Here is a 504,070-nt window from a genome sequence, read left to right as displayed (position 1 = left end):
GTGCCAGGGCTTGCAATTCTTCCTGCTTGTTTTCCTGGCTTCTTGTGTTTGTATACAGGAACCTAAGATAACTAACCGATTGCCCTACTTTCTCAGTATGAATCAGGAGGCTTCCCCTGTTGCACCCTCCTTGAGCTGAATGCACAAATCACCCTCTCCCAGTTGGGATTTATTGGAGGGGTTCCAGGTTAATCTAATTGACACCAGTTTGGGAAAAAGTCTCCAGTTCTATTCTTTCCATGCAGCTTTATAAGCAGTGAACTCAAAAATACAAAAGAAGTAGTACAGAGCATTGAGGGTAGCTTTTCTTTCCCCAGTGCTCTCTGCCCAGCTTTCTAGTCCACACCTATCTCTCCTATGAGAGTTCCACTCTCAGACTTGTCAAGTATAACACATCTTCTAGGGCACTCATGCATGCAGGCTGCTGCCCCTTGTGGATACTCATGCAAACCCTGGGCCTGCAGGACCGGACTGCAATTTCATCTTGTGACTGACAGAGACCACTGCAATGCCTTCTCTGCAGGCTGTGAAGCTATGTCTGTCTCACTGCTCTCCCTGATGGGAGCAGGGAAGCAGAACTGGGAGGAGCAGACAAGAGGCGCCAGAGACAGACAATGTAGAGGACCCAGTCCTGGCCCCAGGCTCCCTTCTTGCAACCAGCTACCCCCCTCATCAGACACTCCTCCCCACCTCCCAGAAAGCCCATCTTCTGTGCAGATACCCCCACAAACCTAGCTGCCCATGCTCAGGCACCCTGGTATAGCATGCTGCCAAGTTTCATGAAGTTCTGTGTTTTCCCTCCACTGATGCTTGGGGCAGGGTCGATTGACCTGAAAATGAAGTTTATGGCTGAATAATTAGCAAATTATGTAATAAGCGAATTTACGTATTAGTAAATAATTTGCATTAAATGTCACACATGTAGCTGCACAAAATTTAGCTGCTATATCCCCTCCAGTGCTTGAAGTCCAGTGCCTGAAGGATGACCCAACACTCTCACAAATCTTGGGAGACAGGCCGGTCCTTGCCTACAAACAGCCCCCAACGTGAAGCAAATACTCACCAGCAACCACATACCACACAACAGAACCACTAACCCAGGAACTTATCCTTGCAACAAAGCCCGTTGCCAACTGTGCCCACATATCTGTTCAGGGGACACCATCACAGGGCCTAATAACATCAGCCACACTATCAGAGGCTCGTTCACCTGCACATCCACCAATGTGATATATGCCATCATGTGCCAGCAATGCCCCTCTGCCATGTACATTGGTCAAACTGGACAGTCTCTACGTAAAAGAATAAATGGACACAAATCAGATGTCAAGAATTATAACATTCATAAACCAGTCGGAGAACACTTCAATCTCTCTGGTCACGCAATCACAGACATGAAAGTTGCAATTTTTCAACAAAATAACTTCAAATCCAGACTCCAGCGAGAAACTTGAATTGGAATTCATTTGCAAATTAGATACAATTAACTTAGGTTACCTTGCATAATGACTTAGCCACTCCCAGTCCCTATTCAAGCCTATTTCCCCTTGTTTTTCCCTAACCCCCCCCCCCACAGACGTTCTTGTTAAACCCTGGATTTGTGCTGGAAATGGCCCACCTTGATGATCATACACATTGTAAAGAGAGTAGTCACTTTAGATAAGCTATTACCAGCAGGAGAGTGGGTTTGTGGGGGGGGGGCGGTGAGAAAACCTGGATTTGTGCTGGAAATGGCCCAACTTGATTATCATGCACATTGTACTACACATACACATACACATTGAACTACAGGCCAGTCAGCCTCACCTCAGTCCCCGGAATAATCATGGAGCAGGTCCTCAGAGAATCAATTCTGAAGCACTTGCATGAGAGGAAAGTGATCAGGAACAGCCAGCATGGATTCACCAAGGGAAGGTCATGCCTGACTAATCTAATCGCCTTTTATGATGAGATTACTGGTTCTGTGGATGAAGGGAAAGCAGTGGATGTATTGTTTCTTGACTTTAGCAAAGCTTTTGCCACGGTCTCCCACAGTATTCTTGTCAGCAAGTTAAGGAAGTATGGGCTGGATGAATGCACTATAAGGTGGGTAGAAAGCTGGCTAGATTGTCGGGCTCAACGGGTAGTGATCAATGGCTCCATGTCTAGTTGGCAGCCGGTGTCAAGTGGAGTGCCCCAGGGGTCGGTCCTGGGGCCGGTTTTGTTCAATGTCTTCATAAATGATCTGGAGGATGGTGTGGATTGCACTCTCAGCTAATTTGCGGATGATACTAAACTGGGAGGAGTGGTAGATATGCTGGAGGGCAGGGATAGGATACAGAGGGACCTAGACAAATTGGAGGATTGGGCCAAAAGAAATCTGATGAGGTTCAATAAGGATAAGTGCAGGGTCCTGCACTTAGGACGGAAGAACCCAATACACAGCTACAGACTAGGGACCGAATGGCTAGGCAGCAGTTCTGCGGAAAAGGACCTGGGGTGACAGTGGATGAGAAGCTGGATATGAGTCAGCAGTGTGCCCTTGTTGCCAAGAAGGCCAATGGCATTTTGGGATCTATAAGTAGGGGCATAGCGAGCAGATTGAGGGACGTGATCATTTCCCCTCTATTCGACATTGGTGAGGCCTCATCTGGAGTACTGTGTCCAGTTTTGGGCCCCACACTACAAGAAGGATGTGGATAAATTGGAAAGAGTCCAGCGAAGGGCAACAAAAATGATTAGGGGTCTGGAACACATGACTTATGAGGAGAGGCTGAGGGAACTGGGATTGTTTAGTCTGCAGAAGAGAAGAATGAGGGGGGATTTGATAGCTGCTTTCAACTACCTGAGACGTGGTTCCAGAGAGGATGGTTCTAGACTATTCTCAGTGGTAGAAGAGGACAGGACAAGGAGTAATGGTCTCAAGTTGCAGTGGGGGAGGTTTAGGTTGGATATTAGGAAAAACTTTTTCACTAGGAGGGTGGTGAAACACTGGAATGCGTTATCTAGGGAGGTGGTAGAATCTCCTTCCTTATAAGTTTTTAAGGTCAGGCTTGACAAAGCCCTGGCTGGGATGATTTAATTGGGGATTGGTCCTGCTTTGAGCAGGGGGTTGGACTATCCTGAGGTCCCTTCCTGAGGTCCCGTCCAACCCTGATATTCTATGATTCCATGATTGTAAGGAGAGTGATCACTTTAGATAAGCTATTGCCAGCAGGAGAGTGGGGTGGGGGGAGGTATTTTTTCATGCTTTGTGTGTATAAAAGATCTTCTACACTTTCCACAGTATGCACCCAATGAAGTGAGCTGTAGCTCACGAAAGCTTATGCTCAAATAAATTGGTTAGTCTCTAAGGTGCCACAAGTACTCCTTTTCTTTTTGCGAATACAGACTAACACGGCTGCTACTCTGAAACCTGTCAGTTGCACGTACTTATTTTCCAGTTGGCAGTAAAACCCTCAGCTGTCTTCCAACACCAATAACCCCCCAATCCCTTGACTGGCTCAACGAGGTGTTCCTGAACAGACCCCACATCCCTTCCAGAGGGTTTCCAGAAGGTGTACTCACCCATTCACAGAGGGCCTGGCTAAAATATCCATGACTCTCCTCATTCCTAAGGAGGGAGCTCCAGGTGGGTGGGAGAGTTGTCTAGCCATTTGCCCCACACTTGGCATAGCTGCTGTGTCCTGAGGCAGGCACAAGGGGCGGTGCATGCTGCTTCTTTCTGAAGGACCTTCTGTAAGGAGCTCTGCTAAATAAATTACCTGTGGTCCACAGAGTCTCTTCGCGGGCATCTGCATTGCGCAGGGAGAATGGGGCTTGGGGCATCTCTGCCTGAACACTACTGCTTTGTCCACCCTGCTTCCAATGTGTGTGTGTCTGGCAAACAAAATAAAACAACAACAACAAAAGCCAGAATATTGCCTTCTCTCTGTAGTCTCCATGGACAAGTTGAGTTATTCATTAATCACAGATGCCTATCTGTGATAGCTGTGCTATCTCACTTAATGTACTTCATTTCACTGAGTTTGTTTATAACTAGAACAGACTGAAGTCAATAATTTAGCAGGGCTGCTGTCAGCCTGACAGTACTTAGAAAACAACACTAAGTAAGCATGTGTTGGAGGGAGATGACAGTGTGACCAGTCAGCTATTAGATATGAGTAATGTACATGTAAATATGGTAAAGGGACTCAACCCTGTATGGGGATATATGATTTAGGGTGGGTTCAGGGTAAATGCAATCTCTTTTTGCTGGAGAGGAGGTAGCTTCTCCCTCTGAGAAAGTGAGAGGAGGTGGCCCCTTCCCTCAAATGAGGGGAAGTGACACTTGGAAAAGAGGGAGATGATGGAGGGACAGAGGCAGGCAGTGCAGTGCCGAAGGAAGAAGGAGAAAAGGCAGAGAGAAGGATTGAGGGAAACCAGTAAGTGAAGAGACTAAGGTTGAGCAGGACAAACAGACATGCAGAAGAGGGTCCCATTTAGTTTAAAGCTGGCTGATTAGGTCAGTCCATGTTTGATGGCTTGTTCCTGAACATCTGTTCCTGTTTGTTTCTGATCATTGGTTCCAGTTGTCTTTTATCATTGATCCATGTGGTCCTGGAGATCCCAGAATTGGTCTGTCCTAATGTGCACCCCCACAAGCAAGCATCACTGGAATCAAGTCAGTCTTCTCAGGAAGTCACGAAAGTCGCTAGAGGTTCAAAGACTGACTTGGGCATTAGACAGAACCCAGTGAGATATTTGGGGAAAGGAGATCCTTGGACTAAAAAATAAAAATAAAAGAATAATAACCCATAAGATAATAGCTTGTGCATACAGAGATAGATATGGATATGCTTCTTTATTCAGAGGGTTATATTTAGTTAAGTACACTTAGTAATAAGTTATAGAGTAAAAAGAACAGGAGTACTTGTGGCACTTTAGAGACTAACAAATTTATTAGAGCATAAACTGGAGAGGTTTTAGTTGGGGGCTGAAGGTGACAGTGATGGTCACATAAACACCATCCTATACCAGAAACCTACTGACCGCTATACTTAACTACATGCCTCCAGCTTCCATCCAGGACACACCACACAATCCACTGTCTACAGCCAAGCTCTAAGATACAACTGCATTTGCTCCAACCCCTCAGACAGAGACAAACACCGACAAGATCTCTATCAAGCATTCTTACAACTACAGTACCCACCTGCTGAAGTGAAGAAACAGATTGACAGAGCCAGAAGAGTACCCAGAAGTCACCTACTACAGGACAGGCCCAACAAAGAAAATAACAGAATGCCACTAGCTGTCACTTTCAGCCCCCAACTAAAACCTCTCCAGCACATCATCAAAGTTTTACAACCTATCCTGAAAAATGATCCCTCAGTCTCACAGATCTTGGGAGACAGACCAGCCCTCGCTTACAGACAACCCCCCAACCTGAAGCAAATACTCACCAGCAAACACACACCACACAACAAAAACACTAACCCAGGAACCTATCCTTGCAACAAAGCCCGATGCCAACTCTATGATCCCACTGAGAGTTACCAAAAGCAACTACAGCATTTGCTCAAGAAACTTCCTGAAAAAGCACAAGATCAAATCCGCACAGACACACCCCTGGAACCCCGACCTGGGATATTCTATCTACTACCCAAGATCCATAAACCTGGAAATCCTGGGCGCCCCATCTCAGGCATTGGCACCCTGACAGCAGGATTGTCTGGCTATGTAGACTCCCTCCTCAGGCCCTACGCTACCAGCACTCCCAGCTACCTTCGAGACACCACTGACTTCCTGAGGAAACTTCAATCCATCGGTGATCTTCCTGATAACACCATCCTGGCCACTATGGATGTAGAAGCCCTCTACACCAACATTCCACACAAAGATGGACTACAAGCCATCAAGAACACTATCCCCGATAATGTCACGGCTAACCTGGTGGCTGAACTTTGTGACTTTGTCCTTACCCATAACTATTTCACATTTGGGGACAATGTATACCTTCAGATCAGCGGCACTGCTATGGGTACCCGCATGGCCCCACAGTATGCCAACATTTTTATGGCTGATTTAGAACAACGCTTCCTCAGCTCTCGTCCCCTAAAGCCCCTACTCTACTTGCGCTATATTGATGACATCTTCATCATCTGGACCCATGGAAAAGAAGCCCTTGAGGAATTCCACCATGATTTCAACAATTTCCATCCCACCACCAACCTCAGCCTGGTCCAGTCCACACAAGAGATCCACTTCCTGGACACTACAGTGCAATTAAGTGATGGTCACATAAACACCACCCTATACCGGAAACCTACTGACCGCTATTCCTACCTGCATGCCTCCAGCTTTCACCCTGACCACACCACATGCTCCATCGTCTACAGCCAAGCTCTGCAATACAACCGCATTTGCTCCAACCCCTCAGACAGAGACAAACACCTACAAGATCTCTGTCAAGCTTTCTTACAACTACAATACCCACCTGCAGAAGTAAAGAAACAGATTGATAGAGCCAGAAGAGTTCCCAGAAGTTACCTACTACAGGACAGGCCTAACAAAGAAAATAACAGAACGCCACTAGCCGTCACCTTCAGCCCCCAACTAAAACCCCTCCAACGCATTATTAAGGATCTACAACCTATCCTAAAGGATGACCCAACACTCTCACAAATCTTGGGAGACAGGCCAGTCCTTGCCTACAGACAGCCCCGCAACCTGAAGCAAATACTCACCAACAACCACATACCACACAACAGAACCACTAACCCAGGAACTTATCCTTGCAACAAAGCCCGTTGCCAATTGTGCCCACATATCTATTCAGGGGACACCATCACAGGGCCTAATAACATCAGCCACACTATCAGCTCGTTCACCTGCACATCCACCAATGTGATATATGCCATCATGTGCCAGCAGTGCCCCTCTGCCATGTACATTGGTCAAACTGGACAGTCTCTACGTAAAAGAATAAATGGACACAAATCAGATGTCAAGAATTATAACATTCATAAACCAGTCGGAGAACACTTCAATCTCTCTGGTCATGCAATCACAGACATGAAGGTCGCTATCTTAAAACAAAAAAACTTCAAATCCAGACTCCAGAGAGAAACTGCTGAATTGGAATTCATTTGCAAATTGGATACTATTAATTTAGGCTTAAATAGAGACTGGGAGTGGCTAAGTCATTATGCAAGGTAGCCTGTTTCCTCTTGTTTTTTCCTACCCCCCCCCCCCAGATGTTCTGATTTAACTTGGATTTAAACTTGGAGAGTGGTCAGTTTGGATGAGCTATTACCAGCAGGAGAGTGAGTTTGTGTGTGTATGGGGGTGGGGGGGGATGTGAGAGAACCTGGATTTGTGCAGGAAATGGCCCAACTTGATTATCATGCACATTGTGTAAAGAGTTGTCACTTTGGATGGGCTATCACCAGCAGGAGAGTGAATTTGTGTGGGGGGGTGGAGGGTGAGAAAACCTGGATTTGTGCTGGAAATGGCCCACCTGATGATCACTTTAGATAAGCTATTACCAGCAGGACAGTGGGGTGGGAGGAGGTATTGTTTCATATTCTCTGTGTATATATAAAGTCTGCTGCAGTTTCCACGGTATGCATCTGATGAAGTGAGCTGTAGCTCACGAAAGCTCATGCTCAAATAAATTGGTTAGTCTCTAAGGTGCCACAAGTACTCCTTTTCTTTTTGCGAATACAGACTAACACGGCTGTTACTCTGAAATCTGTCCACATATTTATTCAAGTGACACTATCATAGGACCTAATCACATTAGCCATGCCATCAGGGGCTCGTTCATCTGCACATCTACACAAATCTGACATCAGGAATCATAACATTCAAAAACCGGTAGGAGAACACTTCAACCTCTCTGGCACTCAGTAAAAGATTTAAGGGTGGCAATTTTGCAACAGAAAAGCTTCAAAAACAGACTCCAACAAGAAACTGCTGAGCTTGAATTAATATGCAAACTAGATACCATTAACTTGGGTTTGAATAGAGACTGGAAGTGGCTGGGTCATTACACATATTGAATCTATTTCCTTAAGTGTCCTCACACCTTCTTGTCAACTGTCTAAATGGGCCATCTTGATTATCACTACAAAAGTTTTTTTTCTCCTGCTGATAATAGCTCATCTTAACTAATTAGCCTCTCACAGTTTGTATGGTAACTTCCAACTTATCTAGCTATCTCTATATCTATATCTATGTATCTATCTATCTATATGTTCCATTCTATGAATCCGATAAAGTGGGCTGTAGCCCACGAAAGCTTATGCTCTAATAAATTTGTTAGTCTCTAAGGTGCCTCAGGTACTCCTGTTCTTTATGCGGATACAGACTAACATGGCTGCTACTCTGAAAAAAGTTTTATAGAGTGTGTGTGTGTGGTGTGTGTATTTGAATGATTATACATTTTTATTATAGATATTCTTTGTCCATTTAATGTTCTTGTAGGTAGGTGGAATCCAGTTCTGTTTGTTCTGGTTTAAATAAATCCCCATTATGTTATTTATTTTGACAACCCATTGTATTAGCTTGGCTATCATTAAATAACCTTTTATCATGGTGCAACATTTCTTCCCCTCCTACACATCCCCAGTGCCCCCTCCCCACAGGTCTTTCCTCCTTAACTATACCACCACTGTGTCAGACCATTACTAAACCTTGGTTGGTGGTTTTGGCATGGGGTGACCCTTGAATGTATTTCAAATTATAACACAATAGCCCTACTCTGAGAGGTCTGTTTACAGATAGTTATAAAATAAGAGAACCAAACTGACTATGCCTCTCCACAGCAGTAAATTCATCCAGAGGCCGTAGGTGTTTTGCTTGCCTTATGTAATATTCATAGACTTGACAATATCTGTTAGAGCAGAAGCAATGCAAAATGACAATTATGACTTTCTGGCTTTTTATTTGTTGCTGCTGTAAATGGAGAATGACTATGGAATCTTTACAAACATACACCAAAAAGCAATAGCTGAATGTATAATAAAAATAAAAAGCCCTTGTGGAATATAGCAGATGAGAAGAAACATCCCTGGGTGATAATAAACAATATTGTATCTTGGTAAAAATGGAATGGATTAAAAAAGCTGTAAGTCATTCTGTGGCATTGTAAAAATAATATATCATACAAGTGGTAATTGGACAAACCCACCAGTACAACCAAATTGCACCAAAAATGAATACATGTGTGGAAGTATAACATTGTATAAGTATAACGTTGTATAAGGGGACATGCTGGATACATTGTATATGAGAGGGCATGCCAAAACATGTTACAAAGTATCTGAGGGAGCACACGTAGGGACAGTTAGCTTTTGAATGGAGAAGCAATTAAGATAGAGCCAGCACGTCTAAGAAGCAGGCATCAGAATGGAAGGTGTGAAGGCAATTAGTTAAGTTAACTGGAAGCTGTTAAAGGAGATTGTTAAGGGTGGCAGGTAATTGAAGATACGTGACTGGTCTCAGGGATCTCGAAGGGTGGTGACTAAAATCTTTTTTTCTTCTTTTGTCTGTAACTTCTCTGTAACTTGTTCTCCAAAAAACTGTATAAATTAAGAGACACAAGCCCCACTCAGGGGGCTCACTTCTAAATGTATTAGCAGAGCAGCTTTGCTAATAAAACAGTGTGATCTGATAAATTGTGAGTCTGAGTCAAACTTTGACACATGGGACCTGATTTTTCAAGACTACTCCAGAACCTTTGCTTCAGTTGCACAAAAGGGGCCATAAAACAAGCTTAGCCAACTACCCAGAGGCTCCCCTAGCATAAGGGAGAATCTGAGAATGGCATAGAGGCCACATAGCACCATCTTTCCAGCATATGGCCTGGGAAAGGATGTTGTGGCAGAGGCACATCTGTCGAGCTCTGTGTGGATACAAAATTTGTTTCCGCACCTGATCCACAAATATGGTCCGCAGATATTTGTATCTGCATCTGTGGGTGCAGAGATCCACAGATATAAAGCATATGTCAGCATATTTGAGGGCTCTACACATCTGTGCTCTTACTATTTCTGTCTGCTAGAACAGCCCCTTGGTGCCACACATAATCAGACATAATGTTTTACTGCTGGATCCTACTTCTATTGAAGCCAATGAAAGATTTGCTGCTAAACTGTTGGCCTTTTTACTAATGAACAGAAAAAGATTACCCCATTTGACTAAAGAGATCACTAAGGGTCATGGGCATGTTGTGCAATGTTAGTACAACCATTCTTTCACCAGCCCAACTCTTTCTCCAGCCATTCCCCAAAAGACTTCTCCATAACTCCGGCTATGGCGCTGTGCTCCACTAGCATGTGGTATAGCCCTTCTGTAAACCTTCCTGGTATCCTGATTGCCTTGTGCAGTAAAACCTAAACAGTTTTGCAATGTCCCTCTTTGCAGCATTCCATTCAGGGTCCTCCATACCCATCATTTTTTTTTCCTTAGTGGAAAATCTATAGCATAGTGCTAGCAGTTTATGCCAAATGGCCTTACCATAACAAACATGGAAGTATTCAGTCAATAATGAAAAACAGTAATTACAAGGGGCATTCATTAATTTCTTGCAAATTCCACCATCCCCCCGCAATTTCAAACCTCCCTTATCGCTGTACCTAGAAATTGTTTTCTTGTTATATGTGGATAACTGCTCTAAGTTTATCTTCCTTTCCATTATAGAGTAGAGATTCTAGTTATCATCTGTTAGTTCAGATGGTTCAATCCAGAGCAGTAGTCCTTAGTTGATCACTAAGGTCTTGTCTGCGCTGGAAAAAATGGAACCTGTAACTCACTACCAGAGTCTGCTAGTGCAGTTCTACAACAGTGAAAGCTGTAGTGTGAGTAAGGCATGTTTTCTATCCCCATATCATCTGACATCTGTCTGTTTATGCTAGATTTTCCATCACTGCTACTCTTAGTGGTGCTACACTGGTAGACTCTGATAGCCTGTTACTGGTCCCATTTTTTTCTCAGTGTAGATGCAGCCCAGTAAACTGGAGAACTAACTCACCAGAAGATGTGAAAGGTCCTCTATACAGCCTACACCACAATAATTTAGGGCTTGATTTCTCTCCATACTGTTTCATTTCCAGATATCTCATGTCCATAATTTTGAAATATAATGACTTACTGAAGAGACATCCCAGATACTTCTCTCTCCAATACTCAGTATCAACTGCTGGTAGCAAGGGGACATTTTGGAGGCAAAGACATTAGTCAGCTCTTCCTGATTGTGTCAATAAAGCACTGTTTAATCTATAAACTAAATTGAGGGTGAGGTATGATCAGTAACTCATCCCCACATTCAGTCCCAAATCTTACAGGGAACATTTATAAACAGAAAGATGATAGAACACTACATTCATCAACCCGTAAGGCAAAACAAAGGAAAGTCTTTCTTTTTCTTAAATGTACATAATATATTTTTAGAGTTAAGCAATATTTTAAACAAAGTAAATAAAACATTTTCTTCTTTTCCTAACTTCTCCAAACTTGAATTCAGGACTCTGTTTGCACTTTTACAGCTGGTGAAAGTCCCAATCATGCAATCCTTAGTCAGGAAAAACTTCCACTGAACTCCTTTAGCTGCAGCTGCGTCCTATACAGATGCAACCATTGGGGGACATGGGCAAAGACATGAGGAGGAGTCAACCACTGATGATGATTGCCTTTCATTAGAGCAACTCTCTAAAAATAAAGCATCAAAGCATAAGTTTTTTTTTAATTTATTGCTATGAGAACAAATACAGATTGAACTTCTCTTTCTTTGCCTGTTACTGGAAGGGAATGCATATGCTGTAGGGAATGCATATGCTGCCTGTCCATGAGTCTGTCCCTCCCTGCCCATGTGGCACTTTCACTGTTGTAAGTTATGCAAAGCTGCTTGTAAAACAGATATTTTTTTTAAAGGAAAGAATCTGAATGTATTCCGAGCACTGAAGAATATAATTGCCCAGTTCTATGGTAAGTAAAACCCAGTGAATAACAATGAAGACAATTGAAGAGCCAGTGGAAGGCTAACCTTTTGACCAATTGAAAGAACTCCGTATTGAAAACTGACTACATTAGAAGCTAATGCTGTCATAGGTTATTATATTCTGATCTTGTGGCAAGAAAGAACACTATGAACTGCAAGGGTACAGGCCTTCTGTGCAGGTGGTCCTGGCTTCACACAGATCCTTATGTCCATCCGCCAGGTTTGGAAAATATTTGTAACAATCTAACAAGAGAAATGCTGATTGGGCATTCCAAATTGGTCTGAATACAAGGAAAGAGCAAAGTGAGCCATTCTAGCAATAAAAATTATCTTATTTAAGGAACTGGATTTCCTTCAAGATCAAAAATCTTTATCACTCAAAGCAAGTGGCAGAAATTCCTTTCCCAGACAGAAGATGTAGGAGACAAGGACTGAAGCTGCCTGCATATTGGACCATAAAGCTTCAGACAATGGTATGACTGCTCTTCTGGTTTTTATCATGTCTGATGATTTAGCAAGTCTCGTGATTTTTTAATGTTTTATTCTGCTAGCTCCAGCTGCTGAAATCATGATGTTGGATTAGAATTGATTTTTTTTTATGAGATTTCTAGCTTGGTTGATAAAGGTAATAGTACTGATGTAATATATGTAGATGTCTAAAAGTTGTTTGACCAATATACTTACATGACATTTTGATGAAAAAACTAGAATGATATAAAATTAACATGGCACACATTAAATGGATTTAAAACTGGATAATAATAGGTCTCAAAATGAAACTGTAAATGAGAAATCATCACCAAGCATGTGTGTTGGTAGTGGGGTCCTGCAGAGATTAGTTCTTGATCCTACGCTTTACATTTTTATCAGTGTCGTAAATAAAATATAAAATCATCACTGGTTAGTTTGCAAATGACACAAAAATTGAGGGAGTGGTAAATAATGAAGAGGAGAGGACACTGATTCAGAGATATCTGGATCACTTGGTAAACTGGGCGCAAGCAAACAATATGCATTTTAATATGGCTAAAAGTAAATGTATACATCTAGGAACAAAGATTATAGGCCACACTTACAGGATGGGGGACTCTATCCTGAGAAGCAGTGACTCTGAAAAAGATTTGGGGGGTCATAGTGGATAATCAGTGTGATGCTGTGGACAAAGCAGCTGGCATAAATATAAAGGGAAGGGTAACAACCTTTAAGTATGCAGTAATATAAAATCCCTCTTGGCCAGAAGTACAGAATCCCCTTACCGGTAAGGGGTTAATCAGTTCAATTAACCTAGTTGGCACCTGACCAGAAGGATCAATGGGGAAAGAAGATACTTTCAAATCTGGTGGGGGGGGGGAAGGCTTTGTTTTTGTGCTGTGTGTTCTCTCTGAGACAAAGAGAGAGACCAAGCAAGTAATCCAGCTCCTACTGAAATGATACATCTAATATTACAGAAATAGTAAGTAATAGCAAGGAATGCGTTAAATTATCTTTTGTTTTAACTTGTAAATTTCCCCTGTGCTAAGAGGGAGGTTTATCCCTATTTTTTGTAACTTTGAAGTTTTGCCTAGGGGGGAATCCTCTGTGTTTTAAGTCTTATTACCCTGTAAAATTACCTTCCAGCCTGATTTTACAGAGGTGCTTCTTTTACTTTTTTCTTTATAATAAAGTTCTGTTTTTTAAGAGTTTGACTGGTTTTTAGTGTCCTAAAAACCCAAGGGTCTGGTCTGTGCTCACCCTGTTTACCTATCTGGTTGGTAGTTTATTCGCAAGCTTCCCCAGGAAATGTGGTGAAGGGGCTTGGAGGAATATTTGGGGGAAGCAGGAACTCCAAATGGTCCTTTTCCTAAATCTTCGTCTAACTCACTTCGTGGTGGCAGCAGTACTCATCCAAGAACAAGGAAGGATTTGTGCCTTGGGGAAGTTTTTAACCTAAGCTGGTAGAAATAAGCTTAGGGGGTCTTTCATGCATGTCCCCACATCTGTACCCTCGAGTTCAGAGTGGGGAGGGAACCCTGACAGCAGCTAAGGCAATCCTTGAATTCGTAAACAGGGGAATGTTGAGTAGGAGAAGAGAGTTATTTTACCTCTATATTTGGCATTTGTATGACTGCTGCTGCAATACTGTGTCCGGTTCTGGGGCCCACAATTCAAGAATGATGCTGATAAATTGGAGAGGCTTCAGAGACGAGCATGAGAATTATTAAAGGATTAGTAAACATGTCTTATAGTGATAGACTCAAAGAGCTCAATTCATTTAGTTTAGCAAAGAGAAGATTAAGGAGTGATTTGATACAGTCTATGAGTATCTACATAGTGGGCAGATATTTAAGAATGGGCTCTTAAATCTAGCAGAGAAAGGTATAACACAATCTAATGGCTGGAAGGGGAAGCGAGACAAATTCAGACTGGAGATAAAGCGTATATTTTTGACAGTGAGGGTAATTAATCATTGGAACAATTTACTTAGGATCATAGTGGATTCTTCATCACTGGCAATTTTAAGATCAAGATTAGATGCTTTTCTAAAAGATCTGCTCTAGGAATTATTTTGAGGAAGTTCAAAATTATTTTGAGGAACAGGACTCTAGGCTGTTAGTTCAAATTTGATCCAGGTTGAAAGGGATCAAAAGTTTTTATTATTTGATGGCTGTTCAATGGTCTGTGTGAATGAGGATGGTGGTGTCTGTCAATTTCCTAGAGTCCAATCCATGTCCTCTGTCCATTTCATATCAAAATACCACTATCACAGTTAGAATTCTTGTTGGGAATCATAACAGAGAAGATAGCTTAAATGGGTACAGACTGCTAACCTGTGGTCAGTGTTATACAGGAGGTCAGACTAGATCAGCGGTTCTCAACCTGTTTACCATTGTGGGCTACATATGCAGTTCTCTATTTGTTATGTGGAACGCATCCACACAATACATATACTACCTGTATGTCCCTGAGGATGTCACATGGACTGTAGCTGTGTGCTGATTCGGCCATACAGCACACAGGACATGGGTTGAAAATCACCAGATTAACTGATCACAGTGGTCCTTTCTGGCCTTGGAATTAATCGGTACGTCTACACTGCAATTCAAAACTTCTGGCTGGCCTGTGCCAGCTGACTTAGGCTAAAGGGCCTGTTTAATTGCAGCGTAGACGTTTGGACTTGGGCTGGAGCCTGGGTTCTTGGACCCTATGAGATGGGAGGGTCCCAGAGCTCAGGCTACAGCCTGAGCCGAAACATCTACACTGCAATTAAACAGCCCTGCAAGCATGAGTCAGCTGACATGAGCCAAACACAGTTGTCTATTTGCAGTGTAGAGATACCCCATGAATCTCAACTTTCATTTTGAAAAGAGTATGTTTCTAGGCCTCTTGGTTGCAGAGAAAAGCTTAAGTGTGAAGTGAGTTCACCAAAAGGCTCAAAAACCAGAAAGGCAAATAAAAAGAAATTAACATTTATCTTTTTTTTTTTTTTTTTTAAAAAACCCTCATGGCTTTGGGGGGCTAGACTTACTATTTTTGAATGTTTGGGACTGGCACTACTGCCTCCCTGCTACTGATAAAGTCTTTATGGGTATTGTACTTTATAAACATAGCTCCAAAATACTGTAATGGATTTGTAACTAGATTATCAAAACAATTTACATCATCCTCCTTTAAAAACAAACACACAGAAATACCTACCCTACGCAAAACTTTCTATAACCTAAAAAGGCAAAAAGACATAGACTGCAAGAAGTCTGGTAGAGACTTTGCTTTTGCTAAGCTATTTTAATTGAAAGATGCTACAACAATGAGTGGTAGTATGAAGGTTGCTAAAGTAGACAAATAACTAGAATATTTTGGTTTCTGTGATGCTTATATCCATCATTATTTAATAAGGTTTTTCAGCTGCAAATAAAAACTATTTCAGAAATTAGATCTTCAGTGGTTTTGGAGAAATAAAAAGCAATAGATATACTAACATTCTAAAAGGCATACTAACCTTGAGAGAACGTACATTTGCCAGTTTCCCTTAAACTTGGGATAGGACTATAGACTGCATCCTTTCTCTGTATCTCAGAGCAGCAGCACTTCCTCCCACCACTCATACGTTATAAAAGCAAGGAGGAAGAAAAGAGGCCATATACATGCTGGGCTATACTTGTAAATTTGGAGTAAATCTATTGGGTTCAATAGAGTTACCTCAGTGCAAAGCCAATGGAGTTAGTTCACCAATGTAACTGAGAACAATTGGCTCACTGTTTCTGAGGCAGGTGTGCATTTAGGGATGCCATTTGCTTTTCAAAGATTCTGAATTCCCACAAAATGAGGCCCATTCTGGCTTTTACAAAACTACATGCTTAGGAAGGCTGAAGTGATTCTGAGGAGCAATCCCAAGGGGTGCATTGGAAACTCCCTTTCCTATGTTTTCCTATGATTTCCTATGTTTCTCTCAATTGCCAGCAGATCACCACTTCCTCTATGTTTGAACTGACGGTTTGCTTGATTTAATATTTTTGCCCATAACAATGATATTGGGTGACTGGACAGTTAACAGGACTCTAGGCTGTTAGTTCAAATTTGATCCAGGTTGAAAGGGATCAAAAGTTTTTACTATTTGATGGCTGTTCAATGGTCTGTGTGAATGAGGATGGTGGTGTCTGTCAATTTCCTAGAGTCCAATCCATTTCATATCAAAATACCACTATCACAGTTAGAATTCTTGTTGGGAATCATAACAGAGAAGATAGCTTAAATGGGTACAGACTGCTAACCTTTTAAAGTAGTCTTTTTAGGTCAGGGTGAGGTATATTCATAGGGAAGAGTGGGGAAGCATGGCTTGTCGCTGACCATGCCTATCTATTTTGTGGACGGACACTTTCATCTCTCAGGTTGCCAGCCAAGACCTTTCACAACTCTACAGTCACTTTTTAAAAATGACAATAAAATAAAGCATGGTACATTTGACAAGAGATATTTTTAGACAGATGGACTCCACATCTCCGGTATCTCAGAAAACTCTCTAGGGCTTGGCATAGCTTTGCAATAACCATGTGTTTCTTGAACAAGTTCCTCTTGAGCACTGTACTTTAGATTCCTGTGTGATATATTTAGTCTGGGGATGAACAGATGGACTGTTCAGATTGGGCTTCTGTACACTAGATTCCCGCAATATTAAAATGATGTATGCATCTCCGAATGGTTTAAATGGTGATTAGGTATACTCTTGGGGAAAAAGTAGTTTGTTTTTTATCATTGAGGGTTTTCATTAATAATATAGTTTCACCAGAGTGGTAGACTATCCTTACATCCCTCAGATTCATGTTTCTGTGATAGTCCATTTTTGGCACATGACATTTTCCTGGCAACATATCATTGTGCCTTATTTCATCAGGGTAAGTAGCATCTAGTAGAGTGTGTGTGTGTGTGTGTTTGTGTGTGCAGTCCTGTATATATATTTGTGTTTCTAGTATCTCTATTCATGTGTATTTAAACTTTTCATGAGTTTTTTAATGCCTCCAAGAGCCATTCATTTGGACTTCTTCAGGTAATTAATTCATGATTAGTGAAATGTTATAAGTAGTTCAGGCTTCATGCTATTTTAGCCCTGTAAACGGCTCCATGGACCCTCAGTCACTGAAAAAGCCAGTGTAAACCAAAAGTATAAATACACTTTTTTATATTTATTTGGGTAGTTAACAGATGTGAGCTTCCTAATCAGCTAATCACCTAATCAAGAAGAAGAGGTGGATGAGGCTTTTTTTTAAACTAACAAAATCATCCAAAGCACAGGACATCTGTTGGGAAAATAACAAGCAAGACACAGATTATCTAACAAGTTCTTGGAATATATTGGAGACCATTTTTTATTTCTGAAGGTAGAGAAAGATACTAGGGGAGAGGCTTTTCTAAATTTGATTTTGACAAATAGGGAGGAACTGGTTGGGAATTTGAAAGTGGAAGGCTGCTTGGGTGAAAGTGAGCATGAAATGACAGAGTTCATGATTATAAGGAATGGTAGGAGGGAGAACAGCAAAATAAAGACAATGGATTTCAAGAAGGCAGACTTTAGCAAATTCAGGGAGTTGGTAGGTAAGATTCCATGGGAAGCAAGTCTAAGGGGAAAAACAATTGAAGACAGTTGGCAGTTTTTCAAAGAGACATTATTAAGAACACATGAGCAAACTATCCCACTGCATAGGAAAGATAGGAAGTATGGCAAGAGACCATCTCCTGGCTTAACCAGGAGATCTTCAATGATCTAAAAATCAAAAAGGAGTCCTACAAAAAGTGGAAACTAGGTCAAATTACAAAGGATGAATATAAACAAATAACACAAGTATGTAGGGACAAAATTAGAAGGGCTGAGGCACAAAACGAGATCAAACTAGTTCGAGACATAAAGGGTAACAAGAAAACATTCTACAAATACATTAGAAGCAAGAGAAAGACAAAGGACAGGGTAGGCCCATTACTCAATGAGGGGGAAAAATAATAACAGAAAATGTGGAAATGGCAGAGGTGCTTAATGACTTCTTTTTGGTTTTCAGCAAGAAGGTTGGTGATGATTGGACATCCAACATAGTGAATGTCAGAGAAAATGAGATGGGATCAGAGGCTAAAATGGGAAAAGAACAAGTTAAAAATTACTTAGACAAGTTAGATGTCTTCAATCTAAGACCTGATGAAATGCATCCTAGAATACTCAAGGAGCTGACTGAGGAGATATCTGAGCCATTAGCAATTATCTTTGAAAAGTGATGGAAAACAGGAGAGATTCCAGAAGACTGGAAAAAGGCAAATATAGTGCCAATCTATAAAAAGGGAAATAAGGATAACCTGGGGAATTATAGATCAGTCAGTTTAACTTCTGTACCTGGAAAGATAATGGAGCAAACAAGTAAGCAATCAATTTGAAAACATCTAGAAGATAATAAGGTGATAAGTAGCAGTTAGCATGGAATTGTTAAGAACAAACTGTGTCAGACCAACCTGCTAGCTTTCTTTGACAGGGTAACAAGCTCCGTGGATAGTAGGGAAGTGTTAGACGTGGTTTATCTTGACTTCAGTAAAGCTTTTGATCCTGTCTCCCATGACCTTCTCATAAATAAAGTAGGAAAGTGCAACCTAGATGGAGCTACTATAAGGTGGGTGAAAAACTCGTTGGAAAACCACTCCCAGAGAGTAGTTATCAGTGGTTCACAGTCATGCTGGAAGGGCATAATGAGTGGGGTCCCGCAGGGATCAGTTCTGGGCCCAGTTCTGTTCAATATCTTCATCAGTGATTTAGATAATGGTATAGAGAGTACACTTATAAAGCTTGCTGATGAAGCTGGGAGGAGTTGCAAGTGCTTTGGAGGATAGGATTAAAATTCAAAATGATCTGGACAAACTGGAGAAATGGTCTGAAGTAAATAGGATGAAATTCAATAAGAACAAATGCAAAGTACTCCATTCAGGAAGGAACAATCAGTTGCACACATAGAAAATGGGAAATGACTGCCTAGGAAGGAGTACTGTGGAAAGGCATCTGGCGGTTACAGTGGACCATAAGCTAAATATGCGTCAACAGTGTAACACTGTTGCTAAAAAAGCAAACATCATTCTGGGATGTATTAGCAAGAGTGTTGTAAGTAAGACACGAGAAGTAATTCCTCCACTCTACTCCGTGCTGATTAGGCCTTAACTGGAGTATTGTGCCCAGTTCTGGGTGCCACGTTTCAGGAAAGATGTGGACAAATTGGAGAAAGTCCAGAGAAGAGCAACAAAAATGATTAAAGGTCTAGAAAACATGCCCTATGAGGGAAGATTGAAAAAATTGGGTTTGTTTAGTCTGAAGAAGAGAAGACTGAGAGGGGACATGATAACCGTTTTCAAGTACATAAAAGGTTGTTACAAGGAGGAGGGAGAAAAATTGTTCTTAACTTCTGAGGATAGAACAAGAAGCAATGGGCTTAAATTGCAGAAGGGAGGCTTATGTTGGACATTAGGAAAAGCTTTCTAACTGTCAGGGTGGTTAAGCACTGGAATAAATTGCCCAGGGAGGTTGTGGAATCTCCATCACTAGAGATTTTTAAGAGCAGGTTAGACAAACACCTGTCAGGAATGGTCTACATAATACTTTGTCCTGACATGAGTGCAGGGGACTGGACTTGATGATCTCTTGAGGTCCCATCCCATCCTATGATTCTATGATTCCTTATTATTTTCAGGCTGCTAAGTTGAAAGACTTGAAAGCCATGATTGGGAGTGGACCCTGTATGTGAAAGAGAGAATGAGAGCGAGGCGGGGAGGGGAAGATTTTAGGAAAGATTTTGTCAGTAACTTAAAGAACATATATATTATGTCTGGTTTTTTTAAAAAAAGGTTTAAAATGGGGTTTTGTTGTGACAAAAACAAAAGGATGTCTTAGAACAGAAGGGCCTAGAAGAGAAAATGAAGTCTTGGAAATTAGAAGAGAAATTAGTTATAATGGGTGAGTGGAAGGGGTGAGTAGCTGAGGGGGAGAGGGTGGGACAGCATAGACATCTCAATTATTTCTTACTGAATGACAAGGGAAAATACTGTTTTGCTGGATTATTTTTAAGTTGTTCAGTTGTAAGCAGAAACTGTGCCCTGCATGCAAGAGCAAAGAAAGAGATTGTGCCTTGGAGCAGAAAAAGATGGTTAAGGCTAGTTCTGGGGCTATAGACAGCTCTAGGAGTCAAGACTGTCCAGATCTAAAGCCCCCTGAAGGTAGAGGAAAGATTCCAATTGGCTTCAATAGGCTTTGGATCAGGCTTCCAGAGAGAGTTTAGTACAGAAAGGAAAGATCAAAGAGAATCACTAAAATGATTTGTAATCACCTAAGATTTTTTCCACCCATATTTATTTTTCCACCCCTATGATATTTATTTTTTCATGATACATGACTAACTATATCTGAATTCACATTGGGCCTGTGGCTGCTCTGGCTGAAATAAATATCAATACTCATACTTAAATTGGAGCAACACTTGTACTTAAATCCCTTAAACTGGAGCAGGGGTAGGCCCATTATTTGCAAACCTACTTTTGAAACTCAAAGACAACATTTCTGATCATTCTTAAATTGATTGAAAAAGAAAAAACCTCGAGATAGCGGTAATGATCATAGAAGAATTGTTGGGTTTTCTTACATTCAAATAAACAAAAGTCAGGCACCTTAATGTCAGTGCAGTCTGGTACTAATGATTAATGAGCAAACTGAGCTGAGGAATATGTCCATTGTAATGGAAGTAGGGATTATTGTGTAGTGACCAAGGAACCTGATAGCTGGAGATAAAATATTGTACTAATGAAAATTATCGGAACATTAAAGTGATCCCTTAAAATCCCAATCACTTGATATTAACTCCTCCTTGTGGCAAAAATTGCACCATAACACTGATACTTCTATACATGGGAGTACTCAGTCAAGTACAAAGGTGTGCAATGCTGCTTACATTTTTGAGTAATTTGTTAGATGATTAGAGCAATTCCAGTTCATTTTTATGGTCACCTGGATGTAGTTCCCTACAAATGAGAAATGGGTTTTTTTTGCCACAATCTTAGCCATGCACATGGCACTAATATTTTTCAATGAGCAGCACCATATAAATGTTTATTAAATAAATACATGAGCGCACATTGTACTCCTCTGATTATTAAACTGTACTTTCAGAAAGCAAAGCTAAGTGAAATATTGTTAAATTTCTTCCATGATTAGATCATGTAATGTGGCCAAGTGGATGCGGTTCAGGCAACTGAATCTGAACTACTGTCTCCTGCATGTCTTACTGATTTCTTCCACCCTGTGTTTCTGTGTACCTCTTTACCTTCTGTGAACTAGAGCAGAACTTTTGTGCCACTATGATCTAATGTAATTTTCTCCTCAAAGTCATAAGGCATATGAGTGAGGTTTATTTTAGAATTGAATGAGAGTGGAAGAAAAGGTGTATAAGACTTGCAGGAAATAGAAAAAATAGTATTTGATGGTTGATGCAGACTAATCTACATTTAAACCTCAGTTTTTATATCTTTTTTTACTTTTCAGTCTAGCAATAGGATGTACTTTAAGATACGTAATGCTGAGTCATATAGGCCTGGTCTACATTGTGGGTGGGGGCCAAGCTAAGTCGGTCTAAGTTACGCAACTTCAGCTACGAAAATAGCATAGCTGTTGTCGACATACTTAGAGCTACTTACTACGGTGTCTTCACTGCGGTAGGTCGACTGCTGCCGCTCTCCCATCGACTCTGCCTACGCCTCTTGCTCTGGTGAAGTACTGGAGTCGATGGGAAGAGTGCTCGGCGGTTGATTTATCGCGTCTTCACTAGACGCAATAAATCGACCCCCAGTGGATCGATCGCTCCGGAGGTAAGTGTAGACATGCCCATAATAGAGAATGAACTGAAGACAGGGAAAATTAATTTAGCAGTATGTGTCTAGTTGTGGGTATAGTATATAAGCAAAATCACTAACCTTTTTATGCCCTCCCTGAGCTATATAATTGAGTCGGGACTAGATGGGCTGGAAAATAGATTTTGCACTATGTACTCTCAGAAATAAATCCCAAGAGCCACTGGGCCAAAAAAAAAAAAAAAGAGGTTAGGAAAAGGTTTTATTTTGCAAGATGGAAAGGAATTTATTCACAATTTTATCTCTACCTAACAAGCCTTATTTTCTCACTTTATTTAGTGCAGGCACTATATGCATTTGGTCCCTTTGGCATTGCATACCACTGTCTCCCCTTTCCTCATAGAAATCAGGGTGCACTTTTTCAGTTTTGTGTATTGTTTCAAACAACACATTTGAAAAGGATTATTATTAGTAGCCATAATGTTGATGAAACACAAAGAACATGAATTCCAAACTAGGTTAATCCTAAAAAGATGAGAAGAACATTTTTTGCAATTACTGACATTATATGTGTGCATTAGGGGGAGATATGCATGGTACAATACTCACAATAGACCTCACAATAGAATAATCTTAATACTGTCAGTAAAAGTACTTTATGTACCATGAGTGAGTCACAAAAATATGAGGCATGTACTGTGGACAAAGATGCACTGTTACTGACAGCATTGTCAAATTAATAGAGCTAAACAGATTGTTTTTCAATACAAGAAAGTATACACTACTTCATATCTGTTATTGTGTTTGTGTAATAAATGATGTTGCACATATTTATGCCATGTATCTATTTCTGCATGCATGTGTGTAAATATATTATACACAAAAAAACTACATTAAAAGAACATTATTAAGGTTACAAAATCAAGCACTCAGAAGTTAGGAAATGCTAAATTAAGGTTGCCTGCATAATCTTAATTTGGCCCCCTTGATAGTATGCAGTATAATAGTCTTTAATTATACATTCACATACTGTTTTTTTACACCTGACCCCTGCCTCCTTCTGTGCACAGGATGGAGGGTGCTCACTTAGTAAGCAGCTATTTGACATTTTGTTTTATCTTCATTGTTCAGTGTATGGTCCTCGGCCTGCCTTACTGCATGCTGTTCACATCTTTTTTAAGACAGTATTAGTAATTAAGGCAGTATTAGTAAAAAGACAGTATTAGTAATTTCCTCATGGGCTTGTCTATGACATTCATCAGCAAATTATTTGATTGCTTTGTAAACATTAACTAATTTATCTTCATGGCACTGCCTGGCCAGCAGCATGGGCATCACTGAGTGCATAGGAGAGACAGGATCCCTGCTTTCAGTTTCAGTGGCCAGTTCCATCTGTCTTAGAGCAGCTGGGAGCAGCCATTACAAATACAATCTGGCTTTGCCCCTTGGTAGCCCTGGGCTGGAGTGAGCATATTGAGTCACTCTGTGGGGAAGGTGTATGCACAATGTGGTCACAAAAGCAGCTGTAAGGGTCTGGAACATGCTTTGTGAGGATGGATTTCTCAGAGACTTTAGCAGCTAAATCAAATAAATCTCTACTGAGCATATACAAACTATGATTTGTCAAAGGCATATTGCTTGGCTAACTTTGGCCAGATTTTCATGGGGATGGAAAAAGACACATATCTGATACACAGGCCACCCATTCACAATCACTTGTTATTCCTGTGATGCTTACACATGGGAAATGTATTCTTAGCTGACTTCAGTGCAATAAGTATTTTGTTCTTTTTGAAAAGAGTTAATTATTTATCTCTGCTTCCTGTCTTTTCTGATTCTCTGAGCTGCGGACAAGCAGAGTCAACATCATGTGACCAGACAGTTCATCACAGACTACCAGTAAGTATCTACAGATCACCAACAGTCCACAGATCACAGTTTGGGAATCACCATGTTCTCTCTTATATACATATATAATTGTGCATGGAAGGAGAGATGGTCTTCTGATTGCATGTGGGAGGGGAGTTGTCTGAGAGATAATCTTTCTGTTAACATGTCATTGACACTAATTATATTATTATGTTGTTTACTTTCAATATCTGCCGAGTATAACTTTAGCTTATTTTGTAAGGATTATGTAACATAGTTTACAAATAAGTGCAGTTCTTATGGGATCAGTATTGGGATGTTTTCTTAGGGTATGTCTACACTTCTAGTTGGGGGTTTGATTCCCAGCTGGAGGAGACATACCTGTGCTAGCTGTCATCGAATTAGCATGCTAAAAATAGAATACAGCTGCAGTGGTGCAAGCCTTGGGATTGGCTAACTGACCTGAATACATTTCTAGGGTATCGGATTGGTACATACTCAGGGCAGCTAGCCCCTTCCGTTGCTCATGGTACTGCTGTTGCTGCTACACTCTATGTTTAGCACACTAGCTTGATGAGAGCTAGTACAAGTATGTTTCTTTGAGCTGGTAATCACACCTCCATCTGCAAGTGTAGACACACCCAAAGTTTTATACTGCTGCCGTTTTTGTTTGTATTTGTATCCCAAAAGAAAGGGGATGTTTGAGAGATTTGATAAAAGCATGGTTAATTTATTCATCTATTGGAATAGTGTTTAAAAAAACAGTTTCATAGCTACATTCTATATAGATTGTAACCTATGAGTGGACTCTGTTGATAGCCTGGTAGAAAGAGAATTACAGTAGTTTAAATTTGAAGTAATAAAGGTATGAAATAGTCTTCAGGTCAGTTTGAGAGAGAGCAGTACACTCTGGGAGTGTTCCTAATGTGGTGGAAAGAACATTTGGAGACAGATTTAATATGTTCCTACACACAGAACTCTGTCAAGGACTTTTGACTGATGAAACTGAAGTAACACTGCAGCTGTTAAGTGGTGGTGGCAGAACAAAGAAGGGGAAAAGGGCTTGATAAATGTTCGGGGCCAAAAAAAATTTGATTTTTTAAAATTTCAGTCATCTAAATACCAAGTTTTGAGACACACATACTGATTCACATTTAATGAGGCTAAGTGATTTTGTTATTGAAAGCTGAAAATGTAAACCATGATAAAATAAACCAAAATGTTTGAATAGCATCAAAAGGAACCATGTAGACTCTAAGCAATATCATACCAAAACTGGAACCGAGGGAAATACTACCTATTTTAGGTATTTATAAGGCTCCTATTACTATAGTTTCTGAGCACCTTATAATCCTTAGTGTATTTATCTTCACAATGTCCTTGGGAAGTACTGTTATCCCATTTTACAGATGGGGAACTGCAGGACAGAATGTCTTGCTCAAGGTCACACAGGTGGTCCTGTCTCAGAGCACAGAACTGAACCCAAGTTTTTTTTGAGTCATAAGCCAGTGCCATAAACACTAGACCACCCTTCATTGTCTCCAAGGCATCTAGTAGTGTTACTGACCCCAAACATGCATCCTTCCTCTGATAAAACTTCCATTTTTGCAATACTAATAACTGAGGGATTTGGCCCACAGACTAAGACAACTGAGTGTCGAGTTCTAATAGTAATTAATGATAAGATACAATAAGAGCATTATTGTTACAATAAGAGCATTAGGTTGAAATTTTAATTAGCATGTACACATCTAATCACTGTCACCATATACCAAAAATTGTGTTGTTAGATGCCATTTTACTCAAATTGATTTCTAAAATATAAGAACACTCTTGTTATAATTGAGGATCTTTTCATTTTTTCCAGAAGCAAAACATAATTAATTAAGTCTGATTTGAATTATGTTTTGTAAACAAATAGACCTGAGAATAAACTACAGAGCAGATTTTGTTGGTGAGACTCTGTCACCTCATATTTGGTTTTTTAAATTAATTTTCTTTTTACTTTTCAATATATTTCTGCAGAGAAATACTTCAAAATATCCATAAAGCTCAATGAAAGCTGTGTAGCCTGGAGCTCAATGCATCACACTTTCGATTATGAAGGTAGTGGATCAAATGCAGAAAAGGGTTTGATAGTTTAAGAATTTGCTTTAAGCTGGTATAATTTATATCTTCTTCCGGCTCCTTGTCTTGTTTGTTACATCCACTTTAGGTCTCTCATGCTTACTTAAACTGTGACTTACTGACTTAGACTACACCCATTTACCAATGTATAACTCACTCTCCATTTTGTACTTTATGTCTGAGTTTGGCCATGTAAGTTTAAGGCAGTATAAGTAACTCAGAGGCCTTGTCTACACTGTGAAATTAGGTCAATTTTATAGAAGTCGATTTTTAGAAACTGATTTTATACAGTCAATTGCATATGTCCACGCTAAGCACATGAAGTCGGCAGAGTGCATCCTCACTACCGTGGCTAGCATTGACTTACAGAGCGGTGGTGCACTGTTGGTAGCTATCCCACAGTTCCCGCAGTCTCCACTGCCCATTGGAATTCTGGGTTAAGCTCCCAATGCCTGATGGGGCAAAAACATTGTTATGGGTGGTTTTGGGTACATGTCGTCACCCCCCGCCCCCGGGAAAGCAACAGCAGACAATCGTTTCGCGCCTTTTTTCCTGGTTTACCCTTGCAGACGCCATACCATGGCAAGCATGGAACCAGGTCAGCTCACCGTCACCATATGTCTCCTGGGTGCTGCTGGCTGATGTGGTACTGCATTGCTACACAGCAGCAGCTCCTTGCCTTCGCAGCAGATGGTGCAGTAGGACTGATAGCTCAGTGAGGTTGATCAGGGGCGCCTGGACAGACATGGCTATCCTCCTCTTAGAGCACTGAATGGGAGCCAGAGACTCCAAGTCATTCTCTTCTTTAAGTTTCATCTCATGGAGATTCAGTCCTGCCTGGAATATCATGTGAGCTGGAGGCTTCTGCCTCAGGCTGCTCTCCCAACTGGCGGTATCGCACGGTCGCACTTACCCCAGCCTATCCCTTTCTCCCATGGCTCATGAAGCCTGGACAGTAGTAAGGAGCAGTTCAACTATAGGCTGAGCAAGTGCAGAATGGTGATAGAATGTGCCTTTCAACGTTTAAAAGTTCGCTGGCACTGCTTGCTGACTAGGTCAGACCTCAGCGCAACCAACATTCCCACTGTTAGTGCTGCTTGCTGTGTGCTCCATAATATCTGTGAGAGTAAGGGGGAGATGTTTATAGTGGAGTGGGAGGTTGAGGCAAATCACCTGGTATCTGATTTTGAGCAGCCAGACACCAGGGCTATTAGAAGAGCACAGCAAGGCGCACTGCACATCAGAGAGGCTTTGAAAACCAGTTTCATGACTGGCCAGGCTTCAGTGTGACAGTTGTGTGTGTTTCTACTTGATGCAAACCCACCCCCTTTGTTGATTTTAATTCCCTGTAAGCCAATCACCCTCCCATCTTTGAAATAAAGTTACTATTGTTTTGAAACCATGCATTCTTTCTTTATTAATTAAAAAAAAAATGAGATAACGGTCAATATAGCCCAGGTGGGGTGGAGGAGGAGGGAAGAACAAGGCCACATTGCTTATTGTAGCCACACTAAAAATCAAACTGTTTGAATGACAGCCTTCTGTTGCTTGGGCCATCCTCTGGAGTGGAATGGCAGGGTGCCCGGAGCCTCCCCCACCGCATTCTTGGGTGTCTGAGTGAGGAGGCTATGGAACATGGGGAGGAGAGTAGGCAGTTATACAGTTGATGCAGTGGGGGTCTGTGCTCTTGTTGGCTTTCCTGCAGCTCCAACAGACGTTTCGTCATGTCCGTTTGCTCCCCCATTAGCCTCAGCATTGCGTCCTGCCTCCGCTTTTCGCGCTCACTTAATTCTTTCCTGGCCTCTGCCACGGAATGCTTCCATGCATTAAGCTGTGCCCTATCAGTGTGGGAGGACTGCATGAGCTCAGAAAACATGTCATTGCGAGTGCGTTTTTTCGCCTTCTAATCTGCGATAATCTCAGGGACGGAGATGGTAGGGGGAGCATAGAAACATTCTACGCTCTATGATTCTGGGGGGACTGCATGGTCATCTGTGCTACTGAGTTCACCACACTGACCAAACAGGAAATGAAATTCAAAAGTTCCTGGGGCTTTTCCTGTGTACCTGGTTAGTGCATCGGAGTTCAAAGTGTTGTCCAGAGCGGTCACAATGGAGCACTCTGGGATAACTCCTGGAGGCCAATACCATCAATTTGCATCCGCACTACCCCAAATTCCACTCAGCAAGGTCTATTTTAGCTCTACTCCCTTCATCGGGGAGGAGTACAGAAGTCGATTTTAAGAGCCCTTTAGGTCGATGGAACGAGGTTGGTTGTGTGGATGCAGTGATTTTTAAATCGACCTAATGCTGCTAAATTCGACCTAACCCCGTAGTGTAGACCGGGCCTCACACCCTAAGGAGCTGAACTGAGCAGTAAACACAAAGGAGGTATAAAAAGGTGTTAGTGTTGGAAGTGGCATACTCTAACTAACTGCCATGTCATTCCAATTTCTTAGTATATAGTTATGTTTATAAATGATCCCTGTACATTTTCTGTGCACAGAATGACAGGCTGGCGGCATTCACATTTAGAACTTGTGAACACAGCCTCTCCCACTTCATTCCCCCACTTATTCCATCTACTCTTTGATTCACTCATTCCTAACTCACACTCCCTTCTCATTCAGGGCCTACCCCATGCTTATTATCTTCTCCTTTCCCTCACTCATCCTCTCCCTTTCTCTCCCCCTCTTCCTGTCCCTCCCTTTCGCTTTGTGAGTATGTGAAAGGGAGAGAGGAGGGGCAGAAAGAAATGTGATAGAGAAGGGAAAGAAAGGGAGGGAGAGAGAGAGAGAGAGAGAAAAGGATGAAAAGAGATGGGAAGGGGGCCCTGGAACTCTCTCATTCCCCTTCCCTTCTCCCCCTACCACCAAAGGGCAGTGGAAGCAGCCAGAGGAAAGGGGAGCCTCTGAGCTCCACTTTGCTATCTTGTCAGGGAAATAAATGCCAAAAGGTCCAGCTCCTAGAAGCACAAGGGACCTGGGATTTTGCTGGTGGACCTTGTGCCTACTATAGGAGAAGGGGAGACCTCAAGTCTTTGCAGCCTGAGGTGCCCCTTTGGTACCCTCTGTCCCCCTCATGGAGAGGAAGGAGAGAAGATTCAGAAAAGTGTGCTGCATCCTAAGGATAGGCTGAAAAGAGAGACCAGCCAGTTATGGGTTACATGGTGGGACTGCCCATAACTCCCACATTGGACCCACTTAAATGGTATGTGAAAGTCAGGGGAGGTGGGGTGGCTAGTGCCCTCCCTAGTGTTAAGTTAATAAAGTTGTGACCTGCTGCTTAAATCCATTCCTGTGTCTGTCCTCATTGCCTGCAAGTCCTGATCAAGGAGAGCCATGCAGTCCCTTTTTGCCTTCTGGCCAGTGCACTGGAAGCAGGCTGAGGAAAGCAGAACCTTTGAGACCTTTCCCCGCTCCACACTAGAAGAGACAGAAACAAAACATAGCCAGTGGAACTGAAAATAGAAAGAACTCCATTCAGCCATTTTAGCAGCCTTTTCCCCAAATCGAAACTGAGAGTTTAAATCTTTTTGGAGACATGTCTAACTGCATTAGTATTGATTTTTTGTTGTACTCTATTTATAGTTCTAGTGTGTAACTTCTATGCTATATTTGTTGGCTGAACATTATGAAGTTTATCAAGAATTATGTAATGTTATCTGGAAGAGAAATTGGGTATGACAATCACGTGGAGTTTTGCTGATTTAAACAGTTTACTTTGAAACCAAATTGCTTTGGAAGAATGTCTCCACATTTTTTAAATATAGATTTTTATTGAAAGGTAATGAAACACTATATTTAAAAAATGTGGAGACATTCTTCCAAAGCTATACACAAGGTAGTAATACAAGAAAGAATCAGGTGGGGAAATCCATTGTTGCTCAGATAATATCTACAAACTTCCCAAAAGTATTTTGGTGTATATGTATATTTGTCAGAGGGGAAATCTGAAAATAAATTGGGCTTAATGTCATGTGGTTTAGCTGGGAAAGGCTATGGCCTAGTGGACTAGGCGTCCGTGTCACAATAAGAACACCTAGGTTCTAACACTGATTTCTGTGGGACCTTGGGTAAAATATGTAACCCTTTTGAGCCTCAGTTTCTATAAAATGGAGATCATGATAGTTACCAATTTTGTAACTTAATTCAGATATGCAGTATGAAATATTATCTGCTTATGAAGGTTGGATTGGGTAGAGGTACAAAAAATAACTTAACTAGGTTACTGAATTTGAGTAATTGTTACTAATCCTTCCTGATTTTTGTTAGTCTCATTTTCTTGTTAGTGCCTATTTCACCAACACATGTCCCCTAAAATTTAGACTATTTAATCTATTTAGAAAAAAAATGGAACTAAACTATAACAACTTTTCAGTGAAATGATGACATTACAGAAAATTTATGCTTGGTCCTAGAAGACCAAGGGAGTCTACTGATCTGGAGATCTCATCATAGTTGGTTTCACTCTGAATATCATGGAATGTAGAGCAGTCTGTCTGTTGGAATGAATGTCATTCTCTTGAATTTATCTGTTCTGAATCTGTCACCCTTTACTGTCCTATTTTCTTTCACAAAATTTTGGACACCACCTGTAGGCATCGGCACTCACTGCATGGAGTAGTGTAAGCTCGAACTCCCCTACTTGGCAACAAGGCAAACTGAAAAAGGGAATTCATTTAACCACAGATATTGGACCAGATCCCCTTCTAAGCTCCAGCTGCTTTTTGCCACTCTGGTAGCATAAAGGAGCCATCAATGTGGCAGAGACAGCCCCATGAAGATTCCCTGGTACTGGAAATTCCTCAGGTGACAGAGGTCTGCTAAAAACAACAGCCTATTTGCTGCTGATTTCTGAACAGAAGAAAGGACTAAATTAATTAGTTTTCTCAATTTTATTTCTAAAAAAGCCTACCTGATATTTATCATTCATTTTGGTATCTGGTATCTCACCTATGGATTGAGATGGATGAACAGAGAGAGTCAATACTAACAGATAATAAAAATGTTATGGGTAAGAAAGAATGCAAAAGTGGAATCAGAAACAGATAATTCTTTCTGCAGCCAGTGGCAGTTCCCACCATTGCAGAGACTCTATTATATTGTAACAATTCCATAAATGATTAAAAAGAAAAGGAGTACTTGTGGCACCTTAGAGACTAACAAATTTATTTGAGCATAAGCTTTCATGAGCTACTGCTCACTTCACTGGATGATTGTTACAAAAGTGACTGTTGATTAACTGCATTTCCAGCATTCTTTCCCTTTGCCTGACGTTCTAGTTATGTTCCTGAAAAATGCGACTTTAAGCCAAACTATGTTAAGCGAATCCAATTTCCCCATAAGAATTAATGTAAATAGGGGGGGGTTAGGTTCCAGGGAAATTTTTTTCACCAGACAAAAAACTATATTATATATGGGAGAGAGAGAGATGCGCATTGCCCCTTTAAGTACGCTGACCCCATTCTAAGTACATTGCCTTTAAAAAAATTAGGAAGTTGAGACAGCAGCTGTGGCCAGCAAGCTCTCTCCATCCTAAGCCCTGTCCTGTCCCCACCCTGCTCTATATGGAGAAGGGGTAAGTGGGGGGCAGGAATAGGGGGGAGGAGGGCACCCTGACATTAGCCCCTCCCCTACACAGCAAGCAGGAGGCTCCTGGGAGCAGCTCCAAGGCAGAGGGCAGGAGCAGCACATGGCAGTGGGGGGAGGGATGGCTGAACTGCCCGCAATTGATAGCCTGCTGGGTAAGTGCTGCACAGGGAACTTAGGGGAGCAGGGAGCTGATGGGGGGCTGCTGGTCCACCCTGGTTCCAGGCCCCCACCAGCTAGCTGCAATGGGCTGCTCTTCCTGCAAGCAGTGGACAAAGCAGGCGGCTGCCAAACAACATTATAAGGGAGCATTGGACAATTTTAAATGAGCATGTTCCCTAATTGATCAGCAATGTAACAACGAAACAACGTTAACCGGGACGACTTTAAGTGAGGAGTTACCGTATCCTGATGGATGAGAGACTAATGTTCTATAAATTGATCCCATTTCAGTGTTAAAGACTGCAGAAAATACAGTTGCCCAACCAGAGGAATGCCACTGTAAAGCTACACTGCTCCTGGAATATTGTAGTGAACCGACAATCAGAAATTCTTCTAATCTTAGGTCAGAAAATGGTTGTCACAGAGAATCAAACCCCCTCAGTTCTCACTGTAGAGAAATGAACAACTCTCTTCAGTTCTCCAGCACTGGCAGACATTTGTATTTTCAGTAACATGGAACCTTCTATCTATTGTCAGTCCTCAGACTCTCAAACCACATTCTCCAGGTTGCTTTCATTCCAGTTGGGCTCTGCTTGAGCTATGGAATAACCGGAGTCCCAATTCCTGTTCATTTGAGCTCATTCAGAGTTAAAGACCATTCCTAAGCCAACCTTCTCCAGAACAAATCCACCTCCACGTTTTATTTTTCTGCCTCTCAACTAAACCATGCTCTAGAACTCTTCATCTCCAATGCATACAGCAATGTAAGGGAGTTTTCTGACAGATTCTGCTCACAACTTCAGAAAGCACTGGCATTAAAGAGACCAACTTTGTCCCAGGGATATATATTACTCATGTTGTTTTACTGGGCTTGAACATCATCAGTTAATGTAAAGCCAGGTCATTCAGCACTAACATCAGCTCACCACTAGAACACACATTTACGATTTACAAACCTATTAAACACATTCAGGTAATAGATGTGCTGTGGTTAGCCAGGTCTGTGATGTGAGAACAAATTTAGTCTGGTCTTGCTTAAACATATTATAGAAATAGCTTAAGGACCTTGACTTATTTTTAGCCTGTCAAGATATCCACAAGAGGAAGCCCAAGCTCAACAAACAAGTGTTTCAGCAAGACTCAGATCCAAATTATTGTTTGGTCATTAGTTATACCAACACTTATCATTTTGCCTGCTTAATGTTGCTGACAATCTTTCAGCAGTAACTTTGGTTAACATTTCCATGTTCACTGAGTTTTCAAATGTTGAACTGAATAGATTACTTGCAGAAGCTGAAACCAGCCTTTGGTTGTGGTGCAAGATACCATATCAAAGTATGTGGTGGCAAAATACCTGAAAGATGAAAGCAGTAAATCAGAAACAACTGTATTAATGAGACAGTTTTGTAGTTTTGCCAATATTAGCTACATTTTCAGTGCACAAGGGGTGCAATTTAAATTAAGGTAGCTGAATGAGATTTGGCAACAACTTCAAGAAACCAAACTGAAAACAAGTGTTGTCCTCTTCCGAGTAACAGCAGATGTGGGAGAGTTAATTGCACCATTTGTCGAGAGCGATGATCCCAAACTCAGCTTTCTGTTCATACCTAGCCAGGTGATACTATTGAATTTTATGTCACTTTTGAAAACTGATAACAAAAGCATGAGGGTCCAATCCAAAGCACATTGAAGTCAGTTGAAAGAATCCCATTGATTTCAGTGGGCTTTGACTCTGGCCCTAAGTGAACAGAAAAGATATCAAGCACAAGACACCATGAGTAAGGAGACCTACATTCCTAACCAGAAAAGTGTAAAGGTGTAGTTATACAAAGAGAAAAAACAGCCAGGAAGATTTAAAAAAATAGTTAACCACTTTTTGGCTCATACTCTGAGCTGTGTTAAGCACAACTCAATGGGATAGCGGGGCTCAAAGGTGCCTTAACACTGCCTTTATCCCAACCCCCTCACCTACTCAATCCTGGGGTAGCTAGTGGCCATACCAGTTCCAAGTTTAAGCAGGTCAGCCACAGGGCTGCTTTTCTCTGTACTGTCTGCCAAAAGCCATGAAGACGACAGATAAATAGCCAAATAAGAAACATGGAGAAGTGCTGTTTAAAAGAAATACTGGGCATTGTCACATCCCAGACATGCCACTATTCAGGAGTTCTGGTTTTTTGGCTCCCCAAGAATCCAAACAGCCTGCTTTAGGAGCTCTCCCTCACCTGAGGAATGCTTCACATTGGGGGGATTCTCAGAAGACTGGAGCCATCAAGTTTATGACTGCATTTCACTGTTTGGGCCAGCATGGGGATCAGCTTGTGGTTCACAGTTATATAGATATTGAACAACATATCCTTGCCTATGTAAACAAGAAAACAGGCACTGATGCATAGATTAATTGAAAGAAAGAGGACACTGAATGATAGAGGCCATATACCACACTATTGATTCTGACAAATGCTTGAAAATATCTCGTTAGGTTACATTAGTTGCTACTAACGAGCAGTTATGCTAAAAGTCACTGGAAAGCCTCAAGAGTTTTGCTAGTTCACTATCCTCCATGGGTCTAGTTTGAAGGCAATTAACCCTGCAGTGGAGAATGACCTGAACTGAACTGAGAGAGATGTCACCTTGACTTAATCCAAGCAGACATCATCATCCCCATTCCCAGCATCCTAACAGGCAGAGCAGCCTGGAAATCTGTGTGGATGGCAGTTAGTCAGATCCTTGTAAAAACGCAGAACACATGAATAGTCTTTTTTAAACTCTAATTACATGAAATGGGAAATAGTGGCAATGAAAGATGCAGACAGCAGGCTCTCTCAGCATGTGATATTCTGCTTTTATTAAATAACTACAAACCTGTGGTCTAGTCTGTACATATCACTGTCACTCTGGCAAGAAGGTTTGCCAGCAAAGGGGAGGGGGGTGCAAGGGAGCTATTTGCCTGCATGTGGTAGTGACTTTCCGAGTCTTATGTGCAGGGCAGTCTCCAGCGTTTTTGCCGCCCCAAGTGGTAAAAAAACAAAAACAAAAAACAAACCTTGCCACCAAACACAGAGGCGGAGTGATGGTGCGGGGACTGAAGAAGAGTCACGTCCTCGCCCTCCGAATTTCCACCGAGCAGCCCCCAAATTCCCTCCGCCGCTGAGGGCAGATTGCCGCCCCAGAGCCCCAAGTCCTGCCGCCCCCATACATTTGCCGCCCCAAGCACCTGCAGGGTTCGCTTCCAGGGTTCGCTGGAGCCGGCCCTGCCTATGTGTACAGCATCCATAACAGTATCTTCTTGCAGCTAGTGTACGTTCATATAGTGTACTGATTTCTTGTAAAACACTTCTTGCTGTAATGATAGGAAAAGACTTAAGTTTTGCACCAACTCTAATTGTGGGTAATGTTTTGCAATTATATAGTGCCTTCCATCTGAGAATCTCAAAACACTTTACAAAGATTCATTAATTTACCCTCCCAACACCCCTGTGAACTAAGTATTATACCCATATTATTAATGTTTACTGTGGTGCTGTAAAGATGAATGGCACTTTGCAAATCACAGAGTAAGGCATGTTCCATGTCCCAGTGAGTTTACATTTTGATAAAACAAAACAGAAATCTGGGTGTGGAAGGATGAATATGGTGCTGAAACCAAATTAGAAATAGATCTGAATATTTATTAAAATATTTTGGAATTATTTAAACAAAGTTAAAAGGTAGATAGACACTTTTTATTGGCTGCAGTCCATACAGTTGCTTCCATTGGAAATCCATACCACTAGCGAGCCATTAGAGGCAGTGATTGTATGCAACTGAGATTCTGGAAAGACTCACTACAACAAACCTTTAGAATAAATGTGCAGAATATGGGCTTTTTATAATCCATTTTGTGCTCATCTTCTTGAAGGTGATCCAGAAATTGTATTTTCTCTACTCTTTTTTTTTTTTTACATGAAACCAAATCTGATCCATTTAATGATATTCATGAAATTTTACAGCACGTTTATCCTTCGTGTTTAAAAATATGTAGATGGCACCATAAAGTTTTTCTGATAGTGGTTGGAATAGGTGGATTAAATATTTTTGGATAGCGAGTTGGATGGGACACTTGAAATTGTTAGGCAAAAGAAACTGATTTTTATGTTGTGTGAGGAGGGTTGGACAGAAGTATTTTGGGATTGATATGGGGGTGGGAGGATCATTGGTCAAGACAGACTTTGCAGCTTTGTAGACTTTGCAGCTTGCCCTGGCTGTTCTTATTTGGGCATTCAACTGCAGCAACTACTTCCCATCAGTTACCACTTTAGGGAAGCTGAGAAGGTTGAAAAAGAATCCAGGTTCATGGAGGTTATGTTTATGAGGGCTTGGGCTCCTCAGGCCCTGTGGGAAGGGAAAGATGCAGTAAGAACATATTTTATTTATTTGTACTGAGTTGGACCCAAAAGAGGGGTACAAACACTTTGGAAGACCTCCCCAAAGAGTTTGCAACCCAGTTTAACAACATGGTAAGTGAGTTTGTCTCACAATTGGAAAGAGGCCAAGAGGTTGATACCAATAGCACCCCAGCAGAGAACACTCCATGCAGGTCCCTTGTTGGGATGTTTTTGGTGGCGGGCAATGTTTTTCAGTGTTTACAGCACTATAAGATGAATGGGGCCTGTCATAGCTGTTGGATTCAGACTGTCTGCAGATACAGTTAGTCGTCAGTGTACAGGGTACATTCAGGGCATGTTTTCAAGGTTTCCTTCAGAACCATTAGAGCTAGAAACATATCTTTCAAGATTTTGAGGGCATCACAGAACTTCAGGACTGAGGACCTAGGCATGTGCCCACAGTTGGTCTATCTTAATCTGGACCTGAGACAGACCTTTCCCCTCATTCCTCCAAGGATGCCCTTTCAACAACTATCCATGTCTTTTGTCACCTCAAGATCAGATTTAGGTACTGCACGGTGTGTGGAGGCTGCACACTAACAACTGTGCTAAAAACTGAAGCTAGTGCAGAATAATAAGCAGTTTCACTTTATTCCAGTACTCTGGAATCTGCGCTGGATTCCATAGCCTTCCAGATGAAATTCAAGGTGGAGGTGTAAACCAGGGCCCTAACTATTTAGGGCTTTATAGGTTATCTCAGAGATCACCTCCCTTCCTAGATACACGGTCACAGCTGAAATCAGTGGAGGCACTAAAGTGGAGTCTCCTTATTTTAACTTGGAATGGCTACTAGCACCTTTGTGAGAAGTGCAAGATTTTGGAAATTAATTTCCCCTTCATCCCTTTTTGGTCCACCATAGCTGAAATTTCTTAGCTTTTCAAGCAGACTTCAAAGAAGGGAGTGGGTTAAAGATTAATGGAGGGGATTATTATGGGGGGAGGTATTTTTACTATATTTGTTGGTGGATATATTTATGTTTCGAGGTGAGATGAGCAGGCCTTTGTATGACAGTATATTGCATTTCATGATATTTTAAATTGTATATTTTAATTTATGTAATGGGTACACAGAGCATAGTGTGGGCATCTATCAAAGATCTTATAAATCTAAGTAAAATAAATATTGCAATAGTTGCATGATTCACTATGATATTGAAATTGTGTATATGTTACCACTGGTCAAATATTATAAATCTAACACATTCCTCATAAAATTTTGTTTGTATTTGATGAATACATTATATGTAAAATGATTTATTGTAGCATATTAGTATCTCCTAAGCTTATGCAATTTGTTGATTTATTTGGTGAATAAATTCAAAATTATTTTTGAATAAGCAAATATCAGTAAATTTGTTCAATGAATAATTATCCAGTTTTTGATCAGTGTTGTTGTTTTTAAAAAATCTGTAACATTCATTACAAAAGAGAAATTACTAATAACAATAATTCCCCCACTCCCACCAATGCAAAATTTTGCTCATGGATACTTGGAAGATTGGAAAATAGCTAACTAATTGTGGCTAGGAACAAATCTATCCAACCACAAGTAACAACTGAAATATCTTTCATAAAAAATTTCTTTAAATACGCATGTATGTCAAGCAACAATAGATCATTTAATAATGTTTAACATTGCTTGGTTATTAATTTATTTTTTACTTCATAATATTGCCTAAAGCATTGTGAAATTTTAAAGACCCTTAACTTAGTTCAACTCAAGATGGTAAGGTTAAAATTTATATTGCAACAAAGAGAAAATAACCAAGACTGAGTCTTAGTTTCTAGAGGTCTGAAGCTCTGTGAAACAATGAAAGAAAAGTGCAAGACAAAGGAGAATTCTAAGCAAGAGTAAAAAAGAGGGTATACAAGTCAAAAGAAGAGTGAGACAGAGACCAAATAATTTAGGGCTAATGTAGGCAGAAGGGAAAAGCAAAATATGAACATGAACTTGAAAAAAAACCAGTAAAAGAGAAGACTCACCTGGTAGCTGTTAGAGTACCTGTAAATTGGAGGAGGTGGCTGCATCAGATGAGAAATTATCTGTAAGATTTTGGTGTGAGTAAAATATACACATTGCTTTCTATATCATCAGGCTTACCAACCAACAGTCATTATTTTGGATTGTTAGAGAGGTATAATATAATGTAGTAAAATAACAAAGACACAGCTATCATAAGAGCATGATATTTAGGAATACTAATAAGAGAGTTCTTGCTATTTCCTGGCCTCAGTCACATGACATGGATCAGTGTTACAAATGGGTATAATATGGTCACATGGCAGGTATCAGTAGAACTAAATTCCTGTAATTGATTCTATCATAATACCATTACCAAGCCTCCAATACAACAAAAGACAGAAGGAGAAGGCAACAGTTTAGTCTCTGGAAGGCCCAAACTTCTTGGATACAAACTGTAAGATAAGGAAAGATGAATTTCCAAGTGAAACAACCTTAGCTCATCTCCTGTTAACAGCTGATGTACAGAGACACATGGGAAGCCATTTGCAGTGCACACGTCTCATTGGACCAACAAAACACAGGATCTGTGCTGTATATGTTTGAGCACCAGCTGCTACTAACTAGATATTTACATATATACACATATAGAGCTCTCCCATAATATCTCCTACGATAAGGGTAGCCATAGTCAGGGAAAAAGATTACTTGGCTTTCAACTTGTCAAGTTCCAACTGCAGGATGGATCCTTCATAACTAGTCATCAGGTTAGTGGTTCCCCTGTTTAGTTAAGCTCACTATAACATTTTTGTGTTTGAAAACACAACACAGAGAGGAGGAAACACAACTGAAGCCTTCCCTTCCCTGAGCTCTCCTTCACATGTACATAATAAAACATACAGTAAAGAAGGTGTCTCCTTTGCACTTTATCTCTTTAAAGTGTCAGTTCTTTATTTTAAAATATAGGTGACATTTTCAGTTGGGCAACTCTTGTTATGCACCAGGGCCCACGTATCTGCAGCATGAATCCAGCTGTGTTGTGCTTCATAGTGGAGATTTAAGCAGAAGTGAGGTGGCCAGAAAACATTAATCATAGGTAAGTTTTTGTTATGGATATTTTTAGTAAAAGCCATGGACAGGTCACGGGAAATAAACAAAAATTCATGGCAGCTTGTGACCTGTCCCTGACTTTCACTAAAAATATTCCTGACAAAAAGGGTAGGTGGGTTCAGCACCCACTGCTGCTGGGGCTCCCAGGTCTCCCACTGATGTGGTGTGGGGCTGGCAGAACTGCAGCTGCCCAGCTGCTGCTGCAGCCAGTGGCTGGGGGACCCTGCAGCTACCAGCTGCCCGGGGCGAGGGGACCCCGCTGCAGCCCAGCCCCAGGGGTAGGGGGACCCTGGAGCTCCCACACACTGCATTGGTTGGGGACCTGGGAGCCCCAGCAGCAGTGGATGCTGAACCTACTACTCCTGTTGTCAGGGATATTTTTAGTGAAAGTCAGGGACGGGTCACGGGCTGTCGTGAATTTTTGTTTATTTCCCGTGACTTGTCCCTGACTTTTACTGATCATAGTCGTGACAAAACTTTAGCCTTAACTATAGATACTGCTGTTTGAGGCTTTGTGGTATTCCATAATGTGCAAAGTTGTTTTAACACAGAAGTTCTCCAAATTTTTTAGCTCCAACCACATCCTAATGCAGAGACAGTCTCCATTCCCATTCACAATTGCACAGAGTTCCTGCCCTCCCATTTGCAAACATATAATATACCTGTAATAACTATACTGCTGCTTATGGGTAAAGGAAAGTATTTGTATCTTTTTATTGGAATTACACTGGTGGAGACAAGGAACCAACACTATGACTATTAGCTTTCTGTGAACCACCAACAAGCACTCCATAGATCAGTTTGAGAACCTCTTCCCTACCATTTCTTCAGATTCACATTCAATAAGAAGGTTCAAAATCTCTACTAAAGTTTTAATTATTTTTGATGTAAAGAAAAGTGGGTGCTGAAGACTTGTAAATAAAATGTAATCTTATGGCTGTGAACTACAAGTAGTTATCAGTGGGGAATGGAGACAGCAGATAACCACCCCAAAGCAGTGTGTGAAACTTCATAAAACATTTAAGGTAAACAATATCACATGAGAATGTACATTTTTCAGGAAAGCAGCACACACCTTGGGTACACACCTGGGGCTTCAACACAGAAGACATGTGTATAAATTGTACACCTTTGGCAATTTGGATTTAATGACACAATTTTTGCACCTCTTGTAAACCATTTACAACATAATATGTCACAAATGAGTTTCCTGAAGAAGGCTGCCTGTTGGAAAAAGTCCAACAGAGCCTTGCCTGATCTCAGTAAGAGGTTAATGCGAATTTGAGGAATAACATAATTGCAGTTTAAGACATGTAGTTGTTTGTGGTGAGCAGAGGAAATAATTTGTGTTATTGCTACAGTTTTTAAGGACTTTTATGTTCTCTTTATTTTATCGTTGTTAGAACAGCATATACTGGTACTGTGAAGTGTGATATTCGCACACCGATCAAAAATTTGTAGAGGATGTTGCTGAAAAAAAATTCGTTCACTATCAAAAGGATACTGGTTCTTCACAATGCATAGGATGTTAAATGGATAATCAATATAGAAATCATGCTTAACATACAGAGATATTAAATACCAGAAAAACATAGGGTCAGATTTAAAAAACAATCTCTTTTTAGATGGCTACTGGGATTAATAATGGTTCATGGGAAGATGTCTTCCACCATTAGGTTACTGGCTTGAAACCAGTTCTGGTGAAAGTCTCATGGACAAAAGTCCTTCTCTTTGGTGACATAAGTGAAATTAATTTTTGGCAATGGTACTGGTACATTTGATATTGACAAATTTAATACCACAATTGGCACCATTGTTGGCAACCTTTTGAGACAAGGAACTGAATGGGATTTTTAAAGAAATCTAGTAGCTGAAAGTCCATGCTAGTTCACAGGTCTAATCTGTATAATCATGTGTCTGTGTGTTTAAAAAAAGCCAACAATGCTAAGAACTTCAAAACTGGACAGCAGCTGATTGTGAATCCCAGTGATGACTGAACCTGGTGATATTGTGAAAAAAAAAGAGCTCTCAGTCATGTGTGTCATTGTTTCCATCACTTCACACTAACTCAATAGGCAGTCTACACTTCACAGTGATGTCTGGGATTATTGTGTGTGATAGTTCTGTTTTGTGACTAGGGGGGTTGTTCTGGGAAACTTTTTGCAAGTGGCAAATGTAGGGTGCATGCTGTGGTGAGGGGCTATGTGTGTTTGGGCTAATTGTGAGTGCTGGTTATATTGTGTGTGAATTGTATTGTGATGGGAGATTTGTGTAGGTGGCAGTTGGGCGCACGGATGTGGTAACGGGTGTTACGGGGCTTATTCCTTCACCCACTTACTTCCCTGGTCCTTCTCGCATGAACAGAGAGCAACAATACCCGAAGTCCAAAGGTGCAAACAATTCGATGTTTCTTGGGGTGAACTTCCAGCAAGCATGATTCCCGTTTCCTTCCTTAGTATCCTCCTTCCCAGCCCTGACACCACAGAGCCTTACACCTGTGTCCCTGATCCCATTCCTACCCTTAGCCAAACATGATTCCAACTTCCTTACTCCCATTCCCATTTCCCCCTTTAGCAAAACATGATTCCAATTTTCTTACCCCCATTCCCTGTTCCCATCTCCCCCACCCACCCACTTCCTCATTGACTACAGATTATATAGTAAAACTTGAGCTCTGCTTAGCTATACCTTAACCAATCATTTTCCTGAAATTTAACTAACCAATCCTAACATATTGTAACATGATTATGTAACCAATTATATCCCACCACCTTAATTAGTTTACACCCAGCAAAATTAATTATACAGCAGACAGGAACAATCACAGAACCAGACAGAGATTATACAGACAAACAATAGCAAAGTGGGAACTATCATGGCAAGACAATACAGAAGTGAGGATTTCACATCCCAGCTATTGATAAGTGAGTTCTTGCCAGACAGGATGCTATCAAACTAAGTTTCCTTTTACATTTTCTAGGCACTTCCCTTTCTCTGGAGGTGATAGGAATACAATCCTGTCCTGATAGTGCCTAACAGCCCAATAGCACCTTATTTCAATATGACTAGTTTGGAATGTGAGGATGTGACTGTTTGCTTCCTAGCTTATGGCTGCCTCTGCTGCTTAGCCAAAGACCTTAGCCTAAGAACAGGGCCTCAGACTGTCACAGTAAGAGAAGGCCCTTACACCAGCAGACAGTGATCTTGATTCTTCTTTTATACCTCTAGAACTAGCCAAGTGATAAGAATACACCTAAATTCTTAAAGTACAGGCCTTTGCAGACAGGCCTGAATACCTTTATCCTAACAACGGGGCCAAGTAATCCATCATCTGTGCAATCTCCTTCATACAACTAATGAAATTGTAGCATGCAAATTAACTGTAGAGTAAGGGTAGTGGATGGCTGAATTACCTCTATCATCACAATGATTTAGGACTCTTGGTGTGGCATAGAAACATGCCTTACTATAGTTGTACACTGCATGCATGTAATTCACAAAGTCAAAATGTCTGAGAACTTAAAAATTGGACAGTAACATATCAAACAAATACCAACTGATGATTGAACCTGGTGATATTCTGAGCAAAAAGAGTTCTCAGTCATGCTTGTAGCTGTTTCCATCACTTCCCACTGATTCAACAGAGATTCTATGCTTCAGCATGACACAGACAGGTGACAATCCTGAAATCTTATTATATAGCTAAGTATGTACTTCTATGTCATAGAATCTCAGGGTTGGAAGGGACCTCAGGAGGTCACCTAGTCCAACCCCCTGCTCAAAGCAGGACCAATCCCCAATTTTTGCCCCAGATGGCCCCCTCAAGGAGTGAGCTCACAACCCTGGGTTTAGTGCTCAAACCACTGAGCTATCCCTCCCCTAAAACACTGTAGTTGAAATGTTTTATTGTTAACTGTGACAGAGTACTGGGAATTAGCCACTAAACCAACACTCTGTGCACTTTAATCAGTTAGCTCCCCCTCCCCCTTCCTGATGAAGGAGAGGAGTTCCTAATTACCAGATCAGATTAGGGCTGGGAATATAATGAGCTAATTACCCATTAACAAGGAAACTGAATTAAAGAGCACAGGAGAAGGTTGGGGGGAGGAGTGGGATGGGAGAAGTCTAGTGGGGCCTCACAAAAGGGAGTTCTCTGGGAGGAGACACCTTTCTGCCCCTTTTTGTGGAAGGAGTAGTAAAACTGAATAGCATTGTAAATACTGAGACTGCACTAGTTTGTAAAAGGTGGTTGAGTGAAACACTGTAAATAAACTATAAAATGGTATCTACAAAAGGGAGAATCTCTGAGTTATTTATGTGAAGCAAAGAGGCTGGGAGCAGGGGGATCCCAACACATAAATGACCTGAAATATCAATAAATAAAACCTTCAACAAATAAAAAGTTCACTTCCAAATGCAATCCCTCAAATGACTCCCAGTTCTTCATCTCTCAATAAGAACCTTGCACCAGTAGGCCTTGGCTCGTTTTAATTTTGATCACCCCTCTCAAGGTGGCAGATAGTTTTAGGATGTGAGAGGAAATAGAAGAATCTGCATGGCTGTACAACAATGTTTAACTTCAACTGGAGGTGAGAGGGGTCATCACCTCATATGAGTAAGAACTCTGTGCAATGCCATGTGAGGAAGCCCTGAAGGAACTCTAAATGTGAAGATTTGCAGTATGACCTGACAGTAAAAGGGTTTATTTTCAAAGTGGTGTATTGGAATGTAACCATGTTCCTCTTCATTGATGTTTTCATATATTAAGTGGAGAAGCCACTGAGGTACGAAGAATTCTGAAGAACAGAAGAAAAATGTATTTAAGTAGATGTCAGATGTCAAATAAAAGACCATGGATACAAATTTAAGCTGTAAAAGGTCCAGAAAGTTAATAATAATAAATAAGGTGCATTTATTTATACAAGGTCCAATCCTGAAAAGGGGAGCAAAGACCAAGTAAGAGGGCTTGTTCACATGGAATTGTGGATTCAAGGCAGGAGCGCTGAAGGAAAGACAGTCCTATTAATGTCAATGAGAGTCTTTCTATTTACTATTGTGGATAATGGATCATATATGTAGGGCCAGGCAACTGACATAACTGGTTGGTTGCTAGCCACTGTGGATAGGGGTAGAAGAAGAAGATGCAACCTATTGCACTCCTCCAGTGCAGAAGTGTTTTAAACATACAGAATCACTGGTCACACCCATTTTTGTGGGTGTCTTGATGGACTTCCCATCATTCAAAATCCCCCTGAGGAGAATTGCTGTGGATGTCATATCACAATATACTGGACTTGTGGACTTTCCCTGCATGAGCTTTCTGCTCCTTTACACAAACTATTCAGCAGAAATGCTGTTCTAGGCCTTGGGATTTGTAGTTATTAGAGGAACTATCACAGGCATCAATATAAGTGACTAAACCTACAGCTAAATAGTTTAAAAAGAAGGCTAGAAATTTTGCAAAAATATCAGATGTACAAATATTAACTCAAAGGAGAGTAACTAACTGCCAATAAATGTACCTAAGTTCTTGTTACAATTTATCCTAAAATCTTCCATGTTACTTTGTCAACATTAAAAAGGGAGCTATTTTGTATTAAGAATGGATTTTGAAGCCACACTGTCACACATTAATGTCTGAGTGCTCAGACACATTTTTCCTCAATACATCTGTAAACCCAGTAATAGGTTAAAATAATTTATATAATATGAAAGCTAAGGCATTTTGCAGAGCTAATAAGAATTCTAGAGCTTCACAGCAAACTTCTCTTATTTTATGTTGTTTTCAAGATATCTATATAAATATCAACAGAGAAAAGAAGAAGTCCACGACATAGGCATTATCTTCAAAAACTGACGAGAGCAAACTGTAGCACAGAGTGAGAGGAAGTAAGAAAAACCCTCAAGAACTGTGACATTTTTAAAGAAGAATATCCCACCAGCAGGAAAAAGGTGTGTGTGGGGGGGGAAACAAATTCAGGATATGCCAAACCAAACTAATATTGGGAGTAGAAAGAGGATGAGACTGTAACACCAGTTTTGAACACCTACAAATTTTGGGAAAATGTGGTTCCAGTCTTTGCTATTGGCTTCTATTGCTACAGTACCTGAAACAAAAATCCCAGATCTTGGGAAATACCCTTTAACTTGGGAAAGGTCAAATCTATATCCAAATTATGTAGCCTGAACTAACCAGATGGTAAAATATTTTTAGCCCAACACTAATCTATGTATATTTCAAAATTTTCCTAATGTATCTGGATTTTGGGGCTTAGGGGGAAAGTATCAGAATTAGAAATTTCAGATCTATATGAACCTAAGAATAGGGAGAAATAGCAGGGATTGATTCAAATCTTATAGAAGTGGAAAGATTCTTATTGACTTCTGTGGGCTTTGGATCAACCCCTAAGTGTGTTAGAAAATAAATGTATGCAATGCATAGTACATAGCATGTCAAAAAGAGCATTAGTTTCCAAGTCACTGATAACTCAGAAGAAAATTATCTTGTGGCCTTCAATGTGCAGGAGATCAGACTAGATTATTATGATGGTCTTTTGTGACCTTAAAGTCTATGAGTCTTGAATGCTTATGGACCAGTGTCCTAACAGGTAAAGCACAATATGGGATACTAGTTGGTGTCTCCTACAGACCACCAAATCACACCAGGGAACAGGATGACTGCCTCTTTATGCACCTATCTATAATGCGTAGAAAAAAAAATCTGTGTTATTATTAGGAACTTCAATTTGTGTGACATATATTGGAGATATCATGCTGCCAGTACGAAACATTCTTGGAATTTCTACATGACAATTTCCTAACTCCAAAAGTATTGCACACAAAATGGGGGAATTCTTTTTTGGACCTTGTCTTAAACAATAAAGAGGAATTGATCTCAGAACTAAAAATTAATGGTAGTTTAGGTACAAGTGATCATGACTGGATTACATTTAAAATGTCCAAACAGAATAGAGCCCAGACAACTAATGTATATACTTGGTGCTTTAATAAAGCTAATTTCACAAAGCTGAAAACAATTATGAGCTAAATTCACTGAGAGGAAGAACTTAATCAGAAAAATGTGACTGATAATTGACAACCATTTAAGAACACCACTATGAAGGAAAAATGCAGTACTGGTTAAAAAACTGACTTCACTTAGAGGCAAAGTGAAGGCTGCTATAAAAATACAAAAATAATATATAACAAATGGAAAACAGGGGAAGTTGATAGTAATGAATATAAATCAGAAAATAGAAATTGTAGAAAATTGATAAGGGATGCAAAGGGACACAAGGAGAAATCTATAGCCGGCAGAGTTAAGGATAATAAGAAGGGTTTTAAAAAATATATTAGGAACAAAATGAATCATGACAATGATATTGCTCCATTACTAGATGGAAATGATAGAATTATCAATAATAATGCGGAAAAGACAGAAGTGTTCAATAAATATTTCTGTTCTGTATTTGGGGGAAAACATGATATAGTTTCATCATATAGTGATGATAACACTCTTTCAGTTCCACTAGTATCTCAGGAGGATGTTAAATAGTAGGTACTAAAGTTAGACATTTTTAAATCAGGTCCAGATCCAGATAACTTGCATCCAACAGTTTTAAAAGAACTGGTTGAGGAGCTCATTGGACTGCTAATGTTGATTTTCAGCAACTTCTGGAGCACTGGGCAAGTTCCAGAAGACTGCAAGAAAGCTAACGTTATGCCAATTTATTAAAAGGGTAAACAGGATAACCTAGGTAATTATAGGCCTATCAGCCTGACATCAATCCTGACCAAGATAATGGAGCAGGTGATATGGGACTCAATAAAGAGTTAAAAGAGGATAATGTAATTAATTAATTTATGGAAAATAGATCCTGTCAAATTAATTTAATATCTTTTTTTTATGAGATTACTAGTTTGGTGGATAAAGGTAATAGTGTTGACATAATATATTGAGACTACAGTAAGGTGTTTGACTAGGTTACCGCACAAAATTTTGATTAAAACACTAGAATGATATAAAATTAATGTGGAATTCATTAAATGGATTTAAAATGGATAAATGATAGGTCTCAAAATGTAACTGTAAATGGGAAATCACCATTGAGCAGGTGTGTTTCCAGTGAGGTTCCACAGGGATTGATTCTTGGCCCTACATTATTTAACATTTTTATCCATCACCTAAAAGAAAAAATAAAGTCATAATTGATCAAATTTGCAAATGACTTAAAAATTAGGGGAGTGGTAAGTAAGGCAGTGGTTCTCAAACTCGGGCCGCCGCTTGTTCAGGGAAAGCCCCTGGTGGGCCGGACCGGTTTGTTTACCTGCTGCATCCGCAGGTTCAGCCAATCGTGGCTCCCCCTGGCCGTGGTTCGGTGCTCCAGGCCAATGCTCGCAGTCCCTATAGGCCTGGAGCGGCGAACAGCGGCCAGTGGAAGCCGTGATCGGCCGAACCTGTGGACGCGGCAGGTAAACAAACCGGCCTGGCCCTCCAGGGGCTTTCCCTGAACAAGCGGTGGCCCTAGTTTGAGAACCACTGAAGTAAGGAAGAGGACAGATTAACTGATACAAAGTTATCCGGGTTGCTTGGTAAAATGGGCATAAGCAAACAATATGCATTTTAATATGGCTAAATGTAAATGTATATGTTTAGGAAAAAAGATGTAGGCCATATTTACAGAATGGGAAGCAGTGATTCTGAAAAAGATTTTGAGGTCATGGAGGATATCAGCTGAACATGAACTCCCAGTGTGACGCTGTGGCCAAAAGAGCCAATATGATCCTGGGATGCATAAAAAGAGCAATCTTGAGTAGGAGTAGAGAGGTTATTTTACCTCTATATTTGGCACTGGGGAGACCACTCTGGCAATGTTGTGTCTAGTTTTGGACTCCACAATTCAAGAAGGAATTGTTATATTGGAGATGGTTCAGAGAAGACCCACAAGAATTGTTAAAGGATTAGAAAATATGCCTTATAGTGATAGACTCAAAGAGCGCAATACATTTAGCTTAACAAAGAGAAGGTGAAGGAGTGACTTGACTACAGTCCGTAAATATCTAAAATAGTGAACAAATATTTAATAACAGGCTTTTCAGTCTTGCAGAGCAAGGTAAAACAGGTTCCACTGGCTGGAAGCTGAAGCTAGACAAATTCAGACTCAAAATAAGGCATATATTTTTAACAGTGAAAGTAATTAACCATTGGAACAATTTACCAAGGGTTGTGGTGGATTCTTCATCATTGACAATTTTTAAATCAAGATTGGATTTTTTCAAAAAATAATTATTTGGGGGAAGTTCTATGGTCTGTGTTATGTACAGGAGGTCAGATTAGATGTTCACAATGGTCTCTTGTGGCCTTGGAATATATGAATCTATAAAAATGTCACTTTTATTTTTCAACTTGAAACAGGCTTGGGTTAGCCTTGTGTGACTTACAGCAAGAACTAGGAAATGCCTCATAGAGTACTGAAGACTGCTTTTATCTCACAAGATTTTTCTTCCTTTCTGACAGTAACAGTGAAAATGAAAAAGTAGTTATCTACTCTGTATTTTCTCTGCCTCTTGCTTGAGTTATTGAGTCACTCTGTATTTGTCTCAGTTTTAATCTATAGAAACATAGATAAACATAGAGCAGCACAGCAACTAATGACAAAACACAGACAAGTACTTTTTTCCAAATATAAATTATATATTTGCATTGTATAAAACCTTATTTCCACATTGTGAAAATATTATTTATTTTTGGTGTGAAGTCCCATATGCCATTGCATTGTCACTCTTGTCTCATTCAAACTAGGAATTTCAAAATTAATGTGACTTCTGGTTTTACAATGGCATAAGCCTCCTTGCTATGATCCTCCTTCCAGATTTACAATAAGGTTTCAAAAGGTAATTTAGCTCAGAGAATTCAACATGTACAATAACTCCCTTTCTTATGGACCTGTTTATGATGAGTTGCTTCTGATTAATGCCAGATTATGCCATCATGACTTCTTGCAATTTTGCCATGGATCATTAGACTGCCTTCCAATCTTGGATCTGTTTCACCCCGAGGATGGTGTGAGTTGCTGTAATTGAACAGCTTGACTCACAAGACCTTTCACTACACACCTTTCAACCTCTGCAACAAATGAGATGAGGCCCTTCAGACAAGAGTCTTTTTCACTGCACAACCTTCACAGATTCATCCCCATAGCAGGTCCATCCTGTATACTGAATAAGGCAGGGGTCCTGTAGGAAAAAGTAATATGTGATCATGCAATTAACTGTATTATAATGCATAGGCAGCAAATTTATGTTGCCCAGGCAACCTTAATTCTAGCATTTCCTAACTTTTGAGTGCTTGACTTTGCAATAATGTTCTTTTAACATTTTTTGGGTATAATTTCATAGGTTAAAAAAGCAAATTGAAAAAGCAAAAATTACATCATGTGGAATCCATCATAATCACACCTACATGGTTCATCAGCAGGGTTGGAACCTTTAGATCAGTGGTGGTCAGCCCGCGGGCCGCACGTGGCCCATCAGGGTAATCCACTGGGAGGCCACCAGACAGTTTGTTTACATTTGCATGGCCGCCCACAGCCCAGTGGCCGCGGTTTGCCATTTCCAGCCAATGGGAGCTGCGGGACATAACAGCCAGCATGTCCCTGCAGCCTGTGCCGTGTCCCGCAGCTCCTATTCGCTGGGAACGGCGAACAGCAGCCATTGGGAGCATTTGCATGGCAGATTTCCATGCAAATGTAAACAAACTGTCTGGCGGCCTGCCAGTGGATTACTCTGATGAGCCGCAGGTTGCCCACCACTGCTTTAGATTCATGGCACACACCTCTGCCATTTGGCTAATGGAGTAACTGATAGAGAATGACAAGCTACTATTGCTATGTAGACCAGCTCTAGAGGGGCATGGGAGACTTTGGCACAGGTTTCAAAGGTATTTATGGATGGCAGGGGAATGATGAGATTCAGGAATCTTAGATTCCACTCAAATCTCTGGAAAGAAGTTTTCTTTAGCGGGCACAGACTCTTCCGCCAATTGCCTCCCAAGCTTGTCCCCTTCTGCCTTGTTCTATCCAACCTGTCTCTGTCCAAGTTCTGTCCCTTCCCCATCTCTGACTCCTCATCCCAGTCCCATTTTCCTCACCTAAGCATTCCCAGACTCCAACTTTAGGGATGCTCATACCTGGGTTAGCCTAGCACCAGTGCTCTGACTTGGGTGCCAATTTCCCAGGCTAACTTTGCAGTAAAGACCTACCCCATGAGTTTGCATGATTATTACGCCAAACCGGGGGTCAACTCTGCTCCAATTGAATTTAATGGGAAACTAGGCAATGGTTTCAAAGAAAGCAAGATTACTAGGGAGCAGTCCAGTTTAGTCACTGGTCAACTTCTGTTCTGTAAATATGGTTTTGGAAAGACAGCAAAGGGCCTGCCCACATTGAATTCATTCTAGGAAAATGAATGATCTACTTGTAATTTAGGGCTGGCCGGGAATTGTAGCAGTTCAGCATCCAGTTACCTATCAGGCATCCAGATTTCAGACAGTGAAAAGTAAGGGCAAAAATAAATTTTTTTCTTGCTATTTGTCTTTTTGGATGTTAGTTTGAATCCTTATATTAAATATTCCCAGCTTTGTACTCTGGCTCTTGTGGTTAAATAATGAAGTTTGTCTTGGTTGCTAGCTTTTTAGCATTAACTCTGTCCTTTTTTTGTTTTCTCCTCTTGGGAATTTTGACATATGTCAAGAGTGACTTTAGTGGCCAGATTTTCAGAGGCGCTGAAGGCGATTTGCAAAATATATGTTTTCATATGCAAACTGGAAGCTACATGTGCAAAACATGTACAGGTATTTGCATATGCAATTTTGCACCTTGTCATTATGTATTTTGCAAGTGCAGCTGTTTGCACCTGTATATTCTGTAGGCAAAACATTACTGAAAACCTGGTCCTCTATGACTGTCCTTGTGCATAATTGCTTCTATTTATTCTGACAGGACATCTTCTCTTTCTCATTTTCTGGGATGCAACAAGTGGAGTTTCTGCCCTTCTTATCATTTCGCTCAGCACAATAAACACCATTTACATCAACAAAACTTTCTTATGTACTAATGTACTACATTAGCAACATACCCATTAGACTTACAGTTTAATGTAAACAGTAGCATGAATTTCAGCAAGTGTCCTTAATACTCAGGGCCAGATTCTCAGCTAGTGTACATTAGTGATGTCAATAAAGCTTCATTGAGGCACATGAGGTAAGGATCTGGCCTTTTGTGTACTTCCTTACTTTGGCCTTGCTGGTGATGGTGGAATGCAGTTCTAAAAGGCACCATTTGAATCCCTCAACTTTTTAAATAAATAAACAACAAAGGTTCAGAGAGATCCAAAATTGTATTGTGAGAGCTAATCCCTGATTGTTGTTCTATTGTTTACCTACATTTTGTGTGTGTTGTGATAGGAATAGACAATTCAATGTAATAAGAGACAAGATGGGAGAGGTAATATCTTTTATAGGACCAACTTCTGTTGTTGAGAGAGACAAGCTTTCTAGCTGCACAGAAAATTGGAACCCACTAGATGATTTTTCTCATACCTTCAGAAAAGCAAGACTTGATATGGATATAGCTACAAACCAGAAGATGTCATGTACATTATTATCATGTACCTCTGGATAAATTGTGTACTAAGGTCAATGTTTTCTGTGATGTCTGCGATTATTTAAAATGACTGATGCAGTAACAATCATTGCTCCAGCATCACTTCCATAGCATCACTTTCAACAGCGACACTTCTGTGAATGGCTTTAGAGAAAATACTATTGGGAGAATAGGTCAGGTATTCATAATGATCTATGTTGAAAGGTCCTCACAATTTCTATTAGGAAGACAATGTTACCTTAAGATACTGCTGGAGGCACTGAGAATTAAAGGCTTATCCCCAAGCAAGTGGGCCTGGCAGAAAAGTCAGCTGTTTCAGCCTTTCCATCGAAGGAAAGGAGGACTTGTGGCATTTTAGGAGACTAACAAATTTATTTGAGCATAAGCTTATTATCAAATAAATTTGTTAGTCTCTAAGGTGCCACAAGTACTCCTTTTCTTTTTGCGGATACAGACTAACACAGCTGCTACTCTGAAATACATGAAAGGAGATTTGCCAGACATCGCTTGCCTATAATTTCAGATTAATTTCCTCAACTTGAGTCTCCATATGCAAAAGCCCAGTTCCCATCGTGAGCAAACTAACCCTCACGCGCGTGAGGCCAATGTAGGACAGTTGTAGAGCTCTGGAAGGAAAACCTCTGGCGGTACAGCAGCTCAAGGTAATCGTGCGGAACAAGTCCGAGACCTCAGATCCAGTCCGGCCCTATCTGCACGCATCGCGGTGTGGGAAATAGGGAGCAAGTAGCAGACATTCGTGCTATAAATGGAAATCATAACCCGCAAGCATTGTTTTAGTCTACATATAGATGCTATGCCTTTAATCCCCACCACTTCCCGGAACTAGCCTGCAAGGAATCACAGGGTTGCAGTCATTTTTATAGTTGCCATACCTACTGGTTAAATGACAGTATCTGCTGATTGTTATATTCTCTCTCTCATAGAGACTGGTCGCACATGCAGTCGGATGTGGAAGGGAAAACAGGAGGCAGGGAGAACCCGCTTATATTACAACTTTGGATGCGTACGGTGACAAGCCACTCACTCATCATCCCCTCCGCAGCTGTGACTATACTGTGGGCCAATTAATCAGCGTCCCTCCATAAACTCCTAACTTTCACGGTTGGCGCCGTGATAAAAGCGTTTGCAGAATCACCTGGGAGCTCAGCCCCAATCTGCGCAGCAGCAGGGCTGTCTGGGTTCATAGCAGCCCGCAACCGCCAGGGGACTATCTGCGGATTTATCGTTTCAAACTTTCCATCCTGATCTGAAGCGATGATTCCTCCCCCCGGTTTTGGGTTTGCCCCATGATCGCGCACGTGTTTGTTAACCCCCCGCCCTAGCCAGCAGCCGGCTCCCGCGGGCAGTGAAAACCGCCCGCAGCCACAGGAAGGGAATTAGGGAAAGGGAGCCAGGTAAACTTTAGTGCCGCCGGTTTGGCCCATCGAGCTGCTGCGCCCGCTGGCAGCCGGCCGGTGGAAAGAGCCGGGGCTGCTGCAGCACCAGGAGGCGGCGGCGGCGGCCCCCGTGCGCATCCCGCTGCGAGGGCGGGCGCAGCTTCCTCCCCACCCGGGGCTGGATTGAAGCGGCCCAGAGCCAGCGGACTCTGCTGCTCTTGCTCCCGCAGCCTCCGCCAAAGCAGGAGCCGCGGGGGAGTGAAGGCGGGAGGAAGAGGATGGAGCCGCGGGCTGCTGCTGGGGACAAGCCCAGCGAGCCCGAGCCGGCGGCTTCCTTCCAGGCCTGGCTCTGGAAGAGCCTGCAGCTGGGCAGCAAAGCCAGGAGCGGCAGGTCCGGCGCGGAGCGCCGCACTGCGGAGCCCCAGCCCCCCGCCGCGCCTCCTGCGGGCAGCAGCAAGGGGGACCCGCTGCCCGGCGCCAGGTGGAGCGGCTTCAAGAGGCGGAAGCAGGTGCTGGACCGCGTCTTCTCCTCCTCGCAGCCCAACCTGTGCTGCTCCTCGGCCGAGCCGCTGGAGCCGGGCGGCGAGCCCGCCTCCGCCCTGCGCCGCCTCCGCGAGCACCTGCTCCACCAGGGCAAGGGGCAGCAGCCGCCAGGCCGCCGTGCCGGCTTTCCCGTCTCCTCCTCGCTCTCCTCCTCCCCGCTGCCCCCCGCTGCCCCAGCCCGCGCGGACAAGGCAGGAGGGGAGGAGGGACACCGCCCCGCAGCACACCTGACCCACCAGAAGAGCTCCTCTCTGCCCGGCACCACCTGCCTGGAGCAGCTGCTGCAGGACGAGCCCAGAGCCGCGCGGAGCGAAGACGAGGGAGCCGAGGGCAGCGCGGTGAGTCCCTCTCCCCCGGTACCACTGACAGCTCCGGCTGAGGGGGCGGGAGAGCGTCCTTATTCCCCTGAGCTTGGAGAGCCCTGTGGTCTCCGCCGCGGCGCCACGCCGCTTGGGTAAAGTGTGGGCGGGAAACAGGCGCCTCTTGGTTCGGTAGCATTCCCTTCCCCGCGCTCTGAAAAGGTGTTAATGGGACAGCAGGTGCAAGGCAGAGGAAAGTCAGGCTCCACGGGAGGTGCAGGTAAACCCAGCTCCCTTCAAACGCCCTAGAAAGGGAGGCAAACCTGCTTAGGAAAAAAGAAAAGGAGGACTTAGTCACTAAGGTGCCACAACACATTTATTTGAGCATAAGCTTTCCTGAGCTAAATTTCTTAGCCTCTAAGGTGCCACAAGTCCTCCTTTTCTTTTTGCGGATACAGACTAACAGGGCTGTTACTTTGAAACCTGCTTAGGAAAGAAGAGTGTGACTAAGTGTAAGCTTCACTCTTGCCAGCTGTGTGTCTTGCACGTGCACACAGGAGGGAGAGCCTCAGGCTGTGGGAGGAGCGTGTGTTTGCACCACTGTTTAAACTGAACGTATGGGGGCACCGTGTATTTAAGAGGGAAAGTGAGTGTAGAGGCGATTGTCAAGGCTATCAGGCCCAGGGAAAAGTAATCAACATCACCATCTGGTGCACTGAAGGGTCTTCTCTCTTCACAGTGCAAATGATTCCAATATCATTCTGATTTCCTGGCTAAATATAAGGACACAATTTAAAAACAAAATGTGCACATGTTCCACTGTGGGCCACATTCTGCTCTGTGTAAATCTGAAGTCTTTTATTCAGGCCACATTGCCATTAACAAAAATTGAAGTTTTGTGTGAGTATTTGGGGATTGTGCTTTGCATAATGCTAACAGTATGTCTTCTAGGCTTTGATCCTGTCATATGACATTTGTAGGCATAGGGTTCCATGTTCATAGTTTGGTTTGCAACTTTTGGAGTCTTAGAAAAGTTGTGACTAGGGAACACTGAAAAACTCTGGCTCTGATCCTACCACCACTTAATAAGAACATAAAAATGGCCATACTGGATCAGACCAATGGTCCATCTAGCCCAGTATGCTGTCTTCTGACAGCAGCCAATGCCAGGTGCTTCAGAGGGAATGAATAGAACAGGTAATCAACAAGTGATCCATCCTGTGCTGCCTGTTCCAAGATTCTGGCAAATAGAGCATGGTTTTGCATCCCTGCCCATCCTGGCTAGTAGCCATTGATGGACCTATCCTTCATACACATATCTAGTTCTTCTTGAGCCCTGTTATGGTCTTGGCCTTCACAATGTCCTCTGGCAAAGAGTTCCACAGGTTGACTCTGCACTGTGTGTAATTTCATGCATTTTAGTAGTTCCATTGAATTAAAAGTTTTATGAGCATATGTAATTAAAAGTTAAACATCTGTAAGTGGTTGTACGATCTGGGACTTTTCAGGAGTAATCCGTTAATCAAACATACTGGTGACATCAGGGCACATCATGACATTAACACTGCCAGAGTAATTCTGTATGCCTCGCTATGGGCTTGTCTACACAAGAAACTTTTCCAGTTGCACTGATAAACTATACCAGTATAGTTAAATTGCCATAATCATATGGGTGTAACTCCACCATGTTGATGCTCTTATAAGAATGGAAGTGGTTTAAAGTACATTACAAAAAGACAGTGACATAAACTAAATCAGAAAAAGGCATTCTCATTCCCTCATAAGGGCATTCACAGGGAGTTATATTAGTATAACTCAAGTGGTTTAAATTCACACCATCTTATACTTGTGTAACTTTCCCATGTAGGAAAGCCCTGTATCTGTTACAGCCTGATGATGTGCCCCATTTACTTTAATTTATCGGTACTGCTCTGGTTGGGTAACTTCTTTTCTCGCATAATATAGAAAAGTGAACCTGTTTTGTGCCTATGTACAAATACCAGCACAAATAGCATCTGTGATAATACAAGTTATTTCTAAAATATATATGAACTTGCAGAATATTTGTCAGACACTACTAGCAAATGTTTCACGCACACTGCAGTAATTTTTCAGGCTGAAATAGTCATTTTTTTCATTATTGAAGGAAGGTGTTGTTCAAAGCTGTCACTCTTATGGCTGTCAGCTTGAAGTTAAGTGATGATGCTTGTTGTTAATAGGTCTGTCGACTCCTACAATGGATTCTCTACTAGAAAAGTTCAGGATATGTGAGTCACTCTAGAGTTAGTGTATGTCTAAGCAATCAAATACTTTTGCAGAAATAATTATTTGAAAATATGGTACAAGAATATATCAATCTTCTTTGATCTTTAGCTATGGGAGAAATGAGTAACTGAATTAAAAGGTGCACTTCAGTTTTTGAGTGTCAGGAAGAATCTATAAAGTGTATGTATATTTGAGTTAGTCAGCACTGAACAAATTCTGCCCCGGATTCTGTAAAGATGTGTGTGTTCTGAACTTTATGCCATTGAAGTCAATGGGACTCCTCATATGTAAAGTTCATTATTGCAAAAATCTGTGCAGAATCAAAGCCTAAGCTTAACTTTAACCACTGACTTCATTGAGCCATAAGTGCTCTGCTGAATCCGGGCCTTTATATAGCTTCCCAGTGTTTTGAGAGAGATCAGGAAAATTGTTAAATTACTTTTGCTTCTTGATCTTAGAATCAAAATCACTTTTAAGCAAGAGTTTATAAAATGGATATTTCTCTTTAACGATTTTTCATCACTGAAGATCATTACAAGGACTAACTTTAAAAATGTTAACTTTGGAATGAGTGAAAATTTTCTTTAACTGGGTGATATTTTTAGTTTGAAAATGTAGGGAGGAAGACATAGGTATCATGCTTAGACTGGTCAAAACCAGGACAAAATATTGCAGATAATGAATGAGTGGTTCTTGTGTTTTTAAAAAAACAACCCTCCCACCCCCCGAATTTCATAAGGAAGTTCTATAAAATGCAATATAACCTCCACTGCTCTAGGTGTCCTTCCACTGCTCTGGATTACATGAGTTATGTAATTACAATAGCTGGAGTATATTTTACCCTTTTACAGTCTACTGTATTTGGCAATTTAAAAACATTCTCATGATAAACATGAAAACATTTCTCAACATTGTTCTGCTTAATTTGATGTTTTGGCAAGGGAACTATATATGTATTTCATATGCTTTGCAATGTTAAGTTTTGTCAAGAGGGACAGCCTCACTTTAAGAGGGGCTGGGTCGTAACATTTGTAGAACAGTGCCATGTAACTTGTAAGCAAAGTAGACTGGTGCTCAGGAGTGGATTCACTATGAAACAAACCATGTGGTGGCACGGGGCCCCCAGCGATAGAGGGGGGGCCCCCAAAATGCAGGACAAATATCTGACAACCTGCCCCTGAGTCCAGGCTACAGCACAGCAGGGCTCAGGCAGGCAGGTTGCCTGCATGCTGTGGCCGGTGGCCCCAGACCGCTCCGGGAAGCGGTCAGCTGCTGGCACGTCTCTGTGCACCCCTGTGGGGGGAGGAGGCGGCTCCGCGCGCTACCCAGACCTACTCGCCTCCTCCCTCCAAGGGCAGCCCAGAGACGTGCCAGCAGCAGGGCTAAGGTGGCTCCCTGCCCGCTCTGCTTCCCTCCCTCCGTGCCACTTGACTCCCAGAAGCAGCTGGCATGTCCCTGTGGCCCCTGTGTGTGTGTGTGTCTCTGCACGCTGCCCCTGCCCTGAACACCAAGACTGCAGCTCCCATTGGCCGGGAACTGTGGCCAATGAAAGCTGCGGGGAATGTGCCTGCAGGCAGTGGTGCGCGGAGACCCCCTTCCTGCGCCTACTCCCCCCCCTGCCTAGGAGCCGCTGCCAGAGGGTGGGTGGGTGGGTGGGTCGGGGTGTGTGTGTGTGTGTGCTGGGAGCTGCCCGAGGTAAGCACTGCCTCCCTCCCACACCCCAACCCTCGCCCCATCCCAGAGCATGCACCCCACTTCCAAGCTTCCTCCCAGAGCCCGAACCTCTCCCCACCCCCTGCCCCAGCTCAGAGCCTGCATCCAAACTTCCTCCCAGAGCCCGCACCCCTTCCTGTACCCCAATCCCCTGCCCCAATCAAGGTACTTCACTTTATTTTCATTAACTTCCCATTACTTATAGTATAGGAGGAGGATGAAGAAAAAAAGAATGAAAAATGGGGGGGAGAGAGGAGAGAGCATTCTTTTTCTTGGCTGGATCCCGAGGGGAGGGCCTGAAAATGAAGCTGCATGCAGGGCCCCACTTACTCTAAATCAGCCACTGCTGGCGCCCTCAACTTCTTTCTAACGTCAGTCTCATTAATGAAATATAGGCCTAGACGCATTCTCTAGCTTCTAGGATTCACTCAGGCTGTGCTTGCACTGCAAGGACATAATTTATTATTGCTTGTTTGTTTACTTCCAATGTGTGTGGCAATAAAAATCAATACAGTAGCTGTGGCTATACTCATAAATTTTTAGTTTGATAGCTGAATATATAAAAACTCCCTAAAAACATTGTGTGTTGGGCACTTTGTAGGACGTTCAGTCAAGACGATAACCTTTCAAAGCAATGGAAGCTGAATTTCAAATAGCAGATTTCTCACGTTTCTAAAATAGCAAAGCCAAAAAAGCAAACCTTAAGGGCATAATCCTACTGTCACATACAGCAATTTAATTTCACTGGCTTCAGTGGAGTTATACCAGAGTGAGTAATATCAGAGTCAACCTATAAAACAAAATCAAGCCATAAACTCAGTCAATGAAAGCCTACCCATTTATATCGGATGGTCTCTCATTAATGGGTCTGATACAGAGCATATGAGTCCCATGGAAGTTGATCAGAGTTCTGTGTGTGGAATAACTTGAGGACTGATTTCCACCCTCTCCCCTTTATGTATTAATGAATATAACCATGTATAATTTAGGAAGAAAAAACAAAAGTACATGTAATTTTTTTAAAATACTGTTTAAGGACAAACTTTGTTCAGTACCTTAACTTGTAGAAGTTGTCATAGTTCCACACAGGGCCGGTGCAAGGATGTTTCGCGCCCTAGGCAAAACTTCCACCTTGCGCCCGCCCGGCCCCCCGTAGCAGCTCCCCGCAGCCACTCCCCCTTGGCCTGGGGAGCCGTGCAGCAGCTCCCCGCCCCAGCTCATCTCTGCTCTGCCTCCTCCCTGAGCATGCCACTGCTACACCGGTTCTCCTGCCTCCCAGGCTTGTGGTGCCAATCAGCTGTTTGGCGCTACGAGCCTGGGAGGTGGGAGAAGCAGAGCGAGAAGGCAGAGCAGAGGTGAGCTGGGGCGGGGAGCAGTTCCCCTCCCCCCATTACTTGCTGCAGGTGGCCTTCCCCGCGCCCCCCTGCCTCAGCTCACCTCTGCTCCACCGCCTATCCGGAGTGCGCTTTTGGCCGCCCCCAAAGACTTGGCGCCCTAGGCGGCCGCCAAGTTCGCCTACTGGTTGTACCGGCCCTGGTTCCACAGTAAAAACCAGGAATATAGAAATATGACTCTTCGAAAAAGAATGAAGGACGTGGTCTTGGGCACATTTAATCTTTAATTAGTAAAAACAATCTATTTATTATTAATTTACTCTGTCTACACTGCTGTTGGTGTGCATGACACCTCACCAGGAGAATAAAGGTGCATTCCATGACCTGAGGAGTTCATCCTGCACAAAGAACTGTATTGGTGTAGGGGGGTGTACCTGCTGAGCTCTCTTTGCAGGATCATGGCTTAGGTAAGTGGTGTCCAATCTGTCAGCATAAGAAATGAACATATGATATTATTTCACAAGGTCAAGAGGCCACTGTCAATACTTCTTCATGCCTATTCTTTGCCCAGTTGCACTTCCTCTGCTTGACCTAAGTTCCAGTTATTTCTAGCTAGCTGGTGTAAGATAGTGAGCTGCGGAGGTTAAAATAAATAGAGGGAGCACACCTCCTCCTTCTCCGCTAAAAGCGGAGGGAGCATTCCCTCCTTGCCCTGGCTTGGGTAAGCAGTGCTCTCTATCCAGTGTTCTCTTGTCTAGTGTGGTGATCATCCCCCTCCTAGTTCAATCCTGTTTAACCACTGGGGAGCTGTAACTGGTCATTGGTTTCCCCCCCCCCCTTCCCCTCTTCTGGGCTGTCATGGATGGCTGTTAGAGGAAGAAGAGCCAACTTTTACGGTAGTGTTTTCTTCTAAATTCAGGTGGACCCAACTGAGTTCCTATACTGTCCTCCCTGTGGACAGGCATGGCATGGAAGCAGGAAACAATTTACTTTTTGGGATGCCAGAGAAAAAACAGAGTACAGGAGTTTGGGCCAAGAGAACCTCCTATCAGTTAATAGAAAAGTGTAAGATAAAGGAGTGGGGAAAGGAGCTGTTGCTAAAGATTTCCTCTGCAACAGCTTTCTGAAGAATTTCTGAAGGCTCTCTTTCCCTGGTCTTTAATGTTACCAGTGGATGAGTCTAGATTCTGGGATCTCCCCCAGACTCCCTCCAGTTATGCAGTTCTGACAGAAGATGTTCCTTTAGCAGTGTGAGCTGTATTTGTCTGCTTCTCATCTTTTAGGCTGTGTCTTTGATTTATGTCTTACATCGCAATACTTTAACTGTATGCACTTATAGTTAATCTTAAAATCAAAAGACAGTACAGTACAACCGTATTTAATCAAGTGGAAGTTCACTTGTGCTTATAATTAACTAAAGCTCGTCCCTGGAGTTTTCAAAGTGGATCACTTGCAAAATTGGCTGGTTAGCATTTAAATTTCTTCCCCATCCTCTGGAGTGGGGTAACCAGAGCAGAGACATTTCAAAGCCAGCTAGCAACTCTTTTATTTTGAACTTTCATTTTTTCCTCCTTGAAATCTTTGCAGGTATAGGGTTGTAATTTACTCTCCTCCTGCCCCCCCCCCCAAACTGCATTTGGGGGAATGAATGGCTCGTTGGAAAGTCAGGATTGGAACACAGTGTGGGGTAAACGGGTTACTTCTATGTTTTGATATTGCAATCCCATATCTTTCACTTTTCCTGTTTTTGGTAAAAGTACAGTAGTACTTGTGAAAGTTGAATTGAATACAATTGTATTTACAAAAAAGCCTTATACAGTGTTTTACCACAATTGTTACAGCATGGTAGTTTGCAACTAAATTCTTCAGTGGTCATTGCTGAATCTTTTATTTTCTATAAAAATAGCATCTCTTAAGGAAACATTTTTTAACAAGGGGACTAACTCCTTTGACCACCAAGGAATGGAAAATAATAAGTTTGTTACTGTAGAACTGTTCCATGTGTGCTCCATTTTAGGTACCATTTTAAAAAGAGAAAGTTCATGCTTGATCCACAATTTAAAGTGAAAAATCTAAAACAACTTGCTACTATGATAGAATTTTAGGAATTTTTTTTCAGTGCTTCATCTTGCCTATGATGGAGCCATCTGCCCCTTTAAGGGTCTGTGGCCAGAGCTGTTTGGCACTGGTAGAGGGCATTATCAATCCTAACTGGGAAGGGTCTAGGTGATTACTATAAAGGCTGAAAGAGGAAAAGGGAGCTACAGGAAGCAGGTTGGCTTTTGGGATAAGTCCTGGAATGTATAAGTCCTGGAATAGCAGGTGTCCCAGTATATTGCCTGTGGGAGGACAGAGGAAAGTTGCCAGGAGTAGGGAGGGTCTGACAAGGAAGACCTGTGCTAGTGAAATGATTTAGCTATGGAACTTTTCAGCAAAAAAAAAAAAAAAGCCCTGATGAAAAGGGCCTCCTCCAGACTCAGGTTGTGGTGTCAGTCCTACCTGGGCTGGGTGAGACAAGGCAGCAACCTACACTGCCAGTATGGTGAAGTGCATATAGAAAAGTTGTTAGGCAAAATTCCTATTTAGAGTTCTATCATTTCATTGCAAAAAAAGTGCTTTTTAGCACTTAAAAGCATCAGCACACACAGTTTTTAAAACTGACTGTGTCTAGTGGGGTCCTGCAGGGATTGGTTCTTGGCTATACTTTCAAACATTTTTATCAATGACCTGTAAGAAAACATAAAATCATCACTGATAAAGTTTGCAGATGACACAATAATTGGAATGAATGGTAAATCAGGAAGACGACAAGTCAACTGACAGAGTGATCTGGATCACTTGATAAGTAGGGCGGAAGCAAACTGTGCATTTTAATACATCTGGGAACATATAATACCGGCCATACTTACAAGATGGAAGATTCTATCCTGCAAAAAAGTGACTCTGAAAAAGATTTAGGGGTCATAGCAGATATTAGCTGAATATGAGTTCTCCATATGATGCTGGCCAAAAGATCTAATATAATCTTTGGATGCATAAACAAAGGATTCTTGAGTAGGAGTAGAGAGGTTATTTTACCTCTGTATTTTGCACACCTCAATGTGCTGCTGGAATATTATGTCCAGTTCTGGTGCCCACAATTGAAGAAAGATGTTGATAAATTGGAGAGGGTTCAGAAAAGAGCCAAGAGAATGATTAAAAGATTAGAAAACATGCCTTATCATGATAGATTCAAAGAGCTCAATCTATTTAGCTTAACATAGAGAGGGTTAAGGGGAGAGTTGACTAGCCTATAAGTACCTACATAGGGAACAAATATTTAATGATGGGGTCTTCAGTCTAGCAGAGAAAGGTGTGACAGGGTCCACTGGCTGGAAGCTGAAGCTAGACAAATTTGGGCTGAAAATAAGGTGTAAATATTTAACAGTGAGAGTAATCAACCAGTGGAACAAATTATCAAGGGTCATGGTGGATTCTGCTTCAGTGACAATTAAGTCAAGATTGGAGGCTTTTCTAAAAGATCTTCTCTAGGAATTATTTTGGGGAAATTCTGTAGCCTGTGTTATGTACAGGAGGTCAGACTAGTGATCACAATGGTCCCTTCTGTCCATGGAATCTATGAATCATAAAGCTTCATTAAGTACTCCTAAATTACCGTATATACTCTATCATAAGCCGGTTCATTTATAAGCTGAGCCCCACAAGATGGATAAGTAAAAATGGAAAATTTTTATGACCCATTCATAAGCCGATCCTATAATTCAGGTGTCAGCAAAACTTTTTGGCTCCCGGGCCATCAGGATAAGCCACTGGCGGGTCGAGATAGGTTTACCTCCGTGTCTGCGGACGCTCGAGGTAAACAAATGAAGTAAAGGTTTCAGAGTAACAGCCGTGTTAGTCTGTATTCACAAAAAGAAAAGGAGTACTTGTGGCACTTTAGAGACTAACCAATTTATTTGAGAATAAGCTTTCGTGAGCTACAGCTCACTTCTGTAGCTCACAAAAGCTTATGCTCAAATAAATTGGTTAGTCTCTAAAATGAAGTAAACAAAGTGTCCCTGCGTGCCAGCTGCTTACCCTGATGGGCTGGGACAGCAACTGGTGGGGAAATTTTTTGGGGGGGAGAAGCTGGGGGCCAGGGGAGTAACCCCTGTGCCCACGCCCCCCCACATGACCCCACCCCTAGCCCAAGACCCCCACACTCTCCCCATCCCATCCTTTCCTACCTTATCTGGGGAGGGCCAGGGGAGGATGTCTCTGTTGGAGCAGCTCCAGCCAAGCCAGGCTGGGCAGCGTGGCCGCAACCTGCTCAGGCAGGCCAAACCAGGCGGGATGGCCGCAGCCTGCTCTGCAGGGCGGGGCTGAGCAAAACGGCTGCTGCAGCCTGCCAGCCCTGGAGTTGCAGTTGCTTCAGAGGTGTGGGGGAGAGCAGTGTGGCCAGAAACGGAGAGACTCTGGCCCTGCCTCTTCCCTTCTTGCTCTGCTGGCTGTGCTGCCTCTCCTTGCTCCCTCTGTTGGGGGGAGGGGCTGTGTCCCATCTCTCCCTCTCTATACCTGTTCATAATCTGACCCCCTTCTCTGGTGCTTCCCTTTTTTACTAAAAATAATTCAGCTTATGAACTGTTTTATTTTGTGGTATGGCACAGTATACTAACAAATGCTAGATTTTGCCCTGGGATGCATCTCTGTGGAGCTCCACAAGGCTTCAGTGAGACCTCTATGTGCAGTCTGAGGACAGAATTTGTCTTTCAGTCTTTAATTTTGTTACTGATTCCAGACCTTGGTGATTATATAATGTTGTGAATTAGGCTATTAAATAACAGTAACCCCCTAATGTTATAAGCTTTAAAAATAAAAGTAGTTATTTGCTTTCTCTATAAAGAAAGAGGAAAACATCTAAACCAGGGATGCTGGAACAATTTTTATAGAGGGTGTGTGTGCTGAGAGCTATTGAATCAAACTGTAAACCCTTTATATAATGGAAATCACTTCAAGCCGGGGTGTGACAACTTAGCACCCATAGTTCCACTACCTATTGGCTGTGAGAGACTTAACTTACACAATTTATAATTATTCCCCCATTCACTTCTGCATAGTGTTTTGTATTGGAGTTCTTTTAGAAAAGGGTGTTAAATGATGCATATAAATGTGTTTATGAAATGGATAGAAATTGTGAAAGATATAGCCTGTGGATAGTCATCCTGGTGGAATATGGTTGGTTCGGGAGCCCAAATTCAACCAGTGAATTGGAGGGTCCTGTCTGAGTTTTCTGACCAGCAATTTGGAACCCTTTATAGAGTAACTGGAGTGGGACCTGGTGGTAAAGGCTTCTCAGAACTGGAGAATTCACAGTGAGGAAACCCATTTTCTGCTTTCTACTTGATCACCGCTGCACCAGTGTGTGTAGTTTTGTGACTAAGAACTTTGGGCCTCAATAAAACGGACAATTATATTCAGGATTGAGGGGTCTGGCAAACACCTCATACACTGCTTGGGTTTTTAAATTTAATCTTTTATGTGGTGTTTCTCCCCAGATAAGAGTAATTGTGGTTTGTATTCCCAAAGAGTGCTTGAGTGGAGCAGAAGCACCTGTGAAAGTACATGGAGGGTCAAAACTTTAAATTCTTAAAGCCTAGCTTGGGGTGGATAGGATAAGATTTTAGAAGGTGGTTTGAGCCAGTCACTTTGTTTTAAACAGAACCCTTGGACAGTATTGAACTGCCCTTTTAATGGCTAATGATGCCTGACAGAGGCTTACATAACTCTTTGCAAATACTTTACTATGCATCGTGGTATAAATTCAGTAACAATGCTGCTAGAGAAATGTATTGCAAAAACTTTTTTTGGAGTACTGTTTTTAACCTCAGACTGCAAGTTAAATAGCAAAATATACTGAAAGGGTAATAGTCTAATTTGTATTCCACTATTACTTTTCATCCAGAAATCTTATAGTACTTTACAAATGTTAATTGATTAAAGTCTCATCACCTTGGGAAATACATAAAAGGATCACTTCACCTGCCACGGAAATGCATTCTGCTGTGAGTTGGAACACAGCCAGGGGCCTGATTTTCCTTTCTCTCTTTCATCAGTGTAAAACAGGAATCATAGAATTATAGAATATCAGGGTTGGAAGGGACCTCAGGAGGTCATCTAGTCCAACCCCCTGCTCAAAAGCAGGACCAATCCCCAATTAAATCATCCCAGCCAGGGCTTTGTCAAGCCTGACCTTAAAAACTTCTAAGGAAGGAGATTCCACCACCTCCCTAGGCAACGCATTCCAGTGTTTCACCACCCTCCTAGTGAAAAAGTTTTTCCTAATATCCAACCTAAACCTCCCCCACTGCAACTTGAGACCATTACTCCTTGTCCTGTCCTCTTCTACCACTGAGAATAGTCTAGAACCATCCTCTCTGGAACCACCTCTCAGGTAGTTGAAAGCAGCTATCAAATCCCCCCTCATTCTTCTCTTCTGCAGACTAAACAATCCCAGTTCCCTCACCCTCTCCTCATAAGTCATGTGTTCCAGACCCCTAATCATTTTTGTTGCCCTTCGCTGGACTCTCTCCAATTTATCCACATCCTTCTTGTAGTGTGGGGCCCAAAACTGGACACAGTACTCCAGATCAGGCCTCACCAATGTCGAATAGAGGGGGACGATCACGTCCCTCGATCTGCTCGCTATGCCCCTACTTATACATCCCAAAATGCCATTGGCCTTCTTGGCAACAAGGGCACACTGCAGGAGTTGAAGTTGCACTAATTTCACATAGCTGGGAGAGAAGAATTAGTCTCATATTTTTAGAAGTATACTATACCCAAATTAAAATTTAGGGTGAATTCTAGACAGGCCAGTTGCAATTATTTGATTTGGCATTTGCCAGCCACACAGTACCCTGTAATAGTACTAAAACACTTCAGTATGGAAAGTCAAGGGGAAGAGTGTCACCTACTAAATCATCACTTCCTGTAGCAACTAGGTATTTATTAGAAGTTTCCCAATACCGTCCAAGTACCTAACCATCATGCTTCTCATAGCCCATCAAATCTCTCAAACCAATAACAAAAGGTAGTATGGCTGCAGATTTATATATCTAGATTATATACCTCATGTTATTGAGTATGCATACTGTCATAAATATAAAGGGAAGGGTAACTACCTTTATGTATACAGTGCTATAAAATCCCTCCTGACCAGAGGCAAAACCCTTTCACCTGTAAAGGGTTAAAAAGCTAAGGTAACCTCACTGGCACCTGACCCAAAATGACCAATGAGGGGACAAGATACTTTCAAATCTGGAGTGTGTGTGGAGGGGGACGACGACACAAGGGGTTTTGTCTGTCTATGTGATGACTTTGCTGGGAACAGATCAGAAATGCAAGCCTTCCAACTCTTGTCAAGTTAGTAAGTAATCTAGCTAGAAAATGCGTTAGATTTTCTTTTGTTTAATGGCTGGTAAAATAAGTTGTGCTAGAGGGAATGTATATTCCTGTTTTTTGTGTCTTTTTGTAACTTAAGGTTTTGCCTACAGGGATTCTCTGTATTTTGAATCTGATTACCCTGTAAGGTATTTACCATCCTGATTTTATAGAGGTGTTTTTTATCTTTTCTTTAATTAAAATTCTTCTTTTAAGAACCAGATTGATTTTTTTTTTCATTGTTCTTAAGATCCAAGGGTTTGGGTCTGTGTTCACCTGTACTAACTGGTGAGGATTATTATCAAGCCTTCCCCAGAAAAAGGGTTGTAGGGCTTGGGAAGACGTCTCCAAGTGGTCTCTTTCCCTGTCCTTTGTTTAAAATTCTTGGTGGTGGCAGCATACTGTTCAAGGACAAGGCAAAGTTTGTACCTTGGGGAAGTTTTTAACCTAAGCTGGTAAGAATAAGCTTAGGGGGTCTTTTATGCAGGTCCCCACATCTGTACCCTAGAATTCAGAGTGGGGAAGGAACCTTGACACACACGCTGTTTGTTTATTCAGTTGAGTGATTCTTCAAAAATCCAATTTTGTGAATTCCTTAAAGTAAGAACTAGGGGTAGATCCATAGAGCAATTTAGGCTCGTAACTTCCATTGAAATCAATGGAAGTTAAGAGCCAAAATAGAAGTTAGGAGCCTAAAGATGTCCAGAGTGTCCACCCTTAAGACTAGCTAAGTGCCATGTTAGGATGTAACTTAGGTCTGCTGATGGGGATTGTGTCCTTTTAGATCTTTGGTTAAAAACACCTTTTTGTTAATTGCAGTATTTCCTGTCATAGCAAAGCAAAAAGTATGGCTTAATGCAAAATATAGTAAGGCTTGTTTTTTAAAAAAACTATTTACAAGCATTTTCAATGTATTTATACACATCCCATGATACTACATACTATAGCTATCTTTTCATCACAATAGTAAAAATGCTTGGCTCAAAGGAGTACACAACGAAGTTTGAAGGGTTTTTTTAATCATCTTACAGCTTTCACTGCTCAATCATCATCTATGTGTATGCCTTAAAACAAGAATTCATTATTAGTTGCCTCCTAATATTTTGAAATTTTCGGGAGAAGCATTGGTTATGTGATTCTTCTAAAACAACTTAATGAATATTTAGCATTCATGTAAGGCTCCCATTAATAGCACCTGAGAATGAAGTGTCCTGTTGATCCACAGAATGATATAATAGTAGTGAAATCTTCCCCAGACTACCTTACCAATGTGCCTTCAGCATAAGCTGAGAAACTATCTCCTTGCCCCAAATAATTTTGGTTACTGCTGATCTGAGCCAGTTTTTAACAGATTTGCTAGACACAAAAGGGTCTATGGTCCTCTCCAATCCTTTAATCCATTCATAATGTTATCAGCTCTCATGACTTTGGCCCCTGCTTGGAGTCAGTCTCCCTATCAGGTGAGCAGCTCCAGCCAACTCCTCCCGCTTTCCCACCTCCCACAGTTTCCAGCCCATCACAGGGGAAAGCCTCCTGTGCTTAGATGCCCTCTCCACTTCCACACCTCCTGGGAAGCGCAGCCATCTGCTGCAGAAGACAGGCACAATTTTTCTCTCATGGGAGTTGGCAGGAGTATTTGGGTAAGGGGTGGGGGAGAAAGAGCAGCTGATACCATTCTGACATGAGGGGAGGAGAGAGCAGAAAGAGCCCAGCATCTCTGCTCCCTCCTTACCCACTCCCCTCCTGTGAATAATGGGCTAGTCTTTTCACTCCTTCTCCTTTCCCAGGACTGGTGTTTCAGGGACAGAGAAGGGAGAGGGTGTAGAGCCCCTGCAACTGTCCCCCTCCATGCCTGAGAAGGGGATGCTGCTGCTGCAACTGCCCCTTGGGCCTGGGAGAAAGAACAAAGAATCCTTGTAGGAGCAGGGACAGATGTGGGATGGAAGGAGGCAAGGTTAAGGGGGCGGGGAGAAAAGGGGCTTAATGAAATGCATAGTTAAGTGATTGATTAGGAAATAGGCAGATCTCTGGCTGGGGCCAGAATTAATTGATTAGAAGTTCTGGGTTTGGGAAGAAGCTAGAAGCTCCACACCTTAAGGCAATCCTTGAGCGTGCCTGTGACTGGCCAAAAGTGTCCCAGATGCCTCCCCCTCCCCTTCCTCCCCCTACCTGTACACACACATGGTCACAAGGGGGATTCAAAAACCAAATGACAAACCAAAAAACCCACAATATAATCTGTCTGTTAAAATCTGAGGATTTTTGGGCCAATTTTACAATCTTTTTGGAGTCTGATTTTATGATTTTTAAAATTTTGGCATTGGCAGTACTGCACCCCATCCAACAGGTCTGATTCTTTTAAATCAGTTTTGCAGATATTTTCTTTCTTAAATTTAAAATACATACAGACTTTTGTTCATTTCAGTGTACTCCAATATTGTTCTTTGCATATATGTCGTTTAAAACAGTTTGTATCAGAAGCCTTCACCCACACTAATGTTATCATATAAATGACATTTTGTAATACCAAAGTGGATTTGGGAGTACCCAGAATATCCATTATAACATGATTTTTGGTGGTTTTTTTATAGTAGTACTAAATCCAAACCATTTTAAAATTAATTTTCCCAGAAAGAGCGGCGAATGAATGGTGCATTAACATTACTTCTCCTCCTTTACTGAAGCTAGTGTCCTGAATTTTCCAGTCAGTTGAAATGATGACTAGATCTGAAGAAGAGCTCTGTGTAGCTTGAAAGCTTGTCACTTTCACCAATAGAAGTGGGTCCAATAAAATATATTACCTCACCCACCTTGTCCCTCTGACAGGCTGGCAGTCATTTGGTGCTTTATACTTTTAAATTAAGTGTGTTTAGAACCACTGTTTTTGAAATACAATTGAATTCTTGCTCTGATGTCTTTTGAAGCTGAGCATGATTTATACTGGAAATGGTATTCTCATTTGATAGCTGCTGGACATTCCAAGATGTCTTGTTTTTTCACACTGTTCCTGTCTTTCTCAGAAGTGGAAGCCTTTATCTGCTAAATTGATTATCATGTATAATAGCTGAGTGTCTAGTGGCGGTGACTGCTTACTTTTTAGCATAGCATAGCAATGAGCTGTCCCTTGCAAAGTCTGTTTCTTATACCAGCCAATGAGATGTAGCTCTATGCTGCTCTTTTGCATTATAACTATTAGAGGTGCATGTATTAAGAAATAGAGCTCTCCGAAAGCTGCCATCAACAAAGGAATGTAGGAATTGCTATGGTGGCTCAGACCCAGTGGCTAGTACCCGATGCTTCAGAGGAAGGTGTAATAACTCTGCAGTAAGCAGATATGGGATAATCTACTCTCCCCCCGCCCCCCCACACGTGCGTGTGCACACACACACACACACACACACACACACTAGGTATCATCCTTCTTGATGATAGTTAGGGATTGGCTTAAACAGTGAAGCATTGTTTACCATCCCTTCCAAAATTTTTATAATTATGACTAGGGGGTTGCATGCTCTGTTGCTTCTGTAGGCTGAACTCATCGCTTGTACCAGGGGCATCTTGAACCCTTCCATTCTCCTCCCACAAACTCCGTGTGCACCACCTTCACTCTGTTTCAGGGACTCTGAATGCTCTCCTATTGACCCATCCTCCCGCTTTCCCGCCATTATTTTTTTTCTTTGCCTAGGAGATAAGGAATTCAGTGTGTTAAACTGAGATGACATGGGGGATAATGTTGTGTTGGAAGGTGTTAAGGGCTACGCCAACAAGTTCTTTTATCTATAGATAATTTTGAGTATGTCTACACAGCAGCTTGGAGTGTGCTTCCCAGCCCAGGCAGATAGACTTGAGCTAGAACACTTAACATCCACAGTGCTGTTTTTAGGCATGGGTTGTGGCTTGGGATAGCCACCACAGTTGAGATCCAAGTAGTCACTAAGCTTGGACTGTGGTGGCGGCTTGCCTGAGCTGCTGCCCACACTGCAACATCCACACTGCTATTTTGAGCAAGCTTGCTCAAGTGGAACTAGTGCAAGTCTGTCTACTTGTGCTGGGAGTCGCACTCCCAGCTGCAGTGTAGGCACACTCTTGCACAGTTGAAGCTGCTGGGACCGCTAACTAAAAGCCAGAAGCTGCACATGTCCCCCATTTTCCTTTTCTGGTTTTCCAATTTTCACCAAAATTAATTGGATTCTTCCCATTGATGCCCACCATATTCCCTGAAAATTTGGAATCTATTGCATAGGGCACTCAAAAGTTATTGATTTTTACTTAGCCTCAACAACTATCTGTGGCAGTGAGTCCAATTACGTGTTGTTACATGTTACCCTTATCAGTTTTGAACTTGCTATCTTTTAATTTAATTGACTGTTCCCTTGTTTTTGTGTTGATGAGAATGAGCAAACGGAAATTATCATAGAATATCAGGGTTGGAAGGGACCTCAGGAGGTCATCTAGTCCAACCCCCTCCTCAAAAGCAGGACCCATCCCCAATTAAATCATCCCAGCCAGGGCTTTGTCAAGCCTGACCTTAAAAACGTCTAAGGAAGGAGATTCCACCACCTCCCTAGGCAACGCATTCCAGTGTTTCACCACCCTCCTAGTGAAAAAGTTTTTTCCTAATATCCAACCTAAACCTCCCCCACTGCAACTTGAGACCATTACTCCTTGTCCTGTCCTCTTCCACCACTGAGAATAGTCTAGAACCATCCTCTCTGGAACTACGTCTCAGGTAGTTGAAAGCAGCTATCAAATCCCCCCTCATTCTTCTCTTCTGCAGACTAAACAATCCCAGTTCCCTCAGCCTCTCCTCATAAGTCATGTGTTCCAGACCCCTAATCATTTTTGTTGCCCTTCGCTGGACTCTCTCCAATTTATCCACATCCTTCTTGTTGTGTGGGGCCCAAAACTGGACACAGTACTCCAGATCAGGCCTCACCAATGTCGAATAGAGGGGGATGATCACGTCCCTCGATCTGCTCGCTATGCCCCTACTTATACATCCCAAAATGCCATTGGCCTTCTTGGCAACAAGGGCACACTGCTGGCTCATATCCAGCTTCTCGTCCACTGTCACCCCAGGTCCTTTTCCGCAGAACTGCTGCCTAGCCATTTGGTCCCTAGTCTGTAGCTGTGCATTGGGTTCTTCCGTCCTAAGTGCAGGACCCTGCACTTATCCTTATTGAACCTCATCAGATTTCTTTTGGCCCAATCCTCCAATTTGTCTAGGTCCCTCTGTATCCTATCCCTGCCCTCCAGCGTATCTACCACTCCTCCCAGTTTAGTATCATCCGCAAATTTGCTAAGAGTGCAATCCACACCATCCTCCAGATCATTTATGAAGATATTGAACAAAACCGGCCCCAGGACCGACCCCTGTTCCCAGTCTGCCTGTTCCATACCATTAATTATTTTATATACTTTTATTATTTCACCTTTTATTAATCTCCCTTCTAAAGTAAACAATCCCAGTTTTTTCCATCTTCCTTCATCTTCCTTCTCTGAATCTCCTCTAGTTCTGCAGTATGGTTTGTGAGATGAGTAGTCTATAACTAGACTCCTACTAGAATCAAAATTAGCTCTGATATTCCACAGTGGAGAGAGGAAGAAATGCAATTGGCATGCGGGGCCCATCCCACTAGGTATTAATACCTGTCCCCAGCCTCTCTCAATTCACTGAGTTTTGGAACCCAGGTCCCTTGCCTAGCGAGTGCTACTTAGGTGATGGGGAGTCCCTCCATCATAACAAAAGGCCAAGTACAGTTCCACTGTCCTTGATTCACATAATCAGGATAATCACAAGTTATTCTTCTTGCCCCAATAACAGAGAAACTGGGGATCCCACAGCAGCCAAAGTGACCATTTGGGCAGCTATGGGCTCATGCTAGGTGGGGGTGGGTGTGCCTATGCAAATGAGATCAGCCCCTGAAATTCTTTTCCACAACTTGCCACAACACACCACCAGATGTCAGGGTGGAGCTCATCCTGACTCTGCTTACACTTGGAAGCAGTATTAAATGTGACACATAAGATTGAGAGAGTATTTTTAGAGGGAAGAATGTCTATGGATTCACAAAAAATGTTAGCTCAGAAAGAGTGACTTCCCCTCTCCTGCTCTTTACCTATCTAGTCCTTTGCATCCTCTTTCCAGCCTTTGCATCCTACTTCTATGCCCTTCTTCCCGACTTTGTGACCAACCTAGTCCCCTGAACACCCTTGTTCATCATGCCCCTCCAGTCCCCTGCATCCCAGCCATTCCTACCACATTCCCCTGAAACGGCTTGGTGCCTCTTCTTATGCTTTCCCATTTTGTACTCTTCTTTTGTGCTCCTCGAACACCCACACCATCTTCACGCCATGTCAGGTTACCATTCTGAGATCAGAGAGTGCAACTTCGTTCACCTTCTTCCTTCCCATCAGTAAATGTTCTTCCTGGTCCTCTGCTGTCCTCATTATATGCCCTACCCCTCCCTCTTTTAGAGTGCAGGCCCTCCATACTTCCCCATTTCTTACATCATCTACCTAGGGCTCAGATTAGGAGCTGCTATAACAAAGCCTGGAGGCAGCAGAAGCAGTAGGTCATCTTATTTATGAACACTTATATTGTTAATGTTCTAAACTTTTTGCTCCAGGTACATGTAAAACCAATTCTTCGTGTCTTTGTAACTTTCCCATTAACTTACTCCCTGTTAAAAAAGAGAAAAAGACTAAATTTTCCTGAGCAAGGCCCACAAAATGAATTTGGAGTTTGCTTTAATGAGCTAAGTATGATTAGGATATATTTATACAACTTAACAGGGATGCTTTTGATACCCTGGAACTTTAAAAAGAGACATCTTTTTGATGTCTCCCCCCCACTCCTTCCCCTTCCTCCTCCTCCCCAACCCAAAAATAAAAAATAGGATCCTGGGATGAGACATGAGATGTGACATGTACAATTTCTGGGGGATTGGTTGTTGCTTGGAGAAATTCGGAGGAGGGTTGAACATTTGGCCATATAATGCAAAGATGGCTTCAGCCTTAACACTAGAGCACCTATGATTGCTCCATAATCAGTATAATCAATTTGTTATTTTACCAACCTATAACTCGTCAGAGATTCTGCTAGATTTTTTCCCCCCCACCAGCTTGATTTTTTTGATTCAGAAAAAGATTGTTTTGTTTGGGAATCTTAAATAAACAACAAAAAAGAAAAAAAAACAAAAAAAAATGGACACAAATCAGATGTCAAGAATTATAACATTCATAAACCAGTCGGAGAACACTTCAATCTCTCTGGTCACGCAATCACAGACATGAAGGTCGCTATCTTACAACAAAAAAACTTCAAATCCAGACTCCAGCGAGAAACTGCTGAATTGGAATTCATTTGCAAATTGGATACTATTAATTTAGGCTTAAATAGAGACTGGGAGTGGCTAAGTCATTATGCAAGGTAGCCTATTTCCCCTTGTTTTTTTCTACCCCCCCCCCCCCCCCACACACGTTCTGGTTAAACTTGGATTTATGCTGGAAATGGCCCACCTTGATTATCATGCACATTGTAAGGAGAGTGGTCAGTTTGGATGAGCTATTGCCAGCAGGAGAGTGAGTTTGTGTGTGTATGGGGGTGGGGAGGTGAGAGAACCTGTATTTCTGCTGGAAATGGCCCACCTTGATTTTCATACACATTGTGAGGAGAATGGTCACTGCTGGATTACCAGCAGGAGAGTGAGTTTGTGTATGGGGGGGCGGAGGGTGAGAGAACCTGGATTTGTGCTGGAAATGGCCCAACTTGATGATCGCTTTAGATAAGCTATTACCAGCAGGAAAGTGGGGCGGGAGGAGGTATTGTTTCATGGTCTCTGTGTATATAATGTCTTCTACAGTTTCCACGGTATGCATCCGATGAAGTGAGCTGTAGCTCACGAAAGCTCATGCTCAAATAAATTGGTTAGTCTCTAAGGTGCCACAAGTACTCCTTTTCTTTTTGCGAATACAGACTAACACGGCTGTTGCTCTGAAACCTAACAAAAAAGTACATGCTTAAACTCATAGCCCAACTAAAGGGACAAGGTGGATGAGTTAATATCTCTTATTGGACCAATGTGTGGTGGTGAGAGGGACAAGCTTTCAGGCTCCACAGAGCTTTTCTTCAGGTCACCCAGCTTGTATCTCTAATATCCTTGGACCAACATGGTTACAACAACACTGTATCCAATTGTGTTGAATGTCTTATGACTAGTATAGTCTTCCTTAGACTTTTAAAGTAAAATATTGCCATAAGGCAGCAGTTCTCAAACTGTGGGTTGGAACCCCAAAGTGGGTCATGACTGCATTTTAATAGGGTCACTAGGGCTGGTATTAGACTTGCTAAGGAAGCCCTGGGCAGTGGGGCTCAGGTTATAGGCCCTCCACCTGGGGCTGAAGCCCGTGGGCTACGGCTTTGCCCCTTCCACCTGGGGTGGTGAGGCTCTGGCTTTGCTCCCCCTTGCCTAGGGCAGTGGGGCTTGGGAGGGCTCAGGCTTTGGTCCCCCCTCTTGGGGTTGTTTAGTAATTTTTGTTGTCAGAAGGGGGTCATGGTGCAATGAAGTTTGAGAACTGCTGCCATAAAGCACAGGATTTCTGGCTATCTCCAGCTTCTGTGAGCATGTCTATGAATCACCAGCTGTGTTTCATAAATGAACTGTTTGAATCATGATTCTAGTATGGCTTGGTCATGTTCACACAAGCAACTGGGCTCTGGGGGGAAGGAGGTGTGAGTGACTGTCTGCGATGAGGGGGGAGACCCAGCTGGGCTCGGGAGGGGGCAGAAAAATGGGAAATGGGTTGTTGTAGGGCAGTGGTTCTCAAACTTTTTAAAAATCTTTTATTTATTTTTATTTTAAGGACCACTTGAAAATTGCTGAGGGGCTCGGACCACTTACTGATCTTTCCAAATGTTGTTTGTACCATTAGCTAACTATTGTAAAGCGCTTTGGATAAAAGCGCTATATAAAAAACACCTTAACAATTAAAATTTTTTTGTTCTACAAATAAAAGCACACAACTCATATTTTAATATAAGTAGTCTTACCTTTCTATTCATGGTAAATAGGCACAATGGCCTGTGATGGGATGTTAGATGGGGTGGGATCTGAGTTACCACAGAAAATTCTTTCCTGGGTATCTGGCTGGTGAATCTTGCCCATATGCTCAAGGTTTAGCTGATCACCATATTTGGGGTCAGGAAGGAATTTTCCTCCAGGGCAGATTGGAAGAGGCCCTGGAGGTTTTTTGCCTTCCTCTGTAGCATGGGGCACGGGTCACTTGCTGGAGGATTCTCTGATCCTTGAAGTCTTTAAACCACGATTTGAGGACTTCAATAGCTCAGATATAGGTGAGAGGTTTATTGCAGGAGTGGGTGGGTGAGATTCTGTGGCCTGCGTTGTGCAGGAGGTCGGACTAGATGATCATAATGGTCCCTTCTGACCTTAGTAGCTATGAAAGATGGATATGCCCTCTCTCTCCCCTGATCTGGGGCTGGGAAGGAGGCGGGGGGTGGGAGAGATGGTCTCTCCTCAGCAGCCACAGCCCTGGAGCTGGGGAAAGTCACCTTTCTGTGGCCACCGCAGCCCTGCATGTCCCAAATTCCTCCCACATGTAAGGTGAGGTGGTGGCCTATTTTCCCCTGCTTCCCCCACCCCTCCCCCCCCGCCAAGGCCATCACCTCACCTTACATGTGTGTCTTCTCCAGAGTCCAGTCACCTAGGTGTGCAGCTTCACTAATTAGGAGCTTCATTCTCTTGTGTGCAGCCACCCAGGCGTGCACCTTAGAGGGAACTATCCGTGGACCACCTGAATGGAGATCGCAGACCACTGGTGATCCGCGGACCACAGTTTGAGAATCTCTGTTGTAGGGGTTTCTTTAACTCTCTACTCCTGGGAGAATGTTTGTGCATGTGTGTGTGTCTGTATTGTTACAGACATGCTTGCTGACAGGTATTTTGAAATAAATCACCAAAATAATTGAAACTGGCATGATTATATAGTGTTTTGACAAAATTTGCTGAATTTTTAATTTTTTGGTGCAGAATTCCCTCAGGAATATTTTCTGCATCAATCAGTAGTACAAGTCCTTTTAAGGGATTCCAAGATTGCTTTTTATCCGAGAAGTTTAGAATTCTGCTCATGTTGTAATTTGAGCACTGGCTAAGGAGTTTTACCTGATTCTACCAGGGAGACAGCTCTAAATCTCAAGGGCCAAACAAACTACTTTCTAGACTGGAAAAAAATAGAGCATGGCTTCCTACTTTTCTGACCATACCCCAGACAAAATAGAACAATATAGTAATTTAGCGGACAGGGAAAGAAAGGAAGCTAGTCAAGTAGACTTTATCAATACCAATACTCGGACAAACACAGTAGAAAGGGAGCCCACAGCAGGAGAGCCTATGGAAATTAAAGAGGATGATCCTAAGAGTCTGGCCGCAGGAGGAAGAAATGGCTCTTCTTCCTTGTGCTTTCTGCTATTTCTGTACTAGTGTGGAGTTTGTTCTCCCTCCTTCGCTTGGCTGAGAACTTCTTCTGCAAGAAATGTGTGATTACAATTTTAATAGAAGTAATTTTTAATTGTAAAGAGCTATGAATGTTTGATTCTTGTTTTGCTTCTCGTTTTATGTAACCAGTTATTAAAATAAACACTGTTTGAGTCTCAAGATGTCATGGGGTGAGCTCTGCTTCTTGAGTATTACAATAACATTAGTACACCATGGAAATTGGCAGAAGTGAAGATAATGTGGATAGGGAAGTGGATATGCATGATGTTGCATCTTTCTAGAGTATACAAAACTCACTAAAAATTGTGGAAATGCTATTGCAGAACTATCAGCTTGATGAAGACACCAAGTCTAATGGGTATATGTGTGTGTGGTTTGTTTAACAAATCAAGTTCCAGCTGCATGGTAGCAGATAGTGTGACAATTTCAAGAGAAGGCTACTAATGTTAAAGATTCAGGTACTGTAGTATAATTTCATGAGATTACTTAATGCAGAATAACAATAGGAATGTTCTAATAATGTAGACGTTTAGACACAAGAATATTGTTCTGATGCGGGTTCTCAGAATGCCTGTAGTTTCTTTGTAAGATTTGTACAGCTATGCAAAATTGTGATTTGTTTCAGTGTTAAATGCTTGTTTTGCCTGGCATGTAGACTGGAAACATATGGTGTGGTTGGCTACACAGTTCTTTTGTGCAGATGACACACTGAGTGTGAAGATGGGGGGGGGGGGCATGCTAGCAGTGCATCAGCCCTCCATGCAGAACTGCAGATAACACATCAGGTGTAAATGCCTTTGACAGGAAGGTCTGCTATCTTTTCAAAACTTCCAATATGGGTCCCCTGGATTCAGAAAATTTTAGAATTCATTCTTTAGTAGATCATTTTAGTCTACAGTTACTATATACTTCAGCTATCATGAGCTCTCTTTTTTAATGTAATGTGTCTGTTAGTCACATAAGACCAAAGAAGAGCTTACGTATGGTCTTGCTCTCAGACAGCAATGTTAATATTTGATCAAGATTGGAAAATGAAGTGTCATGTAGAAACTGTGATGGCTTCAATAGAATACATATAATTTTGCAATGGCATAATGCAACCATATTTACATGTCTCTTCTGACTGTTTCATGCCACCCCCTATACCTGGAATGACCTCCTTACTGTGGTATAGCAAATGCTTGCTCTCTTTCTAATTCCTCCTTAAAACTCTGACATTCCCAAAAGCCCACAAATGCTGAACCTTGTCAATAAGAAATGCTGTCACTGAAGTGTACTATCAACAATTATTTACTAAAATAATTAAAATATATAAAAGTATTTCAGAGGACAAATGAAAATCCTCAAGGTGGCCCATAAAAGTGCACCGGAATATCTACCTAAAAAGGTGGTTATATGGTTTCAAATTATTAGAGGCCAAAATCTGCACTTGAATGTACAGACCTGATTCTCTAAAAATAGCTTAAGTAATATGGCTTTGACCTCTAATCATGTTTATCCTGGTTTCAATGACTTGTAACACTTTTTTTAACTAGGATTAGGATTTTGCCACACTACAGACCTATTAGTAGTAATAGACTACATAATGCAGTCTGCAGCTCTGTACTCCCAGAATCCACTATTAGCTACAGAATCATCCAGTAACAATGAATTTATTTAAAGCTTTTGGCTAGTACACTTGAATGTGCAGCATTTGCCTGGGGAAATGGACCGGCCACATGCTCTCATAAACCACTGATATGGTAAAGCAATATAAGGTGTACCTAGGTGTTACTGTTGCACCTCACTTTTCACCCATAATGATGAATACAAAGCATTGCCACCAGTTTTACACACACATGAGCCAAAACTTTTTTTTTTTTTTTTAGTACTTATTGAGGCAAGTGGTGATGCTGATGTCAGACACTCCTGGTACCTGCTCAATCAGGTGCCTCCCTATCATCGCAATCTGACACTAAAAAAAATGTTTTGTTCCAGAAATTCTAGTATTGTGTGTTTGGGTGCAGAAAGGGGAGGGGCCTGCATGGACACAGAGTGGTATGGTTGAGTCTCTCTCTCTCTCTTTTTTAAAATAAAAAAAAAAAGTAGAAGAACTTTTTTAAAGCTTTATAAAGCAGTGTCTCTGCCTACATCAATATCTAAACTAGTATTTTATTTATGGTGTGTGGATTTATTTATGTACTGTAAAAAGAAAAGGAGTACTTGTGGCACCTTAGAGACTAACCAATTTATTTGAGCATGAGCTTTCGTGAGCTACAGCTCACTTCATCGGATGCATACCGTGGAAACTGCAGCAGACTTTATATACACACAGAGAATATGAAACAATACCTCCTCCCACCCCACTGTCCACATGGACAGTGGGGTGGGAGGAGGTATTGTTTTATGATCTCTGTGTGTATATAAAGTCTGCTGCAGTTTCCACGGTATGCATCCGATGAAGTGAGCTGTAGCTCACGAAAGCTCATGCTCAAATAAATTGGTTAGTCTCTAAGGTGCCACAAATACTCCTTTTCTTTTTGCGAATACAGACTAACATGGCTGTTACTCTGAAACCTGTCTTTATGTACTGTAGGAGCCCCAGGAACCAAGACACCAATGTGCTAGATGCTGTACAAATACAGAACAAAATGATGGTGCCTACCTCAAATTGCATATTGCTTAAGACAAGACAATGGTTAGATACAGAAACACTGTCACAGGAGTACAAGGAAACCATGAGACAGTATTGGTCAGCAGCATAAGCAGCGGTCTCAGCACACCAGCGGCCTAACCACTGCAAACTTTTTTTTTTTGTAGGCATCAGAAGAAAGAGTTTTTTTTAAGGAAGGCAATGTAGTAGCTTTGTGGATGTTTACTTGGAGCTCCTCCCAAGTGTGAGGGGCAGCATGGAAAACAGCACAAAGGTACTTGTTTGAAAGTTTAATAAGTGGGTCATGGAGGCTGCATGATTGATTGGTTCATGGAAGGCAGGAGTTGACATCTCACTAGCATTTGAAATAAGTCATGAAAGGTTTTGAAAATAAAGACTAGCTTATATTTGATGCAAACATTTATCATATATCTTTCAGCCATTGATGAGGTGTTTCAGTGGAACATGACTGAACGATATCCCACATAATTCTAATATTGGCCTTTGACAGAAACTTATTCTGAACAGATTACAGTGATCAAGCGTCACAATTCCTATAAGAAGAGGGGACCATCCTAAGAACTTCTGTACCCAGTGTTGCATTTCTGTGGGGGGAAAAAAATAGGGGTCCAGGAAATAGCTCTGAAATGCATATTGAAATTAGTGATTCAGTTATCACTTGAGATAGAGCTGCTCTGGGGAGGAGAAAGTGGAATAAGTGCAGTATCCTAGTAATGGTGTCTTCAGAATATATTAGCAAATGTGTTCATCTGTGGGATTTGCTTGGAATGTGCAACAGGTGTAATCGGTCTGCAGTGAGAATGGGCCATAATTGGACAGAACCTTCAGAGGTTGTTAGGCAGTATACCCTGTTTCTCCCCAGAAATTCTGCCACATTATTTCTGTAGTCTGGGGGAGTCCGCTAGAGGTCTGGTATTTCAGGAGCACCCTCTCCAATGGTATTACACAAAAAAATACACTTTATTTTTTAAGAAGTTAGATTTTGGTATTGGTAATAGACACTAGGACCACGCAACTATTCCAGTTATCTTAATTGTAAAATTACAATTGCACTGCTCAAGACCATTGACTTCACTTTAGCAATAAACACGCTGGCTGCGCTGACAATTGTTTTGTTTTTTAAACTGATTTTTATAAAACAATGAAATACTAAAAAATGAATGACGTATGGCTTGTACAGTAGAACCTTAGTGCTATGAACACAAGACTTATGAACTGACCAAGCACACACCTCATTCGGAGCTGGAAGTACCCAATCAGGCAGCAGTAGAGATTAAAAAAAACCCCAAACCCCCAGTACAGTATTGTTAAATGTAAAGTACTTAAAAGAAAAAAAAAAGGGGGGGGGGAGAGGAGGGAGTTAATTTTTTTTTTCTCTCTCTTTTTTTTTATATAAAGACAACGAAATTGTTTCTGTGCTTGTTTCATTTTAAATTAAGATGGTTAAAAGCAGCATTTTTCTTCTGCATAGTAAGGTTTCAAAGCAGTTAAGTCAATGTTCAATTGTAAACTTTTGAAAGAACATAATGTTTTGTTCCATTACAAACTTTTCAGAGTTACAAACATAACTCAGAAGTACTACTGTATATATTTCCAAATATTGCACACTTCACAGAATCACTAATACAATTTTATAACTTGTAAAACCTGCAAGACGAGGCAATACAAAACCGGAGAATATTACATAGACCCCACATGTTAAGGTGGGGATAACCGTGATAACACTAGAAAAGCATACATAAATGGGAAAAGAAGGGAAGTAGGGGAACGAGGAGAGAAAAGGAGATGTTAGTAGAATGAAGGTGTGGCATAATTTGAGCTGCCCCTTTTTTTTTTTAATCCAAATGTATCTAGAAATGGGGGTCCAAATTTTGTCAGATCCACATAACTAATCTCTCTGTTGATCACCTATTCTTTGGCTGTTCAATCACAGGTCTGAATACCACTGCTCTGTGGGTATAAGCCTACTCTTCCATTTTTGTAAAATCATGTGCTTGGTGATCATTGCAGATCTCAAGAACCAGTCTTTGTATTACAGTGCAGCTTAGGAGGCCAAGATCCTAGGATACAATTTTTGGCAGAGGTTCAGCTGTTTGAAGTCAAGCACCATTTTAACTCTTGTACCACCTCTTTCCACAACTGCCTGATTATTGGACAGTCCCATAGTGTACGAGTCAGGGCTTCTTTTTCTTTATTGCAGCGCCAACAAATGTCAAAGGATAAGCCTTTATCCTGTGAAACCACTGTAGTGCCCAATACGTATTGAATAAAATCTTTTTGATGTATCAAGCTGTCAAGGTTCCTCCCCCACTCTGAACTCTAGGGTACAGATGTGGGGACCTGCATGAAAAAACCTCCTAAGCTTATCTTTACCAGCTTAGGTCAAAACTTCCCCAAGGTACAAAATATTCCACCCGTTGTCCTTGGACTGGCCGCTACCACCACCAAACTAATACTGGTTACTGGGGAAGAGCTGTTTGGACGCGTCTTTCCCCCCAAAACCCTGCACCCCACTTCCTGGACAAGGTTTGGTAAAAAGCCTCACCAATTTGCCTAGGTGACTACAGACCCAGACCCTTGGATCTTAAGAACAATGAACAATCCTCCCAACACTTGCACCCCCCCCTTTCCTGGGAAATGTTGGATAAAAAGCCTCACCAATTTGCATAGGTGACCACAGACCCAAACCCTTGGATCTGAGAACAATGAAAAAGCATTCCGTTTTTACAAGAAGACTTTTAATAAAAAATAGAAGTAAATAGAAATAAAGAAATCCCCCCTGTAAAATCAGGATGGTAGATATCTTACAGGGTAATTAGATTCAAAAACATAGAGAACCCCTCTAGGCAAAACCTTAAGTTACAAAAAAGATACACAGACAGAAATATTCTATTCAGCACAATTCTTTCTCAGCCATTTAAAGAAATCATAATCTAACACATACCTAGCTAGATTACTTACTAAAAGTTCTAAGACTCCATTCCTGTTCTGTCCCTGGCAAGAGCAGCATATAGACAGACACAGACCCTTTGTTTCTCTCCCTCCTCCCAGCTTTTGAAAGTATCTTGTCTCCTCATTGGTCATTTTGGTCAGGTGCCAGCGAGGTGACCTTTAGCTTCTTAACCCTTTACAGGTGAGAGGAGCTTTCCCCTGGCCAGGAGGGATTTCAAAGGGGTTTACCCTTCCCTTTATTTTTATGACACAAGCGTAATCTGAGATCAACAGAGATCAACATTTTTAATATTGCATAATATGCTCTGCCATTGGGATTTTTCCTGAGGGGTGTGATAAATCCCCTTCCCACGTTTCATAAAGAACTCCAGACTAATGAAGTTCTCTTCATTAGTAAAGCACTTATAGTTGACATGAGTTTGGGGAATTTGAAGAGTTTCTAAAGTTCCCAGTAGTAGTCCTAGGGCATCTGGGCCAAACTGATACATTAGCAAGAGTCTTAGATGCAAGTACTGCCATTCCACTCTGGGTTGCAGGCCAAAGCATTGCTTTAGTGCCCAAAATAGGGACAAAGCTCTCATTGTTGACTAACTGGGAAAGCTGTATGATGCCCCTATACAGCCAGTTCTTCCAAATTTTACGTTTGTTTCCAATTTGAAAATCTGGTTTGTCTGGATAGGTGCTTTTGCATGATGGCGAAGATGGTACCTCTTCGCTATGATAGCCCAGACCCTTCACACAGCCACCACCATAGGCTCCTTACTTTTTCTCCACTGGACAGAAAGAGGAGTCGAGGAGACCCGCGAGGGAATCAGACGCTTTAATACTTTGGTTCTAGCTTGCTAACACTTATACCCACGTGGGTGGCAACTGAACAATTTGATATGTGTGACTTGATAAAAGCGTAATTTGTATGTCTGGGAATCTAACATCTCCTCTCCCCTTTGCCTACATGGAGCTGTAGATTTTAAATGATAGTTGTGGGCATTGACCAGGTCAAGCCCCCCAGAGAGGCTTTAATGATGCTATTTTAAAATAAGGTAAGACGCTTAAAATATAAAGGAGTATAGGAAGCCTATTACATTTAATCATGTGAACCTTTCCCAACAAGCTCAGGGAGAGAGGATGCCATATATTGACAATGCATTTTTCAGTCATTCCCTCTGTCTCCATATAGCTCTGGAGGCAAAAATTTAGACTTAAACCCTGCCCATGGAGGAGCCTTCCAGTGCAGTAACTTCAAAACTGAAACACATTTAATGTTATGATGTATTAACAACTCAGAGTAAATGGGTTTGGCTTATAGATACAAGATTCTGCTGCAGTCAGGAATCTCTGAACTCATCAAAATACAGATGATCCTTATTGTAATAATATCCCCATTTTAATAGGGATAGCCAGATTTATAGTGTGTTTTACTTAAAAAAAAAAAAATAAAAAAATTAAATAATAAAGAAAAAGTTCACATAACCAAACAAGTTTCCTGTTCTTGCTAACTTCTAGGTTAGCTGATGGTTTAAGGAGGCTTTGTCAGAAGTGTGCCAAGGAGGAGATAACTGGAGTAATCAATTATATGATTATTGTGACAGAACCTGGAAGCTAAAATGCCATTTACCAGGTGCGGTACACAACAAAAAGACGGCTGAACACACCAAGAACACAAAGGTGTTCATCCAAATTTACAGGTGGGAGGCAACAGTGGATCTGATAGATTGGGAAGCATGAGAGCAGTGAGATAGTTATGAACAGTGGAATGAAGACTAAGCAACAATTGTACTTGATTAGTTAAGACAGTCAAATCTTTTAGAAGGCAATTATGGAGAAATTGCCACATATAACTTTTCCAGCCAAACATTGGGTTGGATGAGGATTATATATATTGTGTGGGGGTGACTTTTTTGTTTTTGTTTTGTTTTTGCTTTTTTGTTTTGTGAAGGAGTGCAATGATAAATCAGCTGCCTTACCAGTTTCTTAATGTGGTATACATGTTCTCTCAGGCCATGGGTCTGCCACTGCTCTGAGAGAGCAAGCCCTTTTTAGAAAGCTTAATAGTGCTATGGATGTCTAAAGTGTGCTGCAGTTTTCCTTATAGGTGGGAGGGATCTTGCCTTAAAGATGGTAGAAGTGTTTATTGAAATAGTATGAAAAGCTAGGAGACTGACTTTGACACCAGTATCACTTCTCCTAAGTAGAAGGAACAGAAATGAGTTTCCACTGACAGCCTTTCACATCACATCTTGAAGTTAAGGACTGTCAGAAATATCACTTGATAAACAGTAACATGAAAATGTTTTGTAATATGTTGTCTTTTATTCAAAATAATGCTTGCTCTGTAGATGTACAAATGGTGAATTCTTTTTAGGTTGATTACTTTTAGTGACAAGTATGTATGTTTGATATTAGTCTGAATCACCAAGTAGAAAGTGCAAGAACAGCAAAATTTCCAGCCTTCAAATAGCCTTCCAAACAGTAATACTACCAGCTTTTAAGGTATATGGAGATTACCAACCTCCTATTTAAAAAATTTCTCCCTGTATCATTCTGAAACTGGAGATTCACTGCAGGATGAACTACTTCCATTCTTATCACTTCTGTGGGCAGACTTGAATTACAGGGCAGTCTCTCTGGAATTCTCTGTGAGTCATTCAGATGGTTGACCCAGACAGAGAAGGAGCAAAGATGAGATGGAGCAATTTCATTTTATGAGGCAGTTGAATGAAAGCTAATTTTCTTTGTTTTGGAATTTTAAGTGACAACATCTATTCACTCTAGGTTAAAGAACTCCCTGGAACTCATCTGACTTGATTACATTAATTATTACTGTTGATATCAACTGCTTCTATTACTGAGAATTAAATTCACTAGTAGATCCTCAACTGGCTTAAATATGCATAGTTCCATTAAAGTTAAGAAAGCTAAATCAGTTTACACAAGCTGAGGATCTGGCCTGACTTTCATATGTTTCTATCATATATACCTAGTGAGCAATTTGAATGATCGAACTAGCTCAGGGGTCTTTTACAATGAAAAATGTAGATGCTAAGGCATTTTAGGTGTCACCAGAGTTAGGCAGTGGTCGTGCTGTAGTCTTGGTGGTCCCAGGATATTTAGGTAAACAAGGTGGGTGACACAATGTCTTTTATTGGACCAGCTTCTGTGGGTGAAAAAGACTTTTGAGCTTACACACAATTCTTCTTCAGCTCTGGGAAAGGTATTCCCTGACAAAGCTAAATACAAGGTGGAAGATTGTTTTAGCATAAGTAAAAAGAAAAGGAGTTGTCATAAATATAAAGGGAAGGGTAAACCCCTTTGAAATCCCTCCTGGCCAGGGGAAAGCTCCTCTCACCTGTAAAGGGTTAAGAAGCTAAAGGTAACCTCGCTGGCACCTGACCAAAATGACCAATGAGGAGACAAGATACTTTCAAAAGCTGGGAGGAGGGAGAGAAACAAGGGGTTTGTGTGTCTGTCTGTAGTCGTCTTGGCCAGGGACAGAACAGGAATGGAGCCTTAGAACTTTTAGTAAGTAATCTAGCTAGGTATGTGTTAGATTATGATTTCTTTAAATGGCTGAGAAAAGAATTGTGCTGAATAGAATAACTATTTCTGTCTGTGTATCTTTTTTGTAACTTAAGGTTTTGCCTAGAGGGGTTCTCTATGTTTTTGAATCTAATTACCCTGTAAGATATCTACCATCCTGATTTTACAGGGGGGATTTCTTTATTTCTATTTACTTCTATTTTTTATTAAAAGTCTTCTTGTAAAACACTGAATGCTTTTTCATTGTTCTCAGATCCAAGGGTTTGGGTCTGTGGTCACCTATGCAAATTGGTGAGGCTTTTTATCCAACATTTCCCAGGAAAGGGGGAGTGCAAGTGTTGGGAGGATTGTTCATTGTTCTTAAGATCCAAGGGTCTGGGTCTGTAGTCACCTAGGCGAATTGGTGAGGCTTTTTACCAAACCTTGTCCAGGAAGTAGGGTGCAAGGTTTTGGGAAGTATTTTGGGGGGAAGGACGCGTCCAAACAGCTCTTCCCCAGTAACCAGTATTAGTTTGGTGGTGGTAGCGGCCATTCCAAGGATAACGGGGGTAATATTTTGTACCTTGGGGAAGTTTTGACCTAAGCTGGTAAAGATAAGCTTAGGAGGTTTTTCATGCAGGTCCCCACATCTGTACCCTAGAGTTCAGAGTGGGGGAGGAACCTTGACAGGAGTACTTGTGGCACCTTAGAGACTAACCAATTTATTTGAGCATGAGCTTTCGTGAGCTACAGCTCACTTCATCGGATGCATACCGTGGAAACTGCAGCAGACTTTATATACACACAGAAAATGAAACAATACCTCCTCCCACCCCACTGTCCTGCTGGTAATAGCTTATCTAAAGTGATCATCAAGTTGGGCCATTTCCAGCACAAATCTAGGTTTTCTCACCCTCCACCCCCCCCCCCCCACAAATTCACTCTCCTGCTGGTGATAGCCCATCCAAAGTGACAACTCTCTACACAATGTGCATGATAATCGTGTGGGGGGGTGGAGGGTGAGAAAACCTGGATTTGTGCTGGAAATGGCCCAACTTGATGATCACTTTAGATAAGCTATTACCAGCAGGACAGTGGGGTGGGAGGAGGTATTGTTTCATATTCTCTGTGTGTATATAAAGTCTGCTGCAGTTTCCACGGTATGCATCCGATGAAGTGAGCTGTAGCTCACGAAAGCTCATGCTCAAATTGGTTAGTCTCTAAGGTGCCACAAGTACTCCTTTTCTTTTTGCGAAGACAGACTAACAGGGCTGGTACTCTGAAATTTAGCATAAGTAGTTCACCATGAATAGCCTCTTACAATATGTGTTAAGTGGCCAGTTAACACCTGTGCAGTCATAGATAGGTGGGGGTGGGGGAGGAATTAATAGGTTATGAAAAGTGTTCACTCACAGGTGTTAAGTTGTTTTTGTCTTATTTTTCTGAGAGTTCCTTTGAGAGCACAGTGATTTATCTGTCTTGTTTCACCCACATATTTGTTTTGGGGGCATTTAGTGCACTGGATGAGGTAAAACACATGTTGTGATAGGCATGTGTAGGCCCCATGGACCTTGAAAAGTATGTCATAGGGAGGGTGCTGACCATCACAGCAATGAGATGTCTACAGGATTTTCGTCTGTTCTGGCAGGGTATGGTGCTGCTTTGAATTGATGGGTGCTAGACTCTGGGGAGCTTGCTTCTGATGATGAGTTTGGAGAGTCTTAGATGGTATTAAAGATAAGTGTTCTTTTTGGGGAAAGAAGTTTTTAGTGGTGGGCTGGAGCTGTCATTATTGAACTCCTATCCAGTTTTCTAGAAGACAAAATAAGGGAGACAAACACTCAAGAGGAATGAAAAGAACAGTAAAAGTAGAAAATGCAGCCTCTGTCTCTGGTGTTGACTTTCACTTGCTAACTGTTTGGGATACTGCATTTAGCTGCCTTTTTGATCGCACAGGCTTAGCAGTGTTGCAAAAATATGTAGTCTTGGGGCATGTCTACGCTTACTTCTGGAGTGATCGGTCCAACGGGGGTCAATTTATCGCATCTAGCGAAGACACGATAAATCGACTGCTGACACGATAAATCGACTGCTGAGCGCTCTCCGGTTGACGTGGTACTCCACCGGAGCAAGAAGCGTAGGCGGAGTCGAGTCGATGGGGGAGCGTCAGCAGTTGACCTACTGCAGTGTAAGTAGCTCTACGTATGTCAACTTCAGTTACGCTATTTTTGTAGCTGAAGTTGCATAACTTAAACCGACTTAGCTTGCCCCCCACTCCCCCTAGTGTAGACCAGGCCTTGGTTGGCTAATTCAAACTCTTATTGGACAGAAGAAGAAAGGAGATAGGAAAAGAACACGTGGGATGGGGAGAGAGGCTCATACCCTGGTGGTATTTGGGATTAGTTGCTGGAGGTGAAGATGTCATCTGGGTCCCTCCAATAGCATTGGAACAATTTTTTATAGTGTGGGTGGGAGTGGGGGGTGCTGAAAGCCATTCAACAAAACTGTAAACCCTTGCTATAATGGAAACCACTTCAAGCGGGATGCTGCTGGACTCCGCAGTATGCCTAGTTCCAGCACCCCTGGCGCTCTCTTTCTCTCTGGCCAGGTCATGTCAGGATATCCCTCAGGATTAAGATGAAGGAGGTCTGGGGACCCAGGAGACCATGGGGGTGGCAGCCATGGTGAAGCTCACTTCTCCTCCTTTCAGATAGCCAGTGGTCTTCTGTTCCCCCAAAGTCTCTTTGGGGACTCCAAAAGGGGTGTGATGGCAGAACAGCCTATCTCATTATTTTGGCCATGAGTTAAGCCTAAAATCTGACACACCACTCCTGATTCATTGATTTTTGGTCCAAAACTTTGTTTACCTGGCATGATCTTAACACAATCCTTGAGTTATATAAGTAGGCCTCTATTGTTTTGGTCTAACTTAATCTGTCTTGCTCTTGCACCTTTTCAACATTTGTCATGGGTTATTGTGACACTTTATAAACTTTCACTCACTTCTTACAGTTGAGCTCACAATTAGGGTAAAATGCAGGTCCAATTATTACAACAGCACACATGGCAATCAGAATTTGACCTGAAGAAATTGGCCTTATGTAGTTGATCAATTTAAAAAAAAAAAATCTTAATGGGAAAAGAATTGCTGTGCACTATTTGAGAGCCTTTATCACTGGTGATAACGTATAAGAAGGACAGAACCCAGCTTGAAATATATATAGTATGAGGTTGAGTTTGTTTAGCTGGTATTTAGGAAAAAAATACCATCTTTATAGTTGAAAACTGAGCACATTTGATGTAGAAGACATTGAGGAACAATAATCAAACAGTCCCACTATGACACTTTTACACAATCAGAGCAGAATTACACTTTAAGACAAGTTTTGCTATAATTAAATGATTGGGCAAATTACTGTAGCAAGCTTCCTAACTCTTGATTGGTGCTGAAGGTGACTGAATTATGGTACTTTTACCTTTTTGTTTTTCATGTTGAAAGGAAAAAATGGTCAAAGGGACAAGTAGAAATCACTGACATTCAGAAATAAGATATATAGAATAGACTGACTGTCCATTACATATCTTGGGGTCTGTGGGGATCTGTTCTGAGGGTTGCATGCTTCAACTATCTCCACCCCCCCCCCCCCAAAAAAATTCAAAATCCTTGTTTGTTAGGTCAATTTCCTCACTTAATTCCTCTGCGAATATACTTTTTCATTACAAATCCTCTGGAAAAAGAGCTCTGATTTATAAGGAATCGTAATATTAAAGTACAAAAAATTGTTAAACATCTTGTATCTAGCACTGAATGCTATATTCAGTTGCCTTGTATAATCATTACATATAAAAACTGTATTAAAACATTATTAAGGTTGCAAAGTCAAACACTCAAAAGCTAGGAAATGTCAGAATTATGGTTTGCCTCTGTGTATGCATTATGCAGTCTAATTCTATAATTACATACTATTTTCTTCAAGACCTGTGCCTCATTCAATGCACTGAATGGATGCTACTCATTTAATGAGCAACTATTCAACATTTTTTCTTTCTCCTTGTTGTACAAGGGGTGGCCCTAGGCCTTTTTAATTGCACACTATTCAAACCCTGCTCTGAAAGCAGATTTATTAATTTCCTCATGGGCTTTTTTATATAGCACTCATCACTGTAGTATCCAAATGTTTTTCCCAACACACAAATGCATTTCCCCAACATCCCTGTGACATGAGAGATTGTTATCCCCATTTTACAGGTGGAGAACTGAGGCATAGAGAGCAAGGTAAAATGTGTCCATTCATTTTGGGTGCCCAATATGAGACCTCTAGGACCTGATTTTTTCAGTGTTCATGGCATTATTTAGCACTTCGTATGTTCAGAGCACAGCTCCCATTGACTTCATTTGAGCACTTCTGCAAATCAGACCCCAGGGTATCAAACCAAGCACCCAGAAAATGAGGAGCGCACACAATTAGAGACCACCTGTGAAAAGGTTGGTTTAAATAACCTTTCCAGCATCACACAGGATCTCTGTGGCAGATGCAGAGATAGAATCCAGTTCTCCAGGGCTTTCAAGCTTTCCCAGACCTAAAGAAGAGCTCTCTGTAAGCTCGAAAGCTTGTCTCCCACCAACGGAAGTTAGGCCAATAAAGGACATTACCTCCCCTATCCTACCTTGCCTCTCTCATATGTTGAGACCAACATGTCTACAACACTGCATACAGTAAAAAGAAAAGGAGTACTTGTGGCACCTTAGAGACTAACCAATTTATTTGAGCATGAGCTTTCGTGAGCTACGGATGAAGTGAGCTGTAGCTCACGAAAGCTCATGCTCAAATAAATTGGTTAGTCTCTAAGGTGCCACAAGTACCCCTTTTCTTTTTGCGAATACAGACTAACGCGGCTGTTACTCTGAAAACTGCATACAGTGCTTTTTGAAGTCATTGGAGTTTTGCCATTGATTTAAACAGGCACAGGATTAAGCCAAATTGTTTGTTTTTGTTTGGTTTATTGTTAAAAGTGCTAAGTAGGCTTATTTAGGCCATAACCCTGCAAACACCTACAGAGATGAATATATTTACATGCAGATACTTCCAGTGAACTTAATCCTGCAGAATTTGTACACTTAACTTTATGCACCGTGAATAATCTCATTGAGGTCAAAAAACAGTTCGGACAACTTCTGAGAATGAGGGTTGGAGAAAAATGTTTTTCAGTGTTTAAAAAAAATTCTGCCAAACTTTTCCTTGGAAAGCTCTAGCAACTCATGCTTTGGAGAAGGGACTTGAAATTTGTCTGAGGCTGGCTCTTCTGTCAAGGCTGTGCCTTTTGCCATCCCCATGAAAAACTGTCCACATCTGAGGAAGTTATAAGCCTTGTGGGGGGAGAAAGGCAATTCACATAGTCTCAGTTGAGATTTGCTAGAGTTTAAACAGCTAAAATCTCCAGATTCTGTCCACATTGGGCATTCTAAAGCTTGAAAACTTTTCTCTCTCATCAACAGAAGTTCCTCCAATAAAAGATATCAGCTCATCTGTCTTGATTTCTACATACAACAGTGATTTTGAAGAAACAAGTGGCTAACTGTACTCGCAATTTATACTGCCAAAGATAAAAATTGGCTAGATATAATGGCTAACTAAATTATACCATTTAATGACTCATTTTAACTTTAAAGAGCGGCAACTGGGTCCTGTGTATTGTAGAATTATAAAATGCTGACCATGTTAAATTTATTTTACACTGTAGAGTACAAAAATGAAATTAGTTTTTTAGATCTTGCTGTTAGGTGAAGAAGGTTGTGGGTTTTGCTACATTTTTCTTTTTCTGATTTTAAATGGCTTTTTTTGTTTTATTTAATGAAACTTATTATTTATGACACTGCAATTCTGAGAAGTTTCTTTGCTATGTGTCACTGGTAGGAAATCAAATGCCAAGGACACCATGTAAATAAATAAATAAAAATTTTTTTTGCAGATTTCCTGAACTGAACAAGATACAAATGGCAGCATTCTCAGTATACACACACTATATTAAAGGATAAATATCCAAAATTCATTGTTCTAAAATTGTATTACATTTCCCTAGATAACTGCAATGATTAATGTATAAATCAAAATGAAGGAAGAAAACACTATGCTAGGAGAATCTTAATTTAAAAAAATTTTCTTTCTTTAAGGGAAGAGCTCTCAAATTCTTCCCATCCACGACTCCAAATTGCACTCCTTCTGCCCCTCCCCAGTGATCATATATATGAGAATTGTTTGTACCCTAGCCCAGAATCTTTTTCTCTAGTTCTGCCAAAAGACCACACAATAATGTAATACATAGTAAATTGTTAAATGTTTTTATTTGTGTCCTTCATAGTCAGAGTGAGCATACTGTCTGGCAGTGGACAGTCAGTGAATATGAACTTGGTGATTTTAAAAATATGCCAGATAAAACGATAGGGTGGATTTGATTTAAATCACTAGTCAGGAAGACACTATTTCATCATGGATTTCTACATAAAAGTGCATTCTTGTTGGTTGGTGTAACCTTAATACATATTCTTCACAACTCAGAGATAGATGTAGGTTTCATTTTTAGAAGATACACACTATACATTTTTAAAGTGATTTATTTTGAAATTTTTCAGATTAGTTTTATGGCTATATCAGAAAATGAATGATTGGTTATTTCATCTACCAAAGGTAATTGAAGCAGATATTTCTGAAGTCATTGGGAGGTGAACTATCTCCAATTCAACAGGTTAATCATTAATATTTGGAGGATTTGCTTGCCATGCTGTATTAGGAGGAGAACATCAGACGGACAGACATTTAAATTGTTTTATTTAACTAAAACAACGTTATGCATTCTGGATTTTTTTCTTCAACAGCAAACATATAATATTATAACAAAACAAGCATATGAACTTTTGAATTTAGTTAAACATTTAAGTTTTTTAATATCAGGTTTGTTTTTGTTAAAATTGTTAACTAAAATAGTTAACTGAAATATTAAAGAACAAAACAAAAATTAAATCGACTGTCAGCAAAGTCAACATGAGAAGCTGAAAATACTGGCTTCTGCAGCTAACTCAGTCGTTTTCACCTTCATTTTCCTCTTTGTTCATAATCTGGAGAAGGAAAAACAAGCTTTCCTGCTTTTTCAGGTCCCAAAATGATTTCTCTACTTGGAATGAATTAATCCAAAGGAAGAAAATATTCTTTCTACACCGGCAGAAGAAGCTACTGCTGTTTAAGTGAGATTATCACTTCAACAGTCTCTGAATCCAAGTGCTTAAGTGACTTCCACCAGTTCACTGGTATCTTTCTTTAAAACATCATCTGCAAACATATTTCTTGAATGGTTCACCCTTAGGTCTGAAGTTTATTATAGCTGGCATTATGGAGGGATGATTGCTGGATGTCCATGTCGTAGCAAACTCCTCTTCTTCAGCAGTTAAGGTTTGACTCTGGTATTGAGTATTGAGAATATTTGCAAGAAAATGAGCTGGAGATAGTGCTTGTCCCATTTGTATTCCACCCCCAACAATTTCTATTCATTAAACTTTTTGAAACTTTGCACTTTTAGAGAGAGGTAAGGAATTGACTCTGTGTACACAAATTTGCAGAGGGACAATAGGGTTGAGGTCTGTTTTGTTGTTTCTTTTTTTGCTGTTAACAAGCATGTTATCTCTGGAGACACAAATCCAGAGTTTAAGAACTGCAAAATGAAGCATCTCTGGTAGTATCTTCTAGACTAAGCACTGAGTCCCATTCAGTAGATAGAAAGAAAGATTAACCTAAATACTCTATACAGAAGCCCTTTGAACCCCATAAGGTTGGGTCCCTAATCCATGAACTATTGGAACTCATTTACAAAACTTTTTTCTTAAACATTACATGAATATATTGTCTCATACTATAGGATTAGAATTTATAATCCCTATTTCATGATGATACATTATAGCTCAAAGATATCTTAATTAAAACTATCTTTAGATAGGTTTTTCCTCAAAGCATTTTATCAAAAAATCCAATTTAAATATATTTTTTTTAAAAACATTGATTTTTATCCACCTTGTAAAACATGTTCTTTTCTCAATATTATAAAGTTGCACGCTGTTGATGTTTACAGTAATACTGTCTTTGTAATCATAGCATAGATATGCAAACATTTTCAAAAGTGGGTGCCTCGGATTAGTCTCAAATCCATATTAGGACACTTAAATAAAGAAGCCTGATTTTCAAAAGTACTCAGCACCCAGCAACTTTCACTGACATCACTAGGAGCTCAGCCCACTCATTCACATGCTTAAATATAGATGTAGGAATCTAATTTAAGCATCCATTTAAAAAAATGTAGGCTATAACGTATATTCCTTTTAATAAAGAGACTATATAATAACGATAGGTTAGATTCTCTAAAATTCAGTGACTGTAGAAAAGCAGCTTTGCAACCAATCTTGGGGTTTGACCCAAAGGATATCCTCTCAGTCCTTGTGCGGGCAGCGAAAGTGGAGAGAGAGATTTTCATCTTAATTTAAGTATTTAGACAAAATATATTCCAGTAAGAGGGAAAATGTCAATCACTTTGTAAGCACCCAGAGGACAATAGGGTTGTAAGGAATAGCCAGCATAGATTTGTCAAGAACAAACCGTGCTAAACCAGCCTAATTTCCTTCTTTGACAGAGTTCTGGCCTAGTGGATAGGGAGGAAGCAGTAGACTTGATGCATCTTGATTTAAGTAAGGTTTTTGACAGTCCCACATTCTCATAAACTAAGGAAAGGCAGTCTAGACAAAATTACTATAAGGCGTGTGTGCACAACTGGTTGAAAAATTACTCAGAGTAATTATCAATGGTTTGCTGTCAAACTGGGAAACTTTGGGGTTTCATGGGTCCAGTATTCAATATTTTCATTAATGATTGATTGGATAATGGAATGGAGAGTATGCTTATAAAACTTGCAGTTGATCAGAGGCTGGGAGGTATTGCAAACACTTTGAAGGACAGGATTAGAATTCAAAATGATCTTTTGCAAATTGGAGAATTGATATGGAGAACTGCAAAATCAACATGATGAAAATCAGTAAAAGGCAAATGCAAAGTGCTTCACTTAGGAAGGAGTAATCAAATGCTTCGAAAGGGGAATAATTGGCTAGATGGTAGTTGTGCTCAGAAAAGATTTGGAGGTTATAGAGGCTCACAAATTGAATGTCAGCAATGTGATGCAGTTGCAAAGAAGACTAATATAATTCTGGGCTATGTTAACAGAAGCATCACATATAAGGCGCACAAAGTAGTTGTTCTGCTCTACTCAGCACTGATGAGGCCTCAGCTGGAGCTCTGTATACCATTCTGGCTGCCATATGCCAGGAAGGATGTGGACAAATTGGAGAGAATTCAGAGGAGGTCAACAAAAATGATAAAAGGTTTAGAAAACCTGACCATATGAGAAAAGACTACAAAAAAACAAACAAAACTGGGCGTGTTTAGTCTTGAGAAAAAAGGTCGGGGGGGGCAGTCTTTAAGTATGTTAAGGGCTGTTTATAAAGAGGACTGTGATCAATTTTTTCTCCATGTCCACTGAAGGTAGAACCAGAACCATCACATTGCTGACTTAATCTGCAGCAAGACAGATTTAGGTTGGATACTAGACTTTTTTCCCCCTAATTATGAGGGTAGTTAAGCTCTGGAACAGGCTTCCAAAGGAGCTTGTGGAATCCCTGTCACTGGATGTTTTTAAGAACAGGTTAGATATATGCTTGTCAAGGACAGTCTAGGTTTATATGGTCCTGCCACAGTGAGGTCCCTTCCAGCCCTATCGCCTGTGGTTTTGTTTTTTTTTGTTTTTTTGGACATTGATTCATCTACTTTGCTAGGATTTATAATTATATAAGTCTATTGGACAAAGTCTGGTTTTGGAAGAACAGCAGTTGGTTTGTGGCATCTCCTAACAGAGAGCTCTATTCTCATGAAAACTACCTTCAGAGTGCCTGCCCTAGAAATGTCTTATGGGGCCCCTACCTATAACTAGGTTCTAATATACAGTATGTTCCATATGGTCTTCCATAGCTGACTGTTAGATACAGGAGAATTTTAAGTTGATGTGTGCCCAGCAGTGAATTTTGCTTGAAAAAGAGCTCTGTTATGGAGCTCCAGGCAAAAGTAAGAGGGCTTATTAGACCGAAGATTCTTCCAGGTTAAGCTGCAGTGATAATGATGAGGGAAGAATTCTTCTATCAACCTATGACCCCTTCTTGGGGTAGTGGATTAATTACAGTGATGGGAGAATCCCTCTCGTCGCTCTAGGGAGTGTCTATGTTTTAAGTGTAGACATAGTCTCATGCTTTTCACTGAGACTTTCAGCCTGAGAGGAAGAATAGTCTCTGCATGCTTCATGTCGGATTAAACTCCCACTTAGTTTAGACAGAACTTTGGCTGTGATTCCTGTCTCTGACTCTGCCCTGGCCCTTGGCTCCGTCATCCAGACTCAACTCTGATGCTGACCCTTACTCCAACCACTAGGCCTGGCTGCCCACGACCCAGTCTCCCTAACCTGGTTCTGGCCTAAAGGCTATAAGGGAGGCTACTGCTGCCACCACCACCTCTTACCAGTTTGTATGGAGTTAGGTGCTTGTCCAGCTCATTCTTGCAAGATACAGCATAGGAACCTAAGCCACCTGACTCAAGGAGAGAGTTCCTGGCTGTGGAATGCAAGCAGAGATTGGTGCCTCCCTTCCTGACTAGGCACTGAACTCTGAGGGAATGGGACTTAAGACAGACCCCTCTGGTCATATCTCCTATTAGCTAACTTAGGCTGCTCCCTATCTAGTATGTTGGCTTTTGTGGATCACATTCTTAGGCACCTACCTCTCTCCATTCATTTTTATAGGGAGTCTAGACACCTGATTCAGGTTTTGTGGATCCCATTGTTCCAGTCATCTTTCTAGGTGCTTAAAAATCTCTTTGTGGATCCAGGCCTATGTGCACAAGGAAGAGTCCAATAGAAGTATAGGGAGAGCCACATCAGATGCATGCCTTTTAACTTTGCCACTGCTAAAGGAGTTTAAAAGAGGATGGATTTGTAATGATAGATTAGATAAACTACAGTGAGCAGTTTAAATAACCAAGAACCCCTAACTGATTTTGGATTATACTGTCAAGAATTTTATGAGTATTATAACTCCTTCTAGATATGTTAAATAAAATAGTAGGTTTTTTATCGGTTTTATCTTGTTTTATCTCTCTCATGTTAAATTAATTTTCGGTGTGTTTAAAAATGTAATTGCCCATTTGCAAATTGTTTCGCTTGCCAGAGAATAAGCATGTTTATCATATACTCCTTTCTTTTTTGATAGGAACATTTTTTGGGCGGGAAGGGGGCAAAAGGTGCTCTTGAAACTTTTGCCCCAAATCTAAGATACTTAAGAGTCTAATCCATTTTCAAAAAGTAATTAAGGCATTTAGGAACCTGACAGTGAAACTTATGCTCCTAAGTGTACAAATCATGTTTGAAAATGGGTCTTAGGCACCTAAGTCACTTATGTACTTTTGAAAAAAAAAATCCTTTGTCTAATGCCAACTACTTACTGTCTTGCCCACATCCAGTGGAAAATTAGATTGCATCAGTTCTGGGTAAAAAGTTATAGTGGAGGAGAGCAGAAAGGATTTGTTCTTGTTACAATTGGTGGAAATGCCTTAAATTAAAATAGTTTTCAATTAGATTGTTGCGCTGTGTTCCAAAAGAGTGGACAAAGTTGGTATAGTCTACTTTGTGCTCCTTTTGGGGCACAGGGATGACATAAGACAAAGTACAGTAGCTAGCATTACAGAATTGCAAGTTGTCAAAATGAGATACTCCTAACTATTGAGAGAAATCATAAATGCATGCTTTGCTTGCTATGGAAAAGAGAACCCATTCCAGAAGAAACGGAGTCCCACTTTTAAATGAGAAATTGGATTAAGAAAAATAACTTTCTGATGGAGGAGGTTTCATCAGCTGAAGCAACAGAAAGATGGGAGTTATTTATTCCTTAGAATCCAGAATGAATAAGTTGATCTCCTTGTGTAATAAACAAAGAGAGGAGCAAATAAACAGCTGGAATTTTCAGAGCTTCAGAAAGAATTTGGCTTTTTATCATATTTGTATTTCAGAAGTGTTTGTGGTATCTTCAAACAGGAGCAGCTCTTTGCTTTCCAAATGTGTGTATACAGCAAATGAATGAATGAATAATAGAGGAGAAAAGAGAGTCAATCTCCTGCCCCAGGTAAGGTATTCAGAGGTTCCATTTGTAGAACGTACAGTCTGCTAACTATGCCAGTACTACAGACAACTACCTCTGCTACAGATCCTTCAGTGTATTATGTATATTGTAACCACTCCCACTGCAAGGTGCTGCTCTGAATGTTGTGGTACACCAGTCCCCTCTAGATGTTTGGTAGTGTGCTCTGTGTACCAGGAGTTTGGAGGCAAAAACTACATATGCTCCCGGTAGTAGGCCCTACAGACTCTTCCTGGTTGGTGGATTCCCATTAATGCTCACAGTTGGGCTGCCAGAAAATAAAAGATGCAGTTATCTTAGTGGCAATTACTTTAACAGTTACAATGAAGATCAACTAAAGAGTTCCTAACACAGATCCCATGGGCAGTCCAGTCAGTCCAAAGATATAAAGGTGACTGTACCTCATGGGGCTCCTCAGACCTAGAGCTATGGGTACTCCATTCAGGCCACCCCTTTCTTGGTGGCCTTACTGGCCAGCAAATATCCCGGTCAGAATTCAGTTCTTTTGTCTGTGGTCCTGTTGGAGGCTGTCTACGCTTTGCTTCTGCTGTTAGAATCATAGAATATCAGGGTTGGAAGAGACTTCAGGAGCTCCAGCAGCCTCCACACTATCTGTGGGAAGCAAGTTCTAGGGAGGGCAATGGGAAGGAAGAAATGTGGGCACAAAGCGCATCTAGGGTTGAATTTTCAACCTATAATTGTGCATGCACATCTCTCTTGCTCTCACTCACACTGGTTTAGTCAAGGGAGTTCAAAAGCCAGATGACAAATGAGGGAATAGAAAATTACAGTCCTTCAAAGAGAAAAAAGAGAAGGTATTTTACTTCAAGGCTGATTCTCTGTTCTACCACAGCTGCTATGAAGGGGTCAGCAACAACCTCTAGGGCAGTGCCTCTCAACCTTTCCAGACTACTGTACCCCTTTCAGGAGTCTGATTTCTCTTGTGAACCCGCAAGTTACACCTCACTTAAACTACTTTCTCACAAAATCAGACATAAAAACAGTGTCACACCACACTATTACTGAAAAATTGCTTACTTTCTCATTTTTTACCATATAATCATAAAATAAATCAATTGGAATATTAATATTGTACTCATTTATACTATTCTATATACTTCACAGTGAAATACAAGTCCTATGAAATTTTAGTTTGTACTGACTTCACTACTGCTTTTTATGTAGCCTCCTGTAAACTAGGCAAATATCTAAATGAGTTGATGTACTGCCTGGAAGACCTCTATGTACCCTTGGGTACACGTACCCCGGTTGAGAACCACTGATCTAGGGGATACCCTCAACATAAGATTTCCCCAAGTAGCGCAGAGCCGGTGGAATAGCCCTTTGCCACTCTCCTTCACAGCTCCTGGCATAAGAGGTTTGCTGGAGAATGGGCATGGCCTGTAGCTATTCTTGGCTGCTGTTTAATAGTATCACACTATATGCACTGGCCCAGAGAAATGAACTGATAGCTGTGTGTGCATTTATGAGCAAGATCATTAGGGCTGTGGCTGAGACCTTGGGGATTTTAGAGACTGTGAAAGCCAGATAGAATTGTGTGAGTTGTAAAAACTGCTGAATTGTTTATCTGAAAATCCAGCTAAGGTTTTGTTTCTTTTCAAGTAATTCCCAATTCCCTATTCCCAATAACCTTTGCTCTGTAGTGCTTTGTAGTGGGAGCGTTTATGTATCCTGACTGGCTCTTTGATTCTGTAGAGCACAATATATGTTATAATGCCTTTTGAAATTTGTTCTCCGGGTGTTTTGAATTTAAAAACAAAAGGCCAGATTCTGCCACCCTTTCTCACATGTGTTCCGTTGAAATTGATAAGGCTACATGTAGAGTTAGTTGCTACTCAGTGTATCACAAACTGCCTCAAAATAAATAACAAAGAATCCTGTACTAATTCAGTCTATTTTATTCAATAAAATCTTTTTCCATTTTACCTGAAGTTGCCCCAGAATTTCCAGTCTGGTATATCTTGGCTATAATAGATGTTCAAGGATTTGCTTAAGTTATTTTTGCCTGCTGAGTGCTACCAGTTGTGGACAGTCCCTCAATTAGTTTATATAAGGGCTGTCGATTTTATTCACGGTTAACTCACATGATTAACTCAAAAAATTGTGATTAATCACCATTTTAATTGCACTGTAAACAATAGAATCCCAATTGAAATTTATTAAATATTTGGATATTTTTCTCCATTTCAAATGTATTCTGTTGTAGTTGAATTCAATATAAAGTGTTTACGGTGCTTGCATTATATTTTTATTACAAATATTTGCATTGTAAAAATAAATTAGTATTTTTCAATTCACCTCATACAAGTACTGTAGTGCAATCTCTTTATCATGAAAGTACAACTTACAAATGTAGATTTTTTTTTTTTGAGTGCAGTCATGTAACAAAAACAAAACAGTGTAAAACTGCTATCCTCTTCCCCCTCCCCCCCACCCCCTTAATTTATATCTGGTTAAGTCATTTCTTATACATGATATTCAAAGGGAATTTTTAAGCAAATGTCAGGTTTCTTTTTCAGCAGCTGTAGAAGGACTGGTTTGAGGAAATACATGTTCAAGAGATGAGAATCCTAGAGAGGTGTCAAAACACCTTTGGGTGGGATGCTCTGCCTAACAGACACAGGAAGGATTGATAAAGTTGTTCTAACTACTGTAAATTCATTTGAAGCACAGAGAAAATTCCAGGTGAGGAATCTTACTACTTTTGAAAGGCTTTCCTTGTGAACTATTATTGCTTTACATCAAAATTTGATTGAAATTTGCCTGTGACATAATTTGAAATTGATATAACTACCTTGCCACTTCCAAAGGCTTCTTTTCAAACAGCAGGTCCTGAACTGAGTATGTCTTTCAAGTCACAAATGTTTAGGATGTTTTTTCTCTAGCATACAGGGAAGGAAGGACAGACTCTGGGGGAGAGAGAGAGGGACCATAGGTATGTCAGATCAGTCTCCTAAATCCAAGGATGTCTGGGTGAAGCAGGGCCTGCTTAACTATGCAAGGGGAAGCTAAGAATCATGCATGTAGACTTTCTTTGTTGTTTTAACCCATATCTCTAACTGTTGTGTTTCTGTAGACAAAATAATAATTTGTTTTGAAAGGACAGAACTATATCACTGCATGCATTTTTTTTTCTTTGTTTACCAGGCTTCCAAAGGGGAAGACTCCTGCAGGGAACCAAGCCAAACTGGCCCTGCGGAAAGAGCTGTAGCAAAAAAACAGGGGCCCTGAAGCCGAGATATCTAGTCTGGGTGTGGCTCCAAGGCCTAGCACAAGCAGGGGTGTATTCACAAGGCACAACAGGCTCTGATCTGTGACAACTAAATTAAAGATAGTATTTGTTTTTGTTTTTCCATGTAAATTTAAAAACCACTGAGCTCTCCAAGTTTTGCTATATGCATTAAAACTCACTTCTAACTCATCTTGATCTACAATAAGGAACTGGCAGTTCCCTAAATTCCCCTGTTCCCTCAACAACCTGTACAGGGTGACATTCCGGAGGCTGTGCATCTAAGTGTGTAGCACAGACCTTGCATCCTGGGGAAAGAGGAGCATTAAGGTGGCCAGGGCCGTCCTTAGGATTTATGGCGCCATAAGCGGGATTATTAAACTGGTGCCCCTATGCCTGATGTGCTCTTAGCAACACAAACATAAGCTTACAGTATTGGAAAACTTGCCACATGCACTTCATCAAAAACAGTTTAACTTAATTAAGCACACTGTAATGCTGGTGGACTAGCACTAAAGAAGTAGTGCTATAGGAAAAAAATCTGATTTATTGACCGAATGATGAAAATAATATAATTTTTTAAATTTGTCAACATTTTATTGGAAATTTCTATGAAGAGGTATTGAAACAAGGATTTGTTTTTAATTAAAAGTGATCTTTCTGGCTTTTTTGGCTGCAAAATCAGTAATAATGTCATCGTATGACAAAGTGATGTCTTGTTCCATTGCAAGAATAGCAAGACCAGTCAATCGTTCCTGACTCATTGTAGAATGGAGATAGTTTTTAATGAGCTTTAGTTTTGGGAAACTCTGTTCTCCTGATGCTACTGTTACAGGAATTGTCAGTAGAATACGAGTGGCAATGTACACGTTAGGATATATATCAACAAGTTTGCTGATATGAATAAACTGTACAATGTCCATCACCGATTTTGCATGTGGCAACATTGACGACAATATACTCAATTCTTTGTACAGTTCAAGTCCATTTAAATCAAAACTATCACCGTGCTTCAGGAGGCTCTCTAGGTTCTTGCACTTTGTCATTTGCTGCTCTTGTTTTCCTATGTTGTTGAATTTAGTTTTGTCCTACAAAAATCCAAACTGTTCATGGTGTGCTCGTAAAGTATTAAACCTTTCATCAACGGCAGATATTGCTTTATCCATCACAACATTAAAAAATTCAACCTCAAATTTCTTTTCTGGATCATCTATGGGCTCATCTGCGCCTTCATATTCCGCTTGCCGTTTTTTCCTTGAAACTCGTGTCACGTTTGGACATGGAAATTTTGGTTCTTCACCGAGTACCTGTGCAAGCTCTCTTGCTGTAACCTGTGCTTCTTTGAATCCATTTTCTCTGTATTTCACTAAAAAGTCTTGTGTGTTAAATCAAGCTGCATCGTTGGACTCTGCATTATTTTGCTTACACTTGAGATTTTAACAAGAATGTTATACCAGATTATGACAGATGTTAGAAACTTGAAGCTGGATATTTCAGAGGCCAATGACTGTGCTTCACTTTTAGCTTTTGGATCTCTGGCTTCCTCTGAAATAGCAACCAGTGCTTCGTAAACTTCCTCAGATTGATATCTCAATGTTTTTGCACTTTCTACTCTGCTTTCCCAGCGCGTCTGATAGAGGCTTAATGGTAATACCATTGACATGTGCTTTGAATATTTGCTATCATTGAGTGGAAGCTGAAAAGAGCACGTAAATACATTGCAGCAAACCAAAAAAAGAAATAGTTTCTACAGAAGACTTGGCCATATCACACACAATCTAATTAAGGCTGTGGCATGCACATGGAACAAAAAAGGCTCGTGGATTTTCTGACAGCAATCTAGCTTGCATGCCAGAAATGCATTCTCTCATATTGGCACCATTATCATAGCCTTGTCCTCTAATGTTCATTACGGACAATCCCATTCATTTTCGTTCATCAAGGAGAGCTTGAAGTCCAAAACCTGTAGCGTCCTCTACTTCTAAAAATGTGATAAATGATTCCTTGACACTAATCTGTGCTGAATCACTTATGTCGACAAATCTCACTACTAACGACATCTGTTCTTGATGACTTATGTCCGGAGTGCAATCTAGAATTATGGCAAAATATTTTGCCAAAGTAACCAATGAAACAGTGTTGTCTCTCACTTTATCACTCATTAGCATGATCAGTTCATTTTGAATTCTTGGTCCCAAATAGTGGTCCTGTATTTCATTTTCAGTTACTCTTCGGAGATGTTCACTCATCACTGTGTCAAAGTTTCCCAGCAGTTGTACAAGGCCCCCAAAATTGCCATTTTTGGGCTGGAATAATTTCTCAACGCTTCCTCTAAAAGCAAGATTGTTTGATAGATATTCAACAATAGATAATAGACGTTCAAGAACACGACACCAATGCTGCTTCTCTGATTCCAGCAATCTTTGATTTTTGGGCATCACGAGTTGTCTGATTTTTCTTAACCTTACACTCAGCTCGCACCGTTTGTGCATACTTTCAATGTGGTGTTTTGCCTTTTCATGTTATGGTAATAGGTGACTAAGATTTTTCCAATCATTAATACCCATGGTTGCTATCTTAAAATTGCAACTATTGAAAAGCTTGCATGGGAAACAAAATATAGCATCCTTGCATTTAGAGTACACAAGCCACCGTCTGTTAATTTCACCATTAGAAAGTTACAGAAAACAATTACTACAAAAGAATTTCCTACCTCTAATATCTTTAGGATATTCAAGACCTTTTATTCTCCAGGGCCTTTCTCAAGTATGATGGCACGGAATTAGTTGTTTAAAGATTGCGGCCATGTGCCGAAGTCATCTATATCCCATGCTAGTACAGTTTGAACTGTTGTGATTTCTTGTTTTGTGTCTGCATCTGTTTCAAATGATTGTTCTGTGTGTTGCTGCATTTCTTGAGCTTCGTCTGCATAAAAATTTTCTTCGGCAGTTACTTGATGCTCTTGATCAACTTTGTTGTTTTCATAACATACAAAAGTATAGAACCCTTCTGGGCTTGTACAGCTAATCCTATTTCATCTTTCAGTTTTTCTTTTTTGTGACCTGGAAAGTTGTTTTCGATACGACATAACTTATAAGCGTGTTTTTTAAAAGAAATAAGTGTTTTAAATGATCAGAAATATTATTTAAAATAACTAATATAGGATAGTCGTGAGTCTGTGACCTTGAGTTGGTGTGAAGGCACCTCACAAGGCGTTCCACCCTGACTGAGACACAGTAGAGTTGGAAACCTATGTCATTTTTACAAAGCCACTTCTTAGTTTTAAATGTATAGTGGGCATCAGTCTTAATGTTACAACTCTATATCAACCTTATATTGTAACTAGATCAATGGCATTATCCAGTTTAATAAGCTGGGTTTCCAAACAGTGGCAAAATATAACCCTAGTTTTACTCCTAGGTAAAGCACAAAGTGACCAAAATGAAGTCAGCACAGAATCATCTCCTCTAGATTAAGGTAGCACGGAAATGTTACAGAAGTCCTATTGTGCCTTATTTTTGTTTGGAAAAACATTAACAATAGCAGCGCAATTTGGGCACTGCCAGAAATACATGATAAATCACTGCCTCTAAAGTTCCATCAAAAACGGACATTTTCACAACTCTAGCACAGATTCTTCACAAGGAAGTGTCCTTGGCCTTTTTAACTCATATTAACCATGTATTTACTTTATGAAAGTTGGACAAAACATTGTGAAAACGTTAAGACATTGGCTGCCCAACCCCTGGGCTGGCAAAAGCTATACTGACTCACTGGAAACAAAAAGCAAGAGAATCTTAGTACAACATATGGTCACTCTATACATTAGTAAGGAGATGAGCATATTACAGTTGTTGGAGGGCTCTAGTTAGCAGTAACAGGGCTACTGGAAAGCCAGTCAACATTTTTTGTTTCTCTGATGAAAACTGGCCCACTCCCTGCCCAAACCAAACTTGTCACAAATAATTATTAACAACTTAATTTTCTGATTTTGGCTAAGATAGATAGATATAAATTTATTTTAAAAAACTGAAATTGGATTCAGGATTGGTAGCAAGCATTTTTGGCAAACTTGTTAAATGACAATCTAAATGGCAACACAGTACTGCTTTCATGCGTGGCTCACTCCCCCCGCCCAACCTGCTGGTCCAACAGCTGCAGTAGAGGAGGAGATAGATGGAAAACTGCAGTATCCCAAAATTCACCTCCTTGGGGTGCAGAGTGGCAACAGCAAATCCTCAGGTCCGATATCCTGTAAATCCAATAGGCACCACCGCCAGCCCAACAGACCAAGGTGAAGTTAGCACAGCATCTGATCTCAGGGATGGGGCACCCACGGAGCCGCAGCAGCTCATCCTGCCCTGCACAGCTCCCCGCCGGATGAGATGGATCGCTGCCAGCCTGGGGGGGAGAGACACTCCCCAGCTAGGGAGACCAGATGTCCTGATTTTATAGGGCCAGTCCCGATATTTGGGGCTTTGTCTTATATAGGCACCAATTACCCCCACCTAGGGTGACCAAACAGTAAGTGTGAAAAATCAGGACAGGGGGTGGAGGGTAATAGGAGCCTATATAAGAAAAAGACCCCAAAATTGGGACTGTCCCTATAAAAGTGGGACATCTGGTCACCCTACCCCAATCCCCATCCTGATTTTTCACACATGCTATCTGGCGCAGTCAGCTGCGTGTGACCCTTCCAATCCTGGCTGGCTGCCGAGGAAGTAAGTTACTTTCACTTTCATTCCTCAGCACGCAGCTAGTCAGCCCCCCCTTCCCCTCACCCAACCCAGCCCTGCCGGGGGGTGGGGAGAGGGGAGAGAGGGGTGCTCCGTGGTTGGGGAGGGGGGGTGCTGCAGCTGCCAAGCCTGCCTCACCTCATGCAGGGGAGAGAGTCACACTCACAGGCGAGTTCCTCCTTCCCCTACTCCTACCCTCTCCCCTTCCCAGACACCCCAGCAGTCAGTCTCCTACCTCAGACTGTGCTGCATTCAGCTCTCTCTAGGACCCAACAGCCCTGCTCTTACATGCTCCACTGCTTCCTATCTGTCTAGATTCCCAGCACAGTGGTGCCCTAGGCAGTGTAGTGCTCTACTTGGCTGCCTATTCTGCCTATGGCTAAGGATGGCCTTGAAGGTGTCTTTAAGTCACCTTTTGCACCCTCCTAATCTTGGGCTCCTGGACCACCTGGTATAGCTAAATAGCCTTGGGACCTGTCTAAATTACAGTAGCCTCCCGGGGCTGCCCTATAGGCTTCAACGCTGTCTGGAATATCTGCCTTGCCCTGCCTTGTCTCATTTTGCCTCACCTCCACAATGACCCCTATACCACAGCTTGTGAGTAGAGCTGTCTGGGAATTTTCCAACGAATGCCAATTCGTCAAACCTGAGGTGTTTCACAAGAATATCTTGGGTTTATTGAACTTCCATTGAATCACGTGAAGGTTTCAGTTGGAAACCTGCCTCGGCTCCTGACTGACTGCTGGGGACCCTGGACTTCCAGGGTTGGTAGCTATGGGGCAGCCCCACCATGTGGATTGGCTTGAGACTGTGGACCACAGGTCTTCCAGGGTCTGTGGCTTCAGGTCAGCCCTGCTGTTGGGATTCCCTCCGAGACCTTTTCCAGTCAGCTTATCCAAACCCCCTGTCCAGTTTTGGGAGAACACTTCATTCAGTTCTCTGTGATCCAAAACACTCCTCACTCAGATTCCTTTATTTGGCATACAGCAAAGCTACACTGTGTTTATCAGACTCAAGTGTCGGGGGTGGGTATAGGGCATAACACACATCCAAAGTTCCACAGGGGCAGCCTGGGCCTACTACCAAAGGAGTAGCAGCTCATGTCACACAACTACTAGATGAACATCACCACGCCAAATGCCTCAGCCAAAGGCATCCTAGGAACAATAACTGTCAGGGACAAAATCCTCAGGCATTTTCACCCATGTGGACAGAGAGAACTATACAGATTATGGGCTCTGTCAAAAACTTTCTTGCAAAAGTTTAAATTGACCCCTGAAGTGTCTAGGAGGAGGTTTCAGAGAGTTGAGAGAAGAGGCTATGGCCTATGCTTAGGTGTCAATCCAAATTAGGAGTTACATTAAAAAAATGGGCAAGTGGTTTGGGAGTTACCATGGTTGATAAAGCCTCCCAATTTAAAGATTTTTGAACAATTCTTCAAACCCTGCCACCCCAATTTGTGGTTAATTGGAAGACTTGGTTACATCTAGGATCTTTGTCTATTTCCCAGCTCATGTTGTGGACAGTTGGCCTGTGCTTGACAGAAAACCTAATAGGGATGGAAAGGGATCAGAAGACCGGTTGGGACCAAACTGACCCACACCCAGGGAAAGAAGGAAACCACTTCTGAGAAGCCCTGGAACAGGAGGGGGAAAGTGTCATCTGTGGACATCTGAGTTACTTTACCTGGGATTGACCTCTGTGCTCACTGAGGCCCAGTGCAGTGCTGGAAAGGCTAGCTGCAGCTCAACCACAGAGAGTTAACTGTGTGACTGAATTTTCAAAGGGAGAGAGTCTCACAGCCAGTCTGCCAATGACCTATAATGTTCATGCCAAACCATTCACGCCTCCAACCACCACCCACATGTCATTTTGAATCTTCCTGGATGCAGATCCATCTCCTCCCCCGTGGGAGAGAGGTGGCTTGTGTTAATGGGGAGATATTCTTTGTATGGAGAGAGACTGTTCACCGCTAAGATTGTTGTGAAACCCCAGCAAATGCTCACAGGGTGTGAAATCTGGGTTCAAGTTCCTGGTGTAAAAGCCTTCACCTTACCTACAGCACAGATTGCTACGTTGCCCGAGGGAGGGTCAGGAGTATTGGTTGTAGCTGTGTTGGCAGACATTCTGTGTTTTTGTTGCTGGGGAATGATTTTATGGCTTTAAAAGCTGATGGGGTAAATCAGGCCCACACAGTTACTTCCAAACCTACAAGGGACCGTTAGCCAAAATACAAACAGGATAGCGGCACAAGGGGTGTGGTCCGTGTCTGAGAGGAAACATTGTCCAGAACAAGTTACCTTCCCAGGATATGCAACCATTTAAATACCTGAAGGTGAGGGAAGGTTGCGGTGGGGTGGGGTGAGACAGCCTCCTGTCCCATGGGAGCAAGATGTTATCCTGATTTGAGGCCAGGGAGATAAGTTCTCTGCCTTCCTTTAACAGGAACCAGAGGTAATACACAACCTGGTGATGACCGTCTCCAACCAAAAGTGGGGACACTGAAGTAGCTGCTGTGCTCTGCCAAATGTATGACACCCATGGCGAGAAATACCAAAGTAAAGTATACAACAGGTGCATGGGAGATGATGGCGGTAACTACAGCTTGGACGAAAGGGGAACTTCTCCCCCGTCTGTAACTGCCTGGTGATCTGTAAAAAGGTAAAGGGCCCTGAGCCTAGTGGGGGAAGAGCTGCTGCTCACCTTACTCAGTGTTTGGGTCAATCCAATGATGTGGGGGGATGAATAATCTTTCCTCTCCTCTTCTCAGAGGAGCTGAGGTCAGGCCAAAGGGGTCCCCAGGCCCTGACCTTTGAGGAGGTGGGGCAGAGAAAGGAATTTGATTGTATGGAGGTCTGAAGAATCTCCCTTACCTGACTCCTTTGCTGTTAAAAACAGTGTGGGGTTAAGAGCTGCTTCTCTGGGAGTCAGCCCTGCCTTTTTCTTCCTTTTGTCCAAAGAGTTTCTCCCTGGAATATATCAGAGGAGTGGGGAATCTCCACCCACGATGAGGACAAACGGTGCCTTGAGGAACAAAGGGATAGCCCAGGCACACTCCTTAGGAACCAGTTGGGAGGCAGGAGGATCAGGTCTCAAGTTCACACACAAAGATTTTGTGGTGATGGGTACGAAGGGCTATGAGAGCTGCCCTTACATATGTGCCCCAGGGGTTCTAAAGAGAGAAATTACAGAGGGGGGTTGTCAAATGACACTGTATGGATTTATGAATATGTGCTGGCTTGTTAGTAGAATGTTTGTTTATTATATGAATAGTTGAAATGTGAAATTATGAAATGTAATGGCAGAAACACCATCCAGGGAATAAGTTGGGGATTCCCCTCGGATACTAGTCAGGTGCCTTAGGTATACATACTTCCTCCTTTTGGGGGGAGATGGGATGGATATTCCTACTTTTTTGGGGGGGAACATATGGTATTAAGTTTATGCATTGTTGCCTGATTGTGTTCTACTTGTGGGGATGGTTACCACAGCTCTGCCAGGAACTAAAACAGTAGGGGTGATTGAGGTGAGTCACTCACATTGTAAACATTTCCAGAGCGGTACCACCCTGGGAAGGTTCACATAGAAAACAAAGAAAGGGCTATTGGTATAAAAGGATGAGTTTGTACTGACATGTGGCCGTCTTTCTGATCCAGCAAATGGGCAGGACCTTCTGCCCAATACCTCCGCTCTTGAGGAAGGGTGGAAAAGACATAGGCTTACTTGGGCCTGATAGCTAACTCCTGGTATGTCGTGTGTGTTTTTAAATTTGTTTGTTGTTTTTATGTTTTCTCTGTAACACTTCTAACTTAAAAATAAAGCTGCATGCTTAGAAAGAGCTGTCTGGTAACTTGTAACTTCTGGCAATACTGTTCATGGCCCTTAGAGAAAGCAAAGCATAGGCACTGGCCCTTAGGCAGACTGGCTTCCTGGTGATATCAGTATAAGGCAGGGAGCTGTACTGCCTTAAAACCTTGGATCAGAAGGGAGTGGGACAGTGGTCCATGCCTAGAGACAAGTGACAGTTAAAGACCTGAGACTTGATTGGGAACTGCTGAAGTGGACCCCGGGGGGGGTGGGGGGTGGAGAGAATGGGATTCAGGTGCAATTACCTTGAAACTATAAGAGGTATGGGAGCACCTGCCAGAAGTAAGATCTCCAAGTCAGGGGCAAAGAATAGCCAGAGCTAGGCTCCCAATTAGGGGCTAGCGGTACAGCTAAAGCTTCCCCCAGTTGATGTCAGGAAACAGCCAAATCTCCCTCCCAGTTCAAGGCCAGCATTAATTAGCAGCCCAACTGCGGCAGAGAATTCTAGGACAAGGCAAATCCAGGACCAGCGACTCAGGCCTGCAGCCCAAGTTACTGGGACACCAGACCTCGGAGATGACAATATGCCAGCTGGGATTATTAGCAACAAGTCAGCAGCAGGCCCTGCCAGAATAAAAAAAAAAAAAAATGTAATTATGAGAGAGAACCAACAAGAAGGTGGCTGTAGAAGCTTTTAGGTGCAATCAGGGCAGGAGGGTGACTCAGAAGCAAGAGTAATTTTCACCTCTATGTGCCCCACTATGTAACCTAGGGATGCAGCTACATCCCTGTCTGACTTCTAGGGGTTTAACTCCTGATCTTGTACCCTGTGGTCCATTTGGGTGGGTGGGATGTAGTGGCAGTGTCCATGTGAACCTGGGGCAGTGCCAGCAGAAGAATATTTTTCTTTTAATATACTATCCTTATCCTCCTGCTTCACAGCATAATCTAGCCAATAACGGATAGGGATTAGGAAGATATTTTGCCTACGGGTAGACAGGTACCAGTATTTGATAATTATCCACTGTGGAGTTTCTTGCACCTTCTTTTGAAATATCTGGTTCTGTCTGCTGTCAGAGATGGGATATTGGACTAGGTGAACCACTGGATTCAGTTAGTATGGCAATCAATAGGTTCTTAAAGCTTGTTCTATGCTGCTGACTTTTCAGGCCTATTCTCTGGGAATCAAAACAGTTGCCGCCTTTTATATAGGTGAAGCAGTGCCTGTCCACGAGAGATGCAAATTAGGGTATTATGACACTTGTATAAATCTTAGATTTCTGGACCTTCTGCCTGAACAATTAGAACACAGACTATGTAAGAAGGGGCAAATTTTTGTAAGGCCTTAAAGGTAGTGACTGTTGCATTTTCAGATTTAATAAGTCATGATGTCAAATAACTACTTCAGTTGAAGTTTTATTTAAGTAAGACCATCAAGCAATACTTAATATTGCACTATACAGAAAGGGGAACATACGTACCAAATCTGAGACTGTAGAAGTGAGGCAGCCTACCTGAGTTCACTTATGACTAACTCCCTAAAACTCACCTTTTATGTACTGTTCAAAATAATGAAAAATGCTTTCTTATTTTGAATCAATAAGCCAATGATATTAGTAACTAACTTATCATTACTGGAATAAATTCTAGACCACTATTAGCTCTAAATATTTAGGCATTAATCCATTCATATTTTGCTGATGCATTGCTTTTTTTTTTTTTTTTTTTGCATACTTGGTATACCACATGTACCTTGTCCATTTTGTCAGTTACTAAGTTTGTCAATTACAGAGCATTTCTGAATATCCCTTATCAATAGGATCCTACCAAATTCACAGTCCATTTTGGTCAATTGCATGGTCATAGGATTTTAAAAATCGTAAATTTCATAATTTCAGCTATTTAAATCTTAAATTTCATGGTATAGTAATCCTAGGTGTCCTGAAGCAAAAAGGAGTTGGGGTGGGGTCCCAAGGTTATTGTAGGGGGAGTTGTGGTACTGCAATCCTTACTTCTGTGCTGTGGCACTGCCTTGAAAGCTGGGCAGCTGGAGAGCAGCGGCTGCTGGCCAGGACCCCAGCTCTGAAGGCAGAGCTGCCATCAGCAGCAGTGCAGAAGAAAGGATGGCATGGTATAGTATTGCCACCCTTACTTCTATGCTGCTGCTGGAGGGGTGTTGCCTTCAGAATTGTGTTCCCAGCTAACAGCTACCGCTCTCTGGCTGCCCAGCTCTGAAGGCAGTGCAGAAGTAAGGGTGGCAATACCGGGACCCCACTACAATAACCTTGTGACCCTCCTGCAACTCCCTTTTGGATTGGGACCCCCAATTTGAGAAATGCTGGTCTCCCTCATGAAATCTGTGTAGTATAGGGCAGAGATTCTCAACCTTTTTCTTTCTGAGGCTCCCCTCAACATGCTCAAAGCTCCAAGGCCTAGCAGGTGGAGGGGGGATTCAAAGCTCTGGGCCAGGGGAACCCTTGGGCATTGTCAAGGTTCCTTCCCCACTCCGGACTGTAGGGTACAGATGTGGGGACCTGCATGAAAACCCCCCAAGCTTACTTTTACCAGCTTAGGTTAAAACTTCCCCAAGGTACAAACTATTTTACCCTTTGCCCTTGGACTTCCACCGCCACCACCAAACGTTTATCTGGGTTTACTGGGAAAACGTTGTTTGGAAACGTCTTTCCCCCCAAAATCCTCCCAACCCTTGCACCCCACTTCCTGGGGAAGGTTTGGTAAAAATCCTCACCAATTTGTATAGGTGACCACAGACCCAAACCCTTGGATCTTAGAACAATGAAAAAAGCATTCAGTTCTTGAAAAGAAACATTTTAATAGAAGAAACAGTAAAAAGAATCACCTCTGTAAAATCAGGATGGTAAATACCTTACAGGGTAATTAGATTCAAAACATAGAGAATCCCTCTAGGCAAAACTTTATGTCATAAATATAAAGGGAAGGGTAAACCCCTTTGAAATCCCTCCTGGCCAGGGGAAAGCTCCTCTCACCTGTAAAGGGTTAAGAAGCTAAAGGTCACCTCGCTGGCACCTGACCAAAATGACCAATGAGGAGACAAGATACTTTCAAAAGCTGGGAGGAGGGAGAGAAACAAAGGGTCTGTGTCTGCCTGTAGTTTTCTTTACCGGGGATAGACCAGGAATGGAGTCTTAGAACTTTTAGTAAGTAATCTAGCTAGGTATGTGTTAGATTATGATTTCTTTAAATGGCTGAGAAAAGAATTGTGCTGAATAGAATAACTATTTCTGTCTGTGTATCTTTTTTGTAACTTAAGGTTTTGCCTAGAGGGGTTCTCTATGTTTTTGAATCTAATTACCCTGTAAGATATCTACCATCCTGATTTTACAGGGGGGATTTCTTTATTTCTATTTACTTCTATTTTTATTAAAAGTCTTCTTGTAAGAAACTGAATGCTTTTTCATTGTTCTCAGATCCAAGGGTTTGGGTCTGTGGTCACCTATGCAAATTGGTGAGGCTTTTTATCCAACATTTCCCAGGAAAAGGGGGGTGCAAGTGTTGGGAGGATTGTTCATTGTTCTTAAGATCCAAGGGTCTGGGTCTGTAGTCACCTAGGCAAATTGGTGAGGCTTTTTACCAAACCTTGTCCAGGAAGTGGGGTGCAAGGTTTTGGGAAGTATTTTGGGGGGAAGGACGCGTCCAAACAGCTCTTTCCCAGTAACCAGTATTAGTTTGGTGGTGGTAGCGGCCAGTCCAAGGACAACGGGTGGAATATTTTGTACCTTGGGGAAGTTTTGACCTAAGCTGGTAAAGATAAGCTTAGGAGGTTTTTCAAGCAGGTCCCCACATCTGTACCCTAGAGTTCAGAGTGGGGGAGGAACCTTGACACCTTAAGTTACAAAAAAGACACACAGACAGGAATATTCATTCTATTCAGCACAGCTTATTTTCTCAGCCATTTAATGAAATCATAATCTAATGCATATCTAGCTAGATTACTTACTAAGTTCTAAGACTCCATTCCTGTTCTGTCCCCGGCAAAAGCATCACACAGACAGACTCAGACCCTTTGTTTTTCTCTCCCCCCCAGCTTTTGAAAGTATCTTGTCTCCTCATTGGTCATTTTGGTCAGGTGCCAGCGAGGTTATCCTAGCTTCTTAACCCTTTACAGGTGAGAGGATTTTTCCTCTGGCCAGGAGGGATTTTAAAGGGGTTTACCCTTTCCTTTATAATTATGACAGGCATGGCCATAGTTTGACTTCTATTTTGTGGTGGGGAAGGACTGGCTCTGCACAGTGGAGCCCCCCGGGCAGCTCTGACCGGCTGTGTGAGCAGTAAAAGGGGACTGGGAGCTGAGGGGCAGCCACAACCCTGAGCGCCAGCAGCAGATGAGGGAATGCCATGGATGTCCACTCCATGGCACCACCAGCCAGAGGAGCAGGTGCCCCACATTGCCTGGCTCCGGCTTCCCATCTAGACCTGGCCAGGCTGGGGGAGAGGAGGAGGAGGTGGAGCTGCCTCAAGGACTTCAGCCCCATGCCACTCCCCACATCAGCCCCATTTGGGGCACTGGGTTTCAGGGCGCCACGGACCCCACAGTTGAGAACCACTGGTATAGGATAAAAGACCAGATTTCACAGTCCGTGACACATTTTTTCATGGCCGTGAATTTGGTAGGGCTCTACTTATCAATTGCACCATTTTGTCCGTTACAACATACAACAGAGACAAAGAAATGAACCATTAACCATGGACTTCTTTTCATGGTATCAGGCTTACATATTTGATAAGGTAAAGACATCTGTTCAACTATCCACTATTATCCATTAGAAAAGATATCTATAACCCAATCATGATTAAAGAAATCATTTTAGAGTAATTCCTGATAATAATCATCAAAGGATGCTTTTATCTTATCTTATTTATTAGAGAACACCTGCAGCATGTAGGCTACAAGTGGTCCCTTTCTGGATATTTCCCTAAGGGTCAATAGCTTAGAATAAAAAGGAGACACAATCCATCATTAAATAACAAGCTAAAGTCCCAGCTAAAATTCAACTTACAGGGTGAGCTAAAGTTCAGAGTAAAGCAGATTGGATAATAAAGTACAAACCTATCAGGACAAAGACATACATTTATTCAAAACAAAACTCTTTTTATCATTAGAGGTTAGTCAGCACCTTTGGCCAAAACAGAAAAGATTGTGGGACGTCTGGTTAAGAAATTGAAAGTTTAATAGAAAAAAATTAATATTTACTAACATGACAGACAGGTTGAACGTGATGTTATACAGAAGGGGGAATCAGTGGAGGATTAAATGTGTGAGGATAATGTGCAGTAGCTCAATTTTACATTATTTGCATTTTTGAAATCTTAAACAGAAGTTAACAGGAAATGCATAAGGAATCCAAATACTAATTGCTGATGTAGCTTTATTTTCAGATTTTGAAACTAATTATACTTTCATATTTTTATGTAAGAATAAACAATCTCTTAAGAAATATTTTGGGATTTTAGTGGATGCAGAACGTATCTGTCTTCTAGGATGCTTCATTTAAAGTGTGTCAAGGTTCCTTCCCCACTCTGAACTCTAGGGTACAGATGTGGGGACCTGCATGAAAGACCCCCTAAGCTTATTCTTACCAGCTTAGGTTAAAAACTTCCCCAAGGCACAAACTTTGCCTTGTCCTTGAACGGTACGCTGCCACCACCAAGCAATTTAAACAAAGAACAGGGAAAGAGCCCATTTGGAGACGTCTTCCCGCAAAATATCCCCCCAAGCCCTACACCCATTTTCCTGGGGAAGGCTTGATAATAATATCCTCACCAATTGGTACAGGTGAACACAGACCCAAACCTTTGGATCTTAAGAACAATGAAAAATCAACCAGGTTCTTAAAAGAAGAATTTTAACTAAAGAAAAGGTAAAAGAATCACCTCTGTAAAATCAGGATGGTAAGTACTTTACAGGGTAATCCAATTCAAAACATAAAGAATTTCTCTAGGCAAAATCTTAAGTTACGAAAAGACACAAAAACAGGAATATATATTCCCTCTAGCACAGAGAATTTTACAAGCCAAAACACAAAGAAAACCTACCGCATTTTCTAGGTAGATTACTTACTAACTTTACAGGAGTTGGAGAGCTTGCATCCTTGATCTGTTCCAGGCAAAGGTATCACACAGACAAACAAAAGCCTTCCACCCCCTCCCCCCATCCAGATTTGAAAGAATCTTGTCCCCTCATTGGTCATTTTGGGTCAGGTGCCAGTGAGGTTATCTTAGCTTCTTAACCCTTTACAGGTGAAAGGGTTTTGCCTCTGGTCAGGAGGGATTTTATAGCACTGTATACAGAAAGGTGGTTACCCTTTCCTTTATATTTATGACAAAGTGTAACTTGAATTTTAAGCTACGAGTTTGCTGCTTTGGTTTAGTCTCTGGTGAATAGTTGTCCTGGAAACCAATTGGCTTCATTTTTGCATTTTTAGGTTTTAATCATTTCTGGTCTTCTGTTGATGTTCACAGGGTTCTGGGAGTTCATGTTTTCTCTTTTCTTCTTATGTGATGTAGGTTCTTTCAGGAGGGAAAAGTGTATAGGAGCAACAGAAAAGTTGGACCGGGAGGCAGGATAGTCTGTTAGAATGAATCACTGAAAAGGAATAGAGGGTAGCAGTGGGAAGTATGCTCCCATCCCTTTTACATTACCTAGAAAGATGGTTTTACTGGGTATCTGCATTTACCCATTCAGACTAAAAATTGTCCCAGGTTCTGCTAGAGTCTAGACTGTAGAAAACCTACATGTCCACTGAGTGAAATTTGATTTATTCACTTGTGGAAACTGTACCTTGCATGATCTAGCTGAACACTTCTTCAGTTGACAGTCTGCTCCACCAGAGAGCAAAGAGACTAAGATTGAATGAATATGGGTTTGATTTAGGGATTCATGCTCCCCAGCCTGCAACCATGGAGAGTGAGTTTTCTTTCTAGGCAGAATATCCCTTTTCCCCTGGACCACATAGAAGTCCTTTTGTGAATTTAGGGGGGGGGGGGGGGGCTGTGTTCCTTTGGATTATCTCTTCCTCTGCTTACAGGAGACTATATTAACTTGTGCTATGGAATCCCATGAAGCAGCTGGAGTTGAAAGTGCCTGGTAGCATGGTTTCTACAGAAACTGTGCTCTTCCTCAGCCAGGTCAGTGAGAACTGGTGAGGTCAGGTCCTAGAGCAATGGCAGTGGATGTTCACATGATATTCATTGTTTCTTGCATCACCTCAAGTGCAGGAGAAAGGAGTAGAAACCCAGATTTTACATGAAGTGAATTCCACCCTATCCCTGACATAAGAATGAGTAGGAATCTGAGTGGAAACTCATTTTTTCTCCAGCTGTGTGAATTATTCCCATGTTAAGAATAGAGTCCTTTTTGCTCTGGAAGTGGTGAATAATTTTAATGCCACATGTTGTATCTAGCTAGGTGCTGATAACTACCCCAGTTTGTGTTTCTAAGTTTGTTCCTACCTGGTTCCTGTAGCTCTGAGTCCAGGAATTACAATTTGCGGGATGCACTGGGTAGGAGAAGAGGGGAAACAAAGAATGCGAGCACAGTGAAAGAGTGAGGGGAATAAACCTTACCTTTTGCTGTTATCAAGCTTTCCTGAAGTCTTACTCAAAAGGGTGCAGACACGAAAGCACAGTTAGAACTTAACATTTGGCTACCTGTGGAGATTGAGAGTTATCAGACTTCAGTGTGGAATATTTCTCTAGCAACCTTCATGAACACTTTATTTAAAATAACCTTTCATACTGGTTTGCTAGGAAACCTATTTCTATAGAAATTTCAGTTTGTTCATAGGGTAGTGATGGAAGTAAGAATCTCAAAGCTAACTCTGAATATGGGATCTTGATGAAGCACAGAAATTAAAATTCTGACTCGGTGTAAAAAGAGTAAAATAAATCAATGTAGTAATTGGAATTTATCTGCAAAGCATCTTTAATTTTTAAATTTTAAAATGCATACAGAAACTACAACTTGTTATCGTGTTCTGTAAACAGATTCAAATATGAGGTTGAGCATCCATAACAGTATCTGAAAGACGAAACTTAGGGTTTTTTTTTGTTTGTTTTAGGAAGGTGATCACGGGAGGTCATGGGTCTCAAAAGTCCTCACATTCCTGCATGATGTAATGCAGAATATTGTCCATGTAAAAGGAATCCGTTGTCAAGAGAATCAAAGTTTTCTATCCCTTGTCAGTTATCCAGGTGCTTAAAATAATTATCTCTGTAATGGTCAGTAACAATAAAATATATGTAGTGTTGTTGGAGCCATGTTGGTCCCTGGATACTAGAGACACAAGATGGGTAAGCTTTTAGTGGACCAATTTCTTTTGGTGTGAGACACAACATTTCAAGTTTACACAGAGCTCTTTTTCATGTCTGAAAAATGTGACACAGAGTACACAGTACAGATAAAGACAAATTGGAACAAATTGTTTAGCATAAACACTTAACTGATATCTCAAGGGACCATTCAAGGCAAAGTGGCCCATTAACACCTGTCCAGTCACTGGGAGTGGGGGGATAGTGGGTTTTAGATTGTTGTAGTAAGCCATAAATCCAGTATATTTAAGTCCACGATTTGTAGTGTCTAGCAAATTTATGAATTTAAGCTCCTAGGCTCATCTTTTGAAGGTTTTGGGCGAGTTTCCTTTGAGGACTGAAGTCCGATATAGAGCGTGCACTTTGTGAAAAGTTTCAGAGTAGCAACCGTGTTAGTCTGTATCCGCAAAAAGTAAGAGTACTTGTGGCACCTTAGAGACTAACAAATTTGTTTGAGCATAAACTTTTGTGAGCTACAGCTCACTTCATCGGATGCATGCAGTGGAAAATACAGTGGGGAGATTTATATACATAAAGAACATGAAACAATGGGTGTTACCATACACACTGTAACGAGAGTGATCAGGTAAGGTGAGCTATTACCTGCAGGAGAGAAAAAAAACCCTTTTGTAGTGATAATCAATGTGGGCTATTTCCAGAAGTTGACAAGAATGTGTGAGGAACAGTAGCGGGGGGGGGGGGAATAAACATGGGGAAATAGTTTTACTTTGTGTAATGACACATCCGCTCCCAGTCTATATTCAAGCCTAAGTTCATGGTGTCCAGTTTGCAAATTAATTCCAGTTCAACAGTCTCTCATTGGAGTCTGTTTTTGAAGTTTTTTTTGTTGTAATATTGTGACTTTTAGGTCTGTAATCGAGTGACCAGAGAGATCGAAGTGTTCTCAGACTAGTTTTGAATGTTATAATTCTTGACATCTGATTTGTGTCCATTTATTCTTTTACGTAGAGACTGTCCGGTTTGGCCAATGTACATGGCAGAGGGGCATTGCTGGCACATGATGGCATATATCACATTGGTAGATGTGCAGGTGAATAAGCCTCTGATAGCATGGCTGATGTGATATCCCCTGAATAGATATGTGGACACAGTTGGCAACGGGCTTTGTTGCAAGGATAGGTTCCTGGGTTAGTGTTTTTGTTGTGTGGTGTGTGGTTGCTGGTGAGTATTTGCTTCAGGTTGGGGGGCTGTCTGTAAGCACCACACAGATTGAGGAACAAGTAGTGGCAAAAATGTGTAAGCTTTGCTAGACTAGTGCTCCCGCTATTGTTACGATGTGGTAGTGCAATGGTTGGAGACTGTTGAAAAATGTTGGTCTAAACCAGATTTTGGTGAGCAACATTGATGAACGTCAGTGGAGTCCTGGCAGTGATTGGTGGCTACCATGTAAGGTCTTGAGGATGGGATGTGTAAAGGAAATGGATTGTGGGCGGGGGGGCTGAAAGAGTGGTGGACAGATACAGATACTTTTTGAAAAGCTTCTGTGGAGGCTTCTGGTTAAAAGTTCCAAAACAACTTCCATCCAAAAGAAATTTTAGTCTGAATAAAGCAAACAATTTAACTGGTTTTTTTTTTTAAAAACAAAAACGAAAACAACCAGACAACCAGACAACCAAAACCACCACATCCTAAGGGGGAAATCCAGTTACAGACTTTTATCCTGTCTACTGGAGGGCACGTTGACTGAGCAGCAAAAAACAGATATATGAACAGGGGACCACAGAGCATGTGAACTCAAACAATCTATTGAAAGTACAGACACAATAATTAAAATTGAAGCAGAATGAGTACAAGAACTTGAAGACTGTATCACAGGGACAACAGGAAATGAAATAACACCATGTAATGTTTGAAAATGGACAAAACGATAGATTCTCCTCCCTCCCCCCCAGCTCTTCAAAACAATCCTATGTATTATTAGATTTTCTGGAAGAAGCAGAGAATAAAGACATGATCTACTTTATAATGAATGCCGAAAAATAACAGTGGGTGACATCTTTATTTCACATACCCACCTGAGAATGATAGAGTTCAAGGAATCGTATGCCCTAGAGAACACACTTCAAGCAATTATCTTGAAACGACTCCACTTATAAAACCAAAAGGAAATACTACAGCATACCCATAAAAATGGTAAACTCTTTGAATGGTATTAACTTTTCCTTGTAAATTTTAAAGCCAACTATAAAAGAAGAGAACAGAAATGTTATAAATGTATTTAAAAACAGATTGCAAACATGCCTCACTTTTTCTCACCTCTCTTTATTGTATGCATTCTTTCTTAGGTCTTTTAAAATTAAAAATTCTTAGCCTTACTTGATGAATACTGATGCACAAGCATACCCCTCCTCCCTCCCAAAAAACCCCCTGCCTTAGCTTAAGGCTCCCGCTGTACCACCAACCAGACTTTTAACCCAGTCGGTGGTGCCGACCAGAGCTGCCAGGGTCCCTTTTTGACCAGGCATTCCAGTCAAAAACTGGACATCTGGCAACTCTACTCCTCTATATACTATTCAGGACCATTGTATGGCTGAGAGGGAATGTCAAAATTCAAAGTCCCTCATAGAGAATGCGACATCTGCACTCACGGAATGTGGCTGAGCTATAACCCTATTGGTTTAAAAGCAAAGAAGCTGCTAGCAGAGCAATGTGGTATAGGAGAAGCAGTATCTCAAATAAGCAGGTCCCAAGCCACAGCTTTATAGATCAAAAGCAACACTTTTTTGTGCTCCATTCATAATCCGGCTCCTAGTGCAGATCATGCAACATAGATCTCATACATTCACAATCAGAAACTCCTCCTAATTAATAGGCTGCCTTATTTTACATATGTAACCCCCAGGGCCGGCGCAACTACTAGGCGAACTAGGTGGTCGCCCAGGGCGCCAAGTGGTTGGGAGTGGCGGTGGAGCAGAGGTGAACTGGGGCGGGGAGCTGCTGCACGTGGCTCCCTAGGCTGAGGGGAGGGGGGGGCGCTCCCCGGACCAAGGAGGGGGGTAGCGGAGGGGAGCTGCCGCAGGGGGTGTGCCTCAGGGTGGAGGGGGGCAGTGGGGAGCTACCGCAGGATTCCTGGGGGGCAGGGGGGTGCAAGGTGGAAGTTTCGCCTAGAGTGTGAAAGGTCCTTGCACCGGGCCTGGTAACCCCTCTTTCCTCCCTGGGTTACTCAGGAGCAGGTGCCACTCAGCTGTGTGCCTGGGTGCCTAATGTTGTTGACACTGAAGGAGATCCTGAATATCCCACTGGTGGTGATGGATAGATGGGAATCCTCTATCCACCCCTCTGCTGCAGTCCCTTTACTCCTAATGGAATTTAAAATTGCCAGTGCCTCCACCTGGCTGGCCCCTTTACACACTCAGTGGTGTGCCTTGGGAACCTCTAGGAATAAACCTATTCTAATAATAATAATCATCTGTGGCATGGGTTTAACTCAAAAATACCAATTATAAATAATATACATCCAATATACTTAAATAAAGATGCATTAACTCTAATTTAACAATTTAAAGAAACAGGGTATAACAGACTAAGATTAAATGTCACTACTGATTTAAATCCACGGGAGCAGTTCAATAAAATCAATTAACAAATATAGTATACAATAATAACTGAAATTTATCTAACTGGCATTTACACTGCCACCATTTACCCCACCCTGGAGTATACACTCCTTTGGATTTCAGAGTTCTAGACACTTGCATGGGTGCGCTTGAAGATCTGAAACTGGAGACAGCACTCTGTTGGTTCTGTGTATCAGTCCAGCCAAGGCAACAACATAAAAAATGACCTTAGTATGAAAATGTTCTTATGGTGTGTTTAGGAATATTTGGGGGAGTGGAACATGAGTTTGACTATCTATAAACTTTATGCTTGAGTGTTTTACCTACCTTACACTTAAGCAACATTGATTTTGCTGTTGTGACCATTACTATATACTCAGCAGAAGCCTTCCTTGGACTATACTCAGTGGTGATCAAGTTTTTTTTCCTGTGTTTAGAATCCGGTAAGTATGTGTGGTTCAAATTATTCATACCCAAGGCAGAACAAACTGATATGTGTAGAAATAAGAACTACAAGTTTATAAAAATACACTGGAAACTGTACTCATCCAACACAGAAATACAACAAGCTTGTGAATGCAGAGGAGTTGACTCAGAGTGTCTTAACCTTTGACTGTTATGGAGCCTCCTTGGCTTTTGGTCAACTCTTTCTTCTCCTGATTCCCCTCTATTAATACCTGGTTCCATACCCCACTGTATGGTTACCAGTTGGTTGCTTCCAAGACAACTGGGTCTGGGTGGAGTCTAGTTACTGTTCCTGGCTCTGGGATTACAGGGCATGCTTCCAGGCTCAGACCTCTTGTCAGACACCCTTCTTTGGGATATGGGGCATTACCACACTTCCCTAGACCCTGAAATCTGTGCCTGAGACCTCAGAGTCCCTCCCACCTCCCCAGTCATTTACACATCCTCTCTCAGAACTCCAGCTATGCTGTGAGAATGCCTGTCTTCTAGTTTAATCTCTTCAGGGACAGTGTGGCAGGAAAGCAGGGAATACTGGTTTAGCAAAGGAATTTCTTAATTACAGTAACTTTACTATTAAAACACTTGAAAGTTACAGATGTCTAAAACAAGTCATGAGATGCACCCTCTCCTGGTCTGATCTCTCCCCTTCTTGTGAGTCCAAGGTTTGTCAGCAGGCTATGTAGAGTCACTCTTGCTCTTGTCCTCCTGCAAGTCCTTTGGTTGTGTGTCTGAATGTGTGTGATGATGTTGCTCTCTTTCCCCTGGCCCCACCACCCAGAGCAGCACTCTGCTTTAGGTAAACCTCTATCTCTTTGCCATATCCTTCACTGGGATCTTCAGCCACCTCCCTGAGTCAAGCTTACCCCCACCTTGTGTAAAACCATCATTGTTCCATAGTGGGGTAGGCTAGTAGTTTGGAGCCATTGACTTTGAAGAACCCTTGATGGTGGTTCTTAAAGCTATTAATTCCCTGTTAATTTTGTGTTGGTCCTTCAATGGGCTGTCAAAGCCTTTCCTAGGTAGAGCAGCTGTCTGAACATAGAAAAGTAGGTTGTCTTTGGGTATGTCCAGTTTACATGTTCAACACAACATGGAATTCATAATTGGATACAGACAGATCCCACCCTTACACCTCTAACAAGCCTCTTAACATTTTTATTATTAGAAAGCCAATAATGATTTTTTTTTAAATACATTTGACATTTTCTATATATTACTCCTGGGGAATTCTGCACCAAAAAAATAAGTTCTGCACAAAATATTTTAAAATTCTGCAAAATTTACTGGGTTTACTAGGTGAATGTGTTTTGGATTTCTTTTGTTGATAATAAAAATATAATGTAAGTGAATTTTAAATAAACGTAAGCACATTTATTGCCCCTGAGGTGCCATGCTAAAGTCCTCAATTCATCTAAGTTTATGACAGATACTGTAAAGAAAGCAACAGCACAAGGCTGCATACAGCCCAGATAACATGCCTGAAACCTGACCGTTGCATCCTAAATCCTGGGGAAGAGAGTAATCCAGCCTTGTGCCTGGAGCCTGCCAACTGCTAGGAACAAGCCTGAGACTCATCACGCTTGTTTCCTAGAGGAGACCACACAGCCTGGCAGATGGTCTAGGTTTTGCTGCTACTAACCTGTCTGGTTTCAGACACCCAAAGGCAAAAGGCCTCACATGCAGCAAAGTGGCCAGCAGCCAGTCTCGCTAAACCTCCTTGTAATGAGGCGGTGTGGTGTCCCACCACCCCGCCAAGGGAAGAACCTCCCCAGACACTAAAGTGGACGGAGCCAGTGGATCCTGCGCCCTCCCCCCAGAGGTCAAGGCGCAGGACAGGAAGTAGAAAAGCCCAACCCCAGAGCTCAGTTGGGCGACAGCAGCCGGAGAGGCCAGACACCCGTGGCCTGGCTTTGGCTTGGGAGACCCAAGCAAGCTGCGGCCAACCCGAGGACTGGCCAGACCGGCCAATGCCTGACGCTGATCAACGCCCAGAGGAGCTGCCGAGCCTACCCCTCTCCAGCTGCCCAGAGGAGCCCATGGTGCTAGAACCCTCTGAGGACACTACCCTGACCCAGGTACCCTATGAGGGGGAGTCCAGAAGTAGCCTGGGGGCAGCCTACCCCAGTCTGGCTGCAGCACTGCCAGAGCCAATGTCAGTGTGTTGTGGCCAGGATCCCCACTGACACAGCAGCAGGTCTTCGGACGCAAGTGGGTGGGCCTGTGTCCCCCCTGCCACCCACCTCGTGGTTGGCAGTCTCCCCCTCCCCCTGGTTGCTAAAGCTAGGAGCCTGGGCTTATATTGAACTATTCTACTCAGCCCCTGCCTGAGGGCCTGAGCCCCTGACTATTTGTTTGGTGCCCCACCACCCTGCCAAGGGACAAGCCCCGGCTGAGTTCCCTTCCTCTCCTCTATTCTGTCTTGCGGCGACAACAGGCCCCTCCCCACAGACTACACATCCCAGCATGCCATGCTCCCTCTAGAGGCAATCAAACCATACCGTGGGTATTAAAAGGCTCTTTAGTGGAGAAAGGTCTAATAAGAACAAATGGCTAAAAGCTGAAGCCAGACAAATTCAAATTGGAAATAAGGAACGCATTTTTAATAGTGCGTGCACTTAATAAACTACCAGGGGAAGTGATGGACTCTTCATATCAAGACTAGATGTCTTTCTGGAAGACCTGCTTTAGCAAACACAATTTTGGGGGCTCAATACAAGGGTAACTGGGTGAAATGTTATGGCCTGTGATATACAGGATGTCAGAATATATGTGGTCTTTTCTGGCCTTAAACCCTATGGATATATGAACTGAGGTTAGCAGAAATGTGCACAGCTTTTGGAGTATTTTCTTTTTAAATTGGCTATTCAGACCATCATTGTTTTCATCGTATGTGACAGCATGGTGCCAGTTGGGTTTTGCTTTATTTTTCATTTGGTTAAATTGGATTTTAATTTCGTTAAATTCAACTCTAAATTAAAAATTAGACATTCTTCATTGATAGCAAGTGTCTAATCTGGGCCCTAAATAGGTATTAATGTGCCTTTTTAAATGTTAACTTGTTTATATGGATTGTTTTTTTGTTTTAGTTACCCTGTCGCTGATGTGTTTGAAAAGAAACTACACATGGGAATGATAGTTTGAAGAGCTGCACCTCCCTTTTCACTGACAACATGACATGGCATTTGACTGGTTTATTCTCTGCTTAGATGAATAAATCAGTAAATGGATAACATTCAATTTATATATATACACATGTCTGTTCTCAGCTCCTCATTGCGGAGTCTGCATTGTGTGCCTGTGCCAACTTAGGGTTGAGCATTAGATCGGTCCAAAAATAATTGGTCAATTGACTTGTCAAATATTGTGCAATATGGTCAAATATTTTAAAGAACTAATTTATTAGAACAAGGAATAAGACTTTATTATCTCCAATATGCTTAGCCTTAGGTACTTATGCCTAATTACAAAAAACAAGTTATTTTAACTGCATTATTTTAACTCGGGGAAAAATATGAAACAATGAAATTCTAAAAAAGAAAAAAATACAATTTTTAGCAATATTAAGTTCACATTTAAATGTGAATGTTGTTCAAGACTAAACAGTTAAAGAGAAATGAAATTGTTTTTATTTTTGTTTAAATACATAGCAACTATTTAAAAAAGTAATTGTTAAATGCACTTACGCTGTAAGCAGAAGGCCAGCTCTTCAAGCATCTTGCATTTTATTATCTTCTTTATCAGCTTCAATTGCTTTATCTATATCTTTGTCTTCATTGTCAAATTCATCAGTATCTCCTCATTCCTCTTCATATGATGAATGTTGAGTCAACTTTTCATCTGCCATTTTCTTCTCGAATCTTATTTTGTGGTACATGGTGATCAGCTCACTCCCCAGCAGTGGAGGTCTTCAGTCTATTTTTTGGTTTTGGAGTGGATGATTTCCCAAACTGACCAATTTTGGTTTGCACATGCAGTAGTACATGGAAGCGTTAATATAATTTCTGCCCCTGTAACTAGAGTGCAAGGGGGACACCCCACTTTCCAGCTTGATGGAGTAAGCTGTTTTGATTCAATTACTGGGATTGCATTCCACATTGTTTTATGACTGAACTGGCTGGTTCTTGTTTTATAATTTGCTACCTGTGTAAGAATTGTTTGTATGTCCTTAAAATGTGTAACAGCCTGTAGCGGGGCAGTTACCCTGCTCCTGAGAGAACAGGCTAGGCTAATTGGGGAAGCAGCCACAGCTGGGGCCATGCCCCAATTAGGCCATAGCTGGCCCTATACAAGGGCTGTGAGCCAGGGGCTAAGTCACTCTCTTTAGTGGTGGAGAGAGAAGGACTTAGCTGCCTGGGAGCTAGGGTACCAGAGGTAGAGAAGTGCTGGGGAAAGGCAAGAGGAGCTGGGGAGCTCCAGCCTGGCAACTCCCTAGGCTGCAGGCCTTGTGCAAGGCCTAAAGAGAGGTACTGGGCTGTAGGGAAAGGCAGTAGGTCCAAACCCCCCTTGCTGGTGATGAATGGTTTACAGACTGCAGTCTGCCCCAGTGAACGGGGGGTAGATGATGACTGGCAGTAGCCAGTGAGGCAAGGTGGGGATAGAGGGTTGGGGGCTCCCCTGGGAGGGGAGACCCAGAGTGTGGGGGCACTGCCAGGGGGCAGCACCCCAAGGTGAAGGGGCACCGGGGTCGGGGAGGGACACGGGCCAGTGGTAGGCAAGACACCGGCTAGAAGGAGGCGCTCCATACTTTGGAGAGCTAATTCCCAAGACGACCAGTAGGAGATGCCGCGCCAGTGAGTTGTCGCTACGCTACACAGCTGTTAAAATTTCCATCAGACACTAGAGATGTAAGGAGCTTGCACAACAAGAACACCTAATCTTTTTCACATTATCCACTTTGGCATTCAGAAGACTTTCCGCAAGCCATTTCCATTCAGGTACTTGTAAATTGCACTCAATTTATGAAAAAAGTGTAGCATCTAAGGATTTTCAACGATATGAAATGGTTTACTGCTGGCATAAATACCTCTAGTAAATGTACGATCAAGTTTGTTTTTTCTAGTCCTGGGATATTCTGTCAGAAAAGCTCTTAATACCAATTTGATGAACATCTGAAGACTATCTGGGAGTCAGGATTCTTGATGCAGGAGCAGCTGGAATAGATGAAAAAATGGAATTAGTTTATTTTCGCTGTCACTCATATCACTGTCTTCATCAAAAAACTCCTTGCTCCGTGACAATGATGCTGAAGACTAAGTAGAAGGAGAATGCACAGAAGAAAACAAATTTTGATGCAGACCAGTTTTCCTTTTCTTGGTGTTCGACTGCTATAATTTAGCTTTGACAAGTTTCTCCATTCTGTCTATGTCCCATTCCTAGAAGTACAGAACTTGCACTTAGCTTGAACAGTTTTTCCATGTTCATATCTAGTCATTTTTTATAATACAATTGACTCTGGCTTTTCATGACTCTGCATAATGCATTATTCAGAGTAGCAGCCGTGTTAGTCTGTATCCGTAAAAAGAAAAGGAGTACTTGTGGATGCATCCGATGAAGTGAGCTGTAGCTCATGAAAGCTTATGCTCTAATAAATTTGTTAGTCTCTAAGGTGCCACAAGTACTCCTTTTCTTTGTTAATGTCACACTATGTCTGGAATGTTCTCTAGGTTGTAAAGTGTCTCTTGTATTTCAATCAACCAGGACCATTGGATAGCATGTCTACCTGCTGTCCAGCCACTCAAAATGTCTTTGGGCATGCTGCCCTCTCCCTTACAGACTCCTAGATCACATATAGGGGGAGGGGAGTAGGTGGCCTCTTCTCCCTGCAGCAAACACAGTAGATTCATAAGCAGCAGTGGGAGGAGAAACAGAGTACGAAAGGAGGGGCCTATGATGTCACACACTCCTCATTAGCATAGAACTTTTCACATGATCAACAAGGTTTGGCTGGGGTGTGTATGAGGGGGAGGATTAAGGGGACTGTTGCTGAGAGGGGGAGAAGTAAGGAGGTTTATTTATATGGTCCTATAATGTGGGTTGGTTGTTTGTTGAGGTATAATAGCTGTGAAACTTTAGTTCAAGGGAGAGGCTATGATTACATCTTTTTTTTTTTTTGCGTTGCGGGAGGAAGTTTAATGACTAACCTTCCTGTAACTCCCCCCACTCCCATCTGAGTTAATTTCTGTATGTTCATCTAATTAGATTGTAAACTCACTGGGGCAGGGACTGTCTTTTAACTTAGGCCATGTCTATATGTACAGCACTGCAGCAGCGCCTCTGTACCAATGCAGCTGTGCTGTTGCAGCACATCTGGTGAAGACGCTGTATCCTGACAGGAGAACGCTCTCCTGTTGGCATAATAAAACCACCTCTGCTAGCGACAGAAGCTATTTTGGCAGGAGAAGCTCTCCCACCAACATAGTGCTGTGCACACGAGCCCTTATGTTGGTGTAACTTATGTCGCTCTGAGGGGTGGCTTTTTCACACCCCTGCGTGACATAAGTTATGCTGACATAGATGGTAGTGTAGACATAGCCTTATTTAATGTGCTTTGGAAACCACCATGTACATTGATGCCTGGTATACAAAAAAGATATGCATACAATGTTTGTTCTAAAAGATACCAGCCAGTCAAGATGCCCAGTTTTCCATTATTTCACCTTTCCACCAACAGGTGGCATTAGCATGTAGTAAAGTGTGTGTTCAAGATATTTAAGTAGGGTTGTTAATAGTTGGCACCATCATGCAATCAAAAAGATAGACCACCACCTACATCAGGGCATTCTTGCTAGAATATTTGCCAGTATTTGACTGTGGTCAAATAATAGGTGGTCAATTGACTGATCAGTTGACGCTATTTGACTGGTCAGTTGACTGGCCTCCAAACCTGTGTGGCATACATTGAGCATATTCATCCTCAGCTCCTTATCCCAGCTGAACACTGTGGGGCATGTTTTGAAACAGGTGGACAGAAATGGGGCCATATGTATGTGGGGAGGTTTGGGGGATGGGCAGAGCTGAAGCTCTCCCTACATGCCCCACTGCACATCTGACCCCCTTATTTCTTCCCCACGCTCTCCTGAATTGCTCTCACCACCCCTTTCTTTCTAGACGCAGCAGAAAGGTGGGTGGGGGAGAAAGCGGGCTCAGCCTGGTATACCTTCCCCACTCACGCAATATGGGGTTCATTCCCCTGATCAGGAAGCAGTGGAGGGAATGGAGCACTGGAGCCTTCTCCCTTGGCCTGGTAGAGCAGACATGGGGAGAGACTGTGGGGAATGAGGGATATTTTTAGGAGAGAGGGGAGTGAGGGAAGAGGGTACTGAAGGCTCCACTTTCCTTCCCTGCATGTATATCATTGGAGGGGAAGGTGCCAAACTTTTCCCCCCTTATAATTCTCATCTGGTCCAGGATTTTATTTAGTGTAAAAAAATGTATTCAGCTAAGATGATGATGATGATGATTCAGCCTGGTGATTAGAGACGGATGGGAACTTTCCACTGAGGTGTTTTTTGGAAAATGTAATTGCTCTAAAATCAAAATCTTCTGGAAAATTTTAACTTTTCTTTGCCAAAATATTTTGATTTTTCTATTGGGAAAAATCAAAACAGTATAAAGAATGCTCTTTAGCTAAGCTTCATCCCCACATTATCCCCTTCTAGGGTAACAAAAGTCCAAGCAAACAAGATTCTTCTGCCCCTCCTGCTCCTCTTCAGCCTGCCTTCCTGTTTCAATTCTCAGCCTCTTCTGATCTACCTTTGTCTTTCCTGCTCCATTAGAGAGAGCTGACTCCTAGACTGCTTTGCTTGGAGTCCAGTTCATATAGGCTACCACTCACTGCAATTCCCCGCTTCCTGCAGACCTTATTATATGGCCTTCCACAAGGGCCTAACCTGATTCCTGTAGTTCGTCTCAGAGTTCTCTCAGCCCTTTTTATGAGGTCCAGGTGTTCATTAGGCTATCCCTTGATCCCCTTAGTCCCACCCACTCTGCTAATTATAGCGTAGGCAAGACTGGCCCTTTTCTCTATAAAGGGGCCTCTCACCCTCTGACAGTGGAAAATGGAGCGAGTGAGAGTGGTTATGTGCCTGGGTACACTGAAAGAGTTTTTATTAGAAAAGAAGCATAACATAAAGGAAAGAAAAATACAATTTAGAAAAAATACATCTTAAAAGAGCTAAAGTAAGAATACTAAAAGAGAGAGCTGGCTATTAAGTGGTTAACCTGCTAAACAGCTCACTTCCAAGTCATTGGCATAAGACGTCTATTTATATAGTAGTCAGTTATCAAATATTCTCAGAGAATGATAGTCTCTCAACAAGTCTCTTTTAATAAATAATGTAATAGTTATTTATAATAAAATGTAGAATACATTGGTATGTGAACAGTCGCCTGGATTTATGTAATCAAATTTGGTTTTGAAAAATTATTTAGGCTATATTGTATATCACTGTCCAAATTATATTCATACAGATGTTAGTTTATAGTGATTATTTGAGTAATGTAGCAATTGTAAAGGGAATAAAAATTTGTCACTGTTAACATTGTTGAATTCCAATCTTGTGATATTTCTTAACCATGAAGGATATACAGCACAGTATATTTTTCTGGGACTTTGGTATAATGTAAGTTGAAAATACAGATTTATTTCTTGTGTTTATCTTTAGCACTTTTAAAGCTTGACATTTTTGGAAAATATATTTTAAAAGGTTTTTTCCCCCCATATTAGTGTACAATGACTTAGAACCTTTAGCCAGAGCCCCTCAAACTGATTTTTGTCATATTTCACAAATTAAACTAGGGAAAAAAAGATTGATCAGAACCTGGATGATGAGGATCATTCTCTTCTGGCCTATGTCAATGAGGTTACACTGGCAGAGATTTCAGCCCTAAATCTCTAAAGAGACCATAGGTGATGCAGAAGGACTTGTCTGAGCTTCTAAATCACCCTCTTTCTTTTTGAGTCAGTACATGAACCAATACACTAGCATGAGAATGAGGAAGATGCTGTGGTGGTGAGGTGACATCTTTTAGTTGTGTTGTGTAAGTTCTGGATGCTTATGTCCAATACCACATTCCTAATAGTTTTTGTGTTGATATTTATTTTATTTATTTGAAAGAGCAGGGATGTTTGCCTCAGTGCCCTATTCAAATGTCCATTTAGGTAATTCCTTACCTATAATTTCCCCTCCAAAGTTTCATTTGGATAAGATTCTTTGCTCTCATCTTGTTCAGTGCTGCTGTTGTAGAGCTGGCTGCATTTCATTAGTGTCTCAGGTGGTTCCTATATATTGACTTGTAAAGTCTTTTGGGATAAAGTCTTTTCTGGATGAAAAATGCAATAATCAGTTCCTTTACTAGTACACCATTCAGATGCGCCAAACTGACACTGAAGATGGTTACACTTTTTGACTTTCAAAGAAGTATGTCTACCCTTATCTTGAAACACCCAACCCACAGCTTTTTAGGTTTATGGAGAAAGTATATTGGCTTATTATAGATCTTGGAGCTCAGTGGCCTGATCCTTCTCTCCATTACTTAAGTTTTATACCACTGCAACTCCAAAGGAGTCTCACTGGCAAAAAATTGCTTTAACATAATGGTGAACCAGGCCACAAGACCCCAAATTTTTCTAAGTCAGTGTGATTTACATAGATACATATCAACTTAAAATATCATATTACACTACTATATTATTATTATTATTATTTATTAGCCATATATTTGAAAGTCAGGAAATGTACCTACAGGTTAAAAAAGACCAACTAAATGTAGTAATCTAAAAGTTGCAGATAAGTCTCCAGCATGACTGTTACCTCTGTGCGCTCACCCTTACTCTTCTTTCTGCCCAGTGAAAGAAATGAAGTCCGTGATGATCCCTTTTGTACCTGTGGTGCAAAGTGGTTGGGATACCAGTCTAACTGGCCTCCTCAGGATCCCCTTGCCCCAGGGGAATCCCAGCATGGGATACCATTAGAATCAGAGGTGGGCATAAAGCCACCTTTGCATGTGCATACTTCCCTCTGGGCTAAGCTGACCATTGCTCTGGTATGGCCCATTATATGGCTCTGTCTTCTCTTTTTGTGTATATAAAAAAGAATATAGTACTTTGTTGTAATGTGTTATTACCTTTCTGGCCTATATCATGGTTTGGAACATACAACGTATGACGAATTGTGGGATATGTATGTATTCTCTGAGACTGTGAACCCTATGTATCTGTGCCAGACTGCCAACTCCATTTTGAATGTGCAGTCTTGCCTTCTCTGTTGGTCTGCTTGCCTCCATGCAGGGTCGTCCCTAGGGGGGTGCCGGGCCCGGGACATAGGTGCTGAGTTTCTAATCTGCTGGGGGGTGCTCTCCCTGGCTCCGCTAAGGCCCCACCCCTGCCCTGTTTCTTCCTTCCCAGCCTCTTCCACAACAAGTTCCGTTTCCTCCCCGAAGCATGCTGTGCCTTGCTCCTCCCCCCCCCCCCAGCACCTCCTGACGCCACAGGCGAAACATCTGAGCCATGGTAGGTACTGAGAGGGAGTGGGAGGCACTGAACAGTAGGGCCTGTTGGTGGGCAGGAGGTGCTTGGGGGAGGTTCTGGCAAGGGGGCTCCTTGCCCACCTGCTGGTCTGCTGCTCACCTCCCCATTCGCCTCTTCACCCTGCTCGCCTCCCCATTTGCCTCTTCACCCTGCTTGCAATCTCACTGCTGGAAAAACATAAGTACAGCACACTGTTTTATAAGCCCCTACAAAACCCACAAACTTGTACCAGGATTGGGCTATTTAAGACACTGCCTTCAGTTGCCTTTCTGATTACACAAGCTTACACCAGTGTTGCAAAATATGCAGTCTTGGTCAGCCTAGCCAAGCTCTTATTAGACCAAAGGAAAAACGGGAGAGAGAGGAAAGAGAAGAAATAAGGTAGGGAAGGAAAAGATACATTGAGGTGTGTGTGGTGGGGAGGGAGAGACATTCTCACATCCCAGATTGTGTGTGGGATTTGGTTGGAGGTGGCAATGTCATCTGGGTTCTTCTTTCTGTGGCCCAGTCTGGTCAGGATATCTCCTAATCCTGAGAGAAGCCACAGTGGCATCACACTGGACCTCAGGGTCCCAGGAGACAGTGGAGGTGGCAGACATGATGGTGAAGTTGGCTTCTTCCCCTTCTCTTGCCTTTTAGTCAGCAGATATCACAGTAGCCAGATTTTCCCTACAAACTCTCTTTTTTGAGGACCCCAAAAGGTGAATACCAATATGAACATCCTCCAACTGCTTCCAATACTCCACTTCTCCCAGGACACTAGCCACCCTGCCTCTGTGACTTGCTCTTTGTATCTGCTCCCCTAAAAGGCATGAAAACCTCCCGGGCTGGTTGACGTATAAGTTTCCCCAACTGGAGAATTACAGCAGCTTTACCACATTGCTCTCTACACCATCACTGCCCATCTGATTTATGACGTACCCATGTAATGCTTAAATATATAGTATTTGCATGTGCGAATACATCAAGATAGAGTATCACATGCTGGGATCTGTAGTTAAGAGACCTCTCAAGCTGCATTGTAGATCTCTAAGGCTGTATATTGGCCACTTGCCTCTCCCTGAGACTGCTACTCTTTTAATAGTGTTTGCTTTTTTTAAAAAAAATTACCTATGCCATTTGGATTTTTTTTTTGTGCTTTTGAGTTTTGGGTCTGAAATAAGTAATTTGAAAAATAGTGGTGTTCATGACAGATGTCCAGCTAAAAGACTGAGATTTGGATGGTTACAAATTATTTCTAATCAGGCTGTAATGTCCCCTTGTGTCCAATGTTCCATTGCTATGGAATAAACCTGTCATGTCCCAAAGAAATGTTACATTTCAGTAACACCCCAGCCAAGAACAACAAACCTTTTTAGATCTATTTTTCAAACATTTCTACTTTTACACAAAAGGCTCTGTCCTGCAGAATGTATTCTTCTCAGAATGTTCTATTTCTCTATCAAGTAGAGATGCTGTTTGTCAGGCATCCCCTTTGTGCCAAATTAATCCAAGTTAATGGTATAACTTAATTTGTCATGGTCTCATTCAAATATTCCCATTGTATTTTGTGTAGGAGAGCACAAAAACGCATCCTACATGCAACAGAATGCTGCAGTCCTTGGGATTTTTTTAATGCAAGTTAGAGACAGAGAAACTTCAATCCATCACAGGAGTTGCATAGAATCATAGGACTGGAATGGACCTCGAGAGGTTGTCTAGTCCTATGATTGCACTCATGGTAAAACTAAGTAATATTAGATCATTTCTGACAGGTGCTTGTCTAACCTGCTCTTAAAAATCTCCAGTGATGGAAATTCCACAACCTCCCTAGGCAATTTATTTCAGTGCTTAAACACCCTGATAGTTAGGAAGTTTTTCCTAATCTCCAACCTAAACCTCCCTTCTGCAGTTTAAGCCCATTGCTTCTTGTCCTATCCTCAGAGGTTAAGAACAACATTTTTTTCTCCCTCCTCTTGTCACAACCTTTTACATACTTTGAAAATGGTTATCATGTCCCCTCTCATTTTTCTCTTTTCCAGACTAAACAAACCCATTTTTTTCAATCTTCCCTCAGAAGTCATGTTTTCTAGACCTTTAATCATTTTTGTTGTTCTGGACTTTCTCCAATTTGTCCACATCTTTCCTGAAGTGTGGCACCCAGAACTGGACACAATTTTCCGGTTGAGGTCATATCAGTGAAGAATAGAGCAGAAGAATTACTTCTTGTGTCTTGCTTACAACACTCCTGCTGATACATCCCAGAATGTTGTTTGCTTTTAGCAGAACTTTATGGAGTTTATTGCACAATTTCTAGTAGATGATTAAGATTTAAACTTTGAACCATTATTTTCACAATTGACACTAACTTTTCAGTAGTTATGTTATCTCACCAAAATCCTATGTACTTAATGCTTAAGAGAATTACTTAATAAGATGCATATTAGAGATGGACTACCCTGTTCAGGCAAAGTAAGACATGAACCATTGCTTATCACCTGAATTGAACTGGAATTGTTTTTTTAAACTATGGATTAGTTCAGAAGTTAATCCCTCCAATATACACCCCCTAGCTCACTCCCCAGCCATGTGCTTTACCTGAAGAAGGTTCAGCATGCCTTGTAGAATCTCTGTTGGGCCCAGATGCTGCCCCTTTTAAATCTCCTACTACTCTAGGGCTTTCTTTGAGTCAGGCCATAAAGTGAACACTGTGATTCAGAAGCCTTGGAAAAAAATCAAATCTTTTGTGGTGTGGAGCTCCCTTTCAAGATGTGCCATGCATTCTGGGGCATCATCACTAAGGGGGAAACAGGATAGCAATGTAGTTAAGTAGAGCAGCAGGTGCCAACTGAGAGAATGCAGGGCCTTGCAGTCAGGCTAGTTGCTGTAAATAAAGAGGGATATAGGAGGAGGCTGTGCTACTGAAGAAGAGCTGCCACCAAAAGGATGAGTTTCCTTGATCATTTGACAAAGATCATGCAGCTGAAGAAATTATGAATGGATCATAGATCATGAGGAACCAAGGCCATTTGAGGAGGGAAGATTTTGGAAGGTTGTGGGAGGATTCTCACCTTATGTAAATCTTATTTAAGGCTGTGGAGTAAGGCAAACAGGACTCTCCTCCATTGCCTACCCAAGAAGAAAGATTGCTGAAAATACCTGAAGAGAGAAAGGAACTAATCTGAGGGGAAAGACATGAGTGAGTCCAGACTGAGACAGGGGTCCAGTCTGTAAGACGACATAACTGGAACTCTAAGCCACAGAAACTCAGCAACTTGCCTAAAACAACATTTAGGGTGAGAAATTATTTCTTGAAACCAGTCTCTTTAAGATCTTAAGCTTCATATGCGTGTTTTGTTTTATTTGCTTGGTAAATTGCTTTGTTCTGTTTTCTATCCCTTATAAGCATGTAAAATCTGTCTCTCGTAGTTGTTAAACTCATTTCTTGTTAATAACATAACCCAGTTTGTGCAATCCATATCTGTGGGGGAGGGGAGAATCTGTGCATATCTCTCTTCACATTGAGGGAGGGAGCAAATTTTTATGAGCTTGCGCTGTGCAGATCTTTCTATACAGCGCAAGACAATATTATCTGGGGTTTACCTCTCCACAGTGGGTGTGCATGTGAGTGCGGGGTGAATCCTCTCACACAGATCTGACTGCAGTCTGTGTCTGCAGCTGGGTGTGGTCTTGCCTGGGTATGTGCTGCAAAGGGGTGTGAGAGCCTGGCACAGCAACCCAGTGCAAGGGAAACCCAGGCTGGCAGGGGTGGGACCCCAGCACATCAGGTGGCATTCCAGAAGGGGGGTCCAACCTGTCTCAGATTTGTTCTGAAATGATTGGTAGTTTTTTAAATTTTGTTTTTCTAAAACAAAGCTTCAGTGCAAGAGAGAAGATAGTAAGAATGCAGTAAAGTTAAAAATTGTACTTAGACAACTCTTTGTTAAAAGAATCAAGAACTTTAAGGCAACAGATTGATTTGTGAAGTAAGGAATAGCTAGTGTTGGGATAGAAGTGCAAAGAGATGGGGAAAGGACATGATTGATGGGCTCTTTGTTAACAAAATAATACATGAACATAATTCTCTCAAAAATTAGCTTTTATTTAGAAATAAGGTTGCTCAAATGCATTTACTATTGATACAATCACTAGGAATCAAGGAAATCACTAGTTAATATGATCTTAGCATCCAGACCAACCTCATATTACATACTTCTCCACCCTAACATCTAAATACCCAGAAACATTCAGACTACTCAGCTCCACACAGAGCTCCATTTGAAATCCAAAATATAACCAACTACGGTGCACACATGTCATAATTCCTCATAATTGCACTCAAATCCTCAAATTTAACTGAGACTTTAAGATCTATCCCCGACAGACGTGTGCAATGGTCTGTAATGTGTTAGTTACTTTTTCATGTAAAATTATCTTCAAAGTCCATCTTTTCTCTAGGGCATTTGGGGAGTGCTTAGAAGAGATTAAATTAGAGGGGTTAGTATGAAATGTTTATGTGCCTTTTGGAGGGGAATTTCATTGTGTGTGGGGGGGTGATTTATGGTTCTAATGTTGGCAAGTGGGTATTTATTATCTTTTTGTGTGGGAAGAGGAGTCTTTGTTAACTTTTTTTTTTTTAATTACAGGAGGACATCCAGGCGTAGATCATTTATTATTTATTTCTATTTATTAAATTAGCCAATAATGATGATGAGCAAACTATGTAGTTGCAATCCAGCTAGTAGGCAGCAGCACTGACAGTAGTTGATTATAGAGCTCTGATTTAAAAATAAATGAACATATAAATAAAATGGTGAATTGTCTAGCTGACTTCTCAAAACAGTTTATTTTTACAGGAGGCCCAAAACTGTAATAGCAGGTGCATTATAGGTCCAGATTCGGGGTTTCTTTTGGATAAAGCTGTACATAGAAGCTTTCAGAGCAGTTTCTTGAATTGTTTGGCTTTCTGTACAGCTGTCAGCTGGTTACTCATAACCATTAAAATTCACTAATTTCACTCCTACAGCCACCTGAAACCTAGGTAGAGGAAAAAATGAATTATGATCATTCTCTTTGAATGTATCAAATGATATTGTGCTTGACACATTAAATAAAAAGTTGTCAGGACCACAAAAAGAACCTATTCTACATTAATGAAAAATAATAAAGAACTGAGAAAAGCATGGCTAGTTTAGCTTTTCGCAGTGTGATGAGTTCTTTGAAGTGTATGACTCTCTTTGACTTAACTTTGTTGTTCTAGTTAACAATTAATAAAATATCCCCTTACTGGACTCTTCATAACTCCTGGACATCTGTGTTGCAGTATTGCGAGCTCACAATTTAATTAATTTATTGTTGTTTGTTTCTTAATGCCTCAGCTATTTAAATTGTGATTATGTAAAAATCTCAGCTTTATAATTAGAAAGAAAAGGCAAGTTTCTAGCCTTCGTGTTTGTGGAGATGACTGAAAACATAACCTAAGTGCTCAAAACCCAAAAGGCAAACAAACAGTCCTGCCCCACAATTTATAATTCCATGATTTTCTTTTAAAGTCAGTCTTGTGATTTGCAGGTTGGGATGAGTCATGATTTTTGAATATTTTGAGTTGGCAATATTGATTTTATACTAATATGCTTGCTTCAGAAGCAGATTTGTCATGAAAATTAAGAACAGGAGGCCAATAGAGAACTGGCCTGCTAAAAAATGTGCAGAAGTGAGAAATACAATAAGGTGCATGAGACACGGTACCTATCTACCATGAGATCAACCAGCAAAGAGAGAAGGAGGACTTGTGGCACCTTAGAGACTAACAAATTTATTTGAGCATAAGCTTTTGTGAGCTACAGCTCACTTCAACAGACTAATACGGCTGCTACTCTGAAATCTAGCAAAGAGAGGTCATCAGTAGAGCTGGCTGGGAAACAAGATTTCATTTCCATGAAAAATTTAGAATTTTTATCAGTAACTTTAGTAGCTTGAATTGGGATAAAAACCAAAACCTTTCTATTTTTATCCCACAAAATTTTTCTTGGAACTGAAATTCCATAATTTTGTTTTAGAAACATCAAAACATTCTCACAGCAGAAATGGGTTGGTATTTCCAAAAAAATATACTGGCTGGGAGCCTTAGCTCTGTACCAAGGAGCAGGGGCTGGGCAGAAAGGGGTGTTTCAAGTTGTTGAGAGCCAAGTAATTTTATTTAAAAAATTACTAAAAATTACACTAGAGAAACAAAGGGTGGACCAAATGTTAATAACTCTCTCTCCATGCCATTTCAGGGCTATGGCTCCCACTATTTTAGTCACAAGTGGTTCTTTGCCTGCCTTAGGGAATGCTATGATTTACAAACAAGGAAAATAATTAGTTACAGTTAGTATGATTAATTTTTTTTTCCTTTAACACAAACAATGTTTACTTCAGTTACAGCCTCTTCTGTATACATCTCTGTAGGCAGTGTTCAACAGAGATTGAATATTTTTCTAAAATATATGTAATAAATTGCTATGATGGAGAATCCACCACCACACTTTGGTAAAATATTCCAAGGGTTAATTACCCTCACTTAAAAATTTACATCTTATTCCATTCTGAATTTTTCTAGCTTTCACTTCCTGCTGTTGGATCATGTTATATCTTTCTTTGCTAGATTGAAGAGAGGGTCTATCAAGATAACCAAAGTACCTTATTCCCAAAACTCAGAGAGTCTTGTTTTAGTGTATCATATCACCATTTAGGATTGGTGAATCTTGTTTGGTAAATCATGGATAACCTAGACAGTTTACAAATGGGCAAAGTAATCTTAACTAAATTCTATGAAACAGAAAAGGTTGTTTTTTTTAAAATCAGCTATTTAAAAGAAGTTATTGAAGCAGTGGTCCTAAAACAAGCAATTAATGACTATTGGGAATCCTAAATCCCAGTTAAACTGAGAAACAGTGGATTTATCAAGGCTAGCTGATGGTTCATCTTCAGTAATACACGGTCTAATCACTTTAATGTTCAACAGTTCTTCTTCGAGAGATATCCCTGTGGGTGCTCCACCTCAGGTCACGGTGCGTCCCAGCGCCTTTGATCGGAGATTTCTACAGCAGTACCCCTACAGGCCGCGCAAGCGCTCTGCCTGCATCGCAAGCTGTCAATGTTTGAATAAAGAAAAGAAGTACTTGTGGCACCTTAGAGACTAACAATTTATTTAATGCTCAAATAAATTGGTTAGCCTCTAAGGTGCCACAAGTCCTCCTTTTCTTTTTGCGAATACAGACTAACACGGCTGCTACTCTGAAACCAGTGTTTGAATAGCGCGTGCACGGCCGGGACTCCTCAGTTCCTTCTCTACCGTTCCCAGCTGGAGATGGAGTTCAGCAGTCCTCTCAGATTTACTCATAGATAGTTCTGTTTCTCAGTTTAAGTTAGATAGTTTAGTTTTAGAGTTACTATTTAAGAAAAATAGTTTAGTTTTTAGAGTTGTTTGTTTAAAAAACAAAACAAAAACCTCGGCTACAGACATGCCTGGCTCCCCTGGCTTCAAGAGATGTGCCTCCTGCAACGAGGCCATCCCTATCTCAGATGGTCATTCACATCCCTATCTCAGATGGTCATTCACAGTGTGTACGCTGTTTGGAGGAGTCTCATGTACCCCAAAACTGCATCCACTGTAATAAGCTTAAAGTGCGAACTCGCAAGAGCAGGGAGCTCAGACTGAAACTGCTCCTCTTAGAAAAGTCCCTCAGACCCTCGTCTGACCCTGGCCAGCAAAGCTCTTTAAAACCCTCAAGGGAGAAAAGTAAAACAAAGAAACAGCCAGCTTCCTCCCCTGCCCAGGGGCCGCTCCTCAGCAAAAAAGTCTCAAATGACTTCCACCTCACCAGTGCTCGCAGCTCCATGGCTCAGCACTTCTAACTCTGCAGGCACCTCAGGCACCGACTGTCAGTTGGCTGCTCAGCTTCCTGGTGCTGAGGCTCAGGGCTTTCAGTTGCCCGCCTCCTACAGCTCTCCCTCAGCAACTTTTGACAGCACGGGGCCGAGCGCTGTCACGGTGCAGAGAGCACAAGCAGAGATCACGGCACCACTGTTTGATCTTGTGGAGCTGCTTTCTCACCCTCCGCAGCCGATGCTCCTGACACCGAGCCACCTCATGTCACCTGGCTGCCTGCCCGCCAGTGCCCATGTCTGAGGCACCTACTCCTGTGGCACAGTATGCACCCCCCAGTGCAACCTTCGGTCCGCAGATTCTGCCTGCACCAATAGCAGCTGCACCAGCTCCACTTCAGTTAACCCGTACTCCTCTCCTGCCTTATTATTTGGCACCTGGAGTCATTGCACCGCCTCAGTTTTTACATCCAGGGGATTTAAGAGTGTCACATACCCCTCAATCTCCACTACTCAGCACCGATTTATCACCGGGACCTTCAGCACCCTATCTGCAGAACTCCCCTACCGCTCCAAGCCTCTCAAGTGGAGAAGAGGAGGAGGAGGAAGGGGACAATGACTATATGTTTTCCTTACAGTATTCCTCCTAGGTTTGCTTACCTACAAGTGGGAGATGCACTATATCACACTCGTCCTATCCTAGTGGCTACCCACACTGGTATGGCAACCCCTGGATGGGACTTTTCTGGGCAATGGCCACACTGGGGTCCATGGAACTACACCACAGCACAATCGAGTGTTCACTCTGCCACCCGTAGAAAAGCTGTCAGGCGCTCACCTATGCTTTCTCACATGGATAGGCAGATAAGACCTGAAGTAGCCGCTCCGCCTGCACAGGACATCGCTCCCCATCCTACAGCAATAGCACCACAGGAGGCCACGGTGCCCCCACTATTGATGAGCTCATTCGCTTTCAGGAATTATTTAAAAGGGTAACCGATGAACTCAAGATTACCCTGGAGGACGTACCAGAAACCCACCACAAACTCACTGACATATTACAAGCTACTACCTCATCCAAAATAGCCCTACCAATTAATGGGGCCATCAAGCTAAAATTGTCTGGCAGACCCTGGCCACAATAACCTCCACTAGCAAGAGACTGGACAACCAATATTTTGTCCCGTTGAAGGGTTTGGAGTTTCTATTTACTCATCCATCACCCAATTCGCTAGTGGTCGAGGTGGCCAACCAGAAAAACAAGCACCAGCCTTTCCGATTTACCCCGTCTGACAAGGAGAACAAGAGATTGGACTCCTTTGGGTGCAAAGTGTATTCATCTTCCACTTTTCAGAGTAGCAGCCGTGTTATTCTGTATACGCAAAAAGAAAAGGAGTACTTGTGGCACCTTAGAGACTAACCAATTTATTTGAGCATAAGCTTTCGTGAGCTACAGCTCACTTCATCGGATGCATACAGTGGTTGCGCTACATTGATGACATCTTCATCATCTGGACCCATGGAAAAGAAGCCCTTGTGGAATTCCTCATGATTTCAACAATTTTCATCCCACCATCAACCTCAGCCTGGACCAGTCCACACAAGAGATCCACTTCCTGGACACTACAGTGCTAATAAGTGATGGTCACATAACCACCACCCTATACCGGAAACCTACTGACCGCTATGCTTACCTACATGCCTCCAGCTTTCATCCAAACCACACCACATGATCTATTGTCTACAGTCAAGTTCTATGATACAACCTCATTTGCTCCAACCCCTCAGACAGAGAGAAACAGCTACAAGATCTCTAACAAGTGTTCTTACATCTACAGTACCCACCTGCTGAAGTGAAGAAACAGATTGACAGAGCCAGACGAGTACCCAGAAGTTACCTACTACAGGACAGACCCAACAAAGAAAATAACAGAACGCCACTAGCCATCACCTTCAGCCCCCAACTAAAACCTCTCCAGCGCATCATCAAGGATCTACAACCTATCCTGAAGGATGACCCATCACTCTCACAGATCTTGGGAGACAGGCCAGTCCTTGCTTACAGACAGCCCCCCAGTCTGAAGCAAATACTCACCAGCAACTACACACCACACAACAGAACCACTAACCCAGGAACCTATCCTTGCAACAAAGCCAGTTGCCAACTGTGTCCACATATATATTCAGGGGACACCATCATAGGGCCTAATCACATCAGCCACACTATCAGAGGCTTGTTCACCTGCACATCTACCAATGTGATATATGCCATCATGTGCCAGCAATGCCACTCTGCCATGTACATTGGCCAAACCGGACAGTCTCTACGTAAAAGAATAAATGGACACAAATCAGACGTCTAGAATTATAACATTCAAAAACCAGTCAGAGAATACTTCAGTCTCTTTGGTCACTCGATTACAGACCTAAAAGTGGCAATTCTTCAACAAAAAAAACTTCAACAGACTCCAATGAGAGACTGCTGAATTGGAATTAATTTGCAAACTGGACACCATGAACTTAGGCTTGAATAAAGACTGAGAGTGGATGTGTCATTACACAAAGTAAAACTATTTTCCCATGTTTATTTTTCCCCCCTACTGTTCCTCACACATTCTTGTCAACTGCTGGAAATGGCCCACATTGATTATCCCTATAAAAGAGTTTGTTTTCTCTCCTGCAGGTAATAGCTCACCTTACCTGATCACTCTCATTACAGTGTGTATGGTAACACCCATTGTTTCATGTTCTCTATGTATATAAATCTCCCCACTGTATTTTCCACTGCATGCATCTGATGAAGTGAGCTGTAGCTCACAAAAGCTTATGCTCAGACAAATTTGTTAGTCTCTAAGGTGCCACAAGTACTCCTTATCTTCCACTTTGCAATTTTGAGTAGTGAATCACGCGGTGCTCTTAGCAAAATATGACCACAAATTATGCTAAAGTAATGCAATTTATTGATTGATGTGTTGGAAGACAAACGACAACCATTCAAAGCGGTCGAGTCCTAGGGTCAGTTGATCTCCCGCACAGCTCTTCAGGCTGCGCTCAATGCTGCGAATGCAGCTACCAGATCCATGGCTACAGCCACTGTCATGCGGCGTGCCTCATGGTTTACTTCTTCCTCCTTTCCCAAGGAGATACAGAGCACTGTCGAGGATCTTCCCTTCGAAGGAGACAAGGTCTTCACCTCTACAACCAATGAGGTCCTCCATTCCATAAAAGAATCACATGCCACACTCAGATCTTTAGGTATCCAGCCACCTACCACAAAAAAAGAGGCAGTACAGATATCAGCCATACCAATGGCCACGCTACCATGCTTTTGTGCAAAATCAACATTTCAGACAATATGATACGCAGCAACAACAATGCCACAGACCCAGAACCCAATGACGTCGCCCTCCACAAACAATGGCGACCCACCCTCCTGCCTCAAACAAACAAATTTGAAGCCTTGGTCGAGGGTACAGAAAACCTCCCGCCCTCTTCAGCGTCAATTTCAACCATCCATTTCTTTGGACACGGTCTGCGCCCGTTCCTTGCCAATTGGGAAGCTATCACTATGGACAGATGGGTCCTGGAAATTATCAGATCAGGTTATCCCATCCCCTTCCTTTCCGTACCCCCCACCGACTCTCCCACCCTGTCCCTCTTCAGGGACCTCTCTGACCAACAGTTGCTCTGTCAAGATGTACAACACCTCATACAACTAGGAGTGATAAAGCAGATACCAACTCAACACAGAGGGAAAGGGTTTTACTCCCACTACTTCTTGACAGAAAAGAAAAACGGCGGATGGCGCCCTATCCTTGTCCTTAACATCTAAACAAGTTCTTCAAGAAACAGAAATTCTGCATGGTTACTCTACCAATGATAATTCCGACGCTGGAGCAGGGAGACTGGTTTTCAACCCTCGACCTCCAAGATGCATATTTCCATGTCACTGTCCACCCTGCCCATCGACGTTTTTTCAGATTTGCCGTGGGAATGGAACACTACCAATACAGGGTCCTGCCATTTGGCCTTTCTACTGCCCCACGTGTCTTCTCCAAAGTGCTAGCTTTGTAGTAATAGCATATCTCAGAAAGAAAGGGGTCCTCATTTTTCTTTACCTGGACGATTGTCTCCTCAAGTCCCCCACTCACTTGGAGGTGATCAGAGTGACTTCTGCAACTGTGCACTGCTTCCACACCCTGGGTCTGCAAATAAACAGAAACAAATCTACCACACGACCTAACAAATAAACTTCATGGGGGCACACCTCAACTCCACCACGGGTCTTACCTCTCTTCCCCAGGACAGATTCCACACAACGGGTACCCTAATCACCCAGATACGTGCCAGCCCACAGGTTACAGTCCAAGATTCCCTGCAGCTGTTAGGGCACATGGCCGCTTCCACATTCGTGGTCCCAACTGCCCGCCTGTACATGCAATGCCTTCAGGGGTGGCTAGCCACGGGATACAAACCAAATATCCACAGATTAAACAAATTGCTAACTATGCCTCTGAAAGTCAAGGACTCACTCCTCTGGTGGACCTCTCCTATCAACATCTGTGCAGTGATTCCCTTCTGACAAGAACCCCCTTCCTGACCATCACTACAGATGTATCCCTCACAGGATGGGGAGCTCTCATGGGTCACTTCACCACTCGGGGCCTCTGGTTCTCTACGGAAACCAAGCTTCATATAAATCTACTAGAGCTCCGAGCCGTACACAATGTCTGCCTCCATTTCCTTCCTATTATCAAAAACTGCAGAATTCGGATCATGACAGACATCATATGCATGTTCTATGTGAACAGACGGGGGGAGCCTGATCCCACTCCCTCTGCACAGAGGGCGGTAAAACTATGGAATTGGTGCCTCCAACACAATATTCATATCTCCGCCTCATACCTGCCTGGTTCTCAGAACACCACCACAGACAAGTTCAGTCAATCCTTCCCCATACAGCACAAGCGGGAACTCAACGACGCCATCCTAGCCACCATTTTCCAGACCTGGGGTTATCCCCAACTAGATCTATTTGCCACAGCAATAAACAAAAAATGCCAGACATTCTGCTCCAGAGCTGGCCTGGGGAAACACTCTCGAGGAGACGCCTTCATGCTCCCATGGACCGACACTCTCATGTATGCATTTCCACCAATATCTCTGAACAGATTAATACAGAAGATAAGAACAGACAGATCCAACATCATTCTAATAGCTCCATCATGGCCCAGACAACCATGGTATACCTTCCTCATGTGGAAGTCAGTCAAGCCACTGATTTTCCCCCCGCCCAGCAACCTCCTATCACAGTGCAGGGACCAGCTATTTCACCCTGATGTACAGAGACTCCACCTGAGGGCCTAGCTAATCAGTGCTACTCTAATGAGGAGTTAGCATGTTCTGAACAAGTGTGGACGGTCCTACTACACAGCAGGACACACACCACGCGCATAATTACATAAATGGAAGATGTTCACATCTTGGTGTGTGGCCAAACAGACCTCCCCAGTTTCTGCCCCACTCCCACTGATACTGGATTACCTGCTAGCCCTTAAAACATCAGGTCTCTCTGCAAGTTCCCTCAAAGTCCACCACATTTCACCATAAGATTGACAACACTACGGTCTTTGCCCATCCAGTAACCAAAAGGTTCCTGAAAGGCATCCAAACATTATATCAAGACGTAAAACCACCTGCTGCACCCTGGGACCTCCACCTAGTCCTCAAAGCCCTGATGGATAAACCCTTTGAGCCAATGGCTACCTGCTCCCTTCTCCACCTATCCATGAAGACCATCTTCCTGATAGCAATCACGTCTGCTAGACCAGTAGGAGAAATGGGAGCACTCATGGCAGAACCTCCCTATACCACATTCTTCCGTGATAAGGTCACACTCCGCACACACCCGAAGTTCCTGCCTAAGATGCACTCTTCCTTTCACCTCAATGAGCCAATACACCTACCAACATTTCCCCCAAAACCCCACGCTAATGCTTTTGAAATAGCAATGCACACTCTTGATTCTTTTACCTGGATAGAACAAAACCATTCAGGAAAAACCCCAATCTTTTCATCTCTACCACTCAGCGATCACAGGGAAAAGCTATCTCTACCCAGAGACTCTCCAAATGGATTGCAGACTGCATACGTCTCTGCTACCAACTGAAGCACATACAACCCCGACATCAATTAGGACATACTCCTTGGTAGTGCTTTGGCGAACTTCAGCATCATGGTTGAGATGAAGAAACAGTGCTGAGCTGGAAGATTGCTGCTTCTTGATACCGTTCTTTGCCTCTTTTTGTTCTGTCTGATGACTGCTGTTAGTTGCTTGCTTGCAGTGATGAACAGGGCAAGCAATGATGAGTGCTATAAAGTTGAGGGGTGGAAGCAATGTGTGCTGCATGCTCAATTCAGAGATTTTTACAGCCAGGTCTTTCCATAACTTCACTGAAGAAGGAAGGCTTACCTCTTTCAGGGGTTTGGGTAGATTCAAAATGAACTGCTGTCATCTTTTCATTGGCATAGCTCCTTTGTGGTATTGTCTTGTTAGCAGTTTCCGCTCATGAATAGGCCATCTGTTACTACATGTACAGTAGGGTTGTAATTTTTCCTCAACTTTATGGCCATACTGTCTTTGTGGCAGGAAATTCTCATAACATATTTACAGTTAGAGTTCTGTCTGTCTTTTATGTGCCTTTGTCACCAAAAGAAAATGATGCATTTTAAAAATGTGCAGTCCTTTGATCTATACATGTTAAATTTAAAATAAACAAGAACATAAATATTCTGATCTTGTTATATTTCAATCATAGATAACACTAGGGACAGAAAAGACTTCTTGGAGCATCCAAATACAGACCAATCTTAGGCCTGGTCCATCTAAAAATTAGATGGACCTAGCTATGTTGCTCAGCGCTGTGAAAAAATGTGTTCCCTGAGAACCATAGTTAGGTAAACCTAATCCCTGATGTAGACACAACTAGGTTGACAGAAAAATTCTTCCATGAACCTAGCTACTACCTCTGAGAGGAAGATTCACTGCATTGACACACAATCCCCTTCTGTGGAAGTAGGAAGCTTCTACCCTACGGCGCTGTGCTGCTGCAGCAAAGATGTGGCCTTCGCCATTGTGTGTTTGCAGATTAGTGTATAACTCCAGAACAATACCGTATTTACATTGAAATATATCAAATAAAAAGTATGTAAATTGTATTGCAAGTCATTGTTTAAAAGTAGTAAGGATGTTCATTTTGTTTCAACACTTAAGAATGGTTTTAATAGTTTAAAAGTGTGGGTGAATTTACTGTCAGTCTGGCCTTCCAGCTTTGTGAGATGCCGAAAAGGTATTTCTGAGGCTCTTGTTTGTTTTATTATGCACTGCAGTTTTGTGGAGGAGTTATTTTATATTCCATTAAAGTTATTGCCTCATGAATTGCTTATTGGCTGTATGGCTGCTTTAGTCAAGCAGAAAGGTCACATCAGAATGGAATAATTGAAATAGAATAAATAAATATACATTTTATTAAAACGTCAAATTACTCAAACCACTCAAATTAATGCCTACCAGACTTGGAAAAAAGAAAAGGCTGGCTAACTTTGAGTGCTGTTAGAAAGGGAGATAAATGTGTGGTGGCTATGGAAGCTGGCATTGTGATGTTTAGGTATCAATCACATTGTGGGAAGGGTTTTGGCAAGTAGCCATGCTTGAGACTCCTCACCCATCTCCACCTGTTACTTGGCCTTCTCACTTTCCTGCTTTACCCTACCCCGCTGACCTAAAATCCTAGAAATACAGGAAGGGACCTCAGTAGGTCATCTAATCCAGTTCCCTCCATTGAGTCAAGATGAAGTATCATTTAGATCGTACCTGTCAGGTGTTTGTCTCTGCACCTTAAATTGAAGTGTGAATGGTATGGTGAAAGGACAGCTAGCTAATTCATATCAAATCAGGTACAAAACCTAACTTTAGAATGATCCATCTTGGATATCAGGGTATTTCTGCAAACTAGGACATCTGATCACTCTGTATAATGTATGTGGCTGTTGACTTTTTTTTTTTTCTTCTCAATTAGGGTGGTTGGGGAGGGGAGGATTAATTTTTTCCCTCTTCAAACCTTCTCCCACTGATGTATGCTGGCCATCATCTTTCTATCTTGTGAGACTTGAAATGACTCTCTTCAGAATCCATTATTATTGCTATTCAAGAGAGTCATGGTTGAGATGCATGGGACATTAAGGACTTAAATATAGTTAGGCGCCTATCTCCTGTCCTGGAAAACTGGATTCTTTCCCTTCCTCTGTCACAGAGTTCCTATGTAATGCTAGTCAAGTCACTAAATCCAGTCTTTTCACAGGTGGTCACTAAATTTGTATTCCTAACTTTCTGGGTGCCCAACTAGAGATACCTGGGTTCTGATTTTCAGTAGCAGCTGTCAGTACTCAGTATTTCTGAAGTCAGTTGGAGCTGGGCTTTGCATTTTTACAACACGTTACACAGCCAAAGTATTCTAACAAATTGAGTACCAAAAGTAGTGGACAGTTTCGGCAATTTGGCCTTTATCTCTCTGCTTTAGCTCCCCATCCATAAAATGGGGATAATGATGCCTCGCTATATCAGAGATTTATTGTGAAAATTAAATCTGACATGTGGCCAGAAAGGGTTAAGCCTCCTGCAGGATAAATGACCAAAATTCAACCTTTAGGGACATATTGGTAGATGATGTTTGTGTTTTTGTGTGTTTTTATATATATTAGAGGCTAACAGTGTAACCAAATGGTTCCATCTACCCTGTATTCTGCTAATTCAGAGATCAAAAGGAGATCTTAACATTTAAATGAACTTTAATTATAGTGATATCACTGTATTGATCTCTAATTGAAATATATAGCAAATCTCCTGTGAAAACAGGCAATTGCCTTATATTGATCCATGTAGCTAATTACTGGTGATACTTAAGAAATAGGTCTACTTCAAATCTTGATGATTGCCTATTGTTTGCCTGAGGACTCTGCTGTCAAGAGAAGGCCTGGAACTGTATAAAAGTCTCTTGGGTCCTGGTCTGCTTGATGCTTTATGCAGGGGAAGCTTAAGTTGTAAGACTAAGATCTCCAGTCTCATCTCGATCACCCTCAATATGAACATTGGACTGAATCTATGGACTAATTCTAAGAACTCATTGCAACTCCAAAGCTCACCATCTCTACTATGAAACTGATCTCAGAACTGTATTCATGTCTGTATGTATACTGATCTTTTAACCAATACTTTTTTTTTTTAATAAATTTTAATTTAGTTAATAAGAATTGGATTTAAGCTTGTATTTGGGTAAGATCTGGAAGCCCAAGGCTGGGTTGCTATAAGAGAACTGCATTTTGGCTTCCATGCAACTAGTAAGGTATTCAGAGTAGCAGCCGTGTTAGTCTGTGTCCGCCAAAAGAAAAGGAGTACTTGTGGCATCTGATGAAGTGAGCTGTAGCTCACGAAAGCTTATGCTCAAATAAATTGGTTAGTCTCTAAGGTGCCACAAGTACTCCTTTTCTTTTTGCGAATACAGACTAACACGGCTGTTACTCTGAAAAATGTGGCACCTTAGAGACTGACACAAAAGCTTATGCTCAAACAAAAGCTTGTGAGCTACAGCTCATTTCATTGGATGCATGCAGTGGAAAATACAGTGGGGAGATTTTATATACATAGAGAACATGAAACAATGGGTGGCCCACCTTGATTATCACTACAAAACGTCCCCCCACTCGCCGCTCTCCTGCTGGTAATAGCTCACCTTACCTGATAACACTCGTTACAGTGTGTATGGTAACACCCATTGTTTCATGGGTGTATATAAAATCTCTGTTTATATAAAATCTCCCCACTGTATTTTCCACTGCATGTATCTGATGAAGTGAGCTGTAGCTCAGGAAAGCTTCTGCTCAAACAAATTTGTTAGTCTCTAAGGTGCCACAAGTACTCCTTTTCTTTTTTTTTTAGTAAGGTATTGTAGAAGCTGTTTTGTGATGGCTTGGTAAATCTAAGTATTGGAATATCCACCAGCTTTGGGGATTGTCTGCTCCAATCTTTTCAGTATCTCCCCCGTCTTTCCCCCCCACCCCGATCGCGGTCACAAAATCAATCAATATTTGTGAAGAACTTGGCTATTATGATGATAGGTGCCCCGACAAAGCCTATTAGGAGATTAATAATTCTATATTCAGCACAAGATTTGGATGTTTAGTAAAACAGATTTGGGTCCACACATTGAATGATGGGAATAAATAGGGATCGTGAATAACTACACATTCATAAGGAATTTTTATGAATGGGTAAAGTAAGACAACTGTGCAATTAAAAACTAAGACTAATCCTGCAAACATTTTTACATGTTATTGAAGTCAATGGGACTGTTCATGTGAGCAAAGCTACTTCTCTACATTAGTGTTTGCAGTGTATAAATACAGGCTTTAAAGTAGCATAACTTGTAATTGGAAACATTATACTGTAAGGAGGAGCAAATGCAATGTAGATAAATTGCGTTTATATTATTACAAACTGAGTTTTTGGTCCAGTAAATACTTACATATATTGTTACCTTAATGCACTTGAATAGTCCCAGTTGGATTACTTGTGTGCATAAAGGTAAGCATGCATGTGTTTGCAGGACTGGGACCTGAAAAAGTTAGAATACTTGTTCAATATTCTATTTTATTTTTAAAAAAAACCTCACACTTTCTTGACATTAATTTTTGAATGTGATTTATTTCAAATTACTGATTCAAATATGGAGTTCTTTGAGTGCTAGTCTATATGCACATTGTACAGCTGGTGAGTGCACATCCAGTGCACCTATGTCTGAGAACTTTCTAGTCTGCATGCATCCATCAGGGCAGCTCAAGAACCCTTCCTGTCCTTGTGCATTCTGCTGAGGGTCTACAGTGCAGCACTGTCCTACTGCACCCCAGTTCCTTCTCTACCACCTGTGACACATCTTGGAACAACTGTCATTGGATTAACGTCCACGTCAGCATTTTATACCTAGTTAACAGTGGCAGTTAGTCAGGGCAGCTTAGGAGACGCCACAGGGAAAAGGGCTCCTCTTCCCCTGATCACCAGGATACCAGTTGCCATGGTTGAGTATTGCAAGTCCCTGGGCTTCAGGAACTACCCATCCTGCAAGGCGGTTATGCCTTTTTAACAATGGAAACACAAGGTGTTTGTTCTGCCTTGGTGACGGGCATGCCCTGGAGAGCTGTGAAATCTTCTGGTCCTACTCTCTCAAAGTGCTTGAGAGAAGCATGCCTGAGGATTGTTTCAGAGAAGGTAATGTGGCCACCCTGGGTTTCAGGTGTCTAAGCCTTTGGAGGGATGGAGGTTGTTAAAATCTGCCCCGGCATTGACTCTGTAACTGGCTGGAAGGTCACTCAGGCCAATGACTGCCTCATCTGGGAAGCACAGAGACAAATTTGATTTGGAGCCCAAGTCTTCAAAGGAGAAGAGGTGGATATCGCCTTCCCCGATCTAACTTTGAGGGTGCATAAGACCACAAGGCTGTCAGACATTAAGAATGTCTCAAAATGCAGGAAAAGTTCCCTAAGCATTGACGCTAGTACCAGCTGAATGGATATGGCAGAGAGAGAGAGCATCATGTCAGTACTGGTGTCCTTGGTACCAAGGCAGTTGGAACTAGCATCAGCTTATGCAGTACCTGGTGGCAGTCTGACTTTTGTACCGGCCATCCTGTTGCCTTTGGCACTGGTAACCTGAATGGTTGCTCCTGCACTGACTGGTAGGGACTCTCATACTCTGGGCTGCTTCACCAAGACTGGTGCCTTCACAGCTATTGGAGCTGCATTGGCCTCCTGATGCCTTCCAGATTCCTGGATCTGGCAGTGTCGATGTTTCTAGCTCCCAGTCAGAATCTTCCTAGCCCTATGAGTTGAGCATCCCTGCTCCTGGAGCACTGTGCTCTCTGATCCGCTGATGCTCAGGAGAACCAGTAGCTGTCCCCAGTCAGGTCCTAAGGTGGTGGTATAATTCCATATCAATGAGGACATGCACCCACCTACTTTCTTCACAAAGCCTCATGCTGGGAGAGCATAGCAGAAGTTGCATACACTGGATGTATGCAGAGCCATGTTGTTCTACCTTTGATATGACAAAATCCTTTGGGAAGTCTCCTAGGCTGTTTCTGGCTTACATGGAGAGAATCAAGGGGCAGACCATGTCTACACAGAATATCAAATTGGATCGCTCAAAAAATCAAGACTTGTTACCAACTAGTGGCCAAACAGGCGCCTGCCAGTATATTGTCCCACTCCACCAGGGTACAGTCTACCTCAGCAGTCTTGCTAGCCAACCTGACAATGCAGAACATTTACAAGGTCTTCTTCTAGTAATGGCACCTTCCCAGGACTAACCTATCATTTGGGGAGATACAAAGGAAGCAAGCAGGAAGAAAGAAGTAAAACAAACAAAACACTCAAACATGCTCCTCAGTAAGGAGAGAACACTGTTATAGGGTGTGTAGACATCACAGCAATAGGTGTCTTTGGAAAAACGTAAGGTAGGCTATGTTACCAGGTTACCAAAACAAAATATTCATCCAAGTAGTAGGATTCAGTACTTCAGTAATGACTTAAGTGTGTGTTTTTTACATGTTGACAGCAGAATGATTAGTGTGTCTTGTCATTGTTGTCCCATGAGCTGGTCCTCTCTTATGCTGAGACATTGTGCTGCCTGAAGCCAGTGATCCTTTATCTGCCAGTTACAGGTCTTCCATCATTTTCTACATTCCCCTAAAGGATAAAAAAATTTTAATTCCCTTCATTTGTTCCAAATCCTATCTTCTGCCCTTTCTGTATATTCTGTGGAAACAACAGTAGCACACAGAAAAGACGTGTCTGTATGCTTGACTGCTATGTTCTGGTAAAAGTGCTTTTCAGGATGCCATGCATAAACAATGAGTGTTACTGTGGCATAGAGCTTGGATATTCCTTCTATACAATATAATCCCATTTCTTTTACTTCATCAAAAAGGTCAAAAGTCTTACTGACTTCGGCTTTGTTCTTGCCAAAAGTCTGCGTTAGAGAAGGTATTCCTAGCTAAATTATGAGTACTTTTTTTGCACATTGGTCCCTCAGTGTCATTCCACTGAGCCAGACTGCCCTGTCAGGGGCAGACTCAATCCCAGATTGCGACCCTGGGAAAATAGCCTTAAGCAGGTGTGGAGGGTAAAACTGGCATTTATACAGATGCTTCTGAAAAGGAAGTACACATCTGCATAAGGTTTAGCTACTTCATCTGTGTAACTTTAAGGATCATCTGCAATATAACAGTCACAGAGGCAAATATGAGTTGGATAGAGCCATAAGTAAAGAAAAGGGAGACGTTGGTTGCATACACCAAAGTGGATATGACATAACTCTTTACAAAAAACAAATCAGATTTAAATGTAGTTTTAGTTAATTGAGTTTTCTTTTGTTAATCAGAGTTTGGTGATGGAAATTAATTTTTTAATCAAATGTATGACTTATCCATGGATTTCCTCAAAATGTGCTATATACAAATTCACTTCTACCCAGGTGTATCAGTGTTTCCCTTTGGAGCTTAGTGGGCTGCCTCCTCATCTCCTTCAGGAGCTAAGGGAGGTGCTTCCTCTTTTGCCCTTGTCCTGACAGCTCTGAGAATGTCACTGGAAGTGAATACATTTCCTACATTGCAGTGTCCCATGAGGCTAGTATTTCTGCCAGAGTACTTCAGACATTTCTGTTTTACATGGTCCTCATCACTGTAGCATCTGAGCACCTCACAATCATAAATACATTTTATCCTCTCAACGCTCTTGTGGGGTGGGAAGTGTTATGCTCATTTTACTGAGGGGAACTGCGTCACAGGGTATATTAAGTGACTAGTTCAAGGTCACACAGGATGTCTTTGACTGAGCTAGTAAATGAAAACTCAAGTCTTCTGAATCCAAGTTCAGTGCCCTACCACACTTAGACCACACTTCCTCCCTACGGGCAACTGATGGGGAAGCCTTTTGGATTTGAGTTAGATTAGTCTAAGAATTCAGTTTGGATTTGCAGTAAATTACCCATGTTCACATTAACCAGGTGCATTTTTTGTGTGCATGTCTTGTACTACACTATTCAAAGCAAGCTTTATCACAGGAAAATTAATTTGACACTAATAAATCATGCCAGGTGGTACATTCATACAAGAAGTCATTGGCTTTACCAAAGCTTTCAGTCAGCACTGATGAATGAAATGAGTCTAGCAGGATAAAGGTTTCAGAGTAACAGCCGTGTTAGTCTGTATTCGCAAAAAGAAAAGGAGTACTTGTGGCACCTTAGAGACTAACCAATTTATTTGAGCATGAGCTTTCGTGAGCTACAGCTCACTTCATCGGATGCATGCCGTGGAAACTGCAGCAGACTTTATTTATACACAGAGAATATGAAAAAATACCTCCTCCCACCCCACTGTCCTGCTGGTAATAGCTTATCTAAAGTGATCATCAGGTGGGCCATTTCCAGCACAAATCCAGGTTTTCTCACCCTCCACCCCCCCACACAAATTCACTCTCCTGCTGGTGATAGCCCATCCAAAGTGACAACTCTTTACACAATGTGCATGATAATAAAGTTGGGCCATTTCCTGCACAAATCCAGGTTCTCTCACCCCCTCACCCCCCTCCCAAAAACCACACACACAAACTCACTATCCTGCTGGTAATAGCTCATCCAAAGTGATCATTCTCCCTACAATGTGCATAATTAAGGTGGGTCATTTCCAGCACAAATCCAGGTTTTCTCACATCCCCCCCACCCCCATACACACACAAACTCACTCTCCTGCTGGTAATAGCTCATCCAAACTGACCACTCTCCAAGTTTAAATCCAAGTTAAACCCGAACATCTGGGGGGGGGGTAGGAAAAAACAAGAGGAAATAGGCTACCTTGCATAATGACTTAGCCACTCCCAGTCTCTATTTAAGCCTAAATTAATAGTATCCAATTTGCAAATGAATTCCAATTCAGCAGTTTCTCGCTGGAGTCTGGATTTGAAGTTTTTTTGTTTTAAGATAGCGACCTTCATGTCTGTGATTGCGTGACCAGAGAGATTGAAGTGTTCTCCGACTGGTTTATGAATGTTATAATTCTTGACATCTGATTTGTGTCCATTTATTCTTTTACGTAGAGACTGTCCAGTTTGACCAATGTACATGGCAGAGGGGCATTGCTGGCACATGATGGCATATATCACATTGGTGGATGTGCAGGTATACGAGCCTCTGATAGTGTGGCTGATGTTATTAGGCCCTGTGATGGTGTCCCCTGAATAGATATGTGGGCACAATTGGCAACGGGCTTTGTTGCAAGGATAAGTTCCTGGGTTAGTGGTTCTGTTGTGTGGTATGTGGTTGTTGGTGAGTATTTGCTTCAGGTTGCGGGGCTGTCTGTAGGCAAGGACTGGCCTGTCTCCCAAGATTTGTGAGAGTGTTGGGTTTCTCTTTTAAAAAAATAATTTATTATGTAGAACAATTAATGTTTTCATTTGGTGAACTAGAATTTATTGATGCTTCCTAGCAGATTTGATGTGGAATAGGGATCTGCATCTATTGAATAAATTTGCACAAATACATCAGAAAGGAAAGCTGTGAAAATTAGCAGCCTTCCCTAAGGTTAGTAAATGAAGTTACGATGACTAGCTGTTAATTGCCTCTTTACTGACTATTTTCAGAAAATGGATCTTACTTGGAAATTCATTTTTCTATGCACTGAAATATGCAAGGTCTAGGGGTAGTGGGAAGTAGGTGGTGTGAGTGAGAATGGGGTAGGGAAGAGTGGGGCAGCCTGGAGATGGAAAGATGCCGGTTTATATCTGAAAGGGAAAGAGTCAAATGGGAGACACAGCTTGGATGCTGTCGGGAAAGTAAGATGGAAGTAAATGTGTTTTTGTGTTTCTAGGGGACTGGTTGGATGAATATGGGTTGAGGCAGGATAGAAAAGGGAACTCAGGAGGCCTTGGTAATGATCTTAGGGTTCATTAAATAACAAACCAGTGCATTAGAAAGGAATAAAACAAACGGGAGAGTATACCTACTGAATTGCAGCACACAGCTATGTGGTGTTCCCAGCCTCCACCTCCAGAGCACATCTCCAAATTCCCACACTCACAACACAGTCCCTTGTGTGGGAGCGCCTCCAAATCACAATCTCTCTAGGCTGCCTCTGAGATCAGGCAGTTAGAGTTGAGGAGCTAAGATGTGGCAGTAGGAGACCGAGTCTCCTGAACGCCAGGAGTGACAGCAATAAAAAGGTTGCAGCATGGATGGGGTACTATATCCCTTTGATTTGAGACCTTGATTGGTGCCACTCTAATAGTTTATGTAATGAAAAATGCAGTTTTGGCTGACACAAAGCTATTCGTGAATTTGATATGAATAATTTCAGTTATTCACAAAATAGCCAGATGAGGAGGAAGAAGTAGGTGCTGGTGATGCTGTTGCCCCTTCTCTACCCTTTTCCCCTTTGCAACTTTTAGACCAGAGGTTAGGGATGTGGGAGAACTAGGTTCAAATCTCTACTCTGGAACAGACTCAAAATGGACTTTTTCAATTCCAGTGAAAATTCCAAAAAATTTCACATTTGGTTCGACCCAAACAAAAAAAAATTTTTTTTAAACTGCCACTGAACCAAAAAATCAGTTATTCATCCAGCTCTAGTTGGGTGCCCTTTGAGTAGTCCTTTTGCCTTGAGTAGTCCTTGCTTCTGAAGTGAAATTAAAAGATTAATGGTTTCTTTGTGACTATCATAGCTGTTACAAGAGTCTGTTAATAAGGTTTTCTAGGATCCTTAGATAGCAGTTTTAATTCTGCTGACTCTTTTCCCTTCTGCAGGAAGCTTTAGTTTAAATTTCAGTTGGGAAGCGAATTCAGAATTCTTCATCCGCATAATGTTTAATTTAAAATGTGTGGGGTTTTTTTCATATGTTACATCAGGTGGAAGGAAGAGTGAAATATATATCTGTCACTGTCACCAGTATGATAGGCAAATATTGCCACTTTTGATTCATACTAGTAAAGTGGCGCTTAGAAGAATGTCTGGCCTGAGAAAAGAATAGTGCTTCCCCATAAGATATTTTATTTATTTTCAGAATACCGAAGGTCCTCCTCTTTTATGTCATTTTTATGGTTGCTTTGCCAATATGGTGGTGGTTTATGTTGATAACTTTGCCCGGTCCAGAATATTGCACATACCTGCTTTCTGTTTTCTTCCTGAGAGGTGGATTCTTGTTGATAAATGTGTGGGTATAGAACTAGTGATACACCACTTACGTACATTGTGTTTGTCGTACAGATCCAAGGAAATCAGAGTCATGTGAAACTCAGCTGTTTTACTTCACTGTGGTTTGCCAACCTTTTTTTTACTGTTTAGATTCACACAAGTACTCACCTCCCAACTTTTACACTGATATTGGAATTTGATGGTTCCCAATCTCAAAGCAAAAGTCAGTCAGTCAATTGCTGAATCTGTCTTGAAACGTAAATCCACTAATTTCACTAGGTATTTTTTTTTTTATGAAAACCATAAATCAGTATGGAGACATTCAAGAGGACCACTTCCTGAAGCATCTAGGTTAACACTGGAATTTTTCCATCGAATTACTGACCAGGTAAAAAATCTGAAAACTATCAAACCTTTTGGCTGCATATTGCAGGCCAAATCCTGTCCTTGATTATACACAGGAAGCTCCATTGACTTGAGAAGGATTCAGTGAGGATAAGTGGCAGCAGAATTCGGTTCCAAGGTGTTTAGTGTAGCGAGTGGTATTATAAATCCATAATGTTGCAATTTGAAGCCCAAAATAGTAGAGGAATTTGTTTTCATTTAGATAAAGCTACCATTATCATTATAACAGTATTTGAGTTTAATGATGTACTTGATCCTTTGATGTGCTGAATACCCTTAGCTCACATAAATGGGGGTTGAGGGCACTCAGTACCTTCCAGAATCAGGCCCTTTAAAGTCTGTTCCCACTCCCACTGAAGTCAGTGGTAAAATTTCAGGATCAGGTCCTTTTTTATTTCTGGTATTAGCAGTGTATCTGTAGCATACATCTGGATTCTGTAATTTTTCCCAAACACAGATTGCCTTTCTACTTACTAATACCACCATTTTGGTCTATCTTTCCTATAGTGAAAAGCTGTTTTGCTGGTAGAGATGTCTTTGAGAAAGTGAGAACAGAGAATAAATTCAAAATCTTGCAGAAGACAATGACCATGATTTTTGAAGGTATTTAGGTGTTGCTGTGCTCTGTGTTGCAATGCCTAACTGATTTAGGAGCCTACATATCATTTTCAAAAAGGGAGTTCAGTGCTTAGGGGGCTTAATCCTATTGACTGTCAATGGGGTTTGGGCTCCTAAGTGCCTAAATGTTTGAAAATGAGATTTAGGCTCCTAAATCAGTTAGGCGTTGCAATACTGAGCACAGCAATACCTTAAAACCATTCGAAATCTGGCCCGTACCACAATTATGAATTTTTGTAAAATTTAAAAACAACATTGGGGAAAAAAAGTGGTAAGCAAACATCTTGAGTATACTTGACAACATAAAAAATCAGTGGCCCAAATTTTAATGACTATTTCATATTTTGCAGCAAGGCAATGGATAAGAAATTGATATTTTTGCGCATCTTTATTTCAGATCACTTGGTCTGTTAAAGTTTTGACCTTCACAATCACCGCTTGTCAACAGACTAAACCTATTGTGGTTGACCGGTCTCTTGAGAGGATTCTAACTACCTGGGCTTCTGTGGAGACAGCATTTTCTCTACTTCACCTCATGTGACTTTGAGTAGGAGACTTTGAATGATGCAACTGAGATAATGGGCACTGATACCAACCAAATATACAGGAAAGAAAAACAGATCAATATCTACAGGAGTTGACATTCACAAATTGGTCTCTATCAAGACCTCAGTATCAAGAAATATAGTCAATGTTCTCATTGCACTTTTGTCTGAAGTGCTGCTAGTGAAAGAACAAGACAAAATAAGTTGCAGTAGGTTAAACCGAAATAATTGGTCTCTCTCTAAAGCATTTGGTGACATAGTAGATTCTTTTTCATTCACATAAGTAGCTGGGAAAGCCATTGTGGTTTACAATACTTTGTAACTTAAGAAGTAAGTGAGAAATTGTGAATATGCAACCTGAATTAATGGGATAAGCTCTAGAGAGATGCATGGGGTTTTCCTCTTCCTGCAGATTATGGAGCAGTTGTGGAGCCACTCAATAGCTACTGCAGCTAAAAGACTTCACCAGGCCCTGTGATTGCTGTATATTTTGCTTTGGAAAAGTAATGGTCTTGTTTGGTAATGCAAGGACCATTGCTATTAGATTTTTAATAAAGTGGGGAGCCACCACTGTTTTTTGTGAATTTTGAAGGGATTAGTAAATTGCTATTGTATTTCATGGGAAGGATGCTATAGAAAAATTAGATGTGTTCTGTCATATTGCACTAGAGTTGCCTACGGGGGGCGAGGAGGCGGGGGGAAGCATTCAGCTATTCCTGACAATGAGTAGTGATGCTAGAATATCTTTACTGTATAGGACCAATAAATCTTTAAGACCCAAAGCATACAAATTGCTTCTTTGTACACTCAAAAGTATCCATGCTGGCTGTATTCATTATATTGGTGAATCATGCAAAGAATAGTATGCCCTTTCTGGAATTCTCACAAAGTATCAGTTATGCTACAGACGTGCTTTAAAACCCTCTTAATTAAGCAATGACCACCTCTGCTGCAGCAAGATGTCAGTCAAATTATGATGGCTAGGTTGAGGGGCAGAATGGGCTAGTTGGCACTCATTCTGTTTAACAATAGGGAGAAAGTTGAAAATATATATTTGTATATAAAATAAAAATATTTGATAGTTGTCGTCTTCTTCTTAGCCTTCATCTGCCACTTGTCTTTTTATCTCAGTCCTGCAATGAGCAGCATATAGGTGGATCTCCATTAACTTCAGTTGGAGTTCCTTCAAGATTCAGGATCTGCCAGTGCAGAGCTCATTGCAGGATTGGGGCCTTAGGATGTGTGGAGGTGTTTATATGTGATCAGAGCTTTATAAGTACTTAGAAGTATACCAAAGTAATTTGCAATGGAGCTGATCCTGACAACCCTTACGCATGTAGGCAATGTGGCAGGTTGGCACTTGGGAGACTTGGACAAATCACTTCCCCTTTATGTACCTCAGTTCCCCCTCTGTAAATTGGACATATTGTCACTGACTTCCTTTGTAAAGTGCTTTGAGACCTATGGATGAAAAGTGCTATATAGGAGCTAGGTGATGTTGGTGTTTTGTGAGTTGTTCTGTTTAAATTAATGGAACTGCATGTATGTGTAACCCTTCTGCCCGTCAGAGTTGGCAGCAACAAGGGCCGGGTTCAATATCTAGGGGTTCCATTCCAATAACACAATGCAAACCGGCTCAAGCCCCCACCCAGTGACCTGGGACAAATATATACCACCCCCGCTGGGCGCCTCCAAGAGGCAATACTTCCCCTTTCGCAAGCACGTAGTCTGAGTGTAGCAAAAGCCTTTTAATAACAGAGAGAAACAATGTGGCATTATGTTGGGGAAACACCACCAACAGGATTCATAACACAACCCATGAGCAAAAAAAACCCACCCCAGGCAAATTGGGGCATGCCCTTTTCCCTTTGGTTCTTGAGTCCAGCAACCCCAAATCACCCAAAGTCCCAAAAGTCCAATGCCCCAAAAGTCTCTGTCCCTGGTCAGGGCAGCCCCAGAGTTCGAAAGTTTATCTGCAGAGCTTTACCTCCCAACCTGGGTGGAAATGGGACAGGGGTAAGAGGCACCTTACATGATCTGAAGCTGACCGCCCCATAGCGGCGCTCCGCTCCGCCAGCCGCCCCACGAACTCCTTCGCTCAGCTGCGCTTCACTCCGCCAGCCGCCCCACGAACTCCTTCGCTCAGCTCCACGGCCCACAAGCAGCTCCTGCCATCCACACACTGCTCCGCGTCGAACTGCTTCACCAGCCGTCCCGCAAACTGCTCCACAATATATCTTCAAGCTCCCCCACTACTTAACACAACACTAAGTGATTTCAGCTCTTAGGTGAATTCAGCTTGTAGTAGGGGAGCCCCAGTGCTGGTGCACTGTCAGCCCAAAGTGAGCTCAGCAGCCTATAACTAGACTTCTAATGAAATCAAAATTAGCTCTGATATTCCACAGGGGAGAGAGGAGGAAGTGCAATTAGCATGTAAGGCCCTCACCAAGGGGCCCATGCCACCAAGTATTACTACTTGTCCCCAACCTCTCTCCATTCACACAGTTTTGGAACCCATGACCCTTGCCTAGCGAGTGCTACTTAGTTGATGGTGAATCCCTCCATCATAACAAAAGGCCACGTACAGTTCCAAGCACAGTTCCCATAATCAGGGTAATAATTTATTCTTCCTGCCCCAATAACAGAGACACTGGGGATCCCACAGCAGCCAAAGTGACCATTTGGGCAGCTATGGTCTCATTCTAGGCGTGGTGGGTGTGCCTATGCAAATGAGATCGGCCCCTGAAGTTCTTTTCCACAACTTGCCACACCTCACCACCAGATGTCAGGGTGGAGCTCATCCTGACACTGCTTACATCTGTATTGTGATAGATCCAGGCCAGTTGGGTACAGCAACATAGTCCTATTGGGATCAACATACTGGCCACTGGTTAAGCAGTTTTCTGTTCCCTGACTGAGCAGAGCAGGGGGTGCTCCAGGCTAATGAGAACACCTGACTCCAATTAATCTGCAAAGAGTCAGATGAGGTGGTTAAGCTAATGTGAACACCTGACTCTAATTAAGGCCCCTCTGATACTATAGAAGGGCTCACTCCAGTCAGGCTGAGGAGAGCCAGGGGAGCGGAAGTGTGGCTGATGGGCTGGGTAATGAAGACACCCTCAAGCCATTGGAAAGGGAGCCCTAAGGTAAGGGTGAAGAAAGCGTTGAGAGAGAAGCTGTGGGGAAGTGGCCCAGGGAAATGTAGCAACTCTGGCAGTGAAAGGTCGGAACTCGGAGTAGAGGGTGGGCCTGGGTTCCTCCCAATCCCCCGTTACAGAAACACTTCTTGGGAGGGGAAGGCAGGCCTCTGTCAAGACAGGAGGCTAAACTGTTCTGGAATAAGCCTGTAGGAACAACGGAGACTGGGGGAGTTCTCTCACCAACCTCTTTTGGCTTATGATGAACAGGGCTCAGTAGACTGTACCCTGGCCCTAGAGAGAGAAGGGCTACGTGGAGGGTCGCAGTGAGCTTCTGGGGCTAGCATAAACCTCCTGGAAGCGCGGGATCCACAGGGACAAGGTTGGAGCTTTGCCACAGTATGTATGTATGAAAATTACTTGTGAGAATCAGGGTTATAGTTACAGACACACTTTAAATAAATTTCAATAATCAATTCTTTTATAAGCTAAATTATTATAACTGACTGCCTTTCCTTATGCAGTAAGATAAAATGAAGTGGTATTAATATATTCCTAATACATTTTAAGTATGCTGCACTGCTGAACTCGTATTTTTGCTCTTTAGTGTTCATCTATTTTATTTGAGATTTGTTGTGCCTTGGTGATACCCATACTTTTGTCCCAAATTCTGCTTTCAGTTTAAACTAGGATAGGTTGAAATGTCTCCCCCTAGAAGAAAACAAACATTTTAACATGAGTTAAAGTTCTGTAGGTATGTATGATGAAAAGTTAATAGAATGAAATTTCATATTGCTCTTAAGTAGACTTCTTATTTTTAACAGATTTATAAAAAGTCCATGGTGAGACTCCTCCTTAAGAATTGAGAAGTACTGTACTCCAACTTTGAAAGACACATCTACCAAACACCACCTTTAATCCTTTCCCCTCAAACTCTGTGCAAAGTACATAAGAAATTAGAAAATGAGAACAAACTAGAAGCTAAAGGAGCAAAACAACACTGTGATAAGTGTAAAAAAAAAAAAAAAATTATGTAGTCCCCATTGCACATGAAGTTTCCATTAGGAGGTAATTTGCACCTTTGTAACATCAAGCTTATGAAAGAAATGCATTTTAGAGGACAACTGATGAGCAAGTTTGAGCAGCCACTAAAAATGTGTAAGATCAAAGTCATGATCATTAAAGGATTAGCAAAATTATTATTACAACTAGAGATCCCTTTAAATTGACTCTCAAACAAGGAAATCAATTTACACTCTTAGAAGTAGTCCCATTGTTCTGAAACAAGGATGAAACTTGATACAAATGAGATATAGAGTTAGCCTACCCAGGGATGGACCCAGAATTGTAATGCACCAGATTCTAATGTGGCTCTCGCTGCTAGGCAATTGGGAGTAATACCAAACTCAAGAGTTCAAAAATCAGAAGACCAACCAAAAAAACCTTTTATTTCTAACCACAATAGGACACAAATCAGCCCCATTACATGTCCTGCAGCAAGCAGGAAACTTATTAGAAAATACACTAAAGGCCAGCTTATTTTTGTCCAGTCTGTAGTCTCTACTCATTTTTCATATTGACCTCAGTGAGTGCTCTGCATGAGCAAGGACTTAAGGTTTGGGCTGCCATTTGCAGTCTGGTGAGTAATACTTTAGACGTTGCCATGTTATTCCCCTGTTGCTAGTGACTGAACCCTTTTAATGCTGACATCATTCTTGAAATCTGATCCAGGCAGGCCCCAATGCAGGTATGGAGCCCCTTTGAACTCTGTGGGACTCTGAGTGTACAGGGGACTACCTACATGGATCAAATTTTTCAGGCTTGGAACATTAATAACTTTAACTTTTGTGGCACATTGTTTTTTTTAAGTGTTATTTATAATGTATACTTGTGAAGGTACCAGTAATACAGGAGATTTAACTCATGTGCTCATTGAGTGCTACTACAGTAGAATCTGGTATTTCTGATAATGTTGCCATTGAACAACTTAAATACAACTAGACACTCTTGAATCTAGCTTAGGTTGTGTAAACTGTACTAGGATATACTGGACTGGGTGCATGATATTGGTACAACAGGAGTGTCCTTCTGTTCTGTTGTTTCACTGCCAGTGCTCTTCACAACCTATTTGCACTTCTCTAGCTATGATTCACTTTCTATTTTAGCTTCATCCTGTACTGCTGATCAGAAAGTATAAACAGTGCCAAATTGTCTTGTCAGTATTATATGTTAATCCCTAGCAAATATAAAACCCTAAATACTGTCTGTACTGGTATGAATTTGTTGGATTAACAGCATAATTTACAAAGTATGTTACTGTGCACGATAAATGAAATGAGGAAAACCTAAGTTTTACTTGCCAATGTGAATTTTTTGTATGACTTCAGTTTATGCTTTTGAGGTTATTAGCGAGCAACATAAGAGATGATCAGATAGTACTGTAGAAAATAACACATTTGGCTTTTTAAAATTAATAAAATTGACAGTTTATTTTACTGTGTGATAAAATAAGCATTCTTAAGTAGTTAACTGAAATATAACTGAAAAATTAACCAAACCCAGCAAGTATTTAAAAAAAACTCCTCTAATACTTACAAAGGTCATGCTTATATGTTTTATATGTTTAAATGTTGATTCACTAATTGTTGACTTTAGTCCAAAAGACATGAGCAGTAGGGACCTGTTTCTTGCATTTTTACAGAATTACCCATTTCAATCATCCATCAATACCTCTAATTGAACATCAAGGCTAGTTTTAAGTTTTTGAACATCCTCTATCCAACTATAGAATCATAGGTTTCAGAGTAGCAGCCGTGTTAGTCTACATTCGCAAAAAGAAAAGGATTACTTGTGGCACCTTAGAGACTAACCCATTTATTTGAGCATAAGCTTTCGTGAGCTACAGCTCACTTCATCGGGAGCTGTAGCTCACGGAAGCTTATGCTCAAATAAATTGGTCAGTCTCTAAGGTGCCACAAGTAATCCTTTTCTTTTTATAGAATATCAGGGTTGGAAGGGACCTCAGGAGGCCATCTAATCCAACCCCCTGCTCAAAGCAGGACCAATCCCCAACTAAATCATCCCTGCCAGGGCTTTGTCAAGCCTGACCTTAAAAACTTCTAAGGAAGGAGATTCCACCACCTCCCTGGGTAACGCATTCCAGTGTTCCACCACCCTCCCAGTGAAAAACTTTTTCCTAATATCCAACCTAAACCTCCCCCACTGCAACTTGAGACCATTACTCCTCGTTCTGTCATCTGCTACTACTGAGAACAGTCTAGCTCCATCCTCTTTGGAACCCCATTTCAGGTAGTTGAAAACAGCTATCAAATCCCCCCTCATTCTTCTCTTCTGCAGACTAAACAATCCCAGTTCCCTCAGCCTCTCCTCATAAGTCATGTGTTCCAGTCCCCTAATCATTTTTGTTGCCCTCAGCTGGACTCTTTCCAATTTTTCCACATCCTTCTTGTAATATGGGGCTCAAAACTGGACACAGGACTCCAGATGAGGCCTCACCAATGCCGAATAGAGGGGAAACTATCACATCCCTCCATCTGTTGGCAATGCCCCTACTTATACATCCCAAAATGCCATTGGCCTTCTTGGCAACAATGGCACACTGTTGACTCTCATCCAGCTTCTCATCCACTGTAACCCCTAGGTCCTTTTCTGCAGAACTGCTGCCGAGCCATTCTGTCCCTAGTCTGTAGCAGTGCATGGGATTCTTCTGTCCTAAGTGCAGGACTCTGCACTTGTCCTTGTTGAACCTCATCAGATTTCTTTTGGCCCAATCCTCTAATTTTGTCTAGGTCCCTCTGTATCCTATCCCTACCCTCCATTGTATCTACCTCTCCTCCCGGTTTTGTGTCGTCTGCAAACTTGCTGAGGGTGCAATCCACACCATCCTCCAGATCATTAATGAAGATATTGAACAAACCTGACCAAAGGACCGAACCTTGGGGCACTCCACTTGATACCGGCTGCCAATTAGACATGGAGCCATTGATCACTACCCACTGAGCCCAACAATCTAGCCAGCTTTCTATCCACCTTATCGTCTATTCATCCAGCCCATACTACTTTAACTTACTGGCAAGAATACTGTGGGAAACCATGTCAAAAGCTTTGCTAAAGTCAAGGAACAATACATCCACTGCTTTCCCCTCATCCACAGAGCCAGTTATCTTGTCATAGAAGGCAATTAGACTAGTCAGGCATGACTTGCCCTTGGTGAATCCATGCTGACGGTTCCTGATTACTTTCCTCTCCTCTAAGTGCTTCAGAATTGATTCCTTGAGGACCTGCTCCATGATTTTTCCAGGGACTGAGGTGAGGCTGACTGGCCTGTAGTTCCCAGGATCATCCTCCTTCCCTTTTTTAAAGATAGGCACTACATTAGCCTTTTTCCAGTTGTCCGGGACCTCCCCTGATCGCCAGGAGTTTACAAAGATAATAGCCAATGGCTCTGCAATCACATCTGCCAACGCCTTTAGCACTCTCGGATGCAGCACATCTGGCCCAATGGACTTGTGCTCGTCCAGCTTTGCTAAATAGTCCAAACCACTTCTTTCTTCACAGAGGGCTGGTCACCTCCTCCCCACGCTGTGCTGCCCAGTGCAGCAGTCTGGGAGCTGACCTTGTTCGTGAAGACACAGGCAAAAAAAGCATTGAGTACATTAGCTTTTTCCACATCCTCTGTCACTAGGTTGCCTCCCTCATTCAGTAAGGGGCTCACACTTTCCTTGACTTTCTTCTGGTTGCTAACATACCTGAAGAAACCCTTCTTGTTACTCTTAACATCTCTTGCTAGCTGCAACTCTAGGTGTGATTTGGCCTTTCTGATTTCACTCCTGCATGCCCGAGCAATATTTTTGTATTCTTCCCTGGTCATTTGTCCAATCTTCCACTTCTTGTGAGCTGCTTTTTTGTGTTTAAGATCAGCAAGGATTTCACTGTTAAGTCAAGCTGGTCGCCTGCCATACTTACTATTCTTTCTACACATCGGGATGGCTTGTCCCTGTAACCTCAATAAGGATTCTTTAAAATACAGCCAGCTCTCCTGGACTCCTTTCCCGCTCATGTTGTTCTCCCAGGGGATCCTGCCCATCAGCTCTCTGAGGGAGTCAAAGTCTGGTTTTCTGAAGTCCAGGTTCCATATTCTGCTGCTCTCCTTTCTTCCTTGTGTCAGGATCCTGAACTCGACCATCTCATGGTCACTGCCTCCCAGGTTCCCATCCACTTTTGCTTCCCCTACTAATTCTTCCCGGTTTGTGAGCAGCAGGTCAAGAAGAGCTCTGCCCCTAGTTGGTTCCTCTAGCATTTGCACCAGGAAATTGTCCCCTACATTTTCCAAAAACTTCCTGGATTGTCTGTGCACCGCTGTATTGCTCTCCCAGCAGGTATCAGGGTGATTGAAGTCTCCCATGAGAACCAGGGCCTGCGATCTAGTAACTTCTGTTAGTTGCCAGAAGAAAGCCTCATCCATCTCATCCCCCTGATCCGGTGGTCTATAGCAGACTCCCACCATGACATCACCCTTGTTGCTCATGCTTCTAATCCAGAGACACTCAGGTTTTTCTGCAGTTTCATACTGGAGCTCTGAGCAGTCCTACTGCTCTCTTACCTACAATGCAACTCCCCCACCTTTTCTGCCCTACCTGTCCTTCCTGAACAGTTTATATCCATCCATGACAGTACTCCAGTCATGAGAGTTATCCCACCAAGTCTCTCTCTGTTATTCCACTCACATCATAATTCCTTGACTGTGCCAGGACTTCCAGTTCTCCCTGCTTGTTTCCCAGGCTTCTTGCATTTGTGTTTAGGCATTTGAGATAACTTGCTGTTTGTCCTGCTTTCTTAGTATGAGGCAGAAGCCTTCCCCTTTCACGTTCACCTGCTCGTGCTTCCTCCCGGTGTCTCACGTCCCCACTTACCTCAGGGCTTTGGTCTCCTTCCCCCGGTGAACCTAGTTTAAAGCCCTCCTCACTAGGTTAGCCAGCCTGCTTCTGAAGATGCTCTTCCCTCTCTTCGTTAGGTGAAGCCCGTCTCTGCCTAGCACTCCTCCTTCTGGGAGCACCATCCCATGGTCAAAGAATCCAAAGCCTTCTCTCCGACACCACCTGCGTAGCCATTCTTTGACTTCCACGATTCGACAGTCTCTACCCAGGCCTTTTCCTTCTACAGGGAGGATGGCCGAAAACTGCACTTGCTCCTCAAACTCCTTTATCTTTCTTCCCAGAGCCACGTAGTCCGCAGTGATCTGCTCAAGGTCATTCTTGGCAGTATCATTGGTGCTCACATGGAGAAGCAGGAAGGGGTAGCGATCCGAGGGCTTGATGAGTCTCGGCAGTCTCTCGTCACATCGTGAATCCTAGCTCCTGGCAAGCAGCAGACTTTTTGGTTTTCCCGGTCGGGGCAGCAGATAACTCAGTCCCCCTGAGAAGAGAGTCCCCGACCAGCACCACCCCCCTTCCTCCTCTTCGGAGCGGTGGTTGTGGAACCCCCATCCCTACGACAGTGCATCTCATCCTTCCAATCGGTGGAGTCTTCTTTTGTTCCCTTCCCTCAGATGTATCTTCTCGTCCACTCTCTGCATTAGTACCTGTGGAGAGAACATGAAAACAGTTGCTTACCTGTATCTGCGCTGCTGGTACATGGATGCTCCCCTTTCTTCTTCTGGAGGTCACATGCTGCCAAATTTCTTCACTGTCCTCCTGTCCCCGCTGCGCAGCCTGCTGTGAATCTACAGAACCTTGTGCCCGTAGAAGCATATCGTGACGTGTTCAGGAAATCTTCAGTTTCTCTTATGCAACGCAGGGTCGATAGTTGTTTTTCCAGACCTTGAACCTTCTCTTCCAATATGGAGACCAGCTTGCACTTTGTACAGACAGTCGCTTCTGTCCTGTGGAAGAAAGACAAACATGGCACATCCAGTGCAGGTCACAACAGCTGAACGCTCCCCATCCATATTATCTTCCTTCTACGAGCTTCCTCAGGAGTTGTAGTAACTACTCAGAGAAGCTGGCAAGATGTAAGCCTCGGTGGGCTCTCCCCGGGCGAACTCCCAGGCAAACTCCCTCTGTTAGCCTCTCTGCTGTTTGCCACTCAGCTGGTTCACAGCTGATTGGCTTTTTTTTAATAGTCAGGTCCACTCAAGGCTCACCTGGAACAAAGCACTCCCAGTTCATACTTTTCAAACAAACAACCAATCAACCACACGGTCAAACTGTCCCCACAACAGACACTGAGATACTCACCAACACAGCTTCCCTAATGCAGCCCTTAGCGTACCTCCTCTCAGACAGATCCCAGGCAAACTCCCTCTGTTAGCCTCTCTGCTGTTCGCTGCTCAGCTCGTTCGCAGCTGACTCTTTCCAGAAGCAAAATTTTCTGCGTGCTGCAACATTTGTTCAGTAAAAGATTGCAGTCTGGGTAGGAAAATAAATTAAGAACAGCTCATGAGTATCCCTTTAGAGCTGTGAGTGACCACAGCACAGCTCAACGTCAATGCTGGTTACTATGTATACTGACAACATGCCACATTCAGACTAACACAAAGCTCTTACTGATTGTACATACACTTAAGATCTAATTCAATACTTTTGATAAAAGCAAGTTGGAAGTTTAAACCACAGTTTCATTAGCTTCCATAACAAATTCTGTTATATCAGAAATACTGAAGTACAGAATCACTAGAACTACATTTGGGGAAAAAAAAGAAAGCAAGCTCTGCATTGGATTCTAGTCTCCTGTTTGAATAAGGCCTCCTATTACATTTTCGGTAAGTTCATGGTTGTTGAAACCCTTCTTCATATGTTGTATTTGTATTGGTATCTAATTAGGAAAAGTGAAAATTTCAGCCTTGATTTGTAGTATGGTAATTATGCTCTACTGTTTTTATGTTTTAATTTTGTTACCCATGTACTTGGATGATTAAACAATAATTAGTGGTTTTTGGCAAAGCTGATGCTGCCTTTGGAGACCGTGACTGTTCAGCTTTTAAAAGCTGAATGCCACTACGCTAGAAGTTGGTGTTGCTGATAGTTGGCATTGAAGAATTTAAGGACTGTCTAGGTGTATTTAAGGTTCCTTTGGAAGTATAAACAATTCTGTGTTGGGCTGGATGCATTTGTCTGACCAAACTGCACTCAGTACAGGACTGGTGGATGAGGGATGGGGGGAAGGTGAGGGGGCAGCAGGGACAAAGGTAGCTTAATGTCAGCTTTGCAGCTTCCTTATCCTGTTGCTAATCATTGGCAGGCTAGGGCAGCTCTTGCTGCAACATAGAACAGCCTTAGGCTTGGCTGTCCTTGGCCCGAAGAGGCCATTCTCACAGCCGGGAATCCATAAAATACAGTTATATTCCAGCTTTTCTCCCACTCATGAAGTTCCCTGGTTCTTTTGGGTAGCACAGCTGACTCTATCCTGCTTGGGAATCCTTAGCTGGGAAGGTCTCAAGTTTTTGGTTGCTTTGTGCCCTGGAGCAGTGTAAGTCAGTCTGAATAGGGCCAAGGATCCAGATCACAAAGATTTACTAGAATCAGACCTTACCACTTGACTAGAAAATTCATACCAACTCTAACCTTATAGTAGACAGCATTTTATAGTAGACAGGTTTTTGGAGCCAGGAGCTTGAGGCCAGGAGAACTGTTCCTGACTACCACATACTGACTCAGTATCTCTTTTGACCAGCCATATAATCTTCTACATCAGTGTTCCCATCTGTAAAATTGGGACAATAGCAGCTAGTTCTTTATGGTTCTTTGAGATCCTTAGATAAAAAATGTCAACTGTTTATTACTTAAAATATTGGTAACATGTATTAACAAATTCTAAGTAATTTAATCAAAATTTACAATTTATTTGCAGTTTTATACAACTATCTAATATACATATACATTGTTCATATATTCTTAAAAGCAAATATTTCTTAAGACTTGGTAAAATTCATGATTCTACTCTGCTTATTTTTAGCAAATAAATTAATACCTGTTCTAAACGGCTTCACGGTTCCTAACCAACAAGCCATTACTGCTTATATCAGAAATCATTTCAACAGCTTTGTTTTCCTCCCCCGACTCAATTTTTTTGACTGTAAGAAATGATGGAATGTAATTTGCAAGTATATATGATTATATTTATTCTACGTTGTCACAGTCACGCAGATTGCTAAAGGCTGTGTGGAGTGAATTTAGGTTAATCCATGAAACATTTTCTGTGATTGAAAAAAGAATATGGAATCAGAAACCGGTATATTTAAAATGAATAAGTAATATACAAGGAAATATCCCTGTATTCCTGATTAACATCATGTGTATACACTCTTATTGTGGAGTAATAAGTGCCGTGTTCCATTTCTGTTTACTTTACTTGGAAAGTGGACTAGTCTAAACAGGAACAAGGAACTATTATTCTGGAATAAGTGTGCCCACACATGCAGTTTTTCTGGAAAAGCTATTTTGATTTAAATTCATCCTACCTTAATCCAAATTCATAGATTCCAAGGTCTGTGGGAGCATCATGATCATCTAGTCTGACTTCCCATATAACACAGTCCATAGAGCTTCCTCAAAATAATTCCTAGAGCAGATCTTTTAAGAAAACATCCAATCTTGATTCAAAAATTATCAGTGATGGAGAATCAACCACAACCCTTGGTAAATTGTTCCAGTAGTTAATTACACTCACTGTTAAACATTTGTACCTTATTTCCAGACAGAATTTTTCTAGCTTAGTTAACTTTCAAGTGTAGACAAGCCCTAAAACAAGACTATTTTAGATAATTTGACACAGTGTAACATCCTATATGGGGATTCTCTGGAATAATATTTTTTAATTTGGGGGGTGTGTGTGCACGTGCAAGATTAGCCCAGGGGTCTCAAACATGTGGCCCATGGGCTGCATAGAATCATAAAATATCAGGGTTAGAAGGGACCTCAGGAGGTCATCTAGTCCAACCCCCTGCTCAAAGCAGGACCAGTCCCCAATTAAATCATCCCAGCTAGGGCTTTGTCAAGCCTGACCTTAAAAACTCCTAAGGAAGGAGATTCCACCACCTCCCTAGGTAACCCATTCCAGTGCTTCACCATGCTTCTAGTGAAAAAGTTTTTCCTAATATCCAACCTAATACTCCCCCACTGCAACTTGAGACCATTACTCCTTGTTCTGTCATCTGCGACCACTGAGAACAGTCTAGCTCCATCCTCTTTGGAACCCCCTTTCAGGTAGTTGAAAGCAGCTATCAAATCCCCCTCATTCTTCTCTTCTGCAGACTAAACAATCCCAGTTCCCGCAGCCTCTCTCATAAGTCATGTGTTCCAGTCCCCTAATCATTTTTCTTGCCCTCCGCTGGATGTTTTCCAATTTTTCCACATCCTTCTTGTAGTGTGGGGCTCAAAACTGGACACAGGACTCCAGATGAGGCCTCACCAATGCCGAATAGAATCCTAGACTTTAAGGTCAGAAGGGACCATTATGATCAGCTAGTCAGACCTCCTGCACAACACAGGCCCACTTCTGTAAGAAACCCCAACCTATGTCTGAGCTATTGAAGTCCTCAAATCGTGGTTCAAAGACTTTAAGGTGCAGAGAATCCTCCAGCAAGTGACCTGTGCCCCATACAGCAGAGGAAGGTGAAAAACCCCCAGGGCCTCTGACAATCTGCCCTGGAGGAAAATTCCTTCAAGAGCCCAAATATTGTGATCAGCTAAACCCTGAGCATGTGGGCAAGACTCACCAGCCAGACACCCAAGAAAGAATTATCTGTAGTAACTCAGATCCCATCCCATCACAGGCCATTGGGCATATCTACTGCTAATAGTTGAAGATCAATTAATTGCCAAAATTAGGCTATCCCATCATATCATCCCTTCCATAAATTTATCAAGCTTAGTCTTGAAGCCAGATACGTCTTTTGCCCCCACTGCTTCCCTTGAAAGGCTGGTCCAGAACTTTACTCCTCGGATGGTTAGAAATCTTCATCTAATTTCAAGTCTAAACTTCCTGATGGCCAGTTTATATCCATTTGTTCTTGTGTCCACATTGGTACTGAGCTTAAATAATTCCTCTCCCTCTCCGGTATTTATCCCTCTGATATATTTGTAGAGAGCAATCGTATCTCCTCTCAGCCTTCTTTTGGTTAGGCTAAACAAGCCAAGCTCATTGAGTGCCTTGTATAACGGTACTAACACCTCCTAATCTCTACTGGAAATACCTCGCCTGATGCATCCCAAGACTGCATTAGCTTTTTTGATGGCCATATCACATTGGTGGCTCATAGTCATCCTATGATCAACCAATACTCTGAGGTCCTTCTCCTCCTTTGTTACTTCCAAGTGATGCGTCCCCAGTTTATAACACAAATTCTTGTTGTTAATCCCTAAATGCATGACCTTGCACTTTTCACTATTAAATTTCATCCTATTACTATTACTCCAGTTGACAAGGTCATCCAGATCTTCCTGTATGATATCCCAGTCCTTCTCTGTATTGGCAATACCTCCCAGCTTTGTGTCACCTGCAAACTTTATTAACACATTTCCGCTTTTTTCTGCCAAGGTCTTTAATAAAAAGATTAAGTAAGATTGGTCCCAAAACCAATCCCTGAGGAACTCCACTCGTAAACTCTTTCCAGCCTGACAGTTCACCTTTCAGTGTGACCCTTTGCAGTCTCCCCTTTAACCAGTTCCTTATCCACCTTTCAGTTTTAATATTGATCCTAATCTTTTCCAATTTAGCTAATTCCCAATGTGGAACCATATCAAATACCTTATTGAAATAGAGGTAAATTAAATCCATTGCGTATCCTTTGTCTAAAAAAATCTGTTAACTCCTCAAAGGAGGAGATCAGGTTGTTTTGACATGATCTACCTTTTGTAAAACCATGTTGTATTTTGTCCCAATTACCATTGACCTCAATGTCCTTAACTACTTCAAAATTTTTTCCAAGACCTTGCATACTACAGATGTCAAACTAACAAGCCTGTAGTTACCTGGATCACTTTTTTTCCCCCTTCCTTAAAAATAGGAACTATGTTAGCAATTCTTCAGTCGTAAGGTACAACTCCTGAGTTTACAGATTCATTAAATTTTTTTTGCTAATGGGCTTGCAATTTCACATGCCAGTTCCTTTAATATTCTTGGATGAAGATTATCTGGGCCCCCCCAATTCAGTCCTATTAAGCTGTTCAAGTTTGGCTTCTACCTCAGGTGGTAATTTCTACCTCCATATCCTCATTCCCATTTGTTGTCCTACCATTATCCCTAAGCCCCTCATTAAAGACTGAAGCAAAGTATTTGTTTAGATATTGGGCCATGCCTAGATTATCCTTAACCTCCACTCCACCCTCAGTGTTTAGCGGTCCCACTTCTTCTTTCTTTGGTTTCTTATTTGTATGGCTATAGAACCTTTTTAGTATTGGTTTTAATTCCCTTTGCAAGGTCCAACTCTACATGGCTTTTGGCCTTTCTCACTTTGTCCCTACATCTTCACTCCTTGTAAACTTTCTGCTTTTTCTTAATCACCTCTCTGAGATGCTTGGTCTACCTATGAATTTTTTCCCCTTTCTTGGGATGCAGGCTTCTGACAGTTTCTGCAACTTTGACTTGAAGTGATTTCAGGCCTCCTCCACCTTTAGATCTTTAGAATAGAGGGGAATGATCATGTCCCTCAATCTGGTGCCAATGCTCCTAATTATACAGCCCAAAATGCCATTAGCCTTCTTGGCAACAAGGGCACACTGTTATTTCCTGCAGCCCACTAAGCTCCCCCACCCCTTCTCTCTTCCCGCTCCTGCCCCGAGCGCGCTGCATCCCTGCTCCTCCTCCTACCTCCCAATGCTTCCCGCTGCCAAAAAGCTGTTTGGCAGTGCTTAGGACTTTCCAGGAGGGATGGAGGAGGAGCGGGGACGTGGGGCACTCAGGGGAGGAGGCCAAGAAGAGGCAGGACCAGGGTGGGGATTTGGGGAAGGGGTTGGAATAGGGGCAGGGAGGGGGTGGAGCCTCATGGAAAGGATGGAGTGCTGGCGGGGCCGGAGGTGGGGGTTAACTGAAGTAATTCTAAAAGTAAGTGCGTGTTTTGTCCTTTGAGTGAAGTGCATTACTGAGTGGTTATATTTTTATTAAAACCCCTTAGAAATGAGTTTGGCATAAAAAAAAAAACACTCATGGAAGAAAAGTTTTTTCCAAGATAAATGGGAGAATTTATATTTTTTCACAGAGGTAAAAGATAAAATTCAACGCTTTATTTGTCAGCAAACAATTGCTGTTCCTAAGAAGTATAATGTGCGTTGGTGCCATGACACAATGCATTGTGAAAAATATGATGCGTTCACCGGAAAAATCCTAGAGGAAAAAGTTTGGCAACTTAAAGCAGCATTTGCCAAGCAAAGAAATTTCTTTTCCAAGATTAACAAATCTAGCGAAAATTCAGTAAGAGCAAGTTTTGCGATAAGCAAAATGATAGCTAAATCATTGTAACCTTTTACAGAAGGCCTATTCGTAAAAGAATGTCTTGTGAAGGCCAGTGAAATTTTATGTCCTGATAGGAAGAAAGTCTTTGAAGGCATAAGCTTGTCTGCCAATACAGTTGCCTGCAGGATAACAGATTTGGCAGATAATGTGCAAAAACACTTGATTCAAATGGCAAAAGACTTTGAAGCATTTTCAATTGCTCTTGATGATGGTACAAATGTAGCAGATACCGCACAGTGTGCAGTGTGTGTTAGAGGTGTGGATTGCAATTTGAATATAACTGAAGAATTGCTGACTTAATGCCACTGAAGGGTACCACAATGGGACGTGACATATTTCAAGGAATGGAAGAGTGCATTGAAAAAGCTGCGCCAAACTCGTATCTTTGGTTATGGACAGTGCGCCATCTATGTTCTCTGAAAACATTGGTGTGGTTAGATTATTGAAGACCAAACTGAACAGCCTCAGTATACCAGGAATTAGCTTCACCAGTATACATTGCATTTTGCACCAAGAAGCACTGTGTAGTAAAAGTCTACAAATGAAGGAAGTTATGGATGTAGTTGTTAAAACCATTAATTTTATACATGTATGAGGGCTGAATCACAGACAGCTCACTACTTTTCTAGTAAGTATGGACAGCGAATATGGGGAACTTCTATATCACACTCAAGTTAGATGGCTGAGTCGTGGCAATGTTTTGAAGCAATTTTTTTTTCCATTAAGAGTGGAGATTGATTCCTTCATGAAAATGAAAAACAAGGAGGTTCCACAGCTTGCTGATTCCACTTTTATCTGCAACCTTGCTTTTCTAACAGATGTAAGTGATCACCTGAATTCACTGAACTTGAAGCTTCAGGGTAGAAAACAGGTGATAACACAGATGTATGACAGTGTTAAGTCATTCAAAGTCCAGACTACTTTGTGGGGGAAACAGCTGACTGCTGGCAATTTGGTTCATTTCTTGACTCTGAATTCCTTAGGAAAAATTGAACCCAAATCTTTGAAAGAATATGCAGATATCATTTCTAACTTACACAAACAGTTTGTATGGTTTAACAATTTCAAGGCACTTGAACCACATTTTCAACTTTTTTTCTACACCATTTGCTGTGGAAATTGAGTGTTGCAGAGGAAATGCAGATGGAGTTAGTGGAGCTTCAGTGTGATACCATTTTGAAGCAGAAGTATACAGATGTTGGAATTCCAGAATTCTACTGTTTTTTTTTTTTTTTTTTTTTTTTTCAAAGAAAGATTTCCCATGTTGTTCTCTGCTTCCGCAAGGGTAATGGCAATGTTTGGAAGTACATGTCTGTGAACAGTTTTTCTCTTCCATGAAGATTAACAAATCTGTGTTAAGGTCAAGGCTCACTGATGAACATTTGCAAGCAACACTGAGATTGGTTTCCTCACAGGATATCAAACCTAATGATGATGCTCTGGTTGATGCAAAATGTCAGTGCTAATTTTGACAGTCATTTCATTTTTGGCAACTTAGCTGGCAGCGCTTTGCATTAGTTTTTAAAAGTTAATACATTGACTTTTAATAGCATACTATATTACTCTTCATTTTTTTTCATTTTTGGCTATACTTTTGTATCAATGTATGAAAAGGTTTCAGTGATGCGGCCCTTGGGCCAATGTACTAGTCCTCATGGGGCCTTCATGGTGATTTGAGTTTGAGATCCCTGGATTAGACTGTACAGCTAAATAAAGGAAACAAACCTAGTTAAAGAATTAACACAAGATTAATATCTGAAATGTTTATATCCTTTCCCTTATGATATGATTGATTCCTTCTTTCCCTTCATGGCTGGTATCAAGGGAGTGTTTTTTGTTTAAGACTACATCCTCTTGACCTTTAAGTCTTTTTATAGAAGAAGAGTCAAGGAATCATTTCTGTCAAGAACAAAGCAGGAAATACTGTAATAGGGTAGGAACTATTGGAGTTTAGAAATATCAACACTGTTATTATACATCTTCATTTTTTAGGTAACAGCAAGAAAAATAAATATAGGAGTATTACCAAGAAATTGGAGAATTACCATCACCTTTGCTGTACATGGTGCGGCTGTCTGAAAGGGGAACTGCATTTTTTTTTTTTAATTCTTAAAACTCCTTTGCATAGTGGCTAAAAAGGGAGAAAATATAGAGAAATGATTTAAAAATATAATTAATAGTACATTTTAACACAATTAAAATGCCTCCTTCCTCAGTTACAAATTTCCTCTTTCTTACCAGGTCAAATGATGGCACAAGTACAATAAATAAAACTTTGGAAAGAACCATTCCATTCTAAGGACTTGGTCCTTTTCCAGTTAAAATCAATATCAAATCTCCCATTGACTTAAGTAGGATCAGAAGTGGGCCCTAAATTCTGTTTTCATCTTTTTTCTTTTTTTCTTTTTTCTTTGTCATAGTATTTGTGATGAAACCAAAAAGTCAGCTCAGGTTTTATGCAGAGGTGGGGTAAAATACAGAGCTCATTACATTTTTAAACAACTATATGTAGTTTCATCTATTGGGATCTTACCTGTAGTTTTTAAAAAAAATTTTAGCAAAACTTTTTCAGTTCTCCTGTAAGTAGAAATTGCCAAAGGATGCTTAATGTTTTTAAAAAATGAATTTAAAAAAGAAACAAGAACAATGAGCCAGATTCTGATTTCCGTCACTGTAACTGAGATCAGTCTGGTCACAAACTGTTCTCATACATACCAGTCCTCCTTATATGGCTTTCCCATCCCAATATCAGAGTAATTATTTAAAAAAGCACAACAACACAAACCTGCCTCCTGCCTCTGATTTTCAGAGTACATCTTGTTTTCCCTGTGCTTGCTTTTTTTTATATTACAAACTCTTTAAAGCTAGGAAATATCTCCATATTAGCATCTCCTACAGAACTGAACATAGTGGTGCTTAATAATAAATATCTAATAAAAACACCACCTATGTATTAGATGTTCAATCCAAAGCGCATAACGTCCTTTTACACATAAGTACAACTATATAAGAACAGAGCTATTGACATTAATTGAATGCATTTAAACGGTGAAGTTTCCTCACTTACATTTGGAAAGATTGCTCTTATGTCTGCTTTGTTTAATTCTCTTTTTTCCATTGCTATAATTTCTGAAACTCTGACAAACTATTCTGTTGCAGAAGTCTGTTCCAAACTGTGATATAAAGTTTTAATTAAAACCATTTTGCTATATAGACTCAATGAAACATTGAAGAGAGAAAAAATCCTTCAGCAATTTTGATGTATTAGATCCCGAACCAGACAATTCTAACACACTCAAAGTTACTATGAGGTAGTTGGTGACTTCAGACGATCCTAATTTTTTAAGGTCTAGATCAGGGATCTCAAACTCAAATTACCACAAGGGCCACTATAAAATGACAGGGCTTGGCACTGAGTCTCAGCAGGGCTCGGGCTCTGACCTACCCCTCTAGTAGGGTCCTAGGACTGCAACCTGAGTCCTTGCTTACCTGAGTCAGACTGATATTTGTGTGGATGGATGGGGGGCTTGAGCTGAAACCTGAAGCAGAGCCTGGATTTAGTCTACAAATGTAGACATACCAACATAGGCCAAGAAGTTACATGTAAAAACCTTGCAATTCATTTTTACCCAGATTGTATCTTTTCCAGAACAGGGCTATATGGACTCAGTTCACTCAGCTTTATGGCTAGCCTTCCATCAGCCTTCCATAGTCCAAGGTTCAGTAGGCAAATATGAAGCTTGGTCTAACAAGATGCTAAATGCTCTGGCCCTAATCCAACTTAGCACATGGTTAACTTTAAATATGAGTAGTCCCACTGATGTCAATGCTTCTCAAAAATAAGATGTACTTAAGTGCTTTGCTAGCTTGGGGCCGGGTGCTCAGCATCTTGCAGTATATCCTTTCCTTTATGCTTTCTAAAATTTTTAATCATGATCAGTTTTAACTGGCCTGTACACATCTCTAATGAAAAATGCAATTAACCTAAATGTACTAATGGAAATTGATAATTCATATAATCGATTTAGTCTCAACATTATCCTTTTTACTTTCTTCACAGATTTTGGGGTACACTTAAAAACATGGTGTTTTTAAAAACAGTCCAAACATCTGAATCCTACTTTTGAGTTGTACACGTCCCCAAATATTATAGAATTAGCAAACCAATCTACAGATCCCTTAAATTCTTGTTGATCATAGCTATGTAAATGTACACACAATGATCTTGAGGTGTTACAGTTCAAAAGGACTTTCAGATGTACCTAAATAAACAGGATTTGCAGACAGTTGCATATTTTCCTTACTTAAATGCAGATACCTTTAGAAAAAAATTAATAGTGAAGGTGTATTATTGTTAAGGTCACTGACCGTATTTGGGCATGACTAAACTATTAATACATTTTAATGGATAACTTATTTATTTTAGAGCCATTACAAAACTACATATGACAATTTGAGAAGCCATTTAATCCCACATAGTTTTAAGTATTGATTATTTCTGATATTTCCTGTGCCAGTATTTATTTTGTACTATGATAAAGTATTGATTCCGAGAAATTTATCAACATCAGATTGTTTAAAGAAATCCTCTGATACGTCTGAAAAAATTTGAGACTGATCTGGGAATAATTAAATTGATAATCTGTTTTATAGACTCCTATTATCACCACACTGGATATTAATTTTTTTCAAGGCACAGACAGGTTCTATTTTTCAAGCTGTTTACCAAACATTTAACTCTATATTACTGTACAGAAGAAACAGTTTGTGCAAATATTGGCATTAGCTGTGTGACCTTCTAGTCACTTTGACTGCATATACCCAGGTATATTAGAGAATTTTTTGTTCACCTCCGCATGAGAGAAAGATGAGTGATTCTCTGATATAGCTGAATTCTTTATTCAGAGCACAGATGACAACCCCCGCCTACCAGCAATACAAGCTGGTAAATTCAGATCACACAGTAAATGCCTAGGCAAGGCAAAGTGTCTTTCCCTGAAAAGTCTCAACAGTATAGTTCAAGTACTATTTAACTTCCCACTGATAGTCACTCAACAGGCTCATATTACTCGCAGACGAAAATAGTTCTCAAAGAGAAACAGTGCTTCATAGGCTCTTCTGAAGCAATCTGAGTAGTGCCTAACTGAATTCATCAAGCTGCAAAAAGGGACTATAATCTAAAATTCCAAGAAAGTCCAGTTCTTGTACAAAGCCATGTAGTAATTAAATGACTTATTTGGAAAACCTTAGCAGTTCCCTTCGTGAAACATTAATGGTGCACATATCAGCCACAAATCAGACACTTTACTTATAAGTTCCTTTTTAGTCTGTGCAGAGCCTACTTCTGCTCATATCTGAATTAAGGAGACCCAAATGCAACAGCAGTAACCCCTCCACTCCAACTGCTCAATAGTAGTAGCACCAGTGTTACCCAAGATGCCTAACAGATGTTATGTCTACACTGCATTTAGAAACCTGCAGCTGGCTAGTGCCAGATGACTTGGGCTCGGAGGGCTCAGGCTAAGGGGCTGTTTAATTGCAGAGTAGATGTTCAGGCTCAGGCTTCAGCCCAAGCTCTGGGATCCTCCCACCTCACAGGGTCCTAGTGGCTGAGCCCGAATGTCTACACAGCAATTAAACAGCCCCTTAGCCTGAGTCCTGCAAGCGTGAGTCAGCTGGCGCAGGCCAGCTGTAGGTATCTAATTGCAATGTAGACATACCCTTTATGACTGGAAGGCAAGACCATTAAGCCTCCATTAAATAACACATTAAGTCAAGTGGAATTACCACTGGACATCAGATAAATTTTCAGTGCAGCACTATTTGAGAGATACTCTGGATTTCAAAATAATATGTTAGAAATATATTGTTCCATTCTCTAGGTAGAAGATTGTTTGACAAGACATGACAACTTTATCTGAGCCAAATCACATAAAAGTTAACATTTATAATGTTCAATAGGGGTAACTTTCCTTTCTTCATTTATATGAAGATTTATACAATCTTCAATGTGGGGAAACAGGTATAGAGACAGGTACATGCATTCCTAACACCAGAACTGTACCACTGAATTGCTGAGTTGAAATCACTTTCCTTGTGATTAGTCAACATTCAATAAATACCACCTCTTCAAATCCTCAGTTATGTATTGTATATCGGTAATTACTTTTTACTACATTATGCAGAATACTGTTCAGTTATTTTTTTTAAGTAAATCATGTTTTGATTTTTCATTTCAAATTCCATGAGGTAAAATAGAGCTGATAGACACAGCTTGGTCAGCAAAATGGAACCACGATACAAATACTGGAATTAGTAACACACAGAGCTACCAGCATAACAACTATCTGCCATGTACTATACATCAGCTACTAGGATACTCGTGTTCATGACACTATAACAATTCTTCCAGTCCCTAACAGAGTGGATTAAGGTAATTTTGAATAAAGCTACAAAAAGAAAAGGAGGACTTGTGGCACCTTAGAGACTAACACATTTATTTGAGCATAAGCTTTCGTGAGCTACAGCTCACTTCATCAGATGAATTCAGTGGAAAATACAGTGAGGAGATCTATATACAGAGAGAACATGAAACAATGGGTGTTACCATACACGCTGTAAGGAGAGTGATCAGGTAAGGTGAGCTATGACCAGCAGGAGAGCGGAGGGGAGGGGGGAAACCTTTTGTAGTGATAATCAAGGTGGGCCATTTCCAGCAGTTGACAAGAACGTCTGAGGAACAGCGGGGGCGGGAAGGGGGGAGATAAACATGGGGAAATAGTTTTACTTTGTGTAATGACCCATCTACTCTCAGTCTTTATTCAAGCCTAAGTTAATTGTATCCAGTTTGCAAATTAATTCCAATTCAGTCTCTCGTTGGAGTCTGTTTCTGAAGTTTTTTTTGTTGAAGAATTGCCACTTTAGGTCTGTAATCGAGTAGATTAAAGTGTTCTCCGACTGGTTTTTGAATGTTATAATTCTTGACGTCTGATTTGTGTCCATTTATTCTTTTATGTAGAGACTGTCCAGTTTGGCCAATGTACCTGGCAGAGGGGCATTGCTGGCACATGATGGCATATATCACATTGATAGATGTGCAGGTGAACGAGCCTCTGATAGTGTGGCTGATGTGATTAGGCCCTATGATGGTGTCCCCTGAATAGATATGTGGACACAGTTGGCAACTGGCTTTGTTGCAAGGATAGGTTCCTGGGTTAGTGGTTCTGTTGTGTGGTGTGTAGTTGCTGGTGAGTATTTGCTTCAGACTGGGGGGCCGTCTGTAAGCAAGGATTGGCATGTCTCCCAAGATCTGTCAGAGTGATGTGTCATCCTTCAGGATAGGTTGTAGATCCTTGATGATGCATTGGAGAGGTTTTAGTTGGGGGCTGAAGGTGATGGCTAGTGGTGTTCTGTTATTTTCTTTGTTGGGCCTGTCCTGTAGTAGGTGACTTCTGGGTACTCTTCTGGCTCTGTCAATCTGTTTCTTCACTTCAGCAGGTGGGTATTGTAGTTGTAAGAATGCTTGATAGAGATCTTGTAGTTGTTTGTCTCTGTCTGAGGGGTTGGAGCAAATGCGGTTGTATCGTAGAGCTTGGCTGTAGACGATGGATGGTGTGATGTGGTCTGGATGAAAGCTGGAGGCATGTAGGTAGGCATAGCGGTCAGTAGGTTTCTGGTATAGGGTGGTGTTTGTGACCATCGCTTATTAGCACCGTATTGTCCAGGAAGTGGATCTCTTGTGTGGACTGGTCCAGGCTGAGGTTGATGGCTACCAGCACTCCCAGCTATCTTCGAGATATCACTGACTTCCTGAGGAAACTTCAATCCATCGGTGATCTTCCTGAAAACACCATCCTAGCTACTATGAATGTAGAAGCCCTCTATACCAACATTCCATACAAAGATGGACTACAAGCCGTCAGGAACAGTATCCCCGATAATATCATGGCAAACCTGGTGGCTGAACTTTGTCCTCACCCATAACTATTTCACATTTGGGGACAATATATACCTTCAAATCAGCGGCACTGCTATGGGTACCCGCATGGCCCCACATTATGCCAACATTTTTATGGCTGACTTAGAACAACACTTCCTCAGCTCTCGTCCCGTAATGCCCCTACTCTACTTGCGCTACATTGATGACATCTTCATCATCTGGACCCATGGAAAAGAAGCCCGTGAGGAATTCCACCATGATTTCAACCATTTCCATCCCACCATCAACCATGTCATGTGCCCCAGCCTCCTAATAATTTTCGTTGCCCTCCGCTGGACTCTCTCCAATTTGTCCACATCCCTTCTGTAGTCAGGGGACCAAAACTGGACACAATACTCCAGGTTTGGCCTCAGCAGTACTGAATAGAGGGGAATAATCACTTCCCTCGATCTGCTGGCAATGCTCCTGCTAATGCAGCCCAATATGCTGTTAACCTTCTTGGCAACAAGGGCACGCTGACTCATATCCAGCTTCTCATCTACTGTAATCCCCAGGTCCTTTTCTGCAGAACTGTGGGTTAGCCAGTCAGTCCCCAGCCTATAGCAGTGCATGGGATTCTTCCATCCTAAGTGCAGGACTCTCTGCACTTTATGATATGACTCCCAGGCAGATGGCTTGGGGAGAGAACTGCAGGGAGTAGAAAGGCTCTTGTAGGAGGAGACCTTGGATCAGAGTAAGGATCTGGAAAGGCTGACAGAGGAGTGGGGAAAGCCTTTGGGAACTATATCCCATGTCATGCAGAGGAACTTCTTAATTGTGGTGGTATTCCTAAATTTTATGCTTAACCAACAAATTGTACCCTGAGACAGACTCTGGTGTGGCATCACTCCTTCCTGATGAGATAGGAATATTGCAAGCTAGAGGGCTTTCTCAAAATATGTATTTACACACAAGTTTAGTTAACTGAAGTTTAAATTGATAGACCTGTTTTAAAATTTTAGTAGGTTTATAGCTACCTGAATATCTTTTACAAAATGCATCGTATACATGTATAGCATATTAAAATTAAAGAATACAGTAATTTTATATGCACTGCCTCTGAACCTAGATATTCTCTAAAACCAAGAGGTAAGTCCTGCCCCAAACTTTTCTATGGGGTATAAGGCCCGATAAGCAGCAGAACCAGTATGACTCTATTTTGCGAGATGGGTGCCCAAGTTGTTATGAGCCGACACAGGGTGTTTGTGTCTCCTAGGAGTCGAGTAGCTCTGCCCTGGGGGCTCAATTTGCTTTTGTTTGGAGAGCTGTTTTGGGGACAGGCCAGAGGATGTGCAACTATGCAAATGCATTTGAACAGAGAATTGGGGTGCTGTGGTTAGAGATGTCTTTTTTTCAATGAGGTATTAAACTGGCATCCTTTTGGCTTGCTTATGATGGGTGTTTTAAATGGAAGATTAAGTTCCTGTGGCACTAACCTAAATGAGTAAGCAATAACTTAAATCTCATAGCTGGTGTTCTTTTACTGAGCAAAATGGGTTTTTAATTATCCAGGCTCTGTGATCTGCTGCAGAGGACTTACTGGCTACCACATTTACCTACATGCTCTCCAAACTGCAAAGTGCAACAGCTGTTGTATTTTAAATGACTTTTTAAAAAAGTAAATAGCTGTCTTTTTAGTGGGAAACATCAAATATTTTCCCTTTTCCTCAAGATTTCTAAACATAAGATATAGTTTTATTTTTGCAAATGTGAATTTATAAATAAGCATTAAAATATGATAAAAAGGCAATAGAATAGACTGTCGGGTAATGTGTTATGCAGTTTTGGGTAAGTTCTAATGTGTCCTGCATTCCTGTGTAAAGTGGTTATGAAGGAAGTTGTGTGTGAAAGAAGCATACTTCCATCTTATAGAGATGCGATTCTTGATGTTGTATTATTGTTCCCATTTCACAGAAGGGAAAATGGAGACAGGAATGTTAAGGTTTGCCCAAGGCTACCCAATATTAATCAGTGTCAGAGTAATGACTAGAATTGAACAGCTTCTGGCTTCTGGACCAGTGCTCAGTCTGTTAGAATCTTAAATGGAAGCAAATTAAATCCAGTGACCAACTAGATTGTAATTGGTGTAAGAACCAGCCTCTTCAAGACTTCAGGCACTTTTTGCTCCAACTGTGGCAACTTATCCTACCATGAGTTGTGGCGTTTCCTCATTTTCCCTTCAGGTATGGCTGAAATCTACCTCTGGATGGATCCTCTGGACAGGGGTAAATGTCACCAGTCTATGTGCACCACCTTCTTTCCCGTTTTATGTCTGTGTCCTGGAAATTTCTTTTGGGATACCTATGTGGTGATTTGGGGAATCTTTCTATGTACAGCTTATGAATTCTGTATGATATTGGTGACTCTGACATATACCTGTCAGGCTGCATACCCCCTTTTGAGTGTGGAGTTTGTTTGCCTTCCCTGTTGTCCTTTTACTTCCCTGTTGGATTGGCATTCCAAGAGGTAGTAGCTCAGCTAACAATAAAGGGTTAAGTTAAGCGTGCTGTCATTGAGACAATAGGTCTGCTCTTACCCAGAAGAGTCTGTTTGCCCAGGTGGGCTGGCAATTAAGCAACAAATCACTTGGTAGGGGATTTTGAGCACCTGATGAGGTTGACCAGGGAGTCACCTGAAAAAGGGAGCTGGAGATCATAAAAGAGGATATCTCAGCAGCCATTTTGGGGGGTGGGGAAAAGAAGAGATGAGAAGCCATGGGCAGGGGGGAAAGGAAAGATCCTGGACTTTGCAGAGTGGTGAGGAAACTAAGGCAGGTATGTTTATTATTTTGTATAGCTCTGTGTGACTCTCATGGTGCAGCATAAAAAGTAAACTGTGTTTAGAATCCTGTGCAAAGTCTGTTGGCTTTCATTATTGTGCATCCTGGTAGAGGTAAACTCAGAAGGCTCATACTTGTGGTGTGATTTTTGGGAATGTACAAGAACTGTGAGAGAGATCAACTAGTTTCAGAGCCTAGGCAATTAGACAGTGGGGTCCACTGCCCAGAGGATTTTGGACTCGAGGTCTTCACCTGGTGTGCATGTAGGGATGCTTTAAGGCTATGTCTACACTGTGCAGCTTACAACGGTGAGGCTGTGTTGCTGCAGCCATGCCATTGTAAGGAAAGCAGTGTAGCCGCTCTTTGTCACCAGGAGAGAGTCTCCCATTGACAAATAAGATCACCTCCAGTGAGGGGCAATAGCTTCGTCAACTGGAGTGTGGCTCCTGCCACTGAAGCACTGTCCACTCCAGTGCTTTCAGTCATTAAAACTTTTGTTGCTCAGGGGTGTTTTTCACACCCCTGAGCAACAAAAGTTTTAACGACGAAAGTGCAGTGTAGACAAAGCCTTAGAGTGGAGGGTCTTGAAAGATATTGAACAAAACTGTAAACCCTATATGTGATGGAAGCCATGCATTCAGTTTGATCCTCTCATACCACTATGGTAAGTGTCCTTCAAGGAACTCAAGAAGACCTGTGATAACCTGAAATGTCAGTTTTTCTTATACATATAACTACAATATAATTGTTCAATACTCATTGCTTTACAGAGTAAAAGTTGTTCTTTGCTTATCAGGATAAGCACTCCCAGTGGAATGAGTGTTCAGTGTGATGAACAGTGTCTGGAGTGCACAGAAAAGTTAAATGAGTGTAGATACTATCAAAGCTGTTCTTTTGCCTAAAGTGAATGTTAATGACAGTCTTTCATGATAAACTAATTCAGAACACTAAGTTACCGGGGGGGAGGGGGAAATCTCCCACACTGAGGAATATTCCCGTCACTGAGTTAGAAGCTGGTAGTAGCTGTTTTCTTTTGTATGACTATTTCACAACCCTAAAAAGTCACTATTAAAGCATCCTAATTTTGCATTTGTGAAAATACGGTCACCTGTCTAATATCCCTCTGGCACTATAGCAATTATTTACATGGGAAATTGATATTAAGTATTTAATGTTGTTAGCTGTTCTTTAAAGTAATTTAGAGGTTGGGAACGAGGAGGAGGAGGAGAGAGCACCATGTGACCAGTTGACTTTTAATGTAAATTTGGCAAGCAAATTTTTCTATCCATGTAAATTGCCCCCATTCAGTATGCAGAGCTAACTCACAAATTTTATGCCAAGTCTCTCAATATCTGGCATCTTTTGAAAAGTCTCTGTTCTTGAAGTCAGGTGAACTTGTGAAAATCTCACTTTTTGTTTCTTACGGAAAGCTCAATTTTTAGCCCTCAAGGTTTCAGAGAATAGCTTGCAAATATGAACCTTAAAGGCTCAAAAACTAGAAGGCAAATAAAAAGAATCCATAACTTGTTTTGTAAAATCTCTTTTGAATGACTGGAGTTGTCACTTCTGTAGGCAGAAGGAGGTACAATTTCAGTATTGCCATTTGCCAGTAGTATACATGGGTGTGTACATACAAACACATACATATTTAATACTCCCAGTACATCAAAATAGAAAGATCATGACTGTGTATTAACAAGAGATTATTGATATGGATATGACATCATTAGCTGATCAGAAAGTTCCATTTATGTCCACACTTGTAAAGTTACTTCATAATGAATAGTAGTTTTTAAATGTTTCACTCAATGTTTTTATAGAAGTAGATAAAATGGATTTAATAAAATATCTATGTAATCGCTATATTTCAAAATTACTTTAGAAATCTCTGAATACTCACATAGATGAAGATTTCCAACCAGGTTCAGATGATGGGTAAAAATTCAATATTATTGTAAAAGAAAAAACTAACATTCCAATTTAATGGCTATTTTTCGGATTCTGCAAAAGAATAAGCGCAGGCAGTTCTAGTGATTTCAGCATGAGTCTGCACAGGTGTACCAGTCTAGCATTACAGATCCCATTGCAGGATGAGAGAGATAGTTGAGTCCTGAAAGTGCGTCACCGAAGGGAGATGGGGCAAAAGTGGCTTTAAGTCACCTTTTTGTCCTCTGAATTCCGGGGTGCTCCCAATGTAAATTAGAGCAACTTGGAGCAACTCTAATTTACAACAGCCTTTTGAGGGCTACCCTCTGTCTGGAGCAGCTCAGAATTTTCATAGTTGTGTGAGAGTCCCCCTTCTAGAAGCAATGTGGCCTAATGCACAGAGCAGTGGACTGGGCCTCCGGGGATCTGGGTTATATTCTTGGGTGTGCCCATGGACTGGTAGGTGATCATGGGTGAGTTGCAACCCTGCTTGCCCCTCTTTCCCCTATCTATAAAATGGGGATAATGAAGTCAACGAATGGCTACGCAGGTGGTGTTGGAGAGAAGGCTTTGGATTTTTTGACCATGGGATGGTGCTCCAATAGGAGGAGTGCTAGGCAGAGACGGGCTTCACCTAACGAAGAGAGGGAAGAGCATCTTCGGAAGAAGGCTGGCTAACCTAGTGAGGAGGGCTTTAAATTAGGTTCACCGGGGGAAGGAGACCAAAGCCCTGAGGTAAGTGGGGACGTGGGATACCTGGAGGAAGCATAAGCAGGAAACTGTGAAAGGGGAGGGCTCCTGCCTCATACTAAGAGAGCAGGACAAACAGCAAGTTATCTCAAATGCCTTTACACAAATGCAAGAAGCCTGGGAAATAAGCAGGGAGAACTGGAAGTCCTGGCACAGTCAAGGAATTATGATGTGATTGGAATAACAGAGAGACTTGGTGGGATAACTCACATGACTGGAGTACTGTCATGGATGGATATAAACTGTTCAGGAAGGACAGGTAGGGCAGAAAAGGTGGGGGAGTTGCATTGTAGGTAAGAGCAGTAGGACTGCTCAGAGCTCCAGTATGAAACTGCAGAAAAACCTGAGTGTCTGGATTAGAAGCATGAGCAACAAGGGTGATGTCATGGTGGGAGTCTGCTATAGACCACCGGATCAGGGGGATGAGATGGGTGAGGCTTTCTTCTGGCAACTAACAGAAGTTACTAGATCGCAGGCTCTGGTTCTCATGGGAGACTTTAATCACCCTGATACCCACTGGGAGAGCAATACAGCGGTGCACAGAAAATCCAGGAAGTTTTTGGAAAGTGTAGGGGACAATTTCCTGGTGCAAATGCTAGAGGAACCAACTAGGGGCAGAGCTCTTCTTGACCTGCTGCTCACAAACCAGGAAGAATTAGTAGGGGAAGCAAAAGTGGATGGGAACCTGGGAGGCAGTGACCATGAGATGGTCGAGTTCAGGATCCTGACACAAGGAAGAAAGGAGAGCAGCAAAATATGGAACCTGGACTTCAGAAAACCAGACTTTGACTCCCTCAGAGAGCTGATGGGCAGGATCCCCTGGGAGAACAACTGGCTCTGTGGATGAGGGGAAAGCAGTGGATGTATTGTTCCTTGACTTTAGCAGAGCTTTTGACATGGTATCCCACAGTATTCTTGCCAGTAAGATAAAGAAGTATGGGCTGGATGAACGGACGATAAGGTGGATAGAAAGCTGGCTAGATTGTCGGGCTCAACGGGTAGTGATCAATGGCTCCATGTCTAGATGGCAGCCGGTGCAAAGTGGAGTGCCCCAAGGGTTGGTCCTCGGGCTGGTTTTGTTCAATATCTTCATTAATGATCTGGAGGATGGTGTGGATTGCACCCTCAGGAAGTTTGCAGATGAGACAAAACTGGGAGGAGTGGTAGATACAATGGAGGGTAGGGATAGGATACAGAGGGACCTAGACAAATTAGAGGATTGGGCCAAAAGAAATCTGATGAGGTTCAACAAGGACAAGTGCAGAGTCCTGCACTTAGGACGGAAGAATCCCATGCACCGCTACAGACTAGGGACTGAGTGGCATTTTGGGATGTATATGTAGAGGCATTGCCAGCAGATGGAGGGACGTGATCGTTCCCCTCTATTCGACATTGGTGAGGCCTCATCCAGAGTACTGTGTCCAGTTTTGAGCCCCACACTACAAGAAGGATGTGGAAAAACTGGAAAGAGTCCAGCGGAGGGCAACAAAAATGATTAGGGGACAGAACACATGATTTATGAGGAGAGGCTGAGGGAACTGGGATCGTTTAGTCTGCAGAAGAGAAGAATGAGGGGGGATTTGATAGCTGCTTTCAACTACCTGAAAGGGGGTTCCAAAGAGGATGGATCTAGACTGTTCTCAGTGGTCGCAGATGACAGAACGAGGAGTAATGGTCTCAAGTTGCAGTGGGGGAGGTTTAGGTTGGATATTAGGAAAAACTTTTTCACTGGGAGGGTGGTGAAACACTGGAATAGGTTACCTAGAGAGGTGGTGGAATCTCCTTCCTTAGAAGTTTTTAAGGTCAGGCTTGACAAAGCCCTGGCGGGGATGATTTAGTTGGGGACTGGTCCTGCTTTGAGCAGTGGGTTGGACTAGATGACCTCCTGAGGTCCCTTTCAACCCTAATATTCTATGATTCTGTCTACACTACGAAATTAGATCGAATTTATAGAAGTTGGTTTTGTAAAAAGCGTTTTTATACAGTCAATTGTGTGTGTCCCCACACAAATGCTCTAAGTGCATGTAGTCGGCGGAGTGTGTCCACAGTACCGAGGCAACTGTCGACTTCCGGAGCGTTGCACTGTTGGTAGCTATCCCACAGTTTCCGCAGTCTCCGCCGCCCATTTGAATTCTGGGTAGAAATCCCAGTGCCTGATGGGGCTAAAACATTGTCGCAGATGGTTCTGGGTAAATATCGTCAGGCCCCTCTTACTTTCACGGAAGGAGGAAGGGAAGGGCAGATAATCGTTTTGCTCCTTTTTTCTTGAGTTATCTGTGCAGACGCCATACCACGGCAAGCATGGAGCCCGCTCAGCTAACTGTCACCATATGTCTCCTGGGTGCTGGCAGACGCGGTACTGCATTGCTACACAGCAACAGTTTATTGCCTTTTGGCAGCAGACAGTGCAGTATGACTGGTAGCAGTCGTCGACGTAGTCCTGGGTGCTCTTTTAACTGACCTCTATGAGGTCAGGGGCACCTGGGCAAACATGGGAGTGACTCAGCCAGGTCATTTTCCCTTTTAAGTTTCATCTCATGGCGATTGAGTCCTACCAGCAGTGAAGAAGATGATGGCCAGCAGTCATACTACACCGTCTTCTGCTGAGCACCCAGGAGATGACTATGGCTAGTGGTCGTACTGCACAGTCTGCTGCCAGCAAGATGTATAAAGATAGATGAAGTGGCTTATAACAAGACCAGATTTGTTTTATATTCATTTTCTCCTCCCTCCCTCTGTGAAATCAATGGCCTGCTAAACCCAGTTTTGTGTTCTACCCTTGAGGTTTTGAGTTCTGTCCTTGAGGGGGCCATTCAGTTTCTCGCAAAGCCACCCCCTTTGTTGATTTTAATTCCCTGTAAGCCAACCCTGTAAGCCATGTCGTCAGTCGCCCCTCCCTCCATCAGGGCAATGGCAGACAATCGTTCCGTGCTTTTTCTCTGTGTGGACGCCATACCACAGCAAGCATGGAGCCCGCTCATATCACTTTGGCAATTAGGAGCACATTAAACACCACACGCATTATCCAGCAGTATATGCAGCACCGGAACTTGGCAAAGTGAAACTGGGCGAGTAGGTGACATCAGTGTGGTGACGAGAGTGATGAGGACATGGACACAGACTTCTCTCAAAGCACGGGCCCTGGCAATGTGGGCATCATGGTGCTAATGGGCCAGGTTCATGTGATGGAACGCCGATTCTGGGCTTGGGAAACAAGCACAGACTGGTGGGACCGCATAGGGCAGGTCTGGGATGATTCCCAGTAGTTGTGAAACTTTTGCATGCGTAAGGGCACTTTCATGGAACTTTGACTTGCTTTCCCCTGCCCTGAGGTGCAATAATACCAAGATGAGAGCAGCCCTCACGGTTGAGAAGTGAGTGGCAATAGCCCCGTGGAAGCTTGCAGTGCCAGACAGCTACCGGTCAGTCAGGAATCAATTTGGAGTGGGCAAATCTACTGTCGGGGCTGCTGTGATGCAAGTAGCCCACGCAATCAAAGATCTGCTGATATCAAGGGTAGTGACCCTGGGAAATGTGCCGGTCATAGTGGATGGCTTTGCTGCAATGGGATTCCCTAACTGTGGTGGGGCCATAGACTGAATGCATATCCCTATCTTGGCACCGGAGCACCATGCCGGCGAGTACATAAACCGCAAGGGGTACTTTTCAATAGTGCTGCAAGCACTGGTGGATCACAAGGGACGTTTCACCAACATCAACGTAGGATGGCCGGGAAAGGAACATGACGCTTGCACCTTCAGGAACTCTGGTCTGTTTCAAAAGCTGCAGGAAGGGACTTTATTCCCAGACCAGAAAATAACCGTTGGGGATATTGAAATGCCTATAGTTATCTTTGGGGACCCAGCCTACCCCTTAATGCCATGGCTCATGAAGCCATACACAGGCAGCCTGGACAGTAGTCAGGAGATGTTCAGCGACAGGCTGAGCAAGTGCAGAATGGTGGTAGAATGTGCATTTGGACGTTTAAAAGCGCGCTGGTGCAGTTTACTGACTCGGTTAGACCTCAGTGAAACCAATATTCCCACTGTTATTACTGCTTGCTGTGTGCTCCACAATATCTGTGAGTAAGGGGGAGACGTTTATGGCAGGGTGGGAGGTTGAGGCAAATCACCTGGCTGCTGGTTACTAGAAGTATATAGCTGTAATGTTAATACCTCTCATCTTATGCTTTTAAGGGAGTCATGGAGTGTTCTTCCCTCAATATAATTCTCGTTGCTCAGTATTTTAAGAGGGTGATATTTTATTATGTAGTACTTAGTTTTATCCTATTGCACAGCATTAATCATTATTAGTACTATTTATTTTGTTAATGCTGATAAAAGAGATAATAGAGACTGTCCTTTGTGACATGTCAGGGGTGTTAGAATGAGTTTGGTGCATCAAAAGTCACTGTTAGTATTTATCATATAATAAATACCCCAACAGTTTAGGTCCACAGAGAATTTCTTTAGTAGTAGTTGGGCATTGCCTGTCCTGGGCCAGTAACTGTAGTTCCCCTGTACAACTGCCTCAATCTGAGCATGAACATGCCAAAATTATATATTAGGTAGATGAGGCAGGTGATGTTTGGAGTGATTTCTCTGCTGTTGGTAGATTTTATGTTCCTCCCTTGGTACTGCTAAATTGTCCCAGACAGGTTGATAAAAATATATCTGAACAAAAAACAATTTAACACACAAGATTGCCCCAAATGACTTGTATTTTCGCAAGGAACATGGGTAACAAAGTCCACGCGCTCCTGCAAGGGCTTTCTTTTCCCCTCAGAAATTTTTTCTGAGCTTCTGTAAGAATATAGCTTGGGCTGCTGGTAAGTACCAGTCCAAACTTGTCAATAATACAAGATAAACATTAGCAAAAGAAGAATACATAAGGGACTTTTCAGAAGCTAGATAATTTTGTTAGTTATTTTTTCCCAGACAAGATCATTTTCAAGAGCCTTTTCTAACTGTTGAATCATGCTGTGTTGCAACAGTTGGTCTTAAATTAATCCCATGTAATCCCTCTTGAGCTTTCTCTTGCAAGGTGGTGTTACCCCCTATGTGGTGAGCTGTCAACAACCACTGGCTTCAGTGGGAATTGAGGGAATCTTTCATGATTCAGTCCTTTATTTTGCCTCACCCATTGACAGAACTGTGTCAAGCTAGCAATGATGCTGTGTGAGCTCCTGCTCCTTCCCAACAGTGTTCTCCTGGGTAGTACTGGCAGAAGTCTGAACTGGTATTCGTGCACAACCTAAAGTCTCATTGACTTCAGGGTCAGTTTTGGGTGCAAGGAATGCAGGACTGGCCTCCAAAACATCAACAAAGTTGTCAATTTCATGGCTTACCAGGGGGCTACTGGGGCTTCTCACCCCAGCTCTCCGAGAGAGCGGGGCAGCTGGGCTGTAGCTTCCTGGCTTTCATGTCACTTTTCACAGCTCCTGCCTTGAACTTGACAAGATAGCCAACAGCCGACGTAAGGGACAGTGTCTACACAGACACTGCATTGCCCTAACTATACCAGTATAAGCCCTGCACCTCTCGTGGAGGTGGAGTTATTATGTTGTGTAGTAGGGCACTTACATCGGCAGAAGGAAGGCTGTAGTGTAGACAATGACATAATTAGGTCGACATAAGCTGCCTTATGACAACTGTGTAGTGTAGACCAACACTCTGTCTTTTTACAATTTGCTGCCTGTATGGCACATCTAAACAGTCCCATAACCATTGCTGAACTTTAGAGGGTTCCATCTAGATCAGTGTCTAAAAGTTTCGGAATTTATCTGAACTTTACCTGAACTACCCAAACTTCTTGGGTCTGCAAAACTTGGTGAAAGCCAGCATAATAAAGAGGCATGCCTTACATTTAATTCTGAAGTTGTCCATATCTCTGGTTATTGTTGCATTGGGCAAAAGTAAGTCCTAGAGAGAGCCTATTCCCCTGAGAACTAGTCATATTACTGTCTCATCCTTCAAATTTGAGCTGAATATGAATTCTTTACCAGAAATGAGGTAGTTGGCCCTCGTTGCATAGGGGCTTCTCAAAGACATTATCATATGATAAGTACTGTCCATATTAGCTTAGCTTGGGCAAAGCTAGATATGGGGAAGAAGATCCTTCAATTGGGAAGTTTAAAATTTGATGTAAAATTGATTTGAAACATCTGTCTCTCTGAATTTTAAATTAGTTATTTTAAAGCTTTTAGATGCTGATCCTGTGTAATGCCAAGATCCTGGCTTTCATCCTCTTTTACTATAGATATAATGAAAGGAAAGTCTTGAAGGTTAGCTATAACAGTCTCACTGAAGTGATGTCTTTGATGTACTGAAGAAGACAAAAAAAATAGAACGTAGATGGAAAAACAGGACAGCAGATGGGGGTCCTATATTTCTGAGAAACTTGTTTTCCCTGGAGTGTATGTTTAACTCTCCCTGTAGTGGGCTTTTTATTTTTTCAGCAGTATGCAAAATGGAGTGAACAGAATATTATCTGTAAAGCTATCCAAAATCATTTGTAATCTAACCATCCTGGGCTAGATTGAGTCTTTCGGATCAATCATGAGTACAGGACAGCACATATCAGCCCTGCCTCAGAATGAGCTTTGTGAATGAATTGTGAATTTCTCAAAGGGTCATAATTTCTTTCATGCTCCTCTACTGCTCTGGAGCACAGAAGTTATTTCACCCCTTTTTAGTGTGCAGCTTGGTTTCCCTCCTTTTCACTCTGTTAGCTCTCCTGGCTGACACAGAAGAGAGGCACAACGGTGGTTCTGCCCACTCTGTCCCTCTGCTCCATGCAGAAGGGTGGGAGATCCTTACTTCCCCTGACTGCCCTATGTGACTGCATTGTGGCTAATCAAAATTGGTCTCCTCTATATTTTTTGTTCTGGAAGTGGGAACATTTACTTGACAAGATTTGTTGTGTCTTCTTGACATGGTATTTTCAAATTGTCTAATTGTTTTCCTTACCTTTCTTTATTGACAAACAGTAGCACTCACCTTAATCAAATGATTGAGTCCAATCCTGCAATCTAGGGCCAAAAGATTTGGGTGTGGAAGAGATGGAGGATTGGGCCATTAATTCTTACATTTCATAGCTCTTGGTCATCAAGGACGATCGAAACTGAAGCACAAAGGGAAGCAAATGAAAATCTCAGGGTTCTCCACTCATTGACAGGACTGTTTGAATGCTGTGGCAATTCAAGACCATCTTGTATGGCTAGGCTAAAAGAATTCTGTGACGCTCCTGTGGAATTGGCAACATTTAACTTTCTGTGTTCATTCACATAATGGAATAACAGCAGGAGTTCTAGACACTCAGTTTTGTCGCTAGCTGGCTTTAGAGACTTCAAAAATCTCATTCTCTCCTGCCCTGACCTCCACCAATCAGATGTACCACAGAACAAAGATGGATATGATAGTTGTGACTGCGGTGTCATCATTTCAACTACAAATGGAAAAGAAATAAAACGTATGTCCAGTGTATTTAAAATCACCATTGAAATAATTTAAAATCCTATTCCGTACTCAATCTAATTCAATTAAAATTAAATTTTGCATTGAAAAACCTTAATGCTTTTAAACTTTTAAAATTATTTTTGGCTAATTTCATTAGTTTGTTTAAAAATACTAATTAGTAGCTAGGAGTAAGATGAGTAAGTGTATATAAGCCCTCCTACAGAGGTCTTACAACTCACCTGACTTCCTTTTCACAATTTACCCATGATATTCCAGTTTTAAACCTTTCTTGAGAAGACTGCCAGTGATAGCTGTGGTAAACCTGTCATGAGTGTTTGCTGTTTGCTAGCACTAACCCCAGACATTGTATGAGGTACTCCTATGGCAGAAGCCTCCGTGATCTGGAGACCACTGGACTAGTTGGACCTTTTTGTTTTCACCTCTTTTGGGATTCTCTCATATCTAGGATAACACCCCATTGTTAACAGTCAACTCTAACTTACAGTGGTATTTTAAAAATACTGCTCTTTGAGAACTAGAAAAGAACCCCATAAAAACAAAGGAACATTTATGTTAATTTTTGTTTAGTAGAAGGCTACAAAAACTGTGCTATTGCAAGTAATATGATTGCAATGGTTAAAAATGCCACCCACCTGCATCAGTGGGTGGGGGAAATTGTGGGTTAAGGTAAACCAGCTGAGGTACTGGGGGGAGTTCTTTATTTGTCACAACTTATAGCCAGTTTCCAATGTGCTTAAGAAAATGAACTGTTCCCAGAGGTAAAAGACCTGGGGTTTTGGTGATGGGCCTTGGGCTCATGTGGTAGGGTGTGATCTTGTTGCCCTCATGGGCCAAGGTCCCCACCCTGCTCCACCCTCTGTTCCCTCTCCCCCCCAGGGGGATGGGTAGGTTGAGGAGAGCCACTCTGAATTATGGGTTATATGTAGGGCTCTACCAAATTCATGGGCCATTTTGGTCAATTTCATGATCATGGGGGTTTTTAAATTAGTCAATTTCACGTTTTCAGATGTTTCGATCTGAAATTTCATGGAGTTGTAACCGTGGGGGTCCCGACCCAAAACGGGGTTGTGGTGTGTCACAAAGCTGTTGTAAGGGGGTCGTGGGACTGTCACCCTAATCTTGGTGTTGCCTTCAGAGCTGAGCTGAGCTTAGGCTGAGCTCTGAAGGCAGCAGCTGCAGAGCTTCCCAGAGGTGGAGGTGGGTCTGATCTCCCCTGTGCTGCTGGGAGTGCCTCAGTTAGGGGCTCTTAGCTGTTAGTCCCAGCCAGGCTGTGGAGGGACTGGACTTGCTCTTCCCCTGCATGGCGGCTCTTGCAGGGAGCTCAGACCCACCTCTGGGTACCTCCCACGGTTGCAGGAAGCTCTGGGACAGGGCAACAGTCCTGGAGCTTCCTGGAGATGGGTCTGATCTCCCCTGTGCTGCTGGGAGAGCCTCAGCCAGGGGCTCCTAGCTGCCAGTCCTGACAGGGTTGGGGAGGGATGGGACTTCCTCTTCCCCTGCATGTCTGCTCTTGGGGTGAGGAGAATCAGACCCACCTTCCGGGTACCTCCCCAGCTGCATCTCTGCAGCTGTCTGAATGCAGTGCAGAACTGAAGGCAGCAACCGTGGAGCTTCCTGCAGCTGTGGGGCGAAGGCGGTGGTATCCAGAGGCGGGTCTGATCTCCCTGCCTAGACCAACTGTGTGAGGGGAGAAAAGTTCCCTCCCTCCCCAGCCTGGCCAGGACTAGCAGCTAGGAGGACCGTGTCCTCTGAAGGCAGTGCAGCCAGGGAGCTTCCTGTAGCCAGGGGTGGTACCTAGAGGGTGGGTCTGATCTCCCTCCGAGAGCAGCCATGCAGGGGAATCTGGAGCATGATAGGAGTGCCCTGCCCTGCCCTTTCCTTCCAATAGCTAGCTTTCACAGGGGAAGTCTGATTTCATGGTCCGTGGCATGTTCTTCACTGCCGTGAATTTGGCAGGCCCCTAGTTATATGGTAAGAGGCCTATAAGCCCTGCTCTGGAACCAATTAAATGCTTGGTATAGGAGAGTATCAGTGATGGGAGGGTAACCCCCTCCTTGTGTTAAAGTTCAATAAAAATAGCAGCCTACTGCTTAATTCCATGAATGTGTCTGTCCTCATTTTGCCACTGTGTCCACATCAAGTATTGGTGCACACTTTTTCTATCAGACCCGACAACAAAGGCCATTTATTAGCCATTCCCAGCTCCTCTGTGTCACTCAGTAGCTCATATTTTGTAGGTATGTTCAGTGAACTCCCAGAGTCTGTTTTACTTTTTCTGAGTCTTATAGATTTTTATACAAAGATTTTCTTTGTTCTTGGTAGAGTGAAGTGTCAGGTTCCATTAGCATTTGGGGAGATAATGTCTCCCTTAATACATAATTACATTTTTACAAATAAAGAATCTGTCATTTTCCTTCTGCATGTATTCACTTCAAAACTCTTTCCTCTAATTTTAAAGATGCTTTTTTGAAGCTGTGTAAAATGTGAGACATTTTAAAGGTTTTCTCCCTCTTCCTCCATGACCTCTTCAGTAGATGTTTCAGTGGGGAATCTTTTTTTAGAGAAAGTTAATTGGGGGCTCTTCCTGTGCAGGATTCTCTTGCTCCATAGCATGAGTAGGGTTACTATTCGTCTGGATTTTCCCAGACATGTTTTCTTTTCTTTGGTCCTCTGATCTCCATCTGGGCAGATTTTTTAAATGTGAACTCATGTCCGTGATATTGCCACCCTTCTGTGCTTCCTTCAGAGCTGGGCAGCCGGAGAGCAGCGATGGCTGGCCAGGTGCTGAGTTCTGAAGGCAGCGCTGCCGCCAGCCAAAGTGCAGAAGTAAAGGTGGGATGGTACGGTATTGCCACCCTTATTTCTGCGCCGCTTGCAGCGGCACTGCCTTTGGAGCTGGGCGGTTGGAGAGTGGCGGCTGCTGTACTGCCCCCCAATTTCCTCTTCCCTCAGCAGTGTCCTCTATTTAGGAACTTGAAATATAGTAACCCTAAGCATGAGGGATAACATGATTTAACTGGGAATTGGTCCTGCTTCGAGCAGGGGGTTGGACTAGATGACCTTCAGGGGTCCCTTCCAACCCTGATATTCTATGATTCTATGATGTCAGATACGTACTAGTGTTAAGCTACTCTTATTCTTTTTCTTGTGACTTGAGTTTTCCCCCTACCATGAGAGTTGCCTTGAATAGCTATTTAAAGCTTCTTTTTACAAATATAGTACCAAATATGGAGGCTGTCCAGAGAAGTTCTGGCAGAGATGCATATTCTTTCAAGGGACTAATGGGAAAACAAAATTCTAAGAAGTGATTTTGTGTACTAGAGAGAATATGGTATATTTCAGTAAAGTTTCAAAGTACGTAAACACTTTTTTGTATAGAACTGAGCAACTGACTCACAATTTCAGTAGTGCCCGGGCACTTTCTTTATATCCTGACTTGCATTGCTAATGCCTAAATTTGAGGTTGCACCCAACTAGGGGTATGTAGTGTGTACAAATCTTAAACATGTATGCACTGGACGTTATGCATGTGCAAGTTAGAAGCTCGCAAAAGTGCAGAGCATTTAGTTCACACAAGATTGAAAATATGGAACTGTATGCCTACTGCTAATGAAACAAAGACCAGTGTGTCAGATGCAAACGATCCTCTTGGCCTCTTGTAATTTGGCCATCTGTAATTTTACAATATTGATAGACTTTTTCAAGGACACTAGAACATATAGAACTATCAGTTTGTAAGGATACAATAAGCATTCATGATATGGATAAATGTGTACTACTAAAAGGAGTGGTTTCTAGACAGAGGGACTGAAATAGGAACCAAATGAGATCTTACATTTTTCTGTTCAAGGCTACTTCTAGATAATTGAATAGGTTTAGTATCCTATTTTAAATTAAATGATCCTAGCCCAAGTCTGAAGTATTATTGAATAACTGTTATATGTTGTTAAACAAGAATGGCATCTCATGTTACCCATGGGAGTATTCATAAATATAATATATATATATATAATAAATGACCATCATCCATAATACTTCATTTGTATAGATTTTAGGAAACACATTCTACCAATCCTGTTCCTATATCCTATGTTAAGCCCCAGACCAGTGCCTTAATTACAAGTTCATCTTTCCTTTTATTTACCAGAACAAGGCACTGGCGTGTGATTTATTTATTATTTATATTTACTGTACTGCATAGAAGCATTGTTAGGGACTAGGACCCTATCCTGTTTGGGTGCTGTACAAACACCAAACAAAAGACCACTCTGCCCCAAGGAGATTAGTCTAAATCTAAGATCGTAGATAGGGAGTACAAGGAAACAGTGATATGATAATGGTCAGCAGGTCAAGAAGGATGAGGATGGAGTACTGGTTCTGAGCTTTAGCTAGGAAGAGGTCATTAAAGATCTTAGCAAGAGTGGTTCAATGGAGTGCAAGGAGCAGAAGCAGGACTGGAGAGGGTGTAGGATGGAACTGGGGGAGAGAAGTTCCAGACAGCCATTGTAAACAGCAAGTTCAATGAGCTTAGAGGTGAAAGTGAGATGGGTCAGTAGTTGGAGAGACATGGTGTCAAAGATGGGGTTTTTTTTTAAGGTGGGAGAGACTAGATGATACTTGTATTGTGAAGGGAAAAGAGCAAGAGGGTCAGGAGAAGAGTAAGGTAGGGGATGAGAGTGGGTCCTAGGGAGGCTGGGAATTGGAATGGGATTTGGTCTCTGAGGCAATTGGAGGTGTTAGAGGAGGAGAGCATATGAGAAACTTCTGTCTCTGACAGAAGAAGGCAGTGATATTTATTGGAGGGGAAGGGGAGGCAAGCTGAGGGAAGGAGGAATTTTGTCGTATTTTTGTCAATTGTCTCTTGGAAGAAATCAGTGAAACCTTGTGCAGAGAGAGGAGTGGAAGCAGGAGGGAATGCCTCAAAGGGTTTGATTTATTGGTTTGACTTCAGTTTGATTATTGATTCTGCCATAGACTTTGTGTGGGAATTTGGGAAACCTGCTCATTCCCTGTGCCTCAGTTCCCCATTTCCTTGTCTTTAAATTAGGGATAATACTTCTGTGAGTAGCCTCTGCCTGGTTTTTAACAGTTTATTCTAGCCTGCTTATATACCTGGTTAAACCCAGTCTCTGGACTGGCAATTTCTGAGAAAGCAGACCTGTTATACCACCTGCATCCTGAGGGTTTCTTGTTCCTGCAGACTTATCCATTGTTGGTGGTAGCTGCCATTCAAAGCGCTAAAAGGTGTCAAGTCTACTGTAGCCCTTCAGATAGAGAGGGTCAGAAACTAGATGCTCTAGGTAGAAAGATATACTCCTGTCTGACATTAGGTGAGTCTGCGAGTGGCAAACTACCAGTCGGTAATGTTCAGATGCCAATATGACTTATAAAATAAAATTGTACTCTTTGCCCAGTCTGTGCTAGAAGTTCAGAGAGAACTGGTCAAAATCTTAATTACCAAATGACAGTTAATAATAAATAATAATAAAGACTTAGATCTTATAATAGTGCTTTCATTGGTAGAGCTCAAAGCACTTTACAAAGGAAGACAATATTGTTATCCCTATTTTCAAGAAGGGGAAACTGAGACAGTGACTTGGCCAAGGTCACCCAGTGGGCCAGTCACAGAACTGGGAATAGAATCCAGGTCTTCTGTTCCAGTCCATTGCTTTATCCAATGAGCCACATTGCCTTTCACTTAGTTGCTAAGCACTTCCTGAGCATGTCCTTCAATACCTCCTATGTGGCTTCTAGAGCTGTAGCATCTGTCATTCCTTTGAGGCACTACTCATGGCTATGTTTGTCTGGACTTTCTCTGGAAACATGAACCTTGATAGAAGACCTCCCATTTGATGGTGAAGGGCTGTTTAGCTCTACAACAGATAATGTTCTAGAGAAACTGAAAGACACCAGGTCTCCTGCAAGGCTTCTGGGGATTTCTCGATACCTTACAAAAAGCCATACCATTGGCATCTACATTGTATTCTTTTCAAACCAAACAATTCCAACAGTAGCAGACAAGTTCAGAAGTTTATTCGCTATTAGAGTTGGATGGCACAGAGATAGTTCCCAAGGAATTTCAGGGGAAAGGATTTTATTCTAGGTGCTTTCTGATCCCATCACTGACCCATTCTAAATCTTGAGAAGCTCAACTCTTTCACCATAAAGTTCTAACTCAGCACAGTTACCATAGTCTCCATTATCCCCTCTTTCTATCTATAGAAAACCAAAAGTCTGGGGCTCTGAATTGGCAGGATGCCTATTGTTAGACCTTGGCATTGAAAATACCTATGGCTTTTGTGGAAGGGGGATCATTACTGTTATAAACAATCCATTTAGCCCATCTTCTGCACCTTGAGTATTCACAAAGTTCCTTTCAGTGAATCTGAGATTTTAGGGTATCCATGTCTACCTTTAAATGATAGGTTTTGGCTAGGCCCTCCCATGAGGATGCCCAGATGAACCAATGTCACAAATACAGCTATGTTTATGAAATTGATACTACTCATGGATGTGTTCCTTATCCCCCTTATTCACCCCCCCCCAACTCCATTCTATTGGCTAGTCACCTTCAATCCCTACAGTCTGGGCTAGGGAATTCATTGCAAGAATTTAACAATTCACAGTTGCTGGAATTCCTCAGAGGAAAAAGTGCATAGCAACATTCCGGAAGAGTGATATGGAGGGCTTTTAAGCCCTATTTCCCTCATTTATATGGCTGAGTGGATCAAGTGGTTATTGGCAACACTACAGTGATGTTTTATGTTAACGTGCGGGGGGGTGGGGGAGGAGTGTATTCCAGCCAGTTGTGTAAAGCGGATTTAGCTCTGTAGGATTGGTGTATTGTATGCCAGATTTACTCTATAGCTCTCTACCTTGAAGGCAAGGTAGATATTGGCAGATCAGTTTAGCAAAGTTGTACATAATCATGAATGATCTCTCAATAACTCTGTAGCGAATGACACATTCTCCTGGTGAGGTATCTGGAAATTGACCTATTTGCAACAAGACACAACTACAAATACCAGAGCAGGATCTACTGACCCAGTAGTGAGGTTGGATTTACCAACCATACTTTCACTCTCTCCACTTTGACAGCATGGGCCATAGGATTTTGACAGATTTAGAACTGTACTGTTCAAAAAAAGTAAAGGACATTCTGTTAAACTGCAGGAAGCAGTCAAATAGTCTGTGTTAAAATCATAAATGGAAAAGGTTCTGTTCGTGGGCAACAATACCCTAAACCCAGCTTCAGCTCCCTTTCAATCCCTCCTGGAGAATTTACTTCATTTGCAATCCTTGGGACTCTCCGTATCACTTATAGCCATTTCAGTTCATCCCACCTTAGTCAAGCAAAACACTATTTTAGCCCTAATATAGTAAAAAATTCTTGAAAGAGTTAATGAACATCTGCTCTTTGGTTAGAGAACCCACAACTAAATTCTTATTCAGCTCATGAAACTTTTTTCTCTAAACCCATGAGAGAATGTTCCCTGTTCCATCTCTCAATACCATCTTTATTGTAGTTATTACAGTAGAATCTCAGAGTTACAAATACCTCAGGAATGGAGGTTGTTTGTAACTCTAAAATGTTCATAACTCTGAACAAAACATGGTGGTTCTTTCAAAAGTTTACAACTGAACATTGACTTAATACAGCTTTGAAACTATACTATGCAGAAGAAAAATGCTGCTTTCCCTTTATTTTTTTTAGTTTATGTTTAACACAATTTGCGTTGTGTATGGGGTTTTTTGTTTTTGGCTCTCCTGCTGGTTCCAAGGGAGAGAAGATAAAATTTTAAGACGCAGATCATTTATAATCACATAATTAACAGGGAACATCTATTGACATTTCTTCACTTAATGTATATTTTCCATAGACTGTATTATATTTCTGAAAAATAACCTTATAGAAAAATTCCTAAAGTTATTCATCCATACCTTATGGGAATGCTTAGAATCTATTTTAGAAAAAGAACCCAGTACATTGCAGTGACTGAAGAGGATGAGTTTCCAATAATAGGATCACAAAGTAGAGCTGTCTTTTTGGTTTTTTTTTTAAACCTTTTCAGTTAAAATGAAGTATAAAGGCCTTGCTGTTGTAATTTTAAATACAGATAATTTGGAAACTGACGTAATTGCAAATACTTAAAAAACCTGAATTTATAATATTTAAGGGAGAGGAGAAGTGAAAATAACTTTTCTGATTAGATTATTTCAGTAACGAACCTGTGTGCTTGGATATTTTTCTCCAAAAATTACAGGTGCAGGTCAACTGCATTTTAAGTGACTCCACATTTTGAAAGCCTCTGTAATCAGAGGTTGTACTAAAGCTTCACTTTTCCCATTTCAAGCTGCCTGTACTTCCTGAATTTATCTTGTTGTGAAAAGCAAATCATTAACAGGAAGTGGGTGTTTTAACAACAGCAAAATATGCATCTTCTTAACCTAGGAGCATTTACCAGGTGGTAGGGTGTAGAATAAACAGATGACACTCTTTTTATGTTCTCGTATCAGATGCTAGTCATCTGCATGGAGTTGAACCAAAAAGTGTATACTTTAAATGGGGGGTGTGTGTGTGTGTGCGTGCGAGAGAGAGAGAGATGCTGTAGAAGCAAAAGGTCTTAGTAGACCTCCTTAGTATAAACAGCCTGCATTTGTTTTTCTTTTTTAGACTCTTGAAATAAAAGTTACTCATGGGGAAGGATTTGGTATTTCCAGTGTAACTACCAGTATGGAAAACCGTTCTTTTTACTTTTATTATAGAAAAATACTCTTTTCTTCTGTTTTCAAAATGTATTCTCGTGTTTTGTTTCATTTATTTGTATTATCATAGCACACAGGAGCCCTAGAATATGACATCAGTACCATTTCAACTTTGGTGTTCCCTGTGTCTAGGATGTGAAAGTATATCCTCAAATTAGCAAAGTGCAAGTGGATTCAATTTTGTAACAGGCTTTTGCTCTAGGAGTGTAGTAGGTGACCAGAACTAGTATGAATATATAGAACTATATATTTTCCAAAATAACAAAGCAGGGGAATGTTTCACAGAGAATTAGGTACTTAGGATAAATCTTATTTGGTGTTAGCACTGTAAATAGAACAGCCATACCTTTTGAAGAGTTTCCTGTATATACAGATTTATTATATAGTACAGTAATTGACAGTGGAGGTATACTGTAAATATTTAAAAGATTCAGCTCAGCTTCACAGGAATTATAGTCAAGTTAACCGTTTCATAGGCTTATTTCTTATAGATAAGTGGGCTGATGGAAGAGTTGGAGAAGGATAGGCTCCACCGCAAGCATACTGGCAGAGGAAGGACAGTTTTAGAGCCCTTGTGCAGCAAGTGTTCTAGCCCCTTGGTTAGAGTTGTTACTGAACTGCTTTCCTCTACATGTCCATGGATTTAGTAGTCGCTCCTATGGCCTGCCCCAACACTGTCCTTCAGCTGACATATTTGAAAGTGATTCCTCATATACAAGTGATGCAGAAGCTAATCTATCCACAATCTCCACTTAATGCTCTCCACTTTAATAGTCTGCTGTATGGCGCACCTTGTTCCATATATTCGAGCAGAGTGGGTTAATTTCTAATTTAACTCTAAACATACGTCCTTCTAAAATTCTTTCAGGAAGGCCAAAAAAATTGGTTGAGTTTCTGTGCTGCACCTCTTTGAGACACACAAAGAATTTATGGGCCGGGGCAGAGAGCTAAGGTAACTCTTGAAGCCACCCTTGTTCCTTCCTGATCAGGAGGCTGGAGTGGCCACGGGCGTAATTTAAATAATGTGAGGGATGGTGTGGATGGCAGGAGTGCTTAAGTTATGGGAGCCTCTGTGGATTGCCCTATGGGCTTACAGTACTCCCTAGCACCTTCTCAGCACTACATGCTGCAGCCCTGCCATTGACATTCTCCTCTGATCCCTAGCCACAACCCAGCATGTCCTCAGGCATCAGGCTTACAGGGAGCTTCTTGGAATGCAGCCTGTGATTGTCTTCCTCAGTTCCCATGCCAGCAGAATTCTCCAGCCAAATCCAGGGCTGGTGTAGCTCATCGATGCTGTTTCTGGCCCTTCTATGCTATCTAGGGGAGAGACTCTCATCCTTTGAATCTTTAAAAGGACTTTTCTAATGTTCTAATGCCTGATGTGAGAAGTATGTTTACAGGAGACTGGATGGCAAGAAAGATTGATCATAGGATAGAAAGCCTTTCACACATACAGTAAATTACCAGTTTCAATTTTCCCCATGTTGGTAGTGATTGAACATTACTTACTTTTAATGGCTGCCCAGGATCTACTTGGAATGTGTTTTGGTAGCCTCAGAGTCTTCATGAAAGTATCTACATCACCAAAAAATACTATTACAAGTGACCTTTTTATTGGAAGTTTAACTTCTTGAGCTTTATGTTAAATGAGTATAGAGGGTGTATTTAGTATCTATAAAAATGGCTCCTGTAGATTAGGAATAGGCGTGTGTATGGAGCAATGTAGATAAAGTATGCACTGTCCCCATGCTAGGTAAAAAGAAATACTGAGTGCCGTTATGAACTTTATTGTAGCAGTTTGGCTAATATGTTTGTGACGGGTTCCCCCCAGGGTGCCACCTGGAACTGGGGTACCACTAAGCCCACCTGACCCACCAACCTGGGCTCCATTTACACTGTACTGCTGTGACAACCCTCAAGCCCCCTCCAGCACACATACAGGTAGGGACACACCCAGCTGCAGCAACATACAGATACTGAGATGAACTCTGGAACGGCCCAGTTACTCAAGTGCGCACCCAACTCTGGAGGGTAAACCTAAAATTATACCATCTTGCGCTGCCCAGAGAACTGTATGGTGTAAGCTCATGAAATTCGCCCCCTCCCTCAATCTGGAGAGGCATATACACTGCTTTCTGCCTCAAGTTATGACTCCCATGCACTGGTTTTAGATAAAGCAAAAATAAGTTTATTAACCACAAAAGATAGATTTTAAGTGATTATAAGGGATAGCAAAAAGATTATTACCTAGCAAACAAACACAATCTAAGCTTAATATACTAAAGAAATTGGATATGAGTAGCAATGTCCCACCGTAAACGATGATTTAAGCTGGTTGCAGAGATTCTTAAGGGGCCAGCTACCCTTGCTTGCAACTTAAAACCCCAGGTATTCCTTTCACAGGCTAAAAATCCCTCTAGCATGGGTCCAGCCCTTCTCCCCCAGTTCAGTCCTTGTTCCTCAGGTGTTTAAGAGTTGTCTTTGGGTGGGGAGTCAGTGACGAACTATGATGTCACTACCCTTCCTTAGGAAAGGAGCCCTTTGTCTCCAAGCTTGGTTCCCACACCTGCTCAGTGGAAAAACACGTATTCCAAGATGGTGTCTAGTACCAGGTAACTTGATCACATGTCCCTGTAGGGTCACAGCAGCCATGACTCGGAGGTTGTTTGTAGCATCCTCAGGAAGGTTCCCCGGTGGGAGATAAACTTCTTCTAAGGCCTGTTTTCTCTAGTGGCCCTTCCCAGCAAGCCATCAAGATGGATTGGATTCTGCCTAGTGGGCGTTCCCCAAGTGCAAACACATTTGTAATAGATGCATAGACGACATTCCTAACTTCAGATACCAAAATGATACATGCAAAAAAACAAGCATATTCAGTAGATCATCACCTTTTCAATATAATCTCATATGACCTATTTTGCATAAAATGCATCATAGTTATGCCATAATCATATCCTATAATATCTCTATGAAGAATACGGGGCATAGTCTCAATGTTTTTTTAGCATTATAAAATAATAAAACTATCTTGTCATTTAGCAGTTTAGGCATCGATCCTTAGTGGTTATAGTTACCTGAGCTATAGTTCAGTCATAAAGCATTGAAAATGTCTGTGGTTACTAGTGATCTGAGGGCGAGTGAAGGAGGAAATGAAGGGGAGACTAGGTTGAGGCAAATTTTGTTTAGACTCAACTCACTGAAGAGAATTTTGTTTGGTTGTAGAAGTAATCATTTACTCCATCAGCATTCACTCAGTTTGTTCCAAGAGATCGTGTTTATGGAGCCTGAACAAACAGGGTCTGAATTTCAATAGTGCTGTTCACCTGCATTTCCCATTAATTAACTGGGGTTGTTAGTACTCAGCACCTCTGAAAGATTAGACCTATAACTTACAATTATTCTTCTGCTACCAGGAGACCAACTCTGTAATCCCCATATTTTTGATATAAAGAAATGAGTCTTCAGTTGTATGCCTGTATAAGTGTGTTTTCAGATACAAGTATTATCAACTGAAGGAAAATAAGTTTGAACAAATTGAGGGAAGGAAGCACAAAAAGGGTAACTCCTTTTCGAGTTTAAAATGACAGACTATCCATTTAGTTTGATTCTTATTGCATTACACACATTCACTGTCAACTGTACATTGATGTGGGTTTTAAAGTGTTTTGGTTACTCCCTCTTTTCCTTTCCTTGGTCTGAGAAATGTTATTCTGTACATACCTGGACTAGCAGCAGCTGCCTCACAATTTGCTTGTGACAGTGGTTCATTATGGGGAAATTGAGATGTGAGATTACAACAGTCCTGGAGACCACATAGGTTCTCTTTTGAATGACACAGTAAGTCCTTGAAAAACTGACTCTCAAAGGAAGCTGTAAACTTTTCTCAAGGCAAACAGAACCATGCTCCTCTACCTGCTTAGCTCAAGGAAGTTGTTCCACTATTTCTGGTTGTTAATAACCCTGTTACTACAGTGATTTACTAAATTTTCTAATCTATTTGCTTGAATGAAGCAAAGTTGATTACTTATTTATGCCTTTAACTCTGACTGAATATTCTGATTTCAAAAGCAAAATAATCTGAAATATACAGATACATATTTTAGCACACAATCTGTTTTGGTCTAAATATTGTGGCAAGATGGCCAACGTTAGTATGGTGGGTCCTGCACATTTCTTGGCAGGGGGGCTAAGATGCCACCCCTTGCCCCTGCTATTGGGCCGCTGAGTTCCCCACTAGTGGCCTGGGAAGGTGGTAGAGGAGGGAAGCAGGGGAGGGGTCTGGATTTGCTCCTCACTCTGAGCCCCAGCTCCTCTCAACCCCTGCAGTTTCTTACCCTCTTCCCCGTTGGGTGGGGAACCTTTGGTCCTTAGATGCTGTGGGAGGAAGTCTCCCTCCCCTGCTGGGCAGGGTATACCGTACTTTGGTTCTCTGGTCTTTCAAATCTTACAATGCACCTTCAAGCTCCAAAACTCTCTCCTTCCTTCTCCTCCCCTGATGGCCTGAAGCAGGGGGGTTTATTAGGTTCCTGACAGGGCTTAATTGACTTCAGGTGCTCCAATTAACCTGTAGCAACCCTCCCTAGTCTACAGGGAACCACACCTTAATTAGCATAGGGTTTATATATTTCCCCTCTACCACTGCTCCTTGGCCCTCCTGTATCTCAATATGTACATGTAGTGAAGACTGTACATTTAAAAAACAACTTGCTATATTATATCCTTTATCTGTTTGCTGTCTCACAGGAGTTATTACTTTTTTAACATGCTAGGGGCCTGATTTAGCTTGCAGAATAAGTAAGATTTCAAATCTTTCATACACCATATATAGGATTTAAAATAAATATTGGAAAAAGCTTTAAATACAAAAACATAAAGTAACTACATCTGTCTTTAGATACCAAGAAGATAGGCACATTCTAAAAGTGAGAAATATATGGAACATAATATGACTTCCCATACTATTCTGTTTGAATACTGCCCCATTAAAATGAGAGGGAGTCACAGAGGAAAAGTTGAATAATGTGGTTGTGGTGACTAAAGAAAAAACTAAACAATTTTTCATTCATGTCTCTACAGTCTGCTCTCCATGGGTCAAAATACTTTTTTTGTTACATGTTTTAAAAATATTAAGTTTTGCAAATATTGTGCCACATCATGTTGCTAAAAATGATTGCTTTAATTTAATATGAAAGTTCAGTGCACTGAAGAGATGCTCTCATCAAATCTGCAATACCAATCTATAGTAATTTCTCATTTTAAAATTCATACTGTTTCTAAGATACAATTTACTAAATTAGACCCTAAACTTCAGTGCTATTGTTATTAAATTTACCAGGAAAAGTTATTAAGCTTTGTTAAACAATTTTCTGAGCTGTTTGGACCATATTTTTCAGTGTAGCACGATCATTTTGTGCCACACTGTCAGTGTAAACTGGCCCTAAAACTGATGTTAGCTGACTCAAGGAGTATCACTTCAGTGCAAGAGCAATCCTTTGGTGGCATAGAGCTATTATGATCACCCTCTAGTGGTTTAGAGGCTCTAAAGCTACTCTTTAAGCCACCTTTGAACATTATATTACCCAGAATTGTGCTGTGTGCACTTTGGACATAGCTGGGGATCTGTCTCTTAGTGTCTAGCAAAACTGGAAGAGATGGGTTTTCCTGTCTTAAGGTTTTGAGTGGCAGGCTACAGTAATAAATGGTATTGCTCCAATTTTTTATATCTTCAGACAGCTTTCCTCCCTCTATATTGTGGCTTTCATCTGGTGCTCGTTTTTCTACTCTCAAGTATAGAAAGATTCTTTGTAAAATTCTTTGAGGCTTTGAGGTGAGAATAGTAAGAGGAGTGTTTTAGTACTTAAGATGAACTGATCGCACCTGTGAGCTCTAGTCATGTTTGGCAACATTTTGGCTGTATCTTATGTAAATAGAGGGGCCAAAAGTAAATGCTGTCTGTGTAGATACTTATGTTGGTCCCATCACAGTAGTATCTGCGTGCATCACAAAAAATGAATTTATGGTCCTGGCATCCTTATGAGGTAGAGGAGTATTGTTATTCTCCATTTATAGATGGATACCTGAGGCACAGAGGGATTAAGTGGCATGCCCAGAATCACACAGAGGAATTGAACCCAGAGCTCCTGAGTCCCAGTCCTCTCCTGCATCTGTGGAATCATTCCTGCAGTTTCTGTCAATGGGGAGAGAAATCTCCTGCCAGGGAGGGCAAATGTCCTATTTCATGCCAGTTAGTGAATGAGTCTAAATTGCTTTTATATGCTAGTAGACAAAAGGGCCTGCCCAAAAGGAAATGTTTCCCTCAACTTTCTGCATGAAGAGTTCAGTCTACTTCAGCTGATCCAGGCATGCAAGAGAGCTCTAAGCACCATCTTGTTTTCTGGAGAAGTGCAGTGCATATGCTCTTTCTCCTCACAGTTTTTTTTCTGGAGAGCAGAGACCCCCATTTATGGTATGACTGAGTCAGGGGACCTGGTTATGATCCAACTGTCTTCTGACTTGGTTACAGAACTTTCATTGGGTTCCTCTGGGGACATGTCTAAGGCTTTAGCCTGGTGAGGAAACCTGGCTAAGACCTTATCTACGCTGCATACGGAAACTATGTACAACCACGTCAAGGGACAACTCTGGTGTTACTGGGTCACCTGGTACTGGCACCTTGATGAGCCTAGGAGAACCTGAGTCTAAGCTTGCAATGTACAGGTTGATCTGGGTTATTGAAATTTGGTTTCGATGACTTCCTCCTACTTCCAGTGTTTCCATATTTTTAGCTGAGGGCCCTTCAACTACCCAAAACTCCATACATTACTCTAATGGGACAGTTTGCGAAGGGAGACAGCAATAAAGTTCTCTTCTTACCAAATGTGTCTATTCTAACCCAGAAGAAGACAGTTCTTGTTGGATGTTCATTGTGTCTTTGGGTGCTTCCTTTTAGTTCTATCTGTCAAAGACTCAAGTGCTCCATCTGTTTGACTAGTTATTTAGGTAGGTCCTAAAAAATCTTTTATTGGTCCATGACTATCTTTGTCAGCTGTATCAGACAATGTATCTCAAAAGCCCTTGAGGTAGAGAGGACTAATGTCCAGGGGAGTGGGAGTTGCCGGGGTGGGGGGTGGGGGCTAGTCAGCCTTGTCGTCTTATTGGGTGGAAAATAGTGAGGCCGTGGTGAGACTTAAAAATTACATTTTGTTTGGCTATTAGAGTTACTAGACTTGTTTTGGCAGATGTGAAATTCAATGTAAGATTGTAGGGCTGTTTGTATTGTTAGGAATTGTTATACAGATTCTGTTAGTGAAATATTTGATGACGGGTTTAGAAAAATGAATTTTTACCTGCAAGAGGAATTCTTGCATTCCAGATCAACAGTAATGTAGCATCTTTCCCTTGTTGTTTGGTGTGTTTATTCATTTTTAAAGTTCCTAGGAACACATGGTAGGAATTAATTGCCATCAGGCTGCTACATTTAGTCTGGTATCTTATCTCCAGCAATGGTCAGTACAAGGTGCTTCTGAGGAAGTAACATTGTAGTATAGTTGGTGGAAGGGAAACTCGCACTTTTATCTGCCAAGATGATGACCGACTTGTGCCCTAAAGCAGTCTCAGATATAGGAATGTCTTTAGAATTTTTGCTCCCTTAGGCAAATTGGAAAATGTGTGTGCCTCATAGTCATAACTGGAACACCAAGTTTAAAATCCACCTTGAGATGAAGTTAATGCTGGAGGGATATTTTATTCTTTCATTTTTTTCTGAAGTGATAAGACAAAATAAAGTGAGAAAAAGATGGAGTGATCTGTGTGGTGGAAAAACTTTTCATAATTGCAGAAGTTCAATCCTTTAGGGTTTGATACCAAATATTCTTTTGCCTTAGGCAGCTGGCTATTCCACTGATCTTGTGCCAGCTGTAGTGGAGGAGCAGAAGAGAAATGTGGGTGTTTTGTTAGACTGTCTATTTACAATTATCTTAGATGACCCTTGACTATGAGTTTTCAGGGAGATGAACTTTAGAGAGCAGGAAAACTCAATTCAAAATTAAAAGTTTAAAGTAGTTCTGTTTTTTGTGCTGCTTGTGACGAGGAATAGAAGATGCAATTTCAGAAATAAACTCATTTCTGAATGTCACTTATTATATGCTTAATCGAGAAACTAGTGTGGCATTTCTTTCATGGTTGAGATTGGGACAAAAGATGTGCTGAGGGATTCCAGAGCCAGAATGGTGTTTTTATTTTTGGCCAGAGTCTAAAATAAACTTTACACATTTTCTGCGTACCCATATTGCAGAAGAGATAATATTTTACATTTAACCTGTGGTTCTTGGGCTCTCAGATCCAAATATCTTGTATGAGATCATTCAAGAATTATGCCAAGCAGGTAAAAAAGCAAGGATTTGACATTTATTGAGCCTGATTCTCCTTGCACTTTTTACATCAGTTCAGATTAATCAATTTCAACAGCGTCACTCCTCATTTAGACAAGTGTAAGTAAGTGAAGAATCAGGCCCTTTATCAGTAAGGGGGTAATATACATAATGGAAATACTTTAAAGTAAAAGGCATCTCTCTTTCCTCCACTTCCTCTGCATGCAAGTATGGTCACACTCATACGGCAAGTTTCACAGTGTTTTTTTTATGTGCTACAGTTTCCCCTCAGCAAAATAAGGATAGCAATAAATTTTAAGAGTCTGAAGTATTTGATACAGTGTTCTCTCTAGACAGTACACTAAGATACAAACACACAATTTGCATTTTGTTTAAAAGATAAATGTAAACCAAATGATAAATCATAAATGACCTGTTTAATAAAACAAAAACAAAACACTCCCTCGCCCACCAAACTAAACTGAAACAAAAGTCAGGTTTCAGAGTAGCAGCCATGTTGGTCTGTATCCGCAAAAAGAAAAGGAGTACTTGTGGCACCTTGGAGACTAACAAATTTATTTGAGCATAAGCTTTTGTGAGCTTATCTACAGTCCACTTCATCGGATGCATGCCGTAGAAAATGCAGTGGGGAGATTTAATATACACAGAGAACATGAAACAATGGGTGTTACCATACACACTGTAACAAGAGTGATCAGGTAAGGTGAGCTATTACCAGCAAGGGGCGGGAATCTTTTGCAGTGATAGAGGTGGGCCATTTCCAGCAGTTGTCAAGATCGGGTGAGGAACAGCTGGGGGGGCGGAAATAAACGTGGGGAAATAGTTTTACTTTGTGTAATGACACATCCACTCCCAGTCTTTATTCAAGCCTAAGTTAATTGTGTCCAGTTTGCAAATTAATTCCAATTCAGCAGTCTCTCGTTGGAGTCTGTTTCTGAAGTTTCAGAGTAGCAGCCATGTTAGTCTGTATCCGCAAAAAGAAAAGGAGTACTTGTGGCACCATAGAGACTAACACATTTATTTAGTTTCCTACAATCCATTGGTGATCTTCCTGAAAATACCATCCTAGCCACTATGTAGAAGCCCTCTACTCTAACATTGCACACGAAGATGGACTACAAGCCATCAGGAACAGTATCCCCAATAATGTCACGGCAAAGCTGGTGGCTGAACTTTGTGACTTTGTCCTCATTCATAACTATTTCACATTTGGGGACAATGTATACCTTCAAGTCAGCGGCATTGCTATGGGTACCCGCATGGCCCCACAGTATGCCAACATTTTTATGGCTGATTTAGAACAGCGCTTCCTCAGCTCTTGTCCCCTAATGCATCTGCTCTACTTGCGCTACATTGATGACATCTTCATCATCTAGACCCATGGAAAAGAAGCCCTTGAGGAATTCCACCATGATTTCAACAATTTCCATCCCCCATCAACCTCGGCCTGGACCAGTCCCCACAACAGATCCACTTCCTGGACACTACGGTGCTAATAAATGATGGTCACATAAACACCACCCTATACTGGAAACCTACTGACCACTATGCTTACCTACATGCCTCCAGCTTTCATCCAGACCACATCACGTGATCCATTGTCTGCAGCCAAGCTCTACGATACAACCGCATTTGCTCCAACCCCTCAGACAGAGACAAACAACTACAAGATCTCTATCAAGCATTCTTACAACTACAATACCCACCTGCTGAAGTGAAGAAACAGATTGACAGAGCCAGAAGAGTACCCAGAAGTTACCTACTACAGGACAGGCCCAACAAAGAAAATAACAGAACGCCACTGGACATCACCTTCAGCCCCCAACTAAAACCTCTCCAACGTATCATCAAGGATCTACAACCTATCCTGAAGGACGACCCATCACTCTGACAGATCTTGGGAGACAGGCCGGTCCTTGCCTACAGACAGCCCCCCAACCTGAAGCAAATACTCACCAGCCACCACACACCACACAACAGAACCACTAACCCAGGAACCTATCCTTGCAACAAAGCCCGTTGCCAACTGTGTCCACATATCTATTCAGGGGACACCATCATAGGGTCTAATCACATCAGCCATGCTATCAGAGCTCGTCCACCTGCACATCTACCAATGTGAAATATGCCATCATGTGCCAGCAATGCCCCTCTGCCATGTACATTGGCCAAACCGGACAGTCTCTAAGTAAAAGAATAAATGGACACAAATCAGACGTCAAGAATTATAACATTCAAAAACCAGTTGGAGAACACTTCAATCTCTTTGCTCAGTCGATTACAGACCTAAAAGTGGCAATTCTTCAACAAAAAAAACTTCAGAAACAGACCCCAACGAGAGACTGCTGAATTGGAATTAATGTTCAAACTGGATACAATTAACTTAGGCTTGAATAAAGACTGGGAGCGGATGGGTCATTACACAAAGTAAAACTATTTCCCCATGTTTATTTCCCCCTTCTCACCCCCACTGTTTCTCACCCGTTCTTGACAACTGCTGGAAATGGCCCACCTTGATTATCACTGCAAAAGATTCCCGCCCCAGCTGGTAATAGCTCACCTTACCTGATCACTTTGTTACAGTGTGTATGGTAACACCCATTGTTTCATGTTCTCTGTGTATATCAAATCTCCCCACTGTATTTTCTACTGCATGCATCCGATGAAGTGAGCTGTAGCTCACGAAAGCTTATGCTCAACTAAATGTGTTAGTCCCTCAGGTGCTACAAGTACTCCTTTTTCTTTTTGCAAAACAAAAGTACATTCTTTCCAGAGTGAAGATTAAAGAAATCAATGAAATATCCTACCAAGAGTACAAAAAACTGGACAAGCTCTAGGGACGTGCAGATAATGATATCCAGCAGTGGAATGCTTGTGTTAATATGACTATATGGCATCATATTCGGCCAAACATCCATGTTAGTTTGCTTGCTTTCTTTTCCTTCAGGATTTTTCCCCAACCCCCTCTTTTCCACTTTCATATGCCCCCATAATCAGCATAAAATCAGTCTTTTTTTTTTTCCCTTGGTAGAAAGATTTAATTTATGTTAATCTTCTTGATGGTATTTGAATTTATTTTCAGTGTTAATGTTTTAGCTCTGAAATTACTTTAATGTAGATAATTAGAGAGGCAATGTGGGTGAGGTGATATCTTTTACTGGACCTCACCACTTTCTCTCTTATATCCTAAGACCAACACATCTACAACAGCGCTGCATATAACAAGTGAAGAAATGTTGACAAAGTTGAAAAAATAAATAGCTCTGACTCAGAGGAGACAACTGTTTTTACTGTCACGAGATGATGACAATGCATTTCAGGATATATTAAGGCAAAATATGTTTACAGTCTGGGGTTTTTTTTTAAAAAAGGCACTTTTAAAAGAACTTTGTTAGTTTTCATTAACAGTTTTAGCATGTTTGACTTCTACCTTTTTATACCGGACTGGAACTATTCACATTGGCAAGCTTGTAACCACATATCTGGTCAGCATTACAGAACATATCTTTTTTTCTACCAATCCTTTTGCTGTGTGAGATCATTTCTATGGTATGTGTGATCTCGCACATGAATTCTGTATGGGAAACATGCTAAATAGTAAAATGAATGTTTTAACAGGTAAATGTTTGGATCCTGTTTGTTTTTGTTTGTTTAAAACCCATATGCCCTACCCATTTTAGGTACACTCTGAATTCAGCATTTAGAGTTGGAGGAGAAGGCAGTTCTTAGTGTCTTGAGGTGGGGAGATGAGTCATATCCTTTGAAGCAACAGTATTCACACATCACGTTTTCCCCTCACTTTCATTCTGAGTAGCTGCAGTTCACAGCGGCAAGCAAGTGGTATTTGCAAAGAGGCTGTTGCTGCCAGCTGGAGGTGAACAGTATTGCTTAGCTGTTGCATCTCAAAAGGGCTAGTTGTGGGTGTGCAGGTACCTTTTGTAAAGCAAAAGATGTTCTGGTCTCTCCTGTTCCACTATGCTAGATAGTTGCAAGCTGAAAACTGGAGCAACTTTGCCATTTGAGTACAATAAGGTAAGAATGTTTTTGGCTGATCTTTGTGAAGTGTACCATGCTCTAGTGACTTGCACTAGATCACGTCTTGTTTTTAAATCAATTCTGTATAATATTGTATACCAAGTAATACTCTGTTCTTTTTCTTACACAAATAGCAAAGGCTCTCTCATCTGTTATTTTGAAATCCAAGTAGTTTTAAAGATACTTCTTTTTTTATGGAAAATGGTTAAATAGATTTTTTTTTTGTGAAAACTATACATTCCCTTAAATATGCGCATGTTGTTGAGTCAGAAAAATGAATGTATTTCTCAAGTTCAGAATGCTGAAGGTGGGAAGGAATAGCACTCATCTATATTAACAAATACATCATTTTAACATGTATTGTTTCTCCCTTTCAAGCATCATGTATGTTTATAGATTAGGAACTATGAAACTGAGGTTTTTTTTGTCATCCTACAGTGTGTTTGTCATCATGCAGTTAGAGATCTAGTCAGAAAATAAAACAGTGATGAAATTCCACCCTTGATATGCTCATATTAAGATCTCCATATTAACAGGAACTCTTGTTTATCGACTTACCAATTGAGTTATTTATTTTTAAAATATAGTTAAGATCATTAGCTCACTTCCTCAGGTGCTGTTGAATATACTTGCATACTGCTGAGTACTATATTGATTTTGTAAGGAAAATGCTTCTAGAATAGCCACTCTTCTTTAGATTTTTTTCAGTAGCCGTAAACGTCAGCCATATATTTACTGAGTTGATTTGATTGTACTGTAGTAGAGTACCTGACTTAACAGAAGACTTTAAATATATTTATAGCTTCCATTTTAAAGAAGCAGTGCTAAAATATTATTCTCTGATATATCATTAGAATCTAAATTTAAAAGTAGTACATAATTATGGGTAATCTCTATTAATTAAGATTAGATGTCTTAATTTTATTTTGTAGTATGGAGATTCAGCTATTCAAACTATGACTTTTTTCTAAACTATGGCTATTGAAGGTGAACTTGAGAAAATGATGTGCTACATTTACTATTGTGTGTGTGTGTGTATATATATATATTTTTTTTGTCACCTTTGAAATGGAGGAAGTTCCTCGGTTTTGGACTTTTCACAGGCATAAACATGACATCTGTCTGTAGATACTGATTGAGTTATGCTTTGTGTGCAGTGCTTATGATACAACTAGCAATGTAATCCTGCACTCTTCAGGCAAATCAGAGGCCTTCTGTGTTTTAAGTTTGTTCTAATTTGTTTAGAAATCTAGTTACCACAGAAATTGATTAGCACTAAATGTGTCTGGGGCTATGGTATTCAGGTTACTGAACAGTGATGAGGAAATGCACATACGAGTTTTGTATTTAACTGGCACATGAAGGTGATTCTAGGATCCCAAACTTCATTTTGGGGAAAAGTGTATTTTAAAAAAAATTCATATGCTTTTCCATGGATTTTGAAGCCCTTAGATATTTGGTTTATATAAGCCTTTAGATATTTGTTTTATACTGCAGCTCTTGGCTTGGAAATCTATAAAATCTGTTAGCTAGTTCCTTGCAGTCCATCTGCCCCTCACACATACCTATAACTTCCCAATAATCTTTTTAGCCAAAACGGGGCTGTGTTTGGCTAAAACATGTATTTGGCCTCATGTGACCCCAGAAAATCTGTCACCTAACAATTCCACAGAAAAAAAATTGTTTCTTGAGTGTTGAATTTCACCTTGAGACTTGTTTTGAAGACACCATCTCTTGGATTTACGAGTTATATGTGATACTGTGTATGAAAAAGTCTGCAACTAGGCTTTCATAGTGTATGATGTACATTAAAACCATACTAGTCTTTTTCTGAGGTAAGTGAAACGTGAACACTGATCATGTTCTATGTTCAGATGTATTTTCTCTCTTGTATTCTGTGAACTTATTGGAAGTACTATGGCTCAAATGAGTCCTGATTTGTTTTGTTGAAAATGCTTGGTAGAAACAAATATTCCCACAGTGGTTATTTTATTGATGAAATCAGCAGTGTTGAAACAGACAGTGATCATTCTGTTGATTTTGCTAAAAACTAAAGCTCTTGGCTGTTTAACTACTTGCTTTTTGCCTGAACACATGTGACATATTGTACATCTATCAAGAAAGCATATTAAATGGGTATATAAACATATGAAATATGTCTTGCTATACCACTGAAAAGAATGTGTCTGCCTTCAGAAAGAGTGGCCTTGGGCACTGGTGAACACTGGCAACATCGGGGCGAGGGGAGGAGGGTTAAATTAACAGCATGCACGGACACTACAATATATGCTTTCTCTAGCTTGTTCAAAAATGTTCAGCATTTATGCATATCTTGAGCACACTATATTTTTATACAGGAAAAAAAATGCAGACAATAAACTACTTTTGAATCATTAGTTGCAATAGTGTTCTACCAGATCCAGCCAGAACTAGCAAACTGGCGACAAGAGAACAGATTTAACCATATGCTAGCTTTTATAATAAAGTTATTGTTTATTCTGAGCTTCAAAAGAAAACAGCTGTATGACCTCTCCTTGTCTACTCTTGTCTACGCTTGTGTCAGACTGTAGGAAACATGCAGTTAGGTGCTGCAGTGAAAGGCAAACTGTGTCTGTACTCACTGTGGTGTGTAGCTACAGGCATCAGTGAAGGGCTCCAGCAGGGATTAGGGGGAAGCAGGGACTTTCCCTTCTGCCTCCTGCTGCTGGCATCTTTCACTGTGGTGGGGAAAGGCTCTGGCAGCAGGCCACTACACTGCTAAAAATAACATTGTAAACATGGGAGGCACTACTTGAGTGTTGTCCTGTCCTGAATCCTATGCCCTACTCTACTCATGTGAGCACTGACTCAGTACACTGCTACTTGTACCAGTGCTAGCTGTGTGTTCAGTGTCTGTACTCTGCATGGCACTGTAAGATAAATATAAGAGAAATGATCTGTAATATATTTTAAATTGTTAGCCTCCAAGAGGTTTCTCATGATTTGCTACTGTCAAGTTCCTTCCCCACTCTGAACTCTAGGGTACAGATGTGGGGACCTGCATGAAAACCCCCTAAGCTTATTTTTACTAGCTTAGGTTAAAACTTCCCCAAGATAAACTATTTTACCTTTTGCCCTTGGACTTTATTGCTGCCACCACCAAGCATCTCACAAATATATAACCGGGAAAGAGCCTGCTTGGAAACTTCTTTTCCCCCAGAATCCCCCCAAACCCTACACCCCCTTTCCTGGGGAAGGCTTGATAAAAATCCTCACCAATTTGCATAGGTGAACACAGACCCAAACCCTTGGATCTTAAGAACAATGAAAAAAGCAATCAGGTTCTTAGAAGAAGAATTTTAATTGAAGAAAAAAAGTAAAAGAAATACCTCTGTAAAATCAGGATGGTAAATACCTTACAGGGTAATCAGATTCAAAACATAGAGAATCCCTCTAGGCAAAACCTTAAGTTTTTACAAGCTTACAAGAAGTGGAAGGTTGGACATATGACCAGGGAAGAGTATAAAAATATTGCTCGGGCATGTAGGAATGATATCAGGAGGGCCAAATAGCACCTGGAGCTGCAGCTAGCCAGAGATGTCAAGAGTAACAAGAAGGGTTTCTTCAGGTATGTTGGCAACAAGAAGAAAGCCAAGGAATGTGTGGGCCCCTTACTGAATGAGGGAGGCAACCTAGTGATAGAGGATGTGGAAAAAGCTAATGTACTCAATGCTTTTTTTGCCTCTGTTTTCACTAACAAGGTCCGCTCCCAGACTGCTGCGCTGGGCATCACAAAATGGGGAAGAGATGGCCAGCCCTCTGTGGAGATAGAGGTGGTTAGGGACTATTTAGAAAAGCTGGACGTGCACAAGTCCATGGGGCCGGACGAGTTGCATCCAAGAGTGCTGAAGGAATTGGTGGCTGTGATTGCAGAGCCATTGGCCATTATCTTTGAAAACTCGTGGCGAACCGGGGAAGTCCCGGATGACTGGAAAAAGGCTAATGTAGTGCCAATCTTTAAAAAAGGGAAGAAGGAGGATCCTGGGAACTACAGGCCAGTCAGCCTCACCTCAGTCCCTGGAAAAATCATGGAGCAGGTCCTCAAAGAATCAATCCTGAAGCACTTGCATGAGAGGAAAGTGATCAGGAACAGCCAGCATGGATTCACCAAGGGAAGGTCATGCCTGACTAATCTAATCGCCTTTTATGATGAGATTACTGGTTCTGTGGATGAAGGGAAAGCAGTGGATGTATTGTTTCTTGACTTTAGCAAAGCTTTTGACACGGTCTCCCATAGTATTCTTGTCAGCAAGTTAAGGAAGTATGGGCTGGATGAATGCACTATAAGGTGGGTAGAAAGCTGGCTAGATTGTCGGGCTCAACGGGTAGTGATCAATGGCTCCATGTCTAGTTGGCAGCCGGTATCAAGTGGAGTGCCCCAAGGGTCGGTCCTGGGGCCGGTTTTGTTCAATATCTTCATAAATGATCTGGAGGATGGTGTGGATTGCACTCTCAGCAAATTGGCGGATGATACTAAACTGGGAGGAGTGGTAGATACGCTGGAGGGGAGGGATAGGATACAGAAGGACCTAGACAAATTGGAGGATTGGGCCAAAAGAAATCTGATGAGGTTCAACAAGGATAAGTGCAGGGTCCTGCACTTAGGACGGAAGAACCCAATGCACAGCTACAGACTAGGGACCGAATGGCTAGGCAGCAGTTCTGCGGAAAAGGACCTGGGGTGACAGTGGATGAGAAGCTGGATATGAGTCAGCAGTGTGCCCTTGTTGCCAAGAAGGCCAATGGCATTTTGGGATGTATAAGTAGGGGCATAGCGAGCAGATCGAGGGATGTGATCGTTCCCCTCTATTCGACATTGGTGAGGCTTCATCTGGAGTACTGTGTTCAGTTTTGGGCCCCACACTTCAAGAAGGATGTGGATAAATTGGAGAGAGTCCAGCGAAGGGCAACAAAAATGATTAGGGGACTGGAACACATGAGTTATGAGGAGAGGCTGAGGGAGCTGGGATTGTTTAGCGTGCAGAAGAGAAGAATGAGGGGGGATTTGATAGCTGCTTTCAACTACCTGAAAGGGGGTTCCAAAGAGGATGGCTCTAGACTGTTCTCAGTGGTCGCAGATGACAGAACGAGGAGTAATGGTCTCAAGTTGCAGTGGGGGAGGTTTAGGTTGGATATTAGGAAAAACTTTTTCACTAAGAGGGTGGTGAAACACTGGAATGCGTTACCTAGGGAGGTGGTAGAATCTCCTTCCTTAGAGGTTTTTAAGGTCAGGCTTGACAAAGCCCTGGCTGGGATGATTTAACTGGGAATTGGTCCTGCTTCGAGCAGGGGGTTGGACTAGATGACCTTTTGGGGTCCCTTCCAACCCTGATATTCTATGATTCTAAGTTACAAAAAGACACAAAAACAGGAATATACATTCCATTCAGCACAGCTTATTTTATCAGCCATTGAAACAAAACCAAATCTAGCGCATATCTAGCTAGTTTACTTACTAAGTTCTAAGACTCCATTCCTTTTCTGTTCCTGGCAAAAGCATCACACAGACAGAGAGAACCTTTGTTTCTCCCCCACCTCCAGCTTTGAAAGTATCTTGTCTCCTCATTGGTCATTTTGGTCAGGTGCCAGCAAGGTTATCCTAGCTTCTTAAACCTTTACAGGTGAAAGGGTTTTTCCTCTGGCCAGGAGGGATTTTAAAGGTGTTTACCCTTCCCTTTATATTTATGATGGCTACCATGTTGAATATTTACTCTATTTCTTGTGATAACTTATGAACTTCTGTATTACTTTTAAAAAAAAGTTGTTTAATTTATAAGTAGCCAGTGGGTATTTAGATTAACAGAAAGGACCATAATGCCAGCCCTCTGCACAACACGCATATGGGATGAATAAGCCTAATAACTTTTACAACGAGCTGAATAATCTGATACAAAATATTGCCTCAGGAATGTTTTGCAGAATGTTTGTTCATTTGCTAATAAAGGGTGGGGCCACTCTTTCTAATTTTATTTTTAGAATGGATAAAACTATCAGAAAACCAATAGTAGTTTCCCCAAATTTGTTTGAGGAGGGAGCATGGGGGCCTAATTGGCATGCTCCTTTCTTCTCTCTGACCCCACTAAAAGGTGTCTTATGAACATTTGCTCAGCTTTCTCCTGTTAAATGGACACGACAGGGTAGATGGGGAATTAAACTGCAGAGACATGGACCCAGCAACCTCTGGCAGACTAGCAGGAAAATACCAATAGGATTTAATAATGACCTGGTTGCTGCTATTCCCATTCTGCATTAACCGTTTCCTTTTTAAAGGGGTTTAACCCATGTGAGGAAGCTTTTATGAAAACCATGCTGCTGTGAGAAATGAGGTAACTCTGGGCAAAGAGCAGAGAGATGATCCGCTCATTAGGAAGGCCCAGTCGAAAAGGGACCCTGGCAGCTGTGCTGACCGGGCTGCTAAAAGTCTGGTAGGCTACAGCAGCCAGCTCTACGCAGCTCCCAGATGCAGCCAGCCTGTGCCTCTGGCTGCTAGGTGCAGAGACAGCCAGGGGTGCTCCACACAGGCACTGTCCCGAGCGCCAACTCCGTAGCTCCCATTGGCGAGGAACCGTGGTCAGTGGGAGGTGTGGGAGCGGTGCCTGTGGATAAGGGCAGCGCGCGGAGCCCCCTGACCACTCCTGCACCTAGGAGCCAGAGGGACATGCCAGAAACTTCTGGGAGCCACATGAGGTAAGTGCTGCGCAGAGCCTTCCCTCCCCCCCTAGACACAGCAGAGGGTCTTCGATTGCTGCTAGGGCCCCGGGCTGGGATGCAGTGGAGTGGATGGGCCTGCCTCCCCCCTGCCACCCACCTTGCTGGTGGCAGTCTCCCCCTCCCCCTGGTTGCTAAAACTAGGGCCTGGGCTTTTATACTGAACTATTTGCTCAGCCCCTGTCTGAGGGCCTGAGCCCCTGACGGTTTCTTTGCTGACCCGCCCTGAACCAGGGCCTGGGCTTATATCGAATCACTTGCGGGACCCAGCCTGAAGGTCTGGGCCATAGACTGAGTATTCCCCAACCCAGCAGAGAGTGTAGTGAGGCAGTGTGGTGTCCTACCACCCTGCCAAGGGACGAGCCCCGGCTGAGTTCCCTTACACATGGTGGAGAATGCAAGCACGAGCCCTTGACCCCTGTGAGAAGGGACCTGGGTGGGGAGGGGAGCACTTGGGGTTGGGGAGGACTATGGCATTATAAGAAACTTTTCCAGAGATCCGATATTTTGGAGTGGTGATTGATTCCGGGCTGTATAATGTATGCATCTCTAAGGAAAGGAGACAATAATTCTGTCAACTGCTCTTCTGAAGCTCATGTCGTTCTGCGACTATTCTGCATGCTAGTATCCTGCTCAGGCATTTTAACTTGGACACAATATTTCATGAGGCCTCTTAAGAAATTTCACTTTTCTCTTTCACTTACCACCATCTTCTGGCAGCTAGCGGGATGCTAATTTCATGCAAGGTACATGTGGTTTTTTATCTTGATGGATGTCTCCCATCCTAACTCTATCCACCACAGAAGTGGTAACAGTCCTGATAATTAGCACAGAGTTGGTGGCCTCACTGGTCAATTTGAGTCTGATGTTATGCACTTCGTCAGTTTAGAAATCAGCCATGCGTAGAAGCTCAGGACAAGTATGTCTTGCTTAAGTCCCTCAAGATCAGTGAGGAAACAGATAACTGGAGCCATAGCAGCTTCCTAACAAAAATGATTATATTACTTTGGTATAAATGGTCACTGTTCTGTGTAGGGCTATTAACAAAATAACTTGCTAGAAAACAATGGAAAACAATAGTTTTAAGGCTTACAGCAAGAGGTACAGTAGAGGAAAGGGTACTCAGCATGACAGGATTTTAAATTTTGGTGCATGAAAAATGTCTTTAGCTACACTAAATCTATAGAATCACCTGATATGACAGATTTCTAGGATACTCATTTTTTATATTTAATTTTAGATGGTGGGAATTGTTTTCTAGTAGTAAAACTCATCACAATCTTAACAGTTAGATACAAAATTTGTGCCTCTATGTCAATGCAGATGTAAAATAACATTGAAGAATCGTGTTGTCTGATGGGTCAATAATTGTGGTGGAGCTATCTGGGAAAACCACCACAGATCTAGATAATTTTTATTTGCCAAACAGGATCACAACAAATATCATTATGCTTCCACTAACTGGTGTCCATAAAACACAAATTCTTAATGTCATTTCATATTTTTAATAATTTAAAGGAATGATTATCAATTATAATTTTATATTGCTTATTCAGAAGTTCTATTTTTCTCTTGATGCACTTGTGTTGCTGGGATCTGAGAGCGGGAGGTGGCCCATGTTCCATACAGAAGTGCCTCTTTTTGGCACGGCTGAGAGACTCGCATCAGATGCGAGAATAAAGATTATAGCAGTTTTGAAACTACCACTGGGACATGGCTCTGCACCACACTTTGCCCAGGTTGCGTTCAAATGCTCTGTGTGCTGCCCAACAAGACTGCAACATCAGGAGTGATACACAATGAAAACTTGTTGGGCCAGGCCTGACTGGCAATTTTTCTACCCCAGTTTTACACTTGTATAAATCCATTGATTTGAACAAAATGTAGAATCACACCTAGTACAGAATTCAAAAAGCAAAATTATCTGTGACAATGGTGATGGAAATACAATGGAGCAAGCTTCACTCCAGGTGAGTATGGAGTCAATGAAGAGAATAGGAAAATACTAAAGTAGGTTAACTTTTTTTTTCTCCCTTTGTCCTGGAATAATATTTAACAGGGCTCACCTATTACAATACAATGTTTTATGTACTAAAGTTTTGTTGCATCTTCACAAGTTTTAGAACTTTGCCTTCATCCTCATGCCTGGATGTGCCAGAATCACAATTCAGACACACTTTTGGGTCTTGCTGAGTAATGTAATTAGCAGGTTTGTTCTCATTAGTCGCTTAGGCATCCTGCAAACATGCACATGCTTAATTACATGCATGTGAGTAGCTTCACTAGCTTCAGTTGGGTTACCCACATATGTCAGTTTAAGCACATGTATAACTGTGAAGCCCATCATTAAGTCTATATGATATGAGCTCCTATGTGCCTGATCCACATAGTAAGCGACTTTGAACTATAGAAGCTTATGCTCTGAACCCTGAGGCTTCAGGTTCAATTTCTTGTGATGACCAAGGGGATGATTATTACATTTGCAGGATCATGACCACAATTTGCAATCTTTATGTAAGCTTGTGTAAATTGTAATAGATGAAAAATAATGTAGTATAAAGGGAAAGCCTGTGTAAAGAGAAATAGATATGTAAATTGCAGCGAGGCTTTGAAAAAAATGCCTGTCAAAATTATGCATAATTTTATCATGACATAGAGATGAAATATGGTGCATTTAAATAGAGATATTGGAATGTAAAAGAAAAACATTCCTTAGGTTGTCAGGAATAGCAAAGAAAATAAAGATGTAAAGCGCCTACTTGAAATATGGATGTAGAACAGGCTGTTCCAATACATGTCAGGGCCAGCAGATAAAGATATGTGAACTTTGGACTACCCTCTTGAAATAAATAGCTAAACTTAATTTGCTATAGAGTGTTGAAAGAACAGTAATTTACTTTCTGTTCAAGACAAGATAGGTGTGATGCAGAGCTAACATTTTTTTATTACATTGTTGTTATCCCAAATGATTAAGGTTGATAAGCAGATAGAATATTTAAATATGAATCTCACTAGTTTGTAGAACTCATCCAAACAGATATAGCTTAATTGCTGAAAGTGGAAAGCTGCCCTTCTGATGATAGACCCATAGGAGGTCTAAAGATAACACAAAAGGAAGCTATATTAAAAAGAATAATGAAGGTTGAAATCTCTTATATAAGAGACATTGCACATGCCTGGAGTTGAGAAAGTAAATGTTCTGTATAGCTGAGTGTAGAAGTGACCTGAATATGGCTAGGGAAACATTAATTTCTGAATCTTGAAGGTCTCCCAGTAATCTCAACAATTTTCGACATTGAAGATCTTTCTGTCAAAACAGTGGAAGAAAAATTACCCAAAGAGAAAAAATCCTGATATTTTACAATTTTCTGTTGGGTTAATAAAATTACTTAATATGACAGCTGTTGACCTCTGTAATTATCCACTTGTTGGTCTCTGTGGAACAGCATATAAGTAGTTATAATGGGCTGTTTATGGGTAGTGAAGAAATCTATTTATTTATTAAACTGTCTGCACTTCAGCAGAGCTCCAGTCTCAGCCACAGGCCATCTATGCCTGTCTCAAGAAGTGTTTGGTTTTAAAAGCTAGCTATAATAGAGTTTTGGGGCCTGCTCATGCTCCCCTTTGCTCCTTCAACTTCCAAATCAGGCTTTTGTTATATGAGGTGCCTGTGCAAAAGGAAAACTACCTTTGTGAGTGTAAACAGCTGAAATAACTGTCTGCAGCCTAGAAGAATGAAATTAGATTACATTCTTTTATAATAAACATTTGAATTTTGTTGAGTCAGGAGGAAAAAGAATTTAGAAATTGAATTTAGAGATAGATGGGGTATATTATTCATGTAGTTCTCATTGATTTTGAAAGTTGCCACCATATTTGGGAGTAAAACTTCCTTCCTTCCTTATGCTAATGTTGTAAAGCAGCAGTTGTAAATGTTAATATTTTAGGAAAATTAAAATATCTGATACTCTGACTGCAAGCTTTTGCAGGATTAGTTTATCTTCCAACAGTTGGTCATGTTGACATGCATAAACATTCACAGAATCAGGACCCCAGTTTAAGTTATACTTTTATCTTTAACTATCCAGCCAGTTTAAAAATGTAAAGATTTTGTGATTAAAATTTGGTGGCTTTTTTTTTTCCCATTTTAAACTTGGTAGGTGTCCCTCCATGCTCTTCCCTACTCTCCAAAGCTAACCCTGCATCACAAAACTATTTGGAAAAAGTGTAATGGATAGTAAAACTGTAGCCAATATCTTCATTTTAGGTTTTAATTAAAAGTGCAAAATTGCAAACACTGACAGACTGAAAGTGCATTGATTCATTATAAGAAACTTGGGTAGCAAATCTATTTCTTGTTTTGTCTGTAATAATGGAACTGTAGGGTCATGATTTAGAGGTGATTTAAGCAAAACACGTATTGAAAATCAGGTCAGTCCATTAAAATTATTCCCTTGCTCTTGAGATAAATTGACTAAAAATATTAAAAAAAAAAAAAAAAAAAAAAAATGTCCATAAGGGAAGGCTACAGTTTACATTTCGTCAGTATGGCCTTAAATTCCTGTTAAAATTCAAATTTGCCACTTCAATATCTCTGGTAATTGCATTTGCTTTGTTTCTTTATATTCATGCCAGTTTTAGCAAGATTAGAGGTCAGGAAGTGTGCTCACTGGTCCCAGAAGCTTGATGCTGTGGGTGTTTTGTCTGGCTGGCTGGAAGAAAAGGGATTATTTATTGCCCCTTTTAAGGGGTTCCCCTACAATGAAGGCAGAGCAGGAGTAGGAGGGGGAAGGTTTATAGGGATGGCAAAGGGAAGAGCAGGAAGCAGCTGAACCAGGTCGGGTGGAGGGGATAGGAAGTGCACAGCCCTTCCTGCTCACCAGAAGAGGGAAGTATTTGTATTCCATATAGCCCTGAAGAAATCCCTCATTGACATGGATAAAGCTGGTGGAAGCACACACCTACCCATGAAATCTAAATAAGGATTGGGATTCCTCATGACTTGCTGAGGGCAACACACTAGTAGCCCTTTTTCCTGAGGGGCTGGGAATTTTCCCCTTGCTGACAGATTGGCTGAAGAGGGTCTCTCCCCTGCCTTCTGGGACCCAGTGAGGTAGTGCATGGGGGTTAGGTTCTAATGTCACAATTTAATATGTAAAACTCATGGCAGATGTCCAGTGCAGGTACTCATTATGGAAGGGGTACGGTTACGAAAGAAAATGGATTAAAAAGCATTTGAAAGAAATAATCTCTTAAAGGAGCTGAGGAAGTGGGGTTGGGGCACCTACATCTGGGGCAGTAGGGACGTGACCCTCCCCCGCGCCCCCTCTTCTTTTTGAGCTGCCCATTAAGGGAGCTGAGGAAGGGGGAATTATGTGGAGGTGATTAAGAAAATGTTGATGACCTGTACTGTGCAATTTATTGCCAGGTACACCCAGTATTTTAAGAGAATAATGTTGCAACTTCACTAAACCACGTGCATTGCCATCTGTTTTTCTTTCAGTATGGCCAGACCATTGTGATCTGATTTTTCACCCCACATCTACTAAAAGTTATGTAACTAACCAGAGTAAAAAAAGTCAGTCAGTCTTCATCAGTTCAAAATGATATTGACTTCCCCAGCACATCTTCTTTAAAAATATAGATATAGATATAATTTTTAGAGCCACATCCTGCAACCATGCATGTGACTTTGACTTTCAGAAAATGGAAATTAAAAGAGCATAAACTAGACCAGACAATATGTAAGGTAAATTAGGAGGGCTAAAATGGAATTTGAAGAGTAAGTAGCTAAAAGTACAAAAACAAATAAATTCTTTACATTTATCAGAAATGGGAAGCCTGAGAGAAAATCACTGTGGTCTTCTAATCTGAGACGCTACAAGATTTCTTTGCATCAGTGTCTACCACAGAGAATGCTGGAAATACATACCCCAAACCTGCTATTATCTGATGATGATAATAACAAGGCATTATTGGGGATTGAGGCGCCAAAAGAAGAGGTGCTGGAAAAAATTGATAAATTTAAAAAGCACCAAGTCTTGGCTCACATGGTGCATATATAAATCTCACGCATCCAACAGAAAGATCATACACTATTCTTCCCTGTCCATCATACATATTCACCTACTGATTTCTATCTAATCTCAGGGCAGGTAGTCCAATCTGTGTTCAGTTACTCCACAATACAATGGTGATCTCTGACATGCACCCATTATTCTACAATTTACCCCCTACACACTGGGCAAGAAACAAAATAAATGGAAGTTTACTATTTTAGTAATCTTAGACCCCCATTTCAAGTTGCTTATAAAGAAGGAAACTGATCTCTCCCTAGAGACCAATGAGCCCTCAGTTCCCTATAGCAAGCTTCGATGGGAAACTTTAAAAGTCTTTCTTAGAGGCAGAATTGTTATTTTTTGCTGTGGCTAAAGAAAGGAGTATGCTCAAAATCCTTCCCCAGAATTCTTATGCAGACTGACCAGAAAAAGGCATGTGCTCAATAAGATGCTTTGTGCTTTTTTTCCGATTAAGACAAGACTTCTTGGAGTTGAGGGAGAAGGCAGGTTGTACACAAATGGCAGCTAGAGGAATTGTTTCAGCAATCTGAAATGAGCATAATAAACAGTTCTTTAATTTTTATAAAAGTCCATGCAATTCTGATTCTGCCCCTTCACAGAAAGCCCTGGACGTTTTCTTTGCTAAAATACAAGTCCCCCAACTCTGAGGTTCAGCTGGAGAATTTAGATGCCTCATTTGCATCATCCAAGCTTGCCAGTGCCCGAAGTCCATGAAATTAAGGAAGGCTCCTGCCACAAATCTTGAGCTTCAGATTCATAGCAGAGATGGAGAGCTTTGTAGACACACAGAGTTCTTTCAGAAATAGTTCACAGGTTATAGTCCAATGTTTAGCTTCAGGGCAGGATTCAGTCCTTATGACTTAGGCTTCCCCTGCATGAAACCTCAAGTAGATCTAAGGTGACTGGATTAGGACCCAAGCCATTTTTTATACAGTTTCAGGCTGCCTTTGACAGGTTGGAGTTCCTCGGCGAACAATAGACACTCATTTTCTAAGTATTGCTGGTTATTATTCACACAGATTAACATAAGGCAATTGCCTGTTTTTCTACCGTTCACAGATGATTTGCTATACATTTCAAAGAGATGAATGCAGTGATATCCTATCTTAACAGTTCATTTAAATATTGTCCTTTTGATCTCTGAATTAACAGAATACAGGATAGACAGGGACTGTTTGATTACATATTGGCATATTGACTGTTTGATTACATAGTTGACCTCTACCAATATATATATATGTAAATACACAAAAACACAAACATTATCTGTGGTGGCAGAGCTCCTTCTCCACCTTAGTAGGTTCCACCTTTCCTCTTAGCATGGACTGGGGGATTCCTCTTTCTCTAGGAATTTCCTCAAGTCCCTGGGTTTACTGTCCCCACCTTGTCTGAGATGGGGTTCCTCCCAGCCTCCCTCACAGGGGATGGGGAGGAGAGCTTCTTAGTCTCTGGTAGCTCCTTCAGACATAGTGGAGGCAGGCCAGACACCCAGTTCAGTCTCTCCCCTCCGGCGGGGTCTCTTCCCTCAAACCTCTGGGGCCCAGAAGGGCTGTATACCCTGTTTCCCCTGCTCTTCACCTCTGTACCTGTGAGGTCTCTCTCCTGGTGTCTCCCCTACAGCTTCTATTACATGCACCTATCTGACTGGAGGAGAGGCCTTTAACAGGTTATGGCAGGCCCTTGACTGGGCCCAGGTGTCCTAATTAACCTGGAGTAACCCCTGTTTAATTACCAGGGGAAAAGAGACCTGCTTATCCTGGGGCTAATATACCTGCCTTTGACCATCTTTCATTCAGGATGAATGCTAAAAGTGACTGTTCACAAACCTCAGTGATGTGAGCCTTGTTTCGCAAGAATGACAAGTTGCTAATGTGCAGAAGGGATGTGTGATCTGTCTTGCTTCTCATGCATGTTATTATATGTTAATGACTTGTTGGGTAGCTAAAATTGTAAGGTACTAGAATTGATATAAATGTGTACAGGGTCCTTTTGCAATAAAACTGGTTATGGCTTGATCCAAGTGTTTAACAATTGGGGCTGTTGACTTTGACCATACATCACTGATAGAATGTGGACTTTCAGAGGGTGAAACTACAAGTCTTAACCAAAGTGTAACTTACAGTAAACCTGGCAGCTATACACTATGTTCATTTATAATAGGTATTTTATATATTGGAGTGTCAACATTTTTAAATTAAATGTTTTACATTTAAAAAAAATAACTCTTATAGTTGTCTGGCCTGACCCTGTCACACTACCCGTATGTTTTTAAGGGTTGAATTTGAGTCATTTGTCCTGCAGGATACTTAACCCTTTCTGGTCATGTGTCACACCAATATATATCCAGATCAGGTTGGGATTGGCTATAGGCTGCATGACTTGGATAACTTATGGCTGTTAGTAGTTATAATAGTGGCTTTTAGCCTTAGATGTAGAAAAGATAGTAAACTGTGAATACATTATATACAGTCCAGAGTTTTGGTTTGGGGCTCAGTTTTAGTGAATGGGTTAACTTCTATATAAGGGCCCTATGTCTTGTCTCTTAGCCAATGGCATCATTTCAGACTCATTTAACCTCCCCAGAGGCACCTCTTTTGTATGCAGTCTGGCTGTAATGTCTGCAGAGATCATCATACATCCTACCCAAATATTCAGAGTATTAACAATGGTCCATTGGCATATAATTTGATGCTATAGACAGATGATGCTCTTTTGTTGATGATAAATCACAATCTCCAATCTTTTAGCATTAATCCAAAATTTTTCTCACTTTCAGACTACAGATTTAACTTGGAGAAGTTGCATCTACTTGTGATCTCCAAGTTCCTTTTTAGCAGAGTTTTCTCTGTGATAGGTTTGAAACCTTTTAATACTTTTTAATCCTTAACTTTGTATTTCCCATTTTTTATGGCTAGTTTATTGATCACAGCAACCTTAACTAATGCTAACTAAGCTTTTTTGCTTGTGAATTTAGACGAAACAGTGAAATTATGCGCTTTTAGAACATGTAAGAAAATCCATTTAAAAATGTCACAAGTCAGTAACAAGTTATAACTGAAGATCCATTTATTTTAAATTTAGACTACTGAAAAAGGTACTGCCGGTTTAGACCTTTAACTGAAAATGAAAGCAGCACTCTCACTGATTTGATGAAAGCACTGATCAGTGGAGTTTAATGCAATGTCTACTAACCATAAAATGCTGTTATCATTGATATCTCTCCCCTGATTTTTTAATCAGACATCTTCTTTTCATCATGCTCATGTTTCTATAAGCTACAACTTTAATAGTATTTCAGAGTTCTGTGGCAATGGTGGTTGTATTAGCTAAATAAACTGTTTTCTTTTGAGACAAAAATTCATCCACATTTTCATTGTGAATTAAGTTGGATCCAAGAACTGTAATATCATTTAGCTAACAAGATTATTCCTAAATAGAATGAGACAAACTACCAGCCTAACAAAGTAATTTCAAAGTAAAGTATACAGCTGAAAAGTAGTTGTTCAAGCATTGTTTCCCTTAGAGGATTTCTAGTTATAGAGCTTAAACACTTAATGATTAATATCTTCTCTTTCATAGAATGTGTTAAAGGCCTTCTGCTATCTGTCATTCCAATGTTTTTATTTGACTTCATAGTGAAGATAATATTGTATTTCAGGACTGTCACTACATTCTAGGATGTTAGAGAAGAAGACAAAATTTTCCTTCAGAGTCTCTGCTTCAGATGTCTTGGCTTTATCTTCCAGTACTAACTTAAAGGAATGGCAGATGTCACAATAAAGATATAGATCTGGTTCTGGGGTATCTATTCTGGATACTTGTGTGGAAGAAAATATTTCCCACTTCAGGAGACAAGGTGGAGTGTGTGAGTTTTAAGAAATTATTTTTGAAGCTATTAACCAGTACATTCAGAGAAGCTTTTAGTCTCTGAAGGACACTTCCCAGGTTTCTTGGTGTAAATTGACACTGCCTGATTTGTGTTTTTTATGTATGCAATAGATGGCATGAGGTCTGAAAGCTGCCTTTCAACCATTAAATGCTGACTTTCATTTTGGCTAGTGTTATAGACTATGATGGTCCTGAATACAGAGGGAGCAACTTATTTGGATATAAATTTTAGTAAGACGCAAGATATAAAATAGTGGACTAAAACAAATCCCTAAATGTAAGTGTAAAATCCCTGGTTTCAGAGTAACAGCCGTGTTAGTCTGTATTCGCAAAAAGAAAAGGAGTACTTGTGGCACCTTAGAGACTAACCAATTTATTAGAGCATAAGCTTTCGTGAGCTACAGCTCACTTCCTCAGATGCATATCGTGGAAACTGCAGCAGGCTTTATATATACACAGAGAATATGAAACAATACCTCCTCCCACCCCACTGTCCTGCTGGTAATAGCTTATCTAAAGTGATCATCAGGTGGGCCATTTCCAGCACAAATCCAGGTTTTCTCACCCTCCACCCCCCCCACATAAATTCACTCTCCTGCTGGTGATAGCCCATCCAAAGTGACAACTCTTTACACAATGTGCATGACAATCAAGTTGAGCTATTTCCTGCACAAATCCAGGTTTTCTCACATCCCCCCCCCACCCCATACACACACAAACTCACTCTCCTGCTGGTAATAGCTCATCCAAACTGACCACTCTTCAAGTTTAAATCCAAGTTTAAATCCAAGTTTAAATCCAAGTTTAAATCCAAGTTTAAATCCAAGTTTAAATCCAAGTTTAAATCCAAGTTTAAATCCAAGTTTAAATCCAAGTTTAAATCCAAGTTTAAATCCAAGTTTAAATCCAAGTTTAAATTTAAACTTGAAGAGTGGTCAGTTTGGATGAGCTATTACCAGCAGGAGAGTGAGTTTGTGTGTGTATGGAGGTGGGGGGGATGTGAGAGAACCTGGATTTGTGCAGGAAATAGCTCAACTTGATTGTCATGCACATTGTGTAAAGAGTTGTCACTTTGGATGGGCTATCACCAGCAGGAGAGTGAATTTGTGGGGGGGGGGGGGGTGGAGGGTGAGAACCTGGATTTGTGCTGGAAATGGCCCACCTGATGATCACTTTAGATAAGCTATTACCAGCAGGACAGTGGGGTGGGAGGAGGTATTGTTTCATATTCTCTGTGTATATATAAAGCCTGCTGCAGTTTCCACAATATGCATCTGAGGAAGTGAGCTGTAGCTCACGAAAGCTTATGCTCTAATAAATTGGTTAGTCTCTAAGGTGCCACAAGTACTCCTTTTCTTTTTGTAAAATCCCTGTAAACCACATCAACAGCAAGTTTTAATCCCTGGGTAGTATTTCCAGTTTTGTCTGGAATGCTTATGCTATGAAGTGTTTGGTAATCTGTTGGTCATAAAGTTTGTCTTAACGTTTTTTCCAAAGACAGCAGCCTTTCAGTGATCTTTATGTACTAATAGTCATTTTCTGAGTGCTATTTTTTGTTAAAGATAATTGGAAAGGTGATTCATTTGATAGTCATATCTATAGTTTGTCTCCATTTTTAATCATTTAGTTGAATAAGCACCACTCCTAATGCAGAGATAGTGGCTTGACATTCTACTACTTACTGTTTGCAGTGTTGTTGTAACCATGTTGGTCCCAGGGTATTAGAGACACAAGGTGGATGAGGTAATATATTTTACTGGACCAACTTCTGTGGGTGAAGGAGAAGCTTTTGAGCTCACAGAGAGCTCTTCTTCAGGTGAGACCTGAACAAATGAGTTGCCAAATTCTGCACCAGCTTTGGTTTCTAGATGTCCTGTGTCTCCTATTTAACCTGGGATGCTCCTGATTTTGTTTGTTCTCACACAGGCTCTCTCCATTGCCAGGCGAAACATTGCTAGTCTCTATGGTCTTGGCTAGGTTACTCAAGTCTATGGTAGAGTATCTCACCCCCACGTCCTATTAGACCTCATAGTGTAGCAGTTATGCCTCACACCCCCTTTTTGGCAGTGGGAGGGGCTTTCATACTGGATTGTTTTAGTTTTGGAAAATAATCCTATTCCTGAAGAAAGGCACTGGAATTCTGCTGCTGGGAGCTTTATGACTCAATGGCTTACACCCTCCCCGACCAGAAAAGTTGGTACTATCTTCACCAGCCCTTCCATTTGTTTCCCCTAATCAACTAACATCACCACAATCTTCTCTATATTGAGTCTGTCCGTTAATTCTTATCCATGTCCCATTTGTATCCACATACTGGGCAAGGCAATTGACTGTCTTGGCTGGATCAAGTGCTCGTGAGGAGATGGGAGCTGTGGTGCTTTCAGCATGTTGATGACACCCAGCTCTGTCGTCTTAATACCGTCAGTGGCTCCATATGCATATGGAAAGGAAGAGTTATTTCAGAATCAAATGGTTACACATGAGTTTCACTTTGTTTTGCTTTTCAAATTTATAGTGTTTACTGGACTATGTCATTAGGTAAAACGTAATTTTAATTTGGTTTATTCATTTGAATTTCTGATCAATGTCAAGACTTTTACTGGCAAATTATCAAAGTAGTATAACATTTTTTAACTTTGGTGTAAAAAAATCCCGTAAGAACTTATAGCAGAGTTTTAATGCTAAAATCTTAAACTAGGAATTAGTTTTCTCTCTACCTACTTAACCTTCAGCTACCAGCCACAAGAGTTCTGCAGAAACAACAACATTTTTATCCATTAACTACTTCATTGGATCCATAAAATATAAAAGGTCAAGATTAAGGCTTTAATATATGTGGGAATTTACTAGTTCTTGAAATAATCAGGAACTTCCAGGAACTGAGCTGTAGCTATTCACCTGAATAACAAAAGAAAAATAGTCTTTCCCATATCTATCGGAACAAAACAAATTATGAAAAAATGGACAGAATAAAATAAAGTTTAGAGTAAAAATGGGAAAAGAAGGAAAAATATTATTTATTTCAAAGGCTGATTACACAGAGGGCTAGACTGCTGCCAGTGACAATCATTGCAGCATTAATCATCCCAAATGAAATGAGGTGGGCTATAATCTTGCTCTCCCTGGCTGGCTGGTGATAGAGAGGGGACCATGGTAAGCCATCCTTGAGGATTTTAGTTTTCTCAGGTGTGGAAGCTTCTGTTATAAGGAGCAGCTGTTGGTGTCTGAGGAACTTAACATTGGTTTCTGTTCGGTTTGGTTTGTTCTCTAAGTAGCAGAAACCCAGTGTAAGTGGGAATATTCTAATGTGAAATTGGAATCCCTTTATCCGCCAAAAATTTTTTTTGAGGGGTTAGCAATTTTTAACTGTTAAGATAATTCTTCTATAGACCAACTTCTGATCCCATACCTATGTAACACCATAGGCTTCAGTGGAGTTATTTCTGATTTACACCAAGGAAAGTGAAATTAGAATTGTGTTCCATGAATTTTATTTTATAACTGATACAACGTATCACTTTTAGCTGTAAATAAAATAAAATTTGCAAATGCTATGAAAATATAGCCAGGGTCTCTGCTTTCAGAATGATTGTATATTTTCTGGGAAGCTGTCCCCTGGATGGTGTAATTAGAGAGAACTTGTTGGAATTCAGACAAGGTGAAGATGGAATGGCATGGAGAACATCTGTAGTTCCTATACTGATATTTCTAGTCTATTTGTTGAAATGCCATGGACATCAATGGTGTTATATGAGTAATACTAAAAGTTTGGTCAGAGTGTTCCTTCAATACTTTGTGTATGAATGCTTCCATTCCTTTCCTGTCCTCTTATTCCCTTCAGATCCCCCTTTCTTACTTTGGCAAACAACTCTGGTGCATAGCCATGGTAGCACTGGCAGTGATAGGAGACATGCCAAGGATGTTTCCACTGGTTTTGGTGGTGTTGATTAAGCTGGGCCACCACTGCCTGTGCTACTGTGGCTACACTGCTGCTTATATTCGCATTAGTTCAATGAGAGAGAGTGTGAGTATGTGTATGCAAGATGGGAATTTCACCCCTGGCTAGTAGTGTAGACATAGGCTAAGAGTTTGCTAATAATAATAATAATGTGTTAGGAATTAGCCAGCTGGGCTTTCACTAACAATGATTAGGTCAAGCATTTTGTCTGCTGCTGAAGTCATCACTACTGTGACATACATCACCTGTTCTGCACCAGTCCGGATTTGGGGGGAAGTTCAGAGCTCTCTTCAGGAATGTATCTGCCTGGCTCCACTCCATTAGACCACAAACCTGTAATTGACTCCATGTGAGTGGATATTGGTGCTCCTTTGAGGAGTTCCACTGAATTCAGAGGGATTCTTTGTGGGCTTGGGGTTCTGCAGGATTTCAACCTTAGTTATAGGATGTATTTTTTTGTTCTTTATTCTTCCATATGTATTATATAGTTATTTTTTGGGGTTTTTTGCCTTTCAGAGAACCAATACAACTGGAACTAGTAATGCAGATTTTCCCTTGGGTGATCCCGGAATGTACCAGTTGGACATTACATTAAAAAGGGGTCAAAATTTAGCAGCGCGGGATCGTGGAGGTAAGAATATGCTGATAAATGTGGTTTTGTATGTGTCGTGTAAGTTATGTTTTTGGTAGACAGTAAAGAGATCTATGCTTCAAGCAGAAGGTAATCATCATTCACCTTCTTTCTGCAAGTAGAAGGTTGCATTTTTAGGATAGCATTAATATTTTCAGGAATATTTGATAAAGATATGGCTCATGCAGTTTAATTTAAAATGAAAATGAGAAAAATATTTGCATGTATGCTAAAAAGTTAGCCCCTATCTGCCCCTTCTTCTCGCCCAGCTTCTGTCATCTGTCTATGTAGCAGCACTGCTGGGCTGAGCCACCTGCCTCTCAGCAGCAGTGGGGACCAGAAGTGATCTTTGCTCCTTATTGAAAGGCCAGATCTGAAGTGCCATGTAGGAGCACAACAGCAATGGCTCTCATCCTGAAGACGCTTTGGACCAGAGATGGTCCAAGCATTGATAGGTGTGGGGGAGAAGAGGAACCATTAGGGTGAGGTGGTCAGCAATTAAGGATGCCTGGGTGGCGATAGCTAGAAAATGAGGAGAGAGAACATGTAGAAGGTGAAGAATAGTCCCCCCCCCCCACTTCCTCATTCTCATACATGAGTGTAGGACCAGTGGCTTTGTCCTGCTTAGCTGGTATCTGTAAAGGAGCCACTGCTGGGAACCACCAAGATATCTAATAACATCCAATGGAAGACTCTCAAACAGGCAGGCTCAGCCCTGCCCCTTTGAGTCCTACTGGCTTGAGGTGGCACTCATGCATCTTTCGTAGCCTCTGTTCTCAGATGAAACTCATTGGCTTAAGGCACTTCCAACTCAAAAGTTGTTCTGCTCCATTCTAGCAAACAGACCTGTCAGCTCAAGCCTCTGAGAAGTATTTCTTTCCTGATGGTGCTTTCCTGTTTCTGCCATAGCCCAGCAATACTCAGATACCTGAAGGAAGTCCCCATTCCCTGCCACTACCTCAGACCCCACTGGCAACCTCAGAAGCAACAGCAAACTCCCTTTGTATGGCCAATGGAATGAGTCGGTCCCCCTACTTGCAGTCTTCCTACCTCTTTCTTCCCCCTCCATTCAGGAAGGCGCTAAAGATATACTGTTTCATTTGACCTATTGTGGCCCTTGTGCCATTTTATAGTACTTCCTTCACAAGAGGAAGAAAATGTAAAACACCTTGAAAAGAAATCAGGTCAAAGAACCTTCTTGCTTGGTGGAGGGTGAGATTTCCTTCTCCAGATCTTTTGGGGAGGAAACTTATCCCAGTGAGAAAACAGATTCTTTGAGCCAGTTTTGCTCCTGAAGGTAATTAGTATTCCGAGGGGGCGCTTCTCAAAAATCAGGATGTCTAAAGTTAGTTCTTCCTTTTCAGTGCATCCTTCTTTCAATCATCCATCCTTCCTCTCCAAGAGTTCCTCACCTAGAAATATGACCGGTTTCAGAGTAACAGCCGTGTTAGTCTGTATTCACAAAAAGAAAAGGAGTACTTGTGGCACCTTAGAGACTAACCAATTTATTAGAGCATAAGCTTTCGTGAGCTACAGCTCACTTCCTCAGATCCACATCTGAGGAAGTGAGCTGTAGCTCACGAAAGCTTATGCTCTAATAAATTGGTTAGTCTCTAAGGTGCCACAAGTACTCCTTTTCTTTTCACCTAGAAATAATGATCTGAAAGTATTATCCCCCAAGATAATTTTAAAAAGAGTCTGGCTTCCCACCTCAACAGGGAGTCCATCACAGCTTAGTGAGGTAACCTCCTGATTAAGTTTAATAAAAACTAAGAACCGGGAAATCAGCAATATTATTCACAGTTACAATGATCTATGGCACAGATACACAATGAAAATGATACATAAATATACAATATATGTCAGGAACCACACTCTCTCAGTTAAACTAGATAGAAAATTCTTTACACTTACATCAGAGGAAAAAGTCATATCTGATAAACTTTACTTTTAGTAGATGAGTAATCCATGTCATATAGCAGCCATCCTGTTAGAGTGGAGCTGCTGTTGTAATTTGCCTCCTCATCCAATTGGCTGCCCACTTAACTAACTCAAAACCAGGAAACAAAACACTCAAAAACAAAAAAACAAGAAACAAAACACCAGGGTACAGAGAAGATCAAGGTTGTGTTGCAGTGCTGAGAGGAATCCAGCAGCAGACTATTTGGATGGGGCAAACAATGTTTTGCCCAATTCCTGTTTGAAATACCCTATTATTATTTTTATTAATTATTTATATTACGATAGTGCCTGGAAGTTCCATTCAAGATTGAACTCCATGGTGTTCAGCTAAGAGACAACCCCTCCCTAAAAAGATTACCGTCTAAATAGTCAACACGCACAAGTATGGGAAGGGAAACTGAGGTACAGAGAGATGAATTGACTTGCCTAAAGCCACACAGCAGTTTTGTGGTAGAGCAAAGGACGCCCAAGTCCTAAATCGGTGCCCTGTCTGCAGTATCAGATTACTCTCTCGTCCCACGGGGACACTTAGACTTGGGTGCAGTCATGTTTAAGTCTTCTAGATAAGGAGGTGGGTCTTTTCCTTAGCATTCTCAGGAGAAAACAGGGTTAGATTTACTTCTCTTTTCATCTCCTTCTAATCATATCAGTGATGAGCATAGTAGGTAGCTGCATCAGTTGTGGGAGGAAAATAGTAAGTAAGAAGCTCTTAACACCAAATGAGCAATCGCTATCCTTTCAAATTACTGTTGTTCTAGGGTCTTTCTCATGTTGCTTGTCTGACTCATTTCAAGATAAGAAGTCTGAATTTCTAGGTGGGATTCGGGGCAGGGTCCGGCATCCTGGCAGGATCAGGAGGGTGTCTGACCAAAATGATTGGACTTGTAGTCCATCTCAGCAGAGGAATAATATTTGCTTTTGGCCACTAGTCGAGCCAGGAGCTCATTTGTTTCCTGAGTCTCCTTACAGGGCTGCCCACTGGTTGTTTGTCTTGTTGCTTTTTATAATGTTGGCACCTTGCATTGAGATCTGCTAACTAGGACCCCACTCCCCCCAACCTGTTCGTAGTCCTATTGACTTCCTTGAGATTTTTGCATGGGTGCAGGGTTCTGTGTTCCCAGATTTTGACAAAGGACTGGCACCTATATTTAAGACTTTTTAAAGTATACATTTTTGTCCCAATGTAACTTATTGCAATGATATAACCTACTGCAATGAAAATATTGCATTAGTAAGAGAAAGTAGTAGAACAAATGTGGGAATTTTATCCTATTTAACATTTTATAATTACTTAAACTGTAACATACCTCTGTGATGCACAGTGTAAAGCTGGCATGCTTTTCAGTGTTTGTAGATGGCTTCTGTTGCTCACTATCCCTGCTCAGAATTGGATGGAAATCTGCCTTTTCATAGTGATTTATTCAATTAAACGGTTCTAGAACAAAATCTGGTCCTGTGGATTTGCTACATTCCTGTAACACATCTTAGGGGAGAATCCAGATGGTATTTAGATATCCAGATCAATGGCCTGATTTTTTGGAGCTGCAGAGTATTCAGTGCTCATGCTCACTACCTCTAAAATATCAACCTATTTATTGTAATTAGTGCCTAATCTTAGGCACTCAAGTTAGAAAATTTTGGCCTTTGTCCACAGGAAATTTTTGATCCTTCCTGCCTCAGGCCTTCCTCTACTCAAAGAAAAAAATCTTGACTTCTGGTGATAAGAATAGAGGAAAAGGCCAGTTTTCATCTAGATGAATGGATATATGGCTGGATAGATATGGAAAAAATATTTTTTCCAATGAACACAGTATTGAAACATACAATTAAATGCTTTTTAATCCTTTTAAAAAATGTTATTTGCGTGCCTGATTAGATTTACTGCCTGATTTCAGCCCACAATATGTTTAGGTACTTAGTGACCTCTATATCTGAATGCGATAAATTCACAATACGCTAAAACAGGATAATTACAAATCTGAAAATTATTTGCCATATTAAATGCTTATGAACTGTTTATAGAATAAAAGGTAGAAGGCTTTTCTATTTTTTTCATGAGTATGTCAGTTTCATGGTAGGTGTTGCATTTATTCCACCGAGCTACTTTTTTGTTATAAATCTTGGGTGAAATCTGGGCTCCATTGAAGTCAATGGTAAAATTACATTGACTTCATTGGGGCCAGAATTTCACCCCTTACAGCTGTAGCTATCAAATGTATAACTTTCTATAAAAAAAAATTGTAATATGAATAAAACAGTACAATTCTCCTTTACTAATTGGTAGGAAGATTGTCACTGAAGGATCTTTGTGTGAGTTTTGCTATTAAATTTTTTAAAAAACCAGTTGAAACAGATGGTGATGTATAATGAGCATAGATTTCCATCATCATCTGGATAATTGAATTAATAATGTGGTATGGATTTCATTTCACACGGAAACTGCTTTTTGGTCTTCAATTAAAACAGGAAATAGTCTTGTTTTAAATTCACTGTCCAGTAACCACTTAGACACAACAAAGTATAGCCTCTTAGGGGACCCTGTTTGTAGTTTTCAAAAGACACCTCCCAATTTAAAAACAAACGAGATACAAATTTTGAAGAAATTCTAACGTAATCTTGATATAATATGGAACAATGTTTCCTAGCATGGAGCATCAGTAAAAAAATTTTGTCAACTTCTACCACTCATAATTACATTGAATACTATATTACTGTACAAGAAGCTCTGTTATTCTCAAGTAGCTCCGCTATTCTCAGTGCAGTATGTGCTTACACGTAATGCATTATTACTTGATGTGAGTCAGAGTAAGAGTCTGGCCCTCTGAAAACATTTCCTCCAATAATGTGATTCAGTTATTTTTGTATTTTCCCATTGGAGTTGTTGGCGGAATTAAATTGATCTTGTGTAATGGCAGCAGAGAGAGTAAATGAGTGATGTAATCCATTCCTATTCAAATATTTTTAAACATTAATATGAGGTTGCTGCTGCTGCCACTTAGTTGGTGAATCCCCCTTTATCTTCTTTAATCATTAACAGGAAGTGCTGCCTCATAGACTCATAGATATTAAGGTCAGAAGGGACCATTATGATGATCTAGTCTGACTTCCTGCACAACGCAGGCCACAGAATCTCACCCACCCACTCCTGCAATAAACCTCTCACCTATGTCTGAGCTATTGAAATCCTCAAATCATTGTTTTAAAGACTTCAAGGTGCAGAGAATCCTCCAGCAAGTGACCTGTGTCCCATGCTACAGAGGAAGGCGAAAAACCCCCAGGGCCTCTTCCAATCTGCCATATTTGGAGTCAGGAAGGAATTTTCCTCCAGGGCAATCAGCTAAACCCCGAGCATGTGAGCAAGATTCACCAGCCAGATACCCAGGAAAGAATTCTCTGATCCTACCCCATCTAACATCCCATCACAGGCCATTGGACCTATTTACCATGAATAGTTAAAGATCAATTAATTGCCAAAATCATGTTATCCCATCATACCATCTCCTCCATAAGCTTATCAAGTTTAATTTTGAAGCCAGATAGATCTTTTGCCCCCACTGCTTCCCTTGGAAGTCTATTCCAGAACTTGACTCCTCTGCTGGTTAGAAACCTTCATCTAATTTCAAGTCTAAACTTCCTGATGGCCAGTTTATATCCATTTGTTCTTGTGTCCACATTGGTACTGAGCTTAAATAATTCCTCTCCCTCTCCGGTATTTATCCCTCTGATATATTTATAGAGAGCAATCATATGTACCCTCAACCTTCTTTTGGTTGGGCTAAACAAGCCAAGCTCCTTGAGTCTCCTTTCATAAGACAGGTTTTCCATTCCTCGGATCATCCTAGTAGCCCTTCTCTGTACCTGTTCAAGTTTGAATTCATCTTTCTTGAACATGGGAGACCAGAACTGCACACAGTATTCTAGATGTGGTCTCACCAGTGCCTTGTATAACGGTACTAACACCTCCTTATCTCTACTGGAAATACCTCTCCTGATGCATCCCAAGACCGCATTAGCTTTTTTTGATGGCCATATCACATTGGCGGCTCATAGTCATCCTGTGGTCAACCAATACTCCAAGGTCCTTCTCCTCTTCCATTACTTCTAATTGATGCATCCCCAGCTTATAACAAAAATTCTTGTTATTAATCCCTAAATGCATGACCTTACACTTCTCACTATTAAATTTCATCCTATTATTATTACTCCAGTTTACAAGGTCATCCAGATCCTCCTGTATGATATCCCGGTCCTTCTCTAAATTGGCAATACCTCCCAGCTTTTTGTGCCAAGGTCAGTAATAAAAAGATTAAATAAGATTGGTCCCAAAACCGATCCCTGAGGAACTCCACTGGTAACCTCCCTTCAGCCTGACAATTCACCTTTCAGTATGACACGCTATAGTCTCCCTTTTAACCAATTTCTGATCCACCTTTCAATTTTCATATTGATCCCCATCTTTTCCAATTTAACTAACAATTCCCCATGTGGCACTGTATCAAACGCCTTACTGAAATCTAGGTAAATTAGATCCACTGTGTTTCCTTTGTCTAAAAAAATCTGTTACTTTCTCAAAAAAGGAGATCAGGTTTGTTTGGCACGCTCTACCTTTTGTAAAACCATGTTGTATTTTGTCCCAATTACTATTGTCCTCAATGTCCTTAACTACTTTCTCCTTCAAAATTTTTTTTCAAGACCTTGCATACTACAGATGTCAAACTAACAAGCCTGTAGTTACCCGGATCACTTTTTTTTCCCTTTCTTAAAAATAGGAACTATGTTAGCCTCCAGAAGAGTTTTCTAACAGCACATATGGTTACATGAGAGGGAAAATGGAGAACTGAATTCAGGGCAATTTTTAGTTAGTTATGCTAGATAGTATTAGTGGCTGCCAGCAAGTGTCACTTTGATCTCTGGGCAATCACAGCCCTAACTGAAGCTATTGAGCATGCTAGCTATCTTTCATTCAGGCCCAATGAAAGAACAATTAAATGCCCCTTGGTTTAGTGATAGCTGAAATAATAGAAGCCACCTCTGAAGGCACTGGAAGGCCTGAGCAACATCTAAGTAAGGAAGAATAAAAAAGGGTTTTCCTGGGACTGATTGCAAGTGAAGAATAAGGTTGCCAGGTGTTCGGTTTTCAAACGGAATGTCCAGTCGGAAAGGGACCCTAGCGGCTCTGGTCAGCACTGCTGACCAGGTTGTTAAGTCTGGTCAGTGGGGCAAGCCCCTGCCCCAGCCCTGAGCCCCCTCCTGCAACCAAACTCTCTCTCCTAGACCCCACACCCCCTCTGGTACTCCAACCCCTTGCCTCAGCTTGGAACGCCCTCTGGCACCCAATTCCCTCCCAGAGCCCGCAGCTGCACCCTAACTCTCTGCCCCAGTCCAGAGCCCCTTCCCATACCCTTAACCCCTCATCCCTGGCCCCACCCCAGAGCCCACACCCCCACCTGGAGCCCTCCCCACTCTCCTACACCCCAGCCCAGTGAAAAGGAGCTAGTGAGGGAGGAGGGGTGAATGGAGTGAGTGGCTCAATGTGGTTCAGCTGTGTGTGTCAGAAGAAGAAAGCATTCAGAAATCTATAATAAAGCCAGCTAAATCAGCTGGTAGCATAGCCATGAGAAGGAGCAGAGATGAAACTCCGTGGAGCACAGCACTAGCTGGAAAACAGACTTGGATTTACAAACAAGGAAACCTGTTGTTCCTACTGTGTTCAGGGAAACAGAACCCATGTAAAAATTTTTTTAAAGAAATAGGATTGCATCAAAGAAATAACTGACTTCATCAGTTTTTTCTTGTAATGGCAATCACCCAGCAAGGAATGGAATGTTGGTTAGCTGGTTGGACCAAGGGGCAACAATAGTTTTTAAAACAAAAATTGTTGTGCAGGCAGAGGAGTAGTCTGGGTGAGCAAACCAGAAACAGATAGGGGGAATAGGATATGCGCTCATATGCTGGGATAGAGGAGAAAGTAAAGGTGGAAGAAATAGCTCTAATGGGAGCTAAACATAATCACAGAACTGGAAGGGACCTCGAGAGGTCACCTAGTTCAGTCCCCTGCACTCATGCCAAGACTAATTATCTGGCCATTCCTGACAGGTGTTTGTCTAACCTGCTCTTTATAATCTCCAATGATGGATTCCAAAACCTCCCTAGGCAATTTATTCCAGTGCTTAACCACCCTGACAGTTGGGAAGTTTTTCCTAATCTCCAACCTAAACTGCCCTTGCTATAATTTAAGCCCATTGCTTCTTATCCTATCCTCAGAGGTTAAGAAACAATTTTTCTTCCTCCTCCTTGTAACATCCTTTTACATACTTGAAAACTGTTATATTCCCTCTCAGGCTTCTCTTTTCCAGACTAAACAAACCCATTTTTTTTCAAGCTTCCCTCATAGGTCATGTTTTCTAGACCTTTAATAATTTTTGTTGCTCTCCTCTGGACTGCCTCCAATTTGTCCACATCATCCTTCCTGAAATGTGGTGCCCAGAACTGGACACAATACTCCAGTTGAGGCCTAATCAGAGTAGAGCAGAAGAATTACTTCTCATGTCTTGCTTACAACTCCTGCTAATACAGCCCAGAATGATGGTTTGCTTTTTTTTGCAACAGCATTACACTGTTGACACATATTTAGCTTGTGGTCCACTATGACGCCCAGACCCCTTTCTGCAGTACTCCTTCCTCGGCAGTCATTTCCCATTTTGTATGTGTGCAACTGATTTGTTCCTTCCTAAATGGAGTACTTGCATTTGTCCTTAGTGAATTTCATCCTATTTACTTGGGACCATTTCTCCAGTTTGTCTAGATCATTTTGAATTTTAATCCTATCCTCCAAAGCATTTGCAACGCCTCCCAGCTTGGTATCGTCTACAAACTTTATAAGTGTACTCTCTATGCCATTATCTAAATCACTGATGAAGATATTGAACAGAACTGATCCCTACAGGACCCCACTTATTATGCCCTTCCAGCATGATGGTGAACCACTTATAACTACTCTTTGGGAACGGTTTTCCAACCAGTTTTGCACCCACCTTATAATAGCTCCATTTAGATTGCATTTCCCTAGTTTGTTTGAGGTCATGCAAGACAGTATCAAAAGTTTTACTAAAGTCAGGATATACCATGTCTACCGCTTCCCCCTCTTTCCACAAAGCTTGTTACCCTGTCAAACAAAGCTATCAGGTTAGTTTGACACAATTTGTTTTTGACAAATCATGCTGACTATTACTTATCACCTTATTATCTCCTAGATGTTTGAAAATTCATTGCTTAATTATTTTCTCCATTATTATTTTTGGGTACAGAAGTTTATGCGGACTGGTCTGTAATTTCCTGGGTTGCCTTTATTTCTCTTTTTATAGGTGGGAACTATATTTGCCCTTTTCCAGGCTTCTGGAATCTCTCCCATCTTCCATGACTTTTCAAAGATAACTGCAAAGAAAATGGCTCAGATATCTCCTCAGTCAGCTCCTTGAGTATTCTAGGATTCATGTAATCAGGCCCTGGTGACTTAAAGACATCTAATTTGTCCAAGTAATTTTGAACTTGTTCTTTCCCTATATTAGCCTCTTCTGATCCTACTTCATTTTCACTGGCATTCACTATGTTAGACGTCCAGTCACCACCAACCTTTTTTGATGAAAGACGAAACAAAGAAGTCATTAAGCACCTCTGCCATTTCCACATTTTCTGTTATTATTTCCCCCACCTCATTGAATAACGAGCCTACCCTGTCCTTGGTCTTCCTATTGCTTCTAATTTAGAATGTTTTCTTGTTATCCTTTGTCTCTAGCTAGTTTGATCTTGTATTGTGCCTTGGCCTTTCAAATTGACATACTTGGATAATTTGTTTATATTCATCCTTTGTAATTTTACCTATTTTCCACTTTTTGTAGGACTCTTTTTAAGATAATTGAAGATCTCCTCCTGGGTAAGCCAGGGTGGTCTCTTGCCATACTTCCTATCTTTCCTACACAGTGGGATAGTTTCCTCTTGTGCCTTTAATAATGTCTCTCTGGAAAAACTGCCAACTGTCGTCTGTTGGTTTTCCCCTTAGACTTGCTTCTCGTGGGATCTTACCTACCAACTCCCTGAGTTTGCTAAAGTCTGCCTTCTTGAAATCCATTGTCTTTATTTTGCTGTTCTCCCTCCTACCATTCCTTATAATCATGAACTCTATCATTTCATGCTCACTTTCACCCAAGCTGCCTTCCACTTTCAAATTCTCAACCAGTTCCTTCCTATTTGTCAAAATCAAATCTAGAACAGCCTCTCCCCTGGTAGCTGTCTCCACTTTCTGAAATACATTCCAAGAAAGTATTGGATAACCTGTGCTCGGCTATGTTATTTTCCCAATGGATGTCTGCGTGGTTGAAGGCCCCCATCAGCACCAAGTCCTGTGCTTTGGATGATTTTTTAGCTGTTTAAGAAAAGCCTCATCCACCTCTTCTTCCTGGTTAGGTGGTCTGTATTAGACCCCTACCACGACATCACCCTGTTTTTTACCCCCTTTTATCCTTACCCAGAGACTTTCAACAAGTTTGAGATGGAAATAGGAGACAATCTTGGCCCAAGTGTGTATATTTTTAATATAGAAGGCAACACCATCTCCCTTTTTTCCTTGCCCGTCCTTCCTGAGCAAGCTGTACTCTTCTATACCAATATTCCAGTCGTGTATTATCCCACCAGGTCTCTGTGATGTCAACTATGTCATAGTTGTGTTTGTTCATTAGCATTTTGAGTTCTTCCTGCTTATCCCCCATACTTCTCGCATTAGTATACAGACATCTAAGATACTGATTTGATTCCTGCCCCTTCCCGAGTTCTGTCTTGTCTCTTCTATACCCCGGCTATAACAGCCCATGCTCCCCCCAAATTCCAAACTTTCTCCCAGGTCGCCATGTTCTTGACTTACCTGTGGGCTTTGCTTACCTACTCCCTTCGAACCTAGTTTAAAGTCCTCTGCACTAGGTTCGCCAGTCTGTATCCATATATGTTCTTCCCCTTCCTCAATAGGTGGACCCCCATCTCTGCTTAGCAGTGCTTCTTCCTGGAACAGCATCCCATGGTCAAGGAAGCCAAAGCCCTCCTGGCAACACCATCTTCGCAGCCAGGCATTCACCTCCAGGATGCATCTCTCTCTGCTTGGGCCCCTACCCTTGGCCAGAAGGATCGAAGAGAACACCACCTGCGCTCCGAACTCCTCCACCCGTACTCCTTTTGGATTATCTCAGAACATGGATAAAAATGAGAGATTACCTTAAAAATTCTGCATAAGAGAAAAAATACATCTTTAGGATATTAGATGTTATCTCTTCTTGGTATAGTACATTGTGTGGGTCTGGCCAGTCTATGAAAGTTATGGATACCTGGAATAGTTAATAAAACAAAATTCTTTTCTCCCCTTGGGCCTCTGTAGAAAATGCTTTTCATTAAGGATGGGAGATGCTGGTGCTCAGCACCTTTGAAAATCAGGACACCTTTTAGGTGCCTAAACAAGGATTTTGGAGCTTTATTTTAGGTACCAATTTTTTAAAATATTGGCCCAGGTAGAGGGTGGACACATTCCAAATTCAAGATTTTATAGCTCTCTGATAGCCTTTTTGTCTCTTAAAAAAGATACTTAAGTTTTATTGTTCATTTCACTGTGGTTGTCTAACTTTTTTCTTTTTTGTATTAAACTTTAATTGGTGTCAGCATTCATTTAAGGAAAGACCCCTTTTTGTGGGTGCTAATCTTTACTGGAGTTATTTCAAAGACCACGTTTTACTATTTGATGCTAAGTGTTGGGGCTGTCTTGAGACTTGGAAAATTGTCAAAATCAAAATAACTACAGTTAACAAGATTTCTGTCTTTATATAAAAGTACATGGAATTCTCTAACAGGTTTAATAAGCATTTGCATAGTTAGTATTGTTCAGTACTTAATTCCAGAATAAGAAAGTGACCATGTCTACTTCTATGTTTGTAGTGTGTCTAGCACAGAACTTTGATCCTCATTGGGACTCTTGAATGCTTCCAAAACATACATACATAATATTAATAATAGTTAGGAAAGTACATAATGTACAATATATAATTTATGGAATAGAAAATTTTTTCCCTTTTCATAGTGCCTTTTATCTCAGGATCTGAAAATAGTTTACAAATATTCATTAAGCTTCACAATGCATGCATTTGAAAGAAATATTCAAAGGGTAATCTTGTGGAGTTGAGCTGAATAAGAAGGAGAATGAAGGACTCGGGAAAGGAGGTAAATGGAGATTCGTAATATGAGCAAGAAGGATCTGAGGCAAACTGTGGCAGACAACACCGGCATATAATGTATCTACAAAAAAGTAGTCTGTAATTCTATTTGGTATTCTGTGTTATGGATACATCAGTAAAGTTTCCCATGTGTAGTTCATGACATCATCTGAATCTCTCAGTGAAATTAGTCTGAGTGCCATAACCTGATGCAAGTGTGTGTGTCACAATTCAGGGTGATTGTGCCTGTATTTCCTTTCAGTGGTCCAACCAGGGCACCCTCTCATGCTTCCAGCCAGTGCCTTTTTGTGTGGAAACTTGCATCTCACTCCTTTCTGACCACGATATTTCCAGGCTGCACGGTTCCCTGCATTCACTATATTATTCCCAGCAGAGAGAAGCTGCTCCTGCACACCTGCTTGCTTTCTCTTTAGAGATGGCTAACTGGTGTACTTGCTACAGTTATAAGTTATCACACAGTTCTATCTATGTAAGCCTATTTTATTCTTAAGGTAGAAGTACTACAGAAAAAAACGTATTAATAATAACCTATATGCATGCTAATAAGTTTATCAGGCACCATCTCAACTCTAACATGAGGTCTGGCAGGAGCAGTCCTTTAACACCTTATGCACAGGGTTTCTTTTGTGGTGACAAGTTCATCAGAGCTTCAGCTCAGAACAAGCACCCATTCTAATGAGTCTCAATAGGTCAAATCCTTCCAATCCTTCCCTAAGGATTAGGACCATCCATGGACCAGAAGTCCTGCCCATTTGCTGGGTCATGGAGAAGGCTCTGAGCCAGTTTAAAAAACAGGCTATTTGTCCCCAAATCCTTTATTTGTCTGTTGGTCCCTGGAGAATCCAGTGTGAGTTAAAATATAGATATGAACCTCTCCAGGAGCATATCTTCAACGGGTTGATAACAGAGGAAGTACAGTAGCATCCCTCTCCTACTAGAGAGGGCACATACAATGATGCAGTAACACCTATACAATTGTATTTTAATACAGTGTACCCCAAAGACATTAACCGTGATTTGATAGGGTTTCACTTTATTTAGTTAAGTTTATCTTAATTCCACGAGGTTTGTTCAGGATATTGTCAGTCTGTCTCAGTATGGCAAACAGTCTCATCAATGCCAGTTGGAGTTACAAGCATGGGTTTCAGAGTAACAGCCGTGTTAGCATGGGTTGGGAACAGTGTATAGCTTTGTTGTGAAGAGGTGGGTATATATTCTTTTAATCCGTGCTATTATTTAGAAAATCATTGCAGCATTTGATTGGATATAATGCAAAAGTTAAAAGCATACTTGTCAGCTATGTTGCTCCTGATTCTCTGCAGCCTTGTAAATGACAACACAAGGTGCAAGGCAGTGGAATTCTAACCTTAGAATTCAGAGGATCTGACTTGCTAAATTAGGATTTTAAGATTGTAAAATAGCTTAAGAAAATTTTAGCAGTGTACTTATTAAAAATGTTCCTTCTAGACTTGACTTCACAGAGAAATTTTCAATTGAGGAAAAACACTTTTTACCCCTCTCCTAAATCCGTGCAGATTGTTCAGCCTGGTTGCTCAGGCTGTGTACTGGTGTCAGAAAAGGAAATGATTAGGAAAAGGATTAGAAAAGAAAACATGAAAAATGACAAGCAAAATGTGTGGGGGATTTTTGTTGTTTTTATAATAAATTCTTTTTTCTCATGTTTGCCTTTGTGTGTTGGTGGTTCTTCCTGTGAGATGGAATTCTAAGTCATAAATTTAATCTCAGCCAGAGTAGCATATGCTGTTATCTCCTCGCTGCTCTGTTGGCTTGCTATAGTAATTACCAGTGAGGCCCTTTTACTGGTGTATCTGTCTGCTGTATCCACTGATGTAGCTGTCACAATAATAATTGTGATGGGATCCTTTTGGTGACAGGATGAGTTAATGTCAATCTATTGTAAATATTCCTTTTATGAGTGCATGTAATACCATATAATTTTTGATTGTCACTAACACACATCCAAAAATGCTTACTAGCTGAGAACTGCTGTGGTTATTGCATCACCCAAAAGAGGGTATGTGAGGAAACATCCAGTGGTTCACACCCACTAGTTAAGAGCAGCACAATTGCCTTGGTCACTAAGATACAGTGGGATCCCATATAGGGAAGAAAGGGAGTGGGTCAGTTCTACTGCTGCTTCCACCCCTGCCTTGCCTTGTCACACCCAGTCTTCAGAAATCCTCTACCCACAAATTCAGAGCCAGTCATTGGCCATCTACCCTCAAATGGCTGCTGTTCCTAGAGTTTGACTTCACACAGGTTAAAAACAAATCCAAAACTGTTCTCAATGAATGTGAATCCTTTACTCAAACTCAAACCTTTTATGTCTATAGTTCATTCTGCAAAGCAAGACTTTACAGGAAGTTTCACACCATCACACAGTCTGTCTTGAATTTATTTTAAAAATGAACCACTTTTTTTTGATCATTCCAATTTTAGGCATTCACTTTACCCACAATACTCTCCTTCTCTAGATCTTAAATCTCAATAGTACTTTTGGAATTTGATCTTTTTTTAATCTTACTATCCACCTTACTAACCGATATGAAAAACAGATTACTATTTGTGTAGACTGGACAATGATGCTCTGTGTAACTGAAGCTAATGTACCAGCAGGCATTTATTTTTATTTATTTATTTATATTCCCAAAGAGCCTAGGAGACTTCATCGTGAAACAGGACCCCAATGTGCTAGTGTAAGCGGGGGAATAGTCCCGCTCTCGTGGGAAACTTCCCTGGCTTCTGCACTACCCCGGTGAAGTGGGCTAGCGAAAGGATCTGAGTCCTTGCTCCCACTTCCTTTACCCAGTGGCCTCCCTGCCCTTGAGGACTCCACTTCCACTCTCCTGTCTGGCAGAGTCCTCGTAAGCCCAACAAGGTTGGGCCCAGGATTCCTGGGGGGCTCGACCTCCAACCCTGCTGTGGTCACCTAGGACAGGGGCTAGGGCGTCCCCACTCCGGGGTACTCTCTCTGCACTGGGCACTTCTCTGACCCACTGACCATTACACACAAGTTAAAGCAAATGCAAGTTATTTAATCAACAATTAATCTTAAAAAGAATAAGAAAAAATGGGAAAGGTTAAAGGAAACGCATCAACCTGCTCTGTAGCAGGGAACATCACAAACCGTGTCTCTGGAATGTCAGGGCAGTTCACAGTCTGTTCCTTGTAAGTCCCAGGCCTTCTTCTCAGGCCCGGGCTGAGCTGCAGGGATGCTGTGGACACTTGCTCTGGTGATGGCCTCAGGCTCTAAGTGCTAGGACCCTTCTTCCCAGTATCGCCCCGCCCTGTCGGGGTTATGATCCATGCCAGGCCTGCAGAGCCTCTTGGCTGAGGCGTCTCCCTGTGCTGGGCCTGCTGCCCAGGGTCCCCCTCGCTCTCCCCAGCTGCTCACCGCACCCAGCTCCAGACTGCTCCAGCCCCAGCTCCACCACTCTGTCTCTGCACTGCTGCTGCTCTGCCTCCAGCTCCCTCGGCTGCTTCTTTGGCCCGTCTGCCTCTGGTTGCTACAGCTCTGCTCCCAGGACAGCTCTGCTCTGCTGGCTGCTTCTGTGACTCTGCTCCCAGCACTGACCTGCTTCGTGGGCTGCTTTTCTGGTCCCTCTGGATCTGGTTGCTGCAGCTCTGCTCCAAGGACAAGTCTGCTCTCTCTGGGCTGTGCCTCTGGCTTTGGGGCTGCAGCTCTGCTCCCAGGACAGGATCTGCTCTTTGTGGGCTGCTTTTCTGGTCCCTCTGGATCTGGCCCAGCTCTGTTCCCCAGCTTAGCTTGGGCCCCAGCTTTCTCCTTAGCTTGGCCCCACTCTGTCTGAAGTAGGCAAATCCAGCTCACACGGAGGACGGGACCTCCCTGGCCTCCTGACTCCCTGATTAGCCTGCCCACCCTGTCATTCAGGCTGACCTGGAACATTGGCCTCGCCCCATTGTTCCTGGGGACTGTCAGTCTCGGGGTCCTGATTTCCCATAGACCCTTCCCCTTTTAGTACTGGGAGCTAGCCAACCAAAACACCCCCACTGACTGTTAGTAAGGGGGCAACAGTCCCTTTACACTAGGGACTGCATAAACACCAAACAAAAAGATGGTCCCTGACCCAAAATGCTTACAATGTAAGTATGAGAGAAAAGATGGATATAATCAGAAAGGCATTCAAGAAAACAATGAGATGATATTGCCGGCCTGCAATAACTAGAAAATGAATGGGCCAATTAAAGTAATTGGGCCCAATTCTGATATCACTAGTGTAAATCAAAAGTAATTCCACTGAATTAATTCAAGAGAAATTGGTTTTACACTGGTGTCAATGAGACAAGAATTGGGCCCAATGGGATTACATAGTGTGAGTCAGTGATCAGTTTGGCCCATTGTCACTTTGGAAAACATCTGCATCTGTTCAATATTATTTTAAAGGTAGCTAGCTATAAATTACTCCATTTCTAGTTGAGAACTCAGTTTTCAATTTGTTATATTTGGAGACTGCTGTCACAGATGTAAAGGAAAACACCATTTGGCCATATAGAGAGGATATAGTGGGGATTTTCTGTGGCTTTTAGACACAGACTTGTGTTGGAGACCGTGCAGACCCTCAATGGCGCAGTAGGGCACCAGAAGGCATTGTGCCTCAGAGACCTTTTAGGCTATGTCTATACAGCAGCTGATTCCCAGCTCAGATAGACAATACATGTTAGCTCTTCTAGAGCTAGCGCACTAAAAATAGCAGCATGGCTGTATCGTCATGGACAGTGGCAAGTGCAACCCTGTCTGAGTTCCCAGGTGCATACTCAGGCAGCTGTCCTTACAGATTTAGCTCAAGCAAAGCAAGTACACATGTGTCTACCCAAGCTAGAAATCATACCTCCCAGCTCCACTTAGGTTATGTCTACACTACAAATTAAACTGTGATTCTTAGCTAGCACTGTGCTAGCTTAATCTAGGTAACTCCAGTAACAATAGTAATGAACATGTGGTGGCACAGGATTAAGCACAGACTCGCTACCCCAGTTCAAACCTGCCGTGGACCCTGGGTATGTACTTGGATTATACACACACAGTAGTTCGATTGTAAATCATATTGACCAATGACAATTATGAACCTTATTCAAAGTGTTGATGGCGTTGAATTATCAATGGTGGTTAGATTTCCACAAGGGAAAACTCAATCTACTTGGAGTGTGACTTTTTGCATCAGACCAGAAGGTTGATGTTTTTAGTTTCTAGTCTTTGAATAAAGATAATGAGTTTCTTTTAAATAGCAAAAGATTCTGATAATAACACCAAAGGCCTTCTTATGATCCTAATTTTTATCTTCAGTTTTCATTATGATTTGTGAAAGTCCATCTTTAGATTAACCGTGTTGAGAAGAAAACATATTTCCTGTTTTCCTTTGTCATTGTGAATGCACTAGAGAATGAATCATTCAGTAACCACATTTATTAAATAATGAGAGTCAAGCAAAATTCCATTTCTATCAGTCTCATTACCACTCTGCTCACTCTGCAAGTCTTGCAGAAAAAAATGTACATTATCTACTTTAATTCACATTTTAATGTAGGATGGATTATCTGGTTAAAATTAACTTTTTCTTTCTCAAGATGTGCATTTTCTGTGGAGCTTAACGTAATCATGACTATACTACAAAAATTATTTACTTATTAGCGTGATGCACAGAGGCTAATAATTTACTCCGTTTCAGAAGTTTCTGTTGCCCAGCTTTTATATACAAATATTAGTCATTCAGAGGATAAAAAATTCATGTGAATCCTTGGATATAGGTGTAAATGGGTCTGGCTATAGCCAGGGCCAGATTTACATCTCACGTGCTCCTAGACATGGCATCTTCAGCGCATGCACACACACACACACACCACCTACAGCTGACCTTTGTGTTGCACACAGTTTGAGTGGTAAGGCACCCCTTGGCACATGCCTACTGTGCGTAATAGGAAATCCAGCCCTGGCTATAGTTGTACACTGTATAGATCTTTCTAACTTACTGAAATTTGTATCTGTTGGGGCTTTGTGTCATGCACTCCTCTGAATATAAAATACTGCCATGTTTAGGACTTACTTCAAGAGCTAAAGGCATCTGCTGACCAGGACCCTCTCTTTATGGTTCATGTTTAAAGCAAGTTCAGTGCTTAGGAAGTCTATCACTGTCCATGACTAGATCAAGAACGAGGCAGCTGAATTTTACTAGGACCTGGTTGTCTCCAGGCAAGTATTCAGTTCAGCAAGAGCATTTAGTTTATTTTGGAGGAACTATCCTAGTTGAATTTGATATCGAATATAGGATGTGTCCCACTGGATTCGTTTAAGGGTGTCTATCTTGTGTGTGTAGGGAGGGTGTTACAATATAGGTTTAAAGTGGGTATTAGGGCAGTGTGTTGGTCACACTGCTATACTTTAGATTCCCTGGTTGAAAATGAGGTGGTGCTAGTCTTTATTTAATTTATAAAGTGGCTCTGTGTCTTCAGTGGTTGGAGAGCTCCTCTTCTGCAGTCTGTATGGATGTCCTCGATGCTCAGCCCAACATAGATTGTGCATGAGAATCAGGTTTTTGGTCTTTGGTTCTGGTCTGTCACTTTGGGAGCTCCAGGCTGCTGATTTTGATGAAAAAAATAATGCTTGATATTTGATTACTATTATTTATGTAGCACCAAAAACATGCATGGCACTTCACAGACAGATAAAAGATAATGGGATGAAATTCTAGCCTTACTGCACGCAATGACAAAACTCCTGTTGACTTCACTGGGTTCCGGATTTCATCCACTCTCCCTGATGAAGAGTTTACAGTGAAAGTTAAGACAAGGTGTTGTAATAGATGTCATAAAAGATTGGGGGAATTAGGGTGGGGAAGGGTGGACAAAGACTATAGCAATATTCTGCAGATTTTTAAGTTTGTAAGACAGGTAGGGTTTTTTCTCCCAAATAGGGAAAGATTAACATTTATACAGATCTTCTTGACAAAGTATGTTCTAAGGGCTGTTGATATCCCCTTCGTATCATTTATTTTTGAAAATCACTCACAGTGAATTAAGGTCTTTTTACATTTTAGTATTCCAATGGTCCAGTGATAGAATTTAAAATGAGAAAATCAAATGCAATAAATGTGAAGTGTGTACATCCACAGATGTTGTATTGATTTCTCATTTGGTTTGACAAACAGATAAATATAGATCATGCATTGCTTATACAGTTTTCTGCTCAAAACATTACTTAATCATCTGGATGTTAGTACTGCCTTTGGTATTGTCATTAGACAGCACATTTGAGTGTGGTGTTTTGTTGGGGGAGGATGGAGTTGCGGAAAATGTTTGTTTTTAAGATTTAAGATTAATGATTTTCCATACTAAGAAATTTTCATTTAATTTGTGTTTAGGTGAGGTGAGTGGGGGGACCAGGGAACACGAATAATTACTAGAGTTGTGGTGGTGTTGTACCACTTTTTATTTTTTGTGCTTGTGTTTGTTGAAAGTTGTAGATGGCAGAATAGGTACTGATGTGTTAGTATTAAAGCAAGCCACGAGGCAGAATGGAAATTGTACAGGAGATTAAACTTATCATGAAGCCACTAATGATCTTATAACTGTTTTATAGATCTCATTGTAGGCAGAACTGGTAGCACTGCCCATAGTTAAGGTTGCCCCACACTTTCCATTACAAGACCCTGCTTTCAGTTGCTTTAATAGTTTTGCCAGATTTTAACTCTTTAGATTAAAATTTCCCATGCTAGGTGTCTGCATCAGGCTCAACTTTTTTTGGAAAGTTTCAGTCAAAATATATTGTTTTGCCAGTGTTTAAAAATAATCGTACAACCATTTTGTTGTGAAGCTCTAGTCTCCATTCTTTGGAACAAAGGCTTAAGATTTGGCAAGGGGGTGCCCTATGTCAGGGACATGTCTTTCACAATCCTTCTGAAAATTTACCCAAATATAGTCAGGTTATAAATCTCTGGAAAAAATCTCAATTCACACATGCTTAGCAGAGACTTGTTAAAGTTTACTAGCCAAATTCTTTGGGTATTCACTAAGTATACTGCAGTCCAGGGACATAGGGGCTGAACAGTACGTTTCCTGCAATTGTTCTTTCCATCTGCTTAGGGCTGCTGTGGTGACAGAAGGAACTGAGAATAGAGAGATGGTCTCTGCTGTGCTCTCAATTAGGGTTGCCAGGCGTCTGTTTTTTGACCAGGACACCCAGTCGAAAAGGGATCCTGGTGGCTCCGGTCAGCACCGCTGACTGGGCTGTTAAAAGTCTGTTTGGTGGCGCAGCAGGGCTAAGGCTGGCTCCGCTCAGCTCCCAGAAGCGGCCGGCATGTCCCTACAGCCCCAGGCAGAGGGGAGGTCAGGGAAGCTCTGTGCGCTGCCCCCGCCCGCAGCACCAGCTCTGCAGTTCCCATTAGCCAGGAACCGCAGCCAATGGGAGCTGTGAGGGTGGCACTTGTGGGTGTGGGCAGCATGCAGAGCCCCCTGGCCCCTCTACCTAGGGACATGCTGGCTGTTCCCAGGAGCTGCGCGGAGCCAGGGCAGGCAGGGAGCCTTAGCCTCGTTGCACTGCCGAACGGGAGCTGCCTGAGGTAAGTGCTGCCCACCTGGAGTCCATGTCCCAATCCCGCACCCTAACTCCCTTCCAGAGCCAACATCCCTGCCCCAGCCCTGAGCCCCCTCCTGGAGCCTGCCCCTATATCCCCTCCCGCACCCCTGCCCTAGCCTGGAGCCCCCTCCTGCACCCCAAGCCCCTCATCCCCTACCCGGCTCCAGAGCTTGCAACCCCAGACGGAGCCCTCACCCCCTCCTGCACCCCAACTTCCTGCCCCAGCACAGTGAAAGTGAGTGAGGGAGAGTGTGCAACGGTGGAAGGGGGGGATGGAGTGAGTGAAGGGTGGGGCCTCTGAGAAGGGGCTGAGTAGGGGTGGGGCATTCGGGAAGGGGCAGGACAGGGGTGTTTGGTTTTATGCGATTAGAAAGTTGGCAACCCTACTCTGAATGTGTCTGTTGCAGGCATTAAGGCAGCCTGATTGGAATGCAGACGGGTGAGAAATGAAGGGAGAAGGGCAGGGTTACATGAAGTTCCACTAAGATATAGTAGAAGACAATGGGCCAGACTTACTCAGGTTGAAAAGTGGGCAACACTCGCATGAGAGAGCATGGCATAGATGTTGAGGGGATGCACTAACTCAGCGTATCCCTGCTGCTGCCATCATTGTCAGGGTTCCTCTGAAAGAGAGATTAAAGCTGCCTTCCCCTGGTGCCAATGTAGACTAGCCCTTAGTAAGAATCTTTATGTCTGAACTGTGTTGAGCCATCTGTTTGCAACAGAGGAGCTGAAGCTGGGGACTCCAGGTTTTTATGGGCCTCCCTGAGTCTCCAACTGTTTTGAGAGGAGTGTGTGTGCAGCTTTCATGCCCTGGATGTTCACTGTACCTTGGAAATTGAAGTTAGTTAGAATCTGTTCTCCATCCTGTCACTAGTCTCCCTTCAACTAAACATCATAACTAGTGTGGTCAGAAGATAGGGTTTTTTCTGTAAATGTCTACTTTTGTCAAAAAAGAAAGAAAGAGACTGAGGAATTTGGGGTAAGCAAAAACTGAGAAATTTCAGCTGAAAATTGCCAAAAACAAATACATTTCTGTTTTCACTTTTCCAGTAAAAATGATTTATTTGCTGTAGGAAAAAAAATGAATTAAAAATTTAAAAAGCTTAAGTTAAAAAGTCATTTTTTTCCATGAGAAAAGTGAAAGGAAAAATTTTGACCATCCCTAATGAGAACATTGATCACCTTAACAGATCTTTTTCAGATATAAACACAATTGAAATTTTACCTGTGTATCACAACCTCCTCTCATCAAGATTAAATATCTCCTCTCTTTTCCATTTGATTTGTATTAGGAGGGCCTCCTTTCCCTGAATAGAGAAAGGCAAATATTAGTATGGTGATGAGTCAGTATTTCTAAACAGTAAGAAAATACTTTATCTTCCTAGAAACCTTCAAGGTCATTAAAAATTTTCAGATTAGATGACCTAAATTATTTTTGAAATGACATCAGACGTTGAATGTTCCCCATTAGACTACGGAAAAAAGGTATAAAAAAAGTGTATAAAGCAAATAAGGACCAACACACTAGTTCTAAGATTTTTGGTTCTGTAGTTATGATGGAAAATTATATGCTTTCCATAGGCACTTGTGGCACAACAGCCAAAAACCGACTGTTTTTGCTCTGTGGGAAAGCTGACCTGACTAACAGGACAATGCTGGATCAATATCTAGATAAGAAACACTAGGACTGCTATCTCAAATATCCTAATCAACCTGCAGTACAGATAATTACATGTTGTCTACCTAAATTCAATCTGCAGCTTCAAATGGACAAAGTATTTTGCATTTCCTGCCCTACATCCATTTAGCACCTAACTCCCCCTCTATTGTTTTCAATTAGCACTCATTCTACTGTTGCTTCTCTTGATTTAAGGTATGTCTACAAAGGAACACTGAGGAAAATTAAGGAAAATCAATCATAGAATCATAGAATATTAGTATTGGAAGGGACCTCAGGAGGTCATCTTGTCCAACCCCCTGCTCAAAGCAGGACCAATCCCCAACTAAATCATCCCATCCGGGGCTTTGTCAAGCCTGACCTTAAAAACTTCTAAGGAAGGAGATTCCACCACCTCCCTAGGTAACCCATTCCAGTGTTCCACCACCCTCCTAGTGAAAAAGTTTTTCCTAATATCCAACCTAAACCTCCCCCACTGCAACTTGAGACCATTACTCCTTGTCCTGTCCTCTTCTACCACTGAGAACAGTCTAGATCTATCCTCTTCGGAACCCCCTTTTAGGTAGTTGTAAGCAGCTATCAAATCCCCCCTCATTCTTCTCTTCCGCAGACTAAACAATCCCAGTTCCCTCAGCCTCTCCTCATAAGTCATGTGTTCCAGTCCCCTAATCATTTTTGTTTCCCTTCGCTGGATGTTTTCCAATTTTTCCACATCCTCCTTGTAGTGTGGGGCCCAAAACTGGACACAATACTCTGGATGAGGCCTCACCAATGTTGAATAGAGGGGAATGATCACGTCCCTCCATCTGTTGGCAATGCCCCTACTTATACATCCCAAAATGCCATTGGCCTTCTTGGCAACAAGGGCACACTGTTGACTCATATCCAGCTTCTTGTCCACTGTAACCCCTAGGTCCTTTTCTGCAGAACTGCTGCCTAGCCATTTGGTCCCTAGTCTGTAGCGGTGCATGGAATTCTTCCGTGCTAAGTGCAGGACTCTGCACTTGTCCTTGTTGAACCTCATCAGATTTCTTTTGGCCCAATCCTCTAATTTGTCTAGGTCCCTCAGTATCCTATCCCTACCCTCCAGCATATCTACCTCCCCTCCCAGTTTAGTGTTATCTGCAAACTTGCTGAGGGTGCAATCCACACCATCCTCCAGATCATTAATGAAGATATTGAACAAAACCAGCCCGAGGACTGACCCTTGGGGCACTCCACTTGATACCGGCTGCCAACTAAACAGGGAGCCATTGATCACTAATCAATCAATCAATTCATGTGGCAATCCCAGGTGTGATTGCAGTCTGGGTAGACATACCCATGTTAGCTTTACTTCCACTAGGATGGCTAAAAATAACTATGTTGTTGTGGCAACATGGACTTCAGTGCAGGCCGACAATGCGTGTATGTACCTAGGCTTGCTTGGTGTGCTTGTATAGCCTGCATTGAAGCCCTTCTCCCTGTATCTACAATTGCTGTTTTTAGCGATGCTAGTGTAGGTTTGTTCTGCAAGGGTAGGAGTGGACTGTGTGGACTAGCTGCTATAGTTGTGTAGGTTGTGGGAAGTGTCTGAAGACACATTGGTGCTTGGCAGTTTTTAAGCAAAACAAAGAGCTGGAGATTCAACTAATGGTAGGTTCCAATTTCTGTGTGTTATATGTTATAAAAAGAAAAAATAAGATGTAATTGTTGAACAAAGTTCCTGTAGCTTGAGTGGGAAGAAACAGTAGGGTTAGGACTCCTGGGCAGACCAACCATGCTGTCTTCCCCTTTGGCTGTGGTTTCAGTGGTAGCCATGTTAGTCTGTGTCAGCAAAAAAAAAAACACTGAGGAGTCCTTGTGGCACCTTAGAGACTAACCAGTTTATTTGGGTGTAAGCTTTTGTGGGCTAGAACCCACTTCATCAGATGTATGAAGTAAAAGATACAGGAGCAGGTATAAATACATGAGAGGAAGTGGGTTGCTTTACCAAGTGTGAAGTCAGTCTAACAAGATAAATCAATTAATAGCAGGATATCAAGGGAGGAGAAATAACTTTTGAAGTGATAAGAGTGGCCCATTACAGATAGTTTACAAGAAGGTGTGAGTAACAGTAGGGAGAAATTAGTATTGGGGAAATTAAATTTAGGTTTTGTAGGAATGTATGAAAGTATAAAAACTGATGGATGTCTTTCTTACCTGAGGTATTCATTTGACACAACTCTAAGCGGCCTTCTTTTTTTGGTAATTGTAATTATTTCCAAGAAAAATAAAAAACAAGATTTCTGCTTGGAGGAGCTTGTGAATGTAAGTTGGACTAAAAATCAACAGCAGAGAAGTGTGTTGTGCCGGAGGGAGAGTTTTGGTGGTGATAGAAAGTATGTGCAACCAAAAAGAAGAGTATGCCAAAACTTTCAGGGTTTCCTGTGCAGGGGTGAAGATAATAGGAGGAGCTTACAGTTAAAATAATAGCTTTTGAATATTGTTTTAATAAATGATTTGTATTGACTGAATTTTCCACTTTATTAAAAGTGAGATAAATGAGCTTCCAAATGTAGTGTTTCCTTTGTGTGCAGTCTTTTATTGAATGTGGTTCATTAATACACGAAAATCAATATGTTAGCACTTTTATATAGTGTTTTTATCTAAAGATTCTAAATCAGATTTTGAAAGAATCCTTAAATCCTGTATTTATAGTTTAAAGGGCCAAATTCTGATCCTATTGCAGTTAATGGAAGTTTTGTCACTAATTTAAGTGGGACTAATATTTGTCCTAAACTACTAATAAATTTCAGCTTAATTTTGGGAGGGAATTCCAACCCCCCCGTTGCACCGCCCACAAAAACTATCCATATGATGTTTTGATTTTCCAACATCCTCCAAAATCCAAATGTGTCTTCTCCACAACAAAATATTTTTGATTCATATAATACCTTCATTCTAAAGGATCCCTAAATGCCTCACAAACCTCTCAGTAAAGTGTCAGTCAGGCTGTATCTGCACTGGTATGCAAACTCAGTTAACTGACCATGTACGTGCTTGTTCCCCACATCTGTGCCAAGTGTCCAGAGATGCTCTGCTGAAAGTGCATATAGCATATACAAACATATACCTACGTACGCACTGCCTCTGTTTTATGGAACATTAGCTCTGCCCTTTCAGGGGCGGTATCCAGAGTTCTGTGCATCACAGGAGACACTCTAGGAGCTGCTTTGCTGTGTGTTGTTGGTACTATCTCCCACCTTCACATATTTGTTGATGGCATTTCCTGCTCACGACTCCCTCCTGCCAAACTGGATGGGAGACATGGAGTAAATGGATGATGATCTGGTTCTTCTCCCGCTCCTTATTGAGGGACAGATGTTTATGTAGTGGAGTAGATGATCGTCAAGATGCAGGATGGAACCTGGGCAGACTTTCTGACATGCCAAAGATAATTGACCATGTGGATGAATGACAATCCTTTCTGGTCTCATGGAACAGATATGGTAAATGCCAGTAATGCCACAGGATACCCCGGATGGATTGTTGCTTCTCATACAGGAGATCCAGCACCATGTGGTGGATTTACATCATTTTGGAAATCTGGAATGACCAGAAGTGGTTTCAGAACTTCCAAATGATGAAACAGACTTTCATGGAGCTCTGTGATGAGCTTACCATACATCTCCATCACCAGGACACTCAATTCAGGAAAGCCATACTGGTGCAGAAATGGGTGTCTATTGCCCTGTATTAGTTGGCGACAACAGATCACTAACGATAAGTTGCAGACCACTGTCAGCATTTTGCTTGTGCAGGTTTGCGAGGCAGTTAACGCTGCAATCTACCCACATGTGGTTGCCATAAGAAAAGTTCCAGAAATAATGGATGTGTTTGAGGTTGGGGTTTCTGAACTGTGCAAGGGCATCGATGGCACCCATGTCCCAATATTTTGCTCACCAAAAGGGGTGAGTGAGTATGTGAACTGAAAACGTTACTATTCATTCATTCATTCTGCAAGGTTTGTTGCACCACAGAGACAGATTTATGATTGGGAAACACTGGAAAGGTCCATGAAACCAGGGTGTTGAGGAGATCGGGATTGTACGTGGAGAGAAGAAGGGACTTTATTCCCCAGAAATGATGTGATTCTTTATGGTATGTCTGTGCCAATGGTTATTTTGGGGGACCCCACATACCTGCTCCTAGCTTGGCTCGTGAAACCATACACTAACATCAATGACTCTGAACAAAGGGAATTCAGATAAAAATTCAGTAGCTGCAGAATGGTTGTGTAGTGTGTGTTTGGTAAGATGAAAACTTGTTGGTGCTGCCTGTGCATCTATCTGGGTGCCAGTGTGGCAAATGCCGTTCACATCACATCACCATCACCTGCTGTGAATCACATAACGTTGCAAGAGTAAATTGGAGTGGGCACAGAACAGGTCTGGTTTACAAACTCTGTAAGACAGCTGGATCCCAGCCACATGCACAGTGGTCCTGGTTTCCGGGGACAAGGGAAATCCGGGATGCCATATATGCACACATTTTGGAACAACAAGGAGGCAGAAGGTGCTGGCGCCAAGGGACACCTTCATGCCCTGTGCACCTGCTGGAAATGCAGGGGGGAACGTTGGCATTTACTTGTAGGGCGAGATAACTGTGGGGGTTTTGTTCCCCTGTCATAGTCATTAGCCATTTGTTCCTCTGATAATTGGTCTATTACAGACTATTATAACAAGATGTATTAACTGAGTTAACACCTTACATTTGTGCTGTGGAGGGTGGTGGCTGAGTTGTAATGTGGTCATTGTGCAGCACTTTTGTCTTAAATGTTCACACTTGTTTATAAACCTCTGTTCTTGGGAGCACTCAATTTGTCTTAATGACCTTATGAACGTTTGGTTTGGGGGATGGAGGATTTCACTCTCTCCTCCTCCATTCATTGTCAGCAGTGCTAAGCACACTTAACAGCCTTTCTGGAGCAAGTCTCAGAGTGGTAGCTATGTGAAGTCTGGAGCACTAACTCAAAGATTGAAATTGGTGAAGGTTTTGGGGTCGCGGGAGGCGGAGGGGCGGAGTGGGAAGGATGAGCTGTTTAAACAGTGGGTAGTGGCAGATACCTGTATTTTTACTCTAATTGTGTTTCATTGTTCTGCATGCAAACTAAGCCACAAAGAACATTTTCTGTGTTGAGTTCTGCTGTTTTTAAAACTATCAATGCTTTGTAAGCACATAACAATAACAATGTACCCATCCCGCTCATGTATCCTTGGGACTTCAGATATTTCTTGACCTGGGGGCGGGGTGAGGGGGGAAGGGGAGTTAATGGGTGTGGGATGGACAGAAAACTGTTTGCAGTGTGATGGTACCAGACAGTTACACTATTTCAGTTCATGTGCTGTGAATTGTAGGGCCCCCAAATCTGAAAACATTTCACATTCTTCATACTCAAGAATGAGGGTCCATACATAAATCAAGGAAACTGACATTTGTTAAAATTAATATATCCAATGTGTAAAGGAAACTTTTTGTCAAAAGAGAAGTAAATCAACAAAACACAATGGCACAAAATACAACAGCACTTGGTGAGCTCCACGCTCAGGGGATCCGTGGTGAGAGGTTTGTAGGCTCCTCCGGATCACTTCATGGAATTGGGTCTTCTGCTACCACAGCACTCTGGGTGACAGCCGGAGGAGGACAAGAAAGAGGAGGTGTTTCCCGTTCCCCGAGAGGCATAATGGCCATGGTAGCAGACAGACCCCAAATTAATTCAGCCACCAGTTCTATGAGCCTCTCCATTAGGGCATCTTCCATTCCCTGTGCCATGCCGAAACAAGAGCCAGTTCATCAGTGTCTCTTCCTGCTGAAGAGCCTGTTTCTCTCATACCCTGAGGAACTCAGAATGCCCTGATTCCTCCTGTCCACGCCAATAAGCAACTGCAAGATCTTTTGTCTGTCTGGTGTGCTTCACCTGCCCCATCCCCAGTGGAATGGTTTCCCACTCAGGAACCAAAAGTCCTGCCAATTCAAAAGATGAGGATAACATTATTATTTTTTCCCTTTGATGAAGTCGAGAAATCCCCCCATATTACATGATTTTGCTGTGGGAGGCCACAATATTGATATTTTTCAGTATACCAGGAATGCAACTGTTAGCCTGTCCTTGGTTCTCAAACAATTTTAACAGCCCCTGGGGAAGGAGCAGAAGCTAATAATGGTAAGATAAATGTACAAACGTTTTCAAAAAATATTTGTTTATATTTTCTCAGGAGGATGAGTGAGGGGTGGGAGATGCAGTTACTGTGTTACCAGTTTGCAATTTCTTCTTTAAAAGCTGAACATTTGGAAAACATAGCTGTTTTCATCTATGCCAGAGAATCATAGACTTTAGGGTCAGAAGGGACCATTATAATAGGCTAGTCTGACCTCCTGCACAACTCAGGCCATGGAATTTCACCCACCAACTCCTGTAACAAACCCCTAACTTATGTCTGAGCTATTGAAGTCTTCAAATTCTGGTTTAAAGACTTCAAGGTGCAGCAAATCCTCCAGCAAGTGACCCGTGCCCCACGCTGCAGAGGAAGGTGAAAACCCCCCAGGGCCTCTGGCAATCTGCCCTGGAGGAAAATTCCTTCCCAACCCCAAATATGATGATCAGCTAAACCCTGAGCATGTTGGCAAGACTCACCAGCCAGGAAAGAATTCTCTGTAGTAACTCAGATCCGATCCCATCACAGGCCATTGGGCCTATTTACCATGCATAGTTAATATGATTTTGACAATTAATTGATCTTTATCTCATCGTACCATCTCCTCCATAAACTTACCGAGTTTAATCTTGAAGCCAGATAGGTCTTTTGCCCCCACTGCTTCCCTTGGAAGTCTATTCCAGAACTTGACTCCTCTGCTGATTAGAAAGCTTCGTCTAATTTCAAGTCTAAACTTCCTGATGGCCAGTTTATATCCATTTGTTCTTTTGTCCACATTGGTACTGAACTTAAATAATTCCTCTCCCTCTCCGGTATTTATCCCTCTGATATATTTATAGAGAGCAATCATACCTCCCCCTTAACCTTCTTTTGGTTAGGCTAAACAAGCCAAGCTCCTTGAGTCTCCTTTCATAAGACAGGTTTTCCATTCCTTGGATCATCCTAGTAGCCCTTCTCTGTACCTGTTCAAGTTTGAATTCATCCTTCTTAAACATGGGAGACCAGAACTGCACACAATATTCCAGATGAGGTCTCACCAGTGCCTTGTATAGCGGTACTAACACCTCCTTATCTGTACTGGAAATACCTCGCCTGATGCATCCCAAGACCGCATTAGCTTTTTTGATGGCCATATCACATTGGCAGCTCATAGTCATCCTGTGATCGACCAGTACTCCAAGGTCCTTCTCCTCCTCTGTTACTTCCAAATAATGCATCCCCAGTTTATAACAGAAGTTCTTGTTATTAATCCCTAAATGCATGACCTTGCACTTTCCACTATTAAATTTCTGCTAATGGTCACCCCTGTACATTTTGCTGAATGAAGGGGTTTGGTCAGCTCTGAAAGTGAGCCAAGGAAATTTGTAGTGCAGTTGAACCTGAAGACCCAGCTAGAGTTTTTGCTGTACCAGAAATTTGCTGAAATGTGTGGCCTTTTATTTTATTTAAAGCAAATTTAGTGATGTTTTATTATATCACCATGGGTTTGGCTCTGGTTGCTACAGTTTCAGGCTCAATACAGTGAGATTGCCTCTGGTGCTTTTCTCAAATTTGGAGGCTCTAGGAACACACGAAGACCAAGGATAATAACCACAGACACAATCAAAGTACAAAGTCTTATCTGTACTACAAGTTCTATTAAAGCAATAAATAAAGTTACAATTACCCATGAATATAGAAATCCTACAAAAAACTATGCAATAATTATAACTGTGGTCACACTTACCTCCTCAAAGATATTCTAGGGTCTGGTGGACCTCTCAATAGATTATCGTCAGTAGAGGGATAGTTCCTGTTGGGTCATCCCTTGGGTCTTCCCACTTATACCCAATCAGGGGACCAACCAGGGGTGAAAGTAACTTAAAGGACTTACCGATATGCCGGAGTCCTGAGCAGGGGCAGGGCCTCAACCGGAAGAGGCTGGCCTTTAAAATCCCAGGGCCCTTTAAATCAAGATTTAAAGGGCCTGGAGCTGCGGTAGCAGTGTCTGGAAGCCCCAGGCCCTTTAACTCAGAGCCGGAGCTACCAGCTGCAGAGGCAGCTGGGAACCCCAGGGCTCTGGCCGCTGCTACTGCAGCGGAGCCCCAGACCCTTTAAATCACTGCTGGAGCCCCCGGCTGCCACCGCTACCCCAGGACTCTGGCAGTGGGGCTTGGGGAAGATTTAAGGGGCAGAGGGCTCCGCTACAGTACTGGTGGCTGGGAGCCCCTGGCCCTTTAAATCACTGCCGGAGCCCCACCACCGCTAACCCAAGGTTCCGGCAGCGGGGCTCAGGAGGCAATTTAAAGGGCCTGGGGCTCCGGCTGCCGCTTCTGCAGTGGAGCCCCTATAAATTGCCGCTGGAGCCCCCGGCTGCCACCGCTACCCAGGGGCTCCGCCAGCAGAGCTCCAGCAGTGATTTAAAGGGCCCGGGGCGGTAGTGGCGGCCAGAGCCCCGGGCCCATTAAATTGCCTCCTGAGCCCCGCTGCCGGAACCTTGGGTTAGCGGTGGTGGGGCTCCGGCAGTGATTTAAAGGGCCAGGGGCTCCCAGCTGTTGCTGTTACCTCTGGCCTCTGACAGAGATTTAAAGAGCCTGGGGCTCCACTGCCGTAGCAGCAGCTAGGAGCTCTGGGCCCTTTAAATCACTGCCAGAGACCCCGGCTGCCGCCACTACCCCAGGGGCTCTGGAAGTGGAGCTCAGGCGGTGATTTAATGGGCCTAGGGCGGTATCGGCGACTAGAGCCCCGGGCCTGTTAAATCGCAGCCTGAGCCCCGCTGCTGGAGCCCTGGGGTAGCAGCAGCAAGGCTCAGGCAGCGATTTAAAGGGCCAGGGGCTCCCAGCCACCGCTACCACAGTGGAGCCCCGGGCTCTTTACATCGCAGGTCTGGGGAAGCTGGTCTGGTCCAGTGCACCGGCTCTTGCCAGTATGCTGTACCAGCCCGTATCAGCTTACTGTCACCTCTGGGACCAACCCTCTTTTACAGTGTAATTCTGAGTACACCTAACACTTTAATCATGTGCATGAAGATGTCAACCTTCTTTTCCTTATCTGTACTTTCGCACCCCATGAATACTGAACTGCCCCGTTTTTCATAGGTTGTTCATAGTTTCTCTTATTCTCATTAGCATTTATTCATGCCATCTACCGGTAGGGTCAAACAGACATTCAAAGATGTTGCAGTCAGGTGTTTTGTGGTCTTGGAAAATACATTGCAGTCTATTGCAATCCATTTTTCCATAACCTCACCTACTGGCACATCTTATGCAGTAACCTTGTGACCTTGTTGGCATAGGGAAAGGAGTACTTGTGGAACCTTAGAGACTAACCAATTTATTTGAGCATAAACTTTCGTGAGCTACAGCTCACTTCATCGTATGCATACTGTGGAAAATACATAAGATGTTTTTATACACACAAACCATGAAAAAATGGGTGTTTATCACTACAAAAGGTTTTCTCTCCTGCTGGTAATAGCTTATCTAAAGTGATAGGGTTATTCCTTGGTCCCTCACTCATGTCAAGCATTCTTAAGCCTCTGGCCTAGCCTGGCTAAGCTAAAACCTTACATGTCTCTGCCTGTCAACTTTGTGTTTCAGCCATGCTATACTAATACCTAATTCGCCCTCATCATTCTTAAATCCTTATCGATCCTATATTTCAATAATCCTACAATTTAAATCTATTTAGCATACATGGATTATATATGAAATAGCATATGAGTTGACCATAACATCACATAATACAATGATAAATGGATGATAAAATGAACTAATTGGCTACATATGCTTACAGGACTGGGATGCAGCATGGCTGGAAATTGACTATATTCTGAGCTAGCATATGGAGTTTCCATGGCACAAGCAAAGCTAACCATGAACACGAGCTACTCCCTCTCGGTTTCACTAGAAAATCCTGCCCCTGTGCCCACCTAACAATGGTAACATGGACAGGGAAAGAGAGACACCACAACTTCATTTTGTTCCCCAAAGTTTCAGATCAACACCACAACTACCTCACCTCTCTATAGTGAAGTGACACCACACTGTATTTGCCAACTGCCACACTGATTCCTTGTCCTACCCCCATTTCTCCCAGCTTGTTCGGCATGGCTCAGTGTGTTTGTAAGGGAAATGGTAAGATATGGGTGGGAGGAAGAAGCATGAAACACTGTAATCTCCCAAGGAACAAAGATGGCTGTTACGAACTTTAGACAACCAACTATACATTTCTAGCCTCTCCTTTCCTGTGGTCATCAGTGTGGCCCCCTGGCCTTCGCTGCCTGAGGCTTGGCCGAGAAATGCACAGACACACTGGCACAATGATTATTATCAAACAACCCGTTTTATAGTTTCAGGCAAATGCATAATAATGGTTCATGGGGAAATCAATACAATCATTGATTTATAGTCATTTCTTGTTTGGGGACCATATAAGGGTTGAAACAGAGCAGGGTTTGGGCTTAAAATCAGGAGTACAGCACTGGAACGAGGGGAGATATTGGTGTGGGTCCATTGTAACTTCCCTGCTTTGGGGTCTGGTTCTTGCTGTCGCTTGTGGTTCCTCCTCTGTTCATATATGGGGGGTTCCTCTGCCAGCTCCTCTAGCTAGAGGTGCAGAATCACATGATCCTCATCTTCCAGGGTATCCTCTGTGCTCCCTTTTGCTTCCTCACTCTGGCCCTCATCAGCATCCCATTGGACAATGAGGCCAGCAGGGTTGAGGAAGCAGTTATGAGCCACTTCAGGGTCTGTATTGGGAGCCCTTGACTGCAACCAGTTAAGCTTATTGTAAAAGGGGGCATCTAAGGTGATCCCTCCAAAGTGACTATTTGCCCTCCTGTAAAGGAGTCCCAGGGTCCTGGCATTGGGCCAGAATCAGTGATGAGCTGCCAAAATCTTAACAATCGGTTCCCTAGAAAAAGTTCTGATTTAAGGGATGTGCCCCAATATGTATTTTTTGTACCAACAGGGTTACCATACATCCGTATTTTCCCGGGAGGAATTTTTAAAATTTAAAAATTTCTCCCAGATGGCGATTTAAGAACCAAAAAGCCAGACCTGTCCGGGAAAATACGGATGTATGTTAACCCTGCCTAAAGTTCTTTTTAAAAAAGATGGGCCTGAACTAGAAATGAGCTCCGATTCACATGTGTGGGTCCCCGCCACTCCCTGGGGGTGTGCTAGGGTGACCAGATGTCCTGATTTTATAGGGACAATCCCGATTTTGGGGTATTTTTCTTATATAGGCTCCTATTACCCCCCCACCCCCTGTCCTGATTTTTCACACTTGCTGTCTGGTCACCCTAGGGTGTGCACATGTGTGGGTCCCAGCTGCTCCCTGTCCCCCTCATTGAAGCAGGTGTGCAGGGTTACTGCCCTGGGACCTGCAGGGCACCAGTGGACTTGGGGCCAGCTGCAGACAGGGGCGTGGGGCAGGGCTAGCTGGAGGCAGGGGGTGCAGGGCTCGCTGCGGGCAGGGCAGGGGGTGAGGGGGTGGCTGGAGACAGGAGCTAGCTGTGGGCAAGACAGGGGTGCGTCAGGGGCTGGCTGCAGGCAGGAGGTGCGGGGTGGCTGGAGACGGGCTGGTGCGGGCAGGGGGTGCGGGGTGGCTGGAGACAGGGGCTGGTGCGGGCAGGGCAGAGGGTGTGGGGCTGGTGCGGGTAGACCGGGGGGTGCGCCAGGGGCTGGCTGCAGGCAGGGGGTGAGAGGGTGGCTGGAGACAGGGGCTGGCTGTGGGCAGGGCAGGGGATGCAGGGGTGGCTGGAGACAGGGGCTGGTGTGGGCAGGGGGTGCGGGGGTGGCTGGAGACAGGGGCTGGTGCAGGCAGGGCAGAGGGTGTGGGGCTGGTGCGGGTAGACCAGGGGTGCGCCAGGGGCTGGCTGCAGGCAGGGGGTGAGAGGGTGGCTGGAGACAGGGGCTGGTGCGGGCAGGGCTGGAGGTGCGGCAGGGGCTGGTGCGGGCAGGGGGTGCGGGAGTGGCTGGAGACGGGCTGGCTGCGGGCAGGGCAGGGGGTACGGCAGGGGCTGGTGCGGAGCTGGATGGAGACAGGAGGGTGCGTGGTTGGCTGGATGCAAGGGGGTGTGGGGCTGGCTGGAGGTAGGGGCTGGCTGCAGGCAGGGCAGGGCAGGGGGTGCATGCGGCAGGGGCTGGCTGCGGGCAGGGGGTGCGGTGGTGGCTGGAGGCGGGCAGGGGCTGGCTGCGGGCAGGGGGTTTGGGGGTGGCTGGAGGCAGGGCAGGGATGTGGCAGAGGCTGGTTGCAGGCATGGGGTGCGGGGGTGGCTGGAGACGAGCTGGCTGCGGGCAGGGGGTGCAGGGTGGCTGGAGGCAGGGCAGGGGTGTGGTGGGGGCTGGCTGCAGGCAAGGGGTGCAGGGGTGGCTGGAGGCAGGGCAGGGGTGTGGCGGGGGCTGGTTGCAGGCAGGGGGTGCGGGGGTGGCTGGAGATGGGCTGGCTGTGGGCAGGGGGTGCAGGGGTGGCTGGAGCCAGGGCAGGGGTGTGGCAGGGGGTGCAAAGGTGGCTGGAGGTAGGGCAGGGGTGTGGCAGGGGCTGGCTGCAGGCAGGGGGTGCGGGGCTGGCTGCAGGCAGGGGCTGCTGCGGGCAGGGGGTGCGGCAGGGGCTGGCTGCGGGCAGGGAATGCGGGGGTGGCTGGAGACGGGCAGAGGGTGCGGGGGTGCCTGGAGACAGGGGCTGGTGCAGGCAGGGCGGTGGGTGCTCATGGGGAGAGCGGCTCGGAGTAGCCTGAGCAGCAGGACGCAGCCCAGGCCCAGCAGAGCAGCTGGGGACCCACCAGGCAGCATCGGGAGCCCCAGGGCTGGGGGTCGGGGGAGCAGCAGCAGCACCAGGGCTCCTGCCCCGGGGCCAGGTGGCAGCACACATGGCTCCCACAGCGCAGCGCTCCTGTCAGCCGGAGGAGGAATTACATCACTTCCCGGCCGGAGCCCATCAAAGCCTCAGCGCCCCCTGCAAGGAAGCGGGTTAACAACCAGTTCCTAAACTGCTTCAAAATTTAATAACTGGTTCGCGCGAACTGGCTCCAGCTCACCACTGGCCAGAATCAGCTGAGTTGCCCACCTGTTCCAGCCTTTGTGAAATTTCCAGGTACAGATGAATAGTCCTGTCACTCCAGGTGGATGATGGTGTACTCTGACCGTATATTGATCAGCACATGGTGTGGTCGGTAGACTAGGCGTCTGCTCTCTGAGCAGGCTCGATGTTTACCTGTATTGATCTGTAAAAAGTAAAGTAGAAAGGTATTCTGATGTGATCAACTCACTACTGCCAATGAAAACGGAAGGGGCGGGGGGTGGGACAGGGACCCTTATAGACTGGGTAAGGGTCAGGCAAAAAAGGGTACAGTGCACTGTAGGACTTGGGGGTGGAGGACTATTGAAAGGCATGATCTGGAACACGCCTCTTTTTCCTGTCCACACTGCAAACTGGCATAGGTACAAGGCTGTGCTACAACCAAAGACATGTACTTACCCATGTCCCTGAGGAGTGCTAGCTTACTCACCTTCAGACACGAGTGTCTGGAGTTTAAATGGATGCATTGACACATGTACAGTCACTAGTGTAGATGTATCCTGAAATGCGGCATGAAAGGCAACAGGTAGGCAGACAGCTGGTACACTTAACAGTGAAGGGGAGGAGAAACTTTGTGTTTGAGCATGAGGCCAAACCCTTTTAGCTATTATCACTATTGTTTATTTTGTTACTACACCCAAAATTTTCTCGATGCTTTATAGAACAAATGTAAAAAGCCATGACCTTTAACCTGAAGAGCTTCATCATCAACAGAAGAGTGAAAGAATTGGTTGACTCACTATTTCTTACAATTGGACAATACATTGTGTTGCCAATGAAACTAAGATCCTATTATAATAAATGAGCTAGAAACCTGCTTGAAATGTATCCACAGCTATGGTTTAGAATGGAGTGTATAGTTTTTAGGTAAATAACAGTGCCATCTAGTGGCTCAATAAAATATTGCAAAGAGCACTGTAAAAAGTTTTCGCAAAAAGAAAAGGAGTACTTGTGGCACCTTAGAGACTAACCAATTTATTTGAGCATAAGCTGTAGCTCACGAAAGCTTATGCTCAAATAAATTGGTTAGTCTCTAAGGTGCCACAAGTACTCCTTTTCTTTTTGCAAATACAGACTAACACGGCTGTTACTCTGAAACCTGTAAAAAGTTTTACTTTTGTTTAGAGGTATAAAGTACTTTCACAAAATTCATTTATTAATTTTTTGTGGATATGATCATAAACTTTTTACAGTCTACAAAAATATAAATAAGAAAATTTTGAAAAGTTCTACATTCTGTGTTAGCGGTCACTTCTTGCACCTCTTGTAATTGTGGTGACACTAAGGGTATTGCATTTATTTTAAAATCGTCTTGGATGAAATGGAGCTAAACAGAAGTGTCGTTGCAGACAGTTAACTGGTAGAGAATCAGCAAACTTGCAATAAATTCAGCACCTTTTATGAAATTTAAATTCAATTTTACAAAAGTAGGTTAAAAATTGATTGGTGTCTTGGGAGTGTTTACCCAATTTTAATGTTTCCAAGATTTTTACAAAATTGTAAAATTAAATTTGATATTTAAAAAGTTCAGGGAAAGAGCTGTGGTCTTTCTGCACTTGACCAGTTTGATTCTGTCAGGGCGCCATCAAAGCAGGAACTTAGAACAGCACAATTGCAACTAAACAGAAATGTAGGTCATACCCTAAACTGTATTTATGATATGAAAACCTTTGAAAATTGCCATTCCTAATGCTTTCTTAGTGTAGGCATTGAAGTCCCTCTTTGACAGTGTATAGAGTACAACTTTGGAAGAAACTGCACAAGAGCTGGTGCCAGAATGATTTAATTACAGTTAACAAGGGTTGGAACCTCTCTTAGATGGGCAGTGGGGATGACTGCAGGAAGCGGTTGAATTTAAACACTAAACCTGTGTGGATGTGAGTGCGTGGTGTTGAGACTGGGGTGGGGAATTTGTTTATTCATGGTAGTGGAAGAAAAGCTTCCCCAATTTAAGGTAAAATCCTGGACACAATAAAATCAACTGGAGTTCTGCTAGTGACTTCAATAGGACGAGGATTTCACCCTTCATATTTTCTCATTGTCCTAATAACATAGCTTACAAGTGTATAAAATAAAATCCTAAAGTAACAAAGCAAAGTTATTTTTCCCTCTATCAATTCTATTTTCTTCTCTCCAAAGTTCATATAGTCAGTGAAATTATATTTAATTCATTTTAGGGTGATTTAAATTCCCAATGTACACAGAAGTTATGTAATTAAATTGCATCAATGTGTTCCTCTCTCTAACAGGGACCAGCGATCCATACGTCAAGTTTAAAATTGGAGGAAAAGAAGTGTTCAGAAGTAAAACTATACACAAGAATCTCAATCCTGTGTGGGAGGAAAAAACTTGCATTCTTATTGATCACCCTCGGGAACCACTGTATATAAAGGTGAACCATTCATTTATTTTACTTCTCTAGAAGTTTTACTAAACAATTCTAGATATTGTTCTTTATCTCTGAAAAAATTATCATAGAATGCTACATTTCATAAAGGAACACGATCAGCAAATTTTTATCCTGTAAAGTTTTTTTTTTGTTTTTTTTTTTTTTAGCAAAACAGTGGTAATGACTTTCATTATATTTTTATAAAATCGGGGAAATCAATTAAAAAAATGTAAATACATCTTTTTCATGTGATCATTTCAGACAATGGTGTGCTAGTCTGTGAAAGCCAGAAAGTGAAACTGATTAAAAAGATGTCTGTCTTTTGTATCCAAGTGAAATGCAAAATTAAGAAATAAAAAATGTAAATTAGGCTTCCAAAACTCTTCAGTTTTTAATAGTCTATTGTTATTAGTAAAGAAAAGGAAAAAAATTGAGTTTTTTATATATAATGTTTTTAATTTGTATTTATAGGAACACCATTATACATAGGATAATTTTTACATAAAACACATTTCTGGCATATTGAAAAATTGTTCTTTGCTGAAGGGTAATTTGAGCCTGATCCTACCAAGTGCTGATTGATAGCTTTTTCATATTTACTTACATTTAAATTAAATCTCACAGTTATCTGATTAAAAATAACTTTCTCTTTTACTATTCGGGCAATGATTAGTTAGTGAATCAGACAGAGATCATGCAGTTTGTTGCATGTCCTTTACACTGTTCTATATTATCTGATATAATGTTAGTGTTGTGATATTTCAAAGCCTGATTTATGCCATCTTCAGTAGCAGTTCTATTGGAGTTAACATGAGTAAAGGTGGCATCACTGGGCCCTTACTTTTCTAGATTTTTGTTTTTGTAACTTGTAACAGTTGTGTTTTCTTTGTGTTTTCTTTCCTTTTTTTTATTCATTTCCTCAACAAGGTCTGTTTCCCCGGCTTTTAACGTGAGAGGGGATAATTATCCCTGCACCATTGGCACTAATGTGTACAATGGCCACAGACTTCTCTCCAGGTTTCTATAAGAGGTTTGTTTAGGTCAGGAGTGGCCAAACTTACTCATTCTCCGAGTCACATATGACAACTTTCAGAAGTTCGAGAGATGGGGCACGCCTGCTGGGGCTCAGGGCTTCATCCACGCGGGAGGCGCCTGACAGGGCTCGGGGCTTCAGCCTTGCTCTGCTGAAGCTCTGTGTCCCAGCAGGTGTGCCTTGCAAGGCTGAAGCCCCAAGGTCCCCCTTCTCACTGGGCAGAAGCCCCTACCTCACCACCTCGCTGCAAGGCAGAAGTCCTGATCTCTGCCTGTGACCTGATCTCCCCCTGGGACCGGGGGGAGATCAGCTAAGGTCACTCAATTAGAGTGAACTGCAAAGAATGGGGCAGGCAATCCCGAAAGCTGGTGGATATTCCAATACTTAGATTTACCGAGCCAGTACATAACAGCTTCTATAATACCTCACTGGTTACCCAGAAGCCAACAACACAGTTCCCTTAAAACAACCCAGCCTTGGGCCTCAACCGAGACACCCAAGTCATATATGATGAGGATCACTGAAAATCTTATTCATCATATAAAAAAGTTCTACCAATCCCAAAGGATCGGACACATTAACTTCCAGGTTAATGAATATTCCAGATCTTACCCAAATATACGCTTACCACCAATTCTTATTAACTAAACTAAAATTTATTTAAAAAAAAAGAGAGAGAGTATTAGTTAAAAGATCAGTGTACATACAGACATGAGTATAATTCCTGAGATTCAGATTCATAGCAGAGATGGTGAGCTTTGTAGTTGCAAAGAGTTCTTTCAGAATTGGTTCATAGGTTATAGTTCAATGTTTATATTCAGGGTGTTCCAGTTTAGGACTGGAGATCTCAATCTTGGGCTTAACCTTCTCCTGAAGCATTAAGTAGATCTGAGATAAAAAGGATTGGGACCCAAGGCATCTTTATGCAGTTCGGAGTCCTTAGGCAAACAATAGGCAATCATGGATACTTTGTTGAAGACCTATTTCCTAAGCATCATTGGTAATTAGTTACCCAAATTAACACAAGGCAGTTTATCCATTAGGCAGTCTATGACAAACTTTAAAGAGACATATAGACAATGACATTATTTCACCGAAGATTCATCTAGCTGTTAATATTCCCTTTTGATATTTGAATCAACAGCCATAGTGACAGACAGGAACTGTCTGTTTACATGGCTAACATTTAACAAGATATGAGTACACACGTACAATTAGTATCGCCTCTAATTTCTAACAATATAGGTTTGCATTTCAAAATTCTAGTCTATCTACCATGGAATGGCCCTAATTACCGTTTACGTACTCTTATAACATTTCTCTAATGGTTGGCTTTGGGTCATTTAGCCTGCACTGCTTAACCATTTCTGGCCATGTGTTACACTTTGTATAAGATTTGTTGGAATTATATGACCGCGGTAGCAACAATGGTTTGCATGGTCATACTTTAATCAGATAACATCACCCCACACACACAGAGTCTGGTAGGTGGAGAATGGGGAGGGGGGTCTGCAAGATGCACTTTAATTGTAAAAGAGCCACATATGGCTCATGAGCCACAGTTTGGCCACCTCTGGTTTAGATGCTTCATGAGATCTTCCACCCTCTCATGGTAGACAAGTCAGCTAACAGCTACCACATACTGATTTATTATTTTTTTCAGTGATAAAAATCCCCTTACGTAAATCTCCTAATTGTTTAATTTAGATTGTAATTCCTTTTTAAAGAAAATTCTATAAAGCACCTTGCAAAATTATATTGCTAGCAGTCTATTATCAGTACTAATACTTCCACCACAGTCCATTTACTTCTGACAACTATATCTCAGCCATCCAGCCTGGGCTTTGTAGAATTACTCAGTGCAACAATTTAGGTATAATTCATAACCTGGATGCTGAATCCATGATTTTTTTTTAAAATCTCTTACATCTGTTTTTCCTCTTCAGTCTCAATGGATTTGTTATAAAATGACTTGTTCTGTCAATAGAAGTTTGATATTATTCATTTTATGCAGTCCAGATCTAATAGTTCCTTGGACATTTCCATAAGTAGGCACACTGAACTTTAAATGACCAGCTTTAAATTTTAATTTACTTGCCTCAGATAGGCATGAACCCTTGGTAATCCTGCTTTAACAGGATGAAAATCCATCCTGAGAAATGGACACTTAAGAAACATTTATTAATTAAGGAACTTTCAAAAAAGGTTTTCTAATACTTGAAATACTTTCTTCTCTTGTATGTCTTAGGTCTTTGATTATGATTTTGGACTTCAGGATGACTTTATTGGATCAGCTTTTTTGGATCTCACGTCACTAGAATTAAACAGGTACAATGCTGGTGTGAAAGTCCATGGAGTCATACATGCACAGTCCTTGAGGTGTCAACTAATCTCATACTTGTGGCATTGCAAATAGAATTTTCAAGACGCTTAAAAATAACAAGCCTCTGCCACTTCAGCTAACAGTCAAAGGACATGTAGCCTTAGAGCATTGCTGTAACATTAATGTTACTAATAATACTGTGTTGAGTCATTGTACATAACACTTGCTGTAGTACCTACAGGTGGCTTAGGATGCAGTCATTTTATTTTTGTTCCCATGATTTTTATTGTTGTTCTAAAATTTAGCTTTCTTCTGTTTTAATTGAAATAAATTTTATAGTTTAGATTGAATTACTTCAGTATGTACCAGCTGCTTAGAAAGCATGAAATGTGAAACTGTCAGGATCCTGACAAGGGCAGTTGGGATCAAGGTCAAACCTGAGGCTGAGAGTAGCAGAGGAATTCATAGTCAAGTTCCAGGCTGGGGTTGATAACGAGGATCAGAGTCTGAGTCAGGTTTCAGTGGCTGGGTCAGGAGGAAAGGTTCAAATTAAGCTGAGGTTGAAGCCAGGACTTCAAGAGCATGAATGGAATGATTGTGGCAGCTACAGGAGATGCGTGCTGTTGCCAGACGCTTCCTGGAACACCCCTTCAGTTTATATACAGCAGGGAGCTAATCAGTAGCTGTGAGGTTGCTGCCTTGCAGACCTCTTGAGGCAGGACTTCCCATGGTCTGTGTCCACAGCAAGTCATGGGTAGTGGGGCATGAGCTGGTTATAGCTGCTTCTGGGTTGCAGCATGGAGATGTTCACTGCCTGACAGCTCTATAAATCCAGGTTTGAGACATGTTGGTTGGCTCTTACACAATTGTATTTAGAGGTTTGTCCTTAAGAATAGATATAAACTAAAATTCATTAAAGTAATTGATTTTTAAAATGATTTTCTAAGTTGTTTCATGTAAAATGTGGATTCTGTTGAGCCTGGTGTTTCAGAAACGTCATTAAACTGGTGCTCAAAATGCAGAATAAATGTTTGTCTTTTGGTCTGCTAGACCAACAGATATCAACTTGACTCTGAAGGATCCTCACTACCCTGACCATGATCTGGGAACTATATTATTATCAGTTCTACTGGCTCCCAAAGAAGAACAGAGGGAAGTGGTAAGTTTAAAAGTTTCAAAAAGTAAGTGTTAACATGTTTTCACTTACAGAACACAGATAATGTGATCCTTCCATGGTCAGATGATTGGTAGCATAAGAAGAGGAGACTACAATCTTGAAACAAATTTGTTATAAGTAAACACTATTGATCACTGTTTATGATGCATTTGAGCGAAAATGTCCTACTTCAGATCAGATCCTCTTGTGAAAATAGTGAGGGATACGGGTGGAAAATAAATGTACAACAGTCTCAAACAAAATTCCAAGTGAATATTAGTAATTAATATGGAAGTGCACTGATGAACCATTTTCTTGTTAAAGAATTTTGGACCTAGTGCTGCAGTGTCAACATTTCAACCATATTCCAGTGTTGGAATGAAGAGGGAAACTTGTAATAATTAGAATTTCTGCTTCTTGGCATTTAGTTGTGGAAACACTGGATATTTTTTGATGTCTTAGTAAAGTGCCATAAATGAAATGACCATTTCTTTTCTGCACTTACTGTAATTTACTTCTCCATCATGCCATAAAAAAGACAAGGGCATGGCATAAAGATGATGGTCAAGAACAAGGTTTCAGAGATTGGGAGAAGAACAAAAATAAATGCATTAAATAACTTAAACATTTTTTTGGTCAGGATGGATTTTCATTAAGTCAAGCTTTTACCAGGTAACTATTTGCTTCAAGAAAGAATCTGTGAAATCTGCAACATATTAAACCTGATTCACAGCTTCATAAACTAGTTCTCTCTCATTTTCAGTTAAAATCTATAAAGAGAGACAATTTTATTTAGTTTACAATACAGAACATGGATGCAACTGTAGCTTTTAAAAATATGAGAAAGTTAAGTAATGAAGAATTAATATTTATATTGTGTCAAATTTTATTCCTGAGCATATTTGCTATTATTTATTTATGCTGACTGCAAAGCTATCACTTTTCATTCAAAGGATGACATTTCATAGAATCATAGGATACAGCAGTAACCTCAAAATGGGCACTTTAAAACACTGGAAAATGTTGACATTATGTGGGCATTTGGGCCATTAGATGCAGAAAACTTGAGCTTTCCTACAGGATTTGCCAATTTCATATTTTAGTGGACCTATTTATTATTATCTATGTCATTACATTTGATCTTTTGTGTAAAATTTCTGAAAGTGTATGTCTTATTGAGTTTTGAGTCTAAGACACTTAGGTGATTTTGAAAATGTTATCCTTTTGTTTTTCCAAATGCCCTGTTAATGTAAATTCAGCATTTAGCTTGGATCCTTTTTCCTGTTGACTTTTGAGTTGCAACCGCTCTGGCCAATTTACATTAGAAATTGAACTAAATCAGAAATTTAGAAATTAACTACAGTTTGAACAGTGCCTGTAAATCAACATGGATTCTCTTTCCTACAACTCACGTTTTTGGTCCCACACGGGCAGAAAATTGTTGTAATCTCATGAAGAACTCCTCTATTCAAATTAATGGGAAATCTGATTCTACCCCTAGAATTTCACAAAGGAAGTAGAGAGAATCCCTTCTGGAAAGCAGCATCAACCTCTTGACAAGTTATATAGTGAGATGAGTTTTAAGACCCACTGTATGATGGGAAATCCTCCCCACTGCCTTTTCCATTCCCCCTCTCAGTGGGACCACGTAAGAACATGCCCAATGGTTCATGGAATTTGGGTTGACATATTTGTCTTTTATTGCTCTGAATTATAAATAGATTTTATGTGAAATAGATTTCAAGAAATATTTAGTACTCACTCCTAAACACCAAAATTGAAAAAAATCCTTTTAATCTTCTGGGTGTTCAATAGGGAATGTAAAATCCGCCCACCACAACCAATGATCAAACATAAGTCTTACTACCTGAACCAAGCATCAAAGGTCAAGTAAACCAAGCTAAGTGGTTTAACAGTAGGTAGAACAGAAAAAAAGTTAGTCTCCATGGTCTTTCGCAGACTGTATTTTACCCTGTATAAAACAGGACTGTAGTACGTAGTACATAGTCTTGTTGGAGTGTCATACAACTACTATGTACTTAGGGAAAGCTGGGGAGGACTGAAACATTGTTTTTCATTTTTCCTCCAGCTATAATTAAACCACCAGTACATGAATGTGTATGACTGGTACTTGGAATGCTGTAGAGTTAGAGTTCTGAAAACAATTCTCCCACCAGTAAGTCCCCTCATGACATTCTGTAAGAGTTGCTTGAAAAAAAGACAAACCTATTATGCGTATATTCAAAAAATGGAAGTGCAATGTCTCTTTTAAACAACAGCTTCATCCATTTTGCTCAGCACAATATCCTACACATTTGCATCATGACAAGTATTTCTGATAATAAATTGTAAAACATATCCGAGATTAAATTTGGTCATTAAAGCAGGCATTACTGAGCTATTTGGCAAAAAACCTGTTGCTCAAAGTGACCTAACTTGTGAAATTGGAATTATTCTACTTTAACATTGGTTTAACAGTCAGAAGAATATTACTTTTTTGTAAGGAAAACTTCTGATGTAGAAAGTAACATTCTACAGATTTTTTTTTTAACACACATACTCAAACACAGACATATCCCTGTTGAGGTTACAGGGACAAACCATCCCAATGAGTCGAAAGAATAGTAAATATGGCAGGCGACCAGCTTGGCTTAATGGTGAAATCCTAGCGGATCTTAAACATAAAAAAGAAGCTTACAAGAAGTGGAAGGTTGGACATATGACCAGGGAAGAGTATAAAAATATTGCTCGGGCATGTAGGAATGTTATCAGGAGGGCCAAATCGCACCTGGAGCTGCAGCTAGCCAGAGGTGTCAAGAGTAACAAGAAGGGTTTCTTCAGGTATGTTGGCAACAAGAAGAAAGCCAAAGAATGTGTGGGCCCCTTACTGAATGAGGGAGGCAACCTAGTGACAGAGGATGTGGAAAAAGCTAATGTACTCAATGCTTTTTTTGCCTCTGTTTTCACTAACAAGGTCCGCTCCCAGACTGCTGCGCTGGGCATCACAAAATGGGGAAGAGATGGTCAGCCCTCTGTGGAGATAGAGGTGGTTAGGGACTATTTAGAAAAGCTGGACGTGCACAAGTTCATGGGGCCGGACGAGTTGCATCCGAGAGTGCTGAAGGAATTGGCGGCTGTGATTGCAGAGCCATTGGCCGTTATCTTTGAAAACTCGTGGCGAACCGGGGAAGTCCCGGATGACTGGAAAAAGGCTAATGTAGTGCCAATCTTTAAAAAAGGGAAGAAGGAGGATCCTGGGAACTACAGGCCAGTCAGCCTCACTTCAGTCCCTGGAATAATCATGGAGCAGGTCCTCAAAGAATCAATCCTGAAGCACTTGCATGAGAGGAAAGTGATCAGGAACAGCCAGCATGGATTCACCAAGGGAAGGTCATGCCTGACTAATCTAATCGCCTTTTATGATGAGATTACTGGTTCTGTGGATGAAGGGAAAGCAGTGGATGTATTGTTTCTTGACTTTAGCAAAGCTTTTGACACGGTCTCCCACAGTATTCTTGTCAGCAAGTTAAGGAAGTATGGGCTGGATGAATGCACTACAAGGTGGGTAGAAAGCTGGCTAGATTGTCAGGCTCAACGGGTAGTGATCAATGGCTCCATATCTAGTTGGCAGCCGGTATCAGTGGAGTACCCCAAGGGTCGGTCCTGGGGCCAGTTTTGTTCAATATCTTCATAAATGATCTGGAGGATGGTGTGGATTGCACTCTCAGCAAATTTGCGGATGATACTAAACTGGGAGGAGTGGTAGATACGCTGGAGGGGAGGGATAGAATACAGAAAGACCTAGACAAATTGGAGGATTGGGCCAAAAGAAATCTGATGAGGTTCAATAAGGATAAGTGCAGGGTCCTGCACTTAGGACGGAAGAACCCAATGCACAGCTACAGACTAGGGACTGAATGGCTAGGCAGCAGTTCTCCGGAAAAGGACCTAGGGGTGACAGTGGATGAGAAGCTGGATATGAGTCAGCAGTGTGCCCTTGTTGCCAAGAAGGCCAATGGCATTTTGGGATGTATAAGTAGGGGCATAGCGAGCAGATCGAGGGATGTGATCGTTCCCCTCTATTCGACATTGGTGAGGCCTCATCTGGAGTACTGTGTCCAGTTTTGGGCCCCACACTTCAAGAAGGATGTGGATAAATTGGAGAGAGTCCAGCGAAGGGCAACAAAAATGATTAGGGGACTGGAACACATGAGTTATGAGGAGAGGCTGAGGGAGCTGGGATTGTTTAGCCTGCAGAAGAGAAGAATGAGGGGGGATTTGATAGCTGCTTTCAACTACCTGAAAGGGGGTTCCAAAGAGGATGGCTCTAGACTGTTCTCAATGGTAGCAGATGACAGAACGAGGAGTAATGGTCTCAAGTTGCAGTGCGGGAGGTTTAGATTGGATATTAGGAAAAACTTTTTCACTAAGAGGGTGGTGAAACACTGGAATGCGTTACCTAGGGAGGTGGTAGAATCTCCTTCCTTAGAGGTTTTTAAGGTCAGGCTTGACAAAGCCCTGGCTGGGATGATTTAACTGGGAATTGGTCCTGCTTTGAGCAGGGGGTTGGACTAGATGACCTTCTGGGGTCCCTTCCAACCCTGATATTCTGATTCTATGATATATTGTGCTAGTCACTATTCAGGAAGAATGACCATCCATTACACAGTGAAATCTAAATATACTGATAATTACCTCATAACAACAGCATGTCTTCTTCATTCCTGCCCCTCAACAGGATCTTTACCATATGGGATAGAAATTGAATGTGAGAAAGGACAGGAGTGCACAGGTTGGCTGGCTTGCAGCCTCTTCCAGATTCCATGGATTATGATGGTAGCAACAGGAAGACATGCTGTTATGTTAGATCTTCAACTCCATTTACTTTCTATATATCATTTTAGCAAAAGGAACAATTTTATTCTTCCATTCAAACTGTGATCGCCTGAGACGTCCCATTTTGAAGAGGGTCTGAGACCTTCATTATTCTACTTTGTAATTTGAGGATGGAATTTCTTATTAAAAAATAGCATGCCAGGCTATGCATATTGGAGTAAAGTTCTAGCAAAGTTACATTAAAAGAGTTTGTGTCATTGTGAAGGAAAGAAGACCTACCAACTTAACACTGAGTTGGTTCATAAGAATGAGTCAATTATTTAAAGATTCAAGATGAAATATATCTTGTGTTCTGCTTCCACATTATTTACTTATTTATTTTATTTATACATAGAGATTTTTAAAAAATCGTATTTCATTCCAATTAAACTATCATGCTAGGGCATTCTTTTAAAAGGTCTTGTAATAGTGAGAGTAGTTTTCAGGGAATTTAATGTAGATGAGATTCAAGAGACAGTTAATTATATTAGAGATATAAGGCAAAACCTTTCCCTTAGTTATTCCTATGCAACTTCATAGGCAAGATGTGGTCCTTATAAAATAATTATTCAAATAACACTCCAAGAGTAAGTAATGAGAGTGGATGGTCTGTAGTGTTTGAGTAAATAATTTTCCTTTTTACTCTGCCATCTGTATTGGTACAGTATACTTCTTAATTAAGGTGTACTTTGGAATAGGACTGAAATTTTTGGAGCATCGCCAAACATGGTTTAATAGTTATAAATACTGGAGTTAGAAGTACACCTCTACCCTGATATAGCGCAACCCTATATAACACGAATTCGGATATAACACGGAAAAGCAGCGCTCCGGTGGGGCAGGACTGTGTGCTCTGGTGGATCAAAGCAAGTTTGATATAACATGGTTTCACCTATAATGTGGTAAGATTTTTTGGCTCCCGAGGACAGCGTTATATCAGGGTAGAGGTGTACTGTTTTTTAGGATGTCATAAGTTCAGAAACATCCTTAGGTTCAAAGGGTAGGGTATCCCTATGCTACTGACCTGAGGATAGTGCACTAGGAGCTCTGCAACTTTTACACCATCATTCAGCTGTGGAGATTAGTCCTGGTACTCATACTTCCTGCAAGGATTCTGTTCCTCTCTTCAGCCCTTCCTGAACAAACATTACCAGTAATTATGAACCTGTGAACTATAATATTGTTTGATGCATTTGTGATGCAGATTACAAAGTCTGATATGATCTTTTGGTCCCCAAACCAAAAGGATTTGGAGTATCATGGCAGTTAAATATTTAACTATAGTGTGTCGAAAGAAGGTAAGGCTTCAAGTGTTAACTTTTGATGGTCTATCAAGAGTAATGTGACTGAGTATTGGAGGGAGCCACATCCTTTTCTCCCATTTGTGAAATGTTGAGGTGTTTTGGTTCTGTGTTGTAGGGAAAGACTGTTTTGGAGGTTTGGAGTTAGTCCCTCAGATGATGAAAATATGTTTAGTCATGTTGTATATTCTTATCTGTGCTAACAGATGTGTGATACCAAATGTGGAACACTGAAAACATCAAACAGTATTGATTCAAGAATAGTAGGCATTTGACTACAAAGGTGCCCAGCCTTTGTCACTTAGAAATATCCAAAAGAGAGGTGAGCCACACCCAGTCTTGCACACACTCGCTCACCTCTCCAATGCTATCGAGCACTCTCTCTGGTTTATCTGCTTGAGAGAAGCTCTGACGGGATACAATGTTCAAAATACTGACTGGTGAGAGGATCTTCCTTCAGATCTGCAGCTGATGTATCCAGTTTCCTCACATAAAAACATGTCACTTTCTAAAATACAGAAAATCCGTGAAAGCATATTAGGTACTGGGAAAAGTGAGATGATATAAATTGTGTAAAGTTATGCTAAATATTCTACATTTCCAATATTTCTTCTAGTGAAAGAAGAGACCTTAGCTTAAAGGAGATTCAGTACAATATTGGTATAAGCACATTCACAATGCATTATTAAAATATTAAAATATCATGAATAAAAATTGTAGTTCTATCATTTTAGGGCAATTTTAACTATAAAAACTATTTTTCTTGAGATGCTTTCCAGAAATGGATCCTAATTATGTATTAGTTGCACTAGTTCCAACAATTCTAAATCAAAAAATCTTGTGTATTTGCTATGTGATGCTAACACAGTCCTTTGCTTACATGAATAATGCAGTTTGAATAATTTGTTGTGTAGACTGGCAGTTTTGGATAATCAATGCAAGCAAAAGAAGAGTTGAGAAAAATAAAATATGAGAAGCACTAGAAAAATGGTATTTCTAATTACAAAAAATTAAGCAGTAGTGTATGAATGATTTTACACTATTAATTGCTACATATAAAAATCTAATTAGAAAAAATGAGGCCTAAAATTAGCTTTAAAATTATCTGTCATGTTTAAATAAAGCTTGTTTGGTTTTTTAACTCACTGCATTAGTTTATGATAAATAGTTGTTTTGTAAAGTGTAATGTAAAGCATGGCATATATATAATTTACAACTGCATGCATACTGATTTAAAAAGCATATTGGTGTGCCTCTTGTAAACTTGTTTCCTGTATCATGGTCATTTGTGCTATTGTGCATGCATGAAATTTTTCTAGCTCTTTCTCTAGCAAAGTTCAATGCACAGATTTCATCACTGGAGAATTTACAAAGTAACTGCATGTTCCATTATATTTTCTAGAACTATAAACTGCTTGGCTAATGTTAGAAGATTAAAAATAAAATAAAAGCTAAAAATCCTCAAATATACAAATGTTACAAGGATGTTACTGATGAATGCAAATAAAACCTGTGGTACTGATTTGTTTCTGAAGTGGTTTATCCCAAATGATTATGCATAATCTTAGTTTGATTTTAGAAAAAATATACCCATTGTTAAAATGTAGTTGATTTGTTTGTCCCCTTGAATTCTATTATGTATTTATGTATCTGCCTAAAGGTTAATAATATCACAGAAAAAGAGAATGAAAGAATGGAATGGATTCAGGTCATGGAATGTTTTCAAATGATACCATTTCCTGCAGTTCATCTATCAGTCTGTTTTGTGCTTCTGTTTTGTGCTTTTGTGTTTTATGCATTTATTTCATTGACTACTAAGCAAAGTTGATTAGATTGTTATTGCTACAACTTTAAACTTATACTGCAACAGCCTGTGTTAATATTGATAAGCTCAAACATACAATCATGCATTTCTGTAGCTAGAATACAAAATAAAGTTCTCAGAGATTAAATAGTATTAGATTTCTATCTGATTTAGCCGTGGGGGCCAATTGTCTCCTCACGTAGGCTGTTATCCAAAACACACTGTATTCAGTGTGTGGCAGTGTGGTACAGTAAATAGGACTCAGGAAATCTGCGCTCTCGACTTGGCTTTGCGGTTGACTCAGAGTGTGACCTTAGTCAAGTTACTTAATTTCTGTATGCCCCAATTTTCCTATTTGTAAAAATAAAGGTAATGATGCTTACCTAACATTGTAAAGCCCTTTGACATCTGTGGATGAAAAGTACTTGCTAAGATTTGAATATTATTTATTGAGGACAAAATTTGGCCCTTTAGGTTTAAACTATGCTTTGCAGCTTAAATAAATACACATGGGTTAACCATTTTTTTCCAATTTTCCAGTTAAAGTTTTATTTTGGGTATGGAAAAGTCTCATGATTTATTTTAAGATTATCAGTAACATACATCTTTCTCCCCCTCCACATTTTTTTCCTCCATGCAGTATTTTTATTTCCTGACTGTGAAATCTCATATTTTAAATCTCTTTTCAGACCACCTGAAAAAGAAAGTGACTAAAATTAAGCATAGTGCACAATTTGCTTATTTTGCAAGGGACAAAGAAAGTTTCAGTGGAACTTAATGCCATTTTATTTGTTCACACTAAATGAAAACTTACATTGCTAAAATAACATTAACCTTTTTATGAATATAAGGTACACAACTTAATTGCTCAAGTGAAATGCTTGATGTGGCAGTTGGAACTCAGCTAAATTGTCCCCCTGCATCCTGACCAGTAGAATCTATTCTGTTCAGTGATTAAGAATTTGTGTCCATGCTCGTTCCTCCCTCAGAAATGACAGTGAATGATTCCTGGGAATGCTAAATTTTGACACATTATTCAGGTAATCTCATGTGGGCCGCTCCTTTTAAAAAGGAGTCAGAACAAATATCATCATTTTGTAAGATGAATGCCAGAAAGTGTAGTGTGCCAATAATAAAAAGTTTTTGGAGACCTTCAATTCTTTAGCAGTTTTAGTATACAACATCCTGGCTAGACACTTGACACCTTATAAAACATCTTGCTTCTCAGTGCTGTGTATAAAATTTAACTATAAAAAAGGCAGAAAGTGATCAGTGCTTCATAGCACAGCAACAAAATTTTGAGAATGCTCTAATTTCTTATCAGCAGAAAATAAAATCAGAAAAAATTTCAATTGACCAAAGTCTCTTGAGCAGTCAAGGAGTGCTTGGTGCAAGTCTGGAGATGGGCAGAGAACAACGTCTTTAAGCAGCCTTTGTGTTCACCTGATCCTAGGATCAACAGGCACTAGCCTGGAGCAATGAAGATCAAACTAACGGCTGCTGTATCTTATGCCATCTGCTACTGGTGGCCAGGGATTAGCCAGACACGTGGGAGCCCTAGTCACACACCTTTTCCCTGACCACTTTGCTAATAGGAGGGTAGTATTAAAGATTCTATAGTGGCTGCACACCACACAAGGATGCCATTATGCAGGAGGTATCCACCTGTGGCTGTATCTGCTGTGCAAAGGAGCTAGAGTTCTCTAAAATATTGGAGCATGTGTTCCTAAAATTCAAAGCTTATTACTCAAGTGATCAGTCAAAAATTAAAAATTGCTTTTAAAATAATTGATTGTTTTTCATTGCTTTATCCACTTCCCTACTTTTTTTAATTTTAGACATTCTTTGCATTCATTACCTTAATTTCTCCAAAAATATTAGGAGAACCAAATCCATCTGAAGAGTTGCCTTGATTTCAGTCCTGCGTAGTTGTCACTGGAAAATATCTGTCACTACAGTAGCTGTGATTAAATGTGGATTGTCCCTTTAGAAGACAGTTAGCCTCCTTTTTTCTATGTCTGTCAGAGTGAAAGGTAATTAAAATGCTTTATTTCATTTACAGACCATGCTAATGAGGAAGAGTTGGAAAAGATCAAGTAAGGTAATTCTTAGCATGTGGTCATTTAGCATTATTTTTTAGAAGATTGATATGTCATACTAAATATTTCTCTTAGTATTGCATACCATGGCACAGGATTTATTCTCTATTGAAGTTATATTTTTATATAATTTTGGGGACAACTGTGTGAGCCTTTTCAATAATAATGAAACAACTCAAGTGTGTTTTTATAACCTTTTAACTTGTCTCAAATCCATCCAAACATTTCCAGTTATTTATGTAGCTGGCAACCATGACAATGTTTTCCCTAACACTGGTAACCTATCAGGTATGGTAAATTTTCTTTTGTACACACCAGGGCCTAAAGATAAAAGTTCATGCGCTAAGCTGAAAGATATGTGAGGGTCTCTGTGTCCCAATATCACCTAAAATCAAATTAGAAAAAAATAGTTAAATTGACTGAAATTTGCAAGCATAATGTTTCTATCTCGATAGTTCTAAGGAATTAAATCCTCTAACCACAGGACAGACACAGGATAAGCAAGAGTAGTCAAGTTTTCCTACTGTACCCCCACTCCAACAATGAGCCTCAACTGCTATTTTGAGGGACCAGGTCAGGGAGTAACAAATGGTAGCTGAATAGGCCTATCTCAAAGCCAGTTCAGATGTTGGCTTTTCTGCTAACACTCTCCACCATAGTGTAAGCCAGTTAAGGTTGTGTATGCAATGTACACATCTGGCTACTAAGACTTTGACTGAGATCACCAACACCAAACAAAGTTTAAGTTTTCTGTGTTTTCTGTGCATGTTTCTGTAAAGTTAGTGCACACTTTAAAAAGTTTTTGTTGCTTTTTTTTAGGAACTGATACCACAGAAGTACAGTATGCTTTCTGATTAAGCATATGCTGTGTATAGTATAGGTACTGCTTTTGAGTTGTATTCCTCTTTATTTATGTAACTTTAAAAAAAGTAGGAAAACAGCTCCAAGATTTGAAATTGACTGCAAAATCTGATTTTGAGATTAGCTATTTATCCTCTAAATTCCTTAAAACATATTAGCCATTCAAGGGTGAGTCTTATTTTTTTGAAAAAACGTGGTTTACTTTTCTAGTATATAAAAAAACTTAACTATTGTGTCATTGCAGAGGGCAATTGTATATTACATACTCAATGGAAAATGCTTAAATCAATATTTTTATCATTTAATCATATTTAAAGTACAGAACTAGGTTTGCGAGTTTCTGGGTTCTGTTCCTGGCGCTCACATAAACTTGCTATGTAAGCTTAAGCAGGCCACTTATCCTCTCTTTTTTCTTTTCCAAATCTGTAAAATGAAGATGATAGGTAATTATCTCACAGTAGTGTGATGAACAATAATTCATTGATGTTTATACAAAACATTGAGCTTCTTAGATGGAAGATGCTATGGAAATATGATTATTAATTTAAGCATTTTCAGCAATTTCCATAATACTCAGGGAACTCGGATTGGAGTTCTTCTGAAGTGCTAATGAAATGTTGTTGTGGGGCTGGTGAAACACATTGGTTGGGAGAATCAGAAGTGAGAAAAAGTATAAAAACGATCTTTGGAGAGTAGGACAATTTCTTAAGGACAGGGCAGAGAGTGAGGAAGGGTCTGATGTGGAGATGGGGACAGACTGGAAGCCTGTGTCGCTTTTTCAGTAGATAGATTTACACTTTGTGTTCCTGAGCACCACTCACATAAAGGGCCCCCCTAAACATAAAAGTAGATCGACTCAGTTGGAAAACATCTTTCAGTGGGATGATCTCTGAACCAGGCAGTTTTTCAAGAGATTGCTTTAAGGTTCCAACATCTGAATATAGATTTTTCAGCAATATCATCAAATTGCAAGATATCACTATTCTTTTACTGAGAGACAGACTAAAAAGCAGTAATGAATGCGCTATCTTTAGTGGCCTTCTGTGCTATTTTATGCATGTTACCAATTCCCTTTCTATCAAAGTAAGTGATGAATGTGCTTTTGGGGTAAAATCCTTTCTCACTGACTTCAGTGGGGCCAGGATACCTGAGCAATACATAGAACTTTTGAATTTACTGATGTTCTGGAAAAAATGTGGACCACAAGATAGTGCTCCACCTTTTCCTACAAGAAGTTCTCTCTTGGTGTTAGTCAGTACCCTCATGGGACATATATCTTCTTGTATCAAACTTTTGTACTCCAGGGGAGTAGTCCCTCATCACTCAGCTTCAAATATTCAAATTCCTTAAACTGCAGAATAGGTGAATCCACCCAGGAAACTCAGTGCTATACCGCAGGCATTCACAGGCCCACTAATCATTTACACCCATTGAGGATCTAGTCCAGGCTATGTACGATGTCACTTTATTTTCTTACTATTATGCTAGATGTCCCAGCAGCAGTTATGTCCACACACAGTCTCAGAGCTGGGAGCAATCTAGCTGGAAACTTACTGCTGCATTTTTCATGGCATTGCTGACACAGAGGAGTCAATTTATAAGGGAATTTTCCATTTCACAATATTTTATTCTTGCCATTTTGTCCTTAAACAGGATTCAAGAAGTCAAAACTGATTTTTCTCTACTTTCATCTTTGACAGAGGTCAAAAGGTCATTTCTACCAGATATAAAATTGAGTGAATTCAATTTACAAAATCAGGGATTTAATCCCACTTTAGGGACCCAAAGCCCAGTCCTAGATGGATGGCCACATTCTTAGTAGAGAAGGCCAGCATGTCCAGGAAAGATAGTATGCAAAGTGGCAACATGGGGCAACATCCAAACATGAAAGCTGACCATACAAGCTGCCCTACACAGAATTTTTCAGGAATATGATACTCCAAGCCATGGTTCCACCTTAATCCTGACAATATAGTCTCTTTTTTTGTCTGTTAGTATTCATTTACTGTTCTCCTCTCTTGTATTTTTACTACTGGCTGCACCAAATAATTTAGTCATTGGGCACACCAACTCAATAGAGAATGGAAAATGTTGACTGATCTGTCGATTTCTCTTCTCTGAGAAAGGCATGTCCAGGGAACTGTCCCTCCTTATTTCTTTGTATATGAATACGTTTTCTACAGTTGGATTTACAATATTGTAAAGTAAATCCAAATATATCCAATTAGCTTCTCAACTGAGAAGATATCTGACATAAAGCTATTCCGTTTATTCTTGCTGAAGTTCACCAATTTACTAGTCATAGAATGCTTTGAAAACTCTCTGAAAGGGACCTCCAGGCTGGGCCCACATATGACTGTTAAAATATATTTTATTCTTTCTGCCTCTGGCATGACCAGCAGGGGACCCTACCTCACATGCAGGTTACAGACCCAAAATGATTGGACCAGTGTAAGGATAAAGCACATTCCCATGGAATGTTTTGATTTCATTGAATCAGCATTTCTGATGAAAAACCAACCAATGCTTGCTGTGATCAGTGACATCATTCTGTCTTTCCATAAACAGCTTTATTTTACATCTATACATACCACTTGCACTTTGCACTCTCATGAGTGTCTAATTAACATGCTAAGTGCAATTAAGCACAGTTTGCATGCCAAGAAAAGAATCCAGCTGCTGATGCTTTTTTATGTAAGACTCTTATCATCATCAGTTTGGCAGAGGAATTTTAATGCAAGACAATACCTTATAGCAAAAGCTTGCCAAAATAAGGCCCTGGAAGGGAATATTGTTCATTTAACCTGAAAATTATTTTCATCTCAGTAATGGCCTGCTCTTCTCCCATTGAAATCAACAGCAGAATTCCCATTGACGTCAACTGAAGCAGGATTGGGCCTTAAATCTGGAGGGCATAGTTAAATTTGATACATTAATGACACATTAAAACACATCAGTAAAACCCTCTAAGTGCCTTAATTTAAGGAAAGGTGCAGTAACAGATTATCTTGCACGTTTAGTCAAACATAATGGAAAAAAGTAGTTATTTAACAATTATCAGCTCTTCTCTGTCATGTCATGGTGTACTGGTAAAATTTAGGGGAAAATGTGAAGATAGGAAATTGTCTTCTAAAATAAGGCCTTTGCTCTTAATTAGGTCTGTAGTCAGTATAATTTTTTAGTTCCAGTCTGTAGTTTGAAGTAGCAAACTTTATGGGTTCAAAAAAATCTTCCCTCCTTCACCTTCAGTTGCCAAGGAAGAGTTGTTTTGAGCTCTGGTAGTGGTCCATTAAGAATATTATCTATCATGTTAGTACTACAGTATACAAAGCTGGTATAATAAAAAAGAGACTGAAGTCCATTCTCCATCACTTCAGCTAGAAATATTTTGAATTATAGCAAGTTTTTATTTTAATTAGCAGCATCCCAGTAAAAATATTTTGGCTGCAGTGTGTGTTTGGAAATTACTTTTGATTCAACAGACCTACAAATTGTGGTAAAATAGTTATGACATTTATTGCCAAAAGAAGGATGAATATTTATGAATGTTGTTCCTAAATATTTATTTTCCTTTCCATTTACAACATTAAATTATGCACTTAATTTCAACTTGCATTACAGCCACAGTTTTTGTCAGAACTTAGTGACAGGATTGTGTATGTTGTCTAAAATATACATTTTCATGTATTATAATTTATAAAAAGTATTTGCAGTAACAATGCAACATTTGCTTTGCCCATCTTATTGATTTTTTTAAAATGTTGCGTGCACTTCCGGAACAAGTCTAAGTTTGTACAAAGTGAAAGGCTGAAACTGGTGGCTGGATGAGGTGATGATTTTATGCCTGATTCAAGATGTTTAAGTGTGTAGTCACTGATTACTTTTTCCCAATGTTGGCAGCATTGTCAAATGGTTTCCCTTATTAGAAAGAAGGCACAGCTTCCAGTGTTGCATGAGGCTTCATGAGCTGAGAATAAAAATGGGAAATAGCACATTATATTTTTAAGATTATGGAAGCAAACAAAAACACTGATTTGTGTGATATTTCTTAATTCAGAAAATGATTAATATGTTGCAATAATAATTTAGTATAATTTGGAAGTGGGAGGGGAATGATAATTTTTAAAAGTACTTTAATCTGTAAAGTATGAGAATTTTCACTTTCATAAAATATCCACATCTAGATGTCAATTTGTCAGCAATAAATGATGTTTACAGAAAAATTACTGGGATGATAGCAGGTAAGAATCAATAGCAGAGCAAAACGCTTGAGAATAGTGGCTACCACACTAATATTTAAAAAGACAACAAGAAATTCAGTAGGGCTTATATTTGTGTTAAATGTGAGTGGAAGAAGAGAGCCTATCTGGTTAATTATCAAAACAGGTAAGTAATATTACTGTGTAAATGTTAATGTTTTCAGTGTTCACTCTCTGTTTCACAAGTTCAGATGGGTTTAAGTACAAGTGTCCACATGGTTTTGATAATCACTTTAGTCCAGTCCTGGAATTCTTGAATGGAAGAGCACAATTGATGTTACCAAAACGCACAAATATATGTTGAAGTTTAATTCCATTTTCTCTTTGCAGAGATTGAACATGCACTAAACTTAGTCAATAGACTCACTTTGGTGAAAACATACTAACTTTCTGCAATATTTGTAACACGTGTGAAAAGAGCAGTTACATCACTGACAGGTTTCAGAGTAACAGCCGTGTTAGTCTGTATTCGCAAAAAGAAAAGGAGTACTTGTGGCACCTTAGAGACTAACCAATTTATTTGAGCATGAGCTTTCGTGAGCTAGTGAGCTGTAGCTCATGAAAGCTCATGCTCAAATAAATTAGTTAGTCTCTAAGGTGCCACAAGTACTCCTTTTCTTATCACTAACTGAAATATTCAAACACAGCTAATTTCTCTCTGACATTTACACTATACTGTTGTATTGTACTGGATAGAAGACAAAGACTATATAATGACTGTCCTTTATTGTTGACCCTAATTCTAGAACTACTTGATGTGGTGATGTGCTTTGTAAATCAGAATGGGAATTATCATTAAGATGGCAGAGAAGTCTTCAGAATTATATAATACTACAAGTAGGCAGGAGGGAATTCTGACAGTGGAAATATTTCCTTTGATGCATGTACACTTTGGCATGCTTCTTTTACTGAATCTTGAAATGTCAGGTTAAATTATGGATAGCCAATCATATCAAACTACTGCAAATAAGGACTCTTCGTCTGTGTCAGAATTTCTGAGAGAAAACAAGATATCAAGAACAAATTTGAGAGAACATTTTGTAATCAGGAGCTATGTTTTAAAAAGGATGCAAGGATTTTTGCACAACCAGTGAGGCTGTTCTCTAAATTCCCTTTTGGCACATGTGGCTAGTAGATCCACTAGTAGTTGTACTTAAAAGTTTAATTAAGCTTTTAAGTTTTTGTTTTGTTTCTAAATATCAAGTAATGGTCAAATTAGGAAGTGACCTACATAGACATCAACAAAGGGATGTCTGCTGAGAATATAAAATGGTGCCTCTGTAAGATTGCCCCCCCCCCACCCCGGTGTTTTTGCATAATAGTCAAGTGTTTGTGGGTATAAGAATCATTTTAGGGACTGCAGATTGTTGTCATTTACACAGCCATTCTGAACTTTATTTCCCTCCTCTTCTGTAGTCCTCTTTTTTTCTGCCCCTTCCTGCTTCACATAGTGCTTTGCACTATTTTAATCAAGGTTTCATCTCCCATAATATTTTTGGCATTCCTTTTTCAGTTCACTCGTTCATATAATGCCTCTTCATCAGATCTTAAAATATTTATTTAATTGCAGCATAATTATAGCCGGGGGAGGAGATTATATCCTGGAAAGCAGTGACTCCAAAAAAAGATTTGTGGGTAGTGGTGGATAATCAGTTGAACACAAGTTCCTGATGTGATGCTGTGGCCAAAAGAGCTAATGCGATCCTTTGATGAATAAAGAGGGGGATCTTGAGTAGGGGTAGAGAGGTTATTTTACTTGTGTATTTGGCCCTGTATTTGATTTATAAAAAAACCCCAAAAATCTTCCAATAGTTTGAAAAGTTTGTTTCCCTTATGTTTCAATAAATGCTGGAAGAATAAATTACAAAAGAAATGTTTGCATATTTTAACTGAATCTGTTTTTTCTTTAACCTGAAGTTTCAGCCCCAGAGTTTACGCCTGTCAGACATGCACAGAAAATCTCAGCTCTGGAGAGGAATAGTCAGTATCACTTTGATAGAGGGATGTGAACTGAAGGCCATGGATGCAAATGGATTGAGTGATCCCTATGTGAAGTTCCGGCTGGGCCATCAGAAGTACAAGAGTAAGGTAACTTCTTTTAACTGTGTTCGTACTTAATTTCTGGAATTTTGTTGTATTACTGCTTAGGTTTTACAGCACCTAGAACCTTTGTATAGTTGTCATTTATTATTACTAAAATTGAGGTAAATATGTGGATGAAGAAAATTAAGCATTGGAAAAAGAAGTAATTTTTATTTTATTTTTCAATATGCCAAATACAGCAATATTATGGTAACATGCCCAGGAGTTTACATTTACTCCCCAAACTCTCATCTAGGGATTACGCCAGTGCCAGGCTCTCTTATGGCCCATTGCAGGGATTGTTGATGCCTGTGAAAGTGATTTCCATCTGCATAGGACTTAAGCACCTGCAGATCAAACCAATCTGGTTTGTGTGTTTGGGTGTACCCTAGGAACTGATCACCCACTTACGACATCTATCCTTACAGGACACTGACTGCAAGTAACAGCACAGTTTTGGGTTTTTTAATTTATTTTTCCTTTCCTTTTTTATTGTCCTAATTAATTGCTCAGATTTCCAGGCTGCTGTGAGGAAGGATTAAAACTAGGGCTGTTAAGTGATTAAAAATTAATCATTATTAATTGAAGTTTTAATAGCACTATAAAATAATAAAATACCATTTATTTAAATATTTTGGATGTTTTCTACCTTTTCAAAGATACTGATTTCAATTACAACACAATACAAAGTATACAATGCTTACTTTATATTATTTTTATTACAAATATTTGCCTTGTAAAAAAGATAAAAGAAATATGTAGTATTTCAGTTCACCTCATACAAATACTGTAGTGCAATCTCTTCATCATGAAAGTTGAACTTACAAATGTAGAATTATTATCTTTACGTAACTGCACTCAAAAATAAAACAATGTAAAACTTTAGCTCCTACAAGTCCACTCAGTCCTACTTCTTACTCCTCCTTTAGAGGAGCTGTCTTGGCTTATTGAAGAGGTAAGATTTTTTATCTCAGAAAGTCAGTATTCTGGAGATGGGAGGGGTGTGAGTTGTGCAGGAAAAGGGTGAATTCTTGATGCTGCTCCTATTGGTTTGGATTTTGGGGCTTGCCTGCCTGCCTCCTGTCCAAAGAGGAAGACAGTTACATCTTAGAAATCTACATTCAGTGTTTGGAGGAAGCCGGGAGAGGAGCAAGCAATAACTTGTGCAGGAGGAAGGTGAGGGAAGGTTGCTTGCTGCTTCTGGAAAGGTGGTTTCTGGTACTGGACTCACCTCCTTCTACTGAGCTAGGTGTGCTCCCTTCAGCTGAGCGAGCCCTTGTTTCCAAGGGTGGATTTTACCTCAGGGATTTGGCATGCAGCAGTGGAGGAGAGGGTGGTGTAGGAAGCTGAGCTCGTCAGGCCCCTGTTTTCTGAGTACCTCCCTGGAGTGATGGGCCAGCCGGGCGCAATGGGGCATGGTGGGGGGGCGCGTTGGACTGTGGCAATGGGGCATGGCGCTGGAGGGATGGGGGAGTCGACCTCCAAAGTGAGGGGCTGGCTGGGGGTATTGGGGCACGGCCCGGGGGGGTGAAAGGCGTTGGTCCGCATAGCAAGGGGCTGGATGAGGTTAATGGAGCAAGGCATGGGGGAGTGGGAAGGCATGGCCATGAGCACTGTATTTTGTTTAGTTGTCAGGATAGTCCATATGAGCTCTGTGTTGCTTCCCCCTGCCCCACAAAAAAATGTTTCTCTTTATCTTTTCAAACTGTTTTTCTCACAAACTCAGACTGTGGGGGACTAGACAGTTTAGAATTATATAATCCGATATAGCTTAATAGCTACATTGTCATTGTTTGGACCAACAGAGGTCAGAAGACACCACATATTTTTTTGGAAAGAACATTGTGTTGAACATGGTTCCAAAGAAACTAATGAAATAATTTCTTTTCAAACATTTCAGATAAAGTAACGTGCAACATATTTTCAGCTTGAAGAGTAAAACAAATTACTTTTCTGTGTTACATGTCTAAAAAGTAATCTTTTAATGCAATGTTTGCTTTGACCAGCCTGGGCAAAACAAAGGATGACATAAAGACCTAATAGAGCAGCCAAAACCACTTTTTTTTTCCTTTAGAAAACCCCCACGGGGAATATTTTTCCTGGGTTTTTTTGTTTTTTTTTTTATCTAGATACTTTTTTCAAGTACCATTTTTCCATACCCTGGGTTTTTTGCTTGAAACAAACAGCCTTCACTTTTGTAGTTCCTAAGTGAATGACGCAATACTGATGGGAAGGGACAATATGATTATGCTGTATAGTTTTATAAACTGCCAATTGTCTTCAATTGTTCCACAGTTCACATATTTCCATATTTTTTCTGACTTAGTGTCTTCATTCTGTAAATATAGTTGGAATGAATGTTCCTTATTTTTACTATGCTAGTGTTTGGGCTTGAACCATAATTACTATATGGATGATGGACTCTTGTCTTATTTTGACCTTTTCACTCCCTGACTCTATGATTAACTTTTAAATTATAAGAAATTTTGAAATTATAATACCTATGCATTGTGTTGTCATGAACTCCTTATTGGATACCATAAAGCTTTTCAGATGTCTGAAGGTCTGTTCATCGTAGAATCAGTAGGGTGAAATCAGCTTTCCTGCATCCTCTTGCATCTCCCACAACTCACCAATCCATCCATTCCCACATAGAAGCTAGAATTAACAAAGTTAATTGCCACCTGTTTTATACAGAGTTGTTGAATATTACTTATTTTTAATTGTTGGCATCTCTAAGCTGACACATTTTTATATGTACAAACCAAAACACTGAAACCAAATTTTCACCCATACTTTAATGTTAACTTTTGGATATTTAATTCTACTAAAAATGATTAAAGAATGTACTTTTTAGTTCTTTCAAAGGTCTGTAAGACTCCTAGTGATAAATCCAGTGGAATTTGTGGCCTTTGTTGAAGTTAGTAGTTGCCCCATACAGAAGACATTGGGCCAATATCTACTCCTGCTCAGTACAGGAGTTAACCACTACGATTAAGCTATGATGGAGGGGATTGCTTCTTTTTCTCTAGAGAGGGCTCGGTTTATAGATTATATGTTTCTTCTTTGAATAGCATTCCTCTGGGCCCAGTGAACATATGCTTTTGATCTGAGATTTTCAGTAACAGAGCCCATTCAGTTCACACATCCACTTTAGACCTCCTCGTACCTTGGACTGAGGATGTCTAGAGTGGATGTGTGAGCTTCACAGACAGACCGCTCTCCGTTCCTTCTCAACTGCCTGATGACCTGAGACTGAAACTTTATTTTACCTGGTCCCAATTTTTTCCTGGAGTTCACCTTTACTGTAACTTAGTATAGTTTAGTTTAGTCTAGTCTAGTAAGTTAGTTGTCATTATTAGTTGCATAAGCACCCTTTCTATTTGTCTGTTTTTTTTCATCTCACACCTTCTTCCCCCTCTTTTTTTGGGTATGTCTACCCTACGAAATTAGGTCGAATTTATAGAAGTTGATTTTTAGAAGGCGATTTTATACAGTCAATTGTGTGTGTCCCCACACTAATGCACTAAGCGCATTAAGTCGGTGGAGTGCTTCCACAGTACCGAGGCTAGCGTCGACTTTCAGAGTGTTGCACTGTGGGTAGCTATCCCACAGTTCCTGCAGTCTCCGCCGCCCATTGGAAGTCTGGGTTAAGCTCCCAATGCCTGATGGGGCAAAAACATTGTTTCGGGTGGTTTTGGGTACATGTTGTCAGTCACCCTCCCTCCATGAAAGCAACGGCAGACAATTATTTTGCGCCTTTTTTCCATGCGGCCCCCATACTGCTTTCAGCAGACAGTGCAGTAGGACTGTTAACCGTCGTCATTGTCATCCACTGCTTCCGCTGCCACTCTGCTCTCCTGGCGGTCTCCTGCAACTCTGCTCGGCTGCTCTTGTCTCACCATACCATGGCAAGTGTGCAGCCCGCTCAGCTGTTGTGTCCTGACAGCAGATGGTGCAGTAGGACTGCAAAATTGGTCATCCAACCACCGCTTCCCCTGCAACCCTTCTCTCCTGCAGACGCCATACCACGGCAAGCATGGAGCCCTCTCAGATCACCACGGCTGTTATGAGCATTGTAAATGCCTCACACATTATCATGCAGTATATGCAGAACCAGAACCTGCAAAAGCAGGTGAGGAGGCGATGGCAGCGCAGTGACGAGAGTGATGAGGACATGGACACAGACTTCTCTCAAAGAACAGGCCCCGGCAATTTGGACATCCTGGTGGCTCATGCTGTGGAACACCTATTCTGGCCCGGGAAACAAACACAGACTGGTGGGACCGCATATTGTTGCAGGTCTGGGATGACTTCCAGTGGCTGCGAAACTTTTGCGTGCGTAAGGACTTTGGAACTCATGGAACTTTGTGACTTGCTTTCCCCTGTCCTGAAGCACCAGAATACCAAGATGAGAGCAGCCCTCACAGTTCACAAGTGAGTGGCAATAGCCCTGTGGAAGCTTGCAATGCCAGACAGCTACCGGTGAGTCGGGAGTCAATTTGGAGTGGGCAAATCTACTGTGGGGGCTGCTGTGATCCAAGTAGCCAACGCAATCACTGAGCTGCTGCTATCAAGGGTAGTGACTCTGGGAAATGTGCAGGTCAGAGTGGATGGCTTTGCTGCAGTGGGATTCCCTAACTGTGGTGGGACAATAGATGGAACTCATATCCCTATCTTGGGACCGGACCACCAAGGCAGCCAGTATATAAACAGAAAGGGGTACTTTTCAATGGTGCTGCAAGCACTGGTGGATCACAAGGGACGTTTCACCAACATCAACGTGGGATGGCAGGGAAAGGTACATGACACTCGCATCTTCAGGAACTCTGGTCTGTATGAACAGCTACAGCAAGGGACTTACTTTCCAAACCAGAAAATAACCATTGGGGATGTTGAAATGCCTATAGTTATCCTTGGGGACCCAGCCTACCCCTTAATGCCATGGCTCACGAAGCCATACACAGGCAGCCTAGACAGTAGTCAAGGAGCTGTTCAACTATACGCTGAGCAAGTGCAGAATGGTGGTAGAATGTGCATTTGGATGTTTAGAAGCACACTGGCGCAGTTTACTGACTTGGTTAGACTTCAGCGAAACCAATATTCCCATTGTTATTACTGCTTGCTGTGTGCTCCACAATATCTGTGAGAGTAAGGGGGAGACATTTATGGTGGGGTGGGAAGTTGAGGCAAATTGTCTGGCCGCTGATTACGTGCAGCCAGACACCAGGGCGGTTAGAAGAGCAGAGCAGGGTGCGCTGCGCATCAGAGAAGTTTTGAAAACCAGTTTCATGGCTGACCATGCTATGGTGTGACAGTTCTATTTGTTTCTCCTTGATGAAAACCCGCCCCCTTGGTTCACTCTACTTCCCTGTAAGCCAGCCGCCTTTCCCTCCCCTCTTCGATCATTGCTTTCAGACGCAATAAAGTCATTGTTGTTTCAAATTCATGCATTCCTTATTAATTCGTCACACAAATAGAAGGATAACTGCCAAGGTAGCCCAGGAGGGGTGCGGGAGGAGGGAAGCACCAGGTGGGGTGGTGGATGAGAGGAGGAGGGAAGGAGAAGGCCACACTGCACTTCAAAACTTATTAAAGGCCAGCCTTCTGTTGCTTGGGCAGTCTTCTGGGGTGGAGTGGTTGGGTGCCCAGAGCTGCCCCCCCACCCCAGCATTCTTGGCCATCTGGGTGAGGAGGCTATGGAACTTGGGGAGGAGGGCTGTTGGTTACACAGGGGCTGGAGTGGCAGTCTGTGCCTTTCCTGCACCTCAACCATATGCCGGAGCATATCAGTTTGATCTTCCAGTAGCCTCCGCATTGCATCCTGCCTCCTTTCATCATGCTGCTGCCACCTCTCCTGTTGCTCCAGCCATCTATCCTCTTGCGCGTCCCTCCTGTCGTCGCGTTCATTTTGTGCTTTCCTGGACTCTGCGATTGTCTGTCTCCATGCATTCTGCTGGGCTCTTTCAATTTTGGTGGACTGCATGAGCTCAGGGAACATTTCATCGCGAGTGCGTTTTTTTCGCCTTCTTATCTGCACTTGCCCCTGGAACGGAGATGCTAGTCGCAGTGTTGAAACATTTGCAGCTGCGGGAGCTAAAAAAGGAAGATTAAAACTGAAAAAGACACATTGGCCATTTAAAAGGAGGGGCTGATGTTTTTGGGTTAACGTGCAGCGCAAACCCAATTAAACCGCCCCCACACCCAATTCTCTGGGATAATCGCTTCACCCCTCCCCACACTGCATGGATAACAGCCGGGGTGATTTCTTTTCAGCCACAGACAAACAGCCCAGCAGGAACGGGCACCTCTGAATGTCCCCTTAATAAAATTCCCCTATTTCAACCAGGTGACCATGAATGATATCACTCTCCTGAGGATAACACAGAGATAAAGAACGGATGTTGCTTGAATGCCAGCAAACACCAGGACCACGGGCTGCCATGCTTTGTTATGCAGTGATTCCAGACTATGTGCTACTGGCCTGCCGTGGTAAAGCGTCCTACCATGGAGGACGCAGTAAGGCTGCCCTCCCCAGAAAACTTTTGTAAAGGCTTTGGGAGTACCTCCAGGACAGCTTCATTGAGATGTCCCTGGAGGATTTCCGCTCCATCCCCAGACACGTTAACAGACTTTTCCAGTAGCTGTACTGGCCACGAATGCATGCCAAGTCTTCAGGGCAAATTAATCATTAAAGATGCTTGCTTTTAAACAGTGTATTGTATTTACAAAGGTACACTGACCAGAGCTGCCTTCTCCGCCTTCAAGGTCTGGGAGCCCAGGTTGGGAGGGTATTGGTTCCTGACTGTTGGGGAGAACGGTTTATCTACTTGCCTGGTGTGTGCTATCTTCACCCTCCCCCTCCTCATCATCTTCCTCATCCCCAAAATCCTCATCCCTGTTGCGTGAGACTCCCCATCTTGCAGGAGTCCACGTACAGGGGTGGAGCAGTGGTAGGGGCACCCCCTAGAATTGCATGCAGCTCATCATAGAAGCTGCATGTCTGGGGCTCTGACCCTGAGTGGGTGTTTGCCTCTTGGGTTTTTTGGTAGGCTTGCCTAAGCTCCTTAAGTTTCGTGCAGCACTGCTGCGGGTCCCTGTGATAGCCTCTGTCCTTCATGCCCTTGGAGACTTTTTCAAATATTTTGGCATTTCGTCTTTTGGAATGGAGTTCTGATAGCACAGATTTGTCTCCCCATACAGCGATCAGATCCAGTACCTCCCGTTTGGTCCATGCTGGAGCTCTTTTATGATTCTGGGACTCCATGGTTACCTCTGCTGATGAGCTCACCACACTGGCCAAACAGGAAAATCAAATTCAAAAGTTGTCGGGGCTTTTCCTGTCTACCTGGCCATTACATCCGAGTTGAGAGTGCTGTCCAGAGCAGTCACAATGGAGCACTGTGGGATAGCTCCCGGAGGCCAATACTGTCGAATTGCATCCACACTAACCCAAATTCGACCCGGTGATGTCGATTTCAGCGCTAATCCCCTCGTTGGGGAGGAGTACAGAAATCGATTTTAAGAGCCCATTAAGTCAACAAAAATGGCTTTGTTGTGTGGATGGGTGCAGGGTTAAATCGATCTAACGCTGCTAACTTTGACCTAAACTCATAGTGTAGACCAGGACTTTGAAGGGCAGCTATCAGGGGTCGTTATCACTTGTTATACCAAGGTCCCCAGGCTTCAAGCACTACCTTTCCGGCAGGGGGTCCACCCCAGTTAGCAAAGGTGGTTTGCTATGCCTGTACTGTTTAGGGGACACCTATGTACTATCCAAGTGTAAGATCTGTACTACTATTAATAGCAGATCTGGAAATTAAAACAGAGATACTGAATTTTGGCATCTTATGAAAGAGGAAGCCCTGATACCAGCTTCGGACCTGGGTTTGGAGCACCCTCTTGTACATCAGCCTTCAAGTGCACTTAGTACCCCATCAACCTCTGTGTCAAGGTGACAGAGACCTTCACAGTATAAGGGTGAAGGTTCTGACAAGGCTCCAAGAAAGAGAAGTTCTGAGTCTCCCACCAGAGATCCTTCTTTGAAGAAATCTCAGTCACACCAGAAGACCTAAGGTCCTGGAATAGGTACTATTGAGGCTCCTAGTAGTTCTGGTACCAGGAGCTCATCAAGGCTTTGAGTTCCTCTGACAACCATGGTACCAAGCATGCTTCAGTACCAGTGAAACGTGATCTGAGCAGAAAGCCCAAGAAATCTGCTTCTTAGAAACCAGTACCATCTGCAGACCCCAAGCATTCTGACTCTAGAAGGCTGATAACATCCACCTTCATACCCAAACTGAGATCCCAGTCTGCTACACCAATGCACCAGACAACATCAGAATATTTGGTATTGGCACTGTCTGTTAGACGTGCACCTCCAAAACAATCAGCACCCTCAGATTGAGACAGACAATGGCAAAGCAATCAACAACATTAGTATTGACCCTGGATGTTGTGGAGCCTCACTTAATCTCAGCTCAGATACATTCAGCACCGCAAGAATTCAGATTCTCCAATGGTCTTTTTGTTTCTGAAGAACTGGAGTCCCCATTGCTAATGGGTACCAAGCACTTGTTAGCAGTGTTCCCTCTAATTTTTCCCATGCATGTGAGGAATGAATTCTGTTATGTGCACCAATACGGAGGTGATGTGTAAAACATCACCTCCGTATTGGTGCACATAACAAAATTCATGTAGTTCGGGTGGGGCTGAGGGGTTTGGAGTGTGGGAGGGGGGCTCAGGGCTGGGGTAGAGGGTTGAAGTGCAGGAGGGGTGAGGGCTCCGGTTGGTGATGTGGGCTCTGGGGTGGGGCCGGGGATGAGAGGTTTGGGGTGCAGGCTGCCCGGAGGCTATGGCAGGGAGAGAGGACTCCCCCCAGCTCTCTCTCCCCGCAGCAGCACCTAGGCTCAGGAGCCGGGGAGAGAGACATCTCTTTCCGAGCAGTGGCAGGTCTGTGTCAGGGCTGGGTTGGGGCCAGGAGAGGGGCGCCTCTCCCCAGGTCACACAAGTCCAGGGCAGGTCTGTGTCGGGGCCAGCAGGGAGAGGAGCCTCTCTCTGCTGTGGCAGGTCTGTGTTGGGGCCAGCAGGGAGAGGCGCCTCTCTCAGCCACAGCCCTGAGCCCCTGCATGGAGCTTAATAGGCAGCTATGCAGCTGCACAGGTTAGAGGAAACTTAGCTTGTCAGTATCAAGATCTTCTGGGTCATGGAGATCTTATCTTTTCCTGGTGACTCTGACTTCTCCAATACCTGCTGCACATGGCAGACATGGTTTTATCTTTAGTTCTACCTCACTGTTGGACTATATTATGAATGATTTCTCTTATGCCCAGATCTCTGTCTAGGTGTCTCCAATATACCATGGAGAGGACATTTCTTGGGCCACCCACCATGAGAGGAAAGTGTATAAGCAGAAATAACCTTATGGCCCTTTTCATTACTATGACAAACACTGGATGTCCTCTCCTCTACCTTATGGTCCCCCTCAGTAGCCATATTGGGACCTCTGGGCTCTCTATCTCCAGCAGTTTTTGAAAGCTCCTAGCTACTCCCATGGGGAACATATAAAAATAGATTCTCCTGGACCATATCTTCCTCCTCATCCTCAAGAGGAAACTTTCAAGGAGGAAGAGGCTAGAGGTGACAAAAAGGGGACACCCCCACCCCAATACAAATATCTTTGTCATCACCAGAAGAAGCTGTAATGCCTCGATCACCTCCTTTGGTGATTAAACATGTTGCTGACTCACTTCAGTTTCCTTAGAGGAGATCCAAGAGTCAGAACATAAACTTTTGGACATTGTACATTCGACAGTCTCTGGCCAAATTGCATTACCAGTCAATAAGGCTCTTATGGAATCTGCTAAAACCATCTGACAGACCCCTGTCATGGCATGGCCTGTCTATAAATGGGCAGACAAAAATATTCCATGCCAGCCAAAAATTCTGAGGTTTTTATTCTCGCACCTACCAACAAATTCTTTAATCAATGAATGTGGCAGACAGGGCCATGCAAAAAATGAGCCTTACAACAAAGACCAAAAATGACTTAATCTATTTGGTCACAACAACTACTCTGCAGTGACTCTCTAATTCAGGATCACAAATTACCAAGCTATGATGGCAAAATATCACCACATCATTTATGGTAAATTCAACAGCTTTATTGAACATCTCCCTGAGAGGAACACCTGAGAACACCTGAATTCAGAGCCATCATAGCAGAAGGTCAGTTCTTAGCAAAGACGTCATCGCAAGCCTTCTTAGATGCAGTCAACTATGGCTCTTCCCATCTCCACCACTGTCATTATGTATTGAGCATCCTGATTACAATTATCTGGTTTTCCGAAGGAGGTCCAAGACTGTGGAAGGGCCTGCCTTTTGATGGACTCGTGCTCTTTTCAGAGTCCACAAATAAATCCTAACATACCTTAAAAGACTCAGAGCACACTCATGTTTCTCTAAATATATTTGCCTGCAAAAAAAAGAAAATATAGTAGATTTCAAACCACACAGAGATCCCAAATGATCTAGTTTTCAAAGTATCATGGATCTGTAGAGCCACCAAGAAAGAGATCAAGATATCAAAAAAGAGACACCCTAACAAAACTGTTACCACTACCCAACTGTCGTCCTCAGCCATGATGATGGTCTGGTTGAGGGGCTGGGTATTTTGAGAATAAACACTCCTTTAGCCATCAGTTTTCCCATTTCCAACCTGCCTGGGAACAGATTATTTCCAACAAATGGGTTTTGGAGGTTATAACAATGGGTTACTCCAACCATCTTATCTCCAACCCTTTTCAGGGGCCTATCTCACAAACTGTTGTTGAGACAGGAAGTCATCTCTCTCCTACTCGTAGTAGCCATAGAACCAGTTCCAATCCAGCACAAGGGGAAGGGCTTCTATTCCAAGTTATTTTTGGTTCCAAAAAAAGTATGGGAAATGGAGACTAATATTAGATCTTAGGATCCTGTCTGCCTTTGTGAAATCACAGAATTTCAGGATGGTGTGTCTTGCAGCTACAATTCCATCATTAGATTCCAGGGATTGGTTTGCAACCCTCGACCTTCAGCATATTTTCATGTTGCTATTCATGCCTCTCACAAGAGATTTCTCTTTTACAGTCGGACAAGATCACTTCTAATATCAAGTGCTTCCCTTTGGCCTCTCCTCTGCCCCAAGGGTATTCCCAAAGACTACTCATTAATGTCAACTGGCAATCATCTGTTTCCCTTACCCCAATGATTGGCTGCTCAAGGGCTGGTTTTCTTTGCAGTACAGACAATAATGTCCCCGTACTTCAGACTAGGATTTCAACTCAATATTGAAAAGTCCCCTTTGACCTCAGTACAATAAATACACTTCAGAGGGGCTTCTCTGGTTGCTACAACAGCCAGATCTTACCTTCCTATGGACAGGTTTATGACTTTAACAAGACTCAAATGATCCTCCTGGCAAGAAATTGCACCCAACTGCTGACACCCCAGGCGTCTCTTCTCCTCGATCTTAGAGCTCTCAGAAACACCTGTATCCACTTCCTTCCATTAATCAGGGGCACATCCATCAAGATTGTGACATATAACATGGCCTGAGTGTTCTACATCATTACTCAAGGAGTGGGGCAAGATCCCCATGTCTTTGTGCCAAATCAAGAAAGCTATGGAACTGGTGAATAGCCAATCATATCTTCATCTCAGCCTCCTAGGAGTAAAAAGGATCATGGCCAACAATCTCAACAGGCACTTCTCTCAAGGTTATGAGTGGGAACTGGACTTGTGGGTTCTCAGACACATTTTTATGACCTGGTGGTTCCCAGAAGTAGACCTCTTTCCAACACCACCAACAGGAAGTGCATAAAATTTTGTTCTACGGGAGGACTGGATCCTCAGTCCCTGGGGGATGCCTTCCTTATTGCTTGGATGAAGAGCCTTATATGTGTATATCCTATAACACCATTTGTCTTGACTGTGTTGAATGAGATCAAACAACAAAGCTGGGACCATTTTAGTTGTTCTACCTTGTATGAGACCATTCTGGTACCCTTATATGAATCGTCTCATCTGGCATCAAAACTGCCATCCATTTCTCACCTGTTTTCTTAGGACTTCTGTCACCTCTTCATCAGAACCTGGGAATACTTCATTTTAGAGCTTGTTTACTTAATGGTTTTCAGGGTCTGAGACTTTCTGTTCTGCAGAAGTACAACAGGTACTGTTAAACAGCAGGAAGATATCTACGTGAAACCCGTACCTTCAGAAATGGAAAAGATTTCACCACTTGTGTACCCGATGACACTTTTCACCTGTTCCTCCTTCATTCTACACTGTTCTTGACTATCTGTTGGAACTGATAAAGTCAAGTCCCTACATGATTTCCATCAAGATTCACTTAACAGCTGCAGCTGCTTTTCGTTCCTTTTGTTGAGGGATTCTCTGTGTTTGCTCACCCCACAACAGCAAGATTCATCAAGGAGTTGATGGACCTTTCCCCACAGATTAGAGAGTACACTGCTATATAGGATTTAAATTTGGTCCTTAATTATCTCATGAAAACCCCCTTTGAGCCTATGACAACCTGTTTCCTTCTTCACCTGTCCATGAAAGTGGCTTTTTTCATGGCCATCAGCCCTGCCCGAAGAGTTGGGGAAATGGGTGGTTTAATGGAAGACCATCTCTTTTTCAGGTTTCAGAGTAACAGCCGTGTTAGTCTGTATTCGCAAAAAGAAAAGGAGTACTTGTGGCACCTTAGAGACTAACCAATTTATTTGAGCATGAGCTTTCGTGAGCTACAGCTCACTTCATCGGATCCGATGAAGTGAGCTGTAGCTCACGAAAGCTCATGCTCAAATAAATTGGTTAGTCTCTAAGGTGCCACAAGTACTCCTTTTCTTTTTGCATCTCTTTTTCAGTATTCTTCAGGGAGAAAATTTTGTTACAACCGCATCCAAAGTTTCTACCAAAGGTATCTTCTGAATTCCACATCAACCAGGTTGTTTATATTCCAGTCTTTTTTCCAAAACCACACCAGACCACAGAGGAAGTTGTCCTCCATACTTTGGATGTCAGAAGGGCATTAGCCATCTATCTGGACAGAACCAAGTCTTTTCGAAAGTCTCCATGTTTTGTTTAATTTACAGACAAATCCAGAGTCTCCACAGTCTCCACTCAGAGACTCTCTAAGTGGATTTCTGGATGTATTATCTCTTGTTACAAGGCTGCCAACATTCAACTTCTCTGTAGGGTGTTAGCCCATTGTACAAGATTCCAGTCTGCTTCCATGGCACTCTTGAGAGAGGCCGTCTGGTCTTCAATATATACTTTCTCCAAACACTATGCCATGGTTCACGATGCCAGATCATATGCTGTGCTTGCTAATTCAGTGCTATCTTCAGTGTTGGACTCAACTCTGAAGCTCCCTCCATCTTCCAGTGATACTGCTTGGGAGCCATCTGAAGTGGAGCACTCATAGGAACATGACTTGAAGAAGGAGAGTTTACTCAATCTTGTGCAGTAACTGGATTTTTCAAGATCTGTGTCCCTATGGATGCTCCACTACCTGCCCTCCTTTCCTATGCTTCAGAGTTGTCTCAAGGAAATTCATGGCAGAGAAGGAACTGAGGGTAGTTTGCCTGTGCCACTCTATGTATCCTGAGTGCGAGGCATAAGGATGTCTGGAGCACGTGTGGGCCGAACAAGCACGGCTAATTAAAATCTCTGATCAAAGGTTCATGGGGCACATGCATACTTGAAGTTGAACACCCCTAGGGGGACACATCTTGAAGAACTGCAGTTACTGCACAAGGTGAATAACCTCTTCTTCTCAAAGATAACTAGAGCTGTGGTTCTCAAACTTTTGTACTGGTGACCTCTTTCACGTAGCGAGTCTCTGAGTGCGATCCCCCTTATAAATTAAAAACACTTTAAAATATATTTTAAACACCATTATAAATGCTGGCGGCAAAGCAGGGTTTGGGATGGAGGCTGACAGCTCGCGACCCCTGAAGGGTCCTGACCCCCAGTTTGAGAACCCCTGAACTAGTGTTGCTGTCTACTATTGAAGCTGTCTACTTCAACCTGAATTCAACAATAAAGGAAGACTTCATATTTAAATAAGTATTTGCATCTGGTTCTGTAATTAAGAATAAACAAAAAATTAGCTTGGCAAATTCATTATCCCCACCCCTACAACCTCAAACATTATAATGGCAAGAAGAAGAGGAGGAAATCATGCAAAGCTGGTTAACTGAAGTTGCTGGTTAAGTGCTTTCAATTTCAGTCTATTTGTCATTTTCAGGTGGCCTTCTTTTAAATTTTTTTTTTGGTTTTGTTTTAGAAAGACAACTTTGTCACTTTCCTGTCACTCAAGATGAGGAATCATTACTCTAGAGAAAAATGGTTCAGTTCCCAGGGCAAATTCATTGTTTTACAGACTTTCAGTGGTGATGAACTGTGAGATTCTGGAGGTTGGTACTGTGTCCAACAGGGGAATGGGGTTGTTCAGTAGCCTTATTTTTTTTCCGTTAAAAAAATCATCACTAAAGCCATTAATTGTGTGAATAAGACTTTCTGGGCAGCATCTAAAAATTAATTTCACTATTCAGGAAGAACATGGCTGCACAATGCAATAATGACTTTCTTTACTCTCCTTTCAGATTGTGCCAAAAAATTTAAATCCTCAGTGGAGGGAGCAATTTGACTTTCATCTCTATGAAGAGCGAGGTGGAATTATTGATATTACTGTGTGGGACAAAGATGCTGGCAAAAGAGATGATTTTATTGGCAGGTGTGTGTAATTACAATCTACTAGTACTCTGGAGCTGTGAGCAGATGATTACAATGAGTCTTGTTGTTAAAACTATTTCTTATAACCATTTGTCCTTGTAAAGAAAATACTGAGCTTTTACAAAGTATAAGTACATTTTCCTGCCTTTATGACCATCCTCATGTAATGCTGACAAAATAATTATTTGCTTGACCAGTAGGTGGCAGATTTTACCTATTCATAGACATAGATTTTCAAATGTGGACATATGGTATTAAGTATAATCAAGTTGCAGGAGGTTCCATGCGGCAGCGATTTCAGGGTTGGGGTTAGAGGTGAAAGAAATATCATGAATTACAAAATGCTTGTAAGACTAAAACAAATCCTCATTTTTAATCTACAGCTGGGTGAAATGAGAATCTTCTTAAAGCACTGCACATAACCTTTTTTGCAATAAAATATGATCATGGATGTAATTAATTCTCAAGGGACTCAATCTTTGGGATCTTTCTCAGAGTTCAGGAAATTATATAAATCTGAATCACCAAGCTCAAACTGTTTTACTATGGTAGGTCATGATAAATACAGCCCATTTGTATCAGCTCGTAATAGGAAAAAAGTCTCAAAACTATTAAATGTGTGTAGCTACTGTGAAAATTTAGCCTTATTGGGAAGTTCAAATATTCAGTTACATCACATGAAGTTACAGCACATTCTGATAAATTGTATTAATCCTATCTCTTCTGGGTAGTTGTCTGTTAGAGTAGAATATTAAAAACTTGTAGATGCTATGACTAGTACATTGATGCTTTGTAATCAGTAGAATTAGTCATTGTTGAAAGTACATATTCATGAATGGAATTCCTATGAACTGAGCTATATATTTTCTATGTCAATGTGTTAATCTTTTCCTCTCTATGCTTGTGTTTGGAGTAGCGCCTTTGTTTACCATACTAGATGATGGGGCAGACTGGTCATAATATTACATTTTACTTTCTCTTGGAGACATCCTTTTATAGAATGTAAAGAATCAGAAAAGATTTAAATTTTTTGGTGTATAAGGGCCTTAATGTCCATCAGCTTTTTTAAAAAAACACATATTCATTGGAATTGTATTTCATACAGTGATAACCTATTATCTGGGATTAATATATTTATACGTTTTGTGCTTGTCGTATCTGCAGTGAGTGGATATAATAATAACTTTAGTTTGGCAGAGTAGCTGAATGGGTCAGTCCCATGCAAGTACCTGTTATGCCTCGGAAAATAGCTTCTATTCTGTGTTCATCTACTACAGAGTTTTTTCTCAAAAGACGAGATTTAAAATTCCAACAATTGACTTTGCAAGACTCTTTGTATTCAAGGCAGCTTTTGATTTTTTTATTATTATTATTAACAAGTAATATTATTACCACAAAAGTATTTTACAGATGAAGATCTAATCCCTGCTGCATAGAGTTTGCAGTCTAAATAAAGTAAAGCATAAAAGTGTAAAAATAAAATAGTTACACAGCAGGAAGAGAGGTCTGTAACCACAGGAACATGAGGTTGTGTAGATAATTATGCACACATCTAAAAGTTTTTTGTCTTAAAAAAAAAAAAAGCAACTTGTGGGCATCATGAAAATAGTGATTTCTGTTTGTTTCATGAAGACACCTGATGGATAATACCAAGAGAATACCTTTCTCTAAAAAGACTGCTTGTAACCATTGCTATTTTAAAATGGGGAATAATTTGAATGGTTTTGGTGGTCTGCCTCAAGATATGAAAGTGATTCACATTATGTAAATACTGAAATAGACAGACAGACCTCTTTCTAGGCATATCTCAGAACCAATAATCTATCCTCATCCTTCTTGACCTATCAGCCACCTTTAACAAGTTGACCAAGGAGAATAGGGGTGGGGGGCAACCTAACTGGCTTCAAGACTGAGCTTGATACGTTTATGGAGGTATGGTATGATATGATGAGACTGCCAACAATTGCATGTAGCCAATCTGTGACTGCTAGTAGCAAATATCCACTAGATGGGGAGGTCTCTGAGTTCCTACAGAGAATTATTTTCCAGGTATTTGGTTGGTAGGTCTTGCCCACATGCTCAGGGTCTAATTGACTGCAGTATTTGGGGTCAGGAAAAATTTTTTCCCCTGGTCAGATTGGCAGAGACCCTGCGAGTTTTTGCCTTCCGCTGCAGTTTTCGACCTCTGCATAGGTCACTTGCAGGTTTAACCTAGTGTAAATGGTGGATTCTTCGTAACCTGAAGTCTTTCAGCTATGATTTGAGGACTTCACTAACTCAGCCAGAGGTTATGGGTCTATTACAGGAGTGGGTGGGTGAGGTTCTGTGGATTGCAATGTGCAGGAGATCAGCCTAGACGAGCATAATTGTCCCTTCTGGCTTTAAAGTCTTAGACCATTCTGTTACTCCTGAATTTTTGTCTTCCCTTGGCTTCCATGACTCCATCCTCTCCTGATTCTCCTCTTACCTCTCTAATCACTTTTTAGTGTGTTCTCTGGAGGGTCCTCTTTGTCCCCTCTCCAATTTTCTGTGGGGTTCCACAAAGCTCCATCTTTGGTCCATGACTGGGGCTCCTAGGCACTATGGTAATACAAATAATAATAATAATAATAATTAATAAGAGTGACATGAGATCTTGTGCTTCCAGTATCAGAAGAAGTGATATGCTTAGGATCTAGATGGGAAATTGAAAAGTATTCTTCCTGATTAGCTGAGCGATCAGGCATCTTTCCTTTTATCTTAAATAAAATAAATAAGGACCTCTTCCCACCTTGAATATTTTTCAAGCACTAGCAATTCTCTCCTAGAGGTAATTTTTTATATAATGCAAATCTAAGACTCCATCCTGAATGATGGCCATATGTGACTAAAGTTTGGTGAGGAAGAAACCATGTTTTATGATGAAGAGAGAGTTTCCACTAATGGAACAAATTGAAGAGAGAAATAGAGAAAAAAAAAGTATTCATTATTTAGAGAACAAAGTCTCATCTTTGATCCATAGTGCAGTTTTCTGTTGCACATTTTGCATTCATTCTGCTTGCAGAGCACTCATGAATGTCAGGAGAAATTGAGAGGAATAAATGCAGAATATGCCAAAAAAAAAAAAAAAGTGTTGCTTTGTGGATCTCAGAAAAGATATTTGCCTTTAAACAGTGTATTTTAGTGTCACAAATTCAGCTGGTGGCTCCTGTCCACTGCTGAGAGGGGAACCCAACCCTGTAGATCCCGTTATTTAAGCTTCCCTGTGTCTCAGCAGGCTGCCCACACTATTTTCTCCCTAGGCCTCTCTGGCACATGTCCTGAGCACTGACTCTGTCTGCTATGAAATGGAAATGGAGCTCCTTAGACTCCCAGGACCAATGCTGACCCGCCCCCCTCCATCCCCAACTGCCTTGATGCCCCAGTTGCCTACACACCCTGTCCCAGAATCCCGTTCCAAAGTTGTGAAGCTGCTGGTTTACAATTTAACTCTCTCTTGAGACATGCAACAGCTGTACAGCATTTAACATGCAGAAACACTGTTCAGAGTCTAGCCCTGTACTGCTCTTCTGCTTACTGGTATAAAGCACGAATAAGTACAAATCATACAAAACAATAAACATCTTACAATGTCCCTCGTTAGCTCACCCTTCCCCTGTGAGTCCTTGTGGGAACCATGTGTGTCCAGGAAGGCAAACAGGTTCCCTTCCCTGTCACTGACTGTTACATATGCTGGGTCTTTTCTCCCTCATAACTGTAGAAAATGTCCCCTGGGCAGAATAACTTCTCTTTTAAAACTTTCAAATTCCTTGTTCAGTCTCTTGCTGGGTCAGAGGCCTCCTGCCAGGTGACTTTGCTGACAAGGCAAGCTCCCGCCTGCTAAACCAGTTGTTCTGAGCAGGGACCAGTCCTTTGTCCAGAGAGAATAGCTTTCCAGGGACTGGGTACTTAGTCAACTATCCTCCATTGTCAGCACTGTATCTTTACATCCTGGGACTACAGCCCAGCATGGAGGCAAAGGATAACAGATCGGGCTACCAAAAAGCATGCTCAAAATGAAGACTGGAGCTTGGGGTGTTTCTCTCTGTATGTATGACACACACACACACACTCTCTCTCTCTCTCTCTCTCTCTCCTTGATTTTCTGAAACCCTGTTCTCCAGACCTCAACATTATCTGAATCCTGTCCTTGTCCCCCAGCATGGGACAAGGACGGGGTTTAGATAATAGAGCAGAGATCCCTGGGCCACAGGGGAGGCCACTCTGCTGCTGAAGGCTCCTGCGTGGCAGCACAGGGAGACCTTGGCAGCCCTGCTGTCACAGGAGTGAGTGAGCAGGGTGCTGACAGTGGAACTGCAGATGGGTCCTGTGCTGTCACAAGGCTGATGACACCCAATCCCTGGCCAGCATTCTACTCTGCCCTGCCAGGATTGCTGTCTCCTGGCGGTGCAAGAGTCTTGTCTGCACAAGTTGTACCAGTTTAGCTTATATCACTGTACCTTGTGCCTGCAATAATTGAAATAGCAGGTGTGGCAGTGCACTGCCCTCTTGATTATCCAAAGAAAATCTCTGTCTGGCATGCTACTCAGCTAACCAGGAGAGTGAGGAAGTTGTGTGTATGTGTACAGACTCTCCTGGTTACCTGAGTAACATGTCAGGTACAGATTTTATTCAGACACACAGAGTTATAGATAGTCGAGTGTGTGTGTGTGTGTGTGTGTGTGTGTAAAATACATATCTATCTATCTATATATAATCTTCCACAGAGTTTATAAATTGTACAAACATATTCCGAAAATATCACAGTTCACACATAAGATTTCCCCCTTAACCCCCCCACCCCCAGCTTTATTCTAAAATTTTCCCCTCTGATTTAATCATTGAACCCCCACGTCACTCTCATTTTCTTTCTGGTAAAACAAAATTGGATCAGAACCCCTTCACAAAGGGTCAATATTCTGGTTCCAGCTTATACCTGGGTGAGGTACCCTGCTTGGTAGGACTCCCATGAAATAAAATAATTGGGAATTGAAGCCAAATTTCTTCAACCTTTTACACAGGGAAAACCAGTCTGGCCCTTTTTGTATAATTAAAATAGACCATAATATTAACTGTGTGTCCCTTAATGCAGTGAAATATTTGGAAAACAAAATGTTGTATGTACCTTCTAGCATTCCGTACCCATGAAGTTCAGTTGAGTTTGCACTGTACAGTACTTGAATGCATTCTCCTATACATACTCCTATTTATTAACTGGTGAAATTATTCAGGTAAAACAAGAACAAGGGCAAATTGTTATCCATTCTAGGTAAGCTGGAGCTTTACTAGAGTGTGTATCTCAGAGTATTGTTAAAATATATAAACCTAGAACCATTTAAATATATATATTTTAGGATTTCAAAAGCACACCAGACACTCTTGAATAATAGAAAGAGACATGCAGGCTCAGGTGAGGGAACACTGGGTCCTATCACTAGAAAGAGCCACCTAGCTTCGTAAACAACAGAAGCTAGGACCTGCTATTGGAGGGTGGAAAGAGAGCACATTCGATCTTCTAAAGATAATACAAAAGGTTAAGGGTGCTCAGGTCTCGGGAATAGGAGGTTGCCCTAGGTACATTGGGTACCTTATGGAGGGATTTTTCTGGAGAGCAACAGTACCTGGAGGCTTACAGGCAGCCTTTATAGGTTCAGATAAACTTGAAAATTGGGATGGTTTTCTGAACCTTCCAAAGGTTTTGGAGGATCAGTCATCACTTCTAATGAGTATATCCTTTCACCAAATATTTTTATTATAACTTTTACATCAACAATATTGAAAAACATAATTTGAATGTCCAGATCATGCAGTTGATGAGTAAATTAAATAGTCACAGATTTACCATAACTGGAAGTAAATGTTTTCTATTTCCTTGTTGAGTCAGAAAATAGACTAGTTTGATAAAACCCGTATACTGTAGAAAGTTTAGGCAGCTAATATTAAGCAGCTACTATTAAGATAAAAAAATCAAATGAAGGTGAAATGATTTTAATCTCCATGTAATTATTTGGCTTTCTTTTCTCCTGCATTTTTGAAGGCGATCCTGGCTCTGTCACCTTTACAATAATCAGCTAATAAATCCTTATGATTGTTATACCTTTATGCATAGCAGTAATCGGAACAAATTGGCTGCTGACAGCTGCCATAAATTGCCAAGAATGAGTGCTGTCAGAGAACAAGTTGTTTCTGTGAACGTGCAGGATAACTAAATCCCATGTCATGCAATTTTATTCAGCTGAAGCTATTTGCAATCCAATACAGCAGGACTTATAATATTATTTATTAGTGGGGAAATGCATGTTTATCTTCAAAATGACATTGATTTTTGCTCACATTTTTATACATTTACTCTTGACTTCTATTTATCTGTCTAGTTAATTGTGTGTGTGTGTGTTTTCATCAGCATCTGTGAGTCTTCACTACCTTCCAAAATTGATGCAAGCTGTGAGTGGAACACCTTGTGTTGTATATTCATTACACTACATATTGTTTATATTTGTTGGGAGAAGTTTCCTTTTTCATATTTTTGTCTCTGAATATCATTAAAATTTTGTGTGTGTATTCTGCAAATTTCTTTGACTTCGCTTCTTGCTAAAATGAATGTCATGAAAACAAGTTTAAAAACATTGAAAATTAGTTATTTAATTTTCAACTTTTGACACCCAGTCCATTATGGTTTGTTTATATAATTTTTTTCACAGTAAGTAAGCTATAGAGGTTCTGTTAGCAAGCACATAAATAAAAGCAGAATGAGAACTGTAGTGTTGCATTATTAATCTGAAAGCACAGTGGTATACTTGTCAGGAAGTTCTAAACTGAAGAGGTGGAATTTTGTATATAAAACATTTATATCTCACAGTTTTCTTTTTTTTTTAATTGAATGGTGCTACTAATCCTTGCATCAGTTCTCTAAGATGCACCTACATCTCCCATTGATTTCATGTACTCAGCAACTCTCAAGATTTGGCTTTCAAGATATTCCAAACCATATCCATGTACATAGTTACTATTGTGAAAGCTAAAGAGCCACTAAGACAAAAAATAATGAACTAGATTGTATTTTGGCTCACAAATCTGCAACAGTAGCTGTTCATTACATTTGTACAGCCAGCTTCTTTTGTCTCTTTCTCTACGAACTTTTTTTTGGGTGGATGGGGTCAAAATTACTCAACTGCGTTAAGCTAAGAGTGGGAAATAGGGGAGTAAAAATGAAAAGACTGGCATAGGTGTCAGGAACACAACAGCGAGTGGGGGAAATGAGAGCAGAGGTATTAGGTGGAAGAAAATTATAAAGAGTTATGTGAAGATGAGGTTCCTTTTTGAGGAAATTAGGCTCAGGCTCACACAGAGAAGATGGATTTTGAGAACCAGGGGGCGGCAGACTGGGACACGCATTCTTTGGAAAGCAAACTGAGTCCAGGCTGGGTCCCAAGAGTTCCTGGGCTTGCTAAAAGAATGTAAGTGGGGTCAGTTCCTTTTCTGTAACTCAAGAGGGAAGCCCATCCAAGGGCTTGTCTACATGGGAATTTACCAGCTTTCCTATATTGACATAAGCTAAACCAAAAAAAGGGACACTGGTACTACGAATGAGTGTCTACACCGGGATTTATACCAGTATAGTAATGCCGGTAAATTGTAAAATCATTTTCTCTAATGTTTGGAACCTGCTTGTTTTAAGAAGGATGTTTGTCACTGTATGGTGCTAGTCATAGGCTCCCCAAGGAAAGAGATGCAGGTGTCCAGTTGGGCCTGCACTGTGACAAGAATTTGGCATAGTTGGGGCGCTGGACCCAGATCCTGGTCTAAGAGTGGGAGAATTGCAAAATTCAACCCCTAACAGGTAAGGGGAGGCCTAACAGCTGAGGGGGCACATTCAGAGAGCAGAATGAGGACAGATGTGCAGGCAGCACTATAACCATGAGCACAGCTCTAGTGGTTTTATGCTCTTCTGCTCCCTGTCCTTCCTCAAGCCTGTCTGTAACCTCCTCTCTCCTTTTCCTCCCCCACCTCCAGGCTCCTGCCCCTTTCCCCTTATGCTCCCCTCCTCAACTGCATCAATATACCCTCCAGGATTTGCACATCCCTCTGCTGATAGCCAACCCTGCCTGCCCCTGGCCCTTGTATCCCTCCCCATATGCTGCCACCCTCCCAGTTTCTGTCTCTCACTACTTCTCGCCACGCCACATCCCCATCCAGTTACTGTCCCACCTCCCCTTCTCCTTCTCACCCATCTGCATTCTAAATCAGGCTACTTACTTCTTGCTGTTTGGTTCACAGTAAGGGGAGCATAGGAGGGACAATCTCCCTGCTCTTAGTTCTTGTGTCTGATACCACAGCAGCCTGGAGCAGTAACTATGGGGACAGTCCTGTTCAGCCTCTGCAGCCTCAAAATAGGGCATTCTCAATCACTTTGTGGCAATGGTTCATGTGTAGTCCAATCAGCACTTAAGAGCTGTAAGGAAAAAAATGGAGAGGTGCAGTAAGGAACTGCAGAAATGATTTTGAGGCTGGAGAAAATGTCCTACAGTGAGAGACTGAAGGATATCACTCTATTTACCCTATCAAAAAGTAAATGTAGATGTGACTTGATTGTGGTATACAAACACCTTCATGGGAAGACAATGCTTGGGTACTAAAGGGCTTTTTAACCTATCAGAGAAAGACATAGGGTGTAACACTGCAGCCCATGTTCTTCACAGTTGTATGAATATGATATAATTATGGCACATTTTGTACAAGATACATCGTGTCAGGTGTCTATGGAAAAGTTATGATTTGCTGAATATACATGTGGTATACCTGTATCATTTTTGTATCTGAAGTTATGAATATTTACTAGGTATCTGTATTTCAAATGTGCTTACTCTGGGAACACCCACAGCTAGCCTTTCAGGTACAATAATGAAGAAGCTAAACATTGTCTTTGCTGATGGACCATCATCAGTGATCTGTAGAAGAGCTTCGCCTTGCTGTAAACATTTTAGCCAGCTTGTAAGTAATGGCTGCTATGACTCAGCAAGGGCATGTGACCAGACCACATGATACAGAACTTCAGTATGGTACAAACTGGGATGGGAACAGAGTTTGGAACAAAGGGTTCCTGCCATATGGTAAAGCTATACAAGGTAGGGTGTGACATCTAATGGCCTCACTCCCCACACAAGGAAACTCCTGGAAACACCTGAGGAGCAAAGATTGAACTTGGGGAAGTGCTGGTCCCAGGCTAAAGGGATTTCTAGCCAGTGCAAGGAAACCTGGTAACCTGCTTGTATCATCAGCCAGGGTGAGAGATTAGATATGTATTGTCAATTTATCTAGTATGTTAGGCTTAGTTTGCATTTTGTTTATTTGCTAGGTAATCTGCTTTGATCTTTTTACTATCACTTATAATTAAGGCTGTGAATTTGTCAAGGAGGTCTCGGAAGTCACAGGTTCCGTGACTTTCCAGGACCTCTGTGACTTCTGCAGAGGCTGGTGCGGCTGGCCCCAGGGCTGCCAGAGTAGCTCAGGCAGTCCCAGTACCAGCCATACTGGCTGCTGCTGGGGCAGTCTCGGGCCACTGCACCCTCCTCCCCCCAGCAGCAGCAGGAGTTTGGGTGTGGGATGGGGCTCAGGGCTGCGGGTTGGGGTGTGGGAGGGGCTGAGGGCTATGGATGGCACTTACCTGTGTGGGGCTCCCCAGAAGCGGTGACTTGTCCCTCTCTCATCTCTTAGCCAGAGGCACAGCCAGATGGCTCTGCATGCTGCCTCTGCCCACAGGCACTGCCTCCGCAGCTCCAATTGGCTGTGGTTCCTGGCCAATGGGAGCTGTGGAGCCAGCACTCAGGGCAGAGGTAGCACACAGAGCTGCCTGGCTGCGCCTCCCCCTAGAAGCCAAGGGAGGGACATATCACTTGTTCCGGGAGATGTGCAGTGCCAGGTAGGGAGCCTACCAGCCCCGCCAACCCTCCCCCCCGCCACAGCAGTGGGGGTTCCAGGCTATGCACCGCTGCCTGTCCCACTCCCCCAGCACTAGCAGCGGTCCCAGTCCACCCCCACAGAGCATCAGTGATGCCCCACTTAAAATCCATCTTTCGTAGTTAATAAACTTGTTTTTGCTTTATCTAAATCAGTGTGCCTTTGAAACGTCTGGGGAAAAATCTGAGTTTGGTTAACACAGGCTTGTTTCCTATCCTTCCCACATCGAGGGGAAGGTGAACTTTATTAATGAGCTTACCTTGTACAGATCCCTGTGCAGTGTAAGACTGTATAATTCTGGGTTTATACTCCAACAAGCATGCAAGGTGGAGGAACTGAGAAATTGGCTGTTGTCTCCTGCCTATCTTTGAGTGGCTTAGGTACTGTACTCAGGTAGCTCAGTTTGGGTGTGTGGTGCTGCCTGCTGTCGTGCTGGGTGATAACAGGGCCTAGAGAGGCTGAATCATCAGCAAAGCAGTGTGGGAAGGGCCACCCCAGTTGGGTGGTTAGAGGGGCACAGCGGTTCCACAGCTCACAGACTGCACCCTGGGTTTGACAACCTGTCACAATAGGAACTAATAACCGGAAATTAAAGCCAGACAAAGTCCAGTTAGGAATAAAGTAGGATGCAGATTTTTAGGCATGAGGATGATCAACCATTGGAAAAAATTATCGGGGGATGTGGTAGATTCTCCATCTCTTAAAATCTTCAGATCAAAACTGGATGCCTTTGTGGAGGATATGCCTTAATTCAACACAAATTTATTGGACTGGCTAGAGGAGTAGCTGGATGAAATTCTATGGCCTGTGTCATACTGGAAATCAAACTAGATGATCTGATGATCCCTTCTGGCTTTAAAATCTATGAATCTTTAAATATCTGTGTAGGGAAAAGATATCCCCTCCCCCAAATTATAGCACTTAGTCTTTGAGCACAGAATTGAATTCTCAGAAAACTCAAAGTATATCAATTAATTGATTTATGAGTTCAAATTAAGTTAAAAAATTGTTCATTTAACAAATTAGCACCTTGTGTTGGACCTTTTTGTTCTTGAATTATCTCAATAATAGAATAGGACTCTTCAAACTACCCATATAGTTAAAACGCACTAAAATCTTGTGTAGGCTACATTTGAATATGTACATATGTTCGGATTAATTGTAATTTTTGTCATCATTCTTCATAACTGAATTTTTTCTTCTCCAGAGTATTTCCATAAAGAACAGCCCTTATCTGAAATGGCTCCCATCTCCTGTTCCCAGAGGCATTAAAGGTCAGAAGCAGTGCTCCATTAAGATAGCTGCTTTCAACTACCTGAAAGGGGGTTTCAAAGAGGCTGGAGCTATGCTGTTCTCAGTGGTAGCAGATGACAGAACAAGGAGCAATGGTCTCAAGTTGCAGTGGGGGAGGTTTAGGTTGGATTTTTCACTAGGAGGGTGGTGAAGCACTGGAATGGGTTACCTAGGGAGGAGGTGGAGTCTTTGAGCCGGGGGTTGGACTAGATGACCTCCTGAGGTCCCTTCCAATCCTGGTATTCTATGATTCCACCTCACACCACAGATGGTAGGAAAGAACTTTGACTCCGGTAGGTGTGGGAGATGAGGGGCGGAGGCATAGCCACAGATACTGCTATTCAAAAGAATCTCATCTCGTGCACATGGAGTGCATACACACCAAGAATGGACTAGGTGAGGACAATCGATCAAAGAAGTTTATATGTCAGCAGATGCCGGCACATAAAATTTTCCTCTTTAAAGGAAATTTTGTTAAGAACTGCCCTCTTTCAAAAAGGTTGCCATCTCCTATAGTTCTGAATAGGAGTGAGACCACAGAGTGTCGTCAGTTAAGAAGCCCTCTTTCAAAATGTCCACCAACTTTCATTGTCTCCAACAGGAGTGAAGACAAGCCACAAAGTGAACCCTTATGTTGTCAGGAAGCAGAGAGGAGCAGGTAAATGGCGGTGGGAATCTTTGCTTAGGGTAACATTTGGCCATAGTCAGACTGAGAACAACTAGAAATGGTAGCCATTTTGAGAACTGCATCTTAGAATAACAGAATCATAGAATATCAGAGTTGGAAGGGACCTCAGAAGGTCATCTAGTCCAACTCCCTGCTCAAAGCAGGACCAATCCCCAACTAAATCATCCCAGCGAGGGCTTTGTCAAGCCTGACCTTAAAAACTTCTAAGGAAAAAGAATCCATCACCTCCCTAGGTAACCCATTCCAGTGCTTCTCCACCCTCTTAGTGAAAAAGTTTTTCCTAACATCCAACCTGAACCTCCCCCACTGCAACTTGAGACCATTATTCCTTGTTCTGTCATCTGGTCACCATTGAGAACAGTCTAGATCCATCCTCTTTGGAACCCTCTTTCAGGTAGTTGAAAGCAGCTATCAAATCCCCCCTCATTCTTCTCTTCTGCAGACTAAACAATCCAAGTTCCCTCAGCCTCTCCTCATAAGTCATGTGTTCCAGACCTCTAATCATTTTTGTTGCCCTCCGCTGGACTCTCCAATTTTTCCACATCCTTCTTGTAGTGTGGAGCCCAAAACTGGACACAGTACTCCAGATGAGGCCTCATCAATGCCGAATAGAGGAGAATGATCATATCCCTCAATCTGCTGGCAATGCTCTTACTTATATAGCCCAAAATATCATTAGCCTTCTTGGCAACAAGGGCACACTGTTGACTCATATCCAGCTTCTCATCCACTGTAACCCCTAGGTCCTTTTCTGCAGAACTGCTGCCTAGCCACTCAGTCCCTAGTGTGTAGCAGTGCATGGGATTCTTCCGTCCTAAGTGCAGGACTCTGTACTTGTCCTTGCTGAACCTCATCAGATTTCTTTTGGCCCAATCCTCTAGTTTGCCTAGGGCCCTCTGTATCCTATCCCTACCCTCCAGCGTATCTACCACTCCTCCCAGTTTAGTGTCCTCTGCAAACTTGCTGAGGGTGCAATCCACACCATCCTCCAGATCATTAATGAAGATATTGAACAAAACCAGCCCCAGGACCGACCCTTGGGGCACTCCACTTGATACCGGCTGCCAACTAGACAAGGAGCCATTGATCACTACCCGTTGAGCCCAATGACCTAGCCAGCTTTCTATCCACCTTATCATCTTTTCATCCAGCCCATACTTCTTTAACTTGCTGGCAAGAATACTGTGGGAGACTGTATTAAAAGCTTTGCTAAAGTCAAGGAATAACAAGTCCACTGCTTTTCCCTCATCCACAGAGCCAGTTATCTCACCATAGAAGGCAATTAGGTTAGTCAGGCATGATTTGCTCTTGGTGAATCCATGCTGACTGTTCCTGATCACTTTCCTCTCCTCCAAGTGCTTCAAAATGGATTCCTTGAGGACCTACTCCGTGGTTTTTCTAGGGACTGAAGTGAGGCTGACTGGCCTGTAGTTTCCCAGATCATCCTCCTTCCCTTTCTTAAAGATTGGCACTACATTAGCCTTTTTCCAGTCATCCGGGACCTCCCCCGATCGCCACAAGTTTTCAAAGATAATGGAGATAATGGCCAATGGCTCTGCAATCACATCTGCCAACTCCTTTAGCACCCTCGGATGCAGCACTTCCGACCCCATGGACTTGTGCTTGTCCAGCTTTTCTAAATAGTCCTGAACCACTTCTTTGTCCACAGAGGGCTGGTCACCTCCTCCCCATGCTGTGCTGCCCAGTGCAGTAGTCTGGAAGCTGACCTTGTTTGTGAAGACAGAGGCAAAAAAGGCACTGAGTAATTAGCTTTTTCCACATCCTCTGTCACTAGTTTGCCTCCTCCATTCAGTAAGGGGCCAACACTTTCCTTGACCTTTTAGTTGCTAACATACCTGAAGAAACCCTTCTTGTTACTATTAACATCCCTTGCTAGCTGCAACTCCAAGTGTGATTTAGCCTTCCTGATTTCACTCCTGCATGCCTGACCAATATTTTTATACTCCTCCCCCCCCCCCCCGTCATTTGTCCAATCTTCAACTTCTTGTAAGCTTCTTTTTTGTTCTTTTTTGGAACACCAGCAGTGTCCACATCCTCATGTGACATAGCTATTCCTCTTGTTTCTTTTCATGGACTTGTTATAGTTTTGCTTAATATTAGTTTAGTTTTTATTTTCACCTGTTGGCTAATTAAAAAATTGTTAAAGAGGTATCAGAATTCTTCTGCCCACCCACTCCCATACAAAGGAGTAATTCCACATAATTGTGGATCGAACGTCTCCTGGCTTCAAGACCCCTCCATTGTGTGACTCCACCATACCCATTTATGGGAGGAACTTCAGATGTCTCATCATCTGTCTTGGAGATGAGCATATACCAGAGAATTGTTCTATATGCCACTCTTTGTCCAAGAGGACCTTAAAGAATAGGGAGGCAAGCTGAAGTTATTTTTTCTTGAGAGATCCATGTATCTATCAGTCCAGTACCAGAGTCTCCTGTCCTGGACCTCATGTAAGATGCCATCTTGAAGCAACCATCTGCCTTGCTTCACTTTATCTCATACCATGCAGACCCAGTACTCCAAATAAGACTCCTAGAGGAGACTTACTCCTCCTTGTTGTCCGCACCAGAACACCTCACCCTCCTGACCTCAGTCTACACCCTGGGTGACCCATTGGGAGTCCAGTAGGGGGTCCAGAGAGCATTAAACTGAGCAACAGAGGAGGAGACTGGTAGTCTCCAGAGAGCATCCTTCGTGGTACCCTCCCAAATGTCCACCATCACAGTTTGCCTACCAACTGTGACCATACTGGTCTCCCTGGTGCATGAATCCCTATTGCAGGAGACCCACCTCTATTGTGTCTCTTCCAGGATTTCCTTCACTGAGGAAGCAATTGCAGCCTCCTCCAACTACCCAAATTCCTCAACCCCAACTTGTAGAGGGTGAGGAGTACTTCAATAGAGGAGACTACCACCTCCCCAGATCAGGAGCCTCTGGCCTCTTATGGGGCTTCCTTTTTGTCACCTAATATGGTGGCTAATCCACCTTCTTTGATCTCTCAAGACAAGTTAAAAACCTTCCAAGACCTCTTGAAGAGGATCACAGACATCCTTGACATTCCTCCTTTAATCATACAGTAGAAACACCATCCACAGTTGGACATCTCCACACAGTAACATGGGGCAGAATAACTATGCCCATTAATGAAAATTTTCTCAAGTCTGCCAAGGTGATCTGGCATATTTCCACTTCCATTTTACCCACCTCAAAGAGCAGACAGAAAGCAACAATTCCCTGAGAAGTGATATGAGTACTTTTTTTCTGGCACCCTATCTCTGGCTTTCTAGTGGTCCAAGCAGCTTAGTGTAAATCCAAACAGCAGGGAAACTCTAGAAGCAGTCCTCATAACAAGGATACAAAAAGACTGGTCTCTTTCAAGGTCTGTTTCTCCACCAGCCTCCAAATGAGGGTGGAAGATTATCAAGCTTTGCTTTCCAAGTGTGATTTTCTACTTTTGGAGATTCTCCAGCATCACAAATTACCACAGAAGCAACAGGAGCATCTGAAGACTCTGATGGTGGAGGAACACCGGACCACCAGGACTTCCTTGTAAGCCACCCTTGCCGCCTCTGATACAGAGGACCGTCCACTATTGCCCTGAGATGTGCTTCCTGCCTCTAGGTATCTAGGATCCTGTGGGAGGTCCAAACTACTATAGAGAACCTCCCATTTGAAGGGACTACCATATGCACCAGTATTACAGTCAAAGCACTCCACACTTTTAAGAACAGTAGAGTGACACAGTCATGAGATCTATGTCTCTTCATCATAGAGAAAATGAGCTGCTGAGACAGCAGCCCTCCTTCAAGCCCAGACCTCAACCACAGAAATTGTTCAAATTCAGGGAGCAAACAAGGGCCCCTGTCACAGACAGAAGTGCTTGTGAGTTACCCAACCCCACCAGCTCTGAATTTTAAAATATATTTTATTCTTTAAAAGATTTGGGATATTAAATGAAAAAGCCAACATTAATGCATTTTTAAAGATTGAAATACTAGGCACTCAAAAGCCAGGAAATTCCATATTATTCCCTATCACTAACTCTGCCATACTGCCTGTTCTGGTGGTGTAAAGTAGACTGTATGAAGAGAAGGAGAATGAGGCATTTCTAGAACAAACAACAGAAATATTCAGAATACAAGACCTGGTAATAATGGGGAACTTTAACTACCTAGTTGTATGGCAAAACACAAAATTTCCAGGCAGTTATTGGAATTTATTGGGGGAATGTTTTGGTTTACGAAGTGCAGGAAGTAACCAGGAAGACAGCAATTTTAGACTTGATTCTGACCAAGAAGGAGGAGTTGGTAGCAAATCTGAAGGTTGAAGGCAATTTGGGTGAAAGTGATCATAAAAGGATAGTTTACATGGTCCTAAGGAAAGGAAGGAGTGAGAGCAACAGAATAAGGACAATGCACTTAAAAAGAGGCAGACTTTAACAAACTCAGAGAGTTAATAGTCAAGGTCCTAGGGGAAAAAAATCTAAGGGAAAAAGGAGTTCAGGAGAACTGGCAGTTTCTCAAGGAGACAATATTAAAGGCACTAGTACAAACTATCTAGATGCAAAGGAAATCTAGGAATAATAGTAAGAGGCTAATATGGCTCCATCAGGAGCCCTTTAATTACTTGAAAATCAAAAAGAAATCCTGTAAAAACTGGAAACATGGACAAATTGCTAGGGATGAGTATAAAAGAATAGCACGAGCATGTAGGGAAAAAATCAGAAGGCCAAGGCACAAAATGAGTTATAACTAGCAAGGGATATAAAAGGCAATAAAAAAGAGGATCTTTAAATTATGTGACAGGGTCGGGCTGGATGGCTACAGGAGAGTAATAGAAGGAAGATATATTAGGCCCAGGTTAAGTAGGTCCCTTTTCCCTGGGTAAGTCACGGAGGACAGGTAAGGTCCGAGAGGATTGGAGAATGGCACACATAGTATTTGTCTTTAAAAAGGGGAACAAAGAGACTCAAGGAATTATAGACCAGTCAGCCTAACTTAGATGCCTGGAAAGTTACTGGAACACATTATTAACAATCAATTTGTCAGCACCTAGAGGGATAGTAGGGTTATAAGGAATAGCCAGCTCTCATCCTTGATATCAAAAACATATCTTACCAAACCAACCTAATTTCCTTCTTGGACGGGATTACAGGTCTTGTGGATGGGGGGAAGGAGGCGGGAAGCAGCAAATGTGATATATCTTGATTTTTAGTAAGACTTTTGACCCAATCCCACTTGACATCATAAGCAAATGAGGGAAATGCAGTCTAGATGATGTTACTATAGGGTGGGGACACAACTAGTCGACAGACCATACTCAAAGAGTAGATATCAATGGTTCACTGTCAGACAGAGAGGACATATCTAGTGGGGTCCTGCAAGGGTCTGTTCAATATTTTTATTAAAGATTTGGATAATGGAGTGGAGAGTATGGTTATAAAATTTTGCAGTTGACACCAAGGTGAAAGGAGTTGCAAGTACTTTAGAGGAGAGGATTACAATTCAAATGACCTGGACAAATTGGAGAATTGGTCCCAATTCAGCAAGATGAAATGCAATAAAAATAAGTGCAAAGTATTTCATTTAGTAAGGAAAAACCAAATGCACAACTACAAAATGGCGAATAACTGACTAGGTGGTAGTACTGCTGAAAAGGATCTACATCACAAACTGAATACGAATCAACAATGTGATGCAATTATAAAAAAGCTAATATCATTCTTGGCTGTATTAACAGGAGTGCCATATATACGACAAGTGAGGTCATTTCCCCACTTTATTCAGCACTGGTGAAGGCTCAGCTAGAGTAGTGTGTCCAGTTCTGGGCACCAGACATTAGAAAAGCTGTGGACAAATTGGAGAGAATACAGAGGAGAGCAACAAAATGATAAAAGGTTTAGAAAACCTAGCCTATGATGGAGATTTTTTTTTAAAAAAAAACCTGGGCATTGTAGAGAGATGTTTATGAAAGATTTGTGATTTGGAGATGCTCCCTTATAAGGGACAGTGTTCTGAGTGTGGGAATTTGGAGATGTGCTCTGGAGGCAGGGGTTGGGAACACCACTTGGCTGTGTGCAGCAGCTCACTACAGAAGCTCTCCAGTTTGTTTTATTAAAAGTTTAATTACTTTCTCATTCACTGGTTTGTTATTTAATCAACCCCAAGATCATTACATGGTGTCAGAAGTGCTGAATGAGAAGACAACTGCAGTCATTTTGAAGTTAACTTCTGAGTTTGCAATTGAAAGCAGAGACAAAGGGAGGCACCGAAGAAGCAAGTGGGGCACCAGACACAGGCTTTTGTATATATTTGGTGAGCACAATAGTAGCTTGACTAGCTTAAGAAGGGGGAAAAAAACGAAAATGGATGCATTGCAACCTCCATCCCATCTGTAATTGTCAGGCAATGTTGCAGAGAACTGGAAAAATTGACAGATTTGAATTGTATTTAGCAGCCATGGGGTAGAGGTGAAAAATGATAAAGTGAAATCATCAATATTTTTGCCAATTGTTGGGGAGGAAGCATAACAACATTTAGTTTGAAGAAGGTGAGTTAAGTAAAATACTGACTAAATTTAAGGCATATTGCATGCCAAAAAGGAAAGAAACATTTGAGAGGGATAAATGTTTTACTTGCATGCAAAGAACTCATGACACTGTAGAGCAATGTGTTTCAGAATTAAGGAAACTCAGTAAAACCTGTGACTTTGGTGAGCTGATAGAGTCTCTGGTCCGAGATATGCCACAAATGATTCTTAATGAAAATGTGTTAAGAGAGAAAATGCTCCATGAAGGAAACTTAACTTTAGAAAAAGTTCTCCAAATATGCAACTGTGAAAGCACAAATCAAAGAGCTGAATTCACCTGAAGGAGTTATCTGTGTACTAAGTACAAAATAATTCAGCCAGAATAGGTCAAATCAAAGAGTGGAACTGCTCGCTATGAAAACCACTACTAGGGAAAAGACAGCATACAGACAGTCATGTGGAAGGTGTGAATTACAGCTTGGCCCTGGACAGTTTGGGAAACTGTCATAAATGTGGGGAAAATAATCATTTTGCAAAATTCTGCAGATCTCAAATGCAGAAAAGTCAAGTGTATTCAGTTAAAGACAAATCTGATTGAGGAGTTTTTCATAGGTGTAGTGCAATTTGGCAAGCCTGATGAGAGGGACTGGATACTGCCTATGACAGTGAATGGAGCAATTATTCCAGGAACTCAGGTTAATATTCTGTCTGAACCACATTAGAGACAAAAAATAAGACCAAAACTGGGACCAACAGAAATAAAAGTAACTGGTTCTTCTGGAACAAATATCCCAGTGAAGGTGAGGTGGATTGCTAGCATCAACCGTAAAAGCATCATATACTGGCTCGGCTGCACATGAGAAGATCAATCTGGTAAAATTGATGCTCCCACTACAAGATCGTGCTGAACCTGGCTATGAAGCACTCTTTCAGGAATATCATGACTTGTTTCCAGGGTTGGGTTGCTTGAAGGGTGACCATCCAGATAAACAAGCAGGTCCCTCCAGTTATCCATCCATGTAGAAAGGTGCCATTTTCACTCTGTGATAAATTCAAGGCTGAGCTTGCAAGGATGGAAGCAATGCAATTAATACAAAAAATTGAGGAACCAACAGAATGGGTGAGCTCCCTAGTCATTGTGGAGAAAAATAATGGCCAGCTATGCATACGCTTAGATCCCAGAGACTTCAACAAGGCTATAAAAAGAGAACATTTCAAACTACCATCCAGAGAACAGGTTATGGCTCAATTTGCAAACGCTCAATATTTCAGTAAATTGGATTCAACCTCAGGTTTTTGGCAGCTAAAATTAACTGAAGAAAGCTCAAAGCTATGCACATTTAATACCCCATTTGGAAGATAGATTCTTACGCTTCTTTGGCATAGCTTCAGCACCAGAAGGGTACCACAAAGCCATACATATGAATGATGTATGAACATATTAATGGTGTTGATACCTGAATGGATGACGTCATTATGTAGGGCTCAATGAAAGAGGAGCATGGTTTTAGACTTCAGGAAGTCCTGGAGGCACTTAGAGCTGCAAACCTCAAACTAAATAGGGAGACATGTTTTAGGACTGACTTTTGTTGGGGACATTATTTCCAATAAAGGTGTAAAACCTGATAAAAGGAAGATTTCAGCCATTGAAATGATGCCACATCCCCAATCAAAGAAAGATGTCCAATGATTCCTGGGAATGGTTAATTACTTTATAAAATTCATACCTAATCTATCTACCAAAGCAGCAACTTTGAGAAAACTCCTAGAGAATAAAAATGAATGATATTGGGATGAAGAACAGGAGCAATCATGGGAAGGTTTAAAACAACAACTGATACAAGAACCAGTGTTGAAGTTTTATGCCTCAGGAAGGCCTGTTAAAATCTCAGCAGATGCTTCACAGTCTGGGATAGGTGCCGTGATTTTACAGAAGCATGAGGGTTGTTGGTAACCAGTGGCATATGCATGATACAGCCAAATCACTAACTGAGGCATAAGCTAGATGTATGCAGATTGAAAAGGAGTTTTTAGGAATATTGTTTGCCTGTGAGAGATTCATTCAGTATATTTATGGACAGACAGTGGAAGTTGAAATGTCCCACAAGCTCCTAATAGTGTTATTTAACAAATGATAAAGCTGCAAAAGTAGGATTTGCTTGTGACCTACATGCCTGATAAATTGCATGTTTACAGCAGATGCACTTTCCAGAGAAGTGGCTCCCACAAAACTAGAGAACACTTTAGAGATAGAGATGCAAGCCTATGTAGGTCTGATTGTAAAGTCAATTCCTATAGCTAACAGGAAATTGCAACAAATAAGAGAGGAAATGAAGAAAGATGAATCATTAGGAATCCTTAAAGAAATGATAATTAAAGGCTGGCCTGAAGAAATAAACAGTTGCTATCCAAGTATAAGAGAGTATTGGACTGCAGACATGAATTTACTGTGATAGATGGGGTGATTTTCAAGGGCAGTACGTTGTAATTCCAATGAGCCTCTGAAAAGGAATGCTACAGAAGATCCACAGGGTTCATTTAGGAATTGAGAAGTGCAAACAATGAGCATGAGAGGTGCTATGTTGACCACGGATCAATCACAACATCACTAATGTGGTAGGAAACTGCTTTTCCTGCTTGAAATACAAGCCATGCCAACAAGCAGAGCCACTGAGACCTCATCCAGTTCCATTAAGGCCTTATGAGAGGGTAGGCACTGACTTATTTACCTGGCAATCAAAGGTTTATTTAATAGTCACAGATTATTATTCTCTGTGTCCAGAAATTAGCACACTGCACAGTACGAATATCAGTGATAGCTGAAATATCAGTGATAGCTGATATCACTGAAAATCAGTGATAGCTGGCAGGAAGGGAATCTTCTCCAGACATGGAATTCCAGATGAAGTCTTTAGCGATAATAGGCTGCAATTTTCCAGTGCAGATTTTAGGCAATTTGCCATAGATTGGAACTTTCATCACAAAACATTAATAGGTCTTCAGATAAGTTTAGAGAACTGTGATCAATTGTTCTCATTGTCCACTGAAGGTGGATAAGAATAATAGGCTTAATCTGCAAGAAGGGAGATTTAGAGATATGAGAACATTTCCCTAAATATAAGGATAGTTAAACTCTGGACTAGGTTTCCAGGGGAAGTTGTGGAATCCCTAGCACTGGAGGTTTAAGAACAGGTTGGACAAACATCTGTCAGGGATGGTCTAGGTTTACTTGATCCTGCCTCAGCACAGGGAGCTGGACTCAGTGGCTTCTCGAAATCCCTTTTAGCCCTACATTTCTATGATTCTATATGTATAGTATTTTCTATGTTTGTTTTCCTTTTAAATAAGAATTTTAAGGTAGTATTATTTATTAAAGGGTGCTGTTAACTTGAACTCTTTGGGGTAGATTAAATAGCATGTCATTAATTTGTTTTTATTAAATTCCTTAAAAATGTATAAAGGTTTTTATAGCTCCCTACTGATGTTTATAAAGGATATTTCAGCAATAGCATTAGCACTTAAGACCTTCCAGCTTCTAAACTTCTCACTGGAACCAGCAGTGGCATCCTAAGGAATGAAGAACCCCACCTCTTCCTACCCTCTGTCAGGCTTTTGTTCATCCCTGCTCCCATGCAAGTGGTGAGGGAAAGAAGTAGCATGGTTGAAAATTTTCATTAATGTAAAATGTGATTTGTGACTAAACAGAGTTTTATGTAAGTGCCTAATTTCTGTGACAAATTATTTTTTTTCATTGAAAAAACTGGTGCCTGTAAACTGAAATATTTCAGCCAAAATCCAAAATATTTCAATAGAATATGGCACTACAGTGCCTCATAGGAGTTGTAGTTTGCTTTCCTCATGTCCCTATTCTCCTATATAGGCTGGGCTTTCCAGCCAGACTACATCTCCCATAAGGTACTGCCTTCCCTCCGAAACAGGAGAGACCATGGTGCATGATGAGAAATGTAGTTTGACTAGTGAAAGTTACCAATAGAAAAGAATGGGAGAATGAGGCCCCCAAACTATAACTCCCAAAAGGCACCTTGATGGCATTTTCAAAACAAAATATTTAATTTTTGCCTACTATATTTAAGTTTTCATTTTTTTGCCCCCGAAATTGAAATTTTCCACAGAAAAAGCCCCCAATTTCTGAGCGGTGGTAGAAAGATAGAAAAAGCTCCTGTGGATCACCTCTGCACTCCTGCCCCCAGGTAACAAACACTCCCTAGCCCTTTGTGTGATTCCTGAGAGGAAAGAGGATTTTTCTGATGTACACTCCTTGCTGCTGTTGCTCTATGCCAGGAGTCCTAGGAGCTTCAAAAGGAGAGACATACTCAGAAAGAGCAGTAGCTCTGCTGCTATGTTACTGGAAAGCACCCCCTTACAGGTCCTGGCAAGGAGTGTGCATATAAATTTTGCCCAGAGTGGTGATGATAATCCAGGACACATCAAGTGCGACTGACTATCAACAAAACATTGACTGTTCGTGCATTGTATTGAATGTGTAGAATAAACCAGTTGAAGTAGAGAAATGTTTTCCAGTAGATTTCTCTTAGTTACAGTAATATTAGATGTTGTGTGTAACTGTAGAATTGTGAATACAGCCATTTTGAATAGGGTTTTGATGTTCAGGTTGATGGTGTCCCTTTTAACATACACCAAAAATAGCAATTGATATGTGGAGTGTTTCAGAGTAGCAGCCGTGTTAGTCTGTATTCTCAAAAAGAAAAGGAGTACTTGTGGCACCTTAGAGACTAACCAATTTATCTGAGCATAAGCTTTCGTGAGCTACAGCTCGCTTTATAAATGTTGGAGGAGAAGAATATAACTTTTGGAACTGATATTTCAACTTTAACATTCCACAAACGTTCTTTGTTTGCACTTATAACACAAACAGACTAGTGGATGAATAGATCTGTATGTGTGTGTATTCCAAGACTCATCAATTTTTCCTTTTTTTTTCTGGCTAAGACTCTAAAATGACTAATCTATTTTTGATTTCAGTTGGATTACTGATATTATTAAGTCCTAGTCACTCTCTCTTACTGACTATGTTGGCAGAATTTAAACTATTCAAATTAAAGACCATGTTTATAGTAATACTGTCCAGTGATCAACACAGCAGTGTTGTCATGGAGACGTTTTTAAGGATACTTTAGGGTGTATGGTGCCTGTTTTGGATGAGGAGGGGTTGGGGGTGCAAAATAACTACACTGGAATATATAATACCAGATTTGAATACTAGAAGCAATCCAAATCACAATAAACCTTTAACCTTTAATTGTAAAGGAATGATCATTTGACACTATATTAAATCTCTGAGTACTTAATTACCAATACTCATTATAGTAAAGAAGAAACTGTTCTTTATTGCAGTTTAAATTGTAAGTTTATAGCACAGGTAGAGGTATAGCATTTATACTGACCAGGGTAGTTTTAATGTTTTCCCTATTCCTCTCACTTCCTTCCACTGCTTGCTAGTCTTCATACAAAAATCCAAAATGAAAGATAAACGCTAAACAATATACAGTAAATGAGAGGGCAGGGGAAATATTCTTGTAACAAATTTAACCTGTCCATGATCGCAGAGTGCCCATTTTATAGGGCCACATTTATTGGCCCTTTGGTCACCACATTATCTTTCTTTTCAAAATCAGTTCACATTTTTATTAAAAGAATTTGTGAGATATTTAGCTTAGTCAGAGTGGCAGATAGAACATGGACCTGTCAGATTATATAACTGCTGTTAAAACTACATTATAAAATGGCAAAACTATAAGTAGAATGTATCCATTTACTTCATCTGGATTTTGTTTTCATGGATTGTTAATTTATTGCCATAACTTTAAGAGAAAAAGTTATGGATATAAATAGTTCAAGTAATACTTTTAATAATTCCTGTTCAGTGTAATGTGGCAGTTCTACGAGTTTTCAGAATGACCATAATATGAAATTCACAGCTACATTCTAGGAAAGATTAAATACATGAAAATAGACTAATATATTAAAAATACCAGACAGTTTTAATTACAAGAGACCTAGAATATATATGTAGAATATGTATGGACTGTATTCTCCTTTAAGGCTTGATTAAGCATTTAGGCACGGCCCTGTGTGAGTAGTGGTACACAACTTCTTCCCTGCTTCTCTCTGGCTTTTAAGGATGAGGCATATTTCAGCTGTGCCCAGACATTGTTGGCTGGCTCATGTAGAGGCTACTCCTGTCCACTTGCTCACAGTGGGAAGTATAGTGTGTGCAGCTCCTGCTCTGCCTCTTGTAGCCAGAACCACCATAAGAGGTTTAATGCAGACATTGGAGGGATGCCTCCTTCCCCTTACTCCCATGTCCAGCCATGTTATCTACTGTCATAGTCAATCCCTTAATGAAGATTTTTTTTAAAAAAAGCATGACTGGTATTAGTTTTAGTGTTCAAAGATTTAAAAAGGCACACTTAATTCTTTTATTTTATGTGTACATACGAGACTGACTAAAGCTTCACAATTTGGATCTGAATCTGGATTTCTAGCACCCTACTTTGGTCATAGATTTTCTTTGTGTATATATTTAAAATAAATGTACAATGCCTCAGCAATATAATGAGCTGAAGCTAAAAATAGGCAAGAGATATGGCTGAAACTGAAGATAAATCCTTCCACAGACTGGGAAGGAATTTCCATTTATTTATTTTTTGCATAATGGAGTGCAGGTCAGCCCATATGGCTCTTGTTTGATCTTGTGAAGAAAGCCACTCACTGATTCAAAACGTTTGTTTGTAGGTGTCAGGTTGACCTGTCGGCCCTGAGTAGAGAACAAACTCACAAGCTGGAGTTGCAGCTGGAGGAAGGAGAAGGATGGTTGGTACTGCTGGTCACCCTGACAGCATCAGCTGCAGTCAGTATCTCTGACCTCTCTGTCAACTCCTTGGAGGACCAGAAAGAGCGAGAGGAAATACTAAAGAGATATGTATGTAGCACCTATTGCTTATCCTTCTTAACATAATGTTGCAAATAATTAACTACTATGAGAAAAAAATTCTGAATATATCTACTATGTAATCAGTGGTGCTGATTTAAGCTAATAATTAATACTAGTAGTAATTGACTTAAATATCTAGATAACATCATCAGAGCCCTACAATTTACCTTTATATAAATGTTGTGTACATGAATATTCAGCTACTGTATTTCACTGTGTCATTAAGTAGTTAATTTAACTACTTTATGTAATTTTGATTATTTTTGTTTTCCAAGTGCAGTATAATTTAAGATGTTTTTTAGCAATTTTACAATATTTCAGAGAATCTTTACAATAGCAACTATTCATTTCAGCTTGTGTAAAGCACCCATATCTTTTTCAAAGGTTTTGCAGTAGTTATACAGCATAGTAGAAAGCAAGATGACTTCTTATTTTTTGACTAAGTGTTAGAGTTTGGAGCAGTGGTTTGTCTCATTAAAATAATTGTATTAAACCATCTTTCCATTTCAGAATATTCTGAAACAAATTATTTTATTTCCCAGCATCCTCACATGGTGCAGAATCTGTGTAGTTTTATCAAAGCAACAGAGAGGGGAGCTCTTACTCCAGCATTTATTAATACGTAAATCACTAAAAGTAACTGTCTTTCTACATATGGAGAATTTAAAAAAAAAAAAAGCTATTTCCACTTAAAATTACAAAGCTTTTATTGTACAATGCTGCCAGGTGTTTAGAAGGCTTCTCTAGACACTCAGCCATTAAACCAAGCTCTGACTAACAAAGAGCCGCTTAATATTTTTTTTTTTAGATTTTAAAATATTCCTATTCCCTGACTGACATCCTTTCAATAACTGAATTTAATAAAGATGTACCTTATCAGGCTGTGCAGATAACATGAAGTGCTAGTACTAATGCTGTACAATATTCTTCAAACAGATTAGCAGGATGTGCGCTTCAGCAAATTTATTCTGGCTATCTCCACTGAATCAGCTGTCTGCTAATGCTTGTACAACTCATACACCAATAGTGTTATCATAAACACAGTTTAATAGAGGTGACTTAGCAAGGCTAAATATTATATTTTCTAACCCAGCTGAGAGCTAAGGTATTGTGCACCATCTTTGAAAAATAATTACAATTATGAGAATTAGTTCAGATTTTGGTATCCACCAATACAGAGTCTGTTGTCAGAATAGATCTTTATAAATATAACACATTCCGATAGATTAATTATATAGTTACATACATTTTGATATAAGTGTAAAAATACCATATTTTTGTGGATTATTGTGGTAGGATGATACAAGTTAAGTGGTATTGATAGTTTTCATAGTTTAGCAGCAGTATAGAAAAATATTATTGCTCCATATTTTTACATAGCTTTCTTAAATTCCCTTTTTGCTTCATAAATTAAACACATAGCATTATTTATGTGGAAGAAGAATGATCAAATAATTTCACATTCTGACATGTTCTTATATACAAAACATCATTTTTCAAAATTTAAATATGTTTTCAATATGCACAAATAAGCATTGTTTGAAGGATGTATTTAATTTGATATGTGGTAGAAAAATAAGGTTTGCAATTACATGTATTCCAGATTTTAACATTGGAAATGCCTGCTGAGAAATTGCAATATTTTGTTCACTAAACTGATCCATAAATAGCAGCAGAAGTAGAGGGCAAAGACTTACAATACAGTATTTACAAAATTCAAATTTTCTTTCCTTTAGCTTTCTGCTTATCTTCGGTGTTTGTGTCTGCCTTAAAGGACAGAGATGCAATAAACCAGTATTATGCAATTAGTGAGGTACACTATATCATTTGGTGTCTTTATTTTAGGGCTTTTTATTTTTTGCTTTCTTAAAGAATCTAGTTGCCATCTGAAATGTATTTTGCACCCATTCTTGTGGCCAAAAGCAGTCCATCAGCTGACCCTGGCATCAGATCAAGTAGCCTTGGAAAATTACTCTATTACTGTCATTTAACCATTTGTAGCTGAACATTAGAGCCCTACAAATTAAACAGACATTACTGTTTGAACCGTTATTTTACCACAATTGTCTGAGAAGATTAATTCCTTTTGGGTTCGGGGGAGGAGCGCAGTAATGGGTACAGACCAAGAGAGATTGTATGACCTTTTCAGAATGGGTGTGCTGAACCCCTGGTCCCCCTTGTCACAGTTTAAAAACCAGAGGAGCTAGTTTAGAGAAGAAGTTGTTAGCATTCCATTTTTATTATGACATTTCACAGTCATCCGATTTAATGTCCCTTGACCGGATTGTCCACCGTGAGACGATGGGCTTGAAATGTTATTTAGAGCATTGATAAAAGGTGAGTGGTTCTAAGATGACAGCGAGTCATAAGGCTGGTGGTGTGACATTAATTTTCTCCATAACAGAGATGGAATAAGACGTCACGGTGACAAGCTGTCAATCAGTACTGGCCCCTCAGTGTATCTCGATGCCATAGGATGGGGTATTGCTTCTCCCATAATAGAGCTGAACTGAGATGCTCTCCCTGACAGCTGCTGCAGCCATACAGAAAATATATTATACAGCCTTTCATTAAAAAAATAAAGAGGACTCATCTCCAGAGCATTTCAATCTTTCCCCATCTATTGAGGGCTGAAAGGATTCACAGCAAATCATAGATTCCTCTGCTATGGAAATTTCAGGCTTCAGAAACCATCCAGGTTTTGAGGCCTTCAACAATAATCATAAATAAGAAGACAGAATATATTTTGATAAATCATTACTTAGTTACGTATTAAAGTAATATATTAAAATAATTCATATTTCATAGAGTCCCTACAATAATATTGTACCATGTGTCAGGGGCCCAGAATGTCAGAATATGCAATAAATGACTCTAAATCAGCTGACTTGCTGAAACTAAAAATTCAAACAATAATTATCCTGCAGAGTCTGAAGATGGGTATCAGATATTGAAAGTGAAATATAGCAATGCTGCCTTTTTTACAGGATGAGCTTACCAATGTTATATGTGGTTTTGGGGGGTTGCAAGGGTTTATTGTTTTTTTGTTTGTTTCTAGCCACCATGAAACTTGGGTTAAGTAGCTTCAAAAAACATGGTGCAGAAACTTTTTTGTAAATCTCTTCCACACTGCATTAGAAGAGGGAACTTATTTCTGTTATGGTACCAGCCCTGATAAGAAGCTTCCAAAACTTGATCATTATTGCAATAAATGACAGACTGTGCCAACAAATATTTGAATTATAACATCACTATCTGTAACACCACCTCCACCACCCTCAATTTGCAAGCACATAAAGAGAGGGTGAAGTATATTTTGATTAAACTTTGTCATCTGTCTATTTTAAACAGATTTCTGAAGATAAACAAATGTTTAAAAAGATTAAAACATAATCCTTGTGATAAACACTTTTCATATATGAAAAAAGTAAACCATATGAGATTACACATAACTGCATTTCCTCAGCTCAGTATACCAAGGTCAAACCTTCACTGTAAACAATAAACAGTCAGATGGGACTTATAAAATTAATGTCAGAGTATGATTTGACTGTCAACATTTTCTTATTAATAAAAGACAAGGCTGCATTTTATACTCCTAACATTTTAATGGCTATGTTTGGTATGCATAAATATTATATATTTTTCAAGCAGCCTAACATTTAAGATTCTATTCAAATACCATCTTTAACAAGTAGAATAGTAATCCTAGTTTGCTCACATCAAACTCTAATTTTCCATAATAGTCAGTTTTACCCCCATGTAATATAATTCAAAATCCTTGACTCAGTGTCTCTGTTGATGCTTACATGACCTACAAACCAAAATATTATTATAAATATTCAGACATAAGTAAGAGGTTTCACATGCTTTGTCTGTGTCACAATAATAGAATAAGACCATGGGCATAAAACCTATTGGGCCTTAAAAAATGGGTACAAGTGTTTTGTTGATGAGTGACTTTGTACGCAAATGATAACCTTTACGGCCAAGATTTTCAAACACTTTTGAAAATCAGACCACATCCCGAGGTGTCTAAATCTGGACTTAGAAGCCTAATTTTAATTTCCCAGTTTTGAAGATACTGATTTAGATGCATAATATATAAATGTTAGCAGTGGTCCTCTCAATTAATTGTGGGGTTAAAACTGCATCTGTGGAACTGGCCACTGCATTCAAGCTTTATAAAAAATGTTTCTGGCTTATTGCACTCAGTTACTGTAATACCATTTTTGTTACTTTGTTATTTAAAATCACAACAAAATACTGTTTCTAAATAGTTGTAACAGAGAATTCTAAAAATATTGCTTATTATGAATGAGGGCTTGTACTCTATTCCATTTTTTTCTTCTTTTTATAAAATGTGTCTAAATTATACATAATCCTTGGTGGTGGGGAAAAGAGATTTATTATGAGAGTTCCTTGTAATGTACTGAGAGCCATCTTTCAGTCTCTTCTTCTCTCTTTGCATGTGTCACTCTTGTTAAGCACAGTGGTAGTTGCATATTTTCCTCAAGGGGAAAAAAGAATTGGCCCTTAATCACACATGAACCTGTCTTGCTCAAGCTATAACAAGGAAAACATAAGTATGATTCTCATGTGCAAGAGGGACTATTGTATATTTGATCATTTTTTAAAAAATATTTTGTTATTCTTAATAGGATATCAAAATTTAAAACTTTGTAGTTAATAGCTCAAGTATCTAATATTAGGGGAGTAATACAGTAGCATTAATTTCTTATTAATATATTTTATCCTGACATACTCTTCCATTTTTATCTTATAATGATTGGGTAATGGAGTGTGTTGAAACAGAGACTGATAACAGTAAGTTCCTATTGAAATTAAAAAGTGAAGAAGTCAATCATTTGAAACAGCATTGTATTTAATGAATTTTGGATTGGGGAGGGAAAACCATTAACCTCTTTCCTTTCCACACAGCCTGTAATAACTTTTTATTATTATTGTTTAGAGCACAATGAGGATGTTTCACAACATGAAGGATGTAGGATTTCTACAGGTGAAGGTCATCAGAGCAGAAGCATTGATGGCAGCTGATGTCACAGGCAAGGACTGATTCAGTTTCTATGATAGTAGATAGTATAATTAGAGAGTCTTGGATTTGGTCATTTTTAAAGAATCTATCAGTTTCCACAAGGTGTGAAGTTTAAGGAAGATAAGTGTGTCAGAATTTCATTGCCCAGTTTGCAAACAATCCCACCTTCTATCCCCAAAAAATCCCCAACCAAAACTTTTTATATGCTGGGCTATGAGGCTTTATAATACCAGGGACTAGAATCTTATATAGAGTATCTATGGGAAAGGAGAAATACACCTTTTTCTCCATCAGAGGTCCTGCAAAGACATTTCATGAGCTACAAATGCAGGACTTTATTCTTTAATGGATACAAATACACAAAATTCTCAGAATCAAAACTGCAATGAGTTAACAGTTCAAAATATGAAAGTCAAATACTGCTCTAAAGCAGTCATCAAAATAATCTTTTGGTACTTGCTAAAGAGCTTGCCACACTGTATGTGGTTTAAAATTAAAAAAAAAAATCTTCCAAAGAAATAGTTTCCCGCAATCAGTGCTACAAATGTAAATGACCCATTCATTATAGGTAAAAGACTGGACCTTGAATAACCGCTTCCAAAATAATCACAAGAAAATACAGTTTTGAAATTATTCTGTTTTTAAATCTTCTTGTTTTGTCCTTGTACTAATAATTAGCTGATTGGATAATTTTGTCTTCTGCTTTTGGAAATTATTTAAGAATAATCATTGCAGTCATAGTCACCATTTTTCTTCAGAAATATGTTATCTCTTAAAAGTACACCCACCTGCACACTGCACATGCTGAATGGAACAAGATGAGATTGTCCTCTTTCAGAAAGTAGCCATTGCAGCTGTAAGAATTCATGAATATGCTGACTATATTAACCTAGTTGGCTTAGCTGCCACTTGGGAACCTGAAGTACAAGTTCTGTCACAGGTATAAATATAGATATATGGTAGAAAATTCCTTTCCTAATACTTCTGTGTAAATTAACATGAATATCAATAGTTTATTATCTTAGATGATCTAACAGGACAAAAAATTTATTGCTGAAACAGGTCATCCTGTTGGTGGAACACAAAATAACAGATTCTTTCTTTGGCAGAGATTGGTGAAACACTTCTAAAGGTTCCTCACTCTGCTTTGACCTTATAATCCAATGTGGTCTGAACAGAGAGAGAGATTGTTATTCAGGGGGAATGGGATAATTCAGTCTTTGACCTTGTTCAGTCTTGGACTTTTCCTGATCAACATGTCATCTGTGCCAGTTGCTGAAGTTTTTGGAAATACATTTGATTCAATTAGAGATGTACATAACTACCAAAAACTATTTTCAGACTCTGCACATTCAGAATGACTGTTGGTTAGCAAGTGGAAGGAATATTTGATATCCTCCCCATTCCTATGTGTCCTAAATATTTTGTCCACCATGAATAGCCAGAACAATTATTTATATAATATAGGTGTTTTTAAAGGGCTATGTATTTCAAAGTTTATACAAATTATTGCACTTTTTTGAGGAAAAAATTGCCATCAGTTTGAAAGGCAACCGATAGGTTTTTTAAAAAATGCTGTAATTTACACCTGTTTTATGTACTGGCCTTTAGAATTATGTGACTGATCTACCTTCAGATTAAATTTTGAATTTGAATAATGTATGTTTAGAAATAACTGATGATTTATTTGCTGATTGTTTGGTCTTTAATTATTCATTATATGTTCATCCCACATACACCTCCAATTAAGTATCTTGTAAATAACATTTAGGACCTCATCCTCCAACTCTTACTTAAGTGAGTAATCCTTACTGATGTGAGTAGACCAGCTGACATCAACAATGCTACATGTGTGATTAAGAATTGCTCATATGAATGGGGATCAGGATGCTAATCTGCATTTTTTTCTATAATAATCCAAATAATAATACATCCTTTTTTCTGATTTAATCTTATGGATTTTTCTCCTGAGTCTCAGCAGGAACACACAGACACTCCTGTACAGTACCTGTGTGATTTACTCCCTTTCTGTAGGCTGAAAATATCCCATTTCACTTTCAGGCCTTTTTTAATATAAAGTAATAAGTCAAAATTCATTAGTTTAGGCTGAATAGTTAAAAAAAATCGTAATATTGCATCATTAAGCATAAGCATAGAGTGGGGAAGATTTCTGTAATCTTTTAAGTAGTCATCAATCTTACTACAGTAAAAAAGAATTTTTTCCTTTCAAAATGTAAAATTTTTCTTTTGTTACTATACATTCATTGAGAAGCACTGTAATACTGTATTAACTCTGTGTGAATAAAGAGCAATTGAGAGTCCCATTGAATGAGGGAGTAAAAAGCACAAATTACTTTTTAATGAAACCCTCAATTCTTTTCCTTTCCACAAAAAGCCCATAGCCTTGTTCAGACTACAGTAGGTCACTTCAGTTAAGCCCCTAATAAACTGTTGATAGTAGAGGGTAGTTTTTTCTTTAGGCTCAATAGCCTAGTGTTGGACAGTGCACTTCAAATCATTAAGGTTAATACAGATTAAAAAAAGAGATTAACTGGGTGGTTAAGGCCTCCGTTTACAACGCCCACACATACACATGCATTGAACAAGACACGAGAGCGGATTGAAATTTCAGTCAAGTTGTGGGCAGGCTTTCACAGCCTGAGAAACTGGGTGCTACAGTTTTGAAAATTGGTCACTGTTAAGTGTGCTATAACTAGGCTTGAGATGTATTGAAAAGTACTATTCGGTGAACCCATTTCCAGGAACACACGAAAGGAGCATAATCCTCTGAGGTGTTGAGTGCTTAGCACTCCAGCTTGATTTCAATAGGAATGGAGAGTGCTGAGCATGTTGTAGGATTGGTCTCTAAAGGAGCTGACCTACTGTAAGAATATACTTTCCTTGCACCAGACAAAAATACAGAGCAGTGTATCTCAAATGTGGTCATGGAATTCCTGCTTCAGGCCAAAAATATTAGGGCCTTCACCAATGTCAACTTTTTTTAAGTTGGGAAATGTGGTGGAGCAAAGGGCATTCACCGGAAAAATATTAGAAAATATATTTTTGGATTTCTAATTTGACCAAATGGAATGGAACAAAATACTCAGTTTGGTTTTTCTTTTCTGCCTTAGACATTTTAATTTAAATCCCCTACTGAATATTACTTATTCATTTTTGGGGGTGGGTTGTTGCAGGGTTGCAGTTGGTTTTTCTCCCCCAAGTCCTCAACAAAAAAGAAAGTTCTCATCCCTTTCCCCCACTTTACCTTCAGCTAACTTGTGATTCCCCAGAAAGTGATCAAAGTCTTCTCAGAGAGGCAAGCCCCTTGTGGTATATACAATTAAGCCCTTTTAAATGAAGGTGTATACTGGCAATATAGTGAAAGGTAATACATAATGGAATCATCATGTAAGTTGATATCTCAAATTAATATATTTTATGTGTACCTAACCCAAATATATTTCAGAAAGCAATAGGCACTTTTTAAAATGAAATACAATATCAGTTAAAGCAATAGCCAGGTAAAATGTATTCTGCTTTCTGCAACAAGGTTACGTATATAGAAGGCTTAGCCCTCTGGAGTGAAAAACCTTCTGGTTTAATAAGATGGTTTTTGCTACTCCTTTATTAAGGTAGACATGTTCGTGCTTTTCTTTTGAAGAAAGCTGCCTTATTATTGATGGCAGATTATTTAAGGAAGAAAACAGAGGAAAAAGATAAGCCCCCATTTTTATCAAATTCTCTAAGACTCTTATTATCTTAAGAAATAAGAGTTAGCAACTCAGATTCATTAGTAATGCTAAATCTAAGCTCCATTTGACAGCCTGCCTAGAAAACAGTTTGTTTTGCTGTCTGTGGGCTTTAATTAAGATGTGTTCAATTCCAGTCTCCTAGCTCCCCCCACCCCACTTGCTGTGACACAGACTGGTGATCAGACGCTTTCAGATGGTCCAGCCCATGACTTTGACCTTCTGCTCAGTCCAGCGTTCCCTGGGGAACCGTTCAGCTCATGAGGTCTGATTTCACACTTCCAGGATGCCTCGGCTCTCTTAACAATGACAGGGAGACAAAGCCCTTTAGAGCAGGCCGCATGGGGACTTGTTTAAATTGGAAACTAGAGAGGAGTCAAGGAACAAGGTTATGGGCTACAGAATAGTGCTTTTAATAAAGAGCTCACAGCTCTGGTTCAGCTCAAAGAGGGCTACCTCTGTACAATTAATTGAGCCATTTATCTGGAGCATCTTAGACCTCTACTTTCTCACAGTATTATGTGATAAATATCAGCTAAGAGGCAAATGAGATATGCATGAAATGAATTTTTAACACTTTGATTACTGTGTCTCCTGACTTCATTAGAAGTAAATTTACTTGTATTTCTGACCTCATTATCAGTTGATTGTTACTGTGTTTTAGGTTCTGAGATTTCTAGATAGAGTTTGGTATAAAAGGTATATTTTATAAAAGGCTTTACAATAGTTGGATTTACTATCATAGATAGCTGTGAGATTCTTCAGAGAACAGAAAGAAACTGCAGTTTGAGTGAACCATTTTTTATATTTTTTCAAAGTTTTATATAAGACACTCAATCCTATTCCCAATAAATTTAATATTAAAATTTTGATTGAATTAATTGAAAGTAGGATCAGAATCAAGATGATAAAATTTCAAGATTGTGGAGTGCAGATGGACTTTTTTTAACTGTAAGTTTTTTAAGGCTATGTTTTCAAAAAACATCATTTGAATTTGTTCCTGAAATGTTTGCAAAATTTTGCAAATCAAATGTCAAATTTATGTGTACAAATGTTAATTTTGAGTACAGATATGGAAGGCTCTACACAAAAAAATTGCTGGAGCAAATTTAGTAACCCTTTGAAATCATGGCTCCAAATGTAATTTGCACTATCTAGTAGCAGCATATCCAGCATCTATATAAGTTTTTTTAAATCAGTCTTTATGAAAGTAACTACCGATCATGCAAAATAGGCAATATTATAAGTTAAATAAAAACTCAAACTGACCCTAATATTTTATGTACTCAAAGGCTTTAATTATTAAAGGAAAAACCGAGTAACAAAACTATATCAGATGTTTATTTTCTGTTCCTTGATTGGATGAGCAGAGCTCACAGAATCAGGTTTTTGGTGCAAATACTTGATTACTAACTTGAAATTTGCTTTATTCAAATATTCTGCAAAATTTGTTTAAATGTGGTTGTTGAACTGAATGTCCTTGTCAGATATCCTGAATATTCATGACACTCAGACACATAATTAATCAATAACAACATCACTGTGAGCTAGATATTATCATCATTTCTGTTTTACAGGTGGAAAACTAAGAAAGGTTAAGTGACTCAACTAAGGCCACAGACTGAGTCATTGTCAAAGCTGTCATTAGAACGCTGGAGTCTCTTGGTTTTGGTCCTGTACTTAATCCATTAGATAAGGCAGCCTCTCATAGAAAGATAGATTCACACATTTTAGGCCCAGAAGGGACCATTGTGATTATTTAGTCTGACATCCGGTATAACACAGACCATAAAGACGCTGTTGAGCTATTGTTCCTTGTGGCCAGAGGGCATGCTAGCTGCTCAGTTGCAGGCAGCTGGCTGCTAGGGAGCTTGCAGCAACCTTTGTGACTTTAGAGCCTGCCCCAATGGCACGGTCATGAACTGTCTTGCAGTTTTTCCAAAAATGAACAAATTTTTGGCAATGGGTTTCATAGATCGCAATGGCCAGCCATGGGCAATTGCATGATGATTTGTGATGATTGCATGGGCAATTGCATGATGATTTCAAACAATAAATGACAAACGTTCAGTTCTCGCAACTGAATTACATTTATGTAAATATCTTTCTGAGGACAAGGCCTGTGAACTTATTTTTGATAAGTGCAACTGAAATGACTTCTGACATTTCTAAGTCTTCACATAAAGTAGTCACTGTTGCAGGTCTCAGAGGAAAGGTCTGCTCAGGGCTAGGAGGAGGCGGGAAGGGAATGACTGTTAGTATAATATGAATAGTGCAAAAAATAATTCAGATTATGTTTATCTTGGGCACAGAATTGATATTCAAGTTCTAGCCTAATTACAACCTAGCAAACTCTATACTAGAATTTGCTTCAGTAATATAAACTATCATAGTTGTACATAGCTTTATGGTCTATTGGAGCCCACAGAAATTTAGGTTCTAAGCTACATTCATTCCTGGTTTATGCTGGCACATGATCCTTCTTAGTAAAAAAAAAAATATATATATATATATATATATATGCCAAAGATACAATGGTAACCATGGTCTTGGAAAGAGACATGGCCAGGACCACATGTTGATTTAGTGTATCCTCACTGTAGCCATCTGTGTAGCTTAGTGGAGCTGGCGGGGCACTGCAAGTGAATCTTAACTGGGCACAGTGGGCTTTTTGGGGGAGGTGGAGGTGCATTGTACATCGTCTTGTGCCTGCTGAAATGAATCTAGCCCTGTGAAGTTTAGCAGTTTTAGGGAGAGAATAGATCAATGGCAGCTCTAATTAAGAATGTACAAATTACCCTTTTGGAGAGACCACCTGTCCTTTAAGTCAGTTGTGCTCTGCTCTCTCTAACAGTTATTAATGGATTTTTAAGGGAAGGTATGAAAAAAACAAATACAAAAAACATGATGACATAATTCTATAAAGGAAACATTCTGCCTGATCCTAGTTGGAAGTCATCTTATTTCCTGTAATATGAATATTGGTGACTGTCATTTTAATCCAAATGAAAGCATCTGCAAATGCTAGTCTTACGCATTTGAAGCCTCACTTTTTAAAATATCTAACCTACTTAACCCAATAATATTATGCAGCAGAGTTCTGTACATTAATATTTTCATGTTGCTTATAATTAATACCACTTTATAATGAAAATACTTTTGCATTTAATCTATGTAAAATATAGCCAGTAAGAAATTTAAATCAAGGGCCAAATTTGATGGCCTTTAATCAGGGAAAACTCCCATTTATTACTTTGCATTGTTAAAGTGGTCGGGACTAAAGAGAAGGGGAATCGAGCATTGAAATACAGTAGATAAATCCATTCTATCCTCTCAAATGCCTTTTTCATCATTGCCCCATGAAGTTAAACAGAAAACGCCAAACGTACAGTGCACCAGAAGAGAAAGTGGAGATGAAATCTAAAATTGTGTGATTCTTTAAAATATAGTTTTCTATTATGTATCTTTTTCTTCTTTGGAGGTATTATTATTGGACAGTTTTGTGGAAGAAGTGCATTTTAAAGAAGGATTTGAGTGATTTGAGGTAGTCAAAATAGGTAGGTTAGTAGATCCCAAGTTGTCATGTAAGATTCAGTGGGAGGATTATGGACGTTTTCCAAAGCCCACTGAAGTCAGTGAGAGAGACTGCAATTGACTTCAATTGGTTTTGAATTAGGCCCTAATATAATGAGAGGATAAAAAGGGGATGAGATAAGAGGCTTAGAGACTTTGGAAAAGTGTCACCAATGGTCTTGTTGTTGTTTATTCAGATACCATATAGGGAGGCAAAGTTTACTGAATGGTATGGTGGCTATTTCCTGCTGATATTTAAAATGAGTAGATGAAAAGACATTAGTATGGGGAAGCATGTCTTGAAAAATGATTACCCATGTTTGGCTTTCTAGAGTCATAGAGTTTAAGGCCAGAAGGGAACACCTGATCACCTAATTGGTCCTTCTGTACGCCTCAGACCATCAACACCCTTCAGCACCTTCACACTAAACCCAATAGTGTCATTCTTATAGTTTATTCTTATTATATTTTAACTGTCTGTGCAGTGTCTTAGTGACTTGGCAGAGTGGGAAAGAGAGGACAAAAATGCAACTACATTGCTTGAAGAATTACCTGAAATAAAAGGAAATTTGCCCTGAAATAAAGAATTTTCACTTGGAGGAAGAGGTGCTAAGAATAAAAGAGGCTTCCTCTGGCTTCTGCACCCTACAGGTTTGGAGCTTTGGTGGAAGGGATAGGTTAGGGCCACGCCCTCTTGACTTGCTCAGGAGAACAAGGAGCTGAGGGAGTTGAGTTCTACTGCTGCAGCTAACATTAATTTGATGTTGCTTTATATAAGGCATTTAGATGCCATGAAGGAACCACCAATTAATGTGCCTGTGTCTTGAAGACAAGGAAGAAAAAATAGATGATGTCCAGGAAGGAAACCAGATGAGTTAATGTGTCGGTTAGGCTCTTCTACCTTCATACTACAGAATCAGAGGAAGAAAAATGTGTTAACAGGAATTATTAAAAATACCTCTGGAAAAATCTGATTTGGAACAGTGTCCTCTGGATTAGCAGTTTTCTCTTTTCATGGTCTGATTCAGGGGAGACAGTACAACAAGGGGTTATAAATTATTCAAGGAGATTCATTTGGAAAGGGAGGCAGGCAGCTGTTGCAAAAGTGGAAGTAAAAAGGGGAAGCATCCTAGGTTCAAACGGAAGATGGAATGTCACAAAAGTAATCACAGAAGCAAGTAAAGTTCTTAGTTTTTTTTTCATTCATTTCATTGTGATGGTGCTGAGTGGAGTTTACAAGCCTAGACTTCTAAGTGCCCCTTCCTCCTGATAGGGTTACTGATATTTATTATTATTTTGGGGCAGCCTAGAGGCCTTAACCTGGTCCAGTCCCCTTTGTGCTAAATACTTAAACAGATGTAACCCTTCTGCCCGTCAGAGTTGGCAGCAACAAGGGCCGGGTTCAATATCTAGGGGATCCATTCCAATAACACAATGCAAACCGGCTCGAGCCCCCACCCAATGACCTGGGACAAATATATACCACCCCCGCTGGGCGCCTCCAAGAGGCAATACTTCCCCTCTCGCAAGCACAAAGTCTGAGTGTAGCAAAAGCCTTTTAATAACAGAGAGAAACAATGTGGCATTATGTTGGGGAAACACCACCAACAGGATTCATAACACAACCCATGAGCAAAAAAAAATCCACCCCAAGCAAATTGGGGCATGCCCCTTTCCCTTTGGTTCTTGAGTCCAGCAACCCCAAATCACCCAAAGTCCCAAAAGTCCAATGACCCAAAAGTCTCTGTCCCTGGTCAGGGCAGCTCCAGAGTTCGAAAGTTTATCTGCGGAGCTTTACCTCCCAACCTGGGTGGAGATGGGACGGGGGTAAGAGGCACCTTATATGATCTGAAGCTGACCGCCCCATAGCTGCGCTCCGCTCCGCCAGTCGCCCCACGAACTCCTTCGCTCAGCTCCGCTCCACTCCGCGGCCCACAAGCAGCTCCTGCCATCCACGAACTGCTCCGCGTCAAACTGCTTCACCAGCCTGTCCACAAGGCATTCCAGCCGTCCCGCAAACTGCTCCACAATATATCTTCAGGCTCCCCCACTACTTAACACAACACTCAGTGATTTCAGCTCTTAGGTGAATTCAACTTGTAGTAGGGGAGCCCCAGTGCTGGTGCACTGTTAGCACAAAGTGAGCTCAGCAGCCTATAACTAGACTTTTAATGAAATCAAAATTAGCTCTGATATTCCACAGTGGATAGAGGAGGAAGTGCAATTAGCATGTAAGGCCCTCACCACGGGGCCCATGCCATCAAGTATTAATACTTGTCCCCAGCCTCTCTCCATTCACAGAGTTTTGGAACCCATGACCCTTGCCTAGCGAATGCTACTTAGTTGATGGTGAATCCCTCCATCATAACAAAAGGCCACCTACAGTTCCAAGCAAGTTCCCATAATCAGGGTAATAACAATTTATTCTTTCTGCCCCAATAACAGAGACACTGGGGATTCCACAGCAGGCAAAGTGACCATTTGGGCAGCTATGGTCTCATTCTAGGCGGGGTGGGTGTGCCTATGCAAATGAGATCAGCCCCTGAAGTTCTTTTCCACAACTTGCCACACCTCACCACCAGATGTCAGGGTGGAGTTCATCCTGATACTGCTTACACAGACATATGGGAAATGTTAGCTCTGGGAAAGGGACTAACAGCATAAAGTTATTTTGTCAGGTGTCTAGAACCAGTGAGATGAAGGGTATACATGAGCTCCACCAAGCAATTGTAAGATTTCTCTGGATTTGTCTTTGTGGATAATGTCCACTTATTCAAGATAAGAAATATTGATTTCCAGCTCGGAGTAAGGTTTGCTCGTGCCTATACCTCCAGAGAGCACACAATGGAAGACGATGTATGAGCTTCAATTTTGGATGCTTCAAGGAGAAATGCTAATATGGAGGAGAGTAGCAAGGCCTCTCTGAGCCTAGTACCAGATCCTGCCTCTGCTTCAGTTTTGCTTCAGTTTCAATCATTCACTATTTCCTAGAATTCCTGATTCCCAGTGTCATCAGGTGACTCCAGTGATCTAGCCCTGTAGCTCAAAACAAACACAAATCTTCCAGTGCTGCCCTTCTTCTGAGCTCAGCTTCTATCTCTTTTGGGCGCTAGTCATCCATCCACACCTTGTTTCTAGGGGTCACTGCTCCTCCTTACCAGGTGGCAGGATATGGGGAGTCCATGTCCAGCCTCTACTGTGGGTTACCAGGCTTGGAACAATGAGGTTCTTTGCCTTCTATAGTCCAAAACTGCCTTGTCATCTTCCTGGTGTCTCTTCCTGTATTCCCAGACCTCCTGGCTGCTCTCTGTCTCTTTATAAAGAATCAATTCCCAGGTCTCCTCTCCTTGGAGTTCCTCTCTCTTTGAGCCTCTATCCCCACTCCCACCCCTCCCTCACTGAACCACAGGCTGCTCTTCTTCTCACCACAGGCCTACTCTTAGCCACTTGATCTTTTGTCACTTATTTCTTCTACATGGGGCAAGCTAACACTGGCACAGGTATAGCCCAAAGCCCCTTAAAGGGCCAGTTCACCTTGTGACAAGGTGCTTTGTCATACAGCTGTTTAACTCAGATATGAGGGCTTTAGTCTATGGAAAAATATGCTCATGGATAAAGATTTGTCTTCCCATGTGAGATCCCTTTCCTCCTTTTAGAATAAGATGTTATTCCTTGATGGAGATGGCAATGGTGACAAAACTTCTGTTGGTGTAGTAAAGAGTATATGGGACACCTCATGTAAAGTGTCATGATATTCCCTTATGTCCTAAAGCTAGGTCAATATTATTCCTTCATTTGTTTAGGCGAATTGAAAAAAGTTGAACTTATGCATGCAGACGGGTTGTTTTCTTTCCAATAATGATGGCGAAATTAGATTCAATCTAGAGGAGCAGGAGCATGTGATCAAATGTCCACCATGATTCATGTCACCTATTATTTGGCCTTCTTGACTGGACTGGTATTAATATACCTTTGTAAGAAGAAAGTTATGGAAAAAAGTGATACATCAAAGTATGCAGTAAACAAAAGAAGTGTTATCATAATTTCATTTTCATAATTAACTTATTGTATCAGATACTTTGTCTTTATTTATAGTAAAGGGCATTTAGACACTTCAGTGAAAGGAAACTTTTTAACCATATTCCTGTTTCTGTGTACAATGAATTCAAAGTAATCATGTTCTACAATCATATGCAAATATAAGTGAACAAAGAAGATGATACAATAACAGTTTACTCTGCTCAGCTAGTACATTTGTTCTGCTTTGTAATTGTGACTATCTCTTTTCTTTTGAAATATTGAAACAGAAAACCTCAGAAATGTGAGAAATCAGTTTCTAATTTCCTTTTAGAGTTGGGAAGTGGCAGGTAAACGTTCTGAGATGCAATATTGTATCCATCTCTTTTTTCAAGTTTAAAAGATTCAGTGATATTCAGCTTTCTATAGAATGTAAATGTCCACTGTGACTGTAATTCACATTGTATTTAAAACAATTATTCTTTATCATTAAAGTTAATAATATCCACATTAAACTCTGTTGTAATCTGAATCAATATTGCAGTTTGGAAGATGTGACCTCTGGAGATCTTTGTCTAAATATTGATTTCATTGTCATTTGTAAAAGGTATGAACAAATTACATGCCTTACTAGTATCATTAATGTAGCGCCACTGAATATATGTGTTCTTATAATACATGACATCGCATTACAGGAATATTGAAGACGTGAAATATAGTTGCTTAGTATGCTAGATTTGATTGTGAAGAGCTAATGCCAACACTCAATAACTTTCCAACACTTAGTTCTCTATGGACAGACCAGAGACAAGGATGATCCACTCTGTAATACGCGGTTTAGTTGTTGATGTTAATTTGCGTGAGGGAAACATACTTCCCTCAACTTATGGGAGTATGAGTTATTTTGGGATTTGGCACTAATGTATTGGTACCCTTAATAATGATTCACAGCCCAACATGCAACTTCTGTACACATGTGCACCTTTTGCTAAACATATTGACTTAAATAGGATGCTCATGCATATAAATAAGCATAGAATTTGGCTTTAAGCCATCAGCATCAGGCCATGTTGGAATTTACGTGTAATGTTCTTGTTGAGCAAATGCTACTTCATTTTATTAATTAATCAGATGGGAGAGGGGGAATGATGCAACAAAGTGAAGTGGTTGTCTTCTTCAAGTAATTGTTATGTAAATAAAAATAGACCTAGAGCCGGACACACACTCTCTTCCACCCGTGAATTAGTTTGAGTTTTTATTATTATTTGAGGGAAAATATCTAACTTGAAGTATCTGCTGAATAATTTGCATCACATTATGCCTCTTTCTTAATTTCCTGTGTGTCAGGATGATTTAATTATCTGATCAGTATAGCTAACTATATGGTTGATCATGCAGGGTGCTGAGACACTTCAAAGCCTCCTGGTTGTGCTCAGCACATTGAAGGATCATGCAGTTTGTGATCAGAAAAGCAGTACATATGAATTTATCTTTACATTCCATGCTTTTTTTTTTTAATCCAAGTTGAGAGGAGGTTCTGTGAGTTTTAGGTGCAGAATATTCATGGATTTTGTTCCATGTTCTCTCTCTCTCTCTCTAGGTAAAAGTGACCCATTTTGCGTAGTTGAGTTGAACAATGACAGACTGCTGACACATACAGTCTACAAGAATCTCAACCCTGAATGGAACAAAGTCTTCACATTGTAAGTTTTTAAAATCAGAGCTACCTACTGCTGAACTAGGAAGATAGAGTTAGAACACTGTTATTTTTTTAAACCAAATAATTCATTGAAAAGGAATTCAGTTGAGGATAACAAAAAAAATGTTTTCAAAGAAATGAAGACTAGATCACTTCGATTGTAAGAAAAGAAGTCCCATTCCGATGAGATGCTAAGTGTGAAGTGCTGAGCATTCTAAATTCCCACTAGTTTTAGTGACAGTTGATGTCACAGGACTAGGGCCTAGAGTTTGAAAATGAGGAAATGTATTGATGCTTATGAACTTTATAAAATGTAATTATAAAACACTAGTTAACTGTGGGAAGAAATGTAAAACACACTTATTTTTCTGTCAGATCTTATTGATTATTTTCCTCTCATTTTGTCAAATGACTATGACACAATAGTATCCTATATTACACTCATGCAGTGCTGCTATTGGATAATATATATCTGAAACATTCATTTTGTGGAGGAAGTGGTGCACGTTGTCTTTATTTCTCTATGGTTTTGAAAACAATAAAAAGTTTTGACAAATTCAAAGCACAATTTTTCTTCCAAGAATGAAGTGTCACCTTGTTTCTTTCTTTTTTTAATACTTTGTTTCTCCCTGAGCATATCACCACACCAATGAGGAGAAAACTGATCAGAAAAATGAAATCTGCAAACAATCCACTCTAAAACCCAGTAGAAACTTCAGCTTTTTGTGTGTTTGGCATAAATGAGAATATCAAGTATTGCTCTTGATCCCAAAACAACCTCTAATTTAATTTCCCCATTGTTCTTAAAATTTGTCAGTCATCTCTTTACAACCTATGCTACAGGATCTATAGATCGTTGCTCCCCTTCCTCTGTGATGGGGCCTTAGTAATGAATGCAGATCAAAAGAAAAATCCCACAGCAATTGTACTTCTCAGTAGCTTCCTCACAAGTTCTCATTTATGAATCTGTAAAAACACGCTAAATTCTTCATTAATTTTTTTAATTAATGCTAAGAGAATCAGTAACTAATCAACCTCCACTACCTGACTGTGTTCTCTGAATGAGGAATCAGACATTTTTGTAAAGGACAAAAGACTGGTCAGAAACTAGAAAAACTCATACAATCGTCAAGGAGGATCTTCCCAGGAACTTCTGTAATACGTATAATTGTATCAGTTGTTTGGGATATTCTCAAATTTGCTGATTGATTTTTGCCTTTAAAAAAAATTTCCTACGTGTGTGTGTTTTACTCAAGTTCAGTTATTTTCCTTTAATTCATGTTTTCTGGGTAAGCAATTTGATCTAAGAACAAGTGCTGTCGAACAACTTTTGGTTTTTTTTCCAAACCAAAAATCTGAGTAATTGCATAAGATTTTACTGCATACAGTGCCATCTGCTATGCATGGTAATGGACTATTTAATATCTAGTAGCTGAAATACTATAAAATGCTGAATAATGTTATATGCTTTGTATACATCTTTCCAAATTTCTTTTTAGTGTGTCTATTGAATAATTTGGATTAAACTGGAATTTTGGAAGTAGAGGGCTCATTTTGAGCCCAAAGATCTGCTCAGCTAGTTCATTATTATTTATTTTCATTTAGAGAGTTACAGCTATCAAAGAGGTTGCCATTTGAAATTATCTCAAGGACAGTAACATTTTAAGGGATAGTCTTTTATGGGTATCAGATCTGCTGTCTGCATCTGTAAATCCCTTAGTGCTACTCAGCACTGCCTTTCATTGTAACTCTTGCAGTGCCCACACAGGATAGAAGATTTAAAGAATCAGGTCTATGGTGTAAGGTCGTGCAAATAGCAGAACTGCCATGCTGCCTATGAAGTGACCAAAACTGTGGTTTTCTTGCATTCAGGGGCTTTTCATTTACCTAAATTTTGTTCCCTGGATGCTTTTAAAAATATACGTATTACTTGCATTTTGCTAACTTTATTATGTTTTTGTCCTTGGTAACTATTGATGTCACTGACATTTCCCCCTCTCCTCCCCCCCCCCCCCCCGGCGTGTATTTTTTCCTGAATAGCAATATTAAAGATATCCACTCAGTTCTTGAAGTGACAGTTTATGACGAAGATAGAGATCGGAGTGCTGACTTTCTGGGCAAAGTTGCGATACCGTTGCTGTCTGTAAGTTTCATTCACCTGACATATTGCTCTGTATTTCTTTTGCTCAAGGAAAACATAAAAAAATCTCAGCTCTGTCTGTCATTTCTCAACCAAGGTCTGTAATAAGAACACTAAAATTTTTAACATACTCAATTCACGGCCATGTTGAATCCCATGATAGTTAATTTTTCCTGACAGGCTTGGTCCTGGTAATGAACAGGTACTTGTCAGAATTGCCACAGTTGTTTTGGGTTCTCTGTCAGTTTCAGCAGCTGGGGGTCAAAGGTTACTGAGGAAGTGTATTCAGTGGAGACCGCGAGACAGACGGCTGTCATGTCCTTTTCCCGCAGATTCAAAATGGTGAACAGAGAGCCTACGTCTTGAAAAACAAGCAGCTGACAGGGCCAACAAAGGGGGTCATCTATCTTGAAATAGATGTGATTTTTAATGCTGTAAGTCTTAACTTTGGCTTTTTTGTACTGCTAAAGAGTTCAGTTTCATGAAAGCTTTTGTTCCTGATTTGTAGAGAATTTCTGTCATTCCTCATTTTCTCTAAACCTTGATGTATACTACAGAATACTCTTCTGCCACTGGCTGGCACACCCACTCTTTTTGTTCCTGTGCTGCTGCTGCTGCTGCTGCTATGGCTGCTAATGTAAGAAACGGAAACTCGTGCCTGTGTGTACATTTATATTTTATGGGCTTGGCAGCTATGACTTTGAAACTTAATAGTTATTGCAAATTGATGTCTGTATTGTTAGTGAGTGTTACGTAAGCCCATAACATTGACACATATTTTGATGTATAGGTGAAAGCCAGCATACGAACATTAATGCCCAAAGAACAGAAGTACATCGAAGAGGAAAACAGACTGTCTAAACAGGTAAAGCAGAAGAAAAGACTAATCCTTTTGCAAAGACTTAACATCAGCTGTAAGCTTCTAGACACCTCGTGTCAAACTTCAGTGGGGGAAAAGAATTACATGTCCATGATCTGTTTACAAAACTAAATTATGAGATACAAGAAGAGAGAAAAACAAATATATAATTTTTATTATGTCAGTTCATCGTCAATTGCAATTTGATTTCCATGAAATGTGTGCGTGAGAAAACAATTGAAATCATCAGTGTGTCCACACATATCAGGTTATAGCACAGGTGGATCGAAGCTAAGACTAGCATAAATTTATGCCGTTAACCTTGATCTGAAAGCACTCCATTTTGTTTGTGGGGAAAAGGAGAGTATTAACATTCTCTTAGCTAGGTTTTAAGTGTTGTGCTCTATTAGAATCTCAAATGAGACTACCAAAATCAAATAATCTATAACTTTTCAGGGCCATCCAATTGGGAAAACTGTGTCCCCTTTTCCTTTTCAAATATTTTTGCCTCATATGGTTACGATATTTTCTGGTAATAATTATTTTAAAGGCACATCTTCCATTTTTGTCCTCAATTATATTTGATATAACTTTTTTTCACTTTCAATAGTACTGTATTTTAGTTATGTAGAGTTGGGTATTTAGTTGGGCTGTGAGGAGTAGAGTTTTTTGTTGTTGTTTGTGGTGGGAAAGGGAGAGGTTTTAAACAATTTTATTTTATCAGACCCTAGGCTATTCAAATACTAATGAGCCTTCATAAACATTAATATGATTTGCAATATCTGCCACATGAATTATATATGCATTGTCCATTGTATTTCACTGACGAGATTGTAAAGGGCAAAATACCGTCTGTCTTCACTATTGTAAGGAAAGCAGTTTCTAGAGCTGCATTTTTTCCTCATTATTACAGCAAACAAACAAGAAGGCCTTTTATTCAAGATTCGCTGTTCTCCGCACTTTCATAACAGAAAATGATGGTTATTGTACTTGCTTCAAGTTGGCAATAAACTTTAAATACCCTCTTAGTTTTCGGATATTAGCTTATAATATAATACATCATATAAAAGAAGAGGGCTATTCAAAAATTACAAAGGGAGATCTTGAATTAACGGTAGATGCAGTAGCATTTTAAAATGTCTACATTTCCTGATGATCAGTGGGATTTTACTTTCACAGATGAATTTAATGTGTTAACTTAAATTAAATGATGCATTACTACATTCAGCTCTCTTATAAATTAGGGCTCATTATCATTTTAGGTAATTTAAAGAGTTTTCTCCCTGAATTGAAACCTGTATCTCCGTATGACGCAGTTTTGTGCAGATAAGAATAAGACCTCTTATGGTCAAGATTACAGGGATAAATGCTATAAAATAGTGATGACTGCAAAAGCAACTATAGCAAGATATTCTAAAGCAAAGGGGAAAAAATTGGAGGCACTGAATATAGGTGATCTGTTCGATTAGAGCTATAATTTTGCACAGTTTGTGCACAATGGTCCATAACACAAATTTTTAAAACAAAGGCCAAGATTTTCAAAACATTGAACTCATGGGAGTTCAAGAGCTCAGCACTTTTGAAAAATCAAGCCACTTACTTGAGTGCCTAAATGTAGTCTGAAAAACCTAATATTAGGGACCCAATTTTGAAAAAAATTGTCAACATATTTAATAAAACTCCCAAATTTCACTGACCAAATAATGCTTGAATTTTTGCAAATTATGTTTCATGTTCTTTTTTATTATATTTTTAAACACAATATCTTGAAATGTTTGGGAGAAACAGACATTTGTATGTCATTCAAAATTATAAACATTAGAATTAAGTTCAACAGGTGATAAACTGACTTGTATAACTGTCTAGGTTTGCTTCCCCTTCCCATTCTTCAGTAAATACTGATATTATTCTAGATCTGTAAACTAAACAACTTGACATATTCTTTCAACTTTACTAACTTGCTTTAATGAGAATGAGCTTGAAGATGTTGTAAGCTCTCTTGATAGTTTGAAGTCTTGTTTTTTCTGAATATATTTTCATCTTTTCATCTTTCCCACAGCTGCTATTAAGGAACTTTATCCGCATGAAGCGATGTGTCATGGTGCTCATAAATGCTGCCTACTATGTTAACAGTTGCTTTGACTGGGATTCACCCCAAAGGAGTCTGGCTGCTTTTGTGGTATGATCATCTTGTAATACTTCATATAATTATTAATTACCTTCTGTAATCATAGTTGTGTGTTTGTGTAGCTGCAGTTAAAGTTAATGTCAAAGATGCCATGATAAACTCCAGTCCTCAGAATGGCTGTACGCGTTTAATCCTGGCTGAAATTGGACCTGCTGTACCCAGGTGTCTGTCAGAGAACATATTTTTAAATTTTCATTTCAAAAACAATTAATTTTAAAACTGCATGGGTGCAAAGAAGGAAAAGCTTACTAGTTTATACTCAAATTTGTACTTATCTAAATAAAACTAGGTTTCAGAGTAGCAGCCGTGTTAGTCTTCGCAAAAAGAAAAGGAGGACTAGTGGCACCTTAGAGACTAACCAATTTATTTGAATTGGTTAGTCTCTAAGGTGGCACTAGTCCTCCTTTTCTTTTTTTAAATAAAACTAGTTTGTGATGTAAGAAAAACACAGTTTGGTAAACTGTGGACCGGACCCTAGTCTTCTTACCTTCACAAATAGCCCCATTGACTTCAGTTTGATCAATTTGCTGAATATGGCACAATTAGTCTAGAAATTGTTTTTAATGCTTTTGATACTTTGAAATAAAAATGGATGAAAACAGTGAGGTGGCAGAGCTTTCATAAGAATTTTTAGTACACATCATCAATAATAAATGTACATTACATTGGGATCAGCTCCTTCATCTTTTAACAAAAAATTATACTTCTAAAATTGTTTTTAAAAAAAGTGAGCATCCCTAAATACCAATAGCACCTATTTAGATAAAATGTAATCTGCCAGTTAAATTGCAATTTTTAAAAATCACCAGATACCAAATTCTGGCCACAGTTCTGCATCTAGTGATCCCATGGAACTTACTCATGCTTGTCAAAACTGGAAAATACTAAGTTAAAACTCAACATTTACTAAGGGGACACAATGTATGTGCCTTTCTTGTTTGTTTTCATTTTACAGTACATGAGCTACCAATAGGTGGCCAGATTCACTAATTGGGTTCGGCTGGTGAGAAGACCAGCTGTAGCAATAGTCGTGTGTGCAACACACACTTTTTTGAGGGCCTTGGAGCCATGTGTTGCAACTCACAAAGTGGGAAGAGCTGCCTCTGGCATCTTGGAGCTGCACTGAATTAATGTATCTTCCAGGGAGCATCTGCTAGCAGGGCTCCTTTCATACAATGGCTAAAATTTAAAGTTATTTCCTGGCAGAGGACAGCAGGAGTACCACTACCCCTAGAAGGTGAATTTTTTCTTGGTTGCAGTTTCCAGCAGAGGTGGAGGGGGCTTCCGCTGTGCCCCAAGATATGATTGTAGCACAAATGGTCAGTGTGTATTTGAACTCCTTGGCTGTTTTTGACTTATCCTGCTATCTAAAATAATTTAAATATCCTTTTTAGTACTTCATTGTTTGAATTCAGAATGATAAAACTTTTAGGATAATGCACATTTCTCCATAAGGCTCTATCCTATCCTATATAAGTTCTTATACCACACTTGTTGTCACAGTACCTGAGCCCTCTCCAGTAATGCATTAAGTATCATGACCACATCTGCCATGTGTTGGTTGCTCTCTCATCCTCTTTTCAAAGGGAGAGGTGTGTGCAGAGGAATGTCTTGTTTTGATAAAAGTTTTTGTTGTTGTTATTATTCATTCATTTATTTATTAAATAAGTATACCTGTTGCTGTGTGTTTACATTAGAGATGTAAAAGAAATGTGCCTTGCACTTGGAGCAAAAGTGGCTTTGTGATGATCCTTAGTTCCTGGGGTTGTTCATTACACAGTCTCGGACCACCTCTGGTCTGAGGTTCTGTCTCCTACACAGACAAGCTTTACTCCTACTGTTGAGAGTTCCATTGTGCTACAGAAGCAAAGTTGTTGACTACTGTCTTTGTCCTTTAGACAGTCTCTTAGGTACTCTCGGCACAGGAAATGGAGTGCTTTGAAGATAAGGACCAAGACCTTGAACTTGATTCGCAATTCTATGGAAAACCAGTGTAGAGAGTGGAGGACGGGTTTGATATGCTCACAGTAGCTTGTGTTGCAGAGGTGACGTGCTGCAGCATTTTGTACTAGTTGTATTGCTATTAGGATTAATACATACACATCTGTTCAGTTTTCCTTTTGACTTGGAACTCCACTTTAATATCAGTAGAAGACAGGAAAGAGGAGTGATATCCTGCTTTGTGTGTCATTGGTAGAGTCTACTTCACTTGCCAGTCTTTCTCATGGTGCACTGCTATCACCATCAAGAAAGCTGGGTCACCATTAAATCTTAACAGAACAAATTCTGTATGACCAGAAGCAATCATAACAAGCAGCTGAGAATAGATAAATACAGATCTTTTATTTTAGTGCCATAATATACATACTTTTAAACACTAGCTATTGTACATTGCAGTAAAAACATATTTCTGGTTATATAACAATATACTTTCTTTTCTATTCACCAACACAATTCTTTCTTCTGCACAGAAGAGAATTGGTTCATAATTAGGTTGACTTTAGGAACAGATGTTGATAAGCAGTACCAATTTCAGTGTTGTGACTTTAAATGTGTTGTGGTCCTGCCCTGCAGAAGCGGGTGTCAGCTATGGCTGCTATTTTGGAATCTCTCTTTCTGAGGAGCAAGTCCCTATGGGTGTTTGTGAACCATTCTCCCTCGGCTTCAAAAAGCATTTGTAATGTTGCCTATCATAAAATAGACATTTGTTACTTAAACCAAAGCTATAAGAACTTCAAAAAGGGATTGCAGGGCTGTGGAGTTTTCATTTCAAGATGGTGGCTGGGATTTTCATAGCTTCCTTGGGTCCCGGCAAAATCTTGCACAGCCTTGTGAAAGTGTGACTTATTTCAGTTGGTGGTATTGTGTTGTCTTGTGCTAAGGTTGTACCATTATTCAACACTCCCTTTGGAAATCAATTTTATAATAATTCTTACCTCATATATATCACTTTTCAGCTTCAAAGTCCTTTACAAACCATAGCCCTTAGAGGACTTCCAAAGACCATAGAATAAATCAGTATCAGTGTCAGTAAATCAGTAACAGGGATTAAAAATAGGGTTTTCCAGGTTCCCAGCTCCATGTGCAGAAAAGAAAATAATGTTTTACAATAAAAGTTTAAAATTAACATTCAGCATTCCCAAAAAAACAACACCAGTCCTTTTAGAAGACAACAGCAAAACCCAACATGGAGTTTCTGGACCAAGCTGTATTTAATAGTGTTAAAATAAAGATTCAGAATAATTTTACAAAAGTGAAATACTTTAGGTATGATTTTTCACATCATAATTCACAAGCATCTCATCTGAATAAACAAAAGTTTTAAAAAAATCACAAATACCCATTCTTTCCACCTCCTCCTCCTCTTCCCCCCAAAAACACACTCTCTCTCTCTCTCTCTCTCTCTCTCTCTCTCTCTCTCTCACTTGCAGAGGACTAGCTTAACTTTCATTTAACTTAAATTTAGAGATGGAGTCAGAACTTTAACTATGAAGTTAAAGGTACACCACTGAGAAATAGACTTTAGAATGGAAAGACATGCAGACCCTTAATTAATATTATGATGCTATAATAAGCTACAGGTATTCACTCTGGGCTTTTTGCACATTGAAGTGTTCACTGGGGCACTTTTCAAAGTCAGTAGGTTTAATAGTAAACACTTAAAATTTTGTCAGCCAGAATGCTCATCTCAGAGAATTCAGAAGTTTTCAGTGGATGCTTTCTGATTCCTTATGCGCCAGAACTGAATTGCTTGATGAACTTTAGAATGTAATGATACTATGAAAAAGACTTTGTAAAAGTGTCATCATGGAATTCCATGTTTATTTTTTTTCTCAAGAATTTCCAATAACATTTGCTCAGTTTGTAAGTAAGAATACATTTTATCTAACTCCCAGTTTTACAAATTCAGTCTGGGATCTGAAAGTCAAGCTTGAGGAATTCTGGCTCATGCATCACCTATACTAAATATTTTCCAGGTCTCTGTTGCACTTTTGAGTACCATTATTTTCAATGGGAGTTCAGGGATTTAGCTCACTTTCTTTTTTTAGCCGTGCCTCAATATGTCACAATAAATATAACAGTATTGGAGGGACACTTTATTTTTGAACAGTAAATAATATACAAGCTCTTATTCCAAAAACGTAGCTTTTAAATTAATAAGGCAGTGCCTCTGGATATCCCATTTATGTATAAGTAACTCATAAAAAAATAAATTTCTTCTTTGAGTGCTTCCTCAAGTCCATTCCTCGTTAGGGGTGTGTGTGTGTGTGTGTGCCAAGTGCACTGTTGCCAGAGATTTTTCTCTTAGTGGTATCCGTTGGGCCAGCTCTAGCTCCCTCTGGAGTCACATGCTTATGCGCTGGCATAAGGGGCGCTGCCAACCATGCACCCTCTCAGTTCCTTCTTACCGCCTGTGATGGTTGCTGGAAGACCCTTCTTGCTTCAGCAAGGCTTCTTCCCAGTGATTTTTGGACTCTCTTAGTTTATCATAGTATAGTCTATATTGTTGTTGTAATTAGTGTTTGTGTACATATTTAGTGTAAATAGATCTCTATCGTCGAGGGACATCTTCACCCCAGGGGGGAGAACATGCCTTGGTCTCTGGGCTTCAAACTTCATGCCTCCTCTGGCAAACCTGTGCCTACGAGCAACACACACTCTAGCTGCTAGAAGTGTTCACATGAGGGACAAGTGCCAGATCTGTTTGGACTTTAGACCCCCACACTAAAAAAAGACTGAGACATCAGGTTGAAGGCTGTCCTTATGGAAGCCACCATCAGGCCCACCTCAGCCGAGCTGCTCCGATTCAGCACCGAGCACTTTGGCATCGGTGTGAAGTGCTCCTCCGGCACCATGCTCTTCTGGAAACTGTTCACCATCTCTGGTGCTGAGGAAGAAACACAAAAAGCAGTGTACCAACAAAGGGTGCTCGCTGGTGCACCAAAAGGACAAGCTGGGGGAAAGCAATGCAGTGAGACCCATGCTGAGCCACTTTTCCACTCCCGGCCCCACGAATGGCACCGTTGATTCCACCTAGAGCGTTGAGTTCAGTGCGGTATCTTCCCTGACATCTGGAAGTCACCATGGCGTCAGCAGTCTGACTATCCCATTGACCCCAGAGTCTTTTCAGCATCCAGGAATTTACTATCTCTCCTGATACACCCCAACTCCAGTGCCAGCTCTGATGACCAGAAACAGGAAGAACAAAGGAGCTTCAAGCTCCTTCCTGGTACCTTTGAGAGGCAAGCAGGCCCTGATCACGTCATCCTGACCATCTCCAGTCTGCCGCCAGTCCCCAGACCACTGGCACCACATAGAAGCAGATCTGGGTATCGCTCCTCTGTGGTCTCCAAGAGAGGACTCCTCTTCTGAGTCTGAAGGGGAATCCTATGTGCAACCTAAGGGTCACCACCAGTGCCCATCTTATGCGCCACAGGATTTTGGTGCCAGTCCCACCACCAGCACTGGCCAGCAGGTCACTGGCCAGTATAGTAGCTTTATTGGAACCCATGGGGTTTCTCCCAGTACCAGATCTTCCTCCCATTGCTCTTACTCAGGGGTTTCCGAGAAGCGGGCTACTGCTCCTTCCTGCTCTGCACCGGACCCTGACTCTGGGACTGACCCCAGTACCAACATTAAGGATATGGCTCCTGTGGACATTTTGAGGAAGAGGAATGAGCCCCTCCTCTGGTGTAAACCTCTTTCTCCTCCTCCTCCTCCCCAGATGAGGCTATAGCAGGACCCAGTAGCCTGCTTCTGCAGAATAACTTCATGGCCCATCAGGACCTCCTCAAATGGGTAGCAGTAAACCTGGTGCTTAAAGAAATCACACAGCCTTATTGATATTCTGGCTGCAGCAGTTTCCTTCAAGGTGGCTTTACCCATCAATGAGGCTGTGATATGTCTGGTCAAGGCCCTGTGGCAAATTCCTTCTTCACTTTCCCCCCACCTCAGAGGGCAGAAAAGAAGTATTATGTGCCAGTGAGCGGATTCAAATACCTATACTCACACGCCCCTACAGTATCCCTGGTTGTGGCAGCAGTAACGAGAGGGACATGCAGGTCCAGTTGAGAGCTAGCCCCCAAACAGAGATGCCAAGAAACTGCACCTTTTTGGAAGAAAGGTTTATTCGACAGATAGCCTTCAACTACGTATCTCTAACCAGCAAGCTTTGCTGGGGAGATAAGACTATAATTTGTAACTAAATCTCTGCCCCAAGATTCAAGGCAGAATTTGTTGCCCTGTAGGAGGAGGATAAGAATGTGGCCAGGACCACTCTCCAGGCAGCTCTGGATGCAGCTGACTTGGCAGCCAGGACAATGGCCTTCACAGTCACCATGAGGCATTGTTCTTGGCTTCAGTCCTCTAGACTTCTTCACAAGGTCCAACAATCCATCCAAAACCTCTCCTTCAAAGGCTCCTCTTTATTCTTGGAGCAGGTGGACACAAGACTTCATGGTCTAAAGGACTCAAGGGCCCTCCTCTGATCCTTGGGCCTTTATGCTCTGTCGGCTTCCAGGAAGCACTTCAGGCCCCAACAGCCTCCTCGTTGCTTGGTGCCTCCGAGAGAGGATTCCCATAAAAGAAAAGGGAGAGGTTAGTGGTGGTGCCATCCACTCCCGTCCACCTCAACCTCCCAGAGATACTCTGGAGGCCCAAAGTGGGCCTTTTGAAGGTGCGCCCGAGGGCACTATACCAGTCAGTACTTCAGATCTGACTTTCCCTTCTTTTTGGACCATCTGTCCCATTTCAGCCTAGCATGGTCTGCATAACATCAGACAGTTGGGTGCTCAGTACGGTGACAGTTGGCTATACACTTCAGTTTTTATCCACCCCACCCCCACCCCTCTTCACGGACCCTTCTCATTTGCAATTCCTCATCCAGGAGGTGCAATCCCTCCTATGAATGAGGGCTGTGGAGGAGGTTCCACAAGACTTGAGAGGGAAAGGGTTTTACTCCCAATACTTCCTAATCCCAAAGGCCAGATGGGGTCTCTGGCCCATTCTGGATCTGGGTTGCCTCAACAGATATCTAAGAAACTGAGGTTCCATGGGGTCTCCCGGACCTCCATCATTCCCTCCCTGGATGCAGGGGACTGGTATGCTGCCTTCTACTTAAAGGATGCATGCTTTCACATTTATCTTCAGGGGCCACAGAAGATTTCTCAGATTTATTGTGAACCAATGCCACTAGCAATTCACTGCTCTCCCCTTTAGCCTGTCAGCAGCCCCACAGATTTTCACAAAATGTGTGGCAGGAGTAGAGGCCTTCCTCAGATGGTGATGACTGGCTGATTAAAGGTCAGTCAGAGACTCATGTGTGGGCCAGATTAGCATGGTCAAAGTCACCTTCTAAGCACTGAGTCCGCTGATAAACATGCAAAATTCGACTCTTGTCCCAGTTCACAGAATATAATTTATTGAGGGCAATGGTTGACTCAATCCAGACTAGAGCCTTCCTTCCGGAGACCCAATTTCAGACTGTTAGACCTGATATCCAAGGTCATGGTACACCCAATTACAACTGCCCAAGTTTGCCTCAAGCTACTGGGGCACGTGACTGCATGTACTTTCGTGGTCCAGCATGCAAGGCTGAATCTCAGGTCCCTGCAGATGTGGCTGGCGTCAATTTACACCACAAACAGACACCACTTAGACTCTGTGTTCACTCTTCCTCCCCTGGTCTTCACTTCCATGGACTCGTGGATGGACCTGAGATTGGTAACAATGGGAGGTGCCCTTTGTTGCCCCTTAACTGTCAGTGTCCCTAGTTTCAGATGCGTCAGACCTAGGTTGGGGAGCCCATCTCAACTGCTTCAGAGCCTGTGGTCCCAAGAAGAACTCTCCCTGCACATAAACGTCAGGGAACTCAGGGTGTACCTTGCCAAGCGTTCCTCCCCTAGGTCTCAGGCAAGGCGGTGCAAGTTCTGACAGACAATACCCAGCCATGTTCTATATTAACAAACAGGGAGATGCTTTATCCTCGGCTCTGTCTCAGAAGGCCATCCTCCTTTTAGGAATTCTATGTGGAGCACTCTATCCAGCTGGAGGTGTCACATTTTCCAGGAGCCCTGAACACACTGGTGGATTACCTTAGCAGTTCCTTTTCCTCTCACCACAAGTGGTCTCTTTACTTGGAGATAGCCAGGTTCATCTCCCAAAGGTGGGGGTCTCCCCATGTAGACCTGTTTCCGACCAAGCAGAAGCAGAACTGCCATCAGTTTTGCTCGCTACACGGGAACAGTCCAGGCTTCCCCAGTCTCTCTGGTTCACAAGGTCCTCCTGAATATCAAGCGGGACAAGGCGAGAGTTATTCTTATAGCCCTGGCATGGCCGCGGCAACACTGGTTCGGCAAGCTGCTGGACCTTTCAGTAGCACCCCTTCTTTCGCTCCCACTCTGTCCGGATCTGATCTCGGAAGACCATGGCAGGCTGATCCACCTGAATCTCACCTCCCTTCACCTAACCACCTGTATTCGAGCTTGGTATGAGCAGGCGAATTTCAAACCTCTGACCATCCTAACTGCTTACTCCATGAGAACTCAGGCCTCTTCAGTGGCAGTCCTCACACAAGTCCCAGTCCAAGACATCTGCAGGGCAGCAACTTGGTCATTGGTGCGTACTTTTGCTTCCCAGTATGCCATCGCTCAATGGGTTTGAGATGAGACCGGGTTCGGAAGAGCAGTGTTGCAGTGAGTATGTCCATGAACTCTGAGCCCATACCCTGGCATACTGCTTGTGAGTCACCTAACATGGAATGGACATGAGCAACACAACTTGAAGAACAGCAGTCACAGAAGGTTAGTAACCGTTTTTTGCCTGGTTACAATGATATGCCTTTGGATCTGAAATATCAGCAGATTTGAAATTGACAAAGTTCTCCCTCTCTCCTACCAATGTATGTTCTTTCCAACTGTTAAAGACAAAACACAAAAATAGTGTCAAATTAATGTTACAGTTCTAAAATGGCCCTGTTTTGCATAGGTATTGGACCTAGAATATATGATCTCTTTCTGTACTTGTTCTTCTCTAACACCCAGGCGAAAAGGAAATGAGCAAAATACAGAGTAGAAGCCTTGACTTTAAATTTCTTAGGTTTTCTATATTTAAGAGAGACCTTTAACATTATTTCAACACATTTCTTAAGTTCAGTAATTAATACGTAATGTTTTATGCATAAGAATTGTACTACAGTCATATGCTATGCAAAAGTGGCAAGGTTTCTCTTTGGAGTAATCTACTGTAGGCAATGAAATGTCTACTAAATTGGGTCTAATTTCCATCAGCCTCTTGACCAGACATTTGTGTTCTTGTGGATGTCAGTGGGTGCCATATGTGGGGGGAGGGAGTGTACACAGTCTCGTTTCAGTACTGTCATTTCTCACTGTAATGAGCACAAAAATAATTGGACAACTGAGCTATCAGTAAAAGGACACACTTCAGTATGAGTCAATGAATTATTTTACAGGACAAACTTTAATCTTTAAATGTGATTGTAGATAATTTGTGCTACCATCTGTCCATTTTGAATTGTTTTAGCCTTTTCAGTCGTTATGCAGTAAGTGCTGCTGTGTTTAACATTAACATTTGATATTTTACACATTTAATTTCTGTACTGCTACGTGGTCCTTCGGGAACTGAGCTCTAGTGCTACATGAGAGAGACAAAGTATTGATCAGTTAACATTTCAGCTACATTTATGTATGTCGCAAAATTAATGAAAATGCCAGACAAAAATGTCAGAGTGCACAAAAAGGTAGAATTTAAATTTGGTAGTTTAATGAAAAGTTTAAGATGTACATTATCAAAAATGTCCCCTTGCCTTTAAAGTAAAATTCATAACAGAATAACTAAAGGGAACCACATATTATACTTAGAGGAACATTGAACATGAAATATTATGGAATATCTGATCCTCTAAGTATTTGGTGTCCCAAAATGGCCTGAATAAAGCACTTTAATTGCCAGTTTGAATGTTTTACTCTTACTCATAAAATGAACTTGTTTCCTTTCTCATTTGGAAGTCTAGAGCCACCATCACCCTAAGAAAGATGTGGACAAATCTGGAGAGTCCAGAGGAGAGGCAACAGAAATGATAAAAGGTTTAGAAAAACTGACATATGAGGAAAGGTTTAAAAAAAAACCCTGAGCATGATTAGTCTTGAGAAAAGAAGACAAAGTGTGAGACCTGATAAGTCTTCAGATACGTTAAGGGCTCTTATAAAGTTCTGCATGGCCACTGAAAATAGGACCAGAAGTAATGGGCTTGATCTGCAGCAAGGGAGATTAGGTTAGATATTATAAAGTTTTTTCTAACTATAAGGATAGTTAAGCACTGGAACAGGCTTCCAAGGGAAGTTGTGGAATCCTTGTCATTGGAGGGTTTTTAAGAGCAGGTTAGACAAACACCTGTCAGGGATGGTCTAAGGTATACTTAGTCCTGCCTCAGTCTCTCAAGGTCCCTTCTAGTTCTACATTTCTATGATTCCATGATCACCTCCACTTTCCAGTGCACAGGAAGGTTTTCTATGCACTTATCCTCTTCTTCCTATGCTGACTCCCCATACCTTTGTATATGTCAGACAAGGGGAATTGTTCTTTCTTGAACTTTTAAACTCTGATTAAATGTTACCTTCAAGTTAGGTCATTGTTCAGATCTATTTCACCTTTTCTTTTTCTTCCAACATCACACAATTGGTGTATGTAAATGGCATAATAACTTCCTGAGAGGAGCAGGCCCTTCATGAAGTGTTAGTCCTCTCAGACTTAGTCAATGAAGTAGCAATGTTATAACGCTATTTAATAGAAAAGAAGACAGAAAAAGGAGATAGGCTTTAGAATAAGGAATAAGAAATTAGAAATAACTGTACTATGTTATTTTAAATGACATGACACATTTTGTTTCCCCACCCCCCAAAATGCCCAGCATTTTCAATGGTTGCTTTTGTAAAAGGAGTTTTATATTTGGGAAGAGAGATGGTTGATATATCAACAGAAGTGCTCACATGGACGTGTGCGCATTATCTTAACTATTTCTCTCTTGTTTTGGCTTTGCAAATACATAATAAAAACTTGTGGCTGTATTTAATGGTCAGTGGATGTTTCCATTATCAATCCAATTTCTGAGGGCCTATTATATAACTTCAAATCGCATTGGCTAAATCTGTATATAGAAGTCTGCAAAATTGGAAGGAAATTATTTGTAGAAAAATATTTATTTCGACACACTTTGATTTAGAGATTGGCTCCTCACTCCCATCTGCCACCCCAAAACAACAGATTCCCTCTTGCAAGCCTCCTGTCCAAAAACTGATGGGAAGGGGCACTGTCAAGGTGGTTGATAATGCAACCTACTGTCGCCTGAAAATAACTTAAAAAAAAAATGTTCCTGTTGATGACAAGACTATCAGCTTTCAAAAGAGAATTCTGCAAAAGCAGAATGATACAGTGGTGACAAACTTAGGTGATGGATTCATTTATGACAGCATGCACATGCATGTCCAACAGTCTCTCAGCTCTGCCAGCTTCAGCCTTATCATAAGGAAAGGGAAGGAAATCACAAGAATCAGCTTCTTCCTTTTTAAAAGCAGATAGAACCCACGGTTGTCTAAATCCTGTTCATGGCTTCAGAAGACTCACCAAAATTTATGTTGTCCTGCAAAATTTTAGGCAGGATTTGAGGTGCTTGCACCACAGCTGGCTGAAAGTTGTGACTTTCAGTTTCAGAGAAGTTTTGACTTTTCAAAGTTTGGTTTAGTTTTGAATCAATCAAAACCACTGGTTTCCTAATTTATCTTAAACTATAAATTCCATCACATGGTATTTCCAAAATGAAATGTGCTGCCCTGGACCAGGAAGTGCTATGTGAAATGGACATTCATATCTGTTTAACTGCTGCTGTGGCATGTTGAAGGTCAGTTTCATTCAGCACTTGCCAAAGCTCCCAGAGGCTGTGGCTCCTGGGAAGCCCTGCCATGTGAACTGCCCTGGGATGGTGACTTCCAGACTCCTGGACCGGGTCGAGTTTGGAGAACTTGTCGGTGCACCACTCTAGGTTTCGGGGAGAGGAGCTTACAGGGCTGGTAGATCGTGCCTGACGATCCATCAGCCATTCTCATCTACAGAAATGAAGCATAGCAGCAGGAGTAGCTGTTGTAACCCTAAGTCTTCAAGTGCAACTGTGGAATGTTTCTGCTGCCATTCCTTGGCAGAGGGGAGGATTCCTTCACTCCAATCCACTCTGATCTCTAGACTATCTAGATCACAGACTATCCACTCAGGCTCTGTGTCGTGTCCTAGCCTTTGGCCCATTGGGCTTGTGCATGGCTGTAATACAAACCAAACTAGAACAGTACTTGTAAGCTTAGGCCTGTTGGCTTTAATTATTATCTTTTTATTTATTAATATCGCCTCCCCCCTTTAATTTGTGTACAGTCATTACAAAACCAGTTGTATTGTATGCTAGTCAGAAAATGCGAACTAATGAAAACAGGATTTAGAAGCTTTTAAACTTTTGATATACCAGAAAATCATAAAAATAGAATGTTCAGAATTAAGGTTACAATTCTATTTCTAATGCACCTCATTGAATCTAGGTATATATAAGCTTATGTCTACGTAGTCAGCTTTTATCAGGGGCTGAAGAATAGTGGGTGATATTATTAGCTACAATACCTGAACATAATGGGAAGAATTAAGAACAGAAAAGCTGGTTTCATTCTGAATATACTAAGATTTGATGGTTTTAAAACATTTTATATTAGAATGTATTTTACATAATAATTAAACATGTTTTCTCATGGTCACTTTTTCCCTACTAATCCATAACATCATTATTTCAGCACATACAGTATGCCTAACTGTACTAGTGTTCATTTGCTTTTATTTATGTTGATAAATAAAGCCTCAATGAATATCTTAGGTAACCAATGTTACAGTCTGCATGATTTGGCACATGCACCAGGTGTGTTTGGGGAGAGGCCAAGTATATGCTCCCTTTCCAAAGGTGGCGTGATTGGGGCAGATAGACAGCTTGACAACTCACTTCTCACTTTGGAGACAGCAAGAGGATGACGAATGTGATAGCTATTTGTGGCCTTTCTTTTAAAAAAATAGCAGAACTGTCATGGAGAAGGTATGGTCCATTCTCTGTACCTCTAAAGACAGCAGGATATTGGAGTGAAGGCAGATGCAACCCATCCATCCCTCTTCTCATCTCCCCCCCTCCCCATCTGCTTTGGAACCTGCAGATTATTAAGTGTGCAGTTAGATGGTCGGCCGTGGGTGGCTTGTTCTACCCTAGAGATGGCTGGTTCCCTCTGATTGACAAGCTTTCCCTTATCTCTTGACAACTTTGCTTTCTTCTGCATAAGATGCACCTTCTATCATTAAAAGTCTAATTTTTATTTCAGTTGGAATAAGCTCAAAATAAAATTGCTTCATGCAGTTTAAGAAAATTTTATGTATCAGCATGCCAGATTTGACTACAGATAGAAAAATATTGCTCCATTTGTTTATTTTAATCAGAGGGACTTTCTCATAAAAGGAAAACACTAATATAGGAAGAGTTCCTTTGATTAGTACAAGATAGATAAATGTAATATTGATGTGATAAGAGTATTACAAAGACTCTGTTTTAGTATCATACGGACAAGATAATAATATGTATAGTAAAGCTAGGGAACACCTGAGAAATGTATAGATCATAAAGCCCGAAGGGACCACTGTGATCATCTATTCTGACCTGTATAACACAGGCCAGGGGACTTCCCTGAATTAATTCCTGTTTGAACTATAACACCTGAACTATATTTTGTTGTTTTAACTATAATATCTTTGAGAAAAGCATCCAATCTTGATTTAAAAAATTACCAGCAATAAAGAATCTACCACAACCCTGGTAAATTGCTCCAATACTTAATTACCCTCACTGTTAAAAATGTGCTCATTATTTCTAGACTGAATTTATCTAGATTCAAAGTTTCCAACCATTGAATCTTGTTATACCTGTTTTTGCTAGATTAAAGTTTATGTACATCAGTTTCATTTCGTTTTTAAAATGTAAGTAGACTTTTGCTGGCACATTACTAACTATAATACTTATTATATATTTTAGTAATGTTAAAATGGGATTTTTTGTTATTTTCAAGAGCAGGCTGTTTTCCATATTTAAAGGACTAGTATTATGCCTCTTTCATGAGGAAAAGGGTTACCTTGATGCTTCTTTGAGCTATCCATCCACATTGTTTCCTCCCGCCCCCCTTTTCTTTTCAGATCTTCAAGGGCTGCCTTTTGTGGACCCCAGACAGCAGCTGCAATTCTTATTGACAAGGCTTCATTAAACAGATTGTAGGCGAGGCAGGGTATTTACTTAAATTCCTTAATTACAAGCCAAACTGGTGGTCTGGCAAAGTCATACAGGAGAGTGCTAACATGAACTTTGTGTTCTCTGTCTGTAGTCAGTGGTGAAGGCTGAGTACATGCTGTGCCAGTCTTATAGACTAATATCTTATACTGGTTACAGCATTGTAAAGAGCAATAAAGAGTGCCTTTTTGTTTAGTAGGATTAGAGCAAATAATATCATCTATACAGTTTTTCAATACATGGAACTAGTTTTGTTAGACAGCTACAGGTGTGTTGAGTATGTGCTGAGTGTCAAGCTTAAGTGATTCACCTTCCATAAGAGCAAAAAATTGCAACTGACCTTGAAGTGAAATGGCTATATTTGGCAAGTGGTTACAAGTCATACAAGAAATCATTTCATTAGTTTATTTAACCCTTTTAGATTTTAAATTAAAATGAAAACCATGTTACATTGAGAACTATTTTGAAGTCTGTCTCTGATATGGTACTACAGTTTCTGTTTGGAACTAGGAATGTACGTTTTATTTCTAGCCCAGTTTTAGATTTTACTTATTTTGACTAACATAGTTCTGGAATAACTATGGAGTGGAGCAGTGGTGATAACTCAGTTTAGTGATCAGTAACAGGATCTTAGCTAACGATCATGAGAATGGCCTTACTGAGTCAGACCAATGGTCCATTTAGCCAGTATCCTGTCTTCTGACAGATGCTTCAGAGGGAATGAACAGACTAGGACAATTTATCAAGTGATCCCATCTCCTGTCGTCCCGTCCCAGCTTCTGACACTCAAAGGTTAGAGACACTCTGAGCAATGGGGTTGCATCCCTGCATCCCAAAGAAGGATTAATAAGTGTAAGGCAAGTTACTGCATGTGATACAGAATGGATTTTCTTCTTACTAGATTTTTCTGTTGCTTTAAAAATTTGTATATTTCCATGAATAACATCAGAATTACAGCAATGCTAAAGTTACAGGATGTGAACTGCTTTCCTAGAAATAGGCACATGAAAGTTTATTAACTATTCTGCAAAAGCAAAAATTTAGTCTTGTTTATATAAGATAAACACCCCATCCCCCCAATATCTATCATCATCTCTGCAAAATTGAGTGGTGTTAACTGGTATTATGCACTTGGAACTTCTTGGGTAATTAGTACAGAGCACTGACTGTATAGTAGACATTATTTTCTCTCCATAACCGTATAGCAGTCATGATTAGGCATGCCTGTACTCTGATTCTAATTGACTAGCCTCTTTAACTAGACACTGTTCATTAATGGCAGACAGAGACACTTCCTTACTCCATTTAAAAAAAACTAGCAAAGAAAAAATTCAAAAGAAATGAAACCAATTATATGTGGTTACACTGCATATATCTTTGCATCTGTCACTACAATAAATGATATAGCATGTTGAGGAAATGCATTTGAGTCACAGTTAACATATACCACTGTGATCCTCCACATGCAATAAACTTCTTTTGAAGGCTCATCATAACTTCATAGGTAAAAGTGTAAAGCTGAAGACAGATCTGTAGTGTAACAACAGTAGCATTGAATGAACCTGGGCTTCTTTCTTAATAGCTCTTGTCATGCCACACATTTATATTCTTATGAAGTATATCTTCTACCCTTCTTCTGCTATGAGATTCTCACTTCAGTTTTAGTTTCCTCTTAATATCAGCTTGTGTTAACATTTCTGTCTTCTCTCTCTTGGGGGCTCTTTCATGTGTACTGACCTTTATAAGGGAGGGAGAATCTCCTCTTTCTCACTCTTTCACTTTCTGTAAGGTTGTTCAGTGGTTCTTTCCTTCTTACCTCTAACAACTTACAGGATAGCTTACAGGATAGCTTAGGTAGCAGCATTCTATAAACCTCATTTTCTCCCTCTCTGCTAAGGAAGTTGAGCAGCTCCCATTCCACCATCTCTCATCATTAAGTCCACTTCTGAAGCCTTATTGTTTGTGCTCCTCCATTTGCTGTGCCTAAGACCCGGTGGAGTGAACACCAAATGGAATGTTTCTGTCAACAGTATAAAACAGCATGAGCATCAGTCGCAAACCAGAAGACAGAGGCTTACTCAGGCCCATTTTGAACCCTATTTCCAAGAACTACAAACCTTTAAATCACCAGGGAAGGCACATTTATTGTAATTTAAAATAAGCAATTCCCTTAACAGATGTAAAGGATGGTATAATGCATACTAGTAATTATTATTTAAGCCTCCTTGGTAATGTATATATTATCAGTATCTGCTTGAGATATAATATTAAGTTTATCTGTTTGTCCTTAAAGAAGCTCTAATGCTAGAAGACACTGTATCCCTTTAAGAGGACTGAAGGATTAAAAGTAGGCATTTTTAATATTTGCTGCCCTCTTAATTATTACTTGCTTAATGCAGCACTGTTAGCAAAGGGATTATGAGTTAATAAAAATGTGATAGTATATGAAACAGATTATAATTTCCCCAAGATAATGATTAACAGCATAAGGCCATACCAACAGCATTCTTAGCATTCAGTCCCTAAATGCCTTTGATTTTCATCTTTTAGAAAGTACTTTTACACCAGAAATTTTAAATATTTTAGAGAATTTAGTTTTTTAAAATACAGCTAATTAATGTAACCTTTTTAGATTTCTAAATTTTATATTTTAAATGTTTTCTATTGTGTTTCTATGTGTAATAGAATTATAAGGTTAAATCAATCTGAATAGTGCCCTTTAAAAATATATTAAAGTTACAATAAAACATTTAACATATTGTACATTACTTATTACCTATTTAGAATTGGATTAATATTTAAAAAAAACTGGCTAAAGGTTCTGGCTTGCTGGCTGGGGAGCCCTCCTCTGAGTATGCTAAAAAGGGTGACCACATTTTTAAATACGTATCCTATTTTTAGTGTTTCACTTGTGTACCTACTTCATGTGAAATAGATATTAACATTGCATAAAGCAACTTCAGTAAAACACAGAAAATCTATTTGTTATCACACTCTATTAGAGAAGTTGGAAAATGAAATTAAGAATCTATTAGGTAATTATTACATAATTGTTCTGCTCACACAGAGGGATGGTTTATTTTGCTCTCTTACAACATCTCTTGCTTTATTCCAAAGCTGCGCCTAGCTGGTATGTATCTTTATATCACCAGAATGAATGAGATATATCTGTATAAATTACGGATTCACTTGAACATACCTCACTAATTCAGAGCTGAAAACCCTGACAGCCCCGTCTAATAGAATGCTATAACTGAACAGAATGAAGTTACCTACCACAGCAACAATTACCCACTGCGGGTCAAATGCCTTCTTGCCTTTCTACCTGAACACCTGCAAATTGAGCTGTATCCCATTCAGAGTTTTAAGAACAGTTCCATTGTCACAGGAAGTAGAGTTTGTTTCTGAGAGAAAATTATGCCAGTTCTACTTCTGAATGAATGACAAGTCTGTTATTACTCAAGGGATATTAGGCCTCACTGCTTTTTTGAGAAAACAAATTTGCTGTAACTTTATCTGTAATTTAGTACTGAATGGGTGCAAATAGACTCTACATTGTATGGATAGAAGAGAGAAAATAGGGGTTTGTTAAAGCCATAAAAGGGATGTGTAACCATTATATTTCCGAAGGAGGCCTTATCAGAGTCATAGGTTATAAGGGGAAATATTTTGGTTACAGCTTTAGCATTAAACACCTGTTTTGAATTTAACTTAAAAGTAGATTGAAGAAGGAAGGTTTTTGTCTAAATTGTGCACGTGGTGAACTTACAAGTTTCCTGAAAGTAAATATGCAGGTTGTCTTTGACTTAGAGCTTAGCCAGTCAAGAATTACAATAAAGACCATAGTAAAGTAATTCTTCATGAGGCTAAGCTTAGATACGGACCTAGTTACTTTTTTTTTTCTTTTCCCCAATAAATGGATAAAGTTCATGGGTTGTTCGTATAGTCTACGCTTTTGCAGAATAAATAAATGGTTAAATTGCTTAAGTAAGTTTCCCATTTATTGGTTGGCTCTGGTTAACCATTTGATATGAAATAATAACATTAGTTGTCCATAAGCTTTGTTTTGTTTTATTATTGGAAAAGTACAACACTTGCAAAACAGTGCCTGAGTAATTGTACAAGCTGGTCAACTTCAATCAACAGTGTTTTATCACAGCACAACTTATTTTTTGATTGTGTAGTTGATCAGTGCCTTTAATTCTGATTAGATAATAAGAAATCCAGAGGCCATGTTCACTTGTTCAAGCCATTTCACAAGTTTGACCTAAGTAATTTGCAAAGTTTAAAGTTAAGAGCTTAGTTAATGTGGTTCCTGATCAGCCAGCAACTGTCATTATTGAGTGACAATGTGGTTAATCCCCTGTCCCTCTTTCCACTCTTAAGTGCAGAACATGTCACCTACAGGCATGCTCCCAATCCCAGTTGAGATCAGGGAGTGAGAATCTGACCCCAGGATTTGAACCTGAATCTGTTGCTTAGTTAATGTGTCTCACTATATCTAGATAACTGAGCTGCCCTTCTGTTGCTTTATTCAAAATATCCAATATATTTTCATGTATCCCCCAATTGTAAGACAGATGGAATTTGTTTTGAAAATGTGGGACTGTCCCTCACAATGAAAGAGAGTTAAAGATTATACGTGAAAATACTAATTTAAAATTAGATATCTAAACTTGATGGGACCAAGGCTTAAGGTAATGTGGGTCATTCAAGATCATAGATTCAAACGGAATCAGTAGCAAGCTCTGAGTTGGGTAAAGGGGGAAGTGATAGAGGGTTGTTTCTGAAATAGCAATCCCAAATTCAACTAACAGTAAGTGCAGTATCAGCTCTTCATACATCCAGGGTGTGTTCCTATAACTTTCCTATATACATTCTTTTCACATCATGATGCTACAAGAAGTGGAACTACAATGCACATACATGGCTAAAAGGGTACATGAAATGGATGAGGGATATCTGTGCATTTCAGGGTGAAAATAAATCCTATACATTTGTTTTGGTTTATCTTCTGATGATTTTTTTTAACTCATTACTTTGGCGGTACTGTCATTTGCCAGTTGGGGAGGGTTATGACAGTCTCTTTGTTGGGAGCATTATGTCAGGTCCTTTCCCAGATATCCTCTGAGCAGGCTGGTGACACTATGCTGCACAGCTCTCTGGTTGGCATTCATACCATTTTACCCAGACATCCATTCCACTTCTACTTTCTAGAATTAAAAAAAGAAAGAAAGAAAAAGAAAAAATATTCTGTCCAACTGAAAGGAAGGATCAGAAATGCCTTTAAACAAGCTGTCTGAGTTCTAAAATTAGTTATGAACTAATGAAATTCTGTTGTCTGGCAATGGCAGACTTGGCACATCTTTGAGACCATTTTAAGTCCTGTATGGTTGAACTAACACCCTCACCCATCTCTAAAGTACGGTACTGTATGGTTGTTCATGGTGCATCTAGCCCCTGGTGACTTAATCTCTGTTTTTTAGAGCTAATGGCTGAATACAAACTATAAATTGTTTCAAGAATGACAGATTATGTTGGGGGTTGGGGGGAGGGAGTTCAGTGTTCACCTTTATAACAGTTGCATTTTTTAAAGATAATGTGGTTTAAAAATCATTTTAAGTTACCCAGCCCGAATAGTAGAAATGAGATATTGAATTCACAAACAAAAGCTTTATTGGTTTATGACAAGTAATCCATCTTTTTGCATTAGTGCAGCAATTCTGCACCAGATTATTTTTCACAATTGATAATTTGTGAGTCATATATTTGTTATCTATTCTTTTATGGGATTTTAAATAGTGAATAATGCCAAAGGTCATAGAGCTTTCATAAAGAAAATGCTTTTATTTATTTATTTATTTTACATTGGTTTTCTAAAAAACTCTGTGAATGTTCCAGAAAATGTAACAAAAGAAAGAATGATACTATTGTTCCTGCAAGACAGAAACTATGTGTGGGAGATAATGTTATAACAGTACAAAACAGGAAAGAATTTTTAGTCACAGTGCACGTCGAGTGCCAGGACGATGGAGAAGCATAAGTAGAATCCGACTATATATATTTATATTTATATATATATATATATATATATATATATATATATATATATATATATATATATATATATATATATATATATATATATATATATATATGTGTATATGTATATTTATATATATGTGTATATGTATATTTATATGTGTATATGTATATTTATATATTTAAAAAAAAAAGCAATAGCAGATTTAGAGAAATACTGTTTTATCTTTAAAATTCATAAATTTTCTACGTATGTTTCACTGAATTAGGAATAAGTACTTACATATAAAACTAGTTTTGCTATTTTTATTTTTTTCTTACTGGAAGCATTATTTTAGCCAATTTTGGGTGATATGACCATGTGTCATTTTTTCCCCATACCTGTGATACACAGGTGTGCCCCCCCAACCCACCCTTTTAGGGAAATCCAGTCTTGCTGCTAAAATCTGATCAGGAAAAAATATCTCAATACCTCAGAATTATTTTATGTGCTAAAATAAGGCTCAATATTTGTATGTTTGTTGGCTCCACACAAGTAATTGATAAAACTTGGACATATGATTTAAAACTTAATTTGCCTAATCAGACAGGTAATAACTTTTTTCCTTATTAAGGTTTCTCTATAACCCAAGAACGTAAGCACTAACTGTGATACCATTACAGATTTGGTTAAATTAATAAAATATGAAAAAGTTCAATCAGTGGGAAAGGTAACTTAAAATAATTTACAGACTGCTATATAGGAAGTATAAGGTATTTTTAAAGAAATTAAATATTAATTTTGGGGCAAATTTGTTATGAAAATACTTTCACAGTTTATATGATTCTCTCTTCAACATCTATTAAAATGTTCTCTGAACAGTTTAATTATAGTGAGGCATTTCTAATAAAAATGATTCATGATTATCTCCTTAATTAAAATTGAATTCAGCTCATTTAATTGTGATGCAATTATATTATTATATACAGTTAAATCTCATAAAAAATCAACAATTGCTGTTTTTCAGTTTTAAAAAGGGGAAAAGAATAGTTATTTGATAATTTTCAGATAGTGAACAGATTATTGTTCAAATTTTCATCAGAAAATTGTGACTAGTTCAGGATTTAATTTTGTCAAACTGCTGTTGTTTCAGTATTTCATTTTAAAATCAGTTACAATATTCAGTAATATCAATAGAATTAATCTTCAGTCATCCAAAATTAAAGCAATAAAGTTATGCATTTCCTTTTAATACTTTAGCTTTCATTAGTACTGACCTTTTTCTCTGATTAACACATTTCTTATTTTGTTCAAATTAATACAGCTTATAATTAATGTTAGTATAAATAATAATTCATCCTGACTTAATTTCAGAAATTCAGTTTAACCAGTGTGCTTACAGGAAATTTCAAGTAAAGGGTTTGGTTGTTCTCTACTGGGCAAATAGTTATGAAGTTTGAAATTAATATATATAAGCAAAGATGTGTCTTAATATTTGTACCTAAACAGTTATACAATAGTTTGGAGAAACAAAATGTTACTTATTTTCAGATAATCCTAATTATGACACTTGTAATTATATTAAAATGTATTTAATTGTACTTGTGACAAGTCGATGTGCTCTAGTAATTGTAGATATAAAAATGTATCCTTAAATACAAAAGTACTGAATTCTATATTTAGAAGGAAAAACAAATTCAGTCATTACTGTGCGACATAAAAATCATTTAGTGGTCTCTATCTTTTGTCCATTTTATACTACTTTGGTAAATGTAGCCAACAGTAAAAGGGAATGGGGAGTCCAATATCACAGTCATTTTGCCTTTTGAAAAAGTCACAACATTCTTGTATTAAAATCCCTGGCTTGTCTGAATATTAATTAATTTAATGAAAAAATACTATGTATTGTTTTTTTATTCTTGTAGTGTCCACAGTGTGTTAAGCACACACACGTAGAAAGATGTGGTTCTTGTCCTGAAGAGTTCGTAATATGAGAGCCTAATCCTGCAAATACACTTCGTTCTGTTAAAATTAATGTGATTTTTTTCCATAAATAAAGCTACTCACATGTGTAAATGTTTGCAGGATCAGGTCTTCATAAGACCAGCTAGCAGCATACAAACGGTACAAGACATAGAAATTAAAATATATATTTAAAATAAATTACAATTCCCAAATATTTTTTAATAACCTTAAACAAAGCTGTTGGGAAAAGATGAACATTTAAGCTTTTTATAAATAATTTCCCATATGATGATGCCCTACTGAAGTAAAGGGACCTATCTTATCATTTATTTTATACTGGTGGTATAGTTTCAAGAAATATTTAATATTTACATATATTTCTTGTCTAGATGCTTGTTAGTGGTTTGGGAGACCAAAACCACAACTGTGACCTTTCAATAGTTATGACTGTCAAAATAATTTAACATAGTTCAATTTCTGAAATATAGCAAAAGGATTTAGCTGTTATTTACTTTTATGGTAGCAGAAAAAGTTAACCATAGAAAACAATTCCATATAGATAGGAAAAAATATTGGCATCATTGTAGGAATTAGATAGTCTCAAAAACTGGTTAACTGTGAAAATCTCAACAAGAATTTTAATATATATTTTTTTCTATATAATGTATATTGCTTATCTTACAGATAACTAATCTTTTATTTTGTGTGTAGATAAAGTAAATGCTGCACTTGTTTGTAGGTTCTTCGTGATTTCATATCTCAGTTGAATGTCATTCTCCACTCATGCCTGTAGGTAGCACCCTTGCACCACAAAACAATCAGTCTTTGTAGAGACATTGATTTAGGTGGGAAGAAGAAAAGGCGTACTTGTGGCACCTTAGAGAAGTTTTAGTGTTCCTTTGTCAGTGTGCTGCACCGTGGGATAGTTGAGAGGGGAACACTGCACGTTTGAGAGAGCCTTGTATGAACAAGCTGCTTTCTAATCCTATTGTCTGCCCATTTGTGCGTACACTAGAACAGGCAAAGTCAGATGCAGGTGGGAGGGCGCTAACCTTTGACTCGCTGTAGCAGCAAAAATATTTAAGACTATCAGCATGGGAGTTTTCAGCCTTTCATTGTCTCACTAGAATAGACTATCTTTATCACGAAGGAAAGACGCACAGATAGCCTCTCCACGCACACTGCACCACTGTGTGCATGGATTTTTATAAAACGCGAACCTTCTAATTTTCTAAATTGTAAAGGGAATCCAGCCACAAAAGAAACTGAGAAGAATGCTTTTTTGATTAAATCTTGTTCCTGTGTGAATGCAGTAAGGCTAACAAGAAGAGCTTACTGGGTCTTGAAGACCCTGCTTCAATTTGCAGTCTCAGTAGCCAAGTTAGAACTGCAGCTAGTGTTCACAGCAAATGTTCCTATCTTGACTAGTTAGACAAGGGAGTCATTTTCCAACATGGTGGTCCCCAGGGGAAGAAAGAAGCCTCAAAAGAGGGATTCTTAATGACTGAGCTCTGTCAACAGAAACACAAACTGGTGGAGAGTAGAGGGAAATAAATTTAGTGTGTGGAAAGGAAGCTTTTATATCTATAGATCATGAAATCTGTTTTTTTAGTGGCACTTGCTTTTCTTTTCAAAAGCTCCCCTATTCATGCCATCACAATAATGCATATTTCTTTTTTTGTGTCTCCTGTTTTACATGCAAGTCATACATAGAACTTAATTTGCATAATGACAAATGGCTAAACAAGTACAGAGATGACTTGTTATTTTTTTTCTTATATATATTCTCTTCAAGAACATTTCTGCTTGTTGCAAGTGCTGGCTAAAATAAGGCAACTCTAAATGTAACAAGCTAGATCTGCTTTGTAGAATTGTTTTGCTGTTTGTGTTGAAGGAGGGTGGCTATGGGAAAACAGGTACCTAAAGAGACTTTTTGAGTGATCTTTTGCTAGTTTTCCTAGTTGCAGTTATAATGATCGGAAAACTCCATGGCAGAGAGCATGCAGTGAATTGACCAGGACATGCACGTGAATGAGGACTGACCCAGGTAAAATGCTAAAAATGGGGCAAGAGGCCTGAGAAACCCAGGGCATGGTTTAAATAAATGATTGTGGGAAGCAACAGATAATTGGCTTGCCTCTCTCTGGCTGACCAACAGGTAGCATATCACCCAGGGAGAGGAGGACCTATTAATGTATACGTTCCCCCTTTTATTCTAAAGCTGTCTGGCTCCTTGCAGATCCAATGAAGTTTCCCAGCTGTTAAATTGGTGGTGGCAATGACATCATGTGCTAATACTGGTATCATGATGGGCTGTAAGGTTAGAAGAAGTTGTAAGAAAGGAAACTGGCAAAATAATGTCTGATGGAAACTTTAGGATAAAACTGGTACAGAGCAATTTTATTTTTAAACCCTGTTTTCTTCCTCAGCAAAATAAATTTTGAAAGGAACTAATTATATTCAAGGATTAGTCAGTATATTAATAGTCGATGGCCCTTACCATGAGTGAGCAGTTACAATATATAAAACTTTTTCAAGTTGTTTTTCAAGTGTTCTCAGCCATTTAAAATTTACATGGTAATCCATTTAGAGAGTTTCTTTCCTTTGATGTCATTCAGGCAATTAGATCAAACCCTTTTTCAGTAAAGGGCAGGCTCAGCCCATATGAGTGGGTTTACCTGAAATATTCCCTCACTCATAGAGGAATATCTTTTATCAGGAAGGTCCACTGAGCAAAAGAACCAGTGCTTTGTCACTGTCAAGCTACAAGATCAAATTTTCAAAGGAAAAACTGGAATGCAATCATAAGCTTTCAAGAATGAAAACTGACACTGGGAATCGTGGCCTTCCTCTTAATGTATTTTTCTGTCTGAACTATGACATGAATAAACATTATTAATGCAGAGTATTCACTGCCTTAAAGGTTTAGTGTTGGTGCTTTGCAGTATAACGTGGAAATCTGATTCTGTTCTTGTTTAGACCAGTTTTACACTGGGGTTTAACTTTATTGAAGTTACTCTAGACTTCACACCATTTTTAAGATCAGAATAGGCCCCAGATATCTTATTGCTAAGGCCTGTGGCCTGGGAGGTACTGTGAAAGCAATGCACCTAGGTTCAGCTTTTTAATGGTATTTAGGTGTTGCTGTGGTCAGAGTTGCAATGTATAACTGATTTAGGAGACTAAATCTCATTTTCAAAAGGGAGGTAGGCAGGCATCTAGCAGTCTAAATCCCATTGGCTGACCTAAATGACTTTAAAAACCTGGGCGTAAGCATGTTGGGAGAGGAGACATTAGTTTTGCTCAAAAGTGACCCCACTATCCATTTTAGAGCTAGTCCAAATTGGACTTAGAATGAAGCTTCATCCAGGCTTCATCTATAAGGACAGAGGCTGAATTAGAGCCTCTATCTGTGTGTCTTTTTCTCTCTCTCTCTAGACTTTTACATTGGCATCTCTCATATCTTGGCACTTCCCAACAATATGAATGACAACAATATCTCTCTTCCTCTCCTGTGAGCAAGAGACAGGCTTAGGGGTCAAGGTATTTTGTGTTGTTTTGTTTTAATTGAATATAGGAGTGTGAGTGTTGTTGCGGATGATGATAATGGCTAATGTAGTGCCCAGCTTTAAAAAATGGGAGGAGGAGGATCTGGGGAACTCCAGGCCAGTCAGCCTCACCTCAGTCCCTGGAAAAATCATGGAGCAGGTCCTCAAGGAATACATTTTGAAGCACTTAGAGGAGAGGAAAGTGATCACTAACAGTCAGCATGGATTCACCAAGGGCAAGTCATGCCTGACTAACCTAATTGCCTTCTATGACGAGATAACTAGCTCTGTGGAGGAAAGCAGTGGATGTGTTATTCCTTGACTTTAGCAAAGCTTTTGAGACGGTCTCCCACAGTATTCTTGCCAGCAAGTTAAAAAAGTATGGGCTGGATGAATGGACGATCAGGTGGACAGAATGCTGGGTAGATCATCGGGCTCAACGGGTAGTGATCAATGGCTCCATGTCTGGTTGGCAGCCGGTATCAAGCAGAGTGCCCCAAGGGTCAGTCCTGGGGCTGGTTTTGTTCAATATCTTCATTAATGATCTGGAGGATGGCGTGGGTTGCACCCTCAGCAAGTTTGCAGATGACACTAAACTGGGAGGAGTGGTAGATACGCTGGAGGGTAGGGATAGGATACAGAGGGACCTAGACAAATTAGAGGATTGGGCCAAAAGAAATCTGATGAGGTTCAACAAGGACAAGTACAGAGTCCTGCACTTAGGACGGAAGAATCCCATGCACTGCTACACACCAGGGACTGAAGGGCTAGGCAGCAGTTCTGCAGAAAAGGACCAAGGGGTTACAGTGGACGAGAAGCTGGATATGAGTCAACAGTGTGCCCTTGTTGCCAAGAAGGCTAGAGGCATTTTGGGATGTATAAGTAGGAGCATTGCCAGCAGATCGAGGGATGTGATCATTCCCCTCTATTCAGCATTGGTGAGGCCTCATCTGGAGTACTGTGTCCAGTTTTGGGCCTCACACTACAAGAAGGATGTGGAAAAATGGAAAGAGTCCAGCAGAGGGCAACAAAAATGATTAGGGGACTGGAACACATGACTTTATGAGGAGAGGCTGAGGGAACTTGGATTGTTTAGTCTGCAGAAGAGAAGAATGAGGTGGGATTTGATAGCTGCTTTCAACTACCTGAAAGGGGGTTCCAAAGAGGATGGATCTAGACTGTTCTCAGTGGTAGCAGATGACAGAACAAGGAGTAATGGTCTCAAGTTGCAGTGGGAGAGGTTTAGGTTGGATATTTGGAAAAAACTTTTTCGCTAGGAGGGTGGTGAAGCACTGGAATGAGTTACCTAGGGAGGTGGTGGATTCTCCTTCCTTCGAGGTTTTTAAGGTCAGGCTTGACAAAGCCCTGGCTGGGATGATTTAGTTGGGGATTGGTCCTGCTTTGAGCATGGGGGTTGGACTAGATGACCTCCTGATAGTCTTTGATTCTGTGGTACTATTGCAGGAAAGATTTTAGTTGGAGATATGGGTTTTGTATTTATCTCTGAATTTGGTGAGGTCAGCGATTATTCTTATTTAATCTATCAGTAAGTTCTGTAGTCTTGATCCTGCTCTTGTAAAGACCTTGCTAAGGTTATGAGCCTCTCTCTGTTGGTTAAGTTTAATTTTCCAGTAGCATGAAGCTTTTTTGTGATGTAATAATCACATTGAGACACACTATCAGGTGGCTTAAACCAATTCCATACAAAATGTTCACAATCCTTGAACTGAATACCTGGACTCAGTGGAGAGTCAGTGCAGAGTAGTGTATCTGGTGATATGTTTCTGAGCAGGTGGGCTACAGCATTCTGAACTAGCCAGAGCTTTTTCAGGGCCTTCTTACCTGACCCCAGAAAAAAGAGTTTGACTTAATTTCACAACCACCAGTTCATAAAAGGTCTGGTGACAGTCCCCTGATAAAAGGCATTCAATCACCTAAAAAACAAATTGGTGTTCAATACCACCCCAAGATTTCCCATAAATGAATACACACAACTCAGTCAAAACTCTTATTTTTATCTAAACAAATACTCATTCCCACTCTCCACTTAAAAGGACTCCTCATTCCAACACTCCTTGTATTTATGCTCAAAAGTTAGAATCAACCCCCAAAAATCATAATTCCAACAAAACAAATCCTCAAACAGTTCTTTCCCTTTTTTCTCGGAATGGGTTCTTCATACATATAAATTATTTCCATTTTGAAAATCTATTGCCATTAACCTTCTTGGGGCTATTTCTGACATCAGAGACATCAGTTCAAAAGAGAAAGCAAACAAAATTCCTACCACGTTGTAACTATTATACCCCCTGCATCTGGACCAGCATGACTGTTGCATTGAGATGGGGCCATATTAATTTCTGCTATCACTCATACTCTTCTCCTGCATTATTAAAATGTGTGCTTCTAGCTCTGCAGAAACCACCAGCTTCAGGCTTTTCTTGCTTTAAGGTTAGTGAACTGGAGCAGCCATATTGACAATACTGCTTTACCTAGGGCACATGAGAACTTTACTGTCCATATATATTATTACATTTCTCTTTTCATTTGTATATTTCTCCTTTCCTCTGTTCCAAATCTTGTTTCCCTTTTCATTTTAGATGATGAGACACCCCCCTCTTATTTTACCTCTGCCCTGTTTAAGCCTCCCATTCTACCTTTGCTTCAGTTTTCCCTCTTTCACTAGAGATGAGACTGCTTTCCCTCTTCTTCCCCCTCTTCCTTTTCTTTACCCCTAACAGACCCCCTGTTGCCCCACCATTGTCACCTGCACTTCCCATTACCAATGTTAAGAGTCATATACTGCCCGCCGTGTATTCTCATTCTTCTCATATCTCATTCTCTCTCCCCATCCCACTTTCTATGTTTGCGGAAAACGGGGGTGGGGGGTGGGGGAGAGTTTTCTACCAGAAGGAAAGGGGAAAAGACAATGCCTAGACATCAGAGGAGACATTTTGGGAAAACATGTAAAGCCTGCGCAAGGGCAGTGTTCACCAGATCTTTATTAAGCTCAATACAAGTTAGAGCCTGCACAAGTGAGAGAGTGAGTACAACTGAGAGACAGAATGATGGAATTGTCTCATGGTTTTGGCACTGCACTGGGGCTCAGGAGATCTGGGTTCAGTTCCTGGGTCTACCACAGACTGTCTCTGTAACCTTGGGCAAGTCACTTAATCTCTGTGTGTGTCAATTTTCCATCCCTAAACAGGGACAATACAGAAATTTTATGAGAAAAATAATATTATTTGAAATGCTCAATTATGATGATGGTAGTTTTGGTAGATAGTGCAACAGGAGACAAACATACTCTCGCCAACATCATCCCTGCACCCACAAACTCCATTATCTGTTAACCTTAAACTAGTGGCCTTGCCCACTGCAGTCCATAGGCTCTCTTTTTTTTTTCTTCTGATGGTGTCCTGTCTGTATCACTATTTTCTTGGTGATTATTACTTCGCTCTTATATCTTTTGTAGCATTGCTAATCAGTGTGCTCCCATACTGGCAATATTTCAAGAGGATGTGGGGAGTTTCTCCTTCTTCCCCCCTCACTCCCTTCTGTTTCTCTCTCTCATTTTCCTTTTGCTACTTCATTGTTACATTAGCAAAGCTATTTTTGATTCCTTTATTCTTATCTTTCCCGAGGGTCTCTGCCTCCGAGAATTCACATCTTCCACCTTCTCCTCGTGTCTCCCCATATCTTTCTTTGTCCTTAGCTCATTCTCTCTCTTGCCATTCTCTTTTTATTCTGTTTCTAATACAACCCCACAAGCTACTCCTTAAGTTTCTCATTCTTCAACATACTTTGCACAAAAATCCTGTGATTAAGTGCTTAAGTCACTTAGACACAGAAAATTTTACTCCCAGTGATCATATGGCCTACACCAAAACCTGAAAGGACATAGCAATGCTTTATGGCCAAAAGCCCACAGTGGTAACATTTTTTTATCAAATTGCTCAGTAGACTGCATGTATTATGTCTGAGGTTGCCCTGCATACAAAATGAATCTGTTCTTTTTCATTTAGAAAGGAATGGGGGAATGAGGCCTGCACCCTTTAAACTAATAGAGGATAACATATTTTCCCCTGACTCTGGCACATAAGAATCTATTTTAGTTTCCCTGATAGCTAAAATATTCTGTTTCCCCTTCCAATCATTAATCAAATCTTATGGTGCCAATTTATTTCTAAATAACGCCATCTTTCTCTTACCGCTAGGGTTAATGAGAGAGATGGGGAAAATTCTTCTACTGATCTACTCGCCCTTGCCTAACCTCTTCAATAAATTTATATTCCTGGTGGAAAGTTTTAATGTTTCACTTTACTGGACTTGGAAAATTGACCATCATTTGTCATGCTGGATATATGCCAATAGCTTGCAATTCTGGTGTTAGACTCCTGTGTTTTGTGCTGTTTAACCTTTTTTTTTTTTTTTTTTAAACCTATGGGTATGTATTGTTCTGTTAGATCCATTTCTCATTCTCATACTGTATCCTTGCTTCTGCTAGTCTCCTAAACACTTAAATTTGTTCAGATGTTTCTGAAAAGATCCCTTGATCTCTGAGAATAAACTTCCTGGGTTAATATGAACTTTAGTTTACACACTCACTTTGAGCTTTTTTTCTTGTAAATCAGCAGTCTTCAATGGAATGTGTCTTTAGTCTCTCTTATTCTGTATTCATCAGCAATTTCCATAAGATGTGCATAATATACAGCTAAATAACTACAGCTAAATTAATTAGTCTGGTAAATAAAACACTAAAGATACTTGAAATCATTACCATGTCTGTTTACAAGAAGTACAGGTATTTACATGTGACATGTACCTATGAGTTTTTGTAAACATATTTTCATGTTCTTTAGTTCTGTGGTGTTCTATTATTCCTCTCAGTTAGATATTTGTGGTCTGATATTATGAAATTGCATCTGGCATGTTCTCTCACTCCCAGCAAAGAGGCTGGTGTATTCTCCCTTTGAATCCTGGGAACTGTTAGTAATTTTTGTTTTTAAATGTATTGTTGGTAAGATTTGTTTAAAAGAAGATATGTAGTATATAGATCCTAAAAGAGGTCGTTACCATTTCGGTGTACAAAATACATGAGTAGTTCTTGTTACAAAATGTTTACAAAGAGTAGAGTTATAAACTATTTTTTTATACTTTTGAAGCTACAGGTCTAGGGCGCTATGTATTTGTTTTGACTTCACAGAAAGCAGTGTTAAAATTAAGGAAGGTACTGTTAATTTTTATTTAGTTAGTTTACATCATAATAGTGTTATAACACTGAGCTGATACCTTCTGGAAAAATAAATAAGACATCCAAAGAATCTCAACCTGTTTATTTCTCAGCTATTTTACTTTTTGTTTTTTCCCCATTCCCTTCACATTTGTAAAGAACCTTTTCTTCCCAAGTTTATTTAAGCAATATGAGACCTAAATCAGTCCTAAGTGGCAACCACTTCTAACAATGTTGTGTATGGCTGTGTCTTAATTAGCTGAAATAGATTATCCCCTGGTGTGTGGCTTAGTGTTTGTGGTAACTTTTAGTGTGCATAGTTTCCTGACGATTTCATGTTTATTTTCATGTATTGAGGCAAATTCTCAGTATGTCTTCAAATTATCTCCTTGGGGGTGTTTTTTCCTGAGCTAATCCTGACAGAATCTTCCTGCCAGATATGCCCATCATCGAGAACAGTAGAACACTACATATACAGGAACCTCTGTGCTTGGGGCTGTATGCAAATTTTATGCCCAGCTCATTGCTGTTTCCTTTACATGAATGACAGACATTTTAACAATAACTTCCCCATTTCCCTATGGGAATCCCATTGAATTACTGTATGTATATGAGTGCACATATGCATTTGTTTTGTATGTGTGTTTGTCTATACTATCAGGAACATATATACATACAAATGTATTTTTATAGTTTTGTTTACATACATTTATATAGAGATAAAATGCATAAAAGAATGTGTGTGTCAAGAATGCAACAGTCAAGCAGCTCTTTATCAGAGTTGTATCTAGATCCCGGGGAAACTTATCAGTTACTAAAAGATAGATAGGGTGGAAAAAGTGATAAACAAGAAATTGACATTGAAAATAATTCTACAACATATGGGGGTTTCTTGCCTTCATAAGGTAGTGAGAAGCAACAGCATAGAAAGTTAGCTTTTTTTTTAAAAAAAAAATGTTTGAAGCAGGCACAGTGAGAGCAAATAATATTCCAACAATTGCAAATAGAGTTTTCTCCACGTATGTCACATTCTTAATGACTGACCCAAAACTTGTGACTGAAATGAACACTCACAGATGATGCAGTTTTTGGAAGGGTAGGAAGTAGCAGAAGAGCTGCTAAATTAATTCTTCCTGAATCGTAAAAACTGATACCAACATGTTTTTATTTGGATGCTTAAAATTAGGCATCTAAATAAAAAGTGGCCTGACTGTCAGAGACCCTGAGCAACCACAGCTCTCCTTCCCCTCCTTTACCCTCCTCCCAATAAACTGTTTTTGTGAAGGGAACAACGTAGTGGTTGGAAAGATTTAAATCCTCTCTCCAAGTTGCAGGCGGGAAACATGACTGTTTCTCAGCCTCCCTCTGGCCAAGATTCTGACCTTATTATTTGTTAATGTTACCATAGGACCTAGGAGCCCTAGTCATGGACCAGGGGACCCTACTGTGCTAGGTGCTGTAGAAACACAGAACAAAAAGGTGGCCTCTTCCCCAAGGATCATACAGTATAAGTATAACTTGAGACTGATGGATACACATAGATGGGGGTAGTGCAAAGAAACAGATGCAGTATTGATGAGCATGCCAGCTGCCTAATCACAGCCAAGTTTTCTGTAGGCATCACAGCAAAGGAGAGTTTTGAGGGTGGGATTTGAAGGTGAATAACGAGGTAGCTTTGCGGATGCTTACACGGAGCTTCTCCCAGACACAAGTGGCAGCACATGGCAGAAAGCATGAAATTATTGAGTGAACATTTAACTGGGTGGGAGGCTGGCATTATTCATAGAATCATAGGACTGGAAGGGACCTTGAGAGGTCATCTAGTCCAGTCCCTGCACTCATGGCAGGACTAAGTATTATCTAGACCATCCCTGACAGGTGTTTGTCTAAACTGCTCTTAAAAATCTTCAATGAGGGATATTCCACAATCTCTCTAGGCAATTTATTCCAGTGCCTAACTACCCCAAATGGTAGGAAGCTTTTTCTAATGTCCAAGCTAAACCTTCTTTGCTGCAATTTAAGCCCATTGCTTCTTGTCCTATCCTCAGAGGTTAAGAAGAACAATTTTTCTCCCTCCTCCTTGTAACAACCTTTTATGTACTTGAAAACTGTTATCATGTCCCCTCTCAGTCTTCTCTTTTCCAGACTAAACAAATACAACTTGTTCAGTCTTCCCTCATAGGTCATGTTTTCTAGACAGTCAGTCATTTTTGTTGCTCTTCTCTGGACTTTCTCCAATTTGTCCATGTCTGTCCTGAAACGTGGTGCCCAGAGCTGGACACAATACTCCATTTGAGGCCTAATCAGCATGGAGTAGAGCAGAGGAATTACTTCCTGTGTTGCTTACAACACTCCTGCTAATACATCCCAGAATGATGTTCACTTTTTTTTTTTCAACAGAGTTACACTGTTGACTCATATTTAGCTTGTGATCCATTCTGACTCCTGGATCCATTTCTGCAGTACTCCTTCTGAGGCAGTCATTTCCCATTTTGTACGTGTGAACTGATTGTTCCTTCCTAAAAGGAGTACTTTGCATTTGTCCTTTTAGAATTTCATCCTGTTTTCTTCAGACCATTTCTCCAGTTTGTCCAGATCATTTTGAATTTTAATCCTATCCTCCAAAGCACTCGCAACCCCGCCCAGCTTGGTATTGATTGATTTGGAGGTGAGAATTGACATTTCAGTACTGAAGGATTATTAAGTGTGTTTTGATGAGATGGCGGGGGGGGGGGCAGTGGAGGGATTGAAAGTGAGGGATGATATGGTCAAAGCAAAAGGCTAGGAGAATGATCTTTGTAGCAGCATTCTGAGTGGATGTGAGCAGGTAAAGATTGCATTTGTTAAGGCCAGAGAGAAGCATATTGCAGTTATTGAGATGTGAGATGATGAGAGCCTGGATGAGACTTTTAGCAGTGTGGATGGCTAGGAAAAGACATATGTTAGAGGTGTTATGCAGAAAGAATCAGCAAAGTTCTTCAAGTGCCGGTCCCTATGTGTATTCCGCACATGGGTACGTATGTACACCACATGCCTGGGACCGGAAAATCTTGCAAGAAGTATCTGTTGATCTGCATCTGTGCCCTGGTTCAGCAATGAGGCATGAGGAGAGGTGTAGTCCAACTGCCTCTTCAGCTCCTCCTTAATCTGAAGCTATCTTTGCACTTTCATCCTGATCTGTACATTGTATTGAATATATATTTTTAGTGTTGTCTTTATAGCTAGCTTAGATTAATTTTCCCAGCCTTGGGACCCTTCCCATTTTCCCCTCTCAGGAGAAGAACAATGCCCAGAGTTCCAGGTGAACCTGTGTCATAAACATACAGCTAAGGGCAGCCTACAATTCCTCCTTACCTATAAGGGGTTAAGAAGCTTAAATAGCCTGGTTGGCACCTGACCAACAGGACCAATGGGGAAAGAAGATACTTTCAAATCTTGGGAGGGGGGAAGGTTTTGTTTTACTCTTTGTTTTGTGTGGGGGTTCTCTCTAGGGACTGAGAGGGGCCAGACAGAAATCCATCTTCTCCAACCCAGCCTAATCCAAGTCTCCAATATTGCAACCAGTATAGGTAAACCAGGCAAGGCGGATTAGTTTATCTGTTGTTTTGCTTGTGAATTTTCCATGTGCTAAGAGGGAGATTTATTCCTATTTTCTGTAACTTTAAGGTTTTGCCCAGAGGGGAATCCTCTGTGTTTTGAATCTGAATACCCTGTAAAGTATTTACCATCCTTATTTTACAGAGGTGATTCTTTTACCTTTCCTTTAAATAAAATCTTTCTTTTAAGAATCTGACTGATTTTTCCATTGTTCCAAGACCCAGGGGTTTGGGTCTTCGATCGTTTTGTACCAATTTGTTAGGACATTATTCTCAAGCCTACCAGGAAAGGGGGTATAAGGACTTGAGGGGATTGCTGGGGGGAAGAGGAACTCCAAGTGGTCTTTTTCCCTGGTTCTTTGTTAAATCACTTGGTGGTGGCAGCGTTACTTAAACCCAAGGTACAAGGGAGAATTTGTGCCTGGGGAGTTTTTAACCTAAGCTGGTAGAAATAAGCTTAGGGGGTCTTTCATGCAGGTCCCCACGTCTGTATCCTAGAGTTCAGAGTGGGGAGGGAACCCTGACAGCCTGCATAGATGAGATGAAATGGCTATACTGTCCCTGGATGATTGGCTCCTAACAGGCAACTGTAGCTGGGAAGTTCCCTTGTTCTGTGTTTGCCAGACAAGTGCATGCTGGATTCTCATTCCACACACAATGTGACCATTATCACAGACACATCCCTCATAGGTTGGGGAGATCACATGGTTGGTCATATGACACAAATAGGTAGATACCCTGGGAGGCCAGGATGCTGCATATCAATCTTCTGGAGTCAAGAGCAGTTCAGCTGACTTATAATCATTCCTCCCACTTATACAGCCCCCACATGCCCAGATAATGTCAGAGAACATGATGACCATTTTCCATATAAACAAACAAGGAGGACTGAAACCGCTTCCTGAGTGCATAGAAGCAATATGCTTATGGAACCGTGTATCCAGAACCACATCAGACTCTCTGTGACGTACCTCCCAGGTGTGCAAAACTCTCTGGCAGACAATCTCAGCAGGCATTTCTCCACCAAACACAAGTGGAGGTACATAATTCAGTGCTCAACAAAATCTTCACTCAGTGGGGAACTGGCGCCCGAGATCTGATGAACAAGAAGTTCAATATATATAGCTTCAGAGCAGCATGAGGTTGGGACTGCCAGGGTGAAGCCCTTATGCTATCCTGGTCAGACCACCTGTGGTACTCCTTTCCTCCTATTCCACTGTTACCACAAGGTCTGCAAAAGATTTGCCTCAAGGAAGTTTGTCTCAGGCAATTCTGTCTTCCGAACCTCTTGTGAATGTCAACCCACCCTCCCATCAGTATCTAAGCCTCTCCAAATCTGCTAACTCAGGAGAATGGCAGGATCAGACATCACAACCTGGATTCTCTTCACCTCATGACCTGGCATTTGGATGGGTGTCAGACCTACAGCATTCATGTTCAGAGGCAGGTCAAACTATTCTCAATCACAGTAGAAAAAACTACCAGAAAATGTTATCTAGCTAAATGGGGCATATCTCTGGCAGAGCAGAACAAAACCAGTTGTCCACAGAGACATTGGATATTCCTGCTATTCTAGACTACCTCCTCTCTCTCAAGACATTTGGCCTATCTGTTGGCTTGCTACTGGTCCATCTATCCCCAGTTAGTGCCTTCCACCCTCTTGTAGAGGGCTACTCTGTTTCTACTTACCCAATAATAATTATATTCCTGAAGGGTCTCACTACGTAATTTCTGATTTTCTATATAAATATAAATAAATTCACTACCAATATTTTTCCTGAAACCTCATGCCTCCAATGTGGAGTTGAGTTTTCACTCTCTTGATGTCAGATTAACTTTGGCGTTCTACCTGCAAAGAATTAAACCAATTAGGAAAAAGCTTAATCTACTTGTTGCTATAGCAGAATGGACATGGGGTCAAGCAATATCTGCTCAGATACTCTCTAATTCAGTGGTTCTCAAACTTTTTTTTTCTTGGACCACTTGAAAATTGCTAAGGGTCTCGGTGGACCACTTAATGATCTTTCCAAATGTTGTTTGTACTGTTAGCTAACTATTGTAAAGTGCTTTGGATAAAAGCGCTATATAAAAAATACCCTTAATAATATTAACATTTTTGTTCAACAAATAAAAGCACACAACTCATATTTTAATATCAGTAGCTTTAATGCGATGGATGTGCCCTCTCTCCCACACTGCAGCAGCTCCTGAGCTGAGGCTAGGAAGGAAGGAGGGTCTCCCCCGCCACAGCAGCCACAGAGCTTAGGCTGGGAAGGAGGGCCATCTCTTCCCAGCAGCCACAGCCCTGGAGCTAGGGAATGTCGCCTCTTTCTCTGACCACCACAGTCCTGCATGTCCCAAAGAAGAAATGGAGGTTACTTCCCTGTAACTGGAGGTTCTTTGAGATGTGTGGTCCCTATCTATATTCCACTAGTCACCCTCCTAGCCCGGTGCTTCAGTTTGTCTGGATTCATGGTGGGGAAGGAAATGGAGAGGTGGTTAGTCTGCACCACACCTTATACCCTTGATATTGAGCACAAGAAGCTCCAGGGCAGAGCCATGGACCAATGGACTCTACTCACAAGATTCTCCAGTTTCAAGTGCATGGTGCGCATGTGTATCTATATATGCAATACACATAGGGACCACACACCTTAAAGAACCTCCAGTTACAGGTAAGTAACCTCCATATCTAGATACAGCCTGGATGTGAGGACTGAGAAGAAGGTCCAAGGCATCATCTTTGACCAGGTTATGGTCCTGAGTAATAGGCAAGATGGTAATGTTGTCTGTCCACTGTGATCGAGAAAGGAGGTAGCAGGAAGGGCTTTAATGGGGAAGGAAGATGAGGAGCTACTCGTGTCTAAAGTTAGGCAGCACAGCAGAAGTGGGTCTTAAAAAAAGGAGTTAAACATGGAAACAATACAGGTCTTGCAGATGATACAATTATGTGTGAGGGGTTCATGAAAGAGGGAATGGAAGTGATAAATATTGGTTCTTGATTAATTTGAATTAGAAAAGTTTGCTCCACATTTTTGGTCAATTTGTATGCTATATTTGTGTTTTAATAAATGTTTTTCCCCCTTTAACTTTCCCCAATTTATTCTACTTTTGCAGTATGCAGCTTGAAGAATCCCCATTGCTACCCCCCCCCCATATTTTTACTTTTTACTGTGGGTGGAACTTAATCTATTTTGTTTCGAGTCTTAAGATTAGAATAGATTTGTACTGCTGAAAAGAAGAAAACCCATTTGTTACAGTAGTCTAAGACTGCTATCAGAGCTCCATAGAGAAAGTTTTTTTACAAAACTAATAAACAGCATTCAGAAATAACATATTATGCAGATAATTTAACAGCTAATTCTTCCTTTTAATTGTTTAAAATATAAATTTGACTCCATCTCCCCACACTGCTTGCATTAAAATTATACAAATAATTTAATTAAAGAAAGTGTTTCATAATTGGGGCATGTTAGACATAATTTATTATACCTAGTCAATTTTAGAATACGAGGTATTTACACAAATAAAACTCCAGTAGTCTGGTGGTGAATAATATCTTACTAAAATGTCGTGGATGAAAGAAGTGATGTGATTAGATTATGAGGTTTTGCCATTGCCCTTATTTTATTATAACTGCATGGGTTGATTAGCATCATAACATAAGGATACATTTACATATGATTAAAATAAAAATATTTTAAAGAGACTTCAAAAATTCTGGTATTTCAATACATTTTTACACCAATTGATTTTTCTTCTTTTTTGATTTGTTCATTATTCTGTTGTTCTGTTTTCTTTGGTTGTATTTCTTTGACTTCTTTCTTCACCTTTTCTGAAAGCTGTTTATAACCCTCCCCGTGTGCAGTCATACTGAGATAACTAAGTATCTTGGAGTGTGGAAGTAAGGTGACCAACTCACTTAATGTTGTCACATCACCACACACCCTGCTTTATAGTCAGTGTAGTTCTTCAGTGTAGTCCTTCATCCTTCTGAGGCAGATAAATAAGGGGCTGTACTGCTTATTGTGTATTTGTGTTTTGGATATGGCCTTTAAGAATATTGTCTGAGCTGTTCTGTGTTTGCGTTTACACTAGATTCTTTTCTTTAAAATTCCTATAATTGCTTTCACTTACATAGTCCTGATGGCTTTCACTTACACAGTCACTTACATGATACTGATACTAGCAATGATGGGAACACACGTGTAAACTGGCCACCACTTTTTAACTATCATGTTGTCTAGACATGCTCCAATGTCTTGTCTACTTAAAGCTTCCACCTTTGTCCTCAACAAACAAAAAGATGAGCTGCAAGACTTTTGGGTTTAATTAGGCTGCAACTTTATTAACTTGACTCATCTGGGAACTATTCAGCAATAATTTATATAGTGCAGATCACTATTCATTCCTTAATCATTTCCACTGGGGTGGACACAAATCAATATTTAAAAAAAAATCAAACATTTTTAATTTTAAATCTGATTTTTTAAATAATACATTTTTAAATAAATCAATTGAAAATCAAATTTGAAATTTAGTACCTATGTTGAGGCTTAAATTTAGGATAATCTATTAAAATATCAATGAAATAAAATATTTTCAAATAATAAATCTTTGCCGCCAAATTTTAAAGGAAGTCAAACCACTGAACTGCTGGACCTCATTGCTAGACACATGGTACCAGAGTAGGTTAAAGTGCTAAAACAACTTTTAACAACAGTGGCCTCTTATACGGTTCACAGTAGGGTGACCAGATGTCCCAGTATTCGGGGCTTTTTCTTATATAGGTGCATATTACTCCTGACCCCCATCCCGATTTTACATACTTGCTATCTGGTTACTCTAGTGCAGAGAGAATATTTTCTTCATTTCAATTTATTCAATTAGTTCAATTCAATTACTAATTCATTTAAAGTTGAGAAACCAGTTGAAAGTTGAAAAAGCAGGTGAGCTTGTTTTCCTCTTCCAGTGTATGAATAAAAACAAGTTCTGAGATGATGATATCTACTAGTTCTAAAATCTTGAATGCATGGGGACCAGAAACAATCAGTTCAATTCACTAACTACAGATACTTCCTTTGTTTAGAAAATCAGTTAGGTTAAATGCAGCACATAGTTTGATAAACTTACTTTCCCCCCATTATGTATCCAGCACACTTAAGGCGCTTTTATATATCTAATCAACATAATTTTAAAATGTTGTTTTTGTCCATTTTGATTGAGCGCCAATTTCTGTCCAAATACAGCTTGACACAAATCACAAGTAAATAATTAACCATCATCTGGTAAATAAGAAATGTCATTCACCATTTTCTAACATAAAATGTATATGGGTATAACTTATCCTCCTGGTTAGCAAACGTAGTACCACATTTAGGGCAAGGGCTGTATTTGGTTGCAAATTAACATGTTTTAATGGTTACCAACCAATGAGAATCAACCCTTCTTTAGTAAAATAACTAAAAAGTGCAAATGCAAAACACTATCCTTGACTTGTATCACTTTGATTTAAATTAATCCACCCTGGTTTTGACCTGGGGGAGGGCTGTCATCAGTCCCCCACACCTCCACAGCTGATCCCCAGCCTGCTGTTGGGACCCTACCACCTTCTCTTTCTATAAAGGGATGGGGAAAGGGGTTAACATTAGGATACCTAGCTTTTTTTAGGGGATACCTTCCCCATAAGTCTGCTTCCAATTCTGATTGATCAAAGAACTAGATCTTTATTAAATGAGTACCTGCTCTGGATACCTGCTAAATTGCAACAACTTGAACCTTACCTCCTGACCTACCCAACTGGGTCTCTGAGCTGCAGTGGAAAAATTGAAAAAACCCACCCTACCCTGGCCAATTTAGTGGTGAGGGGAAAATTAGTGCCCAGTCCCCAAACCAGCAATTAGTGCAATGTCCACAACAGATTGAAAAAGCTGATCCTACTCTGATTTTGAGTGTGGCAGTGGTTAATTCAGGGCTGAGAAGGGGTTCAGGCTGGAGGGGTGATGTTTATGTACCCTCCCCCCAGTGCACATGGTCAGTGGGTTACCTGAGCCCCAAGAGCTCAGGAATGCCTTCTTGTCCATGTGGCCATCTCACTTTTGAGGGAAGAGGGGACATCTGAAGAGGCGTTCTTCTACCCTTTATTCCTGCCAGTCCAGATATACCCCTGCCCCACCCACTACCTTGAGGTGGCAGGGGGTTGCATTTTGTCCTGGACACATGGGAAAAAAGACATGATGCAAGGGATGTGTTCTAATTAGGATGCAACTTTATATGAATTTAATGCATCTGAGGACTATCCACTGTAATTCATAAAAGGAATGCCTTAATTCTTTCCTTAATTGTTTCCACCTGGTGGATGGCTGCCATCAGCTTTCCACTCCTCCACAGCTGATCTCAGCTTGTTGATGAGACCCCACCACCCTCCCCCTATAGGAGGATTAAGGGGTAGGAGAAAGTGTGTGTGGGGGGTTTCTCCCTGTTGTACCAGAAATTAGAAACCCAACCCTTTTCCCCACCTCTGTTAGGGGATGCCTTCCCCTAAATCCACTTCCAATTCATCAGGGATCTTATGTACCTTATGGAATGAGTACCTGCACTGGGCACCTTCCACAAGGAGGCACCAGCAATTAGCTGGGTTGTCTCCTCCACTCAGATTCACCCAGGTTTCCAGATACTTAACAATTCCCTCCATAATGTCAGCTAAAAATATATCTGTTCCCCAAACAGTGAGATGTACACTATCATCTTTGAGTAACTCAGGTATCAAATCTGATGGGTTTTATGGGATGGGCTTTGTCCACTTGTAGTGGCCAGGTGGCTTCCCATTGTATCACCCACTTCATCATTTCAGACCAGTTGACAGTCATCCTCTGGGAAAAGATCTAGATCCTCTGATACTAGCAATGATGGGAACACTGGTATAAACTGGCTGCCAGTGTTTTAACTATCATGTTGTCTAGACATGGTACAATGGCTTACCTACTTAAAGCTTCCACCATTGTTATCACTGGCAAATCTGCACTGGGACATATTAAGGAGAAAAATCTAATGTAAACAAGGTCTATGTGGACATTAAAAATCCCATGACTGGTCTGCAAGCTTAGTTTTCTTAAAATATTTCACATTCCTGCACTGTTGTGCAGCTTGGTTGCCTGACACCTTCAACCCAAGGGTCAGCTGCATTTCAGTGGCACTGAATTATATATAGGTTGAGATGAAAGGAGGTGTATAAATATAAAATTGGTATTTATTGCTCATATTTCTTGTGTTATAATGAACTTTTACCCTACTAACAAACTATAGCAAAAAAAAGAGAGGCTCTTTGCATCTTATACTGCTGTTTTATTCTATTTTGAGGAACTTCTGTAGGAAAAGAGCATTCATGTGCCAGCAGATCCTCTAGGTAGACTGATCATAATGAAGACGTCCAAAAATACATCAGTACCAAAGTAAATTCAAATATTACAAATAGAAGAGCCAACTAAGCAGCAAAAATATATGGTAACCTTGTCAAACTCATACCTAAACTGCTGTGTATGTTTTTCAAAAGAATCTAAGTGAATTAAGATCCTAAGTCCCAGATCCTCAAAGGTATTTAGGCACCTAACTCCCACTGATGGCATTTGGATTCAATGGGAGTTAGGTACTCCCTAACTCCCATTGAGGACCTGGGACATAGTATTTTTGAAAATGGTACTTAGGCTTAAGTCACATCAGCACCTTTGAAAATTTTACTAGCTATTTCTTTTGCTGGTGATGATGCCTATGTGAGGACTGGAGAAGTGGCTGGATGAGGGCTGTGAGAGGGACAGAATGAAAACGGTGGATAATAGATTAAGCACTAACATATCACAGCTACATGCCTTTCCTGCAGAAAATGAGTAAAGAGGAAAACTGAAATGGTTTATTGTGTTTGAAAAAGCTCTGTAGGTATTGTGTCTGCTCAAAAGAGCTTCATCAAACAGAAAAAAGCTTTGAACATTTGTGAAGTGGCTATGAGGTCTCCCACCTCTCCCATGGGGAATTGACTATGGTGGCAGTGTTCATATTTGATAAATTAAAAGTTTGAGTTGTTTGTTTGAATCATAGATGCTAGAGATGAGAAAAGGCCTATTAGGTCATTTTGTCCATCGGACCCTCTGCTGGTGCAGTGTTGATCCCTATAAAATCTTTTCTAGTGCTTTGAATAGTCTACCTGAAATGCCTTAAGCCGTCTGCCTGTTCCCCAGCTAACAATGCTCAAAGAAGCTTTTCACACAAATGTTTTATACTTTCCAGAATGTTTATGGGAGAGTAAATACATTTGACAGACATTTCCCACTTTTGGAAGGCTCTGAGATTCCATGGTGATGGGCACAGTATAAAAACCTGAATAGAATGAGACACTGAAATCTGTATCTGCAATTAAGGTTCACCTGCTTCAGCAGAAAACCTGTATCTTAAATTTTACCTCAGGGAGTTGTCACATTTTTCAGATGGTGCCATTAAGTCAAAAATCAAATACCTGTTCATCCATTAGAAGAGCATGTCATATGCCTCTGTGAGGGAGCTGGTTAGGATGGGACTCACTAATAAGATACTCTGTAGCATAATTATGAAACAGATTTTTTCTTGCTTTTTATTTCCCTTTTATAGTTCTCCATTTCCTTTCACTGTATTCTCTTGAAGAGTGCAAATATGGCAAATCTGGAGACACTTGTGCCAAAAGAATATATGCTTTATTGTATGTGAAGAGTATTCTCCTAATTTCAGCCTCCTTTAATTATTGGTGATATATTAAAAAACAAAAAAAAACCTGCAGCATATCTTAGCCAATATGTCACCTGACAATATATTTTTGTATAACATCTTTAATATGTAGGTATAACTAAATCCTTCACACTAATTTAAATTTGTTGTTAAATGCATATAGACTGTATGCACTACCGGAAGCCTTATTGGTGGTCGAGTGATATGTAGTCCTGATATAATTCTGAACACTTTACTTCCCCTCTGCACAGAAATCTCAAAAAACATTTGGTTCGTATCACTTAATTATAGTAAGTATGCTGTACAGGGGTTGATGTAAGGTATACTGAGTGATTTATGCAAAACCTTAAGGATATTCCCAAATACCATTGAACGGTTGTTAGCTATCTTACTGGCTAGTAAAATGAGATGATTGCCTTAATATATGACATTGAGGTAGTACACCCCCCCCCACACACACACACACCCCCCACACAGAGAGTTTTACATACTCATGGCACTGGAAAAAAATTGCTCAACCAAGTTTTCAACAAGATTGTTTGCTTGTAGCCTGACAAAACCCTTATAGTGCAGAGAAGAAGGTGAAACACTGAATTTTTTTGTCATTAAACTTAGCATTTCATCTGTGTTTACACATTTCTTTGGGGTATTTTCCTGAAATGTTTATATTAGGTTCCAAAAGTAACCACAAATTGATTAACTGGGAATGAAGCCATAACAACAAAAATTAAAAATCTTGGCTTTTTTAATAGATTTTTTTTCACTATGAAACCATCCATCATTAGAAAAGACATATAAATCTATTTAGAGGCTTCTAGAGGACAAAGGCCCTTCTAATAAAGCGGTATGATTTTTTTTAACGTAAACCTTTCTTTAAAATTGAAGAAGGAGATTACAGAAAGATGTCTTGTAAAGTTGCTCTAAAATATCCTCAAACGAAAGCCTTATGCTTTTTCAACTCCGATATTTCCCACTGTTCTCAACTGATATTTTGGGCAGGCTTTTAACTGCCTGCCAGTTCCTGATTCTGTTCATTTATTCTTTAACATAATCCCTCTGCGTGTGAGGAAGGTAGTAAGGAAAAACAGATTAATGAAATGTTATAAAATACAGTTGGCTCTATTGAAGACACGGCTGTCTGGAGCCATACAATGATGTGACATAAATAATGGTGTGAGTTAAGCAGAAAGCGCTGGGATAAGTGTCAGACTTTGGGTCAAAGTACAGCCTCCAAAGAAAATTTACAGGTAACTCAGGGGCCAGAGTTAACTGCCCAGAAACCTTATATCACATCAGTGGTTAACCCATATAACACAGCTGTTCCACTCTGTCCTTATGTTGCATTACAGATGGTTCTAAGGGAATGATTCACAGGTTCTCTTCTGCAGTGCAGCCACATTGCACTGCTTACTCAGTACAGAGTGGCCCTAAAGCAACATAGATGGCTATGGGAAGATCACCCCTGCATAGGAGATGCCCTACTGGTGCAGAGCCAGTCTAGTGGTTCGTGCAGCATCCTTTTTTCCCTCTGAGGATGTAGAGGTCATGGCAAATGAAAAGGTATGTAGCTGAGGCTTGTGTACACCCCATCCATCCAAAGTTGCCATGTTGGCTCGATGGGGTCATTAACAGTCAACAAAGCTCATGTGCTGAGGGATAGAGACTTGCAAAAGTCCTCTTTACCCTTCACTCCTGAGCTACAATATGTGCTCTTCTGAGCTGTACACGAGGATCTGGGCCAGACTTTTTCACTGCCTTGCACTTTGTGTAGTCATTTATACCTGTCTAGAGGGAGTGTGCCATGGGTGTGAGAGACTTTCTGATTTGTGGCACTTTGCAATCACTTTTCACAACTGTAAATGATTACACAAGGTGCAAAGCAATGGAGATTCAGTCCTAGACAGGTGAAACTGAGAACAATATTTAACCCATAATATTTGTGTCAAAGATGCATAATAGAGATAGGAAAATATAACTGTATTTGTTTGTGTATTATTTCTATTCTAGAGAAAGAGAGGCAGGAAAGATGACTTATTTATATGTATTCCTTAAGACTCATTCACTGCTCACTCTGATGGGGTATATGTGTGGTTGGTGTCCCTGGCTGCTCTCTTGCATCCCGGATGCACTCCAACTCAGTAGTGCTCCTAAGAGGAGGCTTTGTGGAGCCAGAGTTCAGACAATGAGATGCCGCTGAGCTTTGTTAGACTAAAGCCTTGGAAGGGGAGCAGGAAACAGGTTTGATGACCAGAAGGTTGTGAGCTCTGGAGAAATGAGCTTGACATGTTTGTTTGTTTTTGGAGTTCGAACACTGAAGATATATGAAGGGACTATGGAAAGGGACATTGATGGTTTGTATTATTTTGATAGAATAGGAGATCTATAAAAACTGGAAACTAGAGAAAAGTATCTTTGATTAATGTGGACCTCCTGTGAACTTATTTTCCAACCCTTCAAATCTCAAATCATTATTTTGGTCTAATATTTATTACAGATGGTGAAGGTAGTGCTGCCTGTGGTTAAGGTTGCTTAACACTTTTCATTATAAGACCCTCTTTTTATTTGCTTATAACTTTTGACAAATTTTAACTGTTTGCTCTGAAATATTCCATACTGAGTGTCCAACGTTTTTGGGACATTCAGCTAAAACAATTTAGTTGTTTCAGAAAACAAGATTAGGGAAAATACATGTGTTGCCCATGTTAAAATACTTACAACCATTTCACTGAGAAGCTCTAGCACCTCCCACCTTTGGAGTAGGAACCTTAAAGTTGGCAGGGGGTTCATCCTGGTGTGAAGGATGTGCCTTTTGCCAGAAGCATGAAAATTTGCAGAGTTGGCCAACTTATGAGCCTCTTAAAAAAATTAAACATAAGCCTATGCTCAGTACAGACTAGTTAGAGAACTAGTTAGAGCACTATATTCCCAAAAGATTCCATGTTCACTGGCCAGGTTCCCAGCATGGGGCTCCAAGCACTGAGCAAGACTTTCCCTGCAGTTGCTCCTCCCAGTTCCTGGGGACTGCCATGGCTCTGGCCACAGCAACTGAGAGCAGGGAGCTGTCTTTTCTGTGTTCTGTGTTTCACCTGCTGGTGCCCCACAACACTGAGGGGAAGAAGGAAGCACCCTGACTTGAATGTGGAGGTGAGGGGGAGAGAGGGAGAAGTGATGCAGGCTGTGGGGGACAAGGAGCAGAGGCACACGGGGAAGAGTGAGGAAAGGAACAGTAGCAGGGGAAAGGGATAGCAGTATGGGGGGAAGATCATAGGCAACAGCTGGGGACAGGAGCAGAAGAAAGGAAGTGAGGAAGGAAAGGAGATGTGGGGAGAGGGACCAAGGGGAGGAACAAAGAGCACAAACAAGGATGAGAGTCAGAGAGTGGGGAAAGATAGGAGCAGAGAGTGGAGAAGGAGGAGAATATGAGCAGGGATGAAGTACAGGGTCAGGAGCTAAGAAGGGGCAGGACAGGCAGAAGCTGGAAGGAGAGCAGCAGGGGATTACAGGGTCGAGAACCGGGGAGGGAGGATAGGAGTAAAACAGGACAGAGAAAGGATGGAGGGATGTGGCAGAAGAGTCTGTAACCGCTAGAGAACGCTCTTCAGCAGAACCAGAAATTGAATTGTTGAGTCTCAACATTTCTGTGCTGTCTAGCAAATAGCTGTGAAACACACGGGCAAAGTGTATCTCATTGCCCTCTAGTGGCAGGTCTACAAGAAGATAACAAAAAGAAAAGGAGTACTAGTGGCACCACTAGTACTCCTTTTCTTTTTGCGAATACAGACTAACACGGCTGCTACTCTGAAAAAAGATAACAGTCTACAATTGTGATGAGGTACTCCATTAGTTCAAGTGGTAGAGGATGGTGCTATGGAGCTAAAGATTCCAAACCTGCTCATGACCCATCAGTCTGCTTCAATGTTATGGAATTTCAGTTTTTTTTAGTTTGATTTTTAATATGTTAGGAAATGATATCAGAAAACAAAAACAAACAAACCTATGATAAGAGAACATTAAGGTGGCAAAGTCAAGCACTCAGAATTTAGGACATGCTAGAATGAAGGTTGCCTGTGCAACCTTAATTCAGCCCCTGTGTACATATGCATTATGATGCAGTCTTCAATTATATGATCTCATACTAATTTTTTCCACAGGATCGTCACACTATCTATCTGCTCTATGGGTTTCCAGTGCATTGTCTTCTGCTGCTGCTGCTGCTTTGATAGTGGTCTGAATTCAGGCTTAGACTAGCATGTTAACATTCAACTATTATTTTGGCATGAATCAAAGCATCTTGCGAGAATGGGAGTGGTGATATTAAACTCAACTAAATCTGACTGGAATTTAATGGGAAAAAGAAAAAGTACTTCTCTGGCTTTACGCTTTTCTTTCCGCCGAATTTCAAAAGCCTGCTTCAAACAGGGAAGGCTTTAAAGTTTCTGAAAAAAAATTGCAAGAATCTTTTATAATGGCAAATGTTAGGCAACCTGCATATAAGGGGCACTATCAGTGCCCCTTATACCTTATCCAGATGTCCCGGTTTGGCTGAAATAATCTTGATATTGAATGAACAATTCTTGTATATAAGCAAAACAAAACCTCCAATTTTAGGCTCTGCTTGCTTAACCTCCTGAGATGTCCAACTTCCTGAGACAACTTCTAAGGATAACAATCTTCTTTCCCTATTTGACTACGTATAATATGTTAGAAAGGTGCTGTCCTTGTTTTGAAGTTGGAAAATCTTGTACTCTACAAAGTCAGTGAGAAGCAAGAAAGGGTGCATTATATTTTGTAGGCATCTCCTTACAATACCATACTGTGCATTCTATTCCCCACCTTTCTAAGATTTGCTTTAAAATGAGAAGATCTAAAATGCAATATTTGTCTTTATTGGATTAGTAAATGTTATTGATGGTGTAGCTGGTTTAGTAAATGCATATATAATAATTAGAGTAAGAAGTCTTTGAACATTTCAATGCCCAAGTATGGCTAAACATGTCAGGAATGCAAAAGTATAAATAAATGAAGTGTAATGTAGCTGAAACAGTGAACTATTGAAAGGTAAGCTGGATTCTGCAAAGTGTCATATACTTAGAGCACAAAGCCACACCTGTCTCCGTGTGAGCTAATGTACAGAGAAAGCTAACTGTAAAGAGGAAGCCAGCTTAGATTGCAGCACTTGATGGCTGGAAAAATGACTATAAAAACAATGTGAAATCTGCCAGCGCACACCTGTCTTTTCTATACTTGCTTTAATTTAGTTCATGTAAAAACACATTGATAAGTTTCATTATGAAGAAACAATTGGAATGGCAAGATTATTATTTTGTAATTGTACAAAGATATAGGATTTTTCGGCAATACCTTAAGTGCTTGAACAAAAACAGTGGGAAGCAGTTTTCAGCTTTATTTCACTCTTCCTGCTGTGATCATCAGTTTTCATTTCTGCTTCCTTGGTGTAATATACTGGGGAAACAAACCCAACAAAACAAAGAGTCAGTCTCACTGACCAGCGTTTACCAATAAACTATTGCTGATCTCTTTCAGAGTTTTCCTGCTGTGTTTGTGGCATGAATGGAGAGAGAATTTATTTCTCAGTACAATGGGTAGGACTATAGATAAGCTGACGAGAGCGAACATTAACTAACTGAAATGAAAATATGTAAAATCTCATGCCAAAATTAACAGTTAGTCAGCGTGATTATAATACAACTATATTTTTACTTCATGCTGTGCTGTTTTCTTCCAAATTCTCTCCTACCCAGTTCACCTGACTCCAGAGAGCTTTCTGCCTATTTTGTTCACTCATGGTTGTTCTCCATCTTTACTTTATGCTACCCGGCATAAACTTTTATAGCGTCCACTTCTTGTGATCATTTCTTAACTCTCCCCAGAATTTCATGTTCTTCCTTTAGTTATAAGCCAAAAGCAGACACTTTGTTGCCTTCTACTTGGTTTTGCTAAGCAAACCCCTTCTATTTTGTCTGCACCTGACATTTCCGTTATCTGATGGACATATGTCATTTCAGAAGTCCAAGTGCTTCTCATCTCCAGCTTTCCGAGTAAGCTAAATTGGTATGTGCACCAGTTATGTGGGCACTGATGCAGCCTTTTCACAAGAGATAAATGTGTCACAGCCATCATCAAATGTATGTAACTGGAATAGTCCCCATCCTTATGTATACAAGGCCCAGTTCTCCATCGCTTGCTAATCCTCATCAGTTCAGAATTTGACTCTCTCTCTAGTCACAAGAAGTGTGAGTATGTCTTTGTTATTTTGGCCTGCCAGGAGAGAAACACTGAACTACGATTGGAGTCCAGAGGACCAGTATATATTGGAGGACTCAAAAAATTTAACCCCCAAAGGGGATCGTTTGAACTACCTTTGAACTGAGCGAGTTCTTAAGGGGCCTGAAGAGGGAGAAAATAGAGGCAGGCTGCATATAGTGTGATCCTAGAATCTGAGGGGATGGACAGGAGGCAGCTGACCCTGTTACTATACCAGTAGGAAGAGTTCCAGATCACTGGAGTGAACTGTGCTCTGGCCCTTCCTTTCTTGGCTCTGAACACATACCCTACCTTCAAAGTGGGGCATATAGGCTACACAAGCTGTGGGTTCTCCCACTGCATAGGGCAATTTTAAGTCCCCTTCTACTGCTGGATCTGTGCAAAGGGGACTGAGTCTAGTGAAAGCACATGGAAATAAAATTAACTCATAGTTAATACCTAATATCTTTGTTGTTTTTGTAATTTTTTGTTTCACTGGGCAAGTTGAAGAATGTGCTCCTCCGTACCTCTGGAAGGGAAAATAAATATCAGCAAAATTCTTTGTTTTCCATCCCTTTTCTGGGACACTGTGCAGTGAGTGGTAAATATGTTGAATGAAAAGGACATTGTTTCCACCATTTATGTTAATAACAGATATCTGTATTTTGTTTATAGCACCAGTGTTTTTACTTCTACCTGAATGTACTTTAGCTTCCTCAAAAATCTGCATATTTTCTTAAAGAAAACCCAGCTTAGACAGAGCTTAAAGAATTATGTTTTGTTGCATTTTGTTTAAAGAAAATATTGTAGAATTGTATAAGTCATCTTACAAGTGATCTAAAAATACCTGCCTATCTCAGTGGTATTGGCCTAGGGCCTTTCTTTTTACTACAGAATTCAGGCTGTTTGAACAGTTAGAGCTTGACTTGCTTTGCTGCCGAAACCAGTATTCTCTGTTGTCTTCCTATTACTGTAGCCTTTTCGATACAAGAGTGTTTAGAGGTTTGGTAAATATAGAAGAGAAATATATACTTATATACAAACATATAGAGCTCTCCAGAATTAAATAACTAACAGATCAATCAAGAAAAAAAAATCCTTTTTCCCCTTAGGCATCATATATCAAGAGTAAAATATTGAGAAGAGAAGTCTCTTAAATCAGCCTAAGACTAATATTTGAATTGCAAAGAGAAACATGCAGACATTGCTAGAGATGCTAAACATAACTCTTGAAGTTTTTTCCAGAATTGAGGAAAAAAGACTTGAAATCAGTGAAGGAGAAAATTAGAAAATTACAAGACAGACTGGGAGATGAAGTTACAAAGGGTGGCAAGATATCTGAAATATATTATTATTCCCTAAAATGTATTTACAGTGGAGTATAGTTTAAAGAAAAAAAAGCTAACATCAGCTGAATGACTTTCCAGTTGAGACACAGATATTAAGTATTTGGGGAGAATGGAAAATCAACAAATCTTTAGCACTGTTCATTTATTTAGCAGTTACTCCTAGCCAATGTTCTAGGCATCCCATAACAGTAAAAGAGAGCAGGTAATCAGTTAGGAGCCTGATGAAAATCATCATGGAAAGCTCACTAAGGCAGGATGGTGATCTTAAAAAATAAAAATAAATCCACATTATTCCAAATGACTTTAAGCCAAATGAGAGTTAATGGCAATCAGCACCTAGCAGGACGAGCCTAATATTGAAAATTAAAAAAAAAAAAATCACAGGCAAATTTAAACGAATCCACATATAGTAAAATTTGAATAAAGAGAAACTCTTGTGTGTTTTAAAAATTTTGGTTTCCTACTGGACTTCTCTTTGGGGGAGGAGGAAGGTAATGATACAAAGTTTTGGGTCTGAATGAATGGCCAGATTTGGAAAAGCAGTACTTTGTAATAACAATTAAAGTCCTCTGGAGATCAAAGTAACCAGTTTGTAGATGCAACCAGGTACTTACATGTCCAACTGACCTGACGCCACCAACAAATATTTGTGGGAGCAAAAGTGTAGGTTAAGTCTAATCTGAAAATTTGGCCTTGAGTATCTCCAAGAAGAGCTCTGTTTAGGGCAAATGAAATCTGATCTGTGAAATTTGGATTTTAGGACATATTGCATAACTTACTTTCTAAGAAGAGAGTATAGAATCTTAGTGTACAGACAGACTGAAGCAAGACTACGAAGAAAGGGTTAGACTGCCCACTTTCCTCTTAGCCAGGTGACTTTGAATCCTAATTACTACTGCTTAAATGTCAACATTGACTGTACAGCAGGCAAAGTATACATTTACCTGTTCACCAAATGCAACCACAAAATTTGCTTGTACAGCAGTTAGATTTACCTTGCATATCCTGATGCTCTGTCCATTTGAATGGAGATTCTTTATGTTAGAACATGTGCCTTTTCTAGTAATAATAAAGGTGTTTAATACATTTAAATGTATGCAGATTGTAACTTTTAGAAGAAGAAGAAAATTCAGTTTTCTTCAGGGAAAAAGGAAAAATATCTGCAGATACTTCATTTATTTTTCCATATTTGGATAGTCACTGGCTATTTCAGATACAGATAGAGAAGCTGAGCAGTATCCCTCAAGAGTCAAAGTGGAAGTTTCCATAATTGTACAGTTTCTTCATTTCCTGTCTTGAAATGCCATGTAGTTTTGCTGTGTCCTTAGTGATGGGTTTCAGGATAAAGGCCCACTGGGCAAATGAGTGGGGACCAGGAGGAATTCTATAGTAGGATACAATTAGGGGCTTGGAGGAAAAGCCAGTGAAAATGAAGAGGCAGATAGAAACTGACCAGGCAGAAGGAATGGAGTAGCTAGCATGGGTGAGAAGCTACAGACCCTCTTCTAGTTGGGACTGTGGTTGAGTTTAAAAAAATCTTTTCGTCAACCGCCTGAAGAAGGAACTCACCAAGATTCCTCTAATCTATATTGCTGGAATAATGGCCACAGAAGGGTAATATTGCATTTCTACAGCTTGCCCAAAGTTTTAAGTCAGCCCCCATAGAGTTTCCACACAATTACAAAAGCCTTGTGAGAAAAGGGTGAATTTCACCCAACATTATTATGTCAAACCTTGTCTACACTAGAAGGGTTTTGCTATATATACCAGTATAGTTGACCCAGCAAACCCCTCTGGTGTGAATGCAGTTATATTGGTATAAGAACGTCATATTGGTATAACAGTTTCCACGGTATGCATCCGATGAAGTGAGCTGTAGCTCACGAAAGCTCATGCTCAAATAAATTGGTTGGTCTCTAAGGTGCCACAAGTACTCCTTTTCATATTGGTATAACTGTATCTATACTAGTGCTTTTCCTAACATAGGTATATTAAGTGTAGACCAGGCCTAAGTAGTTACAACAGTTAGATGAGACAAACCCAGGCCTGGACTACATACAGATGATGTACCAGCGTAATAGTGTTGGTTAGGCGTGTGATTGTATAATAATTAACAGATACAACCCCTAGTGTGATCACAGTTATACTCATATAAAGGTGCCTTGTACTGATATGGTTTATTCCCTTTCCATGCCTGGTTGGAGGGGAGTTTAGCTATGTCAGTAGAGTTAAAGCAGCACAAAGGTATGCAACTTTTGTGTGCAGCTAAGTTCTAAATTGGTTATATTTGCTGATCATGTATATTTGATTATTGCAGTGAGCACATAGTGAGGGGTAAATAATTCAAAAGGATTTTCACCTGGGTTATTAAGGGAAAAAGAAACTTTAATTTTTCAGGTGTAGTAAAGTCATACACATTTAGTCATTTCCACATTCAATACCTCCTCCTAACAGTGTGAAAACTACAGTAGCATCTGCTGAAATTGCAAAGCAGTAAATTCCTATGTAAAAATATAGAGCCAATGTTGTGAAATAGGTTTGTTTGGAAAATGTGTCTAAAATGTAAAGTGTACTGCACAGAAATGATACCTTTTGTATCAATGCACTTTGAAATGAAATAGTATGTTCAGTTCTGTAATTGTGTTAAACAATCATTGAGGAAGTTTAAGAGGCAATAAGAATTAGATTGATCTCAAACCTAGAAGGCATGAGCAATGAGGGAAGCTGTATTTTGTATAGCCTAGAGAAAAATCAGACACTTAATAGGGATATAACTGAGTTATATAATGCCTTGAATCTTTTTGGACAGTGATTACCTCCTCATCAGTGCTGCACTGAAAACAGTAACTCTGCTTAAGATGCATGTGGAAAAGTAAAACAAAAACAAATTGAGGAGAGGCATTAAAAGCACTTTTTCACTTAAAAATAATTAATGTATAGAATGATTTGCTAGGTAATGTTGCAGAGACAAAGACATGGGTCATTCAAGAAAAAAAATTGAGACTGTTGGGGAAATGGAGTACTAAAAAGGGACAAGCTTTGATTAACCTAATAGCCTTATTCTGAGGCGTTTCTTTGATCTAGTCACTAATGTATCTTTGTAGGGCAGTCGTTACTTGATACCAGTATATTTGTCACAGGCAGAGTAATACCGATTTCTCTTAATTGTGTGTTTTGTAAATCTGAGAGAACAAATATGTATTGCACTTCAGTCAAGAAACAAATATGTATTGAACTTCAGTCAAGTAGAACCTGCATGCGCCGATCTTTTCAGTGAACCAAGCTTTAGATTTTATATCTGGCTACTAACACTAATACAGCTCAGAAATTCTTAAGTGAAAGAGAGAGTGACCCAAGAGAGAGTCGACATTTCGTGAATATTTTCAGATTCCTTTGTAAATGTCATTTTTATTTCCACCTAACTTTTGCTATATGAAAATCATAAGTGGTATGAATTTTATATCTGTAATTCACGTGCTGTTAATGTGATGCTTGTATTCACAGGCTCTGGGACTCACTTTTTTGGAATTGTCAGTATCCTCAAAGCAAAGTCATCGCACTTTCATCTTTGACTTCTATAAAATGATGTGAAATGTCAGTACAAGTTGTAAGTGGGGGGGAGGAATCTAAAATTTAAATAAAAATCTTTCAAGCCTCTAGCTGGCAGGTTTTATTGGTGCTGACAAACTTGTCAAGACACAGGTAACCTACATTATGTTATGATTGGATGATAGCATCATCTTTGAGGTTGTTCAGGTGAAATAAGTCCATTTAGCTATAGAGAGGTTTCAAAAGAAAATTGGGTGGGTTGAAACACATCAAATGAGTCGTATCTAATTCTCATACTTGCTTCTTTAATAACTGGAGTCAAACCACGCTTATATGAAAGAATTTAGATGTAATATAACTATTGACTTATAATACCAGCTATCAACATGCAAAAACCAAGACCAGAACTGTTAAAAAATGGGAACTTTGATATCAACTGTTTTTCTTTATACTGCCCCAAAATATTCTAACTAGAGAGGCAACATAATTTTTAATATGCCAAAGGGCTCATCAGGGCTGTGATTAAAATAAGAATTGACCTGAAACTTCACTTAAAGCTTGAACTGAACCTCAACTTAACACTTCTTTAGGTTAAAATAAAAGTTACTTAACATTTTTTTTAAATTATTTTTCATCTTGGAAGCCTCTGCATTTCCTGGTTCTAGGCAGGATGAAAGGGGAAAAAACCCAGATCGCAGTGGAATGAAGTGTTCAGTACATTTCCACAGCACTGGAAAGTGAAAATAGAGGAAATCTCACAATAGTTTGTTCCTGTACATGTTAATGCTTATTGTAGTTATAGCTCCTCAAAGGATTTAGAACACTCTCAGGGCCCCAATGAGGCATTTTTAAATGGGGGAAACTGAGGTAAAAGGTGAAGTGACTTATCCAAGGTCACATTGCAAATTTGCGTGGGATGGCTACTGATACTTTTCTTTAACTATCACACCATGCTTTCACTTTTTTCCAGACTACTTTTGCATACTGTAGATGTAGATAGCTTGGCTAAGATTGAGACCTTTTGAATTTGACCTAGACCTCGTGATCAGGTAATGAGCCTGAAAAACTTAAGAGTATTTTAATATTTGCTTACAAAGCTCGTTTTCTCCACGTCCATCTGAATGTGCATGCTCTGACACAAATATAATGTTTACATTTACACTTTCAGGATGCGTGGGATCTAATGAAGTGGAAGAAAATGCTTTTTTAAAAATAAAAATATTACCGAGGGTGAGATGGGAATTGACCACCAAACGCAGTACTTTCATTCTTTGTGTGTGTGGTGGTGTGTTTCTTTTTTCTTTTTTTTTAATGGAACAGGCAATAGACTACAGGCCAAATTCAACTGAAACAATTCTTTCAGTGTTTTACAGTGCAGAGAACATACATTATTTCATTGAAGCCTTGAAACCTACAGCATGTAGATAGGAGATCCAAACAATATATTATGCAGGTTTTCTTTTCATTTTTTTGAGAAAACATCCAAGAGTCCAAAAATATTAGAAAAGAAGAATACCCACAAAAACACTTTTAAGCTTAAAGGGGGAAAGGGTGATGCTATGATTAAAGCACAGGACTCAGAGTCACAAACATAGGCTCTGTTCCTGGCTGTGGCAAAGACTGTATATAAAGTTTGAGGTAAGTCCTTAAGGGCCCAATAATGCAACCCTTACTTACGAGAGAAATACCACTTTAATCAATGAAATTTTTCATTGGAGTAAAAATTACATGTATTAATGAAGATGGCATGATCATGCCTTAACCTCAGTTTTCTAATGTAATTTATACTGGAGGACTAGCCTAGCACAGCCAACCCAGGCTTGGGGAATACAAACACTTGCACCCTCCCTCCCTGCACCTTCAGCTGTAGCTGAAGATATATGGGCCATAGGACTTGACTATTTCTCATAGTTTCCTTTCCTAGTGGTTAAATGTCTGAAACATGTTAATTATAGAAAAAAATAGGGATAATATAGTAGGGGCAAGCTTAGGTGACAAATAGATAAATGCTGTGAAGGCTTAGGTGCAAATGTGGGTTCAGTTAAAAAAAGAAATGAAATTAGAAGGGAGTACATGAAGACATCTGAAATAATTGTTCTGTAGGATATGGTCTTTCCACATAGGCAGAGAGCATTCTCTTCACTTCTGTCTGAAGAGAGAGTCAAATAGAGAATCTCATCTCTTAATTAGAAAGAAAAATACTCATCAAACACATCTCATCACTGGAAAGCTAATGATCCACAGCTGCTAGCCTGAAATGGCAGGCTTTTTTTTCCTGAACAGTAGGAAGTGTTAATCATTTTGGATGAGATTTCTTTCTAAAATACTATAGTTTTCAAAAGAATAGGATATTCAATATTCCAACTTAAATTATTTTTTGAAGTGTGGTACACCAGGGTAGTATCACGTGTCGCACTGGATAATCATTTTATGCATATATATATATCTCACTAAGGGTATCAACTGATGTGATGTTGTAAATGACTGGTTCATGCCGGAGACTCTTGAAATCCTTGTCTCCAGGGAGAAAGGAAGGAAAAAGTCCTTCTGTGTAGTCTCCTATGTAGGAAATGGCAGCTATATTAAACTGTAACCTTTGGGACACCCACTCCTCCCTTAAAATAGTTAGCTTGTTTCGTTAGTAATGAAGATCCTTTTTTTTCTTTTTCTTTTAAGCTTGAGAGGACCCATTATTTCTTTAAAAGAGATCATAGCAGATATAATCCATGTTCAATTTGATGTTTTACGGGTATGGGTAGGGCCCAGCGACCTTTCATCCTTCTTCCTTTTCTTTGCCACTTGTTTCTTTTCTTATATTATCTATACTTGTTTAATGGAGGAATATGTAGTTTCCCTTCCCTTTCATGGGTGAAATGAAATTAAAGGAACAGATTCTCACACATAACTTTTTCTTTTTAAAATAGTTGTAAGATGCTTTGTCTGTGGGAACTGAAAAATCCCCCTAGATTTTTTTTCTTCATTATGCCGCAGGTAGTTTTGGGGGTTGATCATGTATGTTAAAGTCTCTTTCTAACATTGGGAGTTTCTAGTTTGTTACATGTCTTGTTTATTGTGCATTTTTCTAATGGGGGGATGGGGTTGGAGCTAGTGAAGTGGTTTGAGCAGCAGTCCTATCACTATGCTGTTTTCCCATAGCTATTCATTTCATTTTCATAGCAAATGTGGTGTCCTTGCTTTACTAGTGCCTGACTGAGACAGGTGTTTTAATGAGAAAATGGTTGAAGCTCATCCCAGACAAGATGGAAATAATGCTGGTGGGTCAGGAAAATCATCTAAACAAGATGGCAGTGTATATCTACTCTTTGTATTCATTGGAAATGTCTGCATATTGTTAAAGGTTTCCAGCCTAAGAGTCCTTTGTTTTTATGCTTCAGTTCAGAGCTTGCAGCAGTAACCAGTAATGCTTTCTTTCATTTGCATCAAATTAGGAGCTTACACCCTTTCTCTCCGGATGTGGGCTTTGCCATAGTTAACTATTTCTGTCTTCTGACCAGAGTGCATTATTACAGTGAACTCTACTTGGGACTACCCTTGAAGACCAGGAGCACGTTATGCCTGTATTCCATAGACGGCACTGGTCACCAAATTGTTTCAGGGTGTTTTTCTACAAAGCCATATGTGGTTGGGTCTTTCTTTAGAAATTACTTCTCTCCATTTACTGAACACCAGATTTAAAATTAAGGCTAGGGAGATCTGCAGGCAGGGGCAGTTCACAACAGTCAGTCTCTGGAATTTGTTTTCCCTGGTCTGGCAGAGTTTACTTCCAGAGCTCCCATCGAAGTCTACAAAAATGATTAGAGCTATGGAACGGCTTCCATATGAGGAGAGATTAATAAGACTGGGACTTTTCAATTTGGAAAAGAGAGGACTAAGGGGGGTATGATAGAGGTCTATAAAATCATGACTGGTGTGGAGAAAGTAAATAAGGAAGTGTTGTGTACTCCTCATAACACAAGAATTGGATGTCACCAAATGAAATTAATAAGCAGCAGGTTTAAAACAAACCAAAGGAAGTATTTTTTCACACAATGCACAGTCAACCTGTGGAACTCCTTGCCAAGGATGTTGTGAAGGCCAAGGCTATAACAGGGGTCAAAGAAGAACTAGATAAGTTCATGGAGGATAGGTTGATCAATGGCTAGTATCCAGGATGGGAAGGGATGGTGTCCCTAGCCTCTGTTTGCCAGAAAATGCGAATGGGCAATGGGATGGATCACTTGATGATTACCTGTTCTGTTCATTCCCTCTGGGGCATCTGGCATTGGCCACTGTTGGAAGACAGAATACTGGGCTAGATGGACCTTTGGTCTGACCCAGTATGGCCGCTCTTATATTCTTACCTATTCACTCAAGCCTTTTTCTGAGCGAATAGAGGTGAGTTTCTTTTCTGAGCTGGAGATTACTGTTTTAAGCTGACTTGAGTTGATCTTGCTAAATCATATTCCTGTAAATATTCCTCTCAAAATGTATATTAGTAAACCCTTAGAAGAATTCTCTCATAAGTAATTCTTACAGATCTCTGGAATTCTCTTAAAACTTGTTTCTTACTCAACACTACTGCTAATGGGTTTCCTTTTAAACTAAATAACCTGAACAACATATAGATTTCCCAAATGCAGTAATGAGTATCAGAAGTGCCAGTACCCCCTTAATTGTCTGATATCACATAACACCTTTCTGTTGCAAAAATTTCAATAGCTATCAAGCTTGTTCTGCAATCTCCCAAGACATTCATATACAGCCCATTTGGTGGCCGTAGGAAGGAAGAAGGCAAGTTAGTTGATCTGGTACTGTGGATTTCTTAAAATGTAGGTTTTTACACTGGTATTTGCATTAGTCTTTTATGATCCGATGTTATGTTTTGGCTCTATTAAACATAATCCTCAATTTTAAGGGATTATTAAAATCCCTTTTTAGTTTTCGATCAAACCAAAATGTACCGAAAGTATAGGAATGAGCAAAAGGAGCCATTTTTTAGTTTGACTATAGTACAGCAGTTCTCAAACTGTGGGTCAGGACCCCAAAGTGGTTCGTGACTTGATTTTAATGGGAGTCACCAGGGCTGGCATTAGATTTGCAGGGGTCCAGGGCTGAAGCCCAAGCCCCACTGCCTGGGACCAAAGCTGAAGCCAGAGGGCTTCAGCCCTGGGTGGTGGGAATCAAGTTACAGGCCTCCTGCCTGAGGGTGAAGCCCTTGGGTTTCAACTTTGGCCCACTTGCAAGGGGCAGGGGGACTTGGGCAGCCTCAGGTGGGGCTTTGTCTTCCCTTCTCCTCCCTCCTGAGGGGTGGGGCTCGAGCAGGCTCAAGCTTCGGTTCCCCCTCCTGGGGTCATGTAGTAATTGTTGTTGTTGAAAGGGGGTCACGGTGCAATGACGTTTTAGAACCTCTGCTCTAGTAGCTATGTTTTGGTTTGGGTTTGCCATAGTTCTGGAACACTGCACTCGATTAATTTCAGAAAGCAGAAGAAATGTTAGGAAGTGTAAGGCTTGAATATAGTATTTGGAAGAAAAGCATGTAGTGTTACCAATACATGATGCTGAAGACTGGGAGCAGGTTCAGCAAAAGTATCATTTACCATAGTATTTTCAGCTATCATTTTTGTCACATGAGAGGAAAACCAAGCAAGTAATTTTAAATTGTTTAATTCTAGAGTTTTTAAAATGTTAGTTGTGAGAGCTGGAAGTCTATTACGAGAAGAGAAAAATCTCAACAAATGTATGTACAAGTGTCATCTTGTTCACCTTTTCTTTAGTATTTTTAGCTGAAAGCTGTGCCCCAAGAAGACTCTCTCTTAATAAACCCTGGGATTGGTTTTTTTTTTTTAAGTTAAAATCTTTATTAAAGTATTTCTGATGCATAAAACATTGTTATTGCTGTTTGTTCAAATGATTTCACATTTTTGGAATGATTTATATTTTCTTTTGTATATATTTAGTTTGGTGTTTATATCAAGTTTGTCATGTCACTGCTGATTTTCAGAGGTGTAGCAGCTTTCAAACTTGCGGTTTCAGTTGCTCATTCAGCCACATTAACCAATCATTCCTGGTCTCTGCTCAGAGAGAGGGTGGTGTTTTGTTTAGATTTGTGTAATGTACTACTCCTTACTTTGAATAAATTCAGAGTTTAATCATTTATCTCTCTTTCTTTTAGCTTTTTCTTTTTGTGGTTTGGAACTTTGAGCTCTACATGATTCCGCTTGCTTTGTTGTTACTCTTGGCATGGAACTATTTCTTGGTACTATCAGGGAAAGATAACACGCAACATGATACAGTAAGTACTTACTTTTTTAAGCACATACTTGAACTTGTTTTTTTAACATATACTAAGACAAGATTTTAAAACTGAGTTTGTTTCAGAAACTGAATTTCTCTACTTAAATACAACGTCCTTTCAAAAATATTTCAGTTTATGATGCTTGATGGACAGTTCTTCCTAGCCATGATTGAACTTTTTTTCCAGCTGTTCAATAAATATTTCTACTTTTTGTTGAAACTAATTTTAAAAATGCATTAGAGCATGCTCTGTCCTCAAAGCTGGTGTGTATGTTTGGTAATTTTACTGGTTAGGAAATGACAAACAAATCTTTTGAAAACTCTTTCTCTGTGTGTGTGTGTGTGTGTGTGTGTAGCCCTGTTGAAAGCTTATAAAAACTATAGTCTAACATTTTTTTAGTTACTGAAATTAAAAGCAGTGCTGACTCCGCCAAAATTCTTCTCTTTCACTAAGAACTGCAGACTTGTCAGATGGCTATCAAGGTCCATCACAAATCTTTACATGATGGTCTTAGCTGAGTTCACTAACAGGTATCCTATGGAAATTTCACAAAGTATCAAGAATATTTCTGTCTTCTAAATTACTACACAATGAAAAAAATAACTGATTAGTGAAGCAATGTGGTTTATTGGATAGAGAATGTCCTGGAAATCAGAAGATCTGGGTTCTATTTCTGGCTCTCGCAATGACTTGGAGAATAAAGAGAGAGGGAAAGTCCTGATATTTTTACTGCATTGGCAAACCGGCAAGATATCTAGTGTTTTTCATCTTCATTGTGCGTTACAAACATTACCTAATTTAATTCTGACAACAAACCTATGAAGATGATAAATAGTATTGTCCCTATTAATAGATGGAGAAACACTGGAGTTATGTTGTTTGCCCCAGGTATCAGAGAGAGTTGCTGATAGTTCTGGGATTAGCACTTGAGATTTCATTAGTTCATTAGGAAAAGCTGCCTTTTATTTAAAAAAGCATAAATGGTAGTGGTAGCCAAAGAATAAAAATCCTCAGGTTCACATATAAATACATACATATGAACTACTTTTGTTTTGTGATCCCATAAAGGTAAGGGAAATACACAATTGCTTTCACTGTACAATACTGTTTAGGATTGCACAGCAACAGTTGTGTAGCATATTCACCAAACAATAGCTTGCTATCTCACTATAAGATGCTCTAGTTCTCCTGTATACAGTAAAATGGGCTTCAACTCTAATCCTGACATTGGTTCTGCTTGAGACACATGGCATTCAAAACTCTTTCAGCAGTGCAGGAAAGTGCACAAAGATTACCTCACAAAATTAGTCTTCTATAACTTCTCCTTGGTTGCTGACTTCTACAAAAATACAACCTGTTCTTATCTTATGCTCTCAACTTCACAGTGATTGGCTAAAAAAAGCCTTTATAGATTGGTCATAAACTATATACTCACTTTGGGCTCTGTCAGAACATAGAGACCAAAGGCAGCAATCTGCTGAGAACCATTCCTCTTTTTATGGAGTTAAGTGTTTATTCCTTAAATACTACATCTATAGTAAAGAAGAAAAGTAAACTATCTTACCAGACCAGAGAACAGGGGCTCCTTTTAATAAATCACAACTGAAACATGAAAATGTCAGCTTAATCAAGCATTTAAATTTTATTAATCAAGCCTAATTTTTATGAATGCAAATAATCACTGAAGCTGGACAAATTTGTTCTAGATTGCATCAGAAACATAATTTTAATATTTAATGGCCTGATGAATTTAAATGGAGAATTATCTTTATGAAACAGACTCTTCATAATCTGCCATTAAATGAGAAATGAAAAAATCAACATAAATCTTACATAAACGTTATTTAACTAAATGTTGGTACTATAAATATTACAAATACATTATGCACTAATTTAGCAATCACACAGTACCCTACGTAAAGAAAACATTAGGTTGGCTATGCCGCATTTCTCTTTTACAATGAAAAGGAATGCATTATTAAAGTTGGCTATTCACGCCACTATAGTTAAGGAGGCTGTCTAAGCTTCCATTATAATTCTCTGCCTTCAGGGTTTTATATTGTATCTCTGCCATAGAAACTCACTAACAGGGCATACAAGGTCTCAGCCCAGTCGCACTTTTAAAAAAATCTTCTCCAACCCTAGCTTACTTTCAGTTGCTTTTGCTTACAGAAAGGGAAACAAATCCCAAAAATGTTCATTTTGGAAAGATTTTTACACTTTTTCCCTCAAAACAGTAATTTTTAAAGTGAAATTTTGCAAACCCTTTCCCCGCTTAAGCCTTACACTATTGTATGGAAAATGCATAGGCATTTTTTATGCAAAAATTCTTAATGATTTTTTTCCATTTTTGTCCAGACTTCTGTAACTACTGGATTGACATAATACTGTAGCAGCTCCAAAATGTCTTGGTCAATATTCTTTAAACTAAGAACAATTTAGTGTTGGAGTAAAAAATCACATTTATGAGGTTATTTTTAAACATATGGATGTTAATTCAGACTAGATCTCAGTAATTTTCAAGTTGTTTTCCAAAATTAGCATGTTTCTCCAAATATATAATTACCTAAAAAGAGTTGTCATAATCAGCTGGGCTAATGTTACAGTGGCATATGTATAATACAGATATACAATTCCATATATGTAACCAGACAAAAATGCTGCCCCAACTTTAAGTATCCCAACTTTTGGCACCACTCACAAACTTAATGTTGTTTAAACAAATATATATGTTGTGGTGTATGTATATATGTATATGTAGCTGAGTGGTGTTTTGTCCTCCTAGAATCCTAGCGCTAACTGAAAAGTTAATGATCAAATTTAAGACAAACAATTACATTTTAATTCTGTTGACAAGAAATATAATAAACTACTTTATTGTCAATGTTTTATTTAAACACCTCGGTGACAAAATATTTTAAAATGTTATTGTTTAAAAGTTTGTGTAGTAACCCAATAAATAATTTATACAACAATATAACAATTTATATTTAGCCAAATTAGAATATTTTTTTCTGCTTCACTGGTTTAAAAAATGTCATAAAGCCAGACAGATCAGATTTTGTCTACAAGAAAATATAGTACATTCTGAAGCCTTTAGATGGAGACATACTTCAAACAAAAACCTAGTATTCTGTTCACAGTGCTTTGTGTAAATATCAGCTAGAATTCCTGAAAGCATTGAGATCCAAATATTTAAAGAAATGCATTGAAAAACTCTTCTACTGATGCCATATTTTATATGAAAATTGTTTAGTCTTAACACATTAACAAGTAAATATTGGGTACATATTAAGCTAACATCAAGCAAAAAGTTACATGTTATTGTGTAATAAAGTATATTACAGAGTAACTTATTATACTGCAAATAAAAATTCTTTTGTTGATGTTAAAGGATTGTACGTAATCTGTGGCATGCTTCAAAAGGCATCTGATAGCCACATTAAAGTCACATTTCCTATTAAGAATCAGACTAAATTACATCATGAGCACTTCCCAGAATGAGCCAAGGAAATGTATTCTGTAAGAATAAATAATTGTATCTGTATAAATCAGGAAATCTTTTAGCAGTAAAATACTAATGCTTTTCTTTTTAGTCTCTTCTTTTGTACTGCAATATATTCAGCCTCACTGGCAAGCTTATCACACTAATTATTATTACATCTAGTAGTTCAGTTATCTTGATGACTCCTGCAGATGAAACACTTCAAGGTCAAATCTTTAATTGTGTGAATCAAGCTCAGGAGCTACCTACCATAAGTTCAGTTGTATTTCAGATACACTACATTGTTAAATTAAAATCTGTTAGTGAGTTTTACTGTCTTTATAAATATGATGTAAAATAGATGGATATTTTAATTAAGCTAGGTCTTTTGAAAAGTTCCTCCTCAACAGCCCTGTGAGAAAAGCAGATGTCCTTTTGTGACTAAGACCACATAAACACAGTAATAACAAGCTTATTGACTATGAAAGTTTTCAGTTTGACCTCAGGTTCTTTGAAGATGCTTGAAATAGCCTGAGCAGTTTTGGGAATCCTTCTCAATCCATACACATTCAATAATTTTATATTACATTTACACAGAAGTGTTGTAAATCCACTGACACACCAACACATGTTGTAGTTAGTTTACATGGAGACAAAATGATCTAAATGAACTCCAGACTGTGCTGAAGAATACAGCTAACCAACTCTAGGGCGGAAATGTTCATTTGGGACCCAATCCTATTTTCTTTTAGTTCAATGGAAGCAGGAGCAGGCTCCTGATTTGTGATAGGTTATATCAAAATCTTAGTGTCTGCAGACATTTGGACATTTTAACAAAATAAAATAGAATATAACATGTTTTTCATTTGAAACAATTTATTGTTTTAAAGCCCAATCCATTGTGGTGCTGAGCAACGCAGGAGAAGTGCTGAACACTTGAACTACCAGTTCATGGCACCTCCCTACTCTTTTTTAGGAATTGCTGAGCACTTCACAGGATTTGGCCTTTAAATTATAGTAAGATTTCAGTCATTAAACACATCTGGATGACTATGGTGGTTCTTCATTTTGAATTCTCTTACATTGCGTATTAGAGAAAAAGAGTACTGTGGTATTACTCACTTGGAAATGTATCAAAATACCCCTTTAACCACACAGTTGTTTCCATTGGAATAGCTATAGAAAAGTTGGTAGTAGATGAATGTACTTAATTACTGTGCCTTTGCTGTGATTATGTAGTAACTTTTCTTCTAGAAACTGCAGCAGTGTTCTAAAGTAAGAGACAATTTTGCTAACATTATATACACAGTTAATATACTTCCTTTGTGTGGAAATTTTTAATTTCAGTAGATATTTTTAAGGATCTTTGGGACTGAGTTATTCTTCACTCTTATCCTGGCCTAAGATGGTTGTAAATAACAAGAATCTGACTGTACTACTATTTTATTGATGTTGCTATTAGATGTTACATTGAACAGTCCCCACTACTCCCAAATCCCATCTTTTAATGAATTATTAATAAAGAGTTAGATTTTTTTAAACTCTAGAAGAGGAGTAACTAAAAAGTAATTAATTGCAAACTAAATTCTAAGAGTATATGCTAGTCCAATTTTCTTCTCTTGCAAAGCATGAAGAGGGTAGTGAAGGTTTTTCTACATATTTCTGAATGTAACTAAGATAACTTACTGGATAAAGTGGCTTCTGTTAGAAGTGCTACAGCAACACAGTGTGAATTATGCAGCATTTGCAGACAGAATTCTGTTACATTGGGAATGGGGAAATGAGGCAAGAGTGATCCCCTATCATATACAAATTATTGGGTGCTTTTTCTGTACAATATTTACTTTTCAAAACTATTTAGTACAGGAAGGGCTTGTTTTGCAACATTTTAATATCATCTGCTTACTGTTTGGCCATAATATTGGCCAAATATTCCATATTTGAGGCTGTCTACGTGTGTTTTTTAAAATGTCATCTGTATTAGCCTTACATTCGAGGAACAGTACCAAGAATCAGGTTCTTTCAAGACCTTCTACCAGTGTGTGGCATATAAGGCTGTGACAAGTGACATTACAGAAGGTCATGTCACTTTTAACTGCTTGCATTAGATCTTTCTGATTTCCCCAGTGCCCTTCCTTTGTTTGATTAATACTACCTTGATTTCAAGCAAGGTATCGGAAAGCATAATTTAGAGTGAGTATTCTAGGGCTGATCTAAGATTTTTTTCTTAAAACTTTTTGTAAAATAACTGATATGTTTTTCCCCTTAATATAATTTTTCCCTTTAATAATTTTTCTCATTGAAAAAGCATGATATTGTGTTAGATGTCTGGATTACTGTATTGTGTTGCTGAAGACCAAAGTAGCACATATAAGGTTTATTTGAAAAGCAGCAAGCTAGAGTCAAAGAAAAAAAATCCTTTTTCTTACTCTTGGTTTGATCCTAGGTAGGCGTTAAACTCAAAAGCTGGAATCTGTTGAATTTGCATTTGCTGTAATGATCTTATAAATCCTGGCTTTACATGTCTGTGTAAATAGGTTTTTCTGAAGTTTATTTTAAAAAAAGACTTCAGCTTGCAGATTTTTTATATATCACGTGGTTATAAGGATTCTGTTTTCATTGTTTCAATTTTGGGTAGCAACCAGTCTTAAACCTGAGGATCTGAATTTCTTCTGATTCACTGTATCATTCTAGTGATGTGCTTTCACTCTGCACTTTTTTTTTTCTAACTCTTCTTTCAAAGTTTCATGATGAGTGAAAACATGGGTCAATGTTTCATATGCCATAAAGAATAATATATGCTGGCCAGAGATGGAAGTACCGTACTTCTATTACATTTTATTTTGATACAATAACTGAGTTAAATCATTTTTCATTTCCAGACAATCTGACACTCCTAAAGCTTAGTTTAATTGATGATGTGACTAACACAGAATGAGAAAATAGGATGGAATACCATGGCGGGGGGGAGAGGAAATAATCTTCTGGCTAAACAACAGGAGTTGGGAACTGGAGATCTGGGTTTGATTTTTGGCTGTCACAGACTTCTTGTATGACTTTGGACAAGTCAAACTTCTCAACTATTAAAATAATAATAATACTCTATAGGTCATAGCAGTGTTGTGAGGCTTAGTTTATTAATGTTTGTAATGCTCTTTTAGATCCTTGGATGAAAATCACAATACAGGTGTGAAATATTATCCTGTTTATTTAGAATAAGACTGTTTGTGATCTAAACAGAGTGTCATTATTTGCAATGAGACAGCTAAGGTGGTGTCAGCATTTCCATTGTAAACCCTGATTTGTAGAGGTTTACAGTTCAAATAAATGTCTCCATGCAACCCTGGGTCCTGGTTTAATTAAACTGAATATATATATCATATTTTTAGTTACACCGGTGGAGCTTTGCAGGTAGCTAATCCCTAAGGGAAAAAGTAAGTGTAACAGGGGAGTGGCTTAGCTCCATTTTTCAGAATTTAGCTCTTAGGGGTGAAATTCACCTACGTGTAGAGATCCCAGGCAAGGCCCTCCACACCAAGCCCCATGGTGGGGATGTGGGAGGATAGGGGGATGCAACTGAAATGGTCACACATCATTCCTAAGGGACTGTTCTTCACACCTGCCTGTTCGGGGCCACTGTGGTCAGTGCCTGCATAGCGAGCCACAGAAGCTAAACTTACGAGACCAATGACTGAAAAAGGAAAAGTGAGATTCTCACCCCCAGCTCAACCTCCTTTGTGCTGTGTCAAAGAGCCACAGTGTAAAGGGGCCCTGAAAGCCCCATAACTGCCCAGAGGAGGATTCTGAAGAAAGACTGCCTCTTGCACACTTTCTCTCAAGCCCTGGTGTATGGGTTGTGCCAGGAGCAGGGCCACAGTATGCAAGACTGTAGCCCATAGAGCAACTCTACGGAGGCGGCTGTAACTTGAGATAATGCTGAAAGATCTGTCTGTTACAGTGCGGACCTCTCCAGCCCCACAAAAATCCCTCCATATATTAAATAATGTTTAAAGTTACAGTAAGAACCAGTAAATAGCTAACAATTCAGAGTTGAGGCTGACACTTTGTCCTTAGCGGCTTTTTTGTTTGTTTGTTTTTTCTTCCCCCCAAGGTAGGGCTTTTGATGGCTTTTCCCCAACAATGCAAGTTAATTTCCTTACTTTTGTTAGCTTGTATCTCAACTTTACATTTTAAATGAAATTTTCATACATATTATATTTATATTTATATAAATGCAATCCCTCGGTGCCCACGCTTTCATTTCTGGCCCGATACTCTAGCTACCTGGACTTGTAGTATGACCTAGGGTAAGTTGTTTGACCTCTTTATACCTCAGTTTCCCTATCAGGATAATGATACTTACCTTCCTTTGTTAAGTGATTTGAGATCTATGGCTAGAAAGCACTGTGTGAGTTTATTTATTGTTTTTTAGTAATATCTCACAAACCACTAGAGTTAATTTAATACTTTATATCATCTGAAAACTTGGATTCCCTACTGCTTCTAGTGGCATAAAACATTGTTTCTAGGTCCAGAGCTTCACAAGATAGAGGTCACTCAGATCAGGCCAGAATGATATGCGTCAATGGTCCATTTTTTTGTTATCTACAATATCTAAAAATGAATACCACATATCATGGGGAGGCTGTGGATCTCAGCCATCCAGTATCATACAACATTCATTTCTACCCTGGCAGTTCATAAGATATCAGTCACTGGATCAATCACTTATCCTTTGGATTAGTAGTGTTTGTTTTGGTACTGGTCAAGGACTTAATATAGCCTGTCTCAGAACTCGGACTAATGTACTTTTAGGTCTCTGTATAGGATATCTTGCAGATACATTAGTATTTATATTGTAGACAACTGGAAAAGAAAGAAGTGCGTAGGTCGTCTAGCACATCCCCCTGCACTAATGCAGGATCACTGTTCACAATAAGCCATAAATAGCTTATCCACTCAATTATTGTTGGCTCTTTGGACTAAGAATCAAAAAGAAATAGTCTAAACATATTATTTAAAATGGCACGTGTGACAAATTCAGAGCGTTCTTGTGCTTTAAGGCATTGAATGGGGGGTGGGGTGGCTATGTATGGCTGCAGTTGGAATCTCCAATAGGCACTATGCCTCCTTTGGGCATGCTTGCTATCAGAGATCCTTGATATAAAGGGGAAGCTCACGCACTGCTACACCCATGCAGAGTGTGTTCCCTTTCATGGCCAGCTTACTCACTGCTAGAGGTGTGTGCAGATGTGTGAGATTTCAGTTTTGTTCTTCCCCTGCATGGGGAGCTGAAAGGGTAGAAGGCTTCTTGTCCCTTCTCTTCACCTTCTATACCCACGCAGGATATGGTCACAATCTGGTCTTTACATTATTAAATTCTTAGGGCAGGAACTTACTTATTTGTCTCTAAATTATTATTTTTAGTGGTAATTTATTGACAAAAAATATAGAATCCTCTTGTAAATTTCATATCTTGGACAACAGTTTACATCACTTCCTGGTTTTAATATGCTTTATATACTTGACATACAAATTAAGGGCTAGCTTTTAGTCTGTGTTAGAGGCTGCTTTGTGCCTCTGCAGTACCACAGGCCGAAATTGCAATCTTACTTCAATATACTGTAGCAACTGAAATTCTGGTGAGCGAACATATTCATAGATTCATAGATATTTAGGCCAGAAGGGACCATTATGATCATCTATGTAGTTTCCTTTAGGGTTGATGGGAGTCTCTGTGTCCTCCTGTATAGCAACGAATATGTTCCTTAAGTAAGTTTCTAATGTGACATCCTCTTTTGTCATTTATACTTTGTAATATAGAATTATGGTTTAACTTTGTCTTCTGTAATGATGTATGCTATGATTTTAATTTATAACTCACTGTAAAATAGACAAGAATTTCCCCCTTTTGAATCTACAGCTCTGTCTTGACTTTTGTATATGTACAACTATAGAGATAAATTATCTTTTGGTATAAAGGGGTTCAACTCTATTTCCATTTACATCAGCAGATAATTTGGCCCATAGTTTGAATGCTTGATCATGGGGTTATTAGGCAGGAATTTGAGTTCTAAGTCTGGTTCTGCCATTAACTTTCCAAGTGCCTCGGGAAAGTCACTCCCTCTTTTGGTGTGTAAAATGGGTATAATAATTACTTATCTCACAACCATACAATGAAGATTAATAATTAATGTGAGTACAGTGCCTTGCACACATAAAACCTTAAGTGGTAGGTATTCCCTCTTTCTCTCACATATCAATCTACCTGTCTACTATCTATTTAAATTGACACGTGGTACAGTTACACATAATGAAAGAGATGCATGTGCAGTATATTAGATATACTAATAGTACAAAATCATTATTAGGAAACGCTGTGCTGATGATGATATGGCATGCACCCTGGGTCACTGCTGTGGGCTATTGCCATAAAGGAGCAAGCTAGCATGAATTTATTCTTGGGGTTGAAAGCTTCCTAACCCTCCTGATGAACAATTTAAATTAAGTTCAAAATGCTGTATGTTTCTCAGGTTAGCTGTAAATCCAAAGTAAGCACTTGTACCGTATTTCAAAGCCACCACTAGAGCTGATAAAAAGGATTCCTTAGTTAAAAATATACTGGAGTGAATTTTGAATTACCTTTTAAATACTTAAATTGTCAAGACAGCATTTTATAAAGGTAGAGGTTTTCAGTGTCTTATTCCCTGATGTAGGTCAATTAAAGTTACAACACTTTCTTAAATTGGAATCTCTAGATCCAATGTTTTTCTAGTTGTACATTTTCCTGCTGTGCATTTATTTCAAATGTTAATAAAGTTTTCATCTACAAAAGGTTTACTATTGACAGAACAAAACTCTTCCTTTTTAAATCATGACAACTACTACTGTTTCTGTCTGTAGGTAGTGGAGGACATGCTAGAGGACGAGGAAGAAGAGGATGACAGAGATGACAAGGTAATTATCTTTCCTAGCACTTGGGTACCTTGGGATGGGAGAATTTAGACATGACACTGTTTTTACAGACAGTTAAAAAAGGAGTTGAAGTGTTTTAGTCCAGAAAATTGGACAGAGCTGTTTATCATCCTAACAATGCTACTGTATGTTGTAGGAAGGGATAGAGGACTATAAATCCTCTTTTTTTTTTTTATTTTATTTTTTTTTTTGTCCAGAGCTGGGTCAAATATTTTTCTGCCAGAAACAAAAATAATTCAGCTTGTCTGGAACTTGATAGCTCTTGTGAAGATAACTGCAGTGACAACTGTTTCTGAAGGACAAACATTTGTCCTGTCTTGGGTATTACAAATAGGGCTGTACTTTAGGGGGAAAAATGGTGTAAAAATAGTAACTCCACACAGGTTGAAAATGGGATATTGCCACCTATAATTTTCAGTGAATTACTTGGTAGAAGAATGGCTGATATGTTCTGCACTCTGTATGACATTTAAATAATCACAATTCTCATAGACGTCTACTTGATTTGGAGCTGGCATTGTGGCCCAGCAAGCTAGGAGACTTTTGTGGATCTTTCAGCTTTTGAGAATATGTGGTTCAATTTCTGGCTGCTGGTTGGGTTGAGGATTGCAACCACAGTAAATAACAGCTCGTTTCCACATCTTATTGAGCCAAGCTATGGGATTGCTTGGATTGGTTGTCCCCTGGGGAGGCGGAAAAACCAGAGGGAGGAAATTAGAATGACCTTGCACCACTGAAGCCATGGCTAGTGTTGGCAGGACAGCTTTGATGGAGAGACAAGTGCAGTGAAAACAGCCTTGTTGTTGTCTCATTTTTTGGTATGCAAATCCCACAGACATGAAAGAGAAAAAATACAGATTATTTTAAAACAGTTTTGAATTAAATACAGGCAATTTTGACCTTCATAAATGTTCTCCCTAGTTCTGTTGTAGTAAAGCAATGAATTCTTTTTTTTTTTTTTTTTTTTTTTTGAAGAGAGGAGAAAAACAGTGTATCTTAATTTATGTTCTTGACCTTTGTTTCTAGTAGAGATGTACAGTTATATACCACTGTAAGAATTCATATGCTGGCAGCAAGTATTTGAAATGTCAGAAAATTCACTGTGATTAGTTAATCCCCTGAATGATTATTTTTCTGTTAGCTAACCCAAGATTTGAGAGAGGATAAAAAAGAGTGTTTCCCTCATTCTATTGCTAGTTCAAACATTTTAGAATTGACAGAAAGATATGTGAAATTCTTCTGTATATCATTTAAATCATTAGCTACATCATTTTGGAATAATCAAACATTGTAATAACAATCTCCTTTTTACAAAACATGTATGTGCTAGTTTTTAGCACTAAATGATATGAGCATACACTTCTGGCAATAAAATACATGATTTATTGCAAAGGTCAATCATGTAGGTGTAGAGAGCTTGTATTTTAACTCAACATGCAAGCTCTGAATCACCACTTCTCTTCTGATAAACACTGATCTGCCATCCATTTATGGCCATTTCCCCCTGCTTGTTGCTTGCTTATTAAAGCAACTATAAGAGCTTCATCTCAGTAGTACAGTATACATATTCCTGGCAATGTTAATAACTCTGATCGGTTCACAAAGTACAGTAATTTAATAATTGTACTTAGTCTATTTACCATTTAGTTGAGGGGCAGGGAGGGGCGGTTGAGTTATTAAACAAGCAGTAGCCCTTTTTAAAAAGCCTTTTGCAGTCTAGCTAAAGTAGATGCCAAACAGGTTAGAAATAACACAAAATCTGTGGAGCTGTATCAATTGTAATCTAGTGTTTTAGCTGTCTGAAACTGACACCAGAGTTCTAACACACTTAAAGATATAGTTACGAACGTTGACTGAAGGTGAGTGCTTAAATTACTGTGTGAATTCAGTGGTAGTCTTTATTTAATACCTACAAGCAGTGTGTTTCTTATATGAAAGGCATGTGGGTTGATTTCTATAAATTCAAAGTCTTGTTTCATTAATATGTAAGTTTTATTTGAGCTCTTGTAATTCAATATGCTATCATGAAAATCACATCTTGAACGGAAAAGAAAATGACACATTTTTTATTTTAAAAAATGCTTGTACTGTACAGTGTACACAGTTATTCTTAGAATGGACATTTTATTTCAGACACTAAACTATAAAACAGATAACAAAGCTTCTTTTTTTTTGCCAGTTTCCTCCTTTAAGTTGTATCATGTACTGTTTGCAGATGAAGATGATGATGAAGATTTTTAATATTGGTGTGTCTGAATTGAAGGAGCACAGTGTTATACTCCTTTTTTAAATTCATAGATTCCTAATCTTAAAGTTTTTTGTGTATAATGAAATTTGGTGAGAAAACAAATGCACATTTTGCAGTACTGGCAGGTATTGACCTCCAGCTGTCATTACTTCTGTTTTCTCATATGGTATAATAGTAAAGTCAGGTCAATGGGTCCTCTTATAGGATAAAAGTAAAAAGATTAATAAATGTGCCAAAGCCTCACTTTAATTGAACCTGAAGCATATGTTGCAAGTATGTAAAATATGTCCCAGATGTTTAACCATGGCCACTGTCTTTGCTTTCCCTGATTACCACAAGGCAGCTATTAGTCCTGTAACCTTTGAACTTGGGGGTAAATGGGGTATTACATGGCACAAAAATAAAGCACCTGTTTTCCATTCAATAAAGACCCCTGGCAGGCTTTGCCTAAGCCTATCCATATGTTTTCATTTAACAGATTGTTGTGCGATTATGAAAAGTGTCTTTCTTTAGAGCCAGTATAGATATTAGTCACTTACTCACAATGAAAGGGCAACTCATTGGCTACTTGATGAGGTCCGTGTGGGCACACACTAAAATAGGTTATTGGATGTGTGGTGGAGTGCTATTTTTGACATCCCTATATAAATTGCAGAATCACACAAGTGATAAATTGAGACTGATAACTATCCAAATGTTTATAATTAGCTAAAATAATAGTTTGTAAAATCTTTTTATTAATAATGACCTTTAGTACCTGTGTGGATTTTATTTAAGGTTGGCAAAGGTAGAGTTGTAATTAGGTTGTTGCTTGTTTCCTCAAACCTTATTTTGGTCTTTTTCCAGATTTACCATTTTACATTTTTATTTCACCTTGCAGTGCAAATAATCAGACAGGCAAGATTAAAAATTTAAGGTCGTGTGATGCCTAACACTCTTTTAACTGGATGACGTTAACATTTCTTTTCAATTGAAATATGATTAATACTTAAAAATGGCAAGTATGCTTACCGTTATATCAGTTACAATCTACTGTTCAACAGTGGGACACTGCTTTCTTAATAGTATCACTTACTAATATGCTTTTAAGAACTGAAATGCTGTTGCAGTTTGCTGTTTGGTTCAGACGTTTGTCATAAATTTAATACTCATGTTTCAAAAAGATAACACTACATTCTGCGTTCCATATGTTCTGTACTTTTCAATAAACCTGTGCCAACCACAAATTTACAGTTTGATTTGATTTTTTTTTACCCTGTTTCAAACTCTGACTCGGTGGTTAATACAGTATCTTAGCAAATAAGAGTTAGTTAAATTACTTGGAGTCAAGTTATCAACAAACCATAAAATGGCTTCTTACAGTGTTATGTAGTAATAATATAGTGGTTAACATGCATAATCTAGTCATCTAAGTAATGAAGTTAAGATTTCTTTCTGTGCCTTAAGAAGTTTTTAGGCATGCTTTTCATATAGCTTCTTATGCTTTCAACAAGGTCCAGGCAGTCACAGGGACTGATGGCTGAGGTGATGTGCATCTAGCTCAGCATTTTGCAGGAGGCGCTGAGCACTTTGCAGCTCACACCCCCAAATAGCAGTAATAGTTCAGATTTATAAGAGGAAAAAACATGTGAACTCTGGATTTTAACTATATTAGTTAAAAGGCTTTATTAAAATCAGGTCATTTGCACCTTCAGCTTCTTTCTCTAACCATTTGTACTTCGTTTGGAAAAATCTCTGTAGTTCTAAGTCAATGTTATCATGTATGAAGATAACTTCATGCTATTATAATGAAACATAGTTGGGTTAAAATATATTTTTAAGCTTTTAAACATAGCTGCCTGGAGATACCAACTTTGTTTTCAAGCCCAAATATTTTTGTAACCTGCCTCAGAAGCATATGTGTGCATCCTGAGTAGATCGGGGCGAGATTACTGTGATATGATATAAAAGAAAAAGATTCTAATTGTCAAAATGGCAGTTACTTTCTATAAAATAAATGTTCTGTAGGAAAACAGGTTAAAAAAAAGGGGAGGAGATGGAAAGGGGATTTAAAAAAAAATTGAATGGAAAAATCTTCAGACACACTTATGGTTTCATTCTGATCTTGGATTCTGTACATATATACCACCTAAACAAGAAACAATATATGCATTTGAGCCTTTAATCAAAATTGTAGCTGTATAGGCTATTGCTGTCCTCTGAAAAGTTAGTTAGGACACATACACTTATTTAATATATGTGATCGAATAATCTGAAATAAGTATGTGGCTAGAATAAAAGTGAAACTTTTTCTCACTGTATGCCAATTATTCATTTAGGGTGATATTTAAAAAATCACCATAAATTGGGCAAGTAAATGGGCTTTATATAGTTTTGCCTACATAGGGGAAGGGCTGATGGCAAAAACAGGGTCCCTTTGCCTCTGCTGCTTCAGCCTATGGGCTGAAATAGCCGCTGATGTCCTTCCCCGGCCCCTATGCAGGGGTTTTGTGGCCACTGCATCCACACTGAACCACAATCCTGGAGCTTGCCTCCCTGGCACCCCAATCCATGGGTCCTTTCTCTCCCTGGTCCCCAGAACTACCGCAAGGCATGTGGAGCTTTGCATGAGCACCTCCCAAAAAGGCAAATCTCACCCATGCTGCTGTCTGGTATTGGTGCCCCCTCCGGTATTAGTGAATCTGGGACATATTTCACGAACACAATATATTCGTTGTGGGAACAACAACTGAGAAAAGCCTCCTCAGATAGTTAGTCACTAGGGAGCCAAATTCTGATCTCAGTTATACCGGTATAATTCTGGAGTAACTCTGTTGAAGTCATTGGGGTGACTCTGGAGTTACACCAGTAGAATTGGGATCAGAAGGTGGCCCGCAGACTACGTATGGATAACTCGGATCCATATGCAAAGTTTAACATTCAGAGATATCATGTGCATGTGTGATAGTCTCTGGGGGACTTTGGGTAAATAAACTATTGAATTGAATATTGAATATTACACTCATCCATATATGTAGTTTTTTTCACCTGTGACTAATACAATATGGGTAATATTCTTCATCTATTAAGTAATCCAAGTATAATTCAATAAGCTATTACATCAAATGAAGACCATCTCTAAATTGTTAGCTGTTACAAAATGTGACATAATTTTACCCCTGCAAATTTTTTATTTTTTAATATTATTTCCGATGGTAACTAAGCAGATTTAAATTCCTTTTTGTCTAGGGAAGGATTTATTTTTTAACTAACTACTCAGGGAAAGGGGTATAAATGATATGTCTCTGGTACCCCTTTTGTGACTCAAGAAAAGGGAAATATTTATTTGCCTCGTCCTGGGGACCTTAATGTGAATGTAGGCCTAATAATTGTTTGACTCCTAAATTATAAAGAGGGCATTCATTCATTATGGCATTTTAGAAACCAATGGGAAGAGCCATTTCTGACTCTCATAGAAACTTCTGAGACTGTGTACAGGTTGAAGCACAGGAATAAGAGCCTGGAGATCTGGGTTCTATTCCAGATTCTGCCGCATACCACCTGTGTAGCTGCAGGCAAGTCACACAAACACCAAAGTTTGAACATTTTTGACATAAAGTTAGACAGACATCTAAATCTCTACTTAAGCTCTTTTATGGTTCTCCACCTTAGCCTTTTCCAGAGCTTATTGGGCACAGTGGTGGATTCAGCCTGATATATCCAACTTGGATGGAATCTTCTGAGCTGAGCACCCAGAAAAAAGTGATTTTCAAATACAGGTCCAGAGCATAAAATAACCTTTTATCTAATTCTATGACAAATCAGAGACATTATAAAACTGAGGCACAACTTTGGGAGACTATGATGGGTACCAGATCTTTGGGGCGGGAGGCCCACTGACCTGCTGCACCCAGCCCCAAGAAATATTTCACTGAGAAGAAAAGAGCAGTGAGTATTAGAGCTCCAGGCTTGTCTAGATAGGCATTCGGGGAACAGACATTTTGGAAACCATTGAGATCTGGTCCTAAAGCAGGTAGAAGGGCTGGGAACCAGGAACAGCCAATCAAGGCCCAGCAGACCGAAATAAAAGGAGCTGCTTGCTGCTTAGCAAGAGAGTTCCTGGCTGGAGCCAATGGCATAAGGAAGGATGAGACAAAGGAACCAAGCCAGGCCCTGTTTCTGGCCACAACCAAGGGCAGTCAGGAAGACCCCTATTGAGTTAATTGTGGAAAGGAAATTAAGCCCAGACCATTTTAGTTATAATTGATCCTGAAGGGAATGGAACGTTTTCTAATTGAGTTTGTTGTACCTGGGAAGGGGTTTGGCCTGTGTGACTCAGCCACAGGGCCGAGCCACAGAAGACCCACGGAGTGAAGAAAATGGTAGCACCATGCCCAGATACCAGGAGGCACTCAAAGAAATTAGTGCAACCCACCACGGGTCCTTTTGAACTTTCTAACTAGGGGTGAGACATGCTAGCCTAGGGGTGAGTGCTTTATGGACACAGTATTAAGATAAGTGGGAGAGAAACCTGCAATTCACATGGAGTGGAGCAGATTCTGGCATATCCCAGCAGCATGATTCTCTGTGAAATGGAAGGCATGTCACGCTCCAGTTTTTCAGGTGAGGCATGCCAGTAAGGGTTATGGCATATCATAAGTTAAAATCTAGCTTGTGAATCTGTGATGTGCTTTTCTTTCACTGAGAGGCATGTAACAAAAAGCTGCAATCCTAACTACAAAACTTGGTAGCATAGCTGATCAAATGTTGCTGTGTTTTAAGCAACAACCGTTAATAAGATATATGAGAACGTGAACAAATATTGTGCAAATTGTATTTTGTGCTAACAATTTGTATATGTTTTATATGCTGTTTGGACTCTGCAGTATCAGGATAAAATTATTTATTTTTTACATAATGCTAATAGCTGTTACTAGCTGTTTTATATGCAAAGAAATAGTTGGAGAGATCAGTTAAACAAGATACAATTCTGACAAAATAAAACAAAATAACATAAGTGAAAAATGACCTAGAGACTAATGTGGTTTGGAAAGACAAATTTAGCATTGTACAGTTGTCTCCATGAGGACAGAACTCCCTGCAATAGAGAGCAGCCTCAGGAGCTGCTGAGCTTCATGGGTTAGCAGGCAGAGAGGCAAATTTGTCGTGAATGGAGTTCCTAAATAAATAGTACATATAATCAGCTCTAGAGTACTTCCTTTTCATTGCAAGGATATATATGTATCTGTAAGAGCCCTACCATCCCCTTCAGAGTGCAGTGCCTAGGAAACTGAATGAGACTGCATTTATAGTTTTCCTCACAAAGGAGGAGGTGTGGTTTGCTGCAGCCACCTCACCAGAAGCTACAGCCTCTACAGACCCATCACTTGTGATTCTGGAGACCTTGTGCCTTCTTCAGAAGCCATGTTTCCAGGGTTGGTTTTAATAGCCACTGCCCCACATAACCAGCTTTCACCCCCAGGTGTGTATATTCCACATAAGGGAGGGGAGAAGCATGTTAAAGCACAGAGTTGCAGGGGGTACAGTGCTGCCAAGAACAGCCAAATCCCAGGCCCATCCCTCTCCTACTCCATGGAGCCCAGTCTCCAGTGGCAAAGGGGATGGTATGGTTCTCAATTGCTAATTTTTTATGGATTTTCTGTTTGTCATTTTGGTGCCATTTAACATCTGATACACACAAAACATTTTTAACATCCTAGTTTCCCAGTATTCACAGTCAAAACCAATGAAACTGAAGGCTAAATTCTTTAAAGAATAATGGTGCCATAGTTGTGCACAACAGATATCCATTTCCCTGATCTACCTATATATACACCTACATTTATATAACTTTAACATTAGAATTCATCATGTTACAGTATATGGAAGAACATATAAATGCTCACTAATTTCCTTACAGCACTCTCTTATTAAATACTGGGTGCAACACAGGCATTGGGGTGGTATCTGTTATCTGAACGATCAGTAAATGCATGTTTGAGCATTTTGGGAACAGACAAGGTAATATGATAGGCTAACATACAGCTGTGGCAGTCTGATAATGTAATGTTTTTATTGATTGTCTAACTGAGTAACTACCAGAGGTATTAGGTTTGCTTGTCACAGCTTTTAGTGCCTGGGGTAGTCGAACAAGTTACTTTTGCATTGAGTTGACCTCAAAGTCCCCCAGTCTTTGAATCAGATGCCTCAGATTTCATACATTGGCAATTTCTTTCCTTTTTGAATGGGCTATATTAGAGAAAATGTGTCACCTTTTGCACCATGTAATACCAAATCAGATCAGAATTCATGCACAATTATGTCAGTGGAAATCTAATATTACAGACCTGCTTATCTCTAGATAGCACATGGAAAATTGAACTTACACAACTGACAGATTTATTTGATTTACAGATAAGTTATTTGTAAGTAATCAAGCTAAAGAATGCAACTGGATTATTTTCATATTTTTCAAAAACAACATCAGTGAAATGGTTGTTAAAGAAACAAAGCTTAAATATTTATTTCCCCCCTTTTCTTTTTTAGTTTGTTCAAGTCATTAGGTAATAAAGTCTGGGATTGGGGGAGGAATATTTTACATTAGTGAACTATTGTTCTAAAGGCTAATGAGTTTGAAAAAACAATTTACATAATCTGTTTATATAAAAGTAACTCTTAACAGCTATTTCATGGCCTCTAAATAACATGAAGTTATGAGAAAAAGTCTACTTGGAAGCTGATATTACTCTATCTAAAAATGATTCATTTTTTTCTCTAATAATCTGAAAAAGTCAAAACTGCATCAGAATATTGAAGCCTTCTTGCAACCAATTAAAATAATTTAACACGAGCTGTTCAGCAAATATGCTTTTTAAGTGTTTTAGACTTAGGATGTCTTATGAATGTTCTAACCCTTTTAACTTTGCTATATGTGACTACCACATGTATTCTGTTACACCTTTAGTGCACCATATTAGCTGTCACTCGAAATTAAGTGCAGGCATGTTCTTTGTTGACCTTGAAATATTTCTTGATTAAAACTTTAAATAATGGTAACCGTATGAGAAGAGAGATGGCAGTCCCAGGGGACACTTCCTCTTCTGGTTTGTGGCTGTATTTAAATTTTTGGGATAGTCTAACATATATATTGACATAAAAATGTCGTGGAGTTGATTCTGTGGAGTTCCAGCACTGTTGTGCTGTCCCTTCTTGGTAAACAAATCACATTGGTATACTTTAGATCAACATACAGCATATGAAGAGATAGGGAAATAGCTCAGTCAGTTATTTTCCCAAGTTTAACATACACCCATGCATTTTGATAGTGGTGTGGTTTGCATAGTAATAGCTTTATTGGGTTTTCACTTCCAGTATAAACAAGAGTTTTCTAAGTCTAATAACTCAGCTATGAAAATTTGCCTGAACTGAAATATAGCACATAGGATCTTAGCCCAAAAATTAAGTTCCTTTAAATAAAATTTTGAAAATACTTGTTCCACTGTTTTTTTAATTTATAGAAGAAGGAGGAGGGGAAGAAAAGAAATGTATTTGTTTTAGAACAAAGTATGTTCTCCTATCTTGAAAACTTTTATATTGTTCTGAATTTTGCAGGTTTAGTCCATAAATATGGAATTATTTCCTATAACTGTTCTGAAGTGAGGCTTTTCCCCCAATGACATTTCATAAGGATTTTTAGAACATAGACTCAGATTGTACGAGTGGCAGCTGCATTGAGATGATAGACCCTGATGGACTTGCTGATCAATAATCTGTGAACTAAGGAGAGGTACTGCAATACCTCAGTAAAAACTATCATTTTCAAGAAGGTTTAAAGTGCTTTTTGAAAGGCCCTAATTAGGAATTTACTCAATAGACCATTATGGACATGCACAGTCTCAGGCAAATACTACTACTACTAATTCTTAATTTTTTATATCTTCAGAACTAAAATGGGTAAATTTAATTATTTGTAAATCCATTTTTCAGAAAACCTCATCTTGCAGGATTCTGTGTCTCGCCTCCCTAACTGAGACCAGCAGAAACCCCAAGCTCTTAAAATCTTTGGCTCCTAAAGGCCAGGATGACATGTTGGAGCAGTTGTCCTATCATCCTCTGAGCTTAAGGACAACCTTTAGAACTGTCCAATCAATTTCTTCTTGACCTCAGTCAGTAACTCAAACTATGGCCAGACCTCCTTCTATCTGGCCAGCTTTAGCTGACTTGAGTGTATCTTGGCTATAGCCAAGGATCTAGCCCTTAATCTCTAACATTAGTGATTTATGAAATTTTGGTTACTAAAATCATGCCATGATTAAAATGTAGGGGACAGTAAAAATGGTAATTAGATTGACCTGATTGTCTAGGACTTTCCTTAGACTTTGGAACAAAGTCTGATGTATGTTCTATGTAACCACATCAGATCATTGTAACTCTTCTTAAGCATGAAACAGTAGTTTTTGAACCCTGGAGGTTTCTACACTGAATTCTGATTTTTTTCCCCCTCCCATCCAATACATGTTTACTACTTCAGAAGACTGAAATAAGCATAGTTTCTTGTTCTCTCTCTCTCTCTCTCTCTCTCTCTCCCCTTCTGCCTCTACAGGCACTGAGGGCCAAATCCTGCAGTCCTCCTCCTAGCAAAACTCCTATTGAATTCAATAAGATTTTTGCTCGGTAAAGAATGCAGGATGTGATGTTTACTCTTCAGATACTTTGACTAGAATAGTAATAATGCTTCCTTTGAATTTCGAGGAGTATCAGTGAAACTTTAATACTGTCCTTCTAAGCCTATATGAAACATTACTTGAGGTGGTGGTATGTGTGTATATGTATTCTGAAGGTTCCCACCCTTTGGACTTTTTCCCCTTTGTTCTCATTTTAACATTAAACATTACTAATATGTTTTGTTCTCATTATAATAACTTTCAAAAGCCTGTACATGAATACAGGAAGAATAGGGCCAAACTGTGCCAAGCCAGTATGTGGATGCACAAGGTTGAGAGCGGAAGGGGCCATTTCCCCTCTCATTCTTCCCCCTTTCTTCCCCTTCTCCTCCACCCCATATAGAGGGTAGGCATAATTCCAGTCCGTAATAAATAAAAAGACAAGGAGTGGTGTCATATGCCAAAAGTATTAATAGCTCTTGGAAATGACCATTTGAAAAGTAGTATGGTGAAGAAATTGTTTAGGAAAGTAAGAAAACAAAGAATGTAAGAAAATGAATGTAGTTATTTACTATAGTTCACCTGGAGAGGTATATAGAGAGAATGAACAATTCCCAGACCAGCTCTCAAAATTCTATAATCTGCAAGATGGTGTACTTGTAGGGAATTTCAACTGTCCAGATATAAGTTGGACAACATCTACAGGAGAAAATGTAAACTCAGAGATTATTAAGATATGTAGGAGACAATGAACCAGAATGTGGAGACTTTTATCAGAAAATAAGCCATCCCAGATCTACTTATTGAGAGAACTGATTCAGAATGAGAGAAAAATGAAAAAACGTGGAATTAGCTGTCTGAGTCCAATAAATTAAGAAATTTACAGAATGCGGCAGATGAAGGATATTAGATTTCAGGAAAGCAAAGTGAGGTACAGCAGTTCACAATTCCTCTGGAAAACAAAGAATGTGAAAAATAAGAGTCAGTCAGTGTAACTTCATAAGAGACTGCACAAATAACTGAGGTAAAAACAAACCTGAAATGGAAAAGAATTTGACCAAATAAGATTATTCAGTCATTTAAGGCTTTTAGGGCAAAGATAAGGGTAGCGAAGAAGTAGAATGAGTTTGTTAGCCAAAGGGATTAAGGGGAATAAGAAGGGCTCTAACAAGTAAACAGAGAAAAGGGAAGTGCTAAGGAGAAATTAGGTCCAGTAATACATGAGGAGAGGCATAAAATTAATTATTTTAAAATAGCTGGTACTGAGCACCTGTGATGTTATACCCCATATTCTTTATGGAAATATGCTTATGATATGGATATAGCATAACTGAGATATATTTTATGCAAGGTGGGTCTTGTAAGGTATCATCGGAAAGAATATGATTTACTGAATATGATTATTCAATTTGTATGCATGCATCATTTCTGTATTTGAAGTTAGGAATATTGACTATGTAACAATTACAACTGGGTGTGTATTTTGGGAGACACCCACCAGACAACAGGCCATCAGCTTTGATGGGTCATTAGGAGGAAACAACAAGACCGTGAAGATACTAATCTCTCTCCTTCCTGAAAGGCGTCCCCTAGCTGTGACACTGCTAGGTCAGGTGGTCCTGTCACCTGGTACTAAACATCATCTTGGACTTCTAGTAATTTTTCACTAAAAGGAGGGGGAGGTCAAGACTGGGAAACAAAAGATTCCTACATATGTAAATCTTCTTTAAGGCTGGGGAGTAAGGCAAACAGGACTCTTCTCCTTTGCCTTCCTGCCCAAGAAGAAAGACTACTGAAAGTACCTGAAGAGACAAAGGAACTGAGAAGTGGGAAAGGCAAGGACTGAGTCCAGACTAAGACAGGAGTCTAGTCTGTAAAGAGAAATAACTGGAACTCTAAGCTACAGAAACTCTGCAACTTGCCTAAAACAACATTTAGGGTGAGAAATTACTTCTTGAAACCTAGAGCCCCGACCAGGGGTATTCTGTCTGCTACCCACGATCCATAAACCTGGAAATCCTGGACGCCCAATCATCTCAGGCATTGGGACTCTTACAGCAGGATTATCTGGCTATTTGGACTTTCTCCTCAGACCCTACGCTACCAGCAGTCCTAGCTATCTTTGAGACACCGCCGACTTCCTGAGGAAACGACAACGCATTGATGATCTTCCTGAAAACACCATCCTGGCCACCATGGATATAGAAGCTCTTTACACGAATATTCCACACAAAGATGGATTACAAGCTGTCAGGAACAATATTCCTGGTGAGGCCACAACATGCCTAGTGGCTGAGCTTTGTGACTTTGTCCTCACCCACAACCATTTCATATTTGGGGACAACTTATACCTTCAAGTCAGTGGAATTGCTATGGGTACCTGCATGGTCCCACAGTATGCTAACATTTTTATGGCTGACTTAGAACAACGCTTCCTCAGCTCTCATCTCCTAGCACCCCTCCTTTACTTCCTGGACTTCCTGGACACTACAGTGCAAATAAGTGATGGTCACATAAACACCACCCCATACCAGAAGCCTACTGACTGTTGTACTTACCTACATGTCTCCGGCTTCCATCCAGGACACATCACACAATCTGTTGTCTACAGCCAAGCTCTAAGATACAACTGCATTTGCTCCAATCCCTCAGACAGAGACAAAGATCTACAAGATCTTTATCAAGCATTCTTAAAACTACAATACCCACCTGGGGAAGTGAGGAAACAGATTGACAGAGTGAGACGGGTACCCAGAAGTCACCTACTACGGGACAGGCCCAACAAGGAAAATAACAGAACACCACTAGCCATCACGTACAGCCCTCAGCTAAAACCTCTCCAGCACATCAGCAATGTACAACCTATCCTGGAAAACAATCCCTCACTCTCACAGACCTTGAGAGGCAGGCCAGTCCTCACTTACAGACAGCCCCCCAGTCTGAAGCAAATACTCACAAGCAGCTACACACCATACCACAGAAACACTAACCCAGGAACCAATCCCTGTAACAAACCCCGTTGCCTACTCTGTCCCCATATCTATTCTAGCAACACCATCATAGGACCCAACCACATCAGCCACACCATCAGGGGCTCATTCACATGCACATCTACTAATGTAATATATGCCATCATGTGCGAGCAATGCCCCTCTGCAATGTACGTTGGCCAAACCGGACAGTCTCTACGTAAAAGAATAAATGGACACAAATCAGACATCAGGAATGGTAACATACAAAAGCCAGTAGGAGAACACTTCAATCTCCCTGGACATTTAATAACAGATTCAAAAGTAGCCATCCTTCAACAAAAAAACTTCAAAAACAGATTTCAAAGAGAGACTGCAGAGCTACAATTCATTTGCAAACTTAACACCATTAATTTGGGCTTGAATAGGGACTGGGAGTGGCTGGCTCATTACAAAAGCAATTGGTATTGACACCTCCTCAGTTATTGGGAGTGGACCACATCCACCCTGACTGAACTGGCCTTATATAACAATTTACAATCCACATAGGCTTATATAACTGGTTCTCCACTTATAATGTAACTCCCTTCTCTTCGTGTGCCAATATATTTATGCCTGCATCTGTAATTTTCACTCCATGCATCTGAAGAAGTGGGTTTTTTATCTGTGAAAGCTTATGCCCAAATAAATCTGTTAGTCTTTAAGGTGCCACCGGACTCATTGTTTTTGTGGATACATGTTAGGGGGTTTATTCCTTCACCCACTTACTTCCCTGGTCCTTCTCGCATGAACAGAGAGCAACAATACCCGAAGTCCAAAGGTGCAAACAATTCGATGTTTATTGGGGTGAACTTCCAGCAAGCATGATTCCAGTTTCCTTCCTTAGTATCCTCCTTCCCAGCTCTGACACCACAGCCTTACACCTGTGTCCCTGTTCCCATTCCTGCCCTTAGCCAAACATGATTCCAATTTCCTTACCCCCATTCCCTGTTCCCATTTCCCCCTTTAGCAAAACATGATTCCAATTTCCCCATTCCCTGTTCCCATCTCCCCCACCCACACACCCACCCCCTCACTTCCTGATTGACTGCAGACTATATAGTAAAACTTGAGTTCGGCTTAGCTATACCTTAACCAATCATTTTCCTGAAATTTAACTAACCAATCCTAACATATTGTAACATGATTATGAAACCAATTATATCCCACCACCTTAATTAGTTTACACCCAGAAAAATTATTTATACAGCAGACAGGAACAATCACAGAACCAGACAGAGATTATACAGACAAACAATAGCAAAGTGGGAACTATAATGACAAAACAATACAGAAGTGAGGATTTCACATCCCAGTATTGATAAGTGAGTTCTTGCCACACAGGATGCTATCAAACTAAGTTTCCTTTTACATCTTCTAGGCACTTCCCTTTCTCTGGAGGTGATAGGCATTATCAGGACAGGATTGTATTCCTAACAGCCCAATAGCACCTGATTTCAGTGTGACTAGTTTGGAATGTGAGGATGTGACCGGTCACTTCCCAGCTTATGGCCTCTGTTGCTTAGCCAAAGGCCTTAATCTAAGAACACAGGGCCTCAGACTGTCACTGTAAGAGAAGGACCTTACACTGGCAGACAGTGATTTTGATTCTTTCTTTTATACCTCTAACTAGCCAAGTGATAAGAATACACCTTAAAGTACAGGCCTTTACCGACAGGCCTGAATATCTATATCCTAACAATACAGACTAACACAGCTACCCTCTGATTCTTGAAACCAGTCTCTTTAAGATCTTAAGCTTAGTATGCATGTTTTGTTTTATTTGCTTAATAATCTGCCTTGTTCTTTTTGTTATCCCTTATAATCACTTAATCTGCCTTTTATAGTTGTTAACTTTTTTTTTAATTAAACTCAGTTTTGTGCAATTTCTAAGTGGGGGAGGGGGCAAGAAGTTGTGCATATCTTCCTCCACATTGAGGAAGGAGGTGAATTTATGAGCTTACTTTGTATAGATTTCACTGCAGCGCAAGACAATATTATTTTGGATTTACTTTTCAGAGGGGAGCTGCACGTGTGTGTGTGTGTGTTGCCAGAGGCTGGAGAGCCTCATTCAGCAAAACAGGGAGAGGGAGCTGAGGCTAGTGGAGCAGGTAGGCTCAGTGAAATCCAGGTACATCAGGTGGGATCTGAGAAGGCAGGTCCAACCTGTCATGCCACCCTTTTAAAAAAAGGTTTTAATGCAAACCATATGGAATTGTAAGCAAAAAGAAAGGAAGATTTGTTATTAAAGATTAGGTAAGGGAAAATTTGGACAAATATGTAAATAAGATGATTAGGAATGACATACCTTTTGGGTTATTAATGGCATTATCTAAGAATCTTACTGTACTACTGACATTTTCTTTTGGAAAGTCATGGATAACTGAGAAGGTATTGAATGATTGGAGAAAAACAAATTATAGTACCAGTTTTCAAAAGTGAAAGGGGAATCTTCCTCGTAATTAAAGTTTGTCTTTTGTTCTTAGTAAAAAAATTGAACAAATTTTCAGAGGAAAAAATGGCTAAATATCTAGGGCCAACCACAGGACAATCCTTTTGACCCTATTTCTCTCCATGTTCAGATCCAGGACCGCACACAGCTCCATAAAGAGGCTTCTATAGGTTTAGAGTTAGAAGGAATGAAATATTGAGGAACCTCCAGATTCTGGATACTCAAGGGGCACAGATCATGATATGGCACATATTATTTAAAATGTCTGTGTGTAGACTCTGACATAAAATGCATCTATTTTGTTTAAAAGCCTACAAAATGCTCACTAGAAATTAGATTTACCATACATTAAAATGATCTCATGAGTCCATCAACTAGTCCAATTTACAATCCACATAGGCTTCCATTTGAGAGCAATTGGCCATTATTTTTAAATCAAAATGCACTCCAAAAATCAGTGTCAGTGATTGGAAATTTGACAGATTCTCGTATTTTTTTTCTTTTTTATCCATCTCCCCATTCCAAAGACACTGTGTTTCCATACTTCTTGTCAATTTCACAGCAAGGTGAAAGAAGGTTGAAGAGATGAGTCTTCATGATTCCTAGCTGAAAAATACCTAGAGAATGTAATGTAATCACTTTCAAAAGAGAATCTTGAAATATAAAAGCTTACCATCTTCAGTACTTTAGTCTGCTGAAAATCAAAGTCCTCATGTACTTCTAACATCTGTCTCTTCCATCATGTGTGCCTAAATTATAGGTCCTGCCTTAGATGAGGTTTGGATAAATGTCAAGAGGCCATTTACAAGAAAGAGGTTTGTAATGGTTGCCAGGGAATCAAAGGTAGTGTATTTTCTCAAGGATGAAACTAAACAGGGGGAAAGATTGTTACAATTATATTCTTGTAATATCCTTCTTTGCCCTCTTTTCCTCATTCATTGTTGAGCATACTCAAGGACACATGCCATTCAAACTCACTTCCTCTACCTTGACATTCTTAGTCTCATTCTTTCCTTTTAGAGATGCCAATACCATGGATACTTTATATATTTCTTCTAGGCACTATGTTCGTAGGTTGATGTTATCCAGAATTATATCCTAACAAAAGCCCAGAAAGACAACTGTGCTTCAGAGGATAATACCTGTAGACCCCACATGTTTATAAAGTACAGGCTATAGTAGGCAGGTTACTTTTTATTAGTACTTTCAAGGACTTAAGTATGGCTTCTATTTTTCAGTGTTTACTCCCCAAAATGAAAATAATAATTTTTAACAATTTTTGAGGTTTATGTAGTTGTCTAAAAATTGGAGCGTTTGTTGCTTTCCCTTTCTATGTACTATAATATATGCATTACTTATTTAGTTTGTATTAGAGTAATCTCTTTGTAATGTGCTTTAGTGTGCTTTAACATACTGTTTGGACCAGCACTACAGTGAAGCGCATTAGGGAACCGTTAGTACACACCAGCAGGGTCTACGAGGACTAATTAATGTACAAAATGTTAATGCACTTTAGAAATTACAGTCCTGTAGTCCACATTACTCTGTGTCGATAAACCCTTAGATACAAGTAGCCATTTTTTTCTGTGTTGGGGGTGTTTTATCAGTGTATCAGTTAAAACCTAAAATCAGAAGTCCTACTTATATGTGTATGGGTCTTTTGGTTTCCTTCTGCCCCCTTCTTCTCTCAAGTACAATCTTTCTTGCTTTTGCTCTGTCGAAGGAAATTAGAATTGTGATTTGATATGCTAAATTACCTGTACTAAAAACTATAATTTGCAATAATAAGTCATCACTGTCATTTCATAGATTTAAATTTCTTTCTCTTTAAACCATTAAATCATGGCTTAGAAATGATTTACCTTTTTAAAAAATGTTCATAGTAGCAATAAGGCAAACTAAATGTGTAAATAAAGTAAAATATACTGCTTCCTAAAAATAATTCCAAACAAATCATTCTGTTTTTATATTAAAATTCCATAGCTCCATTCTTTTGTTTCTTTCCATAACTTGTGTGAGAGTCAAAAACAAACAAACAACTTTGGAATGATAACCCAGGGTGGATTTGGTCATATAATTTTATGGTGCATAGGTGGAAAATATGAACTTGGAAAGACATGAACACATACAGAAAAGCTTGCTGAATAATAGCCACTAGGGTTAGATTGTGTAGATTTTAAATCCTTTGGAGCAGGAACTATCTTGTTAGTCTGCATGTAGAGTGCTTAGCATAATGGTAGTTGAATCCTGAAAGGGGCCTCGAGCCATTGCTTTAATACAAATTATAAATATTAGTAATAACTTGGTGAGAGGCATAAAGGCTATGTATACAAAGAAAGTATTAATAATGACCACCAGTCAGCAATAAATTCAGCTTCTTGCTTCACTTTGGCTTTGTGGGCACAGTTACCCCTGTAACTCTAATTCTTCAGCTAATGGCTCCTCCTAATCATCAGTTAGCCTGTTTAAAGATACTTGCTAACTTAATCTCTGACATCCTTTCACTTCCTTCACCCACCTTCTTTGATCTAGCTAGCTGTTTTTCTTTCCCGTCCCCTGATTCAGTACTCAAGCTAGGCTAAGCCTCTGGGGCTACCTAGGTCTACCCAGAATCCCATTCCTGGCATAGTCAGGAGAGAGAGAAAAATCCCAGAGTCAGTCTCTCTCTCTCTCTCTCTCTCTCAGAACAAACACCTCTTAATAATAATAATAATAATCCTCCCTGCAGTGAGGAGCGATTTCAAACAAAACACTTGAACTGCATCCAATCAGGACTTGCCATCTCTGGTTGCCAAGGGAACTTTCTTAGATTCACCTTACATTAGCATAATACAATGGGGGTATTTCCCAGTTGCTTACAGGTACTTGGGAGAAATGCTCTGCACACTTGATACTTCTGTAGTCTTTGCTCCAGTGTTTTGAATAAGTCTTGCTATTGAATTCCCCCCACAGACATATAGTAATATTTTCTTTCGCACAGGAATCAAAACCATTAACATCAATATGCAACAATAAAATTGCTGGGCTGATTCAGTGATTTGGCTGTGGCAGTATAATGGGATACTGTGCAGAAGATACAAGCTCAAGAGCACCATGAAGTTCCCCATAAGCTTTGATGCCTTGTGAAGGTGAAATTCGTTATTTCTGAATGGGAAGGAGCAATTTTTGCCATCCTCATTTCACTTTGAAGCAGGAACACTGGCCTTTGCACTAATTTTTTTGAAGCTCCCTCATCAGAAAAAACAAAACAAACTCACAAATCTCAAAACAAAATAAAAAACAAACCACCAAGGAAATCCTTGCACCTTAAAAAAAAAAAAATTCTTCAGGTGCTTTTAATATTTGGCTGTTACTCTGGCCAGGTGTTCACATTCATCCATGTAACATGGAGATTATTGTGTCGGGGGTGGGGGGGAATTTTAACATAGAAATGGAGTGAGGATGCTCTGATTGTATTCTTCTTGTCATGAATTGGAGGAATTTGTCTTTTAAATTGTTTTTGTTCTTAATGAATCTTAATAAAGTGTAATCTGTTTCAAAGCAGGAAGTGGCAAATTTCAAAGGGGTAGGAGTGGGGGTGGGGGAACATGGCCTAATGGTTAGGAGATGGGGCTAAGGGCATGTCTACACTTACCCTCCGGAGCGACTGATCCAGCAGGGGTTGATTTATCACGTCTAGTGAAGACGTGATAAACAGACCGCCGAGCGCTCTCCTGTTGACTCTGGTACTCCACCTGAGTGAGAGGCGCAGGCGGTGAAGACACTGCGGTAAGTAGATCTAAGTACTTCGGCTTAAGCTACGTTATTCACATGGCTGAAGTTGCATAACTTAGATCAATCCCCCTCGCCTCCCAGTGTAGACCAGGCCTAAGAGTCAGGAATCTTGGGTACTGCTCCTGGCTGTGTCAGTGACTTTGGGCAAGTCATTAAATCTCTTATCCCCAGTTTCCTATCTGTAAAAAGAAATAATGCTTGCCATATCTATCTATATATGGTAGATAGATCTGGTGGTCCCCTCTAGCCTTAAACTCTGACTCTGTCTCACAGAGGAGTTGTGAGGCTTATTCATTTAGAATGAAATTCACCCCCTCCGTATCCTTAAGTCAAAATAAGTCTGTGTCAGAGGTGAGAGGTAGAAGAGACTGCTGTGCCTGCTTTACATCAGCTAAGAATTCTCCTGGAGGACCTCTCAGCTATGCTGCTGTGTTATGGATTCAGCCCCTCCGCACCTCTCAGGTGGCATGGAAGGGCTCCAAGCAGTGGAAAGCATCTTTCCCATGGTTTGTTTAGTAGCTATAGTCGATGATGAAGAGAAGTTGTAAAAGAAAGCTAAAATGCAGTTTCTCCCTTATTTCCAGTGAAAGGAAAGCACAGTTGGTTGTAAATGTAAATATAATTGGCATGGTAATTGCTAATAACATTGTGTTTTCTTGGGGCCTGATCTAGCTCCCACTAAAGTCAGCAGGAATTGGATCGGCCCCCTGATGAATAACATATCCCTCTTCTGGCTGCAAAACAAAAAGGGGAAAATATTATCTCATTCATGATGCATAGTGTGTTTTGGTTTTTCGTTTCCCCCCCCCCAAAACATGGGGAAATGTGTTCATAATCCAATCATTCTCAGTAGAACCCACTGTGACAAAGTGCTAGAAGCTAGCAGGTGAGCCAGCACTCTGATCACTTAGGCACCAATCAGTTCCCCTGGAGACGGCTGATTGGGCAATATACAGCGAATTGGCTGATCCGACTGGGAGGGCTGATGAACCAGTTAGCCATCAGCTGAGGGTAAAACACAATAAGAGGTGTATAAAAGAAACAATGTGGGAGGACTTGGGCTAGCTGTGCCTTGTATGCTCTGAGAGCTCAAGAAAGGGAGATATCTATTCCTCCCTGGCCAAAGGGAAATGGCTAAAGGGCAAGAAACACTGGAAATACTTTGTGGCATGAGACTACTGGTGATGGGGATATAAATACACTCACATGAAATTACCACTTGTTGGACAGAGTCTGTAAGGTTTCTGGGACATTAGGGGACGGGACAGAGTGTGTCCCGTAATACCTACATTAATGCTTTTAAAATTATCTTTTGTATTGTGTATTTCTGTAGTGAAGCAGTCAGGGCATGTATATGTTGTTTTGTTTAAATAAATAATAATTTGATCAGGTTTGGTGACCCGGTGGCACTTACTTGCTTCTCAAGATCACCCTTGTATTGCCAGTATTGTGTCAAGCAGAAAGTTTCTGTAACTTATCTAAGCTGGAATTTACAATTGGAATAGAAGAAAGGAAATTGGAGCTACAGAATTTTTGTCAATCAGAGTGCAGTCATCTGCAGGAACCTTTGGGTAGATTCCTGCAGGAAATAAGACATGGTTCTTCATAGCTGGTTTAAGGAAATGGTTTTATGCTTTTGTAAAAGCATAGTTTGTAATTTGAAGAGGAAATTTTGACTTTGTTTGTGGTTCACTCAGGAAGCAGTGAGAGAGTGGAATTTCAGAATCTGACTCTTTTCATTTGTATTTCTGAATGTTAGATGAAACATTTTAATGAGAAAAGAAAAACCGTAGGAAATGAAAGAAAAACCCTCAAAAGTAATCAGTTACAAGGAATAGGATAAATTCATACAGCATTTCAATTAACTTTCCCTTCCTGAAAGACTGAGAAACCTAATTTAATAAACAATAACAATTTATATAGTGTTTTGAAAAGAAAATAAATGTGGTATCCTATTGATAGCTGTAACAGAAAGAGGCTAAAGAGAGTAGTGCTATACATATGCTGAGAAATTGTAATGAATTAACCATGTAAATCATCATGCATATAAGAGATGTATACATTATAGAAGAGTGAACTCAAGAAAAAAAAAGGGGAAAAAAAGATAAAATGCCACTTTCTGAAATCTCATTGAAAAACGCTGACTCGTACACACACACGCACGCACACAGTGGTCAGACTTCAAAAATGTGGAAATTTTAACTAGCTTGAAAGAGAATACTTATACATAGAATAGAGTATTGTGCATGTGTACACGTATATTAATAAACATAATGTGTCTTAATAAAGTTCCGATTTCATTATCTGATCTGTGAAACTTCAATCCTGTCCATCTGGCACTAGCAATCAAAATTTGTCACATAATGTGCAACACCTGAATTTGGTTGCATGTTTCACCATAATGGACATTAATAAATGTTTTAAAACTATAAAATCTGCTTTAAAAGATGGTTTTTCACTGTGTGAATTAAACCATTTTAAGAAGGAAACTGGAAAAAAACATGTTCTGTCACATGCATCCACGAGCTTCTCCCACAGAGGTCATCAGCAGGATATGAATACTCTGGACTTTCACATTCCATCACAAGGGCTCTACTACTTGGGCTACAGGAGTCATCGTTGTCCTCGCTATGGACTAGTCACTGGAGGGGGGACTTGACACACATTTTGGACATTGGCTAAACATCTGTTTGCTAGATTGTAGTAACATATTAACAATCAGGAATCCTGGGTTGTATTCCTGTCTTTGGAAGGGGAGTGTGGCTATAGTTGTGGTTAGATATAGCCCTAACCAAAGCACCTAGATTTAACTCAGGCAGTCTGAAAGGCTGTGTGGTCAAGGGATGAAGGCTTAAGCTTAGGTCTCCTATATTAGAGACTGGCTTCTGTTCCCAACTCTGCCTAAAGTGACATGCAACTTCTCTTTTAATTTATTTATAAAATAGGAGAGCTACTCCTGGACTGATTTCTATGGCTGGGGTATGATGCTTTGATCAGAAATTTGGTCTGTAAAGTGCACAGAAATATAATTGGTTGTCAGCTGAGGTCTAATATCTCCGCAGCCCAATGAACTTCTCTGAAGCTACAAGCTATTCAGATGGCATTTTGTCGCATATTGTCCACCTTCGTGGCAGTAGAACAGGTAGCTGGATTAAGCTCTCAATGCAGCACGTGCTCCAAAAATTCAAGTTCTTGGATCATTACTTTGCAGTAATTTTTTTTAATCATCCAAAACCTTTTTGTGGCCCTAATCATGACAGGGAACGAGAACGCACAGTTCACATGGATATGTCAAGATGTGAATTTGAGAAAATATAATTTAGACTGTGAAAAAGTTCCTTAAAGTAAATAAGTAAATAAGCAGAAACAATTTCTACCATGGAGGAAAAAATACTTGCAAATTTGGTCATAAAGTTTTCTGCCATTTCAGAAGAACAACATGTTTCGCACTTAAAAGCATAGGAATTGTCATGCTGGACAAGATTAGTGGTCTGTCTAGTCCAGTATCCTGTCTATGTCCGTGGTCAGTATTAGATACTTTAACCTTCTCTAGAGAAAAGCTGTACTCAGACAGTCAGGGAATAACCTTCCAAAAGTGAGTATATTTTGCCAACTTCTGTCAGTCAGTGTTTATTTTAGGAAGCATATGGGTTTGTAACCATTCTGGTAAAAAGAATATCTAATTCAGCAGTGAATGTTCTCATTTACTAATATAAATATCTAATAATTTTTTGAATCTTACTAAGTTCTTGGCCTCAGCTACCTTAACAGTGAGTTCCACTGGTTAATTACGCATTGTGTGGAAAAATGTCTTTTATCAGCTTTCAGTTTCATTGAGAGTTTCTTTTTACTGTATTTTCCGAGTAATTAGGAGTGCCCAGTTTACTTTCACTAAACCATTCATTATTTTGTATTTCTTGATTGTGTCCTTTATTCATCACTTCTCTAAACTAAAATGCCTCATGCACTGGTGCCAGAAGTTTTTCCCTCAGCAGTATCCGTAGGGGACCGCTCTGGCACCCCGTGGAGTGGCGCCCACATGGCGCGGTATAAGGGGCGCTGCCAGCTGCCATCCCCCAAGTTCCTTCTTGCTGCCAGTGATGGTGCTGGAACATCTGCTGCTTTGGCTAGCATTGTTTCATTTTCTGTTCCTGTGAACTTTGAAAACCTGTAATATAGTTGTATATAGTTAGTAGTTTCTTAGTTACCCTTAGTAGTAGTACTCAAACTCTTAGTTAGTCCCAAACGGGACTCAGCGGGGGGATGGGGCATGCCTCCCCTGGCTTTAAACCCTGTGATTGCTGCAAATGGCTTATGCCCTTCAGCAATCCACATACCAGCTGCCTAAGGTGCTTAGGTGAAGGGCACATAAGTGACAAGTGCCGTATCTGCAAGTCCTTTAAACCTAGGACAAAGAAGGAGTGTGATATCCATCTGAAAGTGCTCCTAATGGCGTTGGCACTCATTCCGGCATGAGAGCAGCGGTCCAACTGCACTGAGCACTTTGGCCTCCGTGCACGTCCACAAGCCAGCAACAGTCCGCCTCCATGTCTCTGGGGAAGAAGCCGAAAAAGACTGTGAGGGGAAGATCTCCTACCTCCTGTAAGGAACAGGAGAGGGCTGGGCAGCTCAAGACCCCCTTCAGGAAGTCGGGCTCAAGTCGAGTGGTGCAGCCCATCTCACGCTTTGCATGTGACCCCAGATAGCGGTAGAAGCTCTAGCCAGCTTCAGGTGCTGTCAATGCCCAAAGCTCTTCCAGCAGCTCAAGAGATCCTGATGCTCCTAGTGCTCCTCGCACCGGCTCCTGCCGGAACCCAGTCTCAGGGAAAATCCACGTAGGGACTTATGGGTGTGTCCCAACCTCAGCGGTACTGATCCCTGTCGAGAGGGATGTCCCACCAGTGTTCGCCTGTTCAAAGCTGTCCCTCCTCGGGCCTGGACAGGTAGACTTAATGGAGCCCTCTTTGATCCCCACACTGGGGGCACCAATTGAGGGACTGGAGGTGTACCTCGCCGGTAGATTGGCACAGACCCTCTGAGGCACATGCCACCTGGCAAGAACTCCAGGACCGGCCCCTCCCGTCTCCAAGGGCCCAGTACTGATCCCAGGACCGATTGGACACCAGAGACTGCCGATCGCTGGGCCATCATCACCTGTCTCCAAGAAGGAGGTCACCCTACTCAGGATGATCCTCCCAGCAACTGGCCCATAGTAGCTCCTGGTGCTGTTCGACGTCCCGGTATCGGTCGAGAAGCGTGAGGTGTAGATCGCTGGGAATCCGACGTAGATCCGCTGAACGCCATCAGTCTCCAAGAGCCCGACCAAGACAGTCTCGCTCGGACAGGTTAACTTCGGGATGCAGCGTCCGGCACCAGGTGGACAAGAGCCACCGCTCAGCCCAATCCTGGTCGCCTAGTACCGACTGCTCTGCTGGTAGCTCTGGCTCAGAATGAGGTTTCCTGCGTGTGGGACAAGCCCCAGTACCGGTGGTGCCGACTACGTTATCCGCACCGAAACGTGTCCCATGGCCCCTAGTGCAGTGGCCGGTGCCATGGTATCCATGGAAACCTTGGGGGTTCACCAAACCTTCCCAGGCTGCCCAATTGGTGTCAGGAGCCTCAGAGAGGCCAGCAGCCTCGGTATGCCGTCCCCCTCCAGTGCTCGAGGCTTCAGGGCAGTAAGACCCCACAGGTCCAGGAGGACCCAGGGGAGCAAGCTGCTGGACCACCAATGGACGTGGAAGTTCCCACGGTGCCAACATCATCCTCATTGTCGCTGGACAAGGATATAATGGGGCCCCCTCGCCCAGTTCCTCTGGATGACGCCGAAGGGCACCAGGAACTTTTGAAGAGGGTCGCTTCTAGCCAGGGGCTTCAGGCAGAGGAATTGGAAGAGCAAGTACTTCGTGCCGACCAAAGGGCACAAGTATTTATACTCCCACCCAGCCCCTAATTCCCTTGTGGCTGAGGCAGTTAACCACCAGGAGAAGCAAGGACAAGCCGGGGCCACCCCCAAAAATAAAGATTCGAGGTGGCTGGATATCTTTGGACATAAGGTTTATTTGCCTTTTAGGCTTCAGCTGAGAGTGGGCAACCACCAACCAAGTCCTCCTTGGCCAATATGACTTTAATATGTGGCAAGTTATGGCCAACATTGAAGGGTTGCTCCCCAAGGCTTCAAGAAGGAGTTCCGAGCAATCTTTGATGAGGGCATGACTGCAGCCAGGGCAGCCCTCCAGGTGGTGTTGGATGCTGCGGAAGCTGCTGCCCACACCATGGCTTCCACTATCTCCATGCAGTGAGCCGCTTGGCTGCTCCTCTCTGGTTTATCCACCGAGGCCCAGCAGTCATTGCTGGACCTGCCCTTCAATGGCAGGGCCCTATTTGCAGACCAAAAAGACAGCAAGCTGCATGGACTCAAGGACTCCCGCACCACCCTGAAAACCCTGGGTCTCTCCACAGGTGTGAAAGTGGGCCAGTACGGGCCGGTACTGCGTACCAGTAAGAAACCAGTACTGGCCCCTATACAGCCCACGTTAAAGCGCTGCCACGGCAGCACTTTCACATCGCTGCCCCTTTTGCCTCCCCTGTTGGCGGCCCTGCTGGTAGGGACCCTGCCGGCAGGGCCACCAAGTGGGGAGGCAAAAGGGGCAACTATGTTAAAGCGCTGCCACAGTGCTTTAACATCATTGCCCCTTTTGCCCCCACCCCTTGCCCCTTTTTATTCCCCACCCCCGCGAGCCACCCACCTCCATTCCCGCCCAGTTGCCTCCCCCAGCCCCTTTTCCCCCGTCTCAAGCCATCCACCTCCACTCTCGGCCCAGTCAGGCTCGATCTGTAATAAGCGGGGGCCAAACGGATGTATGAGGGTGCACCAGAGGGTGACCTATCAGACTGTTCCCTGGATACATCTTTCTTATCCAACTGCCTTTCCCCTTTTCTCCTGGTGTGAACCGCTATAACTTCAGACTGCTGGGTCCTCAGTACCCTCCAGTTCCTTTCTACTCCCCCACACTTCCCACCTGCCTTCCCCATCCCCCTTCAGAGATCCTTCTCATGAGAGTCTCCTCGTGCAGGAGGTAAAGCGATTACTACAGCTAGGGGGTGGAGGAAGAAGTTCCTCTCGAGTACAGGAACAAGGGGTTCTATTTCCGGTACTTTTTAAATCTAAAGGCCAAAGGTGGTCTACAGCCCATCCTGGACCTGCAAGACCTCAACAAGTACCTAAAGAAGCTAAAGTTCCGCATGATCTCTCTGGCTTCTATTATCCCCTCCCTGGATCCGGGAGACTGGTATGCTGCCCTCAACTTGAAGGATGCATACTTCCACATAGTGATCTTTCAAGGACACTGACACTTGCTCTGGTTTACAGTGGGGCCCCACCACTACCAGTTTATGGTCCTCCCATTTGGCCTGGTGACAGTACTGAGAGTGTGTACCAAGTGCATGTCAGTGGTAGCGGCTTACCTGAGGTGCTGAGGTATCCAGATCTACCCATACTCGACGACTGGCTCATCAAGGGCAGCTCCAGGTCTAAAGTTCAAAGGGATGTTGTGATGCTTCAAGCTACGTGCTGCACTCTGGGCCTCTTGGTAAATGACAAAATCAATGTTCGTGCCAGTGTAGAGGACAGACTTCATCGGAGTGGTCCTCAACTCGACCTGCACCAGGGCATTCCTGCCACTGGAAATGTTCCACACGTTGACGAAACTCATCACGGAAGTCTCCGCATTTCCTTTGACTACTGCCAGGGTCTGCCTGCACCTGCTGGGCCACATGGCAGCGTGCACTTAGGTGGTCTGCCATGCCAGGCTCTGGATGCAGCCTCTGCAACAGTGGATGGCGGCAGTCTATTCCCAGTTCTGAGACCCCCTGGAAAAGATAGTTATCAAAGATCGATACTTGCCTCGCTGCAGTGGTGGACCAACCGCAGAATAGTCCTTGAAGGAGTTCCGTTCAACAACCCTGCCCCCTCCATTGAGTTGGTGTTGGACGCCTTGGACCTCAGCTGGGGGGTGCATATCGGCGTCCTCCAGACTCAGGGCATGTGGTTCCGGGACAAAGCATGGTTGCATATAAACGTCAAGGAGTTCCAAGCAGTCTGGCTGGCATGTGGAGTCATCTTGCCCCACCTGTTGGGCAAGGTAGTACAAGTCCTGATGGACAACACAGCCTCGACATTCTACATCAACTGGCAAAGGGGGGGCATGCTCATCGGTTCTCTGTCAGGAGGTGCTCCGTCTATGGGACTCCTCCGTCAGCCACGAAATCCACCTGGAAGCTTGTCACCTTCCCGGCATCAGGAATACACTGGCAGACCAGCTCAGCAGGGACTTCCCCTCTCATCACATGTGGTCGCTCCATCCAGAGATAGCCTGCATGATCTTCCGAAGGTGGGGAACTCCCAAGTTAACCTGCTACCAGACAGAACAGGAAATGCCACAGGTTTTATTCTCGACAGGGTCTGAGCAAGGACTCCCTTTCCAATGCCTTCCTCCTGTCGAGTTCAGGGAGCCTGATGTATGCTTTCCCTTTGATTCCACTCAGCAGCAGGGCCCTGGCAAAGATCAAGAGAGACCAGGCACAGGTTATCATGATCCCCTCTGCCCCCGACGTGGCCTCGCTAGCACTGGTTCAGCACTCTCATGAGCCTGTTGGCCCCTCCCTGGCCCCTGTCCAACCGACTGGACCTGCTATCACAGGACCATGGTCGGCTCTTACACCCCAAACTTTGGGTCCTTCCACCTCTCAGCATGGATCTGTTCAGGAGTCCAACAGGTCCTCCTGGAAAGTAGAAGCCCTCAACTAGACTGACTTACCTGGCCAAGTGGACAAGGTTTTCCCACTGGGCATCTGAATGAGGCATCTCTCCCTTGCGTTCCTCCATACGGGCTGTCCTCGACTGCCTGATCCATTTGAGGAACCAGGGCCTGGCACACTTTTCCATTATAGTGCATCTTGCAGCCATCTCCGCTTTTCACCTGCCGATCCAAATACAGACAGTGTTCTCACATGACATGACGGTCAGATTCTTGAGAGGGCTGGGTAGACTCTTCTCCCCAGGGACGGGAGCCGACACCTGTGGGAAGAGTCTCCCCAGCCCTCTCAAGAATCTGACCGTCATGTCATGTGAGAACACTGTCTATATTTGGATCGGCAGGTGAAAAGCGGAGATGGCTGCAAGATGGGATAGTGGGATCTTAACTTGGTCCTCTCTAAGGTCACTGGCCCACCCTTTGAACCGCTGGGGTCCTGCTCCCTTTCCCATTTGTAATGGAACGTCACGTTCCTGGTGGCAGTGATGTCAGTGAGATTGGTCTCAGAAATTAAAGCCTTGACCTCAGAACCATTGTACAGAGTCTTCTACAAAGATAAGATTCAGTTGCAGCCCCACCCAGCCTTCCTGCCAAAGGTGGTCTCCACCTTCCATATGAACCAGGACATCTTCCTCTCGGAGTTCTGTCCCAAACCACACAAGACCAGTAAAGAGAGGCGTCTTCGTGCCCTGGACGTCCAGAGGGCCTTGGCTTTTTACTTAGAACTTACCAAGCCTTTCTGTAAATCAACTCAACTCTTCATCGCTACAGCGGATAGGATGAAGGGTCACCCGGTGTCCTCGCAGAGGATTTCCAATTGGATTACCTCGTGCGTAAGAACCTGTTATGACGTAGTGGAGGTTCTGTTGTCGCCGATTGTCAGAACCCTCTCAATGAGAGCTCAGGTGTCTTCAGCGGCCTTACTGGCGCACGTTCCTATCCAGGACATCTGTAGAGCCACAACGTGGTCCTCTGTAAACACGTTTACTACTCATTATGACATCATTCAGCAGGCCAGGGACGACACTGGGTTCTGCAAAGCCGTGTTGCAATCTACACGTTTGTGAACTCCTACTCACCTCCAGGGGTACTGCTTTGGAGTCACCGAATACGGAATGGACATGAGAAAGCACTCGAAGAAGAAAAGACCATTACTTTTTTCATAACTGCTGTTCTTTGAGATGTGTTGCTTAAGTCCATTCCATGATCTGTCCTCCTCCCCCATTGTCAGCATTTCCAGCAAGAAGGAACAGAGTTCGGGGAGCTGGCAGCGCCACTCCAGGGAATGCTAGAGCTAGTACCCTATGGATACTGCTGAGGGAAAAACTTCTGGCACCCGCGCATGTGGCGAGCACACACACCTAATATGGAATGGACATGAGCAACACATCCAGAAGAACACCAGTTACGGAAAAGGTAACTGTCTTTTTTCCGTCTCTCCTCCATGCTTTTTAATCATTTCCATTGCCTGTGTCTGCACCCTTTCTGTTTCTGCCCTTTTTAAAGATGAACTTGAACACAGTATTCCAGATGAGGGCATATAATTGATTTATCTAATATTATAGTAATACCTGATTATAATTTGTTTTGTCAACAATGAAATTAATCTGCCACTGTGCTGCCCATTCGTTTAGATTTGTTAGGTCCCTCAGAGTGTTCTCTGGTATTGACTAGCTTAAATAATTCTGTCATCTGCAAATTTTGCTACCTCAATCTTCATTTCTTTTCCAGCATATTAATAAATGTATTAATAACAATTAGTTATAGAGAATCTTGTGGCACTCTATTGTTAACCTTATGAAATGTTAGAAATTGACCACATATTCCTACTCTCTTTTTGTATCTTAGCCAGTTTCCAATACAAGTAAGTATTTTACTTCTCACTCCTGACTCCTTAGTTACTTTAATACCCGTTTGTCAGGGACTATATGAAAGGCTTTTTAAAAGGCCAAATAAATTGTCGATTGTTTTTCCTTTCTCCATTCTTTTCTTTACACTGTAAGCACTGCAGTAAATTTGACCATCAGTTTTCCTTTAAAATCATACTATTTGTCCCTAATCTATCATGCCCATCAAGGTTTTTTATAATTCTGTATTTAATTGTTTCATCTAGTTTACCAGGTTTTGATGTAATGTTTATTGAGCTGTAATTCCAAGGACCACTTAATTGATTTTTTTTTTAAAGACTAGGTACTTTTGCTACCTTCCATCCTTTGATATACTAACTGATTTTAGTAAGGAAAAAGTTTCCCCATGTCCTAATGAATTTAACCCTCTTTTCTTTGCACCATCTTGTCCTCCATACATTGAGACTGCCTAATAGCCCTACACATAGAAGCATTTCAAAGAGAGCTTCCACAGGATACATCTATACTGCAAAAAAAAAAAAAAAACCAAAAAAACCCCAAACAAAAAAGCCCATGACAGCAAGTCTCAGAGCCTTGGATCAACTGAGTTGGGCTTGTGCTATACAGGGCTCAAAATAGCAGCGTAGACATTCCTGAAAAAGGTGGGAGCCTAGGCTCTGCAACCATCCCCGGGTTTCGGAGCCTGGGCTCCACCCTGAGCAGGAAAGTTTATACTGCTATTTTTAGCCCCATACCAAGAGCCCCACAAGCCTGAGTCAGTTGCCTTGGCTCTGAGACTTGCTGTCTTGTTGTTGTTATTGTTTTCTGTGTAGATGTAACCATAGAGGTACTGGATTTAAGCCCTTTTCTGTTAATCTAAATGTAGAATGAAATCCTGGCTCCATTGAAGTCAATGGGAAAAGTCCCATTGGCTGAAATTGGCCAGAATGACTCTCAGACACAGGAACTCTGTCCTACACTGCCCTGTTACTGGTCAAGTTGTATGCTACAACTGCAGGTTTCTCATTAGCACTTGCTTGTCTTGCACGTTCTTTGCATAGCAAACCACCAAAAGATTCTCACTCATCAGATACCCAGCTATCAATATTTCTAACCATCAAATCTTCCAGCACCACCTCCTGGCTCACAATTGTGCCCCCAACATACTGAATGAGTGTTGTAGGGCAGGCTATCTCCCCAGTACCCCCTTGTGTCCCGGGGCTGCTCTGCAGCAGCCTTCCCTCAGTTGCCCCCATAATGGACTTCCTTAAATAAACCATACACAGGCTTTTTTGATCAATAATGCTCCTTTCCCAAGGATCTAATTTATTGGCATAAAACACCAAAGTCCTGGGGCTTCTCTTCTTCCCTCCAAGTCTGCTCTTTGCAGCTCTTCCCTGCTTTGGCAGGCTCACAGTGCTTCCTGACTGGGATCTTTTTCTACTCATGTGGAGTCCACTCTCCCTGGCCCTCAGCCATCACTAGCTCTCTGATTTCCAGGCCCATACCTTACCCGCAATTTAGAGTTCCCTACTCACTGTAGCTCTTCCGAAGTTTCTACCACAGCTTCTTCTGGTTCTCTCCCAAAGCACCCCCCTCACCCCCCATTCCTCACTGGCTGAAGCTTTCTACTGCTCTTATAAGGGAAAAACCTGATCCCATTCATATGTGCCTACTTAGTTACTAAGGTTGGCTTACCCCAGGCCTCGAGTGCTTAAAGGGACAAGTCATCCTGTTACAACAAGGAATAATCAACACATTTTCAACAGCAATCAATTTAGAACTGTTCTATATATTATAAAATAAACATCTAATTAACAAACAAAACAAACATAAATCTGGCCCTTTAAAAAAGCTATTTTAATCCTGATCGGGTTGCTTTCAGCAGTCTGTTCCTAATCATTTTGCAGTGAAGTATAAACATCTCAGAGGTGTTTGTGCATTTAATCTCAAACTGTCAGACTAGGGAAGTGCAGATCATATTCTGGAGGAACAGCACCTGCTCTCTTCCTGATTTTGTTTTCTTTGGGAAAGGTTGAATACAGTATATCCTCCCAACCAGTTGTTTCAATGATGATAAAAATTTCACATCTCTCCTCCCTGTTTACTTAGTACTGCTGTGCCCTAGATATGACAACGTGTGCAGATCCAGTAGTAATAATGAAATCTATGGAAAAGAGGCACACCGAGGAGAAAAAAGACATTAGATGATGACAGCTTTTATTCCCTGCTGTTGTTGGACTGCAAACGGGTAGATAGTTTGCAACCAAGGCTGAAAAACATTTAAACTTTATTTACTAGACAATAAATAATACAAAAACTGCCTGCCAAATGTTGAAGATGAGAGCTGTCATTGAATTCATACTGTGGCTGTTGATGTTTTCTTTTAGTCTCACTAAAATAAGCCAGGGTTTTTCTGTTTTGGAAAAAACGGGGCCCAATCCTCCCCTCCACTGGCAAAATCCATGGGGATTTTAATAAAGAAAGCTTTGCAGAAATACTGCATCTTGTTACAGTTTGTGTACTGCTTTATTCCCTCAGTTGCACAGGGAAGGCAACCTTGCAGAAGTGGAGGGGGAGAGGCAGTTGCCAAGGTCAAGGATAATTGAGAAACACCACAAATCCCCACCCAGGCCTTCAGAGCAGATCTCTCCCCCCCTCCCCCCGTGTGGAATCCTGGGCAAAAGTATGATTGTACAGGCACTTCTAGAAATAAAAGAGACGATTTGGATTTAACTTTTTAGATTACATGATTACATATAGCGGTCTGGAGATCTTTCTACTGGTCTTCTTCCACCCTTGAAAGTGACACTGCATGCAAAGGCCTGCAGGCCCACTGGATGTATAATGTGAGATCTTTCATCAACTTCCAAATTATTTTAATTCACCCCTTCTTCCAGTGTTTCACTCATGCTTGCAGTTTATCTGCCAAACAATCCAGAATTGTCCCCGGTGTGATAAACTCAAACCCCTAACCTGTAGGAATCCTCTGGTTTCCCTTCCTTCTGCTGCTGTCAGGCCCATCAGTCCTCACAACTTTCAGAAACCCTCCAAACATCCATATCTCCATGTTCAAATTACAGTATGTAATCAGGGAGCATTCTGGGAAGGGGATGGTGGACTTGTCATAGAGGTCAGGAGAGTGGGCAGCTAGAGGTGATGGGGCACCAGAGTATTTTGTATTTTCTTTTGGAAGCTGGGAAAATAAAATATAAACACCCCCAACTCTGTTCCAGTATACTGGATTTCTGCTTATGTTGCTGAATGTTGCTTTAGTACATGGTTCTCAATCACTGGGGGACCACGAGCAAGTTTCAGGGAGTCCTCCAAGCATGGTCAGCGTTAGACTCGCTGGGGTCCAGGGCAGAAAGCTGAAGCCCCACCACATGGGACTGAAGTCCGGGGCCATGAGCCCTGTCACCTGGTGCTGAAGGTGAAGCCTGAGCAATGTAGCTTGGTGGTGGGCCCTGTGGCATGGGGCCTCAGGCAATTGCCCTTCTTGCTACCCCCTAACGCCAGCCCTGGCTTTTATATGCAGAAAAACAGTTGTTGTGGTACAGATGGGCCATGGAATTTAGCATGTTGGGGGGCCTCAGAAAGAAAAAGGTTGAGAACCCCTGCTTTAGTATATTATAGCATCATCAGTGATCCAAAATGTTGCATAAGTAGCAAGTTAACATTATCAAGAGTAACCTAACTTTTCATGTGCTTTTTGCCATTTGTGTTTTTCAGTTATCTTTCTTAATACTGCACTAATCACGTGGAGTTTGCATTTAATTCTAGCAGTAGTTTTTGTGCTGCCATCTGAAACATTCACATTCATTATCCCTTCAACTGAGAGAGTTTCATTATACATCTCTCAAAAGCAAATTCACTAAGGTGACTGAAAACAACCTAGCACGTTTTTCTACAAGGTTTTGTATTGTAATGTAATAAGTGTACACACACTCAAAGCTTTGGCAAGTCATAATGGCTTAATGTTTGTTTATTTGAAGAAGCAAATAGATGTTTGTGTAAATATTTGCTTGTAAGCAGCTTTTTTAAAAATTTTAATGTAACTTCTTGTACTCCAAATCCTAAAGACCTTACTAGTTTTTACTCAGACTTTAATTCATTGGGGCCCTGTATGAAGATGGAAAAATAGGTGTATATTTTTCTGACGAAGCATGAGAAGGATATAATGTATACAGAAAATACCCTGAAAATAGTTACACATTAACATCATGTTGTGACAGGATAGCCTGCACTGCAAGGTTGTAGATTCAGTGGTCCTGATAGTTCTAAACTGATGGTTGAAACAGTTCAAAAATGTCAAATTTCAAAGTTTTCCAACTAAACAAAGGGGATGATTTTTTCATGAAAATTCACCCCATTTTTCTGCCAGCTCTTTGTGGATCCTTCACCTTCACGTGAATTGTGAGATTGTGTCAGTCACTTACTACAGGGGAAGGGCTCAGCTTTATCTTCCGAACATTCCCATCTGCCTTAAACTTACTCCTTTCCATGTCTGCTGTCTCCTTCTGTTCCCTGATTCCTTCCTCATGGCAGATTAGCCTTACCTGTCCCCAGGACCTTAAAGTAGACAAACTCAGCAGCATGAAGCAGAAGGAACAAAAGGAGTATGTATCCTGTTGCAAGTGCAGGACCTCCTTTGTAGAAGAGGACTGCTTGCTTTGTTCCCAAGAAAGATTATCCCAAGGGGCCTCTCTGACCTGGAGGAGTTTCCTATAGAATAACCAGGCAGACCAGTATGGAGCATCAGTGGGTCACATTGAGAAAGCAAGTAGCCTTTCTGACTCCCTTGTGGATAGGCAGGCAGCTCTAGGATGGAGTCTCAACACTGTAGAAGCTCTAGCCTGTCAAACCTTTGAAGTCCTGCAGCCTTCAGTGGGATCAGGCAGTAACTCTTCAATGCCCCTAGGCTAGCACAAACAGGCCAGTAAGCAGAAGAGGAAATGCCTCAAGAAGATAACCCTTACAGCATCCTTTCACTCAAGTAGCTTCAACCCGCTTCTTAACTGGCCCCTCAGTCAGCTGGTATAGTGGATAATAAGCAGGCAGTGTGCCCCTTAAGGCTCCTCTCTGGGACACTTCCTCCCAGAACATCATGGAATTTTACCTGGGATCTCTGGTCCAGGCATCCAGCTCCTTGCTGAAAGTGCCCCAAGGGTGTTGATAGATCAGTGATACTCAGACCTCAGTGGTTCAGGAGCCAGATTAGAGATCAACTTTACCCAAAAGAGCCACAGTAATAGTGTGATTCTGTGGTTTCATTTATTGTAGTATTATATATTCAGTCACACAGTGTTTTGACATGTGCTGCAAAGAGCTGTAGGAGACCCATTAAAGAGTCTCTATGGCTTGAAAGCCTCAGTCTGAGTATCACTGAGATAGATGCTGCTAACACTGGACAGACAGGTGGATTTCTTTACTCCACCCTCCAATGTCTCAGAACTCATTCTCCCTTCCCCTTGTTGTAACTGGGGATAAAAATGTATTTTAGCCAAACTTAAACCTTCTCTGAAGAACTCATAGAAGCAGTAGTGCTTTTTCTGAAATTCCTTCTTCAATTACATTAATCTTCAGCAGTGTGCTTGAATAATTTAACTATCCCTTGAAATAAATATATTCAGTACACTCAAAGGTCGCTTCTTAATCTTCTTTGCTCTAGAAATAAGATCTCTGTGAGGTGGTAACTGAAGAGATGATCATAGTAGTACATCTTGCACTTCGGGGTCTGAGCTCTCCTCTTTATTTACCATAATCTCTTGAACTTCTAGTAAAAATGTTGTAGGCTCTGTAAAGATCAATTTGCTGCTTTGAAATTCAGTCTCAAAACTTCTCCCAAGATGTTTTTGCCAACATTAGAACTTTCATTATGAGCCAGGAAGCCCAGAACTCCCAAGTTACTACTTTTAATACTGTTTTTATGAAATCCTATTTAGAATGAATAGTTTCAATGAATCTATGCCGATTAGCACCCAGCTAAGAATCAAGCCAATATCTTTAATCCCTGTATTTAATACTATATGCAAAGAATCTGCTTTAGCAGCGAGTACTTGAGACTGATCTTTTCAGTTTAAAATTTTAGGGCTCGATCTTCATCATAGTAAATCTGCTTAGCAGTCTTGGCTTCAGTGCAGCTACACTGATACGTATCAGCTGGGGGGGGGTCTGGTCTATAGTGTTAAAGGTCCCTGAACTGTTGATCAATAGAAAGAATTCTCCCAGGAATGTAGTCTTTTTTTTTTTTCCCCCTCCAGTTTTTCACGATAAGTCACCATTAAATTAAATCAATAAACTGAAAAGGTGGTCAAAATGTTTTGGTTGGTCAGCCACAAAAGATTCTTGTTTGGGAGGAATAGATTCATATCTTTCAGGGCCAGAAGGGACCATTGTAATAATCTAGTCTGACCTCCTGTATAACACAGACTACAGAATGTCCCCAAAATAATTCCTAGAGCAGATCTTTTAGAAAAACAGCCGATCTAGATTTAAAATGGTCATTGAAGGAGAATCTACCACTACCCTTGGTAAAATGTTCCAGTGGTTAATTACTCTCACAGTTACAAATTTACACCTTATTTCCTGTCTGAATTTGTCTAACTTCAACTTCCAGCCATTGGATCATGTTATACCTTTGTCTGCTAGACTAAAAAGCCCATTATTAAACGTTTGTTCCCCATTTAGATACTTACACCCTTAACCTTCTCTTTAAGCTAAACATATTGAACTGTTTGAGTCTACCATTGTAAAACAGGTTTTCTAATCTTTTAATAATTCTCGTGGCTCTTCTTTGAGCCCTCTCTAATTTATCAACAGCCTTCTTAAATTGTGGGCACGAGAACTTGCATCAGTATTCCAGCTATGGTTGCATCAGTGCCCAAGTACTCCTAGCCAAGATTCCCCTGTTTATGCATCCCAGGATCACACTGGCTCTTTTGGCCACAGTGTCACACTGGAAGCTTATGTTCGGCTGATATCCACCATGATCCCAAATCTTTTTCAGAATCACTGCTTCCCACGATAGAATCCCCTGTCTTCTGTACAGCCTATGTTCTTCTCCCCCAGATATATACAATAGATAACCTGGTCTCTGCAGGGGAGATGTGTTTAGAGCCCTCGACTACAGTGTGCTCTCTGTGACCACGTCCAGGTAACTTAAAATTAAAATCTAGGGGGAGAAATTCCCTGTCACTTAGTATTTTTAGAAACCAAAAGGTCCAAGCTAAAAATTTCAGCAGCTAAGGATCAAAACATCATTGACTTGGAAACCCCTGATCCAATAAAAAAGGCAGCGTGGGTGGGTGGAAATAACAGCTGGTAAACAACCATAGCAGTGAGGCACTTGGAGCAATAGGGTCTAGATACTTATTAGAAAGGAGCCAGGATTTGTAGGCTCCTCTGTCTGGTATCAGTTGTTGAGCAAGTAAGTCTCTATCTAAGTAAGTGAGTCTCTATCTGGGTGACAGCTGTTACAGCAGTGGTAGTATCTTTTAAGCGATCCTCTCTCTGGTGCACCCTTCCTGGAGCTGCAGGTCTCTGAGACAGCAGCAACTTTTACAGCAGCTCTCTGTTAGACGCCCCTCTCTTGGGTGTGCAGGTCCAGCCATAATTTAGCCTAAAATCTTCATCTCTGTTGTTTAGTTGAATGACTCAAGAGAGAGTTATGAAATCATAATATCTTATTAACAAGGACTTTAAAAACAAAGTAAATCTTCAAAGCGTAGGCTGACACTGAGTTAAAATGTCATAAATCTGTATGATGATAATCTTGACTATTTAGGTTCTATAGTCTGTGAACTTGTTTATCCTAAAGTTTTCAAAGAGAAAATGAAAATTATGTTCCATGGTCTAAACTGAAACATCGGTCTAACTTGTATATCTGCTATATTTGGGCCAATGTACTTCATAATTATGATTAACATAAATTAACATAATTCCAGCAGAACTACATAATCAGCCCTCTTCATAGAGTGGAGAGCTGTAGAGATGTACATTGAAAGATGACTCTTATGAATAAACAAGTTATTGAACATTATTTTAAACGTTCAATGTCAAAACAGTTCATTATTGAATATTCTTGTTAATGAAGGTTGAATCTCAGAAGTCTTGGAGGTCTGGTTTGGATAAGCATCGAAAAGTTCATATGCTTATCTAACCCCCGATCCTTTTTGAGTTTCCCTTTCTGGCTCCTCAATGCTCTTCCAATCCTCTTATCTTCATAAGAAATTTTCAGGGGGACTTTCTGTGCCTTTTCTTCTCCCTACATTCCTTCCAGCCTGTCCAACATCAAGGGCCCTTCCCAGAGGAAGTAGATGTCTTTCCAATAACATTGGCAAGATCTGTTGCCTGTTTTAAATTGTGACTCCTTTGTGGTTTTACTTTTACAGTTTGTCTTTGTTAAAAATTTTCAGCACACTAGAACAAAACCTTGAGGAGTTATGTTAACTGACACAATGTTAACTGAAACTTAGCCATCAGTGTAGATAGGGACAAATCACATTCAGTAATACAGCTCCTCACTGCTGGGTTCTAACTCAATGTAAATAAGTACTGAAGACAACCCATTAGTGATACCCCAGAATGCCAGGGTTTGAGGCTTCTTCAGGTGCTATGGAAGAATGCCCAGAGCTGACACCAGCATAGAGAGGATCCACTACCAAAGGTAGTAAAGGAAAGGCGGAACTATTTGAACCTGGGATGGAAGGATAGGCTTCTGATTAAAGACTAAACCTGGGATTCAAGAGATCTGGGTTCAATTTCTAGACTCTCTAGGTGACCTTGAGAAATTTACTTTGTCTCTTTGCCACAGTTTCCCATCAGTTACATGGGGATTATACTTCACTGCCTCACAGGGGAGTTGAGACACTCAGATACTACAGTCCTGGGGCAAATACCTAGATAGGATGGGTACAAGTTTAAATTGTCTTACGGTAGATGACTGGGTGCACCTCTTTGCAGGGCTGATGGAATATCCTGCTCGTGCTTTAGATTTTCCCATTTGTGGCTAATTGTTGTTCTATGGTCACAAAAACACACAGTCCAAACAATAACCAGAATCAAATGATTATATATCTTTGTTATTTAATCCCAATAATTTTACTGCCTGACAAGCATTTAAGATACAAAAAAGATTGTCCTCCAACTTGGTGACAATAATATTCTCGAATATAGTGAGATCTACATATACCCCATATTCCCATGGACAACAAATCTGTTTTTGAAACTTTTAAAATGTTAATTTTAAATTTAATTTAATTTTAAAATTTTAAAAGGCCAATAACTGACCTGACAGCATACCTGCCTAACCTTAGGCCTTTGACCTGAGTCTTAGTCTATGTGGGACTTTCTCCTTTGTGAAAGTGATGTTGACTAGACTAAAAAGAAAAGAATACTATACAGGCAGGCCACAAAGCAAATAGTTTTTGAATTCCAGCATCATTCAGTTTCACTTAAAATAAAGGATTTTATTTTTCCCATTTAAAAAGGAAAAGGTCAGCCAAAAGGAAGAGCTCAGGATTTTCAATCTTGCACTTTTAGCAGGCATGCCTAATAGATTCCCTTTCTCCCAATGATCTACCCCACAATAAACTGCTAGAAACATAAGGAACTAGATATTTATGCAAGCATCAGATAAACCTGCTGTCCTCTTGAAGCTTCATTTTGTTTTAGAATATTTTTGAAAACAGTAGTTCGTAAATATGTCATGTTCGCCAAAATCAGCCAATGTTTCCATTATTTGGTCAAAATTTAAGTGCATTATTTTTTCCCCACTAGATGGCTTTTCAGTAAAATGGCATGTCAGACTATTAATTGCCACTACTGCTTTAAAGCTTTTGTATTGTACCTGGAGTGGTATCTCTTTTGAATTAAAGCATACAATGAAAGTAAGATCACGAAGAAAAATATTTAAATTGTATTTGGTTACGGGGGGGGGGGGGGAAGGGGCAGAGAGAAAATAAAGAAATTGAAAAGAAAATCTTTATATTTAAGATAAGTGAAAATTGTCTTTACAATGTTCCTTTTTTTAAAAAACATATAGATTTTAATGTTGCCTGTGTTTTCTTAAATTATCAGTGTAGTTCTTGACTTAATTTGGTTAAATTTATATTTATATTTTATCATAGCAGCAGTTCACACATAAAAAGTCAAATATGTAACATGGATAGAAATGCCAAAAAGTCTCACACAACAAAAGATTCAAAATGATTATCAGCTCTGCATGATTGTGATAATGTCCATGCTCACAGTCATGGTGTCTTCATAAATAGAGACTCTACAGTGTTTTATCTGTATGTTTACATTGTTTCTTGCCTAGTTTCTGCAGTTTTAAATATTGAACAGTTATTAGTTAGTAACCTTGTTTTACTTTAATAACTGATAACCACAAATATCCTTTTCTCCATAAAGTGTTAATAGTCATTTGGCCTTTTGACCCCCGGTTTTGACTTTCAGTAAGGCCACAATCTGTGCACATGCAACTATGCATGCACATACTATCTGTGCACTAATATCTGTAGATGCAGGTGGTTGAATTGGCATATACAGAATGATGTTAGGAAATGGAATTTGCAGGTGAAACATTTGGCATTTTTGCATACAGGTGTCAGTACACCAAAAGTGCAGTCATTGATGTGATTGTGAAAAGTTGTAATGCTAAAGTGGAGGCCAGAATCTGAAAATCAAGCTCTGATTGTCTAATGTAAAGTTTGCCTCAATTGTTCATTTTCATGATAGGTATGACTATTGTAAGGTTCTGCTGTTTCATATTTCTTGGCTGAGTTAGACAACCTATGATTCAGGACCTTCCTATTCCATAACATCAGTAGACCTTGGCCTTTCACATAACAGTAGACTCCAAAGGGCTGGCTTGGGAAGTCCAGAATGTTGCTTCAGGATATAAGTCTCTCTCAGAATGACTGTAATGTATTATGTAGTACGTAAAATAAATTACAGTATAGTAAGTCTCCCCCAACCCCATAATATCTGCATTCCTTTTACATGATTAGGAAAAGGCAAGATTTGCTCAAAATGGAGAGCACATACTGGTACCCCATCTCTCTTCAGAATCCAACCAGCTGCTGTGAAAAAGGACCTGGGATATCACTAGCTAGGAGATTAAGGACTGGATTCTGCAAATTGTTAAACACCCTCAACTGCCATTAAAAGAATCTCACAATCTCTTCACATACTTGTTAAATAAAAGGGATGACAAAATTGAATCATTATGGTACTCCACAGGTGACAAGTGTAAGGAAGAAGAGTAATTAAAACATCCTAAGCTTCTGAGATCACTACAAAAATAATGAATGAAACCAGTTCCAGATCATTTATGAGCCCCCTCGGGTCCCAGGGACAAATCAGCAGCACCCACAGCATCAAAGCCTGCTTAGATCTAGTAGTATCATTGTGGATGTCTGACTTCTTCTCATTTCCCCGAGGAAATGATACACAAATGAATCATCTGTGTGCCATGCCCAGGTCTGAAGCCAAACTGATACTGGTTTAGAAAAACTGGAGAAAATCAAATACTATTGGGGTTGGCCTACTATCCCCTTCTCAGTGATCTTCCCCAGAAATCAGGGGTTACAGGTAATTGGTGAGGTTGTTAATCCCTAGTGACAATTTTTATGAGCCAGAGCCAGGCCATAGCATAGTGTTTAACAATAGCTGCCAGTTTGACTTCCCTAAGGGAGGCATTAACAATTCCTGCCAATAAAGGTCTAAGGCATTCTCAACCGACATGGGTCTAATTTTCAGGTGGGTGAATGGACATTTCCCAGCACATTTCAACTGTGAGACTGGTAGAATCTCAGTCAGGGGAGGCAGTGCATGTGATTCCTTCTGGTTTGATGTTGCAGCTACTCTGCTACTGAGACTGACCCAAATCTAACCATCTTATCTGCAGAAAAGATGAGAAACAGTCAACTCTGAAACCTTGTAAAGGCAGCGTATATGAATGGGGAGACCCATGACTTGGAATGGGGCTGCTGGATAGGAGTTTACAGATGGTATTCCTACTGCTAAAGTAGTTCTTCCTCATCTCAAGTTATTGAGAACTTTGGTTTTAGTGCTGAAGGTCACAAGTTGAGTCCCTACTGATGGCTGCAGTGTTTGTGCAGTAACTGGGAATTCACTGGGACAGAGGTAAAGAATTAAATGTTTGTCTTTACCACAACCCTGGGATAGGTTCAGAAAAAAACTCCCTATGGCACAATGAGGAGATTCCTATCTGGTCTTCTACCATTGATAGCTTAGTTTCCTCTTCTCCTGCTTTATTTATTACAGGCCAGTCAGCTTCAGCCTTTGTACAAATAACCACCCAACACATGCCTTGCTGCTCCTTATCCTGAGGGAGCAGGTGGGAAGAAAGGCTCAGGAAATGAGGGATGCTCTGTCTTCCTGCTGCTCGCCATGGCACCGCCTAAAAACTTAGAAACTACCTACTTCCACTTGTGATTCTTCCCCCCTAACCCTGACTTCACCTATCTCTGTCTTGTTTCCAAAACTGCCCCACTCCTTCCAGTTAGTCAAGTTATGTCTGTGCCTGGGGCATTTATCCACTGTAACCTATTTAGAGCTTTGATTTCTACCTTTAAAATGTTCTCTCACTTAAAACCAGTTCTTCACATATTTGAGTCAATTAACTTCAGTAGAGTTACCCCTGATTTACAGCAACCTGAGTGAAGAATCTGTCCTTTTGATTTTTGCCCCTTTACCTTTTTTAAAATACATGCTTCAGGGTTGCCCTTTAACTTAAAAAAAAAATTGGTGCTGGAGCTGTTATTCTTTTCTTAATTCACCGCATTGCGGCATGCCATTGGAAGTATGGTCCAGTGGTAGGGCATGGGACACAGGTGAGCTGGGTTATAGTCTGTCTGTCTCTCATATGGATCAGCAATGTGATCTGGGAGAAATCATTAAACTTTCTTCCTCAGACTCACTATATCTAAAATAGAGAGATGGTTGAAAATCACTGTATCAGTGCTAAGTGGTGTTATTTGTCAGGCAGTATATCCACTGTAAACCACAATTTATGAGAAGACGGTCTCGATCCTTACTCTGAATTCCCTTCCTTTTGCGAATTCAAGTCAGACCAACATTAATTTGACATTTTTTGTAGTTTATTCTTAAACCCGTCCCTCGCCAAACATCTTGCTTTTTGAGTTACCGTAAGCCTACTGCAAATAAACTAATCATAGAAATTAAATAGTGATAAAACTGTTGTTGGCTTCATATAATAAATTTTATCCAGTATTTAAATGGCAATTATTTCCAGAAACTTGGCAATTGTAGCCACACAAACGATCAAATTGATTCCCGTCACAGTCCATCTTTGTCTGGAAAGGAAATGCCAGTAGTGTGTGAAAAATGGATTATTAAGGACCTTGGTTCTCTGAAGGTGGCTCGTATGTTCTGTTTGCTAACACAGCATCTTACTGGAAAAAAAAAAAAAGTGCAGCTTTTCCCTATCCCAGATTATTTTCCCTACAAATCTTTGGAGCAGGGGCATGTGGAATTAGTTTAAGCAAAGCTGAACCTTGATCCTTCTGACCGCCTTGTCTTTCCTGTGCTGTTTTGTCTATGCCTGCCTCAGAATATGTCAACAAATTTCCTCTAAACTCGGAAGGTGGGGGGAAGGAATGGTGATTCTCGCTCTCTCTCTCTTTTTTTAAGGGAATAATTTAGAACAGACGTGCTTTCAAAAATGGTACAAGTTTGTCTTGTAAAATATTTGTAAAGAAAAATAGGCTCAGGATCTCCTAAAGTAATCCCTGCTGAGTTTTGGAGATGTCACAAAGGCCATTGTTTTTATTACATTGCTATAATTCTTTTCTCACACAATTTGATTATAAATCAAGATACATTTATAACGAAAGCAGCATCTCAGAATGTAAACTGAATAAGCAAAACTACATATAGTATAAAGAGCAAAAAGCAGCTGTGGCTGAAGTGTGGTTTGTTTGTTTCCTATTATATTAAAAAATAGATTTTTTTTTCATGTATCAGAGGGGTAGCCATGTTAGTCTGTATCCACAAAAACAACGAGGAGTCCGGTGGCACCTTAAAGACTAACAAATTTATTTGGGCATAAGCTCTCATGGGTAAAAAACCCACTTCTTCAGATGCATGGAGTGAAAATTACAGATGCAGGCATTATTATACTGACAAATGAAGAGACGGGAGTTACCTTACAAGTGGAAACCAGTGTTGACGGGGCCAATTCAATCAGGTTGGATGTGGTCCACTCCCAATAATTGATGAGGCGGTATCAATACCAAGAGAGGCAAAGCTGTTTTTGTATTGAACCAGCCACTCCCAGTCCCTATTCAAGCCCAAATTAATGGGGTTAAATTTGCAAATGAATTTTAGTTCTGCAGTTTCTCTTCGAAGTCTGTTTTTGAAATTTTTTTGTTAAAGGATGGCATCTGTTATAGAATGTCCAGGGAGACTGAAGTGTTCTCCTACTGGCTTTTGTATGTTACCATTCCTGATGTCTGATTTGTGTCCATTTATTCTTTTCTGTAGGGATTGTCCAGTTTGGCCAATGTACATGGCAGAGGGGCATTGCTGGCACATGATGGCACATATCACATTAGTAGATGTGCAGGTGAATGAGCCCCTGATGGTGTGGCTGATGTGCTTGGGTCCTCTGATGGTGTTGCTAGAGTATATATTGGGACAGAGTAGGCAACAGGGTTTGGCCATGTACATTGGCCAAACCGGACAGTCTCTACGTAAAAGAATAAATGGACACAAATCAGACATCAGGAATGATAACATACAAAAGCCAGTAGGAGAGCACTTCAATCTCCCTGGACATTCTATAACAGAGTTAAAAGTAGCCATACTTCAACAAAAAAATCTTCAAAAAGACTTCAGTATTGTTGGGTGGGTTAAGGGTACCACTGTTTCATTGTTGCTTTATCAATGCATTATTTGAACTAACAGCAATTCGTTATTAACCTCACAAATGAATTGAGGATACAATCTGACTCTTATAAGTGAGTTCAAAAAGACTTGCATGTTTTACATTCCCTGGTATTTACAGCTTTTAAAGTATACTGAATCATTAGAAATAGTTTTGCCATATATATTCCTCCTATGATTGCTGCATTAAAGCCAACCCATCTTTTGTGCTTCAGTTCTTTTGACATCTTCAGAAGAAATCTTGACACTGCAGTTTTTGAACCAATGTCACTAGAGAACCTTTGTATGTTTAAACGCTAGATGATATTTCCCTCATCCAAGCTGATTTATAAGGAAAAAAGCAAAAATGACACTTCAAGAAATATACCATTGTATTTTCTACTCATAAACTATTGAACATTAGTGGAAAAAGTAAGAAATGTTAGAATGCAACACAGAGCAATTCCATGACCTACTTCGGTTTTGGGTCAGATACAATATATAAAGAGTAATTACTTCATTCATAGGGGACCACGTTAGTTCGTAGTTTGTAATGGAAGAAATTTTAAAGTAAAAAATTTCTATCCATACATTTTGCTTTTCAAAACTTTGCTAACCTTGAAAAGCATCTTTTTAAATAAAACACTTTAAAGAAAATACATTATAGGCAGGATGACAATGAATCAATCCATTAGTAAATTTTTGGCTTATTTGTCAGACCTCCGAATCACGTGTGTTCTGAGAAAGGCCAGGAGAAAATTACTTTTAGCTGCTGCAGTGGTAGAGTCGTTACATGCAGCATTTCTCAGTGGTAGAAGCTGACTACATATGGATCTGATGCTATGTGGCTACTGGGTGAGGATTCTTGGCGAGGTCTGCTAGGGGAAGAGAACAGAGTATCAACATGGGGCATGCCTTGTGAGGAGTGGTCCTTCAGGTGCATATCTGCTTAGCCTACTTCTTGTCAGTTTCATCTGTTCCGCTAACTGACAGTTCCTTCAGGAGGCAAAAAAACCGGCAAAATGTTGCTGTTAGTAAAACCATTAGCATGAAAAGGACTTGTAAGGGATGATTCCTAGTTTTCATAGGCAAATGATCACCCTGTTTTGGTCATTTCACACACACACAAAAAATTGATCAAAGAATCTTAAAAGTTGAAAAAGATAATGAAATTGGATGTATACTTACTTAGACCTTTACATTAACACTAGGTGCATGCTGTTACATGGGTATAATTCATAAAGTGTAAAAAAAGACGAAAAATGGCTCAGAACTTAAAAATTGGATGGCCACAGACTGCAAGTCCGTGATTATTGAACCTGATGATAGTCTGAACAAAACAAGAACTCTCAACCATGCGTGTAGCTGTTTCCATTGCTTCACACTGACTGTACAGAGAGAAGGTGGGTCAGGTAATACCTTTTATTGGACCAACTTCTGTTGGTGACAGAGAGAAGCTTTCGAGTTTACACGGAGCTGCTCTTCTCCGAGACCTGAAGAAAGAGCTCTGTGTGATCTTGAAAGTTTGTTTCTCTCACCAGCAGAAATTGGTTCAATAAAAGACATTACCTCACCCACCTTGTCTCTCTAATATCCCGGGACCAACGTGGCTACAACAACACGGATGTTCTAGGCTTCAAAGAGGAACAACACAAAGTGACAATCTTGGAATCTTATTATGTAGATAAAGTAAAGTAATGGCTCTATGAATCAAAATCCAATACAGCTTGGAAACCTGGCTAAGGAAGTCACCAAACTATCATACAGAATGCCACCTCTCCTGGAATTGTTCATTCCTTTTAGGGCTGACGCATTACAAGCCTCTAAAACAGCTAACTATGCAAAATATTTTGTAAGGAAGTTGTACACTTACATACACTGCATTGACACTGGCACTTGGAATATTAAGAGGGGAAACAGGAAGATGGTGTATGCTCATTGGCTAAATTCAGTGGAATGAGTGTTGAGGTCACTGGTATGTCTGACAATTTAAACACACATCTGTCTGCTGCTAAATAGTGCATACAGGTTTGTCTGGGGAGACTGCACCTGCTGTGCTGTGGATGTACCAGGACGTCCTAGCAGGCTATACATTTAATTGGAATGTTAAAAGATGATAGCAGCATAGTGGATGCAGCAGAGGACCAGCAATGCAAGGGTTTCTTTTTGTATTTCTGTAATATTCAGAGCTGAAGGGAGGAGCTCCAAACCTTACTATCACATTCAATTTAATTCATTTGGCATTTCCCAATACGGTCTCAGTCCAATTCAAAGTAATCACTGCCCAACAATGAGAGGAGGGGGAGAAAAATCATATACAGAAACTTGACAAGTCATTTTCTAAGGTCAGCAGCCTGTCTTTAGGACCTGAAGTGTGTCTGGTTTCTTACTCCCTGTACGGTCAAAGGAGCTTTTATCATCTTGAAATGTGGATACCCGCATCAACTGAAGAAAGTTCAGTTCAGAAATCTGAGCTGTAATATAGCTGCCTGACTCTTATCACTGACCAGAGAACTGGACTTTTGAAATATGTATTTAGAAAACTGTTAGTGACAAATGAAACTTCGCTCCATTATGTACCCAGTTTATACACTGTCTGTACACTCTATTCAAAGTAGAGGGGAAGAATTGTGGTCTCTAAGATACTGTCATGTGGTAAGAGTTTCTAAATACTGACTTTTTACTGATGAGTGTTGTGTATGTCTGCAATATGTATGATTTTGAATTTTACTTCAGAAATATATAGGACAATGAGTATGGTCAAAAAAGTTTTCACACAATTATTGCTGCAACTTCCTTTTTATTTTTTTAGGATAGTGAAAAAAAGGGATTTATGAATAAACTCTATGCCATCCAGGAGGTGTGTGTCAGTGTCCAGAATGTCCTTGATGAAGTGGCTTCCTTTGGAGAAAGGATAAAGAAGTGAGTGCTGACACATTGGTGCTTGGATTGCTCTCTGATGGTGCTCACATTTTTTCCCTCCAACCAAGCTGCAAAATGTTATATTCTTTTGGCAGGGGCCGACAGTTTTGGATGATATATTGCTAAATCTCATCATTATTTACTTTGCTTTATGCTGGCCCTTGGATGCATGAAAGTCCTGTCATTTTAATTCTGGAATTTAGAAATATATGAATTGGAAAAGAATCAGAACTGTGGCTTTGAAGTAAGAAATAAGACTGTCTTTCAGATGAGAGACATAACATTCTTTTTAACCCAGACATTTTAAAAAAATCAATACAAAGTCATGATAAAAGAAATAAGCAGACCTAAATAAGGAGTTCAGAGATTTTGAAGATACACATGTATTCTATTACTAGGAAGGTTTTATTTAGATCAGGTTACCAATTTCTCATCCTATTTTATTTGTAATTTATAATCTTTGTACATAAAATATATGATTTACTAACATACTTAAATCTTAAAAAATAAGCAGTGTTTAAAACTATACAGCATATGTATAGATTGTTTTTGAAAACAAAATTATTCAGTGTTTGCCTTTGATTGATGCTGGCCCATTTCAGGAAATTTGGTATGTGTTTGAAATGTTAAACGAATGAGTAATTTAATGTTTATTATTTGAGACCAGAAACATTCCATAAAGATTCTCTTAACTAAAAGACAGGACTAAATTCATCCTGGACTTCTGCCAACATAAAGTCAGGTACATGTCCCCCTAAGATGGAATGTTTGGTGCAAAGCATTCACAACCTCCTTTCTGCTATGGCAGCACAGCCAAAAAGATAGGGAGCTGCACTGATTCCGAGCATCCCCTCAACAGTCTCGATCAGCGAGGCTCCTGCGATACACTCAATGGACTCTAAATTGAAGAGTGACAGTGAAAGCATTGTTTTCCTGCCTCATTTTGAATACTGTCCAGGGTCCAGGCTTCACACATCTCTGTACTAGATTTGGTGAATCTGGCCTAGGTGATCATTTATAATGCATGTTGATGAGATTGCAATATGTGCACAGTGATATAGTCACAAAATAAATACTCCCAGTGGAAGTGAATCAGAAGAAATGCCATATTGGCAAGTAGCCAGTTCACAGGACATATGAGGCTTCTCATGCTCTCAAATGCTGCTTTCCGTCATCTCTTAATAGGCTAGTAGAAAGTGTTTTAGAATCAAGATGTTCTGGGTTTACAGTGTGGGTTTTGGGTGGTGTTGGTGACCTGTGATAAACAGGAGGTCATACTAGGTGATCTGATGGTCCCTTCTGGCCTTAAATTCTGTGACTCTGAGAATGGTGTTACAGAAAGTTGTAGTCTATGAATTTCAGAACAAAGGCTTTAAAAGGAAAACCTGAGAGCTCTTCCAGTGGGAGTATGTGTGTAAAATAGTGCATTATGCAACTTTAAACCAGGCCAGATGCACACCACAGAGGTAGGCACAGACACTTTATATTGTGCAAGCTCTAAAAAGAAGCCCCCTTTTGAAAGAAACTTTTCATTAAAAGGCTGCACAGGGAAGTCATCTTGATTATTTTGTTAAATGGTGCATTTTGGAATTAGATATTTTTTGCTCCATCGTATAAGAAAGCAGCATAACTTGCTAAATAAGTGAGATTAATGACACTTCCTATAAATCTTTGTAATTTGTTCCTAAAAATGTAAAGAACATTGGAAGGAAAGGAAAATTGTACTGAATACAGTGCTAACACAGCACATAAGGAGGTTTGCTAAGTGAGGAGCCAGTGTTCCCACACATGGGGTGTCTGTGATCCGTAGCACCCAACACAAGTCACAAGAATGCGAGCAGACCCTCAACCTTCTGTTCACCCCAAATACACGCAGAAGAAGGGAAAAGAGCAGGTGTCCCCAGGATTTAGGGAGTGATCCTACAGCAATTGACACTTACATAATGTTCACTCTGGAGACAGGTCAAAATTGCTGGGGAGGAAAAAGACAAACACAACCAAAAGAAGCCAGAGATCATTATGAAAAATTATAGCTAGCAATTCAGACAACAGTAATTATTTAACCACAGAAGCCAGAATCATTTAGCCAAAATGATCTGGGTACATGTCTATTAATAATAATTTAAAGGGAATACTGTCAACCTTTTTAGAGCCAAAAGCATACTTTTCTTATAGGAAGACAAATGCCAGGGAGCATCCTTGGAGTGGTGGTGACTTTTATATAACAATCCCTTTTAACCAAACTCCATTTAATAAAAGTTCCCTTGGGATTTTTTAAAATTGGCTATCTGGCCTTCATCTCTTCACTGCACTTCAGGGGTGGGAGACCCACAGTAGCTGCTTCCAGACTTGTTGGCTGGCATTTCCTTCTCTTCTCTCTCTCTCTCTCTCCCCTCCTCCCCCCATCTCAGGCTCTACAAAACTGGCTGCTCAGCAGATCTGTATTACACTGTGAGATCTGGGGCACACACTTAGGGGTTTTTTAATCTGAAGGTTTGATGTGACAACCCATTTCCCTGAAACTTCTGTTGGAGCCCAATCCCTCTGTTTTCCCTTTGTCTTTGAACAAATAATGCCCTTCTCATTTTTTTGAGATTGGTATAGCTTGTTTCCTTATTGTAATTTCATTTCTCTTTAACCACTCCCTTCTTTTGTTCTCCCCACCCCCTTTTCCCTTTCCTTTGCTGCCCTGCTTCTGTCTTTTTTCCTTCCCTTTCCTCCCGATGTTGTCCCTCACCTTCAGCAAAACTAACCATCATACCTGCCTTTCCCCTAACCCACTAATAGTAGTGTGAAAGGGTTGCCTACCTTGCACACAGACAGGCTTTTCACTCAGTCCTCCCCCACTGTGATTGAACTATCAGACAGGGAGTGCCGCCATATGTTAAACAGAGAAAGATGTGCCCTCTGATCAACTTTTAATTTCTTTCTCTGACCATGTATTTCAGATAGAGCACAGGGGAGAATCAAATCAGATGACCCAAGCAGCACTGTATAATACTCTGATTCCAGTTAAGCGTGGAGGGATGCCTTGTACTCTGTTTGAGCAAGTGAACAGAGGACAGGGATCTGGGGCTAGAATAGAGGAAAGTATTGGAACTCTTAAGGCCATAAGCATTGGTTTTCAGCTTGCATGCAGGTGCTGATAGGTGCCATCCTGAGTGGATAGAGAGTCTAAGCCTGAGTTTCATCTTCTCAGGGGGTGGGATCAAACCCCAGATCTCCAACATATTTAGCATCCATGCATTCATTTGCAGTTTCAGTCCTCTCACTGCTGAAGACTGACTGTTCCATTTACAAAAAGAAAAGGAGTACTTGTGGCACCTTAGAGACTAACCAATTTATTTGAGCATGAGCTTTTGTGAGCTACAGCTCACTTCATCGGATGCATGCCATGGAAACTGCAGCAGACTTTATTTATACACAGAGAATATGAAAAAATACCTCCTCCCACCCCACTGTCCTGCTGGTAATAGCTTATCTAAAGTGATCATCAGGTGGGCCATTTCCAGCACAAATCCAGGTTTTCTCACCCTCCACCCCCCCACACAAATTCACTCTCCTGCTGGTGATAGCCCATCCAAAGTGACAACTCTTTACACAATGTGCATGATAATAAAGTTGGGCCATTTCCTGCACAAATCCAGGTTCTCTCACCCCCTCACCCCCCTCCCAAAAACCACACACACAAACTCACTCTCCTGCTGCTAATAGCTCATCCAAAGTGACCACTCTCCCTACAATGTGCATAATTAAGGTGAGCTATTCCCTGCACAAATCCAGGTTTTCTCACATCCCCCCCACCCCCATACACACACAAACTCACTCTCCTGCTGGTAATAGCTCATCCAAACTGACCACTCTCCAAATTTAAATCCAAGTTAAACCAGAGCATCTGTGGGGGGGGGGGGGATCACTTTAGATAAGCTATTACCAGCAGGACAGTGGGGTGGGAGGAGGTATTTTTTCATATTCTCTGTGTATAAATAAAGTCTGCTGCAGTTTCCACGGCATGCATCCGATGAAGTGAGCTGAGGCTCACGAAAGCTCATGCTCAAATAAATTGGTTAGTCTCTAAGGTGCCACAAGTACTCCTTTTCTTTTTGCGAATACAGACTAACACGGCTGTTACTCTGAAACCTGTTCCATTTACAGAGTTGTAATCTGCCTGCCCGTTATTTGGTCTCTTATTAGTTCTGTGAAGTGATTAGACTTCTGACTTATGTTAATTTTTCATTCAGTACATTCAACTGGACTGTCCCATTCTTAAGCTGGCTGGCAATTGTTGCCCTGTGTGTGTTCACAGTCATCCTGTATTTCATTCCACTGAGATACATTGTCCTTGTCTGGGGTAAGTAAAGCCTTTTTTTAACTGTCTGAGCCACTTAGAACAAACTGTTTTTTAAGGGATGAGTTATAGTGTCAGTAGTTTTCAGTATTTATGGTCATGAAGCTATTCCATGATGGAAACAGACAGGTTAGTTAAAAATCACAACTGGGTAAAGATTTAGGCCCACCTGCAAAATGCATTTTTCTTGTCTGGCATTCTAAACTTCATCATACTATAAACATGTAGCCAGGAGGATTCTTCATATATCAAAGTGTAGCTTTGTCTAGATATTACTCTGATTTATTTTCACCACTTATACACAAACAGAGCATTTCAATCTATATAGTGCATTTAGGACAATGTTTTTGCTGCGGCACTTTATCTTGTGAAAGTGTATGTAAACACAGTGCTTAGACACCTGCTTAAAAGGTCACCTTTAGACGAACAAAAACATATGATATTTTACTGGTGGATAATGAACAAAAGTGGGTTGGGGGTTTTGGTTTGTTTGGTATTTTAGGAGACAGCTTAACCTCTCACATAGGCTTGTGTATTTTCTTTATACTGATTTAGAAAAGCTACTGTACAGTATACCAGTTATAAAGATTGTTCAGCGTTTTCGATCATATATTTTGAACACAAACCCACCTCTGTAGCAGCTGTACCTGCATTCTGTAACACCCTGCACAGAGAAAATGGTCTCATTTAAAAACTGCTCTTGAAATGGAACCCTGCAAACTCGCACACATTTTCACTTTATTTGGAGTTTCTACCCTCATTGGTGTATATTCAACTCCTCTTCTCATTCATTTTTTCTGCATTGAAAAGCAAATGCTTATTTTTATTTGGTTTTAGTGAAAGACAGGTGGTCACTTCTAGGAAAGTAGTTTCTGAGCTGCTTTGCAAATTCATACGGCCATTCTGCTGTTTAGTGACTCTTCTCCTAAAGAAATTTCCTCCATGCAATGTCAGATAGCATCTGCATTGCTACATTTTCCTCTTTTGCACCCACAGAAGGCTTTTTCTCCAAGACTCTTCATTCCAAAGGATTCTTTGCTCTTTCCTCTGCATAAACTAACAATTCTCAAACTTGTCCAGTGTCTCTTCTGGAGCACCTGCAATCTAATTCTGTTCAAAATTGTGCAGCATCCCTGTGGCTAACACAGCTGCTTATATGGAAAAATAATGTTAGGAAAGTATTGATATATTTTTAGCTCTTATCAAAATGCTTCATCTTAAATGTTTTGAAAAGGCTTAATCACATCATTTCCTCTTGCTCTCCATTCAGCTCCCCTCCCATCCATTTTGCTTTTCTTCTCTTCTCTGTCTCACTGCTGTACATCCTCTGCTTCACCCACTCCTTTTCACATGGTGCCTGGTTCCCTTCTTCCTGAACACTTCTCTTCCAATGGTGGCTCTTGTCTGGCTGCAGTCTCCAGTCATGGTGGCGTGTCTCTTAGTCCTTTCATATGATAAAGCTAACAGGAGGATCCTAGGTTTGTTCCTCCTTATGTATAGCTATTTTACAGATATCCAGACTCTTCTCGTGCTACCAAGAAGCAGCTGATTCCATGTGGTCTGCCAGCTCTTCCTTACCAACAGGTGGTCCACAGATCAGTTTCAGAAGGTCTGGGATAGACACTTGATTTCTCAGTGCCTCCATGCTGAATTGGGTCCTCTCAAATGGATGTGGCTGGGTCTCAAAGATTCCCCATTCACCAATTTTAGTAAGGGCTAGAATTTCAAAACGTACACCAAAAAATTCACCCCCACAGGGTGCAACTTTCTTCTCTCCTCACACCCTGCATTGCAGGGCAGTTGTGTAGGATTGTGGATTCACTCTGTGGAAGGCCAGTGGCGTTACCACTGCTGCTCTGTTACAAACATTCTGCCAAGGGCATGAAGCTTTATAACCCAGCTACAGTTCCATAGATGATCTACCAGCAAAGGCTGCCTGAATGAGAAACTGAATCATCTTATCTCCCAGCGAGCTTGGTCCCAAATCCCATAGAGCAGGCTCAGTTCATTTTGAGAGCTGTCCCAGTTTGCTCTGGGTGATGTGGGATTTTGGGAGGCTTGTGCCACTGTGGGCCCTGCTTTGGACATATTTTGTTTCCACAGCCAACAAACTAGGTCTTGCCAGGCTAGTACCCAGTGAGCCCACCGGAGTGATTCAGACCCAGTGTCTAATGATGCAATAGCAATTGTAATTTAGAAATGCTGTTTTAGCTTAGTCTTGGAAGATGGGCGTGGTGCCTTTGAACTTTGGTTGCTGATTTGAATAACCCAATACAGCTTTTTTGTGTGTGGAAAAGTGAACTATCAGACCTTCCATTCTAAAAATATTCCCAAGTCAAAATATGTATTAAAAAACCCTAAACAAAACTGACAGGAGCTTGAATCTGACAGTATAGCCTGAGAGTTCTGAAGCAGAGGAGTAAAGATCATTACCACAATTTACTGTAAAGTGCCAAACGGTTAAAACAAACAAACAAACAAACAAAAAAAACAGTTGACACTAGAGCTGACCAGGAAATCAGATTTCCATTCTGCAGTAATGTCAGAGTTTTCAGAAAATTCGTTCCAATCGGGCCAAAGAGTCCAAATTTTTCATGGAAATGAAGTTCTGTAATATTTAATTTCAGAAATACCAAAACATATTTCTGGAGTGAAATACGCTCCCCAAGACCCTTGGTGGTTGCTGACTGAAACTGACATGCAGTTTTTTAATCAGAAGCTGCTAGGGCTTTTGGGGCTTCCAAGATCCCCAGCTCCATGACAGTCCCTGAATGTTCAGAGTTGAGGCTGCCATGGAGCCAGAGAGCCTGCCAGCCCCATCAACATATTGCATATTTTAGAAACATCATGTTTGAGTGTTTCTGGGATGAAATATTGTGGGATGTCAGGACTCCCCAGCTCTCTGGGCAGCTTGCTTCCCAGACTCTAGAGGCTGGGCAGCCAGCTGGCCCAAGAGTCTGATATTATGGCAGAGCTTCCCTGGATCTGTTGACCCCGGAAGCCCTGGGGCAATTCTTTGGGCCAGCTGCTGGGGAGTTGGGCAGGCAAGCTGGCAGGAAACCAAGCAGGTTTTTCACTGAAACGTGCCTAGCAGGCAGGTTTTGAAACATGACTAGCAAGGTAGGGTTCCATCGGAACCCGTGTCAAAATCTACATGTTACCACGCAATGTTTTGCTTTTGACAAATTGGCATTTTCTAACAGAAAAATGTTCCATCCGAAAACTTCCAATCACCTTTAGGTGTTACTGCCAAGATGAAAATTAAAGGAGGGGCTAGTGGGGAAAAAAAAATACTCCATGAGCACATTTAGAGACTGATACCATGTCTACACTACAAAGTTTCGTCAAAGCAAATTGCATCTGGAAATAGTTGCTGACTTTTGTATATTGCTTGGGCACTTGGGTTCTTTTGTTGGTGCTACACATACCCAGCATGAGTGTTGCATCCATGTAAAATCTGGCACACTATGATAGGTATCCCAGTGTGCCCTGTGCCGCTGCCCAGCCCAGTGTCTTTTGGGACATTTTTGTGGTGCTTTGTGAGATACCAATGATTTGCCTAGGGATTTCTGGGAGCGAGAGGGCAAGTTACCACCCTGTCGCTTTCTCCATCCTGAAATAATTTCGACATCCTATAATTTTCACACCATTTAAAAAAATTCCCACAGCCTCATGCACTGCATTTTTGTCTCTGCCATCTCTGTGGCAGAAGCATGGATCCTGCACAGCACCATTCTCATGAGAGTTGCTAATACAGGATGCACAATTCTCCTGTATTTGCAGAACTTGAACCAGGACTACTACAACCAAGATTGTGATGAGAGATGAAGATGAAGAGATGTTCAAGCACAATAACCAGATACTGATGGGGATGATGAAAAAAAATGCCAGGTTGCTGCTGGTGTTTGCAGAGCCGTTCTAGATGGTGGATCACTGCTTATGGGCCTGCGAAATGAGGGCCGATTAATAGGATCTCATTGTAATGCAGGTTTGGGATGATTAGCAGTGGCTTCAGAACTCTTGGATATAACAGGCTACACTCCAGTATCTGTGTGCTGAGCTTGCCCCAAACCTCCAGTACAGGGACATCAAAATGAGCTATTCTAACAGGAGTAGCAAGTGGCAATCATGATGTGGAAACTTGCAATGCCAGATTGCTGTCCATCAGCTGGCAATCAGTTTGGAGTTGGAAAATCCACAGTGGAGGCAGTTGTCATCAAGTGTGTAAGGCCACTAAGCAACTCCTGCTACGCAGGACTGTGATGCTGGGTAATGTACAGGAAATAGTGGATGGATTTGCAGCAATCAGGTTGTCAGACTATACTGGGGTGATACACAACATGCATTTCTCTATTCTGGCATTAATCCACCTTGTCACTGTGTACATCAACAGAAAGGGATACTCTTCCATGGTTCTGCAAGTGCTAGTGCATCACCAGGGACACTTAACTGATAGCAATATGATACTCTCATCTCTAACAGACGACTTCTCAAAAAGCTACAAACAGGAACGTACTTCCCTGACCACTGGATTACCACTGGTGATGCTGAAATTCTAATAGTGATTCTGGGGGACCTGGCCCACCCATTGCTCCCTGGCTTTTGAAGCTGTACACTGGCTACCTGAACAGCACCAAAAAAAGATTCAGCTTCTAACTCAGCAGGTAAAGACCCCTGAATGTGCTTTTGATAGATAGAAGGAATGCTGGTGCTGTTTACTCACTAGCTAGGATCTCAGCAAGGCCAACATCTCCGTCGTTATAGCTGTTTGTGTACTGCATAATATCTGTGAGGATGAAGGGGAAAAAGCTACTGTCAGGCTGGACTGGGTGTCTGCTGAATTTGAACAGCCAGACACATGGGCTGATAGTCAACTGGAGATATATGGCTAAAGGAGGCCTTAAAAAAAGATTCTCTTTTAACAGTCAACCACAATCATGTTGTCTGATGGTTTTATGAAAGTGATTGTCATGTGTATGAAGATTAAATATCAGTGGGTGTTTGCTTCCTGCTATGAATTTTGTAATGTAAAGTAATAAAGATACTGAGTCTCCAAAAATAGAACTTTGTTTGCAAAGAAACAGACAACAAAATTAAAGAGCCAACAAACACACAAAGTTAAGCCTTCTACCAACATTGTAAAAGGGTGAACCATACTTGAAAATACGAAGTAAAAAGTGATGGTTAATATTCATGTATGTAAAACCTACTGCGGTATAGTAGGTTGTGGCCACACATGCACCGTGTGGTTTTCACAGGCCTGTATACGTGTCGCTATGATCCATCTTGTCCTGCCCATGTGCAGTGGTAGGGATAAGGATGTAGACTAGGCTGCCACCTGGTATGTTGGGGGATGTAGGGAGCTGCAACTATGGAGTTCTCCAATGACTGGAAAGGCTGCTGAGTCCAGGATCTTGGGCATGTAGGTCAATACTGCTTGCAACATCTGATTTTGTTGCCTGAGCAAACTCGTGATGTCCTGGTGCGCTTCTCGATGCACCTCTGTCTTTTTCCTTCTTGTGCAGCAACTGCTCTCTCCATTCTCGGTCTTTCATGGTCATACGGCTCCTCCCAAGCCCTATGTTCACAAACTGAGGCAGTAGAGGATGGGAGGGTGTCAGAGAGCATGTCCTTCTGAATCCTATTCTTTCGCCTCCTGATCAGGGTCAGACATTCAGGCACCTTTCCAGACCACCTTGCCAGGGTTTGCTGATTAAAACAGACAGAAACAGCACCGATATACAGTCACAATGGAAAGGGAAAGATAAGTCTCAAAACTATCTTACATTATCCCCCTACATACCTTTAATGTGAAATGTTCATTGTCACTTTAGCTTTGGAGCACCTCACTACAGCACCACTCAGCAGCTCAAACCATGGTGAGTGTTCTGTTGCACTGAAGCTTTGATTATTTGGCACCCCTCTCTGGATACGGGTATAAGGAAAGTGCAGTGAATATATGGCACTATTTTCACAGACAGTGGTGACCTTTTTTGGCTGATATCTCACTGCTGAGGATGAAAACGGCACAGAGAACCCAGCTGCAATTGACGTCCCAAAGCCACCGTGTCCTGTATGCTGCTAGCCTATTTACTGCAGCAGTGCCAGCCAAACTTATTGCAGAGTGGTGTGGGAAGGGTCTCCTATTGTGGGGGAAGAAACAAGGATGTGCTCCGTAGGAATTTTCAGAAGAGGATTGTAGAATATCTCCATGAAAGTTTCATTAACATCTCTCATGAGGGTAGAAGACACATCCCTATTCCGATAAACAATTTATTCTGCATGGCCCCCTCCTGCCTGCCTCAACAAGTGAAAGAATTGAAAAGCAGACCTGAGTACAGGAACTGGTCTAATGTAAATTGTGTAACTGGAGTACCATACTACCTTACCTGAGCTCCCTTCCCCTTCATCAGCACATCTGCACTCACCTGGGATTGGCTTGACTCCAGGAGAGTTTCAAACAGATCCTTCCTCACAGTATGGTCCCTGCCACATCTCCTCCCCACCCCATTTCTTGTGGAAGAAAGACTTCAATATTGATGCAAAAATTACATTAATAAATTTATTTCAACTTAATTTCTTAAGTCATTACAAACTTGTTTGCACCTTTACTAAATATTAAGATATAGCTTTAAGAAGGTTATAGTCAGGATGTTTGGAAATACATATGTTTGGCTAGTTATGTTACAAAATGTTAAAGCTAATCAAAGAAATTCCAGGTTTCTGTTTTTATTTCCCACGGACAAACAAACATCAAGAAATAAACTATGTAAACTTTGATGTTTTAGGAAGAACCATGATTGTGAAAGGAATGTAAGGGTGTGTTATCAGAGCAATAAGTTGAGTTAAAGTGGGCTCTACCAACCCCCATACTCTTGCAAGAAAATCTGCTTGTGTTCTTAAACACTTTAGAGAAAAACATGTTTAGTTGGAGATGTTTTAAACTTTTGTTTATTTCTTAAATGTTGAAATGACAAACACGTCTGTGAAATGTAGACTTCCAAATATGTTAACTAAATGAAAACTTCCTAATGTAGCTCCTGATGTCATTGCTGTGTAAATGGTTTATGTACCAACATGGAATCTAATGCCCTTGCTCAACTAGTGTGAGAAGCCATTTAAGTATAGGATATTCATATTAATGGGAAATTAATTTCTGGCAGTGCACAAGCAAACCCTCAACCTACTCCGGAATAGAATTATCAAATCTCCAAAGTCATCAACACTTAATTATTTAAGCTCAAGACTATTTGAATTATTTAATTTTAAAAAATTGTTTTAAGAACAGAACTTTTGTATAAAACCAGGAATGTTTTGGACAATTGGAAAAATATATTTTCAGTTTTATCTTTTAATATCTTAGAAAATGGACTGAACAAAAAGAAAATTTTAATTTTAAAAGATATCTGAACCTTTCCATCCCCAAGAACAAAGGCAGTTAAAGAAATGCTGCATACTCATTAAACAGACTGCATATTCAAGAGCTGAAAGTATCACCTAAGCCAACCCTGAAAGGGTGACAGCAATCAACTTTAAATCTAAAAACCTCAAAAGGTTTCCTATAATTTCTTGAAAATAGGAAGGAGAAGGGTGTAAAACCTCTGAAGTGAGCACCTCACACATGCATAAAGCCCCCTGACCCTGACCCTCGCTACTCTGCTTAGACAGCAAGCACCTCACAACCCATCCTATCCATCCCGCAAGCTGACACAGACAGATAGGAAAAACACAGAAGACTTGAGAAGAAACCAAGGAAACCTCCCCAAAACATCAACCTAGTTTGGTGAGAGAAAGTTAACTAAGATACTGCCAAGACCCTTGTAATGATTTTATTGGTATGTTATAATGTTGTTGTAACTTAAAATATTAACTTTCTCCTGTTAATCATCAGATGGTTAAATCATGACTTCCTGGAGAGGAGATAGGCTAAACATTGGCAAACAGAGAAATAGTGGATTTTAATTGGATTTAGGATTCTTAATATTGGTTAATTGGCCTGAAATGGCTTCTACTAGGTAACTAATTTAAATATTTTCTTCGATTTCATAGGATTAATTCAGATTGCTTACTTTCTCCAATTATAAACTGTTTTTGGTTATTTATTAATAACCAACAAAATCCACTTGGCCTTAAGCTGTTTATGTAGAGGCAACAATAATTGGTTGAAGTATCTAATACGATGCTAAAGTGCATTCACAATAATTCTGGGAAACAATATACTTTGGTCTTAACTTACTAAGAGAAAAGCAGCCCCTGGACTGGTTCACTCTCCAGGGTGTAATCTCTTTTAAAGCTCTCCAAAGAGAGAGAGAGAGAGAGACAAGAGATTGTAATGGATGTCACCAGTGATTTACTTGTTGTTTTCTTTTCCTTTAATAATAAAATGATTAATAATTGTGATTATTTTTCTTTGCCTTAATCATGGTGTCCCCTAAAGTATGTAAAAGACCCCCCATGACTAAATAGTGGGAGCTATACCCGTGTGTTGGCAGCCAGAGAAATAATTAGTAAGAGTTGGCCTACCGCTTCCTGTTTCTCTCAGCTAAATCATTTTAGTAATTTTTAAAATAAAATTACTTTGTGTCCAACAATTTAAAATGACCCCTTTCCAGTCCACATCTGCCCTCTCATCACTGTTCACAGCAGGGGGGGGTCTCGTCTTCAAGCTCCAGCAAAGCATTCACAGTGCTCTGTAGAGTGTTGGTGGGTCACCAGCGAGTATGGCATGGTTTGTTGTTAAACGGCAGGTCTGGGAGCAACACCAGATTTATTTTCAGAGTAGCAGCCGTGTTAGTCTGTATCCTCAAAAAGAAAAAGAGAGTACTTGTGGCACCTTGGAGACTAACAAATTTATGAGACTAATTTAATTAAATAAATTTGTTAGTCTCTAAGATGCCACAAGTACTCCTGTTCTTTTTACCAGATTTATTGTTGCCCTCCCTTGCCTTCTGGTATCCCAGGCAAAGTTCCTTTGTTGTCAGGTGCCACTACTGTTCATCCCTCTCTTGCCCTGTTTCAGCATCCCCTGTGCAATCTGCACATAGCTGTCAATATTTCTGTGGCTGTTCCATAGCTGTGCTGCACAGCCTCTTCTCCCCACACAAGTAGATCCAGAACTTCTTGCCTGCTCTCAGCAGGAGTGCTTCTAGTGCCTCTGAAGCTGGCCAGGTCTGATGCACACAACAAAAGTGAGCTGGTAGGTGTTTCTCAAGAGGGAGGCAGTTAGGAAAAGGAATTTCAAAAGCATACAGATTTTAAAGGAGGGGTGAGGAGGTGGTGGGCAGCTTTGGGTCTCTATGACCTCTTGGCTGTGGAGTTTGTGACCAGAGTGGCCACTGTTGCAGGAGTAGGGACACTGTGGAACAGCTACTGGAGAGCAGTTAGAGTTGACATAGGAAATGCAGTGTTTATACTCGCACTCTCACCCTAAGTAGGTCAACTGTGTCACTTGGGGAGATGGTGTCATTGCGTCACTGTAATGGTGTGCATATGCTGGCAGGAGACACATTTTGGTGTAGACACATGCCACAACTAGGTCGATGCAAATCAACCTATGGTGCCCTAACTTTGTAATATAGACCAGGCCTGAGTATATAGTGCACTAAGTTAATACTAAAAATGTATCTTAAAATCTTTGTCAGAAGTTTTCCAGAAATGTGTTTTTAATAACTGGTGATATAAAAACTCCAGAGATTTTAATAACGTTTGAACTATCACTTTTCCAGGCATCAATAAATTTACAAAGAAACTTCGCAGTCCATATGCAATTGATAACAATGAGCTACTTGACTTCCTTTCCAGAGTTCCCTCAGATGTACAAGTGGTGTGTATACATTATTTTAATTCTCATATGGTTGTCAATTTAACATTAGTTTAATAATTCTATGGCTTTGTTTTTTATAATTTTAAAAACTGTTTTATTTTGTTTTGAGTTTATATTCTCTGGCCCATAGAATCTGAAACTCAAACAGGCTGATGAGTCTTCTGTACTTCTTCCAGTTAGGGAATTAGTTTTTGCCTTTGTTGTCTCTTTAGAGGCAATCTGTAAAAATTTAGGAAATGGTAGTGGGTGATGGAGTTGCTATTAAGCAACCACCAGGGACTTGTAAATATTGCTGGGGTTTGTTGTAGGAATTGCTGCTGTCTGAAGCCATCAGCCCCTGAAGAGAAGAACTAGGGATATCCGGTAATAAAAGCAAATTCAACAGTGCAGTCAACGGCAGGCTGTTTTGCTCAGTATTGTGTGGTAGCATTGTGAATTTGGGTTGTTGTTGCCACCTGTTTTTCTAAGGTGAAAACTGTTTCATTTACTACAGGGGATGAGGTTGCCCTTTTAAAAAATGTGTTATGAAGTTAGTGCACTTATATTGTGGTGTGGGATCTTCCAAGAACTGTTAAGTGTTACAGCATGTTCTCATAACTCACTAGGTAGATCAAGAGGATAGGCTTTCGACATTTTCAGATGCTGGGTTAAATTTATACTTGGTGTTGCACTTGCATACATTATGTCTGAATCTGCCCCTCTGCATGCTATGGGCTTTGCATTACTGGAGAATGTATTAAATAACAGATTGTAAGGAATTTTTATTGATCTCTTTCAACTTGATACTGTTTTATTTTCAATATTATTTTATTGTAATAAATAGTAAATAAATAGTAATATTTTGTGAGGAAAACAAAAAGACTTCACTAAATCAATACCTTATTGTATTTCCTGGCAGGATCTTCCTATTTCTGATTTTTCTTCTTACTCCAGATCTATTATTCTGTTGTTTTTGCAGCCCAGCTGCAGCGCCCATACGGTTTGAAGCAGGATAGCACTTTTCTCCCCCAAGGAAAAAAAATCTCATTCCTTTAGTGCTCTTTTTTCTGCTCATGAGTGGCCACCTGACCAGTTTCTTTCTGAACGTTGTGTTTAAACAGGTGCACTACCAAGAACTGAAACAAGATCCCAGTCACAGCCCAAATAAGAGAAAGAGAAACAATCCCGGCTAGCCAACTTCATCTCCTGAGGAGTCTAGCATCTGCTGGGGGAAGATAAAAGAAAAAGCCCAAAGCCTAGGCAGCATTTCCTTTCTCTAAGCTTTTTATTTATTTTGTCTTTTTATCACAATGGAGAGAATTTGTAAATATTGTACAAAGGCATTTATCATTGAAAATATATTTAGCATTGTACAGACAAATTTGATGAAGGCTTCAAAGATGGGTTATGCTGTGGGGAAAGCCTGTGATTGATAACATAATACAATAAAAATACCTAATGTAAAATAAGTGGTAGATATGTAATATCTTTGATGATAGAAGGCACATAAAATTAAATTAAATATTCAAGTCATGCTGATAAAATCTGCAAAAATATAAATTTAAATCTGATTTGAAAAAGTGCAGTTTTATTTGAATGTTAATATTTTTATCCAATCAATTTCCATTACAGTTTTTTATGTTTTATATATTTAAACAGAAATACAACGTAATGGAACCTACTGCATTTAAGTTTTATCAAAGCTTTAGACACTTGTTAACTTCTGGTGTAGTGTATTCAGACTGACTTGGGCTGCTTGTAAGCTAATGAGAAATACACAGAGTGCAAATCTCATACTGGAGCTCCATTAATTGAAGAGATTCCTGCCTTTTTTTATCATTCCATCAAGAGACTTTAAAATACATACATATATCTAAAAATACTGCCAGGTTTATAACTGACTGCATCTCTTTTTATATGTACCACTAATATTAATTTGTACTGACTACTTTAGTGAATGAAGTACATAGTATTTTCTTTACAACTGAACTATCAAACTAAATCCATATTGCTTCAGGTGTCAGGTTATGAACACCATTTGTGCATATAAAGAATTTTAATACTAAACTGTTACACAAAATGTTTTTGCTTTCTAATTACAAGGTCATATTAAAATGCTTTATGGTATATTATATTACCTGTTACTGGTGTGACATACAGTGTAAGGGAAAAATGCAATGGTAAAAGTGACATACCAGTTTTATTTCTTTATTTAATAAAGTAATCAGTCCTCCGGATACAGACGTGCCCCTCTGCCTGAAAGTCCATTTTGTAAATTAAATAGCACGCACACAAAAATGATTTACATTTCAACTATTTTAATAGCCATTGTATAAATAATACTTAGGGATATATTCTCATATCTCTGCCTGGAGAGTTCTACACCTAAAGTAACTCCCCACAGAGGAGTGTACTATCCACTAACTAAGGGCCTAATTGTTTGACTCTTAGTCAACACTCCTAGTAAAGTTACAGGGAATTTTGCTTGAGTAGAAACTGCAGGATTGTGGCCATGAGAAATTCTCTGTGCCCTACCTTGTGGGGCAGCTGGCTTGTGTTGTGATTGCTGGGAAAGTTGTATTGCACTACTGTAGGAATATGTATTTGAAAAGGATATTTAGAAATAGTGTGTGCAGGGAAATGTATATATGTGTCTAAATTAACTGCATTGCTCATGAGAGCTAATTTGGAAACTTATTTTTGTTGTAAAGATATGTTGCTAATTACTGTTTCTTATAATAGAGCTATTTTGATCCTTTCTGTTTGTATAACATGCCTGAAAGAAAGCCACTCCTATTACCTTTCTGTGAAAAGCCTTTGGCCTAAATGTGCTCCAGTTAGATCATTATGTTACAGTGATCTATTTAAAATGCACCCATACCTATCCTGTCACTGTTGGTTGCTAAGAACTATACACCATTAATAAACAACTCAACCTTACTAAAGCATCATTATTGATGGGACTTTATTAAGTTATTAAAACAAAAGTATAAAAATTTGTCCCCCATTGATGTGTCCAGACTTTCTCTGCTGTACTGAAAGCCTTGTACTCTATCTTATCCATCAGTTGTTGTGCACTTTCCTATACTGAATTTTTAATATTTAATGTCTACCTTATGAACATTTACACTACTGGAAGGTGGACAGGAGATATGCCGTGGTTTAATGTGCTGCCACCTTCATTCTTAAATATCTGGGAGTATCTTGCAGATGGAAGTGCAGGAATTCCATAAATTTATAGGGAGGGGGCTTCTGTCACCCTCCTCCTCTCAAACGTGGGTTAAAGGGGGGTGGAGGGGGGCATACAATGACTATGGACAATATTAGTTCCGGCCTGTACAAGTCATAGGTGCTCTAAACAACCTGTTTCTGCTCCTTAAAAGGGATTGGTAAAGGATTTAAAGGAGGTATTCTTTAATCTGATCACTCTGGCCCTTCGCTATGGAGTATCCACACTGGACAGCTGCCCCACATTTACATAAGCAGTTGTGACATCCTAGCCTAACTCCTGTTTCCATGTTTGTCCCCTGAACATGCTGTGGGGAAGTGACAAGCCCCCTGCCCCTGCACTTTACTTTAGCCAATCTGATGGGCAGGGAGGGAGACAGAAGCAACTACCGCAATGCCCACAGCATATTCTGCCAATACCTGGTATTTCACCACTTCCATGGGTGGGAGGGTGAGTGCTGGTTCACCCAAAAGAGGGCTCTTGCTACACTGGCATGGACTTATATAGTCCCTCCCCTCTCTTCTGGTCAGCGGGGGTAGGGAGGAATAGGTCAGCCTCCTCTGCCTGACCTAGTCTGTAGCAGAAAGTCACTCCCTGGCTTATTAGCCCTTAAAGGGCATACACGTGAGACAACAGCCTCCACTGCTTAATGTATAGTGAGATCATTCAACAAGAAGCTGTCAGTATTAAGTAGATCAGTAGGTTCAATCTTTGGTAACCTGTACTCTTGTTTTCTTCTGAATTATATGCTGGAAGAAGCATGGGCTGAACCGACTGAAAACTTCATTTTTCAGTATACAGTAGTAAATTGTTCAAGATCAAAATCAAAAGTAGAGAGTTACCACTTACACTGTAAGTGAGTGAAGCATTAAAGATAGTATCTCATTGTGCAAATGAAATTTACATAAGCAACACTGGTTAAAAATGCAACCTCATTATATAGGATAAGCCTGCAGCAGCCAAAGCCAGTGCTCCGCCATGGTTTCTCACTGATTTGTCTAAGGCTCCATTCTTGCTCTTTGAGGGTCATCTGATATATAGGATGCCACGATGGAGACTTGTCTTGACTTAAAGAAAAGGAGTACTTGTGGCACCTTAGAGAGCCTAACAAATTTATTTGAGCATAAGCTTCCGTGAGCTACAGCTCACTTCATTGGATGCATTCAGTGGAAAATACAGTGGGGAGATTTATATACATAGAGAACATGAAACAATGGGTGTTACCATACACACTGTAACGAGAGTGATCACTTAAGGTGAGCTATTACCAGCAGGACAGCGGGGGAGGGTGGGAGGGGGTGGGAAACCTTTTGTTGTCATAATCAAGGTAGGCCATTTCCAGCAGTTGACAAGAATGTCTTAGGAACAGTGTGGGGGGGGGAATAAACAAGGGGAAATAGTTTTACTTTGGGTAATGACCCATCCACTCCCAGTCTCTATTCAAGCTTAAATTAACTGTATCCAGTTTGCAAATTAATTCCAATTCAGCAGTCTCTCGTTGGAGTCTGTTTCTGAAGTATTTTTCTTGAAGAATTGCAACTTTTAGGTCTGTAATCGAGTGACCAAAGAGATTGAAGTGTTCTCCAAATGGTTTTTGAATGTTATAATTCTTGATGTCTGATTTATGTCCATTTATTCTTTTATGCAGAGACTGTCCAGTTTGACCAACGTACATGGCAGAGGGGCATTGCCATGGGTAGAGGAGTATTCTATCTGCTACCCAACATCCATAATCCTGGAAATCCTGGGCACCCCATCATCTCAGGCATTGGCCTTCTTACAGCAGGATTGACTGGCTATGTAGACTCCCTCCTCAGGCCCTACGCTAGCAGCACTCCCAGCTACCTTCGAGACACCACTGACTTCCTGAGGAAACCTACTGACCGCTATTCCTACCTACATGCCTCCAGCTTCCATCCAGGACACACCACACGATCCATTGTCTACAGCCAAGCTCTATGATACAACCGCATTTGCTCCAACCCCTCAGACAGAGACAAACACCTACAAGATGTCCATCAAGCATTCTTACAACTACAATACCCACCTGCTGAAGTGAAGAAACAGATTGACAGAGCCAGAAGAGTACCCAGAAGTCACCTACTACAGGACAGGACCAACAAAGAAAATAACAGAACACCACTAGCCATCACCTTCAGCCCCCAACTAAAACCTCTCCAACGCATCATCAAGGATCTACATCCTATCCTGAAGGACGACCCATCGCTCTCACAGATCTTGGGAGACAGGCCAGTCCTTGCTTACAGACAGCCCCCCAACCTGAAGCAAATACTCACCAGCAACCACACACCACACAACAGAATCACTAACCCAGGAACCTATCCTTGCAACAAAGCCCGTTGACAACTGTGTCCACATATCTATTCAGGGGACACCATCATAGGGCCTAATCACATCAGCCACACTATCAGAGGCTCGTTCACCTGCACATCCACCGATGTGATATATGCCATCATGTGCCAGCAATGCCCCTCTGCTGTGTACGTTGGTCAAACTGGACAGTCTCTGCGTAAAAGAATAAATGGACACAAATCAGACGTCAAGAATTATAACATTCAAAAACCATTTGGAGAACACTTCTATCTCCTCGGTCACTCGATTACAGACCTAAAAGTTGCAATTCTTCAAGAAAAAAAACTTCAGAAACAGACTCCAAC

At 40.8% G+C, this 504,070-nt stretch overlaps 1 protein-coding gene across 18 annotated transcripts; it reads left to right on the top strand.

Annotated features, from left to right (window-relative positions):
• The first annotated feature begins 24,132 nt into the window (after positions 1–24,132).
• On the top strand, positions 24,133–501,108 carry MCTP1 (multiple C2 and transmembrane domain containing 1). Of its 18 annotated transcripts, XM_073344522.1 has the most exons (24): positions 101,693–101,777; positions 109,503–109,718; positions 136,856–137,059; positions 235,689–235,886; positions 240,393–240,507; positions 278,517–278,659; positions 281,938–282,017; positions 283,063–283,171; positions 293,211–293,249; positions 300,285–300,455; positions 315,104–315,234; positions 340,516–340,702; positions 345,687–345,780; positions 358,710–358,812; positions 360,849–360,951; positions 361,281–361,382; positions 361,739–361,813; positions 363,867–363,986; positions 424,810–424,929; positions 435,320–435,373; positions 483,904–484,013; positions 488,255–488,364; positions 498,087–498,184; positions 499,285–501,108. In XM_073344522.1, exons 5-24 carry the CDS (start codon positions 240,447–240,449, stop codon positions 499,354–499,356), a joined length of 2,082 nt encoding a protein of 693 aa, XP_073200623.1. In that variant the 5' UTR covers positions 101,693–101,777; positions 109,503–109,718; positions 136,856–137,059; positions 235,689–235,886; positions 240,393–240,446; the 3' UTR covers positions 499,357–501,108. The 18 variants fall into 18 exon arrangements, 17 of the variants coding, with proteins under 17 accessions (XP_073200610.1, XP_073200611.1, XP_073200613.1 ...); XM_073344516.1 differs by lacking the exons at positions 109,503–109,718; positions 136,856–137,059; positions 235,689–235,886 and adding exons at positions 54,388–54,476; positions 98,944–99,056 and having other exon boundaries at positions 101,615–101,777; XM_073344515.1 differs by lacking the exons at positions 109,503–109,718; positions 136,856–137,059; positions 235,689–235,886 and adding exons at positions 54,388–54,476; positions 98,944–99,056 and having other exon boundaries at positions 101,612–101,777.
• The last annotated feature ends 2,962 nt before the right edge of the window (positions 501,109–504,070 follow it).

This window comes from Lepidochelys kempii, chromosome 5 (genome assembly GCF_965140265.1).
Source record: "Lepidochelys kempii isolate rLepKem1 chromosome 5, rLepKem1.hap2, whole genome shotgun sequence".
NCBI classification, from domain to species: Eukaryota; Metazoa; Chordata; order Testudines; family Cheloniidae; genus Lepidochelys; species Lepidochelys kempii.
The sequence above is the reverse complement of the archived record's forward strand: the minus strand, read 5'-3'. Positions and strand labels throughout refer to the sequence as shown.

Coding starts and splice junctions, on each gene's coding strand:
- MCTP1 (XM_073344509.1), top strand. CDS start 53,874: ATGGAGCCGCGGGCTGCTGCTGGGGACAAGCCCAGCGAGCCCGAGCCG. Junction 240,508..278,516: donor AGCAGCGCGGGATCGTGGAG/GTAAGAATATGC, acceptor TCTCTCTAACAG/GGACCAGCGATCCATACGTC. Junction 424,930..435,319: donor ATAACACGCAACATGATACA/GTAAGTACTTAC, acceptor TTCTGTCTGTAG/GTAGTGGAGGACATGCTAGA.